The 457616-nt window shown below is 36.0% G+C and overlaps 1 protein-coding gene across 2 annotated transcripts; it reads left to right on the top strand.

Annotated features, from left to right (window-relative positions):
* The first annotated feature begins 129351 nt into the window (after positions 1–129351).
* LOC145688348 (protein Wnt-16-like) lies at positions 129352–449491 on the top strand. Of its 2 annotated transcripts, none has more exons than XM_081762490.1 (7): positions 129352–129815; positions 296674–296987; positions 394187–394343; positions 403616–403742; positions 421096–421236; positions 426601–426825; positions 445884–449491. In XM_081762490.1, exons 1-7 carry the CDS (start codon positions 129739–129741, stop codon positions 445983–445985), a joined length of 1143 nt encoding a protein of 380 aa, XP_081618616.1. In that variant the 5' UTR covers positions 129352–129738; the 3' UTR covers positions 445986–449491. The 2 variants fall into 2 exon arrangements, with proteins under 2 accessions (XP_081618616.1, XP_081618615.1); XM_081762489.1 differs by having other exon boundaries at positions 129353–129815; positions 421096–421254.
* Positions 449492–457616: the final 8125 nt, after the last annotated feature.

The raw sequence follows: 457616 nt of genomic DNA, 5'->3' as shown, positions 1-457616 counted from the left end.
GGTGATCCTTTGGTTCGATACACAGCTGACTTAAGATATTCTCAGAAGTAAGAGTCTATTGGAGTTATGTCATGTGACCTGGATGACTATTGCATAGAATCCCTACGACCAATTCATCGACCAGGAAGCACTGACTTGTTTAACCACTGTGCTAACCTGGATATTTGTACATACGACCTCGTCACGCCCTCATCAACGTAGCTAGTAAGAACTGCCACCTACCGGCAGAGGTGAGGCTTTGGCTATCCTCCGAAATGGGTAACTACGTCGTGGCCTTGGGTCCAAGAGATAGGATTACATTGTATCCCAACACGTATGAAAGAGATGTAGTGGTGTTCCCAGGGGAGATCCATTCCCTACTGAGAGGATGATGTAGCTTCGCCCTCAAATACCGTTTCGTGTGTGTTCTTTTGTCCGGGATGGGATATTCGTATTCTAACCTCGCACACTCGTATCTCAAGAGTAAGATAAGTAGTACGATAAATCATTCATCCCAGGTTTCTGTGCACGTTTACTGGGTGGAGGATCCACGGCCCTAACAGAGAACCCGCCGCGCCCAAATGGCAATTGTTTTTAAAGAGAAAGAGTCTACATGAGCCATTGAGTCTGGTAGTGTACGATGTGCCTCTTCCACAATTAGAGGGAGTTCCATATTAGTTCAATGGCCCTATGAATAGAAGGTGTGATGCCTCCTCCTAATGATGGTCTAAACATACCATTGAGTTCGGAAGGTAGTTTAACTTCAAACTGTACGTGGTGATATCTATACAAGCTAAAACTAGATAGTCCCTTACATTTTAGGCAAGCCCACCAGGAGATGCTGCCTTATTTCCAAATGAACATGCTTGTACGCAGATGGTCTACATCTTTCATTAGCTCTGGCAATGTACGATTTATCTCTGTCGTAATTAGAGGAAGTCCGTATTGCTATGATGATTCTACTGGGAAGGAAATGTTAGTCTACCGCCTGGAGGGGAACCGAACGGTGACTGGGGAAAGATGCCGATTCCAGGTATCTAGATAAAATTTCCCGATTCCCGTAGAAGGCAGGAAGCTCTACAGGATAAAGGGCTGCTACTAATCTCAAGTGCTGACTTAACACGTATCATTAGATCCGGGATGAGATACGGGAGTATCTCGACGTACGTGGTACCTCTCACGAATGGCGGTAGCCAGTGAACAATAGAAGTAGGCAGGGTGTGAAATGAACAAGTTCCCTCGGGCATGCCTGGGGCCAGTGTTGGGCAAAATCAATTGAAATCAATTGCAATTGATCAATCAATTGAAAGTAATTGCTCTGAAAATCAATTGCAATTGATTTCAATTGCAATTGATTTCAATTTGTAATTGACAATTAATTTCAATTGCAATTGAATTCAATCATAAAATTTGCAATTAAATTTTCGTCAATTGTTAATTGTTAATTGGTCACCAGGCAATTGAAACTTTTAATTGTTAATTGTCAATTGCAAAGGGTGCAATTGAAACATTTAATTGTTAATTGCAATTGACAATTGAAACTTGTAATTGTTAATTGTAATTGTTAATTGTAATTGAAATCAGCAATTAAAACTGAAGATAAGAAGATGTGTGTGTATTGTGTTGTCCACTTGTTACTGTTTTACATATTTCAAATAAGGTACTTATAAGAAATGCTGGATACCTACCATCCCTTCCCCCCCCCTGGGAAGAAAGCCAGGAAACTAAGTATTTTTTAAAATATATTATGTTTATGGTTCTATCCCCCTCGAAAGAACTCTATATGCCCGTCATGCATACAATAGGAATGGGCACCAGCGAGTTCGAGCGAGTTTTCTTTAAAACTCGACTCGACTCGAAGCAGACATCTTTGAGCTCGACTTGAGATCTCGGCTCGAAAAATTCCCCCCAACTCGACTCGAATTCGGATCGAGTTTCCAGTCGAGTCGAGCCAATTCGAGCTAAATCCTTTGTGTAGTTCCAAGTACTACTATCTTCAAGTATCCTACATAGACAATATAATAATCAATGATACTACTACTACTACTATAATTAATTATCATTATAACACCGTGTACCTGTATAAACATGGAATATAGGCGGTTTGTATCGGAATACTAAAAATTAGTTGACTGTCGATCTTGGTCGTCAAGAAATCTTCAGGAGGCAAGGACATCGGTCACGAGGTTCTTGGTTTGAGTTCAGGAGGAGCAAGTATTCGGGCTCGAGCCAAAAATTGTTAGAAGTTATGGGACTCCAGCCAAACATGTTCAAAACTGCTCGACCCGGGCTTAGGGTTGTCAACAGCTCAAGCGGCTCGCTCACAGCTTATTCACTTATCGAGCCGAACCGAGAAGTAAGCCGAGCCAACAGCTCATCCAACCGAGCCAGCTCCAGCCGATGGCTCACACGAGCCGAGCCGAATTGAGCTGATTGCTTACCCCAACCGAGCCCGTTCGAGCCATCGGCTCAGTTGAGCTGACTCGAACCCAGCCTATGGACTCGTTTCAACGGAGCTGGTTCGAGCCATTGGCTCCAATCGAGCCGAGCCGATGACTCGTCTTTACCGAGCCGGTTCAAGCCATTGGCTCAATTGAGCCCAGTCGATGGGTAATCCCAACCAAGCCAGCTCAAGCTGTACGCTCAGTTGAACCAAGCCGAGTCGGCTGACATCACTATTCCGGTTGGGCTTCTACTTTGGCTAAAAAATTGGACCGTGCAGTTCTCAGCCTTGATGGTAAGAACTACAAAAAATGATAAGAAATCTTTAGTTTTACGTCTCACGCTTATGCCGGATAGGCAAAAGGAGACGGTGATGATAGGAAATGAATGAAATGAAGAAAGTGGGAGGAAACGGGAGAACCCCGAGAAAATCCACGAGCACGGTGTTTGTCCACCACAAAGTACAAACTGCGCGAGCTGGGATCGAACCAGGGACCTCAAGCACCGGAGGTGAACGCTCTACCACTGACCCACCGCGCCAACTGGTAAGAACTACAGTATATACTTATATTGGTGCTCACGGCGTCATTAACTTGTTCCGCCACCAACGAATTTTAAGGTACTTTGTTCTGCATCTTTTGTGCGTGTTTTGTGTCGCTTTATGCGCCTATTCCCACATTTTGTGCATCACCGGAAGTGGGTCAAAATGGGCCTACAAATATGGCGGAACAAGTTATTGCTCTTCTGCCACCAATGAATTTCGAGATTGTTTCCTTCACATCGTTTTGTGCCGTTTTGTGCGTCTACTTCCGTTTTGTACGTCGTGGGAAGTGGGTTAAAATGAGTCCCCAAGGTGGGACGAAAACGATCAAGAGTTCCGCCACTATTAAATCTCGAGGTCGTTTATTTCACATCGCGTACCCTTTTGTACGTCTATTTCGACGTTTTGTGCGTCACTGGAAGACGGTCAAAATGGGCCTCGAAGGTGGGACGAAAATGACCCACTGCTCCGCCACTACCGAATTTCGATATCCTTCCTTTCGCATCGACTACTGAATTTTCGTGCTGTTTCGTGCCCCCATTTCCACGTTTCGTGCGTCACCAGAAATGGGTCAAAATGGGCTTCCAAAGTAGGACGAAAATGACACACTGTTCCGCCACTATCGAATTTCGAGGTTGTTAATTTTACATCGCGTACCCTTTTGTGCGCCTATTTCGACGTTTTGTACGTCACTGGAAGATGGTCAAAATGGGCTCGAAGGTGGGATGAAAATGACCAAGAGTTTCGCCACTACTGAATTTCGATATCCTTCCTTTTGCATCGACTAGTGGATTTTCGTGCTGTTTCGTGCCCCCATTTCCACGTTTCGTGCGTCACCAGAAATGGGTCAAAATGGGCTTCCAAGGTAGGACGAAAATGACACACTGTTCCGCCACTATCGAATTTCGAGGTCGTTAATTTTACATCGCGTACCCTTTTGTGCGCCTATTTCGACGTTTTGTGCGTCACTGGAAGACGGTCAAAATGGGCCTCGAAGGTGGGACGAAAATGACCCACTGCTCCACCACTATACCTACCGAATTTCGTGGTCCTTCCTTTCGCGTCGAGTAGTGAATGTTTTGTGCCGTTTCGTGCTCTTATTTCCACGTTTTGCGCGTCACCAGAAGTGTGTGAAAATGGACGTCCAAAGTGTGACCAAAATGACCCATTGTTCCGACACTATCGAATTTCTAGGTCGTTTCTTTCGCATCGTTTAGTGATTATTTTTTTAAAAGTTTCCTGTGCCTACTTCCTCGTCTTGTGGTCACCGGAAGTGAGTTAAACGGGCCTTTAAAGTGGGAGTTAAATGGCTCACTATTCCGCCACTATCGAATTTCGGGGTTGGTTCTTTCGCATCGTTTAGTGTGTATTTTGTACCGTTCTGTTCGCCTACTTCCACGTTTTGAGCATCACCAGAAATGCGTCAAAATGGTCCGAGAAACTAGAGCCATTGTTCCGCCACTATCGAATTTGGGGGGTCGTTTCTTTCGCATCGTATAGTGCCTGCTTTGTACCGTTTTGTGCTCCTATTTCCACTTTAGTGCTTCTATTTCCACTTTAGTGCGACAACAAAAATGGGTCAAAATGGCCTACAAGTATAGCGGAATAACTTAATGCTGTTCCGTCACCATCAAATGAGGTCGTTTCCTTCACACTTTTTATACATGATTTGTGTCGCTTTGTGCATCAGTGGAAGAGGGTCAAAATGGACCTTGAAAGTGGAATGAATATGTCTTTCTCTGCCATATTTGTAGGTCACCTTTGACCCACTTTCGTTGGCCTACAAAACGTGAAAGTATGCGCAGAAACGGTATAAATATGCACTAAACAATGCGAAAAAAGCGACCTTGAAATTCGATACTGGTGGGAGAGTGGATCAGTTTTCTTCCCACATTGAATGCCCATTTTGACCCACTACCATTGATTCACAAAACGTGGAAATAGGCTTACAAAACGGTAGAAAACACGCACAAGACGATGTGAAGGAAACGACCTCGAAATCGTTCCTGACGGAACAACATTAACTTGTTCCGCCATATTTGTAGGATAACGTTGACCCATTTCCGGTGACGCAGAAAACGAGGAAATAGGCGCACAAAACGACACAAAAATGGTAATTTAGCTTAATTACATGGAAATTTTAAGTTTGTAAGCTTAATTATATGGAAAATTTTATACATTTTTCCTTTAAGTTGGTCTACTTTACGTTGATTTGGGACTTTTAAATTGTATTCATTTTTCCACTGAAAAATATGTATAATTCAACAAGTTGATTTGATTTTGAGTTGCTTTTGGGGTTTAACGTCCCGGTCAGCAGCGAGGCTATATGAGACATGGACCTACTGATTAACGTGGAATCCGAACCACATGAGCTCCCGCAGGAAATCGAACCCGGGTTTCCCACGCCAAAGGCGCGTACGCTAACCGCTTAGCCACTGAGGAGCTCTATGATTCAACAAGGAAATATTTATTAGTTATAATTATAATAATTATCTATTTATATATAATTGAATTCATTGTAATTTGGTCCATAACAAACACTTTACCATTTCGTACTAGCTGTTATACCCGTTCTTCGCACGGATCAGATAAAATATCAATGTAAACAAATTGAACTACGGGAGAACAGTTAAGAAACATTTCTAACATTGGATATATTTTGTGTGAATATATATCCAACAACGTACATGTGCTTTCATTGGGAAGGCCGATGGGGCTGAATTTGAACGTAAACACTATCGGGGGTGTCACTATACGTCTGAGCAACCCCGATAAATATGGATTCGACACAAATTCTACTACTTTTACATGTCCCGGTGAACACCCCCTCAGACCCCCTTGGTTCGTATTGTGAAACAATCTCCTCTGGCCCCCACCAACCCCCAACTAATACCACGAAAACTATGAATGTGACACTAACATCTGCCCTTTTCTACTACTTTTTACATATGCCGGTAAAAATCCCTATAATCCTCTGGTTCCAATTTTGAAAAAAACAATGCCTCTGGTCTGCAGCCGATGGGGGCTGTATTTGGAAGTCAACGCCTGTGGAAGTATCACCATTCATCTCAGCGACAGCTAAAACTACGGATTTGACACTAATATCGGTCACTTTCCATTAGTTTTACATGTCTCGCAATTCCCCACCCCCGGTGACTCCCGGCCCGCATACAATGCTGGCTAAATTTGAAAATCATCGCTAATGAAAGTATCACCATTAATCTCAGCCACCGCGAAAACTACGGAATTGACATCGGTCATTGTGGATTATTTTTACATGTCTCGTGATCCCCTTCATAATGCCCCCGTTTCTTATCTGATGGGGGCTAAATGTGAAAGTAAACGCGGTCTTGAGTTTCACCAATGAGCTCAGCTACCCCGAAAATTATGAATTTGACATTAATATCGGTCATTTTCGATTATTTTTTTTACATGTCTCGGAATTCCCCCCTCTGGTGACCCAAGGCCCGCATACAACGGTGGATGAATTTGAAAGTCATCGCTAATGGTAGTGTCACCATTGATATCAGCAACCGCGAAAACTATGGATTTGACACTAATATCGGTCATTTTGGATTACTTGTACGTTTCGGTATTTCCCCCCTCCCCCCCATTGACCCACGGCCCGTAGCAGAATACGGTGAATTTGGAAGTTAATGCGATCGGAGTTTCACCATTGATCTCAGCGACCGCGAAAACTATGAAATCGACACTGATATCGGTAATTTTCTACTACTTTTACATGTCCCGGTAAACGCCCCCCTGAGACCCCCTGGTTCGAATTTTTTCGAAAAAGCTTTGCCTTGGTGTGAAACCTGGACCAAGGTATCTTTGACCAAAATTTGGTAACTCTCGGTCGACTTGTCTGGTCCCCAGGCCGGTCCCGGTAAACGTCTCCTGGAGACCCCATAGTAAGGAATTAAAAAAAAAAAAAAAACTCTTCGTCTTGGTCTGGGGCCTAGACCAAGCTACCCGTGACCAAATTTTGAAAACTTCCGGTCCACTCGTCCCGTCCACAGGCCGCACAAAGATAGACACACAGACACACGAACAAACTATTTTATTTATATTAGAAAGGTCAGATCCGCTATTATTGTATTAGTGCGATGCTTGAGCGATTGATCGTAGAAATTCAAACTCCGATGAGTGATAATTTTATAGGCTTGTTTTATTACAAGTTTAAACTCTTTAGTCAGTAGAGAAGAGGGCGTGAATCATGGGTCAGAGTTGATGACAATGGGTTTTGGCGGGTCTGTGGGTCACAGTGAGTAAGAGTGATTTATGGTGGGTAGTGGGTCAGAGTGGGTCACGGTGGGTCGTGGGTCACGACGGGTGGTGAGTCAATTGGTCGTGGCTAAAGTTTTCATTGCCCCACGCCCTCTCTGAACTACAGTGTTGAAAATTAATCAGTGAAAATCAATTGCAATTGATCAATCAATTGAAAGTAATTGCTGTGGAAATCAATTGCAATTGAATCAATTGCCAATTAATTTCAATTGCAATTGAATTACAGAATTCAATTGCAATTACTTTCCACTGCAATTACTTTCAATCAATTGATCAATTGCAATTGATTCTCCTTTTTTAATGGCCAACTGCAATTAACAATTAACCATTACTTATTTCAATTGTTAATTGCAATTAACAATTAAATTTACAGATTAATTGTTAATTGTTAATTCAATTGAAATTTGCCCAACACTGCCTGGGGCTCTCTAATTTGATTGGACTCTTCCAGGCTGTGATCACACCGTGGTATTCGGTGGCCCATGTGAGCTTATCCCAAGAATCTGGGTAACGGCGAACATGAGCGGGAGTTGAGTTTGCCTTACAACCCTCGGGTGCCAATGTCTGCAGTGCATGGTAGGCCTTGACTCACTAGCAAGATCATCTCGACATACGTAACTGGTAGACACTCAGGACTTCGGTCAGTGCCACTTCCTTAGAGAATAGGGGTGACATCACAAATTGCTGTTCAAGGTCGAGAGACAAACCTTGAAGGTGCACACTGTGCACAAGGACAATTCATCCAAATACTGAGGAACAACCGTTGGAATGCATCTAGCGGAGCGGGTCCACAAGTCAGGCCAAACAGCCGCAGCTCAGCATGGGTGGCAAGTTAATGTGATGGTAGACCACTTCCATCTAATGTCGTACTGTACGATAACCCTGCCATAGATAATTCCAAGCTCGTGTTGAGAAAGAGAGGAACCCTAAACTTGATCCTGGTTCGTTTACATTGTGGTGTCCAGGTACACTAAGAGGGGAGATGTGTAGTCTCAAGTGCTTGGAAGCACGTTACTCTCGTATGCTATTAGTACATAAACTACTGCCTCAATATGGATAGTGGTGAATAAAATGGTAACAGCCTACAGGGGAATGAAGGCTTCGTGGGGAATTATTATTACGTGTAATCTCTCTCAGATATAAGGATTCCATAATTACTCTTTTATATAATGAATAAGTAAGTAATTAATACTATAAGTAATTAATTATTGAAAGTTGTCACTTAGGCGTAAAAGAATGTAAGACATTTCGCTGGAAAATTGCCTGATTTTTTTAATGTGCGTTCGATAGAAAGTAGGGATGCGCAAGACACCCATTAACTATAATTCCCGCGAGAGTAAGGCCTCGCGTTATATCTGAAATCTACTTTTGTGAAGGGCTCCAAAATTAAAATTCAGTTTGAATGATTGACATATGTTGCTTTCTCCTATTTTCTTAACTCTGTATACTTACTACCTTCTAACGCAGGAATATTAATTGGCGCGCACAAGTAAATATCTATGCAACGAGACCATAAAAATTTAGTTCTTGTATTGGGAAATTACCTAATTCACAGTACATCCTTCCGCTCCTCAATTTCCTCTGTTTCATATACATTTGGATCCCAAAGTAAAAAAAAATGTCCATCTTGCTCCTGCTATATTATTTAAATCGGGTAGAGGATGAAGGTGGTATGTAAAAAAGTTGTACATTTCGGGAAAATTGAATTTCACAACTACGTCTGTTAACACACGCTTCATCGTTTCCAAATCTCTTCACTGGGACGAGGACTCACTAAATGATATGTTATGTAGCATGACTAACATATAACACTTGCATGAACCGCCAGAATTCAATGTTTCGAAAAAATGTAACATAACACCTTTATCCTCTAGGCGCTTCATTTAATGACTTCCCCACCTGTTGTAGATAATTGTCTAGAAACTTCCTTTGAACACAATAACCAGCCAAGATCTATGTTGTGAAAATTTACTATGATTAAGTTACTATGTTTAAAGAAGAAGAAGACATAAAATTAGAAGAAATAACATTATCAGGAATATTATGTAATGTTTTTTCTTGGAGGTTGGAGAAAATTATCCACCGATATAAGTTGAAGTTCACATATTCTGTTAGGAATATTACTACGCTATTGATTAAAACAGATTAATAGTAACCTTGAGCTCAGGGGCAATTGATAACACTGCACCCTAAATAACGCCCCTGAATAGACTTAGAAATATTCTCTAGTGAATCTTGATCTAGTAAGAAAATCCACCAGCTAGTCTTTCGTACATAAGTCATAAGAAAACTTAAGTTTGAATCCTTACTGGCCTATTTTAACGAAACATACCGCAAAACTATATTCCGTAAGAGTTTAGGATATAAGTCATTCAGGAGCCAAAGTTGTTTGTGTATTTGAGTTGGAGATAAATTTATTTCTAAGGATAATACGTTATGGACAATATCGCAATACAGTTAGCCTAGAAAATGAATAAGCTATATACATCTAGCTTTCTAAAATTACTGGAGAGGTTTGAGGAAAGCCTTCAGGTTACATCGTAAACGAAGGGAAAAATCCCAACCTACACCACCCCCTGGAAAAAAGCGGGCAACGTCTTTGGCGGCTAAGGTAGATGGGGACCGACTGACTCCCGGAATCAGAAATCAACCTCTATCAAGTGCCAACGGCCTTATCGGAGGGCGGATGAGCGGGTAGAGGTCAGGGCACCTTCTTGCCCTTAGGAGGGGAAACTGTCCTAAAAGGCGGATGAACCACATGGTGGTCAACGGCACGGAAATGTGGAAAGTAAATGGGAATACTACCACTTTATCTTTTTTTTCCAGGATGGACGAAGGACGAGAATAAATAAATATGACGGTTCTTCTTGACGTAAAACATTCCGGAGGTAAAATAGTACCCCGTTCGGATCTCCGGGTGGGGACTACTTCGGGAAGAATTGTCAAAGGAGAAAATAATAACTTTCATTTCAACATGGGTATCTGGAACGTACGAACTCTACTACGTGCGGGTAAAATTGAAATGGACAAATGTAAAATCGACATAGTATTCTTGAGTGAAGTGAGATGGCCAGGAAAAAGTAAGATAGAATAGGGAAAATTACAGAATATTCTATTCAGGTGGCGTTAAGACCGAGAATGGTGTCGCGATAGCAAACAAGAACGAAGTAGCAAGAAGTGTAACCAAAGTGGAATGTTGCAGTGACCGGTTGATGTATGCGAAACTAAGCGCAAAACCAGTGGATATTATGGACTAGTGTATATGCCAACAACCGACCATGATGGCAATGAAGTAGAAGTAATGTATGATGAGAAAAAGTGACATATTGCATCAGGAAGGAAGAGGTAAAGTCAAAACCATAGTAATGGAAGACTTCAACAGCGTAGTAGGAGAAGGAGCTGCAAATAAGATAGTGGGACCATTTGGACAAGGTAGAAAAAGCGAACGAGATCAAATGCTTATCGATTTCTGCAGCCAACATGATATGTTGGTGATGAACACGTGGTTTAAGAAAAGAAAAAACAAGCTGTGCACGTGGAAAAGTCCAAGAGATAAGAAAGGCAACCAAATATATTACATTTTTGTAAAGCTACGTTTCAGGAATAGTGTACGGGACATGAAGACACTACGGGAGCGGACATTGATTCGGATCACAAACTCCTAGTGGTGGAAATGCAAACCTGCTTAAAGTTGATCAAGCGAAGTGGGAGGAGAAATCGAAAAAGGAACTTAGAGTGACTAAGAAATACCGACAGTGATTTGAAAGAAGATATAGAAAAAAATCTGTGTAATGGGCTATATGGTCGGCAATGTAGAAAATAATTGGAGAAAAGTTAAACAGATTCTACTAGACACACTCCACAATAACATTGTCAGGATGGAAAGAGCACCGACAAAACCATAGATAATTGAAGCAATGCTTAAGGAAATGGAGGAACGCAGAAAGGCAAAAAACGTGGATATCAATGAAAACAGAAGGCTGAATAATGCATCGAGAAGAGAGACGGACAAAACCAAAGAAAAATACATGGAACAGATATGTGAATAAATAATGGAACTTCAAGGACAGATATCTGGTGTATCAGAAAGCACAAGAAGTAGGAGAGAAAACTAACAAAACTATACGAACGTTTGGAATCGAAGATCAACAAGGTCATGTGGTCACTGTCCATTAAGGAAGTCTTAGAATTTAGGAGAAGTACATAAAGGGTCTGTATGATCAGAAAAATCGCCCCAGAGATATTGGGATCGAAGCAGAGGAAGAGGTGGATGATGAAGACAAAGAATCCAGTATATTAAAAAGTGAAGTAGTACAAGCAATCAAAGACATGCGAAGAAGAAATGCCACTGGAGACGACGACATACCAGTAGATTAACTCAAGGAATTAGGAGAAAATGCAATGAATGTACGGACTTCACTCATTAACAAGATCTACCTGCTTGGGGAATGGCCAAAGGATTTTCTTGATGTTAAAATGGTTGCATTGCCCAAGAAAAAGCAAGCAAAGAAGTGCAGCGAGCATGGACCATTAGCCTGATTTTCCGTACTGGAAAGACTATTACACGCATACTGAACAGGCGGCTGGAAAGTAAGACAGAATAGATGCTAGAAGAAGACCAGTTTGGATTCTGGAAAGAAAAAAGGCACCAGAGATTCTATTGAGTTGATAAGAATTATATCAGAACGTGTTCTTGATGTAAAGGAAAAGCTGTGTTTGTGTTTCATCGACTCGCAAAAAGCTTTAGACCGGGTCAATTGGATGAAACTTTTGAAAATACTTAGATAAATTGGAGTCAACTGGGGAGACGGACGACTTATTCGAAACTTGTACATAGAACAATGAGTGGAGTTCCCGTTGAACAAAGGAGAAGCCAGTAGTGTGGATACTGGAAGAAGAGTCAGACAAGGATGTAGTATGTCTCCACAATTATTGAACATTTACAGTGAATGGTTAATTAAGAAAGCATTAATGGGAATTGGAGATCTTAAGATTGGAGGGCAGATCATTAAAAAGATCAGGTATGCAAATGATACGGTTATTATAGCTAGAACCGAAGAAGGTCTACAGGAGATGGTTGACAAAATAGTTGACACTGGAAGACTATTTGGGATGGAAATCAACATTGAAAAGTCGAAAGTCATGAGAATATTCCGAGGAAACGCTTCCTTACGGGTCAGGGTAGAACAAAGAGAACTTGAAGAGGTAGAGAATTTCAAGTATCTGGGAAGTATTTGGCAAGAAACACTTATTACACAAATGAGATCAGGTAAAGAATTTCCATAGCCAAAGAAACATTCAACAAGAGAAGATCACTCTTAACTAGCAGACTCAATATTGGGCTTAGGAAGAAGTTGATCGATTGCTATATTTGGAGCATTGGGCTGTATGGTTCATAGGTTTGGACATTACGGAAGTTAAAGAAGAAATATTTAGAGAGATTCGAAATGTGGTATTGGACAAAGATGGACAAGATGGATAGAAAGAACAACAAACGAATGGTTTTGAAACGGATAAGAGAAAAGAATACACTTCTAGCCAGCATTCTTCGCAGGAAGGCGAATTGAATTGGACACACATTGCGATTTCATACCACCATAGAAGGAAAGATGGAAGTAAAGCGAGGAATAGGAAGATGTGGAACACAACTATGGATGATGTGAGAAAATATAAGACAATATTGGGAGCTTATGGAGGAAGCTGGAGATCGAAAAACGTGGAAGAAACATTTCCAGGCCTAAATCTAACACTGAAAAAAGAAACTCATTACTCCGAGGACATGCCGACCGGCAGAATACTTAATAATATACTTCTAATGAAGGTAGGTGGTAAATTACCACATCTGTGGTATTGTTCTTGATCTCTCTCGTGGCTATTTTGATAGCGTACGCGCCTTTGGGATGGAGTAATTGGGTTCGATTTCCGGAAGGAGCTCATGTGGTTCGGATCCCACGTTAAGCTGCAGGTCCACATCGCATATAGCCTCGCTACTGAACGGAACGCTAGATTCTGTTCAGTATTTTTCTTCGTCAACCCTAGTTGAAGATTCAAACGTCGAAAAAATTAAATAGAAATCATTAGCTATGATTGTTACTAAGGATCATGTAAGTGCGTGATGAATGCAACTGTTCTTTTTAACGAATATGTGTTAGCATTAATCGATGAAACAATGTTTCTTCATAGATCAGATCAAAATATTTCGTTTATGTGATAATCATGAAACATTTTCCTAACCAACGAACTTAAAAAGTTCGTTACTAAATTATCTATGTCTGTGTGTCTGTCTGTCCGTCTGTCTGTTATTTGCGATCTTCTCAATTTTGAACCCTGCATTCGATAGAACATCAAAAACTATCAGAGAAAGTGATTAAATTTTTCGCGTCACTTTTATCATTCCCGAGATATTGGCCAAAAAATGATCGGTTTTCAGAGATTTAAGAAGCCAAATCTCGGGAACCGTAAGTCATAGAGAAATCATATTGGTGTTCATCAATATCTAAAAAAGATGGTAAATAATTTGGTATCAAATATCAACCGGTGGCCACTGTCCAACTGGCCACTGGTTTGGTTAATGGCCAGTTGGCCAGTGGTCACCAATTATTATCGGTACCGGAATGTTTTTATCATACTCTAAGGTATTGATTAACACCAATATCACCTCTCTATGACTTACCATTCCCGTGATATTGGCTAAAAATGGCCTATTACCAGATATTTAAGGAGCCATAGCTAGGGAACCATAAGTTGCAGAGAGATGATATTGATGTTGGTCAATACCTAAGAGGATGGTAAATATTTTGATATCAAATAGTAAGTGGTGGCCACTGTATAACAGGCCACTGGTTTGACCAATGACCAGTTGGCCAGGAACCATCAATTATTATCGGCACCAAAACGTTTACCATACTTTTAGTATTGGTAACATCAATTTCATCTCTCTATGGCTTACCGTTTTCGTGCTATTGGCCAAAATGACCAATTTCTATATATTTAGGGAGCCATAGCTCGGAAATCATAAGTTGTAGAGAGATTATATTGATTTTGATCAACAGCTAAGAGTATGGTAAATATTTTGGTTGCAAATAGTAACCGGTGGCCACTGTCCAACTGGCAACTGGTTTAGCAAATGGCCAGTTGGAAAGTGGCCACCAATTATTATCGGTACCAAAATGTTTACCATACTCTTAGGTAAAATCATCATTCTATAACTTATCCTTCCCTTGATATTAGCTACAAATGGCCAACTTCTAGGTATTTAGGGAGCCATAGCTAGGGAACCATGAGCTGTAGAGAGATGTTATTGATGTTGATCAATACCTTAGAGGATGGTAAATATTTTGATATCAAATAGTAACCGGTGGGCACTGTCCAACTGGTCACTCGTTTGGCCAATAGCCAGTTGGCTATGGGCGACCAATTATTATCGGTACCACAATGTTTACCATGCTCTTAGGTGTTGGTTGACACCAATATAATCTCTCTATGACTTACCGTCCCCTTGATATTGGCCAAAAATGGCCAATTTGTAGATATTTAAGGAGCCATAGCTTGGGAACCATAAGTTGTAGAGAGATGATATTGATGTTGATCAATACCTAAGAGGATGGTAAATATTTTGGTACCAAATAGTAACCGGTGGCTACTGTCCATCTGGTCAGTTGTATAGTGGCCATCAATTAATATCGGTACGAAAATGTTTAGCATTCTATTAGGAATTAATTAATACTCTTAGGTATTGGTTGACACCAATATAATCTCTCTATGACTTACCGTTCCCGTGGTGTCGGCCAAAAGATTGTTCCGATATCGGGAGGTTTAAGGAGCCAAATCTTGGGAACCGTAAGTGACACAGAGATGATATTGATGTTGATCAATACCTAAGGGGATGGTGAACTTTTTGGTACCAAATAGTAACCGGTGGCCGCTGATTAACTGTCCACTGGCCAACTGACCATCTTTCCCCAGATATTGGCCAGAAAGTTCGAATTTCTAGATATTTAAGCAGACTTATCTCGAGAACTGTAATCCATAGAGAGATGATATTTTGCTAATTTTTGCAAGAAAGGAAAGAAGGTATGGACAAAAAGATTTACTATTACATCTAGGAACAATCACAGTTATCATTCCCTCTCCATTTCTTCAGTCTTTTTAAGTTCATTCTTGCAATGCTCTTGGAGCATTCTCAACTGGTTTTATTTTTAGTTCAATAACAAGATTTTCTTTGTTGGGAACGTCAAATTTAAATACTTTTGAGCAGAATGTTGATTTTGATTATTGCAATTTTATGGGAGGGATAACCCTTGGCTAGCTAGAGACCCCGCGTTTGCTCGCTCTACGGCCTCGTGTCTCTTATGTATCAGGCTTTGCATTAAGGGTGTATTTCCTGCATTTATTCTTAACATTTCTTAAATTTGGCCCAGTTGGGAGCTTTACAACTGATCCTCACACCTCCTAAACTCACAATTCTACCAAATTTCAAGTTTCTTTTCCTATTTCAAATATCTAGAAGATAAGATTTTGTATCCCAACAAAACACCCATTTTAATAACATGGGAATTTCTTTATCCACTTTTAGACCCCTAAAAAAATCACATTTGCCAATTATCCTGTGAGTTAGTCGCAGGAGGCTACAATCACCTCTAATTTCATCATTCTAATCCTGTCGGAAGTGCCTAAACACTTTTTGGATGTAAGAGAAGTCTCATATAAATAACACGAGGAAGATTTTTCAGTTCCCCATAAAGTTACTCTACAGTAGAATTTTTTGGGGTGATTTAGTAAAGTAACACTAACAAAAATGTAGGCCTACAAGCATACTGAATTTTAAGTTTTCATTCCAATTCTAAGTACCTAAAAATATGAGATTATATGTCAAAAAGACCCATTTAAATTACATGGTATTTTTTTTCATTGCTTCTTAATAGCCCCTAAAAATTAAAAATGTTCACTTTTGACACTTCTCCTGTAGACTAGTTCCGAAAAGCTCCAATCCTACCAAATTTAATAACCGTATTCCTACAGGAAATGCCCAATAATTTTAGGGTGTAAAAGGTGTACTATATAAATAACATGGGGAAGATTTTCAGTTCCCCATAAAACCACTCTAAATTCGAAAATTTTTACTTTTGGTGATTTCGTTAAATAATACAATGGAAAAACGTACAAGCATGCCGAATTTCAAGTTTTTAATCCAATGCCAAACATCTAAAATATAGAATATAGGTCTAAGAAGACCTATATTAATAACGTGGGGAATTTCTTCGTCCACGTTTTAGACCCTTAAAAAATAAAAATATTCACTTTTGACAATTTTCCTGTGTATTAGTCCCAAAAAGCTACAATCATGCCAAATTTCAACTTTCTATCAATCGGAAGTACCTATTATTTTATGCTAGTTCATGTAGTTTTATGTATAATTAGGATAGGATTACGCTTTCTTAATTGAACTAAGTCGGTAGAAATCATTAATATGTCAGCTAAAAGTAAACCATAATTACATTGGAGACGATGGGTACTCGACGTAGATTTTATTATTATTCCCATCACCTATGTTGCAAACTTATCTTTTAAAGTTTTTTTTTAATTAATTGAGTTGAGTTGACTTTGAGTTTAACGTCCCGTTTAGCAGCGAGGCTATATGAGACGTGGACCTACAGAATAATGTGGAATCCGAACCACATGAGCTCCCGCCGGGAATCGAACCCGGTCCTCTCACGCCAATTAATTAATTGAGTTTGCCGTTTTAGACAAAAAATAATAAAAAGCCAATTAATCATATATTTGTTTAGAGGAAATTATTAAATGATGAATCCATGAAATACATTCTTTTTAAAATTTGACTAGTAATAGCACTGATTACTCAGACATAAAGTTTAACAGTAATGCAACATTTTAATGAAAACATGTTTCAACATGAAAAAGATTACTTGACATATTATCCAACTCGCTTGCAACAGGGAATAACGAGCAGTTATATGCAGTGAAACGAGATCGACTAGGTTAATTTTCTAGTTTATGACAAGGGGAACTTTTCAAACAATTACTAAAAAGAGACTTGGATACGCTATCATTATATATTGTTACGAAATTGTTATTAATAACAATAAGATATATTAATGACCAGGATTTAAGTCTGCACTTGGAAAGGTAAATCTCAATTGAGATTATTGGAGAAAGAAGATAAATCCGTGAATATTTATAAAATTCTTGCCTTAGTTTCAGGCCAAATTTAACGATTGTAGTGTTTCTTAGCTGAGACAATGTGCATTCTATTTCACTGTCTGAACATGGCTAGAATGTGATCAAATCGTTCAGTCTCATAAGTATTCAGACAGATCGGAGTCTCCCTGCCTTTGGGGTCCGGCATTCAATGCCATGATTGATTGTGGAACAAGTGTTCAACATGGACTTCATCAGGACAACCCAACCTGCAAATCACTGGAACTTCGAGGACTGTGCCTAAAGATCACCTACGAGTAAAAGGAGAAGAATGGAACGACTTCTAATTAGGGTGAGACTGTTCAAAATTAGTTGCTATTCCTTTGCTCTACCATATATTCCTTAACGCGCTCATTGCTACAATTCTCAATGAAAAATGCATTGGTTATTTTCAAATTATTTTAACACTAAATACATATTCATTATCTTGCCTAATTTTGCTCGTGGTTCTAGTCGCCTAAGACTAGTGGTGGAGTCGTCCCCATTTAGCATGTGCTTTATTGCTATGAATTTGGTATTGTTATCCCGCACCTTTTAGGTGCTTCTCGTTTCTATTCCGACAGTTAAGTGGTATCGGAACAATATTGTTACGAAATTGTTATTAATAACAATAAGATATATTAATGACCAGGATTTAAGTCTGCACTTGAAAAGGTAAATCTCAATTGAGATTATTGGAGAAAGAAGATAAATCCGTGAATATTTATAAAATTCCTGCCTTAGTTTCAGGCCAAATTTAACGTTTGCAGTGTTTCTTAGCTGAGACAATGTGCATTCTATTTCACTGTCTGAACATGGCTAGAATGTGATCAAATCATTCAGTCTCATAAGTATTCAGAACTGAAACATGATTATCCGCTTACCATGAGCAAGAATGCGCATCAAGTTCGAAATTCACGCACTCCAAATTAGGAAACAAGATTTCTCAACTGTCTCGGTCAGAGGTTTTGGCGAAATAAGGGTCAAGGGGAAAAATGCAAAACAATTCTGGACAGCGAGAGCGTTTTCAGTATACAAGTAGATGTCTTAAGTTAAACAACATTTAGAAGTAGATACAGCTCTCAGAATGTTTCTACGCAATTTATGGCGTGCAGCGCGAAAAAGAAAGATAAATTATGACTCGGAGTAAATTCTAGGAATATTCTGGAAGAACAGATGAGGACAGATTTTTTTCCTAGGTATTTGTATTCTTTCACACAATCATTCCATGACTAAACGTTCACAATTCATTTGAATACAATGTCTCTTGAACAGATGTTCGTTTGGCCTTTCTTGAAGACGATCTCTTTATGGTAGGATTTTCTGTTCTACAGTTTGAGTAATTGACTGCCTCCTTCTGTTGGCTAAGTTACATTGAAATGTGACGTTAATAGTTATATCCTAAAAGAATTGTATATATATACACACAACAAGCCTGAATATATCTATATTTAGAACCTATTAATAAATGCCTAAGGCTTTTGTCTTAGGTTCTTAAGGTGTTTAATCTCTCTCTTTCTCTCTCTCTCTCTCTCTCTTCGTTAAATTTTATTGCAATTTAAACGTTCCTTAATGTACCTTAAAATATTGATCCTACAATAATATTCCACTTGATAAAACAGAAATGTTGCAATCTTAAGTTAAGAAAATTCATAAGTGTGATATTCACTTTAGTTTTGCATGATGTTATGCTAAAAGAGAATAATAAAATGCGTTGGATATGTCGCGAGGGACAGCATTCAAGGTGATAACTAATGACGGCTTACAAAACTCAGGGCAAAACCACATTGGTGAAAAGAACAGTGATCGGAAGAAATCATCACTGGAAGACCCTGACGACTATTAAAGCGGATTGTCCCGTATAACTGTCATGTGACTGTAGAGTAAGTAATGGAGAAATTCAAGCAGCACTTGCCATAGTCTGTGTCGATAATTACAGTCTGCCACGAGTTAAACACAAACAAGCTATTTGCTGAGCAAAACAATATATTCACATTAAAAACTATACACGTGTTAGTTGGCGAAACTGTAATACGTATGTATTTTTAAATATGAATATATTGTTTTGCTCAGCAAGTAGTTTGTTTGTGTTTAAGTATATACAAAGCAAAGCTTCTACTTATGGAAAATGACACGAGTTATATGACATGGATATAAGGAGTCACGCTTCACTGGATAAACTGCTGATAAGAGATCATAACGCTGTAGCACGACACCAATGGTGCCACAAATAAGCAACATGGCCGCAAATGATGGGAAATGTATGATATGGGTCAGTGGTGATATGGTGATGTATGATAAGGTTATCTTTCACCTTATTTCAATTCATGGGGTGTGGTGTTTGTATATGGAGAACGCCCAAAGCAGCGTATGATCTGCAGTGCATCCGACCAATCTTGAGTCATGGTGGCTGCTCTGTGAAGCTGTGGGCCGCGATATTCTGGTTTTTAGTGAGTTCTGTGCTTACGCTTACCGATTACACTTACCGATCGCGTGATTATATTTCCATTTTAGTGGACTATGGACATCCTATAGTTTAGATGTTGTTTCCTGGCAACAGTGTCATATTCCAGGATGATAACTTACCCATTCACGTACCTGAAGCTGCTGCGGCGTGGTTTGGAGAATATCAACATGAAGCGGAACTAATCGCTCGGTGTACTCAGTCCGTGGACTCAAACATAACTGCATATCTATTATCCGTTTTGGAGACACGAATCCGACGCAGAATTCCACCATCATCCTCTCTCGTATAACTGAGTGATACGCTGCACACGGAATGTGAAAAACGAAATGAAATCTTTAAGTTTCACGTCCCACGATTATGCCGGCTAGGCCAAAAGAGACGGTGATGATGAGAAATGAAGGAAATGGTGGAATGAAGAAAGTGGGAAGAACGGAAACGGGAGAACCCCGAGCAAACCAACGCGCACGGTGTTTGTTCACCACGAAGTTCACTTGGCGCGAGCTGGGATCGAACCAAGGAACCCATGCACCAGAGATGAACGCTCTACCACTGAGACACTGCGACTACCACACGGAATGTTTTAATATTCCACTTGCCACCATTCAGGACCTCTATCACTCCATTCCGTGTCACATCAGAACTGTTGTAAGGACGATAGGTGACTATATTAATCTGGTAAATTCCACTCTTTTTTTAGTTATTTCCATTAAATTTATAAGAATACATGCGTACGTGTACACACACATACATACATACACATACACATACACACACACACACACACACACACACACATATATATATATATATATATATATATATATATATATATATATATATATATATATATATATATATATATATATATATATATATATAAGCATTTTCTTAATTGTCCTACACTGAAACTAAAGCAAAATATTGCTTGAACTGATACCAGGGGCGGATCCAGAGGGGGCGATCACCCCGATCGCCCCCCCCCCCAGAAGACGAAACTTTCTTATTTGATACACATAAATAAAACCCATCCCAACATTTGGAGCCCTTAAAAGTAGCAATATGACAACCCACCGCCCCCCCCCCAGAAGTCGGTCCTGGATCCGCCCCTAACTGATACTGCAATCTCCCCTTACCATCAACCGCCATCCACACACGTTGTCAGTTCTCACACAACATTCTACTTCTGTGTGGTCTTAAGTCAGTCTACGATTATTGGAGAGCAGCAGTAACTCAGTGCTCCCACCTTTGGCGCATGAGGTCTCAGGTTTGTTTCAGATCTTGCCCAATAGGCTTTGTGGTGGGCAAATACAATATGCTTGGGTTTTCTCAGCCTATTCCCCTTTTATCGCACTTTTGTCATTCGATAACATCACTATCTCCTCGGTTCATAATCATGAAGCGTAAAATTTAAAAAAGTTAAAAAAAAGAAAGAAAAAAGGGTATATTTCTTCATCTATCATCTAGTCATTCTATTTAGTTAGACATATTGTACAGTGGCCAGTCATAAAGGTTGTATTATTCTCAACGCATTGACTGTGTTATGGATACATTCTCCACGATATGTATGACTGGTGATAAACAACTTGTGCCAAACAAAAAACATTTTGCATACGAGAAACAAGGTTCCCTTGTCTCGTCTCGTAAACTTTGTAGAAGTCTTGTCTCGATTCTTGAAAAGAAATATTGCCTTGTCTCGAATTTTTCCTCGTCTCGTTCCATAAAATAATTTACCGGTACAAAATGTATGCCCTGATTTCATTTTGAATTTTATCTAGAACTTATCACAATCCCTCTGCGTCACAGGAAGTCCACAAAAAGTGTATTATGTTCACATTTAAAGCATATTTATTTTTGTAATATATTGTGTAATGACTTGAGTGTTGATAAATGCTCTTCATTGTGTTCATACAATTACTTTATTAATGGAAGACCACAAGGGAGATATGAGGTAAGCCAAGAAATGGTCGAGAATGTGTTAACAGCAGAATTATGTAGCCTGAAAGGTGTATTTGTATGGACTAATTCCCACCGTATGAAGAAGGTTAGTAACTAAGAAATTTAATGCTAAAAATTTCGCGTACAAGGGAAGAAGGAGGTGCGTCAGTGGAAAACAGGGCAATTATGTAAAGTTGTGAAAAGCTGACTTGCTTCCTTTTCCCCTGTAGTCTTCAATTTATAGCATTCATACTATGTCTTATAACAGTAAAAAAAAAAAAAAAAAAAAAAAAAAAGTGTTTGCGATCTAAGACTTAGGTAAACTAGCGTTGCCCATAAGATTCAAAAAATTCCTTGTATCATCTTAGAAACTAAAAGAGAATTGTTGTGTCTCATCTCGACTGGAACTTAAAAAGATTTAGGGTGTGTCTTTTAAAAGAGGCCCCGTAGAACATACGTGATAAGAGTGAGTGATTGAGTAAGTACAGTACAGTACAGTACAGTACAGTGTGACAACAATTTATCTAGATGAGGTGCTGGAATTGTCCTCGACCCAAGTGTGCATATCAACCACAATATTCTGAAATGCTAGGGCGGGGACATCCTGCGGGACAGCCTGGATAGCTGTGATAATGTGGAATTCTGCGAGCCTGTGAATGTTGTTGCACACCTGTCCCTTTAGAGCTCCTAACAAAAGTAAACCACATTGTAATAAATCTGCAGAACAAATTAGTCAAATTTGTTTTGTGCCACGGCTCATAACGCAACATTGACTTAACATGTGTGGCCGTTGCATATGCTGTATGCACCGTGGTATCATCCTGCTGAAAGAAAGCGTTTCTTTGATCATTCTCAGTCAGTTTTTCGACAAATACATTGAAAATGTTACTGATGTAAAGAGCCAAGTTCACAGTTTCATGGAAGAACACGGGGATGATTCAGTGTGATGACACGGCACACCGGAAACCGATTTCCTGAACATCCAATGGAACCTCCACGAACATTAAGAATGACACATAACCAGTGTCACATCTTCTGGGAGTTTATTTAGCCTGACAGATGAAACCATACTTAATCGGAAATGACAAATCACCATCCTGCAGCATCTATGGAGCAATGTTGGACAGAAACTGCTCACAAAATTGCACACGAGCTGCCTCGTCCCCTCCTGCAATTGATGAATCACGGTAACTTTGAATGCGTGCAAGTTCAAATCCTGTTTCATGATTCTCATAGAGGTTGACTGGGACACTTACAACTATTGTGTCAAATGCCGAGATTATTTTCGTGGACTGCGTATCATTAGCTGTATTGCGCCAGCCATCTTTATCTGATTGCGGACAGTCTTTGGACGCACTTCTAGACTATTCAGCAAGGATCTGGTTTTCTGATATTTTGCAATCAGCTTTTGCAGTTCTGATTTGGTTGTGCCCTTCGCTATAACTCCATTCACAGCGAACTCCGTCGTAAGCAAATCTGCACACTGTTTACAAGAACCGAGGCATCCATACATTTTAACAATAATGAAACATTGCTGCACTGTTAACAGCATGCTGACCCATCAAAACACACTCACAACTTTTTTCTCGGCTTACTTTCACTCAACTGACCTGTGCGCGCCACTTGTAGGTTGGTTGTTGTTACTTTCCGCCAGTGACCTTGAGGCAAGCCGCGTGCAGATAAACGGAGGACACTTCCAGCACCTCCTATAGGTAAGTTCTTGTCACACTGACCTGTACATGTTCCACAGAACAAGTCAATTTCACATTTCAAATGAGACTCCTAGACCTCGGCTGTAAAAGGTGATAACCCACATATCACAGAAATTTCATTTCTGTGAATGAACAAGGCGACAAGTCTCTTCTCCGTCTGTTCAACGTGAAACATTTTTTATTTTTATATATAGATGGCAGAAAGGGCACGGTGACATGCCACTCTGGCAAATTTTACGCACATATAAGGTGACAACCTATAGCTCATTCACAGAACTAAAATTTTCATGATATATGGGTTATCACCTTCTACACCCGAGGTCTATCTTTCGTTTAATTATATGTCTTTCAGCAAATTCAAATCATCAATTACCACGCGGACACTCAGTCAAAAGATATGATAACTTTTAGAGGCCAGCCGTCTGGAGTGAGGTTTTTCCTGTTTTTTCTCATTCACCCCAGGAAAATGACGGGATGGTACCTAGAATACAAGTCTCAGACAGCTTCCTTCCTTCCCCATTCCTCTCGTTCTTCCACCTCCCCCATTCAAAAATAGTGTGCTCGCCAAGAGACGTCATCCCCCATACCTGAAGGACTTAAGGCTATATATAGATGCCGGTAATGCTCACAAGGGAACATCTTATACTGGTAGTAGCATTGCCTAATCAAACAATGCGAATCGGTAGAGGAGTGAAGAAAATTGAGAAATCCAAAGTTTTACGGGCCGACACACCAAAAACACAGGAGATATAAAGGAAAGAAGAATCTAGAATCATGTGAAGATTGCAATGCAAAAGACACACTGACACAGAGATAACTTGAAAATGATTAAAGTAATCAAAATGGCATTTGCACAACAGTATAGTAAGCAAACATTGCACCTACAGACATGCTCAATAACATCATATTTAATGCAGTGTTGCCAACCGAGCACAAAATGAAATTTTGCTAAATGGCACGGAACACAAATTATAACATGTAGAAAATCTAATTATGAGTAGAACCATACCTGTGAAGTCTTGATGTACAGTGTTGCCAACATTTGAAGATAGACCTATATGAATCTCGGATGTAGAAGAGAACATACAGTACACGATTCAAACTAGCTAAAACCAAAATATGAGACCACAAACAAGAATATAATCACTGAAATACGAAAATAAGGAACGGAGCACAGTGTCGAAGCAGTTTTGCCCAAGTGGAAAATCAGAATAGTATCAAACACAACACACAAAACTGAAATGATGTAGATATGCTCTTGGATCGACAATTGATTAGGAGGTTCACTTTTCTGATGCACGTAATATTGTATCACCTCACACATTATTGGTAGTCAATTTTTCAGTGTTGCTGTTGATAAAGCTCTCCACAGTGTATTGATACTGTATGTACTCTTCTACATCCGAGATTCATGTAGGAATTCATATAGGTCTACATTCAAATATTGGAAACACTGTACATCATGACTTCAGATGTCTGGTTCTACTCATAATTAGATTTTCTACATGTTATAATTTGTGTTCCGTGTCATTTAACAAAACTTCATATTGTGCTCAGTTGGCAACACTGCATTACATATGATGTGATTGAGCATGTCTTGGGTGCAATGTTTGCTTACTATGCTGTTGTGTAAATGTCATTTTGTTTACTTTCATCATTTTGAAGTTCTTTCTGTGTTAGTGTATCTTTTACATTGCTATCTTCACATGATTCTAGTTCTTCTGTCCTCTGTATCTAGTGCGTTTTCGGGTGTCGGCCCGTAAAACTTTGGATTTCTCGATTTTCTTCACTCCTCTATCGATTGTACATTGTCTGATTAGGCAATGCTACTATCAATATAAGATGTTCCCTTGTCAGAAATATATATAAGTAAAAAAAAAAGTAAAGAATCATCAGTTACCCTTCATATAGGCATTTTTTGGGCAAGAATCATCATTTCAGGCAACACTGTTTGAGCGCAATATTTTCAAGTTCCACAAGTACACTATAGTTAGCAAAACTTGCTACAAGGGCAGATGCTTAAATATACAATAGCTGACTGAAATAAAACAAGAGATAATCAAGTCTTCCAATGATTGTTCTTAGAAATTTCGATTTTTTTTAATTACATTATATTGTCATCATTAGTAGTAGTTTTCATTTTATCTAATCTTAAAATAACTACAGCAAGATATGTTTTCCTTTAGAAAATAGTGCACGCCCTATAAAACAAAGAATGAATATGGTTTAATTGTGGAATTCCGCCAGGAAATAAGATGTCATAAAATATTAATCTCTTATACACTATATAACAGTAAGTTTTATATTCTTTCCTTCTTACATAAATCCATAGATATATTTTATCAGAAGTTTCCATTAGTCATGCAATTTCTACTAGTTGGAAAGTCAAACGTCATTAAGAATAATTTAAACCCTAAACCTATTTCCAACAAAAATGTCAGTGAATTTACGATTGTAACTATAGATCAGTAAAAATATCACCTAAGAAGATTAGCTAATTCTGAGATTACCCATTTCAGCTCTCACTTTCATGTCACTACCAAACTAGGTATGCTATTATTTTATTCGCGTGAAAAATGCGGCTATTCGGTAAAATATATAATATCGACTACACTCGTAGGTAGATGGATCTACAAACAGGCGTCTAAAATGCACGCTCTTCGCTCGAGGAAAATACGTTTGTATAAAGTGCTTGAACTTCTTTTTCACGATAGGATATGTATGAGGGATGAATTTGGATTTAAACGGTCATTCATCTCATGCATTGGACTCTAATATCGAGCGTTTTCTATTTAATATGTCACCCTTTTTGAGCCCAAGCCCATACTTATGGAGCTGAACTTGGACTCCAAGGATATCTGGAATATTACTAATATTCTCGCCAACATCAAAACCCATGAATTGTACACCAATTTCGGTCGGTTACGACTTTATATATATATATCGCTCATGCTTTATCGTCTCCCTGCCGAAAATGTACCAAAATCTAAGTTAGGCGAGGGTCCAGTCATGTACCGAAAATAATCCAAATCAGCGCTGCTAGAAAGAGTTAGGGGACAAGCATCGTTACATTAATTTTACATACATTGAACATGCTTCCATTGCCACCCCTTAAAACAGGAATTAAAAAAGAAGCGCTGGGACGTGGATCATATTATTTTAAATGAAAAATTGAGGAGATTGATGCAATAAGGGCGTAAGCAAGGAGAAGCTCTTTTTGCACCAAACACATAAATGGCTTTTACCATGCTTGTTTAACCTCCTATCAAAATTTCAACTCAATATCTAGATCCCAGAGGTCAGGGCAGCTCTTTGAACCAAGAGCAACATCAGCCAGAGTAGCGTGAAAACACCGTTTATCAGCTGATAACACTGTTTCTATCCCGCCAAAAGCTGTTTATTTCCCTCCAAACACCGCAGTGCAGTCGTGTACCGTGGAGGTGAATGGCAGAAAAGGAAGAAGAGAAGAAAAAGTGGTAAAGAAAAATCTTTCAGTTTTACGTCCCACATTATGCCGGTTAGGTTAAAGGAGACAGTGATTATGAGAAATGAGTGAAGTGGTGGAATGAAGAAAGTGTGAGGAAACGGGAGAACCCCGAGAAAACCCACGAGCACGGTGTCTGTCCACCACAAAGTCCACACGGCACGAGCTGAGACGGAACCAGGCACCGGAGGTGAAAGCTCTACCATTGAGCCACCGCGCCCCCCAAAAAGTGGTAAAGAATATGAGATCTATTGCAAGTCATTGATGGAAGTGAGGTTTTAACAGACTCAGGAATAATTTCATGCACTATCTTAAGAGCAAAATTCTGTTCAAACTTCAATCATATGTAAGGCTGCAGTGGTCTACCAGTAGTACAGTTCTAGCACCAAGTAGCTACGTACTGTTCTATACGCCATTCCAATATATCAAGAAACCTAGTGCTATCCTGAAATATAGTGCGCGGAGAAACCTATCCTGAAAATATAGTGCTATTGTTGACACCAAGGGTAAGAGCCTCGAAGTTATCTGATGTTAAAAGACTCTGTCGGTTTGTGCATGTCCCTGATAAAGCATGTTTTGTCCCAGAGTTTTCCCGCAAAACGAGGAAGAAAATTCGGAAAGTGATGACGTTCCAGATGACAGTGAGAGTGACTAGAAATCAGCACTGACAAGCGTTTGAAGTAGTTTTCTTGTTATATATTCTCATAACATCTTACTTTTGTTTCTAAGAGTTAGCAACAGTTTAATAAATGTCTCTTTAATTAACTTTTAATTTTAGAGAAAAGTTTTGATGCTTATTGTTTGATGCAACAAGGGTCTATAACACTAGTTGTTTTCTACACAAATATATCTAAATAAAAAGCTAAGTATAACGTTAGAAACATATATTTATCTTTATTGACAGGCGATTAACCAACAACGGGAATAAAATGCTGCATATTATATTGTTTTTTTGTAAGAAAAAAAGATTTAAATTGTCAACATCGTTTTTCTCAAAATGTATATCTCAGACTTACGCCCTTATTGCATCAAACTCCTCAACATACGTTCGAAGTTTTATCTTCTTAAGTTGAGAGGATCGTGAAATGTCTTTTCTCGTAAATTTTGAACAACTGCTCTCCGCGTAGGATACGCGTTTTACCAAAAGTAACATGAATAGAACACAAGATTGGCTAATGTTCGAGTGAGGAGTCCTATCATTTAATGATTAATTTACATACTGAGTTATATCTTCCTAACAAGGGAGGGTCACAAAGTTGCTCCACTGAGATCCGAATGAGACAATTGTGTTTGCATTTGATATGTTATAACTAGACGAATCCCAAAGTTATACGTGCTACCGGGGGTGGTATCGTGAGTTACAACATATTTTCTAATGTGAAAGCTACAAAATTTAACCTGGCAGAATAGTTTGAATCGAGTCATTTCTTCAGAAGCGGTTGGGTAAATGCAAAACTCGGCGAACATATATCCCATCATTTTCAAGAACACACTTTTAGGGTAAAACATTTTGCTCCAGGGTCACCCGCAGGATCCCAGACAGGGTCCAACTCAAAATTTTCAAATGGGAAAGAGGGTTAAGTAGCACATCGTTTTAAAGCTGTTGTAAAAATGAAAGTAAATGGAGCAAAGCTCGACTCTGTACGACAACCCTGTCCAAAATTGCGGCGGGTAAAAATGTAAACAAAAGCTTAATTGAAATGGCCGCTTAAAACCTGTATCAAAAGGATAGGCACACCAAACTACTGAAGCTAGGAAAACCAAATTTGGCATTAGTGTTGATCAGTAGGTGACGAAAAGATGCGAAATGTTCAAAAACGCGGCATCTTGAGTCCAAAATGCCGCACTATATATCGAACGCATGTCCAGCTCAAACCACTGGTGTTGCAGAAACGAAATGTGATATTTACGTTTATCGTTAATAGCAGATAGAAACAAAATATCAAAGAGTATAATATGTAATCCAATGTGGCTGCCAGCGTGAAAAATAAGTTTGTATAGAAATATGCTATTACTTAGAATATTGTGACAAACCAACAAGTTTGATCAGCTCGGTGCACTGAAATGATTTACACGTGGTTTGGTACTGCTCGCCAATCTTGTAAATTATTATTATTATTATTATTATTTTTTTTTTTTGTATATTTGGTATTGCTTCAAATATTGTGATCAAACCAACGAATGACATACAAATATAACCATCACGAATACGTTACAATAGAGCCCCCAACCTGACTGGTACAGCAAGTCCTTTATGAATGAACTACGTATGACAAAATTAGAAAAGCACCCGAAGGTATTCAGCTTTTGTTTAGCACTATAAATAAGAACTCATAGTTGTGTGTTCATCGCATATTCGTTATATTCACGTAAATGATATCGAAAGAACAGTGACGAACGTGCATTAGAAACAAAACATATACTTTATGTGATCTTGCGGAATGAAATAATGGTTGAAGTGAAACGTAATTCAATTGTTCTTTTGTCTTCGTATTGTTTCTAAATATATAATAGAGAAAAATAAAGATTTAGATTCGTACTGGTATGAATGACATACGTATGTTTTAGGCCATCTTGGATTCAATTAAGTTTCTATTTACATTTTGACGCGTACCACTGTGATCATTTTGCACAGGGTTCTCGTAGAAAGTTGAAACTTGTTCCTTCTTCTTTCATTTTACAACAGCTTTCAAACGATGTGCTACTTAACCCCCTTGCCATTTGAAATTTTTGAGTTCAACCCCACCTGGGACCCTGTGGGGGCCTTGGGACAAGATGTTTTAACTTAAATCGTTGTACTTTGAAAATAATGCCACACTTCCTTTCCTGGATCTCAGCGGAGCAACTTCGTGACCTTTCCTTGTAAGTAAGTTGAGTGGCACGTGAGATACTCAGTTTTTCGCATAAATTTTGAACCCACCACGCACCCCTTAAGATACGCACTTCAAGGAAAATAACATGATAAAATTACAAGCTCCGCCATGGTCCAATCAAATACGAAAAATCATGAAAAATGGTCAAGTGGTCTAGGAGGAGTTTCCAAACAAATTCTCATGCATATATACGTATATTCTCATGCATATGCACATCATATATATATAGGGTGTTTGAAAAAGAACTCCCTAGTTTTAAGTATAAATTTAATTGGGAAATGAACGAAAACTTAAATCAATGAGTACATATCATGAAAGAGAATAACTTGAAGTTTTGTTTAATGTTGGTAGACTTCAACGTGGGATACATTTGTGGCCCTGCACATGTCGAGACGATATTCCACTTCTCGCCACGTATTCGCCAACATTCCAGGTGTAACTGTCCCAACCGCCGCGACGATTCTTTCCTGTAAATGATTGATGTCTCTAATCTTTCCACCGTACACAACATTTTTTTATGTGACCCCAAAAGAAAAAGTCCAGTGGGGTTAAGTCTGGGTTTCGTGGTGGCTAAGGTATTGGGCCAGCCCTGCCTATCTACCTTTCTGGAAAGCGAGTGTCGAGAGCCGCACGCACATGGCTACTGTAATGAGGTGGAGCGTCATCTTGTTGGAAAAAACACAAGCCACTTTTCCGCCTCAATATCAACCATTTGGGGAAAGACGTCTTTGTCATCATGTCATAGTAAACATCCCCGTTTATTTTTTATTTTATTTTTTTTATTTATTTATTTATTATTTTTTTTTACAAAAGTGAAAGGACCAATCTCACACAATCTTCCAAGAAACCGCACCAGACATTAAGTTAGGGAGAGTCACGTTGATGCTGAATAACTTCATGTGGATACTCTTCCCCCCAAATTCTGCAGTTATGACGATTAACTGTCCCACTGACATGAAATGTAGCCTCATCAGAAAAGAGAATATTAAAAAAAAAATATCATCATCAATTCTGTGTAGAAACTCAGCAGCAAACCCATACCTTTCTATTTTATCAGTAGATTCAGTAGGTTTAATTTCACGTTGCAATTTGTAGGCGCGCAACTTCAGTCTTTTACGCACAACATAGTACACAGTACCTTTAGGCTCTCCTAATTGTAGACTACGTCTGGCCAATGATTTCTTTGGGCTCCGAACACAAGAAACACGGATCTGTTCAAGTTCTCGGTCTACCTGATGATTTTGCTTTTAAAACACTACCGGTTTCCTTGAAAGACTTTAGCCAATGACAGATAGTTTTTGCTGTAGGTAGTTCATGATCATAGTCACGTCTAAAATTACGTTGCACTATTATAACTGACTCAGTTTTCACAAGCCAAATAACACACTGCCCTTTCTGTTGCGGAGTGCACATTGTTGCTGAGTTGATCTGCACGGCACGCCTGCCTGGACTGAACTGAGGAAACAGAGGGGACCAACAGCACTAGTGCCGTCTCAAGGTCAAGCAAACTTGCCAACTGCAGGGGAGCCAAACTTGGAGAGTTGATGAATCAAACACCAGAATCTAGAATAATGTATGCCACTTTGTGTAGATTCTAGGACGCATTAAAACTAGAGAGTTCTTTTTCAAACACACTATATATCTATATCTTCTATATCTATCTATCTATCTATCTATCTATCTATCTATCTATCTATCTATCTATCTATCTATCTATATCTATATATATATATATATATATAGTGTGTGTGTGTGTGTGTGTGTGTGTGTGTGTGTGTGTGTGTGGATGCATATTTAATGGAATTTTTTCTGAGGGGTTCTAATATTTTGATGAAAAATTTATATCTTCTTATGATGAGACAATAGCAAGACTCAATTTTCGTATACATTTTGACAACCTTTCGTCTCCCCTCTTAGGATATTAGTTCTAATCAAAGCAACATAACACTAACCTAGGTTATGCACCAGTGTTCTAGGAGAAGTTCGCGAATAAACACAGTTTCTTTCATTTTTATATACGTGGGTCAGTCAGAAAGTTAGTTGCATTCCTTCGTAAATATTTTCGGTCAAAGGCCATTTTGATGAAACTGTGTGGCAACACTGCAGATATGTAGCTGTATCTTGTAACGTAGCGGCTTTCACGAGGCAAGTGGTGGTGTTCTGATAATCAGTCGTAAACATGTCTCGACATCTGCATGTGGGCAAAAAGGTGTAACCACACTGAAGTTTATCAGCAGTTGCATGAAGTGTATGGTGAAATGCAATGTTACGCCAATCTATCGCAAAGTGGTGCAGCACAACAAACGTGCGAACTTTTGACAAAGTTTAGTTGGGAAGTGTTGGGCCACCCTCCTTATAGCCCAGACCTTTGACCGTGTGACTTCCATGCGTTTGGTCCCATAAAAGACGAACTTTCAAAGCGACGATACCACTCTGATGACGAAGAGAAAGCTGCACCCCAAGAATGGTGATCAGGCATTGGACGGGATTTCTTTGCAGAAGACATAGAGAAACTTGTACCACACCTCGATAAATGTTTAAGTAACGAACGTAACTACGTTGAAAAGTAGGTTGTGAATATAACTTTACGGTACAAATAAAGTTATTGTAAAATTTCTATCCTGTTATATTTTATTAAGCAGTGCAACTAACTTTTCGACTGACCCTCGTATTTAGAAGATAGAAGATGTCCCCGTTGCCCCACTTAAAACTGGAATTTTCGAAAGTGAAATCGATTAATTTAAATGATGAATTGATATACCAAGTTTAACCTTTCCTAAGTTGAGAGGATCGTCAGATATACATTTTTTTTTTACATAAATTTTGAACTCCCTGTTTCTTCCTTAGGATGCGAATTTTAATCAAAGTAATGATAAAAATCTAAGCTAGACAAGGGTCAAGTAAGTGCCGAAAAATCATCAAAATCGGTTCAACAGTCTAGGAGTAGGTGAGGAACAAACATCGTACACTCATTTATATATGCAGGGTGAACCGCTTAAAATGACCCTCCTTGTAACTTCTAAATTAATATTGATAGAAATAGCTGGAATTTTGTACCAATCAAATATCACAAGCGAGAAAAATTTTGACAAACTCGAAAATATCACCAGATTAACAGTGTTGTCATCTTAATATAAAGTTTCATTTTTTCAAATGAAACTACTAATATATTTTAAATTTACATGTAAAACGAAACATTAAAATATCATACTTTTCAGTCGGTGTTGCCAACTATGGATGCTGCAGTATCATAAATATACATAATTTCAAATGATTCTACAAAAGTAATGAAATAAATTAGATGAATGAGGTGGTGCATATCTAAAGTAACTTAGTCAAATATAATGACCATGATATGATGCATTTCTGATAAATAGGAACAAAATTTCAAGAAATTGAAAACTTATTATTTTTATACAGGCCATATTTTCTAAAAAAAAGTGCCAAGTACCGGATTTACATGGTTTGCAGCAGACAAAATAATCGTAATACTTTTTACAGCAATGTTATATCTCAAATCTTTTCAAAGATATATTTGTAGAGTTTGCAACACTACTAAAAATGACGAATTTGCAGGGAATGTTTAAAATGATCTTTGATTTTTTTTTTACATCAACGTATAACACTACAGCAATGGTATTTGGTAATTGTAAATACAATAATTTGGCAACAGTATTAACATTTTCTATGATAATAATATAGTACTAATGTAAAGGTTAAACGTGAGTTTGTTCGAAATGATTTCCAAACCGATACGGATTTATTTCACCGCCGAAAAGTGTTTTTAATGTAAATACCCCGATTGATTGAAACATACGCAAAATATTATTTGCACAATATTTTATTTCCACAGGACGCTACACACCTTAAAAAACTTCTCCAAACAGTTTCCGATAATATTGAGAAACTTGTAACGCGAAACTATTTTTGTGTATATCTTATAGATAAATGTCATTGTGATGATTGCCAATCTGTACCACTCCTTTTATATCATCTTCATCGAAATATTAGCCACCAAAGAATTTCTTAAGGCGAGGAAATAGGTAAAAATTGCTCGATGCCAAGTCACGGTTGTAAAGAGGGTGAACAAGTTGTTCCCACTCAAATTATGTCTTGGACTTTTAGGCTGTGTGTCGCCTTATATTGCCGTACACCAAGACAATTCTATAAGAAAGCTTTCCACAATTTTTGTTTTGTATTGCAAGGCCTAGATTTCATATCGTGTTCTTGTTGGCTATTTCATTCATACCAAGAATTCATATACTAAAACGCCTTGTTTGTCCTAGAAAAGTATGCACGTGGTATTATGGGTGGACATTGACTGCTTGAATTTTTGTTTCACTGAGCATGCTGAGTGCTTCACTCCATGGATTGCTGTTTCGATTCACGCATGATATATGACACCTATGTCTAGCCACGTGTAAAGATATGCATTTAAAAATCACCATCCTCAGCATATCCTATGAGGAAAGTCAAGGCACTGTCGGATCCTTTGTTCTTATGTACAGCACAAAGATTTTTTGACATCCATTATACGCACTATTTTTTTTTTTTTTTTTAATTGTAAGTTCAACATAATTTTGTACAGGACTTCCCGCAATTATTGCGAAACACGGAGAGAAAATAACGTTACTGTGAACAGTCAGTCTTCGCTTTTTTTTTGTCTACCATTGGCACCCCACTTACCCCTTAAACCTTATACAGTTGGCAATGAATGGCTGCTGCTGTGACGCTTCTTGCTTTCAAGAAATGAATCATTGACCTCACCTCACAGTCAGCTGGTCATTTGATAGTCTTGAACATTTTCACATATACCTACTATCAACAAGAAGGAAACACACGGTGACTATCCATACAGTTACATCTGGTTTAGTAATGAATAAGCTATTGCGGATGCCCAGTATCGTAAACCCAGGGCCGGCGCGGATATAGTTTTGAAACGGTACTTACTTAAAAAAAAAAAAAAAAAAAAAAAAAAACGAACGTTTCCTTCGAATGGTTATAAGTTACCTGTCACAACGCTTTGGCATTGATGAAGCGCATAATGTAGTGGAGTAGGTGTGCGAAAAACTCACTGTATACGTTTGATACCAGACTATATAAATTTGTGGTAATCATCATGTCTGTAATATGGTGTCCTCCCACTTGCGACAGTCCTATTAGCGACAGGAACTGTTAATTGTCCTATAAGCGACCGATTCGATCTGTTAACTGCTCTATGAGTCACCGATTCGTTCATACTAAGATAATGGAAGAAGATAAGGCTCTCTCTTCTTTAACTTGTTTCATGCTAATGTGATTTAGAACCTAACAAAATGTACTATGAAAAATTTCGCTCTACCTGAATTTAATACGTGAGACTGCTCTCATTACATTAGCAATCTTTCATACCTATTTCCTAATATTATATTTTTGAATTATTTTCTATGAATAAACTGACTATACCAATGGGAAAACTAACTAAATATTTAGAGTAGCTCCGCCTTTGTCTATGATTCTAATATAATTAAAAATTTCATGCTAAAATGATGCGGAGTATATGTTTAGATTCAATATGTTTATTGCATAAGAAAGAAATCAGAAAGAGGTAGGGGTGCCCGAAGAAAATTTTCTAGGGAGAGGCATCTTTATGGTTGCTGTATCACGTCTGGTATATCTGGTATTTAATATATGTGGTTTGCTATATTACATATACATTTTCGTGAGCCAGGGGGGCGATCCCTGCCTTCCCATCGGGCGTCCATGCAAAGAGGATATCACTTGAGGATATCAAAGAAATCTGAAAACACGGTGTATTAGAAGAAATTATTACACAAGTTACAAATCTCTCACAGGACTTAATAGTTCGTTTAGTTATAAGGGATTATTTCAGATTGCTCTACGACAAGCTTTTATGTATAAGTGAAAACAAGGGAGGAAGACAAATTAAGCAATTAGTTTACGTTTTAGTAGCTTATAATAGGGGGGAGGTAGTTTAAAGAGTTTGTTTACCTTTTGGATTGTTTAGAGTGAACGGCATTGTAATTGGTGGGATTGGTTGAGAATAGCCAATCAGATGTAAGGAATCTCAAACGCTGTCTTTTATCATTGACATTTTTTTCATTTTATTCACAGTGTCTTAGAAAGTATAAAAAGTAGATAGTTAGGGGCGAAACCGTTACATGTTTAAGTTTTTCAAAATAAAATATATTACTGTGCTCAGTGAGTAATTAGATTTGAATCAAATTAAGTACAGAAAACAGAGCTTCTGAAGAAAGGGGATATTACAACTGGATTTTCAATAATTACATAGGATTACACTTTTTATGGAAATATCCCTGTTGTCTCGTTAAGTTATTTGATATGTTTTATGTCAAATCTAACTCAAAATTAATATAAGTTTTATTTGCACTCACAGTAGAGGAAAAATATATTTGAGGAACAGTATCACTGGCACGTACATATTTCATACCAAGGTTGTTCGGGCGCTAATAACGCCAGAGGCAAACATATCTTACGAGATGGAACCATATCACCTCCCAACATCTCAATGTAAATGAATCGGTCGCTCATAGGACAGATAACAGTTCCTGTCGCTAATAGGACTGTCGCTTCTGGGACTAATTCTGTAATATTTCTCCGGGGTTTTCAGTTTCCACCCACTGTTTTTATTCGAAACAATTCCTCAATTATAATTTATTTACAATTGTCATACCGTCTTCCTTTAGTCTAAAGAACATAATCCCGAAGTTATTTGTTTCATCATTAGGATATAAGTTTACAACGAAGATTTGCAAAATACAAGAATATACCTTGTATACCAAACTATGATACGTTGTTATTAAATATTGATAATAAAGAACAATTAAATACATTTCGGCGTCTAGTCTGGATTATTTTCTTAGCATGACTCTATATAAAATTCATGCAAACACTTCTAAGCTTACTCTTAATACTTCCCTCAAAACACAGTTTTACTTCTTATTCATTGTACTTATCGCAATACGATATTATCTTTCCATGTTTCTATAGAAAATGACTCAACTCAATTTGCTTTTGGTATATATCATGCAAGAATATTTGATGGATTCAAAAGTATGAAATGGCTACATTCCAAGTGTTCATGATAGTTTCCGAAAGAAAAATGTACCTAGAAGATTATGTGCGAGAAAAAAAAATAATGTACATATAAGAACAATAATGTTAGACTACAGCAGAGGGTAACATTCGGAGAGATAATCTTTTCTCTCATCTATCATTTGGAAGGATGCACTGGCTGAAAGTGACACTAAGAAGACTGAGAAGTTGGAACGAATTACTTCAAAAGATAGTGCTGCATCTGGCATCGTCGTGATTTGTGCCGTATCTCCTTGTCTGATGTTCCTCATTTGTCACACTCTTTCCAGGCTCGTTTCAGAGTCACTTCGATCGAAACAGACCATTGAAGGTGTCCAGAACGTTGTTTGACCAACTCCTCACAATATAACAGAAATTTAATGGCAATTCTTTGAAAACGAGCACCTGTCATGTATCCTAAGTTAATGTAAACTGATTTTATTTTGTGTATTTGCAGTTGATATGAGGCCATCAGTGAGCGTTCACCTCTGGTGCATGGAGTCCTTGGTTCGATCTCAGTTCACGTCAAATGAGCTGTGTAGTGAACAAACACCGTATGCGTGAGTTTCTTCGTGGATTTCCCGTTTTTCACATTCTTATTTCAACCATTTCATTAATTTCTCATCATCAGAGTCTCCTTTAGCCTTTAGCATAATCGTGGGATGTAAAACAAAGGATTTCATTTCATTTCACAAATGTGAGTTGTTTTCTGGGTTTAACTCTCCTTGTCCCTTGAACAAGATATAAAATTATAAACATTTACAATATTATTATATGTATACAGCAATTCTGAAACGTTATAAACTTTAGAGTTAGAGACCTTTCCCCCTTGACTAAATTCTCTGTATGCTATTGGAAGCCATTATTCAAAAGAATAATTAAGATTTCAAAATCAAGCCATGGAGCTCATTCGTCTGTACAATTAACATTAGATTTTTTTCTCTCAAAACACTTGTAAAGCAAAATTAAAATTTGGAAATCAAAATATCCTAGATAATGAAAGGGCTGCAACATAGGGTGCAAAAATTTTATGAGAAGTTACTCATGAACTGACGCTATTATGTGCTCATAACATGTTTATAATTTTCACAAAATACAGGCCTATTGTAAATGATCTTCCCGATTTCAAAGTTCAATAACTCACGTTTATTTATTCACAATGACATATAACTTACTTTTAATGATATAAAGTTAACGAAAAACAATGAAAACCATACGTGTTATGACCCACGTCAAAGACGTTCAACATGAGGATATGAGTCGTTTTGTAATTCGGACACATCAATCCGATAGTCTACGAGGTTCTATCCAAAATATTCGGGACTGGTGCTACTATCTGGTGAAAAATGTACTTTTGGATCACTAGCAGATCCAGTAGGATCGTTTGGAGGGGGCGGTTCGCTTCCTGGAAGATTATTGTAGCCTTGAGGTGACCAGAATTTTAATTTGCAAGAATGGGATGCATATGAATCCCGAGCTGGAAGGGTGTTGTAAACCTGGTTCCCAGATTCCATTTTGGAATCCGAATTTATAAGTTATTATTATTATTATTATTATTATTATTATTATTATTATTATTATTATTATTATTAATAATAATAATAATAATAATAATAATAATAATAATAATAATAATAATAATAATAATAATGAAAGTATATTCTTTCTGCAAATTTAAATGAAATACGCACTTCCGTTTCGGAAGCATGGCGGTGTCACCACGATGTATCAGATGCACTGTCTTGCACAGTACTTAACAAAAGAAAATACTGTATTGACAATGGCATTCGTTTTAAGGAAAGAGTGTACAATTTCCTCTAATCATTTATATTTTTAATAACAATTGTGGGACAACAGTTGAGAAAAAAAAAGCTTGGCTACGTAAAAATAGATAACAAAATTATACATACATAAAGAATAATACAAAATGTCAACAAATAACAAAACACATTATGATATTTCTATGTGCATTTCTTGGTAGCTTAAAAATTATTTGTAAAGTGATATTTAATAGTATATGACACACAGTGTTCCAAGTGCGCCAAAATATAGGGGAGCGATCTTTACATATTGCTTAAATTTCTCTTTATATCAGGATATAATTCAGCAAATTGAAAACTGAAAAAAAAATAAAATAATAATAATATTCACACTTAACTCCAAGGATATTTTAATGGCTCCATGATTATTCCCCGTTGTAGTGATTGCCCGAACATGAATTTCGTTGCTTTCCCCGAAATAAGAATGCTAAATTTCCTTTAAAAGAACTGCCCTGCTCACTCAAGGGCACAGATCAAGTACAGGAGAATGAAATGAATACACTTTCTAATACATAATACTAATCATCACTGAATTTAAACCTTGTACTCTCCTTCTAACAGGAACCCAGAACGACGGTTTGAAATTAAACTACACAGTAACATATAAAGAAATGAATTGCGAATATAAATCCTTATAAATTTAATACATTGCAGTACTCATTAACCATATAAAAGCCTACGAAGGTAAATGCACAATTCATTCAATAAAATACTGCAAATAATGTAATAACACAAATATCAATACTAAATTTTCTCTTACACAAACTCGACAGAAATTTTGCCAGATCTAGAACGAAATGTGTATAAATTTTACATTAATTAAAGTATGAATTAAAATTATATAGAATCACGATATAATCCATTATAATGCATAAATAGAAAAAATAGAAAAATAAAACCCTCTGAAAGATTAGCAAAGCTTACAATAAAATCAACGAAAGAAGATCAGAAATGTAAAACAAATGTGATGTTTCCATTCATTACCACATACAAGCTATATTTCGTTTAACATAGCGACTGGCGATATTATTTGACAATATCGGATATTTGAAAAAAAAATGAAAAATAAAATTTAATTTTGAAAAATTCTCACCTTTAAAAGAAATTACCAATAGAGAATAAAGTACGTATAACTTGTTGTATTTCTTTCATCTCAGATATACACGTAATATGGACTCCGTTTGCCTAATAACTATTGTGCTGCCAAAATGTCTTGAGCAGTGGCAAAAATGCGAACTAAAGCTCACACCCCGACACACCCACGCGCTGAGCCAATAAGGGTTCAGCAGCTGCTAAGCGAAATAAAGTGGAATTCCTTCAGCCGATAGCAGCGCCAACGGAAGACTAGGTGTCAAGTCAATGTGGTATATTTATAACACGGTTGCCTTTGGTGCGCGTGGTCCGCGGTTTGATTCCCGGTGGGGTACAACTGAGCGAAAAAAATAGTTCGAATTGCACTATAATAAGTAGGTTCACGTCTCTTTAGCCCTCCCGAAACAATCGTGGGACGTTAAATAAATCAAATATCATATGTAGAATATATAACTGTTTACTAAAAATATAATATATACACTTTTTTTTTACTATTGTAGTTGTGCTCTTTTGTTTCAGTTCAAGATTAAAAAGAAAAAAAGGTCTATTTCAAAAACTGTTTCGAGTTCGTTCATCTTTCTTGATTTTGTTTGCGATTCAGATACATACAAAGAGTTCAACTTTAGAGCCAGACTCACAACTTTCGGGAAATATCCACGAGTAGAAAATAATTAGGGCAAAAACGACGGGCGGAAAGCACACAACGGCCTTAGTCACCTTGCAGTCCATTTATGTGAAAGTTACAGCACAGACTCAAATCTACGTCCTTTCTTGTTCCTAGAAAATCTGCCGATGACACGATCGTAATCTACGTTTATGTTTCGGTGCGTACCGGTATATAGTAGTAAAGTATCAAAGTAACAAAAAACATTGAAAGCGTGTCAAATTATTTAAATGAGAAATCCAAATACCAATCTCAAGCCCCTAACCTTAAGGGATTCAGAGAGATGCCATCTTAATAACACTAGGAATGCAATGGATGTACCCGATTGCAATGAAATGAGCTGAGCGAGCTTAAACTACGTAATCATTCCTGGCCATTATGTAATAATAAATGACATTTTTAATTGTTGACAAAAAAATCGCGTGAAAACTTTTTCCCCATGTTAAGTCTATGCAAGCGTTTTTCGGTGATTATTCCTTGATGGTACATCGGATTTTTGATTTCGACCTATGTTGTCACTCAACACGACATACTCTATCAGAGTGCTAAGTTTTCTTGAGATCGGCCAAACGGTCTATTAGGAAGCGTTTTTCGGTGATTATTCCTCGATGGTACATCGGATTTTTCATTTCGACCTATGTTGTCACTCAGCACGTCATACTCTATCAGCGTGCTAAGTTTGGTTGAGATCGGCCAAACGGTCTAGGAGGAAGCGTTTTTCGGTCATTATTCCTCGATGGTACATCGGATTTTTGATTTCGACCTATGTTGTCACTCAGCACGACATACTCTATCAGCGTGCTAAGTTTGGTTGAGATCGGCCAAACGGTCTAGGAGGAGTTCGCGGACAACCAAACGGCTAACCCGAGTATAAGAGCTTCGCTTCGCTCAGCTCAATAATTTTCTTCCCATTCTCCTTTCCTTTCTCCGCGTTTCCAAAAAATTCTTCCTTAGTGGTACCCTACATCAGAAATCTTATCTACTGTCCGAATTTCAAGTTTCTAGTTTGAGCGGTTTGGCCTATGCAAAGATCAGTTATTTACTCAGAACTTCGTCTTTTATATATGAATTTCGTACAATAATAGCTTGCTTTATTCCCCGAGAAAAGATGAAATGCCATCAACAGTCACAATGAATCCCTGGTCCCTTCCTAATGTTTTCGTGTTGAACCCAAAAGTCACGGCTCTCTTTGTTGTTCTAGTAGCTAGCGAACACATCTTTGATCTTCGATACATGAGGTTCTGTGGTTTGATTCTCGGTGAGTGAGCATCGAACGCACTACAGTGATTCAGATCCAACTTTAAATTCTATTCCTGTAAGTTCTAATTCTGTAAAGCATCGCTTTTGACATCGACTTAAATATATATCAATCAATAAACCAACCGAAAATTCTCAACTTAGATTCAGAGAGCTTTTCGGTAAGGAACGCTGAAGATTCTAAAGAGTGCGGCAGAAATAGACGATGTAAAATGAACATAGAAAACGTAACCCGATAGATAACGTGTTCATTATTGTTTTGTTTTGTAAAGTGGTTCAAAGCATTGTGTATGCATGTAGGTTTGTTCGACTGTTCGGTGCGCATGCGCAGTATTGGAAGAATTACGTAAGCCTTCCGTCAGTAGCCATGGAGCGTTGGTCGAAAAAAAAAAACATCGCGCTTTTACAATGGAGTGTTTCTTCAAGAACAAAGACTCTGCAATAATTACGCAGCGTAAGTTTCGGAGTAATTTTAACATTGGCAGAAATGGACAAGTACCGACACGAGAAACTATTCTTAATTGGTTGAAAAAGTTCCCAGCGTCGGCTTCTGCAAGATCAAAGAAATCCCCAGGTCGTCGGTGTTCAGTAAGAACACCAGGTAACATAGAGTGGGTTCGAGAAGCATTAATTAGATGTCCACGGCGTTCAGCTCGTCTGCATGCTGTGTCACTTGGCGTGTCAGATGGGAGTGTGCGGCGAATATTACACCAGGACCTACACTTCCACCCATTCAAAAATCAGATGATTTACAAGTTGCTTTCTGAGGATTTTAATGCTCGCGTACAATTCTGCAATACGCTGTTGCAAATGATTAATGAGAACCCAAACTTTCTACAGAGGTTAATCATGTCCGACGAGGCTCATTTTCACATTAATGGGTGTGTAAATAAGCAGAATTTTTGTTACTGGGCACCCAGAAATCCAAGGTTGTTGCATGAAGTGCCCCTTCATAACCCTAATGTAACAGTATGGTGTGGTGTTTATTTTGACGGGATTATTGGACCATACGTTTTCAACGACGAGGATGGTAACACTGTAACTGTCACGTGTGCTCGATATGTGGACATGCTCGAAAACGTTTTACTCCCAGAACTAAGACGACGTTGCCTTAGACAGATTTGGTGCCAACAAAGCAGGGCTACTTCATACACAGCAATTGCATCGATCAACATTCTTGGGAGGATATTTCCAGGACGGGTTGTCTCTCGTCGCGGCAATGTTCCTTGGCTGCACGCTCGGCCAACCTATCGACATGTGATCGACATGGGGTTACTTGAAGCAGCAAGTGTATGCAACAAAACCTGCAACATTACAGGATTTGCGTGAATCCATTCCACATGCAATCCACCAAACCCCGCTAGACATGGTTCAACGAGCTGTGAGTGCTGTGAGACGACGTGCAGAGATTTGTTTGAATAACTATGGTGCACACCTCACTGACATAATTTTCAAGGCCTAGTTACCATATGTAATGCTTTTGTATGTACATTCTGGACATGTCAAACTTTTGTTCATAAAATGTCATTAAAATATTTAATTTGCAAAAAACATCGTCTAACTATTTCTGCCGCACCCTATATATTGCTCTTTATTCAAGGTAAAGGTAATTGAAGTTTCGGGACCTGAATTCCATTTCGTACCCTTTTTCTAGGACACAATTTTAAAATATACATTTTTTCAGTTCAAACAGTGAGCCGTCTTATCCTCCTTCCTACAGCTTCGTACAACGATCGTTACTCTCAGAATTGTATTTCCGAATTCCATTCAGACCAACTCATAACACACATCATTCTCATTTAGTACGACCTAGACTCTCAATAATTCAACGCTCTCTATTCTACAGGCTTTCTAAGTTATACAATGAAATATCACATACATCTGTTGATTTATTTAATTATGAAACTGTATATAATTCTGCACTACGACGTCATTTTAATGGATAAATTCTAGTCAGGTATTGCCAACCTTTCTTGTTATTACTTGATTTTTCTATTTATTATTATTATTATTATTATTATTATTATTATTATTATTATTATTATTATTATTATTATTATTATTATTATTATTATTATTATTATTATTATTATTATTGCCTTATGTTTCCATCTCTTAGGTTTGTTAGATATTCCAGTGTAAATTGGCGTTCAGCTGTAACTGGAATTATGTTTGTAAATAAATCAATCTAATATAAATAAAATAAATAAATAAATTCTCGCTTCTTTGGGGCATGTTGTGACCGCCTCAAGGAACTAGGGAAAGAATTATTCACAATTCAAGCTGTGCTAGGCTTGTCACACAAATTGGATCGGTCAGGAAAAGACCATATTTGAATGTCTCAACGATAAATGCTGGAAGTAAGAAGGAAGACTTTTGGAGGGGGCGGTTGCCCCCTCCGCCCTCCCCTTGGATCCGCTAGTGTTTTGGACTATTGACCGCCATCACCCTCGAGGTAGTTTCCTTCTGTACGAAGACACCGGTCCCTGCGATTCTGCCATTGGCCAAACGTATCCTGGAAATCCAGTTTTTGAGGATGATTAGCACTGCCAGCGATGCTTCTTGAATCCTCTCAAGTGTGTCCAACCGACGGCCTTTCAACTTGCTTTTCCGTGACAAGAAGGTTGTATCATCAAATGCGGTCTGACAAAGCTCCGTGCAAACTGCCACACGCTGTGCCTTCTGATCAGCAGTCAAGATCCTTGGCACAATCATCTTCGATGTCTGTACGGCCGGCCCTGAACCGAGCACGCCACTCAAACACACGCGTACATCTCATGCTGTGTTCCCAAAACACTTGTTGAATCATTACAAAGGTCTCCGTAGCACTTTTACCGAGATTCGCACAGAATTTGATACACACACGCTGTTCTATTCTCGGGCCCATAGTAAAATCGCCACACCCAGAGTATCATGAAAAGCACTGTGGAAACTCAACACATCAACCCAGCTACATGAAACTGTGCACTCTCACTCATCAGATACGCAAATCTTGCCACCTATCGGTGCAAAGTTCTAGTACTAATACTTTCGAGATGGCAGCACCAGTCCAGAAAATTCTGGATAGCACCTGGTAATTCTTGCCACACTCTTTCCAATATCTGAGAGTCAATAGATGAAACTGCTTCTTGAATCTGTACTCGAACTTCAAGTAAATTGTTAGGTACGGGAGGCTGATGCACATTTTTAAACTCAAAAAAAGTCGCCGGGGGGATAATTATCGACCGGCGGGGGGAAGCTCGCTTGCTCTGCTAAAAAAATAATTTTCAATGTCCTTCAGCTGCAGGAAAAGCCATGTCTACACTATGTGAAGGCGGGAAAGTGCTTTTAGTGTTCTCCTCCAAAAGCGGTTTGGGTACAAAACCTCGCGGCCAGAACCTCGCGGCGATAACCTCGCGGACCAAAACCTCGCCTCCCAAAACCTCGCGGCCCAAACTTTCGCCGGGCCGAAACCTCACCTGGCCAAAACCTCGCCGCCCAAAACCTCGCGGGACAAAATCTCGCGTGGTCAAAACCCCGCCTGGCCAAAACCTCGCCGCCCAAAACCTCGCGGGGAAAAATCTCGCGAGGCCAAAACCCCGCCTGTCCAAAATCTCGCCACCCAAAACCTCGCGAGCCAAAATCTTGCCGGGCCAAAACCTCGCCTTGCCAAAACCTCGTCTTCCAAAAACTCGAGCCCCAAAATATCGCCATACCCAAAATATCGCCTGACCAAAATGTAAATGTTCCAACAGATGATAAGGATGACGGTATAAAAGACGCTGTTTCAGAAGAAGTATCATGGGTATTTGACCAAGTCCCGCGATACCATATGAAAATTCTATTTCTGTATTAGAGGATTTCAATGTGAAGGTAGGGCGACAGGATGTTTTTAAACTGGTTATAGGGAAAGAAAGTCTGCATAAGGAAAGTAGTTTCGTGAACTTTGGAACATCCAAAAACTTAAAATTTTAACAAAAATCTAATAATATTTATGAAAGTATGAAATAATGTATGAGTTTTTACGACTTCCCTTGATTATGTCCTGTAGGTTAAAGGAGACGTAGATGACCAGGGTAAAGGAAATTATCGAATAAAGAAGGAAATGGGAGTAACCCGAGAAAGCCCACGCACACGATGTTTTGCATATTATTATTATTATTATTATTATTATTATTATTATTATTATTATTATTATTATTATTATTATTATTATTATTATTATTTGTAATTTGAATTGCATATTAAGAAACTCATTGGGTAAATTTTAAAGAAAAGTTTCATTCGCGGCGAGGTTTTGGCCCTGCGAGATTTTGTCCCGCGAGGTTTTGGGCGGCGAGGTTTTGGCCACGCGAGGTTTTGGCCCGGTGAGATTTTGTCCCGCGAGGCTTTGGCCGGCGAGATTTTGGGCGGCGATGTTTCGGCCGCGAGATTTTGTCCGTATCCCTCCAAAAGCATATGATTATTCACTCTTTTACGAGCCGCTGCAAAATACATGTTCACCTAGGAGGAATCACGCATATGTTCTTCGTAACCACGATGATTTTCAAAGCCTAGGTCCTTACATTTTGTTTGTTTATTTTCCCCAAATGATGGAAGGTATCCTCATGATTTAAACAGAACTGACTCAATGAAACCATATTTTCATAAGGTTTTACATCGCAACGCGTAACTTAAGTCAGAATGTTTTAAGCGCGTACAACTTCAATCGGTATGGGTGAAATTTCAAACGTTTTTACGGAATCTTCCACACGTTTGCTGCTTCAAGTTAAATTCATTCCTTGCACGAACCGTTGACTTTTATGAGCTTCTGGCGAAAGATGCACGCGCACAATAAACTCTTTTCTCATCAACTTTTGAAAGGGCAGTCTATTTTCTCTTGCAGATACACCCACTTCCTTTAACACATTCGCTGCTGAGGACGCCCATCGGCGTCCAGTACTGAATTTGGCATATGCGCAGGACGCCTCTCGGCGCTTGTCCCTGCAGCCGATTCACTTTCCCGCCAAATACCTGCACTACCGCTGGCGTTGCACCTGGGAAAGTGAATCGGCTGCAGGGACAAGCGCCGAGCGGTGTCCTGCGCGTATGCCAAATTCAGTACTGGACGCCGATGGGCGTCCTCAGCAGCGAACGTGTTAAATCGTCTGTAGGACTTTCGAATTAAGTGCCCGCCTGGTAGATCTAATCCCAGCTTCGCCCTGAAACTTAGTTGAACACTAACTAAAAATATTTTACATGAAATTCGAGAACACAAAATGCTCTCTCGTGTTCATTTCTTGCCACCTTAGCTTACTGCCTCCTAGCGGCGGTGTGTGTAACTAAACATCAGCTTTGCCAGCTACTAAAATTTTTTGACCTTTTCTTTCATTTAACATCAAGCTGTATGGTATTGTGAATAAACAAACGTGAGTTATTAAACATTGAAACCGGGAGAATCATTTAAAATTCCTCTTTATTATTAGTTCATTCCAAAGTATTTTCTTGGTTTAGGATGTTTCAAATTTCAGATTTGTTTTTCGTTTTGCAAATATTAGAAGACAATAATTTTAGGAATGATCAAAAAATGGATCAAAAGATTGTGATCTTGGGCAATAATTTTAGAAATAATCCAAGAAAAATGCATCAAAAGATTCTGATCTTGGCCAATAATTAGTTTTTGGATCATGAGCCATGAAAGGTTGGAGTGGCCCCTAAAACGATTTTTTTTTTTTTTTTTTTTTACGGAATAAGGACATCATACTGAGTTAAGTGATAGTTTTCGTTTGGCTACACTATATGCAATTTTCGAGATATGGAGTGTACAAGAAAATGTTTGATTTAATGAAATATATTGATTTTTTTAAAGGATCAGAGGCCACAAACTTTTCGAACGGCACCTAAATCAAGTTTTTTTTTTTTTTTTTTTTTTTTTACGGAATAAGCACATCAGACTGAGTAAATTGTTAGTTTTGCTTTGGCTACTCTGTATGCAGTTCTGAAAACATGGGGCGTACAAGAAAATGAAATACATTGAATTTTGTGGATCAGGGGCCACAAAATTTTTGGACGGCACCTAAATCAAGTTTTTGTATATATATATATATATATGTATTTTTCTTTTTCTTTTTATGGAATACGCACATCATACTGAGTAAATTGTTAGTTTTGATTTGGCTACAATATATGCAGTTCTGAAAATATGTGGCGTACAAGAAAACGTTTGTTTGAATGAAATATATTGATTTTCTTTGTATCAGGTGCTGTGTAATTTTTGAACGGCACCTGAATCGAGTTTTCATATTTTTTATTGAATAAGCACATCATACTGACAAGTAACACTTCCCAACTGTATCAGTCCGATTTTGATAAAATTTAGCAGGGAGATACTAAACATGAAATAAACGAAAAGGTGGTTTTTTTTTTTTTTTTACTTTCTGCGAAAAAAAAACTGTTATAGGGGGCAAAAGCCCCACTAAAAAATTCTAAGTTGATACCCGAAAGCCAAAAACAAGTAGACCGAAGTGAACGAAATTGTGCACAGATATTGTAGACAGAAAGTGAGGATTGCGTGTTTCGTATTTTCCTGGTATAAACGCTTAGATGGGTCACGGACCCCTTAAAACCTTTGATCATGAAATATCAGAAGTGCTAATAACAATATGTGAGATGTGTGTGTAAAGGATCTGAAGAATTGCAACGAAACTTTGTGTATGGACAACAAGCAAAAAATAAACGAATCGGGTTTTCTATTTTCTGCGGAAAACGGTTTTAGGGGGCAAAAGCTTCACAAAAAATCGTAGTTGACGCCAGAGATGGAGTGGGTCAGTGGGTCAAGTAGGTCAAGTTTTCTGGGTGGGTCAGGGGGTCGCGGGTCAACAGCATGTGACCCACTGTGACCCACCACCCACCGTGACCCACTGCGACCCACCACCCACCATGACCCACTGTGACCCACCACCCACCAAGACCCACTGCGACCCACCACCCACCATGACCCACTGTGACTCACCACCCACCATGAACCACTGCGACCCACTACCCACCGTGACCCACTGCGACCCACCGACTCAGTATGATCTACCGACCCTCTCTGCTCACTGCATTGTAGACAGTATCTTCTGAGGACTGGAAAATTTGTCTCCGTTTTCCTTTCAAGACCTTCATTTCCTTTTCTTTCCCACTTGTTTCTGTCTACTTACCTGTGGTGAGTAATTCTAACCAAGTGAAAAAAGAACTTCAGGCACTTTTGGATATTGATATTTTTAATAGTAATAATAGGAATAGGACTTATACTACTACTTGGCTTTCGAGACCTGTAAGTTTTTAGAGCTAACTACTGGAAAAAATACATTTTTGAATCACTGTAATATATAAATTATTATATAAAAAAAATGAATGTAACTATGTGTGCCTGATCATCACGGTCAAATTGCAAACTGAAATGAAATTATTTTTGGTATATAGTTAGGCCTTAATCCAAATTGGGATGTTATATTGCTTTTATTATAATGCATAATATCCTAAGAAGGTAGTGAGGATCCGAATTTTTGCGAAAAAAAAATGAGTATCTCGCAAACCGTTAAACTTACGGAGATGAAATTCAGTGTATTAACTCTTCATTGAAAATAAACAGAGTGTGTCGTAGCATTTTTAAAATTCTCTTTTATGTGGGGGGGACTTTCTATATATGGAAAATTGGTAGTGAGTTGGTTTGTAAAAATAATCGAAAACGATCGATGTTATTTAAGAAAAAAAAATAGAAACAAAAAATACAGTGCTTGGCTTCATATATTCATTCCTTTCTGCTATAATAATTGCTGAAGCTTATGTTTATTATATGGAGCGCTTACACCCGCATATGAAGATTACTCTTCTTTTTCTAATGCTCACTAATCCTAAGACTCTTTTATTCTCTACAACACTTGACAGGACAATCAACCCATAAGTGAGAAAAATAGGCATAAAATTTGTACTCTAAGCTTAATTACACAGAAATTTGAAGTTTGGATTGTACGCATAATTGTATGGAAAATTTTACACTTTCTCTCCCTTTACGTTGGTCTACTTACTTTGATTTGGAACTTCGAAATTTCATACTTTTTCCACTGAAAAGTATTGATAATTCAACAAGGAAATAATTATACTATAATAATTTAATTGAAATTCATCGTAATTTGGCACATGGCAAACAGCAGTGCGGTAATTAAAGTTGAAGAAGGGGGAAATTCTCATTCACCTCTGAACACTTTCCAGGAACCTCGTTCCCTTTCGCTTTCTAGACGGGGGAAAGAACTTGGCAAAGGCATCAAACCTTCATGTGTAATTACAAAAATTAAATTTATGAACAAATAAGAAATCATCAGTTTATCAGGCTTTAATTGATGATTTATTCACAAGATTCCCTATCAAAGGGTGGTAGATAAAGTTTCTGTTCTACATGGGTCGACATTGCCAACTGACATGGTCGATATGGAAAAGATGTTGTATGGTGATAGAGAGATGATATTTCTTGCTGAGTATTTCAAATTTGACCAAGAAAAATCGTTATCAGACTTAATTCTAACAAACAGATTGTCGATGAGAAGTTGCAGAAATCGGGTAGAAATATTATCAATTTCCACGACAGAGTGCGAACGGGGATTTCCTCTTATGAATTTACAGATGACTGATATTAGAAATAGACTAAGTGCTCAAACATTGTCTAACTTGTTGCTCATCAATGTTAATGGCCCACCGCTAGACAAGCTCAAAGTAGACGAGCTAGTTATTTCTTGGCTGAAGGATGGACATCATTCCACTGCGGATGATTTACCGCCAAAAAGTTACCAACAGGAAATAAATCCGATTTCAAATTTGTTTTAAGGTGGAAAATTACCACTTACGGAAAATGTTTACATGCATTACTAATGGCTTATTTGTGTTATTCAACTTTATACCTAATTTTTAGTAAGTCTGTTCTTTGCTTTAGGTAAACTACTTTGAATAAATATTCATAATAATTGTAATTATGCATATTTGTAACTTAAATTTAATGTGGTGTTTTAGTGATTACACAAATTACAATTATGAGCATACTTTATGGAGATGCTCTCACATAGGGTAGCCGAGAACGTTTATACACTATGAAAAACTGATTTTTCAAGTCTTTTGTGAAAAAAATACTGTGAAATGAGAAACCACAACCTTTTCCATATTGTACAGGAGTATTTTCCTGCGAATAGAAGTTTCTTGTGGAATGCGTTCAGAAATAAACACTTGAAAGAATACTCTCGTAGTACAAGTATATTTTAGGCACACACTAATTTCTCCCCACCTCGAACTGTTTCAATTTCCTCACTGACAAACACTTTACCAGTTTATATCGTAAAGGTCAGATCCACTATTATTGTAACAGAGTGGTGCTTGAGCGATTGACTAAAAATTTAAACTCCGATTAGTGATAATTTCACAGTCTTGTTTTATTACAACTGTAAACTCTTTAGTCAGTTCAGAAGAGGCCGTGGATCGTGTTCAGTGTTGATGACGATGGATTTTGGTGAGTCAGAGTAGGTCAAAGTGGATGAGAGTGGTTCATGGTGGTTGGTGGGTCAGAGTGGGTCACGGTGGGTGGTGGGTCGTGGGTCAGAGTGGGTCACGGCGGGTGGTGGGTCAGTGGGTAGTGGGTTACGGTGGGTGGTGGGTCAGTGAGTCGTGGGTCAAGTTTTCATTGACCCACGCCAACTCTAGTTGACGCCCGAAACGCCAGAAGAAGTGAAGCGAAGTGAATGAAATTGTGCACAGATATTGTAGAGAGAAAATAGGGAACATGGGTTTTGTATTTTCTAAAAAAAAAGAAAGAAAAAAGGATGGGGCACAGACTCCTCCGAAATTTTGATCATGAAATGTCAAAAGTGCTAATAACAGTATGTCAGGAGTGATTAAAGGACATGAAGAATTGGAACGAAATTTTCTGTAGGGACAATATCCAAAAGAAACGAATACGTTTTGTGCTTAAAGGACATGAAGAATTGGAACGAAATTTTCTGTAGGGACAATACGCAAAAGAAACGAATACGTTTTTTTATTTTCTCCGGAAAAACGGTTTTAAGTGGCAAAAGCTCCCACCCAAAATTTTGAAATTTGGTGCCCGAAAGGCAGGAAGAAGTGCACCGAAGCGAATGAAATTGTGCACAGATATTGTAGACGTAAAATGAGGTAATACGGGTTTCGTATTTTCCTGAAAAAAGGAAGAAAAACGGTTGGGTGGGCACGGATCTTCTAAACCGTTGATTACGAAATATCAAAAGTGCAAATAAGTATACGTCAGAAGTTCCTAAAGAACATCTAGAATTGCAACGAAACTTCGTATAGGAACAATTTTCAAAGCAATAAACGAAACGTGTGTTAATTTGTGCGGAAAAACTTGTTGGGGCCTAGGCCCCCACCGAAAAAAAAGTAAATGTTACCGTAACAGCACAGGAAAGGATGTGCCGCAGAAAATGAAATTTTGTGTAGATATTGTACAGGGTGGCGCACGAAATGATCCACCATTTTCTTTTTAAATAAAAAACTTTATTCACAATCAGAACAGAAAGAAATGCAAGTCACAAGAAAGAGTGTACTGTGGAGAAATGTTCTAATTCAAAACATGTTCAATGTGGCCGCCCTTGTTGATGTGAACTGCATTTAATCGAACACAGGTTATTCACTACTCGACGACACATGTTTTCATCAATTTTCACTGCAAGCCTGAACAAGAAGTCGTCTGAGCTCTACCGAATTGTTGGGATGTTTTGGAAAAATCTTTTCCTTCAAATACCTCCACAAAAAGTAATCACATGGGTTAAGATTAGGACTATGAGATGGCCAAGATTGTCCAGCATGAAACCGGTCTGGAAACTGATCAGAAATAATGCACATGTGAAAAATTTCATTAAGAAATACCAGACAACATTCGCAGTGTGTAGTTTGGCTCCATCTTGCATGAACCACTGCGTGTTGATGGGCAAAGAGTAGCAAGCAACTGCGGGATAAAGTTGTTCCGGAGCATAGTCAAGTACCGCTCACTGTTTACTGTTTCTTCGAAGAAGAATGGCCCAATCAGTCCATGGCTGGAAATTGCTACCCACACTGTAATCCTGGGAGCGTGGTGTTGTTTTTCGTGAATCAACCGTGGATTTTCATTGGCCCAAAAACGCACATTTTGTTTGTTGACCACTAAGTCCAAATGGAAATGCGCCTCGTCAGAAAACCAAACGTTGTGAAGGATTCGTTGCTTACCCTCTGCCCATTGCGCGAACACTAATCTCTACTGTTTATGATAATTTGTGAGTCACTGCACAACGGTCATCTTGTATGGATATGCCAAGTTGCACTGGTGCCTTTCTTGTCGGCTTCCCGGGACTCCTCTGCATTGCAACTCTTAACAGCTTCAATATCTGAGGCGAACACACAGGTTTCTGTCGAGGACGCTTCTGCTCCAATATTGTTTCTTCCCTCTCAAAGTTTTCATATAGTCTGCGGATGGTTTTGTTGGAGGGAGCACATCGGGTATTAAACCTCTCTCGAAACCGTCTTTGAACAACAATAACACTTTTTATTTCATGCAACAAAAGCACGATTGTTGAGCGCTGCTCTGTGATCAGTTTGCTCTTGTCAGCCCTCTTGAAAACTAGCCCTCTAGCGGCGGCAGGGTGGGTTAGGTGTCAATTTCTTCTTCAACTGTTTCTCCAAACTGTACTGCTACTGCTGTAAATGTGTACATTGCGATTTCTTGTTCCCCTGAAACGATTAAAAAAAAAAAAAAACTATTGGTGGATCATTTCGTGCGCCACCCTGTATATGTAAAATAATGCCTTTCGTGTTTCTCAAATGCCCGTATCCGATTTGCTTCAAATTTGGCACATCAACAGTAAACATGAAATAAATCAACACGTGTTTTTGTTTATGCGGAAAACATTGTTAGGTGTTAAAGGCGCCTTATGAAATACTATAAAATACGCTATACTGTTTGTGCTTACTGTTGATCTACCAAATTTGAAGAAATCGGATGGAAACACTTGTGAAACACGAAAGGTCTTATTTTACTTATCCAATATCTACATACAATTTCATTAGCTTCTTTCCACTCCTTCCGCCACCCTACGCCTCGGTCGACCGAACACTTTTTTTTTTTTTTTTTTTTTTTTTAGAAAAATACGAAACAACATGTATTCCGTTATCTTACTACTACAATATTTGTGCACAATTTCATTCACTTCGCTCCACTTTTTCCTGGTTTTCGGACGACAACTTTAAAAAATTTGGGTAGGGGCTTTGCCCTTAAAGGTTAGGTTTTTTTTTTTTTTTTTTTTTTTTTTAACGTATTGTCACTACACAAAGTTTCTTTGCAATTCTTCATGTCCTTTGGGCACTTCTGACATACTGTTATTAGCACTTTTGATATTTCATGATGAAAGGTATGGAGGAGTGAGTGCCCCACCCAACCGTTTTTTCCAGGAAAATACGAAACCCATAGGGGAAACCATACTATTATTGGCCCCCTGACAGTAATTGGCCATTTCGCAAATGAAGTTATATGTTATGCATTACACTTAAATTTGCTGCATCATCAATTCACCATGCTGATGCAGTATCTGTTCGTCATTCGTTCTGTTTGCGTTGATGACATGAGATGATTACACGAGAGGTTATGGCTGGTAATTATGAAACACCTTCTGATTTGCAGGTAAGTCTGACTGATTTTATAAGGAATTACTACTATTTTGTGCTTGTGTAATTCATGAATTATGGTTGATTAACTCATTATTTTTAAGAATCAAGTTGAAGAGAGGGAATGTAATTAACTTCTGTACTTTTACGTTATATCCGTTTGTTTTGGCACTTATAAGGAGGGTGGCTAATAACTATACTCGCAAATTAGTTCCTATACAGTAATTAGCCACCTATGCCACTAACTATGTTTCCTTCAATACGAATTACATATTGATGTTTTTATCCAAAAATCAACGTTACGTTTTGCTTTACAACCTATAGTTTTCTTGCGTTCCTATTATGTATCTGTGTAGTTAATAGCCGGGGTGGCTAATAACTGTCATTAGTCTGGCTAATAACTACCACTTCAAATACTTCTATCACTTCATTATTATTTTTCAATTTTGTAAAACCTGCAATGAATTATTCTTTTAATCAGTATTGCCAATAACATTTTTCAGGTCTTTGATCGCTGAATTAAAATGCCAGAAAAATTAAGATATTCATCTGAACCTCTCAGAAACGCACTTTAAAAAGTTCAAGTAAAGGAGTTTCTGTGAGGATAGCTGCCAGAAAGTATGAAGTTCCAGTGAACTACTCAGTTTAAAAGAAGAATGCCTGGACAGAAAGAAACCTTAGGCCCATCACCGGTATTGACAATGGAAGAGGAAGATTCGATAGCTAGGTAAGAAAACTTTATGAACTATTTCTATTTCAGTATGTAGGATAATATTTAAATCTTTAGAGAGCGTTTACTTTTCGCTCCTATCTCGAACGTTACTGTCACTGTAGATCCGCTTGGTTATTTTGGATTGTGCGCTTCCGTCTCAAAGTTGAATAGTCAAAATAATGTGCTGGAAGTAAGGCTAGCAGTTGATATCTTAAGTCTAACTAAGCTACATATTTTAACATTTTGCCATGAAGTTTAACATGTATAAAACTATTTTTTTTTTGTTTGAAAAATAGATAAATAAAAAATCTATTTTATTTTGCTAATTATTATTTTCATAGACGAAAATACATTTATCATTTAATAATATCTCATGTTTTCACCACATGATTTCGAAGGTAATATTATGTTTATTTGTAACATATGTATCTATCACATAATTATCGCTAAATTTAATATTGTACAGAGTTTCCACCCAAAAAATAAGAGAATGAACAACCGACAGCGTCACATTAGCGAGCGCGAGTGTAAATGATGATGATATACGAAAATGATTCAAAGACATATATCAATATGTGCAAGACAAACATATAGAAGACGCAGTAGAAAATCCTCGAGAACTTGGAACGGTGATGAAACAGTTCTCAGGTATACCCAGCATCTGGCAATATTCTTCTTGAAAAAAGGAGCTAACATGTATACTCTAACGAACAAGGATCCTCAAGAAAAATAAAATCACGGCCTTGTTCACTTTTTCTGATAGTGGGTCTTCAGATCCACCTCTTATAGTGTCTCCCTACAAACGAATCCAAGAAGAGGTGACCGAATCAGTTTCGCCTTCTCGGAGCTTAGCACGAAGCTACAATGAGTGGAGGCTCAAGCTTTTTTTATGAATACACAGAGAACGTGCCTCACCCGTTTTTAGTACAACATAATGTAAAACATCCAATAATTTTGTTTCTTGCTGCATATAAACCATTTGATTTTTCAGCTAAGTATTTTATGTACACAGCTGCAAATACAGGGTGCGGCACGTAAACCCGGCCCGTCGTAATGTCATGGTATATTGAGTTTCTGGTGACAATTAAATTATTTTCAGCTTTCTACCAAGAGATAGCGTGTCAAGCCGGGGTCGAAACACGTATGCTGTAGGTGCATGTGTAAAGCAGCTGCAGTCGCAGCCAGTGAAACGTGTCCAAATCAGTTGAGAAGTAGGTCTCGTTGTGTGAAGTCGGGTGAGTGTGTGGTAATGCCGTATCCTATAACCGAGCGTGTTGCCATTGCCTCCTCGGTCACCAGACTTATTCACTTGTAAATTTTACTTGTGGGGACTATTAAAGGAAAGAGTAGAGCCTATATGATACAAATCCACAAACAATTGAAGAACTCAAGACCTCCATCCAGGATGTAATCAACTGACAAGTGTATGAATCTCTTCACATATGCTCAGAAGTGTGTTGAAGTGGGCGGAGGACAATTTCAGAACCTGAAAACATTTCATTTCATTTTATGTGTTGAATTTGTTTAATCATTGATTATGTTCATCATCTGATGTCTTATAAAGGGATGGGCCGGTTTTATGTGCTGCACCCTGTAGAGATTTTAGCGTTCTACCGAAAAGCAACCAAAATTCTGCAGACTACTGACGTAGGAGTGTTTCGACCCACCAAAATATATTGAAATAAAGCAATACAAAAGTGACAAACTTAACAAAATATGGAAGTCCTTACAAAATATTAATTTGCTTCTCGTAGTTATTCTACAGATCGTGATACCCGCTGATCCCAAAGTGATACTTCAGGTAAGGATGAGCGGCGAAACATATGCAATGAAACTGAGGAAGCAGGAAATAATTCAGATGTAGCTGAGAATTGTAATAACTCGGTACTGCAAAATATTAACAAAGTAAGTATGGATTCTACAAGTGGTAAACCAGTGCAAAATTCTACAGCATCGTATTCAACTAATATGCCAACTTCTACTTTAGATATTTCCTTCAGCGGCCTGAGACTCCCAAAAGAAAAGGAAACAAAGACATTGAAAGACTTCCTTATGCTGTTACATCTAAATAATATCAAGTATTGCTTGAGTAGAAACGACTCACTAAAAAAAAAAAAAAAAAATCAGAGAAGGAAGGAAGAAGAAAAATAAAGAGGCCAGTTGTGAATGCTCCAAGAGCATTGCCAGAACGAACATAAAAATAATAAAGAGATGGAGCGGGAAGGATAACTGTCATTGCTCCTGAATGTAAAACTAAATCATTTTATCCGCACCTTCTTCTCTTTCTCACAAAAATTAGCAAATTATCATCTCTCTATGAATTACAGTTCTCCAGATATGGCTGATTAAATATCTAGAAATTCGAACTTTTTTGCCCAATATCTGGGGAACGGTGGTCAGTTGGCCAGTAGACGGTTAATCAGTGGCCACTGGTTACTATTTGATACCAAAATGTTTACCAGCCTCTTAGGTATTGATCGACACCAATATGATCTCTGTGTGATTTACGGTTCCCGAGATTTGGCTCCTTAAATCTCCCGAAATCGGAACTATCTTTCGGCCAATATCACGGAAAGGTAAGTCTCTGGATATCTCGGGAAGAGTAAAAGTGACGCAAAATATTTAATCACTTTCTGTGATAGTTTTTGATGCTCTATCGAATTCAGGGTTCAGAATTGAACAAATGACAAACAACAGACAGACAGACAAACAAACAGACACAGACAGACATAAGAGAATTGAGTAACGAACTTTTTAAGTTCGTTGAAAAGTGAAAATGAAAGGAAAGCACAAACGACTCCTAAAAGAAGCTTATTTTTTAGTAGGCAAACTGTTTGTAACGTTATAATATAATATTATGTATGTAAATATGATGTAAATGACACTGACGACACGACTAAGTATGATTAGTGTCTAAGGGTTTACCACATAATGTGCATTCCGAAAGCTCATCATATTCATATTTCAGATCCAAGTGATGGTGATGCGTTTCTATGCCAGAACTATTACCAGGAAACAAAACAAATAGTTCAGGTGATATGGAGGAAGACTCAGATGATGTGAAATACCTTTCAGATCTTGTTTCCACTTCAAATAAAAACATGTACGCCTAGGCCATAGAATATCTGTGTAATAATTATTTCCGTAAAAGAATTGCCAATTAGCATTTGTTCGAAAACTAAAGCTTATTTTCACTATATGTAATTATAAATCTAATCAATAACATCAAAATTTGCCACATTTTGTTAATTTAGTTTAATATAAACCTTCTGTGGAAAGAAAATATATTAAGTTATGGTATAATTAGTTGCAAATTGGTTACTTGCAAGCTTATAATAACGTGTATTATTGTAATAGGGCATATAAGAATATAAGGTGTGTAACTGTGGTCTACAAAAATGTAACTTATGCTAATGTTGTATGGGAAAATGCAATGGACCACATGGCTAATAACTGAATTTGCCAAGACCAATTACTGTAAAAAGTGGCTAATAACTGTATTTTTTTGTACGTTTTCATTCAAAACTGTTTTTATATGTTTCTTTTATATGGCACTGACGCAAATGACGGGGGGATGAGGGGGACATGTCCCCTCCAATTTGATGTTTTTTTTTTGTCCGATTGCCACACAGGAACGTCTAAAATGAAATTGATGTCTACCCAGAAGCCTCAAATCTGCCAGCCTCCCAAAGTTCAAGAGAACTCTGCCCCTATGATCCTCCACAACATTCTTACCCGTCCCTCGCAATATAGAAGACGTATTTACCCCACTTTGGGTGGGTTTTTCCCTCCCTAAAACCGTTTTTCCGCAGAAAAATAAACGTATTCGTTTATTTTTTTGCGTATTGTCCCTACACAAATTTTTGTTCCAAACCTTGATGTTATTTAAGCAGTTCTGACATACTGTTATTAGCACTTTTGATATTTCATTATCAAAGGTTTGGAGGAGCCGTGCCCAATAATACCAACAACAGAAAAAATATCGAGTAGGTTGATTAAATTACAGTTTATCTTCCTTTTTTTCCCCATCACTGAGGCTATATGAGATAAGGATCTACAGCTTTACCTGGGATCCGAACTACATTTGCCCCACTGGAAATGGAACGCATCTCCCACGGCGAAGACCTTTGCACTAACCATGTAACTACGAGGAGTTTGAAATACCATGCATTTTATATACTTGAACAGACTTTTTTTTTTTCGAAATTCAAGCTGATAGTTTCTAATTATGAATCAGTGTAAGAAAAATCTTGACGAGGATTGGAAGGTTCTTCATTGTTTAAAATTGATTCAATTCGTTCCACGATTGATTTTATAAGTTGCATTTTAAGAGTAGTACCTTTCCTTGTTCTAGGAAGTGATTTAAAGGAATCTAGTTCCCGTTTTCTTTTATTCAAAGTGTGTAATATTCGTCATGGATTTTCATATTTCGTTCTTCAAGAACTACACACAATGTCTATTATAATCTTTAACCCTCCAAAAGTTACTGAGTAATTGCGAAAGAGGCAAAAAAAAAAAAAAAAAAAAAAAATGCTCACACTTCTTTGTAACATTAACAAGTCCCTTCTCTACTACAACAGGAATTAGAAAAAGTATCCTACAGCCTCATCCTTTTAAAATGAACAACACCAAAGAACTTATTCTTCATTAATATCATTGTACAGTGTGTTCGTAAAGTTGCGCGACCCAAAGTTTGATTGTGTATATCTTTTGATCTACGAATGACAAAGACATGAGACTTAAAACAAATGTAAGCATATTCTATGTAGATATTTTCGAGATCATGACCAATACTGGAACTAGTAACATTTTTGTGTAGTAACGAAAGAAATTGTAGTAAGTGTAAAATAAAAAATGTGCACATAATTGATAAAATGAATTGTTATTTAAAAAAATGCGATAAAATTGCGACAATGCAATTTGTTAATAAAAGTGCATTTTATCAATTATACCTATATGCGAATTTCCATTGTTTATCATTAATTAACCTAAATCACATCTGTTGCAGTAATTTTACGACAAGAGTGTTGCCAGGGGCCGCGTTTCTGTCAAAAACACCCGTTTTACGAACTTGCATTAAATAGCCTTTTTATATGGCAACACTGCATCAACTATGTCAAATTTTCACACCAATGGATAAATGTTGATGCATACTGTACATATACATAGGGATTCACCCGCAGGAAAGCAGTTATCTGCAACTGAATATTCATTTTCTTCGTCTTGCACTTTTTTTTTTTTTTTTTTTTTTTTTTACACACGGTAATTTCTTTCGTTACTACACAAAATGTTACAAGTTCCAGCATTGGTCATGATCTCGAAAATATCTACATAAGACATGCTTACATTTGTTTCAAGTCTTAGGTCTTAATCGTTCGTAGATCAAAATATATACACAATCAAACTTTGGGTTGCGCAACTCTACGGACACACTGTATAATATGACAATTGTATACTGGGTGAACATCTACCTGCTACTTGCAGAGCAGTTAATCGATCCCAAGGTCATAGTCAACTCTTTATCAAGGAAAAAAACTGTATGATGATGGACTTTTTTTTAGGGTTCCGAGGATGTAGAATCATTTGATTGCGCCGTATTTTTTTTTTTAATTCCACGTTGCTTTGTTATATTACAAAGCTCCCCATAAGAGGATGCACTTTTTTTTACTAACATTTTAAGACTGTCAAGGGAAATAATTGAAACATTTAAACTGCTTGTAACTAAAACGTTACGTCATAATATTATTTATTATGGAAAATCCCATTCTAACCAAGACCATACAGTGCATATTCTAAGTCAGTAAATGGAAATTTACACTACTATCTTTTTGGCGGAGCTACCTAAATAAAGAGCAATCAGATCAGTATGTTTGTTTGTTTTTATTTATTTAATTTGAGGACATATTGTAAAGCTGCACATGCAACAATTACGTTAAAGCTCTCTTCCCTAAACTTCTTAATTATAGCACCCATGACTAAATTGGGTGAGTTTGATAGAGTACAATAATGTTCTCCTAGTGTTTCAATTACAGAGAGAGGCGAGCTCCTTCGTGGCTAAGTGATTAGGGTACGCGCCTTTGGCGTGGGAGAAGCGCGTTAGATTCCCGGCGCAGCTTATGTTGTTCGGACTCCACGTTAATCAGTAGGTCCCGTTTCATATAGCCTCGCTGCTGAAAGAGACGTTTAACTCCAAATCAACTCAACTACAGAGAGAGGCTTAAATTTTGTTACTATACTAGTAATCAAACCTCCTCACTGTAGGTAATATCTAATTATTCCTGATACAAACTGTAAAGATGCCGAATCAAAATTACGAAGATTTGTTAACACATTAGCTTTGAACTACCGCAGCTAATTTATATTGGCTTCCCCTTTATGCTCTTATTTCTTGAAATTTAAATAATAGAGATCGCATTTACTACTATAACGGTAACCAAGAAAGTTTTGTCGCTTTTTTACCCAACACCTTCGAATATCAATATGTCAATTAAGACGTGCCTGGAAGATAAAAAATAGTTCCCATCAGCATCGACGATCTTCAGCCAACGTTCTGGAAGGACATGGATTCCACCGCGGTAGAACTTGGTGGGCCGTGAACCGAAGAAGGTATCAAGTACATTTAGCACCTCTACTAGGGATTTGAACTACCGTCCTCTAAGGTGATTGTCCAAGGAATCGAAGAGAAGATATTCGGACGGTGCAATGTCTGGGGAATATGACGGATGTAATAGTGTTTCCCATCCAAGGCTTAGAATGGTGTCCCGGGTTATTCTAGTCATGTGGGGCTTAGCGTGTTCCTGTAATAGGAGGACCCTTTGTGATTTCGAAGTGCAGGATCCAGAGTTTTGAGTTTTTCTTGAACATGGTTCAACTACTGACAGTAAACAGTTGCATTGATGTTCTGACAGCTGGTAGCACATCCCGATGCACGATGCCACGAGCTGTCCACCAAACTCACAGGAGGACGTTCTTCTGATGCAGTGCTGGTTTCGGCTGTTTTGGAACCAGTTCATGGAATGCTAACCAATGATGACGGCTCCGTGCAGCTTCGTACAGAAGTCACTTCTCATCACATGTCGACGCTCTGCTCTGTCCAGAAACGGTTCCTTCCTCAAAGAAGACACCAGAGAAACACAGGTAACTACTCACGTTGCCTTCTGGCCCAGAGTCAAATCATGTGGGACCCATTGACACAACTTGTACTGCTTCCCAAGTTGATGGAGGTGCTGGTGAAAGGTTTCTCCACTCACACTGAATTGTAGTCCCAGTTCCTCATATGTCTGTCTTCGTCTCAATTACTGCCTCAAAATGTTTATTTTGTACATGAGTTAGTCTTCCGGCACGTGATGCGTCTTTGCGTGTTTTTCGTCACAGTCCTTAAACAACCGCTGCACTGTCCGCGTGGTCACGACACCCTCACCAAAGGCCTGGCATATCTTCCGCCCCGCTGCAGCGGCGTTTGACCCAAGTTTGAATTCGTAGATCATACACGCCCTTATGACGCTCTGTGGAGGTTCAATGTTCACTCTGTCCTTACGTAAGCTCACAGTGTAACTGAACTGCCACAACCAAGTAGTATGTTGGATATACCCATACCAGCAACTGACATTTGTCTTATCTCCATTTGCATTCAACTCAAAGTGTGACGGTCAATGGAACACAGACTTCCACAAAAACCGACAGAACTTTTTTAGTTATATTTGTAGTGGCTATAAATCAGTTCTCTATACATAAAGTGTACAGGACAAATACACTACTTCATTTTCACACCAGGCAAATGTTTTAAGTTTCAAATATATATGTAGCTACATTTTTACTGTAAATTCTCATGAAATCAACTAATACACAAATCAAATCAAATAAAAAAAAATAGATTTCTCCTTAAATACATATTGTTACTACCCTTGAGATTCAATGAAATGATGTCAAATGGAATCTTGAAATGAAATGAAATCTTTTCGTTTTGTGTCTAGTGATTATGCCATGAAACTGAAAAGAGACAGTGATGATCAGAATGAATGAATTAAATGACGAAATGCAGAAAGTGACAGGAAACGAGAGAACTCATACATATGGTGCTTGTCCACAGCACAGCTCACTTGGCGCGAGCTGAAATCGAAGCAGGTACCCCGCGTGCCAGAGGTAAATGCACTTCGAATTGAGGGGGTTAGCGCAACAGTGGTCTAACTCACATTTTTAAAAATGGAAAAAAATCAAGCTAAACGTAAACACATGTGGTTTTTTGTACAATATAACAAGAGCAAGCTCAAGTGGTTGAATGTGTAATACATTGCATATACATATATTGTTCAAAAAGCCACATGTGTTTTACTTGATTTTTCTCCATTTTTAAAAATGTGGGTTAGACCACTGTTGCGCTCACCCCCTCAATTTGTTTTTATTGCAAAACTTCAACAAATTTCACAAACCGAAACAAGAAATTGTGCCATCTCATGTGTAAGAATATAATTATAACATTTTTGTAGGACAGTAAGGGACGATGACTCACACACGAGACATCATGTATGATATCTCCAGGCACAGAAATTATGAGAACAGAACGTTCAAATAATTACTAAAGAGACACTGTTCAGGGGACGGTGCATAAAATTTTGTCGGATGCATTGAAGAAAATCAAAATATGTACTAGCGTCTAGAAAGGGAAATAACGGTAGATGTACGTACATGAGTGTTCGTGAGATCAAATGCAAGACTGAGATATGTTTCGTGGGCTCTTACCACAACAGAGAGCTGATCTTGGACTCAAAGGGCATGAAAACTGCTACCAATCAACTATGAATTCGACACTAATATCGGTCATTTTCGATTATATGATTATGTCACAATTCTCTTTCCACTAATTAGAACTAATTGGGTGCTGAACTTGAATTTAAACATCATCGGAAATGTCACTTTTCAACTCAGCGACTTTGAAAACTACGGATTCGAAACTAATATCGGCCGTTTTCGATAATTCGTATATGTATAACCCTTCTCCGACCCCTACAATGCAGGAGGGGTCTTATCCTCACTGGAAAGTTGAATTTGGACTTAAAGAGCATCGAAAGGTGTCACAAATCAGCTCATGGATCCCAAAAGCTATGGATTTAACACTAATATCTGTCGTTTTCGATCATTTTTATATGTTTCCCCTTTTTCCTAAGTGTATTAGGGAGATCTTATCCCGACAGGACACTTCTCCAGATTGTCAGTAATATGTGTACCAAGTTTAGTTAAAATTTCTCTAGCATTTTGGAGTACACGCTAAAATAAACATATCATCCGCTGGTACTCTTGTTTCTTTACATGCTGAAAATTTTCCCTTATTTCCCTAGTGATTCGAACACTGAGTACAGTATGTTCATATTATCTTTAATTTGTAAATAATGCATTTACTGTATACTGTATAAATTACCGCATGAGTTGTGAGGAATTTAAATTTGTATAGCATCCCTTCAACGGTACCTCTCATTTATGGACGAATTCCGATGCTCGTTAGTTAGAGGTTTCATTGTATAATCTTTACATGTTCAAGATACTCAAGTATACTGATTGATACGCTATATTTTGTTGGAATTTTATATTTTCTTTCTTTTTCGGACTAATTCCCATCTAAGAGAATTACAAGGATATGCATTGAGAGCTAGTTGTACAATAGTTTCAAAAACGTTTAACTACGCTATCTACATTAATAAATAGTAAAATAGGATCAAAAATGATTAAAGAATGACCTAAATAGAGAAGTCAAGTTCCGTTTGACATTTTTTGTTATATATATAGAGTTTGTACCTGTCCACACATACCCATAGTGAGGAAAGAAAAAGTCGTGCATTCGTTGATACTGCCTCTGCGTGCATATTTATATTGTCCGCAGCGCTGTCATATCTCTTCTTTCTCAAAATTAGTATTAATGAACTATAAAAGCTAGTTTAAAAATAAAAAGTGAATATTTAATATTAACTTAGGTGGACATCTGCAGAAAATTTGAACCTCACACGACAAGTAGTTTTCGTACTAGTTTGCTAAGAAATTTGCAATGTTATCGTACACTGAACAATGATTTCGGCTGAAAACGTTAGACATGGTCTTAAGGGTATGTTTTCGATCAGAAGTGATATTCTTTTTAGTTTTTTTTTTAATTTTTATTGGCTTTCCAACCCTACTATCCTCAATGGGTAAAAACTTTGAAACTTCTCTCTGAGCAAGTACCGAAAGGAGAAAAGTAAATAGTCTTTTCAAATTTCAACTTATTAGAACAGGAGTTCCAATCAAGATCAGTCAGTCGTTGGTATTTCGCACTTTCATTGTAATATCTAATTTCTTGTCATCGAAAGTGTAACATAACTGTAGCATATATAGTTATATTGCACTTCCCGATAGCAAGAAATTAGGCTTATAAGTTGTTTACTAGCACAAAACCAACATGGAACACATTTCCAAAAGTATAAGATTTGAACTGAATCCAGAATCTCTTGTAGAAACAAAATATTTTGTTAAAAATCGTAGTGATCCATGTTCCTAATAAATTAGAACGAAGAGAAAACGACACAATAATAATAATAATAATAATAATAATAATAATAATAATAATAATAATAGTAATAATAATAATAATAATACATCCACTACATATCACTTCAATAAGTATTGTGATATTACTACAATACTTAGCCCAATCTTCCTGTTGTATGAAAGTATTCCACATTTCCTTAACTTTCCGTAGAAAAAAATATCAACAATAAAAATGTTTGACTATGGTTGTTTAAATATTTAGGGGATTCTTTTTTTTATTTTTGAAAAGAACCTTTGGATGTTTAAATGTTCGTAAGTCCTTTCTGAAAGAGTCGGTGTTGACATTTCCCTGGTAACTTGAAAATCTGGTTGTTGGAAAGGCATTTAGGAGAAGACGAAATGTGTACTCTGTCTTCTACAAGCAATCACAAAAATGGGCAGTTTTACTTAAACACTCGAGATTCGTATGTCAATAAAAATGTATTTGTCAAAGCAAAATACTATACAAAAAACGATGGCGGCAGAGTCAAGACTATAACGAGCATACATAATCTCTTCTCTTCGTGATGACAATCCGACCATAGTTTGTAAGATCTTGGCTGTTAAATACATAAAACCAACTTTTCATTTGAGAGGCCTTCACTTCCCTATTGTCGAAGAATCTATGATCAAAAATGAGAAATTTCTCTCCCTTTTCTTCTTCTTCTTTTCTTAAGAACCTTGTGGAACGTGTTTTTGACACGTAATCGAATGTGATCAATTACATCGCTGCACGTTAGTTACATGAAAATAAGTCGTCTCGACGTGATGATTGAGTAAGGTACAACATGCACTTCAAAGTTTAATGGTATTTCTTGAGTATGACATCATTTACACAATTACTTTTTTTTATGATTAAGCTTCCTTTGTGACACTTTTTATACTGCACAATGATATAAAATGTTGCCACATTTAGATATTTCTTTAACGCTGCACAATTGGCTTGGTTTTGCCAGTTCTAAATAGTTCTGAAACCAATGAAAATTTCAGATTTCTCTCAGAGGACTTTGAATTTACGGGGAGAGGGTGAGCTGTAAAAATACTGGTAACCCAGATTAAACCCAATTGGGGACACGCATTGGGGGTATTTTCCTCCGAGCTGGCTCTTGAAATTATTCTGAATCAAAGTCTTTCCTACATGTCTGTTATATTATTGCCAAGTAGTTTTCCGCTCTTAAGTATAAATATTAGGTATTAAAATCATTGCTTTTTCAGAAGAATTAGTAACGCAAATAAAATATCATAATGTATAATTTAATACGTATACATTTAACAACAAACATTTTCACAATCAGTTCATAATTTCAGAAAATAAAATAACAATAAAACGTTATGCGAAATGAAATTTATCGGTTTAAGCCTTAGTAAGTGATAAATTTTGATGTGTGCTATTATTATTATTATTATTATTATTATTATTATTATTATTATTATTATTATTATTATTATTATTATTAATAATAATAATAATAATAATAATAATAATAATAATAATAATATACACTACTTTCTTCTCTGACGGCTTTTCCTAACGGATTTTCAGTATTTTACGTGACACTTTGTAGTAACAGAAATGTAATAAAGTAAAGTGGGACAGATGTTGAATGGTATCCTGATTAGTGTTGTAAAATTTCCGGAAATTTTGAACCGGCTTGCAAGAAACCGTTTTTTTTCTGTTTTTTTCCCGGAAAAATTGGGAAAATAAAAATCTTTGTATTAGGTTAGTTTTACAAGCAATGGAAATGTTTTTTTTTTTCGAACTCGTGAAAAATGTAAATTGAGAAATTTCAATATTGTGAATATTTAAAAAAACAAGAAACATTCGAAAATAAAACTGTTGTAATTATTCTTCAAAATTAATAGTCTGCACTTATCTCCTTTATGTGCCTTTAAGTCGTTTACTCCTGGTTGTGCATTAATTACAGAACTTTTACAATTGCATACACATTTACCATCATGAAGCGTTTCTGTTGCAACAAATAGGGCTCTTAAATTACTTCTTATGAGAAAGAGCAGTAGGCAAATTTCACTAAGAGTCATACATTAAGACTTATAATTACTATTATTTAATATTCAAATAGACTTTAATATAAACTTTATGTACAAAATTTCGTATGTAAACAAATATCTGTTTTCTAGTGCGACAAATTATCTACATATATAAAAAAAGAATGTGACTATATTTCTAACTTAACAACTCTTGAACCACCAGATTGATCTCGATAAAATATTTCAACATAGATGAGGTTCGGGCCTGGAATTGATTTTACCATTTCACTTTGAAAGTGCAACTTGGAGGAAGGAAGTGCGGATATACAGTATATTGAAAATTACCGATCTTAGTGTCGAACTCATAGTTTACGGAGTTGCTGACAACTTGGGAAAAGCGGAGGGGAGATACATGAAATGATCAAAAATGACCGATGTTAGTGCCAAATCCATAGTTTTCGTGGTTGAATATATATATATATATATATATATATATATATATATATATATAAATGATTGAAAATAGCCGATATCAATGTCGAATCCAAAGCTTTCGGCGTCGCTGAGATGAAGAGTGACACTTCTAATGCCGAAAATGACCGATATTAGTGTCGAGTCCATGGTTTTTGGGGTCCTGAGATGAACATTAACACTTTCGATGCTGCTTAAATCGAAATTCAGCGCCGCAACTTCGGGGAGGGAGAAGGGGTGGATATATAAAAATGATCGAAAATGGCCAATATTAGTGTCGAATCCATGGTTTTCGGGGTGGCTGAGATGAACAGTGACACTTTTGATGCCATTTAAATCCAAATTCTGCCCCCAATAGTTACTCCTAAAGGGGGAAAGTGACATGAAAAAGTAATTGAAAATGACTGATAGGGTCTACTAGTGCCGAATTCATAGATTTCGGGGTCCCTAAGTTCCTTGGTAACAGTTTTGGTGCCCTTTATACCTAAAATGAAACGTATTCTCCCCGTGCGAAGAATAGGCATTCTGTTAGTCTTTAATAATACCGAACGGAAATTTCACATGTTAAACCCTTTAATATATTTGTCGCTGCTGAAATTTATGCACTTGTGCGGAGTATGTATGCATGTATGTATGTAAATAAGATCATCTCTCTTTCTGAGTTGTTCGAAAAATATAATTACAAATAACAAAGAGGAATTTTTTATCAAAAATCAGAAAACTAAAATTTACAATTAAAAGCTATTGCTTTAAGTATTTTTCCTGCTAGCGAAATACGTTGTATGCATATATGCTGCAGACACGTTACAGCAAATAATATTAATATCAGGAGAAGAAATAGTTTTTAAATTACATTTTCCGGGTTTTGCCAATATTTACGAACAAAAGATTTTTTCTAAGGGGTTCAAAATTTTCATGAAATTTTATACAGCACAAGGACAATACGTATCTTCATAAAATATACATTTGATTTTAATATACTGGTATTTACTAAAATTATTCTGGCCCTGTTATTTAACACTTCCCTACCATAAAATCGTAACTTTACAAGATTTCCTAAGAATATTTAAATGCGTCTATATTAATTAATCAAACGAGGATTATATTTTAGGATCTTTTGTAGCCATAACTCCATTCTATCATGGTGTCAACTTTAAAAGAATGGTACAAATATATTTATTGCCACAAAATTTCTGTATTCTAATACAAGAAACAGAACTACTCAGTGATCTTAGCTGTAAACTAGTAAATAAAGAATAGTTTTCATTTTAAAAGCATAATGTAGTAGAATATTCGAAAATTTCATTTTTTCTTTCAATTTTTCTGTTTTTTCCAAGCTTGGGAAAAAACGGTAAGAAAGCTGTTTTTTTACCCAAAATTTCCGTTTTTTTTTTCCCAGGCGTTTGCAAAACTAATCCTGATGGAGAACTGCAGATTGTTAATAATAAAGTTAGCATTTGTTTAAAGTGAAAAACTGTTACAAGATGCACTCAAGAAAAATTTCAAGGTTACATCACAATATCAGTTTTGCAAGCAACACTGCACACATACCTTCTAATTTTCCTAGTTTATTGCCTAACATTTTAAATTGTGAAACAGAAGTCTGCAGACTGCAGTTGCACAGAACTTTATATGAATGAAATTTTTGTTCATTCGGTGAGTTTCCTCGTACATTCTTCTCTTATTCATTCATCCATTGTTTCTGTTGCAGCGTGGAAGTTGACAATTCTCCTTTTCGCTAAAACCCTCAACCGGAACAGGCTTTGAAAAATAGAAGGCCATCCTTAGGGTGCTTCTCTTTATGTAATGCAGTCTCTTAGTTTAAACTGTATGGCATGGAATATGAAAGTGTGTGTGTGTGTGAAACATGCCGTTCCTTTCAGACGAAAACTGAGAAAAAGAGATTTTCATTGCGGTGAAATTTGTTTAACGAAGTTGAAATAAAATCTAATTCTGAAGTGTTACATTCGTTGGTTTCGCATTATGAATCGTAACAATCAGAACATGTAAAGTTAGGTAGGAAGTATAAAAACTAAACTCTACTAAAGGCAGTAAAGAGAACCAAGCAAAACTTACATTTATGAATTAATGTGTTTGAATTTATAATAAGAATTAAACATACATAAATATTTTCGTATAGATATGTATGCAACCCGTAACCCGTTTTGAGGGTTGCATATTAGCGTTAGATTATTTCGACTTTTTTAATCAATGGTATATGGATAATCACCGTTAAGATCAACGTTACTCGTGAATAGTTAACGGACTGACTCCATTAACGATCTCGGCCAAAATAATTGTTCTACATATAACTATATTGCAAAAAATATTTACCTTAGTTGAAGAGTTATTGTGAGGAATAACGGACGGACGGAAGTACTAACATTACTATCTTATAAAGCGTACTAGTGTAACCTTAATCAAATTGATTTTGAGTTTAACATCCCTTTCAGCACCGAGGCTATATGAAAGGTGGACCTACTGATTAATGTGGAATCCGAACCACATGAGCTCCCGCCGGGAATGCAATCTTAATAAGGAAACATAAAGTAAGTAGAAATAATTATTGAGAAGGCAAGTTGAATTATCGAACATGGTGTTCTATTTATCAATATCGTCTTATGTTCATACATATTTTGAAGATAATGCTTTATTATAATACATAATTGCTTTATTACAATTTCCGTTAACCTGAAGAACAGGAGAAAATTGTGAAAAGCAAATCTTCAAAATAGAATGCAATTAACCTGTCTTCAGAGTAAAACTAAACCTAATGTAATATATTTTCAGCCATGAACTATTCTAGGTATAATAATTATTGTGCCCTTTTTCGACGGATGGCATACTAGATTTTAACTATAAATATCTAATACGGTTTGAAGTTATTAGTAACCTTTACGGCTTCATTCTCCATAGCTTATAAAACTTCTATCTATTCATAGCAAGAGCTCATTCTTTGATCCAAGTAATAGAATGTCAAAATGGTCGCAAAGTACCACATTGTTAACCGAATCAAGGATACAGTCAAAACCATTATGTATCTATATGATAACATGCTCATTAAAGGGAATGAAAAACATTTCAAACGTATTTTAATCTGTGACTTTTGAAATGAAATGAAATCTTTAAGTTTTACGTCCAAAAATTATACCGGCTCGGCTAAAGGAGTTTGTGATGATGAGAAATTAATGAAATAGTGTAATGAAGAAAGTGGGAAGAAACGGAAAAACCCCGAGAAAACCCACTCACACGGCATTTGCCTACTACAAAGTTCACTTAGCGCGAGCTGGGATCGAAAAAAAAAAAACATGCACCTGAGGTGTACGTTCTACTACTGAGGCACCGCGGTCCTCTGTGACTTTTGACTTCACAAACTCGAGAGCGAAAGATAAAATTCATCGTAGTTTCAGATCCCCTACACACGCGCACCAAAGCCCCGAGCTCTCTTGTGGCTATACATGGTTAGTGTATTCAGCTTCATCGCAGTCGACTCTTGTTTGATTCGTAGTGGAAGCTTTTTGTGGATTAGATGCCATGTTAAATGGTGGGTTCATGTCTCACATATTATCAGTGCTAAAAGGGACGCTAAAAATCTACAACTCAAAACTTCTGCTCAGTGCAATTGTTCGAATCTTTCAAATGTAGTCATTACATTGCATTCTCATAATTCTTTATCTCTTTGGTGTAGGATATACATTCAAATTTAGACAAGTAAAAGTGATATGTAAGTTCTGTTCACGAAAACCCCCATAAACCAAACTTCCTGTCTTTAAATCCAATGGTATAAAAATCATTTTTGTGTCTTATGATCCATACTTCTACTTTTTAAACTAAAGATGACAATGAGAAACGGATCGTGAAAACAAAATAAACTAATATCTATGATCCGAGCGGGATTCGAAACCGTAACATGATTTGTGATCGCCAGCCTAATGATTTAGACCACCACCATGCCCACCGGAGGATAAAAGGAAGATATGAGTAGCTAAATCTTTTCTCCGCCCCTTTGAAAATAAGATTTCCATAGTTCATGCACAACATTCTCTGTGTTTGTATTCTATAATGAGTCAACACTCTCGGAATATTGCCAAAACCTAAACAACAGGCCAATGCATACACCGTGATTGACCGTAAGTACAAAGTTAAACAGCCCCAAGAGGTAATACGGCAAGCAGACCATTTAACATGGAGGGCAGCATTCCTTCAGCACCTTCAATCAGTTTTTATTGGCTGTGATGACGAGTGCTCAACAACGTTTGATACGTGAACTGTTGCAGTATGAGTCTGAACTCGGACCTAACACTGCGGAAGAAACCAGAAACATTTGTCATGCAAAAGGAAAAGTTGCAGAAAAGCACAGCACAGAAACTCCTTGGTTCCAGAAATTTCGTGCAGGTTGTAAAAATCTCGAAGACACTGTCAAACCAGTTTGACATGTCCTCGTCCACTGTAATGCGTCACCTTTACGAACTCGGGAAAACCATTATGAGCTGCTGCATTGTACCACAGGAGTTGATACCAGCTCTATTCCAGGGGAGAGTGGATGTGTGCCGACAACTGCTGCAAAATCCACGTGATGTACGATTGCTGAAATGGATTGTCATATACGACGAAAAGTGGGCGATTTTCGGAAATTCAAATGTACAAAAAAAGGTGGTTGAACAAGGACTAACTTCCAGAACGGGTCGTTTAACTGGGCAGTTTCGAGGATAAAGACATGCTCTATGCGTGGTGGAACTACGAGGGGTTCACTTTGAGTTTGTTCATAATGGTCGTAACATCAATGTGTACCTTTATTCGAAGTGATATATGCTGCACTACGCCCCCCCCCAAAAAAAGATTCCTGCATTAGTGAACCGAAAGCGCCCCTGCTGGAACATAATTACGCAAAAATACACTCGGTTCGAAAAACACAACAAAAATGCAAGAACTTGATGGCATCAATCTTTAGACACCTTCAGGATAGAGTCTTGATCTTGCACCAATGGCGCGCTTCCTGAAATCACGATGCTTCTCCAATCAGTAGAGGTAGAAACAGCAGTAATTGACTTCTTTGACTGTAAGAATACGACAACTTACAGTCAAAGAAGTCAATTACTGCTGTTTCTACCTCTACTGATTGGAGAAGCATCCCTTAGAATTGAACACTCAACAAACGTGTGAGTATATGCCATTCGTAATTTATTTTTAAGTTTAAATTCTCATATATTAAAATCTTGTGTCTTTGTGTTCAACGGTTTGAAAAAAGAAAGAAAAGTATGTAACGATGTGTATTAATTTTCACTTCTGCACTCCATCAGGATACACGGGATAGAATTTCCTAAATGAGTGCAAGTGAATGCGATGCTTATTTGCTGTGTATATCAATAACAGTGCAACATAACATATCGTGTCTTCTTTACATTCAATTGTTTCGAACAACAACAGACATGCTAGAGTACACGTACCGTGTGCGTGGGTTACCTCAGGGTTCTCCCATTTCCTCCCACTTTCTTCATTCCATCATTTCATCCATTTCTCATTATCACCGTCTCCTTTAGCCTAGCCGGCAAAATCGTGAGACGTAAAACTCATATTTTCCCTAGAGTAAGCGTACCAAAGAAACCAATCAGAAGCAAACACCCAAAATATATAGAAAAAGTATTAATAGCGAAGTAGAAAGCTTTAACACTATTAGAATTAAAAGAAATCATAACTAATATTAGTTCCTTACCAACAATCGTTACATTTTCTTTCATATTTTTGGAACATTTATTTAGAATTTTCCTTTTTTGAGGTGGAGCATTATATACAGGGAACCGTCACTTAAAAACAAAATTCACTTCAGTATCTGCGTCTGCTATATTGATTTTTCACTACTCCCACCCTAAAATTCATATAACTGAATATGACTTTCATACTTCGTCCAAAAAAAAAAAAAAAAAAAACTTTCTTCTTCCAAGTTTCACGTGTATACATCCAGCAAGAAAAAAAACTTTGAATTCACATAATTGGATGGTGCGTATTTTGTGAATAATTGTACCGTTTGCTAGATTTGTGCTTTTGTGTTCAACGGTTTATGACAAATAAAAGTCAAGTAATTACTAAAAACAGAATGCCACATTATTATTCCAATGTCACACCTTGTTCTACCTTTACCTGTCATAGACTATACTTTTATTTCTGATAGATCTATACGCTTTGTCTCAGAGTACGAAGGGACATGTATAATGACAGGTAAAGCAAAGCTTTGGGAGAAAGAAGTGACATGAATTTGAAGACTCTTTGTGATTTTTTTCCATATAATCCGCTAAAAAGTGCTCACAACTTGTGCGAAAACTCATAAATTCCTCTTATCAAATATAAGTGATCGAATCTTATCGAATATATAATTTGGTGAAAACTAGTAGCAATGCAAATGATGGTCGTCGTCAAAAGACTTGTCGCTCTCGTATAAGTAATAGTTTTTACGTGTAGTTACCTAATGTACCGTTACGGAAAGTGTGTTGATGTGCCGTTAAGGAAAGTATGTGAGGATTTCAGTAATTGCTTTTAAGGGGATCACGTGACTTTTATGCTCTTGAGCAATATGACAACGTTGGTAAAACCAGAATGACGTCATTATACAATTAATTGGCCGAAAAATGTTTTATACTCTAGGGTAATATGGATGCGTTAGTAAAATATGGTCCCTATTGCCTTTGTAAGAACGCAACTGAAGAAGAATGAGCACCGAAGTAGAAAAATTTCCCCATTGCCCCTGTAAAGAATGCTCCCTGAAGAATAATGACCCTTGAAGACTTTTTTATTTTAATCGTATTATTTTAATTGCTTGGCAAATTTCCAACAATCTTTGATTGTGAAAATATTAAAAGCTCATTGTTAAAATATGGTCCCTATTGCACCTATAAAGAATGTCCCTGAAGAAGAATGAGCCCTAAAGAAGAAAATTATCCCTGTAAAGAATGCTACCTGAAGAAGAATGACCTCTGAAGAATGTTTATTTTTAAGTTGTTATTTTAATTCGATCATTTGCTTGGCAAATTCAGAACAATCTTTGATTGTGAAAATATTAAGAGCTCCTTGTTAAATATGGTCTCTATTGCACCTATAAAGGATGTCCCTGAAGAAGAATGAGTCCTGAAGAAGAAAATTGCCCTTGTAAAGAATGCTCTCTGAAGAAGAATGACTTCTGAAGAATGTTTAGTTTTAAGGTGTTATTTACATTCGATCATTTGATTGGAAAACTCAGAACAATCTTTGATTGTGTACATATTGAAAGCTCGTTGTTAAAATGGGGTTCCTGTAGAACTTTTATTTTTCGTATTATTTATTTTTAACTCAATCGTTTTCATTTATGAAAACTCTAGTTATATAGCGGATCCTTTCCTTTCGAAATTCGTTATTAACTTTAGTTTGACGGATTCTTGCGGAATTGCGTTGTTAAAATATTTAATTAGGATGGCATACACTTGTGAGTCTTGTTTTTTTACTATTTCGTGCATGCGAGACTTGGTTTTTTACTAGTTCGTTTCTTGTGGAAGCTCTTGAGAAACACTTATAGTGTATAAATGGATGCGGAATGCTGTGCTGAAACGTGTGCTTCCGTCTGACTCAAGAAACTAACTGAGCTTTTTGCGAGCTTTTGGATACCGGTTGCGTGGAAGGGAGCCAGTGAAAGCTGGTATTGTAGGGTTATCATTACGTGTTGAAACATGAATGGCAATGTCGAAGGCTAATAGAAAATAAGAAGACTGGCGCCGCGAAGAGTGAAGCTGGTATTGAAGAGTTATCGTTACGTGTTAAAACATGATGAGATGCCGAAGGCAAATAGAAAAACAGAAGAAGAAGATTGGCGCCGCTAGACGTGAACACGTCATTACTTTGCGGATATGAAAATTATTTAAATATGGGCAAAAGAAAAAAATATTATACATAAATACATCATGCAGTGCTTTGAGAAAGAGGAACCTTGCGATGTTAAGACCGAAGCATCATCTGATGCTGAAAAAGAAATTACGAATCATCGTCAGATGAAGAATATGATCTTGATGCAGTAGAATCACCAGCGCTAACAGTTTCACTAACACCACCATCATCGCCTGTATTATCGAAAACATCGAGATTTTGGAGTTTAGACTGTTGTTGTAATAGTCAAAATGTGGTCTGTGAGTGTATAAAGAAAACTATTGAAACATGGGATTTTAACGATACATTACTATGCGACGGTTGCAAACAGGAACCTTAACGTGATTATGCTCACGATTGTATAAATGCACCCCAAAGTCACTGGAACCCGTGCTTGGAGTATAATTGCAAGTCCTAGTTTTGAAGATGATGATGTGTTTTACATGTTTGTAAATACACATAATATTGGAATACTAACAAGAAAAAATCTATGAAGCATACGCGCAATTATTAAATGATACAGACTATATCCCAGAATTACTGGACGTTTTAACAGTAAAAGACAGAAGGAAATCGGACATCCAGGATTGAAAAATATTCGAATAGTGCTAGTGTTTCATGTGTGTTATGTACTGGTGAAAACATTATTGTGAATTGTGTAATAAAAAGTATAAATGTATATTTACGTAATAATCCAATTGAATGAAAGTTAATTATTTTCCATGATTGAACTCGTCTTCATAATACTGGAACATTTGCAGCGAAGTACTTATTTCCCGAAAAAACTCTTAGTGAACACTTAGAAGTGTTTGAACAAGTACATAGTGAAATCTCGTTTATATTATTTCTGCGTAAAACTTCTGATATTTTAAAAAATGTAGTGTTTGTTGGGCAAATTATATCATTTTTCATTCTGACTACAAATGAAATTCCATCATGCTTAACTCAGTATATTATTGACATTCAAGGTTTTTAAAATGTCTGATAACGAATTCATGTGCGTGAAGTTTTGTTTAACAGCATGCTATTTTACAGTAAATGTCCATTGCTTCGTAAACTATCATAAGAATATAATTTATTATCGTCAGATTACCAGAAAAATGACTGGTGAAAAGTAAATTTGCACGGTTTCAAGTGGGATAGCTGAACTGAATATACTGTATCACACGGATGGAAATATCTATATTAATCACGTTTAAAAATTCAACCTTTTATTGTAAAGGTTTAGAGAAATCTCTTTGGATTAAGAAGATATTTGCTTTAACTAATGTCATTCGTTCAGAAAGAAAACTTTGCCCTTCATTAAAAGAATTACACTCTGTAAAGAAAAAATAGCGACACCTCAATTCTCAAGGAAACTTACACAGAAAACCATAGTTGCAGCCGGCTAGAAGAGGAATAGAAGGAAATTATGAGTGTGATAATTCATTTCCATTATCTGTGGCACCTATGGTGTACAATGGCGCTTACTAATTATTTATGTATCAGTAATATTCTCTCCAGATGGCACCTGAGAGCGTCTCGTAAATTATTTGGGTGAGAATTCTGCATTGCATTTGTGATGTGTAAGCCCAGGTAATTAGCATTTTGTGATTGTTCTATGCTTTGTAATTGTTTGAACAGTGTCAAGTGGCAATATTGCTGTTGTGCAGTGTTATTTTTGTGTGAAATTGTTGCTACATGTGAACTGTAAACAAGTATGATTGGTAAGAAATGTGACTTGTCACGTGAACAAGACGTACTTATTACTTTGCACAGCTAAGTTAAGGGAGATGGCTGGAATACTCAGAATTTACCATTCGACGGCAGAAAGAGTAATTCACAAGCAAAAATAGTATAAGAAATCATCCCTTCGTCAACAGTGTAATAGAAAAAAGAAAGCATCACCCAGAGTTGATCGCCAAATAAAATCAATGGCACTGCAGAATTAAGGAATGACTTCCCCCAAAAATCGTTTTGATCTTGGAACTGCAGTCAGTCGTACGACTGTATTGTCTTAACTGTATGAGGAGGATATTACGAAGAAAAAACCGTCTGGAAAGTCGAAACTAACAAAAATACTGAAGACTTCAACACGTACGTTTGTGAGGCGATATGCTACTTGGACTTATGACAAATGGAAGCATGTTGTTTTCTCCGTTAAAATGTTTAGAATAGTTGGAAACGATAGTGGTGTGAAGTTGTGGATACGAATGAGCGAGAAACTTGATACGGATTTTGTTTAAGAGATGCAAATATTCAGTTACTGAGTGATGGTATGGGCTTGCTTCAGTGTCAAAGACTCAGAACAATTGATATATGTGAAGAGTCATTTGATGTACAAAAATGTCTTCAAATTCTGGTACGTAAAATTCTTCGAACAGCTAAAGATAACTTTCCTGAAGAAGATATGGACTACTTCATTTTCCAGGACGTAAATTTTTCATGTCAATGAACGAAAATCGTTAATACGTGATGTAAGAATATGACTATTCAAAGACTCATGTGGCCTCCAAACTCACCTGACATGAATCCAATTGTAAAGTTTGGGTCGATATGAGCAGAAGACTCAATAGACAACTATCGCGGATAGAATAGAACTCCCGGAACAGATAATCCGGGAGTGATTCCATGAAATCAAGGTTGCATTTTGCAATAGCCTTGTCACCAAAAGGCCTCGACGATTCCCCTGCAAGTCCTAAAGCCCATGGTCCACATACGAAATCTAGTTTGATGTATTGTACCTCTCAATGTTCGTACACAATATGTCTTACTTTTAAGAAATTACGTTTTTTGTTTTGTGCTATTATTGTTGATTTTTCATACTTTTATGTATAATTCTTCCCACAGTCGTTTTTGCTGAAAACACACATAGCTACTAGTATATGCATATAAATTCATTATATGCATATAAAAAACCTGAAACTGCGGCGCAAGTATTAAGAATGAGCTGCTCATTAAGAATATGCATTGTAATATCATCAGCAATTCATGTAAAAACTCATATTGGTTAATGTATGTTGTGAAAACTATATCCGAGCGAGTGTCGCTATTTTTTCTTTACAGAGTGTATGTGGAAACACATTTAACGAATATTGTTATTTTCAAATAAACATTGTAATGAACCAGGATGTGTATATCGTAAGGCACAGTAGTTGAACTATTGGTGGAAATATGAAAGATCGACAGCATTAACTAATGCATTATAAAGATTGTGATGGTTTTGCTTTTCTTAGGAATTATAAATAAAATGTAGGAATGTAATGTAAAAGTATTCAAATAAAAAATGCACACATATTAAAACATGTAAATATAATAAAAATGATTTGAGTTTACTTTTACAAAATGTTTACATGTTTATAAACTATATCATTATTCTTTTTCAAATTTTTCTTGTTAAATATTTTAAAACGTTTTTCAAATGATTGAGTACGAATAACATGATGCAAAAAGAATAAAAAATAACCACACAACACAGAATCACCGTGCTGATACTGTTGTATAATTGTAAAATATATTTTAGTATTTTTTTAAAGTATTTATTTCCCTGGGAATGTCCATAGCAAGACTACCAAAGTATTAACCTTTATTTATCAAAGTACACTGCAACCCAATGCGATGCACTTGAGTCAGATTTATAGAAATTAATAACAACTCCAGCTTGAAGTTCTACAATTACAGGAATTCTCAATAGGATAAATCACAGTAACACTTGCACCAGTCACATTATCAGCTAGTAACAGTCTTAACTACTCATCACTATACAAGATGAAGATAATTTTAATTGTAGTAGTAGGTATGTAATTATCCCTGTTTTTACACGCAAAACATAGTCATACCCTTTCACACATTCACAACGCAGCAATAGTTAATGAACACTCCATCTATATTGTCCAAATCAATGTTTATTATGCGCACATTTGCGAACGTGGAAACTCAATGAAGTATACTTTAAACAGTCTATTTCTTCTAAATTTGTAACGTTTCTCTGAAGAATTTCTTGACGAAAACACTTTCTTGTTATTTCATAGGAGTATATGCTAGTAGTATTTGAACAACTTTTTTGAAGTATTTCCATAAAAAGTGGTTACTCTACGTCGCCCTCGTGGCAGGTCATGCCGCATATATTATCACTTAATTATTTGTTTGTACTTATGATTGGCTCCGATAATTTATTTAAAGATACGGAGGTTTAAAAATCCAATTTTGCTGGAAGGGAACGTTAAGATTTACTATCGCAAGCTCCTTTACAATGAACTGATCATCATTATCATGAAATGCGGAGAAGTGTCCAACATCCCTCGTTGTACTCAAATGAATAAACAAGAATGTGTTTTCAGTATAAATATAGCTATCTTTATCTACTTGTGGTAATTAATCTAATTGTGCATAGACAATGCATGTAAAAGGTTCAGTTAAAGTTTCTGAAAATGATACTTTTAGATTTACAGGATAGTCACGTACGACATCCCAAGTATTGTAATCTAACGTTTCTGTTGGAGACAAAATAAAAGCATACAGAACATAATAATATCTTGGATATTCATCGAAGTAACAGTATGTGAACAATTTTAATGATATATACCAGTACCTGAAATCAAGGTATATTAGCTTAGAAGGTATAAATCGTTTTCAAAATTCGGGGTGAGGAGATTGGGACTAAATGATTTTGATCCATCTTGTAACTGCAGTTTAAGTTAAAGTTTAGAAATTCAAAGGAATTAGGATGGTTTCGCATTGAAACCTGGAGATGAAACCATTAACCAAACCTTTAGGGACATTACCCAAGAAGAGGTCAAGGTTCTAAGAATTTACTTGTGCTCGTACTATGTAAGATCTTGTCTCTACTCTTGTTAGAGGTAACCTGGCCTTTTATGAAACCATTTGTGTATTTAAATGCATAAGTAAATCTGCAGCTACATCAATGCGGTGTACATAAAATATAACTTCCTCAAGTGAAATTTTATAACGTGTACCTTTACTACGATGCAGTTATACACGTAAACATACTTTATTGAGAAGCATAAGATCTAAACTTTCAACATCATTATGAAGACGTCCGTACATTTCAAAAGATTTACATTTTTCACCTCATTAGCACGTTCTTGAAACACAGAATTTGTATTATCTAATTTATTAGAATGCTTTGCAGTATCTTTATGACACATGCCACATGCTACATGTATTTCAGAAGCATAATTAGAATTATTTAATAGTGTTTGTATGTATGCACGGTAATGATAAGATCCTTATGGAGAACTTATTAATGTATCATTTAACGAAATATAAATATGACTAAATAGGGAAATAAGATATTATGTACTGTGCTACACTATCATTATCAGTTCAATTTCTACACTCAGGGCTTGTAATTTTACGATATAATTTTACGATGTAATTTTATAATAATGCACATAAAGATAGAGATACGAAAGGTGAATAAATTCACCTGTTTTTCTGGGAATAAAAATTATATAGGTCCTTTTGAGGTAATGTAGGAACAGGACAATATTCTGTGCATGTAGTTGTTTCAGTAACTGTTGTGCCATTGCTATACCTAGGTTGAAAATAAATCAAATTCATTGTTACAACATTGGAAACTATTTGAATTTAGGAGGGCCATTATAAAAATATATCGTTTATATGATTACGCTTTGCTGGAAGTCCAAACTTTTCAATCACAGGAACTTTCCTTTTGCGTGACTGTCTCTTAGTGCCACCAGTTTGCAAGTGTCTGAATTTTGTATTAGGTTTTGTCTTTAAACTATCAACTTCTTTTACACGCACACGATAAAATACTTTAAACGGACGATTTTCTAATACGTCACCCGCAACTTCTATATATACGTTTGTAGTGCTTGACGCCCTAGAGTTATTTCACCTTGTTTAAGGAATAGTAATAAGTAACGAAATAACATTTTAAGGAAACGACCTGTACCATGTCACATGTGATATACAGGTCCTGAAAAATATGATATTCTACGTCCACGGTAATAATAAATACGTCTTGATCTCACCTCTATTATTATTATTATTATTATTATTATTATTATTATTATTATTATTAGTGTTACAATCAGTCCCGGAACGAAATGACAAATTTCACCCTTCGTGATCTTTTAATGTTTTTTTTTTCGATTTTGTTAAAACACCATTTGGGACGTGCCATATAAAGAATATCCACAAAGCTAATTGTAAACACTTACCTGTTATAAACTCTACCATTATAATTATACTTATCATTATAATTATACTTATAACATTATTATTATAAACACTAAATTTTAAATATTTGATAGCAGAAATTGTTATAAGTAATGATGGTGCTTTTATATAACCTAAATCTTGTTATTTTATAATAATTGTATAAATAAAAATTAGATGTGGATATCCGATATCTACGTATGGTTGTTTGAATCAACAACGTTGTTTAACAAGATTTGATTTTTCAGAAAAACTTAATTGTGAAGCTTCTGTGGGTAACAATGTAACTGATTCTACACGTTCTTTACATTTAACATGTACGATATTTGAAAAACAAAATTTTATGTATCTTGTTACTGTATTTAATTCATCTAGTAAATGATGTATGGTCGGATAATATCCAATAACAACTTTATTTTTCATAGGCTCTGCATTTTTAAATTTGTACCATAAATTATTTTCTTCTTCGGTAACATTATAACATGTTAATGGAATATGAACTTCACTTTATCCTACTTACTAAATGGATTCTGATAATCGTATTTTACTTTTTAATTGATCAATAAAATGTCTTAGAATATTTGTAGGATATACATAGAAACTAGCGTTTGAAACTAATGTGATGTAAGAACTATCATCAATACTTTCAGAAATCAATTTCGTTTAGAGTGAACTGTCAAGTTTGAGGTTAAAAACGAAATGGTAATTTTAATCCGCGTTAATCTTTTAAGTTTACTTCTATAGTATAAAAATATTTCTTTTCAACTTTAACATAATGCGGTGTGTGAAACAAAAGATTTTACATGCCAGTGTTGTGCATAATTAACACAAGTTTTTGAACTATCGGTCCTACATTTTGCTGTTGTTTTACAATGTGAATGTATACATTAATTGTATTGGAAATAATGTAATCTAAATTGCATGGAAATTACTCATGTGCTAATATTAAATGAACCTTTCTAACTTTTGTGTATACGTCATTTTCAATTCCGCCTGCATTTTATTAATAAATCGAATAATATGTTCTAACCCTGGTGATGCATTGATGTTCTAATTTTAGATAATGATTAATGACAATTTGATTTTTATTTTGTAAATATTGTAATACACGAAGGTTTTGCAAGAATAGTTTTTAGAATACATTGAATGCATCAATAATATAACAGTGTATTTTAACACGATGATGTTTAACTTTATTATCGAAAACTGCAGTTAGTATTTTTTTTCACTTTCACCGACATTATAAAAGCTCCACAGAATACTAATTTGTGTTAATGCATCATCCCATCCCCTTTCACTAAAATCAATATATTCTGCTAATTTAAAACGAAATGTTGATTATCAAAAAGGTTTACTACTTGCATTTGAGAGAAGAGTAACGTAAAGTCGTGAGTAAAGTTCAAATTCATTTTGAATACGGAATAGATTCTTATCTAACACACGAATTCATACTTGAGGGATATCTTAACCATTTTGCATACATAAAACGTTTTCTACGTTTCAGTACCCTTTCAATAAAATAAGTTTTCTTTGAATTTATAATTACTTTTTTAATTCTTGTGCATAAGATATTCCTATAAATTCTTCTCCGTTCCAATCTTTTAATTTATAAGTGATAGAATTTGATTTAATACAGTTATCAACAATAAATATTTCTTGTGACCATTTAGGTAAATATCCTTTTTCTAATTCAAGTTTATACTTACTAACTCGAACATATTCACCCTGACTAAATTTACAAATCACTTTTTCTATTCATTGTATTTCCTTATAATGTTTCCCATAACTGATTCGCATTGGAATTATTTATTTATGCAGGTGTCATCATCGTATTTGAATGATATGAATGATTATAATTATTTACGATTTGATCTAAGACATTAATATAAGGATAGGTATTCTTCGCGGTAAAACATTGATACAATATTTCTTTTAGTATGCGTATAAACCATTCTGCTAAAACATATTTAATTTCGGAATGAACAGTAAATGATTAATTTCATATTCTTGAAATAATTGATAATAAAATACATAATGATTATAAAATTCAGCACCTAAATGTGTTTGTACGTTAAACATGGGCAACCTCAATTTTTTGAAAAAATATTGATTTTACCATTTCAGGATTATTCTTTGTTTTTAAGGGAACATAGTATACATAACGTGAAAAATATCAATACAACATAATATATATTTATAGTTATTATTAGACTTTGAAATATTTTCATACCTGCTAAATCTATTTGTAATGTTTCATTTGGTGCAACAAGAGAATACTTTTACCTTCTAAAACTTTGTGAGCTGGTACATGTAATGTATACGCATCTTGTGAATCTAACCGCTTCCTAATATTGTTTTACGATGGAATGTTTGTATACTTGATAATGAATCAACATTTGCATACTCATAATATATTTTTGAAAGTTTTGTCATATTTGCATACTATAATCTTTTCAATATTTAAATAAATTAGCGACTACTGCAGTACTGTGTAATTTTCTTACTTTAGGACTATCTTGTCTACTACTACTAATAGTGTTGATGGTGGTGTGCTAATAGGAGTACCAATAAATTATTTAGGAATATTAAGATATTCTAATAGATTTTTAAATTCATGAAGAACTACTGAATTTCTAATGTTCTTTTAACGAGCAACATCTTTTACTAGACCTATAATACTTGAACCTGGTATTGTTTTTCCCTGTGTACATACTGTACCCGTTTTATCCCAATGAATTTTAAATGAACTTATGAACTGTTTTAGTAATCTGTTTTCCTACTCAGTGTTTTCGGTGCTGGTTTTAAAATGCCTGATACAAATGGTAAAAAAGAAATATTGCTGTCATGTTAGAAATCTAATGAGGAGAAGGAGTATTTTTGTTCCTTAGGCTTATGCGATAGATTTATGCGAAGCTGAAGTATACTATAAATAAGGATGCAAATCTTGCTGGTATAATTTCTATTTTTTCTTGTACACTAAGATCACGACGTTTTACAATATCATTCATTTCTTCATCTAAACATGATTGACCTGAATCTATTGATTTATTGTTGGATTGAATTTGATGTAGGGCTTTTTCAAGAACTAAAATGATTTCACTTAATTCTGACATACTTACGACTAAAAATACTACTTCCAACTGCTGCAATAATTTTTCCCAAGATTAACGGTATAAACGTACTACTATTTTGTACCAACAACTTCCTCTATTTCTACAATGCAGTACGTTCTTGTAATAAATCACGCAATATCCTTTTATGTCTACATAAACGTTGCTTCTGACTTGAATTTAAAGCAAGCGTCTTTCCTTTTTTGTTTTTTAGCTACTTGAGAAATTGTTCTTATTAAATCCCATGAAGCATTTGGAAAATTAGTTTTCGTTTGTAACCTTGCATTTGCACAGAGTACGGAGCGTGTTGTAGTGTTGTTTCACCTTCAACACCTTGACGCAGACTAAAAACTTTTTTCATGTGCGTCTTTTACCGTAGTGTACACATACATTGATTCACCGGGAATAATATTTGTAAGTATTCGCAATGCATCATTTGTATTCTGTAATAAGTCACATAGTAAATATGTGTGAGACTCACGTGTTACTTGTTCTATAACATTTCTAGTACGTTTACTATCTTGAGGCATAATTTGCCTAGCTAAATAATTTATTTGTAATTTGTCACGAAGATTTTTAATTACTATAATATAATGTGCATTTAAACTAATATCACGCATGTTCTCCTTTTGATAGTAAATTTTCAATAATAAATGTTGCAGTTAACATTTAATGATGTGCATACTTTGTAAATAAATTAACATCATTATTGGTTTCAGACATTAAAATATCAAGTATTAATAATGCATTTTATCTAGTTTGAAAATTATTCATATCCGGTATTCCGTCTACAAAACGTATTTCTGCACTTGTATCTAATTTTTGTTACTACACCTTGATACCATACGATATTTAATTTCATACTAAACATTTAATCACGTTCATTAAGTAAAGAAAGTACAAAACAAGTTTTACCAGCCTTTGGGGTACCAGCAATTAAAACAGTAGAGGAATGTTGAAAGTTCAACATTTCGTATTCAAATGAATGCATGTATTTGCTTTATATACGCATTCACAACACTTTTAACACTGGGTATGCTATACATTTATTTCACGGATCACAGTATAGCTGTTCTATAGTAATTAAACGAGCTCTAATAGGAAGCGAAAAAAGTATAATTGCACAGCAATCGAACCGATCAAAATAGTATTCACTGGGTCCTAAGAATATCAATTAAAGCTTGAAATGACTAGTCTTATCACTAGACTTCGGATCGATATGCACTAAAAAACGGCAAAATATGCATGCATAATATGCACTGAAAACATGGAAATATGCACTAAAAATTGTAAATATGCAGGATTCAAAAGCTAAAGTTAAATGAGGAATTTTATTATATGTAAAGAAAAAAGGTGTATTACACGAACTACGTATACGTGATGTATAACTATGATGCATTCATGTTACAATACACAACTATACAGTTTTAGCTGTTTTCTTGCAAAAACTTGCGTTTATCAGTCAATATATTACTGCACATCGAAAATGGTCCTTCCATGTTACGGATCGTTAAGAGACAGTATTTCAAAGAAGCAATGTTACTTGCCGATAAATCTTGAATTCGTACGTCTTTGTTCCCACGAATATTCTATTTACATCAGCCAAGAATTTTATGGCAGGATTTTCTGCGTCTATTGACTGTGTTTCGAAGAAACGCTTGTGCGATTGGTCTTGGTGGCATCTATTTCGTTATTTAATCAAACTGCTGAAATGCACTACAAAGTCCTAATAATCGCTAAGTCATATGTCATATATACTAATATACAAATAAAAAAGAATGTGCAAAGTATAAGTCAATAAAGAATAAATATAGTAAGAGAAGTAAATAATATTTCTGGCATAACCATATAATAAAACCTACCTAGCGAAATTGAACAGGACTCTCAAAAGTTTAAGGTAAAGGCTATAAGTTAACGAAGATAGATGTATGTTTTAAAAAAATAAGTAATATATATACATACATATAATGGACATAGCGAGATAAAATAAGATGTAGCCCTCTACTGTTGGTTTCTTTTTGAACTGTTGTGTATTTTATGCTTCTTGTTCCATATCTCTAAACCAGCTAGAGAAAGAGTTGTTGGTATTTGGAAAACACTATGTAAATTGCACTTCGTTCAAAAAGTCGCACGGCATGTAGGGCATATACATTGTGGTGGACTAAAAGTTAAATATGTTGGGTACCAAGTAAACTAAGACCTTTGCAGACAACGTAGTCCATATATCTAACCTCTTACAAAATGTTGGAAATTTTTCTAAATGCTACATTCCGGAACTTGAGAATTTCCGTTAAAAATATATTTTAACATCCGTTCTTTGCAACAGAGGTTCCGCCTAATCTAGAGAATTTAACCACTTTTTTACCTTAAAATTCATTGGACCGTGAAATATTTCCGTTTAAAATAAATTTCCACTTAATAAGGGACCTGTTGAAGCCAGTTTTTATTGTATTAAAGGTCAGTACTCAAAAACTTTATGTTCTTGTTTAAGAGAAAATAAATCCACTTGAAATTACTTTTTTTATCCAATTATGTGTAAATCCCAGAATATTTTCTTCTAACGTAACATTGTCCGTTTCAAACAGTAATAATTTACAATGTATAATATTGATACTTTAAAATGGAATAAAGTGATTTGAGCGAGACATGGAGCACGAATGGGAAGAAAGTAAAGTTATCGAAAACATAACAGAAGACTTAATAGGAAAGTTACGTGCCGAGAAACCTCGGTGCGTATCAAATCAGCATAAGCTTATATTTAAACACTCTCATAAGCTCTTTAAAGGAAAACTTGGGAACTTACCTCCCTATTTCAGAAAGTAACTGCTGTGACAAATTTTAGAGTTTGTAAAGCAAATATTTTTAATAATTTAGAGCTCATTTCCAAAGGGTTGTACATTTTTTCCGAAATTCATTCTTCAATGGTTTTTTGGGATGAACTCTGCCGAGTATGCAAAAAAAGAAAAAAAATCTGGGGTTTTTAACAGCTGTATAAATTCCTCATTAGAGTTGAAACTGCTATGAAAATATAAGAAGGCCAAACTATTGAGCCCTGCTGAAATTTGAGCTTTTGCTGTCGAAAATAATGGAAATGTCCTCTTCTGAAATCAAGCTTACTACTTTGAAAATATTACTTGTTCAGCATACATTTTGTATAATATATTTTCTTTTAGAATTGTTAATGTCTCTCAACTTCAATCCATTGTATCAGAAGATAAATTTTAGAAGATTTTTTCGGGCCCATTTAGTTGTTGTGTGACATCTTTGTCCAATTTTTGTTCACCCAAGAAAAAGTGTGTACAATTCAAATTAACAAAGAAAGGCCATTTCAAAATTTTGGCCACTTTCATCACCTGTAGTGCGACATTTTCAAATTTGAATTTTAACCAGTTGAGAACTTTTTCATTATTTTCCGTCCAAGAAAAAATGTAACGTTCAAATTAACAAGGATAGACGTTTCAAAATTTCGACCACTTCGGTCACCTGTAGAGCGATATCTTCAAAAAATTTAGTTTTGTCCACTGAAGTGTGAATTTTAACTAGCTCAGAATTTAGTCCAATTCTTGTCCGTTTTTGTCCCATCAAAGAATATTGTACTTTCTAAATTAACAAAGGATTGCCATTTCAAAAATTTGGAAACTTCGATCACCAGGTGTGTGATATCTTAAAATTCGAATTCTAGTTAGCTTAATTTTTTTCCTATTTTTGTAGATTTTTGTAAAACCAAGGTAGTTGAAATTCGAATTTGAAAATGTCTCACTATAGCTGATCCAAGTGGTGAATTTGTAAACGACCGTCCCTAGTTTATTTCAGTAATACATAATTTATTCTTCGTTGTACAAAAATGTTCATAAATTCGACACAATTCTGAGATAATTAAAATTCGAATTTGAAGATGTCTCGCTATAGGTGGTCTCGCTGAAATTTTGAAATTTTGAATTTTGAAAAATTGTACCATTCAATTAGACGAGGGAGGGTCATTTCAAAATATCTTCGATCACCTGTAGTGCAACATCCAATTTTAACTAGCTCAGAATTTTGTCCAGCCAAGACCTGCAACAAAATTTCCAGTCACTCATCTCGGCAGTTAAAGTTGCTACTGTTGTGTGTGTGTGGATTTGAAATTGTGTGGATGTATGGCAGTATAAGTATACCAAAAGAAAAATCTGGGTACGTTTAGTTGTAGTGCGACATGTTCAAATTAGAATTTTAACTGGCTCAGAATTTTTTCCAATTTGTGTCCATTTTTGTCCACCCAAGATATATATATTGTAGCATTCAAATTAACAAAGGAGAGATATTTCAAAATTTGGTCACTTCGATCACCTGTAATGCGAAATCTTCAAATGCGAATTTTAACTAGCTCAGAATTTTGTCAAAATTTTTTCCGATAATGAAAAACTTTTATGCCATTCAAATAAACGACGGCAGGCTATTTCAAAATTTCGCCCCATCGATCACCTGTAATGGGACATCTTTAAATTCGAATTTTAAAAAGTTTAAAATTTTGTTCAATTTTTGTGCATTCATGTATCATCAACAAAACGTTGTGTATTATTAAAACGAACGAGGGGGAAGGTCATTTCAAAAATTGGCCACTTCGATTACCTGGAGTGCGAGATCTTCAAATTCGAATTTTAATTAGCTCAGAATTTGTCCAATTTACGCACATTTTTGTACCACCAAAGAAAACTATAACATTGAAATTAACACAAGACTGCCGTTTCATAATTTTGGCCACTTCGATCACCAGGAGTGTGATATTTTTATATTCGAATTCCAACTAGCTTAGAATTTTTCATGTTTTTTAAGATTTTTGTACCACAAATATAGTTGAAATTCAAATTTGAAAATGTCTGACTACAGATGTTACAAGGGGTGAAATTTTTAAATGACTCTCCCTGGTTTATTTCAAAAGTACAAAATTTATTCTCCATTTTACAAAAATGTTCAAAAATTCGATATAATTCTGAGCTAATTAAAATTTCAATTTGAAGATGTCGCACTACAGGTGATCGAAGTGGCAGAAAAACTAAAATGTTCCTTCATGGTTTATTTGAATAATCAATTTTTTTTTCTTGAGTGGACAAAAATGGACCAAATTCTGAGCAAGTTAAAATTCGAATTTGAAGATGTTGCACTACAGGTTATAGAAGTGGCCGAAATTTTGGAATGTAAGTCCTTTGTTAATTTGAATGGTAAAGAATTTTTTGGTGGACGAGAATGGGCATAACTTGGACAAAATTTTGACCTAGTTAAAATTCTAATTTGAAAATGTCGAACTACAACTAAATGGGCCCAGATTTTTTTGTATTCTTATAGTGACATACGACAGCACAATTTGAAATCAACCATACACAACAGTAGCAACTTTAACTGCCGAGATGAGTGACGTGGAAATTTTGTTGCGGGTGTTTGACATCGTTATTTATATCTTCTTCCAAAAAGTTAACTTCATGCATCATTCAATGAATCACTCAATTTTTTCTTATACTCCTTTCACATGACCTTGGAAATTTTTCTAAATCTACAACAATGAACCATTTAAGGATCTTGTGTCTATTTATATTAGAAACTTGAAATTCCATTTATCAGAAAAAATGTTGGACTTTTAAAGATTATCAATTTGATTATTTGTTTAAATATGCATTTATATGCAGTAACGACATAAATATGCACTAACCTCCGTAATATGCAAATATATGCAATATAAAACTGAGCTCTTTTACCCCAAAACACCTGAAATGAATTTCTATTTAAAGAGCATATCCATATCACATCAGGAAAAAACATGCAAATATGCAAGAATCCGAAGTCTACTTTTCACCGAGCTTCCATAGGAAGCGATCCGTGAAAGATAGGAAGCGATCTCTCAAAGATTGGAAAGAAAAAGGTAGAAGGCATTAAGACAATCAATAAATTAAGAAGTAATTAAATTAATAATAAATAAATAATTAGCTTCCATAGGAAGCGATCCGTCAAAGAGAGGAAGCGATTCAATAAATTAACAAGTTAATAAATTAAGAATAAATAAAAATAAATTATTTTTTTCTGGCATGGCACATTCATACAAGCCACATTCAGTGGTTCGTGGGTCTGTAACTGTAAAGTATACTTCCTGGTTTTCGTATAGATTTATCGTCCGTAACGTTATGTTTGTCAATACGGTTATGTTTTTGTTTACCTCACCGTGTTCCTTTTTCTCTTTAGAGCTAAAGATGCGGAACCCCGATGTACGCACGGTACTATTTGGATTCTCAACTACTGTGGACTGAATTTGTCCAGACACTTATTTATTGAAACACTCATGGTTAATTATCTGAGACACCTTATCGTTTAGTGTTTTTCCCCAAATTTTGAGAATGTGTCTAACATCCTCTTGGGCATATTTAAGGCTCGTACTATAATTTTTGGGTCCTTAATTTACGAAGGTTGTGAACTCAAACCTTCTGGTATTTCATAAGTAAGATCATCCAAAAAGTTTCCAAGGGTAGCAAAGGTTATTCATATGTATTCATTGGTATCCTTTTTTTCTGTAAGTGCATGATACTGTCAGTGTAACAGAATATGATATATGCTTTTCCAAAGCTATATGCTAATTAATGCTTTATTTGTAGAGTGGAAGAGGAATTTACGTAATTACTGCTTTCCCAGGGTGCAAAAGTAGATCCACCCCTATAGAAATCTAACGATTCTCATAAGCATTATCAGTTAGACAATATTCCCTCTACAATGCTGCAACTATAGTTTGCATCTCAAGTAATACGTAAAATAATAACAACCCCCGATATTTCGACTTTTGTGTAAATTGAACCTAATTTTAGGGGCAATTTTAGGACTTTTAAAATAAAATACCCAAATATTGAGTTTGGACACCTCCCGAAATAAATTCCTACGTACGCTACTGTACGCACAAACTTACGATGATAATTATGTTCATGAGAATTCTGATAATTTACCAGTGCTACTATCGAACTACTTTACACATTAGCAATATTATTTCATCATAATATCTTCGCACTTATTGTCGTTTTCTTTAGAAATGGAAATATTTTTCATAAATTGTTTATATTAGTCCATATGAACATTTTCAAATTGGCTGAAGTGTTTTGAGCACATGAGTTTACATTTAAACCAACAAATGAACAAATGTGGTCTGATAGTAATGATAACAAACTACTTATAGTGGCTTATTACTGAATAAAATAAAATGAAGTATCTACTTTATGTTCCACGAATATGTCCTGTAGAAGGGAGACGGATGATTAATGATAGTGAATGATTATAAAAGAATCGGTGGAATGGTCATGTGGGAGGAAAAATCTGAATCGCTAGAAAACCCAAGGAAACAATGTTGTCCATCACAAATTCATATGGCTTGAATTCGAACCTGGTTCCACTCACACTAGAGGTGAGCACTCCGCTATTGATCCACTGTGTCCTTTGATAATGAATGTTTGTGGTTTGTCATGACGAGTAATGAACACAATATTCTGTTCCAATGAGCGAAACAATCTAAGAGAAGTCACTCTACTGGATGGACGAAACGTAACAAAGGCTGAACGCTTAAAACTTTTGCTATTATGAATTATTTTTATTTATTTATTTATTTATTTTGCTTGTGGACCTAAGAACACAAAATACAATACTTTCACGATATAATATTTTGCAAATGTACTACCATATACCAAACATTAATCATCTCAAGGCTGAGGGCAGGCTTGTAGCCACCCCCAAAATTTAAGGGGGCCTGTAGAAGTTAGGGATGTTAATCGAACCATATTATAGTTCATCACCATATTATGGTTTATTTGCAAGCCTACCTTGAAAAGTTTAGGAGGCAGTAGAAAGTTATGGGGCAGCCTCCCGGGGATACTGGCCTATCTGAAGGGAAGAAGAATATAAATAAACTTATGTTTGTATACTTAGAACACTACTTCGTGTGATGTTATTGAGGAGTAAAATCTGAAGTTCTAAAGTAACAACATAGTAACACATAATGAATTTCCTATGAATATTCCTCTTGCTCAGGCTCGAAATATCCTGGACGCCAGTTAGTCAAGCCGATTGGAAATAGAAGACTGGCTCATAAATAAGTTAAATCAAAAATAAAATTATAAGGTCCGGTGCCTAGGTTTCAGAACCGGCGCCTAGGTCAGAAGAAAAATTCTCGAGCACTTATTTTGGTTATGATGGTCTTTCGGCAGCCTAAGTATTTGTCTACATCTATTTGCTACAGCTTCCTTCAGCTTCAGACCACCGCGGTGACCACAAAATCATTTCTCTTGTAGAAATATATGAAAGTAAAGCGCTATATAATACGATTCTTGTAGCATTAAGATAAGAATACTTGTAGCAGTAGGGTGGGGTGACCGATTGCTAATACGCAGAGTAATTAGTAGAAAAATGGAAGGATGTAATAGTAATATGAATATGTTTCAAGGGATTAAGAGCTGTTTGGTGCATAAAGTGTTTATTTGTAGCCGTATCGTAATAGCATGGAAATTAGCGACAAATGTTCAAGATAAAGGAAAGCCATATGAGGGCCTATATATTTTCAATCTCCGCATGAACTGATATAGTGCTTAGGCCCTAATGTTTTTGGGGTAATACAATAGTAGAGTAATCCTCCTTAAGTGACTATAAACAAGCTACTGTTTTGAATGAACAGAAATATGCTTTATTTAGGCGAGCCAGAATAAGTAACGCTTTAGGTGAATGGTTAACGTTATGATTTGCCAATTTCCTGTCCCGGGTTTGATTCCCGCCCGCTCCCTTTAGTCTTTTTAAAATGTTTCATTTACAAGGCTGAGCTCCAGTTGGATGCTGCTAAATGAAAGATAATCTCCAGTGGAGAAATTCAGTGATGATATAATCCAGAGAATAAAGGAAGAAAAATGGATGGAGAAAACGAGTTGGAAACTTAATTCTGCCAATGGTTCTATATTTGATATTATCGATTAATTTTGTGTATTTTTAAATTGTTGTTAATAGACACTATATTCTCTCAATTTCTCTCTGTATCTCAATGTGTACCCAAAAATTATACAAATCAGGAACCTTTAGTTATATTTGCAACCTAACGGGAAATATGTCAATACGGATAAGTTCTCCAACTCGTTTGAGTGTTATTGAATTTTGCACTTTAATATTTACAAATAAATTACTGCGTACCAACATTTAGCATTTTTCAAAACTCATTTAACGAATAATGAAATCGGACAATTTCTTCTTACGAAGTATTATTACGTTTCAATCAGTGGCGCCGGAACCTGGCAGCTCAGGCCCTGTTAGACCCCCAAAATTTTCATTGCGGGTTGGGTTCTTCCATCCATATTTTTAATTAATTTGCAGTTAGGACCACTGTCAAGAGTTTCAAAACTCAGCACAAAGCTTTGAGTTAGTTAAAAAATAACCTACCATATATACCGCATAATCTATCCTTATATTATTTGATACGCGGATATGTATAGTTATTTGAACTAAGTAGACTTGTTTATATAATCCCTCATTTGAGTTAATTACAGTACAAGATTATTTAAGTCCCCTCGCTGTTATCTACTCATCGGCGCTTTTGGTACCCGCATAATGGCTGTGTATAATTTTACGTGTGTATCGTACAAACAAGAATTATAAGAAAAGAAGCATTATAAGAAAATGGAAAGAGGCAGAATGGATAAGAAAGGAAGGAAGCGAGAAACGTATGAATTGTAATAGCGGACTAAATATACATGATGTATGGAGAAAGATATGGGATAAAAAAGAGAAGAAAGAAGAGATTAAAAAAGGTGTATTGAACAACGGATAGACAATTAAAAGTGTATGTTTTTCAAAAGTGAAAGTTATTCATACACAGGTGTGCCAATTAAAAGTTTAGCTCTTAAGTGAAAGTTGATCATTAAAAGTTGCATTTGTATTAATTAAAAATTGTTAAAGGAAAGGACGAATATGATTGGTTCATGGAATACCTCCTCTCACTTTAAGAAGTATATAAGCTGTAATCTTAGAAATTGTATTTCATAATGTGTCTGATGAAGGCAAAGTTAATTTGCCGAAACTGTAATGCTATTATTTATTAGTTAATATATGCTTTGGTCAGAATTTGTCTGTTATTTTATACAAGAAGTTCCAAAGCTAGAATGAGCGGCATTCAAACAAGAATTATTGTGGATACAAGTATCCAAAGACTATCTTTTGTCATTTCGTCAGCCAGCGTTTTGCTCCACTTCTGCACAAAAGCACTCTTTACGATTTGTGCTTTTAACAGCTGGGGGCAACTTTATGCTGCTGTGCTAGCTACTACCAGGCGTAATTAATCTTGGAGCAGGCGTTAGTTGGGTTCCCTATCTCTCGGACGTTGTATACACGACTCCAAAAGAGCATTACCACCTGCAATTCTCCTTTTCCTGCAATAGCAGGCAACCCAAAAAGCTCGGCGCTTCGGTTGGTTGCGAATTCGAAAGGCGTTGGACCAAACCTCAATTTTGTAGCAAATATATCAGTGTGGCAAACTGCAAATAAGAGAATAAAACAAATTGTTAAGAATGACAATTTTACTATCGTGACGGAGTTGGATGACATCAAAAGTTACAATATGTTCTTACTTAAGCAGTTCAAACAAGGTGAATGGCAAGAAACAGATATCAGAGGAAACAATTTCTCTCCTTCGCCCCCAAAAGAGAATCTTATAAAAAAAAGAGTTATATAATGCAAAGGTTTAATATAAAAGCCCAAATCAAAATTTAAAAAGTTGACCCTGAAGGGCAAGAACAACTGAAACGAAATGAGTGCAATTGTGCACAGATATTGCAGACGTAAAATGAAGGAATACGGGTTTTGTATTTTAATAAAAAAAACGGTTGGGTGGGGCATGGGCCCCTCCAAACATTTGATCACGAAACATCAAAAGTGTTGGTAACAGTATGTCAGATGTGTGTAAAGAACATAAAGAATTGCAGCGAAAATTTACTTATGGACAATACGAAAAAACAAACGAACACGTTTTTTAATTTTCTGCGGAAAAACGGTTTTAGGGGGCAAAAGCCCCTACCCAAAATTTTGAAAGTTGACTCCCAAAAGGCAAAAAGAAGTGAACCGAAGTAAACGATATTGTGGACAGATATTATAGACGTAAAATGACAAAAAATGTTTTGTATTTTACTTGAAAAAACGGTTGGGCGAGGCACGAACCCCTCCAAACTTTGATCACAAAATATCAAAAGTGCTAGCAACAATATGTGAGATGTTTGTAAAACACATGGAGAATTGCAACATAATTTTGTGTATGGAAAATACGCAAAAATAAACGAACACGGGTTTTTTCTGTTCTGCGGAAAAAACATTTTAGGGGGCAAAATCCCCAACACAAAATTTTGAAAGTTGACACGCGAAAGGCAAAAACAAGTGAACCAAAGTGAATTAAATTGTGCACAGATTTTGTAGATGTAAAATGACAAAAAACGTATTCCGTATACTCTTGCAAAAAAGGGTTGGGTAGGGCAAAGACCCCTCCAAACCTTTGATCACGAAATGTCGAAAGTGCTAAGTCAGTCGAAACAGTATGTCAGATGTGTGTAAAGCATATGAAGACTTGCAACGAAACTTTGTGTATGGACAATACGCAAAAAATAAACATATGCTGTGTTTTATTTTCTGACAAAGATGGGTTTTGGGGGAAAAAGCCCCTAACCAAAATTTTGAGTGTTGACGCCCGAAAGGCAGGAAGAAATGAACCAAAGTGAAGAAGTTGTCTCAGATATTGCAGACATAAAATGAGGGAATACGGGTTTAGTATATTCCTGGAAAAAGAGTTGTTTTGGGCACCGACCCCTCCAAACCTTTGATCACGAAATATCGAAAGTACTAATAACAGCATGTCAGATGTGTGTGTAAAGGACATGAAGAATTGCAGCATAACTTTGTGTATGAACAAAGCGCCAAATATAAACGCATAGTTATTTTATTTTCTGCGGAGAAACGGTTTTTAGGTTGCAAAAAAACTCACCAGAAAATTTTAAAAGTTGATGCTGAGTGCTAAGAGGAAGTGAACCAAAGTGAATGTAATTTTGCACAGACATTGTAGACGTGAAATGATTATACGAGCTTCGTATTTTCCTTCAGAAAACTGTTGGGTGGGGCACCGAACCATCCAAACCTTTGATCACGAAAAATCAAAAGTGCCAGTAACAGTATTTCAGATGTGTGTTAAGGACACGAAGAATTCAATATAACTTTGTCTATGGACAATACGCATAAAATAAACATATACTGTTTATTATTTTCTGCGGAAAATCGGTTTTAGGAGGCAAAGTTCCTCACCAAAAATGTTGAAAGTCGACACCCGAAAGGCAAAAAGAATGAACCAAAGTGAATGAAGTTGAGCACAGATTTTGTAGACATAAAATGAGGAAATACGGGTTAAGTATATTCCTAGAAAAAAGGGTTGTTTGGGGCACCGAACCTTTGATCACGAAATATCGAATGTGCTAGTAACAGTATGTCAGATGTGTGTAAAGGACATGAAGAATTTCAACATAACTTTGTGTATGGGCAATACGCTAAAAATAAACGAATACTGTTGTTTTTATTTTCTGCGGAAAAACGGTTTTAGGGAGCTAAAGAGCCCACCCCATAATTTTTAAAATTGACTCCAGAAAGGTAAGAAGAAGTGAACCAAAGTGAATGAAATTTTGCACAGATATTGCAGATATAAACTGAGGGAATACGAGTTTCGTATCTTCCTGTAAGAAACGGTTAGGTGAGGCACGGACCCCTCCAAACCTTTGATCACGAAATATCAAAAGTGCTAGTAACAGTATGTCAGATATTTGTAAAGTACGTGAAAAATTTGAACGAAACTTTTTGTATGAACAATAGGCAAAAAATAAATGAATACGCGTTTTTTTTATTTTCTGTGGATAAATGGTTTTAGGGCGCAAAAGCTCCCTCTCAAAAAATTGAAAGTTGACGCAAGAACGACAAGAAAAAGTGGACCGAAATGAATGAAATGTGCGCAAGTATTGCAGAGGTAAGATGAGGGAATATGTGTTTCGTATTCTTCCTGAAACAAAAAACTGTTGAGTGGACCGAGGCTTTGAGGGGCGAGAGGGGTGGACCAAAGCGAATGAAATTGTATGTAGATATTGGGTGTGTAAACTATGGCCCTTCGTGTTTCATATGTGTCGTGTCTCCATCCGATGTCTTTAAATTTTTTAGATCAACTACAAGCACAAACAATATAGCGTTTTTTATAGTATTTCAGGAGACACTTTTAACCCTTGTAATGTTTTTGCGCATAAACAAAAATACGTGTCGATTTATTTGCAGTTTGCTCTTGATCTGCCAAATTTGGAGCAAAACGGATAGGGAAACTTGAGAAACACGAAAGGGTTTATTTGACATAGGGTGTATATAAAATCTACACACAATTTCATTTGCTTCGGTCCACTCCTTCCTGCGCTATTAAGGAAATATTTACTTTTCTTCGGATGGGGCCTAGGCCCCAACAGTGTTTTTCCGCAAAAATTAAAACACGGTTCGTTTATTGTTTTGGAATATAAGAAGTTTCGTTGCAATTCGAAATATTCTTTAGGAACGTCCGACATACGCTTATTTGCAATTTTGATATTTAGTAATCAACGGTTTGTAAGGTCCGTGCCTCACTCAACCGATTTTTTCCAGGATAATACCAAACCCAATTATCTCATCCTACGTCTACAATATCTGTGCACAATGTAATTCAATTCGGTGCAGTTCTTCTTGCCTTTTGGGCCTCAAATTTAAAAATTTTGGGTGTGGCTTTTGCCCCTGTAAACCATTTTTCAGAAGAATAAGAAACCGTATTCGATTTTTTTTTTTTTTTTTGCGTATTGACCCTACTCAATGTGTTGTTCCAATTCTTCATGTGCTTCAAGCACTTATGACATACTGTTATTAGCAGTTTTGATATTTTACTATCAAAGTTTTGGAGGGGTCTGTGTATCATCTAAACTGGTTTCTTTTTTTTTTTTCAGGACAATAAGAAACATGCATTCCCTAAATTTATGTCTACAATATCTATGCACAATTTCATTCACTTCAGTTCACATCCTCTGGCCATCCGGCCTCAATTTTCAAAATTTTGGGTGGGAGCTTTTGCCCCTAAAACCTCTTTTTCCGCAGAAGATAGAAAACAGGTATTCGTATACCTTTTCCATACTGTCACAACACAATGTGTTGTTCCAATTTTTCATGTAATTCAAGCACTTCTGACACTGTTATTAGCACTTTTGATATTTCACGATCAAAGTTTTTAGGGGTCTGTGCCCCACCTAACCGGTTTTCTTTTTTTCAAGAAAATAAAGAACCCGTATTCCCTCATTTTATATCTACAATATCTGTGCACAATTTCATTGACTTCGTTAACTTCCTCTGGCCTTTCGGGCCTCAATTTACAAAAAAAAAAAAAAAAATGGGTGGGGCTTTTCCCAGCTAAAACTGTTTTTCCGCAGAATATAAAAAAACGTATTCCTTTATTTTTTGCGTATTGTTCTTACACAAAGTTTCGTTGCAATTCTTCATCTCCTTTACAAACATCTGACATACTGTTACTAGCACTTTCAATATTTCGTGATGAAAGTTTTGGAGGGTTCCGTGCCCCACGTAACCGTTTTTAAAGGAAAATACGAAGCACGTATTCCCTAATTTTGTCTGCAATATGTGTGTAAAATTTCGTTTAATTCTGTTCAATTTCTTTGCCTTGCGGGCGTCAACTTTCAAAATTTTGCGTGGAGGCTTTTGCCCCCTAAAACTGTTTTTCCGCAGAAAATAGGAGACACGTATTCATTTATTTTATGTGTAATATCTACCTGCCAAATTTTATCAAAATCGAAGTGTTACACATCGGAAGTGTTACTTGTTAGTAACTAATATTTCTTTAAAATTTTGGAGGCGCGGTGGCTCAGTGGTAGAGCGTTCACCTCCGGTGCTTGGGGTTCCATGTTGGATCCCAGCTCGCGATGTGTGGACTTTGTGGTGCACAAACACCGTGCTCGTGGGTTTTCTCGGGGTTCTCCCGTTTCCTCCCACATTTTCATTCCACTATTTGACTCATCATCACCGTCTCCTTTAGCCTAACCGCCGTAAACGTGGGATGTAAAACTTAAAGATTTCATTTGATTTTTTTCTTTAAAATTTTATGAACAAATAGTGGGAATTAAAGATTATATAAGCGAAAAATTGAGATCTATTGCAAGTTTCGGCTCCTTTCAACATTGAAGGAAATGACGGCACAGGTATTTAGATTCAAGGAAGACATGAAATTTGAAACTGAGATTTCACTATATTTGTCATCATTTTAATGCACACTGTAAAGTTCTTAAATTCTAATTAAGTCAGGATTTTGCATCCAAATTAAGTTGTAACAGATTAATTGTTAGAAAATCCGAATTGACAATGCGAATTTAAGATTAGTCAATACTTTAGATAACATGGAAAAAAGTTGAAGAGTGTAACCTAAGTGTGTGGCCAAGTAGGTTGCGAGGCGATTTGATAAATTGCATGTCTTCTACTCGCCAGAGTCCACCTCAACCGTTTCATTTTATTTTAAAACAAAACACTTTTATCCTGAGTTACATTAGCATACAGTACATGAGTGACAATTTATATTATGATAGAATATACTATGAATTTTAATAGAAAAAGTGCAGACACTCGATAATTATTAAGTAGTAAGATTTCAATAGATTCAGTGCTTGATCGTGCCGTGTGAGAACTTATGAAATAATTATCGCCCTTCCCTTGACGCTCTGGTATACATTGGATAAAATGGGTTTCAATCCTACTTTATTTACACTGGATAAAGTTGGCAACTATGCTTTAGTCCCTACCTTGATCATATCCTGGTTCGGCGGTTAGGTTTCCGAGACGAGACGAGACGTCTCTTGAAATGCCTCGTCTCGCTCATGTCTCAAAAATGTAAACACAGTTTTTGAAAGTGTTTAAAAATTTATTAACTTGGAATAAATTATTACCTTCGAAAGTATACCAGCTTTTATTATTTCAAATGAGGACTATCCTAAAAACAAGTAATACCTAAAGTTTTTTTGTAAAATGATTCTTACAAACACCTTTCATTTCCATTTTCGAATCGATTCAAATTTAAATATTTTATGATAGTGTTCCAGATTCAAGTAAAATGTTAAACTATGCATCGAAATCAGTGTTTCAGAAGATTTCGTTCCGAGGGCTGGTTGTTATATGTATGTGTAAAAATCCTTTATAGAAATACAAGTTCTCTTAATGCCAGTTTCATCAGTGACTAACCATTGTTTCATCAGTTTTCTCGTTCCGAACAAAGACACAAACTTGTCAGCCTTTTTCTGTCTGAGTTTGAAAGGATGCTGTTTGGACAATAAAATTTAATTTCTTTTTATTGTTTTATGATGTTATTCGACCCAAAGCCATTTTTTGAATCGAAAAGCCACATAGGTTGCATTTTTAATAATTTATTTCATACACACTACAGATAGAACTATTCATAGCATTTTAATTACACAGCACATATTCTTTGGCATAGAGGGAAATCTTTGGTTATAGCAATATCCAGTATGACCAATGGGGATTTCCCTCATCCCCCTTGTAATTCGCACACCGTCAACAGATATAGAACATTGTTGAACATAACTCGAACCACTTCATCACACTCCTGGCCTTGTGACATGGTGCATTTTCTTGTCGAAAAATGCAACTTCCGTTGGGAAACATGGTTGTCATGAAGGGGTGTACGTAGTCTGCAAGCAGTGTGCGATACGCCTCGGCCGTCATTGTGCCTTGCTCGAGCTCCAATAGACACATAGATGCTCACGTGAATGTTCCTCAGAGCATTATTATTATTATTATTATTATTATTATTATTATTATTATTATTATTATTATTAAAATCAAATATTACGACATTAATTATTAGTTTTAATTAACTGAATTGAGCTGAAAATTAAATCTTGATTTTGAAAGATTAACTATTAAGTTTATCTGTTCTGTACCTTTCTAAAGTAATAAATGCTGGAATTGGTTTTAAGGCTGTTTCTGAGTGAATACTTTCTTCAAAATAATATTAAAAATTATAGAAAGATTTTCGAGACATTCGAGTCGAGTCGAGATTTTTAGGAACAGTCGAGAAATACGTTTGTCTCGACAAGTCTCGAATTTTACAAAGTGTGTCTCTACTCGAATTCCAGTCGAGATTCGAGACATGTCGACTCGTGCGCTTCCCTAAATATTCATATTTTAAATGTGCAATACTACCTCGCGAAAAATGACACCGAAGTTAATTTACCAAAGTCTACTTTCTTCTTGTTAGATTAGTGATTGTTGTTTAGGATAGATTATGCAAAGTCAGATATGGTTATGTATGTTTACAATTTCGTTTCTTTCTTTCAAAATGTATTCCTATCTATTCCCATTTATTACTAATAATTTATTTCTTGCATTTATTAATAACTATCTGAAAAACTCATTATTCGCATGGTGGCTGTATTTGGAAGCCAACGCCTGTAGTAGTATCACCGTTGATTTCAGCGAGTGCGAAAACTATGGATTTGACATTAATATCGGTCATTTGGATTATTTTTACATGTGAGGGTATCCCCTCCGGTATCCCGACCCGCAACCAAATGGGGTGAATTTGGAAGTTAATGCAATCGGAGTTTCACCATTGATCTCAGAGACCGCCAAAACTCGACACTAATATCGGTCATTTTCTACTACTTTTACATGTCCCTGTAAATGTCTCCTGAAACCCCCTGGTTCGATTTTTTTTAAAGAACGCTTCATCTTGATCTGGGGCCTGGACCAAGGTAAGCAAGACCAAAATTTGGTAACTCTCGGTCCTCTCGTCTGGTCTCCAGGCAGCACACAGATACATATAGGGATGCGCACGAGACGAGTGGAGACAGGATTTCCCTGACAAAATTCGAGTCGAGACACGGCTCTTCCAATAGTGAAATATACATTTTTCGAGTCGAGACATCACTTTTACAGCACATTTTCGAGACCAGACAGCCACAAATCTTTTCTCGTACACATCCCTAGATACATACAAACAGACAGACAGACACATAAACACTTTTTATTTTATTTATATTAGATTAGGTATATTTCAAACAGTGTTTCTTCCAGAAGTGTTTTTAGGGGGCACTGCTCGCCCGGAGCTGTGAGAGTACCCCCGGAAGAGACCAAAATAATACGTGTATAATATAATAATAAATAGAATAATATCAACAGTGTCCCCCGGAATACGAAATGTGCCCCCCGGGAACATAGTTTCTGAAAGAAACACTGATTTCAAACACAACAGATAGAACCAACGGCACCGACTTTCAAAAATGTATGTGGGTGCATATCAATGGTGGAGCGTGTTATATGTTTTCAGGGGAGTCTCGAATTTTTTTTTTTGATTGATTTCTTTTCAGTTAAGATCTTTTATGAACGCTGTCATAAAGGGCTGTGCTGTGATAAAGTAAAATATACCGGTAGTATAAGGATAAGTCGGGGCTGTCCTAGCTCAGTCGGTAACACGGCTGACTTAAACGTAAATAAACAGGTTTAAACCCGTGATCAAGTTTAATTACTGTAATGCATATTCCCAACATATACAATCGTGATATTTAGTGTATATTTTCAACAACTTACAGATGCACAATGAGTGCAAGAAGCAGTGATATTATCAATACGTTACTAAAAGAAAATACTACATTCATACAAATTAAAATGAAAATTATCATCATAAAAGAAAATACTTTTAATGTTATTGCAGAAAGAAATTGCAAGGATTTTGGACATAAAGTATAAAGTGACTAACTTAGTGTGTTCCTTGGTTGCCTTTGCACAAACAAACTTGAAACAAACAATTATGCTTTAGAGGTTAGAAATTTTAACTTCTATCTCGACATTTTAATTATTTATTTTTTGATAGTGGCAAGTGAGAAATATTTATTTTATTATGTTTCTATGAACCTAAAAACCTTGCCTGCAGCGCTCTGACAAGATTATTTGTGTGAGTGGTGGAACCAGGGAATACCAAGGAGGCGGCGCACATGGACAGAACAACACCTAGCATTTCTTACACAGCACAACGTTGTGTGGCATAGAACGTTGCTACTATACTAGCGAGTTCCAGCTAGTTAAGCCTTTTATTAACAGCCGGAGGCAGCATTCTGTTATATCGTTGTAGTGAATCGCGTGTTAAAATAATCCTAGTATCAGCGTTTTCATTCTTCTACTGACCTTGAAGGACAAAACAAATGCCTTTCGAGGCATACAAGTTCCCTTTAATTCATGAAGTTGATATAGAAATGACCTTCCAACCTATGCTGTGTATAAATGCTGGAAGTCTTTCTAAAACGAGCGGAACGAGCGAGCCATTTATCAAACGGTTCGACTCGAAACTCGACGTCAAAAACTGACTCGTCTCGGAACTCGATTCTAGAAAATTACCTTTGATTCGACTCGAAACTCGACTTGAATTCGAGTCGTGTTTTAGCTCGACTCGTGCCCATCCCAAGGCATTAGAAAAAATGGCAGCTTATTATTATTCTGCTAAACTAATTATATAATAATAACAATGTTGTTATGTAAAATTAAAAATACAGAATATAGAGAAGCGTAGGATATGCAAACTGATCTGAAAGAACTCCAATATTACATACCATCAACAAAATATTTTCTAGTAGTACAGTAGACCTGCTTATCAGAACACAGTTTATTCATATTAACCCATTACTGTATATCGTTAATTATGGTACCCTTGTTTTCAGGGTGCGAATTACCGGGGGATGAGGGGGATTTGTCCCCCTCAATCACATTTTGTTCCCCCCAAGATATCGACTGAAGTTTCCCCACCGGAGATCCTCGCTTTTCCCCCAAAAAACATGCTTATTATAACGCCAAATTTAACTGATTTTTGTCATTTCTTGTAAGTTTAACTGCTAGCCGTATTTCAAAATGAGCGATGTAAACTGTTCAGTATTGGTCATTCTAATTTCCCCACTATTTTCACCGTTGCTTAGTTTAACTATAATATTATGACTATAGTTGTTACTTGCAACGGTATCCTCATACCCTTCAGTTCCTCGTCGTTCGTGAATATTGAATGTACTAATTGCGCATAACAAAATAGGATATGGATTTATAAATGCTCTTAGTGGTTGGCCAAGAAGTAAACAAATAGCTTCCTCCATCATACTCGGGCATGTCATATCCATCCTCTACATTTATATCGATTACCATCTTGTTTTAATTTTTGTTATATTTCATTTTAGTTTGCAAGTTTGCATAATATTTGTAATATCCAATAAATAGAACAAGTGGATTTAATAGAACATAAGTGGACTATTATTGCTTGAGCATCACTGCCTTTTACAGTTTACGGAAATGAACTTTTGACACTGTACTCAAAATCTGAGTTCGGCCTATATATTCTCTTGTGGCTATATGTTAGTGTATATACTTACGATGCGTCCGTAGTGAGCAAACACGTTAGTGAAAGTGAGTAAGAGCATAAGATTTGTTTTAGCATTTGTTAATACGACTGATTCTCCGTGTCATTCATTGTCTGTTTGTGTCTGTATAAGCACTTCAACTGGAGCGGGCCGTTTAAAGTTAACTCTTCACTTTCTATCTTTCTTTTCGCTATACAGTTTGCTGTCCACGCCATTAATCTTGTCTGGAAAACTTCAATGTAATATTTATACTTCATTTGATAGCATAGAACATAGTGAATCAACTCAGCTGTATCCTAACAGTAAAGTAATTATAAGTGCTGATTTCGTGAGCTCCATCATAGACTTGACTTAGGGATGCGCACGAGACAAGATTTGAGGCTGTCTCGTCTCGAAAATGTGCTGTAAAAGGAATATCTCGACTCGAAAAATGTATATTTCTCTATTGGAAAAGCTGTGTCTCGACTCGAATTTTGTCAGGAAAATTCTGTCACGACTCGTCTCGTGCGCATCTCTAACTTGACTTGATTTTGAGTTCAATTACAATTGTAATCATATTTTTCTTTTAACACAAGCAAACCATGAAGTTTCGAACACGGGTCATCTGGGTGCTAGTTCTGTACGGATCCAATGAACTACGTAATAACGTAGTAGAAACTCCCTACTCTGTAAATATATATTGCTAATATTGGTAAGTTTCAAGGTTGTAAAAGAACGTAGCTGTTTTGTCTTTCTATTAAGGTTTACGATATTGCTATCGTATCTTGTCTGAGCAGCAAAACGAAAGGTAATACATTTATCGATTTATGGTTAGAGATTGTTTTTTTAAAACATTTAATTAAATCGAGAGGTGATAGAAAGATACGTGCATTTACTTTTGTGACAGATGATAACACTACTTCAAGTTTGACTATTGAATTCATATAGTTTGGAAATCTTCGTTTCACACTGTGAAACGATACTCACTTCTTCTATTTTGGTATTGGTAGTGGTAACTCGTTTAATATATGCAACAAGTTGACTCTCTCAGTCATAGATTAGATACTTGTAGCAATACACGTTGAAACCGAACTTGGCTAACTTAAGCTACTTCTGGTTTGAATAGGGAATGGTGGAAAACATTCTTGGGATGCTGAATTCTTGGAGGAACATTTCCTTACGACCCTGAGTTGATTTGAAAAAGCCGCATCTTGATATCTCCTATTGTTTTGATTCCTGGAAACAAGAATTGAAATAGGAAATGATAGTTAATTTGAACCACTTCCTGTTGATCATAAGAAAAAACCGTATCCTGATATCTTCTATTGTTTTGATCAATGGAAAAAAAGAATTGAAGTAGGAAGTAATAGTTAATTTGAACCAGTTCCTGTTCCGGTAGGGTGTTGACAATAATTATGGTATGTTGCCTAGAGACGGTAAATCGATTGGACAAAAATGCTCTAGCTTTCTGTTACTGTTTTCGTTCTATGACGAGGAACATTCAAACAGAATATGGCTAATTTTAACAAATTCTACTTTGATCAAAGCTTCCACGGAGATGGAGGAGGCTATTCTTGAGGCGATGAATCGATTGCAAAAAGCCACTTTTTAATATCTTTTACCATTTTTGCTCTACGGAAATCAGTATTGATACAGTAAGTACTAGTAAATTTGAACAATTTTAAGTTTTAGTAGAGTTATATGGATAGTAACGATACATTTGTTGAGAGGCTGAATCGTTTGCTTAAAACTGTTTCTAGCTATCTGCTGCCGTTTTCGTTCTATAGCGATAAACGTTGAAACCGTTATTGAAACCAGAAGTTATAATAAATTCTAACTACAGCCGAATTTAGTATTGTAGATATTTCTCTTTAGACTCTAAATCGTTTGCAGAAACCACCTCTCACTAACCGTTATCATTTTTTTTTATATATCGACAAACGTTGAAATCGGAAATTGCTAATTTGAAGCAATTCCGGTTTGAGTAGAAGGTTAACGGAGGAAATAAAATATATTCTTTGGATACTGAATTAATTGCAAAAGACCACATCTTGAAGCATTTATTATTTCTATTAGGCGGAAATTGGAAATTGAAACCGGAAGTAATAGTAAATTTCAACCATTTATAATTTCGGTAGAATATTTTGTGTACCCATTATGTTGTCTCTAGATGGTAACTCGTTTTCAAAAATCAGTTCTCGCTATGTTACCGTTTTATGCTATGACGATAAAAGTTGAAACTGTTGTTGAAACCGGAAGTAATAATAAATTTAAACCATTTTCAATTTTAGTAGAGATCGTGAATGACCATGATATGTTGCATATACATGCGCAATCGTTTGCAAAAAAAATGTCTGTGTGTTGCCGTTTTCATCTATGGGTTAAATGTCAGAAACGCAAATTGCTAATTTGAACCACTACTGGCTTCAATATAGAGTTAACGGATGAGATGGAACCTATTCTATTCATTGGATGAAGAATCAATAGCAGAAAACCATTTCTCTATATCACTTTCTGTTTTTGCTCTGATATCTGTCAACAGACACACAGATGAAACCACTATAAGATTTCCGACTTTTATGCACAGGATAGTTTGGAAGTTTAAAACCTGTCTTTGGTTCCATAAATATTATTAACACTAACATATCTATGATACTCTTGTGTATGATTCAAAAAGTTAGCCGTGAAATTTAATCCAGATTGGAAGTAGTTGTGGAGAGGCCTATTGCTATAACAGATTTGTGGGTGTTCAGATAAAATCAATATAATCTTTCTATTTCACAACGGGTGAGTAATGCATAGGTCATTTCTACTGTATGTCAACTTCACGGACCAAAGCGACTTATGACTTCATGAGAAACCATTTGTTAGTTCTTCAAGGTCAATAACAACAAAATAGCTAACACTGTACTAGGAGTACACGATACTTCGATAGAAGAGGAGGTTCAACAGACGTGTTTACGTATAAAAGAAGCCCTCCGGCACTTAGTCTGGGTGGAAGCAACAACATTATATGCGAAAGAACGCTGTTTGTTCTATCTGTTCTGAGGAATGAAGCACGAGTTTGCTTGTGTGTCTGTCTGTGTGCGACCTGGGGATCAGACGATTCGAACCAGGGGTCTCAGGGGAGGGGGACGTTCACCGAGACATGTAATAATATTAGAAAATGGCCGATATTTGTGTCGAATTCATAGTTTTCACGGTCACTGAGATCAATGGTGACACTTCCATTAGTGATGAGTTTCAAAACCAGCTACCATTGCGTGCGGGCCGGGGTCACCAGGGAGGGGGGAGATGTACCGAAACACGTAAAAATAATCCAAAATGGCCTATATTAGTGTGAAATCCTTAGTTTTCAAGGTCGCTGAGATGAATGGTGATTCTTCCAGAGGCGTTGACTTCTAAATACAGCTCCCAACGCTTGGGTGCCAGAGGCGTTCTTTTTAAATTTCGAACCAGGGGGTCTCAAGGGGCGTTTCCCGCGATATGTAAAAGTAGTAGAAATTACCGATATATTTTCGTTTCGTTGTTCAGTTTATTTACATAGATATTTTATCTGACCCATGTGAAAAGTGGTTATTTTCAGCTAGTTATTATTAAATGCAAGAAATAAATTATTAATAATATACAGGGTGGCCCAAAAGTACGTATACAGTACCGTACTGATCATTGCATTTTATATAATTTCTTATTTTTATCCGTCAGGTAGACTTAGTTTCTTTATTATTTGTTCTTAATATGTTTTTACTTACATCTTAAGCTCAGACGAGACAAAGCAAATGAACTCATTAACTAGAACGTTATAGTTGATCAATATAGAGGTGTATGCCTGTTTTTGGACTACGTGAACAGATAGGAATGTAGTTTGAAAGAAAGAAACGAAAGTATAAACATACATAACCGTATTTGACTTTATATAATCTATCCGAAACCGCGGTCACTAATCTAAGATAATGTAGGAAAAAATGCAAGAAAGTAATTAATAATAATAAATAAGAACATATAAAAATATATTTTGAAAAAAAAGTTCCCCTGGCAGAACTTGTTTACTCCAGACGCCGAAGCGTTAACCAGAGTTGGAGTGGGTCAGTAGTTCGGTGGGTCAAGTGGGTCGAGTTTTCTGAGTGGGACGTGGGTCAACAGCATGTGACCCACTGTGAGCCACCACCCACCGTGACCCACTGCGACCCATCACCCACCATGACCCACTCTGCTCACTGCATTATAAACAACATCTTCTGAACAGCATATTTTTTTCACCCTCGACTCTAGCCATTGAAACTAAAAAATAAAAAGAACATCATTGAAGAAGCAGTTGAAGTTAAATTTATATCATGTCAGACAAGGTGGTTCATATCAAGGACTGCCTAATATCAATATTAGGCAGTCAACTAATATCGATCGTTTTCAATTATTTTTAGAAATCAATCATATATATAGAAATGCCCCCTCCCACAACAAAAGGGAGTTTTAAAAAATGATATTGAGATCAGGGCCTAACTATGTATATGCCAAATGTCATTTCAGTTGACTTTGCAATTTGATCATGATGATCACGCATATATAGTTATATTCAATTTTTATATTCAATTTTTATAATAATTCATACATTATAGGTGATTAAAAGAATCCAGTAGTTAGATCCTCTAAAAACTCTCAGGCTGTGTCTGAAAAGTCAAGAAGTAATTCCTATTGCTATTATTACAATTGCAAATATGATCAATTTCTTGAAGTCCTGCAAGAGTGCCTAAAGTTCTTTCTTCAATAGAAACAAATGAAAAAAGAAGAAAAAAGAAGGCATTGAAAGTAAAACTTAGAAAAAATCACCAGTGCTCAGAAGAAGCTGTCTACAAAAGTTTCAGTCATTTTTATCGAAATACAGAACATCAACATTTTCGGTTACTTTCAAAAAAGTGGCCTCATAGTGGCCAAGCGGTCAGTGATTATTGGCTGTGCCCATTAAGACTTTTCTCAGAATCACAATATCTACAACATATCAAAGTTTGAGTCAGTTTTACCGAAATCCAGAACATCAATATTTTCGGTTCTTTCAAAAAAGTGGCTTCGTAATGTCCAAACGGCCAGTGATTAGTGGTTGTGCCTATTAAGACCTTTCCTCCGAAATCCAAAACATGGCCATCTTCGGTTACTTTCAACAAAGTGGTCTGGTTGTGGCCAAACGGTCAGTGATTAATGGGTGTGCCCTTTGAGACCTTTTCTCGGAATCACAAGATCTACAACATATCACAGTTTAAGTCATTTTTACCGAAATCCAAAACATCACCATGTTCCGTTACTTTCAACAGAGTGGCCCTGTAGTGTATTGGTTGTGCCCATTATGACCTTTTCTCAGAATCACAAGATCTACAACATATCACAGTTTCAGTCATTTTTACCGAAATCCAGGCCATCAATATTATCGGTTACTTTCAAGAAAGTGGCCTCGTTTTGGCCAAACGGTAATTGATTAGTGGTTGTGCCCATTAAGATCTTTCCTCAGAATCACCATATCTACAACATATCACAATTTAGGTCATTTTTTATCGAAATCCAGGCCATCAATATTTTCGGTTACTTTCAAGAAAGTGGCCTCGTTGTGGCCAAACAGTCATTGATTAGTGGGTGTGCTCTTTGAGACCTTTTCTTGGAATCACAAGATCTACAACATATCACAGTTTCAGTTATTTTTACCGAAATCCAGAACATCACCATGTTCCGTTACTTTCAAAAAAGCGGGGGCGCGGTGCCTCAGTGATAGAGCGTTCACATCCGTTGCTTGGGGTCCCGGGTTCGATCCTAGCTCGCGCCGTGTGGGCTTTGTGGTGGACAAACTCCGTGCTCGTGGGTTTTCTTGGGGTTCTCCCGTTTCATCCCACTTTCTTCATTCCACCATTTCACTCATCTCTCATCATCACCGTCTCCTTTAGCCTCACAGGCATAAGTGTGGGACGTAAAACTTAAAGATTTCATTTCATTTTCATTCCAAAAAGTGGCCCTGTAGTGGCCAAACGGTCAGTAATTATTGGTCGTGCCCATTAGGACATTTTCTTAGAATCACAATATCTACAAAATATCATAGTTTCAGTCATTTTTACCGAAATCCAGAACATCACCATTTTCGCTTACTTTCAAAAAAGTGGCCTGGTTGTGGCCAAACGGTCAGTGATTATTGGCTGTGCTCATTAAGACTTTTTCTCAGAATCACAATGTCTACAACATATCACAGTTTAGGTCATTTTTATCGAAATCCAGGCCAGCAACATTTTCGGTTACTTTCAAAGAGTGGCCTCATAGTGGCCAAACGGTCAGTGATTATTGGTTGTGTTCATTAAGACCTTTTCTCAGAATCACAATATCTACAACATATCACGGTTTAGGTCAATTTTACCGAAATCCAAAACATCAACATTTTCGGTTACTTTCAAGAATGTGGCCCTGTAGTGGCCAAACGGTCAGTGATTAGTGGTTGTGCTCATTAAGATCTTTTCTCAGAATCACAATATCTACAACATATCACAGTTTTAGTTATTTTTACCCAAATCCAGAACATCGCCATCTTCGGTTACTTTCAAGAAAGTGGCCTTGTAGTGGCCAAACGATCAGTGATTAGTGGTTGTGCTCATTAAGATCTTTTCTCAGAATCACAATATCTACAACATATCACCGTTTCAAGCAATTGCAATGAAATTCAAAATAACGTTGTTCTGCTGTTTGCAAAAATGTGGTTCTGTAATTACCAAACGGTCAGTGATTGGTGGTTGTGCTTATTAAGACTTTTTCTCAGGATCACAACATCTGCAACACATCACAGTTTCACTGATTTTCATTGAAATCCAGGATATCACTATGTTTGGCTCTTTTCAAAAAAGTGGCCCTATAGTGGCCGAAAAAAACAGTGATTGGTGGTTATGCCCATTAAGACTTTTTTCAGAATCACAATATCTACATCACGGTATTAGTCATTTTGTACAAAATCTTGAATGTCGTTTTCTTCGGCTTTTTTTAAAGAAAGTGGCCTCGTGGTGGCCAAACGGCCAACGATTTTTGGTTGTGGCCATTGTGCCTTTTACTCAGGAACATCATATCTCAAACATAACACGGTTTCAAGCAATTCCACCGAAATTCAATTTCCGTAAAGATTGTGCGGGGTCCTTTCTCATTTCGAAGAAGCATTTCCTCCGCAAAACTTGTCGCTGAAAAACGTCAAAACCCGTATTTTGTACTTTGAAGTCATCTTTGCATCGGGAGAGTTTCGTTTCTTTAATTTGGTCCTTTTAAATCAAGGGTTCCCTTTTTTTTTAAAAAAAAGGACCCTTTGCCTCTCTTAACCTGTTCCCCGAAAGAAACAAAAAACACTTGTGCATTTATTTGCGGTCTAGTATATATGTTCCAAGTTTGAAGAAAATCAGATGAAGAGAAACCTTTGTGACGCCATCTCTTTTATACTTTCACTTTTTGGACTTGACAGGTAATTTGCCCCAAAGTCTTCAATTTCTTTATTACCTCAAATTGCATTGTAAATAAATGCACTTGCAAATTTGCAATATTATATACTGTAATTTCTTAGCCGATACAATTTTCTGTCCCCGAAAAACAAGAAAGCACCTGTCAAAAGCAATTCTTCGAACTTTCTCCTATAATTTATCATAAAAAAGTTTTTTGTTCCTCTCTCTCAGAGATTTGCATCCCTTTTGGCCTTTAGGGCCACTCATTGACAAAAGGTGTACACATGACCGCTATATGCAGACATGCTCTTAGGTAGGGTCAGAGATTTGGAAAGTAGACTATTTTTTAATAATAATAATAACAATAATAATAATAATAATAATTTGTAATTTTTATTAATAATAATATTATTCTTATAACAATTAGGTTTACGACTAGGGTTCCATCTCTTTATCTTGCATGAGAGGCCCGCTAGTCAGCTAAGCCACTGGTGTTCCTTATTCTGTGTTTGTCTCTCTTTCTGTGTCGTGTGGATGTTTGTTTTTGGGCTATTAGGCTTTTATATTAAACCTTTCCATTATATAATCTTTTTCTTTTTTATGAGATTTTCTTTTGGAAAAAGGAAAGAAATTGCTTTCCTCTTATGTCTGTTAATTACCATTCACCTTCTTTGAACTGCTTAAGCAGGGGTGCCCACAAGGGGGGCTATGACGCAAACTGCGTCATTGAAATATTTGGGGGGTTAAAAATCTATATAAATATGTTCGAGGGGGTGTAAAAATTAATCGAAAAGATTTTTTTTCATGGAAGAACACCTACGGATTGACAATTGAGGGGGGGGTGCGTCGTGGACATGAGGGGGGTGGGCACCACTGGCTTAAGTAAGATGATTTTGTAACTTTTATGTCATCCATTGCTCTCACGATAATAAAATGGGAAGTCTTAACAATTTATTTTATTCTCTTATTTGCAGTTTGTCACACTGATATATTTGTAACAAAATTGAGGTTTGGTCCAACGCCTTTCGAATTCGCAACCAACTCAACCGTTGAGCTTTTTGGGTTGCCTGCTATTGCAGGAAAGGGAGAATTGCAGGTGGTAATGCACTTTGGGAGTCGTGTATACATCAAGAATTTGTATGGCCCACTGTACACACATCCCATAGCTCATGTCCTTATTTTGGTAATGGTTGATTTCATAGAGCGATATGAAGCACAAGTAAATCTATTTGCTCTCATTCAGACGAGCGCGGTGTATAAACGCATAGATGTATGGACAGAACAAGTAAAACAGAATTATACTGGAAGTGACAAGCTTCGAAGTCTTCAAAAAATTAGAGCTACTCCTTATGTGTGCTGATTACGATTACCTATTCGCGTTAACAAACCCAATCTCAAAATATTTACAGTCGCAAGCTCAGAATTACACTACTGCTTGGAATTTGGTAGCAAAATTACGTGAACAGCTACGCGAGAAACTTAACACCAGATGAAGAATTTGCAGAAGTATATGAGAAAGCGAAAGGCTACAAATCTGCAATTAATCCATTACCAGCCGAACACTTGTATCGTTGTTAATGTCATAAAATGTGTTTATTCATAACTGTTTGAGATATAAAGTCGACTAAAAGCAGGGAATTTAATAGGTGAATTCTGTATCATGCAGAAGAGACTGTGAACAAATGAGAGGAAATGAAATATTGGAAGAATATCTTTCCAAACACTTTCAAAAATAGTAAAATAAACCGTCCCAAAAAAGGGACAATGGCTGATAATGGGTTAAGGGAATATTATACTGACATTAAGATTGGAGATGTTCCTGTTCGTTGGCTATCGAAGGCGAAAATAATGGCTGAACAAAAGTCATCTATCTGATCAGAGTGACAAGGACTTAAGCTCATTCGACCTCTTTAAAGTGGAATATGATTATGAGATTTTGAATTTAACAGTAACCAGTGTGGGAGAAAGGTTTGAATCTACTTCTGAATTACTTAAGGATTTGCGATTGCTAGATCCTAAATGTTTCAACAAAATAAAAGCACTGCTTCCAAAGAACGCATTTGCAGCACTTGAAACGAAGTTAAACCTTGATAAGGCTCAACTTTCGAAAGAACTTGAACGAGTCACAAAAATGAACGAAGCCTTATCTGTTGTTGTCGTAACCTTCAAAAACAGTGGACAAACTACTAAAAAGGGATGCATCGAAGGAGATTTCTATGATGAATACTCCGAAGAAAAGGAAGGGCAAGAAAGTGTGAAAACTAATAGAGCTTGTGGCACATGCTTGTCTTGTGCAGCAGTTAATCTTTTTGACTTTATACGACAGACGAGTTTATTAAATGCACTCTACATCTCCTATAAATATGCCTTAACATTACCATGCACATAACTTTGCTGCAAACGAGTATCCTCAAAACTGAAATTAATTAAAACAAAATTGTGCTCTCTCCTATCTCAGGACATATTGGAAACGCTTACCTTAATCAGCATGGAATATGATGTCCCTAGTATTATCGATGTTAAAAATGTGTTAGAAGAGGTATGTGAATCTTTCGTAGAACTGAAGAGGTTGTTTTGCGCTGTTAGCGAGTGGTTAGCTTTTTGTGTTTCTTTTAACTTTGAGTCTACCAACAGTGCCATAACGTGATTCAATAATAGTCGTGTAAACGTTAATATTTATAATAAACTGTATGTCTGGGTGTTTATAACAGCTTTTGATTTCCTAGAGATATATAGACTGTAAATAAAATTTGGTACACATATAGGGTCTACATTACGAAACAAAGGATAAAATCTTAAAATGTTTCAACATGCATATAATTGAAAACTTTTATGCGTTCATTGAAACAACATCGTGAAGCAACCACTTCATCTTTGTGTTATAACTATTCATAATACTCGATCTGTGATTATTAACTCTAATTTCAGGTTGTATTGAGAATGTTTCAGTTATCGTTTTGTCAAAACATATTGGAAATAGTGTCATTACAATAAACAGAATAAAACAATAAGATAGAACTTATCATACTTTGAGAGGTTCCTACATGCTCCATGGAAAGGGAAGTGGGGCCTTTCAAGTGAGGCTCCTGCCAGGACCCTATACCCCACCAGTCCGAGACTGAACATAGCAACATTTCTTTCTTTGCTTCGTAACAGTGGAAGGAAAAAATGTTTACCAGTATTGTTCATCAGAACTTTAGGTCCAAAATTCATGTGCGTATATTGAGAAATTAATCATGTAACGCTCCCCCTTCCTTCTCTTTCCTCAGTTTACATTCAGAAACTTTTATTTACATAGTTGTTGTCATTCAAAGGAGAGAAGTTAGTGTCTTTTAGCTGCTAGTTTGGTGAAGTGTTATTAGTGAATTGTAATGTAATTTTGTAGTTTGAGTGTATAGCGTGACATATTAGGGAAAGAGTGCTGTAACAGTGTTCGTTTCTTCGATAATATCTCATCGAAAGAAATTATGATGTTCATTCCCCAAAGTGAAATTCTTGAAGTTTTCCAAGGACTTAATACAAATGGAGAGGGAACGGATGTTGAGATTGGTTCTGAAGTTGCTGATGAGGAAGAAGGGAGAAACGTGGAAGTTGACGACGGAGAGGAAGAAGATGGAAGAGGAAGAAGATGTATGGAAAGATGATGATGAAGTGCATATATCCGACAGAGAAAATGGATTGAGTCTGAAAATTTCTGTTCAACCCTCAAAAATCACACAGGCTTCTCAATATTGGTCAGGGGTGTAGACATAATGTTGTGGCCCTGCAGGTCCCCCTTTACGGCAGAACAAAGAATTGAAAATCTATTTCCTTAGACTAAACTCGCAACCATTTGATTTGTTCTTCCAGCTTTTCTTTTTACCGTAAATACTCTTAAATTCAACCAGTTCTTTTATTCAGAAAGTTTGTAGCCGTTCAAGTGGTTAGTGAAGTGGTTCCATCTTCCTAGTGGTCCCCAACCTAAGGAGCGCGCCCTGTTGGAGGTGAAGAGCGAGCAAAGATGATGCAAGCTATTGCCGAAATAAAATGTGAAATTATATATAAAGCACTACTTATAATAAGCATTTACACTTTAGTTTTAGCAAACACTCACAGTTTGTGTAGGCGCTATCACCATTTAGGTTTGTGGAGTCTTCGTCCACTTGTGTGAAGGTTCTGATAGTTTGTGTTGTGACTGAGACAATTTGTATGTGTTGAGTATGTTGCATTTTGAATTATTGAAGTTTTGCTCTTGTACTGTCGTAGTTATAAACGTTTCTATTCGTCTTCGTCTTATTAACATGCGAAGGTTCTGACATGTTGGAATCACCACCTCATCCAAGTATGGGAGTGTTGTCCATTTCTGTGAGGATTGTGACCATTTCTGCATGTGGAGATTTTGTCCATATTTGCAGGCGTTCTGATTTCTTCGACGTGTGGGGGTTATCATTGTAGGGCAGTGATTCTCAACCTAGTTGGGATTAAGAGTAAACAAGGGGGTAAAAGCTATTACAGAAATAAAATGTGAAATTATAAGTAAACACAACTTGCAATAAGCATTTACATTTTAGCAAATTTGAAAACACTAATTGTTTGATAGTTTTCTTTGTTATTCCTTCTTATTTCTACGTTATTAAAAAACTGTATACTTTTTCTTTTCTTTTCTTTTCTTTCTTTTTTTTTTTTTTTTTTTTTTTTTTTTTTACAAAAATTACCAAAAACTGATTACGAAATGTTAGCATACAACAGCTGCGTTTTACACGAGAATGTCTCATACCACTGTTTCTGGAGTGAACAATTTATAGTGTAAGCAAATTAAATCTGAAACTCTAACGTATAAACACAAACATAGTAACTTCCTATGACCCGATAAGACCTTTCATGGAAAAGACCCTACTATGGGAATGCCTTCTGAATGCTTCTACCACCAATTTTTCATCTTTTCCTTAATTATTAAGATTTGACAATAAGGAGTCAGGAAAATTTCGATTGAATTCATCACAAACTAAGTCTAGGTATGTGTTTATATTGTCTCTTCACACATTTCACCCACTCTTTAATGTCAAAACTTTCATTTAATCGAGGAAAAGGTGAAAAGTTGGGCGTAGAGGCATTCAGAAGGCATTCAAATAGTAGGGTCTTTTCCATGAATGGTCTTATCGCGTCATAAGAAATTACTATGTTTGTGTTTATACGATGGAGTTTCAGATTTAATTTGCTTACATTATAAATTGCTCACCCCAGAAACAGTGATATGAGTCATTCCCATGCAAAACGTAGCTGTTGTCTGGAAGTGCCATTCGATAGTAGCATATTGTACCTGCATGAACATGTATTTACTTTAGTTGTGTGAATAGTATAGATACGGTAGGAAGCCTTCTTTCGGAGTGTTCCGTTTTAGGTTAGAGTGTAAAGGGTGTGCATGAGTATCATAAGGCGAATTAATCCCATGAATGTTGTTGATCTGTTAGAGGCAATGTTGTGACGTGCTGAATATGAAAACGTAATCGAAGTTTAGGATATGGAGTTCAGGACTATGTTATAAGGATAATAATTCAAAAGTACAGTGGAAATGACGCAGAAATGTATGAAGATATGTTGGATAGGTATAGCGATTTTCAAGGACACGCAGAGATCGTACTGAAGTTTACCCGTCCACCAATACAAGACTTTCATCTCTAAAGCAACAGGAATCTGCAAGTGAGAGTGAATACAAACCATCTTCACCCAAAATATCTAGGGTCAGTATATTACAAGATATTGATGACAACATACTGGAGAACATTTATGAAGACTACTACAATTGTGGCTTCAATACCTAGCAAACTTATGAGACGCGAGTCATATTTATTTTTCAGGACTTGTTTATCAACGGGGAATAGTGTTGGTAGTTTCTTCAAAGATTTAGCAGGGATTAATATACCATTTCTTAAATGAGCTGCAAAAGTGTTGGTTCGTCAAGCATTACAAACCAGGATTCATATTGCTGATGACGTTGGAAAATCAGCCGTTAAAAGAATTCTGAGTGCGATTGTAAAAGAGGCTGGTGAAACGTTAAAGACAAAAGCTGTTAATACAGTTGGTGAGTTACTAGCTGGTAGCTGTAAGAGACGGCCACGTAAACGTAAAGCTCCTGTGTTAAGATTCGAACCACCGACAAACGCAAACGCGCTTGTACTGCTAAACGAAAAACAAAAAAGGAAGAGTAAAGATAGTTTTTTTTTTTTAATAATAGCCCTACTCAACTCAAATAGTTATGAGCGTTGTACTTCAGCATTTAATTTACGTTCTGTTCCAATGACACAAACAGCTACTGAAACAACTATGTATTGAATATTGACCTATTTCTACAACAGAAATACCTATTGGATATACCTATTTCTATTCTTCAGAAGGACCTATTGGATTTGTTATTCGCGGTTAAACAGGATAATTTATTCATTCAGCATACCTTTATTTTTATATACGTTGTAAAATTACAAAATCTAATGATAATCATTTAGACGAAAACGATGTAGTTGCTCCAGTAAATACTTTCCTATATTCAGTTGATATTACATAAATGATAAATTTATTGTTTCTTCATCGGGATCGTATTGTTGTCTCACATACAGTCAAACCTTATTAAATTATTTGAATGATGCTTCACAACGACACTTGACTTATTTCTGGTAAAATGTACTGAAAACAATTTGATAATAATAACCTTTGTTTTGATAAACGTAAGGTTTTTGCTAGAAACAGCGCAACATTTGAAATGTATGGGTGTATCAATCTTGATATTGCTAGTTTGGGACGTGTGTTTCCTAATAAATTTGTTTTTTCTCTATTAAATTTCACGTATGTGTAAAAATATATTTTTCGATATCAGCATGTAACATTATGATCTAGTGCTCTACTCGCCACACTGGGAGGGCGTGTTGCGACTGTTCGCCCTATTTGATGGACTGTTTTCACTAACTTAAGTATCCGTCCTGTAGTTTCTGTCTTGAAGGCAGTGTCCTTGTGCACGTAGTGCACCATCAAAGTTCATCAATTTACCTTGACTCTTGCTGGCAATGTAAACCCGATTCCCCAAGGGAGTGAGATATCCCACTGTGCGGCCAGACAGCGATCCTGAGTGCTTACCAGTTACCTACTGGTACAGGCGGTCCTGCTAGTGAGTCAGGTCCCTTGATTTCTGCAGGCATGGTGCCAGAGCGTTGAGCCAAACTCACAACCCGCCCATCGTCGCCGCCCAGATTCGTGGCTTGAGAGCACAGTCTCCGAATCTCATGGTATGACAACAGCCTGGTACAGCACAACCCAATCCGGTAGCCCTGGAATGCCCGAAAGTGCTTGTTCAATCCCGGCCCTTCCTACCTCTATACGTACAACAGCTACTGCATTCGCGCGTAGAAGTACCACGCATCCATCGAGATACTGCAATACTTCATATCGGATCCAATCGTACGTGTTAAGTCACCATTTGGGTTTGATGCTAGCCCTTATCTTACAGAATTTCCTCCCTTGCTCTGGGATCAAAACCCGTTAACCAGATTCCTGGGATTGGTACTTTTCCCCAGTCGCGGTTCAGTCTCATGGTATGCAGGAATTTGACATTCAACTCCCGGTAGGATTCTCCAAGCAATACGGGATTTCGTCTAATTACAGTAGAGGTACACTGTACATTACCAGAACCAATGACTGATTTAGACCCTCTGATGAAGCAGACATGTTTACTTGGGAGCAAAGGGCGCGCACTTCCCTGGTAGACTTGTCTAACTAATTCGGGACTACCTATATTTTACTTGTTTAAGTACCACGTACACGTTGTAGCAAAGTTATCTTCCGAACCCAATGATATGTGTAGGCCACCATTGGGAGTGGCCACTACACCCTCCCTCGGTAGGGCCATTCAAGCAATACGGAACTTCCTCTAATTACGGTAGTGCTACACCGTCTTATCTCCTGGACCCAAGAGCATGACCTAGTTGCCAATTTCGGAGGAAGGTCGAGCCTCAAACCCGCCGGTAGGGGCGGCAGTTTTCACTACCTACCTCGATGAGACCATGACTAAGTCCCACGTATTCTCCTGGATCCAATAGCAGAAGTTAGTCGCCAAATTCGGAGGATAGCCGAAGCATCCCCTCCGCCAGCAGGTTGTTGACCTGATTTACAAACTGCTGTCATATTGGCAGTCTCGGTACCATGCATGAGTCCTGGCAACTGACCATAAGAGACTACGAGCTACTGAATTTTCTGTTGGCCCTATTTCCCCTCTTTACCATGAAACCTGGAATGCTGTGCGCGCTCTGCCGTGGCAGGAGGGTTCCCACCCCCTTTCTTAGCACTAGGTTCGGACCGCCCATGGCCGGGTTATCAACAACTAACAACACATCTCCTGCTGCACGCTGCAATTCTTTTTGATTCAAACTCTTATATAAGTAGTCATGTCCCATCTGATTTGCGTATCCCTCAGCATACCCCGTGCATAGTAACGCATTATCTGTCTTCCGCGCAAAAATGGTCTCCGTTACAAGTCTGCATCCACTTTAGAATTGCTACAAGTACAATTCAAATTCCAAACTAAGATGGTGGTGATAGTGGTGGTGATAGCAACACCGTCTTTGAAAGAGTCTCTGAGCTCTGAACCTCTTCATCAGAAGATGATGAATGTACTTTACCATCGGAAGATTAATAAATAACTGTTTTGTACTTGTTGTTGTTGTTGAGTTGAGTTTAACGTCCCGTGCAGCAGCGAGGCTATATGAGACGTGGACGTACTGATTAACGTAGAATCCGAACCACATGAGCTCCTGCCGGGAATCAAACCCGGGTCAACTCTGCACAAAGCATCTTCCAAACAGCTGTTTCTTGCTAAACTCTCCTTGCATGGCAACAGGTCTTTCTTTTTTCCCTTCCTTTAGACATCTTTTACTTGTTCTGAAACAGCAGGAGGTATATTGTTCCGAAACGGGCCAAATACGCAGGATTTCTGTGCGTTTTTACAGTTTTCTCGTTTGCAGAGCGTTGTGGTTAATTATCCACATTTAAATTAATGGTGAGCGAACACCAAGTGTATGCATGAGCTATAAAAACGCGTTGCGAACGCATAGAATAACAGTGCACTTATAGCATAAACCTGCGTCCTACCTCTCCCCATGCCCAAAAACTAGATAAACTACTTTCTTGTCAACAATAGACAGTATCATACAACAAAGAACAAATACGTTAGCACAAAAGGTATATTGTTACATAAAATAAAACAAAAGAACGCAGTGGTGTTCAAACCTTAAACACTTCTACTAAAAATCGTTGTTACCAATCCATAGAACAGAGAATAAAATTTCGCTAAGGGTCCTGTAATATATATATATATAAGTGCATTCCAACATAGTTCCAACGCTGGGAACTATACATTAATAGTGGAAGGAACTATTTTGGAGGAGCTAAACCTGAAAAAAAAAACTTCCAAAAATGATGTCATTATATTTAGAAAGTTTGATTTATTTCTGGACAGACCTCGTATATTATCTACTTTTTGTTGCTTTTATGATTTACTTTAGCTAAAAACTTTCTCAATACTCCTCCTTCAACACCGCAAGTCCTTATTCTGGTTTCTTTTTCTTACTTTTTTTATTGATTATTTGTTTTGATTTTCCAAGATTCAAAATTTATAATTGATTCCTACATATTTCAATTCATTCTCAATGTATGTTTTTTCCATCTGCCTAGAACTTCATTTCGCTTCAGAAAAGACTTCCAATTTTTAGTGTCTATCTTGTGATGTTTTGTTTCCCTTGCTTGATTTCTTCCTTTCTATTTCTAAATTTATATTCCTGTAAAAACATTAAAATTTCCTTATCCTTTCTACTTCTTGTGTTTTCACTTATATATAGTGTGATCTATAGCTCTGTTAATTTCTCTTCTTGTTTCACTGTTCGACTTTATATAAAGTATTTTACTTTTCTTCAGTGCAATTTCGTGTTGTGTTTTAACTATGTATAATTACTTTAATGTTAGCATAAAGAGTTTAGTATTTGTGCAAATAAGGTAGAAATGATGATATAAGATGTTTATGGTTAAATTAGGTTTAAGTAGAAGCAGAATATCTAGTGGACATGTGTGAATAAGGGTAATTCGGGAATGGTAAGGGCTGCGAATAAACACTGAATTTGGAAATAGAGTTGATTCGAAGAGAAATATAGAGTGATCACAAAGTCTCGTTATTCCCTATCGCGTGTCCACATATTCACACATGGTTTCATTGTATTAATGTGGGTTCGTGGCACAGGACAACTTTGGGGTAGTATGACTATTCTTTACTATATATTCTAGAGTGTCTGTGTATACACGATCATTTTCCTAACAAAATGTGAGTCTCCTCCATGTACGGTGTAACACCGTGTGCGTTTGTTTCCTCGGCTTTCTCCCGTTCCTCCTACTTTCTTCATTCCACCACCATTCCATTTCTTACGACCACCGTCTCCTTTAGCCCAGCCGGCATAACCGTGGGACCTATTTATAAAACTTATGTATTTTATTTTTTTCATGTACGATGTGACATTCTCCTCAACATTGCTGGCGTGGTGGCAGCAAATGCACGTCGAACAGCATCCTTATGTTCATCAACTTGCTAACGTGTGGCAGCAACGTTTTGTTTAATGAATCCCCATATGGCATTGTCACAAAATGACAGATCAGGACTTCGAGGTGGCCACTCCAAAGGAGCAGGCAAATGAACAAAAGCACTGCTGAATCCATACACGACCGAGCAGTCCCTGATCTAGCAGATCTGGAATAATCATATTACCTAAAATTGTGAGATACGCAATATGATTCACAGCACCGTCAAAGAAATATGGACCTAACAAGTGGGTTGCAGACATTGCAGCCCAGATCATGACATAGGTGAGTTTTGTTCAAGTTCTTCATAAAAATGGAATTTTCTATACTCCAGAAATAGACGCTTCTGGCTTTCTCACTGCGATGTATTGCACACTCGTCCGAGAATAACTCTTTCCTCCTTGAAGGAAGAATTGTAAAGACATCGAGCATTCGTCCATAAGCCTGCTGACGATTTGCAAGTCACTATCATTCAATTCGTTTACAAACGAAGTTTTAAATGCCTTTAACTGCTAATCCTTGTTCATATGTTTTTGCAATGTCGAGCATGGAACATTCATTTCCTATGATCGCTTATGAATGGGATTGTTTGGCGAACGTTTGTCAGACGCTGCAGAATCCTCCCACGTATCCAGTCATGTTGCCCCCTGGTCGTCCTGAGCGGGTTTTCTTTTCTGCAAACAGTTGCAAAAAGCCTTTCCTCCCACCGCGAAATTGTTGGTTTTGGAGGTAAAGGTTTGTGAAACCTTGTAGTGAAATCATGCTGAATATCATGAATCACGCATCGCATTGATTTTCCTGTATGGGGTTGTTCGTGAGTCCAAGCTCATTACGACCCATTCCTCCATGGTGTAAGTGGAATCATCAGTAATGATTTAGATATTAATGAGCACCTGCAACAATAAGAAACAACAATTCATTAACATATGTGCAATACGACGATATTAGCACATGCAACAATAAAAAACAACAATCCCTAACATCTATCTAATGAATAGGGGGTAACGGGACTTTGTGATCACTCTGTATATTTTTGGTACGAATCTTTTTTTCCCAGTGTGGCAGTATTTCCTATTAATTATATACCTAATAATTCATATATTGTGGGCATAATAAAGATACGATCACTATACGAATCAGAATCTTGGTCTCAAATTTTAACCCTTCATACCTACATTTTTGTTCCCTATTTTCTTCAACGTTTCTTCTACAACTCAGGCTTTCCTTTCCACTCCATTAATAGTACCCAGAGATGGAGTGGGTCAGTGGGTCAAGTGGGTCAAGTTTTCTGTGTGGGTCAGGGAGTCGTGAGTCAACAGGATGTGACCCACTGTGACCCACCACCCACCGTTACCCGCTGCGACCCACCACTCACCATTATCCACTGTGACCCACCACCCACCGTGACCCGCTGCGACCCACCACTCACCATTACCCACTGCGACCCACCATCCACCGTGACCCACTGCAACCCACCACCCACCATAACCCACTGCGACCCACCGACTCAGCCTGACCTACCGACTCTGCTTACTGCATTGTAGACAGCATCTTCTGAAGACTGGTAAATTTGCGTTTCACTTTTACGACCTACATTTCCCTTCGTTTTCCATTATGTATAATTGTATTACTAAATATATACTTGTATTACTAATGGCTTATTTGTGTTATTCAACTTGTACCTAATTTTTAATAAGTCTCTTCTTTGCTTTTTATAAACTAGAGGTAAACTACTTTGAAGAAATATCTATAATAATTACAATTATCCATATTTGTAACTTAATTTTAACGTGGTGTTTTAGTGATTACATAAATTACAATTATGAGCGTACTTTGTGGAGATGCTCTCACACAGGGTACCCGAGCACTTTTAGCGGCTATGAAAAACTGATTTTTCATATGTTTGTGAGAAAAATACTGTGAACTAAGAAATCATAACTTCTTCCATATTGTATTTTCCTGCGAATAGAAGTTTCTTTTAGAATGCGTTGAGAAATTAACACTTGCAAGAATACTCTCCTAGTACAAATATACTTTAAACACACACTAATCCACCCCACCTCGAAGTGCTTCAAATTTTACACTGACAAACACTTTACCATTTTATATTGTAAAAGTTGGATCCACCGTTATTGTAACAGAGTGGTGCTTGAGTGATTGACTATAGAAATTCAAACTTAGATTAGTGAAAATTTCACAGCCTTGTTTTATTACAAGTGTAAAATCTCAGTAGAGAAGAGGCCGTGGATCATGTGTCAGAGTTGATGACGATGGATTTTTGTGAGTCAGAGTAGGTCAAGAGTGAATGAGAGCGGTTCATGTTGGGTGGTGGGTCACAGTAGGTCACGGTGGGTGGTGGGTCATGGTGGGCAAGAGTGGGTCACAGTGAGTGGTGGGTCAGAGTGGATCACGGTGGGTGGTGGGTCATAGATCAGACTGGGTCATATTTGGTGGTGGGTCAGTTGGTCGTGGGTCACGATGGGTGGTGGGTCAGTGGGCCGTGGGTCAAGTTTTCATTGACCCACGCCAACTCTGAAGTATCGACTATTAGTCGACGCTTGTAAAGTTCGAAATGATCCTACCACCGGCTAATTCATCGGTCTATTTCTTCTCAATTTAAATAATTTTCTTCGAACTTATGAAATAATATAGTTTCGTTATTCTGTCTTTTATATCTTTCGGTACCTATATTCTGTTTCCTACACTTTTACTGACTACACTTTGACTTTTTTTTTCATTGGTATTTCACATTAACCATCACACAATAGTGACCTGAGAAATATAGTCTATATATTTTCCCATCTTATTCTCCCAAAAATAGCTATCACCCATTAATCACAAATGTGTCCCTTTCCATTCCATCTATGATTTTCTTCTATTTTCTTTTAATTTTCTACTACCATATTGATGTAATTTATTAGTTGCAAGATGAATTACATGAAATTGGTCAAATCTGAAAATGCCTGCAAAGAATTAGTGAAGATACGAAGTCAGCTTAACATCAGACGATTATGTCTGTTAGGCTACAAGACACGGATGATTTAGGCAAGTGAATGTTGGAAGAATTGGTGGAATGAAAAAGTGGGGAGAAACGGGAGTACTCCGAGAAAAAGCACAAATACGATGTTGTCCACAAAAAATCTATGTGGCAGGGGATCGAACCACGTACTAGAAGTAAGAGCTCTACCACTGAGCCACCGACCCCTCCCGAAATATGAAGAACAATGTAATGTTATATATATTGTTTAGTAGTAGTAGCGTATGTTGCATTCATAGCCACATATTAGTTAACATCTTTTTGAAGACAACATTAATAAGGATAGTTGTATTTTCCTATATAAAAAAAAACACATCTTTTATCCTTGCTATCTTGAAATGAATGAAATTTTTGAGTATTACGTCCCACGATTATGCCGGCTAGGTTAAAGGAGACGGTGATGATGAGAAATAAATGAAATGGTGGAATGAAGAAAGTGGGAGGAAACAGGAGAACCCCGAGAAAACCCACGCACACGGTGTTTGTCCACCACAATGTTCACTTGGCGGGAGGAGGGTTTGAACCCGGGACCCCATGCACTCCTTACTATCTTGAAAGCATATTAACTCATATAGCTACACAATGCAACATATATGATCTACTGTTACTTACCAACACATATAACATTTGTTATTCATTTTTATGTATGCACTTACAAGTTGATCAATTAACTTTCTACCAAAGATATTGGGGGACACGTATCCCTGTCCTTCCACAAGAGAGGCCCGTAGTTCCACGATTATAACCGAGGTTAGAGGAGATGGTGTTAATGAGATAGATGCTAATGGTGAAATGGAGAAGGAGGAAAATGGGAGAACCTCGGTGTTCGTACAGTACAAAGCAGAGCCTACTTGGTGGGAAACAGGAACCGCAGTCACCAGATGTGAGCGCTCTACCATTGAACACCCACTCTACCACCGAAAATAATATTATTCGTACTAACACACGATTTTGCTTGTAGTCATATATAATAATGTAGGCCTATTATTATTACTATTATTTTCTTGCCTTGATCTGGGAGACCTAGTTCCGATTTCCGACGGGAGCTCAAGTGGTTCGGATTTCACGTTAAGCTGTAGGTAAATGCTTTATATAACCTTGCTGCTGAATTCGACGCTAAACTCAAAGTCAAATTATTATTATTATTATTATTATTATTATTATTATTATTATTATTATTATTATTATTATTATTATTATTATTATTATTATTATTATAGAATCTTTTCCCCAAAAAATTGCATCGCCCAATGGGTCCCAGTGTCCTGTGTGATTAAATTCAGTGCTTCTAAAAAGTAAATTCAAATACTGGCGTAGCATCTCAACATGAAATAATGTTCAACCCTTCTCTTTCTCCATAACGGGGCGAACCAGCGTACCACCAAAGCATATTAATAACTAATACTAACATAAGTAGTACGAAACACCAACGGCAGCTCGCGTCCCACTCCTGGTACGAGTACCACAGGTTGAGAAACGAAATAAGAGGGCACATTGTGTGATGTTTTAGCCGTAACTTTTTAAAGAAAGCCTTTAAAAAATCACATTTAACTTTAATATAGGGTAAATATTTTGTTCCTTGAATGCAATTGTTGATTTTTTTAAAACACAGACGGAATACTTTATATATATATATATATATATATATATATATATATATATACAGTGGCGGATCCGGGAAATGATCAAGGGAGGGGCTAAACTATAGTTTACCGTTTTATCCAGTGTAAAAAAGGATTGAAGTCCATTTCATCCAGTGCATACCTGAGGGTCAAGTGGTTTGGTAACAAAATAATAAAAAAAATATTATAGCTTCTTTCTTTAAAAAAAAATAAAATGTGGGACACTTAACTACTACTATACTATTAAACTACCGAAACACTGAAAAAAAAGACTCAATAAATATGGAAGTGCATCGTAATATATAGGGTCTATTGTCATCTTTAAACTTGACTTTCATTTGCATAAATGAATCCCTCAATCTCGCGTCTAAAATAGATGGAGAAAACATTGAGTTGCTACTAGTTTTCTTGAGTTCGATTCCAGAAAAGAGCATGAACATTTTATGGATGTAACTTCCAAATAATAAGATTATACATTATCCAAGAATCCGCCTTTCCTCTTCTAGCCTGTTTGAATGAGGTGGCAAACAAAATATAGGTTTCCTGTGGGAAGGTGTTCACGTGACGGACTTCTACCACATTTTGTCAGTTAGCCAGGAGGTCTCTTAAAAAGTTTGCCGACAATCGAAGAAGGAAAAGAATACTCCAAATGACAGCCGCCCTGTAATGAAGCATATCGGTCTCTGGTAAAACCTTCAGTACTCGCCGATCTGCAGTGTGCAATGGGGAGGAGTTTGAGGCTTAGTTGTGAGAACCAATGGGAGAAAGCCGGCCTCTGGAGTTCCCCTCTCGCCTCTCGACAAACCAGTGTCTGTAATTCTGTTGTGGCAGTGTGCGTGTTGAACTAGAGAGTGCAGTCTTCGCGTTCCGTATCCGTGACCAACGTGTGACCGACCGCACCAGAGACTACACGTGATGAAGACAACCCGACTCACTTGAAGCGGTGAAGTTGAAGGTAGAGAAAAGTTTGGAAAATAGCTGCGGCTGTGCTTTCGTCAGTATCCGTTCTAATCATTTCTACTTTTCGGTCAGTGTCTTGTTTCCAACTGCAGAAGATGGCGACAAGTGATTCAAAAGAGGATTGGTGTTCCAGTTGAAAGCTTTAGGCACAAACGCTTGCCCGTAAACAAGTTACGTGTCCCTCACCCCGCCCAGTGTGGTGATACTTCTTCAAGGCATTCCAGACTTGAAAATGAGAAACCTGGTAGCCCTTTGTGTTTCACTTGCTACATTTGGGATGCTCGTCCAACTGGCCGCGGGAAACTGGATGTAAGTTATTGTTCCCCCTTTCCATTCTCAATTTAAAGTTTTTATCCCAAGACATGAGCAGGAGCAACCCAATAAAGTAGTATAAAATGTGCAGTGTATGATTAAAGATGATGATCTTTGGGGTCTGTCTGCTTTTAATATTACAGAACTAATTCCTTTACGTAATTCTGCTTTGTAATTTCCATTGTTATTTTTCTGTTCTTTTTTGCCAATACAAACAATGTCTTTTCCATATAATGACAGGTGATGTTAACATTTTGCAGAAATGAAGAAAAGAAAAAGTACACGCGTCTGGATATAAAAATATTCAAATAAGAAGTACTATAAAGAAAAGATTAAAAGAAACTTCACAAAAAAGAATCTCCTTTGCCGGTTTAGTAACCTTGCATAAGAAAAAGTGTTGCCAACCTAAAAGCCAAGATAAATCATTGTCTCTATAAATTAATAAGCATTTCGCAAATGAGTCATTAGACTTCCTTTATTAAAAAAAAAGAAAAATATTTCTTCTGACAACAAAACTACTTTCTTGGAATAAATCTGTTTAGTAAATAGATCGAGGGTGTATATTTATAACTTCGCTTATAAGTATGTCTAGGTAGGAATCACGAAACACTTGGACCCGGGACTTTAGTTTGAATTTTGTTCTAAACAGTCTAGTAGATTTATTTTCTTTTTATTATGTTGCGCTGAAAACATTAGTTTATAGCACCTCACTGAAACCAACATAATTATTTGTAATAGAAAATTGTTAGAGTTTTATGTAGATAGTTAGATAAAATGTATTGCTTGGTACCTGTTTCTTTCAAGGACGGTTGATTGTGTTGTGCGGTTATCCAGTCCGGACATGATATGAGCTCAATACACCTACGTGTCTTCATTTCTGAATATTCATTTTGATGGATGAAACTCAATCGAAGAAGGATGAGGAAAATATAACTTGTTTCTACTCAGATTTGAAAATAAACAAAAACGTTCTTAATATGAAAGTTTCACATAGAGATAATATACTAATATGCATTGAGAGCGCAAAAGTTTAGCAAATAAATTGTTTTCTAATTGCATTTCGAGGCGCGTCTTCTCTGACCTCATTTCTAGCTTTTTTTTTGTGCAAGACAAACGGAAGAACGTAGCAAAGCGCCCGCTCCTCTGCAGGGTTACGAACTACAATCTAAGCGACTCAAGATCTCAAAGAGCGTTCCGCTAGTCCACATGGCAGCCACGATTCGCACGTGCTCTTAATATATCTCTTGTTTCATGAGACAAAGCACTGGCGCTTGAGACATGTTCGTTTCTCACACTCCATAGCTATCCATACAGCTTCTTTTGACACCCAAAGCTATATTACCCGTTGTTAAGAGTCAAAAATGTATACATTAAAAGTATAAATGCATGCCTTTTCCTTAGAAATTGCATACAAGGTTTAGTTACCAGATATACTAACGAATTTTACGTTATGCATCATGTCGGAATGATAAAAGAACGAAAGAACGTACGACAATACCAACGAAATTATGTTTCATAAAAATTGTCTTAAAGTTTAAAATTTGTTTCCAGGTTTATTTTTTCCTTATATATATATTATATAGAGATGAAGGGAGAGCAAGAAATTGAGGCATGTACGCTCGTTTTGATACACTTGCTGTCCTACGAACATATCTATTTTGTATTTATGAAGGAGTAAATTACGTTATTCCAGTACAGTGAGTAGAGTTGTTGACGCAAAATTTCTTCCATGTAAATAACTGATCGTGTTATTTGTGTTTACATGTTTTTAAAGCTCATTTTACATTGAGAGAGAAAAATGCCGTTTTTCGCATTAATCTTGAAGAAACCGTGAAGTCAGTCTTAATAATAATTATAACACGCTTGGAAATTTTGTCTACATTAGTGATATTTATTCAAGAAAGAACTTTTTTCTAACATTTATTAGCTTGATATGACTAGTCAATAATAAACAAGACAAAAAATAATATTTAAAAAAAAATAAAAATGAATGTCCATAAAATATTTAATTGAAGATCACAGTTCATGTAATATACGATGTAGAAAATTATGGGGTAATACGAAATTGAAGGGAAACGGAATTCATTTAAAAAGCATACTTCCCAAAATAAACTCACTCCGTAATACTAATCCTTACTGGTGTTGCAGTACGGAAATTATGAACAGCCAAAGTAATACACTGGTGAACATACATTTTGATTTTATACGACACGACATCATGTGAACACGATTATAATGCAAAGATCATGACTAAAAATTGATATTAGGTGAGTTGTTTGTGTTAATAACCTGAAGGGACATAATTCTTATTGTTTTAAACATACATGTTTCATATACACCTGAATAAAAGTAGCAAGAGGTCGAATTATCTTGCCATCTTGCCATCTTCACTTATAATCAAAACTAGAAAACAACCCACTCGCATTATTTACTGGTGAAACTATTGCACTGAGCTGCAGCAATTTTTGTACTTGAGAACGATCACGAGAATCAAATAGGGAAATCAATAGCCGAGTTGGAGAGAAACGAAAAGAGCAAACATAACACTTGAAAGAATGTGATAACAATTTAGTTAATCATGCTTTTCCAGTGGTGTGCTTTGTAGCTTGTATTTATAATTAAGTTCTCGAGTTTCTTTTGATTACGTTGGCTATTTTATTCACCCGACAGTCGAAATCAAATTCTAAATTGTCTCGTAAGTCTAATGTTAAGTTTCAAACAAAGTAAGAAAATTGAACAGATAAAATATTGCACGATGTTTAGCAGAATGTATACTGTGGTTTTGAAAAACTCCAATAAATCCAGTCAAATCGAATCGTACCTTTCAAACAACTGAAGCTCATTCAGACCATCACCTGCTTTTAGTGTTATTGATGCCTGTTATAAAGCACCTAAAAACATTGAAATAGTTTTATAAAATTAGGAAAAAAGTTTAAACTTGACTTTAGTTAGTTGTTAGTTTTAATTTTAATAATAATAATAATAATAATAATAATAATAATAATAATAATAATAATAATAATAATAATAATAATAATAATAATAATAACAATAATAATAATATAAACATAGTTTAACGTGTAAAATTTTAGTTAATACCTGCACTTCGAGTTGTTCATTTCTTGTTCCCTTATCCACCAAAAAGGAAAAAAAAGTTTGATTTCGTTAACTTATATTTTATTTCAATTTTCTTAAAATTACTTTTTTTTAAAATATTATTATTTTTATTATATAACTATCAATTATTAGCAGTCTATGAAAATATTTGTACCACAAAGACAAAACATCTATTCACAAAATGTAAGGATTATTTGCTATTTTAAGCTTTAATTGGCTTTTTCCTAGATAAATTTATCTTTTACCAAAATCATGTCAGAAATAAGTTCAATAGTGCATCATAGTGTAAATAAAATAAGTTCAATTTTATTTAATGTAAAATAATTATATTTTTAATTAATAATGATAGATTTAAATGAATTAATATTGTGTATTATATAAGTGAGAACCTTATAGTAAGTATATGAATTTCTAAACACTCTGAGAACGCTATACAGAAAGCTTACGAAAAGAAATTTTCTGTTCGAAGTGGTCACTAACTGCATAACAATAAAACATATGTAGAAATGTTTACGGGGTCCGAAGTGAATAACATAAACATGTTACAATGAATAGTTAAGGAAAATCGTTATGAACATTTGATTTATATCTCTCATAATGATGCATCCTCTTTGCTGTTATGTTTCAAGGGTGTTGTAACAAAAGCTAGTCAGAATCGAAAATTTTGCTAAGTTTGAACAAATACAGGCGAGGAATTTTCGACTCAAGTGACACTATAATCTGCATGAAAATTCAGCGATGATGTAAATCCATATTATGTGACACATGCAAATACGTAAAATATTTGTGAATTGCATTTTCTTGGTTAGTTGGTTGTTCTAGTGTTTAAAATCCCTTTCAGCAGCTAAGCTATATGAAACGTGAACCTACAGCTTAACGTGAGATCCGAACCACATGAGCTTCCACTGGAAGTATCGTAATTTGTGTCCCGTATGTGGATGCAATATGAAACCTCTTACTTGTTTATCACTACGTAATTATAATTTATACTGTTTTGATGGCAATAAATGATCTGTAAGGTTGTGCGTTCCACCCATGCTTAGTTCCCTATTGACAAATTGTGTACTAGTATGCAAACATTAGTTTACCACCACACGTAATTCAAGGCGTCGTAAAATGAGGTAATACTAAGCAATTTAGAGAAATTAGAGAGAGCTATAATAAACGAGCGCATTCCAATGTTTTGGTTAAGAATTTTAATAAATGCTATGAGGTAACTAAACAGTCAGGAATTTTAACAATTTTACCCAAATTCGCTGACATTTTAAGAAACTTGTTGTTATATGACAAAAGCAAATTTACATGTTTGATACATGTTTGATACAAAATTTTGATTCTTATTTTTTTTATTCCATGATTTATGAAAATAGACTAACGCCTTTCATGGGAACTGATTGAACAAATCACTTTTCATCATTCCTCATTGCTTGAACAAATAAAAATAATCAGTTTTAGTTGTCCGCATAGGCATCATATAAAACAACGTATCTTTATACTTTAACCTGTCCACACGTACGCACATTAAAACATAACTATTTATTTAGACTATTGCATGTCTTCGTAGCTTTTATCTTATATTACATACTCCTACCAACAATGAAATAGTTTTAGGTAACGGAGATAAAATATAAACGCGAGCAGTATGTAAATCTGAATAAATGATTTTTCTCATCTTAGTGATTTGTACTATTAGGAAAATTCCAAGCGTTTCCTAGCGTCTCCTCAAATATGTTTTATTTCCTAGCGATGTTTAATCTTAACTTTCTCGTATATCGAACAGGAAATAATATTTTAACATTGGGAAATTATATATATGTAAGTAGATTAATTTGTCATTTTGAAACTAGTTTCTGTCTATAGAACTGTAAATTGTAAGTGTTGCATTAATTTTCTACAACTGCTTCATAATATCTTCTTTGCAAAGCAGAAAAAAGTTTTCTTCTTATTAGAAACACTGTGGAATACTCACATTTTGGGCCCACTTTGTTTCTTTGCTTTTAAAAAAAAAATGACTATGTGGAAATTAAATAATATATTTGATAACTATCATTTTTTCTTTTCTCCCTTGAAGTGGATTTAAAAACCTCATAATTATCAGTTTTTATTTTAATTTATTGATGTAGTTCAACTTGAGACTCAACTCAAGCCATTAGTATCATTTTGGAAGTAAATTACCTAAAACAATAATTTCGCATCAATAACTATACGCTATGTAATGTAAAACTAAAATATAAAGAAAATTATTTCTGTCAAACTCCAATGTAGTATCTTCTTCTAGTAACTATACTGGAATAGTTACTAGCGACCGCAATACATATGTTGTTTTACAGGAGTCAAAGCATCATATTGGCTTGGTATGTTAATTCCTATATCATTCCATTCCATTTTATTCAATTTTTGTGAAGGTGATTTTAGAGCTACAAACTGCAGTATACTAAATGAGTATGATTAATTTTGTTTTAAAAAATGAACAGTTCAAAATAAAATTGATTCGTGGTTCGATGATTAGACTTATTTACTCATTCTAAGCTATTCTTAAGATATTCTTGTCAAATCGCGCGTCATTGAAATTGAATAGCCCATTATATAAAACTATGTTTGTATTTTGATATTGCTTGTGTCACGTACACAAAAAATGCGTGTATGTAAAATAACAATAAGAATAACCATGTAATGTGTTTTTAATTTTGTTTAGGTTTATCAAACTGCTCAATAGTTATTTAAACATAATTTTCTTCAAGTACAACGAACTATTAAAACAATTATTTTTTCTTACAGTAACGCATAACCCCATACTCTATTTTTGACACGGGTAGTTGCTAAATTTGTTTCATTTTATTGGATAACAATCTCAATCATCAAATTGCTTGAAATACCTGTTGTTTCTTTTCACATACAGTAGCCACTTGCACAAAGTAGAAAAATTGGTTTATACATTAAAAAAACAGAAGATAAACGTTTAATAGCGGTTTCACGAGTAGTCCAATGTACGAGACCCTCCTGGGAATTCAGAATTTTCGATGATCATTCAGCATCATGTGATAAGCAGATAGGCACTTGAATGAAGATAAAGATGCAAAAAGACCAGGTTTTTTGGGGTGGGCGTATTGTTTTCCCATATAATGCCGGCTTTTAAGAAACGGAAAATGTCGCTATTTTGACTTTTTACTACTTCCTTGCTCAAGTACCACTTTTTGCCTATTGTGCATTCTATGATTAAGAAAGTGTGTTTACAACACCCAGTACTTTTGAGTTCTAAGTTCGGTCGGTCTGTAGCTGGTTGTCTTCACTGGTTTTCATACTGGCATTGCAATTGGTCCCTGTAGGCATAATTAATGCAACCAACATATCCGAAATGTCGCTTTGGTTGCCTAAACATTTAACCAAGTACCTGCATGTTATATGTTACTTTATATGCGTGTTTTACTGGTTGCTTAAATTCAATCTACCGAGCAAGGAAAACGTACTATAAACTAAGAAACAGATATAAAACCATGTTTTAATTTGGTATAAATCATGCTTACATCTAGTTCTTCATTGGGGAAACATTTTATTCTGAACTTCAAAGAGTTAAGTTTCCAATAAGTCATAAATGACTGTTTAGTGTATGACATTATTAGTTTAACATTATTATTTACATAATACCCATTCCTCTGTTACATCGTGGTAAGATTTTTGTAATAAGAATATTTTAAGTTTTAAATAATAATTTTGTTCCATAAAATCTATTACAATTTCAGAATAGTTATTACTAATACACTAAAAACCTTTTCTAAAACATATTTCATTGAACGTTAATCTTAAAGATCTAGAAACAACTCGTTGATACGAGAGTACTCATGCAATATTTGTTTCCTATCGAATGACCTATTTTCCTTCATTCTTGATTTTTTCAGTATTCTCTCTTCAGAATGCAATAATTAAATGCTATTTTCTTCGTACTATAATGAGGAAATAATCATGTAATACTGTTATTACTCCACTAAAATTGAAATATTTAATTAAAAATCCCAAGCAAAAAAAAAAAAAAAAAAAAACGGAAAAAAACTTAGTTATTAAAAACACTCTTTTTCGAGCCCTTGTAGCTTTAGTCAAAAGATAGTGATCTTCAGTTCAGAAGTTTGGAGAGAATGAGTTTGGTAGGAGATGGTACTGACCACTCTTTATTTACTTAGTTGCTTTTACTTAGTTAAACGTGCATCAGTCCTTCGCAGGCTGTATCACCTGGCAGTAGTGTTAGTATCTATGAGAAACTAAAACACTATCTACCGATTTCAAATTAAGAGAACACACTTTTCATATTGTCTCATCAGTGAAAATTGATATGGTACATTTCATTATTGAATTGCAGAAGAATAGATTTTATGATTAGTTACAAAGTTGACTGTGTCGAGCTCTGTCGGTTTCATTAAAAGTTGGTGAATTTAGACAAAAAACAATATTATTTTGAAACAAGATCTATTGTAGATTGTAAAATACACATTTCTAACGCAGAAACTAATGAAGCGGATAGGAGAAACATAATAGTAAGTCACATTTTCTGGATTTCGAGAAAATAAGAAAAGAAGTTATTATATTCCTATACAATTGAGTGCGATGACACATACCAAAAAATCTTCTCCTGCTATCTGTAGGTATTTTTTTTTTAGAATTAAGCTACATACACACTCTTCTGTGGTTCGATCATAAGCCATTCTAGGTAAATAAATTACACCGAAATTCGTGCTTTTTTTGAAAGGAATAGTGTAAAGATCATTTCTCATATTAACAAACATGATCGTATATTTGCAAATAGTGTTTATGTAAACGGTTTGCTATTCGCAGACTGTGTTTCGAGTGTAATTTGAATATGATAGTTAGGAAAGAAAGTCTAGTGTTTATTCTTTATTTATTGATGTATTTCTTATGCCTGTGACGATAGATTCAGATAAGACTGGTGTTGTTACTTTTTTCACTTTGCAACATGAATCCGTCCGTAATTTATTACTTTCTGCAAGTGCCCAAGAAATAAAACGCTTTGACCTCGTAAAAAAGAAGCTATTTGCAACTCAGCAAATCCGTCTATACTAGCAACAAACCCGTCTTCCAATGTAGAATATGAAAGATGAGAACTTAGTGCACCGACACACATGTAGTGTTTCGTGGAACCTGATGATTTTTAGGCAAGTTTTCATTACACATGTCTTAAGATGGAGATGAATTTACCCACATACCAGGTAATGTGGATAACTCAAAGAAAAGGCATGCCAGGAGCTTTAATAAAAATATGATGTAATTTTACAATATATATATATATATATATATATATATATATATATATATATATATATATATATATATCGTTAATTATATATCTCAAGATTGAGTAAACTTATTTCTTCTTTCTTCATTAATTTTAAATCTAAGCAATTGGGATATAGGAGTTTAGGTGAAAATAGATATACTGTATATGCTACATTGCATCAAAATCTAATAGTATTTATGGAAATCATTATAGAGAGTTGTTCGGATATCATATTACGATATGTGGAAACTCTCAAGTTGGGGTTCAATCTATCTTTTTTATCTCCTAGTTTTCGCTGATTTCAAATCCTGCTAACATAAAAGATTGGAAAAACTAAAATATGTACCACGTTGCAGCAAAAGTGAAGGTTTTTTTGAATGTTGTTGTATAATTGTTTTATCATAATACGTAGATATGCCAACTTTAATTTAAAATAAATAAATTTGTAGTTTAAAGGCCCACGTGTATGCTCTTTAGGCTAAAGAAGACGGATTAATTAATGAAACTGAATATTGCAATGAAATAATTGATGGAATGAGAATATTAGAGAAAACGGGAGAAGCTCGAGAAAACCCACAGGCACGATATTGTCCACCATAAACTCACATTACCGGAGGTCGAATCGGCGATCTTTCACAGCGAAAGTGAGCGCTCTTCCACTAAATCATCATGATCCCTGCACACCAGTGTTGATTTTACTCCAATTTTTTTCATAGATTTAAACCGCAAGCAATAAAGTTTATTTCAGAATTCTCAAAAACTGCACATCCTACGATCCTGTAACATAATATAAATTTTACGTAAGTTATAGCGGAACACACATACACAAATATGCTAAGACAAATGGTGTAAGCTCACTTACACTCGCTTCAACTACTAGTAGTGAAGCTTGCTATTAATGCAGGCGAAGTATTGTTATATTCTTTACCCTCACGTTAGCTTTATAAGGTTGTAATGTTAGTACGAGGGAGGACCCAAAAGAAACCGGACTTTCGTTTTAAAAGAAAAAATAATTGATTACATTTTTTACAAAATTCGTTCAGTCTCCTTCAAAGTACTCTCCATTAAATGAGATTCATTTCTCCTATGTTCTTTCCCACTGTTTGAAGCACCTCTGGAACTCTAGAACTTTTATATCGTTCGATGCGCTCTGCGAAGTTCTTTTTACAGCCTCTACTCCACCAAAACCTTTTCCTTTTAGATTTTGTTTAATTCTCAGAAAATGTCATGTTGTTCAAAAAGTTTGGATCACTTTCAATCTTATTTTTCAAGTCCTGGCTCAAATTCAGACGAATAATTTGATCCTGTGTGAGCAGGCGAGAAACCAACTTAGCGGCAACATGTCTCATTTACAAAACCTGACGCTGGCACGAGCTCCAACTCACTCCTGCCTGTTTTGAAATATCATCGATCATGAAACGACGAATCTCCCTGACTTTGGGGCAGATTTGTTCGATGTTTTCGTCGTTTCGAAATGATGAAAAGCACCCAGAACGAGCATGACCTTCAACACTCATCTCACCACACTTAAAGCGCCCAAACCACTCAATAAATTGTGTGCGGGTCATAGTATCCTTTCTGAAAGTTTTCGTTTCCGATTTTCCAAGTAGGAAGCAAACACACTCCTTGTTCCTTTGAATCTGCCATAACAGTTTCGCAGGCGGCAAACGAGAACAGTTAAGAAAAACAATAATACGATCAAACGTTCACCACCTACGCAGACACCGTTGTCCAGCTGATCTGGGAAGGTCTCTACTAGATCTACCTAGCAGGAGAATTCTCTACTACGCCTAGGAACGGGAGCGCTCTTTTAATCCGGTTTCTTTTGGGTCCCTCCTCGTATATCTTCAGTTCTTTTGTTAAGCGAACTTTTGAATTATACTCTTTGCAATACACAGGTAGAAGGATTATCTCAACAGAATTCGTTAGTGAAGTAATTACGTTAGCATTTTTTGGGTAACGGTGATTTAAATGGTGGCCATCCACATCCTATTTTATAGTATTGAAACAAAAAAAAAACATAATTGTATAACTCTAGAAGTTTTTTCATTGCACCGTTAAATGGTAGCAAATATTCTCTAGGGATTGACATCTAACGGTCGAAATTGAAACTTCTATACAATAAAAGACAAATTCTGACCAAAGCATATATCAACTAAAAATAACAACGCTATACTTTCGGAAAATTATATTGACCTTCGTCAAGATAATTTTGCCGAAACTGTAACGCTATTATTTATTACTTATGCTTTGGTCAGAATTTTTCTTTTAGTGTTTACAAGAAGTTCGAAAGATAAAATGAAATGATATGAAATGAATTTTTTGAGTTTTATGTCCCACGCTTAGGCCGGCGAGGATAAAGGAGGCGGTGATGATGAGTGATGAATGAAATGGTGGAATGAAGGAAATGGGAGGAAACGGGAGAACCCCGAGGAAACCCACGCACTCGGTGTTTGTCCACTACAAGGTTCACTTGGCGGGAGCAGGGGTTGAACCCGAGATCCCATGCATCAGAGGTGAAGGCTCTACCACTGAGCCACCGCGGCCCAAAAGATTAAATGAGTGGTATTCAGATGACACTTCTAGACGTAATCCTTTTCACTGTCTTGGCAGGGTTAATTTGTTTTGAAGAATAACTCTAAACTTAAAGGAAACGTAAACTATGTTTGATGATTTTTTTTTTTTTAATCGTAAAACATTCTACATTTGGTTGTCAATTCTCCCCTCGTTCGCGAGCTCAACACGAAGCAATAATCTTGGCTAGGGTCTTTCATATCATGCTTTATAGAAATTAGGAAATTTCTATGAAATACGTCGTTAAATATTCACTTATTCGAGAATTCAACGGATTTACTCGTTTCATATGGAGTAAAAGTGACTTTTGTATGTCAATTAAAAAAAAAAAAAAATTAGCCGAGATAATTGCTGTAGCTATCTATTACAAAGAACATAATTTTAAAAATGGCATCTATTTAAGAGTTATATGCGGAGTAACGGATGAACGGACATACTAACAACACAATATTATGAGTTTCACTGCGTGATCCTAATATTTCTAAACAGTTCAGCAATAACTTTATCCTGTGTGATTAAATTTAAGAAATGGAAGCAAAAATGTTCAGTTTGAAGGCCAGCACATTTTATTTAATTATTTACTCCCTGGGAATGACTAGTTTCAGCTCTGAGGAATAGAAGTGTCTCAGTGAAACTGTATACTCTGACCCACAAAGATTTTAAGAAATTTATCAATGAGCATCCTGTATGTTTGACATACACTAAATACACTTTGTTAATCTCTGTTGTTGCACATGGATTTAGGAATGATAAGCAATGATTGAGAACTCCATTAATATTTATTCAAAATCCATCATATCCTGATCATAGTATAAGACACTAATGTGATTTAGATATAGGGCTACTTTTAGCCCGCCTGTGTTACTTGTGCTATTACTACTGTAGATGCCATCAAAATTTGGATGTTTCTAATACTGTGGCGCCCTTGATTTGCAACACTGAATATAAATGTTAACATTGTACAATGTTGTTCAATACGTAGATTTGAAATTTGTAATAACCTGACGTAGTGCAATTAAAAAAAATGCAAGTTTATTTTGGGTTGGTGACATTGTTAACTTTGTGGTATTACAGAGTACATCAAACAGTGCTCTTCTGCAGATATTTGCATGGTAGAAAATTCCAGCGTTTTTCGTCTATTAGTTAAAAAGTTACAAGAGCATATCAAAATAAGATGACATATATTCAATTTTTCGACATCTTGAAAAGAACTATCAGATTTAGAGTTATTGAAACTTTGCTCAACTGTAAGACCCAATTCTCCGTTAAGTGAATTTTCAATTTGCGTAATGCTTGAGGAAATGACGAAGGAAAAAAATATAGAGATAAAAGACCTCACCGTGCCCCTCATAATTAATTACAGAAGCAATAAAATGCACATGATGGACGAACACTGTGTGTGAATTTTGTCGAGGCCTTCCTGTTTCCTCTTACTTACGATATTCCATCATTATCATCCATCTCATTATCACCGTCTTCTGTAGCTCGGTACATATTCGTGGGACGTCAAACTTAAACAGAAGCAAAATGCACATATGATGTGTTTAACACAAAACATTATTCCACATCTATAATTATATGCTATACATTTCAACGATATAGACCTCCTTACGAGATACAGACTTACTAAGGTATTAGTTGTGAAATGATCACTAAAATATGTCCTTATTAGTCTTTAGTTCAACTACTTTTGTAGAAAATTTGATTATCGTCTGGTTTCATCAACAATAATGCTACAAGCATTAATATACTCATTATGAAGAAGAGTATCTTACTAGGGATGTACTTGAACCTGAACCCACAAAGTGGGGGCGATATATGTATTTCCTGAAAGTTTGAGTCAAGGTAAGATCAAAACCGGTTACCAAAATTGGGGAGGTCTCGTACATTTCGCTTGGGGGCAGCACTTTACTAATTTTAATTAAAATCTTTAAGCGTGTCTATAAAGTTCGCTGCAATCCCGAAAAATCTCAAACTGCGAGACAGATATGAAAACAGAAGAACATGTCTTCCATCATTTCAAAAGTACAACATAACAAAGTAAAATAAATTGTTCCAGGGTCCCCCGCAGAGTCCCAGACGGGGTCCAACTCAAAATTTTTAAATAGAAAGGGGACTCAACTTTTGGTAACTGGTTTTGATCTTACCTTCACCCAAGCTTTCAGGAAATATATACCTAGATACACGCATGTCCAAAATGATTGTCGCATATCTATAACTATTTCTTGGAAGAATATAATTTAATAATAATTTTGCAGGGTACTTTTAATACTGATACTATGTGTATAGTCGGGAATTGTATGTTTGTGGTAAATAACATAGGAAAATAATTATAAATAAGTAAATTAGAATGAGTAAAACAAAGTGTTTCTAAATGGACAAGACAGTTTTATTTTTGTTTTATTGCTCTTATTTATTGCTTTTTCCACATGTATATCTTTACCGATTATACACATACTAACATTATAAGAAATAGAGGGCAAATTCGTTATCAAATTATATTCCCACAATAACATATTTATAGACACGCGACAATAATTTTGGACATGAGTGTACATCACCCCCCACTTTGTTGGTTCAGGTTCAAGTACATCCCGAGTTAGTGTAGTTTTGGCATAGTTTTGGCATAATTGAATAATTTGTTTTGTTTCGCGTCCGATGTGTATATAATGTAAGAGTAAATAATGAATAATGCGAATAAGTAAAGAATAACTCGAAAAATGATAATGCGAAATAAAATGGGAACTCGTTGATTAAACCCATGCAAAGCTTGTTCTAACAAAGCTCAGGTGCGAGTCAGGAACAAACTCGCTATTCTGCTCTCCAAAGAAGTACGCTCTTAGCTAAATCAACCCTACAGAATACTGGTTGAACACGTTTCTTGAAATAGTAATACTGGTTCTCGAACTCGAACCACAAATAACTTTTTTGGTAGCTATGTGTTTAAATGCTTAACATGAACAAGGAGAGTCTAGGGTAGTTCATTATAGTAAAGTGTTCGATAATTTCCACTTGCTAAGCATTTCCATATTGGTAGCGTAATAGGTATTATACAAACTTAGAGATCATGTTGCTTAATGCGCAATATTGAGTACATTCTATGTTGTACGATAATGTTAAGGGTGCCATCTAACATTTCAGGCGTCCGCATAATTTCTTCAAATCCTCTAATTTTCTGGTATTAAGACAAACCATTTCTAGTGAAGATGTTTGTACAGGCAAAAAAAAAAAAAAAAAAAAAAAAAAAAAAAAAAAACTCATATTGTGAATTTTATTTATTTTTTCATCCATACAAACAAGCATTCTATTGGATATAGTTGTGATAAATGACTGCTCTTAAAAATCGATTGCTCCATCTCTGAAAACGCTCTATCTGTATGTTCTTCATGTGAATGAGTTATGTCCTAATTGAATTACAAATGCTGTACTTGTAAATTCAAGAATGTTTTCTGCATTTATCACTTTCCGATATTTACTCTCCTTTTCCAGATAGCAAATAAATTTGATTTTTTTTGTTATCTGACAACAGTTGTTGCGCCCAAGTCTACAGCCCACTGTACACTATACGTTAAAATTGTGGTTAATTCTAGAGTCTAATAGTTTCCGAAACATCATATCACATTTTTGTTAAAGCAATAATTCAAAGATTTCATTATTGACAAGAATGACGCATCTATTAGCATCACACAAACAAGTGGAGGCGCACATAGCGACACCTGTTAGCGTGACTGTTTACTATTAGGAGTTATAGTGATGCACTGAGACTTTGCATTTGTTACAAGGAATTTCCTTTTTGCCCCTTGTCTTTCTACTCTCAACTAACATTACACATATCTTAAAAACAGTCTTGTAAGAAATTATTATTATAAATGGGATTTAGAATTTCATTTCACAAACCAATGTTACTGTTACCGGGCATTCACACACTTCTGCTAGCGAGCCTTCCAGGTCGCGAAGGCCTTCTGGAAGTCGTCCTCCGGGATGCCGTTCAGCGCCCTCGTCATCGCCGCTTGGACCGCTTCCACCGAGTCGAAACGATTCCCCTTTGAGATGCCTCTTGATACGGGGGAACAGGAAGAAGCCCGGCGGTGCCACATCAGGGCTGTAGGGGGGTGAGACAACGTGGAAACGCCGAATTTGGTCAGGAGATTCCCCACAATCCACGCGCCGTGGCCCGGCGCGTTGACATGGTGGAGCTTCCATTTCCCCACCAGGTCTGGTCGCACTCGTGTGATCCGATTTCACAGCCGTGTGAGCACTTCCACGTAAACTCTTGCATTTACACTCTGTCCAGGAGGTACAAACTCCTTATGAACAATGACACAACTATCGAAAAATGCAATCATCAATTTCACTTTCGATTTCGACATTCTGGCCTTCTTTTTACGGGGTGATTGTGCGGCTTATGGTATCCTCCTTGTAAGCCTGCGTAAGCATGCCCTTGGTTTCGGTCGGTGATTTTCTCAGTTTGACGCAAAACTTGATGGCGTACCGATGCTCCAAATTTCACTCCATCGCAACTGACGACGAGGCGTCACAACAGGAGGTCACTAACGGAGTGATTCACACTCATCTAACGCACGCAGGCGACTGTCGCCAGTCGACACCTGTTCCCAAGGCTCCCCTCCATAACATCCGGTCTTGCAGCCCCCCCCCTACATTGCTCCGCGCGCGCGGAAAAAAATCAGTCCTACTACTTCTGGATACGATCCTGTATAACATTTCATGTTGACAAGCTCCGATGAAGTTGTTCTCATCGGATCCATATGCATTCAAGAATTTTGTCTGGATTGTATTGCTTAACGTGTTGTTTTAAAATAAACTTCTTCTTGTAATAAAAGATTCGAAAAACCAATTTCTCTATTTTGTTAATTTTCTAGATAGAAATATTTCTTAACCTGGGTATTTCAGCTACTATACCAGATTACGAACAAATGTATTTTAGTATAAAAAGAAAACGAAGTGATCTACTTTTGTTCATAAATGATGGAACATACTCGTAAATGCGTTTTGGTAGGGGTCCAAAACTGTTTTGGGGAGTTAAAATTCAATACGAGATAAATTATATTTAAATTTCTTGAATCACCCCTAAAATTAACCTGAATTTGCGGAAAAGTCGAGATTTCGGAGTTCCGGATCCCCAGGACCCACTCCTTGTGTATGTTCCTGCGGTGGACATACCAGCTTCAGTGACCTGGCTTGATTCGGATGGACCCGAGATGCAGGTAGGCTCGTGACCTGTTAGTCCCGAATACCTCTTTTCTCTTTATAGTACCCACCCGTTGGCACCGAAATTCTGAGTAGGCTTTTCCAGATTCCGGAATGGAAATCTTCATGCCGGAATCAGAATTAATACTTTAGTCATTCTGGAATCTTGAAACTTCCGGCCGGCATTTTGGAATCTCGGAGCTTTAGCCCAGCATTTCAGAATTTCGAAAACTTGAAATTCTGGAATCTGAATTTCATCTGAAATTTTAAAAGGTTGCAATTCCAGAATCTCATAACTTAATCAAAAATTTCAGAAGGTCGGAATTCCAGAATCTCGGAATTTTGAAATTTCAAAATTACAGAATTCCCAAGTTATGGACATTCCAAATTTCAGAATTGAAATCGCAATTCAGAACACATCTAACACCAAATTTGACCTACCTTGTTGCATTTTTTGAGCATTTTTTTACACCAATTGATAACAGCTTGTTTTTGAGCTTCGATCAAGTTGTATGCGATCCAACGACTTGAAACGTTCCGTACGTTCAGGTGACCATGCAAAATCGTATGCACTGTGTTCATATTAATGTTCAAGGATGTCTGAATCTCGCAGTATGTCACACGCCGATTCCTCTCTCATTTCATGTACAACATCAACATTACTGGCAACAACAGACGTGGATGGACGATCTTCAGGAAATTCATCATTGAGAAATGTGTAACTACGATGGAATTCGGAAAACCAATTGTACACATTCCTATTGGACGGTGCTTTATACTCAAAACCCAATAAATTCGCTAGTTGCATTGTTTCTGCATTAAACTTAATTTGAAATACTTTTTTAAAAAATGATTGTCCGAAAGTGTTTAAAATAAATTTCCATTTTTCATGCAAAACCACTTCTTCGAATTGCTGTGAAAAATAAACAAGTAGGCTTAAACAAACCTTCAAATGTAACTTAAACACAGAAATGTCTGTTCTTACGAATTTTATAATAGCTGAACACTACCACTACTATTAGTAGTAGTTTGCATAAACTTTTCAAGCAGCCCTATGGTATCATCAACGGTGGGTAACTCAACATATATGCACTCCATGACAGATGATGCTCGTACAAAATTTTAAGTTCCTATTTTTTCCATGATATGTTTGGAGATCTGGTGATGAGTAGTAAGTGGATTTTCTCTCTCTTTCATATATATATATATATATATATATATATATAAAGAAAGAAAGAAAATCCACTGACTCACTCAAAGATTAACATAATGTCTGCCCTTACATTTTAGATCATACCTAAGGATACAAGCTGAAAGGATTTTACTTGGATCATTTGTTGTTACGCCAATTATAATCAACTCTGATCTTTTCAAACAGCTCCCTACTTAACTCACGATTGTGAGAGAAATTAAAAAAAAATGTTCTATGCATGAGTAGGAAAAAAATAAAGGACCACGTTCATCAAAGCTACATGAGCTAACCATTCAGCTCTTGTTGCTTGTTGAACTTGATCATCCCTTTTCAGGACCAAGGCCGAAATGTGGACCTTGACTTTAAGGTGGAATCCGAACGGCTGTAGTGCGTTCAAATTGGAATATTCTCCTACCGGTAATTAAACCCACGACCCCATGTACTAAAGGCTCATGCGCTATCTATTAGATAGCTAACCAATTAGGTGAACGGAACCATTTGCATGCACTTTAAACTTGCCAATGCATAAAATAAAGATTTAGGATTTAGATTTCTGGGCTTTCGGCATCTAAGGCCATTTAGCCCTTCACGACTTGAGGGATGACATCCCTCGGCGAGCACACAAATCCGGGGAAACGGAAGGAAGAACTGATTGGGGAAGGAAGGAAGCAGCCTGGGACCTATAAGTTAGGTACCACCCCGGCATTTGCCTGGTGTGAATGAGGAAAACCCAGGAAAACCTCATTCAGGGTGGCTGGCCTGAAAAAGCGTGTTACACTTTTTCGACCCACCGGGAATCGAACCCGGGACCGCTCGCACCGAAGGCGAGAGATACATAAAATAATTTAACATCATGTCTAACATAATCTTGTTAAAAAAAACACTAATGTCTGTGTGTGTGACAATACGTAGCAGGGCAGACTTGACCAAGTATGTTCGAATGACAGAGCAGAACAGTTTTGGTTTACTGTGGTCTCAGAAAAATACAAATATAATACCTTGGGGAACCAAATTAAATCCAGTTGTGTCTGGTCTACTTTGGTAGATAAAAATTCATACCATTACCAGTAATTTTGTATGCATAACTCAATTTCGTAAAGAATGTACTTGACTCACTCTGCCTTGCTAGTATCCATATTAAATAAATTTTCAGACCTGCTTCACAAATATATTCTTCCTTTTTTTTTTATGAGTAAGTTCATACGAAAGTATCTTCTACTCATCTCGTTTTCAGTTTTCTGTCTGAATTTAGACTTTGTCCAAAGTGTTTAAAAAAATAAAAGAAGTTGTAAAGAGGAACATGGTATAGGGTCTTTGTTTGGATAATGCAAACAGAAAATTCAGGTCCATCTGTTTTAAAGAACGTGCGTTTAGCAAAGCTATGCCAAAAGCTACCATTTAGAGTTCGTGTTGTGTTGTAAATTTAAATGCATATTGTTTTAATACAGTTTAAGTGTTAAGGTTGTTCAAAGTTAATACAACACACCTGCATGATCAGTGCGAAAGTTGAATAGCATAACTTGGCTTTGTGAGTATGCTTTGTTGGAATATATGATGTGTTGTTTGCGAGCTGTTCATATTTATTGCTCCATGTCGATCCATTCCCTCAACTCCTTGCCAGGAGTTGTTATTTTGAACCCTCAGCGCAAGTGTTCATGAATCATAAAAGGGAACAGCGGAACAATAGCATATGTAATTTGTCCACAATCTCATCTTGATTTTCATTTGACTCAATCATTTAAGGCGTAAATAAGCAAGCATGCAAGTATGGAAAAATGGATTAATGTTCCGTGGGACTGATATGACACTAATATTAGTTTCATTCAGGAGAATAATTTTTAAGTTTTATTGCCTTCTAGTAAATACATACCATTCCTGATACTTTTCTTCGTCAAATTTTATTATGTAGCGCTGTTTAATGGTTAGTGTGATCAAACTCATAGTCTTGTAATCTATCTAGAATTAGGAGAGAAGAAAGAAAACTCAATACTGCTTTCATCCGAAGAGAGTTTTAAGAGACAACGGCAAATAACGAAACATTTGATTGTAGCCTATAGTTATATATTAGGAAATGTATCTGGTGCTGGAATGGTTTAAGCGTTTTGACCTACTATGCTCAAAGCTTTCATTTACTGTACAGTAGTTACAGAAATACGATATTTTCTATATAATTGATATGCATGAAACACAATTTAAATTTCCTACGCTCATGTCGGTGGTATTTACATCGCATTTTTAGAAAACTATGCACCCGATCCCAATGCTCTGTGGTAGATTGGCGGTACACAGACAAAAAAAAAAGTATGTGGTGTACGTAAAAACGTAGGTTACATTTGTAAATCGTGTAGTTTTTGGACTTAACGTACACCAAACGTATGACTGAAGAAGTTTCTTCTATACGTACTTTCCGTGTAAGTGTTCCAAATAAACGTACTTTTCGTACAAACGAAAGAACTGTATACAGTGGTCAGGATATCACATACAGATAGACGTATGTAACCTATAGCTGACATATCGCCCCTCTCGAGACAAAAGGGTGTATGTCATTTTCTTAAATTTTCCAGGAGACAAGTTTAAACCTTTTCTCATTATTTATTCTATCGTCTTCTTTTAAAATTATTTCAATTTCCTTCGTGTCAGGTATTTAACTTACGAGATCAAATTACATTTTGACAGAACATGATAAAATAAACTTATGATAACATCTTTAAACTTATCTCCTGGAAAAGATTAAAAAATGAGATACGCCTCTTTGTCTTGAGGGGGACGATATGTAACATACGTATGCAATATACGGAAGACTGTTAGATGTCAGACATCCTGCAACGACATGATATAACATCTAAGAGCAGTGGGTATGTAGCATATGGATAACGTATGCTCCGTATTGATTTATGTAGTAAACATAAGGTTTAAATATATTTGTACAATATACCGCTGTCCGGATAACAGAATTTTCTCAGCGTACGGTAAGGTTTTCTCTGGTTGACTATTAACACAAAAGATATCACTGGGCCCATTATTTCCTTATCTTGATAATATTGAGTTGGAACAAATACTAAAATCGCAAAGGCGATAAAAATGTCGCCACGCGATCGTTAGTATGATGGCACTACACGCGAGAGTTTGTGTAACGTCACTATACACTAGCTCCCAAAGGTCAATACGTTAGTTGGACTAGTAGTACTATGCACAGTAACAATTAGTTATTTTCTAAAATTGGGGAATTTTGAGTAATTTCTATCTGAACCAATATAAATAATTCTTAACGCTCTCCACTAACTTCACCACATTTTTTTTTTTATTTTAGTAAATAACTTTAAAAAAAAAAACAATGATGAAAATACAAAATACAGAAAGTAAGCCAGATAGTATCTACAGAACTCTGTTATATGAACGAATAACTGTTTTCAAGACCTTTCACACAGCGTATAAATGTAGCTGCCCAGTAATTGTGATTTCATACGCTACACACTCAAGTTTCTGATCCATAAGAAGTTTGGACAGGGTTGTTAGCTTATTTAATGGCGTTTTCTATATACTACCCAGCTTAATTTCTACATTTTCTTTTAAATATTCTTTATTGTATTTAATTTATTCAGTAACATTAAAAAATGGTGCTGGTGAATTTAACAAACAGCCTTAACATTTATTCTATTGAGTATTTTCATTCCTTCAAAGAACACATACGTCATTACTGTATCAAGTTCATTTTTTTACATCAAATTCATTTTTTTAACAGTAACAATTGTAAAACATTTGTTGAAGTTTCTCTCTTCTTGCTAACTAGGCAAAGTTAGATCAACGGCTCTGTTGCCACCCGTAGTATTACTTTTCCTCAAAAATAAAAATTTTGGCTTTGTAACATTTTCTTTAACAGTTCAAAGTACGTATACATATGTACAGTTACACACAAAGATTTTTTTTTTGTTGGGAGGAGTGCAAGCTCTGAGGGTAGACAATGCTACACGGAGAGAAAACAAGCGTATGTAGCGTACGTAAAAAAAGTAGGCTACATGCGTAAATCCTGTAGTTTTTGGACTTTAAGTACGACTATATGTAACATCGTGCACCAAACATATAACTAGAAACGTATGTTTTATACGTACTTTCCGTATAAATGTTCCAAATAAACGTATTTTCCGTACGAAAGAAAGAACTGTATATAGGCGATAACGATCTCACATACAGATGAACATATATAACATACAACTGACATATTTAACATACGCCGCTGTTAGATATCAGACATTCTGCAGAGCAATGATGTAACATTTAAGGGGGAAACACAATACGTATGTAGCATATGGGTAAGATATGCTCCCTTCAGATTTCCGTAGTAAAGATATGGTTCCCGTATATTTGTACAATATACCACTGTCTGGATAGCAGATTTTTTCTTAGTATACAAGCCACTACGTCTATGTAGTATTGAATGGGCATTATTCTGCACTCGAAAAGACGATAAGTAATTGTAATATACTTCCAAGTAAATTGTTTTTATAAAAGAAAGAGTACAGATAAAGTTAAGATAAAATTTTCATACTACATCAGTCATTTCCTTGTTACACATGTATACTTTTATTGAGGAAGTGTGGACATGTGAGTTAGGAAGATTAGGGGGGATCCGTACCTGGTGGACTCCCCATGGATGTGCCTCATATATATATATATATATATATATATATATATATATATATATATATATATATATATATATATATATATAGATAGATAGATAGATAGATAGATAGATAGATAGATAGATAGACAGATGGATAGATAGATATACAGGGTGTTTCGAAAGCAACACCGACAACGTTTGGGAGATGATTCCTGACTCCAAGATAAGACAAGAAGTATAGACCAGCCTGAGTGCACAAATGCTTCCTTATAGGCTGCCGAAAACATGAAAAAATGAACTTTAAAAGTCCATAGCTCCAATACTATGTGACCTAGCGGAGTCGGGTCATGACTATATTTAGGAATTAGTATGTGCTCTATCCAAATATCCATGTGTCAGAATAATGCGGTACTTCCTCAACAATTTTTATAGAGGTAGTTGGTGAGTACTTCAGACTACATGCCCGTAGCCAAACTGCCTTAATAAAAATTGTTCGGTGACTACCTTAGGATCCTGAAACATGTAATTTTCGATAGAGCACATATTAGTTCCTAAGTAAATTCTTGACCCGATTGTGGTGGGCCCCAAACTTTAGGAACTATGGATCTTTGAACTTCATTTTCTTTTATGTTTTCGGCAGCCTGTAACTCCGAAAGGAAGCGTTTGTGCACTCAGGTTGCTCTATACTTTTCGTCTTATCTTGGTGTCAGGAATCACCTCCCAAACGTTGTCGGTGTTGTTTTGAAACACCCTGTATATATATCTGACGAAAGTTAGCATGGAAACATATTTTAATCAAAGATAACTAACCTCGTATTCCTGACTAATTTGGACCTGAGCGGGTATCCTTGGGAACCCAGAGGATAAATGCAAATATAATTTTGATTTATCTACTCCAATCCCAAGCATTGAAAATGGCGGTAAACTATCAAAGAGAATATAAGCATATTGCATCAAAATTAAACATTCTTCTTTACGATGGTTATCGTGTAATATTTGTTCGTATTATATCATACGTATAAATGCTTGGAATGCTTCGAATTGAAATGTAAATTCTCCTTTTTAAACTCTCTTATGCTTGAGCAATGTCAACTGCTAAATCGAATGTATTTTACAAAAGTTATGTAGGAAAAATGTTTTGGTTTTACGTTATGTATACGTGCAAACTTCCAACATGGTGTTAATTTAATCCTCTTTTTTATCCCCTTGTTTTGAATGGAGTTAATTTGTTCCTATTTACTCCCTTGTTATTAACGAATTTCAAATTTAAACATTAGACTCATTCTTGAAGCCTGAGTTTTATTAAAATAGGATGAATTTCACGATAGTCATAATAGAATGATAGACAGGCAGGTGGTCGGACAAATATACAAATGCAGGTGGTACCAAACAGTAGAATCTCGTGTACACTCGCTTCAATAATTGGAATATTTTTCCTAGTGTTTTTATTATTATTATTATTATTATTATTATTATTATTATTATTACTAGATATCAGTAAAGCATGATACTAATTGGGTACAAAATGATTAATTTCTTGATTTTCATGACATTTCTGGAGACTTTGAAAAGGTGTTTTGTCTGCAATTTTTTGATTACATAGTTACTGTTGTACTTTGAACCAAGCGTTATGTTTAAATGCACCCTTTCTTACGCTCCAAAGTAGGTATCCTCGATTACAATCAATCATTGTTACACATACTTAAAATACATGAATATGTTAATATGTTTTGTCCATTTCTACAACTATATTGTGATTATAATGATACAGAAGAAAACTTCCCAATTAATCATTGAATGTACCTGTTCTAAGTAGTTAATGTTAAAAAAAACAAACGAAAATGAACCACCCAACTTCACAAAGTGTATAAACCAAAATCTTTTCTTGCACCACACTGAGAAAAATCCGTTATCCGGACAGCGGTATATTGTACACACATACGGAATCCTCTTGCTTACTACAGAAATCAGTACGGGGCATACGTTATCCATATACTACATATGAACTGCCCTTAGATGTTACATCATGCTGTTGCATAATGTATGACATCTAACAGTCTTCCGTATATTAGATACATATACATATGTTACATTCGACAGTTATATGTTACATACGTCCATTCGTATGTGAGATCCTGACCGCCTATATTGTTTCATACGGAAATTACGTATAGATGGAACACTTATACGGAAAGTATCATAAGACATGCTTTTCCAGTTGTATATATGATCTGCGTTAAATCCAAAAACTACAGGTTTTGTACATGCAACATACGTTTCTACGTACGCCACATACGATTTTTTTTTTATTCTCAGTGCTTCTTAAGAAAGGTAGGTTCTTTGTGTGCTCATATCAGCTTCGTAAGCAAAGAAGAAATGGGATATCTGCTCCGCCATTTGAAATCTAAAACTAACCCATGTATTTAATAACGATGAGATCTGGAGATTAGGGATGGACACAAAATTTCGGTTTCACGAGGAACCGGTTCTTGGAGATCCGGTTTCCAGAACCGGTTCCGAAATCAGTTCCAGACCTGGATCCGAAAACTCGGTTCCAAAACCGGATCTTAAGAGCCGTTCCAGATCTGGATCCGAAAACCCGGTTCCAGAACAGGATCTTAGGAATCGGTTCCAGAGCCGGATTTTAGGAACTGGTTCCAGACCTGGGTCACAAAACCTGGTTCCAGAACCGGATCTTAGGAACCAGTTCAAGACTTGGATCCTAAAACACGGTACCAGAACCGGATCTTAGGAACTGGTTCCAAACATGGATCCGATAACCTGGTTCCAGAACAAGATCTTAGAAATCGGTTCCAGAACCGGATCTTAGGAACTGGTTCCAGACCTGGGTCTGAAAACCGGTCCCCTGACAGGATCTTAGGAACCGGTTCTAGACCTGGATCCGAAATACCCAGGCACAAAGGAGGCACAAATTCACCTTCAAAACACTGCAAAGAAGACCACGCGCTTGTGCCCTCCACACCCAGACCCGCTTGTGTCCCCCAGTAAAATATGTTTTGGTCCACCAGTAGGTGTTTAGCCAAATGAGTTTGCCAGTACTCAGTTTGTTTAGCCAAATGAGAGAAGCGGCCGCCTCCTGAGCCTGCCTGTCGCTTCCACCGTTTCATTTAGCACACTGTTCACAGCCTGCCTGCAGTTCGGGTTTAGCGTAGGGATGGTCACAAAGTTCCGGTTCTTGGAGATCCAGTTTTCGGAACTGGTTCCAGACCTGGATCGTAAAATCTTGTTCCGGAACTGGATCTTAGGAACCGGTTTCAGATCCGTTCAGAGCCGAAAACCGGTTCCTCCAGGAACCGGTTCTGGCCATCCCTACTGAAGATCGGATAGTCCAGAGGAAATATTAGCCTATACTTTATCTAGATGTTCATAAAATTATGTCTCAACTATTCCATCCAGGGTGAATTGCATCGTCATCTTGAACCATCGCGACATTGGTCGAGAAAAAACACATGAATCATACAATTCACATGGTCACAAATGCCCACTAACCAATGGCAGTAATAAATCCTGTAGACGTAATCATAGGACCCACAGAAAACCAGAAAAGTATGTCTACAGCATCACAGACCTCCGCCATGTTTCAACGTACACTCGAGATAACACGAAAGATAAGCTTAGTTGGGTACGAACAATATGAAAGTAGAATCATCGGAACGTATTACGCGCTTTCGAACATCAGCGGTCCTCATTTCGTATCGTCGGTAACATTTTCTTTGCGCTGAGCGTTGTTGGCGGTTCGAATATCCCAACGCGACCACTGATGTTCAAGTTTGCGTTTGAGTGCAATTGTCACAATAGACTGTTCCAAGTCCTGCAGTCAATTTTGCTGCATCACTCTACGGTCTTTGGTGACAATCATCTTCAATTCTCGGCGATACCTGCCACTGAGGCTGCTCTTCCGTTCACTATTACTCTTTGCGGATATTGTTTTGTCATGAATTCCGTAAACCGCCAAAAGTTAAGGCATTATTACTAACACTCTTGCGCCAATTAATCGCACATCTACAATTTCGCTTGTCGAAAATCAGGGAGGTATAACGTTTTGTATCGCCACTGTCTGCTCGGTTTAACACAAACATCGTTCTACCAGGCCTGATATTATAACTTAGATAACCATCGAACACACAACGTCAACTTAAAAGTGCTGCACATGCATTCTCTGTTTTACACCTCATACGGCTTACGTGTTGGAAACCATTGAGTTCCCATTATTTTGATAACCAAGCCGTAGCTTCTTACTTGACTTTCGAATCTAAAAAGAGAGAAATGTTTTTCATGCGTTCATTTGTCAATTTGTGAATTACCATGTAAAACTTAAACTGCTCTACTTAGACTAGACAAGTGAAGTGTAGGTGAATTTGTCAGCCTCAGGAGTGACACTGGATATGGCGCTTCGTAAAATTCAATGTGCTGCAAGCTTAATGCCATGTCAGCTTAATGTCTCACGATTATGCCCTTTAGGCTAAGGGAAATGATCATTAAGGCAAGCGAGTGATTGTGAAATAATTGATTGAATTAGAAAGCGGGAGGAAATAGGAGCACCCCGAAAAAAAACACGGACACGATTTTGTCCACCACAAATTTACTTGTCTGGAGATCAAACTTGGAACCCCACACACCAGATGCTGAATACCAGTTGTTAGAACGCGAAGAGCAAATGTCACTGGCGCATTTTGTGTTCGATATCAAAGTAAGGAGTTAACTGCGTGAGATCGAGAAGTACAGTGAAACCTCCTTTAACGAACACCTCTCAATAACGGACACTTCTATAATACGGACAGATTTTTTTTTTTTTTTTTTTTGTCCCGGCAAAAACATACGTTCTCTTACGGAACAAAACCCTCCCTTTTACGGACACTCTCACACGGCAGGGTCCCACAAATTGTCGTTAAAATCTGATTGTCACATAGCACATCTGATAGAGCATCATGAGAAATGAAAATGAGCAAAATTTAAGGTGCTATGGACCAGAAGAATAGCAGCTTGGGGACTTCAAAATTTGAATATCCCAAAAAAAAAAAAAAATCATGGAATTATGTAAGTTTAAAGTAAATATCTTGAAAACCGATAAAGCAATCAAAACAAAAGTTGCACAATATAATGAAAACAAAATGCCCTATCTAACACCATAAACAGTGCTGCCATAGGTGAAACAGTGTTGCCAATTTAGCATAAAAATATTTTATTATAAATAGCACTATATACTAGTGTGCACCGATTTAAAATGCACTATTATCAATAAACATAACAGTGAAGTCTAGTGGTACAGTGTTGAGCACCGTTGGAGCTGCATGTGCTGAAAATGTACAATGGGGAAGTCTGATATGTGGGAACAAAGGGTAATAAAGAAATGCATTAGAAAATTTGAAGATTTTGCAATATACTTCTGTAGTCCCGACGAATAAGCAGACAAGTCGTGAAAACAAGATGATACACGCGAGTAAAAAAAAATGCATTTTCTAATTCTGTACACTGGTTTTCCAGGGTATCTTATCAATATTTGGAAGAATACTTTCTTGGTTTGTGTTTTTCGTGTTAAATGACATATTCTTTTACTTCCTCTCCTGCAAACCATATGATTATGTTTGATTATGTTTGTACACTGCAATATCACCATACTCACATTGGAAATATAATTATTTCATTAGTACCTCATTTTGGTCGGACTGGATAGCGGTGTGGTCCAGAAGGCAAAACAACTGACATATTAGGTATCGCTTGTTCCAATCCCGCCTCGGACATGTTTTTGTTGTACTTTTGACTTTACATTTCATTGTTATCTTTCTCTTTCACAGTGATTCGGATCCCACTTTGCATTCCTATATACCTGTAGCTTCGGAGCAGGACACAGGACGTAAAAATGCCGTCACTCAATTTCGTTTTCAAATGCATCAATATTTTGTGACACTGCTGACATTTTCTTATGTTTTACTATCTGTGTTATGCATTTGAACTAAATTTATAGTATGAGACCGAGATTCCTTTATTACCATCTGTTGCCACGTATCAGACTTCTCCATTGTACATTTTCAGCACACGTAGCTCCAATAGTGTGCGACACTGTACCACTACACTTCACTGTTATGTTTTAGTGATAATAGTGTATTTTAAATCTGTACACACTTGTATATGGTGCTATTTCAAACAAAATATTTTATGATGAGTTGGGAACACTGCTTCACCTATGGCAAAATTGTTTATATTTTTCGATAGAGCATTTTGTTCTCATTATATTGTGCAACTTTTGCTTTTACGGTTTTCAAGATATTTACTTTAAACGTACATAATTCCATGATATAATTATTTGGATATTCACATTTTGAATCTCCGTAGCTCCTATCCTTCTGGTCCATAGCACCTTAAATTTTTACTTATTTTCATTTCTCATGATGCTCTATCAAATTTTCTGTGTGTCAATCAGATTTTAGCGACAAATTGTGGTACCTTTCCGTGTCAAATACGGACGCGGACAGTCCTTCCCCCCCCCCCCCCAAACATTCCAATAACCTCTTCAAAACGGACAGAAATTATTCTCGGTTCTGCGATACACAAACACACACATATTTCTTCTGCAACCGTACTGAGGATTCTCAGTGGACACTTGCCAAAGAGTTTTATTACCCTTGTAGAGAAAAGGCATGCATTTTTCGCTAAACAAAAGAGTTTAGCCTTTTAGTTGAGAAGGTTCTGAGAATTTGCAATAAATTGAAAATGCTTACAGTGTGATGATACATACTTAAGAAAATTACCATGCACGCATTATCTTTTGCAGTATACGAATATATTAACACATTCTCCAGCAATAAGGTTATTTAACAGAAATGAATTTCTCCTTCATCCCTCCCAGTAACTCAAATACGTATCATGAGAAAAAAAGGACTAGGATTTCCGGGTGGACACATCGTATTTACGCGGGTGCGCTCCTTAAGTAATGTACTTTCATGTATAAAAGTACAGCAGGTGGGAACATCATGCCAAGCCTGGAGTTCGGCGTCTGGATTTCGTGTTAAAAACATCTTTCCTCTCTTTCCTTCTCACAGAATGATATGACGTCTTATTACTCTCGTACAGTAGGGAGTCACAGATTTAGGAAGAACCAAGAGGGGGCAATCGTAGGATAGGAAGGTGGTAACAACATTATATACGTAAGTTACCACCGTCGGAATGGGTATAGCGTTAATTCTAGATTTGAAATGATGGTCCCACAATACAAAATTTTCGCTGGACGGTGGTGTAGATCGTACTACGGATGAAACAACATTACTTAATGTGATGACGCGCGTAACCTGGTAAAAACAGCATTTACATGCCGACTGGATTATGCATTTTTCTCCGTGTACCAAATAGAGTATTTTCATATTAAATTTTACGTCTTTACGCTCATATATAATGTATTTTCTGTATATTACTGCATACAATTACCATTGTGAGAAACTACATTTCTGTACTCTCTGTAACGGACACCTCTCAGTAACGGGCAAAAATTCATGTCCCATTGGTGTCTGTTATTCAGAGGTTTTACTGTATATATTTTATGGGAGTTTATTGTATGCAATAAAGGAAGTAAATTAATAATTCTTCTATTTAAAAACAAACTGATTCTTGGAAATATTATAAAAGGATGTGTATTTAAAATAATGAAATGAAATGAAATCTTTAGCGTACCACAGTTAGGGTTGCCTGCAAGATAAGAGTTTGCTCATGTCGAGAGCGTGTCCTGAAAGTGATGACTTGTCTCAGAAAGTGTATATGTTTGTGTGGAAGTGCTCAGTCTTGTCTCGTATCTTTTCACGAATATTATGTCTCATCTAGTGTCGTGGGCAACCCTTCTCGCGGTTATACTCTTTAGACTAGAGATAGCTGATTGATTAAAGTAGGGATGCCCAATTCCGGAATTTTTCTTTCCGGAATCCAGAAAGTAAAATCGGAAAATTTCCGGAATTCGGAAAAATCCGGATTTTTTCCGAATTCAGAAATTTTCTAAATTCCGGATTTTCGTAAATTTCGGAATTTTTCCGAAATCCGGAAAGTAAAATTTCCGATTCCGGAAAATTTTGGCCATCCCTAGATGAAAGTGAATGCTTAAGAAAGAGTTAGTAGAGTGAGAATGTCGGAGAAAACGGAAGGACTCCATAGAACCTGCAGAAATGCTTTCATTCACCAGAAATTCACATGGCATGAGATCAACTAGAGACCATTCATAACAAAGGTGAGGGATTCATCACTGAGCCACTGTGCTCATTTTGTTTTATTGAAGTACCGAGTGTTTTCAAAAGAAGTATACAATTTCAGATTGCTTGGAAAATAAAATTACGATATTTTCTATATTCTGTAGAAGAAATAACGCATCGATATTTTGTTCCTCAAACACAATCTACAAATAAAATTTTGCACATACAACATACGGGATCCAAACCATTGGATCCTTGTAGGATGTCCTAATAATAGTCCTATTGCTCCCACATACCTTACAAATCATAAGGTACAAGTAAAACGATCCAACATTTTGAGAGATGCCGTGTATATTCTGTTTCTATTTATTAACTAGCGCTACTACACCCCTAAATGTGATTACGCCTAATCTAACCAACTAATATTTCAGGGCCAATGCTATGTGGAACTCGCACCTGGCACTTAATCTGAGACCCGATCCACATGTGGCCTGACCGAGGATCGCAACACAACGACATATACAAAAAGCAGTCATGCTAACCACCAGACTAACTGGGAAGCTACACGGTCATTTCGAGATCAAATTGGAATTGTGTAGGCGTATTCACATTTTACAGTAAGAATATTCCCTACTAATATCTCGCTAAAATCACAAAACAAGTAAATAACATTAAAAATAAAGTTCTTACAGGAAGGTTTAAGCTACTAAAATTGAGTATAAAATCTGATGAATTGGAAGAAAAATGTGGTATTTCCCATTAAATCAAGTCCTCTAAGATGTAAGCCATACAGGTTAGAGGACTACTTACAACTATGAATCTCGCGTAACATGTACCTCATCTTCCGAATCATGTTTTTCAATCTTTTTTTTTTTTTTAATAATGAAGACTATGGGGGAAGTAATTTCGAAATAATTAAAGAACACCTTAGCAGATGGATAAAGCGACAGAAGAATTTCCTCGTTCATTTCGGAGAAAACAGGTTTCAAGGCGTCGACGAAAAATGTACCAAAAAAAAAATCATCAGTTTCAGAACAACCAACAAGTAACCGATTCATGAAGACGGTAACGGGGAGATTGTGATTATCTGTTCATGGTTCTGCGGTCATACGTGGATAAATGAACTCATGCTGAGATTTTTTTTCTTGTTTAGTACCAGAAAATAAGCAGATGATCATATTTCTTCTATACGAACCATTTACAGATTAAGTTTGTAGAAGACGGAACTTGTTTATTGATTTACAATGTTTTGAATGTAGAATTCATATTATCTCAAATGCCAAGAGAGAATGCACGCGAAGGTATTTGTTTCAATTTGGTTCACATTATCGAGTAGTTGTAGAGTAAACACGGTTCTGTTGTAATATTGTTCCGGGATCAACAATATTATATTGGGGATGTGATATCAAAGGGGTCCTCGAAATCATAAAATTTAATAACCACCGCTACATAACATATATTATATCAGAATAGTGGTACAAGACCGAGCCGGAAAGAACCTTTCAAATATGACACCACTCTTAATTGCAATTCCATCATGTTTATTTCAAAAAATCTTTGCATTTTTTTCCTTTGCTTTACCGGCAGTATTTTAAGTAGTTAATATTATATTCTTCCTATAGTTAGTATTACATCCTCTCAGAAACAACTGCAGATTTTTTCCAAGGGGGGAGAGAGACACATAGACAAAGTGGCAAATATATACACTTTGATGCACTTAAGATTTCGTGTAAGACAGTTCTTGATGACGGACATTGCATAACTTCATTTAAATTACAGTAATTATATTAAATATTGTATTGAGTGAGTAAGCAGGTCTAATCTATTTTGACATGCATTTTGAAGAAACAAACCCCTTCGAAAATCTAGAGAAAGCAATAACCCCCGCTGTAGATACCAATGCATTCTCTCATACCATTTTTGAGATCATAATAGAATCATTTCTGCTTATTTTGCAAGTTCTTAGTTGTTTCAATTCCATATTACACTAGCGTAATGCATGAAACAATACAACATTGTTTATCACAGCCTATATACTGCATTATCCGAAATAAAAAAAAAAACTATCATCAGTAAGATAAATGAAGGCAAAAAAAACTGTATTATACTTGTAAGATATTTCATCATGCAATGTAGATCAATTTTTGTTATTGCTACTTTTTTGTTTATTAACCGCGTCGGCTAGTGAAATAAATTGATACTACTGATACGCTTAACATTATCTGAATTCAAAGTTTACTACTTGAGATAAAACCAATCGTTTTTTGCCATTTAATTTCAAGAAAATATGTATCTGAATAAATCTTCCATGTCGCCACTATTAAATTTAAATTTATATGTAGATCTCGTGTGTAAAAGAAAGATTACGACACAAAGAGAAAGAGAGAGAGACGCACACACATAGAGAGAGAGAGAGAGAGAGAGGAAGAAACAGAAAAAAAGAGAGAGCAAAGAATGGAAGCAGTAATTATCACCCAATGACGCCACCTTCCATGGGAAACATGCTGAACTCGTGTTTACTTCCATTTCGATAGTACCATACATGCAATGTGTACGCTGTGGAAGATTACATTGTTTGTTTTTACATCTTGTTTTGCGGCAATGGTTTCGCAGTATCACATAATGGAGAGATTAATTAAAATGTATATGTGATCAAACTTCCCCCGTGTAGAAAAAAAGAAACAATACATGACAAGCAAACTAAAATATGATAATTGGAACAACACAACGCAATTATTGAATTCCAGGAATAGTTTTTTTATATATATATAGAAAAAGTAGTCATAGCTCACAACTTGTTACTATTGTAGAAAAGATATGGCGAAAACATAAATACTATGCATCAAATGCATTGGTGATACTTGAATTTCGCAGTTAATATTGCGTGTATATCACAGTGCATAATAGTTCAGCGGTGGAACGTAAAGGAGACATTGAACTTTTTTTTATTCTATCTAAGAACTAACTAGGTTGTACACATTTCAACAAGAATTCAATTAACCATGTAATAGACACCACTGAGTCCAGCAAACTACGCAACAGAAGGTGCCGATCATTGTATTTGCAAGTCACGGAAAGTTTTTGATTGACATTTCTTGCAAACATAGTAAATAAAAAACAAAAAAGTAATCAGGCAAAGTTTCTGAAATTTTGACTTCAATGCAACAGGAATTCAGTTAATCATACAGTAGAGTTCTCTTGTTTTCCTCTATCAGCTTCCTCTCCAAAGTATTTTATATATAACAGGTGACGATGAAGGTTTTTCTTTTACAAGTACAAAAATGGTAAAAGTAATCGAGAAAATAATCTGATTTAAAAAAAAAAATCATTGTGCTTCCTCATGGTTATATATTTGACACACATGACCTCTGGGTTCAATATACGGTCAGAGTTTATGTGGTTTGCATCCATATTAATCTATAAACACACCTCTGATGTTCTCGGTATTAAAGTTAATAAACCAAAACCATATTCATGAAGGAATTATATAATATGTCGACTGAAAACAGAGAATTCATGTTATTATTTCGTTCAAAATATTTTGAAGCTTAAAATGTAAAAAAGGATAATCATACTTGTCGTGCTGTATCGTTGTGAGACATGGTCGCTTGCTCTGAAGGAAGAACGCAAACTTAAAGTATTTGAGAACAAAATCCTGAGACGAATATTCGGACCCAACGGGAACCGGAATGGGGAATGGCATAAACTTCTTAACGAGGAACTGATTAATTTATATCGTTTACCAAACATTGTTAGGGTCATCAGGTCTAGGTGGCTCAGGTGGGTATGTAATGTACCAGAATGGAAGAAAGTAGGAACGTTTTCAAAGCTTTAACTGGAAGTTCAATCGTAAAACGACCATTAGAAAGACCTAGACATGGATGGAAGGACAATATTACGGTTGATTTCTCAGAAATAGGAATACAAAGTAGAAACTAGATCCAGTTGGCTAAAAATAGAAGTCAATTGAAAACATGTGAACGTGGTATTGAACCTCTGGATTCCAGAGGCCATAGAATTATTTAGTTAGGTATTCTCGGTGCGGAAAGGGACGCTGAACTCAGTCCAATTATACTTCACTGAAAAGTAGAATTGATTTCGCACGACAAAGTTCACATTTGTTCTTATCGATTCCGCAAACTGTTAGAACTAGTTACTAATTCTCAAACATTTAACTTATCCACGGACATTTAGTATTGCTATGCATTCATGTCATAACAAACTAATTGACAGTATCCTAATGTCAAAAATGTCAGATCATACTTTATGAAGGAATCTTTTCTCTAGGCCATGGCAGCAAAGCTTTCCGTAATGTAGACACCATACAACCGTTTGCATCGTGCGAATATGGATACTTGCAACAAATTTTGTCTCAGTACCCATATTCTCATGATGTAGCATCAGTTGCAGCTCCTGGTTAAAAACATAATAACAAACACAGGAGAGGAATATCAAATTAAGAAAATAAACAAGCTAGAAATTGATTTGTGAAAGTAAGATTCAAGAAACACTACTTAGAAAAGAAATATTTTGGAAACAGGGCAACTTGCATAAATATATCACTTCATCACGGTTTTTCTGTCACAACACAAAGAAAAGTTGTAATATTATAACGACTCTATTAATAGAGGACTGTTAGACATTACCGCTATCTGTCAAATAAAGAGGTTTCATACTGTTAATTGTTTAAGAAAGATTCTGTTAAACTAATTATGTGACGTCACAGTAATTAGCTTACCGCATTTCTTAAAAGACCTCGTCATCTTCACATACACCCACGGTTAAATTATTTTAAGTACAGTATTATTAAGACAAAGGAGTGTATCAGAATTTGAAAATTGGATTTGTTAGTGCTATTAGAATTCTGCTAATTGCATTCAATTTGTTCTTTCTGTATTGAATTAATGCCAAGTCTCAAAGTCACATCAGCTATTTAATCTCAATCTCCAACAAGGTCTAGCAACTTCAATGCAATCATAAAAATCTTGTACTAAAATTATGGATAACACTGAAGAAGATTAGGGGGATCCTGGTTTTGTACTGTATATTCATCAAGAAAAGTGTTGCCAAAAACGTACACGTAATTCTATAGAGAACTTCGAAAATGTGGCCATCAATTTGAGTTCACTTTTATCTAGAAAGATCATAATTCTCCATATTTATCGGAAACAGTGCTAAAATAGATGTAAATTCGATTCAAATTTATTGGAAAAAGACCATTTGGGTGTCCATGTAACAATTAGTGACAATGACTGGCCAACAAGTCCCCAATTGCAGTGCATTTTTTAATATTTATTTCTGGATTTTCCTTCTATATCTGTTAATTTTTTTTTCTTTTTAAAAAAAGAAACTTGTTTTCACCTTCAATGATAAGAATCTTTTTGTGACAAAGACAAGACCAGTTTTCATATCAAAACTGTGATAACTAACTAAATGGAACAGGTGTTTGCTACTGTTCGAAAATTGAGTTGTTATATTTTACAACAATGAAACAATTCATGCTTGGATTTGTTTGGCCATTTGCTTTAGCACTGTCCATGGGACCTAAACATGATTTATGAATGTGGTATTTAAATAAAAGGCCAGCTCAGTAAATTTAACTACCACCATCATGAAGTGTGTTCCCAATAAGAAATATATATCTTAAATAATATAGTTATGACACATTTTACCGCCCTCGAAACTTGCCGTACCGTACAAATGCAAGTATTGCACATATGGTAGAGGAGGCCATAATAAATGATACCATGTTATATAAATATATGCATATATTTTCTACGCAATATATCAATCTACGATTTAGATTGATACGATGAACCGGCATACTGAATAACGCTCAAAATTCAGTAAATCCATTATTTAATATTTTGCAAAAAATAAATAAAAAATAACACTATAATAAATCTAATGATGTTGTCACATGCTGTAATTTATTATTATTATTATTATTATTATTATTATTATTATTATTATTATTATTATTATTATTATTATTATTATTATTATTATTATTATTATTAATAATAATAATAATAATAATAATCTTTCCTAAAATTAAAAAAAATGTTGAGTATGCAAGATAAAAAAAATTAATATTTTCATAGAAGCTTTATTTGCGCTCTCTACTTTTGCTAGCAGTAGGAGAAATAATATTTAACGATAGCGTTATTTACATAACTCGCAAACTTTTGTGTTGACTTTTAAATAATCACACACACTTATGTGGACAAATACGGAATTGCCTTTGCTCCATGATTTGTGAATATACACCCTGTTTCAAAAAGAATATACTCTTTCGAATGCATATATTTATTAAAGTTTAAGACATACGAAAATGAAATTTTACACACATATTTACGAACCTCTCAAGTTCAATATACAGTTTAAAGTTCAAATTACAGATGTTCAATCCTCCATCAGCGACACGAACAATATCACATCGATACTCAAATTCCTCCCATACTCGGGCAAGCATGTCCTGCGTTACTGATGTTATGGCAGTACGGATCCGGTTCTTCAACTTCCAGGTTCTGTGGGAGTGTTGGTACATAAACGTTGTCTTTAACGAAACCCCACAGGAAGAAGTCACAGGGTGTCAAATCCGGTGACCGTGAAGGCTGGCTGAGACATGCTAAGTCGCCAGGTCCTTGACGACTCATCCAACGGTTCGGTAGAGTTTCATTCAGATATTCACGCACTTGGCGAATCCAGTGAGGGGGTGTCCCGTCTTGTTGAAAAATGAAGTTGTCTTCGTGCAGCCTGGGATACAACCAGTTTTGTAACATAGCGAGATACTGCTGACTGTTAACCGTGTTTCCATTAAAGAAGAATGAGCCGTAAACAGATGATTGGGATAGCGCACAAAACACATTGACTTTGGGCGAATCTCGTACATGTTCAATGACTGCATGTGGGTTCTGTAGGCCCCAAATTCGAACATTTTGTGTTTACCTGACCACTAACACGGAAAGTCGCCGTCACTGAACACGAACACGATGCGTTGTGCAAAAGTGTTATCATTGTCAATAGCATCCAGAATCTCGTTACAAAATGCCACACGTTTGCGTTTGTCATCAGGACGCAGAGCTTGTAACAGCTGTAACTTGTACAGCTTCATAACCAACCGACGTCTCAAAACACGCCAATTTGTTGTTGTCGGCACTCGTAACTCCTGACTGGTACGACGAGTTGATTTTGAAGGATTACGTTGGAAAGCAGTTTGAATTCATGCAACATTTACTTCAGGAACACGAGGGCGGCCAGGACTCTTTCCTTTACATACACTACCTGTATCTGCAAACTGTCGATACCATCTGCAAATGTTCCACCCATTCGGAGGATCAATTTGGTACCTCAACCTACAACGTCTTTGCACTGTAATCGCGGAATTGCACTTCGCAAACTCGAGAAAACAAAACCATTTCTGCTGCGGAGTAGCCATTTTAAAGATATGACGGTTACGAAGCAAAACAGAAGACAACTGGCATCTAGCGGCTATTAGTATAAACTAGACTATGTATTCGTTTCTCCAATAGTCGAGCCGAGGCGCAGGGGTCCATAGTTTGGACAAAATAATCCTTCGTAATACGTAGTCTTTTTGAAACAGGGTGTATATACATGTGTGCACAATAGTTTTTTAAAGTTTAAAAGCAACTCACCAACCTTAATTAATTTCCAGTGTTCTCTTTAAAAGAAATATTTTGTTTGTCTTCTGGTCAGGAATGACTTTGTTTTCAAAGATTATTTTAATATACCTGTAAATATAAGGACTCACATGTAGAAGTTGCTAGGAAATTATTCACTAAATCTACTTTCTAAATATAAACTTCTGCAATTTTGTAAAGTTGTTTTAGCTTTATGTGAGCATATCAAGAGTAGATGTTTTGAATTAAGAGCAGAGTAGAATTTATTAGTTATTATGAGTTAACAAGTTCGTATAATTGGCATAAGCGGCCTTACTGTTTCCGGGCCCTAGGGAATGAGATCCCTGTGGAGTCTTTCGCCAGTTTCATGGCACAATACCACAAATAAAAGTGTCGACAACAGAATATCGCCCGTGAAAATATCATCAAGGAAATAATGAATTATTCACAATTTCAGTTTACAAATTGCAATATTACAGAGAATTGTTTAAGCAACATTTCGTGTACAATGAAGAATAATAGAGTATTATTTGGTTTTTAACATATTTTCTTAAATTTTTCTTTTGCAAAAGAAAATAAAAGAAAAAAGGAAAAAAAGAAATGAAATCTTTTAGTTTAACGTCCTACAATTGAAAATGAAATGAAATAAAATACTTCAGTTTTACGTCCCACGATTATGCCGGGTAGGCTAAAGGAGACGGTGATGTCGATTAACGAATGAAATGGTGGAATGAAGAAAGTGGGAGGAAACGGGAGAACCCCGAGAAAACCCACGCACACGGTGTTTGTCCACCACAAAGTTCACTTGGCGGGGACTGGGATCGAACCCGGGACCCCAAGCACCAGAGGTGAACGCTCTACCACTGAGCCACCGCGGCCCCGTCCTACAATTGACTTTCAGACTAAGGGAGACTGATAAATAAGGCAAATGAATGATGATGGAAGAATCGGTGGAATGAGAATGTGGGAGGAAACACTGAAATCCTACGGACACGATGTCCTCCTCCAGCAATTACTTGTCCCGGGATCTTACGAGGGACTCCACGCACCAGAAGTAAGCGCTCTGCCAGTGAGCCACCGTGCCCCCTTTTGATTTTACTTACGATGCGTTTTGTAAATTTAGTTTGAATATTTCTTCCAACATGACCCCTGCATGCTAAATTCTATGAAGTTAGAAACAGAATAATGGCTAATGAATAGCCTATCTAAAACCTTTTTGCAGCACTGTTGTTCTGCCCGGATTTGAATCTGGAATATGCAGTCGATAGTTGTTCCACATTTTAGTCGTTTTACGAGAGATCAAATTATAACTGTGTGACACTTGTAGGCTAACGTACAGAGATGGAGTGGTTGAGTGGGTCATGTGGGTCAGGGTTTGTGAGTGGGTCAGTGTGTTGTGGGTCAACAGGACGCGAGTCTCTGCGACCCACCATCCACCGTGACTCACTCTGCAGCACCGACTCACTACAATCACCGATCTACTCTGCTCAGTGCATTGTAGACAGCATATTCTGAACACTGGTGAATTTGTTTACATTTTACTTGCAAGGTCTTCATTTTTCTTCCTTTTCCATTTGTTTCTGTTTACTTACCTGAGATTAGTATATTTAATTGAAAAAAGAACTTTAATCACTTGAATATTGATATTTATAATTATAATAATAGCAATAGGTAATAATAGACAGTCGAATTTTACACTGTTTCTTTTTCTTCTTTCTTTACTTTGACCTACTTCACCTTGATTTCAGACTTTTAAATTTCATCCTATTTTCTACTGAAAAGTATCTGTAATTCAACAAAGAGATAATTATGTGTGAAAATTATATTGAAATTCATTGTAATATTGCCCATGACAAACACTTTGCCATTTTGTATCGTAAAAATTAGATCCACCGGTATTGTAACAGAGCCGTTCTTGAGCTATTGACTGTAGAAATTCAAGCTCCGATTAGTGATAATTTCACAGCCTTGTTGTATTACCAGTGTAAACTCTTTAGTCAGTGGAGAAGAGGGCATGAATCATGGGTCAGAGTTGATGATGGGGTTCGGTGAGTGGTGGGTCAGAGTGGATCATGATGAGTCAGAGATGATCGTGGTCGGTCGTGGGTTATGATGGTTGGTAGGTCAGTGAGTCATGGGTCAAGTTTTCAGTGACCCATGCCATCTCTGCTATTGTGTGCACCTTTGTCCTTGAACTCGATTTTCAGTGGGAGAGCATTACAATTTGGACGAATTATGGTGGTTCGGGCTCTACCTTAAACTGTAGATTCACATCTCATGTATTCTCGGTACTTAAAAGGGATGCTAAACTTCCACAAACACAAACAATTTACAAAATCATATATTCATTGTCTGCAGACTCAGAAAGAAGCAAGGAGAGATGTACACTGGTAAACAGTGGCGGATCTGGAAGGTAAGAACTGGGATCGGGTAGTCATAACCCAGACTATGATAGATGTTCATCAATTTACGCAAGTAATTCTTTGTTTACGCATTTCGTTAATAGGAACGAGGAATAAAACGTGAAATATTCCTTTCATCTTTCATAGTAAGAAATTGTAAAAATTTGTTTTTGCTTCTCCTATAAAATAAGAGAAAGCACTCATCTTTGTTGCTCTTCGTCTTCATTTTCTTATATTTTACTACTAGCACACAGTGACACAACACATAATCGTGATTCATTCAAAAACTAATTTGTTGATTGCCTGTGTTTGCAAATTGATTTACAATTTTTCATGGAACCAGCAAAAGTTTCCAATTTTCCCCTGATGATTATTATGGCTAGATTAAACGTTAACATTGTGGACTTCAAGTATAGTTTTACACATTATATAATAGAAAAACTACAACTGAAACTATATCTAATGCTGCATTTTTTTAAAAAATAAAGAATAAAAGGCAACGCTTACTATAAATTTTTGAAAAATGTATAAGTAATAACTTTAATTATTTTTTGTCACTCAAAAAACTGGGAAGACTAGGCTTTCCAGCCCCGGGCTATATCCGCCACTGTTGGGAACCACTCGCAAATATAGGAAAATTACTACATGGATCAGAAAGATGGAATAGAAAGATGACGAAAATGGCGAATATTATCATTAACATAAAAGGACATTGTAATGGCAGTAAATCAATCATATTGCAAGATGAAATGATGATTGGTAGACAAAAGCAATCCTTGATTACTTATAAAAGGACAAGAAGATACCTAAGAAATATCATTAGATAAAGTGGTATGATGAAATCAAGAAGCACTGGAGTAACTTGCAAAGGAATTGTCAAATATAGATGATTGTAGAGAAGAGTTCGAGAGACATCTATCCAGCAATGGACAGACAGTGGTTCACTATGTTAAATGTAATTCGTTTTCAGCATATAACGAGATGCTTTGAGTCATTTTATACTTTCCAATTTATCTTTTAAAAAATCCGTCTTTTCAAAATTATTACCATTTGAAATAGTTAAGGCTTTACCATACTTAATATCTCGTGCTTATAGGCAAATAGGTTGGTTAGTTGATTTAAAGCTTTTACTTTCCTTTCAACACCGAGGATCTATGAAAATAGATCTACAGCTTAATATGGAACTAGAAGCATATGACCTTCCATCTTGAATTGAGCCCAATCCCACGCGCTATTCATTTAACCCGAAAGGAGTGTTGTAAGATAAATGGGAAAATCACAAACAATTGTGAAAATGGTAGTCAGTATAACATCATGCTATACAAATATCCTTTCCTTAGCAGGCAGAACTCGCACTCGTGGTTTTGTCTTGCTTTCACCAACCAACGATTGAAACACTTAACTAAACATGTTTCGCTATGAAAACTGAGAAAGTAATGCACCAAGATTTTACCTTTTTAATACTGAAGAAGCATAGAAAGGTGTACACTGTAAATGCAAAGCCATTGCTCAGTACATAAAGTTGCGATTATTTTGACATAACTCTCCCATTCGGCTCGTAACAATTTTTTAAGCTCATACCAGGTTTCTTCGGCAACGGAATGCTCTGGCTGAACTTCGAGGCACTCTCGGAGTTCAAAAGTGTGTATTGATGATGTAACAGAACACTTCCCTGATGGATACTGATCTCTTATGGGTTGAAATAAAAGACAACTGTAATCACCAATGCACTGAACGTTTAGATGGAGGGAATATGGTGCATAAGTTGCTATCTAAAGGCCAATCTACACCATAAAAGATCTTGTACAAGATCTTGTAGCTGTCATAAAAAAAAATCTTGAAATCCTACCATATTTCCCCGTGTAAACATAGTCTTGATAGGGTCATAAAACATTTTTTCCATCTTGCAAGAAGTTCAACAGTGTCCAACTTTTTGGGCCGTCTTGCTTGCTACCTGCTATCGCCCTCCCGCTGACATAAAAGAAAATCCAGTTGCGCCGCTTCCGAAACAACGGTTTCTTTTGGGCTGGAGGGGGAAGAGCCAAAATACACATTTTTACGACTGCCAGGGAAAACAAGTGTTTCTTCTTTTGTTAACAGCTCGGTTCCATGAATGTAGGCATCGAAATAATTTAGCTTCCTCACAGATATGAAAATAGCATTCTGAATTCAGGATGGTACTGCAAGCTAAATTCTGTAATCATAGCAGCTTTAATCGAAGTTATTATCTTTCACAATTACTAATTTTCATAATAATAATAATAATAATAATAATAATAATAATAATAATAATAATAATAATAATAATAATAATATTTTTTCCGATAAACTGATTGTCACCAAATAATATTATATATGATAGATTAAATGGAAATTTGAACCGATGTACATAGTTTTCAGGGTTGTACTTGAGCAGAAATCCTTAGGTTTTGCAATTATTCTAATTATGCCTATATTTTGATTGTAGATAGAAGCTGCGGTGGCTCAGTGGTAGAGCGTTCACCTCCGTTGCTTGGGGTATCTGGTTCGACCCCAGCTCGCGCCGTGTGGACTTTGTGGTAGACAAACACCATGCTCCTGGGTTTTCTCGGGGTTCTCCCGTTTCCTCCCACTTTTTTCATTCCACCATTTCATTCATATCTCATCACCGTCTCCTTTAGCCTAACCGGCATAACCGTGGGACGTAAAACTTAAAGATTTCATTTTAATTTTTCGCAATAATTCTGTAAGAAGAATAACTCTTTCTTTTAGTTTTATCATAAATTTTAGATGTTATTCTACTTGTTCTTCTTGGAAAAATAACTAGATACTATTCTCTTATTAGTAGCGTTATTCACATCTATATCAGTAAAAATGAATGTGATTAAAGAAAAAGAAAAAAAAGAAAGAAAGCTAACTGCATAGAAATTGAAAATTGACTGACTCAGTTGCAAGTAAACCGTTTGACATTATAGCTGAAACAAAGATAAAACAAACTTACTTCAGTCTAGTATCAAGTCATTTCAATTGTATTGTTTTCCAGTAGTTCACCTCCAACATGCTAAAGCTCGCAGTCATGGGCGGCTTTAGGATTTTAATTTTGGGTAGGTCCGCTCCTCGCGTATTCGATTGATTAATGACAATAGGAAATTACTTTTACAGTAGTTGTTGATGCTGTTTATTAAATAATTATTTACCATTAATAGAAAAAGTGAAAATATATTTACTTTTTATTATATCTTTTAGTGTTTATATATTTTCAGTTTTATATATTTTTGGGTAGCCCCGTGTCTACCCGCTAAAACCGCCACTGCTCGCAGTACGTAAAAGGTTCCACAGTTCACAGCCTCAAGACATGTTTGGCCATATATTAAGCAAACAACGCAAAAGGATGCGTAAGACGGCCCTGATCCCCCATTATCTGACCCTATGATTTGATTGAAACTACAAAAAGACATACAAGTATTTTGATATTCATATTGATATTTTGTATTGCTGCTATTTACATTGAAAATATAAATATGAAAATCAAAGTATATATGATACTATTGCATATAGTATAGAATTATGTGTACACTGAGAAAAATCCGTTATTCGGACAGCGGTATGTTGTACAAATATATGGAATCCTTACGATTAGTACGGAAATCTGTACGGAGCATACGTTATCCATATACTACATAGTTACTGCCTTTTTCTCATTTAGACATTATATCATGTCGCTGCAGGGTGTCAGACATCTAACAAACTTCCGTATACTACACATGTATACGTATATTATATACGTCAGCTATATATTTCATACACCCATCTGTATGTGAGATTCTGACCGCCTATGGACAGTTGTTTCTTTCATCATGAGTGACGTCATTGAACAAAGAACAACTGTCGTTTTCTTGCGAGTCGGTTTATGCATATCGTATCATGGCATAGGAGGTCGTAACACCCCTCATTCTATATCTTCTACTTCGTGCTGTTAATACTTTACTACGCAACACGCTCTTATTAGTTTATTATAAGCTTCATATATTTACTAACTACCGAACTATATTTGTAGCCTCGGGCATTAAATTGGTGAATAATAATAATAATAATAATAATATGATGATGATGAGTCATTTACTGAACGAGGTTTGTTTACAACTAAAAAGAACAAAGGAAGGAAACAAAAGCCTGAGTAAGTACAACAGTTATTATAACATCAATTAAATATTCCTTTAATTACCGATTACTTTAGTATAACTCGCTTTAAGTTTAATATATTAGTAACATGTTAACGTGACTTATGGTTGATGATGAGATAGGTGATAATGGTTGAATAAAATTGGATGCAACAGGAGAATCCCAAGCACACAGTGTTTGCCCACCAAAAGCTCACTTGACAGTGGCTGAAATTGACCTATGGACCAAACGCGTAAGAGTTGAGCGCTCTATTGGGTCCAAGTGCTTTTCGTGAAACACTGTGAAGGGAGGGAATCAATTTTCTGAAGATAGGCGAATAGCACAGAGAGTTGAGGCACCAAATGTGATGGAGGGGGAGTTACTATCAGTCAACTTCACTTAGTTTTACTATGCATGCAGATTCACTAGCTTATCTGACCTACTTTTAAGCGCGTAACGTTCCAGTTTTGGATGTTCGAAATCTGAAAATATCGTGTTGATAGGTTTTCGCCATAAATACTTTCAATATAGAAAAGTAATTCACGTGAAATATATTTACGACGTTAGAAGGTCCGTGGCATTATTTACATCTCATAGTTTATAAAAGGTATAAATAATACAATGTATATATGTACTGTATGCTGTAGACTTATAACATGAATAAAGGTTTGCAATTTTATTAATAGAGGCCGCGATGGCTCAGTGGTAGAACATTTACCTCTGGTGCATGGGGTTCTTGGTTCGATCCCAACTCGCGCCACGTGAGCTCTCTGGAGGACAAATATCGTGTGCATGTTTTTTCTCGGGATTCTCTCGTTTCCTCACACTTTCTTCATTTCACCATTTCATTCATTTCTCTTCATCACTGCCTCTTTTAGCCTAGCCAGCATAACCGTGGGATGTAAAACTTAGAGATTTCATTTCATTTTTGGAGTAGTGACTTCGACTTTATTCAGCGGAAAGTCAAAGTTTGGTTTGGAAAAAATCATCGAAATTAATTTTATTTCTTCGGAAAATTCGATTACGCCGTTTTAGTGTTTTAAGTTCTTCTAATGTCCTTTTAACACGCAACCACCTAGTTATGTTACTGCATGTAAAGTATTGCTTAAATTGGAGCTTTTGTACAGGGCAACTGTAGTTGCTTCCTCTAAAACTGTAGTTGCTTCCTCTATTATTAAATAATGAGTTACATAGCCCTATTTTAGATATCGTATTTGAGACAAGAGATTAAATTTCCAGTAATTCTTTCACAGAAATATTATCATATAGGAAATTTTGTCACGGTTATTTTTCACCTTTGTTGAACTAAATAGAGGCAAAGCATAAGCGTCTTTAAATATAGCCTTATGGAGCTATTGAGAAGTGAAACATGGATGGTGGACGGCATTTTTTCAATGGTTCCTTAAAAAAAAATCACGTATATGTTATTTGAGGTAAGACTTCCTTCACTAGGTGTAGGCCTACGCCTTAATGCACTGCAACACACAAAATTCATATGAAGAACTGTTTCGTGTGGTGGTGCATCAGTGCAATGAATTTAGTAAATATCCAGACCTGTAACTGTGGTTATGGATTTCAAGATAGAGGAAATGCGGCTGTAAAAGCAACTTTTGGAAATTCAAGTCGTATACACCGTTGGGTTTTTCATCTGACTCAGTCAACATGAAGGAAGGTCCAAGAGCTTGGACTCACAGAACGGTACAAGAGCAATGAAAATATTCGTCTATTTTGCGATAAAACGAATGGATTGGCATTTCTTCTCATAGCAGATGTGCATCAATTAATACAAGATAATTCAGAGGAAGAGCTGGAACTTCTGGACTATTTTGATAGTACTACGTGTCCAGCGCGTATTGCCGTGTTAAAGCTTGGTCTGGGAATATTCGCTTACGTAATGTGCCCCTTCTATATTCCCCAGACACTTGGAATGTTCACCAAGCCACCCTGAACAGCAATATGTGTGTCAAAAGAATATAATTTCTGCTGTCATCGAAATAGCATATTGAATTCATCACGGTACTTCAAGCTAAATTCTGTAATCACAATAAATTTTAATCGAAGTTATCATTTCTCATAAGTCATTGTTCAACATTCATCAAAATAGGAAATAAGTAGCAAATAGGAAGTTCAGCTGTTAGTATTTCAAAACTAATAATAATAATAATAATAATAATAATAATAATAATAATAATAATAATAATAATAATAATAATAATAATAATAATAATAATAATAATGGGCTTCTAAGAATGGAGTCAACAGATTTTGGTGAATTGGCCTCCGAACCTATGTGGTCAATAATAATAGTAATAATATAATAGTTGTAGTAGTAGTAGTTCATATTTCTAAAGCTTATATTTCGTCTACAAGTGTTTTTCATATTAGGTATAGTGTACGTATAACGAATAACCTATCTCCTTTTGCTTTCCTGGTGGAAATTGACCCCTTTTCATTTTCTGTTGCGAATTATCCGTGACCCGGTTATATATATATATTGCCCACTAGCCCGGTCAATGAAGGGAAAATGTCAGAACAAATTTGTAGCAAGATGAATTATCTACCAATCGTTAGCACACATGTAAAGGATAATTTCTCAAAATTCTCCTAAATTCTCCCCGATGCTTATCCCGCTATTCCCCTAAACCCCCCTGTGAAGCGTTTATGGCATCACTCATATCTTCGTTACTATATACCCTAGCGCGTTCACTCTTTTTTCCCCCCTAAGATTACGTAGTACAAATACGATTCAGTACAATTTATAGCTGGAAGTAACTGGTTAGGGGATATTTGTAAAAATCGAGACCCCCTCCCTCTGGAAGCGTTTACGGTATCACTCATATCTTCGTTATCGTACAGTCTGGCTTGTTTGTTCGTTTTTCATTTTATTTCTAAGACTACTTCTACAAAGAAGGTTCACTAAAATTTTTAACAGGGAGTAACGGTTTGGGAGATATTTGTAAGATGAATCGTGAAAACACCTGCTCGCATCGTGAAACACGGGCCAACAGAGCTGGCATGGCGTAACAACTGACTCGTTATTCCATCCCCCTTCTCTGATATTACACTTGTCTCACTTTTCGATGTGATTTTATTAATGGATAGAATAGAAAAGTTCGTAATATAATATCATCTTTTGATGTTAAAATATACTTTCAAAAATAATCAAACACAAGCAGGTTTCTAATCCTGAGAGAAATCCATATTCCATGAGGAGTAAAATATATAAATTAGTCCCTAACGGAGCGCTTGTTTAAAGGCTGTAGGAAAAAAATATATATAAAACTTCTTTCAAAAGGAAGATTCTGGGTGCGTTCGCCACTCCTCAGTGCCGCCTCTAGAAGGGTGGAGATAAATACGAATTATGAAGCACTGCAGTCAATACTTTTAGTTAGCGAACCAAATATCGAAAAATGTTTCAAGTTTATTTTTCAAACCTGCCCACCCCCTCAATAATTCTTGGATCCGCCTCCGGTATCGGCTTTTGCCAATTAATTGCTAATAGTCATAGCGTTCCTTTTGAAATGATTTCAAACGTTCTTTGCATAAAGTCCGTTCGCACATGCACCCTTTTACTGTGCGCCCTGGAGCAACTGTTCCACTCGCTCCATTGTAGTTACACCACTGGCCCAGGTCATACTAATATACTAAAAAATTTGATATTTGGAAGAAAAATCATTTTAATATGATAGCAAGGAATCAGAAAGGATTTTAAATTAAAATACGAACTCAAATGGGGAAGCGGTAATGGGTGTTCAAATGTTTTACCGAGAGTATTTTAGAAATCCCTTAAGTAAGGGACGTGAAACTCGGCATATCAACTCCTTGTTATAAATAACTGAACACATGCTGCAGCGTTGTCAAAAATTTCGATGTTGAAGAGGGAATGAAGGCCAATTTCTTTAATATTTCAAATTTTGCGATTCTTTGTTTAGAAAAAGGTCAAATGTAAGGATTTTTTTAAATTGGAGGTGTGTAATTCTGTATTTGAACTCTTAATTAAAAATAGTGAATATCTGAAAGCCACATAAATGTGAAGAAAAATACAATATATAGATAGACTTCATTCAGGTGATTCAGGTAAACCCATTTGTCATCCAGGCAGAACCCTGTAATGAGAAGGTTCACTATTTGCCCACTAGAGCGCAGTGCTGCATGGGTGGAAATGTCTTTCTTGCTTTCAAGAAGTTGATATGTGTAGACAGTAAATAGAAAGATTGGGTTTCAAGATTTTTTTATGACAGCTACAAGATCTTGTACAAGATCTTTTATGGTGTAGATTGGCCTTAACAGATCGGCCCCTTATAGAACTGTAATCGGTTTGACTATTCGAGATTTTCTAAGCTTTCAGAATTTTAATGAATGCCGCATAGTCTCTTATCCATAAATAATTTTAAAAAGAAGTATTACTCTGAAAGGCAGAACCCTTAAAGGCAGAACCCCGGGCGGTTGCCCAGTTCGCCTATTGTGTAAAAGCTCCCAATCAGGTAGTCAGTCCGTAATAGATTTGTAGATAAACTTGTTCGAAAGCAGCGAGTAAGGGAAATATGTACAATACATGTACCTGTACCTTATTATATGTATTTGTTGGCTCCTCGAAACTTACGAAATACAAATGCATGGATACTAATAATCAGAAGGCACGTCGTATTGGAGAAATATACTAGTTCTTGTAAGCTAAAGTAACATTCTCTAATAGTAACGAAATTTGTTTTTGCAGCACTTTGGATAAATAGGTCGTGGACGATGATTTCGTATGTAACTGTCTGTCATGTGGACGCACAACATGTTTCAGCGGATAGTTTATACTGATATAATCCAAGTAAGAAAGCAGAAAATCTTATATCCTGCAGCTTCTTCAACTCTTTAAAACAAGTAGCTTTATTCTTGAAGTTGTCGTTAGTTCAAACAAATCGTTAAATAGAAATATAATTGAATTACCGTTATTGTATTAACTGTTAAAGATTCAGATTATCCATAGAATATATGTATACCAAAATAGCTAGTACGCCTCCTGGAGGAAATCTAATGTATCTATTTTTCAAAGCGAACTTACCGCTTACTGCGTTCATAAACGAAAAAATATATTAAGTAAATTGATATTTAATTTAAATAACATCTGTAGTAGTGTGATTGAGGGGCGATTCTAGAAAGAAAATCTAGAGAGCGTGACTCACACTTGAGATCAAAGGATATTTTCAGAATAAAAACCCAACGAACTTGCATAGATTCTCGTTATTGCAATTATTAATGTCGGATGTGGCTTATTGCAATAACATATACATATATTTAAAAATGCTGAAGGTGTTGGTTTTATCTCAAACAGCACTTCAGAGAAATTCTGAGCTCCATTTGCTTGGAAAATATGTCAACTCAAACCATATTTAAAAGTACTTATTTCCACCTCCTCGCCACCCACTTTCGTTTAAAACTTGAATTTGGCTTTCACAACGCTTTTGTTAATAATGCCATATGGAGGCAGTGTATATTCTCTGAACTGTTGCCGCTTCAGTATTTTATTCATTACGATCTTGGTGTTTATTGGCTTTTAAGGCATTGCAAATTGCTTAGATAATTAGATTAAAATGTGTGCATTTTAACACCAGAAGAATTTAGCTACTTCTTCCTAAAGCCATTTACATTTCTATAAGATCTTTAGTAGCCTCAGAAACTTGTTCTCCAAATTTACATTCTGTCGCCATTGCATTAACTCTTGACAACTCTCATATACCACGACTAAATTGTCGCGGTGTGAACAACTCAATTGTAGATTTAAAAAAAATAAAACATTAGTATACCTAGCAACTCCCTAGAAATCAGTCCGCCAACTTCCCAGAGAGTTTTCAGCACTAAATAAGTAGTTTGAGTTGAAAACGTAGGTGATAAAAGCAATATATTCGTATGCAATATATCATTATGTTACCTTTTCGCAGGATTTATACATATCCGTTTTCTTTTCAAAAGGATGCATCAGTAAAAAAAAATCATTTTTGCAATTCTCGAGACCTATTGTGGAAAAAAGTAAAACATATTTTATTATATGATGTAGGGAGAATATATAGCCATTTTGTGGCATTTTACTTTATGACATACAACAAAGATTATATGTATTGGAAATAATAGTCCTAGAACTTGCTAGATATAGATAATTTTGAATATATATATATATATATATATATATATATATATATATATATATATATATATATATATATATATATATATACAGGGGCGGATCCAGGATATGATCAAGGGAGGGGCTAAACCATATTTTGCCGTTTTATCCAGTGTAAAGCAGGATTGAAGCTCATTTTATCCAGTGTATACCTGAGCGTCCCCTATAGCCCTCCCCTTGGATCCGCCACTGTATAAAACTAGGTTCAATTTCTGACAAGATGAATTTGTTTACACCTGCAATTGTGAAAATATTGATGAAGAAGTATGAAGAAAATTTTAGCAAACTAGCATCAATTACCCGATTCTCTGGGTTAGATTTAACAAAAAAAGTTACATGTTCCGTTAGTTAGTTAGTATATATATCCACCAATATCCTATGTTGCCAGGCACGGCATCAGAGGTGTCACTGTTCATTCCAGCGACCCCGAAAAGTATGAATTCATCACTATTGGTTATTTTTTTTATCATTTTCATGTATCTCCCCCTTCCCTTCAGCCAAATTTCGAGACTGAATTCGGATGTAAACGAGATCGGAAGTGTCACTGTTGAACTCAGCAACCGCGAAAACTATGGATTTGGCACTAATATTGGTCATTTTTGATCATTTTTATAATATCTCCCTCCCCATCTCCCAAGTTGCGGGGCTGAATTTGGATTTAAACAACATCGAAAGTGTCATTGTTCTTCTCAGCGACACCGAAAACTATAGATTCGACACTAATATCTGTGATTTTGGATCACTTTTAAATATCTCCATTCTCCCGCTCCCCTAAATTGCACCGTCAAAGTGATATGATAAAAACCATGCCAGGTTTGAACCTCATCTATGTTGAAAATTTGATCAAGGTCGGTCACGTGGTTTAACAGTGATAAAGTTACGAAGACAGTCACTTTCATTCTCATTTTTTAAATTTATATATATATATATCCCCCCTCCACCTCATCTACGTTGTTCCGTCAAAGTGAAATGACAAAAGACATCCCAGGCACAAACCTCATCTATATTGAAAATTTGATCGAGATCAGTAGCTTGGTTCAAGAGATTGAGTCACAAACATAACTACTTTCAATTTTTATAAAATAGATAGTAATGTCAAAATGTAGCCTTCCGACTGATATCTTTAAAAATTTTACATTAATTTTCATAGTAACACCCTGTCTTAGTAATAGAGCTATCACCTTTGGTATATGGAGTTCCTGATTCGATCCCACGACACGGGAGTTTGTGGCGGGTAACATTGATTGGACATAAAATTGAAAGGTTTCATTTCTTTACAGTGTTATAAATTTTCATACAATAGGTTGTGTAAACGCATTCTACTAAACATCATGCTGCTCGTGTTTCTAATAAGAAAATTTTATTGCATGCACTTGCGTTAAACAATATACGCATTCTCTCATGTAATATGTCTAGAATAATTTCGTAATGAACTCATAAATAGGAGTAAATGCTTTAGTGTTTAAATTAGAACATTTTCCGTTTGATTTGCAATAAGTTGTTTAGACATTCTACTGTACATAGAAACAAGCAATATTATCACGTGTACACCACGTGAAGGAATTATGTTTCAATTGTATGCAACCATCCTGACCTATAAACGTATTTAGGTTGCATACTAGAAAGGAGTTATATATACGGTGGTGGAAAGTAACTTCCTATTTTCAATATTTTCTCTTCTAAAATATTTCAGGTATAAATTCATTTTTTCCACACATGTAGTGTATAACACAATCATTCCAAAAGTTGCAACTCAATGTATGATCCAGTATTTTCTAGACACTGTCTCATACGAACAGGTACGTTTGCTACGACCTTCCTCAAAACCTCAGCAAGAACACCACTTATGACCTCACGAATCTTATTTTCAAGTTTGCCAAGAGTTTATGGTTTGCTGCGATACGCTTCTTCCTTAGCCCACTCCCATAAACAAAAATCGCATGAGGTGAGATCTGGAATTCGAGCTGGCCATTCTGTGGACCCTGGCGACCTATCCAGCGTCCTGCGAAGCGTTCATCAATCAATTGTCTTACAGGCAAGGGGTAATGAGAGCGAGTTCCATTTTACATAAATAACAGTTCATTTGATTCGTCAAATTCAGAAATTGTAGTTTGTACAAAATTTTCTAAGATTTCCAAGTGTCTTTCAGCGTCCAAAATGTCCCTTAACGGATAGGGTCCAATAATACGAAAAGTACTTAATCCACACTTCACTGTCACTTTCGGTTTGTTCAGCATTTTTCAACGGTCTCTTTGGGATCATAATCCATTTATTTTCTTTTCAAACAACTGTGAATTATCTTCGTGCCATTCGAACATATTTCACAAAATTCAACATGCCTATCGCATTCAATCGTCTGTAATGTAACTCCTTGTGGAGAATTTCACGCACAGAATGGCGTGTAATGCCACTCTCTCTTGCAACCTGCGTTGTTGATTTTGAAGGGCTTCGAGCGAACATCTCCTTCACTGTGGCTACCTTTTCCTCTGTTACTGAAGTCGAGGGTTTACCTGATCTCTTAATGTCCACGATACTTCGGTTAGCCATTAATTTTCTGTGGCCAATTTTTAATTAGTTTTGCGTCCAGAACAGCTTGCTTCCCAGTTGACCCCTCCACCACCATTGGACCTGAGATACAGACTGCATATCTCAAATCTTGCAGTATTTTTTTCATATCTCCTCAATGCGTAATCATCCTAGCATCTTCGTGGCTTCAAAGGAACAACAAAAGTTCTACAAGATCTGGAAACAATAGGAAAATGGCATACTTCAATCTATAGAACAAGATACAGATGGTGATCAGAAAAATGGAAACACCTGAACGAAATTACAACTTACCAGATTAATATGGTATCGGGCCACCTTTCGCCTTCAGAACAGCCTTGATGCAACGTGGGATGCAGGCACAGAGGTCGTGAATGGTAGCAAGTGGAATTTTACACCATTCCTCGTGCAGGGCATCGACCAGTTCTGTGAGAGAGGATGGAGGTGGAAATCGTCGCCGAAGACGGACCACAGATGTTCAATTATGTTGAGATCTGGGGATTGGGCGGGCCAGGGGAGGTGTTGAACTTCATCCCGATGTTCCTCAAACCACGCTGCAACAACGGCAGCTGTGTAAATGGGTGCACCATCATCCTGGAAGATGGCGTCATTGTCCAGGAACAACATCCGAACCATAGGATGCAAGTGGTCTCCTAAAATTGCAACATAATCGTTGGCAGTGATTCGTCCGCAAAGTGTGACCACAGGACCCAATGAAAACCATGATATGGCGGCCCACAGCATCACCGAGCAGCCGCCATGTTTCACAATTGGGCGGAGACACTGCAGATTATAAGCTTGTTTGGGCTTTCTCCACACATAAACACGGCCCGTGGTTGGGAATAGGGTGAAGGATGGCTCATCCGACCATATCACACGTTTCCAGTCCTCAACGGTCCAAGTTGCATGGTCGCGGCACCATTTGCGGCGTGCGAAAACGTTATGGTCCCTGATGAGCGGTTTGGCCCGTGCAACACGTCCCCGTAAGTTCATGTCATGTAATTTGCGGCGGACTGTGATTGTCGAAACAGGGTGGGGGAGGTGCTAATTGAGTTCCTCCGTCACTTGCTCCGCAGTGACAATGCGCTTTAATACCCGGCGTGACCTGTCACTCATGATTTTCTTCCGCCCACTGTTCCGCTTCCCCGATGTGGTTTTCCCGTGTGTTGTGTAGGCCGTCATCACCTTCGACACAGTCCCACGCGACACACCTAACACAGTAGCCACTGCCGTCACACTCACTCCATATAACCGCGCACCAACAATCTGCCCTCTTTGAAACTCTGAGAGGTCTTCCATTTTACATTACCTCCGTCTGGTGCAGCCACTGGACACTGCTGTTCCACTGTGCCTGACGTAGTATGGAGACCGACCTAACACACCACCACCAGCGGTCCTGCGCTGGGGGCGCCATGACACCACTGCCAACCCATACATCTGACGTGTTGCCAACTACAGGTGTTTCCATTTTTCTGATCACTATCTGTATATTTCATTGCTATCTCTACATAAAATCAATAGCAATTCACAATTCAAAATAGGGAGTTACTTTCTGCCCACTCTGTATATAGGAAACGTATTTTTGATTGTCTATATTTTGAAGTCAAGTAGATATATCACATCCAACAACGTATTCGATTCCTAATTTTTGACCCCTCTACAACTTGGGCAAAAATAATTGTGATCCATCAAGTAATTCTTGAGACATGTTGTCTCTCTGACAAATGGACAGATAGACTAAGTATAATTACTGTATAAAGGAGTTTTAGTTGGTAATCCAAACTTCCTAACAATTTGATTTTTCTCAGGACTACTTTAGAACGTGATTCTCACATTTTCTTATAACTGCTATAAAAGTATGCGTAATTCTCGTCAGTATTTCGAAAGCTTAAAATTATGTGGCCTATCATAGATACATTAACAAGATCAGGTGTGCAGATGATACGGTTATTCTAGCTAGAACTGAAGGAGGACTATAGGAGATGATTGACAAAATAGTTGACACTGGGAAATTATACGGAATGGACATCAACATAAAAAGAAAATCGAGTCATGAGAATATTCTGGTGAAACACGCCTCTTACGGGTCAAAGTAAAACAAAAAGAACTTAAAGAAGTCGATCATTTTAAGTATCTGGGAAGTATTTTGACGAGAGACACTTACTGCACCAAAGAGATCAAATTAAGAATTGCCATAGCCAAAGAAGCATTCAACAAGAAAAGATCATTCTTAGTTAGCAGGCTTAATATTGGACTACGAAAGAAGTTGGTCAAGTGCTAAACATGATATATTGGACTGTACGGCTCAGAGACTTGGGCATTAGAATTCAGAGAAGAAATATTTAGAGAGCTTCGAAATGTGGTGTTGGAAGAAGATGGAGAAGATAACATAGCAGACACACATATATATATATATATACACACACACAGAGAGAGAGAGAGAGAGAGAGAGAGAGAGAGAGTAGGAGAGAGAGAGAGAAAGAGATAGAGAGTAACAAATAAAGATGTATTAAAACGAATACGAGAGATAATGACGCTTTTAGCGGGATCTTTCGTAGGAAGGCCAATTGGATTGCACACATCTTGCGAAGCAAATATTCATACTGCTATAGAAGGAAAGATGGAAGGAAAGCAAAGAATAGGAAGAAGAAGAAGACCACAACTGATCGATGATTTGAAAAATAGAAGAACATATTGGGAGTTAAAACAGGAAGCTGAAGATCGAGAAACGTACAAGACCCAAACTAAAGTAAAAAAAAAAGAAGTATTAGTCCCAGGACCTGCCTTAAGCCAGAATAGTTAATACTACTACTACTACTACTACTACTACTACTACTACTACTACTACTACTAATAATAATAATAATAATAATAATAATAATAATAATAATAATAATAATAATAATATACGTACTCTTAAGTATGCATATTAGAATTCAGGAGAATATCCTACAGAAATCGCAATGGTCCAAAGTGGAAATAAACCATAATCCTCTTGCAGCTGGTGCATTATCATTTAATTAACTTTTGTAGTACGTTTGGATATAATTCCACAATTTGTTGAGTTATTTCTTAACAGTGCATCATTATGCTAAGACGAAAATAAATTGTAAAATATTTCCACTTAGATAGATAGTATAGACATAATTATGCTGATAAGATAATTACTGTATATACAAGGGCTTCTATGTGGTAAGTTCTAGTCCATTTGCAAAAAATAGAATAAAATAAAATAATGGGAAAGTAGAAATAAAAAAAGGTGTTTCAGCTACTGAGACATACTTTGTAAAAAGAAGAGTCAGACAAAATATTGAAATGTATAGAATGTACCCTAATACAGATATGCAGTTAATATTATTTTCGAACTATCTGCTGTGGTTGTACAATGTTTGATTTCCTACAAAAATAGGGTATAAATAAGAAACGAACGGCTTGGCAACAAGGAACAACTTACAGATTTAAGTGTATTACCTTAAAGCTTGACTTGACATTTAGAGTAATGATTGCCATTCATCATATATGATGCTACGTGCTATTAAAACAAAGCGCACATGGTAATTTGATCAAAATATTTATCATTTCTGAATCGTAAATCCTCGGATAAATTCATATTTTATAAAGAGGAAGAAGCAACTCTACTTTGGTCCACCTACAAGAGGTGTTGTTCCAAGTTTCTCTAGCCTGGAGAACCATTTGACTTAGGCTGGATCTCCAAATCCAAGGGTTGCTTGCTTTTATTTCAAGGTCAAAACAAATCATGCAAAGTACAGTTGGAACGAATGCTGACAGGCACCAGCAACATTCCTGTTTAACAGAACCACAATGAGGAGTTAACAGGTGGGGACTGGGGAGTACCGGTATGCTGTTAACACACCTGTTTTAAGTTTTCTTTTAACAGTGTAATCGAACATAGGGGAGAAGTGATGACGACTTGTCATTACAAGTTAACCTTTAGTCAAGACTTCCAATGAACACTCGCTTTTATTGTCAGTCGTTTAACCACTGTATGCCTTCAATGTCGTGCATTATTTCAGCGTGACAGCAATCTCTAATTTTTCAGAGCTGCCTTGTTTCGTACAAGATTACTTCTTGTCATTTAGTCCTCATTATCATCTACTTCTGAGACAATCTATCATATTAGCATCTGGTATTGGTATGCGATATAGGAGTTGTAGTTATTTTATTATCACATAGACACGAAGTATTTCTTAGAACAACTTATGGTAGTCAACTTAATTCTTGCAGGTAATCAAATAAATTAACACTAGTTCTACTTACCTCGAATCAAACTACATTGTTGCTTTAGAAGAACAAACATACTGTGTAAATGGTCATGGCCACATTTCGTGTATCCGAACCTGAATTTGATTTCAGATGGCGCTTTATGATGTTGGTGGTGAATCAAAATTGTGCTTGTAGTAGTCCAAATTTTCTCAGAAATACGTCCGCATTATCCCACTTCATAATTTCACGAATTAATTAATTCATTCATCACCATTCATATACGATAGTTTCCATTAATCTAAAAGGGGAAAAATGTAAATAATAAAATAGTTTACCCGAGCATAAAATACTTCATTTTAGTCGGTTGAAGTAGTAAAACTTTTTTATTGTGATTCAAATTTCAATAGATGAAACTTTTCTGCAGTTCGATACAGACACAGTCTTGATTTTGTGTACTTTTATGTTTATCTTATTTCTATCATCTGTCCGTCTCTCTTAGCCTATAGGGAATAATCGTGAGACGTTATACTGAATGATTTCATTGTCTATCATCCGTATTTTAAAACTGTTGTTTCTACAGATTCTTCGTGTTTCTGCTGACAAGATTATGTAGCATAGTTTAGCACTAAAAATCTTACAGTATAGATCTGATATGCCTTTATATGTTGTAGTAAGAAGAGTTCGAAGACGTACCGGTGAAAAAATGTTAATGAACATGATATATCATTCTACATCCACCATTAAAAGAATCAAATCAAAATGTCCACTTTCAGCCCCGGACGTTTGTTAAAATATTGTGATTGAGGCTTCGAGTCATTGTATAATAATGAAAAGTAGGACGAATAGCAAATAGATATTATATTTTTTCTGAGATCTTATATTTACTCAGAGATCCCGTTTCCTCTATGTCAGAGTGGTCCCACTATGTTGCCGCAAGCGGATATAAGAGCTTTCCGGAGGGATGGTTTCTCAGTGGTAAGCTGTAATAGCCAAATGGCCTCGGGTGTCTGGCTTCAAATCATGAGAAACAATCCATCGTGGGTTTGAGCCCCGCTGAAGAGCGTGGGTATATTAAGTATCCTCCAAGTTTCTGTTATATTCGTGTCCCTGTTGTAGTGACTACAGTAGAATAGTGAATATAATTGGTAATATTGACCACGGAGACAAGTGTCCTGGTTGGAACGGATTAAAGAAAAACGCTCAATAGCACTCACCTTTCTTGTAAGTATCCCTTGTTCGATCGCACGTCATGTGAGTTTGTGGAGGACAACATTCTGTCCTCGCTTTTTGTCAAGGTTTTGTTCCTTCCTCCTACATTGTCATTCCGTCATTAATGTTCCGTGCCAAAAATGCATTTATGTGTGACGTTGAATATAAAATTTTACTTTATTTTCAGTAACAGACATTCTTATTTCCGAGATGCAAAATGTTTAAAATTTACTTTAAAAATAAATAAACAAAAAAGCCATCAGTATCTTGTGTACCTGTTTCCGCGAATGCTTGCCGATATCTTGAGCACTCTCTAACAATGAAAGTCCCATTTCGATAGAACAAATTCTTATGTATTTACAAGTTACCTAGTTTTTGATTGGATTATCAATTCAGCTCATGAAAAGCTGATTATCTGAAAGCCAGCTAATTCCCAGTTGAATCAAAAAATAAGTTGAAGTATCCGTCCCACTAGACAACGTAGGTGAATGTACGTACTGTTCTCTGATTACAGTTCGATCCTCATAGCTAGTGGCAGAGTTCCTTCGTGGCTATATGCTTAGCGTAAGTGCATTTTCCTGCGAAGGAAACCTGAGTTCGAATCCTGGCGGCAGCTGATATAGTTAGTATCTCACATTAAGCTGTAGAGCCACGTCTCATGTAGAATCGCTGCTGAAACGGACGCTAAATCTCAGTTCAATCAATCAACCATAGACAGTGATGAGTTCAGAAGCTGGCCCGAGAAAAATTACCCTCGAAGCTACAAAATTTTATCCAGCATATATCCAATTGTGTTCAACGTAAGTTACCACTATCTTCGCAGTACTTCATTTATCTCCCGTGTATTGAAATTCCCTCTGAGGAAAATCTTCACTGCCCATAGCTTTTGTGGTTTCGGAAATGTAGAAGAAAATTATAAAACTCATCCCTTCTGTTAAGCTTCTGTATATAGTAGTGATGAGAAAATGCAAAACCAAGACCAAGACCCGAGTGGTCTTGGTCTTGATCTTGCACACCCAGTCTTGGACTTCGTCTTCCACTGGAACCCTTGGTCTTGGACTTGGTCTTGGTCTTGGTCTTGGTCTTGCACACCCAGTCTTGGTCTTGATCTTCGTCTTGGTTGCAAGAGTCTTGCAAGTCTTGATTTTAAGAAATTTTATGCTTTTCATTGGTAAATTTTCCTCTGGATATAGGGATAATAAATTCTACAATGCGCCAATTGTAACGGAAATTCAATATATGTTTCTAAATATAGTTTACCTTCTTGTAAGTATGATGATAGTTTATAGCATAGGAAATTATCTTTATTTATTTATTTATTTTTTATGGATGCCCACGCTTCACTACTTACAAGATAAATCACAACGTTTAGTAACCTTTTTTATATGTTTTAACAAATCCAATTGTTTCAATTCCTTGATAACTTAAGAGTTATGTTTTGTACACATATTTTAGTGCACATATTGATTAAATACGTATATAGATTTAAAGAGTTATGCTTTGATTTTATTTGATTGGTAGTATAGTGGTTACATTTGACATGTTTAATGCTAATTGAGGTTAATATGTTTATAAATGAAATTTTAATTAATATACATTTATTTGATTATAAATCATTACTTGACATAACAATTAAATATAAGTGTGGCAGACATATTTAACATGAACATTGATTAAATAAGTAAGCACTTATTTTGTCTGCTGTCTTAAATAGATATAGTAAACGTTTTTAACGTTAGTTAACACATAACCGTCTCTTCGTTTTGAAATTCTCTTATTTGCCTATAAGTCATTTATCAAATTACGAAGAGAACGACTTTTTAATATTTTATAAATATAGTAAACGCTTTTAACGTTAGTTAACACACAATATTCGACTGTTTCCCAAACTGGGGTGGCTACTCCTGAAACGCATGAAAGAAAATCAAGACGGTGCAGATTACTAAAAAACAATGAATTGCAAAATTATTTTTACACTCTAAATGTATCAGATTTTTTTTTCTTTTGAACCACGATTAGCTAGCCTTTGTATTGAACAAAGTTCCAATTAAATATTGAGATTTTGTTTTACTCGTTCCAATATGTTCCCCATGAGGCAGATACACTGACATTACGCAAAAGCATTGAAAAAAATCGGGAGCTTCCGAAACGTTGACATGGAGAAAAAAGAAGAGAATTAGCTGGGTTGAATGGAAAACGAATGAGAAGGTGTTAGAAATAGTAGCAGTAGGGTAGAAAAGAAGAATTTCAGATGTAATTAAAAAGATAAAGAGGAATTGGTTGGGACATGGACTGAGGAGGAACTGTATTATGAAGGACCTGCTAGCTATAGGGTATGGTGGAAGGAAAAAGGGAGGGGCGAAAGAGGCTACAGTTGAAGGAAGGTATTAAAACAGAAAATTGCTGCGCAAGTCGAAGAAGCAAGTTGAGGACCACTGTACGTCGAAGCTTCTCAGTTGCAGCTAGTGACCTGCCAATAATGACAGAATAACTATAGTGATGATGATGATATGTTTAGCAATATTGGTCAAAAAAGAGAGAGAGAAAAGTAAAATAATAATAATTATAATCTAACCTCTTAATATCTTAGAATAATTTGAGTGGGAACTGAAAACGACTCAACTGTCTATGTCTTTTGTGTAAATTCAATTTATATAAATACTTTTGACCTATATTAGAAATACAAATTAACGGCATAAAACTCCAAGTTATTTGAAATAACTGCAAAAAATATCTCTCACTTGTGAATATGGATTATTTTTTGCTGTATAATGTTATATCGTTCAATCCTCGATGTGTCGTATACCTAAGGAGGCTAAAAGTTATATTGATAAACTATTATTCATCGTATAATCATCCGCCCATGAAATCAAACTTGTAGTCACATGCATTAAGTTTTTGTCAATGTCATGCAACTGTTATTTCGATATTAATTTTATTGCGCACCTTAAAAAATTTCATTGGATGCTTCAGCCTCGGAGCCAAGGCCATACCCATGTAGTCCGCACTTATAGTATACGGAATTACCGATGTTCAATACTACATTTCTCTTTAGCTTTGAAATGAAATGGAATATCTAGTTTAACGTCCCACATTAAGCACCGAGGCTAAGGGAGGCGGTGATGATGAGAAATGAAATAGTGGACCGCAGAAAGTAGAAGGAAACAGGAACCCCCCGAGAAAACCCACGCAGATGGTGTTTATTCACCAAAACAGGTCACATGGCGCAAGCTGGGATCGAAAAAGGGACATCATGCACCACAGGTGAACGCTCTACCACTGAGCCGGTACTTGTGCAAGACTCTTGCGCAAGAGTCTTGGTCTTGGTCTTGCATGCAAGACTCTTGCACAAATTGCAAGACCGATACTCTTGCGCTCATCACTAGTATATAGGGAGTCATTATTATTATTATTATTATTATTATTATTATTATTATTATTATTATTATTATTATTATTATTATTATTATTATTATTATTGTTATTAATAATAATAATAATAATAATAATAATAATAATAATAATAATAATAATAATTTCGAGTGTTTGTTATAATTTCCAACAATGCACAGTTTGCATGGAACGCAGCTTCATTCTCTTCATCTAATTTAGTAAACATAATAATATTGTCGTTTTAGTCCTACTTTCAATACCTTTAACTTGTCTTTCCTCATTAATTCTTTATATTGATTATTTCTATTTTTGTGTTGTTAATAGTTACAGTTCATGTTATACAACTTAGGTACACTGATGGTGGATTTGCACTAAGCGTACAATTTTACCTTTCACTTCAACATAAAAATGCTGCAGTTCCCATGCTTCTTGGAATTTAGTCTATGAGGTTCATCGACGACTTTTCATTTAATATGAGACATAATGTGCAAATGGAAATTGTTTAGAAACAGGCTAAGATATCAAACGAATAACTGAACTGCACTGATTGTATTTACTGCAATGAAATGTACTGCCTGAATAGCTCCGGAAATAAGTTTGCTCTGGAATCTTTGGAAAGAGTGTGGAATCCTGCGCAGAAATTTCGCGTTCTGGCCATGAGAAAGCAAGGCTACGCTGACATTGTTCGAGGACTCAACGAATGTGAGGTGAACTGAGAGCCGTGAGTCTTGGCATTTCTGCTCTACATCCTGGCCAAAATTGTTGGTGATCCTTCAAGTAGTTCTTCAGATTATTTTGACTCTCGGACGGACGAACACGTGGACATGGACACATATACAGGATGGACGCAAAGTTGCTTTCCCCACAAGTTTCTCCACATATCGGGAAAAATGACCTTGTTCCCACTCTGTATATACAGAAGTTTTGATAATCTAAACGCCTTAAAAATTAAGAACTGTTTCTTTTTCTTTAAGTGCTCCCTAACGATTAGAATATCTCAGTTTGAGACCAGCACCACTGGAGTTTCATATAATAATAGAAGTTTAATATATAATGTTTCTGGTTTCTGAGATAGAGGATGATGGATTTTTTTTCTTTTAATTAGGATAGATCTGTAGTAGCCGCCTCCACTAGTAAATGTAGGAAGCTTTAAGGACTTCCGAAAGATGAAAATTTCATTTCAACAGGATAAGCGTGGGGGAGATATAAGAGAAAAACTGAAACTCCATATTTGCACTTGGGCGCTTCTGCTCACTATTCTACTAGTATAAGTTTAGAAATGCAAAATGTTACGTCCAATTTTCAGTGGACTCACGTGTGAACTCACATGGATAAAGTAATTAGCCTTTCCCTCAGGTTTTATAACATGAAGCAGGGTGTTATTCCCATTTATTCCCTGTCGAAATCTCTGATACCAACTCTATCAAATTATGAACATTTGCACTGTTAAAACTGCGTCTTCAACATCGCTCTCACTATCTATGGAAAATTTTCAGGCAGCAATGGTATCAAATTCCAATATCTGTGCTTCAACGTAATTTGTTGTAGTAGAAATTGCGATGTCGGACGATAGTCTATAATGTTGGTGGTCCAATAGAATACAACACGTAGTGTAAGTATGGCTTTTCATAGGTTACATAAAGATTAAAATTTTATCGGATATACAAAAGTCGGGCAAAAAGAAACGCACAATCCATTTTAGCTTATAAATTGTAAGCACTAGTTAAATGAAAATTTAAAAGTAAAAGTATTGATTCTTTAGTGTTTTGGAAATGTCACCATATATGTAACTAGTGTTGCTCACGAAACGATACAATCCTCTTCTCGAAAGCGATGCGAAATATTTTTCGTTTCGAAAATGAGACGAGAATCGAGCTAAGAAATTTCACGAGTATCATGAGCAGCTAGTTCACCCAAGTTTTACATCCCAAACACTTTTCTAATGGTACATGACCCATATTATAAAAAATATAAATTGATAAAGTACGGTTGCAGTGAAGAGCATTTATCAACATTTAAAGATTTATAAGTCATTATTCAATCTATATTATAAAATTGAAAGTGACTATGTTTGTGACTCTTAATCTCGTGAACCGCCCAACCGATCTCGCTCAAATTTCTGACGTAAATGAAGTTCTTGCCTGGAAGTATTTTTAGCTATTTACTTTGACAATGGAACTTAGGGAAGGGGGAATTATACAAAAATAAATAAAACCTAATAACTCTTGAACCAAACGACCGACCTCGAACAAACTTTCAACGTAGATAAGGTTTGGGCCTGAAATGTTTTTTTTGTCATTTCACTTTTGACGGAGCAACTTAGGGGAGGAGCAGGGGGAAATATACTCAAATCAAAAAAAATATATAAAAATAAAAGTGACTATGTTCGTGAGTTAATAACTCTTGAACCACAAGATCGATCTCAATCAAATTTTCAACATAGATGAGGTTCGAACCTGGAAAGATTTTTGTCTTTGACGGTAGATCTTAGGGGAGGGGGAGGAGAGGAGGAGAAATATATGGAAATGAATAAAACTTAATAACTCTTGAACTACCAGACCGATATCGATCAAACGTTCAACATAGATAAGGTTCGGCCCTGGGATGCTTTCGTCATTTCACTTTTACGGTGCAACTTAGGAGAGGGGGAGGGGGAAGATATATATATGTTTAAAAAATAAAAATAAAAGTGACTGTCTTTGTGACTTCATCACGTTTAAACGACCCGACCGATCTTAACGAAATTTTCAACATAGATGAGGCTTGGACTTGTGTTTTTTTATCATATCACTTTTACGGTAAAACTTAGGGGAGGAGAGAGATCTGTAAAAATAAATAAAACCTAATAACTCTTGAACCACTCGACTGGTCTCGATCAAATTTTCATCATAGATGAGGTTCGGCCTGTAATTTTTTTATATACTTACTTTTACGGTAGAACTTGGGAAGAGGAGGGGAGATTTATATATAAAAATAAATAAAACTTAACTCTTGAACCACCCAACCATCTTCATCAAATTTTCAATATAGATGACGTTTGGGCCTGGAATATTTTTTGTCATTTAACTTTGACGGTGCAACGTAGGGGAGGGGGAGGGGAAATAAAAATGAAAATGACTGACTTTGTGATTTCATTGTTAAACCACTCGAGCGATCTCGATCAAATTTTCAACATAGACGAGGTTCGGGCCTGGGATGGTATTTATCTATTCACTTTGACGATAATACTTAGGGGAGGGGAGGAAGGAGTTAAAAAGTAAAAAAAAACTTAATAACTCTTGAACCAAACGATCAATCTGGATCAAATTTTTAACATAGATGAAGTTCCAGCCTGAGATTTTTTTTTTATCGTTTCATTTTGATGGTAGAACAGAGGGGAGGGGGATATATATTACAAATTTACAACCTAGATGAAGTTTAAACCTGTGATGGGTTTTGCCATATCACTTTCGCGGTGTAATTTAAAGGTTGGGGGAAGGGGAGAGACATTCAAAAATGATCGAAAATGACCGATATTGGTGTAGAATTCAGTTTTAGAGGTCACTAAGATAAACAGTGGTACTTCTGATGACGTTTAAATCCAAATTCATTTCCGCAACTTGGGGGATGAGAGAAATATATGAAAATGATCGAAAAGAAAAATATTAGTTTCGAATTCATAGTTTTCGGGATCGCTGAGATGAACAATAGCATGTCCGATGCCGTGACCCGCAACAATGGGAGGGGAGGGGATATATAAAAATAATCGAAAATGATATCAAAAAGCGCTTTAACAATAGTAAAAGGTGACTGACTAACTGAAAATATTACTATTTTTCTTAATTTAACCCAGCAAAGCGGGTAATTGATGCTAGTAATGAATATGGATTAAATATTGTTTATATAACACCCTTCGTGATCTTCTCGTGACGCGGAATGATTCCGAAAACTTCTGGGTGAAACGAATAAAACCAGTGTGTAAATTTTAAGCAGAAATTCGCAAAACAAGAGGAAAACTTATGCGACATGGGACAATAAATGCGTTTCGAGAACTGATTCGAGAGGAGGAAGAATATTCGAGAACGAGGATGAGAAAACCTTATTACTAGTTTCATCTAATGGTCAACACTCGAGGTGTTTCAAAACAACACTGTCAATGTTTGGGACGTGATTCCTGATACCAAAACAAGAAGAAAATATGGATGTATGAACGAGCTATGTCATTAGAATAATTTCGTGTAGTACATTCCTGATGATAAATTTCGAACGATACAGAAATTGTTACAATTTCGGAACTGTAGAACATCTTTAACCTTATAAATACGTATAGATCTATAATGAATGAATATGCAATAAGAGCCCCTATACGTAGTTACATTAAATAACCACGCGTTGAATGTGTTTCTGAGTTATTGCCTGCCACGCTTCTGTGGGAGACATCGTCACTGTCTACTGAAGAACCGTGCGAACAATTGGTTCATCAATCATGCCGCATATAGTATATGTCCAATGGGCGATATGTTAGGCAATCGTGCATGCTAGGAAAGAAGCCGTGCCTATTGTCCCTTGAACAAGGTTTGCGTCAAATGGACTGGGATTCTCCTGATGAAATATGGCGTCAGAAATCTTCTGAGAAAAGAATATGAGTCCAGCTTCTAGAACTTCCCTATAATATTGCCTCAGTGCATAACTTTCAAGACCATGAGTTCTATCCTATGACGTCCCATCTCATCACGTAAACATCCTGTTCGGTCGCTCTGACGCTCCACAATAAACGTTGCAGATTCGACATTGCAACGAAAACGTCTAATGCGTATGTGAGCATCACTAGGAAAACATGTTGAAGTAGTTCTTATCTGAACGTAAGACCGTGTGCCACTCAACAAGCTAGACGCAGTGTTTATGTAGTCCTCGTTTGTGGTTTTAGGTTAATGAGAGCCATTGCATAGTTTTAGCGTTCAGCAGACGCCATCCAATTGACAACGCATACAGACACACACGCATTATCATGCTCCAGCTTCAAGCTAACACTTCTGACGACGCTTTCGGGTCTGCTATGGTCATGCAGACATTATTTTTGTTATCTTATGGTGTGGCCACATTGTGCGATCCACTGCACCATCGTTGTTGTGTACGGTTCTATTATGTCTGTTGTCTTCACATACGCATTACTATCGAGGCAACATGCTCTGTAGACTTCCCGATTTGGGACAGGAAAAGCTCCTTCCTGTTAAGTAGAGCATACAAACATGTTTGAAAAAATTTGTCTGTTCATATTGCACACTTTGAAGTCGACGAGGCATAGTGGCGCTTGGTCACACGTTTCCTGTTTGCTTGCCACTAACTGAGTGGTATGCAAACCGCCCTTTGGCGGTATTACTCCGACACAGAACCGAGAGCAATACTGATCCCACGCACGTTCCGTACTGCTGAAAGTATGCCCATCGGTATGTCATATCCTGTTGTGAAATCTTTCGAGTTTAGACGCACACTCCTCATTCATTTTTCGTGTCACAATTTTCATAAAAACATATTTTTGAAATATGCTTGACAAAATGATGATTTTTACACAGTTGAGTTTCCTGTTAGAATTGATCAGTTTGTTTCATTTTTTTACTATTATTTTTGTTTATTCATTTGTTAGATTATTCTTAATTAGTGCCTAGCATTCTGCTTGTTACTAAAGCACCCATATAAGGAATGTTAAAGCGATTACTTTTACATTTTTCTTAGCGATTTCTCATCATCCAAATACCTAGAGAATAACTTTAGTTTCTTGCCTGGAAATGTGTTCACATATACTGTATAGTAATTTAAATAGTTTGAAAAAAAATACTCAGAAGTTAATTTCTGTGTAGAATAAATGTATACTAGAGCTTTGGAAACTCAAATGTAAGGATGCCACCTTGTTGAAATCTCTTGTCACCGATCTATATTTAGATAGTCCCATACTTACATCCACAAGTAAAGATTAGAGAAATACGGTTTTCTTTCTTTTTAAAAAGATTTATATTTCAAGCTTGAATGCTATATTGTTCTACACAGGGTTGTGCGTATATGGCTTTTAAAAGGAAAATCTCGCTATTTTTTAAAAGTATTTCCATAGATTGGCAAATTATGTACAAGTTATTAATGTATGAAATGTAAGAAACTGCAGACTGTACAGCTGGCAAAATTCTGAAAGTTTTGTTTCCTTGAAAGTATTAGGATATTGTGCAAGAGAGATAACATTAATCGGAGATAGCAAAGAAACAGTTTTGTCTATCGTTTCGAAGAGCAGCGTATGATAATGGTTCGTTTTGTATAGTCTACACAAAGATCTGGTTTTCTTAGAGTGAGATGCATCTGTTGCCGATCAAGCTCTTCGGGGGGGGGGGGGGGGAGGAAGGAATGTAAAAGTTGGATTGGATAAGATCACTGTACAAAACAACAGCCGTTATGATTCCACTTTTGCTTCTATGTGACTGAGGGAAATCGTAGATATTCAGTTTAATGACATTATCTCGAATCTACAAAATATATTTGGTGGTGGTGATAGGGAGAGGGATCAATAGCAGTTAGTTTACATAATACGTTGAGTTGGATTGCCACAATGCCATACACCATTGACAGTGGGAGTAAGAATTTTAATATTTCTTTTGCATAGAGACTTATCATTTAGTGGATATCTCTAATGTTCTTTGAACTGGTTGGCATCGTCGTACAGCTTGAGGCATTTTGGTGTCAGTCAGAAGACTAATTTGTCAAGGGTTCGAATCTCCCTCAGAGCAATGATGCTATGTATTATCGTTTCTACATTCACTTCATTATCATCGCTCGTTATTCATCGTCTCATATTACCTAAAGGGAAAAAGCGGAAGATGTGAAACTCAAAAAGGCAACACAATACTAATGCTGTCAATGGATTCTGAGTTATCGCTTCTGAATTTTCGAACACCTTTCGTTCATAAGAAAGAACTTTGAGATCAACATAGGCTTAAAGAGTCCGGTGGAAAAAAGAAAATCAGAAGTTTCAGTTTCGTCCAGTATATGACAACCACTGGAGATGTTTGCTGTAATCTAACGGTGCGTCGTGTAACTTCTAGCATTCCACAACTATACATCTTCGCTTCAATAGTACAAAATGAGATGTGAATAGCCACATTTAAAATCACCGTTGCCTGTGAACATATTAACGGATTGGCTCCATTAGAAAACTCAGACGAGATAATTGTTCTAGATATCCACCGAAGAAAACAGAAAATCTTTGAGTTTTACGTTCCACGCTTATGCCGGTTAGGCTAAAGGAGACGGTGATGATGAGAGATGAGTGAAATGGTGGAATGAAGAAAGTGGGAGAACCCCGAGAAAAACCCACGCACACGGTGTTTGTCCACCACAAAGTTCACTTGGCGGGGGCTGGGATCGAACCCGGGACCCCAAGCACCAGAGGTGAACGCTCTACCACTGAGCCACCACGGTCCCCACACACATTCAATGTTTATCCACCACAAAGCTCACATGGCACTATTATGTGATATTATGGCTCACATGGCACTATCACCTTATTATGTGATACGAATAAACAACTAAAAGAATAAAAAGTCAAGCACCGAACAACCTCATGGTTATATCATTAATTTATGCGCCTTTGGCACGGGAGTCCTTTGTTAGATTCCACGTGAAAGCTCACGTGGTTCAGATCCCTGTTAAGTTGTAGTTTATCATATATATTTAGTGAGCGGGACACTAAACTCGAAACCAACCAACCAGAATTAATGTTGGAGGTGATTCCTTTTGAAATTGTTATTTTCTTAAAATGATACAAAAAAAGTGCATAATTCAATAATAAATCATCATGTAAACTGGGTTAAATAATACATAAAACACAATAGTTTGAAGTTTAAGCTTTCAGAAAATGTTGATATTACTTACAAAGAAAGAAACAAAATCTGTATTGAAATGAAATGAAATATTTCAGTGTTACGTCCCACGCTTATGCCGGTTAGGCTAAAGGGGACGGTGATGATGAGAAATGAATGAAATGGTGGAACGAAGAAAGTGGGAGGAAACGGGAGAACCCCGAGAAAACCCACGAGCACGGTGTTTGTCCACCACAAAGTCCACACGGCGCGAGCTGGGATCGAACCAGGGACCCCAAGCACCGGAGCGCTCTACCACTGAGCCACCGCGCCCCCGAAAACTTGTATTTAATAAAGGATTCCATTTCAATAAAACAAATTGCAGTTGCCTAAACAATATTTCATTCTGGTGAGAGGTCACATGTTGAAATACAACACGAGCAATTTCAAATTATTGTTCATTTAGCAATAATATTGTAATTATTGCCAGATCACTGCTGAATGTTTAAAGCGAAATTGAATATACGTAATTAAAGAACGTAGATGATTTAATGTGTCTACAAAATTTCGTTACTGAAGTGCTTCAATATATTGCATCTTTCGACGTGGATGACTACAAGTTTTGCGCGAGGGGAGGTTCTTCAGGTGGGTAGCTTTTGTATTTGCCTGCAGGTGTAGGCTTATGTTGTTTGATACGGGTACGAAGTTTGGATGTGTTTTGTTGTTTCTTTCCTCAAATTGTCCAGTTACCTGCGTGACATTTATTTATTGCAGTCTTTTCCCAAAAGAGAACTTCCAAAACAAAGCTTATTGTAAACCTTCAGCAAAATTCGGCCAGAACGATTCTTTTTATTCTTTCTTCCAAGAATTAGTACCTTTGGTTGGGAACAGTGTTCACGTTCCAGTTGGAGCAGCCGTTGCCATTCAGAATCCTGAGATTCCCAAATATACCTCAATTCAAACTATGCTTGTAAATAGCAAAATGTAAATGGTTGATTAAAGGTTTTCAAGCCCACTGTTATATGGTGGTTGGAAGACCGTACCTTGTATATTCTCCCTGCCCCTTATCAAGTATACCTAGTACTATTACAAAACGCCCGTATTACCTGGAATTAAAAAAAAATATGCTGCTGCCCACACTCTTGCATCTGTTTATAGCATCAACTTTTAATTATTTATTTTCAACGACGTTCTCAAATCTTGTTACGTCAATTTAACTAATTTCCCACGTGATACAGTGATGGATTTTTGCACAATGACTTAAGTCAAAATGCAATACAATATTGCATTGTTACTTTTGTATAATTTAATACATGTATTTATTTGTATTATGTTATCAACATTGTTCTCTACTAATTGTATATATTATTCTGTTACGCAACCTAAATGATCTGGATTTGACATATGCGATAAAATCGCTTTCTTACGCCCGAAATCGAGAGATTCTCTCTGTTTCGTATAACGTTACGCAAACTTTGTCCTTGAAACTGAATTTTCCAAAACTCAACCTTAAGTCTTTCCCGAGTGTCGATGATTAGTCATATTGTCTTCTTGTATGATGACTGTACGCGGAACGTTTTAAAATAAATTCACAATAATTATATTAACCTTTCCAACAAACCTATGCATACCTCGGAATAAAATTCCCCAAACCTCCACCTTAGAAAATTTCAACTTCTAGACCAAGAATAGGTCCACCCCCTTTTCAGCCCTCTTAGACTCATATTTTAGAAATGTGTATTTTATCCGCAATCTAGAGGTTTTTTTTTTTTTTTTTTTTTAAAGAAAATTTCAGTTACCAAATCCCAACTGTTTTGGAGATCCATGAAAGGCGAAAAACAATTTAAGCCTTCTCCCCACACCCTTTTTCGAAGTTCATTTTCCATAAAGATCCATTCTATCCTCAGCCTAGGATTCAATAAGCAAATCTGTACAAAATTTCAAGTTCTACACCCAAGAGTTCCAAAAATCTGATAGAAGCTTAAGGTAAGGTTTAAGGCTGATTTATTCTCTGTAGGAGTGTTATAACCGCCACCAGGTTATAGAAGTATTTTTTGTGGACGCCCTGTATATTTCGTGAAGACAGTGATTATTATTTTCGATTCATACTTTATTCTGCAACGCACATAAGCTCTTTATTTGGTGGGAATTGCTTCTTTCCCACACAACTGGACAAAGAAGTCTTTCATCGTTTTTTTCATATATATATTTAAAACGTTGCTTTTGCTGAGAACATTTCAGTTAGTGACTAACCATCTCAGTGTTTCTCCCTGACTCATTATATGCACAGTATATATTCTATAGTTATTGGGAACTGAATTAAGTGCTTTCTTTAATCGCTTATGGAAACATTATAATAGATTAGAGAAATACGGGCTGACCAGATGTTCCAGCAACCAAAGTGGCACCGACTGCGTTGTATTCCAGTTCGTTATCTGTACTTTCTCACGCCAGTGTTATCGCCGTGTCTAGTGCATTATGGGCAGTTGACTAAAATTAACATAAATTGTTTTCCGTATTCTGTTTGTATGTGCATACAGGCGAGTAACTGAGTAATTTTTGAAATGAACTGCCAACACTATTCCGTTGACCATTGCAACCCGTAGCTTGAGCTTGGACGCTCGAGGAGTTTGACTCCAGGTCTGGAAGATGCAACCACGCATCTCGCGTTGAACTTCAAACATAAGTTTTGTGAAGGGGCACAAGCTATTTAGCCGGTGAAGGACGATTTCTTACGGCTAGCCCCAATCAGTGAAATCCCAGGTCCTCAGACCTTGTGCGTTTCAAATGTTATATACGCGCCCTCCAATATCTGTATTCCATTATAGAGATCTTCTTTTGTGTGTTTACTGAAGATTCACCTTTACGCTGCAGGACTGTTCAGCGTAACAACTGGATTCATCGTGGGACGATCCAGACAACTTTTCCCCAGTGCTAATCCCCCAAGTGTGTTAATGGTGTGAGCAAAGTATTTATAGTGATACCTGAATTATAATCATATATATATATAAAGGGCTATATTTCCCGTAAAGGGCAAAACGTAATTTCAGCGGCAAAATTTATTAGTGTCCAGTGTTGTATTCATTTCTCTTCGTTATTTTTTTTTCAAAATAGTGTTCTAATAAATAAGTATAGTGTCAATTAATCCAGTGTGTTTTCGTTGTTTGTATGAGTGATGTTTGTGTGCGTTATGGTCTGGATGACCGTCTGATCGTCGTGAGGTTTTCGAGAGGAGACACCCGAACCTCTCGGCGCCTAATGCTCATCTCATTATTGAGACCGACGAGCTTTTTGGGAAACAGTTTGTAACCTTTCTTGGAGAGGTCTTCGTCGTCCTGTCCAGGTAAGTTAAAGTATCAGGAGTATACTTATTGGTAACACCACGAGCCGAGGACAGCGAACAGAACTACAGGCGGTTACAAATAAATAGCTGCCCGAACATGGACCACGAACTCCAATTGGTTATAAAATAAATGTCGCCCGAACAGTGACCCGCACTCCAATTGGTTATAAAATAAATAACGCCCGAACAGCGACTCGAACTCCAATTGGTTACAAATGATTGGCTGCCCGAACAGCGACTCGAACTTGAGTTGGTTACAGATAAATGGACGCCCGAACAGCGACTTGAACTCCAGCTGGTTACAAATAAATAGCTGCCCGAACATGGACCACGAACTCCTGGTGGTTACAAATAAATGACGCCCGAACTACCGACCCGAATCGAGACCGTTGGTGCTCGAATATAATTATAAGATCAATATTTTAATATATCATTTCTCTTTCAGCTCAGTACCAGTAAAAAAAAAAAAATCTCTTTCAGGTGATTTTAATCATATGTTTTGGTGATAATATATTTTATTCTAATCATACGTTTTAAATTTTACTTTTGTCCAAAATGGAACATCAGGAAGTAGATATTATAACTAGAATGTGTTCACTTCTCGAAGAATCGATGAGAGACAATAAAGAGAATTTTGCTCAATTTAAAGAAAACCTAGCTAGATTAGAACAAAGAAATAAAGAGAATTTTGATAGGTTAGAACGAAAGCTAGATAAAAATAATGAAAAAATTGAGAGATACATAAAGGAAAGTAAAGCTGATTTTAAAGAGAGCTGTGTTGAGTTTAAAGAGAATTGTGCTCGCTTGAAAGAGAATCTCGTTGAGTCAAAGAGTGGATTAGGTCAGAAGGTAGACGCTTTACGAGATGTGTTTCGTGAAAATAGTCAGCAAATAAATACAGAAAACAAAACACCGGAATGCGAACCCCAGTTTAGGGCTGTGCGATATGTCGATATATCGATATCGTCGATATCGATATCATCTTATATCGATAATCGATATCGCAAAAATATCGATGTCGATATCGTCGATATTCGATATCGATATCCGATATCGTCGATATTCGATATCGATATCCGATATTGTCAATATTCGATATCGATATCCGATATCGTCGATATTCGATATCGATATCCGATATCGTCGATATTCGATATCGATATCGATATCCGATATCGTCGATATCGATATCCGATATCGTCAATATCGATATTCGATATTGGTGTTTCACGCTTCCTCGAAAAAATTGCGGCGGGTTTTGCTTTATATATATATATATATATATATATATATATATATATATATATATATAATGCTTTTTGGCTCGCGATAGTAGCTGCATTTGCATTTCTTAACCGAATGAAACCAAACTGCACGATACTCGTATGAGGCAGAAAAACGCCCCGTTTCATGAGTCAAATTAATGTAGGGCTTGGGGACTATGCTTCCGAACGTTCCGTGTTAATATTTAATTTTCTCTTTTGACTTCATTTCTTAACAGAATGAAGCCAAATTTACAGAGGATTAGTATGGGTTAAAAATTTGGTTCCTTTTAAAGATAGTCCAAATCGGCGGCGATGGGGTAGGGATGTTTCTACGTCTATTTAATCCACCTAAATATTGTGTATTTACCTTATATTATCGGCTCACTTCTTTACCGAATCAAACCAAACTTTGTGAAAAAATTGTATTGGGCAGAAATGATGTTCCTTTAGAAGATAAAGCCAAAACCAGTGCAGAGCTGGGGAGCTATGCCCTCCAAAATATTTCTCATCATTAACATGGCTGCATTCCTTAACCGAGTCAACTTCATATCCTCACTACAATTAATGTTTGTGCTGTATTGCCATTGCGAGTGAAAAATCAAATGCCTGTGCTAAAATTTGCTTAAATCTAAACAGACAGGGAAACAAGAATTTACTAGTTTTTTGTGCAAAGTAGTAATTTTCCGTTTATTTGTATGTGGTTACTAGATGTAAGTTGAGCCACATAACTCAGCCCACTAAAACAAACAAAAGTCTCCATTCTGTCATTTCACTACACAGGCCTACATATTATATTTAGGTAGTATAAACTGCACGATACTCGTATGAGGCAGAAAAACGCCCCGTTTCATGAGTCAAATTAATGTAGGGCTTGGGGACTATGCTTCCGAACATTCAATGTTAATATTTAATTTTCTATTTTGACTTCATTTCTTAACAGAATGTTAAGTTAAATCTAAACAGACAGGGAAACAAGAATTTACTGTTTTTTTGTGCAAAGTAGTAATTTTCCGTTTATTTGTGTGTAGTTACTAGATGTAAGTGGTAGAAATGTAATCTACCACATAACTCAGCCCACTAAAACAAACAAAAATCTCCATTCTGTCATTTCACTACACAGACCTACATATTATATTTAGGTAGTATTAACACTTCCCTATTTCTTTGGATTTGCTTAAGTATTAGAATACATTATTAGGTGCACTGTTATTAGGAATGACTTAGAATCTTTCTAAATTGATTTCATAAGCAGAACTGAATAATGGCATAAGACGTAAGGTTTAGCCTAAATTTAATAAAAACATGAACACTTTTAGATATGAGTTTGCACAAAACCAATAACAAGAAAGCTCTTAAGTTCATGTGGGACATGTCACGTCTTTGCGTAAAGCTCTTTAATACAAAAAGATTATCAATTTAATAATAACATGAAAGAGATCTCGATTGATCGCATGATTTTTTTAATTGGATATTAAAATGGAGTCCAAGTGTTAAATTTGTAAAGCCAACGGATTAACTTAGAAGAACACAAACACACACACATCACACATACAGAGAAAAATGAACAATAACTGTCTTGTTTAGAAATATGCCTATTAGCACTGAGTATTCAACTAGAAATGTATGATGCATTGAAGTTCATGACACTGCTATTTAGGAACGAGCTCTTTTGTTCATAAAAAGAAAATCAGTTGTTTCGCATGTTCTGCACAAACTGTAAGTGAAGTATGAGCATCAGTTACGATATTGCGTCCACAATCAAATACTCTTTCCGATAGAACGCTGGTACCTACACAAATACTTACGAGCCAGAAGAGCTAATTTTGGAAATTCACTGTCATGAGATTTTCTCCAGTGAAGGAGGATTTCTTCCATATCTGTAGGCAGTGGTGCTATTCTAATTTTTGGTGACTGTTTATATATACCGTATATGAGAGAGAGATAGTAGATGGATACATAGAAAGATACCTCTCTCCAGTGGCGTAACTAAGGGCTTGGGGGCCACCCCGTAGACAATGTGGAATGGGGCCCCTTTTCTACGTCCTACATCACAATTTGGGACCCCGTGATGGCCTGGGCCCCCTGCAATGCAGGGTCTGCGGGGCCCTTATTTACGCCCCTGTCTCTCTCCCTCTCTCTTAGGAAGCAAATCATACAAGATAGACAAAGGCAAATTTTTCACTGGATGCCACAAGTGACAAGTAGAGTCCTACACAGCAACCCAGTATAAGGTGTTGAGACGAAATTAGGTAGCACTGCGAATATCTTGGAAACGAATTATCCAAAATAGATGTTGGTCAAGAAGTATTGAAAATACCTTAACCCAGCAATGGATCAACAATTATTGATAATGGTATGTATGCGTTTCAAATGTAAATAACCCTCACCACTGCACTCATGTGATCCCAGTTTTCATTCTTGATATCTAACCAGCCCATTTGAAACTAAGAAAAAATCGCTTATACCTTATTGTGAGAGATCATATATCTAACCCTGTAGCTGTAAGAATTTCTAAGAACAAAGCTAAACAAACTGAAACTTGCTTGTTCTTGGGTATAACTGAATAACATTTACTGTTATGCCTGGGTATAACAAACGGTTTAGCAAACTCGAAATATATTAAGAACCGGTTCTAGCGAATCGGCTGAATAGCACCACTGTCTGTAGATGGCACTGAAAGATATGCATCGATTTCCTGTTGCAGTGAGGCATCAAATGATTAGCACAAAAGAGAAACGGGGATTCCCCGATTTTGCTTTTGTTGATTGGGTACGTCATTCGTCTATATCTGAAATGAAATGAAATGTTAAAGTTTTACGTCCAACGATTATGCCGGTTAGGCTAAAGGAGACAGTGATAATGAGAAATGGATGAAAATGGTGAAATGAAGAGTGGGAGGAAACGGGAGAACCCCGAGGAAACCCACGCAACGGTGTTTGTCCACCACAAAGTTCACTTGGCAAGAGCAGGGTTTGAGTTCGGGACCTCATGCACCAGAGGTGAAGGCTCTACCACTGAGCCACCACGGCCTCTATCGTCCATATCTGGATCAAGTATTGTTTGTGCGTGAGCTTAAAATACAACACACGCACGTGTTATGCTCAGTGTTGGGTAAGTTACTTGTAAAAATGTAACGCGTTACAAGTTACTTTACTTTCTCTTAAAATGTAACGCGTTAGTAACGCGTTACTTGCCCCCAAAAAGTAACTGTTACTTTACTTCAAAAGTAACGCGTTACTTTTAGGTCCGAAACTTTAAACATGTGAAAAAAATATGGCTACAATTTTCCGTACTACTATTACTACCGCTATTATTATTATTATTATTATTATTATTATTATTATTATTATTATTATTATTATTATTATTATTGCATGTTCTGAATCGCTTTATGTAAATGCAAGGAAAATTTTTACTTGATGTATGAACATTTTCATATAATGTAACATTGATAAAATGCCATACTGCGTTACTCGTAGGGATGGACACGAGCGAGTTTTCTTTGACACTCGATTCGACTAGAAACAGACATCTTTGAGCTCGACCCGAGAATTAGGCTCGAAAAATTTCCTCCAACTCGACTCGAATTGGAGTCAAGTTACGAGTCGACTCGAGCCAAATCCGGTGTGTAGTTTCGAGTACATTCTTCAAGTATATTACATAGACAGTATAATTATTATCAATGACACTACTACTACTACAACTTATATTATTATTATTAATAATAATAATAATAATTATAACAACATTGTATATAAAGAAAGATAGGCGGTTTGTATTTGAATACTAAAAAACTAGTTGATTGCCAACCTCGGTAGTCGTGAAGTCTAGGAGTCAAGTACATTTTTCACGAGCTTCTGAATTTGGGTTGAGGATCTAGGTTGAGTATTCGGGCTCGTGCCAAACACTGTTAAAAGTTATAGGGCACTGGCTAAAACTGCTCGGCCCGAGTTTAGAGTTGTCAACGACTCGAGCTGCTCGGCTCACAGCTCATTCACTATCGACCCGAACCGAGAAATGAGCCGAGCCAACAGCTCACCTAACCAACTCGGCTAGAGCCATCGGCTCAGTTGAGCTGAACCGAGCAAATGGCTCATCCCTACCAAGCCAGTTCGAGCCGATGGTTCACCCCAAGTGAGCCGGCTCGAGCCATCTTCTCAGTTGAGCCGAGCCGAACCGAGTTTGTTATAAAACATCTCTTGTGGTCCCGTTATCGAGACTAGACGAGATGCGAGCAGTGTCCCCTCCCGTGAGCAACACTAAAAGTATTCCATGGCTTTCGTTTTCCAGTGTAATCAGGCCATGATTTCAAGACGACTTAAAACGAACGAGCCATTTATCAAACTCGACTGGACTCGAAACTCGACGAGAAAAACTAAATCGGTTCGGAACTAGACTCCAGCATATTACCCTTGACTTGACTCGAAACTCGACTTGAATTCGAGTCGAGTCGAGTTTTAGCTTGACTCGTTTTAATCCCTATGCGTTAGAAAAAACGGTTGCTTATTATTATTCTGCTAAACTAATTATATAATAATAACAATGTTGTTATGTAAAATTAAAAATAAAGAATATAGAGAAACATTACACTACTCTATAATCAACGGGACTCTAGGATAAGAAAAAAATCTGATAGAACTCCAATATTATATACCATCAGCAAACTATTTTGTACTAATAAAGTAGGCCTGCTCATCAAAACACAGTTTATTCATATTAACCCCTTACTGTAAATCGTTAATTATGACACCCTAGTTGTTGATAAATATTTTACGCCGAGGCACTTCAGACACTTTACTTTTAAATTCTGTCCACCATCATCCTCAGCTCTTAAGAAAAAAGTATTCTTTCAAATGTTCGAAGGGTAAACTATTTTCGTTCTCCATCTTCATAAAAACAACACCAATCAAAGTAAAATATACTACCTGTATCATTGCACTCGTAGTTCACTCACTGAATGTATTAATTTGAAGCTGTCAAAATCTACGACAAAATCTTCCATGTGCCTACAATAGTACACGTGATTTCCCTAAGGCTGTCCTCATCTTCAAAAAACAGTAAGTGGCACTACGAACTTATATGTTTCTCTGTGTGTCTGTGACTGTCGGTCACTGACATACGTAGTTCATGCTCGATTGTTACATTCTGAGAAATTCACTTACAGGAAAGAAAGATTTGTTTCCGAAAAAAATACATATATTGTAGTTACTCATCCGAAATGTAACGCGAAAAAAGTAACGCAAGCTAGGTACGTTACTTAAAAATTTGTAACGCGTTACCGTTACAGTTACTTTGGAAAAATGTAACGCGTTACTAGGAAACGTTACTTAAAAAGTAACGCGTTACAAGTAACGCGTTACTTGCGTTACGTTACTTCCCAACACTGGTTATGCTATAGAAAGAACTTCTCTCTCTCTCTCTCAAACGCATACCGCACATTCACAAATGCATATACATGAAATAAACACCTACACACAAATAAAACACGCATATTTTATGTCACCGTGTTTCACTCATTATTTCCGCAATGATGACCAATATGATAACTGAGAAAGACAATTCAATGAATATTTTTATTAACTTTTTCGGAGAAAAGAGCGGTAGGTTAGAAGGAACACAAGTCTGTTTTCTGTAACTAACAAGTATTCTGAGATATCCCCCATTGAAACGTTTTGAGACCAGATTGTTTATATCAACATGAATGAAATGAAATGAAATCTTTGAGTTTTACGTCCCATGGTTATGCCGGTTAGGCTAAAGGAGGCGGTGATTATGAGAAATGAATGAAATGGTGGAATGAAGAAAGTGGAGAACCCCGAAAAAACCCACGCACACGGTGTTTGTCCACCACAAAGTTGACTTGGCGGGGGCTGGGATCGAACCCGGAACCCCAAGCACCAGAGGTAAACGCTCTACCACCGCAGCCCCCATCAACATGAATATACAAGACCAATCAATATGTTGAATATCCATATTTGATGTTGTCGATATCAATATTGGATGTTGTCGAAATCGATATTTGATGTCGATATCCATATTTGATGTCGATATCGATATTCGATATCGATATTGTCGATATCGATATTCGATATTGTCGATATCGATATTCGATATTGCCGATATCGATATTCGATATTGTCGATATCCGATATCGATATTATCGATATCGATATTCGATATTGTCGATATCGATATTCGATATCCGATATCGATATTGTCGATATCGATATTCGATATTGTCGATATCGATATATCTATTCGATATCGATATCAGAAAAATATCGAATGTCGATATCGAAATTTCGATATCGCACAGCCCTACCCCAGTTACAGTCAGATGTTCCTACTGGATACGAAACACCGGAATTTGAACCTCAATTACTGACTGATATTCCTAGTGTAAACAAAACATTGGAATTGGAACCTGAGCTAGAAACTGACACTCCTAATGAAAAGGAAACGCAGGAATTTGAACTTCAACCAGAGACAGGTAGTCCAAACCAACCTCGTAACAAATTTGGCAATGATTTTATTCATTCAGAATCTAGTGAAAATTACGAACATATGATTATGCACGACAGAGGTCGTCAACGCACAAAAATAACTACCACTAACCACAGAGTAAAAAAGCGCAAACGAAGTTACAGTTATAGCAATAAGCAAAGATACCAAGATCAGATCGTAAACAATACAAAATTTAAAGAGAATCAGAACCAAGAGCGTACACGAAAGAATAACAGATACAAAAGAAGTCGTAAATCACGGCCACGTAACTCGAGTTATCACATACTAGACAGGAATCGCAATTTGTGTGAAATTAAGCATAGATTTGTATGTAGTAGTAATCATTGTAGGAATAGACGAACAAACCGTAATTATCAAAACAGAAACAGTAATCATAGAAAAAGAAAAAAAAACTAACCAAGAATTTGTGTGTTGATACAAATTTTTCTCCTAGGAGAGCGACGCATTTCTAAGCGATAAACATGTATTCATTTTTTTTTCCTTTTTGCTTTTAGTTGTGGATAAAACACCTGGACACGAAAAGAAGAACTACGCATTTCTTTTAAACTCATTTTTGCTTCCAGCTTTTAACTGTTCGGCAAAGAGTAGATAACATGTTTTTCTTTCTTTATTTTGATAAGATAGTCGCTGCATTCTCGACCACCTGTGCTTATGGTTACGAATGACGAACGACACACAGCTGATTCTTTTCCGCTTTTGGTCTTTACTCCGTGTCGCGCCTCACAATTGAATACTAATGTTGCAAACCTTATCATTGACTTACTATTAGTTTAATGTCATTAATTTTTTCTTGTTTTCATTTCAGATGTTTGAATTTAGATTTTTTAGTAAATAATTAACGTATCCAATACGTAGGGGAATTGCATTTTAAAAGCAATTTGAAATCTTGGCGCGATTTCCGTACCCCCAGCTAGTGGGAAGATATTTTGTCCTTATATTTTTATTAAATGTTTTAAATTTTAAATCCCTTTTTAGGATCCTTTCCCATTTTCGAAATTCTCAAATATGTTACTACATGTTATTTACAATAAATATTTGATTTTCTTTTAGAAAAAAAAGAAGAAGAATGTATCCAGATGTGCAGGATCAGAATATTTTAGTTGTTACTAATATATATGTGTATAGCTATATGTTTATAATTAAAATTTAGTATGTAATCACATACGTAGGGAGATTGCATTTATCCAAAAGCAATCTTGAACTAGTGGCGCAGTTCCGTATTCCCAGCTAGTGGGAAGATATTTTAGCGTTATAATATATTTCTATTGTTTTTTAAGATTAAAAAAAAATCTTTTTAGAATCCCTTCCCACTTTCCAAATCCTTAAACATGTTATCATACGTATGACTCACAATTAATGTTTGATTTTCTTTTCAGAAAAAAAAAATATCGAGATGCTTAGAATGAGAAAATTTTTAGTTGTTAGTTATGTATATATTTCTGTATTTGTAAATGAAACTTAGTACGTAATCTCATGCGTAGAATATGAAACTTTACACTTATAATCAATGTTAAATTTATTTTTCAGTGTAAATCTTAGATTTTCGTTTTCATTTTGAAGTGTTTACTGTAATTTTATTGAACCTCATTTACGTCATTTACCCGATTTTGACTTTATTTGAATTTCCAGGATGTGACATGATATATTTTGTTCGAAGAGAAAAGTTTAGAACGGAAGGTAGGCTAAGCCTTAAACAAGTGATAACAGACATTTCCTTGTTGGTAATAGAATGTGCAGGAATGTCGTGTGAATAGTATATTCTTCGAACGAAAGCAGTAATCTTTTTATTGTAGAAGGAACTATATGAACAGATATTCTGATGGTGAACGGTCGTTTTTCCCCTCATATTAATATATATGCGGAAATATGTTTAACTTCTATATTTTCTTGTAATTTCTAATTAACATTTTTTTTTTTCGTCTTCTCTAGACCACTGAACGACCGTAGGGAAACTTCTTCGGGTAGGATATTTTATGGGGATAAATATTTTTTTTTCAGGGAGGCAATATTTCCTGGAATTGCAGATCTCTTGCAAAAATGGATGTGGCTAATCCATTGGATATTCCATAGCTAACTGTATTTTCGCCATCAATCGCAAAATATAGTTTTTCATTTCTCTTCTTCCTTTATGGTACCCGTAACTAAGCATGCGTATTCTTAGGTTAGATTTTTAGAGTATATTTTAATGTCTAGTAACATTTCAGTGAATATTTTAATGTTTATGAATCGTAACTATATTGTGTACTTGTATGCTAATGAGTTGTAATATTTATTTTTCATGTTAATTTTGAGAAAGTTATATTTTAGTCACAGTATGTCCCAAAACTATTTGGAATTTTTTAGTAAAATTGTTTTTGTTATGGAGGATTTCCTTCAGAAATCAACATGGCCAAAGGTTTTGGAATATAAACCTTTAGGTTTCAGCCATAACAAACAGTATGGAGGACTTCAGAAATCAACATGGCCAAAGGTTTTGGAATATAAACCTTTAGGTTTCAGCCATAACAAACAGTATGGAGGACTTCAGAAATCAACATGGCCAAAGGTTTTGGAATATAAATCTTTAGGTTTCAGCCATACTGCCAATGACGGATGATTTTCTTCAAAAATCGACATGGCCCATTATTTATGAGGTTTCAGCCGTCTTAGAGATATTGATATAGATCCCGAAAAATAAACTTATTTTCTTTTTTTCCGACAGTATGAAGCCATAACGTTTTTTGAGAATTACTTTCTGTCAATTATTTCATATGCTCGATGACTGAATTTTAATATGTTAATAAGACCATTTTGAAAATTTTGTAGCGAAGATGCCTAAGGAAGCTTGTTACAGCTGTTTTGTAGGGAATTTAATTGGATGTTTCAGACCAACCAGAAAGTTGTAATGTCGTTGACTATATTCTTGTTTGTATCTCATGTTTTTCTCTTAGTAGGTCTCATGTATTTTGTCTTGTAGAGACATTTTATTGTGCTACGAGAGCATTTGTATTTTGTGTGTTTACACATTTTTTCTAGGTGGAAGACGTATGTTATGTTCCAGGGAACATACGTGTATTTTACTGAATATTAGTGTTGATATTTCAGTTATGTATAGAAACATTTTGTAAGTGCCTATGGTCGCAGGCCTTTCCACGTTTCTAGTTTTTTTGCCTCGCAGGTGTCGATGGCATATTGTGTGTGTAAGTACATGTAGTATTACACATTTTTCCCACCTATGGTTTTGGTCAATTCATGGCGTAATGACCATTTATTTTCAGGAATGTTTGGACTAGCGAATCAACTTCCTTGATTCAGACCTTCGAAAAACTTGGATCAATATTGAATATTTTCAACACTTTATTAATAAATTTTTTGCAGATAATACCCATCTATTCTGGTAACCCTACAATGTTTACGTTTTAGAAGTGAATAACAACCAATATTCTAGGCCAACGCTAGTAATAACTTTGTTTCAGAACGAAACCATTTGTTGTATTGAGCATTACTGAATTAAAGTCTCGATTTTCACGACGAGCAGATGGCATTTGATCTTATGGCGTGCCGAATTTTCTTCATACATGTCAACGAAATCACGATCTTTTCTTTGATATGCAGAATCATGCTTATTTCTTGGAATTACTATGAACGTCAATTTTGACACTTAGGTTTATTTTTTTTATTTTGAAAAACGATTTTTCGTTCTTTTCTGCCAAACAACACGAGGCACAGTTAAAAAAAAAAAAGGGACATACAGGTGAAAATCTTATTTTTGTTTATATATTGTCATTTTATCATGTGTTTACATTTCCATTCATTTTACTTTTTCAATGATTGTGATATTTTTCAAATATATTATAGTGATATCGAAACTTTAATAATAATTTTAATATTTCAGTACCTTTAATATGTTTTGCTATTTGCTTATTCATTCACATTTTGATATTTTAAATACAGATATCAGTATATTTACTAATTTTTATTGAGATATTTGATAATTCTTTAAGTCGATGTTTTCATGAATAGTTATCGTGTGTGTATATTTATTTCATATTGCACAAAATAAAGTGATCGAAACGGAACACTTAAACATTTTATGAAAAGAATTTATTACTGTTTAAAAAAAAAAGCATTTAAATAGCCCTATAACGTATTTACTTCATATTATATCAAACAAAGTGATCGAAACGGAACACTAAAACATTTTATGAAAAGAATTTATTAGTGTTTAAAAAAAAAAAACATTTAAATAGCCCTATAACGTATTTACTTCATATTATATCAAATAAAGTGATCGAAACGGAACACTTAAACATTTTACGAAAAGTATTTGTATTTAAAAAAAAAAAAAGGTAAGAATTTTAATAGCCCTATAAACGCTTTCTGCGAACTTAAAAAAAAAAAAAGTTATCATACAGGTGTTATAACCATATCTCGTTTCTCACACCAGTGTTAAAAGAAATCCCCTTCTCCCCTCATCAACTCATCGTTGGAGAATCACGGAGGATACTCAACACAGGAAGACAACATGGTTTCAACATGGAAGAAACGGAAGATAAGGAAACCCAACTGCACCAATTGTTCAAGAGGATCTTATTACTTTATGGAACATTTGGATTGGACATTGCTCATGCAGGAACCTCATCATGTTGTAGTGAGTGAACAAGTTCTTTAACTATTTTAAATAGCCCTTTTTCAGGTGAAAAACCATTCATCGTCTATGCACGTAAGTCTCACGCCATATGACAGTGTTGCCAACTAACTTATTTTAAATTTTCAGGTGAAAGACCTAATTTTATTCATACTTCGTCAGACGACCAAGGGTTCTCAACCTGTCTACGTGTGCACTTAACAGGTCGTTCCCTTCCGGACCCCAAATCTATAACCGCCACCAGGTTATAGAAGTATTTTTTGTGGACGCCCTGTATATTTCGTGAAGACAGTGATTATTATTTTCGATTCATACTTTATTCTGCAACGCACATAAGCTCTTTATTTGGTGGGAATTGCTTCTTTCCCACACAACTGGACAAAGAAGTCTTTCATCGTTTTTTTCATATATATATTTAAAACGTTGCTTTTGCTGAGAACATTTCAGTTAGTGACTAACCATCTCAGTGTTTCTCCCTGACTCATTATATGCACAGTATATATTCTATAGTTATTGGGAACTGAATTAAGTGCTTTCTTTAATCGCTTATGGAAACATTATAATAGATTAGAGAAATACGGGCTGACCAGATGTTCCAGCAACCAAAGTGGCACCGACTGCGTTGTATTCCAGTTCGTTATCTGTACTTTCTCACGCCAGTGTTATCGCCGTGTCTAGTGCATTATGGGCAGTTGACTAAAATTAACATAAATTGTTTTCCGTATTCTGTTTGTATGTGCATACAGGCGAGTAACTGAGTAATTTTTGAAATGAACTGCCAACACTATTCCGTTGACCATTGCAACCCGTAGCTTGAGCTTGGACGCTCGAGGAGTTTGACTCCAGGTCTGGAAGATGCAACCACGCATCTCGCGTTGAACTTCAAACATAAGTTTTGTGAAGGGGCACAAGCTATTTAGCCGGTGAAGGACGATTTCTTACGGCTAGCCCCAATCAGTGAAATCCCAGGTCCTCAGACCTTGTGCGTTTCAAATGTTATATACGCGCCCTCCAATATCTGTATTCCATTATAGAGATCTTCTTTTGTGTGTTTACTGAAGATTCACCTTTACGCTGCAGGACTGTTCAGCGTAACAACTGGATTCATCGTGGGACGATCCAGACAACTTTTCCCCAGTGCTAATCCCCCAAGTGTGTTAATGGTGTGAGCAAAGTATTTATAGTGATACCTGAATTATAATCATATATATATATAAAGGGCTATATTTCCCGTAAAGGGCAAAACGTAATTTCAGCGGCAAAATTTATTAGTGTCCAGTGTTGTATTCATTTCTCTTCGTTATTTTTTTTTCAAAATAGTGTTCTAATAAATAAGTATAGTGTCAATTAATCCAGTGTGTTTTCGTTGTTTGTATGAGTGATGTTTGTGTGCGTTATGGTCTGGATGACCGTCTGATCGTCGTGAGGTTTTCGAGAGGAGACACCCGAACCTCTCGGCGCCTAATGCTCATCTCATTATTGAGACCGACGAGCTTTTTGGGAAACAGTTTGTAACCTTTCTTGGAGAGGTCTTCGTCGTCCTGTCCAGGTAAGTTAAAGTATCAGGAGTATACTTATTGGTAACACCACGAGCCGAGGACAGCGAACAGAACTACAGGCGGTTACAAATAAATAGCTGCCCGAACATGGACCACGAACTCCAATTGGTTATAAAATAAATGTCGCCCGAACAGTGACCCGCACTCCAATTGGTTATAAAATAAATAACGCCCGAACAGCGACTCGAACTCCAATTGGTTACAAATGATTGGCTGCCCGAACAGCGACTCGAACTTGAGTTGGTTACAGATAAATGGACGCCCGAACAGCGACTTGAACTCCAGCTGGTTACAGTGTCATTTCGTAAAACTCCACATGAGCCTAAGCCTAAGGTTCAACAAGAACAAAATTTCAAGTTCTTGTTCCCAAGAGTTACGAAGATCTATTAAAAGTCGGAGAAAATGTTGAAGACTTCATTTTTACCTGTAAATCTTGTTTACTTCCTCAGTGTAAGGTACAGTCTTGTTCAAAAGCTCTGGTTATCCATATCTCTTTGAAAAGTCTTGCACAGTAAGCGACAAAAGTTATTTCTGTTTGGTGAAATTTATTTTGGGATTAACGGTAGTATGGCTGGAAAGTACAACGGTGATACGGCTGGAATGTACAGAAAAAAAGTACATTGTTTTCAATTTAATAAAAACTATACTCAAATTGTCCTTCCATTCTGAAGTTATTTACGAAACTAATTTCGTCAAACGGAGATAACTTTTGTTGCTGGCTGTATTCTTACCCGCGGTTTAGATTTAATCAAAGAAATGTGGATTTTCTTGTGCCAATTATGATCTATATTTAGAATCAAAGTGTTAGGAATTCTTATTTACGGTTGCCAGAATACAGCTTTCTAAACCAAGGTGGGTGGCCAAGATTTTTTGAACAAGACTTTGCATATGCAAAATTTACATACAAAACTTCTACGTTCTACGCCTAATAAATAGTTTCTGAGATTTGGATAATAAAAAAAAATATTCAAGCCTCTCTTTATCCCCATTCGGGCGCATTTGAAAACCAAATAAAAAAAACAAGGAAAGAAAGGGGGAGAAGAGAATAAAATAAACGTCATATTTACAACCTACGAGTGAAAGGGAAACATTTTCACAGAACTTCAAGATTCTACGCTTAGTAGCTTCGGAAACTTGACGAACGAAAAAAAAATGATTCAAGTACCATCACCATCATCCTCTCTTAGGAGAGGGTATATGACAAAATCTAGTCTTGTATACAGCCTAGACCCCAGGAAAACATCTATACAAAATTTAAAGTTATCCGCTTTAGTTAGTGTATTATATATATATATATATATATATATATATATATATATATATATATATATATATATATATATATATATATATATATATATATATATATACTAGCTGAAATGTCAGTTCTTCGCAAGGAAGAAATAGACTTATGGAAAGTATCTGAATCCCTTTCCTCCTTAGAATAAGATTTTCAATTAAAATATAATGATTAAGATACAGAAGATACTCTATTTTTGGCATACATTTTGAAACATCCTATCCCCACAGAATACGTCCTGTAATCAAAGTGATATGATTTAAAAAGCTTGACATGTGTACTAACTGTATTTCAGAAGTCATTTCAAATGGGTCAGCTGTTCTCCTAAGTCCAAAAACCATGAATTCGATACTACTCTCAGTCAGTCCAAATTCGGCTCCTTCTCTCTCTCTCTCTCTCTCTCTCAAGATGAGGCTGATTTTGGACTTAAACAGCATGTGAAGCGTCATTTCATCGATTCCGAAAACTAAGATTGGACACTAATATCCGACATTCAGAATTATTCTTACATGCCACCTCTTGCTTCTCCTAACTTTTGGGATGTCCTACTCTTTCTGTGTTTCTTTTTATCATATTGTAATTTGTATGTCTACCAAAATTGATTTAAATTGTTCCAGTCATCCCAAAGTTACCCTAGAATATAAATTTATACACCTACATCCATATATATACATCCTACATCCATCTGATATATCTATTCTTTCCTAAACATGAGCTTAAATGTCATCGGTAATGACACTTAGCAGCTAAGCAACCCCGATAAATATGGAATCGACACTAAACTGGGATATTTGAGACATTTTACTCAACCCATTTGCCGATGGAGGCTGAACTTCGACTTTAACGCTATCTGGAGTGTGACTATTCATCTCAGCGACACCAAAAGCGTTGGTTTCGATACTAATATATAGGAGAGGGCGGTGGCTTAGTGGTAGAGCGTTTATCTCTGATGCAATGAGTCTCTGGTTCGATTCCCGGCCTAGTAAGTTTGTAGTGGACAAGATCGTGTCCGTGGGTTTTCCCAGGGTATTCCCGTTTCCTCCCGTATTCTCATTCCACCAATTCTTCAATCATCATTCACTAGTTTTAATCATCATTTCTCTTTGCAGGGCATAAACGTGTGACATTAAACTGATTTTTTAAATTTCATTTTTATTTTTCGATTCTAATATAGGCTAGGTCGCTTACGATTATTTTTACATTTCCCTCTTTTCCCATCCTCTTGGGGTGCTAATAGGGGCTAAACGTGAAATTAAACATAATCGGAAATATCATTATTCGTCTTAGTGGTCGACGTAAAATTCTGTACTTAAAACTTTTTTTAAAAAAAGAATACGGTAGTTTTTTTAAGTTTTTTTTTTTTCAAAATTCCAGTCCTAAGAGGGAGGGGGGAAAACAGCTTCTCAAATATAAAATTTGCCATTATTTATTCAGAAAGTTCCAATGAAACGATTTGCTTAAAGTGGATATGTGAAATTTGATATGTATACACTTACCCAAAAACAATGGAATACGTGTTCTAGCGTTTTCAAAATCTCCGCTTTGAACGGAACGGGGGTAAATTTCTATAATTTTTCCTCGTCGTGCAAATCGAGATTGTCTACCTTATTATCACGAGTAAACGACAGATTTGTTTATTTTATTTTATTTTTTTATTTTTTTGAACATAGCACTTGAGTCAGCCTCTGTTTTATCAATTCACTTTGATAGAAATGTAAGTCCAAACTGTGGACAGGTTTTAATTTTATTTACTTATTTATTTATTTATTTATTTATTTATTTATTTTTTACAACGAGTATCGGCACCACCACCTTCAATATTTTAAACATAGCACTTGGTTCGAGCTGAATTTTTCAAGGAGGGGAGGGGTTCAGATATTTTGAAATGTTTTCCAGAAACCTATGTTTCCCATCAGGTTAAAAGTAGATCTGAAAAGGTAGGGGGACGCATGACGTTACGCTGTTCCCCGTGCCTATCTTTGCATATTATATTTTTTAGAAAGCAGGGAAACGCCACGGATACTTTTTGGAAGCGGAGAACGACACACGAGACATTTGTCTCTGCTTCCCATGCGAAAAGCGGGAATTCCAGTTAGTTTCAGTAAAAAAAAAAAAAGTTTGATATTGACAATTGTCGTTGTACTCATATAGCCTTGCTGCTGAAAGAGACATTAAACTATAAGCTGACTTTATTAGCATGTACTGTACTGTAGAGGATAAAATATAAGGGAGGGTGGCTTATCGATATAGCACTCAACTCTGGTGCGAGGAGTTTTTGGTTCGATTCTATTACAGGACATGTGAGTTTGTGGTAGATAACATTCTCTCCGTAAGTTTTCTCTTGATCTCCTATTTCATCCCGTATTCTCATTCCACCAACTATTTCATAACCATTGATTTTCAGTAATCATCTGTCATCTCTAGCCTACGGGTATAAGCCTGGGACATCAAACGAGAAATTTCATTTAATTTTATTTCAGTAACATATAAAGGGGTACAGGACAGGGAATATTCAACAATTACCATGCCAAGTTTTTTTTTTTCTTTTTTAATTTTCCGTTAAAGCCACATAGCTTTGTCCCTTGTGGAATATGTTGAAGTAGAGTTTTTTTTTTTAATTAATATATTGCGGGTTCAAGTAAATCCTCGATGGCATTGTTTTTCTTTCTCATGAAGTTAGGTGAGCAACATGTGAAGAATTGCACGAGTCATTGGTTCTGACAGAGTATGTAGTGCCTCAGTCTTAATCTGAAGTAGGTAGGGTTGAGAATGTAACCTAGTTCCAAGTGACTTTCAGATTATGGGTTGCACTCTGCCAGGGTGTGATCATACGACCGGAGTCAGTACCTAGTGACGTCGGGACGCCTCCTGGCATGAAAACAGAAATGTTAGTGCAGGGTGCCAACACTGCAGGTACTGATCGCTAGCCCCTTCAGTGCGTAATTTTCAGATGCGAACCGCTGTAAAAAGTGTAGTTTTTTGGGGGGAACTTTGTATGTTGATTCTAAATCTGTTTCAAAATCACTTACATCAGAATCACTAATTAATAACTCTTGCTCGATGTCAGCATCGTTGAAATATCGTTTTGAAGCCATTACTGTGCTGTCTGGTCTCAAACAAAACAAAGAATGAAAACTGTATTTGACGAAGCCCAAACTCTATTTTAATTTCTTTCTTTTTCCTCTTCTTCTTTTAATTAAGCAACAATTGAAACCAGCTGAGCGCAAACTAGCTAAATATTGTCGGGATAACATTACTCATATTATAGGCAAGTATATTCGCCATAATCAATACAAAATAGCCAAAGCAAAATGAAAGCGTATATATACGCCACCCACACTGGAGGGCTTAGAGGAGCTCCCTACACTAGTAGATTTAACTAGCCCGGGATGTACTTGAACCTGAACCCACAAAGTGGGGGTGATGTATATATTAACTGAAAGCTTGGGTCAAGGTAAGATCAAAACCGGTACCAAAATTGGGGAGGTCTCATGCATTCTACTTGGGGGCAGCACTTTACACATTTTTATTAAAATCTTTAAGCGTGTCCATAAAGTCCGTTGCAACCCCGACAAATCTGAAACGGCGAGACAGATATGAAAGCAGAAAAAACATGTATTTCATCATTTCGAAAGTACATCGTACCAAAGTAAAATAAATTGTCCCAGAGTCCCAAATGGAGTCATACTCAACATTTTTAAATTGAAAGGGGGGTCAACTTGCATATCGTATGAAAGTTGGTGTTAAATGAAAGAAGGTAAATCAAGTCTCGCCTCTCTACGATAAGCCTGTGCAAAATAGTGGTGGGTCAAAATATCAACACAATCTTCATTGCAAAGTCTATGGCCACTCGTATGAATCTGAAACGGTGGGTTATGTGTAAAAACAAAAATACGAATATGCTATTATTTCAAAAGTATAATGATTGCAAGTAAAGAAAAAAAAATGTTCCAGGTTCCCTCGCAGGGTCCCAGACGGGGTTCAATTCAAAATGTTCAAATGGGAAAGGGGTTCAAATTGAGTATCGTATGAAAGCTGATGTGAAGTGAAAGGTGAAACAAGTCTCGTCTGATCAATCTTACTTTGACCCAACCGGTTTTGATCTTACCTTGACCCAAGCTTTCTGGAAATATACTCTGTATACATCACCCCCACTTTGTGGACTCAGGTTCAAGTATATCCCTAGTAAGAGATGAAAGAGACTTCCCTTCTGTATGGGGGAGACAAATGGGCTTATTCTCCAAAATAGTACAATGTCAGTGGTTTCAACCAAGTTAGAGATCACATTAGGTACTCGACATATAGTGAATATGAAGAAGTTTGCGAAATATTAACATTTGAGTCACAACATTATGAAATTCGAAAATTTAAAACACGCTATTTCGACTCAACATAACTTGAAACATTGAGAACCTTGTTCCCATTGTCATACGAGGCATGGTTTAAAATATGAAACTTCATATTTTGCCTCTGATTGCTTTAGGGTCTTCTGGCTTACGGATCGGAACTTCCTGACTCGTTCCGTCACTGGTACAACTACTTAATGAATGCTCTAATAATAGTTTTCCATCAGAATTCATGAATTGTCATTCACGAATTATTACACGTCTTCATAAGTGTGGTAATATAATTGGATCTAAAATTCAAAATCAACTTGATACACATTCTCATGAAAATTAGCAATGTTCAGGATGTTAGGTATACATCTTTACACTGAGCACCGCATATATCTTACATTATATTCAAAGCGGCTGACAACTGAAGAAGCTTTTCAGATAATTAGATAAATATTTGACTTTACTAGGTGATGTTTGCTACGATGCTAAAAAAAGGATTGTACATAAGGGAAACTTGTGACAGCAATAAACTTATCATAAACTGTGCAATTAAGCGTATCTTCTCACAGATAAATTTATGTACCCTTGTTTGCTAGTTCAAATCCTGCCTGAAATACAATATATATATATATATATATATATATATATATATATATATATATATATATATATATATATATATATATATAATATTGACTCGGATTCCACTCTAGTATTATGTCCCTTATTGATTATTTCTCTAGGTGTATGCTTCTTAAGGGGTATTAAGCAAAACAAAATCACAAACGTACATTTGTTGCAGACTATTTCCACGGAATCCAACCAGAATTCTCTTTTGTACATGTTTCTGGGTGAAGAAGGCATGAGAATTTCATGTTAGAACTCCGGTTAAATTACATATTATCTTATTAATTAATGTAACTGTATTCTGTTCTTACTTAAAACGACTAAACCATTACATACTATGAGATGACTTTGTATAACGTTTTTCTCCTACTAATGTAACAAATATAAAGCATTTACCTTTTTTTTGTTATTATCTCTTTTATTTGTTCAGCAATACGTTGCCTCCTACCCTTACTCGATGGAGTGTAAGTTGCCAGCACATCGACAGTAACAATCTTTGGTAAGATGGGTCTTTGGTTCGATCCCCGACCACGCGAATTTGTGGTAAGCAATATCGTGTTTGTTGGTTTTCTCGATGTTCTCCCGTTTCCTCTCACATTATTATTTCACCAAATATAACCATTCACTTTCGTAAATAATATTTCTCCTTTAAACTAAAGGGAATAGCCGTTGGGCGTAAAAGTAGTTCAATTTTATTTCACAATGATATAGAAAGAAGAATAACAAAAGATGACCATTCACCGAGGAAGAAATTATTTCTTAGGAATTATTTACAGATTACAATGTTACTTGCTGTTGGGTTCAAATCAGTGTCCCTTTCAGCAGCAAGGCTATATAAGACGTGTGTCTTCAGCATAACATAAGATCCGAACCACATGAACTCCAACCCGGAATCGAACCTGGCTCTTCTGCGCCAAGACTACGAACGTAATTCATTAAATGATACATTGAGAACGCAAGATAACACCACATTTACAAGGACGAAACTTATTTGTGGGATGGAACTCCCGAAATTAAGTCTTCCAGAAAAATTGAAAACAAAACTTTTGTTTTATTATAATGTAAAGACCTAGCTGTAAAAATCGTTAATTTCATCACGGACAACATATTTGCCTACCAATGTATCGTTCAGATTTTAAGGAAGGATGGCTAACATGTGCGTATATGATATGACTTTTTTAAAAATTATTTTTACCTTGTTTTATGATGTCAAATCTATCTAATATATAGCTCACAATGCCCTACGGTAAGCACTCATTTCACGAAAATGCGGCATGTCTTTAGGGATGCGCACGAGACGAGTCGAGACAGGATTTTCCTGACAAAATTCGAGTCGAGACACTGCTCTTCCAATAGAAAAATATACATTTTTTGAGTCGAGACTTCACTTTTACAACACATTTTCGAGACGAGACAACCACAAATCTTGTCTCGTGCGCATCCCTACATGTCTTATTGAATGAATAATTTCATTGCTTGTTGAGCTGAACAAACTTTAGTAAGGAAAACAGTCCTAGCCCAATGTGCACAATACGTAGCTAGTAGACAAATAAATTCCAGAGTAGCATTCAACCCTCTTTTAATAAGTGATAACAAAAGTGTAGTTACCTCGGTAATTTCTTTGTAAAAAAAAAAAAGTTCTTAGAGCATTATTTGTATTTACATCTCCTGATTAAACAAAAGAAAGTAGCCCAAGAGTGTACCTCACAGTGTTTCATTTTTATAGTAAATGTCTTTTTGTCTTCCTGTTCTGAACTGAAACTTCTTTGGATTAAAGAAGTTCATGATTTACAATTTCATTTTAATTTTTAATAGTGTTTTTGGTAGAGTGAGCTCGCTTTTCTGATAATAGAAGTTAATTTCAAAATTAAAAGGTTATGTTTCCGTGCAGAGAAACTGCGTGAACATGAAAAAGAAAAGTGATTAACTACAACGTAAATTTTACCGCAATGAAAGTAGTTAGTACTGAACTGAACAAAGTTTATGCATTTTGTGGTCGTAGGGGGTCTACGTTAATAAATAATTCAGAAGCTGAAGAACTGGTTCGATTACCCGTTGGGACACAACGTAAAATTGATAATGTTGTTTCATTTACTAGACTCAGCAAAAGTTTTCACCGTCTCATTTACTTTCACTATTATATGGACACCCGCTGGTGTATCACTAGAACACGCAAACAGATTGCAATTTACATTTTTAACTAATTTCCTTCACACGCTTTCCATTTTGATTAGTTTTATATTTTTTCTGTTTATCACATGAAAAATTGCCAGTTGCCTTTTGTTTGAATCCCTGTTTCTTTTTAGTACTGCAATGCAGAATGTTTACTATTTGATCTTGATGTTTTAAATATTTGCACTAAGAAAGTATATAACGATTGTATTTGCGTGGTTATATAGTATCGGGAAGAAGAAAAGAGATAAGTGTATTCAATTCTGACAGCTATCGATTTTTCCAAAGAATTCAATACCTCAAATGCATTCAATTCTAACACTTTCGATTCTCTAAAGAATCCAATCTTCTAAATGCATTTCATTTTAACATGTTCCTATTCCCTACAGAATTTAATCTTTTAAATACATTCACAGACCTTGATTATAACACACCTTGATTATCTAAAGAATCAAATCTTTCAAATGCACTTAATTTCAACAGATCCCGGCTATGTTGAAACAGTATATATATAAACTTGAAATGCATTGAATTCTAACATCCATCGATTCTCTAAACATCGTGTTCTTCAAATGCATTCAAATTCCAACAGCTCCGATTTCTTTTTTTTTTTTAATCAATCCTATAAGAAATGCAAAGTGTCTAAAATGTCTCGAAAAATGTATAACTATAACTATCACTATAGAAAATAAAACAGAATTTAAACACTTTTAGTACGGATGTTGAGTGGGAAAAAAATCAAGTGCGCGTTTTTAAAATGTGCTTTGCGTGTCCAAAAGCGTTCACTCTCCGAAAACAGTATCTAATGGGACATGTGTAAAACACTTCTCGGCAAACAGTTAGAAAAAAAAGTGATGACATACATTTTGTACATACATCTGGGACATACTTGGACAACACAGTATCTACAAGGGGTGAATGTGTCATCTGTAGGCATTCAAAAAGTGTAAGTAATGTGTACAGTGTAATACTGTATCTAAAAGTAGTTTATGTATTTTTTGCAGAGATGTTATATTGCAAGAGCTGTGTTCCACCTAGAAGGAAAAGTCGATCTCCTCCTGTTTCGTGTGCATCCATAGATACAAATCCCACAGTTCAAATATGCATTCATTTCTAACTGAATTATAGTACGAATCATTTGAATAAAGCGTGTTTAAATTACTGCATTACATACATTCATAAATATCCAGTTATTGGAATATAAACCCTTACCCAGAAGTTAAGGGACATAATGGGAAAGTGACACATGAATGAGGATGCGACAGTGATGCCGATCTGTGGGATCAGATTTGTGGGAGAGATTCACAGGGACCACTCTCAAGGTCAAATGACAAACAATCATAACAAATTGTGGCTATGAGACACCTAATGACTTTCTCTTTCAAGGATGTCCCTGCTGGCGCTGCTGTCGATGTGTCTTTTCCCTGTACCTCCCTCGAAAGAGGATGTACAAGTTGCTGCGCCCGAGACCTTTCAATTGTTGGACATGAAAGTTTTGCCAAAATGAATTATTTCACGGACATCGCTCTACACTGTCTTGGTAGCCATTCTAAGTAGCCTACATTTGTCCGTTTACGTCTTCACTCGTCAAGACCAAACGATTGAATGACAAATTGGCAACACAGACGAGGTCATTCACTTCATTCCCCTAAGCAAAGATAGGGATTCCTCCGTAAGAGGGTTGCAGGGGTGGGGCCGAAGTATGTTTCACACATTTTCCAAGGGCATACTTGTAATAGAAAGGCTCTAGTTCGCGTGGGTTCATCCTGCCGATTGCACATCAGTCTAATTTGACATCGCTAGAAATGTTCAGTATATATTGTGATCAACCCGAACAGCTATGCAGGATACACATGATGTTCCCATGCTGTGGACGAGGACCTCCAGCAGCTTTTGTTGTAATACACCCCATTCCTGCACAAACACCACTCTGAGGTCGTCCAAAGCCCGGATTATTGGATCTCTAATTGCAATATGACGTCCAAGGGAGTCCCTACACACGAATAATTAGTTTTGCGGTATGGAGCTTCAAAATTTACATGGATTGTTTTCGTACATGGATTTACTTATGAAAGGCCATAATAGGGATATAAAATAACATTGTATATAAATATATACAAAATGTGATTTGATATTGAGTATATCCACCCCGGATTCTGCTTTTAAAGCATTGACTACCATTTACCTCTAATTCCATCTCCGTCTTGTACACAAGACATAAGGCTATTGGCACCATAGCTCCATTGTCTTTCCTCTGTGTCTCAGTTCACCTGGAGTCAAAAAGCAATACCAGCACGCTTGCAGACTTTATACCCAGTATGCAGCTCAGTTATTTCCAACTTGCCGCTGTATGAAGTAGGAGCGTGCTTTTATGATCAGAGACAGAACAAGTTGAGTAAAAAGTGGCTAAAACAGTGTAGGTGGGATGAAATAAAATAAGTGTTTTCAGTGTTCGATTAGTCATGAACCCACAAGGATTGCATCTACAAAACCATCGACTACGCCTTATTTGTGTGTCAGCACTGCCTTCTATCAACGGTTTCGTTTGCTACCTTGTCCTTGCTCTGTGTAAGGACTTTACTGAGAACCCGAATCCGAGCAACAAACTGTGACGTTACAGAGAATCCACTTCGAAATTACTTTTATAGCTAATTCTTTAGAAATTTTTGTGGATATTTCTTTAGATAGTGAGATTAAAATTATTTTTTTAATGATTACCAATCCTAAATTGTCGGAATATATATATATATATATATATATATATATATATATATATATATATATATATATATATATATATATATATATATATATATATATACCTCTTAAATGAAAATGTTTAGTAACTATGTAACATTATTATTAGTAATAATAATAATAATAATAATAATAATAACAATAATAATAGCACTAATATTCCAGCTGTTGCTAGCTCTTCTTTTGCGTCCCTTTCTAGTGAAATCTTGAAAAATATGAAAGTGATATTTCAACTTTCATTCTAATTCCATTCCAACCGAACCCCTTCCTTATCAAGGTCATTCGCCTGGTCCTACAGCCAGAAGCACAGCAAACACCTCTGACCGCGAGTAGTGCTCATACACGAGAGACTAATGGATGAGCCACGGCGGCATCGTTTGACTCAACACGAAAATACATTTTGATCTCGAAAATAATTCTCCAGGCGTGAACAGAACAGTGTTAAAGACTGAAAAAAATGATCAATATACATGAAATGTTCGTGCTGGATAAACGTGTGAAAATTTCTTCTTCGTTTCACTTCAGGTATACGTGAATGTGAATATGTGTTTGTGTGCACTTTGCTGATTTTTCACATTCATTTTCGTTTTTTTTTTTTTATTTTTTTTTTTTTTAATTACAGCAGGTAACTGATGAAACGGTACACCAAAATATGGAAATTGATGCTTCTGTGAAGAACGCGTAGTAACAACGCTAAAATATATTTCGGAGCTTTCAAATAGTCTCTAAGTTTATAATGTCCACCTGCATTATTATATTATTATTATTATTATTATTATTATTATTATTATTATTATTATTATTATCTCTCAAATTGACTGGGGGCCGCGGTGGCTTAGTGGCAGAGCGTTCACCTTTGGCGCATTGGGCCCTTGGGTAGATTCCAGCTCCCGCCAAGTGAACTTTGTGGTGGGCAAACACCGTGTGTGTGGGTTTTCTCGGGTTTTCCCATTTCCTCCTACTTCCTTCATTACACCATTTCATTCATTTCTCATCATCACGTCTCCTTAGCCTAGCTGACATAACCGTGGGACGTAAAACTTAAAAGTTACTTTCAAATCGACTGGGAGCACAGCAGATAGGAGTGACAGAGCACTCACTTCTTGTGTGAGGGGTCTTTGGTACGAACCTAGGTCATGTCAGCTGTGGTGAACAACATCGTGTTCGTGGGTTTTCTCCAGGTTATCCCGTTTCCATCAGCATCCTCATTTCACGAATTGCTTCATAATTATCCATTTTTAAACCATTTGTATCCTTTACCCAAGGTTTTCTCAACCTATTTCATATCAAAACTCCCTTTTATCACATCTTCTTGCCAGCGACCCCAATAAGTAATTTCCAATTTATAATAAGCTTTTTATTTATTACTGCCTATCGCTTATAATATTGCGTAGCCTCCATTTTAAATTGAATTTTAGTATGTAGCTTTTTTACCAGTTTTGATTCTCTTTTATTCCAATCGTTTTTTTTTTTTTTTTTTTTTTTTTTTTGAATTAAAAATTTTGATAATACTCTTTGATGTATTAAACAAATATGGACATAAAAATGTGTCTATTAAAATAAAAAATTCTAAATAATGTTCAAAAAATTTATATTTCTTCGCTACTACAGTGTATACCCTAATTACATGTATCGTTTTTACTTCGTTCTTACTTCCCTTTTACATATTCCTCTCGCGACCATCATAGCAGTCTCGATGTCTCAGATCGTTGTTGTGGCATATTCAAGATAAACTCTCCTGTTCTGCTTAAGTTAATTTATTGTCCATGTGAATATACTGTGTTGGAATGTATGACTCATAGGATAGGATGCTTTACTTTTTAAAATTTCAACACTTCCAGTGTATTCCTAAAAAATATAATAAAGAAAAAACAGCCACGTTTTTTTTTTTTAATATTCAATTAGAACTGGACAATCAGGGCCGGATCCACGATTGTCTGATGGGGGTGCACCAATAACTACCAAAATAACCAATCATACTGAAACTCTTCAAACTGACATGTAACAATATTCTTTACACCTGACAACGCTGATACATGAGAGGAGGGGAATATTCTAAAGAGGGTCTCAAGTGTTATGCAGGAAAAAAATTCTCTCCTCCTGGTTTCTGTTTTCTTCCCTACTTGACAAATGCTATATTGTTTTGCTTGGTAAATCCTTTGCCTTCAACCTTTTGAAAATCGACTTAAATTATTGCTTTTGCAACGCTCTGGTTTCTTTTAAGCCCAAAGAGAAAAATGTCGGGAGAAAGTTTCTGAAAGTGTGGCTATTTTCACTGATAGCTTCTCATTTTAGATAGTGTATATTTACAACGAAGGGGGGGGGGAAGTGCACGTGCACCTTTGCACCCCCCTAAATCCGGCCCTGTGGACAATCTACACAAAATTTGGAATCCACCAGCAAAACCGGGAGTTTCAAGCACTTGTGGTTTTTAAGATCTCATTGTCGAAAGGATTGGAGACAAACACATAAACGTACTATTTTAATATATAGACTAGCTGAACCTCACTCTCTACACAGCCCATCATTCACATATGAGAATGAATATCCTTGTCATTTCTCACAACATCTGTACCTTTCTTTTTATAGACACAAGTGAAGGACATCTTCATAAAAATCGGCAAGTGATACTATAAAGGAGAGAGTTTCACGATTATTTTTTCAATATCTTGCACCATTTTCAATATTGAGTCTACTTCCTGTTTAAGTTTCTAATTCATGTATGATCAATGTTTAATTTCTTCTTCTATGCAGTATGTAATAAACACATACATTACATACACAATTAATTATAATGTCAGTGATATAGGGTATTCATTGAGCAAAACGCTCCAAAGAATAAAGATTCATCTTATTGTTAGACTGGAGAAATGGTTATCCTTCGTTTCGCCATTACAAATTCCTGAGATATATACAACCCCTATACACTAGAGACCTGCACGGGCCGAATTTTTCGGCCCGAGCCCAATCCAGCCCGAACGTACCTAGGCCCGGCCCAGCCCGGGCCCGAAAAGATTTGGAGATTTTCGGCCCGAGCCCGGCCCGGCCCGATAAGTTTTTTAAAATTCTTGGCCCAAGCCCGGCCCGGGCCCGATAAATTTTAAAAGTTTTTGGCCCGACCCCGGCCCGATAAATTTAAAAAAAAATAGCTCGAGCCCCAATCTTTCTCAAAATTTAGTACTAAATTTGACCTAACCTCAGAAACATTTTCTAAACTCTGGTTCACAACCTGACGCTTGCCTCCCGAATGGTACCACTGCCTCCTAGAACTTTGCCTGTCATCGAGAGAACAAAAACTCCATTCCCTGTAACAAAAATCTAACTTAATTAATTGTTAGCATAAAGTGAAGATGGCAATATTGTTTAGCGACAGGCAAAACATTCCCACCCCTTCTTGTTATATTTTGAGTTCAGTGAAAGTCAAGGTCAGAGCTCAATTAACCGCATAATGCCTGCAATCCTCTATAGTGAAAGTGGAGCCGCTAAGCGACACAAACTGTAAATAGCTATTGCCTTCTTTGTAACATTTTTCACGGACACACTTCTTCAACGTTTGGCTTTATACCTTATCGTTTAACGAAAGTAAATAATTATTAAAGAATTGCAATTGATCGGCCCCAGCCCGGCCCGACCTGAAGAGAAATCAGTGTCGGCCAGCCCAAGCCCGGCCCGGCCCAAAGAAAGAAGAGTGTCGGCCCGCCCAAGCCCGGCCCGACCCAAAGAAATTACAGAGTCGGCCCGCCAAAGCCCGGCCCGCGGGCCGGGCCGGGCTTCGGGCCAGGCCCGGCCCGTGCAGGTCTCTACTATACACAACAAAGTGGTGTTGGAATGTATAACTCATATGATAAGATGCTTTATTAAAAAAAGAAAGAAAAAGAAAAGAAATACTCCACTTCCAGTGTATCCCTAAAAATGTAATAACGACCATGTTTTTTTTTTAATTCAATTAAAACTGAACAATCTACACCAATTTTGGAGACGACCACTGAAAACGGCACTAGGGATGCATTCGAGTCGAGTCGAGTCGAGATTTAAGCCTGTCTCGACTCGTCTCGAGAAAATGTTGTCTCGACTCGTGTCTCGACTCGACAGTCTCTGTCTCGACTCGACTCGAATTCGAGTCGAGACGTCTCGAAATTCGAGTCGAGACAAAATGTACGAGTTAAAATATACGCACACATCAGCCAGACCATCATGACTACCTACCTAATTGTCAGTATGTCGACTTTTGGCATGGATAAAAACGGCGACACGTCTTGGCATACACGCAATGATTCTTGATAGGTCGCTGGAGAGAGCTGGCACCACATGTGCTCACTCAGGTCACCTAATTCCCGTAAATTCCGGGAAGGGGGGCGATGTGTTCTGACATCACCTTCAATCACATCCCACAAGGGACATCACTCAAATGTCCGGCTCCAATTTCAATGAAACTTTTTTTGCTGATAGAAGGCATGTATGCATCATTACTTGTGATGACAAATTTTTGCCATGGTGCATGTTTTCTATTTTTTTTTAAAATAACTTTTAAGAGTTGTGATGTGGTTATTAGAGATTACTACAGAAGTCCCTTACTACCCTTTGTAAACGGAGCGTTAATGAAGAAAAGTGAAGAAAAACCATGTGGATACATATAAGTTCTGGGGTGAAGTCGTATGGTAGATATGACCTTGATGGCAGCCATCTTGAAATCCGCCATTTTGAATTAAGGTCAAGTTTTCAAAATGGGAATAGTGTAATATGATACATAATTTCGGGCTAGAATTTAATTAGAAAAATAATGGTGAGGTTAGTTTTAAGATACACCCAATTGGGGGAAAGTTACAGGCATATTAATTGTTTTTACTTACTGTGTGCGTAAGTCCCTTCTTACTTTCGTCTCAAGACCTGTAAATCGATCGCAACGGCAGAGCCCGGTTTCGCACTAGTGTTTAGAAAACTTTAAACTCACTTGTGGCAATATTTGTGGATTATTGTATTGTATTTTGCCTTTAATTAAATTTGAACCCACTTCATGATCTTGTGTAAAGTATCACTAAAAGAGAATTTCTGTTTTTATGGAGAAAAGGAAGAAGTATATTGCAGTTCAAAACAAATGTAGAAACCTTAAATTATTTTTTCTTTTCCCTCTGACTGAATGAAACCCCTGCTGTGTAACAACCTTAGGTAAACAACGGCTATCTTTGGTCCGCTACCTCCTTTTGTTAGCCGACATGAGATGGGTTACTTTTTTTTCTGGAAGAAAGTGAAGAAATAATTATCCAGTACATTTACGTTTTGTCAGGCACACAGGCGCAGTCTGTATTGTTTCCTAACGAATTTTAGCAACATAACATAAATGAAACATATGTACCAGAAAATAGAGGCAGTACAAACGGAAATTTTCATCTGTGACACATTTGATGAGAAATATAGTTAGATGTCACGTGCAAGCAGTTTAAACCTGTCCTATCCTGTAGTTCTATTCGTATGTTTATGTAGGTGAGATTGAGAAATCAAGAAACAATAATAACTGGTTTTCTTCCAGGGGAATAATCTAAATGTGAAGGGGTGTTACACTGGGACTTTAATTGCGTCCTTTGTACAAGATTAACAAGTAATAGCAAGTTTTTAATTTATTTTAGTTCTTGGGGAGAGGAAGATGGAAGCGAACCCTCGTAAGGACCTCTGCAAGGAAACATGAATACTATCCGCCACTGTTTGTTACATTACACAAAATAGTTTTATATATATATATATATATATATATATATATATATATATATACATTGAGTTTTAGTCAGGGTTTTCATTCTGCAGGAGAGGGGGGGATAGTAATACCTGACGAACATTTTCTATTCTGAGTGTTGCAATGATAGCATTTCCTCCATTATAACTTGGCCAAGCTAGTTGCATTATATGTAAGGATTAAGTTAGCCTAAAAAGCTTAAATTTTTATGGTAGTTTTACTCTGTACCCATGTTTCTCATTTTCGGTCTACGGGACTATGTGTCCGGAAATTTTCAATGGCTTCCAAGTCGGAAAATAAGTGTATCAAAGGCATATATATTATATCTATGGTTATATGAGGCATGGATCTACAGTTTAAAGTGGGATACCGGTAACAACTTCATGAGCTTCCACCGTAAATCGAACCAGAGTCTCCCGCGATCAAGGCGTATGTGTTAACCATACAGCCACGAGGAAATTCACATAAGCACACACACATATATATTGTTGAGTTGATTTTGACTTTACCGTCTCTTTCAGCAGCGAGGATATATGAAATGTAGACCTACTGATTAACGTGGAATTCGAACTACATGATCTCGCGCCGGGAATTGAACCCGAGTCTTCCACGGCAAAGACGCGTACACTAGCCGCGGAGTTCACACACACACACAGAATCAGAGTCCTCACACACCAAGGGTGAGAGCTGTGCCACTGAGTCACAGCGGCCACGGGGCTAGGTGGAGTCCACTTTACTTTCATAGTTTTTAGTACATAAATGTTACGATTATGAAATAGATTTTACTTAATGAGCTGCATAAAAACAAAAGCTTTCGAAATGCATTAAACAATTAGCTCGATTTGAGTGTGAACTTAAAGTTATATCAGAGTGTAAATACGGATACGCACCAAAGCTCGAAAACTTAATACACTATTTCTCCTATATAGTCAGCATGTATCAAGCAATCGTTCAGCTTTCATTTGAGAGGATGGAAATCGAAGGCCCCTGAACAACTATGTTACTAATGTGCGGAATGTATTTATCTTACAGTGAACTGCTTTGATGCCAAGTGGCCTAACTCCAAAATTGAAATTTTCCAGGAGTGAAAGTTGAAGTTCAATATCTCATGAACAATCCATATTTCTTTTATGTTGGGAACCAAAACCATAACTACTGTATGTAGTTCATTGTTTTATAACTTAGTGTTTACAGAAATCCTTTTAAAAAATACCTATTCATAGAAGTGAATGGTACTTATCTGTACTAGTTCTTGGCATCCAAGCAGTCCATTTATTGTAATACTAGCTTAATATACCCATTCTTCGCATGGGGGCTGTATTTGGAAGTCAACACCTGTGGAAGTATCACCATTCATTTCAGTGACCGCGAAAACTATGGATTTGGTACTAGTATCAATATGGGCTATTTATACATGTCTCGGTATTCCTCACCCGCTGACACCCGGCCCGCATACAGTTTTAGCTGAATTTGCAAGTCATCGCTGATGGAAGTGTCACCATTGATCTCAGCGACCGTGAAAACTATGGATTTGACACTAATGTCGATCAATTTGGATTACTTTTACTACATATCTCGCTAACGCCCCCCTGAGACCCCCTGGTTCCAATTTTGACAAAAATGCTTCGCCTTAGTCTGGGACCTGGACCAAGGTATCCGTGACCAAAATTTGGTAACTCTCGGTCAACTTGTCTGGTCCCCAGGTCGGTCCCAGTAAACGTCCCCGCCGAGACCCCCCTTGTTCGAAATTTAAAAAAAAAAAAACGCTTCGTCTTGATCTGGGGCCTGGACTAAGGTACCCGTGACCAAATTTTGGGAACTCTCGGTCCACTCGTCTGGTCCCCAGGTCGCACACAGACAGACAGACAAACACACAAACAAAACTTAATTTTATTTATATTAGATAAGATATACTGGTACTATGTGAAATAGTCTCGTATCATAATATGTAATGTACAACAAATGTTACATTATATATTATCCGTAGCTCGTGATATACTGCAACATATTAAAGCCTCAGAATAGTTGGGCAAGCGAATAATCCAGAAGTTACGTAACCCTATTGCGTTCATGGGAACGAAAACACAATAATTATAACTATGCTAAATTACTATAGACTACCAACTGCTCATTCAGAGAATTTATGAAGTTCACTTTATCGCAATAGTTTTATACAAACTAGATTTAGACTATGGATAATAGTTTTGTAAAAACTAGATAATCAATTATTATTATTATTATTATTATTATTATTATTATTATTATTATTATTATATTTGCAGTACAACCAAATACAACGACATTAACTATTAGTTCTAATTAACTGAATTGAGCTGAAAATTAAATCTTGATCTTTAAAGATTAACTATTAATTTTATGCGTTCTGTACCTTTCTGAAGGAATAAAAGCTGGAATTGGTTTCAAGGCTGTTTCTGAGTGAATACTTTCTTCAAAATAATATTAAAAATTATAGAAAGATTTTCGAGACATTCGAGTCGAGTCGAGATTTTTAAGAGCTGTCTCGACTCGACTCGTGTCTCGACTCGAAAATTCGAGTCGAGAAATACGTTTGTCTCGACTTGTCTCGAATTTTACAAAGTGTGTCTCGACTCGAATCTCGACTCGAATTCGAGTCGAGTCGAGTCGAGATTCGAGACATGTCTCGACTCGAGCGCATCCCTAAACGGCACGTTTCTAGCACTTGTGGTTTTCGAGATCTCAGTATCGAAAGGATTGCAAACAAACGTATAAACCTAGCATTTTAATATATAGACTAACTGAACCTGCGCTCTCAGGGTTCACTCACACATGAACATGTTTCTCCTTGTCATTTCTCACATCTGTAAATGTCTCTTCACAGACACAAGTGAAAGACGTCTTGATAAAAATCGACAAGAGGTACCATAAAGGGGAGATTTTTTTCGATTATTTTTTTTCAATATCTCGTACCATTTGAAGATTGGGGCTTACTTCCGGTTGGAGTTTCTAATTCACGTATAATCAGTGTTTTTTTTCTTCTTGCATGCAGTATGTAATAAGCAAATATATTACTCACACAGATAATTGTAATGTCAGTGATATATGTTGTTCATTGGGCAAAACACACCAGAAATATTCATCTCAGACTGGAGAAATGGTTATCTTTTCTTTTCCATTATTATTTGGCCATGAAACAAACGCCTGAGACATATACAACCCCTATACACAACTATGTAGTGTTCGAATGCATAATGCGTAGGTATGATGTTTTAGTTGTTTTTTTTTTAACTTGAACACTTCCAGTGTACCCGTAAACATATAACAAAGATGTGACAGTTGCCTCATATTCATTTTTATTTAATTTTAAATAAATTATTTTAATTCAATTATGCATATGATTAAAACAACTTTATAGCGAATGTCATTTTAAATTTTGTGTGTTTAAAAAGCAAAGGGAACTGAAATAGCATTCTTTATTTTCTTTCCCTATCCAAGAGTAAGATGTTTTTCTTATTCTGTATACCTGTCATTAGGGCAAGGACACTTAAACTACCCTTCTTTTGTCCCAATAACAATACTCGCTGAACGTCTGAAACCACACAAGACCACACATACAGAGGACCCTTCGTGAACCCAAGGAAAGAAACAGAAGAGCTTTTATCATCTTTCTGTGAAAGAAGAGAAACATATTAAAGTCTGCTCAAACTGAATAGAATCGTAGTACAAATTAATCCCTATGAATTTGTGAAACTCACATCTCCGTCAGGATGTCTCCATGTAGAACTTAGATAAAATTTTGGCACATGTTCGTAAGTTGGTCCAAGAGCACGAACCAGACAAGAAGTCTTCAAATGAACTTCCATAAAAATGTTAGACACAACTTGGGAAATTTAAAGAAATCGCGTACTTTGGAGAGACGACGCTAGAGCACCGTAAATGGGCGGATACGAATAAAATAGAATTGAGGACGCAAAATAATTTGACGAATGAAAGAAAAAAGAGGAAATCAAAAACACAGTTAGAAGCATGTTCTAAAAAGATTGGGGAGTTGAGAATTCAAAATTCCAAGTCAGTATTAGTTAGTTGGAGACTGGGAACAAGTGCGTTACAAAACTTCAGCCATACACAAAAATTCCATACACTACACTCAAGAATATACAACACGCATCAACTACAACGATGAATAGCTAACATAGAAAATAGTCCAATGCACGATTTTTATGGCAACACTAAGGCATAGACATTTATATGTAAATTTTCTTAATGCGGAACGCTAAACTTCGAAAAACTTTGAAGGATTAACATACGTTTTGTGGGTGAGACATTTTCACGCATAAACATATATTTGCAAACACTCCAGGCAACGGACATGCTTAACGAAGGTTAGTAGTCAGAAAAACAAACTTAAAAGTTGATTGCATCGTTCCGGAAAGCACTTAGACTAATCTTAATCATATACCATTAGCTAGCATGAACACTTCTTAAAAACACTTCAAAACAAAATAAAATTAATCCGCTTAATGCTACACCAGAACTTGAAGCAGTGGTGGTGGTGCAGTGTAATATTTGAAAGGGCTGGTGTAGAAAGTGCATTGTTGAAGAGATGGATCTACGGAATCCCTGTTTCGATGGAGATGGACAGACCAAAACGCGTCGCCCCTAGCAGTTTAGGAGGAAGGCACAGGAGAAGTCCGAGGAGAGAACTCAGGACCCAGAACATTCCTCGCGCAGGCACGAAACCAGGAAACGTAAGAACCTCTGTGTATGTGTGATCAACGCAGTGGCAACAACGAAAGGTAGGACCCACCTAAATTGTTTGGCGCTGAAAGGTCGATTCTCAGCATTAAATAAAGAAGTAAGACGTTCTCTTCAGAAATAAAAGCCGGAAATAGTTGATATTTTAAAACATGGTTTTATCGCATTGAGAATAGGTGCTTTAGTTCAAACCTTAGATAGCAAAGATTCGAATTTTTACCTTAAAGTAGGCTTACAGTGAACTATAGAGACACTGTAGTAATTTCATTTCTATATATTATGTGATATTAGTGACCACATCGTTCTCATTAAAGACAGATTAATTCCCATAATTTTTCCTCTTGTCAATTATGATTCATAATTGTGGATAAGTGGATAAAGAAAGACAAACTAGATGTAAACAAAATGACATGTAGATTTTTAGTAGTTCGAATTGCGAATTTTTTATAAAAGATGACAATCTAAGTGTTTAATTTAGAATATTTAAACTTGCATGACTTGAAATGGCGTCATCTACGCTATTGACAAGCACTCTTTGGATGTAAGATAACTAGAAACAAAGCTGGATATATTTTCTAGAAGTGCGATTAGTGTATTGTTTAAAATTGTATAAAGTCACTATATTTGTAAAGTTATTCACCTAGGAGTTGGTAACTTAATTTTGTTTCAATATGCTAATAGGAGTTTAATGAACGATCTGCTGTCCTGTCTCAATAAAAGTATTTTACATAGAGAGCTCAAAGTTTAATTAGTGATTAGAAAAACTTAAATAATCTCACGATCAGTCATTTTTGTGTTAGAGATACTGAATCCGTCAATAAAACGGAACAGATATTACATACTGTCATGAAGAATACGTATGGACCTATTTGGTCTAGGAATTAATTCGTGCGGGTGGACAAGAGATGGCGCAACGAACGGAGCGTCCCACAGTTCCGTGTATCCACACATGTGTTGCAAACCCCTGTCACCGCGTATCGTTCGTAGTATAGGGCAGTGGATTAAAGCGTCAACAACACCAGTTTGTATTTGGTCTAGGAATTAATTCGTGCGGTTGGTACGCACACATTGAAGCTGTAGTACAAACACAAAATACATAAATACCTTAAGAAAAATATTGTCCATCGCTAGCCACCACTTTCGCCCATCTGTCAGGCAATGTACGGATTCCGTGGCGAAAGAAGTCCTCATCCTTGGAAGCGATCCAGTCAGAGACCCATGTTTCGATATCTTCTGAAGAAGTAAACCGCTGTCCAATCAAATCGTTGTTCATGCAATCGAACAAGTAGTAGTCCGAAGGAGCAACGTCTGGTGAATACGGCGGGTGGGGTAAAACTTCCCATCCGACATTTTCTAAATAGGTTTTGAGCGGTTTTGCGACATGTGGGCGAGCGTTATCATGTTGAACAATAAGTTTATCATGTCTGTTCTCCCATTCTGGTCGTGTTCTGGCCAGAGCTTGCTTCAAACGCATTAATTGTCGTCGATAACGTTCTCCATTCATAGTTTCACCCGGTTGCAGCAGCTCATAGTACACCACACCTTTCATATCCCACCATATGCACAGCATAACCTTTGCACAGTGAATATCTCGTTTTGGTTGTGATGGACCTGGTTCACCTGGTTTCACCCAGGCCTTTTTTCGTTTAGGGTTCTCGTAATGGATCCACTTCTCATCACCCGTAATAATTCGATGCAGAAACCCCTTTCTGCTCTGTCGTTGAAGCAGCAATTCGCAAATGGTTTTTCGTCTTTCAACGTCTTTGTCTTTCAATTCATGTGGAACCCAATGTGACATCTTTTGAATCATTCCCATGGCTTTCAAGCGTTTGGAGACTGTTGTTTGATCAACGCCTAATGCTGCTGCAAGTTGTTCCTGCGTTTGACACGAATCCTGCTCGAGCAATGCTGTCAATTCTTCGTCTTGAAATTCTTTTGGCTGTCCAGCTCGCTCTTGGTCTGCCAAGTCGAAATCACCACTTCTAAACCGTGCAAACCACTTCTGACACGTTCGCTCAGCTAGAGCATGGTCACCATACACTTCCACCAAAATACGATGACTTTCAGTCGCACTTTTCTGCATGTTAAAGTAATGCAGCAGGACACCCCGCAAAAACACTTTATCAGGCACAAATTGCGCCATGTTCACTTAACTACAAACTGGTGTTGTTGACGCTTTAATCCACTGCCCTATACTACGAACGATACGCGATGACAGGGGTTTGCAACACATGTGTGGATACACGGAACTGTGGGACGCTCCGTTCGTTGCGCCATCTCTTGTCCACCCGCACGAATTAATTCCTAGACCAAATAGTAACCATAAAGTAGGCTAAGCAAAGCCGCCTTAATGTATCATTCTGATCCTCTAAACAATAGAGCTATCGGAAGTCTATGCGCATAGATCACACTAATGACGACACCCTACGGCTATATGCATATGCTAATGATGCAACATAAGGATATCCATGGAAAATAGACACATTTGTCTGAGAATCTCTTAAAAGACGTCTTTATGAATATTTGAGTATTAATTGTATCCTGTGTTTGTATGCATGCCTATATTTATGATTTATCTATATATATTTGTGTCTTGATATTTTTCTACATTCACCAATATGTGTGTGTATATGTTATGCATAGTTAAATAATAATACTACTCGCATTGATAATATGTATGTATGGTGTATTCTTGTTATTTATGTTGGTATCAAATTTCATATCTGGTGTAGTTATCTCCTAATCTCAGTTATGATTAGGAACGATTAGAAGCCAGGTATAGGCTTACTTAGTTTCTTTATGTCATTCTCTTTTTCTTTCAAAGTTCTCACCAAATCTTAAATCAAAGTCATGACTTATTTCGACTTATTTCGACTTACTTCACCTTATCCACGGATTCTAGATTATTCCACTATTTTTTACGCAACCTAAATCGTAGGTATTTAAATCACATCCCATCAAACTATATAAATCTTAAATTCAATGATTTTTTGGAAATGTCATTAGTCATAAAGTATCAGCTGATCAACGTTAATCGTATGTTCATTATCCAATGTCACGTAATTAAGTATTTTCAAATGTAAGGTTGTAAATTAACCAGTTTTGTATTGTACATAATTATAAGAGCTCATTATGTAAGGATACACAATTATAAATTTCATGTAGGACTGGTTATGGATATCGGTTTCATTAGTTTGTTTATGTGTATCGGGTTACTTATAATAATTCATTCAAGCTATAGGTCAAGAAAGAAAACAGAATTGTAATTTACTTAACTTAAATTGATTTTGGTGCTAAGGTCTTATGCCTTATTCTTCATATCTGTTATCATAAATTTCCAGATTCAGTGTTAGTTTTCGTTATACTTGATTTTTTTAAAAATTTAAACATATTCGTTGTTTGTTCTTTACTCATTGAAGCTTTTATTATATTGTTAACTTCAATTCGTGATCTTTTTATTTCACGAACAAACTTTATCCCTGATCTCAAAAATAACGTTCTTTTTAATCTGTTAGGCTAAACTAATAAGGCAATGTAGGCAATTTTCTAATTCTTTCTACCATGGACTGAATTGAACTGATTTTCATGACTTTCAATCAAAATTTTAAATTCAAGATATAAGTTTATTTCTTGCAATATTATTATTATTATTATTATTATTATTATTATTATTATTATTATTATTATTATTATTATTCTATAACTTTAATGGAAAGTGAAAATCAGTCTAGTTCGTCCCTAAAAACCAGAAATTAGAGCAAAATTCTTTTTCAGCATTGTAGCATGTGAATACACGGATACAGGTGCGAACAAAATAAATTTTCGTTTGCTCTCTCGGTTTAGGTGATCTTATTTCCCTAAAGCCCTGGGATACCGCGGGGAGATAGGATTTCCAAACCGTGAAATCAGTCTTCATCAACCATCTTACTTCGAAGAACGAAGACTTCAACGGTGGGGCACATGGCAAATTGTGGCACCCGGAACACGAATCCAACACCCCACTTATTTTTCTTAAGTTCTACGAAATTTGGCGCTACAAACAACAACCACTAATGAATCTCTCTCTCTATTTTTACTCTTTTACAAAATCTGGCGGCCCGAACAGAAAAACATCTCTTTAGATTTTTAAAATTTCACAAAGAAATAATGACCATGTTTTTTTTTTTAAATATTCAATTAGAACTGGACAATCTACGCAAAATTTGCAATCGACCAGTGAAAACGTAATCTTTCTAGAGCATGTAGTTTTTGAGATCACATTGTCGAAAAGATCGGCCACAAACATATAAAAGTTCACAAACATATAGTTTAAAGGAATTCCAAAGATGGCAGCACAATTCATTTGCTTTAATTTTGGAGAAGGCTTATTAAAATACAAAGGCTTTGAACAATAATTTAAAAAATATATATATAAACTTTATGAAAAAGATTTATTTAAAGATTTATTTATTTATATTTTTTTTTAAAGTACACGTACTTTAAAATGTTTGTCTTTGTTAAACGTGAAGTCACAAATAACCGTAAGTCAAAGAATTGAAATAAAAAATCAGAGGTTGGAGCTCAGACTCTTTTATATCATACTATTTGAATTCGTAGCCTTGCTTATAGCGATCGGTGTATAACCCAGTGATCAGATATTGCATACGTATCTGTGAGATCTATGCACTCACCCTATTTCAAGGACTGAGAAAAGTTTTCATCTTTCGAATAGGATTGGCTTATTTATTTTTACGCTTATTGTCTGTGCCATGTTTGCAGGTGATTCCTTGTGATCTTGATTTTTTTTTCTAATTCGGTTTGTAAGTCCGCACAAAATTAAGGCGAGGCGCAACACTTACGTGTTAGCGGTACGCCGAACTAGTTACTAACAAAACCTGAATTATAACTTTTTTGTCCCTACTACTGGTAAAGTACTGATCTTCGGTCGGCTTATCTATACGTGCATCCTCATTTCGGGGTTGGGATCGAACCTCCTCCACCGCCGAATGTAGGGCCTCCGGGCCGCTAGAAAACGTATCCAACTGTTGTCATGGGCATACCACGGAGTTCTTCCGAACGTGACATGGATGCACGCTCTCAATTACGTCGAAACTCCACTGCCTCGACTAGTTCGCAAGGCTCCCTTGATCGTTCCCGATCACCCAAGAATCGAAGTACAGCGATGCCATTAAATCTCCAGGCAAAACTCGTCCAGCTCCACCAGCTACTTCAGTTGATCCTGCTATGGACTACCAGTCAACCGACACGACTCCTATAGATGCAATACTCTTTACCAATATACCTCAAGATCTCAAACACTCTAAAAAAAAAAAAAAAAAAAAAACTTTTTCCAGAGCTGTTTCGTAATTGCACCCGTAAGAATATCTCTCGTATTACTCCTACAGAAAATCGCATCATCCTAAAAAGTACCAATCAAAGCCTTTATAACCATCTGTGCGTTTTTCGGTTCAACTACCCGCATACAGAAGCTAAAATCATCTAAAAATAAACTACAACCGCCTCCCTGTCGAGCTCCTCTACTGTCAGCTGTCATTCGTGGCGTTGATCCTACTTATACAGAGAAAGAAATTCTTGAAGAACTGCAAGCTGATAACATTCATCCGACGAAGCTCTTTCGTATCAAGAACAATGATGGCCCTACCTATATGATATGCCTCCTCACCAATAACCCCGAATTGATAGACGATCTCTTGGAGAATGGGGTTTGCATCTATCGTCGTTACCACCGTGTAGAACCCTCTCGCACTCCGCCTTCAATGTCTCTACGATGCGCAAAATGTTTACAATACAATGATCATCCTACACATAAATGTAGAGGACATGTTATTTGTCCTCATTGTAGAGGGTCTCACTCAGTTAAAAACTATACCCAACTAAACCAACAACCAACCTGTAAGACTTGTAACGGCCCGCATCCTACTTATTCGTACAAATTCACCAGCAAACTAAAACCAACTCCTGCAAAACCAGAAACGGTAATTCCGCTTCATGTTCATAGTGATCCTAATACTACCAGTTCTACAACCAGTACTCAAACATCCCACCGCCTACAATCGAAAACATACATCGTTTTACGATTCTTGTACTACAGAATTTATTTCCATTTGAGCGCCAGCAAATACTGGAACATATCCAGAAGGCGGCCTTTGATATTTTCCATTTACACATGACAGCTACCTATTCCGGATTATATACCTATTTCTACTTCCATTCTGGTACAGCAGTATGAATCATCCCACTCGGCGGAAAAGTATAATCCGTATCATGTTCAACAACATACGCTCTCTACCCATCAACAGATTACTTTTGGAAACGATGGCAGCAACTCACAATGTCGACTGTACAGATCTTAATGAAACATTTCTGAAAAAAATCCAACCACTGCTATATACCCAACTGTCCTTTATTCCGTTCCGATTTACCACAGAATGTAGCCAGAGGCGGTGCTGCCTTAGCTCTTAAGTGTTCTCTACCGAAACGTTCCATTATTCCACCTCATTCTGAACACTATCCGGAGCATGCCATTGCCAACGTCTATTTTCCAGACCGAACTATCACAGTCGAGACTATTTATGTCCGATCAACACAGCCATTACCATATCGTTTCTTTATATATCTGGACCTCCATTTTAAGACGTACGCTCTATTGGCTGACCTTAATTCCCATTCTCGTACTGCAGGTCAAAAAGAACGCTTCCAAGACTTCCTACTAACTACCAATGCATCATTCATTGGCATTCCACAGCCCACACACCCTGAGAGTGGAACCATTCCGGATGTAATAATATTATCAAATAACCTCTTGCCTTTATCCATTATAGAAGTTTTGGGAACTATAGGGAGCGATCATGTTCTAATTATTCTGACGATTCAACAACCCGTCCGCACACAGACTCCAGTATCTTCACCTCCCAAATACAATTTCAATAAGGCCAATTAGAGCATATATCAAGCACACATCAACGCACGACTAGCAGATAATAATTCCACTCTTACCACTTTTCAATCAATAGATATATTAGCAGAGACTCTAATGGAAGCCATTACTGATGCCACCGAATATGCAATACCTAAACTTATTTCTCATTCGCTCCGGCCTAATTTACCTCCATACGCCATTACTCTTCTGGATCGTTCCCATGCATGCGTTATTGAGTACCGAAGAACACACTATCCATATTTTTTCTACCTCCACAAGCAGTTTCAGAGAATGGTCAAGCATTATGCCATAGCCAATAAGCGTCTTATCTGGCGAAATTCCTGTAACCAACGACAGAATGAGCGGAACCTGGCGAAATTCTGGAAATTATTTAAACGACTGACTTATCAGAAACATGGTCCGCAATATCCTCTCCTCGTAAATGGTACGGCTCCAACCACTGATATCGATAAGGCAACGTCATTTTCCACATACACCGTTTTTACACTCCGATCCAATTTTTGCGCATCCTTCTCACCGGCATATTGAACTAGACGGAAATCCTACTTAACAATCACTCCAATCCCAGTTTGGTGATCCACTTAACGCTACCGATGACCTCCTAGCCCCAATAACTCCACAAGATATCCATAATGTTCTGCATAACAGACTTAATACAGCACCAGGTGCAGACTCAATCACTTACCGCCAACTTTATCAGGCACCACGTATCTTTTATATACACTGCTTAGCCATTCTTTATACCATCATCCTTACAACAGGATATTTTCCTAGCCTGTGGAAGCCCGCTAAAGTAATAGTCTTCTTCAAACCACGAACATTTGAGTTGATTTTAGTTAAACGTCCCGTTCAGCAGCGAGGCTATATGAGACGTGGACCTACTGATTAACGTTGAATCCGAACCACATGAGCTCCCGCCGGGAATCGAACCCGGGTCTTCCATAAAACCACAAAAAGATCCGGCATCAGTAACCTCATACAGACCCATTAGTTTAACTTCTGTATTCAGTAAATCTTTGGAACGGATTCTAGTTAAGAGGCTTCATCCTTTTCTCGCAGACCGAAATATTCTTCTTCTTACTCAAGCAGGATTTCGACCTTTTTTTCGCCACTAGTGACCAACTGCTCAAACTCTTTTCGCTCGTAATGAACCACTATAATAAGCACTTCCCATCTGTGCTTATCTAATTCGATATAGAATGTGCCTTTGATACCGTCTGGCACGAGGCGCTGATATTCAAACTCAAACGCCTTCTACCCCTTCATTACGCCCGAATGATCACCAATTTTCTTTATCAGAGACTTGCATTTATGCAACTTTGCAAGGGACAATCGCACGAATTCCTTTTAAGAGCAGGAGTACCTCAAGGGTCTTTTCTCTCTCCGCTTCTATATATTCTCTACGTAGCCGATATGCCTTCTCCGTCACCTCCAATTCATGCTCTACAGTTCGCAGATGACACAACCTATCTCGCTCTCGGCTCCTCTGTAGACCGCATCAATCTTCAATTACAGGCAGAAATAGATAACTTAATCTTCTGGTGCTTACGTTGGAAGCTGAAACTAAACTCAATCAAAACATAAATGGCGCTTTCTGGTCGCAAGAAACACAAGTACTGTCCCACACGCAATCTTGAGCGTCTTCATATTACAGTTCTGGGCTCAGAGATCTCGTTAAATAATTGCGTTAAATATCTTGGAGTCCATTTTAATAAACATCTCGCCTGTCGCACACACCTGGCCGCTCTAGAGAAAAACATCCGCCATCGTTTAAACCTATGCGAAACCTGAAAGGCACAACCTGGGTCTTAAATGCCAAAGTATTACTCCATGCCTACAAAGTTTTCGTTCGACCAGCCAGGGGCGGATCCAGGACGGACTTCTATGGGACGGTAGGTCGTAATACTGCTACTTAGAGCTACTTTTAAGAGCTCTCGGATGGATTTTATTTATATATAAAATAAGGAAGTTTCCTCTTCTGGGGGAGCGATCACCCCGATCGCCCCCCTACCCTGGATCCACTCCTGCGACCAGCTATGACTTACAGACATCTAGCTTGACTTTCAGCGAATCCTCATGGCCGCCTTCTACTCCTCGAGCGCCAGGCGTTACGCATTGCCTATTCTCTGTCCTATCAAACTTCAAATGACGAGATCTACCAACATACCACGATGCCTCCTATCTTGGATCACCTATATAGTCTCCGAACCCGATACATTACCCATCACATAGATACATCTCATATTACGATCACAGATCTCTTAGAGCAGACTCCTGCTCTCCCCTGTACTGGATATCCTCCTATAGACCATCTTCTTGCAATATGCGAGAGAGCAACAAATTCAGATGACTACAACCCCGAGCGTAGAACATACCAAAACAATTCTAATCTATATCGCTAACAGCCTGGCCACAATATACGCTTTACATTGCCTCCTATGCCCGTTTTTATGGCTACACTTACCGTAACACGTTCACCGACACACGGTACTTCAAATCTTGCAGCTGAATAAAGTAGACATTTCCAAATAGAATCTGCAAAATCAATTGCAACCTGTTTACTATCACCATATTAATCACTAGGGCAACCCAAAAGCATAACAGCAATTTACACATATGGTTGGTACCTTGAACATGATTGTGGTTGTCTAGTGATCCAGAAGAAACTAATTTTAAAAGCATAATAAATCATAATTTTAGAAAATAAAGCATAACGCATAATTTAAAATAAATAGCATAGTTCTTGGAAAATCCTATTTAACTGCAAGTTTAACATAGTGTATTAGTATTTTTAAAACCAATATTTACAATGCAAAATCATTGAGAACATAACAATGCAAGAATGAAAAGCTTATTTTTATTTCTGTAAATTTTTCGGTGTAATCCTTTGATGTGGAAAAAAAAGGAAAAGAAGAAGAAAACTTTCCGCCAATAATGAATAGTACACAAAAACTCCACACTATATTGTTATGTGTACCTCCTGAACTTGAGCACTTTCTGTACTTTTTGATGGCTTCATTTATTTTCCCTTTCTGTATATATGCAACTCTAAGGTGCACACAAGTGATAAAAAAAAAAGTCACTCGAGTAAAGCATATCTCTATACAGTGCATTAAGTAGAAAGTCCATTAAATATGAAAGAAATTGGTTGCATAAAATATCAATAAATAGATGAAGGTATTTAAAATATTTAATGTATAGTAAATATTACACATTATACACGATTAATGTAAAACAATGATTGAAGTTAAGAATAAAGCATAATAAAGCATAATTTGGAAAAAAATAAAGCATAATTAAATAAAAAAGCATAATGTGGGTTGCTCTATTAATCACCAAGCAATAAAGCATCTCTCTGGCCAAAGAGAAGGCGTAACCTTCTACGGCCCGCCTATCGCAAGACGGGAATAAAAGACATTTTTTAAAAAGCGCTTTTATTGCTATTGTAGCATTTTAATAGATAGATTGATAGTCAGTTAATTTATAGCAGACTTGAGATAAAGGAACATAGAACTGGAGAAGGATCTATATATTTTATTTTATCAATTGATTAGTAAGTATAATTGAGATCTGTACGCATTTTATGATCATAATTGTGGAAGATATAAACGTAAGTATAAACAAATGAACTTCTATTTTCTCAATTTGAACCTGTTAGTGCTTTACCAATGCAAGTTTTATTTATGAAAAATATATATAAAATAAGGATTTTATTTAAATGTGTCGAAGTTTGTCGTCAAGTGGTTGCAACGAAGCCTGAGAGTGGCCATTTGTAATTCCATGTATAAGGAACACACAATGGAGAAAAATGATATATTTATAGGACAACAGAAGCGTATATCTAACGTAAACACAATTCTCATGAGACGACAACAGGGAATTAAGTCCACAGTAGCTTTCGTTACCACCAGTGTCTACATCTCAATGGAGATTATTTACACTTACCTGTGAATACAATAGTATACCCTACATTCAACATTTCTCCCTAGTTTCTCTTGATCAATAATATGGTACAAATTTTATTATTCCCTCCTACTGGTTCCTCTTATTCGCAATTATATTGAAATTTGTGGCAGGATCCTGGAATGTTTGCTTCATGCTTCAAATATCTGTTTCATTGTTTGTCCTTCCATTTCAATCCTGAGGTGTATTTTAAATGATTTCTGTTTCAACAGACACACATATCCGCATGGTTTAAATTAAATGAGCCTTGTTTTCGTTTATATTCCAGAGTATTCCATTTGCTGTTGGTTTACATTATACACTGAAATAATAACTATTTTTTTTTAATTTGGTCAACAAAACTTCGCTCTTGTTTTTTCTTGGTGTAATTCAGTTTCAATCTCACTAAATCATCAATCAACCCATGGAGTTATCACCATCATTACACATAAAGAGCTCCCTGATAAGGCTAATTTAATAAATAAGTGCAATAGAAACTGTGTGTTAATTAAAATGGCTGATGTTATTTCTGAAATTGTTTGTACCAATCGCATTATAACAACTGAGTTTGACGTGAATAATATAATTAAATTGTTTTTCGTTCTCTTTCTATTGAATATTTTAGGAATAGAGTAAAATAATTGTGTAAATAAAAAATCATACATTAATTCATAACTGTCTGTCTGGTTGCAAGTACTAGACAAAGTGACATTTGTTGATTTTTTTCTTCTTTTGTCTATACGAACACACAATTATTTATAAATAACAAAGTTACTAATCAAATTGTGAATTATATAAATTACCTATCTTCATTGCAATCAACATTAACCAGTTAAGTGTGATAATAATCTCTCATTTGGTGCATAATGGAATCACTTACAGGATAACTTACCGGAAGAATTTTAAAAATTGGACGGTTTGATTCTGAATTATAATTCTACAATCATACCGGAATTAAACACATTGTGCTGGACAGAAATATGAGCATTAGGAAAGAGCAATCAAAAAACTGAAATGTAGATGTAAAGAAGAATGTAAAAAAAGCGGAGTTACACAGTAAAACAATAAGGAAGAGTAGGAGAGAGAACATTGAAAATGATTCTTAAAATTGCAACAAGATAATTAAAATATAACTGGTTAAGGGAAAGAATGCATAGTAAGCGTTTTTTTTTTTTTTTTCTGAAAGCAAAGGCAACAGACAATTTAACTTAGAACGTCAACATATTGGTAAGTTATTATACTACAACCTACCAAAGAACTAAAAAAAAATGAAATGAAATGAAATCTTTGAGTTTTACGTCCCACGGTTATGCCGGTTAGGCTAAAGGAGACGGTGATGATGAGTAATGAATGAAATGGTGGAATGAAGAAAGTAGGAGGAAATGGGAGAACCCCGAGAAAACCCACGCACACGGTGTTTGTCCACCACAAAGTTCACTTGGAGAGGGCTGGGATCGAACCCGGGACCCCTAGTACCAGAGGTGAACGCTCTACCACTGCTATCATTCTATTCCTCTTTAGTCGGAGTTCGATCTTCATCAAAACTAAACTATGATCTGACAAGTAAAGGTTCTCTCTCAAGAATCGGGGATCTTGAAACTGCGCATATATTTAGATATAAGAGGGCCACGAAGGAATACTTGTGAAATATGCCGGGCCGACAGCAAATGATAAATCCAATATGGCCGCCCGAAGGTCATGCCAATCGACTTTTGCAAGCAACCACTCATCCACTTCCCATATGCAGATTTACTTAATGTTTTGCAGATTGATATATGTATGAACACTACACATCCATTGATTGAAGTTTTGCGGACGTTGACCTATTGAACCCAATATGGCCGATCAAAATGTCAATGTGTCAACGACTCGTGTCTGGAAAACGAATTGTACTATGGAAGTACAATATCACTAGACGTGTACGAAAATCATTAAACGGGTCAAAATATCGCCATCTGAAAACCAATATGGCCGAACGAAATCCTGAACCAAACAGCTCGTATTACAAAAATGAAATTTGATGTAAAGGTCCATTAGCACTAGTAGGCGAGGAAAATAATACAAATGGATCACAATTTCTACATCGTATATCCAATATAGCCGCGAAATATGAATATAAAATATACACTGTAAACAGTTCAGGTGGTTTCGCATGAGAATCACCTACAATTCACTGGAACAGATTTTGGAGATGAAATGCCAGTAAATTAAAAATGTTGCCAGTGCCTGTGTTATCTGTTTGAAGTGTTACACGCAAACATATACTGTTCATATACGATCTTACCTGTGTAGCCACGATACCAGTGTTGGCAAGGGTGATTTTTGTTATATATGATATGGTTTGCAAACTTTAAGACGCGTATTCTAGGACGTTTGTGGCTAGTGCGTTCTAGACCTTCCCAAATGAGCCTCTGTGAAACTTCCCAAATTAACCTTCCCAAATGAAAAGAAAAAAAAAGTTATTATGAGTTTAAAGTAGCAGTGTTACTTGTAGCCATCTTTTCAACAACATATTATGGATATGTTTGTTATTCGAACCAAATGTTCAAATCAACGATACACAAGTGACCAACATGAACAGTCACAGTGACATAGTTAACGTTGAAGATTCAGTAGATAATATTCAGAGCAAGTTGTCAAATGCAAGAGCTACAACATCGATTTCCACTAGGGACGAAAGATCTGCTCAGCCGAATCCACGCGAGTGCTCTAAAGCAAAGTTTGGTGAAAAAGAACGTAGTTTTCCAAGTCAGTGGTATCATACAAGCCCTTGGTTTAGAAGGAAGTTTCTAAGAAACCGTCCACGGGATCGGACTTTTGCTGTGACAGAATTTTGTAATTGGAAGTCCCAATACTGGAGCGGGGGAAATGATTTGATAATCATGCTTCTCCTAAAACCTATATAGAAGCAATTCAACTTTGAGAAGAACTTAAATCAAGACTGCGCAGGTGAAAAAAAGAAAAATATTGAGGCACTATTGTGCTGCCAAAATATCTTGAGCCGTGGCAAAAATGCGAACTAAAATTCACGCCCTCACACACCCACGCGTTGAGAGCGAGAGAAAGCGAGTGGATTTCCTTCAGTCGATAGCAGCGCTTGCAACGGAAGACTAGGGATCAAGTCAATGTGGCATATCTTTAGCAGAGATGTGAAAACATGACAAACCCAAAATCGATCAGGTCGATCTCATTTTTGACCTCCAGAGACCATTTGGTATTAAAAAGTGTTATGAAAAGAAAACCTGCAATCACTCATCACCATCGTCACGAGGAATTCCACAGGGTATCAGGATCTACAAGCAGTCTATTCAGAACGATGTACGGCAACTTAGTTACCAAAGCAGAAGTCACACATGACACCGAGAAATGCTAGGAGCCGCCTCATGTGGAGTATGATTCGATGTCATTTGACTACAAAACGTTGAAATGACGAATGCAATGACGAATATCATCTGATATTCCGATGGAAGATTATGGGTTTAGAGAATGCCTTACAAACAGCATCTGCGACTTACTGTATATAGTACCAACAATAAAACTTGGAAATGAGGGATAAAAAAGTGTAATATTGTTTTCCGTGGAGAAGACTTGGGAATTGGGAGTTACTGATCGAGAGTAAATTGAGAGTAAATTGGGAGTAAATTAATGGGGAGTTATTTTGGAACATCTACTTCGCGACAGACCACAATGACCCACATCAATACCTGCCCTCATTGAAGCTCTCCGCGAAGAACGGGCTGCCATTTTTCAGGATTTCTTTCACCATCTAATTGGAAATATGTCTGCGAAAGTGGAGACTTTTATAAAGGCAAAAATGGGCCAACCTCTTATATTAGACGCTACTACATGAGTTTCACTTATAATCAGATCTCAACCAAGTGGGTGTTCGAATAACCTTGATTACATAGTGTAGTATTGCGTTTCCCAATTTATAATTTCTTTCAAGGGGTAGTTTTAAGTGTAATCATCTTATAACTGGTTAAGCAATAAATACTACTTCTCTTAGAACGTCATGTTTATCCATAGTCCTGGAGTTCAAATCTCAAGAGCGAAAAACACTAAATTGGAACAGCTTTTAGTTTAATTTAGCTTCTGTGGATTCGAATCACTCCGGATCAATTTATCCTCAGCTTAATCCTGATTGATATTGAGAAAGATCACTTCTATTTTACATACTCTCAACTCTTGGAACAGATAAATCCAATCAAAATAAAAATAAATCTATTATTGCCATTGATACATGAAGCTCTTTGCTTATCACTCAAACTGTTCTGAAATAGCTTCAAAATATTGAAATCGATTTGTCTTATTTGTTAAAGATTAAAACAATTTACTTTAGCCTCGATGTCATAAACACAATTCCATCTAAATTTATAAAGCTTAGCAACGAAGTGTACAATAGTAATATAAATAAATTCTACTGTATGATGAGAAGATCCCCTAAGATCCTTTGTGCAAAATAACGATTAGAGGTCAGAGATAATCATTCAATTTTACAACTAGTAAATTCAAGATATATAACGCAGTATTTTATAACAATTTAAAGTTAAATATGAAAGCAGTTTATTTGTTATTATGCAACCTGAAATGAAATGAAATGAAATCTTTGTTTTACGTCCCACGGTTATGCCGGTTAGGCTAAAGGAGACGGTGATTATGAGAGATGAGTGAAATGGTGGAATGAAGAAAGTGGGAGGAAACGGGAGAACCCCGAGAAAACCCACGAGCATGGTGTTTGTCCACCAATTATGCAACCTGATCCTCTTATAACAACATAAACAGAATTTTCAGAAACAAAGTATGCCATAAAATAATTGCAAAATAATAATAATAATAATAATAATAATAATAATAATAATAATAATCCAACAACTCACGCAGTTCGTGTTCATCTTTGATATCGTTCATGGATTGCCATATATATGTGTATGAGTTGCCCAATTCCACAACGTATCTTGTCCACATTACAAAGCATTCGGGATTCCTTTTCTTTTTTTTTCTTTCTTTCTAAATTTGTTTAACCATCTTAATTTCTACACCTGAAAATAAGCAAAAAATATTTCTAAAGTGTAAGTAAATATCTGAACATATTAAAACTAACTCTATGGCCTATAGAACCCGGAGGTTCAGTGCCGCGTTCACAAAAGCTCTCCACTGACTTCTATCCTTAGCTAATTGCATCCACTTTCTACTTTGTATTCCTATCGACCTATCGATTTAAATATGATAAATTGGCTGAAATAGGTATTAACAAATCATAAACAATTAAGGGAAAAAAATCCAAAAAAGTAGACAAGAGACGTTTTGGAATTGAGCGACTCATAATGTATGTCGAATTATCATTTAGAAGAGAATATAAATTTATGTGTGTCAACAGTATGGAGTTCTATCAGTTGTACCACTCGATGTGTAACTTATCATATGCATTAAACAGGAAAATCATGAACTCTAAATCTAGAAATGCATATTTAAGGAAGGTGTTTGATTGAAAAAAAAATAAGTAAATAAATAAATAAAATACTAGTGGTTGGATTAGCTATAAGCAAACAGTATGCGCATTTTATTAAGTTAATTTGATTTATTAACAGTAGCAAAAGATCCTAATTAAAGAATATAGTCTAATTCATGATTAGTCGTTAGATTTCTCGTCTTCAGTATGTCAGAACTGGGTTCAATTTCCAGTGGAAGTTCATGTGGTTCTTATTTCACGTAAAGCTGATAGTTCACATCTCTTATAGACATAATGCTGGAAAGGAATTTTAGAACAATCTAACGAAAACAATGTAACAAACAGAACGAAATAAACATGCTTGCAAGTTAAAGAACGAAATTTGTCTTTCTGTAAAAGTTCCTGCTTACAAATATTATATTTGAGATAAGTGTCTACGATCGAAGTGCATGTAAGCTGCTAAAACATTTGATGATAAATTACATTAAAAAATAGAATAATTATTCGTTAATAAGCTAATAATTTAAAAGAGGTTTAATTTTCATGTGCTGGGGTATTTATTTAGTAACCTCAAAGGTTGCAACTGTCTATGTTTACATCTCTCAAATCACCACGAGTGATACATGTGTGGTCATGTTACTGAGATACCAAATGGCAAATGTGGTTCCAATTAATGTTACGAACGGTCACTTCGTTCTATATGTCACCATCGATCGATTTCAAGTTAACTTTAAAGGTTTGACTCTAGGAGATAAATAATCCAAGGTAAATGAGCGCTTTGATATGTGGCAGTAGCGTTTCCCATATGTATGTTCATATGTTCCAGTATAACTCCGGAACGCCTAAAGCAATTTCAACCAAACTTGGTACACATACGATTTATAATCTAAAAAAAAAAAAAAAAAAACTGTCGGGATAAGATAATCCCAAAGAGAGGGATTGATATGTAAAAAATATTCATAAACGACCGATATTAAGTGTGCAATCCACAGTTTTCGTGTTCGTTGAGATGATTAGTGATACTCCAAACGCTGTTTCAGCTGAATTTTATCCACTGTTAGTACGTGGGTGCAAAGGGGTAATATGAAAAAATAATTGAAAACGACCGACGCTAGTCTTCAATATATAGTTTTCAGGGTCGTTGAGGTGCTTACTGACACTTCCGATTCCGTTTTAGTCGAAGTACGGTCCCTGTTGGCATGAGTGTAAAATAAAGTGGCCAAAATCAACATTATTTGCTATTTGTGATCGCATTACTGGAAAACGGCTGGCCATTTGAAATTAATTTCGAACATAATTAGTACTTGTCTCAAGCTGGATTCGTATCATATTACTTTGCTTGTATCCTAAGCGGGTAGGGAATTCAAACACTTATGCCTGAAAGGGAATGTCTTACTGGTTACATTACACTCTCATTGAAATACGTATCTTAAGGGAAGAAAAGGTTCAATTACTTCCCACAATCATACATACTAGCTGAAATGCCCATTTCTTGCACGGGGTGAATATGTTTATTGAAGACATTCGAACCCCCTTTTCCCCTTAGAATATGTATTTCAACGAAATTGTAATGATACTCATAAAATAGCCTACTTTTGACAGGTTTTTGAACTTTCTATCGGTTAGGATCCGCTACTTAACCAAAGTGATATGATAAGAATCCAACTTGAGGTAAGTACTAATTATGTTCGAAATGAGTTTCAAATTGGCCAGCCGTTTAATATCTATCTATCTATCTACATATATATATATATATATATATATATATATATATATATATATATATATATATATATATATATATATCGAGAGAGAGACACACACACAAAGATTATTTGAATGTTAGGAGAAAAGGTCTATCGTTCATTTACTTTTCTTGTAATACATATTTGTATCACATGAAAACAAACTTATAATGCGTATATCTAGCACACTAACAAACCTTCTAATGTTGTGACTGTATAGTGGAATTCAAATTAACGGAGCGTTCACCTCCGGTGCTTGGGGTCCCTGGTTCGATCCAAGCTCGCGGCGTGTGGAATTTGTGGTGAACAAACACCGTGCTCGTGGGTTTTCTCGGGGTTCTCCCGTTTCCTCCTACTTTCTTCATTCCACCATTTCACTCATTTCTCATTATCACCGTCTCCTTTAGCCTAACCGGCATAACCGTGGGACGTTAAACTTAAAGATTTCATTTCATTTTTTCAAATTAACGGAAATCCAGTAAATTGAATCATCACTATAGTGCACTAAAGTTAACATTTATTTATCTATCTATTGCAGTTACGCTACGTATAGGCGAGTGAATAACTGTAGTGCCTTTTATGCTCACTGTTCTGGCTGGGCTCCCCGTTAGTGTACATCTTTTTTTTAAAATTTATCCAACATCATGAGGTACTTAGCGGGTGCGCGAATTATGTCGTTAGGACTCAACCGCTTGATCACTGAGAACAAGGGATATAAAATACACACATTATTATTATTATTATTATTATTATTATTATTATTATTATTATTATTATTATTATTATTATTATTATTATTATTATTATTATCTCGGCTTAAGTCGGTTTCAGCTTTATAATCTGACGGCCGTCTCTGGTAGGTACAGATTATTCGAAGAGTTCTTCTCCAAAGAACTTTCTCACTATTTGACAGGTGTCTAGTATTACTGATTTTTGTAGGTTTGTTAGATGTTGTGCGTTTATCTATTCCAGTTCCGTCACGGTACTTTGAGGGACAATAGCTGAAGCTGACACTTTAATTTTCTGCTATTTCCATATCTTTTTTTTTAAATTTGTCTGCCAGGTCTTTATATTTACTAATTTTCATACTAAATGCTGTACGTATGTTGTAAGTCAATGCCACTGCTGCATCTATGAGAGTTACTTCTTGGTCCATTTCATTGATGATAGTGATGTCGAGTCTCTTTGCAGCTACTGTTACATCGATTCTGGTTTCTCGATCCCAGTAGAGTTTATACGTATCGTTTCCAAGTATTGGATTTGTCTGGTGCTTGTAGTGTGGTTTGGTATTAATAATGGTTTGATTAATTTTAGTATGATTAATTCAATGTTACTTGTCAAAAACTGGTTATTATTATTATTATTATTATTATTATTATTATTATTAAATTAGCAGCTTTTTTGTAGTATATCCGATGGTTATGCCCAACAAGAACTTGAAATATGAGCTAAAGCGACTGATGTGCATTACACTCCTAGTCTAGTGTATTACATCATTCTATCGTGGCAATTGTTACGATTATATACTTCTGTTGCTATATAGTATTTGCTATTAAAGGTGGAAATACGCTGAAACTTCATAAACGGACAGCTTTCCTTTCACGGACACTCTTATAGACGGATACGGACATTCTTCTTTTCCCTTAGGGTTTTAGTGATTTCTGCGTAGCGAACAAAAAATATTTTCAGTCCACACGTATTTAACACGCAAAATATTTTCCGCAAATTGAAAATCAATCTGTGTTGCAGTAGAGTAGTCACAAAATTCCCTTCCCTACCAAGTGTGCTTGTCGCAAGCCAATAACCTGACGAATCACTGCACAGATTCCGAGTTGCAAAGCGCTACCACCGATGGTCAATACGTACTAGAGATGGCCAGACGGATCCGGATCTCGGATATCCGGATCCTATAAGATCCGGATCTCGGATCCGGATCCAAAATTTCGGATCTTGGATCCGGATGCGAAGTTTCGGATCTTGGATCCGGATCCGGAATTTCGGATCTTGGATCCGGATCCAGAATTTCGAATCTTGGATCCGGATCCGGATATTCGGTTCCTGGATCCACACCCGAAATTTCGAAGTTCAGATTCGGACTCTTGTTTTGAATATTTTAGGCCTTAGATTGAGACCCAGAACTAAAATATCCATATGTATAAAATTTACTAGGTGAATTTTATCTAACTCAGTGGGAAGACAATTCAATTTAAATGACAAAAGATTACATGAAAATCTCATTTTCACATTTTTCGGGGTTAGACCTCTGTTGCGCACACCCCATCATTTAGTCTTTAGTATATCTTTAAACGTACTACAAGTATGCCACTTTCATCTCAAGTCAGTAGTTGTATAGATCTGCCTTTTGTTATACGTTAATCGAGTTAGAATTAAAATTCGATTGTTTGTGAGACCTATGATAATATTTTCAGAATGAGCTATAACGTTGAAAAACTGCATATTTTTTTTGTGCCACATTGGAATTTAATGTAGTCTATCTTATACAGTCGGCTCTTATGATTAATTCAATGATCTGAATTCCTGCAGCATTACGCTAAAATCATGGATGTCTTTGAATTTTTGTCATCATTTCTTTTTTCTTTTTTTTTTTTTATTACGAGCAAAATGAATATCATAAGCGGCATTTTACATAATACATATAGACGCAGATCAGTCAGTTGGTTGCTTAAAGTTTATAGCAAAGCTATTACATTTCTAAGACCCTGGCGGCCTTAGGACAAAATCCATGGCTTTCCCATAAAATCTTAAATCTCTCTATATAAAAAGGGCAAAATCCTGAGTGACTGAGTGAGTGAGTGACAGATCACCGTACAGGCCAAATCGCTTAATTTACTAACTTGAAATTTGGACAGTTTATAGGCTTTGTGACGTAGGATACCACTAAGGAAGGAATTTGGGAAATTCGTCGAGGAAGGGGGGAAATGGGGTGGATAATATTGATGATTCTTGACGTTAGATACTTCAAATTTGGTATTTGGGTTTCTCATTGAAAATAATTTGATACTTGTTTAAGTGCTTTTTGATATTTAAATTAGAAGGGGCAGGAAAGATGTAGAAAGTAAAAGAACGGGTGGTAATTGCAATTATTGCAATTAGTATAATAATATGCCTATATCTCGGAAACGTAAAGGGTTAGAAACATAGAATTTGGTATTTGGATTTCTCACTTAAAATAATTAGATACGTATTTCAACGTCTTTTTTATATGTGGCCCAGAAGGGAAGAAAAAGGGCGAGAAGAAAATTAAGTGGGGATTACAATTATTGTATTAATATGTTCAATCCTTTAAGGTTAGAGACTTGAAATTTGGTATTTGCATTTCTCATTGAAAATAATTTGACATGTGTTTCAGTATTTTTTGACGTTTTAGTAAAAAGGAAAAGAAAAGAGATGGAAAGGAAAGAGGGTGGGGATTGTAATTATTATAATAACATGTCGATATCTGGGAGCCTCTGAAGGTTAGGAGCATAGAATTTTGTATTTGGACTTTACATTTGAAATAATTAGGTATGTACTTAAGCGTTCTTTGATGTATGTCTTAGAGGGGAAGAAAAGGGGCGAGGAGAAAAGACTTTCATATCTCGGAATCCTGGAATGTTAGAGAAATGAAACTTGTTATTTGAACAAAAATTAGTTATGAAATCCTTGAGTTTTACGTCCCACGGTTATGCCGGTTAGGCTAAAGGAGACGATGATTATGAGAAATAAATGAAATGAAGAAAGTGGGAGGAAACGGGAAAACCCCGAGAAAACCCACGAGCACGGTGTTTGTCCACCACAAAGTCCACACGGCGCGAGCTGGGATCGAACCAGGGACCCCAAGCATCGGAGGTGAACGCTCTACCATTGAGCCACCGCGCCCACTTAAAAATTGTTTGCAGGCGTATGATGTGCGAGGCCGTAGACCGAGAAAATGTGTGGGCTGGGGGAAACCCCCATGTACTCGCACTGAAATTCGGTATGTCTCGGGATACCGGAATGTTATTACAATTTGATATTTGAACTGAGATTCGGTATGGTTGTAGGTTTACGAGGTCATAGGCCGATCAAATGAGATATCAGAGGGTCTAAGGGCAAATTCCCAGACATTTCTTTTTAAATTGATTATGATTAGAAGCTTTTGTGGTGCGAGGCCCAAGTAACGGGGGTGTAGTGACGAAGCCCCCAACTAGCCGAGGTCTATTAAGTACATAAATGTGTTTGCGTAATGACTGGAAATTGCATGTATGCCTGTGGACAAAATTGCATAAGTAGCCACGAGAAATGACAATCCTTTAAGATAAAAATTTTAAAAAGCTACCAAAATGTACTCTTGAATGAGTTGTATATTATGTTTACGCAGGGGCGAATCCAGAACGGACTTCTGGAGAGAGCGGATGGATTCTTAGGGGCCGGTTGGGGATGCTAGCAGTGAAAAATTACTTAGATGATCTGAAATTGCCACAAATTACTACTGAAGTACATTGTTAAGGTGGCGCTGGGTAGGGGCGAACGACTTATCGCCCTTCCCCTGCATCCGCCTATGTGTTTACATGAATGATTTAGCTCCTTATACAACCTATGCAGAGTTAATAGTAGTGGATTACTAATTACAAAGATACGTGTTACTGCTCGAGGCTCCATATGGTATTTTGTATACACATACAGTACATTAATACATTGATTTTGATAGATTAATTGCCATTTAGAACTTCATCTCTACTACAATTCTTAATTCTAACTGGAGTGATACGGTCACAGAGAAACGTATTTTTAAAGAAAGAAAAAAAAGCTCATCAAGAGCAAGAAAAGGAAGTTTCTCCTTAATTTGATTTGATCTATATTTTATGAGCTGTTCTATTAGCAATGGCCTAGCCTATCACGACTAGGAAATGGCCTCATTCAGTGACCACAATAACGCAGAAAGAATTAGAAAAGTAAGCAGCCTGAGTCTTATGAGGAAGCTTAAGCTTGAGACTAAGGTTTCATTCCAGCATTTGACTAGTGTTACAGAAAAGAAAGGACAAATTTCCATCAGGACGCTTTAAAAAAAGATTTACTACCTTTTCGGTCAAGTATTTCTACTAGAATCGAATCTGACAATGAGATTGCTTTCACCTAAGTCAGCGTTTCCCAACCTTTTTCAACTTGCGGCACACTACAGGTGTAACTTGATTTCTCGCGGCACACCATTATTATTATTATTATTATTATTATTATTATTATTATTATTATTATTATTATTATTATTATTATTATTATTATTATTATTATTATTTGTAAATATAAAATACCGTGGTATTTTTCTGTGATTACTGATCTCCTTCTTACAAAGAAGAAAGCTCGATCACTGGTTTTCCCCTGTGGTAAATCATTATGCTTATTTTTCATTCTAATTTTAAAATAGAAAACAATTGCAATGAAATATAGGGCTCGGGTTGTTAAAAATCCACTTTCTCTTTCGAAAACTGTATCTAATATTTCATTAGAAAGGAAGATCACTAAATAACGAACAAAGGAACAAATCTGCTGTACCTTTAAAACACAAATGTAGGTAATTTGTATGCATGTTTGCTTTGCTGAATTTATTGAATGATACGTTAAAATTTCAAGTTACGAAATCGTCTGCAACAATAAAGAAGCAATAATGGTTATGACAATGATAAATACGTTTTCAACATTAAAAATATACAGAAAAGTAACACAGTTTGAAACTTAAAATTGTAGATTTATAGTAGCGGTTCATAGTAATGTGAAATACAAATATACATTTTTCCCTATGTCTTGCACTTTGGTTCCTATAGAATTAATAATTTGTTTCCATTTCCTCGCGGCACACCGGTTGGGAAAGGCTGACCTAAGTCGACAGTTTTACTCAATCAAATTTGGAGTAATTGTGACATATTAAGGCACGAAAACCAAATATCAACAGAATGAAGAGAACGGAAGGCTGTCACACGTTCAGATACCAAAAGTGTCTTAAAATCTTTTAAGCATAGGAATGAAAATCACTTTGTCAATAATTTCGAATTTTGCTGATTCGGAACACCCGAATTTTCTGACACGGACTTTCGAATCCGGATCCAAGATCCGGATTTTCGGGTCCGGATCCAAGATTCGGTTTCTCGAATCCGGATCCAAGATTCGGTTTCTCGAATCCGGATCCACGATCTGAAATTTCGGATCCGGATCCAAGATCCGAAATTTCGGATCCGGATCCAAGATCCGGTTTTTCGGATCCGGATCCAAGATCCGAAATTTCGCCGGATTTTCGGATCCGGATTTTCGGATACGGATCCAAGATCCGAAATCTCGGATCCGGATCCAAGTGGATCCGGATATCCGGATCCAAAAATATCCGGATCTGGCCATCCCTAATACGTACTTTTCTTGTGACTACTAGTACCTGCTGAATGTCGTTCGGAAAGGAAGTAGTGGAGCAACGTGCCAACATTAAATTATGTTTCGAATTGGACAAAATGCATCAGAGACGTTCCAAATGATTTAAACTGTTTACAGCAGTAAGGCATTGAACAGCAAGAACGTGTTTAAGTGGTACGTAAGATTCCCTGATGGTCGGGAGTGCATTGAAAGCAATACACGATCAAGACCAACAGTGACTTGCTGAACTGACGAAAACGCCTAAACAGTGCCGAAAACTGTACGAACAATCGTTGTGCATCTGTGGTGCTCATCGAGGATCTCATTAGAATTCTGAAGTTCACTCTCCATATCATTCTAACCGAAAATTTGAGCAAATGAGTGGTCTTTGCGCAGCTTGTCCCACATACGCTCGATGACAAAAAACAAAAACATATCAGAGACATGAAACAAGCAAGAGCTGATGTAGATCCAGGATTCATATCAAGCATTATAACAGGTTATGAAACATAGTGATTTCAGCACGAACCACCTCCAAGTGCCAAAGCTCGTAATGGTAGGGTCAAAGTTCTCCACAACCGAAGAAAGTGCGCATGCAGAAGAGCCGAATAAAAACTCTGCTCACTCTTTTTTTTTCGATTCCAAAGGGCATCATCCACAAGAAATTCTCACCAGAGAGCCATACTGTAAATGCCGAATATTACGTGGATGTTTTTCAACGTTCCTTGGCCAGGATTCATAGAATTAGACCTGAATATACGCAACAAGGCTCATTGTCTATGTTGCACAAGAATGCGCCTTGCACAAAAGCAGGAGGATACATGAGCGTTTGGTCAAAATAGGTACCGTGGATCTCAATACCCTCATATTCTCCAGATTTGGCTTTGAGACTTCTGGATACTTTTGAAACTGAAAGTGGCGTTGACAAGAAGGCGTTTTGACACCATTCCAGATATCAAAAAGCCATCGACCGTGATTAAGAAGGTAATTCCGAAACAGGAGTACCAAGACTGCTTCAACAATTACTACATTTGTCTCAATGCAGGTATTGGCTCCATGTATTATTGACTGTGGTTGATACCGTTGGAAGCATTGACTGGTACAGTTGATTTTAACTAATTATTACATGTTTCTCAGTTTTTAACTCCAAAAATTTAGCGATGGACAATAGTGTGTTGCGACACACCGATTGGGAACAATTCCTGTAACCTACTTGTCGACAACACCTTGTCTTTCATTTCTCATTAGTCACCTTTCCCACTGGATATACTGTGTATTTTGCAGATCATATAAATACGTTCCACAATGATATTTTGTTTATATACAGAGGTGGATATTTCCCTCATCTATCAGTAATTCTAATACTGACAAGGCAGGGTACCCTAGTGTAACACACCGATTGTGACAAGAATGCACAGACATAAAGAACATCAAAAAAGAAGCGACACGTATTTTTTATATCAGCCAACAAGCGCACTGAAAGGGTTAAATAGGGGTATAAAAATGGGGTCAAAATGAGATTATGTGGAATATAGCGAGAACGAGAAGAGATATCGGAAAAGGTTAAATGTATGAAATACTACCCACAGTGGACGCAAGGCAATGAGGTAGAACACACCCATGTGAAGGAAGCAGAATATCCGGAAATGGATCAATCACGTGTACAACATTGTCGCAATGTGTTATGGAAATGAGCGAAGATGGTGGTAAGGAGCAGGAATAAAGAAGAAATGTAAACAGAAAATACATGTTCTTGCTTTGTGTGCATATGTTGCCCGTATGCGAGAGAAACGCAGATTCATCTCAATGCACGAAGATGGGAGAACACGCAGTGAGGATGCAAAGGCCGTTCGTATAGGCAGCCAGCGAGACAGTACTGCTCAGTGGGTTGCCTATATAGCGTAATGGAAACAAAAATTCATAGCACTGTAGAATGTAATACCAGGTGGTCCACATACGTAACATAAACAGCAACAACAATATAAGTATCATGCATGAATATCAACATTACATCACTACGAAAATACGCGTACAACATAACAGTAATAGTAAGATTTTTGTTTTTGTGTTACTACTGCCCCCACATCTCCAAGTCTCCAACATGCATCTCATCGTTGTTCCCGTTACGCTATATATGCAACTCACTACGCAGTACTGTCTTGCTAGCTGCCTATACGAACGGAGTTTGCAACCTTCGTGCGTGCTCTCCCAATTAGTGATGAGCGCAAGAGTCTTGGTCTTGCAGTTTGTGCAAGAGTCTTGCATGCAAACCAAGACCAAGACTATACCTGGAAGACCAAGGCCAAGGCCAAGGCCAAGACTCTTGCGCAAGTCTTGCACAAGTAGCAGCTCAGTGGTAGAGCGTTCATCTGTGTTGCACGGGTTCCCTCTCTCGATCCCAGTTTGAGCCATTTGAATTTTCTTGGTGGGCAAACAGCATGTGCGTGGATTTTCTCGGGGTTTTCCTATATCTTGTTACTTTTTCATTCCACCATTTCGTTCATTTCTCATTGTCACCGTCTCCCTTAGCCTCGATGAATAATTGTGGGAGGTTGAACTAAATATTTCATTTCATTTCTAAACATATTAGAGGTGTTCTACTTCCAAAACTGAAGAGAAATGTAGTATTGAACATCGGTAATTCCGTACAACATAGGTGCCGACTAAATGGATATAGCTTTGGGTCCGAAGCTCAAACATAAGTTGGACATTTTTAATGTGTGCTCATAAAAATAAAGTCCTGATAACATTTTCATAACATTGACAAACTTAGTGCATGTGACCGCAAATTTGATTTTGTTAGCGGATGCCTATACGTTGAATAATTGTTTATGAATATAACTTTCAGCCTCCTTTCCCACCAGGATTCTGCCTCTTACAGTCGGACAATTTGTCCATGCCGACCAGATGCCGCGGTCGGATTGCCGGCGCCGGACGTCGGCGTCTTTCAGCGCGTCTTTCAGGCTAAAAATAGTGTTCGTATTCAACAGCATTATAAGCAATATCATATTCTTTTGATTTACAGTGAAGAAAGATCTGAATTAACCGAATTTTCTATACCCAAAGCTATATATCTCACACGTGTCAGTTCAAATATGCACTCAATTCTAACTTGAATGTAGTGTTGCCACGAGACGAGACATTTCTCGTGTCTCGTCTCGTCTCGTCTCGTAAACGAGACGAGACACGAGACGGGACAGAACCTTTTAGACGAGACACGAGACGAGACAGACTACATGTCCCGTCTCGAAAACGAGACGAGACACGAGACGAGACGGGACGTCTCGTGAAATGTCTCGTCTCGTCTCGTGTCTCGAAAATGAAAACGCTGGCGGGAATGGCCAAGATTGAAATTGCCAGTGGTCATGTAGATTGCAAAAGAAGAAGACATGTTTGTGTGAAAACATGTTGAAAAGCCTTCATAGAAAAGTGTCCTCTGTCTATTGAATGAAACAATCGTGATACATGAGCTTCCAGGAATATCATCCTTAATGTCTTGTCCCCAATTCCCCTTGCTGTAAACTGAGGAATTCTCATTTTTTTCATTTCTGGCTGGAATGATGACAAACAAAATCAAAGACAGGGAAGATTTTTACAAGGTCAAGAAACCGAACTACCACCACCATCTATTCAATTTGAAAACTGGATAAGGTCTACACTCATTACAGGCTGTAGTTGAAAGTTCTGGCTGAGATGGCGGAAGAGAACAGAAACAGACTACACTTGTCTTTATTCTCTGGTGGCGGTATAGTTTTTGCTATATGAACCGAAATTAACCGAAAGCGGCAATTGAAGTATGTCATCTTGCAACTAAAATTTTGTCTTCTCTCTCTCTCTCTCTCTCTCTCTCTCTCACACACACACACACAGACACACATAAACATAAAAACACACTTTTACCATTTTACCAATCGCTTGCTTATTATACAGCAGTCATGTTGTAAAATTCACCTCTTTGTTTGGAAGGCGGTCGAAGGACAAGGAAAGCAAAGATATTATCGACGAACCCTTCAAATTGTTTGCTTTCAGCAAATTTATGATACTAACAATAACACTTTAAGTGAAGAGGTTTTACAGGGGGACCTTCGTTTTGTTACGCGGAAATGTTTGATCTGACCAGAGTGCGAAATTGCCCTCTGCTTTCATGTTGAGAGGAGGGGAATACTTTCCTTTCCTAGTGAATAATATTCATTAGGATCTAAATTATCTTCAGAAATGGTTTCTTACAGAGTGTAAAGAACATTTGGTATAATATTCATGGAACTCCATTGAAAGCAGAAAATATCAGGAGAATGATCAAAATTTGAACATTGAAGAACATAATTAACAGAAAAGAAATAGGATACCCAAATCATAATTTTAAACCTGCTATAAAATGTATATCCTATATTTTTACTAATTCCTTACTCCCATGAAAGTATCCTGGGGGGGATATTATCTCCGATTTTTTCAGACTGAAATCCTTTTATCCCTTACGATTTCGCCCTTGACCCAATACGAAAAAACAAATGCTATTAAAATCCATACACATGACCCTTCCGGGACTCAACCCGGGGCCTTCAAGCCGATGGTCTATCGCCGCAGACCGCTCGGCTTGCTATGAAGATGTACGTTGTATGATTGCGAATAGATCACGACAATATAAGAAACTTTAATCCAAAATGGCCACCCAAAAATCAACTTCTTTTTTAGACCACTAGCTAATCTGGGTGTACTGTCATGAGTTTGTTACACAAACGGGGCAACCACCATATAGTGGCACACACCTCGCGGTTATGGGAACAGATTTGTACCATGGAGGTGAAGACTGGCCCCAAGCATTCTTTGGTCCGATGTGTCGTTCAGCTTCCATTACTATGGCACTTTAAGTAGAGCTTACTGTGCAGTAACATATAAAATTTCAATCAAATACTTTCCATTACTCAATAAAATTATTTGGTTCCGAGCTTTTTTTTTTAAAAAAAAAAAGAATAATTGCAACAAATCTAAACATGCTAAAATGGAAAGTATTTTTTGGATTGGTATGGAAACCTAAAGGCTGGAATATATTAAATCACAGGGTACACACATATCTATCTCTCTATTTATCTATATATCTTTCCATCTCTCTCTCTCTCTCTCTCTCTCTCTCTCTCTCTCTCTATATATATATATATATATATATATATATATATATATATATATATATATATATATATATATATATATATATATATATACAGTCACTATAAAGCAAGTGGGCTGATAGTATACGATAGTGTCGGGGATGGTGACACCTTTACATCGAACTTTGCTTGTCGTGTAAACATTATTTGACATTAGTGTCTTCATCTTCGACGTACCTATGAGCAATTTACTGTATATTCGTGTATTGAAACTGGTGAAACAAATTTCAATGTTTCAGAATGTAAAGAAAAAGAAAAAGAAGAAGATGAAGAAGAAGAAGCCAGGGTCGAGAAGCCTCAGACAACTAACAGCAGAGATATATTATCTTGTAAACTATTTGTCCTTGCCTTGTGAGCTTATTTGAATTTATTTTTAAGACCTTTAGGCAACTTTGGGCCTCCCCGAATGGATGTTGATGGGAAAATTAGTGGAATGAAGAAAGTGGTAGGATACTAGACAACTTCGAGAAAACACACACATTCGAAAAATGAAATGAAATGAAATGAAATCTTTGAGTTTTACGTCCCACGGTTATGCCGATTAGGCTAAAGGAGACGGTGATGATGAGTAATGAATGAAATGGTGGAATGAAGAAAGTGGGAGGGCCCGAGAAAACCCACGCACACGGTGTTTGTCCACCACAAAGTTCACTTGGCGGGGGCTGGGATTGAACCCGAGACCCCAAGCACCAGAGGTGAACGACCTACAACGGCCCCCACACACATTCGATGTTTGTCCACCACAAAGCTCACATGGCACTAACCGAGATCGAACCGACTACCACATACACCAGAGCTGAAGGCTTCACGGTGTAGCTACCGTGACAGTTCTTGTCTTGTATGTTCTGGGTAATACTTGTAACTTAGTTGTTTCTTGATTAGCATGGTGAAGCCTGCTACATTTTACTTTCGTTCCCATGGTATGCTGCTATATTTTTTACGAGACAAGACGAGACAAAACGAGACAAACGAGACGAGACGAGACGAGACGGGACAGAACCTCTCGAGACGAGACACGAGACGGGACGAGCATATTTTTTCGGGACGAGACGCGAGACGAGACATGCTTTACACGAGACGAGACGAGACAGTCTGAAGTCTCGTCTCGTCTCGTCTCGTGGCAACACTACTTGAATGAAACCAGTCCTTATGGAAAATATCACAAAATGAATAGTTGTAATACGAAACATTTAATTATTAAATTGGAGTAAGATTAATCTGTTGATGAAACACACATTGAATACTTCAAGACAATTTATACAATGCATTAGTTGAGCTTCCTTTGTTCTGAATAATCTGTTTTGAAAGTAGTTAGTATTCACATGGGTAGATGCTGGGAGTGTGCTATACTTGAGGCGTCGTCGTCATCGTAAAGATAAGAATTACGTGTTTTTATGTGCTTCCACTGCAGTCGACGGCCACATGTCTAGTAATATAGATAGAAATTGATAATGTTGATTTACCTTGCCACATGTCAGATAGAGAAAATGAACGTAACTCGTTGATCTTTCCTTGAATAAAAGTAGATTCCTAATGTTTGTCTAAGATGGTTTACATTGAATGAGTTGAGTTGGTTTTGAGTTTAACGTCCCTTTCAGCAGTGAGGCTATATGAGACGTGGACCTACTGATTAAAGTGGAATCCGAACCACATGGGCTCTCGCCGGGAATCGTACCCGGGTCTCCCATGCCAAAGGCACGTACGGTAACTGCTTAGCCAGAAGCTCGGTTTACATTGAAAATAACGTGTTGTACTAAATTATCTTTTGAGTAACAACGGAATTGCAAATACTAAATTTCTGTCTTTTCTTTCACAAACGTAGAGCGTGTCAATAGTATGTTTCACAAACTCACCCCACTAGACAAACATGATGAGATTAAAAAAAAAAAAGCTTGGCTAAACGATTATTAACTGCGTTGTTAAAAAAATATATGATAGTGGAACTCATTATTCAGGATAGAGCATATGCGTATCCCAAGACCACGAGGGATGGAACCAACTATTTACGTGAGTTACGAATCAGAGATGGAATGGGCCAATGGGTCTGGGTCAAGTGGGTCAAGATTTGTAAGTGGGTCGTGGGTCAACAGGGCATGGCCCACTGCTACTTATCATCCACCGTGACCCACTCTGACCCATCGACCCTCTCTGGTCAGTGCATTGTAGACAGTATCTTCTGAAGACGAGTAAATATGTCTAAGTTTTAATTTCAAGGCTTCCATTTGTCTCCCTTTTTCATTTGTTTGTATTTCCTTACCTGTGATAAATATAAGTGAAAAAAAGAACTTCAGGCACTTTTGGAAATAACTATTTGTAGTATATTTGTAATAGTAGCAATAGGACTTACTACTTGGCTTTCGAGAGACAGTCGAATCTTAGACTTTTTTGTTACATTGACCTATTTTACCATGATTTGAGACTTTTAAATTTCATCCTATTTTTCACTGAAAAGTACCTGTAATCCAACAAGGAGAAAATTAAAAGTGATAATTATATGGAAATTCATCGTAATTTTTCAATATGACTAACACTTTACCATTATATATCATAAAGGTCAGATCCACCTGTATTATAATAGAGCAGTGCTTCAGCGATTGACCGTAGAAATTTAAACTACGGTTAGTAATAATTTCACAGCCTCATTTTATTATTATTTAGATTAAACTCTTTGGTCAGTGGAGAGCTCCTCCGTGGCAAAGCCGTTTGCGTACGCGCCTTTGGCGTGGGAGACCCGGGTTCGATTTCCGGTGGGAGTTAATGTGGTTAGGACTCCACGTTAATCAATAGGTCCCGTCTCATATAGCCTCGCTGCTGAGAGGGACGTTAAACTCAAAATCAACTCAACTCTTTAGTCAGTGGAGAGAAAGAGCTACCTCGTGGCTAAGCGGTTAGCGTACGAGCCTTTGGCGTGGGAGACCCGGGTTCGATTCCCGGCGGGAGCTCATGTGGTTCGGATTCCACGTTAATCAGTAGGTCCACGTCTCATATAGCCTCGCTGCTGAAAGGGACGCTAAACTAAAATCAACTCAACTCAGTGGAGAGAAGGGAGTGGATCAAGTGTTAGCGTTGACGACAATGAGATTTGGTGGGTGGTGGGGTCATAGTGGGTCACGGTGGGTAGTGGGTCAGTGGGTAATGGGTCAAATTTTCATTGACCCACTCAATCTCAACTGCGAATTTCTTCTTTACTTGACAGTTGGCGAATAAACAGATAATATGGAAACTACTTGTCACAAGACAGGCCCTCATGCGTCACATTACCTCATCTCCGAGATGCTTGGGTTAAGGAACCTTTCCCTCAGATCCTGGCTAAAGAAAACTGCATCTTAATTGAAATTCAATACAAAAAGTTTTCATCTACTGTATTTGTACCTCTAAATCCATATTACTAAATGAATGACCAACACGTATGTAGATTTACTCATGATGTAAGACTTTTATATCAACTCTGGTAAATTTATATATATAAAGAACAATTAAATAGCTTGTATGCACATTGTTACCACGCCTATGTAGGTACTTTTGTGTGTGCCATACACTATATTAATAGCCTGTTTTATCGGTTGACACCAGCTGGCTGCTTTACATTAACTAAGTACCATTCTTTATTTTAGGATTTTTTTGGTCTTCCCTCTATACATAGTTTTCTGTTTCATGTATGTACTTAAAAATTCTTTTAATATCGGCTATAGCATACTAACTCATTCTTTCATATTTAATTCCAACAACAAATCTTGTTAAGTAATCTACTTTTATTACAGCATCAAATTGTACCTTCCGTTTTGTAAGGGCGTTCCAGACAATTCAGTCGTGACAATATTTTATCGATTGGCAGAACACGCAAGCACTGAAAATAACATTATATTCTATTATACGCAAATAGAATACGTCATATGCACACTGCTAACGGCTGTATGAGAAAATTGATTTATAATAGCGACCCTACGTCTTCATATTTTTATTTCATGCAAGTTTTGTAAGGAACGTTGCTAATTGTATCTTTATTAATAAGTTCTACACCGTCATATAGCATGGTTTGTAACCAATTTACGAAGAGGAGCAATAGTGTAGCATTATAGTAAGTTTTTATTATCTATATTTGTATATTATCAACTTGAATTATAAATGGAGCTCGGGGTAGAAATATAACTGATGACTGAACGATCGAATTTCTTAAGGATACAGTTATCAATTAGTTAATCCATATAGTAGGGCAAAGAGCGTGTATGACAAAAGTCGTTCTTGGCGTCCATCGAAGGTTACATGTTAGGAGTAGCATGAGAAAATGACGAACACCTGGTAATACAAATCAAAGCTCATAACTTTGCTGTTTATAATGCTGTATCTACTCAATTTTAAGTTGTGTTAAACAATGTTACACTATCTAGAACTTTAATAAATTAAGTTAATATTTTTTCCCCACTATGAAGGAATTTTAAACATAAGTGTGAGATAAAACACTCAGTGAGTGGAATTCTCCCTAGTATTAAGGATTTCCTTTATGAATATATAACACTAAAAAAGACGTTAAACTGCAGATCTGTTTGACATAAAATTGGAGAAACACACACTGTTCACAATGAGAAAATGTTTTGAGACAAAATATTTCACGTGTAAAATTCAATACCTTACAAAAAAAAAAAAAAAAAAAAAAAAAAAAGAGAGAGAGAGAGGGAGAGAGAGAAACATTATCTTGGTCAAAAACAGCATTTAAAATGTAAAACAAAATTGAGATATGGAAAAGTAAACAAACTATGTGAAATATTGAGAGCATTGTGGCTCAGTGATAAAGTGCTTACCTCTGGTGCGAGGGATCGCAGGTTTAATCTCAACCCATAGAATCTGTGGTGCACAACATCGTATTTGTGGGCTTTGTCGGGGATCTCTCGTGTTCTCTAATATTCTATTGTATTATTAGAGTCCCGTTCAACACCGAAATTATATAAGACGTAGACCTACAACTTAACGTGGACTCCAAACAACACGAGCTTCCACTGGGAATCGAACCCGGGTCCTCACGCCGAAAACGCGTACGTTACCTATAGTCTATAGATCCAAAAGAGCTCCTCTCGTATTCTGATTTCAACCAATTATTTCGCTTTCATTAATCATTGGTCTCTTTTATCCTTATGGCATAAGTGTGGGGCGTAAAACCAGAGAACTTCGTTCTATTTTAATGTGTCAGGAGTATTAATGGTGGTATAAATCAGTAATAGATATACTTTGCCAGTTTGCTTTCTTTCATCTTTGGACAGAAAATCCTGAATGTGATACAGGTGCAGTATAGATAGCTATTACGCAGTTACCTAATTTTGACGTATATAATACTACTTTATATGCAATAAAAGAAAGTGAACCATTATTCACTTTCCGAGATAGCATTACAATACGGCTACTTGTGACCTTAATAACTTTTCCTTGCCTTCGCTTTACACAACAGCTTCTTCCTATTGTTTCCAATTTCTGAGTATAAATATAAAGACGCCATAGTCACAAACGTTCATTGGTTGCTAAGTGGAGAATAATTTGGAACATTACATGCCATGCATTCAAAACAAAATGCTATCTATTTAAACTTACCATGTTTAGCGTAGTAAAAGAGGAAAAACTGGTAGGCAGCTTTAATAACTTACTTGATACAGAGGATATATCGGCAGTCCATTCCGCAAGGAAGAAAAAATATCCTATCACGATGCAAGATACAACGTTCTCGGTAGCTTGGGTTTTGTCCACAGTGAGGCAGGTAAGGTCACGTTTCATCTGTTTATGTAGAAGAGGTCAAGGGATGCCAGACAATAAAGGCATCATCTCTTCAATGTCATCATCTGAGGAAGTGCTTTGCGAAATTTGTTTCTCTCAAAAAAACCATGAGCAATGTGGAGTTAAAGCTGTTTCTCTTCTGCTAAATGGTGTGCTGGAATCCAGTAAGGATCTAACTCTTGTATTATAGCCTTCAGCAAGGAATATTTTATAGGCACGTGGGCGTGTAGACATGCCACTAGTACGATTCGTTGAGGTTTCTCTTCGCATTTAATGGCACTTAATTAAAGATTAATTATTTGGAAACAGTGATCATATAAGTAATAATTTACTAACTTCTGTATCGTTCTAACTCAAACGGCACTCGAGGTTTCTCCACCCTTTAAAGAAGGAACGTCATCGTATTCAAGGCCATTTTGTCTGCTATCAAAAACTGACTTTTTTTATTTGTATCAGATCTACAATGTTTCTTGTTGTTGACGGGTACTAAACAGGTGATGTCCAGCATTCCTTCCAGCCTTTTTTATAATCCAGAGTTCGTTGATAGTTTGGTGAGAGATTCTAACTGGAGAGCTGGGTGGTCACTTTCAACTGTATGCTATAAATCTATATCTAAATTAGCAGAAAGCGGTCGAAGTTCTCGTATTCTTAAATGAGATCGCTTTTAAGGACAATTACTTTAGTTTAAGACTTTACTAAAACTACGCTACTCGATGGCGTATGTAAATAATAATAATAATAATAATAATAATAATAATAATAATAATAATAATAATAATAATAATAATAATAATAATAATAATAATAATAATAATAATAATAATATACAAAACAATAATCATGCCTGTTGTTCTGTATGGTTGCGAAACATGGTCGCTTACTCTGAGGGAAGAACATAGATTCAAAGTATTTAAGAACAAGATCCTGAGACGAATATTCGGACCCAAGAGGACCGGGAATGGGGAATGGTGGAAACTTCATAACGAGAAACTACATAATTTATACGGTTTACCCAACATTGTTAGGGTCGTCAAGTCTAGGAGGCTTAGGTGGGCGGGTCATGTAGCTAGAATGGAAGAAAGTAGAAACGCTTTCAAAGTCTTGACTGGAAGACCAATCGAAAAACGACCATTAGGAAGACCTAGGCGCAGATGGGAGGACAATATTAAGATGTATCTCACAGAGATTGGAATACAAAGTAGAAACTGGATGCAGTTAGCTAAGGATAGAAGTCAAGTCAGTGGAGAGCTTTTGTGAGCGCGGCATTGAACCTCCGGGTTCCATAGGCCATAGAGCTAGTTAGTTAGTTAATAATAATAATAATAATAATAACAATAATAATAATAATAATAATAATAATAATAATAATAATAATAATAATAATAATAATAATAATAATAATAAACTATTTTCTTTATTTAATTACAGCATCTTAGCAGTACTTTCATCAAACTTTCTTCCTCTTCCATCCTTCTTTGTTTCAAATACTCAAAGAACTTGTACGTTTGATTTAACATGGGAGACTAACCAACATTAATGAAAACTGGGTTACTGATGCTATTTGGGCAATTAGCGGCGTGCCTACAGAAGAACAGTCGTGAAATTCCGCCAATATCCAAGCATTGCATAGTCATATTTAAAACGCTATAGAGTGAAGACTAAGCGGTTTGCATTCTTGTTTTAATTGAAAGATTTCCTATTGGAATTCTGACAAGGCTTTCCACGTGTTTCCTTAAATCTTAAGAAGCAAATTATTCCTTTATATACCTAGGTATACCTTCTACTATTTAAGTCTTTCCTGCAGCAATGTGTATCAATCTGGTCTCTCCCAAAATAAAAAAATAAAAAAAAACTGCAGACTCACATGACTTTAAAAACCAGGAAACTCATATTTCTAAAGGAATTTGTTTCAATGGATTATTTGTTTCATATATTTTACACCCTTCTTGCAAATCTCATTTGTAACATTGTGTCCACGGTTGTGAGCAGTAAACCTTTTAAAGAGTAGTGGATGTCTAGGATTTTTTTTTTTTTTTTTTTTTTTTTGTACGAATAGAAATGACATGCATTAATAGGCTAGACACTGTTTCAAAGTTTCACTACATAAGAAGTTAAGTTTGATTCAACTACATATGCCCTTGAAAAAACTAATTTGGTTGTCCTACCTAAAGTCAGGAGCAGATCCAGGACGGACTTCTGGGGGGGGGGTTGTAATACTGCTACTTAGAGCTACTTTTAAGAGCTACAAACTCTGGGATGGGTTTAATCCATATATATATATAATTGAAAATCACTATATTTGTGACTCTAAATCTCATGAACCGCCCGACCGAACTCTATCAAATTTGTAACATGGATGACTAGGATGAAGTTCGAGGCTGGGCTGGTTTTAGGCTGTTCACTTTGATGGTAGAACTAAGGGGAGGGGGTGGAGGAGGGGGTATAAAAAAACTTAATAATTCCTGAACCACTCAACCGATCCTGATCAAATTTTCAACATAGATGAGGTTCAGACCTGGGATCGTTTTTATGATTTAAATTTGACGGAGCAACGTAGGGGAGGAGAAGGAGGGATATATATATATATATATATATATATATATATATATATATATATATATATATATATATATATATATATATATATATATAAATCAATTTATATAAGACTGAAAGTTACTATTTTTTGTAACTTAATAACTCTTGAACTATCCCATAGATATCAATCAAATTTTCAAGATACATGAGGTTTAGATCTGGAAACATTTTTGTAATTTCACTTTAACGGTAGATCCTAAGAGAGGGGGAGGGGAGGGAGACGTATAAATAAAATTTAATAAAACCTAATAACTTTTCAACCACCCAATAAATTTCAATCAAATTTACAACATATATGAGGGTCGGACCTTGGGTGTTTTCTGTCGTTTAACTTTGACGAACCAACCTAGGGGAGGGGGAGGGGGAGATATATGTAAAAAAAAATAAAATTAAAATCACTGCCTTTGTGACTTCATCACTCTTGAACAACCCGACCGATCTCAATCAAATTTTCAACATACATGAGTTTAGGGGCAGGGATTGGTTTAGGCTATTCACTTTGACGATGCTGCGTAGGATTGGGGGAGAGGGAGAGAAGTTTAAAAATGATCAAAAATGACCGATATTAGTGTTGAATCCAAAGTTTTCGGGGTCGATGAGAGAAACAGTGACACTTCTGATGCTATTTTAATCCAAGTTCAGTCCTGATAGTTGGGAAGGGGGAGGGTACAACGTAGACGTGGGGGATAAACATTTAAAAATGATCGACAGTGACTAATATTAGTGTCGAATCCACAGTTTTAGAAGTAGCTGAGATTAACAGTGACGATTCTTATGCCGTATGCCGCCGCACGGAGGAGGGGAAGGGGAGCTGTGTATACATAAGGCGAGGGGGAGGGGAGAGAAATTTAAAAATGATCAAAATGACCAATATTAGTGTTGAATCCATAGTTTTCGGGGTCGATGAGAGAAACAGTGACACTTCTGATGCTGTTTCAATCCAAGTTCAGCCCTGATAGTTGAGGAGGGGGAGGGTAAACGTAGGGGAGAGGGATAAACATTTTAAAATGATCGAAAATGACTAATATTAGTGTCGAATTCATAGTTTTAGGAGTAGCGGAGATGAACAGTGACATTCTAATGCCGTGTGTCGCATCATGGAGGAGGGGATGGGAGCTATATATGATAATAATAATCGAAAATGACCAATATTATGTCTAATCCATAGTTTTCGGGATCATTCAGATTAACAGTGACATTTCCGATCCTTTTAAAATCTAAAATCAGCCCCGCCACTTGGGGGAGGGGAAAAAGAGACATATATATATATAATGATCGAAAATGGCCAGTGTCGAATTTATAGTTTTCTGGGTCACTTAGATGAACAGTAATACTTTTGATCCCGTTTAAATTCAAATTCAACCCCGCGACTTGGGGTAGGGCAGGAAGAGATTTTAAAAATAATCGGAAACGACTGATATTAGTGCTGAATCCACATCTTTTGGAGTGGCTGAGATAACGGTGACACTTCCGATGCCATGGCCCAGAACATGGGTATATATATATATATACAGGCTGACCGCGTGACTATGTTACAAAATTTAAGGGATGATTCCTGACACGGAAACAAAAAAAAAAAATTCAAATAAACTTTTGTCCAACGTACATAATTTCGGAGCTACAAGGTGCCGAAAGCGTGGGAAACTGACATTCAAAGCTCTATAGCTCGACTATGGTGAATGATAGAGCTAATGCGGCATGGTCACGTCAAAGACACCGAACCTGCTGTATTCAAAAATGCTTAGGTCGAGATCGTGCAATTCGTGCACAAGGGATTCCCCAAAGGAGCGTAGAGATTCCCGGATAATCTGTCAAGAAAGATGGGTCGAAAAGGATACGGATAAATAGCTGTCCCAACTGCTAGCAATAATGCGTCTGTACTAAGTCGATATCTCGCACAAGCACAAAATGGCGAACAGTTTTATACGTGCCATGTGTGGTTGCATAACGCGCACTAAATAAGAATGGGAAACATGAAAGGAAAATGTGAATAATTTAGTACAAATGTTAAATACATGATATTACGCTGTCCTATCATTGAACATACGCATTTAATAAAAGGCAATAGTCACGAAACGTTCAAAAATGTTGTAAAAGGATCACACTATTAGTCTTTCTTCCATGTATTGTTGTCATTGAAAGCAAATAAACAAAACTGAGCGGAACAACCATAATACAAAAGAGGTTGTTTCCTAAAAACAAAAGTCACAAGAATGGGAATAATGTCTTCAATCAACATTTTACAGCAGGATTGAATGCAGCCAAGAACATCATCAATTACCTGTAAACGAGACAAATCTCCCAATTATCCTACAATAGGTGATGGACATGGCGTCCCTCTACTTCAACACAGGCGTTACAGCGTCGCAGTAAGATCTGACGCATCCGCTGTAACAACCCAGGATCTGTTCTTATAGTATCACAGACAGCGAGTATTCGTGCTAAGTTCTTCTGCGTTGTCTATAGACGTTTCATAGACAAGTGTTTTGACATGACCCCACAAGAAAAAATTAAGTGGAGGCAAATCTGGGGAACGTGCATGCCAATTACAAGGACCGCCTCTTCCAATCCATCTGACACGAAACGTTTGATTCAAATACTCTCGAGCACTAGCTGAAAAGGGGGCTGGGGCGCCATCATGTTGAAACCACATCCGTTGACGAACACCGAGAGGGACATCCTCTAATAACTCTGGAAGTATGTCTCGCAGGAATCTCGTATACACTGGTGCAGTTAATCGTGGTGGTAGTAAATATGGACCTATTATCTGATCACTGATAATACCCGCCCACATATTTATGGCGAATCGGTCTTGGTGGCCCCTTTCCACAATTGCATAAGGATTTTCGTCTGCCCATACATGACTATTGTGACTATTAAATATCCCGTCTTTCGTAAAACAAGCTTCGTCGGTGAAAAGCAGGTAGGAAGCAAACTGTGGATCAATTACAGAGCGTTGGAGAAACCACTCTCAAAACCGAACGCGAGGTTGAAAGTCAGTTGGACGTAAGGCCTGAACCCTCTGCGGGTGATAGGGGTGTAACCGTTGCTCGTGTACTACTTTCCAAACAGTATCTTGTGCCACTCCCTTTTTACGTGCTACTTTCCGGGTACTTACTGTTGGGTCTTGGGTGAAACGGTCAAGCACTTGTTCTTCAAAGTTCGGAGTACCTGTGGTTCTTCGTCTTCCTTGGTCGTAGTATTGAGGTTGTAAATTCCCCGTGTCTCGTAAGCGTTGAAAAAGTCTGGCAAACATAGTATGGGCTGGATGTCTTCTTTCTAGATACTTCAGTCGATATAACCTATTAGCTTGTCGACTGTTGTCATTTGCTTGACCGTATACAAATATCATGTGCGCAAGTTCTGCTATCGAATACTCCATTTGATCTCACATTCGAACAAGCAAAGCACAAACTGCACTAAGGAACTCGTACGCTACGAACAAAACCACATGAAGAATGACCTTCCACCTTCCACAACACCTTCTAGTAGGGTTGTCTTATACTTTCCTTACCTTCGATTGTTTTCTACGACAGAAGGAAGAACAAATGCTTGTGATCGAACCTGAAAACTGTGGTGTACTTCAGGTGATAGCACCGTCTGTGAAAACAAAATATCTTCTAAACGATAACAATACGACATGTTAAGCATTCTAGACAAAATCTCGGAATTAGTCCTGCAAAACATCGGAAGCAGCGACTAAAACAAACGTCCTGATAAATTGTTTTTCCTTGTTCTTTTTCAATGTTCGGGTAACGCACATTACGGCTAATGATAAGAAACGGATATTTTACTGTTGTTCTCTGACAGTGGTCAAATTAACATGGGATGGCGGAAAAATCCCCCTCTCGTAAAAAGTATCCTCGGCTCGTATCATCAAATGAAATAAAGTTTCTGCCTGGAAGAAAGCACCCATACCCCCCGGTTTTTCCCCTTAGATTTACTTGCTTTCAATGACAAAACTACATCAAAGAAAGCAATGATAGTGTGATGTTTGTACAACATTTTAGTACGTTTCATGATTATTCCCTTTATTAAACGCGTCTATACGTACAATGAACAGGACAGTGTACTATCATGTATTTACCATTTGTACTAAATTATTCACATTTTCCTTTCATATTTTCCCCACTCTTATTTAGTGCGCGTTATGCAACCACACATGGCACGTATAAAACTGTTCGCCATTTTGTGCTTGTGCGAGATATCGACTTAGTACAGACGCATTATTGCTAGCAGTTGGGACAGCTATTCATCCGTATCCTTTTCGACCCATCTTTCTTGACAGATTATCCGGGAATCCCTACGCTCCTTTGGGGAATCCCTTGTGCACGAATTGCACGATCTCGACCTAAGCATTTTTGAATACAGCAGCTTCGGTGTCTTTGACGTGACCATGCCGCATTAGCTCTATCATTCACCATAGTCGAGCTATAGAGCTTTGAATGTCAGTTTCCCACGCTTTCGGCACCTTGTAGCTCCGAAATTATGTACGTTGGACAAAAGTTTATTTGAACTTTTTTTCTTGTTTCCGTGTCAGGAATCATCCCTTAAATTTTGTAACATAGTCACGCGGTCACCCTGTATATATGATCGAAAATGACCAATATTAGTGTCGAATCCATGGTTTACGGGGTCGCCGAAATGACCAATGATCTTTCCGATGCTGCTTAAATCGATGCCATTAGAAACGAAAGCAGCAGCATATTTCACGGGTACTAAACACATGAGATACGGAGTTGGCCATTTAAATTTGCATTTCAACTCAGCAAAACGGGTAATATATGTTGGTTTATATATAAAATAAAATAAAAACTTTCCTCTTCTGGAAGGCGATTGTCCCGATCTCCCTCCCTGGATCCGCCACTGCCTAAAGTATTGCCCAAACCAAGTCTATTTAGCTGGAAAGTATGCAAAAAAAATAGTGATGAGTAAATGCAAGACCAAGACCAAGATCCGGGTGGTCTTGGTCTTGGTCTTGGTCTTGGTCTTGGTCTTGGTCTTGCACACCTAGTCTTGGTCTTGGTCTTGGTCTTGCACACCCAGTCTTGGTCTTGCTTGCAAGAGTCTTGCAAGTTTTGCTTTTAAGAAATCTATGATTTTCATAAGTAAATTTTACTCTGGATATAAGGGATAATAAATCCTACATTGCGTCAATAGTGAGGGAAATACAATGTATGTTTCTAAAGGTAATATATTTTACCTTCGTGTAAGTGTGATGATACTGTACAACATAGGCGATGACCTTTACTTTTTTTTTTTTTCAATGCGTGATTACGCTTCACTACTTATAAGATAAATCACAACATTTCGTAATATTTTTATATGTTTTAACAGATTCAATACTCCACTGGTTCCCAAACTGGGGAGGCTACCCCTGACAGTGAGACGCATGAAAGAAAACCAAGACGGCACATATTACTGTAATACCATAAATTGCAAAATTATTTTTACACTCTAAAGGCGTCAGATTTTTTTTCTTTCTAACCACGATTAGCTCATCTTTGTATTGAACAAACTCCCAATTAAATATTGAAATTTAGTTTTACTGATTCTAATATTACTGTATGGGGCAGAAACAAGGACATTACGCAAAAACAATGAAACAGTTAGACTTTCGAAATGTGGGCATGGAGAAAAAAGGAGAGAATCAGCTGGGTTGAACGGAAAACGAATGCGAAGGTTTTAGAAATAGTAGCAGTAGGGGAGAAAAGAAGAATTTTAGATGTAATGAAGAGGAGGACATTGGCTGAGGAGGAACTGTATTATGAGGGACGTGCTAGAGGGAGGGGGGCGAAGGAGATTGTAGTTGAAGAAAGATATTAAGACAGAAGATTGCTACGTTAAGATGAAGAGACTAGCTGAGGACCACAGTCATCGAAGCTTCTCAGCTGCAACAAGTGATCTGCCAATAATGGCAGAATAGCTATTATTATGACGATGATGATATGTTTTGCAATATTGACCAAAATCGAGAGAAAAAATAAAATAATAATAATTAAACCTCTTAATATTTTAGAATATGAAATGAAATTAAATTTGTGAGTTCTACGTCCCACGCTTATGCCGGCTAGGCCAAAGGAGACGGTGATAATGAAAATGAATGAAAATGGTGGAAAGAAGAAAGTGGGAGGAAACGGGAGAACCCCGAGGAAACCCACGCACACGGTGTTTGTCCACCACAAAGTTCACTTGGCGGGGGCTGGGATCGAACGCGGGACAACAAATACCAGAGCTGAACGCTCTACCATTGAGCCACCGCGGCCCCAATATTTTAAAATAATTTGAGTGAAAAATGAAAACGACTCAACTGTCTATGTCTTTTGTGTAAACTCAATTTATATAAATACTTTTGACCTACATTAGAAATACATAATAACGGCATCAAACTTCAAGTTATTTGAAATAAGTACGAAATCACTCTCAGTTGTGAATATAGATTATTTATTGTTGTATAATGTTATATCGTTGAATCCTAGATATGCCGTATACCTAAGGGGGCTATAAGTTATATTGATAAACAATTATTCAACGTATAAGCATCCACCTATGAAATCAAACTTGCGGTCACATGCGCTAAGTTTTTGTCAATGTCATGAAAATGTTATTTCAATATTAATTTTATAAGTACACATTAAAAATTTCCAACGGATGCTTGAACCTCAGAGCCAATGCCATACCCATGTAGTCGACATCTATGGTGTACGGAATTGCCGATGTTCAATACTACATTTCTTTAGTTTTGGAAGAAGAACACCATTAAAATGTTTTGAAATGAAATGAAATATTACTTTAACGTCCCACGATTATTACACTGAGGCTAAGGGAAACAGTGATGATGAGAAATGGTGGAATGAAGAAAGTACGAGGAAACGGGAAAACCCACGCACAGGGTGTTTGTTCACCAAAGAAGCTCACATAGCGCAAGCTTCGATCGAACCAGGGCCCCATGTACCAGAGGTGCACGCTCTGCCACTGAGCTACCGTGTCCATAACATGCTCTAGTTTATTTTTGCTTATCCACTTCTTATGGATACAACTATTCTTCGTATGATTTCCCAAAATAGGGTGCATAGTGGCTTTGTGATGGAGCGCTTTCCTTTGGTGCGTGGTAGAGACTTGCACGGGCCGGGATCAGCCCGAGGCCCGAAGCCCGGCCCACCCCGCGGGCCGACTCTGTTATTTCTTTGGGTCGGGCCAGGCATGGGCGGGCTGACACTGATTTCTCTTCAGGTCGGGCCGGGCTGCGGCCGATTAATTGAAATTCTTTATTAATTATTAACTTTCGTTAAACGATAATTAGAATAAAGGCAAACTTTGAATAAGTGTGTACGTGAAAAACTTTACAAAATGAAACTTTTAAAATTTATCGGGACCGGGCCGGGCTTGGGTCAAGAATTTTAAAAAAAATTATCGGGCCGGGCTCGGGCTGAAAATCTCCAAAACTTTTCGGGCCCGGGCTGGGTCGGGCCTAGGTACATTCGGGCTGGATTGGGCTCGGGCCGAAAAATTCGGCCCGTTCAGGTCTCTAGTGCGTGGTAAGTTTACTTCGTCATTTTCGAGTGATTTCAAAATCGAAGTAGTGAGAATACAAAAAATATGCACCATAGTACATCAAAATCATATATATATATATTAGAAAGATATAATGAATCTTATTGTTTAAATTGCGGAGGAATAATCCGTCCTACATTAGAGGCTATATTCACTGTTCATTCTTGACAGATTTTAATACCAAAAACTAGGAATTATGGAAAAGCCTCAAATAAAGTACCAAATGAGTTTCACACACAAAATAAATAAATAAATAAATAATGTGAAACTTTAAAATCAAATCGGCGCTAGTGTGAATAAATCCTTTAATTTAATTCTTGCTTATTTTATCTCCATCCATAGAGAATGTTTAGAAAGCTTCAAAAAAATGCACGACATATTGCATCTAAATCGAACGTTTTTGTTACGAAAATTGTAATGGAATATATATATATATATATATATATATATATATATATATATATATATATATATATATATATATATATATATATATATATATATATATATATATATATATATATATATATATATATATACTTAAAAAATTGGGGTATATTCACCCTTATCAGATTTTGACTTCAAGCTATTGGAATTATTAGTATGTCCTAAAGAAAATATACTCTATGTTGTCATAATCGATTTTTTTACGTGGTTTATGGTGAAAAATTGATTTGTATGCATTTATATAAATTTGCAATTTCTCACCCTTTTAGCTTCTTATATCTTAATGAATTGCAACGTGAGACAACAAAGTTATTTCTGGAAGTTGAGAGAAGATACACATCGAAGTTTCATTAAAATCGAATAAGTTATGCGACATTTATAATGGAACGGACAGAGTGACAGACACACAGAAGCAGATCAACTTGAATGGTACATTTTTTTTGCTACGTTCGCTTGAACACGTGCATACAAGGTATTCGAGTTGCCGAAGACGTCCTTGTTGTACAGCAAAGAAAAAAGAAATAAAGTAAATATCATTGTTACTTATCTAAGAAGTTATAAATGATTTTCTGCTATATTGAACCTCTGAGATGTCTCTCTTCAATGCCAAGCAGTAGTTGGACAGCATCCTGAGATTTCATTTGCCTTGATACCTCTTTTCCATTGTAGAAATGCTGACGGAATTGCTCGCCATGTTAATCGCTTACTCAGAAAGATTTTCGGGGAAAAAGTCTAAGTGAAAGTCTAAGAAGTGGATTTTTAAAAATATATTGTACCCCATAGCTTGGAACAAAATCACAAGATCACTCACTATTTCACGATAGTTGTATGCTTTGTGTTTTCCAAGAAAACCACAACAGATACTACGAAGGCTTTCCACGCTTTGTCTTCCAGGAGATTCAGCAGTTCTGTAAAATTATCATAATCCTATAGTGATTTGATTTGTGGCCCAATAAATATTCCTTCCTGGTGTGTAAGACACATTTCTGCTCCTAGGAGTAAGAATTTCATATTTTGGGTATTGCTTCTTAACGTAGTTAGCCTTTGTATTTCCGCAGTCCCATTCACTTAAGAAACAGCAGAATTTAGTGTATCCGAGTTGCAAGCCAAGCAGTAATGTTCTGACCTTTAAATCAGCACAGATATTCCAGTTATGTTTTGTGTACTGGAGTATATCTAACAGTAGTTTCAAATTCTCATATCTTTCATGTCAATTGCAATGGCCATAGGCATTGATGGTAATTCATTGCCATTATGCAGAAGTACATCCTTCAAACTATTTTTCGAGGAGTTTATGAACCACCACTATTTACGTGGTTAGTGTTCGTGTCCAAGAGCTTCCAGAACTACACTAATACTATTACAAAACACTACATATCCTCTGTCGAGAAAGTCTTTAAAATCACTATCGCGACTACGATACATGTATATCCTTGTGTAATAGATTCCAGCCTTTGAACCTCGAACCTAAAAGTATTGCTTGTTGTTTAGACCACTGTAAATCCCGAAAGAGATCCTTGAGATCAATTTGAGTGAGTAGGTGAGTTTCTGATGTAGAAGCTTCTAATGAAGGATCGCATTTGATTTGCCTTTCTTCCACAGTGTGCACTGTGTCGGAGTCAGAGTCATCAATTAAAGTCACGAAATCTGGACACTTTGGTAGAGGATACCCATCACTATATAAGTAGGCCTCATTGTAGAAGGTAAATTTGGATATGTAACAGTATGTTTAGATTTAGATATGATTTCTGTTATTTTTGTTAAAGAAAAATGGCAATCATTGGAATGGTCTTTTTGTCTCCTCCAGGTCATCAGAAATTGTAAAAGACATATGATATGTGCCATTTTTTCATCTTGTGAAAAGCGCACACATAACACACAACATATATCCGAAATCCATGCGTTATCAAAATCACCAGCTTTACAGCCAAAGTAAAACTCATAACACTTTTTTACAAGGGGCGTAAAATTTCACCTCTGAGATTTAAAGGTTAGTTCACTACAAATGTATCATAAATTGTTCGGATGATTCAAACACTTTTTTTTACATAATCAAGTTTAAAAAAAACACGAGAAATGAAACCGAAAAACATTCCACTTACATAAAAAGAAAACCTAACGGGTCACTGCACGGTCAATATTGATCGTCTGACTGATGTACATTTAATGTTCTCAAACCTGCACCAAAAAAGTACCACTTTTGTTTACTGTACAACAAGGATACCTTCGGCAAATCGAATACCTTATGATGTGTGTGTCCCATAAGCTGTCTAATTTTATAATTTTGTCGTCCGTTGTTAAGATACACAAAGGGGGAGGGACCTCGTAATTGCAAATATAATTTGCACTATATTCCACCTAAGTTCACCTCCCAACGAGATTGATGACAACAAATTTTATACCAGGTCAAAGCTTGATATTTTTACAATAATCTGACTCATAAATCATAAGCTATGCTGCTCCAAACACATGCATGTTTCAAGAAAATACGGTCCAATTCACTTAAAAGTTGAAAAAATATGACTGTCACAACAAAACCTTGCCTGGTGGAAATATTCTGATTACATTTTGAATTCAGGAGGACGAACTGCACCAGGCTCAAATTTATTACTTTTGTTAAAAAAGAAGCATGATGACCAGTATTTACAAAGTTTGGTTACTGAAGTTCAGCTTCAATTTTCAGCACCGGGATCATGTGAGACGTGGAGCTACAATTTCACACTTTAACTGTTATATGAGTTGAATTTAACTCACGGCAGTTTTAAGCCCGGAGCCTCGTCTCTTTACCTTTGGATCCGCGTGTGCGCATCTGACTCACACTATCATTCTGAAACAGTTATGTAATCTGGTGCGTGACCTCCTGGGCAAAACTCTCAGTTGGTTCGTCCAAAACCCTAATTACTAGTTTTAAAACTCGTTCTGTTCTCAAAGTTCTTATTCTATTCTCGTAATAAGACACTTTAGTCTTCAAAAATATAGTTTTTCTAGTGTGGCAGTTAATGTGTTAAAGTGAAATCCAAACAACCGTAATATGTTCAATGTTTCCACTCAAGGTATTAACCCAGGACCCCGAACACCAAAGGCGCTCGCGGTAGCCACTATACCAACCGTAAGGGCATTTAAAAAAACAGTTATTTTATTTTTAGGGAAAGTCAAACATATCCCACTAATAATAAATGAAAATGCTTCACTATCTTAAGATTTCCTCTTGCATCTTGTATTAATCATTCATTTATCATATTAATATGTGGTATAAAAAGAAATATGTATTTTTTTCGAGTAAGAGATATTGTTAATCTCACACATATTCATTTTTTTCTATGGCGCTGTTAAGGTGTGCGTTATGCTTTTTATATTTTGCGAGCTAATGGCTGAAGTCTTCTCTCAAATTTTACGGCTTATTCGTGTGGGGCCATATTCTTTTGTCTGTGGTAAATCATTGACGAAGATGAGCTCTTAAACGTTCATTCACATCAAGTTTACGATAATATTAGGGCTTCTTTAGAAGTCGACAGAAAACATTGTAAATATGTCTTCACGAGAAATTATGATAGATATATAGTGGTCTCTGTCAGCTTGACCACTTGAAGACCTTTCACGTTACCTGGATCAGGGCCATCGCGTATTTCCTCCGATTATCCTTGAGGGTGATTTAAGTGACATTTGCAACGATCGCAGTGTACTCATCAACGTGCTTGTGCTTGATAGGTTTCGTGACGTACTTGAAGCTGTAGTGCCTTTTTGGGTCCTTGTCACCATGTAGGGTTTGCAGTATCAATAAGAAGTTACAGAGGCCGCCGTCAGCAGATATAAATTTAAGCAAACGGTATGCAGTGACCCTTAGTTGTTAATATGAATTTACCTTTACTTTATTCTTCTTTCTTGCATGTCTTTAAATAAACGAAAGCGCTGTTCTGCAAGAATTTTATTGTTAGTGACGTATGCTTGTACATTTACAAGTGCTAATGATTTTGCTCCGTGCGTGATCTTAGCGCAACTGATTCGTGTTTCGATCTCTTCAGTCCACACACCGTTCTGCACGACTCGATGAAGTATCCCTTAGGTGGAAGATGTGTGGAAGGTCGCTGGATCTGAATGGTAATGTTTCCGGTTAGAATTGATGATCGACCTTAAGTGCGGGTTTCCATTAAATTTGAATTTTGGCGTAGGATTGACAACACTATTTCGAAGCAAAACGCACGTACGAGAAGACAGAAGAAAAAAAGAAATAGTTTTGAACCTTTTTTCGCCCTTCACCTGATCTATCATACGAAACGGTTGTGCTAAGGAGTTTGAAATTTTGTATAACTGTTCTATTCGCACCTACATTGTGAACAATGATCAAATTTTGAGAGAGTAATGCAATTTTGACAAACTTTGAGAAAACAGTACAAATAGAAAGAAATAAAATGCTTTACAATATTATTACATGTTTCTAAAAAACTTTGGTATATGAATGTTTTTTTTTTTTTTTTCTTGAACAGAACATCAATATACAATGTGAACCATAAGTCACTTGGTACTAGCAGTTATTGACTAGAGTAGCAGTAACTAATTTGACGTAAACAATACGTTATGTTGTGGTTTCCGATAATACGTGGTTCGTAAGTAATAGATATTTCATGGATAATACTATATTATTCACATAAACAATTCAGTTTGAATGCAAATTTTGTCAAATAATTTATGACTCACCTTGTATATTTGCGCGAACTTAGGAAATTCGTCACGAAGTGAAGAAAAAAAAAATCACAATTACCACATGATATTCTTTTCTTTTGAAATGTTGAATATGAACACATGAAGTCTGGTATATAGGAGATATTTGTTTCAAAAGAAACATACAAACCTGTCACTCATTTTCATTAATTTAATACATTTTTGAGTGACGCTGAGTGAATATAAGCTGTAAGATACTGACTGTTGATGCATAAGTGCGTATTAAAATGAAACGCCATTCATTCACTGATTAATCGCTGTATCTTTGGAACTTCTAGAGGGGATTATATGAAATTTGGTAGGATTAATAAATACTCTTAGCTCATAAATCTTTCGTACGGAAAATATTAAAGAAATTAACCCCTTCGAAGGTTGAAAGTATGATGAAAACAGTCATTAACACCTAGATTAAGCTATGAAATTTGCGACTAAGGTTTTTATGTTTCAGAGGACAGAAATGTTATTGACTTGCACAATTCTGTATGGATGGCAACACAGAGGACAACAGAGGAATTAAAGCTCATTTTTATCTTTTGGTAGTAACTTCCCAATCTCCTAACATAATGGTGCAAAGTCTGGAAGTTTATGTTTCACAGATTACGAATCTATCGTCCACTTACAAGAATTCAATGTAGGTGACGTAACGGAGTACCAAATATTGAACACAATGAACGACTGGCAAATCAAATTATTTTGACCTACGAATTTAAAAACCAGTAAGTAAATGTACCATTTTGAAGTGCAGGAAAAGGATTGTACTGTGTATTGATTTTTGGGGGGAAGTCATTTAGTAGCGAATTCGGGAATAATAATCAAAGTTTAGCGATCATGTTTTTCTTTTTTTTTTATGGAATTGTCTGAATCTATCGCTTCCTTATGAAATAAAAAAGATTTACCTAAATATCCACGTTAGTAAAGGCACTTTAAATGTCGAGATGCTTATGAGACTTTTTTTTTTTTAATGAAAATTCTACTGAATTCTAACCCGTATCAGCGAGTATCCTAAAACCAGAATATTTAATCTGTAAAATAAATAAATAATGAAAAAGCTTTATACTAATATTTTACCTCCGTGCGAAAAGCAAGTGCTTTGTTAGGTGTTATTACAAATGTACTTGCACCCACGGATGAATCAGAAAACTGAAACGGGAACAACTTTGACAAACGGGTAGATAGTAGTGCTGTTAAAGCTATTTGAATAATTTTATTTATGTTATTCGAATATCAGAATATTCGTTTTAATAATTGAATAATTGTTATTCGACCGATTGTTCGAATAATTATTAGTTATCCGAATAATTGTTCAAACAATTATTCGAACACGAATTTTGTTCGAATATCCGAATAACAAACATTCAAAGAATTCATTGTTTGAATATCGGAATAATTAATTATTTGAATTTTAACAGTACTAGTAGAGAGGGAGGAAATATTCTAGCCAACAATTGGTAAGAAAATTTAACATGCACAATGAAATGACGATGGTTCCATTGTCAGTAGGAGCTCATGTGAGTGTAGTTTTACATCGTGTATAATTTATATGCTCAAAAGGGATATTGAACTTCAAAATCACTAAACCATACCAATGGGAGTTAGGACGAAACTGATATAGAAAATCTTTGAGTTTTACGTCCCACAGTTATGCCGGTTAGGCTAAAGGAGACGGTAATGATGAGTAATGAATGAAATGGTGGAATGAAGGAATTGGGAGGAAACGGGAGAATCCCGAGAAAACCCACGCACACGGTGTTTGTCCATCACAAAGTTCACTTGGCGGGGGCTGGGATCGAACCCGGGACTCCTAGCACTAGAGGTGAACGCTCTACCACTGAGCCACCGCGGCCCCTAAAACTGATATAGATCCTACATAGAATCAAGTTATAGTATAATACATATATCTGGTGCTGAGAAGAAAAATAATATTCAAATCTATATTCTCTGGAATATTCTGGCATATTTCCTGGAATATTCAAATCTAGAAATGTGGGGGCTTCTCGGACACTGTAGCCTTTGCACTGTATGGATTCGAAAGTTGGTCGTAAATGTTCTGAGGTGAACATAAGCTGCAAATGTTCGAAAACACTCTCTAGAAAAATATTCGGCAAAGAGGAGAGTAGTATTTACAACTAGGAAATTCACAATATATAGGTATACATCAGCAAATATATGTTGCGACTAGTAAGATTAAGACGTGTACAATGAGGAGTACACATTACTCACATGGAGTATAAGCGAGGGATACACAGAGTAGTGATTAGAAGACCAGTAGAAAAGAGCCTTTCGGGCAGGCCGAGAAGGAGAGAGGAAAATAATGTAAGGCAATATCTGAGTGAAAATGAGTACTAACGCTCTCGACTCTATTGGATTAACACAGGATATGATTCAACGTTTTCACACTGACTATTTCACCGTTAAGACGAAGCAGACGACTAATTTTAACTAACTCTTAGGCTCAATAAAATGGGGGCTTACTTTACTTTGTACTTCTTGCAACCTGTACGCCTCAATGACATCGTGATTTATAGAGCTTTTGTTCAAGGGAGGTTTTTATTTTTTTTATTCTTTTTTTAGCAGTTCATAGATTCGAACATTCGATCATTAAGTGGGAAAATGTGTTTTTATACATAATTTCTTAGCAGAAAATAGATTTACTTTATATGTAAGTATTTATTAAACACTTGGTTGAGCCTGGCGTTGTGTGACTAGCGTTTTTGTCGAAGAAAGGTGTATTTTTCAAGGACTTTTAAGTAAAAATTTTCCTCACAGGATCCTTCTCTTCCAAATACCTGGTTGATATCAACTTCCTTTGCAAATATCTTAAGATAGCAAGCAAAATTGTACCATGTGCACCTCGTATAAATATAAGTTAAGATGTATTTAACTTAAAATATTACATTTGCTCACTGACAATATTGAAATAACAACAATTTCCTTCATAACATGTAGTACACACAAAACCTAATACTATCATGAAATATGGAGATGCTATTCTTGTTATCTTTATAATATGTGGACGATATCTTAATGAACATTTAAGTGTTGTGGAACTTCAGAAGTTTGAAAAATAAATGTTTTATAAAGGAAATTGAGCCAAACATCCCTTTACTATTACGGAGAGAAAACGTTGTACTGACAAGTAAATGCAGGGATATAAAAGCTACTTTTCTTACAAATGAAACATGATATAAGCTGTAGTTCTACCTTTGTCACAGTGTTAGAGATCCCTAAATACAGGTCAACAGAAATCTTAAAAAAAAAAAAAAAATCAATTAGTTTCTGCGGCTTTAATTTTGAGTTTCCTGGGCTTTAGAGACAATTATTTAGTTAAATTTATTCAGTTCTTTCTGAGGTTACCGTCCACATTGCAATCATTCCCTTCCAAAAGTACATCACAATATCTTGTCAAGTAAATACAGTAACTGCCGTGAAAGACATTTTCTAAAGTTTTGTATTGTAAATGAATATTTTCATGTAGCAGTTGAGGAAGAATTGAACAAACCACTAAAACAGCTAAAAGATTAACTCATTTATCTATGTTTGATTTAAATTATTTTGAGTTCGAGTACCTAAGTACTGTGCTTACATTTCTGATATAGAAATTGAAGATGAGGTGTACCTTGCACTATCTGAAAACTTACTTCTGTTTTCTTTTCTTTTTTTTTTCTAAAATTATTAAATTGGTTTAGCAATTTCACGAAAGAGACATCTTAGATACCACGCGTAGTCCATAAAATAAGGTGTTTGGTTTTATTTTTATATTTTGTTATCATTGTCTCTTTCTCTTTTATTGCTTTCGAACGACGAAATGAGAGAAGAAAGTATGGTGGTTGTGAAAAATCGAATTCTAGAATTCAACAGGTTTACACGTTTCATAGTCCGTAGATACAGAAAGAAAGTGATCGTTCGACACGTGTCCGTCCGTTCGTCCAGATGTACATTCACCTAGAAGCCATGCCGTTCAACGTATCTCAACCACATTTTAAACTTCAGGGTTTTTATGTGATCCTCCAGGGAAGATTTTCAAATTTCCTTCCTACCCCTAAAAGTAAGGATAGTTTACTTATGGGCCCCCAAAAATGGCTCTAACGATTTTACTTATATTTCATAAAACAATTTCCAAAAACTTGCCCATTAGGTAGTATAAGTCACTTCTTTGGGATCAGCCAGAGGAGTTTTTTTTTTTTCTTGCATTTTCGCCTTATCTCTAAAAATAAGGGTAGTTCAACTAAGGGGCTCAAAAATGGCTCTAATGATTTTATTTATTTTTCATAAAACACATTTCCAAAAACAATCATGTTATGCGGTATGTCATTTCTCTGGGAAAAATTGAGAAGGGGTTGTTTACTCTAGGGGTGAGTTTCCTTTCGGACGATTTTCTCCGAGATGACTCATGAGATTTTGTTCGTATTTCATAAATAAATATTTCATTAAAAACTTGACAATATAGCATAACTAATTTGGCCTTAAAAGATCTACGAAGGGTAGTTTATTTTGGAAAATAGGTTTTTTGGACGGTTTTCTCTAAAATGTCAGACAATTTGATTCATACTTCACAAATAAATATTCCATTTACAACATGACAGTATTACATGAGTCATTGGTGTTGAAATATACGAGAAGTAGTTTATTTTTGGGGTGAGTTCTTTCCGGGCGATTTTCTCAATAACGAGTTACAACATTTATTTCATATTTCATAAATAAATATTTCATTAATAACTCTATAATACTTCGTAAATTATTCCTTACAAAAAAAAAATCACAAGGATTAATTTACTCTTGGAGATGAGTTTCTTTTCAGTCTGCTTTATCAAAAAAAAAAAAAAGACTTAGGCGATTTTGGTCGCATTTCATAAATAAATATTTCAATACTATCCTTTTAATGTTGCATAAATCACTTTTATGAGAATATTAAAAGATGAGATTTTTTGTTGTTGAGTATATTATAAAATACAATTCATACTACTTTATTATTATTTTATAAACACGTTTTTCATCAATAACCCTAATAAATGGCATAAGTTACTTCTTATGGAAAGTTCTGCAAGGGGTAGTTTACTTTTTGGAATGAGGTTTCTTTTGGTTTTCCGAAAATGTTTTATAATTTTCTTCGTATAAAAAAAAAGAAATTCTTAATAACTGCAGCTCTACATGATTTAGTTTTAGGAATTGGAGCGAGAAACTTTAGCGCAGTGGCTCCTACTTTTTATATAAATATGTAGTTTAGAGACAGTGTCAGACAATGGTAAAATATTCACGGAGAATGAACATTTTTTTGTGTATTGTTGTAAGGGTTATTTATGACGCAGCATCTATACTAAACAATTAGAGTGAAGTGTTTGGTAAGCTAAAAAGTTACTCTCTGAGTTATGAGCACCGTAGTGTTTTCGAAAACTATAACCCCAAAGTCTCACTTTAAAAATTTAGTATAGAAAAGAATGCTGTACCTATCATATTATTTTTTTTTCTTTGTGTCACGTAATGCATGGTTCTTAAGGTTTTGTGGTAGAATGAAGACATCACATAGATTCAATGTGAGAGCCACGTATGATGCGACAAACATCGATGTGTTAATTTAGCTCCTGCCAGGCTTTGGTTAAAACGTCTGGTGTGACGGTAGCAGCAGCTTCCTCAATTTTATTTGCAGTTCATGAGGATTTGGTGGAAGTGGCGGTACGTAAACACGGTCCTAAATATAACCCAACGAGAAAAAAATCCAATGGGGTTAAATCTGGTTATCTTGAGGCAATTTCCAAAGAATATTGTTTAAATGGTCTTTTCGTTCTATCCATCGTTCTGGAATCACTTCATTGTAGAACGCTCAAACTGCATAGTGATAATGAGGCGCTGCTGTATTCTGTTGTGGCAGATAATCACCTGAATCCTCAGTTAGTTGCAGCATCAGCCAAAGCTGGAACTTGTGATAGTTTTAACAGTGTCCTCCGCGAAAACGAACAGGCTGTACAGCTTCCGATGAGACATAACACAAAATAAATACAATTTGGGGGAATTTCATCCATCTTCAATGAATCTACGTGGATATTCTATTCCCCAAGTTTGACAGTTTTGTTCGTTGACCTTTCTCTTGATGTGGAATGTGCATTCGTTACTAAAAATGATGCAGTTGAAAATACCATTTAACTCCTGGAAATGACAGCAAACCGTAAACGTTCTTTTTCGGTAGCCTTCAGCTGCTTATGAAGCTGTAATTTGTATGGCTTCATGTGGAGACGTTTAATTAAATGTTAATTAAATTTAGAAACATATATTACAATTTAATGCACATTAATCAATATTAATGTGGTATAGCGTCAACACCGTATTCTGTGTGTATAGTGTGTTAAATTTAACTCAACATATTACAAACTTATGCTTTCCAATTTTGTGTCCACCCAGATTCACTAGATCAACCATTTAAGATTGGACACTGTGTGACGTAGCTGTTCGCTTTTGTAATCTCATTAAAGCAGAGAAACACCATGAGGAAAGTGGTAAATGGGGGAGGTAGGAGAATTCAATAAATAAGTGTCGGCACTGCATACCTAGTAAATCCACGAACAGTATGGCTGCAAACACAACGACTACGCTACATATATTATTTTCTGTCCCTTACCATTGTCTTTTATCTACGTCAAATTATATCCTTGCACCTTCTTCTCTCTGTGCAACTTACTAGAAAGGAGAGCAGGAAACTGTGATGTCACAGAGCATTAAGTTGGAAATGACTCCACTAAACAGTAAACCAATCATTTCTAACTGGCCGGTGTATAATGTCAGAACATGTATCTTTGCTCGAAGAAATAAGAGCTAAAAAGAGGGAATTCGTAAGTGTTGAAAACTGTTGGCAGTGTAACATGAATACACGATGGTTGTATCTGCGAGACCACTGACTCCAGTATTGGTGTTATTTTCTACCTTGCAATGCTACTTCGACAACATCAATTGTTTTGAGCAGTCCCCAGTTTGATTTCCAATGGGGATACTCTGTCGAAAAAGTGTAAAAGCTTTATCGGGCCAGCCATCCTGAGTGAGGCTTTCCTTTTTCACATCAGGCAAATGCCGGGATGGTACCTAATATATAAGTCCTAGGGCGGATTCCTTCCTTCCCTTTTCTTTGATAGTTTTGATCGCCGAGAGACACCATCACTCATACGTAACGGGTTAACATATCCATAGATGCCGAAAACCAAGAAATCTAATTCCTAATTCGCTAACGTCAAGTGTTTTGTATATATTCTTGCTAGGTTTACTTTAAAAAAATAAGCAGATGATATCACACAAAGCCAATTTTGAAATTGCTCCAATACAAAAACAATATTGTGTTTATGATTATTATGAAAATTTATTCTTAATTTTAAACTTGTGATAATGTTATGTAGTTTATGTGATAGAATAAAACTTTGTTATACCAAGTTTCAGCCATTTTCCTTTCTCTCTATATTTGCTTAGGTACTTGGGAGTAGTAGGAGTATCTCCTCTTGATCACCAACCACAACTGGGCGAAATGTCAACACAATTGGAAGCTGACGAAAATGGCGAGGCAGACAGTCCTCATGTAGCCAGCACAGTTTGCAATAATCTACCGTATTTAATGTCGCAACAAGTGGAAGTGTGTCTTTCACATCCGGACACTATTCGGTCTGTGTCAGTGGGTGCTCGTCGTGGTATCGAAGAATGCCAATATCAATTTCGAAACGAACGATGGAACTGTACAACGAATTATAATAATAAAGATAATTTATTTGGTTATATACTGGAGAGAGGTGAGTACAATGTAAAATGTTCTGTTTTCGTTTCTGTTCGTATGTAAAATGTGTTATACGTGGTTTACTTACAATGAAACATGATTACGTTGCAAAGTAAGAAGAATTTTATGAACTATTACATCTAATAGTAAGACGTCTAACCTAACATCATTGGCTTTCTACTTTGGTGAAGAAACAAAAAAAATCATTTTCCAAAGAATTCCATTAGCTCAATAATATATACTTTATTATTTGATAGCAACGGAACAAAACTTCGTTGTTAATATAATAGAAGTTGTGTATAAATTTATGAATCTGATTCCAAAGGCAAGTTCACGTTAACTTTGGGTTTTGATGTATGAACCTTATGTTTATCAAACACGTTGTAACAAAATGAGTACCAAGTTAAGTTATTATTTTGCCTTACACACACTGAAGAAAATTTAAACAACTTAGAAAAAAACTTACTATTTTGGGAGAAAAGAACATTAGTGTGGAAATTAAAATAATTATGTATCTGTAAGGAAATTAAATATATGGAATGAAATATTTCTTTAGTGAGTGACATTTCTGTACAACTGCTGTTCCATTTATTTATATACATTTATTTAATAAACTCGCTAGTATCAATTTCTTCAAACATTTAAATGCATTAAAATTCAGAAGGTATGTGAGGAACCTACTTTTTATTATCAGTTTTATGTTTTCTGCTGCTTTGGAAGTTAAAATTTGATGCAGTAGTCATTTCCGTATCATATGATATTAAATAAATCAAGTCTGTATTTTTTTCATTATCAATCGATTTTTGAAATGTCATAGAGAGTAAATATTCTAAAGCATAGTTTTTGAACACAAGAGTGCTATATGATCAAATATATTAAATAATTTGATGTCTTGATACAGAAAAATGTTTTGAGATTGCCTTTAAAGAACGCGAAGACTCTACTTAGTGCCAACATTTTTCCAAATCACAATCTGATGTTGGTCAAAGTTGATGTTCAGTTGAAAATATAGCCAGAAGAAGTAAAAGTTAGATTTAGAAAAGTTGACATATGGGAATCACTCGAATGTTCGAAACTAAAATATACAAATTCAGAAGGAAGCACCAATGAGTAGTAAGAAAAAGTCAAGCTTTCAGTATAAGCTACAGAAGAAACCGTAAAGTGTCAGGGTGAGAGTAGACTTAGGAAACCATAGGCTATTTGAAAAATGTAAATGAAGACAAAGCAAAGGAGGGTATGGAACCAAGATAGTAGAAAGGGAGGGAAAATTGTACAAGAAGTTCAATAATGAATTACAAAAAGGAAGTAAAAAATTAGAAAGAGATTATATAAGGACATGTGAAGAGACAAAGGAATTAGAAAAATTTGGAAAATATGAAAAAATCCTAACTGGAAGCTAAATCAATGAAAATATGACAGAGCCAAAGAAGAATAAATGTAACTAACATTAAAATGAAAAAAATAGTAAGGGAAGAGAAGAGTTAGATAAATGGAAGGAGAATACCGAGGAATTGTATGATAGCAGAAATAGGCCGCGAAGCAGTGATGAAAATTATCCTGAAAATTTTGAAACGGAAAATTTACCGGAAAATTTACCGATTCATAAAAACATACTCCACTTATTCTTACATCGTTGTTTAGCCGTAACATTTATTTGTAATAAATATTGTCTGAAAAAAAGTTTCATGAAATGAAAATGTAATGATTCTTCATTTCTTCAAAAATGTTTCAAAAACTCGAATGTGTCCTTCTCTCGGAATTGAACTTTGATTTCACAAAATCGTACGTCGTCAGTTTAATACGCGTAAGATGAAGTTTTCCAATAGCCAGCGGTGAAATTCAGCCGCCTCACACCGATTCGCTAGAAACGGTTGTTAAATTATTTCGAGTTCGCAGAACCGTTTGTTATACCCAGACACAACATTAAATTTTACCCTGTTATACTCAAAAATAGTAAATTTTAGTTTAACTGTCTTCAGTCGTCCATTTCCAAAACGGCTCTTTTTTATTTACAGAAAATCACAGATAAATGAGAAAAACTGTAGGGTCGATGCGCTTTGTAGAACTGAAAATATTTGAGTATTTCAAAGTTTTTCATATGAACACACTGAAGCATTTTCAGTTCTACAAAACATTTAGATCCTACATTAAAAAAAGAAAATCTGGGATTTTCTGTAAATGGACAAGAGCCGTTTTGAAAATGGACAACTACATGGATATCTACAGCTTCCAGTTTTTCTATAAAGACAAGGGATTAGAACCTATTCCAACAACTGAATCCATATAATATATGAATGTGAGACTACTTCTAGACATCTATTATCTTGATTCTTAATGCCAATGACTGTGGACACTTAAAACGAAAACTATTACTCGTTAAGTTCGAATAGAAGGACAGAAACGAGGACATTCTATTTTGGTAATAATGAACTACACCCTAGTAGTTATGGATGATAGCGACTTCCTGATACTAAAACTCCGTTTTTTTTTTTTTTTTTTTTGTCTTTTCTCAGGTTTACGAAAATCTTACGAATCGATATATGATCTTCAGAACAGATATAAGCGTTTATTTCTTAATATCAAATGCTCAGATATCAAGAATAAGTTCACATGAGTGTAATGGTGAGGGTTATTTATATGCGAAACGCATACGTATCATCATCAACAATTGTGGATTAATTGCTGGATTAAAGTCTTTCCAATACTCTCTGATAACCATCTATCTTGGATAATGCACCTCCAAGACATTCGCAATGCCATCTAATTTCGTCACACCACCGTGTATCTCTGGGTAGATATCTACTTGTTACTTCTGGTATAAAGTGAAAACTTTGCTTTTGCATACACACACACACACACACACACACACACACATATATATATATATATATATATATATATATATATATATATATATATATATATATATATATATATATATATATTGACTACCCAAGGTTGCAGTTTAAGTAAATCATGAAAACAAATAGTGAACATTTTCTGGAAATAAACATTTAATTATTCATATATTCATTCAGAAGAGAAAGTAAAATGTAACTAATAAGCAAGCTGACTTGTGTAGTTACTCTTCCAATAAAATAAGAAAAGAAATGTAAAAAATCTGCGCTATTAGTGCTGTTCTAAAGGCAACAAGTAATTTAATTTTAATTTACAAAATTTAAAGAAAAATATTTTTCTATCTTGTTATATATGTACTTGTTCTCAAATAATTATCATTAGGTGCATCACTCAACTAAGTGAGAGAGGATAGAGGCGGAAATCTGTACAGGATTTGTGTCTCCAAAACAGACCAGAGGGGCAGGCCAAGAGACGTGTTCAACTTTATCCTGATGTTTCTCAAAAAGCATCGCAACAGTTTCAGCGCAGTATCATCCTCTAATATGGCGTCATTGTCTCTATGTACTGTAGATCAACATTGAAACCGGAAGCTATAGTGGATTTCTATTATTGGTTTACGGAGATAAAATATATTCCTGGGACGCTTGATCGATTGCAAGAAACCACTTCTCGCTATTTGTTGCAGCTTTTATTTTATAGTGATCGACATTAAACCGGAAAAACTAGATTTCTGTTACTTCCCGTTTGAATATTACTTCAATCTTTGAATTAGATTTCTAGCTAATGACCCTCTACATCTTGATCTCCCGGTGGACTGAAACACGGACTTTCTCTCTCTCGATCTAACAAACTCTATTGCTTATGGAACCCGAAGTTTTACTGCCGCGTTCACAAAAGCATTCCACTGACTTCTGTTCTTAGCCAACTGGATCCAGTTTTTACTTTGTATTCCTATTTCTGCGAGATCCATCTTAATATTGTCCTCCCATCTGTGCGTAGGTCTTCCTAATGGCCGTTTTCCGATTGGTCTTCCAGTTAGCACTTTGGAAGCGTTCCTACTTTCTTCTGTCCTGGCTATATGACCTGTTCACATGAGCCTTCTAGATTTGATGACCCTAACAATGTTTGGAAAACCGTATAAATTGTGTAGTTCCTAGTTATGAAGTTTCCACCATTCCCCATGTCCGTTCCTCTTGGGTCCGAATATTCGTCTCAGGATCTTGTTCTCAAATACTTTCAGTCTACGTTCTTCCCTCAGAAGAAGCAACCATGTTTCGCAACCATACAGAACAACAGATATGATTATCATTTTGTGTGCTTCAAGCCTCAATTCCTCGACAGAATTCGCGACAAGACATTTTGAAGTGATTACAATACGAATTCCCTGCTTTTAGTTGGTATTTAATTTTTTCGTGAATATGAATTTCGTATCTTAATATTGATCCTAGATATTTGAAAGTATCCACTTTATCAAATGCATTATTTGGTATTTTAACGCATCCATAATTTGCCGTATTTCAATCTCGACGAACTTCCATGTATTTAATTTTCTCTACATATACTTCTAAACCCATTACCCTACAAGTGCTTAATATGACCTTTGCATTTCTTTCTATTGTTCTCTTTTTATCACCTATTAAATTTACATCATCAGCGTACGCTATAACCTGGTGAATACTATTCAACTCTAGGCCCTAGTTGCTATCTTTCATTTTCCTTATAGCGTATCCCAGGACAAAGTTGAATAATAATGGCGACAACGCATCTCCTTGTTTCAGGCCATTCTCGACGAGAAATCTCGTAGGCAAAAATTTTCCTACCCGGACTTTACCTTCGGGATTCATTTAAGCATATCATAATTAACCTAATTAGCTTTTTAGGTATTCCAAATTCTGTAAGAATGTTGTAAATTGTTTCTCTCCTAACCGAGTCGTAAGCCTTTCTAAAATCAATAAATAGTTGATGTACCGGGATATTGTGTTCCCACTTCTTTTCGAATATTTGTCGACTGGTAAATATTTGGTCGATATTTGATCGATTTCTTCTAAGTCCGCACTGATAATATCTAATAATTTCAACTGCGTATGGCCTCAATCTTGAATAGAATATTTCAAAAGATTTTATAGGATGTTAACAGAAGATAGGTGCCTTGATAGTTATTACAGTCAGTTTTGTCGCGTTTCTTGTGAATTGGAACAATGACTGATTCTTTTCACTATTGTGGCAGTTTTTCCTTGTTCCAGATAAGGAGAATGAGTTTGTGTATCTTGTTCCACAATTTTTCGCCTCCAGCTAAAATTAGCTCAGCCGGAATTTCGTCTACACCCAGAGATTTGTGTTTCTTTAATTTCTTTATAGAGATTTCTACTTCTATTCGGCTAGGTTCTGGAATATACGGTTTGGCTGTGTGTATTTCCTTTTCTCCCCGCACATTAGTTTCTGACTGCATGTAAAGCAAATCGTCAAAGAAATCTTTCCATCAATTTAAAATGTTATCTGTATCAGTGAGAATTGTTCCGTCAACTTTCTTTAATATATAAGCACGAGGTTGATAGCCTTTCTTAAATTCATTAATGTCCTTATACGTGTCCAGAATTTTTTTTTTACTATTATATGCAAGTTCCTTAATTTTAGTTTTCAAAAAAAAAAAGTCTCGTTACTTTGTTTTTAAAGTTTCGGAAGTTTCCCGTTTGATATTTTCGAAATTTTGTGTAGTTATTTCATTTGGATTTTCTAGCCAACGTAATTTTACCTGTTTTCTCTTCTTCGCTAGTTCAATGCATTCCTGGACGAACCATGGTTTGTTCCTACGTATTTCCATGTGTCCTAATTTTTCTCTTTTGCTAAAATTTTAATGCTATCTCTAATTTCAATCCAAGTATCATGTACACTAGTGCACCCCGAATCTTCTAAAACCGAGAATGTATTCGAAACTTCAATTTGATATCCCTCTCTTACCTGACTCTCTTCTAATTTCTTTAAATTAAATCTCTCCGTTTTCACACATTGAATATTTTCTTTATTCAACGATAATCTCTCTCTTATTATCGCTGCCACCATTTTAAATATATAAAGGAATTTTAGCAAATCAAACTCATTAAAGAGGACAAGATGCTGGTTAGGACATTATTTGAGAAGAACTTGTCTTATTTGAGTTGTGATAAAAAAAAGTTTGGTAGAAGGTAAAAGAGGAAATGGAAGAGGACCATACTTGATGGATGACACTAAACAGGACAATTTTGTGATCAAAACAGAGATTAGCGGAGGACTGTAGTATCGTAACGCATACCGATAGGGTGTGATTATTTGTCAATAAATGAGAGGAGTCCGTTACTGAGAGGTTACACAAATTTGGACTATTCATTGCTCATGCGGTAATAGTATGTAGTATACAGGAAATATATTATGCACGTAAATATAGGCTATCGAAATACTATGATCAATATTCAAATTATTGTGCTAGTTTTCGTAGCAAAGTGAGATGGGAAAGATTCGTCTTTTGAATTTGATCGTAAAACTAGAGACGTCCATTCCTTTATCTTTGAGCATGCAGAGGAAAATACAAACCCCAAAGGGAAAGAGTAATTAATTTATCAGGGAGGAGAAAAAGTTCCACATAGACTCGTAGACAATCGAGAGGCAGTATCTATTACAGCACTTATTTTCCCGTGATGGTATGGGCGGACACCCTCGTTCAAGATGGGTGGCTCAAGTCATAATTTAAATTGGCCTGTGTTTCCTCAGGCTTTGCAGTAATTGTTCGTTCGAATGACGCATGCCCCAAAACACGTAAAAGCCATAAGTAGGGTAATGAGTTACACTCATTAGTGAGGTGGAGCAAAGCCCATCTTCTAGTTGTACTTACTAGTAAAGAGAATTTATCTAGCGAATAGAAGTCTACAGGAATCTCCAACGCCAAAGGCAAAACCATAGAATGACCACAATCCAGCTGAATCCAACCTACTTTTGGGAGACCTGGAAACCAGTAGGCTACGATACCAAACTTTGTCTCTACAACTACGTTCAGATTTGCGTGCCGAAATATCATGTATATACTATGACACGTGATAGTCGCCCATTTGGGAGACGTAGGAAGTCTCTTCTCTCCCAGTAAGATGTCCTTTCTACTTACATCTTCCTTATGATGAACGGTTGGATTGGAGTTTTAGCAATCATTTTCAGCACTGAAGCTATATGAGACGTGGACCTACAGCTTAACGTGGGATCCGAACCACATAAACTCCCACGGGAATAAAACCTGTGCCGAAGATGCGTACACGAACCATATACCCACTAGGTAGCTTCCCTATGAGGAAGAGAAAGGTATGGAACTAGCGAAGATTATGTTATTTCCCCTCTCAGGAACAAGCTGCCATAGGAACATAAGCAGCTTCTAAGCCAATGAGGCTCCTTCTCCTTTCTCAACATGAGCTTGGAGACTTGCAAACGATATTTTCTGGGGAGGAGGACAATGCTTCGCACGAAATTGGCCTTGTGGTGGACAAACGCCGTGTGTCAGGGTTTTCTCTAAGTTCTCCCGTTTCCGCTCACTTTTCTTACTTCACTATTTTGCTCATTATCATCATCAATCTCCCTTAGCTTCGGAGCATTAGTGGGAAGTTAAACTAAGAAAAAAGTATTTTCCGTGCTAACTAATTGTAATTCCTGAAGAGCTTAATAAAACATTGAAAAGGGAGTGAGGGGTAAAAAGATTGTCCGTGTTCGTATTTGAGAGTATCTGCTCCGTTATAATACATGTCCTTTTTGCCGGTACACAAACTCTATTCGTATTATAGAGGCGAAAGGTGTATGTTAATGAATGTTTCACTGTACGTGGAAACTCTTAGCTTACTGTAAGGGACCTGACAATGATGGCAGAATACTTAGGATAATGGTGGTGATTAAATGATGACTTATGAATGAAGTAATAAAATTACATAACATGGGTCTTGGTTCCTAGATATCCATTTGGACCATAAATTTAGCTGTTAACGTACGTAGCAAGTAGAGTATTGAAACACCTTAAGGCAAATTCTCGCACTGTGTTGCATGGTTACGTTGAGATTTTTGAGTCATTTGCCACTGCGAACCGCAACATATTAAATATGTTTAGTGTTGCCCACGAGACGAGACAAAACAGGATTTTCTTGATGAGATACGAGATGAGAAAGATGTCTTCAAATTGAAAAATATAAACTTTTTGAGGGACGAGAAAACACTTTGACGGCACCTTTTTGTGACAAGACTACCTCAAATTGTGTCTTCTGGGCAATACTACTTTCAGCGCATTGTGAAGCGCCTGGTTTCATCCATGGAGTTATGGATTTTCATTTATTCATACTATGACCTCCGTTACTTCTTCGAATAAAAAAGTAAAAATAAATTACTAGCAACAAATAATACGACACCAGCTTGCGCCATGGACAAACACCGTGTGCATGGGTTTTCTCATGGTTCTCCCGTTTCCTCCCACTTTCTTTATTCTACCGTTTCATTCATTTCTCATCATCGCCGTCTCCTTTAGCCTAGGCTGCATAACGTAGGACGTAAAACTTAAAGATTTCATTTCATTTTATCCATTTGAACCAACCAACTGAGCTGTGGTGTTCCAAAGGGAACCCGAATTCGTCAAGGTAGATCACGTAAGCGTAATTCGAATACATTACACCAGTGATTCTCAACATGGGAGTTAACGCCTTCAAGGAGCGTTCTCGTTTGCAAAAGGGGTGCTGGAACATAAAGGAACAATTGCGGAGCGATAGACCATTTAAGGTGCGTTTCAGATATCATGACTTGTTAGTTTTTAGTTATTGTTGTGCGAAAACCATTATACGTTTTACAAACTACCAAAGGTATATATATATTTATATATTACAAATACTACTACTACTACTACTACTACTACTACTACTACTACTACTACTACTACTACTACTACTACTACTTCTTCTTCTTCTACTACTACTACTACTACTACTACTACTACTACTACTACTAATAATAATAATAATAATAATAATAATAATAATAATAATAATAATAATAATAATAATAATAATAGGTATAATGGTCTATAGATATCAAAGGCTGATTTTAAAAATTGAAGCCTTTTCTGGTTTTTGGACTACTTCATTCAAGTTCTCGTTCAGCTTTGGCATGGGCAGATTAGCTAAGATTAGCTAAGAACAGAAGGCGCTCAGGACATTCGCATTCACCCAAGGGAGCGCTAGGGCTGAACAGGTTGAAAACTACTGCGTTAGACCACTGCATTGTTGGATGTACACGTTTTATTTCTTTACAGTGTTTTATGTTCCCTATATACAGAGCAGATCACTAATTTTAAAACGATTTTATTCTCTATTTAGGAAAGAAAACGAGTGCGTCATTGTATTTATGTATCTAGTTAACGACCATAATTTTTTAGTTTGTGTAATTCCGACTTTGTGAGATCTTTCTTTGTGGGAAAAGTGTAATCATAACCACATGTTTCTACGAAATGCTTATCCTGAAGATTGATCGTTTCAGAGTCGCATTAAGTTGAAAATATGCCTATCACAAATGGTGACAACCAGCTGCATTTGAAATTAAACTCTACTCAGGTTTAATTTTGCAGCTGACAACTGACAGTTTGAAGCCGAAAAAGACTCTGAAATATTGTAATTACGTAGTAGAAAAGAATTTTACTCCATAAAAACTCCACTCCATCAGCACTTGGCACAACTTCAGAGCTCGGGAGAAAGTCGTAAATGGTAATTCTTCTAATTTGTTGCTTGCTTCTTCTTTTTCTTAATAGTATTTTTATTCCTTCCAGATAAAGGAACAACCTTCAATAGTTTTATTTAATCATTATTTTTACGATGGATCTAGTTGGTTTGCATTTTATGTCACGTGATGACGCTAATAACTGGGCTCTCGAAACTGATGCTGACTTCCGCACATAGTTTTTCTGTTTCTCTCTTGTTCATTGTTTTTTGTTTCTTTTTTTTTAATCTAATATAAAATAACGTGACCAGTAACGCTGATTTGTTGTTACGGATGCATAAATAGTAGACACACTCTATAGTGATATTTCCCCAAAGCTGTTAGTGAGGTTAGAATACTTACTGACCACTCGGATCAGGAGCATGCGCACCTGTATGCAGTGACGGCGCCAACTTTAATTTCTTGGGGAGAGGGGCAAATCGAGGGACAGATACATTTTTGGGGGGCAGCTATTTTTGTGTACCGAAAATAACTTTAAAAAAATAATGATACTTCACCTACATTATAATACAGCATATCTGGGGTATGTCGGGGGCGGACGATGTCTGGGAGCGCCTGCCCCTTGCTTCTAGCGTCGTCACTGTCTGTATATGGCCCACTTTATCACACATTCAGTAAGTATGTGTTCATTCTGGAAATTAAATTACTATTCTCCCTGGTCGAAGTGGAAATTGTTAGCGTTTAAAGAAAAAATAAATGTCCAAAGACAGAGCATATGGGGCAGGGGGTTACCACGAGGATCCATCATTCCAAACCCCCTTAAACTTGATAACTCAACGTACATGTGTGTACTTTCTCAATAAAACTATACTTGTTTAACAGGGAAATGATTGATGTAGCATCATAATTTGACAGTACACTTCATCTGTAGTTTTTCTCTTAGAAAACAATCTGGTTCTATAGATATATATATATTTTTTTCTGAAAATAGAAGTAGAAGTATTTCCAAGTACTTATCGTCTTTTCGGAATAATGCAGAATAATACCCGTTCAATACTACATAGACATAGTGGCTTGTAGTATTGGGCCTCTTTCTCAAAGCTTGGACCTTTCTCAAGAAAAAAAATTCGGGTGCGCATTTGATATGAGTTGGTTATTTTAAATATATTTCATATTTAAGATTTATATATGAAGTTCCGTTCAGAGCTTAAAATATTCATGTCTAGATAGTATAAATAACTCTTTTAATTAAACAAAATAGAACACTGTTAGCTTTAGCACATATTTGAAACATAATGTATAAGATTGATGCCTCTTTCTCTCACAACTTCGGTAATTTGACGTGGACTTCCTTATACTATGAACGCCTCATATACCAATCCATAGATATCATTGAGCTAAACAGGATGATAGGTTTCAAAAAATCGACCCAAAATAAATGTAAACCTTAAAAATGGATGCTGTACAACAACCACGCTATCTGCTGAGGTGGAACTGATGTTGAAGTGTACCCGTAACAGTTTCTTACTCTTATTAATTACATCTAAAATTGTTCTTTCCTCCTCCGCCATTTCTAACATTCTCTCATTCGTTTTCCGCTCCATCCAGCTAATTCTTTCCGTTCTTCTTCACACCCACATTTCGAAAGCTTCCAGTCTTTTTTCGTCAATTTTGCGTTTAATGTCCATATTTCCGCCCCATACACTGCAATACTCCATACAAAGAAATTTTTTATAAGATGAAAATCAATTGTTTAAAGTAATAATGAATCGTAAATTTTTCATGTTTTGCACAAGCAACATTCTATCGTTATACTTTCGATGCTATGTCCAAACAGAATTCGGCCAGTGATGTAATGTTAGAATTTTGGTAAATATGTGCACTGCCGTTTCAAAAATTTAGTGTATACCCAGCTCTGACAACACTCGTTCTTTTGTAAATTTAAGCTGAGTATACGATGGACTATGAGGATATTAGATGGATATACAGTATGTCGTATACTCCCCTATACTTGAAAGCGGACGAATCTAGAGTCTAGTTCGGTAATATTGTACTTCTATACATTTCACTCCACAATACCAATACATGTTGTATTCATATTGAAATTTAAAAAATAAAGATTTATTTGTTATGTATTTCAAAGGCCTGTCCTTTTGTACTACATGATAGATATATTTTTAAAATACATTAAACTGACAAGAAGGTGAAATTTTCTGTATAAGTCCGGGAGTGAAAATGTTGAAACATTGCCTTCTAACAACTTGTTGCACTTTAAGATAGCTGTTCGTATGAAAGGTTTGGTTGATTGCTCACAAATACTGCAGTTGTCAATATTAGTACCTCAATGGTTTGCGTTCACCATGAAGCTTGCATGCTACTAACAATATGGTCCACATTCCGTAACGGTTTACATCAACGCAATAAAAAATCTGCGGTTTTGTTTGCGATAATAGGCATAACAGTTATAACATATGTTTGTTTGTTTTGTTTTGTTTTATGTTTTGTTACGCTGCGCAATTTCTGCTAAGACTGGTCCGGAATAAGGCCCTGAGTGTATATATTAAATAATACTGTGGGATTGTTCCTATTTCCAAGTTTGTACGTTCATTCATTTAGCTCTTTAACACCATGGCGCTGCTAGTTTCACACCGGCTTTGTGTCAATCCGGTAACACCGTTTTGTGTTAACCACAGCAACACAAACTTGGTTTTTGAAATAACGTGCTAAAGTTGTAGTGGTACTGGTGGTACGCCTGGCCTGTGTTAAACTTAAGTAATATTAACATAATCATTTTTTCCTGTATACTTCAACTTGGTTTATTACGATTTTAAAAAGAATTTTCGTAAATGGAATATAACTTTAATTTCAGTTAGAACCTGTAGAGTGTAGTGCATCCTTTGCACGTTGCATTCGTATATTTGGCTTTTAAAAATAATATACACAAATAATTTAAACATATCAGTGACGGCTGTTGAGGGTAAAATTTTAAATAATATCGCTACAAAATAAGGAAAATGTTTCATATAACTTTGTAATTCTGGTACACAGCTTTCTGAAGCTCTGTAAATCTCTATTTTCGTAGCTTTTAGCGACATTTAAATTTTTATCGATATGACTTCTCTCAACCGCCAGCATTAAAATATATAAATTCCATTTTCGACAATAAATTGCCAACAATATAAAATCAACTTCTATTTTACAATTTTGTTTCACTTGTAAATTACTATTTCGCATACCTCATTGTTATTGAGTGTATTTTCATCTCTCGTCAGTGTTGAGCAAATGTATCGTGTCCTTTACGTGCAATTAACATTGAGCTTTTACGTCAAATCCAATTTCACATAAGGAACTTGTTGAAGTGTAATTGCATGGGCTGAGCTCTTTAACTTTGATCAGATGTGAAACAAAGCTTCTGAGAAAACATGCCACAGGCACTTGCACGAAAACGTGATCTTAATAAGTTTATCTTTCGTCTAAGCACGTCGTGACATCACTTACCATCCATTCTGAATTAGTCATTTTCCAGCGTGATCTTACAGACAGATTTTAACTAACTTCTGTGCTTACAATGGGAGAACAGGGGGGAAACGATGTTAATATAAACGTATTGCCCAGTTTTTAAGTGCCATTTAATCGATGACCAGCAGAATCATTACCTATGCAAACACACTAATATTCATGGTTAGATAATTCCAGTTGTAGAAGGAACGCCCACATGTGCATCATTGTGCGTCTGATCTCTTCCTAAACGGATGAGTCTAATTCCCGGTTAAATAACTGTCGTTGGAGGCAATTGTGTAATTGCATGAGTTAATCAATAACGCGGTAAGTTACGGGGAATACAATTAATATTTCGCTCTCTACGTAGATGTAAAGGAAAGTGGCGAATGTAAATGTTAGAAGTTTATGAACATTTACAAATACAGTCTATTATTGAGATATTAATTTCTTTTATTTTCCGTAAAGTCTTTTCTTTAGACATGTATGTTTCTTAACGACAAACTACAAGCACATACTCCAGTACGAGTTACTCTGAATGCACACCCTCATATAACTTTGGTACTGAAAATAGTCGTTAAAAACGATATTTCAATTTACCCAGAATCATGAGTAGTCTTTCTAAATATCACAAGGCTGATATGTTCAGTTTTTGATATGTTCAGTTTCTTGTATCAGTGTGTTAGAGTCTGTTTAGATTAATAAGCGAAAATTTTCATATTAAGATTTTGTTTCAAGGTTCATATGCTAATTATTCTCTAGTGTGAGTAACGCCCTGTGAAGTACAGATATTCCGAAGAAAAAGGTAACAGTCCATATTGGAAGCTTCTCTATTAATAGTGTCGTGTTTCTTTTAAAATTTAATGTGCCACGATTACGCACTGAGATTAAGAAACGAGGTGATGACCAGATAATGGTGGAAAGACGAAAGTGGAAGAAAATGGAAGAACCCTGAAAAAACCCAAGCACATAGTGTTCATCCACCAACAAACCTCGCTTGTTGGGAGCTGGGATCGAATCATGAAACCCACCTACAAGAGGTGAGCGCTCTACTAGAGAATCACCGCACTTCTTTTTTTTATTCCTTTTTGCATTGTGTTTTAAGTGCATTCGTAGATTGAACATTGTGTAGCATCGTGCTGTATTAGTTTTAACATAGCTAAAAGAAGCTAATTCCTGATACACAATACAAAATGCATTTTCTTCTTCATCGTTCCCTCTTATTTAAGGGGGCACGGAGCCTCAGTGATGAAGCGCTTATTATGGTATTAGGAGTCCCATGTTCGATCCCCTGCTAACATCGTCTCCGTGGATTTTCTGAGAGTTATCTTCGTTTCCTTCCACAGTTTCATTCCACCAATTCTTTCGTCGTCATTCACTTGTCTTAATCATTCGTCTCCCTTAACCCAAAGAGCATAGATGTGGGACGTTAAACTGACATATTTCATTCCATTTCCATCCGTCTTTATCTACAGGGATGTTTGAATACATTCAAATGAAATTTGAATATTATGAATAGTTAGTAAAATTTTATCCAAAATAATGAAATAAAATTAAAGATCGGAGAAAAAAAAAGAGTTTCTAAATATTTGCATTCCTATAAATGTGAGTCCTATATTAAAGCCCCATTGCCCTGTTCAGCGACTGCGTTGATGCTTGCTGGTAAGACATAAACAGCTATTATGTTTGTTTCAAAATATGAATTTATCATTAGGTTGAGCAAGCTGGACCTAGTACACACAGCATATCCTGGAATGTCCTGAAAAGTAAAGCAAGATATTAAGTATGGTACTTCCAGTGTGGCTGAATTAGTAAATGATAACTCCAAACTTGCCAAGAGGGAACCCCTCATATTTGTTTTAACTTCATATATAATGCACACTCTCACACAACACAGAATGGACTACCTAGGTAGATACACAATATTTTTTATTTAACTAATATGAAATTTAGGTGATTTTCTTGCTAAAATTTAGTAGCATAAAATAAAAGAAAATTAATTTCAAAACAAAATGAATATTTTTTTTAAATGTCAGTTCACATTAATATAATCCTGTAGTAGCACTTACCACTGAAAGACATTATTTTCATGGCACAGTCAGACAATATATATATATACAGGGTGGGCCATTTTAATCAATCCACGGAAATATCTGAAAAATGATAAAACATAGAAGAAATTTTTGAAGTACACGTTATATATTGCTAAGGGGGAAAACCAATTCCGCCAAAAGTACCCATCTCCGCCCCCGGAAATGGGGGTAACGGGGGTAACTTTGAAATGTCAAATGGGAACATGGGTCGAGTAATACCTCGTTCGAAAGGTCTTGGAAAACTAAGTAACGCTGTACCAAAAGATGTTTCATATTGTGCACCAGTTTCAAAATGGCCGCCATGATATGGTTCGGAAACTCCAGTACCCGTAGTACGAAAACCATGGAAGGTAAATGAATAGAACAAAATTGAAATACGTAAATATCATAGGGCTTATCGAATGGTGTGGTCCCTGTGATCCAAGCGGCCTCCCTGAAGGGGTCTTGGGGGCTAACTTCAAAATTTCAATGTCCGACCGGACAACGGTTCGGGCGTACGCTTGACCTACCCAATGCTGTTTGGAAGGCAGACTTCATGGATAGAGAATCGGTGCAGAGAGTTAGTGCGAATGGCCATATTTACATTTTGATTAACTATTAGCACTCATGCTATACTGTGAGCTTGAGGGACGAAACGGTGTGTACGTATATCACCGAAATGCTTTCTGAACAACCAGCACGCATTGCATAAAAATTTATGTGGCGACGGAGATTAGCAAATTCACACGTTTGTAAGTTCCAGCAACTGCATTATTCGGCAACTTCTTTCGTATAACGTTCCTTCTGTTTTCGCATCAAATCATACTCAGCCATACAGATATGCGTTACCATTCAAATAAAGTTTCACCTTTTTTTAGTCACTACAGCGTCATCCTTACAAACAAATGTTTCAACCACTCCATACCTATTTGTAAGGTAGCCTTAATTTGCGAATTAAAGTAGAGTTCTCATTTTAACTTTCACTGTTACTTTCCACCCCACTCACATACAGAGCGCAGGGAGAGATTATTCAATTTTCAGTGTTGCCATCCATAGAAATTACAGTGTTGCCAGAATAACAACGCCCCTAAAATATAAGATAAGGCAGCGACTAGAGGAACGAATTCAACTGGATTTGGTTACGTATCATGTTGTTTTGGTTTTCTATGAACTACTTTTTAAATAACATTACTATTTAGTTTGTAATAAAGAAAATAATTTTAACATGCAGTTATTAAATAACATTATTAAAACTAAATAATAATGTTATTTAAAAAGTAGTCCACAGGAAAGCAAAACAACATGATACGTAACCAAATGCAGTTGACATCGTTCCTCTAGTTGCTGCCTTAACTTAGATTTTATGGGCATTGTTATTCTGGCAGCACTGTAATTTCTATGGATGGTAACACTGAAAATTCTTCAGGTTCATATTTTATGTTGTAGAATAACATTATTATGATTGTTGTAAGTTGCATTTCATTATCTCTTTTCACTTATGAATAAACAAGGGAAAGAAAGATGACAAATTTTGCATTATTTTCAGTAAGTCAGGTTCTTTACGCGGAGTTGATGTTATAACGCGAATATACACTCAACTCTTTGATCATTGTCTCTGCATTTTTGTTTGTTCCTAACTTTAACAGTCTCAAATGCCAAAACTCGCTTTCCCTATACCTAGTTTTGGAATCTACATTTTAATGTCCTTTTGCCAAAAGTTAGCGGTATTATTGTCTTCACAAGGAGTTATCCTGAGAAATCAAGACTGTCTGTGTGACATGTGCCCTCTCGCGGTAACGGTTTCATTTTCATATGTAAACAAGCTTTCTATATGAACTGCAAATATAAAACTGACTATATATATATATATATATATATATATATATATATATATATATATATATATATATATATATATATATATATATATATAATTGATGATATTTAAATGATATTTAAAGACAGATTATTTACACTACATATGTATAAAAAGATTAAGTACAACGTTAAAATATATATTCAGTTTATTTACTTGGAGGGAGGCATCATTGTAGCATAAAGTGACAAACCACAAAAATAACTTGTTATACGGCCATTGGTGTCAGACCGGCTTGGGATAGGCCGAGATTCTCTTGGCTTGTTGTCACATGACGTTCTGCCTTCATTGAACCGTAGCACCCAGGAACGCGCGTTACATACATCTCTGACACCACCATCACATGTCTCACTCAACTAGTGATGGATTTCAAGTGGTGTCGCACCACACAAATGAGAAAACGAATGATTACACGCTGTTCTTGTAATGAATTGTAAGTATCAAAAACAGTCATCACTCTCACCACTGCCGCTAGAGTTCTGTGTGCCGCAGGGGCGGATCCAAGGGAGGGCAATCTCCCCCTCCAGAAGGGGAAACTTTCTTATTTTATATATAAATAAAAAAAAACTTATCCCAGAGTTTGGAGCTTTTATAAGTAGCTCTAAGTAGCAGCAGTACAACACACCGCCTGCCCCAGAAGTTCGTCCTGGATCCGCCCCTGGTGTGCCGTACGGTGTTGCCATCTCTGTCCCATATTAACAGCAAGCGTTGGTGTATTTTAAAACAAACAGCAAGTTTCTATCTGCTACCAGTGCTGAGAAAAATGGAGGTTTTATAAGTAGAATTCATCTCATATGTATACGAAAAGAGGCACTTCGGAGCAAAGATACATTTACTTTAATATTACAGTGGAATTGAGTTTTTTTTTGAAACCAGAGTGAACTAGCTGAATTTTCATGTTTTGTGAGAAATTATATATATATATATATATATATATATATATATATATATATATATATATATAGGGTGTTTCAAAACAATACCGACAACGTTTGGGAGGTGATTCCTGACACCAAGATAAGATCAAAAGCATAGGCCAACTTAGATGAACAAATACTTCCTTTCGGAGTTATAGGCTGCCGAAAACATGAAAAAATTAACTTTAAAGGCCCATAGCTCCAAAACTATGAGAACTACCGTAGTCGGGTCAAGACTTCACTTAGGAACTAATATGTGCCCTACCCAAAAATAAATGTTTCAGAATCCTAAGGTATTCACGCAACAATTTTTATACAGGGAGTTTGGCTACGGGCATTTAATTGAAAGAACCCACCATCTACCTCTATAAAAACTGTTGTGGAAGTACCGCAGGATTCTGAAAATTGGACATTTGGATTGGACATATACTAGTTCCTGAGTGAAGTCTTGACACGACTAAGGTAGATCCCATAGTTTTGGAGCTATGGACTTTTAAAGTTCACTTTTTCATGTTTTCGGCAGCCTATACCTCAGAAAGGAAGCATTTGTGCACCCAGGTTGGTCTATACTTTTTGTCTTACCTTGGTGTCAAGAATCACCTTCCAAACGTTGTCGGCGTTATTTTGAAACACCCTGCACTCACACACACACACACACACACACGTATACATTTAGGTCGTTATGGTGGTGAGAGTACGTGTAAGTCAAATGATTGCATGTTAAAACTCAGAAATCGGAGAAAATGTAGTTAGTTCACTGTAGTTTCAAACAACATCATTATAGATATTTTATTTATCTTTTTTTTAAGTTTAATGTTCAATCTTTATGCTGTGAGGCTAATGGAAACATGGTGATGATTATGCATGAAATGGTATACTGAAAAAGAAAATTGGATGTAAACAGCAGAATCCTGAAAGAAACCTCACATACACGTTATTTGTCCACCAGAAAGCTCACTTGGTACAAGCTGGGATCAAACCAGATCCATGTTTTCTTCTCATTTGATTCAGATATTGGATATCTTTCTACTCGAAACAACTTTATTGCGTACAATTTACGATTTCTCGTCGCATTGTTTCAAATGTACAAATTATCTTAATTTCTTTCGGGGCTTCCCTTGCGCCGCCCCTGCTTCCAGTCTAATTTCACAATAATGGAATCTCAGGTACGGACAATGCATATTTCCTTTGACTTGACCTTAATCCGACATTTGGTTCTCGAGTTATGGCAATTTGTGTCCCGTTGGCCTCTATTTCCGAAACAACACCCTTCTGGATAGTTGTTCCTATTCTCAGATTCCTTATTTTTTTTTAGTCTATCGTGACTTTGAGACTGTTCCAAGGCCACGGAAACATCTTGCATGTAGGTTAGTATGGTTTACGCCTATATAAGGGAGAAAACACGTAAATTTGAAAAAAAAAATCATTGATATCAATATCAATAGACGGTACAATTCGTCGTATGAGAACCAGAGTAACGTAACCCCATTTTCGTAGGTTTACATAAGAGATGTAAAAAGTTGTGTTTTTTTTTTTTTTTTCAAACAAATATTGTTTTAATAAAACTGTAAAAGCATTACTGAATAGCAGTCAAGGGATGACAACATGAGGTTCAATAACACTCAAATGACACTAAGTGGGGCATTCAGAATTATGTACATATATATTTCTTGGAGTTACGATCCGTTAGTTCTCATACGACGAATTAGTCTTGTTAATTGCGAAATGCGGGTGTGGAGAGTAGAGATGATCGGATGTATGGTAACGGGGCATTAACAATTGATGTATTTATCTTTTACTTGCACCTTCACTATTTATTGGACCTCGGGTTCCTTATATCTTCATACAGATTCCTACAACAAGAACGTGGAGGAAAGATGGTAAAATTTTCTCTCACCGACATATACTGATCACGGTTTGTCTATTCACTATTCACTCATCGCTCAAGGTTAGACTGCCGATAGTTGTTGCTGATCTCAGAGACAAATATTGGTGGTTTTAGAATTCGTATACAAGGAGTAGGATAAGTAAAATAGCACCATCGTATATTTAAAAAGAATAAAAATCAATTGCAAAATGTCACACCTTCTTAATCTATTACAGTGCTTTTACCAAATGACGTCACTAATGTACAATATACTGCAAGAGTTAATCCGTTTAAAATTGTAATAAAATACATAAGAATCTCATTAAATTTGTGTTGATATAGTACATTTTTCTGGAGTGTCTCTTTTAGTAGATAATGTATTAAAGTACTTGTATAATAATAATAAAATATTTTATTTAATAATAGTAAATAAAATACAAATAACAAAAACAGGCTATTTCTCCGTTTATGTCATCTAGGCGTCCATGAAACAACTGAGGGGATACGGTCATACCGTAGTAACCCCCATGGAGCCGCCAATGATGACAGAGAAGTACCTTTCGGAATATCATATGTTCTACATCTCGTGTCCGAAGAGTTGAAGACAACTTATTTTAACCAATGTTCCTTTACAAAAGGTCCTCATTCAGTTACTCAAGAATGTTCGGACGCCGCGAGAGGCTCTACGATACCTTCACAAATAGAGTTGGTGACTTGAGTGATTTCGTCTCCATACTCGAGGTATCAAAAAGTGAATCTTCTGATTCAGAGCATAATAGCAGCAAACACGACCCCAGTTTCACGTCAACTGATGTAGGAGAGAATATTTGTAATTCGGAAGTCAAATTAGTCATTGGTACTTAATCACCTGCGGCAAAAGAATGAATGCAATAAGCTGCATTGATTAAAAAAAGCCAAGATCTTTCTACAGATGAAAAAAAGAAAAGGTGAATGATTCTGAGAATTGTTATCGAATGAGAACAGGGCAGCGTATGCCTGTATTTAAACTCATTTTCGATAACAAACCTTCAGAAAATTACTATTCCTGACTGATGGTTTTGTCATGCCATTCTGTACAAGAATATCTCAAATCCTGCCAATTACAAGAAATGCGATCATGGTTAAAGACATTTAGGGCCCAGGGACGCCATCCCTCATACGTGATGGGCTAGCACGACCATAGATGCTGAAAGCCCTGAAATCTAATTCCTAATCCTATTTTTATTCGCCTATGTCGTAACTTTGTATGCTCATATATTACAATTCACAATTTGAATGTTATAACGATATCTGAATTAGTTACTTTCATTTATTTTTAGTTGTTTATTATAGCGTTCGCTCCCAAGCACCTAATTTGAATGAAACACGAAAAGAATAATCATCACACATGGCTACTGGGATCAATTTATGGGTGGAAGCCAATATTTTTGTGATGGAGAGTTTCTAAGATAAGAGAAGTATGTAGTTTATGAGATAAAAGTTATAATACATTTTTTTTTCTCTTAATTTCTTTGCTATACTCGCGACAACCGAAAGTTCTGTACAAGTCAGTAACACACATTTACATTTTATTCATTTAATTTCTTTTATATAACTTTTAGACAAAAGATTTTATAATTTCCTGAGGTGGTTCTTGTTCATTATTTCTTTATTTATGTGTATGTTTTTTCTTTATATCTTTCTTTCTGTTTCTTTCCCTTACAACTTCCGTTTTGTGGAACCTAAAACAATAAATATACTAAATCCTTTAGCTACATATAAGGAGTGTTCTAAGCCAACTGTTAGACTTCTGAGACATGGTCATAACTAGGGCCCGGAAGTTGAGGAAAAATCCTCTTTTTTACGAGTGCTGGAAGAAGAGGCTTAACATAATATATGTTCATTTTGGGTCATTGTAGGCCAGAAAAGTGTGGATTTTTCCCCCTTTTTTGCCTTTTTCGGCGTTTTTCTGTTTATTGGTCTTTTTTAAAGCCTTTTCATGGGTTTTAACGTCTTTTTTTTTTTTTTTTTTTTTTTTGCACTTCATCTTTAGACAATAAATTTACTGGTCATTAACTCCAATCACCACCACCTCTTAATATTTTCTTTAGTAAAGAAAATTCAAAAGATAAGATTCTTCAGCGACTGGATTGATAAGACCAGATCTGCAACAATCACAAATCAGATAAGGAGGCGTAACAACATCCTCCAGCAATGGGAGATGATGGGGAAAGTTTTTTTTTTCTATTTTAGTTTGTGGAAGGACAGACCGCTAACCTACCAGAAGCTTGTATTTCTTGGGCATTATATTCATTAAATATGTAATTCTAATTAAATTTGGTTTCATTTTTACGTCTTTTTTTAATTTTTAGGTCATTTTTATAGATATTTTTAGGTCTTTTCATAGGTCCTTTTTAGGCAATTTTTAGGTCTTCAACTTCCGAGCCCTAGTCATCACCAAAAGCATTTACAGAGATGTTACTTAATTTTTCTCCATAATTTTTGTTCTACACAAGACAAAGTAATAAGACAGGTACCAAATTATGACGTATTTCCAACTAGGTTCTTAGCTAAATTTTAACCAACCGAGAGGTGACGTCACCATAATTTTCTTTCTTGCGTGGGTTTTATAGATAATATGAAAAACAAACAATTGATATAGTATACTATTATTGTTAAAGGCATTATTATGCAGTCAATAGATAATAGCACAGTTATAAATTATAAGGAAGAAGTTTCCAATATTACGTAGTCAAGATAAAGAATCACATATGTATACAGACTTAATTTCTACTTCTATTATACACAACTCATCGAAATTGTATCATACATATCTCGGAACAATTGGAACGGAATAAGATGTCTACATCCTGCAGGAGGAGACTCGTCAAATCAAAAGACGACATAAAGTCCTCTTGTATTGTGCAATGATGTGCATATCTTTCTATTCCGTTGCAATTGTCACGATTGGAGTTTCGATTCCAAGTTGGCATCCCTGTCACTCGTACACGACGCGGAATTCGGCAATATGCAACAGGACTTGTTGTCTACTTTCGATGTTACGAATCTCCTCCCGAAGTGTGTGCACATCTATCAGATTCACTTTGTATATATTGTCTATTGACTTTTCACATATAAATTATATAATCAAAAATTTCTAGAAGAAACCACTAATATATCCTCCAAAAGTAGATTCCAAAATATGTAGACGTTGCTCTTTTAAATAAGATATCTAGAAATGTACATTATATATATATATATATATATATATATATATATATATATATATATATATATATATATATATATATATATATATATATATAGTTTAGGGGCACGGTGGTAGAGCGTTCACCTCTAGTACTTGGGGTCCCGGGTTCGATCCCAGCCCCCGCCAAGTGAACTTTGTAGTGGATAAACGCCGTGCTCGTGGGTTTTCTCGGGGTTCTCCCGTTTCCTCCCACTTTCTTCATTCCACCACTTCATTCATCTCTTATCATCACCGCCTCCTTTAGCCTAACCGGCATAACAGTGGGACGTAAAACTCAAATATTTCATTTCATTTCATATATAATTTATTTCAGTGGTTCTTTATCACACTTCCCACCTAACTCCTTTCATACTCCAAAAAAGAAAGAGCACGGCAAGGGAAGGAAAGGGGCAAACTGATCGAGTTTAACTTGTTCACGTTATAGCGCTCAATGAGAGGATCGTTTTCGGTCTCAATACCAAACGTCCAATACATCGTTACTATACGTGTATCGCCAGGAATGTTGAAAAGTAGAGTATAAGATCACATTTCGTTTCTTTGTAATTCAGCATGCTTTGTAACTCAACATGACAAAATCACCATGCGTTTCGAAGTCAGTACACATGATCCCCATCAAATTTTCTATCACATATTAAGTATAGATTCAATTTTCATTTAGTTTTGACTTCATTAAAGTTGTGTACCCCAGATCTATATATCACGCACTCTCTCGGAACCAAAAGTAGAACAGAAAGCTGTCCTAGCGCCTTGCATTTATGCAACCCAAATCTCCGTTTTGCTCTGCAGATTGTCGAATGGTCCTAGTAACGAATTATTTAATGTGATGTGACTAACTAATCATAGATTGGAAATAAATCTGCTAAAACCTTTTGTAATATCAAACTTAAAATGTTATATTTTTCCTTAATTTTCTTTCTTTTTTTCAACTAATAAAATGTGGGAGACCATCGATGGATAAATAAGACTCTAGGAAAATCGAAACATCATAAACTATCACAAAATTAATATACACAGTATGCAGGCTACGCAAAAAGTCTCAGAACGCTCCAATATCTCGCGAAATATACAGATCAGCAAAACAAAATAACACGTGTTAAATAGTTTTGAAGAAGCTATACAATGACACCAAACACAACCCCTTATCCCCACTCCCTTCGGGGGTATGGGGGTAACTAAAATTTTAAACGGGAATCCCTATTTCTTATTACACATTTGGATTCTCGGAAAAGTGACAGTGATTTGACCGAAAATTTAAAACAGTGTCTTCGCAGATGGCGCTTGAATCGACACACAGAAGAGTCGGTGCAGCAAAACATTACAAAAAGGAGCATTATCAGTCCCGTGCTCTGTGAACGTACTGTTAGCGTATTGGATGATGGAGTCAGAGGTTCTGAGTTGCCATTTGTATTTTCTTACATATTAATAAATATGGACAAATACATTATTTTTATTGAAGTTAAAATGTATGAATTCATTATTTGAGTCTAAAAAGCATGTAAAATTTTTGCTATGCGCGGGAATCCAACTCACGACCTCTTATTCCGCAGTTCAGTATAGCCACAGACTATGATACTGAGAGGTAATATTTTCATAACGTTTTGTCGCCCCCTTTTTTGTGTGTTGATTCAAGCGCCATCCGTGAAGGCACAGTTTTCAATTTTGGGCCAAATCATTGTCACCTTTTCTGGAGAATCCAAATGTGTAAAAAGAAATGGGGTTCCCATTTAAACTTTTAAAGTTACCCCCCGTTCCAGGACTTCTTCCGCACCCTGTATATATGTTCACTAGAAATTGAGGTAAATTTGTATAAGCAAATCACTAGAATTTCTCGATCTATATGTTATAAACTTCAGCATCAACTATACAGTATTATCCACTCCTCAAGATAATATTCTGTAAATAATGTAAATATTCTGAATTTGAATTCTTTGCATGCTCAATACACCCGTCTGAAAATCTTATTTACTCTACAGAATCTTTATTACTATTATTATTATTATTATTATTATTATTATTATTATTATTATTATTATTATTATTATTATTATTATTATTATTATTATTATTATTATTATTATTATTATTGGGTTCGTCCATGTGAAGTGTATCACAGATAAAAAATGGTTACTTGATGGTTACTATAATCAAATGATTTTGGTTTGTGGATTTCTACATGATTACAGAGTCCAAAACTAATAGTTTTAATTTTTCACCGTCTTACAACTCTGATAGCAACCATATTTCTTTGATAGCATGTGTTTATTCTTGAATTTGTAGAGGATTGCGTTAACTTACACGTATTACTCAGACCTGGTGAACCCTAAGTTGATGAAAAAACATACATTTCATTCCGGAAAGAACAGTCTATCTTATAATTAATGAATACTTAATGAAATAAAATAGCTCCACTTAAACGATGGACATCAAAATTGATAAATCTGCAGTGTTGGAAGGCATATCACTCCAAGAAGGAATGTAATCTCAGGCTTAATTGTTTGTGATTGTGGAAGTACCTAAATGCATTATACGAAAAAGAAAGTAAACGCTGAGAGATGCTTTCTTTAGAAGTTAAGAACGGAAAATTAAAAAAAAAAAGAAAGAAAAAAGACAGCCTGTATCAATCTTGGGACAAAGTTTAATCATCTGAGAGTTTGGTAGATAAGTCTACTTTTAAGTATTATACTGCTGTGCAAATATCATGTTTGACATTTATCTACAAGCCAAGTTACGGAACGTAAAAAATGAAACAAAAAGTATTGCTAATTGAAGACAGCCAGATGGAAGATGGACAAGCAAGTGCGAGAGTTAGGCACGGTCCATAATTTAATTATCGATTGTTGTTGTTAAGTTTAAAATGAGTTTGCTCTTGAAAATAGATACACTAATATCGAATGCTTTAACTGTGATAGTATTTTAAAGTTGTGACCAATGTGAATGAAATAATAATGTATTGTTTATTTATAAACGCATACTAAGAACATGCTAAACAAGTTTTAGCTGTATAAGTGATTTCTTTCATATCTCAACAGTGGCGCAATCGGTAAAAATCGGCAGTCATTGGTATTTGCCTGTTCTAATGCTATACAACATTGGCTAGATAAAGCTACTAAGATACAACTTTAGAAGACAAAGCCCAACTCATATCGAGAATCTAATATATGTATTTGAATCTATAACAGCACGAGGTCAGTTAATTGATAACATTTAGTAAATTCTAGCAGATTTCTTTCATTGTCTTTAAAGATCATATTATTTTGGGACAACAAATGACATTCACTTTCCTAACATACGTTATAAAATTTAATGTTTAAATTTTGTCACGAGAGTTTAAAAGCAAATCACCTTCACTTGTCTAAAGGATGAAGAAATCATTCAACATCACAAGAGTAAATTCCTTGACCGATTTGCAAACTGTGTAAAAATTACTGGCACAAGAAGTTTTCATTGTTTTGTCCCTATGTTAGAGAGGAACCTTAAGTGCTTCATTACTTCACAAAGTACAGCATATGAAATTCAGTCCGCCACAAAAGCTGTATAAATTACACTTCGCAGAAGAAATTCTATCGCATTTGTAGATGATGGTCAATGGCTGCTGGCAAAGTGAATGACATTAGTGACAGACATAAAGAAGTGAATGTAAAATTTTATCATGCCGCAGGACCAATGACTGCTTTTACGAAAAATATTAGAAAGACCAGACTTGGGTGAACAAGAACAGTGTTCTAAAGAAACTAAATGTCTTAGAATTTGCAATAGATACCGACAGGACATATAACGTTACTCGAAATTAAGCGAATAAATATCAAAACTTCTTCATGGATACAAACCAAAGTGGAGCTAGAAACAGGAATCGAGAGTGACTAATAAGTTGTAAATCATACAGCAATAATTTTGTTTAAATTAAAACGTGTTTTCTGTCAATTATATCCTTCATATGTATTGTGTTATAAAATAGTGACTAAATAGGCCTGAGTTGCTTATACAGGGAAACTTTAATTTGGACCTAAAGGGACCATGACAATTTTCTAATCCACAGTTTCAAATTATTCGCGTTCATTTAGCATTTACACCATGTCAGCTATTTCGTATAACACAGGACGTTTAAATGTAGTACGACATATTAGTTGAGGCGTTGAAAGCAAGAATGGTCTACGTTACATTTTTGATGTTCTCGAGATATCGGTACCCACAGATCAGAACAATGTGGAATCATTTGTTGAAAAAGTAGGATATATGTATCTCAACTGACTGAGAAGCTATACACAAAAGTATTCTAACAGCACCTATTCTTATCATAAGAGATGTCACACTTTGAGGTCATTTTTCTTCAAATAATGCTTTTGTAACATAGACCACTTGTGGTTTCAACGCCTCAGTTGATGTCATATAATTTATAACTTATGAGCATGATACATTCTTTTTTTTTATTTTTGTCAGCTTTGGAACGTTCTGTAGCTTAACTTGTGGATAAATCTCAACACATGATATTTTTGCAGCAGTATAATACACGACAGTGGGTTTATCTGTTAAAATTTCAGATTTTGAAACTTTATCCCAACAAAGATACAAGGTATCCAAATTTTGATTTCCTTTTAATTTGCCTTTTGAAACATTGTTAACTTATAAAGGAAGCAGCTCTCAGTCTTTATTTATGTATTTATTTATTTTTTTTTCATATGGTGCATTTACGTAGTTACACAGCCCCCAAAAAAACTAAGCCTGAGATCGCATTCCTTCTTGGGGTGAGATGCCTTCGAACATTGAACATTTATAAATTTCGATATCAATTGTTTACGTGCATTTGGTCTATTTTGAATACTGATTTCATTAAATATACAGTAATCAGAAGACAAGCTGTTCTTTTCTGAATAAACTAATTTTTGTTTCATCAAACTAGGATTTACAAGGTCTAAATAAAATAAGTTAAAGCAAATCCGTACAAAAGCAAGAATCACCACATGTCAACAAGTTGCCAAACAGGTGGCAAAGAAAAGTGGCTGCCATCAGAGTTGGGAAAACGATAAAATAAAATATAATTATTATTTTTGGACTTTTAATCATGTAGGAATCCACAAACAAAACATCATTAAATTATAAAATGGTCAAGCAACCCTCATTTTCTCAATTAATATGAGTTGACCATGTAAGTTTAGTGTAAGTAAAGAGCAAACATCATGTTTCCCTTTATACCAAGTTGTATAAAGAGAAACATGATGTTCTAGAAAATGATTATGTACCCTGTATATTGTATAATACAAAAGGAAGTCTTGTACAACTGCAGGAGATTTGTATATTTTATGTTTAACTTTGGTTGATATAGAATATAAATTTTAAATTTGTAACTCTTATAGGCTTTTTCAAGTTAGTATAAAGGAAAGAATTGTATGTGTTTCAAATGCCAACCGCTAATAGTAACAAATATTCGAGTAGGCTAGTACGTGTGCAAGAATCTTGAAGATTGGTCTTGGTTCTGGTATAGAATGCAAGACTCTTGTGCTCATCGATAACTGTTCTTGATAATTTGGACGATGGTAACTTTATTTGCAGTAGATGGATGTCTACCCTCCCCTCCAAAATTTGATCTTGAACATTTAAAAGAACTTATTAAACAAATACTATATTACTAATTTGGTCTAAGTTGGTCAATTATGAGTATATTCAATAAGATACTGGTCAACCTGGCCAAACTTCCTTGATTATTTACTGATATACATATCATACAATAAAGGTTTGACTTGATGAAATATTAATCAACATTTGCATAAATTTAAGGGTTACTCAAATTATATATACACTTTGCTTTTTCTTGGAGTCCGATCTATATCAGCTCGAAGCAAGAATTGAATTCAGGTCACTGTCAGCGAAGGTGGGAACGCTAGTCACATAGGAACTCAGACAAGATCTCACACTAATGTTTCAACATTTGTAATATCGTGAACTTATTTCGTTTGTGACCTTCTACGCAATTTTCTTGTACTGCTAGTGTGTGGCTATTCGAGAATGCGTTTCCGATGTGTTACCCCCGCAGCGAACGCGACCTAGTTGACTACTTGGTAATTTTACTATCGCCAGAGTTATAAATCATACGGCGAGCCAGTCAAGGTTTCCAGGTCTTTTTTGCCAAGTAGAGATCTATAATAGCAGAGTTCCAGTGCACAAAGCTTCTTCCAAGCAGCTGTTTATTGCTAAAAATCCCCTTGTCTGGCAACACGTCTTTCCTTTTTATGCTTCCTTTAGACATCTTTTAAACAGCAAGTGGTCTATTGTTCCGAAACGCACCAAATATGCCCGAGTCGATGTTTCCTGCGAGTTTTCATTGCTTTCGCGTTTGCAGCGCATTGTGATTAGCCATCCACATTTAAATACATGGTCAGCCTACTCCAAGCGTACTCATGAGCAATAAAAACGCGTTGCGAACGCTTCGAATAGCCACCCACCTTATGAAATGGAGTAAAACAAAGTGTTTTAGAAGAGCTCGCAGTTATTATATTGTAACACAAGCAGTGCAAGGTTGGAACAAAGATAATACATACTTTTAGATAAGTATACCTTTGTTTAATTCTATGAAAAGTGTAGCCTACATAATAGAGTGAGCAATGCTATTTGAGAAATAAAAGAACTGTAATCTTTCTACAATTACATACCAATTTTTGAGTTCGGTATATATTTGATGGAAAATATGTATAAAATACGAAAATAAATTACAAAAATGTTCCATGGTTCTTCTATACTTATATACTTTACAGATTGTTTATGTTTGTTTTTTTATTTTAAAATAAGGAAATGGACAAGTATTTTAAAATATGTAATACATACATTATTTATAATGCTATAGCATAAATAAATAGAAAAATGCATTTCACAGCACAGATGTTAAAGAAGCCGCAAAAATATTCAAGCACAGATGTTGGTTTTGTCGTGCAGAGATTACTCTGCCATCTGTTGACGACATTTATAAAGATACATGAGAGAAGTCGCTAGGTGGCTCTGAACGCTGATACATTTTCAAACGTAGTACGAAGAAAACCATCCAAACTTTATCATGTTTTGGAAAAAGAAAAGTTACCTTATACATCAAACGAAGAACAACTCAAGATCTAGGATAAACAAGACAATGTAATTCTATTATTTACTTAATCTTCAAGAGGACTAAAGATGTATATTATATAGTTAAAACAATAATGCGTTATTTACTGTAGTTATGCTTTTGAATAAAATTAAAACGTCTCATTTCAGGAGCAAAGTTGCGTGAGAGAGAGAGTACAGGTTGAAGTGGTATCAGATACAAACGTTTCCCTACTGAGAATTGAACCATGGTCTTTATACAGAAAAGTTTCTTCTAAACCATTGTTTATAACCTAATTTTCGTCATACAAAATTATTTGCATGTAAAACTGTCATAATGGACATTATTTATAAGTTACTTAGTTGATGTAATCTGATAATATTGACAATTGTTTCCACTGGCTACACAAGAATAACAAATGATGTCTGCTTTAAGGAAAACCACATGGTGCCGAACATTTTAGAAATACGTACTTAAGGCTGTGTCCAACACTCAGAATGCGTTGGGATTTCCCTATATAATAACATAGCATATTTCTTTCCAAAATGTTAAGAAAACTATTTATTTTATACATTTCAAAATTCGTCCAAATGTTTGTTAGTATTAATATTGCATGTTCAGTTTTACTTTTTCTTGCTAGGGTAATATTAGAGAGCGCTAATTAAAAATCAATTTTCTTCCATTTAAAAGCTGTTTAATATATGGCACTACATTTTGCAACAACGCAGAACAGCAGATAGGAGGCTAACCAGCTAGTATCAATCCTATATGATGTTGTTGGTGGAACAAATTGCATTAGAGAAAATATATAGTGTACGTTGAATGTATAGGGTGCGTGGTTCAGTACTAGAGCGTTCACTCGAATCATGAAGAGTGCCTCGTTTGAACCAAAGCTATGTGTTAGCACAGTGATGGACAACATGATGGAGATTGTTGAATTTGGTTGGATTAGATTGAAATTTTGCGTCCCTTCCAGCAATGAGGCTATATGAGACGTGGGTCTTCAACTTAACGTGGGATCCAAACCACATGCGTTTCCACCAACAATTGAACCCGGGTCTTTCGCGCGAAAAGTGAGTAAGCTAACCATTAAAGCCACGAGATATCTCTGCTTTATTTGAGTTTTATGTTTTACAATGTAAAAACTATAACCGTGCCATGACTTGCGACTTACTTTGTTTCCTAGTGCAGCGATGGCTGAGGTGCATTAAGGCTTACATTAGAAACTCTGTTTTGAATGTGTAGCCCATTCGTTTATAGGTGTTGGCAGTCTAATAAACTATAAATTAATAGAGAAAGTGTTGAAGGCTGTATCTCTAATTCATAAACTTATTTTTTCTTTTTTTTAACTTTACGTTGCCCCTGTTGCACTCCCAGCACTCTAGATCAAATAATAATACAGTATCTCCGCCCCGGATGCATTACAGTGTGAGATGTGAAATATTTTATAGAAGCTAGCAGCAAATATGAAGGTAATGTTAAGAGGAAATATTTTATCAACCAACACTTATCATACCATTGCTTTCTCAATATATTCCTTATTACTAATTTGTAAGAAACAAAAGACACTTGAAAGAAACGAGAAGTAAGAATGAGGTTTCCAAAAGTGCAAGTTATACTGTAAAATGTATATATTATGTGTAGTATTGCAATCAAAAAACATTTTAAGTGAAGGGCATATTTCTTGGCTTTGTGGGCAAATTGCAGTTATAAACAAATTAATTAATTTGCAAGATCCTATATCTATTTCGTTTTTCACTTCATTGAGCATGTATAGCGGTCAAATTCCGAAATTGATTATCAAATCTATGTAAAATTTAGTACTTTTAGGTTGAATTATAGTGTAATGGAAAAGCATGTTCTCGAAGTTAAATGTATGATTTTTGTTGTTATGTTGACTTAAGCATGAATTACGTTCGATTATGTTACCTATTTGTTTAAAAAGGATAAAAATCATGATACAAAATACTTTTAATTTATCAGAACTCGCCTTCTGCGAAACTTTGTGGAAATTCTTTACTTTCTATATTTTTCAGGTGACTGGAAACACTGATGCCCCACGCAAGGTAAATATTTAACGTTAAAATTTTGAAATATTTTGCAGTAATAAAGGAAATAATAGAATTTAAAATAAAATTTATATACTTTTCGATTTGAAAAAAACAAACAATTTCTATTAATTTTAGAAAGACTTCCTTTACCATACACGCACATATATATCCCAAAAACGAGTCCTCGAATTTTGAAGTAATATTAGATCCAAAATCAATGGTTCTCTACGTTTACAAAGAACTGTAAGAAATTATCAAACTATTAGGTCTATACTAGGGTGGTCTTTATTAATTAACTTCCGAATTTTCTTGAGATTCACCCTCTAAAATGGTTCCAGATCAGTGCAGCACATTAGGAAAATTTGCTCAATTGAATAATATTAAACGGTGTTCCATGTAACCCCAAATTTTGAACGCATTTACAGTATACAACACAATATGAGGTTAATCTAGATGAAATGATATAATGTTATTTTTCTTAATTGCTTGAACATTTTTATTTTTTTATGTTTTGATATACTATTACTATATTCATTGGCAACATAAAACTGTCTTTTTAAAAGATTTTAATCTCAGGTCCTTTGTAACTGGCATCCATTTTTTTGTTAAGCACTGCGTGATTTTCTAGATGTTAATGTAAACGTATATATTAAAGGACTGGATTATTCAAAAACTTTGCAACAAACACAATTTTATTTAGTATTTGCTGATTTTTAATTTTGTCTATTAGCATGAAAAGCCTTAATTGAACCTAAATAGGTGAAAATTACTCTATAAGTTTCATATCGAAATTTAGCAAATTCTGCATTTTGGAGCTGAAGCTTATAATGAAGAGGAAAAATATGAAAGTTTATTTTCCAATTATAATTATATACGGTACTATATTCACTATAGCTAGTATAACAACATTGATACGTGCTTCCTACAATTTTGATGATATTTTTTTTTAATTTGAAATTTTGTAATTCTTCCAAAGTTTTAAACACGGTATATGTAGTGGGATATGAAGTAAAAAGTTATGTTTTTACAGAGTATATATGTATACAAGGGAAAACTATAGTAAAAATTTCAACTTTGATATTTGAATGTGAACAAAATTATGAATTTTCATAAATTGGGCAATTAACGTGAATTCGCACCTTAACCAACTTAAATACTTTTAACTTGCAAAATATATATATATTAATTTTTACTTATGCATGCATATGTATAGTATAACAGGCATCCTCTTGGAATAGATAGAAATCCATTATTCATCACTACAAAATAAATAACAATAAAAAATATTAACATAGTAATCTTGGTTACAAAATTGAGTAAGAGTTTGGTTTGGCATTTTTTTTCTAAACTGAATGACTGTGAAGGAGTGTGCTTATTTCTTCAGAGAAGTTTTGTGAAATACTATTTGATCTGCCTGTTGCCGTTGTAAGTTCAAGAGGTGATATTTTGTTAGAACGTTTTGATAGGTATCCACACACAATCACTAGCATACTTTTTAAACGATTTTCAAGACTCTGCAGGATGGTAAAATCCTACAACCACATCATTGTTCTGTAAACTGAGTTGTTCGACATCTAACAACCACCACTGTCCATCACAGACACATACTACTGTGGCTTTTATTTGTAAAGTCAAGGATAGAATTTGAGAAACACAATGGTCTTCGTAAATGTTCGTTTCCTATATTACGTAACACTTAATTACATTTTTCTTTCTTTTATTTTCATTTTTCTTTTCTTTCTTTTTCTTTTTTTCTTTTTTGAAATGTCATGAAATGTGTAATATTTTGTTCTACCTTTGATTCTCATACAAGTTTTACTTTCGAACGACTAAAGCAGAGAAAAAAGTATGGTGATCGTAAAAAAATCGAATTCTAAATTTCAACGGTTTTACACGTTTCATAGTCCATAATTAAAAAACAAAATGATTTTTCGACATCTGTCCGTCTATTCGTCCTGATGTACATTCGCATAGAGACCATACTGTTTAACGTATCAAGGCCAAATATTAAACTTAAGATTTTCATGGGATTCTCAGTAGGCGTTTTTCGAATTTCTTCCTGCCTCTAAAAACAAAGATAGTTTACTGAAGGGTGAAAATCAAAATTCGAGATTTTCTCAAATACTACTCAACGATGTTTGTATTTCATAAATCAATTTTTCAATAACGAACCCCATACATTGGTATGTCATTTTTCTGGGAAAATAGAGAAGGTGTACTTTACTTTGAGGTAAACTTTCTCAAAAACGGCTCAGGCTATTTTGTTCATATTTCATAAATAAATATTTCGTTAATAACTTGACAATATAGCATAACTCATTTCTTGTGAGAAAAACCTACGAGAGGTATTTTATTCTAGGGTTGAGTACTTTTCGGTCGATTTTCTCACAAACGACTAAGATGATTTTCTTCAAATTTCTGAAATAAATATTTCATTACCAACCTGACAATATAGCATAATTCATTTGCCCTGAAAACATGTACGAGGGATAATTTATTCTTGGGGATGATTTTCTTTGGACAATTTTCTCGAAAACCAACCGAGACTAATATGATCATATTTCATAATTAAATAAGTCGTTAATCAGCTTCAATATAGCATAACTCATTTTTTCTGAAAATATACACTAAGGAAAGTTTAATTTTAAGGATGATAAAAAATCTTTCGGACTTTTTCTTAAACAACTCAAGCAATTTTGATCATATTTTACAAATAGCTTTTTCATTAATAACTTTGTAATATTCAGTGAATCACTTTTTACGTACAAATTCACAACGAGTAGTTTACTCTTGTGGTAAACTTCTACTTTCTCGAAAACAATTCAGACTATTTTGTTTATATTTCGCACATAAATATTTCATTAATATTTCTATAATGTTGCATACGTAACTTCCACAAGGGTAATTTACTTTTGAACTGAGCTTTTTGACAAATTTTGTGAAATACAACTTCTGTGATTTTGTTATTTTATATATACAAATATTTTATTAACGACCCTAACATATGTCATAAGTTATGTTTTCTTGGAGAAACCAACAAACGATAATTTAGTTTTGGAGGTGAGTTTTCTTTGGGCAAAATTTTCCGAAAACGCTTTATAATTTTGTATTTCACAATAAAATGTTTCAGTACAACATGATTTAGTTCAAGAAATTGGAGGAAGAAAGTTTAATTTAGTAGCTCGTGTCTTTTTGTTAAATCTGATCTCATGTGCTCCAATGTAACAAATGTTTGTTGTATGACGAGAAAATAGGTAATAACTTTAATGTTCTATTCTCAGAAATCGAACATTTTCTTTTCTACGCTGAGAATTTGATCTCTTGTTGTTCTTTACAAGAGGGCTTTACTTACTTTACGCTTTTTCGGGTTTGTTATCTCATGGCAGACATTCTTGCCCACATGGCAAGAAGAAAAAGAGTGCCACTCAAGTTCTAGCTCAAAATTTGTTTTGTGCTTACAAATGTTTGAAATATTATATATATATATATATATATATATATATATATATATATATAATTCTGATATTGGCTGCCTCCGAAAAGTGAATAATGAGAGTGCATAGATATTGTTCCGTACCTGCTGTACTTATTCTTAATTCAATTACAATTATTAATTCTGTTTTGCTATGCTCATTTTATTTCTTACTACTTTTAATAATTACTTTTATTCGTAATTGATTATCAATTTTATTTAATTTTCAAAATTAACTTATTTTATTTGAATATTGTAAGTTTATTCTAAGGTGTAAGTAATTCAACATTAAAATACAGATACATTAAAACAATGTTTTGTAATTCAAGTTGGTAAAATTCTTAGTTCTGAAACAAATTCGAACTCCCTCATGGCTAAGCGGTTAGCGTACGCGCCTTTGGCGTGGGAGACCCGGGTTCTATTCCCGGCGGGAGCTCATGTGGTTTGGATTCCACGTTAATCAGTAGGTCCACGTCTCATATAGCCTCGCTGCTGAACGGGACGCTAAACTAAAATCAACTCAACTCATCTGAAACAATTTCGCAAATATGCGTTCTCCATGCATTTTTTGAACACTCTTAACTTTGTTCACACTCCAAGTTGAAATGTAATTTTCTCTTATACAGCGGTTGATTCATTGATACTAAGCCAAATTGAACGTGCTACTTACCTAGGAAATGCCATTTGCATAACTCTTTATGTTCGATCTGCAGGCCACCTTTTGACTATTGTCAGGCGTCGGAGCTTCCATTACAGAAGAGTGCGTTCCAGCCACACCATGGCTATTTCTTCCCGCCGGACAAGCGTCACTTGAGGAGGCTGAAGGAAAAATATCAATTGAGCTGGCATCTGGACTCTTGAGAGAGACGTCAGATTACGAAATTACTGCAATTCCAGTTTCCTGTTCCATACAGCGATGTAATTCCAGCAACGTTTTCGCCGTGTGGCTGGATGCCTTGTCTTGGTACAGTTCAACCAGGCCCACGTCTTTTCCGTACAATGCTGGGATTTCATGCTGGTTAATTGTCGCATTTACTGGCAGTCGCTCTCTGTGTGTGGGGATTTTCGGAGGTCACTATATCAGAGTTTGTTTCAGAAACAAAGTTCCGCGAAGCACACTCACTAGGAAAGTACATGAAGTGGTACGCGGGGATCTGCATGTGTTATATATCATTGGAAAGGTCACACCAAGTATACCTCACATGTGAAATATCTCGCTTGAATGGGGCCTGTAGGGGGCTTGGCGACCATTTGAAAATCAGAAAAAGGCACGCTCCGAAACACCAGAAAACATGGACAAAATAGGAAGCAATGATGTACTTGTTTTGAGACGCGGTATATGTAGGTTTGAAAGGTAGCTGAATACGAATCTAACATCAAGTGTTATAAATCAAAATGGCGGATCCAATATGGCGAAAACAAATTACAAAAAAAAAAACACACACACACACACAAGGTACGGATCTAAAATTGTCTATATAGAAACACTTGACGTCGCTATGTATGAATCGGATACCGAAAAGTGTAAAATTCAAGATGGCGGATCCAATATGGCGGACAAAATGCAAAACACTGCTATGGAACTGAAATTGGGTAGATGTTTTCGTGGTCGCTGAGTGCGAATTGAATGTAAAAAGTGCAAAATGGAATATGACGGATCCAATGTGGAGGACAAAAAATGAAAAAAATATGTACAGAACGGAATATGTTATTCTTATTCGATCCAAATATGAAGATCCAAACAGTGACAGTGAAAAGTGCGTGTTTAAAATATCGTTATGCTTCCATAACTGTCTTTCCGGTTACACATTATGTCGTGTACACTTGTGAGAAATATGTATGGCAAATGTCCACTCTCCGTAGTAGGGATGGTACTGACATCGAGAGTAATTTCGATCTTGTCTCGGTCTTATCTCCAATTCGAGATCGTGATGTACTTTTCTAAATCGAGACAGAGCCCAGGTTCGTCTCGATACATATACGTCAATTCTGTAGTTTTGCACATTTTGTCCTCCATATTAGATGCGTCATATTGCATTTTGCACTTTTAGCATTGGATTCGTACTCCGCGACCACGAAAATCTTTATCTACTTGCTTTCAGTTATATAGCAGTGTTTTGCATTTTTCCGCCATATTGGATCCGCCGTTTTGAATTTTACACTTTTCGGTATCCGATTTATTCATAGCGACGTCGAATGTATCTATGTACCCAATTTTAGATCCATACCTTGCTCTTTTTGTAGTTTGTGTTCGCCATATTGGATCCGTCATTTTGATTTATAACACTTGATGTTAGATTCGTATTCAGCTACCTTTCAAACCTATATATACCGCGTCTCAAAACAATTACATCATAGCTTCCTATTTTGTCCATGTTTTCTGGTGTTTCGGAGCGTACCTTGTTCTGATTTTCAAATGGTCGCCACGCCCCCTACAGGCCCCATTCAAGCAAGATATTTCACATGTAAAGTATACTCGGTGTGACCTTTCCAGCGATATATAAAACTTGCAGATCCTCGCGTACCACTTCATGTACTTCCCTAGTCAGTATTCGGGAGGGCACTGCTGATACTACCCTGTTTATTATTATATTATAGACTATTATTTTGGTCTCCTCCAGGCACACTCGCAGAGCTACGGGGGAGGGGGCGATACCCCCAAAAAACATGTTTGTAAGAAACACTGCACTATATGTCAAACCACACGCAATACCGGCTAGGTCCTGTTCTCGGGAAGCCGGTTTCTAGTTACTTGCTTCGATGTGGTGCACCCAAGATTCTGTGCGGCATATTTCCGTATAATATGATTCACAGTGACACGATTTGCACGAAAGTTACGCACTTTACGTATTTCTACGATGCCCAACGCCGTGAATTTAGCACCGGGAAGGGCCACAATGAATATCTCCCAGAATCTGCTCAGCCTCGGCAGTATCAGACTGCTTTCAACCACAATGCTTAGGGATGGACACGAGTCGAGCCAAAGATAATTTTCTCGAGTCGAGTTCCGAGCCGAGTCACTGTTCCTGAGGTCGAGTTTCGAGTTCGAGTTTGAGAAATGGCTCGCTCGTTCAGCTCGTTTTAACTCGTTTTGAAATCTAGGCCTAATTAGACTTGAAAACTCAAGCTATGAAAAATGCAAGCAATAATGTGGAATACGTTTAGTGTTGCTTACGAGAGGGGACACTGTTAGCATCTTGACTCATCTCGATAACGAGACTACTATAGTTTTATAACAATACAGCCTCAAATTCTGTGAACACCAATATATGTATATACCGTAGTTCTTACGGTCAACGCTGAGACCTGCACGGTTGAATTTTTTAGCTCAAGCAGAAGCCCAATGCAGGTAGTGATGTCTGCCGACTCGGCTCGGTTCAACTGAGCGATCAGCTCGAGCCGGCTTGGTTGGGATGAGCCATCGACTCGGTTCGGTTGGCCTCAGTTGAACTATCGTCTCGAGGCAGCTAGGTTGGGATAATGCATCAGCTCGGTTGAATGAGATGTTGACTCGGCTCACTTCTCGATTCGTCTCGATAATGAATGAGCTGTAAGCCGAGCTGCTCGAGCCATTGACATCCCTAAACCCGGGCGAGCAGTTTTGAACATCTCTGACCGTCGCTGTATAACTTTTGACAATTTTTGACTCGAGTCCGAATGCTTGCTTCTTTGGAACTCAGATCCAAAACCTCATAAAATATGTCTCTGCCTAATGAAGACTTCTCGACGACCGAGGTCGGCAGCCAACTAATTGAGCTGAGCGAAGCGAAGCTCTTATACTCGGGTTAGCCGTTTGGTTGTCCGCGAACTCCTCCTAGACCGTTTGGCCGATCTTAACCAAACTTAGCACGCTGATAGAGTATGTCGTGCTGAGTGACAACATAGGTCGAAATCAAAAATCCGATGTACCATCGTGGAATAATCACCGAAAAACGCTTCCTGATTACGTAGTTTAAGCTCGCTCAGCTCATTTCATTGCAATCGGGTATATCCATTGCATTCCTAGTTTTTAGTATTCAGATACAAACCGCATGTCTTTCATATTTATACACGGTTTTGTTATAATAATAATAATAATAATAATAATAATAATAATAATAATAATAATAATAATAATAATAACAAGAAGAAGAAGAAGTTGTAGTAGGAGTAGTATTATTGATAATTATATTGTCTGTATAGAATACTTGAAGAGAAGAATCGAAACTGGATTTGACTGGATATGGCTCGTTTTTGTTCGACTCGACTAGAGGAAATTTTTCGAGCCGAGTTCTCGAGTCGAGCTCAAAGATGACTGTTTCGAGTCGAGTCGAGTTTCAAAGAAAACTCGCTAGAACTCGCTCGTGCTCATCCCTACACTGCTCTACTGCGTGACTAACGAGATGATATTACTTGCCTCGTAGCAATCTTACGGCGATGGGTTGCGCATGCACGGTACACTTGCACATTGATTTCTGCTCAATATAAATGAATCAACCACCCTGTAAAGAAATTAGCTCTTTAATCTATGTCCCACCAGGGATATCATACTTCAAACTTTGCAAGAATTACAAAATTTAAAATAAAACATAGAAATTGTATTAAACAAGTATTAGTGTTGTTACTCTAGCTATAGCAAGAATAGTGCCAAATGTAATTATAATTTAAATAGTCGACTTTAATATTTCACCCTTTCAGTATATACTTCAGCTCTACAAAACGAAATTAGTTAAATTTCAATATTAAAATCGGGAGGTAGTTTACGCCTATTTGGGTTCAATTAAGGCTTTCCATATGCTAATCGACAAAATTAAAGAACAGAAAGTGCTCAAGAAAATGTTGATTGCAATGTTTTTTGCATAATGAATTCTAAGATATACAATTTGACGCTAACACCTGCAAAGTCACTAATTGGTATGCGGTACTAAACAAAAATGATCGCCACTCACAAACGACTGGGATATTTTTTTAAATGACAGTCTTAAGCTGCCAATGAATATTCATTGCCAATTTCAGATACATTTCAGAAATTATACTACCTACATATTGTTCTGTAGACCGATCCCAACCCATTCGAAATAATAACACAATTTCACCTGAAGTGGCGTATACCATTGTCTTCCCCCGAGGCACTCATATATGCTTATTAACTTACAATTGTATTTAAAAATTTTGCTTCATATTGTATACTGTAAAGGCATTCAAGACTTGACTTCACTTAGTACACCATTTAATACTGTTCAATTGAATTAATTTTTGTTAGGGATTACTTTGGTCTGTTATGGGACCACTTTAGAAGGTCAGACTAAGAAAGCTTGGAAGTCGAAAAATAAGGATCACCATTATATATATATATTTAATATATATATATATATATATATATATATATATATATATATATATATATATATATATATATATATATATATTCATTTTTAAATGATATCCACTAAACATTTGACAAAGACCTATTGAGAGTAAGAAACATCTGCATACTTTTCTTGTTATCACGTAATTCAGGATTCATTCCCAGATCAATTATCATTCTCAAATCGGTGCATTTCCTGGTTCTTCTAATAATTCCATAGAGTGAATGCAAGTCTGATCTTGAGTAGGGACTAGTTTATATTATTTCACATAGACTATATATTTCCTTTTAACCTTCTTAGAAATATAAGGTATATGAGAAATGATGTCCGGTAAAGAAATACGAAATCTTCGAATACAAGAAATAAAATGAAGTTCGGATTAATTAGCAAATCGTAAATAAATTACTTTTAAGTATCCCCTTTTATATATATATATATATATATATATATATATATATATATATATATATATATATATATGGGAAGGTATGTCAAAAAGTAACTGTCCTGAATGAGGGAATGCAAGCGATATGAAATTATGATTATTGATTTTTTATACATAGAATATCCACCTCCTGTGACCAACATACTTCTCCGTATCGGAAACTTGGAAAAAGCGGAAAAAACAGTTTATTCAGAAACAATGGAAGTTTGCGGACGTCTCTCTATCATTTCTATACGTAATTGTCCTTTCTAAATCAATTGCAACTACTGCAAAGGTGATTGAAAGCCCCCTGCTGCAATACGTGCAGTTATACATACAAGATGGTTCAAAAGTGTGGAAATCCCTCGCATAAATATCAAATACTGCAAAATATAACCAAAGGAACAATGTAGGGGATAATAAAGGTGAGGAGAAATTGTGCAGGACACAGAACAATAAAAGCCGCCATCTTGAAATCCACTATCGTGAATCATACATACAGTTTATAAATTGAAAACACAACATGTTGACGCCTTATGTGAATTGGAATCGCTAGCCAGTACAAAGTTATGACAGGTGTTAATATGCATCCAAGAAGCGGTTGCAGGTTCAGTGTAACCTCCCTCTATTTGTATGTGCAGCTAATAAAAAAATAGTGTAAAACAATGCGAGTTTAGCCTTAGGATACACAATTAAAGATCGCGGTTTTGCACTCGCGCCATCTTCGAAGAAACACTTATACTTACTGGAATGTAATTTAGTTCAGGAGTACGTAGTTTCTGTAAGATTAAAATATTCAGTATAGAATCTTTATATATATACTACTGCACTGACGTGTAATATAGAGCAGCTTTACATGACTGATAGTTTATCACTGCAATATATATGGGGCTTTCACTACAACTTTGATTCAGGGACGAAGAGCAATCCAAATTACGTAGCCTACAAAGCAATATGCCTTTTTCCTTTGTAAGGCTTAGATAACGAATTTCGATTGCGACCACAACAACATTACTCATCACGCATTTCCAATTAGATGGGGCTGAGTCCTTCAGCTGCACTTGGCTGCAGCTTCTTCCAATATTCAACCTTTGTACTACTCATGGTCAACTCAATAAACCTTATTTTGCAGATAAGCAAGGATAAGCTTAGACTGCAGAGCTACTAACATGGGCGTATATGTAACTTTTCGGTATCACTAACAAAACTATCATACAAATGATATGACAATGGATAACAAGTAGAACTCCTCACTAATCACACAGTATTTGAGTCCAGTGTACTATTCAACCTCTTTCATCGATCTCAGAAACGATACAAATGGTTAAAACATACCATATTCTTTGGTTCATTTTTTTACTGATTTTTCGGCATTTTTATTTGTTCGTATTTATACGCATTTTATGGACAGCCTATGTCTTGAAACTCCGGGTTTGGAAGCAGGATACTTATAATCAAATATGGATTATAAGTTATACTTTGGACCGCTTTTTCCCAGTTTCCGACCACTGTGTGAAGGTCAAAAGATTTCGCTGCAAACCATTTATCCATTTCTGCAGTCTCACCATTATTGTGGGAAGGTGTTTCCCTCTAAATGGTTATAGAAATAGTTATGGAAAGAGGTACAAATCAGAGAATGCAAGATCAAAAGTGACTGTTTCTGGTGTACAAGTATCTTGTCAACTAGTAGCAACGCACGTTTTGATAGTAAACCCTATTTGTTTTCCCTCAAATCAGTCCGTATCATCTTCAGCGAGCTTTAGTAGTGATCTTCTATTATCAGATACTTTTTTTTTTGATAATCAGTCAATATCATACATCAGTGGTTCAAAAGCGTTGAGAGTATGAGTGATGGATGATTTTTGCACCTTAGTGCATTAGGGGTGGTTAGTGAGATAAGTTTCAAAGTTTCAATTATTTCTTTCGTTTCATGAATAGATATACCCAGGCTTCACCCATATTTATTAATCTGATTTAAAAAGTTACCTTTTATTAGAAATATATTAACAATGAGTTGTGCATACTTTTCACAGTGCTGTTTTTCAAAAAAAGTGTCAACATTCTGAGAGACCACCTTAAAGCCATCTTTCTTACGTGTAATGTTAATTCAGCGTGTTCTACACCGACTTCTCTATTTTTTTTTCTCCAGCTAAAACAGTGATCAAGTTGGAGTGGCATGAGACATTATGGCATACTGGTACTAAATCAAGATGACAAAAATGGAAGTATGCCTAATACAAGTCCTGCATATGGGGATACCAGTAGTAACTTATTTCCAATTCGACCTCTGACTAAGAAGTGAATAGACACAGTCTTTCAGTCATTAGCTGTTCTATCTTTGCTACAACCCTTGATTTTGCGGCTGCGGATGGAAGTCCTTCTCTTGATTCGTATTGCAGAATTGTGCGCCCTTATTTGAACTACATCTTCTATCACTTGATAGTATCGTATGATGGACATTCCCCACCATACAAAGCTAATATATATTCATAAAGAGCACGATGACATAATGGTAGAGTAGTCGCCTCTGGTGCTAGGAATAGCTGGTCCCGTCGCAGAGCATGTTTTGGAGAGCATCCTGTTCGAGACTTTTCTCGAGTTCTCCCTTTTCCTCCAGAATTCTCACTTCACGTTTTTTTTAATGATCACTCCCTCACTTGCATTAATCATTCGTTTCCATTAGCTTAAAGGGCATAACCATGGGACGTTAAATTAAAAAAAAATATTTCATGTTGTTCCCCTGTGCCCTGACACATCTATGGTATACTGAGGATAAGAACTTTTTGGCTTTGTCTCATATATTTGTGCTTAAAATACTACATGTACCTAATCCAAATTATGCATGATATTCACATATTTAAAAATGTTCATTGAATGAAAATAAAAGGTATTGACCACCATACTAGACTTTCTTGCTCCAATTCCTTGAACTAAATCATGTTGTGCTGTAGTTATTAATGAAACATTTTTTCGTGAAATGCGAACCAACTTCTAAGGCCTTTACGGATAACTTCGCCGAAACAAAACTCAACCCCAAAAGTAAAGTAACCTTTGTAGATTTTTTCATAAGAAATAACCATATGTTAAAGCTATTAATTAAGTATTTGTTTATAAAATTATAACAAAATCGCATGAGTGGAATTTTACAAATTTGTCAACAAAAGAACTCACCCCAAGAGTAAACGACCGCTTGTAAATATTCTCATGGAAATGATTTATACAACATTATAAGAATAGGCTAATAATGAAATATCCAGTTATGAAATACGATCAAAATCACAGTGTCGTTTCTTAAGGAAGTAGTGTAAAAATAAACTCATCCGCAAGATTAAACTACCACTTGTGACTTTTTTCTGTAAGGAATAACTTACACAATATTATAGAGATATTAATTGAAGAAATATAAATAAAACAGCATGACTCGTTATTGAGAAAATCGTCCGAATGAAAACTCATCCTCAAAAATAAAGTACCCGATCTCGACTTTTCCCAGAGAAAAGACTTGACAGGGTCTTTTTGAGGTTGCTTTTGGGGTGCACAAGCTGTTTGAATCAACATTTTCCGCGTGATTAACTACAAATGAAATACCAGTAGTGTAAACTAATGTTTGTATTCAATGTCGGTGACAGCCCATGTTGGATAATTTATTTGGTTTAACTTCATTTTAATAATAAACTGATTTTTATTTTCCACATATGGTACTATGTTATTATGTGCCCCAGTGCAAAATTTTTACTGAACAGCTAGCCCGGGCAAAACAACACATTGATAAAGTCTTTTGAAAAAATATTGTTCACACTCTTCAGAAGAGAAAGAACACCACAATATAGATCAGCGTTTCCCAACCTTTTTCAACCTGCGGCACACTACAGATGTAACTTGAATTCTCGCGGCACACTCATATAGATACTATGTTATTATTATTATTATTATTATTATTATTATTATTATTATTATTATTATTATTATTATTATTTCTAAGTATAAAATACCGTGGTATTTTTTTTTTTTGTGATTACTGATATCCTTTTCACAGAGAAGAAAGCTCCATCACTTGTTTTCCTCCGTGGTAAATCATTGTGCTTATTTTTCATTCTAATTTAAAAATAGAAAACAATTACAATGAAGTATAGCACTCAGATTTTTAAAAATACGCTTTGTTTTTCGAAAACTGTATCCAAACTCATTAAGAAGGAAGATTACTAAAGAACAAAGAAACAAATCTCTTGTACTTTTAAAACACAAATGTAGGTAATTTGTATCCATGTTTGCTTTGTCGAAAGGATTGAATGATATCTTAAAATTTCAAGTTACGAAATAATCTGCAACAATAAAGAAGCAATAATGGTGATAACAATAATAACAAATACTTTTCTAACATTAAAAATTTACAGAATATTGACAGAGTTTGAAACTTAAAATTGTAGATTCATAGTAGAGGTTCATAGTAATGTGACACACAGACATACATTTTTCCTCATAAATATAACGTAAGACTCAATGTCTGCAATTTGATTGTAATGGAATTAATAATTTTGTTTCGATTTCCACGCGGCACACCAGCGGCCCATTCGCGGCACACCAGTGTGCCGCGGCACACCGGTTGGGAAACGCTGATATAGATTATAACAAGTTTAATTATGAATACCACGACGTTCTTCGTTGAATTTCACACACCTGGCAAAGCGTTTCTCAGACAAATGTTATTATTCAATTTGAAGATGGTAAGTGATATCTGAATGACAATACAGTCGAATACGGGTAGCAAATACATTTCATTAGCCTATTGACCCAGTATGACAAATAGGAGATAATTTGTAGCACGCTATAGCCCTTAACCCTTCCCAATAAGTGCCCTTATTTGCAAAATGCGTAGGGGAAGGCGTTGTACCTTTGAAACAATGTACCTTTGAACACCTGTGCTTTTCTCAAATTCAGAGCTATCTAGGTGCAGTGATTAAAATTCGTTTGAAATATTAAATGAAAAAAAGCACTACAAACGCGTTTGGCTGTTGTTTACTGAGTGTTGTGCCAAGTAATGTTCCTTTTAATTTTTTTCACCCCCAAAACGAAGATTTTTTGTAGTTACATTTTGAGTTTTGTGTTCTTCGGTTTTCGCAACTTGTGATATTTATTTGTCCAAACTTGGGGTAGAATCATTGGTGAATACAGTAATACTTTTAGTTTTAACATTTGTTCAATATTTAAGCTAGTGGAAAACTTTTTTTTTTTCGTAATGGTGACCCTCTTGTAACTATGAACATTAATGCATCGTGTACCTTTGAACGATAAATAATACTGTTTAAAGCTACACAATGTAAGTAGTTAAAACAATTGATATATTTTAAATAGGATAGGTTAGGATATAAAGTTATTAATTATAATTTTAAGTAGTTTCTATATATTCGCTTATTGTATAACATAATGTTAAGAGTTGTATGTGCTCAACTTTATTGTTCACAAGTTTGTGTTAGAACTTCTCTACAATTTTTAATTTAATTAATAAAATTTCAATTCTGGGGAAGTTTTTATAGCTAAACCTTTTATTGCAATTTATAACTGTTAATATTTACGGCTTCTTTTTTATATTATTGCCTCAGAAACGTTGTAATTATCACTTTGTTCATAGGTACAAGAGGGTCTGTTCAATGGTACACGACCATAATGTACCTGTGAACAAAACGGATATGCTCTTGTTATATTCTATAAAAGCTCAAACTTTGTGTTTATAGACTTTCTTATACTTTGGTATCTTCATTGCCTATGATAAGTGATCTAAAGGCTAAACTTTGTGAGAAAAAAAGGTCGTTTAGTGCATTTGAGTCACGGTTGCTCAGTGGTAGAGTGCTTACCTCTGGTGCATGGGGTCCTGGTTTCGGTCACGACTAAAGAAGTTTGTGGTGGACAACACCATATCCGTGGATTTTCTCAGGGTGCTCTCGTTTCCTCCCATATTCTCATTCCATCAATTCTTCTATCAACATACACTTGCCTGTCTCTTAGACTAAAAAACATGATCATGAGAATTTAAACTAAAAAATGTCGTTTTTTTTTAAATTTGTAGTGCACTAGTACATTCCGACATCGTACTATGACTGACAAAATGTTATACTAAAACGTCAGTTAAACATAATGTGAGTTGGGGGCTTCTAAAAGTCACGCGAAAATGTTATTCGGTTATGTGAAACTTACAAATAGTTCAGTGGTAATACGATGCTCTGCAATAACAGCCAGAAATATATATATATACTGGTGACTGCATATGCCCCTATTGGAACAATGTTTTCTGAAGAACATGATGATCCGAGTTTGAATATCTTAGCACACCGATCGTAATAGGGGCAGGATGATTGTGATGTCCGTAGAATGCCTGATAATAATAAATTGAATTTCTTCATAGAACACGACGAGTGTAATTGTATGTTGACCACACTCTGTGTTTGCAACGCCACGGTGACTTCAACGAATATCTGTATTCCAATTAAGTGAGGGTACCATACAGTGGAATTGCTGAAGCTTGGGTAGATGAGGATTTCCACTCTCGTAGACCTTGGCGTGATGTGGTGTGCATGATAGGAGGCAGAGGGTTATCACAGGAAGCATGCCCCCCTGTACTTTCACAGAGAAGGAAATTGACAGAAGGATCGGAGATCGCCAGTAAATTTAGAACCACTGTAGACCCAAGGTATATAAAATAACAGGTAGCCCCAGTTCGCGATTAGCGCTCTGATTGGCTCCCGGTCTGTGACGTCATGTGGAGGTATTCGTGAAGATTTTTTCGCTTACCTGCTTGTTACACTTCGCGCTTTACTCGTAAAAATGGATACAGAGCATAATTATGAACTTCCTTGTCTTGCCAAATACAAGTAATGAGTTTTTTCTACTCACAGATGAGACAATATGATTTAATAAATAAACAAATACCATCAATAATGATTAATTATCTATACAAATAAAAATGAATATAATGTTTGCTCGCTAACTTGTCCTAGACCTTTGGGCCGAGTTTTATAATTTTTAATATATGAGTTGAAATGGCCTGACTAAAATTTTTATCAGGTTACTTTGATTAAAGGGCGAATCCTAAGGGGAAAAAAGAGGTTCAAAATTTGCGCCTAAAATATAGTATCTCACGAGCCTATAAAATTAGAAGATGAAACTTGGTATATAAACTCCTCATTAAACTTAAGGGAAAACATGTCCCATTATTTTGAAAATTTCTGTTTGAAGGGACAGAAGGGACATTTTCTATTTATATAAATAAAAATCATTGTAACAATGTTTGACTGCTAACTCCTCCTCGACCAACTTAAAGTACCAAGTATTTTTGGTACTTTAATAAAACCAGGCCTAACTCAGGATCTTATCATTTTTCAGCTCGGGGGTGAGAGGAGATAGGAAAGAGACGACAAATAATCGAAAACAGCCGAAATTGGTGTTCAGTCCATAATTTTCGGTGTCACTGAAATGAATAATGACCCTACCGATACCATTTAAATCCAAATTCATCCTCTTTGAGCAGAAGGGCTGACATTATAGATGTTTGTCATTACACTTTCACTGAAACGTGAATTCTAAGGGGGGAGGAGTTCAAATACTTTCCATAAACCAATCCTCTCCATGGCAGCATTTCAGGTAGTAAAATACATAAACAAAAATAATTCAAAATATTCAGAGATTCCGGGTATGTAATAACAAATAGGTTAGGTTCTGTTAGGATAGGTTAGGTTACGTTAGAAATGTAATCTACTCTAACCTAACATAACTGAACCTAACCTAACTTAATTTGGTTAGGTTAAGTTAGATTAGATTATAAATCTAACCTAACCTATTGTATTTCGTGTGTATTAATCAAACTGTCAGATATCACTGCAAAATATTTCCTTTATATTACTAATATTCGTTTATTACTCAATACAACACACTTTACATTATATATTACAGGTTAGAACAGTGTTTCCCAACCGGTGTGCCGCGAATGGGCTGCTGGTGTGCCGCGGGGAAATCGAAACAAAATTATTAGACTAATTCTATTACAATCAAATTGTAAGACATTGATTCTCACATTATATTTATGAGGAAAAATGTATATCTGTGTTTCACATTACTATGAATCTACAATTTTAAGTTTCATACTCTGTTAATATTCTGTACATTTTTATTGTTGCAGATTATTTCGTAACTTGAAATTTTAAAATATCATTCAATCCTTTCGACAAAACAAGCATGGATACAAATGACCTACATTTGTGTTTTCAAAGTACAAGAGATTTGTTTCTTTGTTCTTTCATGATCTTCCTTCTTAGTGAAAGTTTGGATACAGTTTTCGAAAAAGAAAGCGTATTTTTAAAAAGCTGAGAGCTATATCAGTACTTCATTGTAATTGTTTTCTATTTTTAAGTTAGAATGAAAAATAAGCATAATGATTTACCACGGAGGAAAACAAGTGATCCAGTTTTCTTCTCTGTGTAAAGGATCTCAGTAATCACAGAAAAAAATTACCACGGTATTTTATATTTACATAATAATAATAATAATAATAATAATAATAATAATAATAATAATAATAATAATAATAATATATGAGTGTGCCGCGAGAATTCAAGTTACACCTGTAGTGTGCCGCAAGTTGAAAAAGGTTGGGAAACACTGGGTTAGAAGTTGCACAGCTATCTATAGAGTGGTATATATACATAAAAGAACCACCTTCAGGGGGAAAATCTGCAGTTATTTGTCCTCCACTTTCGATTTCTTGGAATTTAGTTTTCGTGGCTTAGCTCCCTCTATAGGTCAGCCCTTCAATTATAAGAATAATGGTAAGAGTGCACTTTGAGCATTCAAGTGATTTTGTCTCACGATGTGGCATTGGAGGAGAAATAAAATCAATGTAATTTATGCGTAACAAGTACGGTTTGTTTAAATAAGATTAGGTAAGGTTATGTTAAGTTCGGTTCGTAATAGGTTCCTATGAATGTTTTGCTCAACGTGCACTTTGAGTACTTTGACAGAATAACGATTCAGATACTCAACAAATTTAATTGAGTTGAGTTGATTTTGAGTTTAACGTCCCGTTCAGCAGCGAGGCTATATGAGACGTGGACCTACTGATTAACGTGGAATCCGAACCACATGAGCTCCGCCGAGAATCGAACCCGGATCTCCCGCGCCAAAGGCGCGTACGCTAACGACTTAGCCACGGAGGAGCTCTTCAACAAATTTAAGAATATCATTTAAACTAAAGAATATATGACAGTATACATTTATATTCTCGTTGGTACCCTCTTCCACTTCGCTTTACGTACATAAACTCTTTAAGTTTCAGGCCCTCAGAAACAAATGTCAATAAAAGCAAAATAAATTAGGCCTATTGTTGTTACACACCTGTTTTTCAACTTGACTAGCGTCTAGCTTATTTTTTCCCCATGCCAGTTTGGTATCAATAATGAAGAAACAGTGTCAGATCTTAAACACTACTTTTGCTGGAAACCTACAAGCTCATTTATCAAACCGTTTGATAATCCTATGATGAAAAGTGAACAGAACATATTCGTGCGTTATCTATATTAAACGTGTTCTTTTGCTTATAGCGGGAAATCCATCTTCTTCGAGGTTCATCATTTTTAGGGAATCGATGGAACATTAATTCATTTGTATTGCTTCCTCTTTTATTTCAATAAGCCACTGCTCAATTATGATCTTTGCCCATCTTGAAACAGTAGCGTAATTGTTCATGCAGTATTTCACTTGTTCTGTTGAAAAATACCGCGATACCTCCACGTGACGTCACCGCCCTCAATGTATCCTGGGCAAAACGAGAGCAGAAAAGCTGAATCAAGAGTCCCCTGCTGTAGACCCTCATGTAACCACATGAACACTAAACTTCAATAGATGGAAGCAGGTCTACGTTCCCACGTTCCTTTCACACAATTACCTATGGCATCTGCTCATTTTCAAAAGGTTGGTGTCGTAAGAGCGCCTGTAGTGAGGTGAATAGCGGACGGCGGTATTCAATAATGAGTTATTTTTGTCTTTAACACAGTAATAAATGTATGTGTTTCCACAGATATCCATGTTGAAAAGGAAAATTCAGTATGTGTTTGCACTTGCCGTACAAGACAAGCACCTGATATTCTGGTTTGGAGAGTAATAAGCTACACTTTCCTTTCATCTGTGATGTTCTTGCGAAGGAGTATAGTTAGTGCGTCGTACGTGTATATTCCTGACATAATCATATCCTGAAACCTTAACTGGTCATTTTGCGGGACGTCCACCTACTAGGAGGACAACGTGCATCCCCACACATCCAGAGCATTGAGGAGTACTGTTTTTGGTATACATCTTCTACACTGTATTGACGTCTGTATGCCAGACCGTATGTACGTTCACAAAATATCTCGTCAACGATAAATCAAGTAAAAGATTACATATAGACACAGGGCCCTGCACAACTTGCTATTTGGTTGGATATTCGTGAAGTGACTGACATTTAACATGCAATACCTTGCAAACGGTACAAGCTATGGTAAAACCCACTATACAATTTTTTTTCTGAGAAAATTGTACATTAATTTGATGTATCACTTGTACCTATTCCCATTTGAAAAACTGAAAGTAAAATCCAATATGGCGGATCCAACATGGCAGCCGGGATGGGTAACATGTGTCAGAGAAGCATACTTGATCCAATTTGTTTTGTATATGCCCACATTCATGTTCAGTTGCATCTAAATAAACTAAAAGCAATTTTATGTCCGATCGTTATAGTAGTGTATCATTGAATTCTGGATATATGAAGGCCCATAAATATGCAAATTACCGGCATGGGGCGCTAAAATTAGTACAATACACATTGGTCCGCGGAGAACTTTGCATTTGAAACAATTTTACACGAATACCGAGGGGACACTTCGCGAATGTACCTTGTAAGGCAGAGCACACAACAATCAGTTATCATTCAAAGATGATTTTTTAATACGCTTTTTTTGTAAGGTGGCGAGCAGTATGGGTTAAGTTCTTGCATTTTGTTAAATTTTGCACGTTTTACAATAACCGCTCATGAGGAAGAACACTCACAAGAAATAATAATAATAATAATAATAATAATAATAATAATAATAATAATAATAATAATAATAATAATAATAATAATAATAATAATAATAATAACAATAACAATTCACAGATCAACCAATTAGAAGACAGAAGTAATCTTGAAGGAGAATGAGGGTTGTACACGCAATCGCATCAGAGATTGAGAGTTCGGATTTTGCCACCAATCGAGTATAAAAATGGAAACTTTGCTGGACAAAGAAGCCTGATTACGTCCCTTCACTTCCTTTAAAAGTAATAAACAGATTTACTGTGCTTTGCATTGGAAAAGAGGATGTCAGTCCTTTCGGCCTGCCATGCACGATATCCTCGTATAGCCTCAAATAGCAATAGTGTGCAATCAGAGTTAGTTGCGACGTTGCACTCCGCGAAACAAGTGCCCAGACGCTGAGACGACGTCGAATTGCCGACACTGGTCGCTGTGGAAAACCTACAAGTTTTTATCTTATGTCTGTGTGGTCAGCAATAGTCAATCACACAATATATATGTCCTTTGGATCGACAGAGTAACTATTCTTTTTACTTTCGAGTGAAGAAAGTATGATGATAGTGAAAAAAATCGATTTCGAGATTTCAACAGATTTAGACGTTTCGTGGTTCATAGATAGTGAAAAAATGATTTTTCGACATCTGTCCGTCTATTCGTCCGTTCGTTCTGATGTACACTCACGTAGAGGCAATACTGTTCAATGTGTCGATACCAAACTTTGAACTTAAGAGTTTCATGTAATTCCTAGAGGGATTTTTTTGAATTTTCTTTCGATCACTAAAAATAATGGTAGTTTACTGAAGGGTGAAAATGAAAAAAAAAGAAAATCTAAATTTTCTCGGAAACGGCTCCAACGATATTTTTTCTTAATTACAGAAATCATCTCTTAAATAAAAATTCCATACTGTGATATAAGTTATTTCTCAGGGAAAAATCAAGAAGAGGTAGTTTACTATTGAAGGCGAGTTTTTTTTTTTTGTTTGTTTTTTTTTTTCTTTTTTTGAACAATTTTGTTGAAAACGATTCTCACAACCTTGTTCATATTTCATAAATAAATATTTCATTAATTACTTGACAATATGATGTTACTTATTTGCCTTGAAGAAATGTGTGAGGGGTAGTTTATTCCAGGGTTGAGTTTTTCTGTCGATTTTCTCAGAAAACGACTTAAGCGATTTTGTTCATATTTCAAAAAATAAACGCTTAATTAATAACCTGACAACACTGCATAATTTATTTGTTCTAAAAGAAAGTACAAAGTGTGGTTTATTCTTGTGAATCTTTTTGGACGATTTTCTCGATGATGACCCAGACAATTTTGTTCAAATTTTATAAATAAATAGTTCATTATTAACTTGACAATGTGACATAATTCATTTGTCCTAAAATAAAGTACAAAGTTAGTTTGTTTTTGTGAGTGAGATCTTTAAGACGATTTTCTTTCAAAAACGACTCAAGCTATTTTTTTTTCATATTTCATAATTAAATACTAAGGGCACTAGGAAAGTTTTGCAATACTACCTTATGTCTTATACTTTTTAAACTACTTTCCACCACACACTACACACTTTTCCATTCTTCGAAAACAGTCGTCCAAAAAAGTCTGCCATCTTTCAGCAGAGATCTGGGCACTCATCGTTCCAAGTCCTTAGTAGGGCGTCATCGCTTGTAAAACGCCATTTTTTCAGTTCGGTCTTCACATGGCAGAACAGCACGAAGTCACAGGGAGGACTGTACGAAGGGTGCTCTTACAGTTTTAGTCCAGTGCTGGCCAAACACTCTGAACACACTTTTGAACGGTGCGCTGGAGTGTTATCGTGTTGAAGAAGCCATGTGCCCATTTGTGAGTTTGGGCGCAACTGTTTGAGAGCTGTAATAACTTAGGCAAACATTCCTCGGTATACCACTTTCCTGAGACTGGTCTTCTGTGTTTCTAACACAACTCGCTCGACAATTCCCCTCACACTAAAAAATACCACCACCATGCTCTTCTTCACTGATGTGGACTTTCGAACAGTTACGGGGGTCTCCTGACCTTCGAACGCCCACACTTTGTTTTGAGCCTTGGTCGGGACGTCATAGTAATAGAGCCAAGTGTCATCACCTGTCACAATACTGTTCATAGAGGAAGTTTTTCCATTTTTATATTTTTCCAACATTTCACGGCACCATAAAACACGGTGTGCCATCTGCTCGTCGTTCAAGTCATGTGGTAACCAAAGGGTGCAAAGTTTTTTTAACTCAAAGGTGATCGCGTAGAATAACACGAACTGCTGTTGCATTAATTCCCAAGCATATCTCAAGCATTTTAGCATTCAGAAGACCCGTCTATCCGTCTCAAGCATTTTCCTTACTACAGCAATGTTTTTTCAGTCACAAGTGAAGATGGCCGACCTGACCTTGGAGCGTCCTCAAGGCTGAAATTTCCTTTCTGAAACTCTAGGTACCACCTAAATCTCGTTGTACGGTGAGGACAATCCTCTCGAAGCACAGGAGTCATTTCGTCTAAACACTGATCAACGCTTAAACCACGTGCAAAATTGTAGCGCAAAATTGCCCGATATTCAGTTTTTGACCACGACGACATCTCCACCTGATTTCATTAACACAGCTGAAAACCAACTGGCACTGAGACAATGACTAGAGCTTCTGGAGCACAGGTTTGGATATGTCTAAACACGCACTAAGTTGCAAATTCCTGTGATAATCCGTTCTGTTCTATTGCAAAACTTTCCTTTGTATTTCATTAACAACCTGATAATATGACATAACTTCTTTTCCTGAAATGATGGAAGTTTATTCTTGGGGATGGGTTCTTTTTGGACGATTTTCTGAAAAAAAAATATAAACGATTTCTGAAAAAATAACTAAACTTGGTACACGTATTACTCACAGTCTGAAAAAGAGTGTTATTGGGTAATACCCCCCTAGATGAGGGGTAGAGGGAAGGCATATAAAAGTGATCGGAAATGACCCATAATGGTTTTCAGGTTTAATGGGCTCATTGGTGACAGTTTCGATGCCCTTTAAGTCCAGGTTAAGCCCCTCAGTGAGGGTAAGATTCCCACTGTACATCTACATGGAGTAAGGGGCATACATGGAGACATAAAAGTGATCGAAAACTACCAATATTAGTATCAAATTGGGGTCCATGATCTGATTGGTAACATTTTCGAAGCACTTTAATTTCAATTTCAGCTTCCCGAACGGGTGAAACCTCTCCCTTGCACTACTAGGAGGAGGGAGAGGGGAAGACACATAAAAATTATCGAAAACGACCGATACTAGTGTCAAATAAATAGTTTTTGGGGTCCATGAGCTGATTGGTGACAGTTTCGATACTTTTTGAAGTCCTAGTTTAGCTCTCCAGTTAGGGTAAGACCTCAATTGCACACTTAGGGAAGAGGGATACATATAAGAATCAACGAAGATAGCCTATATTAGTGTCGAATTCTTAGTTTTCGGAGTAGCTGAGATGAACAGTGACACTTCCGGCACAGTGTAAATCCAAATTCAGTCTCCATTAGTACTCCTGACGGGCGGCGGAGTGACATTAGTGCTTTTAGCAAGGATGGAAAATGAACGGGTTCTTGTGAAAACGCTCAGGACAGATTTTTATCTTTAACATGTGTTCTTGGTGGCTGAACCGGTTCAAAAGTGGGTCTGAACCGGTTCCTTCTGCATCCCTATTTACAAGTAATTTAAAATGACCGATATTAGTGTTGAATCCATAGTTTTCGGGGTCAGTAAGTTGAAAATGAAATGAAATGAAATTTTTGAGTTTTGTGTCCCACTATTATGCCGGTTAGGCTAAAGGAGACGGTGATTATGAAAAATGAATGAAATGGTGGAATGAAGAAAGTGGGAGGAAACGGGAGAACCCCGAGGAAACCCACGCACACGGTGTTTGTCACCACACAATTCACTTGGTAGGAGCAGGGTTTGAACCCGTGACCCCATGCATCAGAGGTGAACGCTCTACCACTGAGCCACCGCGGCCCCCTCAGTAAGTTGAATGGTAACAGTTTTGGTACCCTTTAAGTCCACAGTTAACTGCTAGTGAGGGTAAGGCCCCTAACACTCCTAGGAGGAGAGATGGGAAAGACATATAAAAATGATCAAAAACGACCGATATTAGTGTCAAATGATAGTTTTCAGAGTCGCTTAGGTAAATAGTAACACACCTGATGTAATTGAAGTTGAAGTTCAGCTTCTATTAGCACACACGGGGGTGAAATAGTGACAGATAAAAATATCGCAAATGACCGATATTAGCATCAGATCATTAGTTCTTAGCGTCGGTAAGTTAATTGATGTCAGTATTGATGCTGTTTAAGTCCAAATTCAGCCCCCAGTGAGTGCAAGACCCACTTAATACTTCTAAGGGGAGTGAGATTGGCAGATAGACCCTATTAAAATAATAAAAAAAGAGTGACGTATTGAGTCCATACCTTTCAGGGCCCCTAACTTGATTGGTGGCAGTTCCGATTACCTTTAAGTTCAAGTTTAATGCCCAGTAGGGGTAATATTCCCTAGCATACCTAGGGAGAGTGGAAGGGGGTAACATATAAAATGATAGAAAACGACCGATGTTAGTGTAGAGTTCATAGTTTTTTCGATCGCTGAGACGGATAGCAACACGCCAGATGTCATTTCAATCCAAGTTCAGCCCCCGTTAGCACCTCTGGGGGAACGGTGAGTTGAAAAATTAAAACAAATCAAAAAATACCGATATTAATATCGAAACCATAGTTTGTGGGGTTCCAAAGTTGATTGGTAACACTTTCTATAACATTTAAGTCTAAGTTTAGCCCCCATTAGCATCCCTAGGGTAGTGAAAAGGAGTTGGCAAGTAAAAATAATCAAAAACAAATGATATTAATGTCGAATCCATAGTTCTCGGTGTACTGAGATTAATAATTGCACTCCCTCCCTATAGCCCTAGTATTAGGTACAAGGTCAGCTCCCATCGGGATGAGGATGAGAAAGGGTGAAAAATAAAATGACCAAATAAATTGGGGTCAAATGGCTGATATTATTGTCGAATGCATGTTTTGGATTCATCAATGGATTAGGTTAGCATGTAGATGACATTTGACTCCAAATTTAAGCATGAACGGGCATGTCAGCTGGATTGGGAATATACAGGAGCAACGCCGAAGGTGTTGCTCGCACATCTAGTTATGTTAGTTTTATGTGTATGAATATAACTCCCAAACGCCTATAACAATTTTAACCAAACTTGATAAACAAATGATATTCAATCAAAAAAAAATGTCTGGGAATGAGACACCCTAAAGGGTGGTAGGAGTGACATATAAAAATAGTGCAAGATGACTGATATTAGTGTGCAATCCATAGTTTTCGGGACCGCTAAAATGAACAGTGACACTCGCAATGTCGTTTAAGTACAAGTTTATACCTTTCGACAACGGAGGGTTAGGTGAAAAAAGTCAAAAATGACTGATATTCTTGTCGAATTCATAGTTTTCAGAGTTGGGAAAACATCTGACTCGTCTGAAATGACTTTTGGAAGATAGTTAAATGAGCACTTCGACTTAAAAACAAGTTTTGTACAATAGAAAGAGTTTTTAAAAAATAAGATACACGTATTTTTTAATATTGATAGGGTGCCTCGTTCAGCTTCTATAGGCTTTTATTTTTAATGAATCGCAAATGTTGACGTCACCCGTGGGACAGCAAGAAACAATGTGAGTCAGTGACCACTCCCTTGTGAGCAGCTGATAAAATATTAATAGCGCAGTGGATTTAGTAGATTGTTTTGGATTCGTTAGCAGTCTTGCTTTGTGTAAACTTTTGAGGAACGTTTCTATTAGTTGTTTTCCCCACAGCATTAGTGTTAAAAAAATATAGAGAGAAAGCAGTGATTACCAGAGGCAGACTGGGCCGCCCGGATACCCGGAAATTTCCAGGTGGGCCCTGGTCTCTGCAAAATCACTTAAGATATTGCTCGATTAGAAATTACTAATTCAAAAATCCGTTCTCGTTCATATTAAACAGTGGCGTAACTAACGGGCCCGCAGTGCTAGCGAAGTGGGGGGGACTAGGGAAAGGGGTCCCTGCCCAACCCGTAGCCTTGTTTGTTGAAAAATCAATAAGACAATAAACAAAGTCAAAAATGCATGTAAGTTAACTCGAAAATGTAATATCGTCCATAATTTGTGTATACAATAATGTGATGTACAATCGATAACATAAAAAGAGCATGGAGCTGATCTACGATAAGGAAACCGTGTTAGACATGGAGTGTTGGACGTAAGTGGTGGCGGTAAATAATGGTCCCCTGAGCACAGTGGTGATAGAAAACGGGCCCGAAGCCCCAGAAGTCGGGTCCGGAAGTTTCGAGCTTGGGTCTATTCTATTCACCAATGAAGTATGTAGTTCTTGGGCGTGGGAGGTGGCAATGGAAAGGTCGTGGTCCTCTGAGTACAGCAGTGATGTCACAAATTGAACCCGGGGCCTGATGTCTCCAGATATCGAGCCCCAAAAGTATAGGTGGGGTCGGGTCCCTTCTATTCACCAATGAAGCATGGAGTTTTTGAACGTGGGTGGTTGCATTGGAAAGGGTCGGTTTCCCCTGAGCACATCAGTGATGTCGTAAATCGGGCCCCAAAGGATGCTCATGCCATATTCTTCATGCTTTTTGCTCACAAATGTAAGTTCCCTTTTTATCCTGCCTGAATGTTATTCAACCGAACATTACAAGACAATACTGTGATGCTGCATGGCAGTAATGGACAGCGCAATATATATTTGATATAGAATAGAAGGGACATGAGCCCAAACACGTGGGACCCGACTTCTTTGGGTTTCGGGCCATGGGACCGATCAACAGAAAATTTAATCTTTGATGCTTCTTGCCTTGATCCTCGCCGATTTATTGATTCATTAAATTAGGGTATTCAAGAAGATATTTTGCAGGAGATAGCTGAGAAATGTTTAGTTAAGCATGAAAATTTGAAATATGAATTGTTGAATTTTCTTTAAAAAAAATAAAACTTCAGAAAACTGCCAGACTTCTGTGATAAAGCAAATAATAAAAACTGTACTGACATACAGCCCGACATAGATGTTGCAGAATGCGACAGTTCTATTGAGTGTATTGCCTCGGAGGGCGAAAGTGAACCTGATGAATACATTGCCTCTCTTTCAGAAGGCCAGTCTTATAAGATGTGCAACGAAAATCATCCGCGTAAGCAGTGTTACTTGTGTTGCTACGGGTTGCCACTAAAGTATAACATGCATGTTTCCACGTCCCAAACACTGTTTAGTGTATACAAATATTTGATAACTCTTTCAGTTACTCCACTATCGTGTGAGTGAGCATTCAGCTATCTTAAATTAATTAAAACTCGTACGCGTTCGTCTTTGTCAAATCATATTCTGGAATCATTTATGCATATGGCCATTGAAAGGAAAGTTCTGCAAAAAATCTGTAATGATGAAATTATCGATGAAATTGGGAAATGTTTTTCTGTCTTTAGAAAAATGCTGCTGTAAAAGTTGGTTTGACAAATGACATACATATTTTATAAGAATTGCAAAACGCATCAAAAACATGACTGAAAAATGCATTATCATCTCTGTGTGGTCAGTAAGTAAGTTATGTGAATTTTTACATCAAAATTTCGTGCTGTTCGTTCCGTTTTACTTTCTTGATTTTGAGAGGGTGACTGCCATTAGTAGAAAGATATTTTAGGCTGTAATGCTCATATATTGTAGTAATGTTCCTATTTAATTAATGTTTAAACAGTCAACAAGAAATTATTTCTTATCAAACTCAGCGTGCTTTATCAGAAATGTTTTAAAACTGTTTCTCTAAACTTTTTGTGTTTTCAGAATGTTACTTTCTTTTTTCTCACCTCCATAATTGGATAGCTACTCAACGTTCTTCATTATATATCATGTAAACAAATCTACAAAGATAGACTATTATTTTACGCAATAAAATTAAGTTTATTATAATTTATTCGCTCATTTGCATGTACCATTCATGAAAATTAAATTCTTCATAACTTTGAAGATGGAGTACATCATAGTCAGATGTCTTTCAATATAAACAGTCGCTGCTTTGAAGGCACGTGCACGATTCATTGCAAATATTTTCAGACTGTAGAAAGTAAGGAAAGTGAAATAATACTTGACTATAGATACGCATACACTCCTTTACATTTCGTAGGAGTGGCGATTTATCCATCCAAGTCTCCATCTACCAGACTCCAGACAAATTCGGTATTCATCAAGGCCCTTAAGCATCATTCTCCGGGTGGGCCCTTGTACTCCCAGTCCGCCTCTGGTGATTACGTAATGTTGTGCGAAGCAGTGTTTCTTTCAGACATGTTTAGGGCACTGCGTCCTGAAGCTCCGAGAGTGATCCCCCGGATGAGACCAAAATAATATGTCTAATAAGTATAATAGTACCGTGTGCAAATGATATGTGCCTCTCCTAATACTCAGTGTGACCCTGGAACATTTTTTTCTGAAAGAAACACTGAAAGAAACGCGAAGTAGAAATCACATGTTAGTACAGTGCGTACTGTCAGGGGCGTCATTTAGGGGGACAGGGGAGCAATTGCCCTCCCCTGAGCTTGAAATTTATATAGATTTTGTCCATAGAATAGTAGTAAGTCAGTGAAAAACGCGAAATTTTACTTATATCAAGGGGTCTTGCCCCCCCCCCCAAGCAAAATCTGAAATGACGCTCCTGTGTACTGTGTCTGCGAACTGAGGTAGAATGCCTAACACGTGCCGTGTTTTCGGTTGTAATTCTTGTGAGATTAAAGTTGAGGGACGTCAAATACTTTTTTTTTTTTTTTTTTTTTTTTTTTGTACGTTTCCAAGTGGTGAGAAATCACCAGATCGATATAAATTACGGCTCAAGAAAATCTGTAGGAAAAATTTTGTGACAAATTAAAACACTTGTATTTGTTCCAAACATCTTGAAGAGTCCTACTTCGAGCACCCATGTTTACTGAAAGAAAACCTAATTCCAGGATAATTATTTACATGCAAACTGAGAAAGAATGCTGTTCCAAATATATTATTGACAGGCTAGCGACGATCCATTGAACAAGCGCCGATGTATAATCCAGTTACCAACGTAAATATATCGTACAAGATGCAATTGACAGTTGTAGTCAAAACGAGGCATTAAAGGGTAATAGCAATGGTGTCACTCATGATTCTGAAGGTACAGTTTTAGAAATAAATGTAAATACAACTGCTATAAATGTGAATTGAGGAGTGAAATATATCGGCTTGTAGAAGGAATCAGTGACGATCACAGTGTTTCTCAGGACATTGATTCATCGTTTATTTTTTCTGCATGACAAATGGCAATGATGACGAAACGGGTGACGAGATTTGTTCCGTGGAGAGGATGCGAATAAAACAAATTTAACCGGAAAAGTATTTTTCGTATTCTGGCAAACTTTACAGATATTATTTAATTTTTGCCACGTATGCCACGCTCATGCACATAACTTGAAGCACAAAATTATAGGGTCAGCATTAAAAATTGCAACAAAACGTGAAAATGAATATACTTATGTTTGGGAATCGGAAGCATGATTGGAGGAAAGGTACTTAGGTGTTGTAGCAATCTCGTTCGCCATCTATTTAAATGGTATTGATTTCAAAATATCAGTTCCTTTAGTAAAACGCTGAACTTATGCTTTGTAGGAAAAACTACGTTTTATAATATTATAAAAACTTTCCTGCAGCCCACCATTAGGTATTATTTTCTACATGCAGATGACATTTCTAAGTCTTTGCAATTAGTTTTGGAAAAGAAAATCGCACTTTAGAAGGTGCCACCGCACCACTCACAAACAAATGAAATGTTTAGCGCTGTGTATGGAAGCCTGCTCTCGCAGCTTGACCACGGGTGATATCATCACAATATATTTTTTTTCTCTGTTATTCGCTAAAGACTGAACGTATCGCGATCAAACAAACACCATTCCTTTTAGAATTTTCAACTCTACAAACGGAAATAATTTGTAAAAAAAAAATAAAATGCATTTCTAAGTCGAACTGCTCCTTTAATACCCATTTCAAGCTGGATTTTTTATTCATATCAATTTGATTAAAGGTGGGTTTTCAGGAAGGATATTTCAATATTTAAGCCAAAAGAAGGGTATCTTTTGTGTGTTTATCTTTACCTTCTTATTGAAATAAATATTGTAAGGGGGAGGGGATTCAAATATTTCTCATAAACCTATTCCCCCTATGTTAGGAAGGGACATTTCCGCCAGTATACATACAAACTCACAGTTAATGTAGCTCTTATATGTTTGTGTGGTAAATCTGAAAACATTCTGGTAAATGCAGAGCAACACCACACATTTTGCATTTTCATGCCCTTTTCGCTTCTACCGAAGCACACTACACCGTTAGGTAGGGTTTTTCTTCTTTTAGTTGCTGGAATGTGTAACAGGAATACTATGATGAAAAATCATTATTTTCAGAATCACTTATTGAAACACTTTTTCTATAAGTGCTGTTAGAGCAACTTCATTACTCGCTCCTTCACTTCACTTTTTGATGCATGTTGAATGCTACGGTAGATATCACGCACAAAGGAATAGTTATTTCTCTGTTGCAAAGTACATGACTTCATATTTAGGGGAAAATCTGTGACCCACGTGTCTTATCTACGACAGTGATGGAACGGCTCACTAAGTTCGTGACCCATGACCTAGAAGACCTATAGACAGTAAGACCTATAATCCAGCGGACCAGTGACCCGGAATGTCGCCCGGAATGTCGCAAACAGACCCATGACCTGGAGTGACCCAAATGACCTTGTGACCTCTGACCCGTTCCTTCACTCCTCTACGAGAGAAAGTGAATCTAAGAGACATCTCTGCTCATGAACATGTACTAATTTCGTTCATATTGACTGGCTACACTTTGCATGTTCTAGTCGCCATTTGTTTAAATCTTTACCAAGGTAAATGCCTCGCGCACCCATAGGTTGTCTTATGATTCTAAAGGGTTAAGAAGAGTTTAAATGAAGTTCGGTTGAATTACTTACATTTAACCAGTAGTATAATTCCACCATAGCAGTATAACTCTTACTACAGGGTGACTCAAAAGTAACTACATATTTTGAACTTTTTTTAAAAAAGAAATTTATTCTACTAAAAGCATTGACACAAGTTCAGTACGATGAAACAAGTTCAGTAGAACATATAGTGGTATATGAGCACAACTACGTACTATGTGAAATGCAATATGTATTACAGTGTGTTATACCAACTTCATTTTAGATTTTGATTGTGGGGGAGGGGAACAGGATTCTCAGATATGAAGAGAATTTCTCGTTTTTCATTGATATATTATTCAGTAGGGCAATTGCTCCCCTGTAATCCACAAATGACACCCCTGATTATGTAGTATTTACTATTGACTTTACATAGTAATAAACGAAAAAAATAAAAGTTTTCACATACTTGAAGATGTATTTTAGCAGCTTTTGATTCCAGGTTGACAGTAACGTACAATTTTTAAGGACGGCGTCATAGGATTAAGGAACTACCGCAATGATTGACAAGTTGCTTAATACTAAGCTTTTTGTATATAGTTCTTAGAAATGTATGTTACAAATCCTACCTTTATTATTAATGGCACTATGACAAAGATCAGTATTACAACATTATTACATGTTTTCCATATTAATGTGGGTAACGATAAATATTGTTCATTTGACATTAAATGAACGAAACCTAATTATTTCATAATAGCGATAATGGATATTTTAAAAGTAAAATTACGAGTTAGTGGGTATCATATTCATTATTTACATCTACTGAACATAAAAATAAAACATTGTTTTGTTTTTATAAGATAAAACATGACTTATATACGAGTTCTTCAGAAGTAAGAACAATTTACCGTCTCCCCTCCCACATACATTGCATTACTTGTTTTACTTGCTTGGAGGTTCTATCAATATAGCTGCCTACATTTTTACATTTTACTACTAAAGATGTTCCAGGGATTTTCCACTTATCAAAAAAGTATTCATTTCCTAAGTAATCTTCCCTTCTGTAGTTCTTGGAAATCTAGTCCATACTTGTTTTGGCGACGAAATTATCGAGAACGTTGTAAATTCAAGTTAAACATGTTTGTTTAATTACGAAATTATTATCAATTATACAGTGCTTTTATTTACTGTGCAATTTGCTCAAGTCAGATCATTTTCTGACAAAAAATAAAAGTTATCGCCTACCTGATGTTGCTTGTAACAATAATATGTTATTGTTTATGGCGGCTCGGCAAAGCAGGATATCATTAACAAATTCTGCGTTAATAATTTAAACTAGTTGTCATCAAACAATATCTTAAATTTCTTTATTTTTATTTATTTTACATTATCATTTATCAAAGTTTATAGTGCTCTCATACATATTCCAGACAGTTTACCTGTCCTAGACAAGAAATATTATGTTTGTTCACAAGATATTATTTCAAACACAAGTTACTTTATTTTCGTATCCAAAGCCTGTTCTATTAAATCTTCGGTTACAATTCTTATTTTTAACTCTTTCATAGTAATTAAAGTTGAAGTATATTATCATAATAAAAGTGAATTATAAACAGGTAAATCTGTAGTGAAATTGTTCTATTGCTTGTAAAAATCGATGTAATAAATAAAAATATTTTTTAAATATTGCTTTATCTTTAAAGTAAATTATAGCTAACTTCAAATTTTAAAATATTTCGTTTCAAATATGAATGTAAATAAGCAGAAAACAATTCTACTTTATTTATTACTTATTGTAAAACTGTAAAATTAATAATCATCAATGATTCAATTCTTATTTTAAAATATTCAGTGTTGTATTGAATATCAAAATATCTTTGGAAATTCCCTGAGCAATGTGTACGCTCTTTCTTATTTATAACAGTTATCTTGTTGGTAACTTCAGCATTTATGCACACAAAATCCAAAGCTAATTATGTTTTATAGTTTCAAGATGAACATTATGATTCATATTCAATATAATAATACTTCGGAATGACGCTTATTTAATATTAATTCTCCACCCATCATTACCTTCAAGGGGAACAAGATCTACGGAACAAGGCTAACGGAGGCAAGTAAAAATTAAATAAACAATATTATTATTTATTTTAGTAATTTTTTATTCAGTCAACAAATTGTCGTATTTGGTTCTTTTCTCTGATTGGTTTACATCAGTAAATTTCTAATTTGATAGTTATTTTTAACTTAGATATTTATAGAAAGATCAAGAACTAGTCTAGAATTTGTGTGGGCCCTTATGGGCCAAGGTAAGTTATTTTCCTTTCTTTTTTTTTCCTTTTCTTGTTAAATTATTCAAATACAAATGCAGGTACGCATAAAATGGGCGGAACAATTTGAGATACTTGATTGGTTAATACTAAATAACATTACTGTAACTTGAGAGACGCATCCAAACAAGTTTTGTAATTTTGGAAATCGTCAAGCAGCTCTTAATTTATTAAAATGAAATAAACAATAATTATTATTGTTTAATAACAGTAATGACAACTTGTTGGTTGAGAAAATTTGTTCTGTGCTTGTTTTCGTTCATACAGATGTTTCTGAAAATCTCAGACAAAGAACTACGACTCATATCAATAGTAAAAGGTGTCCACACTTTGTTAAAATTTTAATTTTGTTGTTTATGCTAATTTGAAGACGCTCAATCCAATGGAACTAGTTTTAATTATATCCGACCACGAAGTCACTTTTCTTGTAACCGCATGGACTGATATGTACATTTTTTCCATTTGACTCACACTGACAAAAATCGTAGGTTAGATACGTAAATTCTGTAGATTTTGAACTTAACGTACAACCCTATGTAACATCTTGCAGCAAACTTATAACTGAAAATGTGTGTTTTATACGTACTTTCTGTATACCTGTTACGAATAAACGTACTTTTCGTACGAGAGAAAGAACAATGTCCAGGCGATCAGGATCTCACATACAGATGGACGTATATAACATATAGCTGATGTATGTGACATACATATACGTATGAAATATATGGAAGGCTGTTAGATGTCAGACATCTCACAGCGGGAAAATTGGAGTATGTATGTAGCATATGGATAACGTGTGCTCCGTACAGATTTCCGTAGGAAACATAAGGATTCCATATATTTGTACAATATACTGCTGTCCGGATAATGTATTTCTCTCAATGTAGCGTCCCTAAATTCTTATTATGAAATAGGAACGTGTCAATCCGTGAGTTAACAGTCGCCGCTTCGCTACGTGCACTGTTTGTCTGACGCAAATAGATGGTGCTAGTTTTAAGGTAATTTGCAGATTCAAAACTATTGTGGCAATTTAATTGTAACTGCATTGCTTCAATTTAATTTTGGAAAAGATATAGTGATGATGCTGAACACGAATGTGTTTGTTGTTTATTATTTAGACAATGGTCGTATTAAATGTAAACAAGGTTATGATTACTTATATAAAATTCACACGTATTTATTCCTTCTCAAACATAATATAATTTAGTAACAAAGCAACATAAACACAGAATATAAACTACAGACAGTTATTACCATTTATCTTTAGGGCAGTGCAATATTTAACAAGCTTTACAGCCAATTCACATGAAGCATACTACAATTAACACTTACTATAAAATATAAATAAAATTGTAATTAAAGTATATATTCCGTGTCAAGCTCGTTATAATTTAGTAACTAAGTAACTTGAACACAGTATACAAACTACGGACAGTTATTATCATCTATCTTTAGAGCAGTGCAATATTTAACAAGCTTTACCACCAATTGGCATAAAGTATACCATCATTAACACTCATCATTGAATGTAAATAAAGTTGTAATTATTTATATAAAATCCACAGGTATTTATTCCATGTCAAGCATAATATAATTTCTTCTTTCCTTCCTTCTGGACCTTTAGAAGTTATAACTGGATTGAGACAACAACTTACCTGTTTCGGCCTAGTCTACATCACAGAGTTTGCTACGATTTAGAATTATATTAGATATACATTTTAATTAAAGTGTATGCTGATACTAAGGTGGCACAGGCATAGGTCTTTATCTACCTGTCAAAACGTATTAAAATATCTTAGTTGATCACAAGAAATGTCAGTAGTAGCACCGAATATATTCTAGTTAGAATAAAAAGCATAATTAGAAGTTTATCGAAATGTGGAATATTTTCCCCATTGGTATATGGGTGGTAGTTCGTTTACGAAAATTAAGTGTTATTTACTAATACATAATCCGCTGTACAAGTGCAGATTTCAAGTAGTGTAATACAAATTGTAGCAAAAGTACGGGCTGCTAGTAGAAATATTGTCCTCCTGCAAATCCCTTACTTCTCTGTCCAAAGCTTCCACGCTGTTCTGAATTTAAAAGTTAATGTTAGAAATCTTTCACTTAACAGTGCCCAACAAATGTTATTTTATTATTAGAGTGTCAAACATATGTCAATATTATATAATGTGTTTTATCTTCTCATAGAAAAGCGTATATTGTCACTGTGGATTAAAATACCAATTCACGTTCCTGGTTAACAACTTCCTCATTTCTTTTCAAAATAGACGTATCATAGCTCACAAAATAACCACCCTTTTGTTTTGTTTGTTGCAAATTCACTGTGTTAAATCATTTTCATTTAAAAATACGAAAATAGTGTGAAATTGTCCTAACCTTGTCTTTTATTTCAGAACTTAGAATATACTACGACCGAAAGAAAAGTTCAAAAATCACGACTGTTAGAAATGTTTATTTAACATTAAAATTACTCGTGGTAGAAGATTTTTTTTCTTTTTTTACTTTTTAGTTTAGCCGTCCCAAGATTTTGCACTAAAGCTAAGGGATATGGTGGTGATGAGATAAATGATAATGGTGGATTAACGAAAGTGAGAGAACCCCGAGAAAACTCATGTAGGTGGTATTTGTCCGTCCGTCACCACTCCTACCACTTGATGGGAGTTGGAAAACAACCAGGGACCCCACGTGCCAGAGGTCGACATTCTATCACTGAGCCACCACCGCGCCGCCCAAGAAGAATTCTCATTTTAATGTAATACTATACTACTCTCATACCGAATATAGAAAGTTAGAATGGGCTATCAGGCTTACAATTCTCTTTCCAGGTACAGCTAGCGACTAAAGTTTGTGGAGGTTGCAGTTATAAGAAATAGTAGCTCTTTTCTCCAGCAGAATTGTTTCACTGTACATCTGATAGTTGGGCAACCAATATAACAGTACATATATGCCCCAAAACATGACATGCCAGGATATTCCTCCATTTGGAACAAGAAATTATTAGTAGTTGAGCATACTTTAGAGAATCACAACATAGATAGGCAGAAATTCCATTCATGTTAAGTTTTAAGAAATAGGAATTAATGCAAAGAAAAGGAAAACAATAATATGCATCATACAGAGACAGAAAACATGGAGAAAGCGAAACAAGAGAAAAAAGAGGAAAGATAAACCGAAAGACATGGGAATAAATGAAATTTTAACGATTGAGGATAAAAATTTCTCGTCTTCCCCCTGCCACATCTCTCTCCCTGGGACTTTTTCCTCTTTATGTGAAATCTCTTTCACTAGCAATTGCGACCATAATTTTCAATGTTTAATTCCTTGAAAAAAATCATTGTAAATCCAGGTTAGGAATCGAACCAAGAACCTTTAGAATGAGCGTGTTACACTCTGTCCACTTAGACACACAGACCATAACAGCTATTAAACTCTCAACTGTCAGCGAGGTACCTTCTGTTCCATTTCTGCCGTGTCGTGACAAAACGCTGTAACTTTGGCGCAACAGTTTTGCGAAAAAGAGCCGTAAAGTTTTCATCCGAAAATGTGATCTGTATCGTGCAGAACCAGTGTAACTAGGCAATAATGGTCAACTAATCAATTTTCACCAAATTTAATCACACAACATGCATTTACGTAACATTACATGTAACCACGTGTTTTCAAAGTCAAGATACACTGGTTCTACACGGTACAGTTCACATTTTCGGATGAAAACTTTACGGCTCTTTTTCGAAAAACTGCTCCACCAAAGTTACAGCGTTTTGTCACGACACGGCAGATTTGAAGTTTAAATTTTATTTACTTCCTTAGGCGTCTATTACTCATTCTCTCCTGGTTTCATAAAAGAACATTTGATCTGTAAATCAAAATGAAGCAAGAATTCATCCACAATTTGAGAACTTAGTGTTGCACCAACACATAGTTTATCATTGGAGTGCTTTTGTGATACATTCTAATCTAATCTATAACCTCATTTGCCATCACTGAATTTTTCAACTTCAGTTTTTTTTTTTTTTTTAATTCTTTGTCCGTTATAGTTATTACCTTAACAAACAATGTTAAGAAGTTCTCGCCTTGTTTTCTTGTTATTCCACCCACTGTGTTCTGTAATGTAAATTCTTTGAAGTTAAAAGTGTGTGTATCAACAAAATCAATTACAAAGGCGCATGTGTGTAGTAACAATATGTTAGTTCAGAACTAAAAGGAAGTCACGTTTAATTGTTTTTTTCTTTTTTTTTTAATGAAAGTTATTTGAAACTTTCTGTTAAATTTCGAAGACTTGAATGCAATGGGGTTTCCCTTATTTTAACTTTATATTCTTTAATGCACGAAATGAGAGGAAAATATATACATGGTGTCAAGCGAAAGATTGTACCAATTCGAGAAAAAGCATAAACAAACGCGAGCTAACTCAAGTCAATAGAGAGGAGATGGGCGACTTGGAACAAACCTAACGTTTTCCAGTTTTTCTCGCTTTGTAGTGTGTTTCAATTGAAGAGGAGTGGTTGTACGGAAAGGTGGATGATATTTTATAAAATAGTACATAGTTTTTTTTGGTTATTGAAAGTGCGTGAGAGGTAAAGTGAATAGTTAACCAAGTATTGAAGGATTGGCTAATTTTTCATGATTACAAAGTTATGATAGAGTGTTTTATAATCTGCTATGGATTCAAATGAGACACATTTCTGAATTGCCGTATTTTATTTACTTACAAATGAAAAAGTCACAGTTTTTGTACTCATGACACAACAGACATTCTAAAATTATATGAAATCAGTTAAAACAAAACAACACTCTGATTAGCAGCAAAAAAAAAATGAAATCTTTGAGTTTTCCGTCCCACGATTATGCCGGTGAGGCTAAAGGAGACGATGATGATGAGTAATGAATGAAATGGTCGAATGAAGAAAGTGGGAGGAAATGGGAGAACCCCGAGGAAACCCACACACACGGTGTTTGTCCACCACAAAGATCACTTGGCGGAGGCCTGATTAGCAGCAGCTCTGACTTTTGGACACACATTCCCCATCAGATGTTCGAAGTGTTTGCACTGAATTGACGTTTTGTTTTTCGGCTCGTTTTCCCAAGCATTACATATTTTTGGTTTATATGGTGGCTGGAATATTTTTGCTTTCAAATGAGCCCAGAATTTCTCAATGGGATGGATTTGTGCCACGTTTGGTAAATAGCGCTTTTCGCACAAAAACTGGACTCCCTCCCGATCCAGCAGCTGCTGCGTTCCTATCGTATAGTGAAAAGAAGCTAAATCAGACCAAAATACTAATTTTGACATATAATTTTGATTAATTGCGCCCATTGATTGCTTATGAAAATATGATCGAGAATGACCTTTTCTGCTTATTGCCATCCAGATGAATAGTTTCTGTGGAAATTTAGTTTTGAACTTAAATTTTACAGGTCCAGGGACAAGATTCGAAGTACGACATATTTCTACTAAAATAATAACCATTCATATCAATATATGTTTCATCATCCATTATTAAGTCTTTATCATCATTAGAGGCACAAAACTCGTCCCTGGCAATTTTGTTCAGAATAACGTTTTTTTCCTTTTGTTTCTTTCTTTGTTTCTCACCTGCATATGAAGCATCCTTTTTGGTCTTCCTTTTGATCCCCAGTTCCAGTAGTTACTTCCTCATAACAACACGTCTTACTTTTAATGCACGTGCAGCACTTGAAATGGTACATTCGTCGCCCGCGTCCGTCAGTGACATAATCTTCTCTTTGATTTGTTTCATCATAATAATTTTTCTTTCCTCTCTCTTCTCTTTTTTTTCATTGAAATCCCAATTTTAATTCTTTTTAATGTTCTGTATGTAGTTGCAAGACTCAATCCTTCTTCTTGAGAGTGCTTCATGTCTTCAGCGTCAAAGTCCCGCATTCCTTACCACGAAATTTCGAACACGAATTGACTTCCGCTTTCGACGGCTGCATGTTTCTCACTGACTGTCTCCTTGTCTGATACTGCCTGAAATCGCATAACAGAGGGTGTAATGTATGAAACAGTACAAACAACAGTCTGCTCGGATGTGTATGTAATGAGTAATACGCGTTCAAAATAGTGTCTCATTTGAATCCACAGCAGGTTATTACTTTTGTAGACGAATATGTGAAAACTGAGGAAAATACTGCGGCAGAAGTCCAGTAATATTAGTAATTTCTTCAATAGAACACGCGATTCCAACTTTTTTTTTTAAATAAGGAAAGAATATGGTAAAGCCAAGTTCTTGAGAGGATTAATATTCACTTTCAAGTTTAGAAATGTTGTAGAGTTAATGGACGCTAATTTCCAACAGGTCTTTAGAAACTACTAAGGAGATTAAAGAGCTGGGTCAGAAGTAGAGATTCTTACGTAGTTGTAAGCATAATTAAACAAAAACGAGTCATGTTCTCTACTTCCTTCCTTTCTCTGGCCCACAAAATTAGTATGTGTTTGTTCCAGTCTCACAAGAAAACAACTGGTTGTACTTGAAAGACAATATCATTTATTCAGGCACTATTACTATTTGTTCTTCGAAACCAGTTGCTAAAAGCCGAGCGATGAGTTATGTGTCTTCATACAGTGAAACAAAAGATATGTGGTAATGGCACAAGATGCTATTTACAATTTCTGTCAGTTTTTGTATGTAAGAACTAAAGCTTACTTTGAAGTGTCCCTTTGATAATATCAGTTATGTATTCATTACAACACTCTTTTCCTATAGTTTTTCTCAAGATTTATAAAGCAAAACTGAACACAAAAAATTGAAGTTTAAACTAGTCATTAATGTTTATTATATTGGCGAAATGAACATATATATCCATCTTCTTTAGATATGTTCATCGATGTCGGTAAACCATACATGATTACTGGTTATTAACTCATTTAGTCAAACGAATATTTTCTTCATACCAACTTGGCGGTGAGATGGTTCAGTGCGCTCTTTCCTCAAACACACTAATTTCTTCGCATTTAGACCCTCATTATCAATTGCTTCATCACGGCAACTGACAAGAATCACTTAACAACTAAATTATTAGTAGCAATAATCACTTAACGTTTAACAGCGCATGCGGTATGGAAAAAAATATTTGAAAATAAGAAGTGTCTAGCTCCTTGAAAGTTTTCTAACAATATCGTACTGTACTATATATTCTTCAAAGTAGTATAATACATAAAGCTAAGTACTGAAATAGTAAATTATCGTTTTTTGTAGAGAAAATGTAAATATTTGCATTATTTTTAAGTAAGTATCCACATTAGGGATTTTAAATTTGCATTTCGAATATATGCGTATGTCTGATCAAACCCTCTACTAACATTAAATAATTTGTATTTATTTTGTATAGATTTTTTTTTTCTTTCAAAGGATTCAATATTTGTTTATGATTGTAAGGTAATAACTATTAAATCATAATTGCTAATTGTATGCCCCTAATTCAATCAAGAAAGCTTCAAATTATTTTAATTATACTTTTAACTCCTAAACAGGCCTATTCAAGTTAAATTTTGTACAAGATCTGGACAGTTATGGGTATCATAACTAGTATATATTAGTTTTATGTGCTTTGCAAACCTCCACCTTACCGAGGCAACTCGGAACTCAAAACTGCCTATGGAGTGTATGTTCATTATGGTTCATGTGAATATGAAATTGTGAGTATCTACCTGCCATCTCTCCTATATATATTTACATTGACTCGGATAGTCAATCTAAAGTGTGGGAACCGCGGTGGAATCTCTATGGATTCGTCACTGCTTGCAGGAAGCGAATGCTTGTTGTGAAGTAGATATGGAAATATAAGTATCATTCCCCATATATTTACACTGAAGTGAATACAAATAATAACACGAACTACAGACTGGGATGGGAAAGGAACAACCACGCTGAAGTACGCCTGGATTTCCTACGGTGTGGGTGCTTGTTGTGGGGAAAACATTGTGAGGATAAACCAATTGTCTTTTTCCATTCACTTGCCCAAGTGACTAAATTGTGAGCTTTCTGTATGGGTGGCCCAGGCTTCAATCCTGGGGTTGTAATAAGCCTAGGAAATCCGGGTAGCAATTTGGATCCCACTTTAAGCAGTAGATCCCGTCCCACGTATGTTTGGTGCTGTAAACAGCGTTTCATTCACGACGTTCTTTCGGCAGAATTTGCCCCCACATTCACACCTCCCAGTTGACTTACCGCCCTTTTGAGTTTAGATAACCTAAATTGAGATTGCATTTCGCACTCATTCCGGTGCTGTCTGGTTAACATTTTCTATAAGAAACCTGACTATAAAGGGAGGTTTAACTCCAAGCTAATTAATAAATCTAATTATCTCCCATGTATTCACATTAGAACAAATGCAAACAGGATGTACTAATATGCGTTTAAGTATGTTTCATTATTTAAATTGGTTCAACAATTTAAAATGCAATCAAGCTAGCAATGTAAAATATCAATATTGTTTGGTTCAACTTGGTTTCTATTTACCTGAAATTTGTTCTGTTTTTACATTTTAAATTGAAGAACAAGGAGAAAAACCTGAAGGCCAAAATGAATGGTTAAAATGAATGCCAATATTTTTGCAACCTATATAAAATAGTATAAAATAACATAGAATCAATAGTTGGTTAAAAAGATGAAGCTTTAGAGATATTGGAGTCTATATCAACTAGGTGTATGCCAAAGGACCGAAGATGGGATTAAAACTTGTTCGGGAACAGTCTATGGTGCAACCATAAGGGTTGGTCTTACATGATAGTTTGTTCATTGCTTTTAAGTCCCAATTGTGATTTGGAGCCAGTGATAATAGTAGGCCCCGCCTTTCATAACATCAATGTTGCATAAGAGTGCAAAACACAAATTCAAACTGTTATTTTCAGAAATTAAATAATATTTTCTTGATTATAATACAGTATTATTCCAGTTTAAGAAACAATAAAGGTACGCAGGAGTTGAAGAAATAATAGGAAATCTGGTAAAAGAAGGAATTACTCATTAAAAAAATATAGAGAGGAACACCATGGACTTTTAAAACAGTTTGATTTTCCCGAAAATAGACACAAAACTCATGGATACTGAAGAGTGGAATCTTATGTCATTATCTATATGCTACGTAACCGGCGAAGCAGTCCGGTTGGAAGTGAAAACTTTACACACTGAGGTCGGTTGTAAACATAAATGGACCATAATTACAATTCTCAGTTTGTTCGAATGCGGGTGCTAATAATAACGTAACAACAATGGATAATTACATACCTTTGCGTTTGTTGAAGGGTTAGAATCTTTTAGAGAATCAGGGACTTCTCTGACTTCCACAACAAGGATGAAGCGGTCTCAAATTTTGTGACACGTGACTCGGAAGACCGGAGGCTTGGTCAACCCATGATCCAGAGTAACTCGGTGACCTGAACAGATCCGTGAACCGGACAGACCTATGACTCAAAGTGACACGGACAGACTTGTGATTCTTTAACCTAGACACACTTATGACTACAATGATCTGATCCGACACTTACAGACCCGTGATCTGGCAGCCCAGACATACTCATGACTCTAATGACATGGTCTAACATGGACATTTCATAACCCGATGACTGAAGTGACCCAGTCAGACACGGAAACGACGAAATACGTAGAGAGTATTTGAGGCTGCTAACGTTTTTTCTAAGAAAAAAAACACGATTATCTCTTCCTTCCCTCCCCCCTCTCTCTCTCTCCTCCTTAAATCTATAATTTTATTTCTCCATTTTTGTGAGTCTGCGTATGTCAAAGCATTACACTGAAAGTTAAGTACGAATTCTATCCGAGTGTTAACGCGCGTGAAAAGATATCTACCAAAGCTATCTACCGAAGATATATATAAGGAATCGCCCAAATTTAATCCAGCGAGCCTGTAAAACTTATTATATACAATATTAGTGATATCGCTGTGTCTAAACAGTGACATATTCAATCTTTTTGTATAGTCTTGTATGGTCTGTGTTCGAAACCACTACATTATTTTTCAGTATGGGAATATTAACAAACACGAAATAGTGCTGGAAATTTTCAAGACGTTGTCCTTGATTAAGAAATATCCCAACGGGAATCAAACACGTGAGCTCGATCTGTGGACATCATTAGTGTACGAAATTCTACAGTATGCTGTAGAGGCGATACTTAGGGTGTTCTGGGTCATCAAGTCTGTCTGTGTCACTGGCTCACACCAGATCTAAGAAGCGAGACCCAGTCCCGGATGACTTGTATATACAAAAGCCGTAATTCAAATGAGTCGGTGACTTCTGACTCGTTCCATCACTGTTGCACAGAAAGTCGTCCATGTCCTTGAATGAAATTGAAGGATGATAATAACGACATAACTTAATGCTACTGTTATAGGGATAAAGATAGAGCTTAAAGTACAACAATATTTAGTGATATAGACAGACGTACTTTACCAATCTCGAACTGGTAATAGTAGTATTTTTGCGGAAATGACTTGTTTGACTCAGAAGTATGTTTTATATTTGAGTTTAGTTTTTCAGTGAACATTTAGGAAATGTAGAGTGATTGGTATGGTATAGTGAATTTGTGTACGCAAGGAACATGTTTTTTTTTTTCTCACTAATCTCCTGCTGATGATGCAGATGGCTTTTTTTTATGAATCTGAGAATCGTTTGTTTTTGTATATTGTTGAATGAGACTAAACGCGTCGTTCACTGGATTCACTACTTACCAGTGCAACAAAGAATTAGCATTGATGGTAATTGAGAGTGTTACTTTTCACAGGACATGTTGAGTTTAGGGTTAGCATTGCTGACTTAGCTGTTTATCTTTGAAAGGTTAACGTGTTGGTCTGATAGCTACGGACGAATATACTAAAGACCAAATAAATGAAACTAGGAAGTTTTCAGTTTGTATATTATGAAAGATATAGTATTGAAACATGGAAAAGTACTATGTGTGGGGTTTTAAATTTAAAATCTTGAAGTGTACTGAAAAATGTTAGTTTGAGGGAAATATGTTTATTAGCATAATGCACCTACAAAGTTTTTAGAGTTTGTTGAAATTTGTTGTACACACAGTTTTACATGACACAAAAGTTATACAACGGAGACAAACAACAGAATTTACATATGTATACATAACACTATTTTATTTCCGGCTTGCCTAGACAATTTAACAAGCGGATAGAAAAAGAAACTAACAAATTTACTTGTGTAAAATAGATATAAAGAATTTGATAAAATTATTAAATATTGATTTTTGTTTTTCACTTTTTAATCCTAGAATAATCAAGCATTGGTTTGTTTTCCAAGAAAGACCAGAAACGACTTGGTATTTTTCGAGAACAGAGGAGGTGCGAAATTTTATTCCCAATTCCAATCTATAGTTGTGGTGATACTGCGAACAAATTACTTAAAATGAAAAGCCATTGGTTGATTTATAATAAGCTTAGAAAATTATTGAAATACAGAAAATATCTGATATTTATAGGTCTATATATAGGGTGTTTCAAAACAACACCAACAACGTTTCGGGGGTGGTTCCTGACACCAAGATAAGTGAGTTTGGCTACGGCCATATAATCTGAAGTACTCAACAACTACCTCTATAAAAATTGTTGCGGAAATACCACAGGGTTCTGGAACTTGGATATTTGGATAGGGTGCATATTAGTTCCTAAGTGGAGTCTTGACCCGACTACGATAGGTCCCATAGTATTAGAATTATGGACCTTTAAATTTCATGTTTTCATGATTTCAACAGCCTGTAACTCCGAAAGGAAGCATTTGTGCACCCAGGTTGGTCTATATTTTCGTCTTATCTCGGTGTCAGGAATCACCTCCCAAACGTTGTCGGTGTTGTTTTGAAACACTCTGCTCAAGTGTGTGTTTCTTGCACGGGAGGGTGAATAAAGTATTTGAACCCTCTTTTCTCGTCTTACAATACGCACATCAATGAGAGTGTAATTTAAATATATATATATATATATATATATATATATATATATATATATATATATATTGACAAACATTTTGAATCCTTTACCCCTCTTGGGATACGCCCTTTAATCAAATGAAAATGATTTTTTTAAAAAGCCAATTTAGTCGATTCGACACTAATATTGGTGGTTTTCGATCATTTCTACATATCACTCCTTCCCACTGTACCTAGGGATAACCTGTTTGATCAGAAAGTACAGAATGTGAGGTTTCGCTTAAGTTATAAATTTGAAATTCGGCATATAAACTTTATTTTTTTTAAATAAGAAAACATCAGGGCCTAGAGTTGAACGGTATTCACCAGGTTATGGCATATGCTGATGATGTAAATTTAATAGGGGATGATAGGAGAACAATATAAAGAAATGCAGAGATCTTACTAAACGCTTGCAGGGACATGGGTTTAGAAGTAAATGCAGAGAAAACTAAATACATGGAAGTGCGTCGGGACCGGAATACAGCAAATTATGGATGTGTTAAAATATTAAATAATACTTTTGATAAAGTGGATAGTTTCAAATATCTAGGATCAATATTAACAGAGGAAAATCATATTCACGAAGAAATTAAATGTCGACTAAAAGCAGGGAATTCGTGTTACTATTCGGTTCAAAATCTCTTGTCGTCGCGAATTCTATCGAGGAATTTGAAGCTTAAAATATACAAAACGATAATTATGCCTGTTGTTCTGTATGGCTGCGAAACATGGTCACTTACTCTGAGGGAAGAACATAGACTGAAAGTATTTGAGAACAAGATCCTGAGACGAATATTCGGACCCAAGAGGAACGGGAATGGGGAATGGCGGAAACTTCATAACGAGGAACTACATAATTTATATGGTCTACCCAACAATGTTAGGGTCGTCAAGTCTAGGAGGCTTAGGTAGGCGAGTCATGTAGCTAGAATGGAAGAAAGTAGAAACGCTTTCAAAGTCTTGACTGGAAGACCAATCGGAAAACGACCATTAGGAAGACCTAGGCGCAGATGGGAGGACAATATTAAGATGGATCTCGCAGAGATTGGAATACCAAGTAGAAACTGGATGCAGTTCGCTAAAGATAGAAGTCAGTGGAGAGCTTTTGTGAACGCGGCATTGAACCTCCGGGTTCCATAGGCCATAGAGTTAGTTAGTTAGTTAGTTTGTATTTCAGTGTTTCAAAAAACTCCGCTCCTAAAGGGGCAGAGGAGAAAGATATTATGCTATTGGCATATTCTATTATTTGCTCACAAAGTGGCAAATTTGGTGATTTGCTCCAGTTGGAGATGTGAAATTCGATATACACACTATTAAATATAAATAATGGGATACGTGTTTCATCCTTTCCGAAAATATCTGATCTAAGTGGGAATGAAGTGGATATTTCTGCAATATTCGAATTCCTCTTTCTTTAATAAGAAAGTACCCAATGTGATAATTGGCCTAAGATGAGGATCTGAAATTCGGTACATAAACTTTTAATTAACAAGAAGATAATACATGTTTCAGCGTTTTCAAAAATCATGTTTCTAACGGAAAAATAGAGGCATTTCTATCACACTCAAATTTCGTTTTATTTGATCATAAGGTGCTGAATGTGAAGATTCGCTGAAGTTAAAGGTATGAAATTCGGTATACACCGTATAAACTCTTAAATAAAAATAATGATAAGTGAAAATAATGGATACGTATTTTTATCATTTTCGAAAATACTGCTTCTAAAGAAGATAAGGGAGTCATTTCTATAATATTCAAGTTTTCCGCTCTGCATTGGAAAAATGTCCAATGTGAGGATTTGCTTAAGTTGCAGGTATGAAAGTCGGTGTATAGACTCTTAAATAAAAGTATGGAATACGTATTTCAGCATCTGGGAAAATTCCACTTCTAAAGGAAGGAAAAGGAGACAATTTATATAGTACTAAGATTCACCACCATTTATTCAGAAGATCCAAATTTTAGGAAAATGCAGAGGTAATTACAGTTACACTGTAATATTGTGGCAAGAACGATTTCAGCACCAGAATCCTCTCACACGAAACTTTTTTTCTTGGCTGGCTAGGCGAGTAAAAATTTACGGTATCATTTAGTCTCATCATAATAAGCGGCGAAAGATTCAATGCACAAATAAGAGATGATATAACGCCAGATATTGTTGCATAGGCACATCTGTATCCTCATGATTCTTTAAGGCGCAAATCAATGGATTCTGTTGTCAGTAAAACTACAGTATTTCGCATTTTAAGAGAAAACAGACTTCATCTGTACAGAATATTTCTTCATCAAGATCCAAATTATATTCAACGGAGACTCACATTTTGTAACTGAATTAAGCAGCAACCGAACGACTGTCACCTTTACGTTCTATATTCCGATAAATACAAGTTTAAAAGTGATGGGGAGGTTAATAGGTAGAATTTCCGGTATTGATGTCAAGCTAATCCTCATTGTTCAGGGAAATAGATCGTCAACGTGTTTGGAAAGTGAATATTTGGTGTCGCATTATATATATATATATATATATATATATATATATATATATATATATAGAGAGAGAGAGAGAGAGAGAGAGAGAGAGAGTCTATGTATATATATATATATATATATATATATATATATATATATAACATTTCTCGAGGAGAATTTGGTTGGTCACAGATATGCACAACTGATAGAAAAAGGATCTTTCAACTTTATTAGAAAATAGGTGTATTCCACTCCAGCGCATGCATCACGAATCACGCACCACGCGACTCAACATGTGGTTCCAACAGAACGGATGTCCAGCGCATATATCACACCGTCCTCGTGCTGCACTGCAATATTTCCCAATAGATAAATAGATATATAAGGGTCTCGATCGCTGGAGAGCTCCTCCGTGACTAAGCGGTTAGCGTACGCGCCTTTCGCGTGGGACGCCCGGGTTCGATTCCCGGTGGGAGTTTATGTGGTTCGGATTCCACGTTAATCAGTAGGTCCACGTCTCATATAGCCTCGCTGCTGAACGGGACGTTAAACTCAAAATCAACTCAACTCAACTCGATTACTGGACCTTACTGTCCTCGATTATAGGCAGTGAAAAGTATTTAGTTTATCGTCAACTACTACTACGAGGGAAAATATAATTCAACGGATTCGAGAAGCTATCCAATTTCTTACTGGTGATGAAGTTCTTTGAGTTGGTAATTCGTTCCCGAATAGAGTCAGGGTTTGCATCGTACAGAATGGTGACTAGTTCGAGCATTTGGCTTGAACTATCAAGCTATTTTTGTTCATTGTATTCATTAGAAATTTGAACATTTCCTTTTTAAATATTTTGGTATCCTTTATATTGTTTGAAAATCCTGTTGAATTTTGATAAGCATCTACATAGATATTAGTATGCCACAATAGATAGCGTCAAATAGGATTAAGTTGTTTTATTTGATTTGAGTTAGAGTAGGTTGTTATTTGAGTTACCTGGACTAACAAGCACGGGTTTTCAAGTGCCACACTCCGATTTGCTTGAAACTCCTGGAATGAATAAACAAATCTAAAGTAGAACACATGTGTATTTTGATATCGGCCAACGTGGGCGATGAAGGGGTAGACAGCCCCCTAAAGTCCTAACACAGGCCAATATGACACATTTTAGCAAGGCGATAACTAGCAACGCACAATGAGAATTTGTTTGAAACTCCTGGAGTGAATAAAGGAATCAGAACTACGACATACTTTGTTTTAAATATATATCGGCCAACGTGGGGGCTGAAGGGAAAAAACACTTTAATTTGGATGAGGATGTCATGGAACCAAGTGATATCACCAACTGTGGGGAAGTGGATGAAACTTACGAGGAATATGTGCGAAGGAGAGCATCGGGGACCTGCGGTGTTACGAGTTGTGAGTCTGTGCACTTGGAATACAAGAGAAACGCAGTTGAATTATGGAACAGTGGAAAATAAGAGATTGTCTTAACGTCCGTTATGCGACACTATAAGAAAGTAACGTCCCAAAAACAGTCGTACCGTTGGGAAAAGATAGTCTCTTCAGGAGGAACACACAAAGACAATTGCGTGAAGTGTCGCTCGCCGTGCTTTAGAACTTTCAAACCTCCGTCGGTGCACATTTACCACTGCAATGACGTAGATCTGCAGTGGCAGGCTCTAGAGGTAAGTCAGGAACGTAACCTCGCTTTATTTCCGGCCTCAAAAACATAGTTGTGAGCATTTAAGCGGGCGCTCAATATTGTTTCACGTAAAGTGGCCAAACTTATAACTGATTTCCAATGTTAACCAATGTGTATCTCTAACGGCTTAACTTGTTATGGTCTTCCTAAGAGGTGTAGTGTTGTGTATGTTCGCAGTTTAGGGGAGTATTTATCCCCTTCATTCCCCACCTTGGCCGATATATAAAAAAACAGGTATGTCCTGCTTTCCATTCCTTTATTCACTCCAGGGGTTTCAGCCAAATCCGCATTGTGTGTTGCTAGTTATGGAGTTGATAAGGTGTACCACATTGTCCTATGTTCGCACTTTAGGGGGATGTTTACCCCTTCATTCCCCACGTTGGCCGATATAAAAAACACGTATATCCTACTTGTGCTTCCTTTATTCATTACAGCAGTTTCAAGCTAATTTCCATTGTGCATTGCTAGTTATGGCCTTGCTAAAATGTGTCATATTGGCCTATGTTTGCACTTTAGGGGTGTTTCACTTCTTCATCCCCCACGTTGGCCGATATAAAAAAACACGTATGTCTTACTTTTGATTCCTTTATTCACTCCAGGAGTTTCAAGCAAATCGGAGTGTGACACCTGAAAACCCTTGCTTGTAAGTTACGCAATAAATAATGATATTCCACTACGAGCTGTATGATCTTGAAGTAGCCCTATGACATAAATTTTGACGAAGTAAGATTTACCAAACGGTACGAGTGGGAGGAGATTAATCTGACGGCTTTCCATAGTCTAACGTATGCTGGTTGAAGTGTCTGACAGAGAAGTACTTGACGCGGATGAAGTTGCAATTGCCAAATCACGAAATCGTGCTAGTTCATAGCGCGCAATCGTAGTTGTAAGAGTGAATACAGTGGTGTTTAAGAACTTAGAGAAAGTTGGCATGATCCTGATCTATGGAGAATGCAGGAAGAGTGCCTCAGAAGCCCTGTGTATACATAGAGAGATATCAGGACAGACGGAAGCCATCGTAACGTCGTTTAGATAAGCTCTTTCTGAAATTATAGGACACCGGAAGTGTAACACCGCGACAAGGTGTGCCGACCAAGCCAATTGAATCGTTGAGTTCGAAAACCGGTCATCTCCATCGAAGCTAATTTAAGAGGAGTGACAAACAAAACTAAATTAATCAATATGCATCTGACATATATGAATATTTTCATTTTTGGAAAGTAGAAAAATGTCAGTTCTGCAGTCCAAAATGAAAACAGCCTTATATTTCAGATGTATATTGACTAATTTAGTTTTGTTTGTCACTCCTCTCAAATTAGCTTGATGGAGATGACCGGTTTTTGAACTCAACGATTCAATTACGGGTTAGGTGGGTACAACAAAGTTCTAGCCGCTGTTGCTGTAAATTCACACATTGCCTTCCGTGAAATTGCGAGGGATGCTGCTATGAGTCAACCAAGTGTGTTGCACATTCTGCATACACATACGTTTCACCCATAACATATCTATCTATCAGGAACTATATGAGAATAAAATTGTAAAACTTTTCGGTTTTGCACATTATTGTCACGAACTTGAAACGCCAAATGGAATGCTAGCGCTCATGGAGTGGTAATGTCTGGTGTGGAATAAAGGGTGAATATCTCCTTGGTCATTTTTTCATAGTACATGGGACACCGAATGCTGACCGATGATACACTTCCTAGAAAACAAACTGTCAAAAGAACATACTACTTCACACAAGGAGGAATATGTGGTATCAACATGACAGGTGCACGACACACTACAGCATGTTTGATTAACATGTTTTACAATTGGTAGATAAAAAGGAGAAAATCTGTCAAATCGCCAGCTTGGCGTTCAGATTTGTCGATGTTTAATTTTTCTGTGAGGAAAACAACATTGTCTACTGTGATGTGCCAACAACAACAGATGATATGCAACAATGCACTACTGCAGCCTGTAAGGCCATTCTGTGCGTGATGGTACATTCTTTGCATGTTCTCTTTGATGTTTGTATCATAGCGGACGGCCATAATTTTGAACATCCTTCTTGACAGACTAAGTTTACGCTCATTTCACATGTCATTTTTTATGGTTCTTCAATACACTGTCATGCTCATTGTTATTACGTTCTGCACACTGTCAAATAAATGGTGTTGACGTTGTCATACGTTTTCTTCTTCCTTCTCGAACACCTACATTCGTGTTTCTTCGTCTTTTCCCATGAATTCCTACAACTCATACGTACTGCAGTACTGGCGGTCAGGTAGGTAACTTGTCTTTTTATATACAACATTCTCATGGTCATATCTCCGTTACTATGTGGAGAGAAGCACGAGACATACAGCGTTTAATTTCTCCGCATGTGCCCTTTCATGTTATTTATGATTTTGTCTATCGTACTTCGTTTGACGGGCTTCATTTGATATTGCTGTTTACCACAAACAGTATATAGCTATTGTTGCTAGTTTCCTCGGTATTTATAGATGGTACTTATAGATGCCTCACGCTGCATATACACATCGTATGAAATTGTTTAAAATCACACGAATTTCAAGAGATAAATTCTCAGGTCTTACAATGGTTTATCAAACTGGCCCAGAAGTCATTTCTTACACATGTTTTCACTGGCAAGGAGATTTGTTGTAAATAGTTAACACCTAAATTCTTAAAATATCTCATTTCAAGTGGATTATGTAAATCCAAATGCGGAGGCCAAATCGGTGTTCTAAAAGACCTTATTTTTTTAACGTAATGAGTCAGAGGTTTGGGGTTAAGAAGTTAAAGGTTCATGGATTTCGTGCTCGAAAACTGATAATTTTTATGAATGGTGCAAATGCAAATATCTGGAAATGCAGTGCATACTTAGCTGTGTATGCAGTGACAAAAAAGAAAGAAAAAAGAAAAAGAAAGAAATAAAAAATAAAGCTTCCAGCTAAACAGTAATAAATATAGATTGTATTACGAATGTTTGAACAAATACGTTATTTTGGGCTTAAGTACATAAATTACAATTAAACATTCTACTGGATTTCAACCGAATTTTTATGGTTTGCAAGTTATAATTACAATTGGTGTTCATTCGTTTGAGACGGTGGTGAGGAAGTAAAATATTCCTTCCTTAATGCAAATATCTTTCGTGTTCTTGGTTTCCGAAACGTCCCATCGTTGGGTTTAGACACGGGAGGAGTTCATTGTGGCCCTTTTCGACGGTAAGTTCACGGTGTCGTGCATCGTAGAAATGTCAAGTGCCTAATTTTCATGTATGTCGTTCCACTGTGAATCGTATTATACGGAAAGCTTTGGCACAGAGGCCTGGGCTCACTACACCGGCGTGAGCAGGTAGAACCGTTCCCCAAAAAGATTCATGATTGTGGGCGGTTTCTTGTACAGGGTCAAACTGCGTCTCCGAAAGATGAAGCAAAACGTCAAAATCGATGCTGCACACTAACAGATATGTGTCCTGACTGAAATATACCAGCACTAAATCCCAGCGTTGTACGGACAAGACTTGAACGAGGCTGAACTACACAAAGACAAGGCATCCAGCCTCATGGCGAAAACAACGTTGGGTTTCTATTGCTGTATGGAACAAGGAACTGAAATTAAAGCAACTCCCTTCTCTTGTATTCCAGTCAAGAGTCTAGATGTTCCATCGTCGAGTTTTCACCGTCTCCCACCTGTGGAAAGCCTGTAAAAAGGAGTGGGATGCAACACTCATGCTGAAGCTGCAATGCAGTCTTCTGAAAAGGAAGATTTGATGCCAGGCAATAGTCAGTAGAAGTAGTCTGCAGATCGAGCACAACCGGTTGTGGAAACATGGCATTTACTAGGCGAGAAGCACATGCAAATTCGGCTCAATATAACTGAATCAACCTCTGTAGAATAGCAGGTACACAGAATACAACTAATGTATATAGGATAACAGGTAGCACCAATCTCCGTTCTGAATGCTTTTCTGCCTGTGGCGTCATATTGAAGTATTGAGAAGAGCTAGTCGGCGCTTCATGCCTATTTTATGTTTCACAATTTTACGAATTATTTTCCACAGAGGTTTAAATTACACTCGTAAATATTATGCATCAAACTTGAAGTATGCTGCAAAGAAGGTAATGTACTTTTAGAAAATAATTATAAATATTGTCAATAACAATTTACTTCAAAAAAATATGGTTGAGCACTTTAAAATGTTCATAGAATAGAAGATTTCTTGCATCTACAATATAATTGCATGAAATAATCTGATTATTTCAGCAAGAAATAATCAAGCAAGAAGATGAATCTTTTCACCGGTAGCTTAGAGATAGTTGTTAACCAATCCTGCAAACATAAAATTGAGGTTTTATATCCAGGTAATCCAACAATCAAGGTTTACTCTTCTTTTTTTAAGCATTCTTAAGCATAAACGGTAATGATACTTTTAAATAGAGATGCAAAAAAGCCGGCTTTTTTGAATCGATGTTTTTTTTTTACATAAAAAGCCGGCTTTTTTGGGAAAAAAACGAGAATTTTGGAAATTTTGGCTTTTTTTCATTTTCATGATTTTTCTATCTAAATAACTTTCTTATAGTATATTCTATAGTTAGATAAGAATTCCATGACCTAAATGCGATATTTTGCTCTGAAATTCACCAACAAGATGGATGGAGCACATGTTTTACTAATTAAAGCTAACATGAAGAATGTAGTAATTGAGGACAATTTTAGAGGCTATTTAACTTTATTTTAACTTTTGAGTTATCGACATCTTTTTTCTTCTCTAGATCATTTTAGGTTGTCATCCGTGTTTCATTTCTAAGAGCTTTTAGTATTCTAGCTTCTAGCGCAAAAGTTAAACTTGCCCGTTTTTCTATTTATCCGTCAAAGCGTACGTTTTTCAATATATCCGTCAAGCCGTACTTCCACATTTCTGTTATACTGTAGCTGTGAAGTGATTTAGCAATAATTTTCCGGACACAACCTTGAATACCACTTTATACAAATAATCAGTAGCGGATTTAGAAAAGTACTTTAGGAGGTTTTTTTCTGATTGTTTCGTTTCCTAAAAAGTCCTAATTTTATTTGGGGGGTGCTTGAAGTTTATGAGTACAGGCATAACTAATATTTCGTTTCGTTTATATGTTTAGCAATAATCTTCCGGATACAACCTTAAAAATCATTTTATACTGAGAATCAGTGACAGATTTAGAAAAGTATTTTGGGAAGGGTTTTTCTTACTAATGTTTAGTTTTTCTAAACATTCGTAATTTTTATTTGACGGGAGCTTAAAGTTTATGAGTAAAGGCATAACTAATAGATATTTTGCTTGTTGCAGACATTCCGTAACTTTGGGGAACGGGCTTCAGTCCGAAAGACCGCCCCCTAACCTTCGCAAAACTGTCACTGCTGGTAATTAGTAATAATAACGATTTAAAAACAATAAGAAAGGAAGTCGGCCAACTCACAGTACACGCACTATTTCTACATTCAGAGATGGAATGAAGAAAAGCTTTGTCAGAATGGTCGAACTGGTTGAATCCCGGACTTTCCGATAGAAGCGCAAAAGCTAATCACTCAGTCATGTTTGTTGTACAGTTGTATTTAGCTTAACTTAAATATATTTCGTAGTCCTTTTTTTTGGTGGTGGGGGGGGAGTTCCATAATAATATGTTGAATCCCTCTTGTTAAAAATTCAGAAAACTTGAGGATTGGGTAAACCGTGATGGTGATTATATAAAACTTAACTGTAGAATTTCAAGAATATACAGAACCAAAAGCTCTAGATGTGCAGCCTTTAAGTGGATCATATAAATCTAAGTATTTCTCTTATGTTTTATTTTAATTTTATTTTGTTTCAAAAAGAGGGTATGGAATATTTTGAAGTAAAAATACTACATACTATTTTGCTAGTTATTTTTGTATTTTTTAAAAAGAAGTGTTTACTTTTAGGGTTGGCTGGTTTACACCAACTTTTTTTTTTTAATAACTGGTTTAAACAAAAAAATAAATAAAAAGAATGAAAAATGCGAATCGTGTGAACTTCATGGTGACGTTTTTAGATATCAAACCATGTGCAATAGTTTTATTTCCCTTTCACCTCTTAATCAAGGTGTCCCATGTTAAATTCTCGGTCGAACCACAACCCTTCTTTCATGCGTGTATTAAGTAGCGGTTCGGATGTCAGTTTAAGCGAAAGTCTTCTCCTTGATAATCTCGGTATTTCGTAAGGATGATAAGCCTAAACATACGAAACGAAACCAAATTGTATATTTCTGCATGCCTAAATGCCTGTTGTTTTATAAAGAAGCCAAGATTGCTTAAATATATTGATAGAAATTGGCAAAATTTATCGATTGCCTACGTAGCTTCCAACATTAGCTTGGACTGGACTTTCAATGATATCTACGTACTAAATTTGTAATTTAATACCTCAGTTTTAGCGTACTGATTATGATACGTTGTCCTTTAAATTTTACATGCAAAGTAATAACAGGATTTCTCCGTTACTGTCTTACATTTCAAGTAATGACGGGATTTTCCCGATGACTAGGGCGGGAGATTTTCAATTTAAGAAATTTACTGACCGGACTTCTTTAAGCTTATGGGAGTTCTTCCGGCATAACCCCGCTGTTGCATAATAACACCAAGTCGAAACAAACTTATTTCTGTGAATATGTAATATAAATATATAAAGCAAAAAATCTAAATCAAAAAAGCCTGGTTTAAACCAAAAATCCTGGTTTAAACATCCCCAAAAAACGGGTTTTTGGCATTTTCAAAAACAACCATGGTTCTTGCCAACTCTGCTTACTTTTGTATATAGGAGGTTAAAAAATTCTTATTATATACATTGGTTAATCCTGTGGAATTCATAATGTAAATATGTTGAAGAAAAATTCTTTGAATATCTTTTCGAAATTCATAGTTTATTTTCGAGGATTTATATTATTATCAGCATCAACCACTAATCAAATGACTTTTTGTGTTATAGACAAGCGAAACAAAGTCTGCTTTATCAATTTAAAGCAGAATTTTGAAAAAAGCCCAAAATTTTCCAAGCAAAAAGAGAAGCAGAAAAAACCGAGTTTTTTTTCCCAAAAAAGCCGCTTTTTTTCCTAGCCCTTGCATCTCTACTTTTAAATAAAAAAAATCATAATTAAAAAATTAAATCCTACACTTTAATATTTCTAAATGTAAGTTGTTGCATCATAAAAATATTCACTGATTTTCATATTCTTGTTTAGGTGCGGAATGCGAATAAATGTGAATGCTCTTATATAAAGTTACAAGTAAGTTACAAAAGAATGAAGAAATTTTTTTCGTTCAAATCCCTGAATATTGACTTATTGATGGCAGAATTTTAACATTTTCATGAGATTATCCAGCAATCCACGAAAAAAAAAAAACAAAGAAATTTAATTTAGCATTCCATCAAACTGTCACTTGAATTGGATTTAGATGGAGGCACAGAATGTTTCGTGTGTGGACCTGGTATCATGAGGGAATTGCGAAGCTACTTAAATGGAGAAGTGTTAAACTTGTGTCTATAAATTCAGAAATAATTGCAATTAGAGCTAATAATATGCTGAGCTAATAATACGCTATTACCTCATTAAATGTAATATCTGTGTCACATCTCACACATATATCATCCCTGCTTGAGAAGTAAGTTGAAGTCAATCATTGTTATTTCCCGAAGTTTTCATCGGAAACACTTCAACTCACCACTGGTGCTTTTCTATCTTGTATCGTGTACTAATTAATACTTGTATCATTTATCAAATTAGTACATCCATCATCGTACTAAAGTAATACTTAAATACTTGCATTGTTTACTAAATTATTACTTTATCGTTTAATAAATTAACACTCGTAACACTTAAAAAAATAATACCTGAATCATTTACTAACTTAATACTTGTACGAGTTAGTGAATGAATATATGTATCATTTAATAAATTAATAGTTGTATCAGTTAACAAATGAATGTATGTATCGCCTAATAAATTTACATGTGCATTGTTAAATACATTAATATTTGTATAATTTAATAAATTAATACATTATCAAAAATATCCAGGACAATGTTTAGGTATCTCATTGCTCCAAACACTGAATATCTTGCTGCCCTCTTCATTGTCAAACTTTGAAGCGAATCACCCTTTGATAAGTACAGATTTCACATAGTAGCGAATAAAAATTTTGGTCATCTTGGACTATAGTTATCTATATGTGTACTGTAAAATTTATTTGTATTATTAGATATATCATACCATGAACAAATTTCTGTTGATTAATTATTTTGGAGTTTAGCGTATCTTCCAACAACCACGCTATATAATAATATGAAAATATCTCGAAATCCCTTCAGACTAGAGACATCTTAAGGATATGAGAGGTGGGAAGCCCCCAGTTTACCCCAAATTACATATTACTAGGAGGCAATGGCGGATCTAGCCTGGGGACCTAGGGCTTTCAGTTTTCTGAGTAACAGAAAAAAATTAAGGTGTTTATATATATATATATATATATATATATATATATATATATATATATATTTTGAAAGCTTATAGTAAACTTATACTTATCATAGTCTGGATTATGGCAGGCCTCCAGCTTTTACCTTATAGATCTGCCGCTACTGGAAAGCTAGCTTTACAATTGACAACAGAGACCATGTGTACTTCGACATTTTATAGCATATGGAAATTATGAACCTCAATGGGCTTTCGAAATGTAAGATTTCAGCTTATTTTCCGGAAATTAGGTAACTGGCGAAAATATGAAATTTTAGCAGTAGATATTTCCTTTTCTGTCCTGTTGTTTAACACCTGGAGTAAGAAGTTCGTAAATGATACATAATGCTAGTTTGCTAGTTATTTCATAACATTGGCCCAAAACATTCTCTTGGTACTTTTTTTTTTTTTTTTTTTTTTGCTTTTCAATGAAATGGCAAAAGAAGAAGATGTAGTACTCGATTTTTAATATTGAAAAAACATACTTGATCCGGTCATCATTTTGCTACAATATGAGTCAATAAATTAGCACTTGTGTGAAATTAAGTTATTTTGTTAAATATATAGGTTCGCTTCGTGAGCTGCGCAATGCCAATTTCCTGTTTCTTAACGACATTGCAGATTCAGAACTTTAAAAAATTCCATGTGGACACATTCGAAATCAAATACATCTTAGGTAATTTGTTGAATGACAAAGTTAGTACTTAGCAATACATAAATAAGGAATAATTTCACTAGAAGTTTTTACATTAGAATTTATTATAGATTGTGCTTTAATACACATTTATTTTCTGTAAGTTGGCCATCTGTCTACGTTGATCACTTCTCAGTGTAGCAGATGGTGACCAACATACACAGGTTTCACTGTAGTGTGACTGAAATAGTTAAAGGACGTAGTACTTTGTACTTATCCAAAAACGTTCAAATAGTATTTAAGCTAAGCGTTATTTGAAAAGCGGAATAATTGTACAAAAAAATCTTTAAAAATGTGAAAAACCACATTTTTATTGAAAAACTTTCAACAGAAAAATATTGTTTTTTCACCACTAGTTGTTACATAAAATTGAAACGTGATACTACTCATTTTACTAATTGATAAATGAATTGACATTTAAATGCTAAGTACTTGAACATTGATATTTTTCCTTAATAACTAACTAACTAACTAACTCTATGGCCTATGGAACCCGGAGGTTCAGTGCCGCGTTCACAAAAGCTCTCCACTGACTTCTATCCTTAGCTAGTTGGATCCATTATTTTTCCTTAATATGTAGTTAAAAGTGTCGAGTCTTATCCCAAGTTCCTCTATAATATTCGTTGCGCTAGCACCAGAGGATTCTAAAACATAGGTTTTTAGATAGAGTGTATACTAATTCTTGTGTAATTCATTAAGCTGCTTGCGATATATCACATAGTTTTGAAGCTAGGGCTTTTTGAAACATGATATGTCACATTTTCGGAGGTTTATATACTTGAAAAGAGGATTTTTAAAAACCTATGTTTATATTAGAACATTTTCCCTTAATATGATATAAGGAATCACCTCCCGATGCTTAGTGGTGTATGTGTTCCAGCTTAACTCTGGAACGCCTGGAGCAATTTTAAACAAACTTGGTATGCTTATTACTTACAATCCGGGAAACAGCGGACTGTGTAGATAAGAACCCCTAGTTCATCTAGGAGGGAGTTGAAGTGGGGGAACAAACATTATCGAGAACGGCCAACATTAGTGTTGAATGCATAGTTTTCGGGGTCTATAAGCTGACTGGTGACAGTTTTGATGCCCTTTAAGTCAAGTTCAGCCTCTAGTGGGAGTAAGACCCCCTAGCACACCTAGGGGGATTAGGAGGGACACATTATAGATATGATCGAAAACGGCCGATATTAGTGACGATTCAGATGCTTCATATTTCCATACTTTCCGGGATCGCTGAGATGAACAGTGAACTGAACATTCCCGATGCGTTTTGAATCCAAATTCAGTCCCCATTGGTACTCCTGAGGGTGCGAATGGTGACATGTAAAAATAATTGAAATTGACAAATATTATTGTTGAATCCATATTTTTTGGTGTCTCTTAAGTTGATTTGTGATAGCTTCGATGGCCTTTAATTCGAAACTCGGCCTCAGGTTAAGATCCCCCTAACCTACCTACATATAATATGAAGGTGTGGCACATCAAAATCAGCCAACAAGTTTGAGCAGTGGCGGCCGGTGGATTGTGGTTTTGGGTGTTGCAGTGCGAACGATAAGAGACAGAACATATAAAGTTGACTCATTGACTAATCAGCATAACTTTAGATGCAAATGCTATGTGACATGTTAAATTAAATAAAATTCTGTTTTTAAAAAATAAAAAATACAGAACATTTTATCCGATTAATTACCGTAATTAATTAGTAAGTTCATTCTCCTCTCTTTCATTGGAGCAAATCTGTCTAATACATGCTGGTTGAACTCTGGTATTCTTATTGTCAGGTCTTTTTCGATGGAAAGCATAACCAATGGTGATAACCTTTCTTGGGACATTCAATTTCTTGAAAGTGTCAATTGTTTTTGATGTAAAAAAAAAAAATCTTCTTTTGCTGACGCCATAGGTACAGTTAATATTAATTCTAGAAGCTTTGTAGATTCACTAAATATTTTTCTAGATTATTGCGAATGATTCACTCTAGCAAACTCAGTCCCTGACAGTGATCCGAATTCCTCTTCAGCATTCACTGAAGAGAGTTCGTAGCAGAGATTAGTGTTATGAAAAAATGTACATTGAACACACTTTATTCACAGTTTATCCAGGAAAACTTAAAATAAATTGAGAAAATGTATCTGGTGCAAACAACACTACTGCCGTAAGATATCCTGTAAATTTAAACTGGATTTTTCTTTTCGAACACTCTCCTGAATTGACCTTTGCTTGTTTTGTCTAAGCCTTAATTGCAAATTTTTCCTCAGTTGAAAGTTGGTCAATGTTTTTTGTAAGTTATTTACAGAAATTATGGTATACAATTCATTCAGAATTTGTAGGTTATTTACAGAATTAAAGCACACACAATAAAATTAAACCCAATAATTAAAAACCAAAACAGCTGATACAAAATAAGTACTGGTATATGAATTCCGAATGTCACATATTCATACATCAACACACACATGTGTGTGTAAAAGAAAAAACTACATTCCAAATCACCCGTCTTGGTTGTTAAGCAATGCACGATGAACACAATATACTTCCACATGATGCGAAACAATGCTTACCAATGTGATATGTTCCGAAAAGGAAACCTCGAAACCCGCCAGATGAAGGATCAGCATGTAACAGAAGCCAAAAATCAAAGAACATCAAAACAAATAGCACTGCCAGTTCTGTATCCAGAAATGTTAACTGGGAGGGGTCCAAGTTATTTGAGGGAGGTCCAATCAAGGCCGGATTTAGCATTTTGGCGCCCCTAGGCCCAATAATTTTTTCCGCCCCCTAGTCTGGTTAAAGTTACTTTTCTAAAAACCTTTATTAAAAATTATATCAGGCCTATATGTTAATTGCTTAAACACCACTCCATGATGCAATTTTATCATTGCAAGTTTTTTGAGGAATTTACTTGGTTCTGGGCTTAACAAAATACCGTTAATGTATTAACAAAAGATTGGTGAATAACTTTGGGTTTGTTCAATTTAGCCATTTGGGCAAATAAATATCAATGTTGGGCAATCAATGTTGTAACGAAATTGATGCATAATGTTGAAAAATAGTTTAACTTTACCAACAACTATTTGTTCCAATGAACTTCAAAATCAGAATGCTTTATTAGACTGATTTTTTAAAATCAATTCAAAAAATATGTTGTTATGGCTATTTATGTTTATTTCAAGATATTTTTAATGTTTTTTTTCTCTCGGCCGTGCGCCGCCTGGGAGCTTATGCCCATAGGCCCTGGCCTACCGGGCCTATTGGGAAATCCGGTCCTGGGTCCAATACGTCTACATAATATGGAACTTGTCTTATACTGCACCCGAAAAGACGATAAGTAATTCTTACTTACTGTCATCTATATTTTTAGAAAAAATGATAGAACGATTATTTTTATAAGAAAAGAAGAGTACACGATGACGCGTAAAATAAAATATTTAGCCTACATCAGTAACTTCTCTGTTAAACAAGTATAGTCCGTTAAGAAAGTTTACAAATGTTAGTCAAGTTTCGAAATTTTTGGGAGGTCCGGACCCGGTGGCCCTCCCTCGTGGCTACGCCCCTGAGCATTGCTAACTAGTCCCAAATTCAATGTGGCGTTCCCCATCATACAGTTTTATGTGGAAATTATCAAGAGTATAAAATATACTTATTTTATAAAAGAAATATGAGCGATTCTACATACTGACTTATTAATATTTGATTCACAAATTACTGTAAAAGAAGCCTTCATTATCAATATAAGCTAAGAATTAACTTGTAAAGGCGGGTCTACTTTCATTTGTTTTCTCCTCTACTAGATATTTTCTTTCTTATTTTGTAATTATGCAATCACTTTTTTTAATTGTCATTATATTGATTTGCTTCAGTATGGTCCCGTAATTTAAAAATATGAATGCATAAAAACAAATTCCATTTGTTAATTGCTAGTGAAAGAAAATTCAGAAATCTTATTTAGCGTGAAAAACCTTCTCTTTCACTGGAAACCGTGCTGTGTTGCAGAAGCACTGCAACGACCAGTCCCTTTAACTTCTGAGATACGGGAAAGGAGACTTAACATTTGCTCCAATTGCCGCGCTGAAGGAAACTGGTCGTTGTATGCTCGCTACAACACAATATAAATTAGAGACTCTGTAACGGATTATTTTTCGCTTTTTAAAACGGATTAACGGAACGGACAGTTACAGAAGTAAAAAAATATGTTATTTAAAGTGTATATATGCAAGTATTAAAAACTATTTTTTCTGTTCTTTACTACTATTGATGATAATTTTTTTTCTTGAAATACTTGGGTCGTTGCGCAACACTGCAACACTAACATTAGCCGCCACTGAGTTAGAGTAAGCTATTTCTTTTTCTTCTTCTTCTTCTTCTTCTTCTTCTTCCTTTTCAATATTAGATGTAAACTAAGAGATACAAACTAACAATCTGAAAATCTTTGGGCTTTTATCATGTGCTGAAGGCAAATGTAAAACTTCGATTCCTTCTGGTGGGAAATAACTAAATCCCTTTTATGCTCAAGTCAAAGAGAATACTCCATCTTCATATCTACATAAACAAACACTCCAGGTGTGCGTAATGATGCTGAAAGTTTCTGAAATGAAATTCGAATTTAAAAAATCCTAATTAGTTATCCAACTAATGTAGTGGTCTATGTGCATATAAATTATCGCTTCTGCAATATTTTTACTCACATATGCACCCACTCCCGCAACGTCTGCCAAGATCCGCAGATAAGAAGATAACATATATTAAATATGACTTGGCCAAGAGAGAGGGCGAAACCCTCTAGTGGCAGATTGTAATAACCTCCTTGATACTAAATTGGTATATTACAAAGAATGCTCTTCCACTAATTGATGTCCCTCAATTTCTGAATAAAGAAATAAAGTATTACTTGCACCTACTCACCTCAAAAAATAATAAAATAAAAATAAAAATAAATAAATAAAATAAATGTGACTTATTTGTTCTATAACATTTATAATTTCATAAATAATTTCTATCATAATAATCAGTGGCGGCTCGAGAGTTTTACTAGAAGGAAGTTACATCAGTAGTAGTTGCAAAACCGGTTTAGTCGCCGCCTCGCAAACTCCACCTTACTCGACTTTTGGAGCTTCCAAGGATTTTTCTCTTCTAATACATTCTTTTGAGGTATTTATTAACTAGGAAAATAAAATGAAGTCTTGAAACTAACGGCTGTCTTTCATATTTTATAGGCTGAATAAAATGATAAAATTGTTCAATAAATGCAAATGAATGATGAGGAAGTAATTGCTGGGTTGAAGACAATGGAAAGAAGCGGTGGAAACATGAAAAAGTACAGGGTGTCTCAAAAGTCCCCTGACGTAGAGAAACTCTTTTATTGTTACAGTTAAAACAAAATGTAAGAGGAGAAACCGTCTCCAAATATGATGTTTTCAATCTAAAGTGAAGGATATTTTTAATCGGACGAGCCATTTGGGCTGTACACTCTTTATGTGTCCAATGTTAAATGAAAACGCAACGTTGCCGTTTACCTGGACCCGTAACTTAACGTGAATAGGTGCATGTTTGAAATGGGAGTTGGCCATTGATACGTTAGTGAAAAATACAGTAACTTCATTCACTTATGTTGTGGGTCCAAGTAAATGGCAACGTTGCCTTTTCATTTAACATTGGGCACATAAAGAATGTACAGCCCAAATAGCTTTCCCGATTAAAAATAATCTTCACTTTAGATTGAAAACATTATATTTGGAGACGGTTTCCGCTCTTACATTCTGTTGTAACTCTGATACTAACAGAGTTGTCTTATGTCAGGGGACTTTTGAGACACCCTGTGTTGACACAATGTCGTCCACACAATCTTACATCTTCTGGGGTTGAAGCTACAATACTAATACCAGAGATGAGTGCTTTACCACTGAGCTACCATTGCCGCAACACGTTCTAACCAATGAGAATGCAATTGAGAAAAATCCAGTTAGTCTAAATAATAATGTACCCAATATCTTTTGAATATTGTTATAGATAAGTGAACATTAATTAATATTTTTTTTTTATATTTTTTCTCTGTAGGGAGCAAAGAAACGGCGTTCATATATGCAGTTACAAGTGCCGGAGTTGTTCATGCAGTAACGCAAGCATGCAGCTCAGGGAATTTAACAGAATGTAGCTGTGATTCATCGAAACAAGGGTTGTCAACACCTGAAGGGTGGAGATGGGGTGGTTGTAGGTAAGCACGTACTTAACTTTCTTTGTTTAGTGTTATAAACGTAAGCAATATTATCAGTGACATAAAGATAATTATGCATGCTCGCCTGTACAAATATATTTCGGGCCCTTAAAATTATAATAAAAAAATACAGAAACTAAATTAATTACAACTACAGTATGGAATATTGCAGAAGAAAAGAATGAAGTCAATGTGCTCTTTGTCATTACTAACTGTAAGTTGCATTATCAGTGGGAATTATTCAATTATTTAGAGAATAAAGTATTATTATTTTCTATGTTAACATAGGTGAGAAATTCAGCTTTCAGTGACCATGTATTTTTATCACTTCTGTACACGGTTAGATTATCATTGAAATTCCAATAGCATTTTTTTTTTTTTTTACTAACACAAATTATTTTCTAAAACAGATGATGTTACTTGCTTGCAGTGGAAAATATTGACAAGAGATAATTATCTAATGTGTTTTTTGGTTACAAGCAAGATATTTTCCAGAATTTCGTCCTGGAGTGAAGGAAAAATCAATAAATAATAATAATAATAATAATAATAATAATAATAATAATAATAATAATAATAATAATAATAATAATAATAATAATAATAATAATAATAATAATGGGAGTCACACTATAGCAATATTTGGTAAAGAACTTGCCCTCCACAAACGTCACGTAATTGCAATTTAATTTATCTTATATACGGACTGAGGGAGGGGCGGACATATATCAAAATAAAGTCTTAAAAAAAATATTAAAAAATAAAATTAAGTTATCACATACGTATATACTACAAGCTATCTAGGTAGGCTATAATTCAAAACAGCATAGGTATACAGAATAAAAAGCGTTCGCTCCTTATAGATTTAATTCGTATTAGAATGACCGATTTACAATAGTTAATGTTGTCACTTCTTGATTACTTTATGTGCAGTAATTTTTGAAGACATGTTCAGTATTTAATAGAGAAAGTTAACCAAATATTGAAATTGTACAGGTATTTCCACACCAACACTATATAAAATTAAGACCTACAATTTAACGTAGGACCCAAATCACATAAGCTTTCACTGAGAGTCGATCACCAAGATGTCCCTTCTCAAACGCAGCGTGTTCTAGTTATATATAACCAGGAGGGAACCCTACACAACCCATTTTTATTTGTGCTATTCTTTCTTACCTGCACTCATTATTCTGCTACCTCCGGTGCTTGGGGTCCCTTGTTCGATCCCAGCTCGCGCCGTGTGGACTTTATGGTGGACAAACATCGTGTCCGTGGGTTTTCTCGGGGTTCTCCCGTTTCCTCCCACTATATTCATTCCACCATTTCACTCATCTCTCAACATCACCGTCTCCTTTAGCCTAACCGGCATAACCGTGGGACGTAAAACTTAAAGATTTCATTTCACTTTTCATTATTCTGCTATACCTCAGTGATGACATGGGCCACTGGATCACCTGGGTCACGGCTTATGTTCGGGTCACCCAGCTTTGAGGCTCGCTTTTCAGATCTGATCTGATCAGGACCGACCTGGACACTCCTGATGATCCAGACTAGGGATGGCCAATTCCCGAATATTATTTTCCGGAATGCGGAAAGTAAAATCGGAAAAAATCCTGAATTCGGAAAAAATTCGGATTTTGGAAAATTCCAGAATTCGGAATAATTTCAGATTTCGGAAAAATCCGGTTTTCGGGAAAACTCCAGATTTCAGAAAATCAATTTCCCGGAATCCGGATTTCGAAAAATTTTGGACATCCTTAATCTTGATAGACTTGGTGACCCGAAAGTAGCAGAGGTATTGGCTTTACAGCATTAGTGCACAAATTTAGAGGGGAATTAGTTATGTCCATTATTCGAGCTCAAGTGTTCACTGGTTTGATTCCTCTCCTGTGGTTCGGATTTTACGTTAATAAGTAGGTCCACGTCTCTTATCGCCTCGATGCTGAACGGGACGTTAAACTCAAAATCAATTCAACTCAACTGGTTTGATTCCTGGTGCAACATTTCTTAATCAAAGTACCATATTTTGACTATTTCAAATATAATTTCTTGATTGTTTGTCTTCTAATGTGAAAAATAATGCAGTGCTTTTGAATACAGACTAAACGAGAGAATTAAGAATAATCTGTTTGGCTCCAGTGGCATCTTATCAGGGGGCGAACCCACGCGGGGGTCAATCGGGTCCGGACACCCCCCCCCCCCAAAACTTCCTAATTTAGTGTACATTTGTATACTTTCTTAATACAAGTAAATTGTTTAGCAGAGAAATGATTGATGCAACTTAAAAGATTTTCATCTCTACCTTTTTTTTTTTCTTATAAATATCAATCTAGTTCTATCTTTTTGTTTATTTTTTTGACTGTATAGATGACAGTACTTAACAATTACATGTCATCCTTTCGAGTGCAGAATAATGCTAGTGTCTGCCATTGTGTATTTTAGTTTTGATCCCCCAACCTTGGATCTCTCCCAACAGAAAATTCTGGGTGCGCGCCTGTATTCCAAACAGCAAGTTATACGGAGTCGTTCGATTAAATTTTACGAACAGAGACGGAGGGGGAGGGAATTGTCTTTGTTAGAATTACCTTAACAGCGTCAATGATACTCCCCATGATATGACGTCTTTTCGAGGTATCCGGGTTACAAGCTGATTAGGGCCGCAGAACTCAGAGGGACCGCAAAAGAAAGAGAAAATCAACATTTGAAACAGATTTTAAAAAAATATTAACGTAACCGTTTTACGTTTTGTTTAGTTTGATAGTTTTGTTATTACTTTACAGTAGTGGTATTGTGCTGCCAAAATGTCTTGAGTCGTGGCAAAAATGCGAACTAAAGCTCACACCCCGACACACCCACGCGTTGAGCCAATAAGGGTTCAGCAGCTGCTAAGCGAGAGAGCCTTAGCGAAAGAGAGTGGAATTCCTTCAGCCGATAGCAGCTCCTGAAACGGAAGAATAGGAGTCAAGTCAATGTGGTATATTTATAGTACTTATAAAGCTTCTGAGTTACCGTACCATTTCTAAATCCTGCTGTGAGTTACCAACCAAAACAACTACCAAGTTTTTTAAAAAATGTTACACATGTGTATTGTCTACAAATTTAAATTTCTGGTAAATATGAAATCAATTTTAATTAAACTGCATATAACAAAAATAAACTGAAATTAAAATATAACAATATGTAACAAATACAGATCAAGATTAGCCAAATGGAGCATTAACGCAATCTATCGAAAACGTCCCCGCAAGATACTAGTTGCCAGAGTGGCGTGGGTAAATACAAACTTGACCAATGACCCACTAACTTACCGCCTACAATGACCTACAACCCATTAGACCCACAACCAACCAAATTCACCACCCACCGTGACCCACTCTGACCCATCATGAGCCACTGTGATCCACTCCGACTCACCATCACCCACTGACCCACCAAAACCCATCGTCATCAATTCTGATCTATGATCCGCACCCTCCTCTCAAGTGAATGAAGAGTTTACACTTGTAATAGAACAAAACTGTAAAGTTATCACTCATCGGAGTTTGAATTTCTACGGTCAACCACCCAAGCGCCTCTCTGTTACAGTAACTGTGAATCTAACCATTAAGACAGAAAATGGTAATGTGTTTGTCATGCACCATATTACGATGGGTTTTGATTTAGTTATTATATATAATTATTTCCTTGTTGAACTACAGACACTTTTCAGTGGAAAATAGGATGAAATTTAAAAGTCTCAAATCAAGGTAAGGTAGCCCAATGTAAAAATAATAATAATAATAATAATAATAATAATAATAATAATAATAATAATAATAATAATAATAATAATAATAATAATAATAATAATAATAATAAAATAAATAAATAAGTAAAATTCGACTGTCTCTCGAAAGCGGAGTAGTAAGTCCTATTGCTATTATTACAATTACAACTGTTAATAGCCAAAAGTGCCTGAAGTTCTTTTTTCACTTACATATTCTCATCTCAGGTAAGTGAATAGAAACAAATCAAAAGAAAAGAAAAATGTAGTCCTTCAAAGTAAAACGTAGACAAATCCACCAGTGTTCAGAAGATGCTGTCTACAATGCACTGAGTAGAGTGGGTGGTAGTAAGTCGGTGGGTAAGAGTGAATCAGTGGATTACAGTGGGTGCTGGGTCGGAGTGGGTCACATCCTGTTAACCCACGACCCACTGATTCACTGACAAATCTTGACTCACCTGATTCACTTGACCCATGACCCACTGGCCCACTCCATCTCTGCTAGTACCTCGCGATCGACGGTTTGGCTAGCAGTGCTCTTCAGTGACAATCCTGAATTTTACGTCAAAACAACTTCATAATTCACAATCGACACTGGTTAGAAAGCATTGCATAATGTCACCTACTAAACTGCTCATCCCAATAATTCCTTTATATACCAAAAACAGTCTGTGAATAAAGCAAAACTATCAAAGACATGTCAGGACGATCTCGTTAGTGGACAGCTTATCATAGAGTGTGTATTCGCGAGTGAGAGGCCTCCGACCATAAACTATTTAGGGCCGCAAGATGCCTGAATCCGCCACTGCAGATGGCAAGGATCTGTCCGAGTCACGATTCCTTCACTGCTATACCTGACTTCAAACTCTAATTAGGACTTCAAATAATAAACTATACGTAATAATATTTGTCATAGTCGTAATAGTAAAAGAAGTGCAACAGAAAGCTCTCAATCAAGTGTTACTAACTGGGAGAATGAATGTCGGAAACAAAAATCGTGTCTAATTTGCAGTACATTAAAAGCACATAGTATTTTGTCCACTTGAAAGAAACGTGATTCATGTTTACATTCTAAGTTTACTTTTAAAAACGCATCCAATGTAAAGAAAACGTAACTCTTCTAAAGAATAATGCAGCACATTAAAACCAAGAAATCGGAAGGAAAAGAAAGAAAAACATCTGCCTCAACCTGGGCTGTACCTCTTTTCCAAACTGTCAGATAATCCCATGTCGTTTTCTCCGTCGTCGTCATATTTTGACCAATGCCACTCTAAATGTTACTGATTTTAACATAGCCAACAAATAATATACTGATAATTTCCATTTTGGGAAGCCTTGTGCGGATGATTGAGAAAATTATCTCTCGGTCAAAGATTAATATTTCTTATGAAATCCCTTATTCTTTATTACGTCTTTTATCCTTTGTGGCATCCTATGTACGAGTTTGCCTTCAATTCAGCACCACGAAACCACAAATTATTGATTTCCTCGATCATTTGATGATTGGTTCTAATGTGCTTCTTCTCTAGCTTTTCCTTCATGAAGCTCCAAAGGTTTTCAATCGGTTAATATCGGGACTAGTGTCTGGCAACGGAAGAATACTAATCTCGTTGTCCTCGAAGAACTTTGTCACAGCTTTGGCACGGTGACATGGGGCTCCATCACGCATAAAGATGAATTGTACGTCATCAAACCAGAGTACAGTCTGGGAAAGCAGTTCTTGAAGAACTTGTAGGTATTGGTCGTGCTTCATTGTCCTCTCTACTATATACAGTCTACCAGGCCCAAAGACAGGGATCTGACTGAAGTAGGTTGCTTCACGGTTTATTAAAGACGTTCCAACTTGAATTCCTCCCAGATCGACGTCGCACATATTGTGAACATTCATCAGACATGAAAACACATGAGTAATCACTGAAACACACTATTCTTCAATCGCCAGCAGTCCAATACTCTAGGCCTCGTGCCCATTCGAGGCGCATCTTTGCCATGATTGCAGTAGACTCTTTCTTCACCGCGTGCTTTCACTCCCTCGGCACAGAGAATCCTTCGAACACCTTCAGGCCAAATGTCTGCGCCATACTCAGCCATTTTTATGCTTAACCCTTATCCGAGCAACCGGGGCCTCCCAGGCCCAGTAGCTTCATTTTTCTAAAATTTCTCAATAACCATACATATTTCGAAGACATAAAATACTGAATTCTTCTATCTTTCGTCGAAGTTAAAATCATGAACATATCGAGTTGGTAAAGCTTTTTTTTTTTTTAATTTGAAAATCTTTTCCTGACGTAACCGGGCAACCGGGGCCTAGGAGACCCCGTATAACTTTAGTGAAATTCCTGTCAAATATTAGATCAAATTGTCACATAATTATATATTGAACACGTGACTATTGTAACCTTTAGTCGGAACAGTATGCGGCAACAGACATTGAATTTTGAGTGTTCTGCACTTAAAATATATACTGGGCCTGACAGGCCCCGGTTGCCCGTTTACGTTACAAAAATGTCTGGACCGGATTTGCTATTCTGCTTGGTCGGCTTACAAAAGCGTGACACGAAGTTTCGCTACTTGACAAAAATATATACCGGTACATTCTAGACTAGTCTGGACAGTAAGTGACAATAGGCATTGATTTTGTATATTCTGCACATAAAACATATACTGGGCCTCACAGGCCCCGGTTGCCCGTTTACGTTACAAAAATGTCTTGCCCGGATAAGGGTTAAGTCTATCAGAAGTTGCACTTCTGTTTCGCAGAGTCAATCTTTTTAGTTTTCTGATACCTCTTAGCGATAGCTTTGGTTTTCGCCCACACTTCCCAATCCAATTTTGGCTCTTGTTCATTTCAACAGAGATTCTACTCACAGATTTTTGTTCTATCCCGACTCTACTAGCAATGTATCGCCATGTATATCTTATTTCCACCAGAAGTATTTTGTTAACTTCCATTTTACGCAGAGAAAGGTTTTTTGCTTTTCCCATAGTGATTCAATTACAGGACTTCACAGAATAGAAGATTGATACACGAAACACGTCACGATCATTGTAAACTGGCCCATTTGAACTGCTGAACGATTTGAATGTCGTTAACTTCTTCCGACAGCAACCGCAACACTTCAGACTGTACCTTGTTGATAGGAAGCACAATAGCTACTTACAACTGAAACACCACTTTCAGAATTTCACCCCTCACTAATGTCATTTACTGTTCAACGGTGATATACCACTTCAACTGTACAGTAAACAAATGAAGGATTCTATATTGGTGGTTTAACCATTAAGTTAAATGTTCTAGAACTTTGAAATTAGGACTCCTACATCAACTTTGCATTTTTCGAGCGTGAGTCTAATAATTTTCTGGTGCACGTTATCTTGGGTTCGATTCCCGGTGCGGTACTCAATTGTCAGCATTAGCCCAGCATCACTTGGCAATTCGGGACTTAAATAAAGAAATAGTGAACTTCGACCTATAAGGGCAAAAATATTATTCAGTCTATTTGTTGATCAAACGTGGCCTTGTTGAATGTACGCAATCTGGTTGATCATAACTATTTGTGCTGTAGAACCAGTGATTCTTTTAGTTCAATAAAAAATTAATTAAAATAGTAATTTAGAAAGAAATCCAATTCAACCACAATTATTTTCTTTTAGTTTATGCCACCAAATCCAGTATATATATATATATATATATATATATATATATATATATATATATATATATATATATATATATATATATATATATATATATATATGAGAGATTATTAATATTCAACAATTAACCCTTTCGTGCATAACGTCCACTGGAGTGGTGGACACTGCTGATTGGTTACGATTGTGTTATGTCGGAACTCTCTACCCGCAACCCAAATACATTCTTTTTCAGTAGAAGTTATCTGGATGGTCTGACGATCTGAATTTTTCTGCCATCAAGCGTGAAACTCTGAAAGCAGGGGTGTAATGTCGTCGGTGCATACTTGAAACAGGCAAGAAAGAGGCGTGGAAAGTTCTTCTGAAATATCTGCTGACATCTTCTATGGAGGGTGTGCCAATCAAGTCATATTTTTTTCTTTTCTTTGTTGCAATGTCTGGAACAAGCTGACATCATGATGTTATCTTTTTTTTTTTTTTTTTTTGTTCTTGTGTCGACAAAAATCATTCAAACATACATGTCCCATACAATGGACAGCATGCACTTGAAGCACATTTGTCTGCAAAATTCTGTCCACTGTAGTGGATTTCATGCATCTATTGAAGATATGATTGGTTTTGCAAAGAGTGGTGCTTGCCACTCACAAAAATATAATTGGAGCCTCTATAGCAACCAATGAGCCTCTTCAAGACTTCTGACTAATATATGTGCGAAATCTGGGTTCGATTTCCAGTTGATGTCACCACACTTGACTCCAACACGTTATGGCAGACAAAATTGGTATGTTCGGAACATCTTCCAAAAAGACCATCTTTCATGAAATCAAACTGAAATCAGGAACATGTAGACCTGTACACACAAACTGCCTTGAACATATATTACTCGGTATATTGAGGGTGACGGAAGTGAATCAGCATAAGCGAATGAAGGAAAAGAAACTAAATATCCTCCTCTGAATAGAAGCAACCAAAGACGACAACAAGCATAAGTGAGGTGGTCAAAATATGACAATAAGTTTTCTCAGAATGTTTCTCCATTTCTTAAAAATAACAATGTAAATATTACAGAAAATGAACAAATTAATTTGTTTTCGAAGTTAGTTACAGATAACATTGTTTCAGAACAATCTGTATGCGAAACAAAATGGCAAGGAACACGACAGTATTGGTTTTATGACGAAGTTTTAAGTTGTGAAGTTGTAGCTGACGTAATGTTAGTAAACCGGTTTGACCTCATATGGAGATATCTTCATTTCTATGATAATTTACAGCTCCGAGATGCGAACCGACAAACTTTATAAGTTACGATATGTACTGAATAAACTGAAGAAGAGATTCGAATTTGCTGTGAATGATAAAGAGTATGAATACATTGACGGGCAAATCATGCCATTCAAGGGTAGACGTAACATATACCAATATATACCCACGAAGCCGAAAGCTTGGAGGTGAAAATTTCGGTAAGGGCATAGAGTAGTAGTTACATGTACGATTTTGTTGAATGTGTTGATTTTTAACTCATTACTTGTATCAAAATCACTTTGGCAAATTTTCTACAATATAACGTTTGTTCCATTTATTTTTAGTGTAATTTTTCAAACTTTATGTGTCACAATTCAGAAATGATTATCTTACCCAAAATGCATGAAGTCCATTCAAGTGGACAAATAAAGATAATTAAATTCTACTAAGAAAATATCAAATTTCAAAATTTTCGGTTTTACATGTCATAGTACATCAAGAATAATTTGTAAAAAAAAAATCATCACATGTCAATGAAAATATAATTCATGCACGAAAGGGTTAAAATTCCTGTTATATCTATTAGAAAAATAAAGTCTTTTTTTTTCAGTGATAACTTACAATTCGGCGTGCAATTTGCCCGAAGGTTCGTGGATGCTCCTGAGAAGGTTAAAAATAAGAAAACATGGAGTATTCGTTCCAGAATGAATCTTCACAATAATGAGGCTGGAAGGCAGGTATGTTCATATTTTTTTGCGTGTATGTTTATTAACAAGTACTAATTCACTTTTTTCTTCTGCGAAAAATTAACTCTGTGGCTTCAGATGTATGAAATCCTATATTATTGATTTCAGGAGCAAAACTTACGTTGGTTGAGAAAGTGGCTTTAAATAATAAATAACTTTAATCTTTAACTGGGAAGAGTTTGCAACTTTTAGTTCGGATTCAATCAAGTCTACTTATCTACAGGTTTTTCACTCTTTAAAAATACCTACAAACATTCTTTCTTAAACTTTTCAAGCAAGTCAAAGTATCAATAAATTCCATTACTAATTAGATTTTTTCTTTTGTTTAGATAAACTTTCAAGAAGTTTGCAATGCATTCATAATGACACCTTAGTCGTAATTCGTATCATCAACCATTTGAAAATAATTTTCCTTAATACAATTTAATTTATTTAAACAGTTTTAAAATTGAAGTTTCTGCCAACTGATATGGGTGCTTGAAAGTACCTTACATTACTACTTCGATCAGAATTTCAAGAAAGTATAGCTTTAAATTTAAGGCTATCCCTCACGACCTTTTCTATATATATTTTGTTTTGGTTCCAACTTCAGGTATAGGTTTTGTGGTTATACCCTCAGTGTTTTTCTTTCTTTTTTTTGCATTCAACTACCCCTTAAGTTTGGCAAACTCGTGTGTGTACTTGCCTTAAGGTGCAGTGAGCGGCCTGTAGATATGAGAATTTTTAATAGGGGTACCACCTAGAAATATATATATATATATATATATATATATATATATATATATATATATATATATATATATATATATATATATATATATGAAGAAAACCAATGAAAGAGAAAAGAATTGATCAATTTTCGCTAGCTTATTGATTAAACACCTGTCAAAACCCGATAAACTTAGAATTCGCTAAACTGCAAGCAAGTCAAAAGTTAAACACTAAGGCGATGGCTGGGAAAAAGACCACATAGACTTGCTTTTTTCCCACTTATCAGTTTAAATGAATCTCCATATTATGTTCTATAGTTAATGTAATATTTGTTGCAATATTTTAACACTAGAGATCAGGAAAGAAATTTGCATGAATTGAATGGACATCTCACTCCTGTACTCAAGTAAAATTTTAAATCCATTTCTTTTTCTTTTTTTCTCAAGTATGTCCCCCTTTCTCGAGCCATATATTAGTTATTGATAAAAATATATTGAGTATTGAGGTTTAATGGTTGAGTATTGAGTATTGAGGAAAACAGTATACGTTATTTCATTTTTTCGTATTCCCTATATTGAGTTTTTATTTTAATTTTATTATTATTATAATTATTTTAATACTGGCCACTTAACTTTTAGTGCGCTATCGATTCTACTCCACATGCTAGTCATTGATGAAATAGGGTGTCGCGACAATTGTAACTTGTGTCATTTGCGATCAACAAGGAACTAGTCCATCTTAATCTGGAGACCCCAGTGACAATCATGATCAACTGAAAGTGTCAAAATATTATGAAATTATTAATATTTTGATTATTAATGGTGGTGGTAGTAGTAGTAGTAATAATACAACGGTCGTTCATTAAATTTTGCACCGTGGGTTATAATATTGTTGTAATATGTTAATGAAATTTTATGTGAATATACTGTGCACCTTTGACTAGAAGACAGTATCATTCAATGCAGTTTCCATCTGCTGTAACGCATATCATCCAACGTTTATTCCATGCTTTGGGTGCACTTCGGTAAGATTCAGATGGCTGACATTGACACCATTGTTTTACATGAGAAGTGAGGACCTTGTCACTGCCGAACATTTTCCCTCGTAGATGGGCATTCAGGTGACCGAAGAGGAAGAAACCCGAAGGAGCAAAGTCCGAACTATAGGGAGGCTGAGTGACAACTTCCCATCCAATTTTCATGATTTTCTGTTGTGTTATCATCTGTGTGGAACTTGGCATTGCCATGATGAAGTTTGACAACTTTACCTTGCAGCTCCAGTCTCTTGGTTTTTATAGCTCGTCGTACCTAATCCAGTAACAAACACTAACGCTCCTTGTTAACTGTGGAACCATATTGCAAAAAAGTATATAAAAATGACACCATACTGATCCCATAGAAAAGAGTTCGTAATTTTCTGGCCTGGTCTGGAAAGTCTATATTTTTTTTTTTACCGCTGAAACCAACGTTGGATACTGGTGCGATCCAACGTGTGATCCCCATAAACTGGAAACAACTTCCGATGAATTGATGTGGCTGATTCATCACTGGTTTTGAACAGCAATTCGATTACCGACCGTTGTCTTTTCCTGATATATATTTGTGTTCATTGTGGTTTACTTGTGAACAATACAGAACAAAACTTATTTCCAGTTTGAAGCCAAAGGATCAAAGTATGTTCATTCAAAATTTCATCATCAAGTTCCGCTTATAAAAAAGGTATACCCATCTGTGCAAGACTTATTGAATGCACTTAGTAGTAGTAGTATTAGCTCCAGGCGTAAGCATATGGGAGTTTATAGTTTCGCTACAGGTGATTGTGTGTTCATATGAAGTATTTTATTTCTCGGTAACTAAAGGTCGCATTTAAAACAATTTGGTGGGCAATTAACTCATGGTATAAGGAATAAAGATCAATATATTTAGTGCGATTTTACTTTCCGAAATCTGGAAAGTAAAAATTCCAGAATTGACCATCACTACTTCAGAGGAAAGGCATAATCTGTTAACAACAGTAAATCTGTATATTTCTGTATATTTAAAACACAAATAATAATAATAATAATAATAATAATAATAATAATAATAATAATAATAATAATAATAATAATAATAATAATAATAATTGCAAAATTACCAAAAGCACACTTTTTTAACCATATCATATATGTGATAAAATGATTTTATAAAAAGAAGCTTCAATAGTGTCATAGCTGTAACTTATGAGCAATGACACAATTTGTAACAAAACCTAAAACTGTATATTTCCGTACATAAAAAATAATAATTACAAAAATTCAAAAAAAAAACACCTTCTTTATTTTTTAAACATACCATGTACTGTTAAGATGAATGTACAAAAAAGTTTCAAAAGTTTCATAGTTGTAACTTTTGAGCAACGGCAGAATTTGCGAAAATGCCTAAAATTTGTTTTGTATGTCCATTAATGTTTGACAGTGTAACTTTTTGCAAGGTTACTTAAGATCTGCTGAAATAGCAAAAATTAAGCTTTCATTTGACACTGGATGAGCCCAATAACTTCAAAAATAAGGAAGCTATGGTAATTTAGTTCCATGATGCTGTGTCAAAAAGTGATAATGAAGCAAAAATCACATTTTTCAAAAATTTGTCCCCGGTCCATTTCTCATCCAAAAAATCGGAAAAAGATAATTTAGCATAATTTTGTTGGTATTAATGTATGAAAAAATAATTGAAAAGAATATGACACATTGAAGCACGGTCATGTTTTAAAATTAGGTGGTCTGACATGGAATGACCCAGCTGCATTTGGTGGCCAAGCTCGGGCAGCGACAGAGTCGGCTTACTGTGTATGTGGTACTTTTATCTCGTTAACTGCTGGCCACATCTGAATGTAACTTAGTGGACAAATAGTTCATCGTCTGAAGAATAAAGATTACTGTATATTTGGTGGCCTTGCTGTGTGGCCGAGCCCATTTAGGGACAGGTTCGAGTTGGCAACGGAGTTTGTGTTCGATAGTTTTGCACGTTGTGAGCTTCTGAGTTCGGTTCATCTCGGCTTCTTCTTCTTCTTCTTCTTCTTCTTCTTCTTATTATTATTATTATTATTATTATTATTATTATTATTATTATTATTATTATTATTATTATTATTATTATACAGTTTTTCATTCTTTTCTAAGCCTGAGACTGGCAAAATAGTCGAAACTAAGAACTAATGCGCAACTATAGTGATGTGTTTAAAATCAGGGTTGTTGAACTTGATTTCGCGATCTTTATTTAATAATTGCTTATCTTGTCCTATTATTATATACAAAATATGAACAATGCGATATCAGTATCACTATGTGTTGTCCGTTTCACCGGAAATTGTGCACTAATCCAGCTATTCAAGCTAGGCCAGAGCTATCATCTATTTTCTGAAATCACCGGAAACTTGGTATTTTTGAACGATTCTCTCAATCCTCTTATACATCTGTATGTATCGTTTCCTTCTTTCGATGCCTTTTAGGTTAACTTCCATTTTAATAAATTCACTTTCGTGTTTCCTGCTTGCAACTTGAGGCAGAAAATCACATCTTAGATATTCAGATCGGATCATGTGTCTCCGCTGGCAGCAACAGTAACTTTCCATTAGCAGGAGCTTCGTTGTGGACGAATTACTAGCTTTCACTCTGGAAATATATTCGTTTCATCCATGATGTTTTCGAATCCAACATGAATAGTATAACTTGTGTAAATTGCTTATTTCAGTTCTTGGACACGTTGTAAACCGTTTGACGACCCTATTGGCCACCAATTCATGGTTGTTCCAAAGTGCAGTCATTCGGTTTTGTAAGAAAAATTCTCAAATAATATTTCGTTGTCGTAATCTTAGCTGTGTATCGGTTTGACATACACCGCCATGTATGTTATTTTCTCAGGCAACCATCTTCGGCTAGTATTTAGCCTCGATAGCTTATAATATTAATCTAAATTTAATGTAGACTTACAAGATAGCTCCTATTCTCGCATGTGATCATAATTATCCGGGGTTTTTACATGATCGCAATTGTAGCAGGTCGCAAGCGTCAGATTCAATTAAATCACATCTCAATAGATCCTATTCCCATTTCGGGAGGCAAATGATTTAAGGTTGAAATTATACATTGGCCTATAGGGTGTTTCAAAACAACACCGACAACGGTTGGGAGGTGATTCCTGACACCAAGATAAGACAAAAAGTATAGACCAAAAACTATACAAAAAGTATATAAGTATATAGTATGTGCCCTATCCAAATATCCAAGTTTCAAAATCCTGCGGTACTTCCGCAACAATTTTTATAGAGGTAGTTGGTGAGTATTTCAAATTAAATGCCCGTAGCCAAACTCCCTCTATAAAAATTGTTGCGCGAGTATAGGATTCTGAAACATGTATTTTTGGATAGCGCACATATTAGTTCCTAAGTGAAGTCTTGGCCCGACTACTGTAGGACCCATAGTTTTGGATCTATGTTTTCATAGTTTTTTTTTCATGTTTTCGGCAGCCTGTAACTCCGAAAGAAAGCATTTGTGCACCCACATTAGTCTATGCTTTTTGTCTTATCTTGGTGTCAGGAATCACCATATATATATATATATATATATATATATATATATATATATATATATATATATATATATATATATATATATATATATATATATCGGGTGTTGCAAAATAAGTGTTACAACTCTTGGGAAGTGACTCCTGCCACTGAGACAAGAAAAAAAGTTCTCTTGAACTTTCAGCTATCGGACATAGCTTCGGATCTACAAGGTGCCGAAAGCGTGGGAAAGTGACTTTCGGACGCCAATAGTTCGGAAACTATCCAACATAAAAAGAGCGGGTAAAAAATTCACAGAAGAAGTCATACCTGCTGTATTGAATTTTGCATGTTTCACAATCCTACCATGCACGCGCAAGGGATTCCCCAAAGGAACATAGGGATTCCCGGATAATCTGCCAAATGAAAATTGGTCTAAATGGATATGAATTGATGGGATTTCTACCAGGTAACAATAATTCGTTTGTATTAAGTCGATATCTGGAACAAATACAAAATGGCGGACACCTTTATGCCCGTTGTGTGTGGTTGCATAATCGCCAGGTACGGATGCTGGCCAACAGTGACGTTCTGAGTATTAAGTGTAGCGAATTTGTACTCAAATGCTCTAGAAAGACATCTGGAGTGTCGATAGAGCACAACAGATGAAGCAGCGTGATTCACATGTTTGGAAACACTTAACGAAAAATGCCCAGGAATGCACTCATACTAAGTAAATGTGAGTTCAAAGCGTCGGAAATGTAAGGAATAGCATCAAGAATATGAAAGCCATTGCCAATTCACCAATAATATTCCATCAATCCGATGCAATATGATCTGGACGGTTGCATATCGATAAGGATGCAACAACTGAGGCCAAGTTGAAATTGTGCAAGGGGACTCACAAAGAAACTGGGTAAACTAAAGGAATGTCACTAGTGAGATCGCATGATAGATATTGAAATGTGGCGAATGTGTGTATTGATATCAACATGTAGCTAATGGACAAATGTCAACATGTCCCATTACTGCTGGGACACGGTCCAACACGGAAAAACTGGGAAAATAACGTTGTACATTCTGCTATTACTCCTGGTGCATTTTTGGTAGAACGTAACTAGAACACGATTGTATCAATGTCCCTCTTTGTTTGGGACATTGTCCCACAGTCGTCACATATGAAAAGAAATATCTTAATCCATGGTTCAAATTCTGATAGATCTTAAAAATAACAAACTTGTATCATGTCCCACGTCTTCTGCGGCATATGACGTACTCGAAATATAGGGAAATACCTCCAGAAATTCGTATCTTACACTCCAGTGCACATGCCAAGACACGACGAAAATGAACCAATTTGGCACATGGAACACTACTGCTGGAATACTATTCATATGGAAAATAAAACGACATGAGAAATAGGAAGACACTTCTTTAGCTTTGATTGTTTACAACTGTGCAGTAGGAGTAACAAAATGAAACGCACAAGCATGTCGGGAGGCTTTACAAGAACGCTTGCCAAATAAAGTTGGGACTCATCAAAGAAATAAATACAGAGAAAGTGAGGCTCCCTCGAAGTCCCATGGCTAGAGCGCTCGCTTTTGCTCGCGTGGTCGCCGTTTCCAATCTTACTGGGAGCCCACGTTTTTAGATTCAAGACCCGAGTAGTTATTTTCCTACTTTTCGCACGTGGGACGGTGTCCCAGCAGTCGTGGGATATGTTGACATTTCTTCATTAGCTATAGAGGTATGTCGATATCAACACACACATTCGTCACATTTTAATATCGACCATGTGATCACACTGGTGACATTCATTTAGTTTATCCAGTTTCTTAGTGAGTCCCCTTCCAAAATTTCAACTTGGTCTCAGTTGTTGCATCCTTATTGCTATGCAATGGGGGCGCAGTGGCTCAGTGGCAGAGCGTTCATCTTCGGTGCTTGGTGTCCTTGGCTCGATCCCAGCTCGCGCCGTTTGAACTTTGTGGTAGACAAACACCGTGCTCATGGGTTTTCCTGGGGTTCTCCCGTTTCCTCCCACTTTCTTCATTCCACAATTTCATTCATCTCTCATCATCACCGTCTCCTTTAGCCTAACCGGCATAATTGTGGGACGTAAAACTTAAAGATTTCATTTCATTTCTTATTGGTATGCAACTTTTCGCATCATATTGCATCGGTTTGAGGGAATCTTTTTGGTGAATTGGCAATGGCTCTCATGTTCTTGACGCTAATCCTTACATTTCCGACGCTTTGAACTCACGTTTACTTAGTATGAGTGCATTCCTGGGCATTTTTCGTTAAGTGTTTCCAAACATGTGAATCACCCTGCTTCATCTGTTGTGCTCTATCGACACTCCAGATGTCTTTCTAGAGCATTTGAGTACAAATTCGCTACACTTAAGACTCAGAACGTCACTGTTGGCCAGCATCCGTACCTGGCGATTATGCAACCACACACAACGGGCATAAAGGTGTCCGCCATTTTGTGTTTGTTCCAGATATCGACTTAATACAAACGAATTATTGTTACCTGGTAGAAATCCCATCAATTCATATCCATTTAGACCAATTTTCATTAGGCAGATTATCCGGGAATCCCTAAGTTCCTTTGGGGAATCCCTTGCGCGTGCATGGTAGGATTGTGAAACATGCAAAATTCAATACAGCAGGTATGACTTCTTTAGTAAATGTTTTACCCGCCCTCTTTACGTTGGATAGTTTCCGAACTATCGGCGTCAGAAAGTGATTTTCCCACGCTTTCGGCACCTTGTAGATCCGAAGCTATGTCCGATAGCCGAAAGTTCAAGAGAACTTTTTTTCTTGTCTCAGTGGCAGGAGTCACCTCCCAAGAGTTGTAACACTTATTTTGCAACACCCGATATATATACGATGTGATCAAAGGTATCCGAACACTCCCCAAAACACATGTTTTTCATATTAGGTGCATTGTACTGCCACCTACTGCCAGGTACTCATTATCAGCGACCTTAGTAGTCATTAGACATCGTGAGAAAGCAGAATGGGGCGCTCCGCGGAACCCACGGACTTCGAACGTGGTCAGGTGATTGGGTGTCACTTGTGTCAGAAGTGTGTACGCGAGATTTCCACATTCCTGAACATCCCTAGCTCCACTGTGTTTGATGTAATATTGAAGTGGAAACGTAAATGGACACGTACAGCACAAAAGCGTACAAGCCGTCCTCGTTCTGACTGACAGAGACCGCCGACAGTTGAAGAGGGTCGTAAAGTGTAATAGGCAGACATCTATCCAGATCATCACACAGGAAATCCAAACTACATCAGAATCTACTGCAAATACTATGACAGACGTGAGGTGAGAAAACTTGGATTTCATGGTCGAACGGCTGCTCATAAGCCACACATCACGCACGTAAATGCCAAACAACGCCTTGCTTGGTGTAAGGAGCGTAAACATTGGACGACTGAATAGTGGGAAAACGTTGTGTGGAGTGACGAATAACGGTACACAATGTGGCGATCCGATGGCAGGATGTGGGTATGGTGAATACCCGGTGAACGTCATATTTCAGCGTGTGAAGTGCCAACAGTAAAATTCGGAGGTGGTGGTGTTATGGCGTGGTCGTCTTTTTCTTGGAGAGGGCCTTCACCCCTTGTTGTTTTGCGTGACACTCTCACAACGAAGGCATACATTGATGTTTTAAACACCTTCTTGCTTCCCACTATTGAAGAGCAATCCGGGGATGGCGGTTGCATCTTTCAACATGATCGAGCAACTGTTCATATTGCACGGCCTGTGGCAGAGTGGTTACACGACCATAACATCCCTGTAATGGACTGGCCTGCACAGAGTCCTGACTTGAATCCTATAGAACACCTTTTGGATGTTTTGGAACACCGACTTCGTGCCAGGCCTCAGCGACCTACATCGATACCTCTCCTCAGTTCAGCATTCCGTGAATAATGGGTTGCCATTCCCCAAGAAACCTTCCACCACCTGATTGAGAGTATGCCTGCGAGAGTGGAAGCTGTAGTCAAGGCTAAGGGTATGCCAGCACCATATTGAATTCCAGCAGTACCGATTAAGGGCGCCACGAACTTGTAAGTCATTTTCAGCCAGGTACTTTTGATCACATAGTATATATATAAAAGATGGTAAGCTAGAATACAACTCCTATTCAAATGAATTTAAAAATATAAAATGTACCAGCTTTCTAATTTTGAGACACATGTTGATTAGATATATCAAAATCCAGTCACCAAAAAGTCTTAATGACGCAAAAGATAAATTCTAATATCTATTACTAGCAGTTAAAACGACTCATGAACTCATGTTGTCTCCTCATCTGTCCAAGGATGAGAAAATGTAACAAGGAATGAATGTTCTTTGTAGTTTGAATTTTATAAACACAGACATTGTAGATGAACAACTGCTGTCTGAATAGCTATGCAGAGGTTTCAGATATTTCTAGAATTACAATACCGACAGCGTTAGTGTCAAAACAAAGTAATAATGGCTACTAATTGAACCTTTCACTTATTTTTCAAAACTTAGTTGTTTCATTTTTTTTCTAAAGCAAATTTATAACAGGTTTTCGAAATAACACAGTTTGAGAAGTATAATCGGTTTCACACTAATGCCATCTATACCACAACTCTTACAACACTTGAAAACAGTGCATCTGTGTGCAAACTGCCATTGAACAGGTATATGGTCTGTAGTGCAACTCTGACAGAAGGTGGAAGCAAGGCGAAACATTATACAGGATGGCTATGCGGTGTGTAACCAGTGGAGGCTCTTGAGGAAAGACACATTGGTAAAAAAAAATAATAAATTGTATCGCTACAAAGTAAGGAAATGAAACTTACGTAATGCACTAGTTTTTGAAACTGCTTGATTATTCCTTCCCTTAGCTTAAAGCAATAAAATTTAGTGTTACCTATGCGATTTCCCTTAAGAGGCGCCACTCTCTGCAACAAAGGGGACAGCTGGTAAGTCGAATATTACCTTAATGCAAGTGTAAAGAAACTTCAATCGTCAGTAGATGGCAATATCTTTCTCATATTTTTCCAACATGATTTTTACGGAGCGGAATTATTCACAATGGTAAACCAAAATTTGAAAGATGCATCTGAAATTTTGTTCCAAGGCAAATTAAATCGACAACCGAACGAAATGACGACAACCAACCAATCGTTGCACTTTCTGATATTATGTTTCCTCGATTATCAACATTGTTTATTTATTCGAAGCATGATGCTGAATTAAAAAATAAATTATACTCTGCAATGAATGCAACAATAATTTTTAAATGAGATTGTTTCACGTTTGTGATAACCAGAAGTGAATGGTTTGTCGGTTTCTGTTTCAATAGATGGATACGCGGTAAGATGATTCCTACATTTGGGACGCAGAATCTATAGAACCTATATTTAAAAACCATTTTTTCTGACTTTTTTTTTCTTTACTCTACGAAAATCCTATAGTACAATCGGAAGTCGCATCTTTCTATGACTTTCGGTTTGAGTAGCAGGATTAAAGAGCGAGAGTCAATCTATTCAGGAAACATTCAATTTTTATCAAAGAATCAATTTCTTTCTCTTTATTACCGGTTCTGCTCTATATGAAGATTAATATTGAATCCAAGACTGGTATTAAATTTCTACTATTCCTGGTTTCAATAGAAACATTAAAGCTAATATTTTGCATACCCCTAGGACAATAAATTTATGTCAAAAAAAGTGGGCATTTGCGCCGCAAAGTAGGTCCAAGATGCTCAGGCTTAAAAATGTTAAAAATTAATTATTAGGAAATTCTTAATAATTTAATTATTAGGCAATTCTTTGTCATTATCTTAGATACTGTTTCTCAAAAAAGAAGTCGCGTTCCTCGGTGCAGATTATTTTTTAAGGATTGCTTTAGCGTTTTACAAATAAATATTTCATGACTATTTGAATAACATGACTATTAAAGTTTTTTACGGAACATGACTATTAGATTCTCACATTAAAGAGTAATAATAATACATATCAATGTTGTTTTTTCTTCTTTGTTCTTTTATTAAATTTCCAACATAGGCCTACGGTTTCACACATTTTGTTCCATGCCTCTCGCTTTTTATTTCTGTCTCGATATTTTTCACACTTTAAAAATGCCATATCTCCGGATATTTTTGTATTTCGTTAATGAATAGTTCTATATCCAGGTCCTCGATTTCCATTTCTGCGAGCGCGGCAAAGTCTGCTCGTGTGGCTTGACTCATTACCAGCAATGGTTTGCCGACCCGCTGCACCTGTGCAGACTCGCTGCGAGCCAGCAGTCCTCGCAACTCAATTTTTGCCCGCTGCGGGTCCGCAGCAGAGTCGCGCGGGAGAGTCTGCTCGTGTGGCATGAATAAGAACCAATGTATTTCCGGCTTGCGCTGGTCCGCAACAGACTTCTCTGCTCGTCTGAACCGAGACTAATTGTTTCTCCATGTCTTTATTGTTGAGGTCTTCCTTCATTTACCACACTTTCTGCTCAATTTCAATAATCCGTGCCTCTCCACGAAATGCAATAACTTCTGTTCCTCACTAACGTACCTTGTTATAAAACTGAAAATAGAATTGTCACATACATCACATACAACTGCTATCTTTCAATGCGGTGTATTATTGCTTCATTACTCTAATGTCTGATGTCAGTATGCCTCCACTTAAAATAGTATCATCAGGACGAAGCTTTAAACAAATCGAAATAACATATTAAACTCGTTTAGTTTGTATGAAATTTACGAAAAAAAATAAATAACCGATTTACCATTTCTTTCCTGTAAATTTTACATATTTTTCATAATTTTGGACCTACTCTCAGGCACTTAACCAAAAAAAAAAAAGTTTCAAACTATTACAGACCTTTTGCTATGAGTATCAATATTGAAACTGGAAGTTTTAATAAATTTTTGCTACTTCCGGTTTTAGTAAAGAATTAAGATAGGAGATAAATATGTTCTAGCGATGCTAAATTCAAATAGAATAAACCATTTTTTGCTATCCATTACCGTTCTTGTTCTATAACAATTAACATTAAAGCCAGAAATAGTAGATTTCTGCCACTTCCTAGTAGAATAGGAAGAAGAGACTAATTCCTATTTTTTAAGGCAATACATAAGTTCATATATATAGGTGTATAATTGTATACTTTTTAAGTCCGCATATGGAGACGTCTGGAGACAAAGTGCAACGTCACAGATAAAGAACTATAGAGTAGATCTACTAATCCAACCAATACTTACATCGATTCTTTCCAGATGGCAGTTTAAGTCAATAGATGGTGACACTAGCGCCATCTATTAATGTAATAGTCGATGGAATGACTTGATGGTTTTGTAGTTCAATGTTAATGGTTTAAGGTAAACTGCAACGGTGCCCCATAGTGATTTTCTTAAATTCCCCAGAGCAGCTGAAGGAGGCCACGGAGGGCATACCATTATACAGTAAAACCTGTCGTTAGCGGAATCGAATGGGACTCGCAAAAAATTCCGTTAAAAGTAGGTTTCCGGTTAACAAAGGTAGACCTATGGAAAAAAAGAAAAAATGCGTGCATATAATCGACATATTGACAAGGGACCTTTCTGATTTGGCGAATTCAATTGCCTATACTCTCCATCCAACTCAATGTCTTATATCTCTTCCTCTTCCACCTCTTCTCCTTTCACACTTTCCATTTAATTCTCAATTAAAGCATGTATATCTGTGTCTACTTCGGCTTGCATATCAGTGTCTGTTTTTTTTTTCTAGAGAATACTAACATATGCCAACTTATTGGATCGAAATCCGGGTGTCGACATATAAAATTTATATCCACACATAGCTCTTGTAATAATAACCATATTAGCATGGGGGCAATTTAGAGTGCAATCTCATAACAAACTTAACCATTTAATTTTGGGTAGAGCGATTAATTTGTTAAGATGGATAGCTTTGATTGTATAAATAAAACTAGAGATATCAGATCAGATAATTTCCCAAACTGATGCTGTGGCCTTACGTCAAAATCAATAGCAACTGTCATATTGAATTTAGAAGTTAGGTTATGAGTTGAATGAATTTGGTAACGATGTTGAATAATAGAAGTATGTTATCAATTTGTAACCAGCATGTACTCACCCAGATTTTGATCAGTGAAGATTTGAGAGGTTGATCCTTCTTGTCTGATGGTCACTTGAAAACTCTCTCGAGTTCACCTACTCTTTTGTCCACCTACCTTTTCTTCCTAGTTTTTGGTAGCGTCATTTCTTCCTATTACAATTACATTTCTAGAATTACCTCATAACTTGAAGTAGGAAGTGTTTGTTATTGCCTTGACACGTTGCTACATTACATAAATTATATTTTCTATTAAAAGAATCTTTTATCTAGACATAGTTTTGAATTGTTACGAGACTTCCTTAATTTCTTTACACGTGTGAACGACCTAACAGCACCAGATTGGGAATTGAGTTTTATTTGCATTTAAAATATGAAAGTTTACAAAATATTAATGTCAAAATTAATAAAATATGATTTGCCCTTTACCAAATCGCTTCAGTCATATTACAATACTATCTAACCTCGCATAGGATGTTTAAAAGACCTTCTAAATGCTGCACTCTGAAACTTGAAATTTTCCGTTAAGAGGCTTATTTTGATTTCTGTTTTCCGTTTAATGAAGGGAATTTAACAAAATTTTCGCTAGTAAATTCATGAGACCATGAAACGTTTCCGTTTAACACAAGTTTCCATTTAATAAAGAGACCGTTGGAGACAGGTTTTACTGTATATATTTTTTGATTTATTTTGACTTTTTAGAATAGTTTTCTGTTGTCCATAGGCGCCATTTTTAGAACATCCATATATATATTCAAACTTTCCTCACTATTTATTACCGCTTTTATTCTATGCGGATCAATTTTGAAATCAGAAGTTGTAGTGGATTCCATTCACTTCCAGTTTTAATAGAGTAATGATAAAAGCAGAGAATAGGTTTATTTTTGAAATGCTGGACCCTGTCAGAAAATCGATTCTCACTAGCTTCCAACACTATTTTGTGTATTGTGATTAACATTGAAACCGGGAATGGTAGATTTCAACCATCTTCTGTTAAAATCGAGAGATAAGAAGTGAAATGGAACCTATTTTTCTGACGCTTAACCTAGATCACATGATGATTTATCGCTATATTTTATCTTTTTGCAATGATACTTATCGATAGGCAGGCAGACGAACGGCCATAGTCATTCTGTAAGACTTCCCATATTCATGCATAGCAAAAAATTGGAAGTCTATAAATGAATCGATATATTCTGGTTATTCATTTAATTGGATAAAATTTCAAGAATCATTTCTTAAATTTGACTCAATGATTGTGAATAAAGTTGTTCCGTAAAGAGTATATTGGAAAGATTTGGAAAATTTTTTTCCATCTATTGGAGCTTGGGCTTCGTTTGCACTAACCTTAATATGGAATGCGTTCCACATGTCAACCACCAAAAACTTTTTTTAACACACTTTCTTGCACATTCCAGTATGATCCTTGAACATGTGAAGATCTACAGCAGCTGCTACAGTGGCTATCTTCTTCCAGAGACGATCGAATGCTACTGCGCCTCACTGATTTTGTCATAAAGCTGGGCAAGGAGCCCAATTCTGGTTTCTTCACTTAGCAACAGTCTACCACCTGCTTATTTATTTATTTATTTATTTATTTATTTATTTATTTATTTATTTTTAGTTTTTAAACAATGGATGAGTAAAATAATTTCGTAACTTTAGTAAAAATGAAAGTTTCTAACGTTCATCTTTAGTTTCAAATACTTATTTTTCTCCTTATTTTCCCACTTATGTGGGGTAGACTTTCCTAATAAGTGTTCTCAATGAAGCTCTGTCCCAGACTTCTTCCCCTTTTAGACCTTCCTCCCTGAAATCTTTCTTAACCATATCCATCTATGTCCTTCTTGGATTTCCTTTACCTCTCTTCCCATCGGCTTTTCTTTAATCACTCTTCTATCCATATAGTCATTGTTCTTCTTATTAAATAGCCATACCACTGCAGTCTTCTATCTGAGATCTTTTTAGATATCTCTACCAACTTGATTGTCTTCCGTACTTTCTCATTCCGTCTCTTTTTGTTATCCTACACATTCAACACAACATGCTCATTTTGGTAACATTAAATCTTTTTCCTGTGCTTTCTTTATTGGCTATGTGTCTGCTTCGTATATCGCTGTTTACCTATCCCCTTTTTTTGTAAATCATCCCCTTATTCTTTACCGGGAATATATATAATTTCATTCAATTATTCTTCCTCTAACCTTACTTCCCCGAGGTATTTCGTCTTCTTTCTACTATTTTTAGCTCTCTATCTTCCAAAGACTTCCTCCAACTTTCTATTTCTTTTCAACTCCTTCCTTATTTATGTTGCATAGCAAAATATCGCAGCCAAACATCATATACCAAGGGTCAACATCCTTCATATATTGAGTTATAACATGCAGACAACGTTGAAGAGGAACAGGTTTAAGGCTGATCCCTGGACTAATCGAACTCTACCAGAGATTTGGTGTGTTAATCCTACACTACCTCTTACTTAGGTCGTAGCTCCTGTATACATATATTGGATTATCCTTACGTATTTCTTTGACTTTCCTTTCTTCCTTAGGCATCTTCATGCCTCCGGAAACTCTGTCGTAGATCTTTCCCAAATCAATAAAGATCACACGCAATCCTTTATATTTTTTTCCGGACATTTTTCCATAGATTGTCTTAGTATAAAAACATGCATCCGTACTCTTGACCAGGATAAATCCAAGTTGTTTTTCTCCTACTGGTGTTCCTTCAGGTAATCGTCCTTCTACAATTCTCTCCCAAATCTTCATCGTATGTAACGATAGTTTGATTCCTCTGTAGTTTTCACAGTCTTGTATCTCTCTTTTCTTCTTAAAAATCGGTACAATACAATAGCATCCGTCCATTGACTTGGCATTTTTCCTGTTTACAGATTTTCTTCATCAAATCTCATATTATATATATATATATATATTATGGCCTGAAACTCTTTTATGCCTACCTCTGGTGCTTGGGGTCCCGGGTTCGATCCCAGCCCCCGCCAAGTGAACTTTGTGGTGGACAAACACCGTGTGCGTGGGTTTTCTCGGGGTTCTCCCGTTTCCTCCCACTTTCTTCATTTCACCATTTCATTCATTACTCATTATCACCGTCTCCTTTAGCCTTACCGGCATAACCGTGGGACGTAAAACTCAAAGATTTCATTTCATTTTCTTTTATGCCTCTTGATGGACATCATATCCGTGGATTTTGTCGAGGTACTCCCGTTTCCTCTCACTTTTTCACTTTACCAATTCTTCCAGCATCATTCAATTGCGTAAACTATCGTTTCTCTTACCCTAAAGGGCATAATCGTGTGACATTAAACTGAAATATTTAATTTCTTTCATGCTTCTACTGGTATGCCATATGGACCTATCGCTTTTCCCGTCTTCATTTCCTTTCACTCTATGGTTTTAATTAAAGAAAATAGATCAATACGTTTTACGTACATTTTCATGTTGATATGTTTTCTTATTCTTTGATCCACTAGTTCCTTAGAAAATTCAAATCAAAATTGATATGCTAATGCTAATAGTTCGAACCAAAACATCACTATTGTAAGTTCTGCCTGTAGCACATTTATTTGGAACCCACTAGATAAAACGATGTCTAAAATATTGGCGTAAGTACCTCATGCTTAACCCATTCATTCTCCAACTGTAAGAGTACGATGGCTACTTTACCGCTCCGGATGTATTCTCTTGAAATCTGTATTAACTTCCTTGTGCGCTCTTTCCTCTAACTCCAAACAAAAATTATTTCAATTCTGTAGCAGTTCAGACCGTTGAAAAATAGTCCTCAGTGTCACAGTTCATATGTAGTCAGAAAACGTATCTCCCTTGACCCCATCCGTTATAGCCACCCTGTCACTAAATTTGTCCTGGACACCATAAGATTCAACTACAAACTAATATTCTATTACTTTTAAGAGAGGAAATCACTGATAAGTAATCTGGTAGTATTTTTCCTCTTACTTTAGGTGATCCAGTCTCTGATGAGAATGCAGTGTCGCTGCCATGGAGTCTCTGGTTCGTGTGAGCTCAAGACTTGTTGGCAGACAATGCCTTCGTTTAATGAAGTTGGAGATACTCTTAAGGGAAAGTACCGCTATGCTATCCAGGTACAAGCCAAGAATATGGTGAGACTTTAGATATATTTATGTATTGTGCTGGTTGTGTTTCTTTTTATATTGTTATATGTATTAAAAGCAACGTTTTTAGAATATGTGTGTTAAAATATTGTTGTTCATGCTTTTCAAGGATCCCTATTTCCTTGTATTTTCAATCTAATCACCAAACTTTCGTCAGGGCACTAGTGTTATTTTCAGGGTCCGTTTATAAATTGAACTTTTGCCAAATTAAATATTTAGAAACAAATGATAAATTAGTAATGCTTTATTGTTAAACGAACGTTCGTGCATTCATGAAATAAAAGAAATGTCCTATTTCTGTATCCCATCCTGATTGCTGTTCCGCAGTATTCTTATATTTAACTTTAAGAAATGTTTCAAGTAAGATTATGTCCATCGTTTATTATTCAGTGGTTCAAGTCATACACAATGAATGTGAAAGACAAATTTTACTTGGTCTTCAAGAAGATTTAATCAAATATTTGCTTGGTTTGTGTGTTGTGTGAGTTACCTGATTTTACAGAGACGTATGTGGGAAGGGTCAAACATACAATTTTTAGATCATGGATGTAGACGAGTTCAAGTGCAAGTTGCCAAAACTGAAGCTAAAAATCTGTACTCTTCGCAGTTATCTTGCTATCGAACGCATTGCTATAATTATAGTCCTGGATTTGGATCCCTGATGGAACACAAAGCATCGATAATAAACCTGAGTAGTTTGGCAACACTGTACAATAGTAGATTATGCTTCAAAAAATCGGTGCTGAAAGCAATTGGTTTGTGCTGTGAAATAAGGTGATCCAAAAGTATGGAGACACTGAAATAAAGTACGAACAGCATAGAAAATATGAAATTAAAGCCTTTTCGTATCATATAAACAAGATGGAAAAGGTAGTAAAGCACTTGAACATATATCTGGGGTTGTCTCAAAAGCAGTTTTAGATTTTGGTCAAGATTTTAAATAGGGACATAGAACACAATACCATTTCTTACAAGGAAAGCTATCCAATTCCTCGGCGAGCATCGCATTGAAATTTGCACAAATTGAAGAACATATTGAAAGATGGAAATACGCTTACTCTTACGATTTGCAAGTCACTGAACCGGAAGTAGAATGATCGTTTCACTATAGCCCCTAAAAGTTATGTACTATGGTCATACACGCCACAATGTGATACACTGGAACCTGTTTCCTCACGAAGACAAATATGGTAAACTCAAGATGATAACAGTCGGTGGTGATTGGAATCTCTAGTATGTCATTGATGCAAGTCGATGTCAAATGGAATACGATACACGATCGTAAGTTCCAAATGAAGACGTTTACCCGGTAGAGAAAAGGGACACGCTGTAACCACAACGCAAAACGACTTTCTATTATTATTATTATTATTATTATTAGTAGTAGTAGTAGTAGTAGTAGTAGTAGTAGTAGTAGTAGTAGGAGGAGGAGGAGGAGGAGGAGGAGGAGGAGTTGTGGTAGTATATGATTAGCATTATTAATATGAGCAGTATGATGAGTAAAAATAATAATGAGAAGACAAGAAATAGGCTATATTGTTGGGCTCGTTAAGTAAAGAAAAACTTCGGCCCGTCTTGAGTGTCCTGTAGCACTGCTATAAAGGTTTAAAATCCACAAATAACCATATCCCAGCCGGGATTCGAAGTCGAGACCCTTGAGTCGCTGGCTTCACGCTTCAATCAACACGAACATGAGGTCGGCAATAAGACGAAGAAGACGACAAAGGAATAATAATAATAATAATAATAATAATAATAATAATCCTATACCAGTGGTTCTCAACCTAATTCCGATCACGAACCCCATATTATCACATCCTCTTGCCAGCACCCCCTTATAATTGGTGGCTTGTAATAAGCTTGTGTCTGATTTTTAATATACCTATTGCGGAGATCTCACTATTATTTCTATAATAATAGAATACATTTCTTGTGTATAGTGTATACAGTAATCTTCCTAAAAGCGAATAAATTAAAACCAAATTTGGTCCCTTCATTCGTATTACAAATGTGGAATCCGGTCCGTCATACTGTTTCAAAATGGAGGCCGTTTGAAAATTTTAAAACTTCATAACTCTCTTAATTTACGTCATATGATAAAAAAAATGCATTTGCATTCTTCCGGTATTTCGATATGCAGTTCTCATCAGTTTCACATCGTACCTCTTTCATTTAAGTTGATTTTTAACCAACTGTGCACCTGTTGAAAATGTTTAGTAGATTTTTTTTTCTTGACAGTATGTATACAAATAAGTAAAAATTGTCTATCAGAACAAAATTCAAAATAATAATTATTTAAAAATATTTTCCGAATATTTCTAATTATATTTCTTCCTTTCGCTTATCTTCGCGACCCCCAGGTTGAGAAACCCTTTCCTATATTGTTTCTTCTTGCAGACCTCGTGTTCCTGTGGGTTGAGGCGTCAGGCCAGCGACTCAAGGGTCCCGAATTCGAATCTCGACTGGGGTGTGGTTGATTGTGGATTCTGAAACCTTTATAGCAGTGCTAGAGGACGCTCAAGACGGTCCGAACACCTTGGTTACTTAACGGGCCCAACAATACATTTGTTGTCTTCTTCTTCTCATTATTATTATTGTTACTAATCATACTGCTCATATTAATAATACTAATCATACTACTACTACTACTACTACTACTACTACTACTACTACTAATAATAATAATAATAATAATAATAATAATAATAATAATAATAATAATCACAGAAAGCCACTTTTGTGTTGTGGTTTCAGCGTGTTCCTTTTCTCTACCGGGTAAACGTCTTCATTTAGAACTTACGATCGTGTATCGTGTTCCATTTGACATCGATTCGCATCAATGACGTACTAGAGATCCCAATCACCACCGACTGTCATCATCTTGAATTTGCAATATTTGAATTTGTGAGAAAACAGGTTCCAGTGTATCACATTGTGGCGTGTATGACCAGAGTACATAACTTTCAGGGGCTAGGGGGGAACGATCATTCTACTTCCCGTTCAACGACGTCGCGAATCATAAGAATAAGCATATTTCCATCTTTCAATATGTTCTTCCATTTGTGCAAGTTTCAATGCTATACTCGTCGAGGAGTTGGATAACTTTCCTTGTTTGAGCGCGTATTTCCAGAAAGACAACAGTGTAATTACTTTGTGTTTCTTTCGGAGAGCACGTGGTACCAGAAAACGATATTATATCCTATACTTCAACAATTTTGAACCAACTTCAATACTGCGGATTTCAAGTTAGCCACCGAGGTCCTCTGTTTTCCTACCATATTTTCCCCCACTCCCATACAACGCGCCTTTATTTAATATTGTCTGCGCTGTTCCGATTTTATTTTCATGCCTGCATACTAACATTATAAAGAAATAAAAGTTGATAAAAGATTTTCATTATTATTATTAAACATAGAGCAGAAATAATTTCACTGGTGTCTTTCTTGATGTACGCCTTATCAAAAGTAGTATCACATCCTGTTGATTCAACTGATAAATTTTGAACCAAATCCCATATAGTGGCTTTTAATATAGCCGTAGAGATCCTCATATATTCCGTTTTTCAATATTATACAAATACACTTTGATTTTACATTTCATTTACTGTTCTAATTTTATTTGGGTATCTTGACACTTTCGGACCACCTTGAATAATGAAAAGCTAAACAGCCGATGTTAAAATTACGGAAGTGTTATTATTGTAAGGCATAATTAATTAATTATATTAATATTATTAATACTATTACTGTAAGATTCATATTTGAATCACCTGTTTGAAGCCATATGATTTTGAGTTTTCAAAAGGGGTAGTATATCTAAAAGACAGGGTTAAATAAAAACACAATTAGTTCTACTTATCTTCTACAGATTCTACGAAAGTCGCAAGTTCTCAAAGTGGTCCAATAGAGGATACTTTCCTCTGCTCGTATTCATGGGGTATGCTTTGCAATTCATTTTATCGTCCTTCAAAGTCATAGAAACCTATACGTCTTACACATTCAATTGTGTTTTGATTTATGCATTTTACTATGATATTGATGTCTCTTGCAGAAAGAGGTTTTTCTCCTTATTCAATATCTGATAATTGATGATTAATACAGAAACGAAACAACACAGGGGCATGGACTGATTCTTACATGTCATGTTGAAATTTTACATGTCGAGGAACAAGGGAAATATATTCGAACTTCGAAGATCTCCTCTTAACCTTTCATACCAAATATAGATGTTCTACAAGAGTATCTATATTTGCTATGAAAGGTTAAGAGGAGATCTTCGAATATATTTCCTTTGTTCGTTGACTTGTAATATTTCAACATACAGATGTTTGTATTTTAGACATAATGAAAACTATTTATCGAAAACTCCTTTTATATCATAGGGATCTAACTTAGATAATACTAGCAAATGTGTTCGCAATTGAATGCCTTATTTAAATCACCGAATATTGAAAATGTATGTTCCTTAATATGTATAAGCCATACTTTTTACGTAGAGACTCAGGTATTGTAATAGCCATTAATATACATTTTTTAACGAAATCAAGATGAAAAGTAGATGTAACTTTATGTTCTAGACAGGATAATAACCTATGTTTGGTTAACGACTTATTAATTGTCTTAGAAAATTAGATAATATGGACATTGGACTATAATTGCTCAATTCCTTTTATCTCCCTTGCGTTTGTATATCTTTCTTATGTAGCGATTTTGTATAGACCATTTCAGGTAACCAGGAAATATTTTTTGTACGAAAGGTCTACTTTTAATATGTTTCAATGTTATAGCAATAAACACGGATGCACATTTTATAGTTCCTTAAAGTTTTCCCATTTCAAGTTAAAGTTAAACACATGTACTTTTTGTACAATATACCAAAAGCAATCACAAGTGGTTGAATGTGTCATACATTGTATATATATATATATATATATATATATATATATATATATATATATATATATATATATATATATATAGTACAAAAACACATGTGTTTAACTTGATTTTTCTCCATTTTTAAAAATGTGGGTTAGACCACTGTTGCGCTCACTCCCTCAATTCTACTTATTTTACCATCATCCACTTGCGTTTATCATTCATTTTCTGTGAACAATATAACAAAAAAGTGGGATGGGAAACTATAGGTTTTGTTTCACTTCATATAAAAACAATTATTACTTCTTCAATATACTGCAAATATTTGTAAATATAAATAAAAATAATACTTCAACTGAACAGGAATATGATGTTCTCGTATTTCTGTCTTTTACATTATGTTTTACACATGTTCTCATTATTGCTATGTTTCTTGTTATATATTATTCTCTGATAGGTAGCAGCAAAAGCCAACAAGAGGCGTTTCCGACGTAAAAGTAAATCAAAGAGGCGGATGCCTGTGCCCAAAGGAGATCTTGTCCATATCCATAAATCGCCAAATTATTGTGTAGAAGACAAACAAAAGGGCATTCCTGGCACATATGGCAGAATTTGTAACAAAACGTCAAAAGGTCCCGACAGTTGTGATCTTCTTTGTTGCGGTAGAGGCTACAATACCCAGGTATGTTTAATGATAAATGTTTGAGCACATAATCAAACATACGTTATTAGTAAATTCTTTAATAAAACAATAACATAAATAAAGAGAAACTGCTTAATTTATACAACAAAAGTGACTGTTTGCTATATAAATTCTTTCACTAACACGCCGTTTTTGACTCAAAAATAATTGTACAAACCGGCGTATCAACATCGCAAATTTGAAGTATGAATCCTACCTATCTGAAATATTAAACAAAGCATTATCTCAAAGTATCTGAAGAAAATATTACAGTTCTTCATATACAACAGCTCACTTTGAAGCACTGTATACATTTCTGTAATACACAGAATATATGAGGCGTTACGGTTAGTAAGGGCAAACTCAACAAAAGTTTAATGTCATTTGAAGGCTTGGAAATTATACTTGAGGTGCTGGAGTACTATAATGAAACCAAACTGTTTTGTGGCGCCCAATTTTCTTACCTATATTTATAATTTGAGCTACTTGTTCCTCTTTCCCTCAGAAAATGTATTTTCAAACTAAATAGACGATAAGTTTGAACGTTCAGAGTGCATTTTTAGTAAACAAGCCTTTGATGAGTTTACCCTTACTACTCGGAAATCCTCATAGGTTCATTTATTTCCAAATAATATTTTGTCTGGTCCAGCAGAATATCTGTTTTTAAACTTTAAGAATATTTTGTACAAAATTAAACATTTCAAAGAAGAAAATGTAGAAAATCAAAGAAAAAGAAAAGAAAACATATTTTAACACGAGGAATTTTTGACAATCATTTGTTATCAACCAGTCATATATCTTACTAGACCATAGTGAAGCCTCTAATTTCTATCAGATGGGCTTTAAGGCAGTAAGCCTTTTGCTCACGAGATGGGGTTAGTGTCCCGAATTTCAGACTATATAAGTCGTAACAGGTCAGGCCTGACGTCTTTCGACAGCTAACAGTCCAAGTTAGTAAATGTGTATGAAGTATCGAAACTCTTATAGTCAGACATAAAGTTAATAGCCATGAATATGAGTGAACTTTCCGCAAAACTGGTCTACATTGTATAATTTTATCTTTATGAAGGCACAAATGCTGCGCTGCCCAGTGAAGAAATGTGTGCTTTTTTTTTTGGGGGGGGGATACGTTATCAAAAGCAACAGTCAAATGTATTTCATCGCTTTCATTCTGGAAATTTCGATATCAAAGATGTTCCTTACACTGGGCGACCGATCGCAGCAAAAGTGGATGAAATTCTGCCAAATTCGAACAAGACCGGCTTGGGTACAGTCATGAGTTCGTCAATGACGTAAACATCCATCACCAGTGTTAAATCATTTTGATGAAGTCGGGTACAAACAGAAACTCGACGTTTAGGTGACACATGACATGACTTGAAAACATTTACTTGATCGAATTTCTGTCTGCGAATCTATTGAAACGGAACGAATTCGAGCCATTTCTAAAGCAGCTAATCACGATGGATGAAAACTGGATAGATTAGGCAACAATATGCGAACAAGATCGTGGTCGAAAGAGCAGAAGTTCCACTGTATGGGGCATAAGCCACACTGACGCCCAAGAAGGTTTTAGTGGATTTCTGGTTTGATTAAAAGGGCATCGTGCATTAAAAGAGCATCGTGCAATAGAAAGGATGTTACATACCATGCTGATAACGCCAGTCCACATACATCGTTAACAATCCGTCAGAAATTGAGATAACTTGGCTGGGGTTTTTTAAAGCATTCACCGAATAACCTGGACCTGGCTGACTATAAATTGTTTCTGCCTCTGTAGAACCCCTTGAATGGCGTTAAGTTAGTTTCAAAAGTGGTCTCTGAAAACCAGGTGTCACAATTTTTTGACCAGAAACTACAGAAGTTCTACACCGACGGGATTATGTTGTTACCAGAAAAATGGCAGAAGGTCATCAAATAGAATGTTGTATATGTTGTTTCATAATGCTATTTCCAAACTGCATTAAATGTATTCTCAATGTTGATCTCCAAAGGCTCAACACTTTTTAGAAAACTTGATATTATAATGAAAGCTTATTGATGTTTAACGTTATTCTGTATTCGCTTGCTTCATAAAGTAGTCGTAGACTATAATTTTTGAACTTATTGTTAATGGTATGTTTTCATTTACCTGTTCATCGTCAGCTTTAACCTTTATGGCACCGGCTACAATTAACATACTTCAGAAACTTAGGCTCACTTATGTTGGATACAGCGATAATCTTAGTGGATGGCCTGCAGGATAATTTCCCCCCGGAGCTACTAAATTCCCCAGATGCAAATCTCGATCATGCTGAATAAGGGTTGTTACCAGTAGTTTAGCAATATTGTTTTAACCGCCTGCTTATCGAAATTCCTTCCCGGAAGAAATCGCCTGAAATCATCACTAGTTGGATACAATTTAAAACAATATTCCTACTTCCACCAATAGATATTTAACTATTATTTGTAGCTAAGCAATGGCTGGCCCAAATTTTTCAGAAGTCGCTAATGTGTGTGTGATCCTAGTTCCATAAGGTAATACAAGTAATAGTGATATTAACAGTTACCGACCTATAGCGCTCATCTCCACATTAACCAAATTGTTAAATCTAGAGTTCACATTCGAATACTTCCGCATGTGTCTCTGACAATTTCCCTCTATCAACACGGATTTGTTCCTAAATAATCAGGAATGACTAACTTTGTAGATTTCTTGTAATTCACGACAGCAAATATCAACAACAATAGTTAAGTAGACGCCAATTTTTCTCACGCGTTCGATGCAATAGATAATGATTTACTGCAAAGTAATTAGAACATACGACATATTTAATTTTTTGCTAGATTCGGCAGTTCCTGGTGACATACAGTATTTATGTAATGAGAAACAATGAGAAGATGCATGCGGCTGAAATGTTCTAACACTGACTGACTTTCAATTTTACTATGTACAATTTATTTACTTCCGAATTTTCCCAAACTTGTATCCCTTTTTACTTATGATATAAAAATCAATCTATAGAGAAATTAAAGGTTCATTTGATGATATTGTTCTACTGTGCCAAGTTATGTAAATGTTTTCTGGAAATGACTCACGCTAAACACACTTGGTTTTAATGTTTGGAAGTTTAAGACCATCATATTGACTTTAATAAACTATGTGTATGTGCGTTCAGTAAATGATTTAGGTGTCACTAAGATTATTCTTCAATACCCATACTACTCCCACAAAAGTTTTGGGTTCATTATTAAGCTAGGAAATGGATTTAAAAACTTCAATCTACTAAGATTTATATGTAATGTATATGTGCGGTAAAATTTGAATACGCGACTAATATATGAAAATCTTTCACACAAGAAAACGTTTTAAACTATCAAATCAATACCATAAACTTTATAGGTATAGAGTTTAAGCAAACAGGATGCCATTCGAAATTAGACAATATTATAAGAATCTAAAAAATATTATGTTGAAGTGCTTGAGTAACGACAGAAACGGTATACATTATTCTTCACTTACAAATTACTGTGCAATAAAATTAACCACGAAAATGTATCTAAGTAAGATTCCATCAAGTCTATATAATTACTGTACGCGTCTTCGGCGCTGGAGATCAGCGGTAACTCATGTGATTCGAAATTCCAAACGTAAGTTCACGTTTCATATAGCCTCGCTGCGGAAAGAGATGCTAAACCTCCAACTCAATCAACCAATTAAAGTATCTAACAACAAATTTTTCCTCGTAACACATTATTTCATTTATGCAGAAACACAGTAAATGTTTTCAGGATGTTATCTAATAGGGGGAAAAAAAAGTAAAATTAAATTAAATTTCTAGTGTTACACTCCACGGTTGTACCTTTTAGACTAAAGGAGACGTATGATTTAATGAAAAAGAATTATTGTAAAAGCATTAGTGGAATAAGAGTGTAGGAGGAAACAGGAAAATGTCAAAAAATTATTGGCACAATATTTCTACCACAAGCTCATATGTCCGGAGATCAAACCAAAGATTAGAAAAATGTGTCCATTATATAAATTATTAAAGTAAACTACACATAAGTTGAGTATATTTTCTATGTGAGAACTACAATTTCTCAGAATTTTAAATATGGTACTTAAAGATTAATTCATTTTGTGTTATTGCTAGTATGTTATTGTTTCTATGCATTATTATTATAAATGAATCGAATTTAATAAAGAAATACTGTAAATAAACGGCACTTATGGATGCTCAAAGCTTGGTTACAGTCGTGCATATTTGGTTGGAAATATTAACTGCTAATGTAATACAAAATGTTATATGTGAGGCTCTGAAGAGATTAATGTTTAAATTGCGTTCATAAATCCTAGTTTACATCTATTTACTTTAGTTTGTATTGATACATTGTTTTGTAAATGCTTGGGTTTATCATGTTTTTTTACTATTTGAAAAAGGAGAAACTGAGCGTACTAATTTCCTTCCTGGCTTTATGAATAATGGCATAACATATTCGCAACAATTCTTTGATTCTATGTCTTCTACAGTATAAAAGGGGAAACCTTAACAGAAACAATATGATTTCTAACAGAAACCTTATGGAGTCAGATAAAACCTTATAAATGCATACGGAAAGAAAAATCAGATTGATACGTGGAGTGAAGGCGTGTGATTACTAGATTTGCTATTTTTATTTTGTTTACGAATAGTTTACTGACTCTGGCCTATTCAAATATTTTCTTAATCTACCATCTAATAGTTGGCAAAGCAATACAAAATTAGATGAAAACAGTATATAGCCTGCATGCTGTAAATATATGCGATGATCTTCTTAGCGACTGAGAAAAGCAAAAAGAAAGTTGTTGCTGAAGTTATCATTAACATCAAGGATAAATTAAATGTAAATGTTTCAATCATATCGTAGAAAGAATGAGTGGATAAGGTTGCTTCTTTCTACTACATGAAAATTATTACCAGTAACTTATTCGAAAAGTAGAATATGAAATGATCAATAAAACAAAACAATCATAAATCGCGTACATTGTTATGCGTCACTTACAAACCAATATATCAATGTGGAGAAAGGTATATCCAAAAACTAATAGAAATGAGCATAAAAGAAATTAGGAACGTGATTTAAATGTTCAAAATAAAGTTAGTAACAACAAATCAATCAGTCAGAAATTAATGTGAACACAGCGTAAACCGAGAAAGCTAACACTTGAATGTCTTTAAACATGAAAGAGGTCTTTAATATATTGCGATCTAAGGACCCAGTCACAATTCATAGTTCATTCTTTGTTGCTTATACGAAAGAAACATCGAGAAAAAAAGTGCTAAAATTTGAGGTGAAAAGGAAAAGGACACCTACCTACAACACTACCTCTACTTCTCAGTCTCAACAGTAGCTGGATCGTTATCATCACGCGATTAAAATTAACCTCAGAACTGCAACAATATTTCTTTCAAATGGTTGGTCCTTCATTATGATGACAAGCCTAAAATTGTAAAACGCATTGTACATCTAATGACTTTTTTAAGCTGAGATTTGTTCCTACTGTCCCAAATCGTTAGCTTTCACGAGATCTAGAGCAAACATATTTTGCTTTATATTTAGAGTAGATGCTATGTTTTCGAGAAAATCGTAAGCAATTTAGATCTCAGATTTCGTAGCTCACTAGAAAGTAACTGTAAATATAAACATTTAAAAAAGAATAGAAAACATAGCACCACAAAGCTACACACATCAAAGTAATCAGTGGTAATGCCTGACATTGCGTGCGTTTAGTTGACCCACATGTGTGATTATTATATTGCTTTTTATTAGTACAGTTTAGTTTGAGTTAATTGCAGTAATTTTGTAACCAATTCTTATATAAGGAAAGACCTTACAGTCATACCTTTTCTGGTAGACTTAATAGGAAATGTAGCTTCCTGGTCCATCTGACAATATTTGATCAGGATACTTTGTGAATTTATTCAAATGATTTCGCCTAATTTTAAAGTAAGGTAGCACGTGTATTGTGGCTGAACGCGAATACAAAGGTTATTGTATTAGAAATAAATTAAATCTGAAATAATAATTCTTCTTTCTATTTTTGTGGCCAACAGTATATGAAGAGGTCGTGTCCAGATCCTTTACTTTATGAAAAAAAAGCTAATAAATAAATAAATAAATAAATTAGACAAACAAATCCATATTTATTCTTTTAAAAAGCATAATTGCATGACTAGGAGACCTAAAAGCGTGAAGTACATTTAATAATCCGTAGCCCATTGTCTCCTTTCTCTCTAAGGCTTTACAAATATTTATTCCTATTATTAAAAATCCAAATGATAATAACTATGATGCTAATGCAGATGGAATATGTTTTCCAACTTGCGAATTTCAAACATTTGATGATGGTGTGTATTACGCACCACTTGTATTCTGTGCAATTTCACCCCATTATCGTCAGTTGTAAATTATGATCCCTGCTTTTCCCTTAGGATATGTATTATAATCAATTTAATAACATATGATCCTTGGGCTTAAACATACTAACTGAAATGACCTGTCTTAGCAGGGGTAGAGCAGATTTATGGGAAGTAGACTATGTGAACCCCTTATCACTTAAGAGGCCTAATCACTGCGAAATTAAAATACCGAGAATTTTACAACAATTATGTGATATCTTCAAATAGATAAATGATAATCGCAATGTGAAATAAGAGCGTCCTAGATAATATTATATTACATGAGGTACCGCTATCACGAGTCACCTAGTAGCTTTCCGTTTGTAGCTATTTAGAAACACGAAAATAAATGCCTTTTTTCTAAATGGATGCAAATCAAAAGCAGATAAGTGAGTCATGATAACGGTATCTCATGTAAAATAATATTGTCTAGCGAGCTCTTGTTCCACTTTTTGATTATCTTTAATCTATTTGAAGATATCACATAATTACTATAAAATTAGCGGTATTTTAATTTCCACGAGATGGGTCCTCTTAAGATACGCATTTCGGTGAAAGCGTAACATAAAAATTCGTAATTTCACTCCCTTCCCATCCCTATTTCTCACTCCCCCATCATTTCGGCGTTGCTGTTCCGAAACCTTCGTTGAAAGTAAATGAACGAGTGAATTGAACAACCAAGAGCAATGCCAACGACAACGCAAAATCCGCCCCTATGCTTTATTTGAAAGTTGAGGAATGTATGAAATAAATAACGAAGAGCAACGCCTTTGGCGTTGCTACCCGTGTCGATCCCCAAGTCAGCTGGCACACACAGGAAGAAAAAGAGCAAGAGCAATGCCTTTGGTGTTTCCATTCGCACACCTTCGTTGAAAGTAAAGAAATTAATCAAATAAATAACGAAGAAAAACGCTTTTGAAGCTACCGCCCCCACGCCTTCATATAATCAAAAAAAATGTGAAACTCCTTGCCAATGTCAATTTCCCAGCTACGCCGAGTGAAGGAATAAATAATAACAACTACTTTGGTGTTGACCCTTTGAAAGTAAAGAAATGAGGGAAAATGTCATAAGCGTAGTCTCTCAATTCCAGGGCAACGTCAAGTGAAATGATTTATGAAGAGCAACGTCTTCGAGTTTCCCGTTCAAAGTAAAGAAATATGTGAAATAAATAACGAAGAAGCCTTTGGCGTTGCTGTCCGACGTCTTCGCGCTAATAAAGAAATGAATGAAATACGAAGACAATGTCTTTGGCGTTGCTCCTGTCAATTCCCGGGTAGCGTCGAGTAAAATTAATAAGTAGGAACAACGCCTTTGAGACTCTCCTGTGAAAATAAAGAATTAGGTTAAATAAGTAACGAAGAGCAGCGCCTTTGGTGTAGCTCCACTGGCGTCTCTGGCATGTAAAATTTGAGGGGGTGGACATCAAAGAAAGTGATTTAAATGGTACTAACTAGCCCAACCCGTTTATTATCTTCGATTCCGTTTGTTACCTTCCTGCTTGCCTTCACGAACCACCTGAGATATAACAAGAACTCTGTTATAATCGTGTCAGAGCCTAAGTATTATATTCCAAATATAATTATTATCATTTATGTTATTCTTTATTTAGTAAATCAATTAAATTAGAATAAAATGTTGAATATTTTGCACTTCAAAATATGGGGGGACGTGTCCCTCTCGTCCCCCTCGCCAGAGAGGCCAGTGGTAGCTTCTGTTAGCCCCAGACAACTCCAAGTGAAGTGAATAATGAAGAGCAACGCCTTTCATATTGACGTATGGCAAGATAGCCCCCCTCCCACTTTAGAAAATTGAAACAATGACTAGGTCATTCGTTTGTACTACCTTTGTATCGTTTGTATCAAAAATATTTTCGTTTGTACCACTTTCCTTATAGAATTACTTGAGAAGTCAACTGGGCGGGTTATCTTGGCGCCAAGATAGCCCGTCCCCCCGCATCACAGCACTAAAAATTGAAATACACCATTCGAAAGCAAATCGCTTGTACCGTTTGCACCGAAAAAAGTTTTGTTTGTGCCCTGATAGTTTTCGAGAAAGAGGGGATGACATTTGGGGTGGGGTGCTATCCTGGCGCCAAGATACCCCCCCCCTATCACAGGACAAAAAATTGAAATACACCATTCGAAAGCAAATCGTTTGTACCGAAAAAAAAGCTTTGTTTGTACCCTGATAGTTTTCGAGAAAGAGGGGATGACATTTGGGAGCTATCTTGTACGCAAGATAGGCCCCGTAATATGTACTTTTTCCATGCCCATTAATAAGTATTATGTGTTTATTCATGTCAGTTTATGTGTATTTAGAATTCTGGTTGTGCATATCCAAGTTAAAAAAAAAAAAACTTGTCGGAAATAAATCAACGTTAGAATTGAAAGTCTTTAAGTTGTAAGTTTCAACGTTAGAATTGAATCGGCGAGTGGGAAAACAGTGTGAGTCCAAAATAAGCCATTTTGAAGTAAAGACAAAAATAACACTAAAGATGTAGAACTACAAGTTGTAATGAAGAGCAGTACAATTTGCAAGACCTCGCACGTTTAGCAGAATGCTATAATGTCGACTGTACATTTGTGGCATTAACAAACGGAAGTTCTTTCTTCAAATATCTCAAAATGCGTTTTGTGGACTAGTAGTGTTTTTCCACTCGCCGATGCAATTAAATATTCTCTATTTCTACCCTTTTCCGTAAATAAATACGTTTCATTTTGAGTATATGGGGCACCAAAACTGTCACCAATGAACTTAGGGACCCCCAAAACTATGAATTCGACACTAGTATCAGTCAGTTTTAATTACTTTTACATGTCATCCTCCCCCTTTACTAGTACTAATGGGTTTGAATTTGCATTCAAACGGCACCCGAAGTGTCACTGTTCATCTCAACCACCCCGAAAACTATGGGACACTAATATCGGCCATTTTCGATCATTTTCTTTATATCCACCCCTTCTCCCTCTCCCGAGTTGCGGCTCTGAATTTGGATTTAAACAGCTCCGGAAGTATTAATGTTAATCTCAGAACCCCCAAAACCGTGGTTTCAACACTAATATCGGGCACCTGTCCCCGCCCCCAAGTTACGAGGATGAATTTTGATTTAAACGGCATCGGAAATGTTTCTGTTTATTTCAGCGACCCTAAAAACTATGGATTCGACACTAATATCGGTCATTTTCGAACATATTTATGTATCTCCTCTCTCCCAGTGTTTCTTCCAGACATGTTTTCACGGGGGCACTGCCTCCCCGGAGAAGTCCAAAATAATACGTCTATAATATAATAATAAATATAATATTACCAGCAGTGTCCCCCCTGAATACGAAGTGTGCCCCCCGGAACATAGTTTCTGAAAGAAACACTGCTCTCCCCCTAGTTACGGGGAATAATTTGGATTTAAAGGCATCGGAAATGTCCTTGCTCATCTCAGCGACCCCGAAACTATAGATCTAATACTAATATGGGCTACCTTCAGTTATTTTTATACAGGGTGGTAGGAAACTCCACCGACAAAATTCGGGAGGTGATTTTCGACACCGAAACAAGAAAAAAGAAGTCATTTTGCACTTTTCTCTAGGACACATAGTTTTGGAGCTACATGATGCCGAAAACGGGGCAAAATACACTTTAGAGCGTTATATCTTTTCTATGTCGAAAGATAGAGGCAAGGCGGAATGGTCACCTCAAAGGAACGAAACCTGCTCTATTCAAAGATGGGTATGTCGCAATCGTGAAATCAGTACACAAGGGATTCCCCACAGGAGCGTAGGGACTCCCGGATAAACTGCCAGGTAAAGATACGTCAAAATAGGCGTGAATGGATAGGTTTCCCACCTGGTAACCATAATTAGTTGTACCAAGCCGAGATCTCAAACAGACACGAAATGGTGGACACGTCATATTCGCTATGTGTGGTTGCATAAGGGTCTTCAGCACAGCAAAAATTAAACTACCGCTAATTGTATAGTTTTTCTGTAATATGTTCAAAATAAATACAAATATTGGGAAAGCAAAAACATAGTGCGCTAGATATTATGATTCTGCATGTGATACCGTCATCACAACTCACGTATCTGCTTTCCATTTGCAAGTGTCGAAAGATTTAGCAATTTTTGCGGGTTGTGTAAATAGCGGCACACCCAAAGAAGATAGGTGAGTTGTGATAACGGTATCACATGCAGAATAGTATCTAGTGCACTATGTTTTTGTTTTTCCAATAATGTTATTTGTTTTCAAGATATTATTTAAAGAAAACTTTAAAATTAGCGGTAGTTTCATTTCGTTGTGGTAAAGATTCATAACCACCAGGTACTGATGGTAACCAATAATGCAGTGGTGTTAATTATTCCTGCCAGGGATACTATGTTATTTTCATGATATAAGCCGGAGATAAGCTTTTACGTGATGTAAGCCTGCACCCCCTCGTTTATTCGAACACTGCTGACAGCAAAATATTGACTATTTTCGGAAACATTTCACGGTCACAAACAGAGGGCCATAGCTACCATACGGCTAAACCACACTACATAAGTCGTTGATTTGCCTCGAGAGGATCCCCAAGTTGCCAGTCCAGGTCATTCCGATGCAAAAGGAGTTAGCACATAAGAAACACTGAGTGCAAAACCAACAAACAATACATCACCATTAACCAGACCTACCTTGTCTGTCAAAGTCATCCGTGAAGTTGAAGTGGGCAACTACTATGTTGTGTGTTGTCAATCACGTTCATAGTGTAGTGTGTTGTGACAATGGCCCATTACACCAATCAGGAACAGGCCGAGATGATTTTTGTGTATGGAAAAGCACATGGAAATGGTAGGCAGGCAGCCCGATTATACAACGATCGATATCCCAATAGACGCCAACCGCATCATACAACATTTACAACGCTGTTTCGTCGTTTGTGTGAGACCGGAACGTTTCACCTGCCATGTATGACACGGGAAGACCACGTGAGGAACGCACTGTGCATGCCGAAGAACGTATTTTACGACATGTGCTCGATAACCCGAGGAGCTTGCCCGTCAGCATAATGTCAGTCATGAAAGGGTGTTGTCAATCCTTCATGCCAACAATTTTTACCCCTATCATTTGCAATGGGAACAGGGTCTATCGCCAGGGGATTTTCTTCCCAGGCTGGACTTTTGTAATCAGCTTCTCCATTTGGTGGCAACAACTGTCGGTTTTCTCTCCTCTATTTTATTCACAGACGAAACCCAATTTGGAAGGGATGGTATCCAGAATTTTCATAATAGTCATCTGTGGTCTGTGGATAATCGACATGGAATGGTACAGGCCCGTCACCAGGACCAGTTTCGTATCAACGTTTGGGCAGGGATTCTGGGTGACCATCTCATTGGACCAGTTGTTCTTTCACAATGACTCACTGGGCCTATCTATTTGAACTTCTTGCGCGAGACACTTCCTACACTTCTGGAGGATGTGCCCTTGGTCTTACGACAACGTATGTGGTATATGCACGATGGTGCCCCGGCGCATTTCTATCGCCCCGTGCGTGATTATTTGAACACTGTTTTCCCGGGCAAGTGGATCGGCCGTGGCGGTCCTATGTCATGGCCTGCCCGGTCGCCGGATTTAAACCCTCTGGATTTCTATTTATAGGGGCATCTCAAAACTGTTGTTTATGCTACTCCGGTACCTGATATCCAAACATTGGAACAACGCGTCCGAGCCGCTTGTGACGCTTTGTGGGAAGAACCAGACACGTTTCGACGTGTGCGACGACGTCTGAATGCCTGTGTTCAGAGTGGTGGACGTCATTTTGAACATTTTCTTTAGTGTTTCCACAGGTAAGACTGTTGTAAGTCTTCTGAAACCTTTAGTGTCATTCTTTGTGATACTTGTTCATCACGGACACCAGTACGAGCTGTAGTGTATTATCCTTGAAAATACAGTCCATGTTTGCCTGTACACATGCTTACGTTTGTCCATGTCTTCCATGCCTCAGTTGCCTACTCGGTAGGGCCTACAGCGATTCTCGGCCCTGCAATGTCTGCGTACTCTGCTTGTTGCGGAACCGCTGCACCAACACCCATGTCCGGCGGTATTCCCTTGAATTGGTCCCCGACGCTGCAATGGGGAATCCCCACTTTTCCAGCTTTCACCCCACAGTTCGTAAGTAAGTCATACGTAACACGTCATAGTACATACGTTTGTTTCACTTTTCACTGCCCCTACCATGTCCTCTTTGCGGAATCCCCTTCTTTCTGTATGTACTCCCATTGCACAGTTCCATCTGCTCCATTCAGTTTGCACCATCAGTTCCCTTGAGTATAATTTTCTTTCTCATTTTCTGGACCGACGTCACTATCTCAATTCGTTCGGGAGATATTCTACTTTACCCACGGTGTGTGGGCAATCTTTTGCTCGGTTCCTGCTGGAACACGCCGCCTCTTTCGACTTCTGTTCATGACTTGTTTCCTTGTTTCCAGTTGTGGAGTCACCTCCCGAAGTGTATTCACCCACACTTCATATTCACAACTTCATTGTTGGTCACCATCAGTACCTGGTGGTTATGCAACCACACATACATAACATGACGTGTCCATCAATTCATCTCTGTTTGAGATCTCGACATGGTTACAACTGATTATGGTTACCAGGTGGGAAACCCTGTTCACGCCTATTTTGACGTATCTTTACCTGACAGTTTATCCGGGAGTCCCTACGCTCCTTTGGGGAATCCCTTGTGCACTGATTTCACGGTTGCGACATACCCATCTTTGAATAGAGCAGGTTTCGTTCCTTTGAGGTGACCATGCCGCCTTGCCTCTATCTTTCGAAATAGAGAAAATATAGCGCTCTAAATTGTATTTTGCCACGTTTTCGGCATCATGTAGCTCCGAAACTACGTGTCCTAGAGAAAAGTACAACAGGACTTTTTTTCTTGTTTCGGTGTCGGGAAACACCTCCCGAATTTTGTCGGTGGAATTTCCTACCACCATGTATACCTCTTCCTACCCAAGTTGCAGGCCCGAATTTAGATTTAAACGGCATCAGAAGTGTTACTGTTCATCAAAGCAACTCCAACAACTATGGATTCGACTGTAATATCTGTCATTTCCGATCATTTGTATCATTTGGATTTAAACGGCATTAGAAATGTCACTACTCATCTCAGCGACCCCGAAAACTATGGAGTCGACACTAGTATCAGTCGTTTTCGATCATGTTATATATATATATATATAATCCCCTTCCCCGCTCTAAAGTTTTGGCGTTGAATTTAGATTTAAACTGCATTGGAAATGTCACTGTTTATCTCAGTGGTCCTGAACACTATGGATTCACACTAATATCGATCATTTTGCATCATTTTTATATAGTCTACCTCCCCCCAATTTGCGGGGAAAATTTGGATTTAAACGGCATTGAAAGTGTCACTGTTCACCTCAGTGTCCCCGAAAACTATGGATTCGATACTGATATCGGCTATTTTCCATAATTTTTATATACCTCCCCTTCCCCCTCCCCTAAGATGCGGGCCTGAATTTTTATTTAAACAGCATTGGAGATGTTACTTTTCATCTCAGCATCCCCGAAAACTATGGATTCGATACTGATATCGGCTATTTTCCATCTTTTTTTATATACCTCCCCTTCCCCCAAGTTGCAGAGCTGAATTTGAATTTAAAGTTCATCGGAAATGTCACTGTTCATCTCAGCAACACCGAAAACTATGGGTTCGACACCAAGTTCGGTTAATTTTCAATATATATCTGCACTTCCTTCCTCCAAGTTGCACCTTCAAAGTGAAATGCTAAAATCCATCCCAGCCCCTAAATTCATCTATGTTGAAAATTTTTATTGAGATCAGTCTGGTGGTTCAACAGTTTTTAAATTACAAATATATTCACTTTAATATATATATATATATATATATATATATATATATATAGATATATATATATAGATATAGATAGATAGATAGATAGATAGATAGATAGATAGATAGATAGATAGATAGAGAGAGAGAGAGAGAGAGAGAGAGAGAGAGAGAGAGAGAGAATTTGTCGCACTAGAAAACAGGTATTTGTTTACTTACAAAATTTTGTGCATAAAGTTTATAGTAAATTCTGTATTTGAATATTAAATGATAGTAATTATATGTCTAAGTACATGAGTATTAGTGAAATTTACCTACTGTTCTTTCTTTTAAGAAATAATTGTGTATACAATTGTAAAAGTTCTGTAATTAATGAACATCCAGGTGTAAATGACTAAAAGGCACATAAAGGAAATGAGCGCAGACTATTAATTTTCAAGAATAATTACAGCAATTTTATTTTCCAATACTTCTTTTTTCAAATATTTGCTATATTGAAATTTCTCAACTTACATTTTTCACACGTTCGAGAAAAAAGGTCCCATTACTAGTAAAACTAACCTAATACAAAGATTTTTGTTATTTTCCCAATTTTTCCGGAAAGAAACAAGAAAAAAAGGTTTTCTTTTTACAACCAGGTTCAAAGTTTCCGGAAATTTTACAACACTATTGAAAACAAATGGGCATATTGCACAATATTTCCTGAAATTCCGCCACAGCATTTCCGGAAATTCCGGTTTTAATGAAAGAAGGGGAGCTAGGTTGTCAGTCTCATTATTACGGTAGAACGGATGAACCATCTAAAATAAATTTTTGAACACAATTAGCTCTTGGGCTGACATTGTTTTTTTATCATTTCACTTTGAAATGCATATTCTAAGGGTGAAAGGGGTTTAAATTTTTCGCAAAGAATAATGCCATAACGTATTCTTTTCTTGTAGAGAACGGAAGCAAAGGTTGAAATATAAGGTCGTGGTCAACACCGAGTAAACGTGTGGGTCTGGGTTGAAAGTCCTCAACTATCCGAAGGCTAGTATGTTCATGTAGATTTATCATGAAAGTTTAAGAACGATCGTTGCTTTACTTATTCGGCCACAAACTGAATTTGCTTATGAATATCTTCAATTCTGTCCCCGATCCCAAAATACGATTTTCACAGTAAATGAAATAATCAATTTATTTTAATAATGGGATGTATGCAGAAAGTATGCTTCAAAAAACTATTTTATTTAAGACGCATTTGTCTAAAAATCATTATGCGCCGTCCTAGTTTACAGTCATTAAAGATTATCAGAGGATAAAACAATTGTAGCAGAAATACTTCATTTTCAACTGCATTTTACGTCAACAAAGTCAGAATTCATTGTGCATGTCTATTTTTCTGCAAAATGTTCCACAAATGAATGCAGTAAAATATTCCACAAAGAAGACATGTTGTAATGAAGAAGTATTATGTCTCGGTATACTACGAAAATAAGTTCCATGATCTAGTTTCTGCCAACATAATTGCTGACAAGTGAAGGTCCACATGGTTGTCGCGTAAATCCGATGCAAACGTATGGAATCTAATTGAGCATGGAAAGAAATGGAGATCACCAAAATGTAAGCTGCAACGGACTATAGGGAGCGGAGCTAAGGAAGGGAAAACTTTAAATATCACCAAAATGAGAGAAAGGCAGTAATGACGGTGAAACTAAATATCTTGCAAATAATTCATGCAAATCAAAGTTAACCTACCAACCATAAGAAGGACATCAAAGACTTTGAAATACCATGAAAAGGGGTGCCATCTGGAACACAATGTTGCTTACTCAGCAGAAAGTTGGTATGCCAGAAATAGTAGATACAACAAAAGAGTAATTGAGACACGTTCCACAACAAAGGGTTTGTACTTTATAGATGTGTTCCTGGGATTTTTTTTTCAACCATCGCATTTTCTAATGAAAATGAATGACGAACAATCCTTAGACAGATAAAATATGCTTTATAAGTTGAACGGATCGGCGAATATAATGGCAAGCACCACTTCCGGCGAGGGCTGCGTTGGCTCAGTGGTAGAGCGTTCACCTCTGGTGCTTGGAGTCCCCAAGTTCGATCCCGGCTCCCGCCAAGTAATCCATGTGGCGGACAAACACCGTTTGCGTTGGTTTCCTCGGGATTCTTTTGTTTCCTCTACTTTCTTCATTCCACCATTTCATTCATTTCTCATTACCGTCTCCTTTACCTTAGCCGGCATAACGTGGGACGTAAAACTCGCACCGTGGGACGTAGAAAGATTTCATTTTATTTCACTTCCGGTGAAATTGAGTTATTAGGTGAAAGGTTTGTGATAGAACCACAGAAGAATATGTAGGTAGTTTAAGTTCGGAAATGTACCTGCAGAAATCAGGGAAAGCTTGTTTTTTTATTGTCATTGCACCGAATTGCATGGTAATGATCAAACTTATTTTCTAGGTTTCTTGAAAGTTGAAAAGTATGACATACCATTATGTTCGCCTGAGCTGCTCAATTATTGCAGGTAGTAGAGATTATAAATGATGGCGAAAGTTCCTTTCTAGACATTAAATATTGTTTACATGTTTTGCTAGCTCATTTCTACACAAAAAACAACATTAGAGGGTCATGGAAAGGGCGAAGAAAACCTAAGTATGATCAACCACTCGGTGATCTTTATTAATGATCTGCATACACTGGCTTTAGTGTGTTGTCATACGATTTATTGTATGAAGATAATTCCCGTAAATCATGTAAAATTTTAAAAAAAATGTGTCTCTATAATATAATGCTGGAGATCCTCATGATTGCCTTTTTTATGAACCTTATTATTACAACGTCAATCTTAAATTTATTGCATCGATATATAAAGAATTGTCCATAAAATCGAAACAAACAGCTCTTTATTTAGCCATGGTCATACAGTGGACACAGAAAAATAGATAATGTATTACTCACAGAAAACTGTTCTGTAGAATTTAAAATAAATGTTATTGGCATACAGTATTTTATCATAAATAGTCTAATAATTGAACTGTGTGTTTACCATGTAGGACTAGGATAATGAATTCCTGTTTATACTAAACTGCAACTGAAAATATTTTCATTACGTATTCAAATGTGTGTAAATTATCCTTAAACCTCTGTCTTTAATAATTTATTTTCGGACAAATGTATAAATTATAAGTAGCTCAAAGATACCTAGCAAAGCAAAATTGTCTTTAAATTTACTCTGATCCTAACAACAATGAACATTTTATACAATCCTTTAAATTACTCATAGTTACAGGAAAAGACGTTGTTGCGCAGGATAAATGTATGTACAACAAGAATAATTGCTAAGTGCCCTGAATGGGTGTATTTCTAAGTTTGTTCCTCAAAGTACAAAAACTATTTTAATTATTTTATTTTAAAGCTTCATAAGCATGTTTTAGTTTGAAATATTCTTTTAAAATTAGATACCTCTTAATTTATTTTTCTTTCATATAAACCATATTTTTTCAAGATCTGTTGGACAATGTCTCAACTAGTTCTACGAAAGCTCGAAGCCAACAGAAATATAATATACTCCTATATCGTTTAATGTTAAGATTTTAAAACTTTAAAAGTGACATGCATGCAGTAAATTTTTGTTGTAAATAGAGGAGAAGTTTGATGATAGTTAAATGCCTAGTTGAAATGCCAATGAAATTATATTGACCTAAAATAATATGTTTCCTGTCATTATTTTTATGATTGCTTTTTGGTTAATTGACTTTTTACCTTATCTCTGCCTGAGATGTAATACTTAAGAAGCTTATTTTCAAAAGGGAATATTTCCTCTTTTTTTTAATTCACCTTTAATAATTTCCGAATCTTTGCGTTGAACTATCTAGTATTATGCAAAAAGAAAGGTTTTTAAGTATAAATTTATTCGTTTCGACCAAAAGGAAATATGTCCACTACGGTGGTTTTTATGTTCCGACGTCCCACCACTAAAATGGTTCCATATCAGACCAAAGTAGCCCATGAGAAAAATTAACTTAATTGAATAATATCTAGGTATCAAATGGTGTCCAAAGCGACGTCAAGTTCTAAATGTCAAGTTACAGTATACAATATGAAGCAAAGGAACTTTGTATGTAAAGAATGGTAGAGGGAGTGGGAGGTAGAATGACATTTACTACTGTATACTACCATTTTGCGGCCATCTTGAACTCCGTCATCTTGAGTACAGATCAAAAATATTAAATAGGAAGGGGGTAACATCCTATGTGTGGTAAACATCTATCTTTTTGGGGTACCTGTTCACCACAAACATATCTGACGATATTTCCATCTTATTTCTAATTGTTTAACAGTTGTTACCTTCATAATGCATGTTTATTAATTTACATATTGCCTTTCCAAAACTTGCAAGGCATCTTGGTCTTATATCGTATACTGTAAAACCATTCAAAACTTAATGTCGCTTGGGGCACCATCTAATTTTTCTCAATTGATCTAATTTTTCTCAAGGACCACTTTAATCTATCATGAAACCTTCTTAGGGAGTGAGACTCAAAAGGGGACTCAGCTAATGGTCATCTCGTTTATTCACTTCTACTGTTGTGGAACATTTCATCCCAAAGTTTCAGAAACCATTAAAGATTAATAACTTACTAGTAGTACTACTAATACTGAATATCTAAATATTAAGGTATGAAACACTGTCAAATAAATATTTCAAACTATATATTTTAATGATTTATTTCGTAAAGAACAAATTCTAAAATATGACATATTTTTATATTTTCAATATTTCTCATTTCAGGTTGTGAAAAACGTAGAACGATGTCATTGCAAATTCGTTTGGTGCTGTTATGTAAAGTGTAAGACATGTGTTACGTTAATAGATCGCCACACTTGCAAGTAAAACCATTGTCTTACGTACCAATTGCAAGAACTGGTTACTTACTTTCTGTGCCGATATACGTTTTTTTAACTGTAAATATTGACCTAAATTGTCTGAACTCTTAATACCTTAAGTTAAAAAAGATATATAGTGTAAATAAATATAGAACTGCAAAACTGGTCGTAGTGTACTGTATGTTAACGGTAGTGGTGAAGGGAAAAATAATTTCAAAATGTGAAAATTACTACACGTTATTCTATCTTCCTGTAAATTCAAACATACTTTTAAAAATACTTAATCGTTTTATTCTCTAAGCCATTCATTCTTGAGGTTGTGCAGGTGTATAAAGTGGTTCAGCAGAACTCCGTCAAAATTATCTATAAAAGATCTTTCTTTATCCGTGATTAATTAAAAAGACAAAATTGATAATATATGACTGGATAAATGATCCAAACCAATAATAAATTTCGAGCTGGCAAGTTGTACTTCATATAAATAAATTTTATAATTTAATAATCTTTTCTTTGTGGTGGACAAGCACCGTGAGCGTGGGTTTTCTCGGGGTTCTCCCGTTTCCTCCCACTTTCTTCATTCCACCATTTCATTCATTACTCATCATCACCGTCTCCTTTAGCCTAACCGGCATAACTGTGTGACGTAAAACTCAAAGATTTCATTTCATTTCATTTTTTAATAATCTTTGAGAGGCAAAAAGTAAAAATAAAATAGTCAGTTGAAATCTGTATACACGATGTTTATTTTTCTTTTTTTTACTGACAATAATTATTCAAGTCAACTGAAACAAAAATTTGGCGTTATTAGAAACAATGTGATTCTTTTACAATTCATTAACACTTAAACAAGAGAAGTAACTACGCTTTAGTAACCAGAAGAGACTTGGCACAACTATGTGTTGACAATCGCTTCGGATTCACATATTCATTGAAAATAGTGTGCATCCTATCTTCAAGGTTATATTTATTCTTCATTATTCAGTATGTAAAAAATTGTTTGTTTCTAGAGTTTATTTGCGTATTTATTTATTGGAATATGAATATATCGCATATAATAGTTAATATATCACTAGTAAATTTAAAGATTCTCATCTGTCCAAGCGTGTTTTTTCTTATTCAGGATTCCTTTCTAAGAAGTCTGGTAAAGGAGGAAAGCAAGCAACAATATACCTAATTAATTCGTAGATACTGAAAGGTTGTGAGAGGACAGACGTGAAACTAGCATATGCTAGTTTCATGTGTTTGTTAGTAGATAAAGTGAAAAAGAAATACATTTATGAGCTTGAAACGTGCCAAAATATTATAAAAACTTTTTGAGGATGTAAATTGGCGTTATTTTTTCTATATTAAATCATATAATTAATAATGTAGAAAATTGTGATCATTCTCTGTTGATTTTAACGTGGAATCGATGTTCGAGAAACACTTAGGAAAAAGAATATAAGTATGAAGACAGGAGGCTTAAGTTTTTAGATCAAATTTTTTGTAGTATATTTTAATTGAGTTAAAACTTATTTAAATCGTGACTATCTTGGATTTTTGTGATAGTCGCTTCTTGAATGTTGTTCATTCACATGTGTAGAGAAGGGAGAGTTCACCAGCATCAAAGGACAATCACTTATTGTAATAAGCTTTAGTGAATACCTATTAGAATACTTTCTACACAAATTTATAGAAAGCTTTGCTGTACAGCATTTAAAACGTAAATAAGAAAATTACAGTTTTTTTTTTTTTTTTTGTATACATAGAGCGATTAACCTTTCTCTTTTGATACGAAAGTCAATGTGTAACGTAGGCTGAAACAGAAATATAAGCTAAACAAGTTAGCCATGATATTCCTCGTATCACTGATTCTTCTTTGCATTTTTTTTTAAATAGCCTAATTTAGATTTTATTTAATGAAAAGTCAATGCAAATGAACAATTATTACTTTCACTGTGTCTACTATAGCTTGCCAGTAATTGATGTCCTAGTACTAGAAACAATCATATTACAAATTGTTAATTTTCTATTGCTTTGCTTACTGGGCCACTTTATACAATATGTGTGAAGAATGCGAAAAACCAATTGCCAAATAATCCACTCACAGTTACTGTATTCTTTTAGAAAACGAAGTTAGGTTTCCTTGCAGACAAAGTAAACTAAGTTAGATCAAAATACATCGTTCAACATACAATATTTCGTGTAGTCTTTCTAAGCACAACGCATTCTTCATATGAATAAAACAAAATATAATTTAGTTAGTTTGGACATTATGTAAATCATTAACATGTAACTTCAGTGAATACTTAAAGAATGTAAATGTTAATTTATAGAATGTTATATATTTGTTCTCCAGTTTGTGTGTTTTCTTATGAAATGTGTGGTTGTGGTAATACACTTTATTCAATTTACAAATTCACTTCAAACACTGCAGTCACTTAAACGTGCTTAGTATTCAGTAATTGTACGTCAGTCATTCCTAAACAAACCACAGAGGCTCAATAGATTATGATCAGGTGATAGAACATTTTTTTTTTTTTTAGATACAATATTTTCGTGTTTGTTATGATCTCAAATTTTCTCGTATAGAAATCAGTTTAATTTGCTCACTTAAGGGTGATCAATTGCAAACTCTTTACTGAGTATAATTCAGCTCATCGTAATTATGTACGGGCGAAAGCCATTCATTGTCAGTTTTCTGTATGCTATTATAATACGTGGTAACATCACTCAATAAATATATAGAAAATTAAAGATAATAATAAATGTTTGAGTAAATTAAAACGAATTGTTAACTAAAATAATTGAAATCGAAATCTTGGATGTACCAATGAGATATGAGTTGATTTATTTAATTTAATGTCCATCAGTTTATTAAGGTTTACGCATGCTCTAAATCGAAAATACCTTTCACTTCTTCAGTGATAATCACTGATAGCTTATAGTTTATACAATTAGTAGATATAATTTAGAATCAGTTACTCGTACTGAAAAAAGTATGCTATTAAATATATTTAAAACTTAATTGAAGATCCAATGAGAGAGAAAATACTACTTCAGTATTATTTACTAATACTTAGCAGACTTATTACAATGAATAGTTGGTCTCTTTCATTCATTCCATACTTTATTTTGTAGTCAAATCAGATGTAATAATGTTTATAAAGTTTACAAACAGTATTTTGAGATCGTTGAATGATCTTTTAAAATAACTACAAGTATTTCTGCGCGTACAGTTTCTTTCCTGTCTGGCCTGTACATTTTTCTCTTCGACTATGGGGAATGTTAATAATCTCAAATGGTCTCAAGAATGTGAGAAGTGTTTGTGAGTTAGTGATTGATGTGTGCATGAGTGTGCACATGCGCACAAGTGTGTATTGTGTTGTCAGTGTCTACGGGCAATATATGATACGGACGTAACTTGTAAACAAGACTGATTATTTGTCAATTTATGTAAAAAGAACTTAAATCAACTTTCGGCAGTCTCCTACTTGATAGCATGTGTGTAGAATAAATATGTTTGCATTTGAATTGTGTTTGTTCATTATTGTTCGTGCCAAGGACATTTGACTCACTGTGAAATTGTTTTTAAGTCTAATGTACAGTCTTGTTTGTAATTCGGATTTTACTGTTGTACAACTTGTCTCAAACTACGCATTTCTTTTATAAATATATATTTTGTGTCAAAAATTTATGTAATTAAGTTATTTAGTTAGCCATGGAAATGTGGCTCAACTATACTGTGTTCTTTTGTTTTAACTGTGATAAATATAAAGAAAAATAAGTGTGAGATCCATTACCAATAACGAATAAATACACTACTTTTACCTATACAATATTACCTTGCAGTCCTCATATATGTAAGAACCTGTTTCTAGCAATAATACATCATATAAGCTATTAATTTCTTAGATTGTTAGTAAGCTAAAACTACGAACTCACTTTTTATAGTGTTTAAATAATAGAATTTCTTGATAAGCACGTTTCGCAGATAAGAAATGGCTAGACTATTATTTGAAGGAAATTCGTCGGTCTGCACTGATTATAATCTTAGAAAATCTTAAGGTAATCAGTCTATATAACACAGGGACTTACTTACCTTAACTACCACCAAATTACTGTTTTGCAAACTGCAATCAGATCAAGTTAGTAAAGTCTTTAAAGAAAGATGAAGACACATCTTTATTAAGTAAATATACTTGTAGGTCTGAAAAAACAGCAAAGGGAGTTCAGGGTATTGAAAGATCGTGCCGTACAAGCTAAAATAGATGTTGGAAATAATTCTTCAATACATACGTATCTAAAATCAAACCTGAGCCTACATGCACTAAATAAAGTGTACAGCAGTACTGGACCAAAGGAGGCATAGGTGGAGTTTGAAAAGATTTACAAGGAAAAAAATAAAGAAACTTGTGATTAATATGCTTATACTTTTAAGAGAGTCTATGAAACTGAACTTGAATAGTTGTTCTGTTTCAACTTTAAGTAAAGGACACTGATCCATCATGCAAACTTCTTCACTGAGCTACGACTATTTATTAGATTAAAATCAACTCCTGAAAAAAAATAACTTGTGTGTGTGTTATGAGATTCTCGAAGCTACACTTTTAGGATTCTTCAGAGAAATACGAATAGCATTGTATAGTTGTAATTTGCATTGTGTAAATCAATTTCACATTCATTTATGAAATATGAACCGAACTGCTAGAAATGATATCGAGTAATCGTACCAGAAATCTTCCAATTCCCTCTTCGTCTGAGTTCCTTTCTTGAAGTTACCGTAAAAATACAGATAAGGGAAATGTGACTTTTAAAAAGTATTTTTTCTTACAGAATGTCGTATTTTTGCTTTTGATTTGTATTAAAATTGGACCATCTGAACCGCACTTGTAGACAAAGTTATAAAATTTTGTAGTTTTTGATTGACAGTAAAAACATATTGGTTTATTCAAATTATAAATTAAGCAGTGTATTTTGTATTTTAGGTCTCTTTTTTTAATATTTGAAGAAGTAAAGCTTAAAAGCAACTATTTTATGTCTGATTCAGTCACATTTAACATAAAAGCTACTTAATAAATTAAAACACATTTTGAGCTTTCGTTACAACACTTAAATGCTGCTTGTTGGGTAATAGCAATTAACGCATACCATGCCTATTTTGTTAATCCTATAAAAAGTCGGTCTCTAGATTGAAACATTTTCTACAACCATTAATAACAATAGTCTACTGCATGGGGGTCTCTGGGACGCGTCCCCCCAATATTTTGAAGTACAAAATATTCAATATTTTACTCTAATTAAATTTATTTAGTAGCAATAAAATAGCATATAAATAATAGGCCTAATAATAATAATAATAATAATAATAATAATAATAAAGTGAATAATAATAATAATAATAATAATAATAATAATAATAATAAGTGAATAATAATAATAACAAGAAGAAGAAGAAGTGAATTATTATTATTATTATTATTATTATTATTATTATTATTATTATTTGGAATATATAATAATATTCAGGCTGTGAAAGGATTATAACAGAGTTCTTGATATACCTTAGGGGGTCCGTGAAGGTGAGCATAAAGGTGACAAATGGAATCGAAGATAATAAACAGGTTGTCCTAGGTAGTACCATTTAAATCACTTTCTTTGATGTCCCCCCAAATTTTACATGTCAGCAACACCAGTGGTCTACTGATCGTAAAAAAGTGAGCTAAGAGTTTCTGTTAAATCAAATCTAAATAATATAAGAAACAAATATAAAAGCTTCTGACGGTGAGTATATTTATGTTTTCAGAAACTGGAAATATAAATAAAATTATTTGTTTTGAACTATTATACTTTAGTCGATAATAAGCGCGATGCTTCATCTAACTCTTCGTGAAGTTCAATATTTACAAAATGATATTAGATGCATTTTATCTAGCTAAAACATCAGTCATCCGTTAAAATGCACTTAGAACTTTTAAGTTATTACAAAATAATTCATTTATTTTTTATGTTAATCGCAAAGAATTACATCCCTAAATGGACTCTAGTTATTAAGGACGATGTTTCTCTTTTCTAACCATAGTGTAAGGTGCGAGTTAGCTCAGACAAATAGGGGACCCGCTTATGATTTTATTTATGTATGTTAGAACAAAACTCTAATTTAGAAAGGCTGTGTTTAAAAGCAGTGCCATGACAAACCTCTTCGGGGCCCCGGCGCAGGAGCTCATTTGTGAAGCAGTATGTTCAAGATGGACCATTTATCTTGAACTATAATATTTCATTTGTGGAGCAGTATATTTCAGGAAGCACTCTTGTAACTTTTAAACTATAATTTAAGTATGACCAAAATCTAATTCGATGTAAATTCGGCAGGGGTACATTGTTTATCATCCTCAGCAATACCATCAGATTAATTGTTGTCAACCCAAAATAAAATTGATTTTTTTCAAAATGTCGTTACGTCAGACTATTACACATTTCAAATTTGCATGTTAAATGAAAACTTGCAATATCCATTGTTACAAACTAAGGGCATTACAACATTACAAATATTCCAATTTCAGAAACCTCTACATCAGTAACGACACAACTAAGATGAGGCAATGAACTGTAAGTATTTCTCCCATTGACATCTATAACTCGATTAGGTCGTATCCAGCACATCTGCTGGTGTCACAAACATCTAAACAGATGCACCTAACTTATACCAACATTTCTCGGCGACAAAAGGTTTAGAAAAAATGTTTGAACCAAGTCTATATGCCGCACAGCTGATGATATGTGAAGCATTTCTCCACTCTAAGATGAATTCTCATTGGTTGGAGTGTGTTGTCCAATAAGCGTCAAATATGAATGCTATTATAACTCGTTGTGTGCGTATATAGTACATTATTTCATTAATACATATGAGAAGAAAGAAAACTCACTCAGGCTCGTACTGGGTCCTCTCTAATTGTATAATAATGAATATTGAAAAACATGGAAAACAAGATAAAACATGTTTGCTGTGTTGGAGCATAGTTACTCGTTGTAGTCTAGTTTGTTCCGTTTCCAGAGTTTGGTGGCACCCAACATTGAATGTAGTTTTGGGGTCTCATTATTGGAATGAAACTAACAGTATTGTAAAGTCCTGTTTGGGATCATTTGTTTGTGGCCTAATAAGAATATATTTCAACAATATGAAGAATAGGACCCCAGCATCATATTGTCTAAATGTATATTGGGGCCCCATGAATGCCGAAATGGAACTGACTTTTATAAAGTCCTGCTGGGGCCCTGTGATAGTCATTTGACAAGTTATTGCAATACTATAAAGAAACAAAACAGGTTCTCACCCTCGGGCCCCATTAGCATGCGTAAATGGAGCCGACAGCTTTATGAAAAATTCCACCCCCCATCGCAAATGTTTTACGGGATTCTCTTAAACTTGTACTAATAATAACAAGCCGGTATTCATTTGAAGGTGCATAGCAGAAAGGTCGAGCAAGCCACAGCAAAAATCGTTTTCGTCTGCATGTGAGGTGTGAGTCATGTCACAGGTTGACTGCTTGACACAAAATAATAGGAACATTATTCACTTGCTGCTGTGGTTGAAAGTACGTATGTGATTTTGTCCAGGTGTCATTGGTGTGTTTCTTTCTGCTGCAAACGAAATATGAGTGCCGTAAAGAGAAAATGTGACAGTGGACACAACAAAAGAAAAGCTGTTGAAGCGAAGAAATTGTGTGATTGTGTATCAGATTTGAAGCAGCGAAAACTGACTTTCATAAGCACTAAAATCCTGACTTTGGTGTGATCTCAACTTGCAAGTCCCAGTGAAGGAGATAGGGGGCCTCAGCTGAATCAAACAATGTAACACTTGAAGCAGAATGACAGAAGTTGAAAGGTAGGTCGTCAACGGTCGTTTGAGTTTCTTTATAGACTTACTATCGTCGATGAACAGCATAGCGAAAGCAGAATGACGTGATAGTTGGTCTCTTTCCTCGTGCCTTGTTTCCGCTTGGCAGTCTTTATTTGTTACAGGATATGAAGCGAATGTACAACGCCTTTATCAGGACATTAAGCGACACGAGGAATCAAAATCCCATACCGATGCGGTAGAGGCAGTCATTATTGCCAGAGTAAATCGTGATATTTCTGGTATGATTGACATCAATGCAAAGAACCTGAGGCAAAAACAGATTGAAAGAAGGAGTTTGGCGATACAAAGATAAAGCGACAGCATTATCTTCATAGGACGCCAGAACCTTCCATATAGGGGTGCTTTCGAATCAGCATGGACGCTTCAAAACAGAGAGGTTAATCATAGAAACTTCCTTGCGCTTGTTCTACTTGTCAGCAAATACGATAATGTTCTGAATGGACATGTGCAGGAGAACATAAAACTGAGCAAGTGTAGCAAAGAATTAGAAGAAAGTAAGGGAAAAGGACGCGATTTGTTAGTCACCTTTTTATCGAAGACATTTATAAAAAAACTCATACACATTGTAGGTCATACCATTCAGCAGTACACTCTATTTAACAAAATAAAAGCTCAAACATTAAGTGTAATGATTGACTCGACTCAAGATGTATCAACACTCGAACAGCTTAGTGTGGTTGTTCGCTATGTAATAAATGGATAGAGGATACAAAATATGGCGGATACAACATATGGCATATGCGCGGATACAAAATATGGCATCCGCATCCGTACCGCATCCGCAGAATCTATCCGCACAAGCATCCACAACATCTCTATCCGCACCCGCATCCGCAGATAATGAGGTAGCAAATATATACAACTTGCATATTCTATAACACATGTAGTTTTCTGAATCAAACGAAACAATATATTATATAAGTTTCCTCGTGATCAAATACCAACTACGATAAATAAAATGCAATATAAACCGTGCAGATACAAATTAGAAATAAATGAACGATTTATGTACTTACCCAAGATCGTCAAATGCAGATATCGGACCAAAATAGTGCCACGTGGGTAATATTCTCTCAATCGACTAATTTTGGAGCACGTCAATAAGTTTTTAAACTTCATTATTACTCATAAAAAGGGGCATTTGTTCTAAACACAAAGGCGAAAGAGAAATAATCGTTATAAAGAAATAAAAAATTAATCACAGGACCACAAACTCGTCCATATATCCTGAACTGACACTAACACCAGTAATTGCACTAAATTTAAAAAATAAGTGACGAAACTAACAACGCAGTACAATGCATGCTTTCACGACCAAGCTCCGTGGCTAAGCGGTTAGCGTACGCACCTTTGGCGTGGGAGACCCGGGTTCAATTCCCGGCGGGAGCTCATGTGGTTCGGATTCCACGTTGATCAGTAGGTCCACGTCTCATATAGCCTCGCTGCTGAACGGGACGTTAAACTCAAAATCAACTCAAGCTTTCACGACCACACTTTTACTGAAACTAGAAGTGAAAATAACTTCGAATACAAATAGGAAGTCTATACCGTTAATTTCCGGAAGGGGCAATAGAAGAAGTTTAGAATTTACTGCTTTTCTTTGCAGCCCCCACTCATTGTTGGACACATTTAGGGTAGGAGAAACAACGCATTGGTTGTTCATTCTTTCTTTACCAGAGGCCCAGAAGAAGAAAGAGAGAGAGAGAGAGAAACAATTGCTGTTATAAAACCCCAATCCCCTCGGGATGTTCATTGAGGTCCGTGGCACCTCTCCGTGGGGTCACAAATGTGCATTCAGTATCTGCTGTACTTCAAAGGAATCAGTGAAGAATATTTTTTTCTTTCTTTTTTAAGAGAGAGGGAGAGAGAAAGATGAGCGTATGATATTATTTGTTTACTATTTCGATGACCTAAGCGCTTTTCCAGTTTGTCACAAAGGGAGAGATAATTCTGCTGATCAGTTTTCAGTTTATGGAAGGCCTAAAAATGCCTGACATATGAACAGCAACTCAATCATAAACGCAAAACGTATCTATATGTATATGTAATATTTCTTTGTTGTAAGTTACCACAGAATTCTCTATAGAAAATGGTATGCACATATTCAAACATATATATCAGTACCATCCTGGATAATAACAAATCTGATATCCCATGTAATTTTTCTCTGCATGATTTGACTCCTTACTCATATATGTGTGGCTTCTGGATCGATATCTATATTTTAAACGGAAAATTGCGCTATCATTTATGTTCACTCCTATAACATGTTTCTAATAAGGGCGCTAGCAACAAAATTCGGCGCTTATTCCACCATAACATATGCAAACTTACTGGACCGAAATCCGGACGTTGACATACACAATTTTATCCACACATAACTCAATGTATTAATAACCATATTAGCATGGGGGCAAATTATAGAGTTTTCTCATAACAAACTTAACCATTTAATTTTAGGTAGAGCGATTAATTTGTTAAGATGGATGGTTTTGATTGTAGAAATAAAAGCAGAGATATCAGATCAGATAATTACCCAAAACTGGTGCTGTGGCCTTACGTCAAAATCTATAACAACTGTCATATTGAATTTTGAAGTTAGGTTATGAATTAGACGAATTTGGTGACAAGGTCGAATAATAAAAGTGCGTTATCAAATTGTAACCAGCATGTACTCACCCAGATTTTGATGAGTGAAGATTTTGAGAGGTTGATCCTTCTTGTCTGATGGTCACTTCAAAACTCTTTCGAGTTCACTACTCTTTTTGTCAAACCTACCTTTTCTTCCTAGTTTTTGGTAGCGTCACATTTCTTCCGCTTACAATTACATTTTTAGAATTTCCTCATAAGGTGAAGTAGGAAGTGTTTATTATTGCCTTGACACATTGCTACATAACATAAGTTATATTTCCTATTAAAAGAATGTTTTATCTAGACATAGTTTTGAATTGTTACGAGACTTCCTTAATTTCTTTACACGTGTGAACGATCTAACAGCACCAGACTGGGAATTGAGTTTTATTTGCATTTAATATATGAAGGTTTACAAAATATTAATGTCAAAATTAATAAAATATTATTTGCCCTTTACCAAAATGCTTTAGTCATATTATAATATTGGGCAGTTGGGGCCCTTCTTTCATTTCATTGAGCAGTTGAGCTCCTAGGCACTTATTTCATCATGTTGAGCAGTTGGGACCTGGAACCTTTTTTCGTTATGTTGGGCAGTTGGGGCCCTTTCATCGTTGAAGATTGGGGTCTGGTTTGTAGCTGGGTCCATATTTAACCACAAGCTGATTGGTCCTATATGGATGTTAATACATCTTGTAGGTCTATATTTGATAATTCAAAAATGGAAAAACAGCGAATTTTTTTAAAAATATTTTCTTTCAAAAACGTTTACAAAATTGCAGGAGAAAACAGTGGAAGACGCCAAGAAAGCGGGTATTTGCAGCATAATAGTCGATTCTATTTAAGATGTTTCAGTGCTGAATCAGCTTACTATAGTAATTCTCTATGTTATAAGCGGTCAAGTATTTGGGCAACTGTTAGCAGTTGTAAAGAGTGACACTATAAGACAAATAACTTAAAATGAAATCAAAAGAGTACTTTGTGCCAACAATGTTTTGATATCTGATATTGTAAGTTGCTCTTTTGATGGAACTGCCAACTTGAGTGGATGCTATAAAGGAGTTAAAGCATTACTGGAGAAGGATAATCCTGAAATCATTTACACCC

The sequence above is a fragment of the Thermobia domestica genome, chromosome 6, assembly GCF_964235325.1.
Source record: "Thermobia domestica chromosome 6, izTheDome1.hap1.1, whole genome shotgun sequence".
Classification (NCBI taxonomy): Eukaryota; Metazoa; Arthropoda; class Insecta; order Zygentoma; family Lepismatidae; genus Thermobia; species Thermobia domestica.
The sequence above is the reverse complement of the archived record's forward strand: the minus strand, read 5'-3'. Positions and strand labels throughout refer to the sequence as shown.

Excerpts from the sequence above, each read along its gene's own strand:
- LOC145688348 (XM_081762489.1), top strand. The coding sequence starts at position 129,739 with ATGAGAAACCTGGTAGCCCTTTGTGTTTCACTTGCTACATTTGGGATG. Across the intron at positions 403,743-421,095 it reads ATAATGAGGCTGGAAGGCAG|GTGATCCAGTCTCTGATGAG; the intron begins GTATGTTCATAT and ends CTCTTACTTTAG. Across the intron at positions 421,255-426,600 it reads AGGTACAAGCCAAGAATATG|GTAGCAGCAAAAGCCAACAA; the intron begins GTGAGACTTTAG and ends ATTCTCTGATAG.